Source organism: Haemaphysalis longicornis, unplaced genomic scaffold (assembly GCF_048455015.1).
Source record: "Haemaphysalis longicornis isolate Haplotype H1 unplaced genomic scaffold, Haemaphysalis longicornis Haplotype H1 scaffold_10, whole genome shotgun sequence".
NCBI classification, from domain to species: Eukaryota; Metazoa; Arthropoda; class Arachnida; order Ixodida; family Ixodidae; genus Haemaphysalis; species Haemaphysalis longicornis.
In genome coordinates, this window is record NW_027526204.1 from 134,173,187 (window position 1) to 134,749,902 (window position 576,716).

The 576,716-nt window shown below is 47.7% G+C and overlaps 7 protein-coding genes, 2 long non-coding RNA genes and 3 pseudogenes across 25 annotated transcripts in view; 7 read left to right on the plus strand and 5 right to left on the minus strand.

Moving 5' to 3' along the window:
• Positions 1-20,451: 20,451 nt before the first annotated feature.
• On the plus strand, positions 20,452-325,861 carry LOC144159368 (E3 ubiquitin-protein ligase PDZRN3-like). Of its 4 annotated transcripts, XM_077690800.1 has the most exons (11): positions 20,453-20,838; positions 74,759-74,824; positions 290,535-290,833; positions 294,241-294,325; positions 303,651-303,746; positions 305,672-305,734; positions 309,488-309,586; positions 309,888-309,953; positions 312,498-312,611; positions 315,635-316,012; positions 323,138-325,861. In XM_077690800.1, the coding sequence occupies exons 1-11, from the start codon at positions 20,728-20,730 to the stop codon at positions 323,858-323,860; spliced, it is 2,100 nt and encodes a 699-aa protein (XP_077546926.1). In that variant the 5' UTR covers positions 20,453-20,727; the 3' UTR covers positions 323,861-325,861. The 4 variants fall into 4 exon arrangements, with proteins under 4 accessions (XP_077546928.1, XP_077546926.1, XP_077546927.1 ...); XM_077690802.1 differs by lacking the exon at positions 309,888-309,953 and having other exon boundaries at positions 20,452-20,838; XM_077690801.1 differs by lacking the exon at positions 74,759-74,824.
• Positions 223,161-225,160, plus strand: LOC144158069 (transmembrane 9 superfamily member 2 pseudogene; annotated as a pseudogene).
• Positions 325,862-330,024: 4,163 nt separating the features above from the next.
• LOC144159372 (mutS protein homolog 4-like) lies at positions 330,025-428,444 on the plus strand. Of its 3 annotated transcripts, XM_077690810.1 has the most exons (10): positions 330,027-330,226; positions 332,191-332,247; positions 406,878-407,041; positions 411,634-411,782; positions 413,879-414,069; positions 417,040-417,161; positions 419,198-419,418; positions 421,207-421,401; positions 422,931-423,050; positions 427,169-428,444. In XM_077690810.1, the coding sequence occupies exons 4-10, from the start codon at positions 411,675-411,677 to the stop codon at positions 427,334-427,336; spliced, it is 1,125 nt and encodes a 374-aa protein (XP_077546936.1). In that variant the 5' UTR covers positions 330,027-330,226; positions 332,191-332,247; positions 406,878-407,041; positions 411,634-411,674; the 3' UTR covers positions 427,337-428,444. The 3 variants fall into 3 exon arrangements, with proteins under 3 accessions (XP_077546937.1, XP_077546936.1, XP_077546935.1); XM_077690809.1 differs by lacking the exon at positions 332,191-332,247; XM_077690811.1 differs by lacking the exons at positions 332,191-332,247; positions 406,878-407,041 and having other exon boundaries at positions 330,025-330,226.
• On the minus strand, positions 338,258-377,570 carry LOC144159369 (uncharacterized). The gene is made up of 4 exons (XM_077690805.1): positions 377,402-377,570; positions 346,387-346,616; positions 342,641-342,683; positions 338,258-341,286 (listed from the first exon to the last, which is right to left on the minus strand). Exons 1-4 carry the CDS (start codon positions 377,462-377,464, stop codon positions 339,613-339,615), a joined length of 2,010 nt encoding a protein of 669 aa, XP_077546931.1. The 5' UTR covers positions 377,465-377,570; the 3' UTR covers positions 338,258-339,612.
• Positions 389,014-390,132, minus strand: LOC144160116 (speckle-type POZ protein pseudogene; annotated as a pseudogene).
• On the minus strand, positions 394,667-395,779 carry LOC144160117 (speckle-type POZ protein B pseudogene; annotated as a pseudogene).
• A 131-nt stretch (positions 428,445-428,575) lies between the features above and the next one.
• On the plus strand, positions 428,576-480,201 carry LOC144159371 (mutS protein homolog 4-like). Of its 2 annotated transcripts, none has more exons than XM_077690808.1 (12): positions 428,576-430,104; positions 433,591-433,636; positions 436,940-437,064; positions 437,424-437,518; positions 438,420-438,467; positions 444,747-444,914; positions 445,443-445,515; positions 446,554-446,618; positions 448,477-448,547; positions 452,934-453,037; positions 454,825-454,925; positions 479,911-480,201. In XM_077690808.1, the coding sequence occupies exons 2-12, from the start codon at positions 433,608-433,610 to the stop codon at positions 480,100-480,102; spliced, it is 1,071 nt and encodes a 356-aa protein (XP_077546934.1). In that variant the 5' UTR covers positions 428,576-430,104; positions 433,591-433,607; the 3' UTR covers positions 480,103-480,201. The 2 variants fall into 2 exon arrangements, with proteins under 2 accessions (XP_077546934.1, XP_077546933.1); XM_077690807.1 differs by lacking the exon at positions 428,576-430,104 and adding an exon at positions 433,452-433,488.
• Positions 480,202-480,624: 423 nt separating this feature from the next.
• Positions 480,625-528,016, plus strand: LOC144159370 (helicase ARIP4). The gene is made up of 18 exons (XM_077690806.1): positions 480,625-481,025; positions 481,892-481,998; positions 485,982-487,437; positions 490,581-490,813; positions 492,522-492,778; positions 493,297-493,494; positions 497,821-497,971; positions 500,139-500,300; positions 504,705-504,819; positions 511,034-511,261; positions 512,656-512,821; positions 513,068-513,239; positions 513,331-514,265; positions 517,325-517,482; positions 518,196-518,380; positions 521,924-522,106; positions 525,319-525,377; positions 526,713-528,016. Exons 2-18 carry the CDS (start codon positions 481,917-481,919, stop codon positions 526,965-526,967), a joined length of 4,995 nt encoding a protein of 1,664 aa, XP_077546932.1. The 5' UTR covers positions 480,625-481,025; positions 481,892-481,916; the 3' UTR covers positions 526,968-528,016.
• Positions 528,017-530,260: 2,244 nt separating this feature from the next.
• Positions 530,261-532,056, minus strand: Cypl (peptidyl-prolyl cis-trans isomerase-like 1 Cypl). Its single transcript, XM_077690812.1, has 4 exons — positions 531,897-532,056; positions 531,582-531,736; positions 531,332-531,400; positions 530,261-530,597 (listed from the first exon to the last, which is right to left on the minus strand). The coding sequence occupies exons 1-4, from the start codon at positions 531,950-531,952 to the stop codon at positions 530,374-530,376; spliced, it is 504 nt and encodes a 167-aa protein (XP_077546938.1). The 5' UTR covers positions 531,953-532,056; the 3' UTR covers positions 530,261-530,373.
• A 6,483-nt stretch (positions 532,057-538,539) lies between these two features.
• On the plus strand, positions 538,540-550,007 carry LOC144159375 (uncharacterized). Its single transcript, XR_013320284.1, has 3 exons — positions 538,540-538,728; positions 539,132-539,274; positions 547,354-550,007. It is a non-coding gene; the product is annotated as an uncharacterized LOC144159375 (long non-coding RNA).
• Positions 550,008-554,998: 4,991 nt separating this feature from the next.
• LOC144159376 (uncharacterized) lies at positions 554,999-564,996 on the plus strand. Of its 3 annotated transcripts, XR_013320287.1 has the most exons (5): positions 554,999-555,370; positions 557,016-557,083; positions 557,686-558,180; positions 560,706-560,999; positions 564,791-564,996. It is a non-coding gene; the product is annotated as an uncharacterized LOC144159376 (long non-coding RNA). The 3 variants fall into 3 exon arrangements; XR_013320286.1 differs by lacking the exon at positions 554,999-555,370 and having other exon boundaries at positions 556,863-557,083; positions 557,667-558,180; XR_013320285.1 differs by lacking the exon at positions 554,999-555,370 and having other exon boundaries at positions 556,863-557,083.
• Positions 564,997-567,618: 2,622 nt separating this feature from the next.
• The window catches only part of LOC144159377 (transmembrane protein 115), a 19,390-nt gene continuing 10,292 nt past the window's right edge, over positions 567,619-576,716 (minus strand). The window contains exons 4-9 of one of the 9 annotated variants that reach the window (XM_077690821.1): positions 569,036-575,251; positions 568,796-568,937; positions 568,173-568,275; positions 568,008-568,053; positions 567,811-567,947; positions 567,619-567,750 (exon numbers count right to left, since the gene is read on the minus strand). The gene's annotated coding sequence lies outside the window, so the exon portion shown is untranslated. Of the gene's footprint in view, positions 567,751-567,810; positions 568,276-568,795; positions 568,938-569,035; positions 575,252-576,716 lie in introns of all 9 variants that reach the window. The other 8 variants (XM_077690818.1, XM_077690817.1, XM_077690814.1 and 5 more) reach the window with 8 other exon arrangements.

A 576,716-nucleotide genomic window follows, 5' to 3' on the forward strand; every position in this document is an offset into this window, starting at 1 on the left:
TACGGCACTCACGAGGCGCTCTTTGCTTGGGCGCGCTGCGCTTTTGCCGCCCCTGGCTCCGTCTCGCGAGACAACCCGGAGGAGATAGCACCTCTTGGACGACGGCACTCGGCGTGATGAAAGCGGCACCCTTTCGAGTCTGTTTGCAGGAAGGAAGAAGGAGCGTCTGCCGTTGGTTTTTGCTTCGTGCAGCCGTATAGTTAGAGCCGTGCACTTACCGCCTTGTTCACTGCGTTCGTTATGTTAAGTGTACTCGAAGACGAATGTGTTTCGACGGAAGAGGCAAGCTACTCTCGATGTGTTCCCGTAAACAGCAGCGAACGATTGGCGAGAGTTGATGCGTGATGCACAAAAAAATCAACAATGAAGCTTCTCACAACGGGGTTGGTTACCGGCCGTTGGCGTGGTGGAGGTCCGGACGGTTACGCGTAGGGTTCCGAGTATTAAATTAAAATCTTTAATAAAGAATCAACGTCCGCCAATCGAATTCTACAAGGGTGTTCTGCAGAAGAGCAGAACGTTGTGTGTTGCTTTTTTAAAGCTGATTTTAACTCGTGGGGAGTACAAAGTTTCAGCAAAAAAAAGCACCGTAGTAACAATGCCTATGAACAATTGTATATAGACATGCAGATTGTGCTGCTAATAGAATTGATTAAAACGTTCTTCTTGTCGGAACATTGTAACGCTCGAGAGGAGATGAAGAATAAACATTTTTATTCCGAGCTTATTGTTGCGCTATGGACATTACGCACATTTGAGGCAACACATAAGTTTCGAGAAGAGCCTAGCCTAAAAAATAAAGCGATTTATTGCCGGCGTATCTGCTTCCTTCGCGCAAAATAGACGTAGAAAGACAATAGATTTTCAGCCCCTCTGTCACGTAACGCTTTCTCCCGTTTAAGTCTACCCCTCACACTCTTCCCTACATGGTCCTTTATCCCATCCCCCTCCTCTCTTACTCCCCTCTATATTCTCCTCTCTGAACCTCTATCCTTGTGACCTAACTACATCCGACTGAATCCCGACGCTCCCGTTCTCCTCTCCTGCGTCCTACACTCACCATCCTCTTCTAATTCACTACCCATCTCACCGAACTCTACTCCTCTTTCTTCTCTCTCCTCGCATTACACTCCTCTCTGGCGTTCCCCCTTCCTCTACCCTCTCCAACCTTAATCCTTCCTCTCCCTACCTATTCTCTCTCCATTGCTGTTCCTTTTCCTAATGCCTTTCTCCTCCAGTTTTCCTACCCCCTCAGGCTCCGCCCCTCTTCCCAACCGGCACCCATTCCACTTTCTCCCTTCTGTTCTTATTCTCCTTCATTTTCGCAGCCTCCGCTCCCTCCGTTCTATCCTCTTCCTGTACCGCCCCAATCCCTGTCCGCTCCTTTTCCAAATTCCCTTCACCGCCGCCCATTGTCCTCCCTCTCCCACCTTCTTCCTCTCTCTCTCCACTGCCTTCATGTTTTCCACTTGCCCATTCCCAGCGTCCAGTTAGCTATTCATTCCCCACCCTCCTCTACCCGACCCCGCATCCATCCGCCATCCCTTTTTTTCAGCCTTCTCTCCCCAATGTTATTTCTATTCTGTCTGTATTCCAGCATCATTCTTGTTATTCCGCCTCCCGCTACATTCCTCTTCCCCTCTCCCTGCTCTAATCCTACCACCCTCCACAATTGCCCTTCCCCCTCTCCGATCTCATTCCTCCTCCCCTACTTCCGAATCGTCTCCTCCCCGCATCCTCCCGCTATGCACATTATCGCATCCCTTTCTTCCGCTTCTATTCTTCTCACTCTCTATATCCCAATTTCTCTCCTCCTATTTTCTCTCCTCCACTTTCCCCTTCACTCTTCTATTCACCAATTATTCACACTGAACTAACTGAACTAACTGAACGGAACTAACTGCCGGCAAGAGAGAAACATAGCAGAAAGCAGACTCACCAGCAACCTTTCTGGCTTATTCGAGTGACAGACAGACAGACAGACAGACAGACAGACAGACAGACAGACAGACAGACAGACAGACAGACAGACAGACAGACAGACCGACCGACCGACCGACCGACCGACCGACCGACCGAGAAAAACTAAAGGCCGTATGCGAAATGTGCTGCCCTGTCGTGGCGGCCGCGCAACATGGCATGATCGAACTGCAAAGAATGTTGGGCGATCTGTCGTGTGCTGTTGATCCAGGATGCCCACATACTGTTGTGTCCCACGCTGCACTCAAAGTGTGAACAACGGTGCTCAATGGAGAAAGGAGAGAACTTTATAAGTAAAAGTATTATATTTATTGTTTCAGCGCTGATACCGCAGCGACCGTAGAAGTTGCTCATTTCTGTCGTATGCGTGTCGCGTGCCCTACGAATCGTATCTGTTTTACCTTCGTTCATGTACCAATGACAAGAATAAATTATATCCGTTTGACACGAAATGTTTTGCCAAAGAACTGTCTGCTTGCCTCAAATATGCCAGTTACTTTGCGCTAACGCAGCGGCGATTGCAGGCTACTAGTGCGGTGATCGGCGCGAACGCGGTTTATTTAAAGGAAGCACTAAATGTAACGACTACATATATGTGTCTAATGCTAATAGGTTAGCGTTCGTTCTAGCTCATTCCGTGTTTGAAATTATTTCATCCTTTGCAAGGCTAAAATGTAAACTGACGTTTAATCGGAGAGGCTGCGACTTATGTGTTGACATACAAGCCTTGTGAGCTCAAGGCAAACTTAGCTGCTACAATTCGTGGCAGGGTGTTCTTTAAGTACTTTTTGCAAGAGTCTGTTTCCTAACGTGTCCGCGACGAAGATAATTCCTCGCAGTAGGTTTTGCACGCGATGTAAGCACTCTGTGTTTGCACCAAATGGCATCCGTAATGAGCTCGAGGGGTCCCGTGAATGAACTTTGCGCTGAACCCCAACCATTGCTTCATCTGTGATTGTTCTTGCCATGAATGACGATTATGTCGCCGGCGCAATTAAACAAGAGCGCAAAAAACGCGCCGAGCGCGAAAAAAAAAAAAAAAAACGCCCCTCGAAGGTGTCCTACACCGAAAATGAGGAAATGAAAGAAGGCAAAGTTTGGCTACCTTGGATGATTTATTTCGCGATTAACGAAATAAATTATTTTTGGACAACGTTTTCAGTGCGGGGTTGAGAAGGTAGCGCAAAAGGGGGAGGTGAGGAAGGGGGGCGGGGGGGGGGGGGAGGTGGAGGGAAGGCTGTTTCTTTGACCGTGTTGTTCTGTGTGGCGACCACGGTCATACTTCGCTTTATTGTACAAGAAATTACTCTTCACAAGGGCAGCACTTTTGCATAAAACCTTATGTCTCTAGACTAGCCCTTGCATCCAGAGATTACGTTTTCGAGAAAGCCACTGCAGCGCCGAGCTCTGAAGCACGGCAGATAAATCTTCGATTAATGCAACGCGTTAGGCTTTCAAGCTTCCACGAAGCAGTTTGCCCTCAGGTCCAGTTCCTCCCCGTGCAATAGAAGCCCAGTCACTGGTATTAACCGAAAAAGTAAGGCAGTAACAAAAAAAAAGGTCGCAATCAGCGCTAGAAGCCCTTCTCTGGAGGAAGACAAATGATGCGTGAGCAAGCTGGGCTTAAGACATTTCCCGTCCCCCTTACTCAAGGGGCCGCTCACCATGGGTCGGTCGGTGTCTAGAATAACCTGCTCCTGCGACTCACCTGATCACATTCCTACAGAACTTACGAATTTATGACGCACTTGCTTAAAAAGCATCGTGTACCGATGCATAAAACTTTACAGATACAAAAAGAAACGTTTCTAACGGCCTAGTTTGCTTCGTTTAGAAATATATAATTTCTTTACTGAAATAAAAAATAAACAACAAATGCGTTTTAGTTTTAGTTCATTTAGTTTTAACTAGATGGCGCGAGGTGTCTAGCAAGCGATAGTTTTATTTCTTTATTTCAGTACAGAAGTGACATATTTCCGAAATAAGTAAACTAGGGCCGTTTCGAGCATCGTCAAGGATCGGCAAAACTTTTCGTATAGGTGCACGATGGCTTTTAAGCCCGTGGGTCATGAAGTAGCAAGTTCAATAGGAATATTAACAGGTGAGTCTCCCTTAAAGGAGCCATGAAGAGAAAACACAAGTTTGGTTCATTCAAAAGATTGCCTTGTTAGAATCATACTGACACCACTTTTAACGTAAACTTCGCTCAAGTAAGCTGCATAATTAGGAAAAAAGGGAATGGCCGTGCGACCCACTAGCTCATTTCCCGCAACAAAACCTATGATGTCATACCAGACAGCTCTGCGATTGGCGGAGGACGGCAAAAGCAAAAGCAAATTAGGCAGAGCTTATAAGCTTTTCCGAACGAGCTATTTGCGCTTAAATTTAGGGCACATTCTTTTTAAAGCAATTAGAATGGTGGGACAAACAGTGGAAGTTACGAAAGCACACGTAAACATAGAAGTACCGATGCGTATGCTGCTATTGGCACTGCGCGCACTATGCTTGGTTTAGCTGCACAGCACTGCGGGGCTTTGAGGTTGTTTCAGACGACACTGGCCGATTGACGCAAGCGACGATGTCTCACGTGACCGTATTTGTCGGGCGAGCACCATGTTTCACGAAACAATTGTCTCCATGAACAAAACAAGTCAGGTACAAATACGCTCACAAACAAACCAAAGGCAGAAAACGGCTTGCCGCGGTGTGGTGGCGCCATCTAGGTTCACTAACGGTAAACAAGGCCCCGTGATGTCATTGCAGACTACGAAAACGCACGATTTAGTGGAAAAATCAAAATTGTAATTTAAATAATTAATTTCTCAGTAAATAAAGCATTTTTTGCATTCGGACAAGCGCTGGGGGCACTATAAAACACGAGATCTTTCAAATAATACAAACTTGTGTTTTGTCTTCATGGCTCCTTTAGGAAACGCCAGAAGCAGTAGTATAGTGGCTGGGGTCAACTTTATGGCCATCGGGCACGAGGTCATTGGTTCGATTCCCATGAATCCGACGCTTCTGGCAGCTAAGTGAACCGTCCTGATGCACACTCATGCGCAACTGAAAATGTGAGCATGAAAATAGGAACCAAAACACAAAAATAGCCGATTTCTTTCCAGGCAGTTCAAAATGGCGCGTGGCTTAGTTGCAGTAACAAAGTTTGGAAATGTGGTTCTCTATACCAATACCGCGCCATTATTCGTCCTCCACGAACAGACTTTTTTTTTCAATTTTGCGTGTTCTGGTTCATATTTTTCTGTTCGCGTTTCATTTGTTTGCGACTGTACATAAGCCCGGAACTGTCTACTATGTTACAATGTGAAGAAGTACTCTCGGCTGGTTTAGCGAGCACCGTTGGTGAGTTCAGTGTTCTGTGGCGCTACTTTAAAAACCGCCGTCAGAGAGGAGTGAGGTTTTCGGTAGCCGCAGATTAATAAAGAATGGTGCTGCGATTGCCGAGTGAGTGCTGCGGATCTGTACTCTTGTTTGGCAGGCTAACGCAGGCTAGCTGTCTTTGAAACCATTTAAACGACCGGTCTTTCATGGCGGCAACTGTTACCGTGGTTTTAAGCGAATACGACACGATTCGCATTAATTGAAGAACACTTGCGGTGAATGTAGTCGGATTTTTCTTACTTTTTTCTAAGTAGAATTTGATTTTTTCTGGCCAGTCGTTGTTCTCTTTACAAACTCACCGAAAGTCTTAAAATAAGCCCACGAGTACGGAGGAAATTAAACCTATAGAGTAAAGGTACATTGTGTATAGAACTATCTGAAGTTTTTGTAAACAAAATTAGGCTGGGTGTTTCAGATAAGTGTCTGTATCAATGTTTACCGGGGAACACCGTGTAACATGTTACCTCTGTTAGGCACTGCTCGCGTTTCTACTGCACTTATAGCTCGCACATTGGCATGTGTACGTTGTATGAGCAACGTATTTTAAAGGGGCCATAAAGACAACACACAAGTTGGTTTTATGCGAAAGATTTCGTGTTCTATAGTGCCTCCGGCGCTTGTTTGGAAGCAAACGATGATTTATTCACGGCGAAATTAATCAACTTAAGCTAAAATTTGGATTCTCACGCCAAAACGTGTGTTTGAGCGACGTTTGCAACGGCATCATAAAAACAGGTCTTTCAGCTAAATTTAGGGTGTAGCGGAGACTTGCTTACTGTTAGTCAACCTAGATGGCGCCACCACACCACGGCAAGCCGTTTTCTGCCTTTGTTTTGTTTCTGACTGTATTTAAATCTGGCTTGTTTTTGTTCATGGAGAAAATAATCATTTCGTGAAACATGGTGCTCGCTCGACAAATATGTTCACGTAGGACACCGTCGCTGGCGTCAATCGGCCAGTGTCATCTGAGGCAACTCCAAAGCCCCACAATGCTGTGAATTCAAACGAAGCATAGTGAACGCAGTACCAACAGCAGTACGCTTTGTGTTTACGCTCTATGTTTACGTGTGCTTTCGTACCTTCCACTGTTTGTCCCACCATTCTTACTGCTATGAAAAGAATGTGCCCTAAATTTAAGCGCAAATAGTTCGTTCAGTAAGCTTATAAGCTCTGCCTAGTTTGCGTTTGCTTTTGCCGCCCTCCGCCAATCGCGGAGCTGGCTAGTATGACATCACGGGTTCTGTTGCGGAAAATTAGCTAGTGGGTCGCATGGCCATTTCCTTTTTTCCTAATTGTACTGCTTATTTGAGGAAAGTTTATGTTGAAAGTGGTGTAAGCATGATTTTAACGAGGCAATTTTTTGAATGAACCAAACTTGCATTTTATATTCATGGTCCCTTTAAGCTTCAGCTCGTCTTTCCATCTAAACAAATTTTACTTCCAACCGATCCTTTTCATATCAGCCTTTCTTTCATCTGTCTTGAGCGCTTGCCTCTCGCACCCGCATAGAGTCCCAAGTGGAAGCGTGAAGTCTGAGTAACTGACTCGCTGCACCTAACAGCATAGGCTACTTACGGCATATTTTCAAGCTTCAACTCAAGGCTCTTTTCTTGTTTTTCTCTCCCTCGTTTATTTATTTCTCAGGGGACCGCAGTCCGATCCCTCTTCGTCTCGCCAACAACAGCGCGCGCAACCCGTTGGCCCGGACTCTTACGTCCACCTTCAAGCCCGGCCGCGTCTGTCCCGCTCCCTGATGGATGCGCTTGCCGACTGTTGCTCCGTGAGCCGTGCCGACGTCGTCTAAGCCCCCCTCTTCGCCGCGCGGTGTCTCCCGTACTCGCGCCGGAGCGCCCCGAAATCTTTCTTTACCTCGGGATATCGCTACGCGGGAGAGATCTCCGCCGTAGTCAGGCCCCCGAACTTGGCACCCCTTCCTGGCGCGCTAAGCCTATAGGAAAAAGGGGTCTTCTCGCCGCGCGCAGCTCTCGGAAGATAGTCCCGACATTAGGCCTAGCGCTAAGCCTACCTCTAGACCTCGGGCCTCTGACTAAGCCTGGAGGCTCGCACGCCCGGACCGTTAGGCCTCGTTAGGCAGCCCCGCGTGCCGCCCTCTCTTTCGGTCTAGCGGTCCTCAAGCGAGAAGCCGTCGTCTGCGACTGATGGCACCCGGAGAACGGGAAGAGCCGTAGTGGCGTCTCCGTTCCACGCCTGGGACACTATGCCTGCTTCCATTTAGCCTCCATTTAGAGAGTGTAGCCGGGCGGAATCGCCTGATTCGAAATTACGGGAAGAGTTGCCCGAGGGAAGCTCGACACGATAAAAAAAAACGGCACGTCACTGGCGGCCTGTGGTGGTTTAAAGATAGTCTTGTTTCTAGGCAACTGCTTTATTGCAGAGTACTTTGCATAGTAAGCAGATAGAACCTGTGCTACAGCGAAAACTATTCAAGAAAATTATTACGAGAACTCGTTCTTCCGTGCTGAACACTTTCTATACTCCGGCTATATATGTGTATCTACCGCAAGAGATGACCCGTCAACATAAACATTGTTGTTTTGATATCTAATGGACCTTTTTTTTTCTGTACCGGTCCTCCTAGCGGCCGCCACGGCGAACTAAGCAGTCAGGGCAGGAAAGATCACGCTGTCAAAAAACTTGTGCATGAAATATCCTCGTCGCCCCATTCCCTCCCAGCCCCGTCCCTGCTTCCTTTCGCAAGAAAGCCACGGTAGCAGTGCACATTACCAAGACTAACCTGTAGTGGGCGAAGAGCCATTTTTTTCACCTTTTTGGTCCTGCATATATGTGCCGTTTCAAGAACTTCGGGCAGCACAAGGAAAGTTGGAGCGCGCATGCGCCTACCAAGAACACGGACTCAGTGGCAGTAGCCGGCGTGGTCAGCAGATGCAACGACAACAATGTTGCAAACAATCAGCAAAAGGTTTACCCTCACAATGACAGGGTTTTAGAAAGAAAGAGGCATTATTTATTTTTTGTTTTTGTTTTTTAGTTGTTTTTTCAGGGCGACTGACTGGACATGGCTTTATCCTGAGTAGATGGACTTTTCTTGCTTTAAGCAACGATAAAAGTAACAGTTATCAGGCTACTTACGTTTTCTGGTAAGCTAAACTATTAGGACGGACATTGCACTTTTTTGTTTGTTTTTTACTGTTTCCGCTAAGCCGTACAAGACATAGTTGCACATGACTTACGGTGTTCTCAAAAATTAAAGGACACCTATATGTAATCGTCATGATGCAGTGACTTCGAAAGCATTAGTGCTTGATCGTGTAACGGTTATCCGCGGTTTGTGCCGCCACGTTTCACAGTTGCTGTGGAGGCCGGTTCAGAGTCCATCGCGGAATACATCGCACCGATGAAATTTGTGGAACGGGTGTCGCGTGGAAAGAAGCGCGTTCATTCTATGCACGGTAATGGCGAGGTACTTAGAGTGGCACACTGATCCAGTGGTGCGCATGTGCCCTGACATTATCATCTTTGCCTCTTTCTCTTTGCGTCGTTTCCTCCCTGAAACCCACCATTCCAATACCTCTGAGAAGTTAGTGGAGCAGCAGACCAACTCCGAGCCTCCAGTCAATGACGGCTGGTGGAGCGGGTCCGGACTGCCAGCCGCACCAAGGCATCTTGGACTACGGATGCCTATGGTATGCAGTCCATGGCAATACCCCCTTACTCACAGTAGTAGTTGTAGTTGGAGGGAAACGAAAATGAAAGGGAGTGCACTGAGGATATTATTGAGTTCGGCAGGGAGCTCACCTGCATACAACCCAGTACGGGGGACAGGGAATAAATGGAGAATAAAAGAACAGAGGGAAGTGCTATAGAGATATACCGAGAAAGTGAGAAGACAGAATAAATAAAAGTTAGGGCTAAGTCACTCAAGCAAATCAATCCTGCTCACAGGTCAATAAAATGTTTGTCTCTCTCTTCCTCTTTCGAGTAATATGACTCAGGGGATTGACCAATCGCCCGTCCTTGCCCTAAATATATTCTATTAGCGGGCACGCACGCTGTTCTAATACATGCTGAAGTTTGCCCTTTGACCCGCCGTGGTGGCTCAGTGGCTAAGGCGTTGCGCTGCTGAGCACAAGGTCGCGGGTTCGATTCCCGGCCGCGGCGGCCGCTTTTCTGATGGAGGCAAAAAGCAAAAACGCCCGTGTGTACGAGATTTCGGCGCACGATAAAGATCCCCAGGTGGTCAAAATTAATCCGGAGCCCTCCACTACGGCGCGCCTCATCGCCTGCGTTGCGTCGGCGCGTTAAACCCCACAATCAATCAAGTTTGCCCTTTGGTTTATGAGTGCATGTATCTAAACCACGTGTTTAAGTCTGCTGGTCTAAGTTTGCTGGCTCACCTTTGGTCATCTAGAATCAGCGAGCTTTGGTGGTCCAAGGGTTCCGTAGGTGCTTGTCTGCCGATACGCAGGCTCCAGATTAATTCGTATCCGACTCAACGCGAACTGTTCCAGTTTTATTTTCAGCTCAGTTAGGTAATTTACACACAGACGCTTCACTTATAAATGAGGCGTCGTTTGAAACAATCGGTGGTCGTATGTCTTTATCATTTGAGCAGTCGGTCATTTTCTGTGCCTTCTATCGGCCATTTTGTGAGCCATACACGTCGGGTTTTCGACCAATATATGCAACTGATTCTTTGGCATTAAAATAATACGCAAGTTATTAGGTCTAGCTTCCTAGAAAACTCTGTATGTAGATGAAAACCTCTACCTGTAATGACTGGGTGCAGGGTAAACTGTTTGGAGCCACGGAATATATTTCAGATATATCGGCTGCCCTGTGCGCCACATCAATGCAGCCGCAAGAACAACCCGATCTTTTCCCCTAAATCATCTGGAAGGTTACAGTATCTTTCCCAGCAGAGGACATTAGGCCCACACAGCTTCAGGTAATTCATACACTTAGAAAGAGCGTATACAACGGAGCGTGGTGATCACAAATAGAAACGAAATGATTATCCGCAGCCTTCTTCCGCAATCACGTCGCCTGCAGTGCGGCAAGACCCCCAACTCCCACATCCATTCATCATATCGTGGTCCATTCATTCACGCTCTCTCCCTGCGGACACAAACACCGGGCGAGCTCACACAGCCAGTCAATGAAGCAATGGCAGCCCCGATATCGTTCTCATTCCCGGAGCTAACCCTAACCCAACTTTACCCGCCATGCATCACGGCCCGTTCATCGCGCGCCTTTTTTTCTCGGCCGGACGAGCCTGGCGTGGGCGTGAGTCCACTGGCGGCCGCCGGGCTCGTTATGGGAGATTGATGAATGTCCGCGCTTATGGGACGAAGCGAGCCGATAGCAGACTGAAACCGAGCTTACTTTCTTCCCCGCTCCCCTTATTTATACGATTGCCCTTCTCTCTTACCTTCCCTTTTATATACGTCAGCGTTTTTTGGCTACGCCCATTTCTTCGTCGTCTGTTCACTTCTGTCGCCCGTGACACCATTTTTCGTCTGCCCGCATCCACGGTCTGCTAAGCCTAGTTTGGGCTTGGCAAAGCCTTTTCCTTTGTTTTGTTTCGTTCCGCCTCACTGCAGACAGTCTGCTAGTCAGTTGTGAGAATTCTTTCGCGTGTTTCCACTTCTTTCTAACGCAGCGTTGGATTCTGCTTTCCCTTGGCTTCTCTGCATATCAGCTGCCGTCCGTTCCTGGCCATTTTTGTTTATTTTTCTGTCGTCTGCTAGCTTCACTCCTCTCTTTCATTCATCTCCGTACTTCCCTCGGCAATATCCCTTCGCATTTCTTTCCTCCGCGCCGCCGCAGTTGAGATTCTGCCGGGCTGCTTTGGCTCCACTTAGTTTTGTCTTTCGCTTGGTCTTCTTCTTTGGCTTCGGCTCTGGCTTTGGACGTGAGCCCTGCGGGCGGGCTCCGCCACGCCTCGGCGAAGAGAGGCCCGGGGGTCGGACAACAATGGCGCAGACGCTGCCATGATGCGATGTGTACAAAGGTGCTGGAGGCGAAGGAAGATGGATTCTCTCGGTCGGCGGTGCGTTTATCGCCGACGGCTTAGGAGAGAAAATGCCGCCCGGGACGCTATCACGGCCCAGGAACAAGCTGCGCCGCATTAGACGCTATTCAGGCGGGCGGGATATCTGCGTCAGCGCCTTCTTTTGTTTTTTCGCTTCACCGCATTATCCTCCTGGCGGTTTTCTCTTGCGGTAGAAGTTCCCGCTTAGTTTGGGACAGGCTAGGAGGTAAGCTTCCTAAGGCTGCTTTCTCGAAGAATAAGACGAATACTTCCCGAAAATAAAAGGGCCGAAAACGGTACGTGTGGTGGAGCTCGGTGTCATTATGCGATAGGAAACCATCGTTATTCTTAACGCCATTTATTTCATGAGTCTGCATTGTAACTCGCCGTTCAATGGCGTTTAGGTTATCCGCTAAAAACGTTGGGACTTTTTCCACTTTTGCGGAACAAATACTGAATTTGAAAACACTGCCTGTATCCTTTCTCTCGAGGAATTCACTTTTGGATTACGAGGGGTACGAGGCGAGCTTCAGTGATTACTTGAACACTTTCAGCCCTGTTTTTTTTTTCTTTCCGGCAAAAAAATTTATTCCATGTGTTTTCTTTAACATTTGCACCGTCTAAGCTTAAAAACAAAAAAAAAACAGCTTGTGGTGCAAGTAAGTAGCGATTTACAAGCATTTCATTAGGTTATCAGGCAATTGAAATGTAAAATTACAGAAAAAATTTGTTTTTTCCCTGTTTTCTAAAATTTCAGAAAGCATTGAGTACACATACAAAGAATGCGGCTGGTAGTGCAAGTATTTTTAAACTTAAACCAATTTCATCAAACTAGGGCTTCGGTCCTTCAGGTCACCCTGACGTCACTTTGGCCTTCCCTGCAGTGCTTTCCTCTTTCTAGCGTTCACCTTTAGCAGAAAACAGACAATGGTGATACCTGTCGAAACAGGCATCCTTGAAGAACTACTTCTTAGAAAACTAGCTGTTTTTGTTTTGTTCTGAAATTGCTAAGAGTATTTCGGTTCATGTCTTAATATAGGACGCGAGGTTCGAAATTGTTAAACCATTTTTGGGGGTTATTTAAAGGGCCAGGAAGACAAAATGGAAGTTTGGTTCATTGGAAAGACTGTTTTTTCCCGATAACAATTATACCATTTTTTTTTTTTTTGCAAATTTCTGACATACAATTCAGATATTAAGGAAGACAAATTAAGCAGTGGCTACTCTCTAGCCACTTTCCGGCAGCTTTTCTACGATGTCACAGAATCTTCTTTGTGCTAACGGGCAGTTAACACACCGAGCGAAGTAACCGAAAATTATGCTTTTATGACTGGCCCATATGACATCACTCAAGTCCGTAACATGCCACAGTAGCGGGAAATTTGAAAATTTTTCAATATTTTTGGAGTAGTTTTGATTAAAAATGGCTTTTGTGGCCGGAATGGAGCTTAGTGAAGTACTGGAGCATAGTTCTTAGAGTGAAACAAAATTGTATTGTAGTTTCATGACCCCTTTAAAGTGGCGTTGCGAGCACGCGGGCATTTTAATGTCACAGCGTTAAGAGCTTGTGTCGTTGAAAAGCCGGCATCGGCGGTGATGTGATGCAAAATTCTGATTCGTCGATAGGGCCATGACGAATACCTGACGAGAACAGGTTCTGTGAACGCCACAGGGGGTGTCTACTCGAAGGAGAGACCACTTTTGTCGGGCAGGGAGGCAGGGGAGTATGAACAAATGAATATGAGTGGAGAGACTTATAAATATGAGTTCGGAATGAGGACGAGTTGCCGGATGAGCGCCTACGAATGCCGCAGTAGCTCAATACCCATGTTGAAAAACTTCCTCTGGGCAATTAAATCTCCTTAAGCGCTTTGTAGGCAAAAGCCTGGAGTCACTTCGACTTCTTTACTTGTACACCGGATTGGCGCCTCTTTCTTCGATTCCGTTTATTCGTCTCACGGCGCGAATTACGTCAGCAGGCAGACTGGCACACGCTACGGCTTCACTAGACTCAAGAATCTACGCGGCTGGTGGGCACCTGCTCCGCTGACGTGCCACCGGGTTCATGTGTCACGTGGCGCACCCTATTCTAAAACTTTTGTGTTTGCAACTCACAGTGCTGTGAATTCTATGAAGCGGGCGCGTTATCCCCTCAATGTTCCCGATTCCTGGGCGATCCCCTCAGTGCGTATGTCCCACTGAGAAAGCAACAATAACGACGACAACAACTTTTGTTCTACCGCATGCAACGTGTGACAGATTGCCGCCTCTATTCACGACCAGAGACAATTGATCAATCTTTTTTAGATTGAGGGATGCTGTCTTTTTCTGGGACATTTTGCAGCGGACGCTCTGAAAAGATAGGGATATCACGCCTTTCTCAGTCCCATTTTTCCATTCGGTATCCTGGTGGGGTGTTTTCAAACGCTTCGCCGCACAGAGCACCCACATGACATGTGTGATGTCACTGCGCGCGCTATTCTTTTGAACGCCTGCTAAAGCGAGCCCACTGTTCGGGCTCTGTGGCGTCTATGTAGAGTACTGAGTACTGTTGCTGAAAGCATGGGTTGTAGCCCCAGAAGGTCTATCTAAACAGAAATCTACGTGTTTTTTTTTTCGTTAATAATAGTTCTTTGGTATTCTTTAGATCACTTTGTGTTTGGGGAGCAGCAAATGACAGCATTTAACTACCGTTCTGAATCGCGCGAATGGACATGTCCCGTGGGTGCTCTGTGCAGCGAAGCGTGTGGAAATCAAGGAGGTTAAAAAAAATTGCTGGAGTGGAAGGGGCGCCCGTAAAGTGAAGCCGCCGCGACGCCATATTGCTAGGGGAGAAGACGCGTAGTTGTTGCAGCGCGCGTTCCTTGCGTGCACGACAAAGTGTTGTTGATTCGTGTGCGCGCCATGTAACGAGATCAAAACAAGTGTGGTTGGTTCGTGTGCGGCTTACGGTTGTACAGTGTGAACCCGGCCCCGGGAGTCGCATTGCGCACGTAACTTGCACGCGTGCAAGTCGATTCCAAACTGCGGTCATGCTCGTGTCATTGCGTCGCGTAGTATGCGCCTTCAATGTATAATTTCTTTGCTGTTAGGCTTCCGAAAGATGTTGAGTCACTGTCCTTTGTCAGTGTCTTTTTTTGCCATTTGATAGTATGTTTTAGCAGTTTAATTGGCGTCTGGTATCGTAAGTCTGTTTTCTTTACAAAAATAAAAACTTGGTTTCCAAAAATACAAATTGGTTCATCTTTTGTCGGTAGTTCATGTCACTGGCAATGTAACCTTATGGTGTGATTTACCACAAAGATTGTTGATTCTTTTTTGCAGTTTATTTGTGTGTTAGGTGGGGCAGCAATGCAATGAACGTAATAGCATTGGTTGCTATCATACACTCATGAAAGTTTTCTGTATCGGTTTTTTGTCACTCCATTATGTCTATTATCAGAATAATTCTAGGTGTTTCCTGTTGTTTTTCGGAAAATGCTGCATTTTCTGGTCATGACTGCTGTTTTCACATTACAGTTGTAACTTTATTGCTTTTTGTTTTCTTTGTTCTTAGAACTTTCACGATCAATTTCTGCATTTGAACAGTTTAGAATAAAGAAGATAAACGAGTTCTTATGTATTTTTTACTTTGTGGCAGCTGCATATCCGAGCCATAAGGTGAAAAAAACAATGTCCCTGTACTCGGAGATCTGACTTTTAAAGAAATTTCTGTCGTAGAAATCAATACGGAGACGTCGGACATGGCTCGCAGTGTTGAATTAGAGCATGAGAATCCGTTACGTAATTCAAAACCGCTGGGAAAGTCGGCAAATACTGCTGCAAAGCAATCGGCATCTGGTTTCTTTCCCCGAGCAAGATGGCCGCCGGCGGCTTCAGCCGAGCTCATTGGTTGGTATAGGTGACTTCCACTCCAGCAATTTTTTTTTAACCTCCTTGGTGGAAATACGCGCCCTAGGGGGTGAGCCACCCTACGACATATTTGCTTTAATTGGTCTTTACAGTTTGTGGCGGTGTCGCGTATGTGATAGACATGCCAAGCCACCATATAGATTCCGAGAAACTGTGGCGTTTATACATATTGAGTATAATTATTTCGACCAACCACATGACTGGTTCCCTCATTTGAACACTTGTATGTGTTTACGTGAATTCTAATGTATCCATGCTTGTCCTAACTTTAGTGTATTCTCTTTTTTTTTTACTATGTAATGCCTTCGAGCTGTCGTTATGTTTGAGCTTATCTTACACACAATGTAGGAATCATTAAACTAATTAAACTAATTAAAGTGTTGTGATAGCACAGTTGGTAGAGCACTGGGCTGCCACAGTACAGACCCGGCTTCGAATCACATCGGATCAGACATGTGTTTTTACTTACTCTGTACAGCTGCGACAACGGACAACATCTACGGCGATGAAAACTGTTTTCTTTTTATTTATTTATTTATTTATTTATTTATTTATTTATTTATTTATTTATTTATTTATTTATTTATTTATTTTGCAGAATGGAGTACTTAAGGCGTTCGTCTCAAAACGAAACGACGAGCCGGTGGTTTTTTTCTGAGCCATAGGTGCGGCTACGCAGTCAAACCCTCTATGGGGGCTTTGCTGAGGAAGGAATGAAGGAACTAAGGACTAGAATGCGGCTCGTAAACCTTGTTTTACTACTCCTTGCATAAGGGAATAATTATTGGTTTGCCTCGCTGCCTTTTGTTCCTCTTTATTAAAACTCAATCGAGCTTACGAAAGCGCTGTTGAGGGTGGGAAAGGACTCGCGCAGCGACATTCGTTCCCAACGAGTCAGCTCATTGAAATAAATGCGCTCATGCCGTATTCATAAACCGGATACGGAAACAGGAAAAGGACTTCGGTGTCGCGAGCTGTTCGCGAACGCGCGAAAAGCCCGTAGGGAGAGAGATCCAGAGCTGCTTGTCATTTTTCATACCTCGCTTCACTTCCAGCGCGGTGCATTGTTTTTGCTTCCGCCATTTCTCAACGCGTAATGCGTCCTGTAATTCCTTTCCGTGTGTGCAAACGAATCTACCCCCCTCTCTTCTCGTTCAGTTTCTTTCAGTAAGGACATTTATTTTTACATATACGGTCCCCACGCGGCGTCGTTGTTGTCTCGAGTCGTACAGCCGCACTCCCTACACCGCAGCAAAGCCTGTTCTTAGCGCTAATGCATCTACGCTGTTGTTTGTAACGGAAATGCTCATGAAAAAGTGCCGCATAGCCGTTCATGTATTTTGCGCCATTGTCGTCCCTCCGTGCATTCAATCTTGGTGCCGCAGATGCAAACACGCCGGGACTTCTCGCGAAAGTTTGTTCTTTTCGTTTGGCACATGAGCTACGACACCATGGGGACTTGCTGATCCAACTCGCCAGGCGGCGTTTTTTTTTTTTTTTTTTTTTTGTAGTGTGTGTGGGTCTGAGAACGAGGGTAGATATGAAGAAAGAAGAGCTCTGAATAGAGGAGGGCGCAGTGGGGGAAAGTTGCGAGCGAGGCAGAAAGCGACAGGAAGAATGATTTGGGTTGTTAATCATGAAACGACAAATGACTTGTCTGCACCTCTATCACCCGCCAGAAGCGCATGCCAACGCGGCTATACTTCATTTTTAAGCTGTCTCCGGCTATGCTTTCACGCGTCACACTGTTGTGTAGTTCGGCAAGGAGTGGCCGACGAATAATTTATCGTTCGAGGCAAGCCCGTTCGAAACTCCCGTGCCTCTTTTTTTCTGTTTTTTTTTTTTGCAAGCTTAGTTTGTCTTCCATTTCAGATTTGTTTTTCTTGTGTTCTTCTATCGAGATCTAAGTTGTACTGCTGGTGCAAGTGCTTCGCCTTTCGCCTTGCTGTGGAGCATAATGTTTTTTTTTTTAATTAGAACAGCGCTTGCATTAAAGGGAAAGTGTTACATTTACACCACATTTATGGGGTGTTCGTACTCTTGTACGTGGTAGCATACCGGACATCGGCTCTCCGTCAGCCTGCCCCCTCCTGTACTTCCTCCGTCGGGAGTTATTAGATGCGAACGCATCTCATTCACTCGCCTTGTCCCTACATCCATCCGGCGTTGTCGGCGTCCACCCCTCCCCCATTCTCCTCGCCGCGCCAGCTGCGCTCTCCGCCGCTCACCCCCTCTCCTCTCTGATAGCGAACACTCTCTCGCGAGGGGCATTGGCTTGGCTTGGCTTGGCTTGGCTTGGCTTGGCTTGGCTTGGCTTGGCTTGGTTGGATTGGATTGAATTGGCTTGGCTTGGTTTGGATTAAAGTGGATTGTGTTGGATTGTGTTGCGTCATAGCCGCGGAAGACGCACTGGCGCCGGCGCGTCCCCTCACCGTTATGCGCGCTATAATACGCGGTGCATGCGCCGCTCCGCTCCATCGTTCCAGCGTCGTTCCTCCGCTGTCCAACGCTGCAACGTCAACCCCCTATGCGTCGCATCTACACAGGGGTTCCCGCGAGGGGAGGTGGGAGTTTTTTTCTGTAGCTTAGGAGAGTAAATGGTAAGATTAATGCATTTTCGCCATGTTTGAGCCATTTATCCGGCCTCAGGTCGAATATTCCTCTCACATTCCTCCTCATCCAAATCCAATGTGTAATGGAACCCTCGAACTTTCTTCCCTTCCCAGCCCAGCCTTCAGCTGATGGCTCTTAATAACCGCGTAACTTCGAAATTTTGGTCCTTAAAGTATGTTTTCTCTCCCTCCTTAAGCTCCCCTACATTCACAGTTCCTCTTTCTAGATCCCTGTTCCTACGACTGTTAATGTACTTCAATTTCTCTCTCTCTCTCTCTCTCTCTCTCTCTCTCTCTCTCTCTCTCTCTCTCTCTCTCTCTCCATCTCTCTCCATCTCTATTTTTGCCTATATCTTCCTCTACCTGTATCAACGTATCTTTCTCTGTGTGCGTTTGTCCGTATATATGTCTCGTTGTTACCGCCCATTCTCCTTATCTGCCCATTTTCCCACTACGTTTCTATCTCGCTCTATCTGTTCTCCCCATCTAGTTCTGTCGCTATCTGCCTGTGTCGTACTCCTCCGTAATATTTTCGGGTGCTTTGCCACTCAAATGGATGCTATTTCTATGAGCAGTATTACCTTCGTCGTTACCGCACGAGAAGCTTTACTAGGGACATTCGGAACTCTAGCCATGCTCGCTTGCTCCCTGGCTTGCTTATTATTTATTTATTTATTTATTTATTTATTTATTTATTTATTTATTTATTTATTTATTTATTTATTTATTTATTTATTTGAACTGCAAGTGTACGGGCGGTCAAATCAGGAGAAGTATATCAATACATCAAAGAGGTGAACCCGTTGTAAACAAGAAAGAACAAAAGAATGAAAAAAATGAAAGCAAAAATAATTAAGCAACGTACAATCTAAGGAAGCAAAAGAGAAATATAAACAAGCATGCAGGTCCATATTTTAAATATAATGCTAATACGGTAGGAAGCAGGGAAGCACAATAGCGACTCAATGAAGCACATACCCTAACACGAGAACGGAAATTTACACAATAACAGAGCAACTGGCTCTAGAGAGGCCCTGCACCGAATGTTGGAAGCATTACATTTTAACCGAAAGCTGAATAATCAACTGAGGAACGTTATTTGTTAAGAAGATTTCGGTCGGCAAGGCATTCCAATCGCTTATTATACAGGGGAAGAAAGAATAATTAAAGTTGTTCTGGAGCGCCAAAATCGGAGCCAAGTTAAGGTGGTGATAGTTACTGGTAGGTCTGCGGGGCAAAAGTTGCAGATAAGGTGCAGGGTCAAGTGCACGTTTACGGTCCGAACGTTGGTAAAGAAATTTTTGTGTTGTTATTTTTGTTGTCGATCATTTGTCTTGTTATCCTTGTTATTTGTTATCTTTCTTGTTACTTTACCCGCACAATGGCAATGGTCACGTCCATCCAACCGTCCGTCCGTCCGTCCGTCCGTCTGTCTGTCTGTCCGTCCGTCTGTCTGTCTGTCTGTCTGTCTGTCTGTCTGTCTGTCTGTCTGTCTGTCTGTCTGTCTGTCTGTCTGTCTGTCTGTCTGTCTGTCTGTCTGTCCAATAACTTTTTTCAGGAAGCCCACGAAGTACAACCAACACGATATGATAGGCATCAAATAAAATCGGCTGCGCTTAACATTTCTCCAAGATCTCCAGGCGTTTTCTGCTAGGAAAGGACATAATCATTAAACTATATAAACCATTAAATAACACTTACAGCCGCCAAGACGCTCTCGATGCGCCTTCGGTTTCAGTTTTACTTTGCAATGAAGATACACGGTGAGATACGTAGGAGGTCTGGCCTTTCAACTGCGACTCCAATTTGCTTATTTTTACTCCGAAGAGAATTGGGCTCCGGAAATAAAAGCATCAAAGAGCTTGACAAAGTTTCCAAAACCTACAGGCTGGGGCAGCATGCATCTACGACGCTGCTATCAGAAAATTGCCTCTACGAAAAACTCTGAATAGTCATCAAATATTAGAGCAAGGCAATGGAAAACAACACCAGGTGAATTAACGAGCTTTCTTCCCCTAACGGGGAGAAAGCTTAGCTTAGCAGTGCCCCTAAAGTAAATAGTACAATTAAAGCTCTTTAATACGAACTCGGTTAATTCGAATTTGCAGTTAATACGAACTCCCGCCCTGGTCCCGGCACAGCCCTGTATATTTCAATGGGGCTAAACTCCCGATAATTTGAACGCGTCGGTATCCACAACGGTTAATTCGAACTGGGATCCCCTGATTTTCCATCGCTCCTCACAAAAGAAGTCGGTCCAGAGAAATTACAATGTGTTGCAAATCCAAACCAAACCAAATTTGCTAGAGATGCAAAACAACGAAACAGAAAAAAAAAAATAACAACGTTGCGCGCGCGCTGCGCTGCTGCGGCAGCTTCTTTCGCCTCCGTACGCCGTGCCGCCTGCGACAGCGCGACAGTGCTACGGCGAATGCCGTTGCAGGTTTTCTTTGCGCCGCCGTCGGTGGTCCGGGCCTTTTATCACGTGGCGTGCGCAACAAACGTGTAGTAGCGCCTAATTCGCGATAACGAGTCCTGAGGTGGCTTCTTTGTGTTCTACCTGCGTAGTGTATCGCGGTGTCCAATTATTCTATCGCCCGCCCTCTAATTCGAACTGCGCTTAATTCGAACAGTTTTATGTTTCCCTTCGAGTTCGCATAAACGGGTTTTTACAAGCTTACACCCGAGGCTTCGTGGCGAAGTTGCTCTTCGAAAAGCCGGTGCGTGCATCACTTTCCATCGTCGGCGTCCAGCGGCTGCTATCCTGGAGGGGCGAGCCAGGCGTCAGCCGACTTTGATCGATCATGACAGATGAGTGGGGCGACACTTAGGACTCGCTCGCCGGCCCCAGCTTTCGCCTCGGCCTTTCTTGCAAGAAAGGGCACGATCCCGTCGCTTCGGAAGGAAGAGCACGGAACCAAGGTGAGGTGTTGGGTCAGTAATGCGACCCTAGAATTTTCTTATGATGATTTCAAAGAGGACCCCTAATGGGGAGGAAGAAAAAACATGCTGGAAGCTCACACTAACGCGTAAGACTTGAAGGTAGCGAAGCTGTACGCAACCGTCACGAACATCAAGAAGGTTTAAGTCCACAATTGCAGCCGATCTGCTTCGTCTACGCAGCCGCAACTACCTTTACTCCATGATTGTTGCTGTAAGTGTGAGCTTCTTTCTTTTCTTAGTGTGTGAGCTTCTTTCTTTTCTTTTTTTTTTGAAGTGATAATTATTGGGCATCACCTTGGAGGGGCGTACGCTATGGCGTGTCTTTCTCCTTCTGAGCTAGTGTTGTCACGATTACGGTGAACGCTTTTTTTTTTTTTTTTTTTGCCGATATTGGCCTGTCTTCCTAAGCTTGGGTTGACAAATGTGCGCCGGCGGCGCGGTCGCCACGAGGCACTCACACACGATGGCTGGGAATTTTCTTGGTTTTGTTAACTTCCGGGCGGTCGCCGCGAAGCTCGGGCTCTGCGGACAGGAAGAGAGAGAGAGAGAGAGAGAGAGAGAGAGAATATATATTTTTATTTATCGAGCAGGGGCTGATGTGTAGGCCTCGCCCCATGGAGGGCATCCCTAGTCCAGGATGCCTTTGATCTCGGCTGGCCGTCCGTGCTCGGGTCCCCAGTTTGAGCTGGATATCCGGGTCTGGACTAGCCAGGGCAGCCCTCCACTGCTCGAAGGTGGGGTTGGGAAGTAGGGGAAAGTCTGGAGTACGTTGGTACTCCCATATTATGTGGTAGAGGGTTCCAGGCTGGGGACAGTAATCGCAGAGGGAAGGTTGTTGGGTGGGGAAGATAAGGTGAAGGCGGTAAGGAATGTGGGTGTGTATTCGTCTAAATTACGATTTGCTAAACAGCTTCGTTGTTGAAATAATGTCCGCATTTGTCAGACGATATCCGTACTTGGCCCGAAAGATAATACCCCATCTTGGAGAAATCCACACTGGCTGTGTTGCGTAAATGGGCAGTTAGATCAGTATATGAAATAATGCTTTGACCAGTGAGCAACTTAAAACCTTCACTGGGGAATGGCTGCACCTCGGCGAGAGAGAGAGTGAGAGTGAGAGTGAGAGTGAGAGAGAGAGAGAGAGAGAGAGAGAGAGAGAGAGAGAGAGAGAGAGAGAGAGAGAGAGAGTGAGTGAGTGAGTGAGTGAAAAGTATATTTGAGCAGAAAAAATAAATGATAAAGTTTTGTGCCCTTTTCTTAGTCCTGAAAGTCGCGGGCTGTAGCTGCTGCTGGGGCACATGATCACAATTACAATATAAAAGTCTCTAGTTGCAATTTGGACGCTTCACCAGTGCTGGATTAAGGGGGGGGCTAAGGAGGCTGCAGCCCAGGGCCTCGTCTCCAAGGGCAGGGGAAGGGGGCCACATTAACTGGCCTAATGTACGGAACCTCAGATAATGAAACTTCGAGCGACACGCGTGACAGGGAGAAAAGCAGAACGAGGAAAGGGAGCCCCACTTCGCTCGGCCAACCCCAAGAAAGCAGCGGGGGGTCACGGCGGCTTGTCCGCCGAAGTTTCGACGCGGCCCCTTGTTTCCGAGCGAGGGGGTTCAGGTTGCCAAAAGCGCCACGTGTCTCGTGTTGTTAGTTTGTTTCGAACCCTGCGGGGATCGTTCGGTCTCGGGGCGTCCGCTATTAAAAAAGAAAAAAAAACATGATGTAGCCGCTGCGCGCGGGCTTGGGTCTCCCGTTTCGTGTGTCTCTTCTCCGTAGACGGCGGAAGGGAACGGCTCAGCCTCCCAGGAAGTGGAGTCCGAACTCGCAGCCAGCCGAGTTGACAATTCAATGGGCCGAACTAAGCAAGCAAGATTTGCAGCGGTGTTCGGCTGCTGCTTCTCAGTGTTCGCAGAATTCAGCTTCTGCGTGTCTTTCGTCAGTTGTCATCACGCCGTGCGAGAGTCGGAGCATAGGAGGCACACACGTTCCTGTTGTAGCTTCCAATTACGCAGCGCTCCTCTGAAGGGATGGGCCCTAACACTGCCAAAGCAGCGAGCTGGGTCGGCCCACCCTGTGTACATCGTTCCAGGGGATGCTTGCTTTCTCGGCGTCTGTTTTCTGTTTCACCGCCAGCTGCAATGCGTTGAGCTGCCATCGGCAAGCCGCATTCGTCTTGACTTGAAACGTCCGTCGTTGGGAAGGAACACCGTTCACCAGGCTGGACAAACCTAGGCGCGCTGAAGATAACGCGGCGCCGCGAAGCCGTTAAAGTCGCAGCGGGTGGCCGACCAGCGTTACCGAATCCATCGGACGGCCAGCCACTGTGAGTGGTACGCTTCCGATGCGTTGACTGTGTAAATCTGACGGTTGTTTGCGCCGGCTGCGCCGCTGCTCGAAATTCGAGAAGCCCAGAGTCGAGGCGGCGCGTCAGTTGTGCCCGAAATCCCGAAAAAGGCGGCCTGCAAGAGGAACAAAGCAGGAACGATACGTACGATAGACATCGCCAGTGGACTGCCCGATCCCCGGCTCTGGGGCACCAGTAACATGGCATGAATAGACACCCTGCTCATACCGAGAAACAATTTAAAGGCAGCGACGGCTGCGTTATTTATTGGCAAGCCATTCGTTTCAAGGCCGGATCGCTTTGACGGCGCGAGCTTAGACCCTGCGTCGCATTCCCCTGACAGGTTGGCGCCAGGCATCGCGAACCCTGGGACTTACGTGAGAGAATTGGCACGTAGTGAAAGGCGTGGTTAAAGCAGACCAACGGACACTATGGGAGAGACGGGTGCGCAGAAGGTGAATGGTGCATTTGAACCGGGGCTGGACATCTTGAAATCAACCAATCGGACTTTAGGGAAGAGGGAAAACCTCGCATTACGATTGTACAGGACAGTATTGTTTTTTTATGTTGCAAAGTGTTTGTAACGTCATGTACATAGTATGTAAAGTCAGTGGAAATAGCGTTACTTCTGGTGTAACATAAATGACTTCGCCGCTGTCGTCTCGTTAAGATGCCAACAGATAGAAGCAACGAGTTTTCCTTGGCCTAGCGTTGGCGCACGATCCAAGTCTCATTTCACCAGCTTGGTGAACGAAAGGAAATAGCTAAAAGAGAAGATGTCCACTCGAAAGCATCAAAGTGGTGCGTCAAAACGAAAGGCAAAGTTGGAAAGAGAAGAGCGTGAAAAGAAGCTGCCAAAGATGACGAAATATCTGTTGAGTGCAGCTTCCGTGAAGTCGTGTCATTGCTCCAGTACGAGTTCGTTTCAAAATCTTGAGTGTGCCGGGAGTGCTTCTGTGGAGGACTTATCGACTCCATCACAACGATTCCCCGGTGAGCAGCAAGAGTTCACTCCCCTTGGTTGACCGGGTTCTGCGCAAAGGACGGCAACCTCCTCCGTTTCTACCTGTGAGCAACCGACGTCAAGCAAGCCCTGTCCTGTCCCTACGCAAGCAACATCCATGCCACTCGGTGCAACCCCTGCCATGGAGTTCCACGTGTGCGTTCTGCCCCACCCGATTTCTACTGCTTCTGATCAACTGGCGCCACACCTCTCCAATCAGCCCGCTGATGACGAGCTCCAGCAAACGACGCTCAAAGACCCCGCTGACTTTTTTCACGGTAGCTCGACTGCGGATCATCTTCCCGCGTGCCTCGACAGGACGGATCAGCTGGCGTCTTGTGGCGACAAACTACAGGACCCACAGCAGCAAGAGGTAGGCCCCGAGATTCTGCAAAGTGACCCAGCTAAGTGGCCGGACATTGTTACTGATAATTTTCGGGGCGAATGCATTGAGAAGGGGCTGTTGTATTTTCAAAATCGGGCAGAAAGTTTTCCGTCTTCCGAAAGACAATACAAAACTCAGAAACGCTATATGTCACCTCATCTTTTCGCGAGAAAGGCTGTCAATGGGGAGGCATACGAGCGACATTGGTTAATTTATTCGAAGTCCAAAGGCTGTGCTTACTGTTTCATGTGTAAACTCTTGTCGAGCAACCCGAGTTCTTTCACCACGCACGGATTTTCTGATTGGAAAAGAGGAGAAGAAAAGGTTTCCGCGCATGAAAACAGTGTCGAACACCGGAACTGCGTGGCAGCATGGCTAACCCGCTCTAACTCCAGCAGCACAATTGATAAGGAGCTGGTTAAACACCTGGTCACTCAGACCGCTTACTGGACAGAGGTGATGAAGCGCGTAGTCGTAGTGATCAAGCTTCTAGCTGAGCGTGGCCTGGCGTTTAGGGGCAGCGAGGAGGTTTTTGGCTCCCCGAGAAATGGCAATTATATGGGAGTACTTGAAGCCATTGCCCAGTTTGATCCCTTCCTAGAGGAGCACATCAAACGCTATGGGAACAAGGGGAAAGGCCACCCGTCTTACTTGTCAAAAACAATTTGCGACGAATTCGTCGAGCTCATGGCCAAGGCTGTCAAGGACAGGCTCACTGACGAAGTAAAAAGGGCAAAGTACTTCTCTCTAATTGTTGATTCGACTCCAGACCTTACTCACGTTGATCAGCTGTCAGTCGTTTTACGGTACTGTTTAAATGCGAAAGTGCACGAACGCTTTCTGGGGTTTGTTCCCATTGAATCCCACACTGGCTTGTACCTTTTTGATACCATGATGTCCCTACTGCCAACCAACGGCATCTCAATTGGCAACTGTAGGGGGCAAGCGTATGACAACGCGAGTAACATGTCAGGCAAATACAAAGGACTGCAAGCACAAATCAAACAGCTCAACAATTTGGCAGTATACGTCCCGTGCGCTGGTCACTCACTGAACTTAGTTGGCGCATGTAGCGTTGACAGTTGCCTTGAGGCCGTCAAATTCTTCAGTGTCACTCAAAGACTGTACGTGTTCTTTGCTGCCTCCCCCAAGCGGTGGAAATGTCTTCTGGACAGCATGGATTCCACTGGGGAACACCTCGTACTAAAAAGCCTTTCTCAGACCAGGTGGTCAAGACATGCTGAATCATGCAAGGCTATTATGAAAAATTTCAGTGCAAGTTTGCGTTGCCTTGAACACATCGCGAAGAACGAGGAAGAAAACGGTGACACTAGGAGTGAAGCGTGCTCGCTCCTTAAGAAAATGGCAAAACTGGAGACGGCATTCATGGCGATTTTCTGGTGTGAAATCTTGGAGCGTTTTGACAAGACGAGCGTAGCACTTCAGAAACCAGGCTTAGACATTTCAACCGCTGTAGACCTTCTGAGCTCCCTGGAAGGCTTTGTTGATTCGTTGCGACCTCTTTTTGATACCTTCGAGGCGAGAGCACGCAAGCTGAGTTCTAGTCAGTGCTATCAGGATGAAAGCAAACGCATCGCTTTGAGTAAGTACCCGGACGGGAAAAGCGATAGTACGCTGCGTGGTAGAAAAAAGTTTCTTGTAGAGACCTATAATGTAGTACTTGACTGTCTAGGCTCTGCTCTGCGAGTGCGAAAGGCTGCCTACGCTGATCTTTGCGAGAAGTTCGGATTCTTAAAATTGCTGACGGAAAATGGAAACATGATCTCTCTTGCACAGCAAGCGGAGAGATTGGTGGAGACCTACCCAAACGATTTGGAGCCAGTATTTCCGGCTGAAATCGTTCAGTTTGCGAACTTTCTGCAAAGCTCTGTGTGCCAAGACACGAGTGCCCTGGGTATAATAAAGTTGCTACACGAAAGACAACTTATTAACGTGTTCCCGAACCTTTCCATTGCATTAAGAATGTATCTAAGCATACCCGTGGCGAACTGTGAGAGCGAGCGATCGTTTTCCAAGTTGTCACTGATAAAAAATCGCCTTCGTTCAAACCTTCTGGCCGACAAGTTGAACTCGTTTGCTATCATGTCCATTGAACGTGACCTTGTAAGAGACCTATCTTTCGAACAAACTATATCGGATTTTGCAAAGGCAAAGGCCCGAAAGATGCCGTTTTAAAAGAGCACTGTTAGCGCTATACATAAGTGCCCGTGAGATTTTTTCTTGTGTCTTCTCCCAACCTGCATGAGTAAACGTTGAACCGTTGCGTTGAACTGTAACCCAAAAAAGGGTACGTCTTCTTGTTCATCTTTGTTTGTTGTTCTTGCAATGTAACTCCCGCTTTTAATCATCCATAGTAGTCTGTTTTCTTCTCTCGAATCATTACAAATGGCGTTCGTTCGCACCACGTGTATTTGGTGTCCTCTTTTCTTCGTTTTTTAACTGAGCCATTATCAAAGAAATGCTCTATAATTAAAGTTTGTCATTTAATCTGAAGTATATTGTCCATTTTCTTGTGCTTGCAAGCTCTTAAAATGAATATATACCGAATCTACTATGTACTTATTGCATAACATGAATAACAATTTCCGCACTGTGATGCTTCCGTTGAATTCCAATAAACACTGTTCTTGATACAACGGCATGTCTCCTCACGAGATTATAGATTTAGGGGCCCACATAAAACCAAACGCTTAAGAAAACATATCTAGACAAATCGAATTCACATAGTAAACATAGCTGTTGGTGTTTTCACTGGGTGTTTTTCTTTTTTTCTTGAGCTGGACCAAACTGTACCAATGGCCGCTCTGTGGTTTACGGCCACGGAACGGACACGTATGGCGAGTTCCGACGGTCGTGTTAGTGACTGCGTTTGTGTTGTGTGTTGCAAAAACAGATCTGATGCATCACTATCGCATGAATCCCATTAATCGTACTTTGTTCTTTTGTAATTGGAATACCTTTTTTAAAATAAAAAACTGCTTTTAGCTAAAATAAAACAAAATGGTACATTTTAGTAGTGGAGCGGGGGGAGGGTGGGGACGGAGGCTTTAAGAGAGAGAGAGAGAGAGAAAGAGAGATATTTTTATTTCGGGTAAAAAAAGGCGTAGGGGATGCAGGGGGGGGAGTCGAGGGCCGACACTAGCGCAGTAGCCCAGGGCCCCCATTTTGCTTAATCCGGCCCTGCGCTTCACATGCAGGCATTTCGTGGTGTTGATATCTCGTCGCCGGACTAGGCTACAGCTTCTATTGGAATTGACGGCAACCTTTTTTCATTGATGTATTAGTTGCTAAACTCGGGTATAGGCTTGTATGTCGGGACGAGAACGACGCTAAAAACATTTCTTTGCCCAGATTACTTGGAAAATAGATCACTTTTATGCAGTCACCAATTCCAGAATAATTATTTTTTGTATGAAATGAGTACTGACCTCCGAAGGTCCACTAGGATTGTTTGCGGGCCCATCGTTAAAAACCCGTATACGTGCATGCAGGTGGGTCTAACTCTCTCCTCTGGAATGGACATGTGTTCAGATAACTAACTTCGGTACACATAAAGGCGCTGATAATTCTGGGCTTCTGAAAAGTCTCAGTACTGCTATCACTTTCCCTAGCCTCTACGAAATATGTGTAAACGTTTGTATCTCGCTGGCATATCTGCTTGGTTTTAAAGCGACCCACGCTGGGACCACGGGGCGCGGAAAACTGCAGCACGACAAACAAGTGCCTTATCACCAGTGGCTTACTGTTCACTCCACGTTATCCCGAAACCAGATAAACGTCGACATGGTTTTGTTGACTGAATGCCTTGCGTTGTTTATTCTCGCAACAGGACTCCACTAGCGAGCTTCCTCGCCATTATTGGGTCGCAGTAGCCGCAGTCCTGGTGGCATTCATAATGTCGGAAGAGGAGGTCAGAGTCTATTCGTTTCACGATCGCACCCTTGTTAGCGGAACTTCGATTTGTTTAGGATCGTCATTAACCACTGCTCTTGCAACTAGCTTTGCCCTACTACCGAGAGAACACGATCATAAGAAGCGTTTCATTCACGTTATGAATAAGAAACGACAGCTTCGTCACTCAAAAAAACTCTGGCCTACGGATTACTCGAAGCGTTGTGTACGCTGTTATGAGATGAACTTTGCTGCGTTAACTCCTCTGTGGGCCTGTTAATGAGGATGCGCCCAGCTCCTTTTCCACGTGATCCGCATCATTTAACCTGCAGAGGATGAGGAGCAGCAAATGGAGATGAGTTTCAGCAGAGCAGGAAGATGCGATGAAGATAAACACATGCGACGATCCATGGAAGCTGGCGGATAAATTCTATGTGAAACAGGATGAAATGATGATGCCAGGGTAGACGCCATACGAACGCGAATGAAAGTGAACAATCCTACAGAACCGTTTGAATACGAGACAGTTTTAACACCCGAAACGGCTGCTTATGTACGGCGCCCTGTAGTACGCTAGCGCGGCGGTTCGCACGAGGCTGAGTGCGCTAGTGCGCATGCGCAGTTTCTCCCACCGCCCCCATGTGCCGTACACCGGGACCGGTTTTGAGGCCTGCTAAATTTCTCCAATGCTGTCAGCAACGGACGGCAAGAGGCACCTCAGTTTCGACGGTGAGATTCCTCGAGGTGATAATCGCTGGCGCGGAAAGAATCGCCGAAGGGAAGTAGGTGGAAGTATTTCATTTCGGCATTCGACCGTGACCACCCGCAAAGGGACGAAAATGAATTGCCGATTTTGTTTGTTCGCGCCTCAACGATCTCTGCCGCGTCTTCCCGATGGAAAAGAAGTCATGTGCGTCCGGCGAACAGCAGCCGAAATCGCTGGAGCGTAACAGCAAATCGTCCTGTACTTTTCTTTGTATCCCAGCCTCGCGCAAGCGTGAAATGTACGGCCTGGTGCAGCGGGCGAACACTTTTAAATAAGAGGCGTTACTGATCCTTTTGTCTCCAGGCGTTCCAATCACACCATTTTAGACTTTGTATTTCAGACGAAAGACAAAGCTTTTGTTATAACTCCACCATGCGCGCACATGTCCACGCACACCTACGCACACGTGTCAATATCTACGAAACGCTCAAAGAGCTTGAAATAACAATTTATTATCGAATAAACAACAAATTAACTAATAAACGATTAATATTGTAGTTTTGAACAAGTTCATAAATTATACCAGAGAAAAAACTTGGGTAGAAAATACTCTAATTCCCCTACGTCTCTAGGCAGGAGAAGGCTACGAGTGTGAACAATTTGTGCTCATAGACAATCCCGATGGCTACTGTGCAGGTATTCTAAACCAATGTATAAAGATCTTGTTATCCATTGAATTTATTTTCAACATTCCACTGAAAGGATTTCAGATTTTGTGTTACTTACCATAGACTAAATTTGTCGCACAGTAGAAAAGTGAAGGCCACTTGGATCTGGGGCAAGCAATGACCCCACCAAAACGTTCTTACATACATATCTGCTTAAAGTGGATGATCCACACGGTGCGAGCAAAAACCGGGCTCCTCCACCAGATACTGCTCAGCAAGTGCAAACTCTTTGCCTCTGTGTACAAGGCCATCGCTCCGTCTTCTAGTTCGGCGTACTTTATCTTAGGAAAACGCTAGTGCCAGACTTCAAAGCTCAATGAATGAACGGTCGAACCTGCGCATGCAATAGGAATTACGGCGTCTAAAAAATGCTGATGCACCTATGATGCAACGGCAGCAGAAGATCGTATCTAAGCAAGCCTTGTGGAATAACAAATTTTCGTCTGCTAAGTGCCACCAGCGTCGTCTGCTCCCGCAGACGATCGCAGACGATTTTCCTTTGACAGCTCCGCCATTATGCCTGCGGCCCACACACGCTTGCTTCGCGAACAGACGCGCGCTCGCATCTTCATTTACCCGCCAAGCCAGGTCACGACTGCTCATATTTTACCCGAGCAAGGTCTTACGAGACAGCGCAGGTTCTCGCTGACCACTAAGCCTAAACAAACAACAAAAAAAGCAACCGCCTGCTTACTTATTGACAAACGGTTCCCAATCATTCTTGTTTTGTTGTCCATTTTAAGTTGCTGCTTTCCCTCCGAGCACCTCACCCTGTTTTCACCCTTGATTTAGAGACAAAAAAAAAAAAACACTCAAGATAAAAAATTGGCAGAGCGGTGTTGAGTGGTCACCGAGAACTGCACTCTCGCGAACGCAGCGACCTCTCAGTACAGCCTCGTCGTTTCTCGCCCGCGCCAACAAGACCGGGCCGAGCGAACCGACCGGACCACCCAAGGTCTGGTTCTCAAGCCTTCGCCGCCGGTTCTCCGCCTTGTCCAAACAGTTACGCGTCGAGTACCGCCCTACCAGGCGGTGTGTGTATTTAGACACGTCTCCCTTCCTCTTCGCCGCCTAGCCAGAGGCGTTTGAGCGCGAAGAACCAACACGCGACGCGCAGTGATCGGGCACCGACCACCGCCGCCTTCTAAAAACGAAGAAAAATGAAGCTAATAGCCGGATATATTCCAAGCAAGGGCGCACACAAAACGGCGGCGCCTAAGGGGATAATGGGAGGCCACTATAGCAACAGGGGCGATGAGAACAAAACAAAAATGTGCCGCGGTTGGAAGGAAATAACGAATAAACGGTCAGGACAAGCCGAGGAAAGACGTGGAAGTAAATGCGAGCGGTGGAAAACCAAAATAAATAATGCGTACTCTTCGCGGACTAGGATGCGACGATGCGAGGGCAAAAGCAAAAAAAGACATAAACGGGGACGTAAGTTCGCGCGAAAATTTTCACGGCCGCGCGGCGGTACATAACACGGTGCGGTATCTTCCAAAGGAGGACCGCTCGAAGAGAGCTTGTGTAAGCAAGGACCCCGAAACTCAAGTGCCGTAACCGTAACTGCGAAGGAGAGCGCGTAAAAGGCTGAGGTCGACCGTCCGGTTCTCTCTGCCGTCCCCGGCTCTCCTTCCAAGTTGTCCCACCTCTGGCAGTATAACATTTAGTTTTTATACTTTGCTTGGAACGTCGATTGAGAGCGCGCTGGAGAAATAAAGGAAAGGAGGAGAGTTGAAAAAAAAAAAAAAGACTTTGTTCCTATTTTGGGAAGGTCGCTTGAAGAGTGACGGCCGCATGCCCTCGTTGTCAATCAGCCGATGGCGGTGCGTCCGTGGATGTGTGCGTGCCCTGGTTCCGAAATCCCGGCCGGCGCCCCTTGCATCGCATACGGGGCAAAGCGCGGTGCGAGAACTGGTAAACGATGTTTCTTTTTCTCTTTTTTTTGTCTGGGTAAAAGACAGACGTGAAGCAGTATAAATTTGTATTTTTGTGAGCGACCATACTCAAATTTCGTTCCGTTAGCGGCTTCCTCACTTCTCTATCGATTTGAAATCGATTGCACGTCCAAATGCTGGTTCTTTCAAATGAAACTAAGTTGTATTGTGTCTCAAGGTGCACACCGAAAGCGTCCTGAACTCAGCCACGGTCATTCCTTGGCTCCTCTGAGTCTTCCTCCACCTGCCTGTCTATTCAAGGAGCGCAAGCGCGGGCACGGCGTAACGAGGGGGAGATTCTCCGACAGGGCCGAACCCGTCTCGCACGGGCCGGGCCGTTTAATTAATTCGGCCGGCCCGAGGAAGACGCAATGAGGCGCTCAGGCGAAACCCTCCCGCTGCCGGCTGCTGACACCTCCTCATACTGGAACTCGGGAGCGCCCGTTTGCGCGTGACTGAGCGTGGCCCCCGACACCTCGAACCTTCAGCAGCGCTGCACGCCACCGGTTATCGCGTCTGATCCGTCCGGCATCTCATTCCGTTCCACGTAGCGCGCATCGGCTGCCCCCCCCCCCTTCCCCGGCGCTCCTTGGCGCCGGCGTCGTCGTCTTCCGCGCGGCTTATGGGAAGCGGTAGAAGTGCGTGTCGATGTCGCCCGAAGGCCAAGCGTCTGTGCTAGTTTGCGAGCGAGTTTCTCGTCTGCAGTCCTGCCTCCAATTCGAACCTCTCTCTCTCTTTTAATTCCAGGCGAGCCGCCGCTTACAGGTCTTTGGAAAAAAGGGATGTCTAGATTCTTTCGTCGTGTCAATTGCGCATGTCACCGTTAAATTCGTCTAGCGATGATGATGAAACAATTTATTGAATTAGGGGAGGCATTAAGGCAAGGGTTGCTTTGCTAGAGAACTAGCTATACCTCACTCTTTTTGTTGCAACCACTACCAGTTCTCTCGCAAAAAAAAAAAAAAACCGGCATCAGAAAACTGAGCAGTGGAGGGAATAGTAAATAAAAACTACGCGTTTATCTACGACTCTTCTCCGGCAGCACTCTAACGCAATATCCGTGTCGCCTTGTCTCCCACTACGCAAACTCTAAGCTCTAGTACGGAGCGAAGACTTGCAAAAGGAGAAAGAAACATATCTTACTACCACTCCGAACCCGTTGCGTCCTTGTTACGACCGTGGAGTCATTTGCAGCTATATCGGAGGGATGGGCGTTAGGAGGAAGCCGATTGGATGTGTAGCGAAGCGCGACGCGACAGCGAGAGAAAGGGAAAATATTACCGGTATGGCGACGGGGTGGGTAACATGGAAGTGTCAGCATTTATGGCCCCTGTAATTTTTCGTAAGGACTGCTCCCTGTTTCCACTACTGGCGCCGAGAGTAGGCTTCTCCGCACAGCTTCCACGTGCTTAGGGAAAGACAAGCAGCGTGTAAAAGATGGGATTGATGTCGAAGATGCTGTGACCTGCGCTGTGTCTAGCTGCATTGTAGGTGTTAGTTCCCTGATTGCTCCTGGCCGGCGGAAGAAAGCAATCACGTTGGCTTCTGGTAAGCGTGAAGACAGAAGCGGTAAAAGCAAGAAGAAAAGGTGAAGCGGGGCCTGTCTTTTGCGACAAAAAAAAGTTTGGAAGGTTGTCACAAAAGGTTTACGACTCTCGTTGTAAGAAACCAGAGTCCTGTTTAACTCTTACATGGTGTTTATAATATTAAGCGGTATTTACCTAATTTGCACGTCACGAAGTGAAAGTAATAGGCGATTCGAATTGGGCAGTATTTACTAACAATGGTTTCCGGATAAATAATCTGGATCAGGCGCCATCTCCCCGAACAACCGTTCGAAAAGAGAAGTAGTTTCGAGATGCGGTAGCATGGCACTTTTTTACATCACGAACGCGGCCTTTTGAAATTAACAGAAACAGCATAAATACACTCTAATGAAGAAACACAGTTCTATAGTATTGCAACGACGAAAGCTGTCCAATAAATGCTGATCGGTCGTGAAGTAGTCGAGACGTCGAAAAAGTTGTTAAGGTAAACAGTTTTAAGTTACTGACAACTTTGGGGACATTTAGTACATACGAACTTGAAACAATACACTTATTACATGAAATGGGAAAATAGTACGAGAGCAAGGGTACTTAGCGGAACATAGCTGACTGGAATTCGGTCTCCCCTCGTAAGGGCCCGACGACGAGTGGCAGCGTTTCTTGAGTGAGTCCCTGGTGCAGGCCACGCTGAAACCCAAGCCAGCCGCCATGCGCAAGCTCGGCCGCTGGTCCAAGTAACAGCCGCGTCTTCCGGTCGGTCGGCGCTCAAAGACACACGCCGCGTGCGTTCCTTAGAAAAACTGGGCTTTGGCGGCTAAAGAAGTTGTCTACAACAGGGAACAACAAGCCGAACGGGAGATTCGCGGCAGTATAAGGACGTAACTACTCAAAACGTTACTTGCCGAAAATGTGCGGCAAACACGTGTTTTACTTTATTTCTTTCAGCTCAACCTTCCTTCGCTTCATAAGGTTTATTTAAACATCAGTCACACTCGAAGGCAGCGCTAGCTAGATTCGCACTTGCCTCCACCATTTTTCATTTGACGTGGCATCGATGAAAATGAACTCTTCGTAATTTTCAGGCATCGTTTTATCCAGTCTCCTCTTGTCCGTGAGCCTCGGAAGATGGTAAACGATAATTGCTTCCACTTGTGTTTTACCTCACCGCCTTTCTTGCATTTCGCTTTCTATTTCTCCGAACCAATGGCAGGGCTTTCGTTGGCGGCCGGGCATGTCCCTGTCTCCGCACCGAGAAACCTCAGTAACGAGACGAGCGTAAAAACGTGCGAGGTACATGCCTCTCCTCTCCATCTTCTATTTCGGTGTCCTCCGATGCGTCCCTCCTTTTCCCTTCTCCATGCCGCTGCCGAGAAGTGCCGCGTGTCCTAAATGCGGCCTCGCACCACGGGCGCTCTCCTCTGGTTCCCGAAATCGTTCTTTTCACGCCACTTCGCGGCACGTTCTCGGCGCGTTCTCGGCGCGCGCGCGCGAGCCTGTCGCATGCCGGCTGTTCGGCGCGCCGGTGGGACTCCGCCGGGGATCACGCCTGTCACGGCGTCTTCGAGATGCCTTCTAACAGCGCCGGGCATATCCCCCGGTCCTCCTTTCTACTTCTATTTTCACCAGTCGCTTCTTCGTCTTCTTCTTCTCTCCCTCTCTCTCTGTCTTCATCCTCCCCCATCTCTATCTATCTATCTATCTATCTATCTATCTATCTATCTATCTATCTATCTATCTATCTATCTATCTATCTATCTATCTATCTATCTATCTATCTATCTATCTATCTATCTATCTATCTATCTATCCGTCCGTCCGTCCGTCCGTCCGTCCGTCTGTCTGTCTGTCTGTCTGTCTGTCTGTCTGTCTGTCTGTCTGTCTGTTTGTCTGTCTGTCTAGCTTAACTGGCCCTCTCTTTCCATTATTATCCTATTTCTGACGGCCATCGCATCAAGCCGAATACGGGCGTGAAAAAGCAAAGCATATAATTCGTCGCATACAAAACAAATATTTTGACATTTGTTAGCGTTATCGTGATCCTGGTTATTTTCTTCCCGCATCCTGACGCTATTGAGGTTGCTCATCCCTTGGTTACTGATAAGGCAGTCACAATGATGACTTTGACGATGCGTCCGCAACACGGTGTAATAGTTCTTTCACCGTTGTCTGGAAGTACGTCAGTACGCAGAGTTCTTTCGTTGGACACATGTGCAAGCATCTTCAGAAATAAAGCCATCCTCAACAGGAACGCAACAGCAGCAACGTAGTAGAGATTCGAAAAAAAAAAAAGAGCCTGAATGTCCAGTTGAACGCCCCAAACGCCTTGCTTCCGCCTCGCATCGTCGAAGGTCTTTGTAATCTCGTAGCTTGAGACGCTTTATTGTGCCATCCCCTTAGCGCTTTCGAATGGCTTCGATCTGTCTCCTACACATTGTGCCACTGCTCGTTCCAGCCACCGTGTGATAAGTAAGTTAACGACGATGGTGAATTTCCCTTCATCTCCACTCCCTTAATCTGCGGCATCCGTGCGTGGACGTTCACCTCTCGATGCTGCCGAGTTTAGGCTTGTGCAGTAGAACGCGTCGTGATATGGAATTCTTTCCAAGGAACGCCGTATCTGTTACGCTCGCCGAACGCCGCCTTCCTTGCTCAACGTGCAGTTTAAGGCCTTCACCGCAAACGAACTGGTGTAGCAGATTGCGTAACTCCTTAACCGTCTTCAGCGCGTTAGGCATGCATCCTATTCTGTGATCAACCGCTTCCGTCTCGAAGCCGAGACCAACGAGACATGGTGTATAGCGAACCCAGCCAGGGGAGAACAGTTGGGGCGAACTTATCTAGACCAGTGTTGTTTCCGAGGTTTCAATCTTAGACGCGTTCTTTACATCGACTTCTGTCTTTCCTCGACTTCGCCGCGTCTTTTCTCGGTTTCCCGCCGTTTTTTCGCCCCTCCGGAAATTCCCGTTCCGCGCATTCCGTTCGCGCACGGAGCAGCGGCTCGCGAATCCCGGTCGCACGCGCGCACCGTTCGTTTGCCAGGGCGTAGTCGCGTTCCGTTCGTGCTAGCTCGTTTTCATTCACCACCACCAACGAATCAGAAGGCCGCGCAATCACACGCCCAATTCGACATCAAATTTGGCGGGAGTTGCGGTTTGGCGCGCTTTTTAAACAGGCCAGGCCGGGAAAAACAAACATTTCATTGTCTTGAAAGTATTTTATTTCCGAGTGAAGGAAATACAAAGCGGTGTTAAAGAGGCAATCCTCCCGCAGTTTGAGGTTGAGGGTGACGCTGCTATAGCTCAGGAACGCGTGAAGGAAATGAAGACGCTGTTCTTTGGGGGAAGACAGAGGGTGCGAAAAGAAACGGGAGGAGGGGGGGGGAGGGGGAGGGATGCGCGTTCTATTCTGCGCATTGCAAAGCAACCATAACGGGGAGGGCTGGCGAGATGTTGTAAATAAAGTTTCATCCCTTCCGTGCGGCAAGCGCGCCGGAGTCCAAGCGCGTCGTATAAATTTTCCAGTCGCATTCCTCCCGCACCGTTGACGTCTGCTATGCCGAGGCAGTTGAGGGAGAACGAAGCAGGAAAATGAAAGAAGAGGGGGGCGGGTTGTAAAAGAGGATTGCTCTGTGAAGGAACACCATCTTGTAATTCACAGATCCCTGAGTGATGTATGACGACTTAATTTTCACGACTCCGAATGAGTCTGTTGTGTCTGGTTACTTTCAGCGCATGCAAAACGGTCAACGGCTCAAAGAATGGAAAACGGGCAATTAGGTTTAAAGGAAAAGGCAGCTAAATTATGGTCTAGGCGGGATTCAAACTAGGAAACTCTGGAACGTGCGACTGGCACGAACACCTAAGATCCCAAGAGCATTTTTTTTATTGTTGCCTTGCAGAACGTGAAACAACACAAGGACACAGTCGTTCACAGTCTTAGCTGGGGCAATGCTTTACACACTTATAGTCTCCTCTGCCTTGTGAGGTAATTTAGTCACAACTGCTGCATTTTTTTTTTCAACTTTAAGGGGGCACTTAAGTCCTTCAAATTCGTTTCAACAGTTTTTCGCAGAAATTCTTGATATATTTCAGGCTAACGTCAAGTATGATGTTCCAGCTATGCCTGTGGACGACTATACGAGGACATTACATGGTCAAGCAGACAAAAGAATACATTTCAGTGCAGACGTTCAATGAACTCTTGCACACAATCCTCCTAAATGCGCTCTTGAATGAGGTGACGAGTGGATGACACATATTGTTCCCTTTGAGAAAGGTGACCACTATATTTCGCCACTCCGTTCATTTTTAAACGAGCAAAGTCAGCCTGAAAAAAAATACGCCACCCAAATCGGGGAATTTCTCATCTTCTACGTTGCCTTCTTAGCTCAAACCTTATCGGTTGTATAAACCATTATTCTACTCCGCATTCTTTTGGGTGACACATGGCGTCAATCCTGACGTCGCAGTGGTCAATGGACGGTCATTCTACCTCTTCCCGCTCTACAACAAGCGGCACCACGATACCACATATCTTCTTGCGGTTGTGATGTTGTGATGTGCGCCTCAAGGTGACGGCGATTGCTGTAGTGCTGCTGCGACACGTGTGTACGCCGAACGTACGGGCGGACAATTGCCTTGTCAGGATTCAGACATATACTTTGTATTCTACGGTGATACGAAGAAAGAGAGAGCCGATTTGCAATCGCGGGAAGACCTCAGAATAATCTTCGGTAAAACACACAAAATGAGTCACTGCCTATCCCGCCATCCCTATTTACATCTCCAATAAACGTACATATGCCTAACAGCAATGTATTCCCGCACAAACGCTTGCGAATTTCAAAAGGTAATGCAGCTTAGAGAGATGTAATTAGGTTTCTAGATGACGCCTATGTAATGACGCCTAAACCTAGGTGGCAAAACGTGACAAAATGCATTGCCTATCATTTGTTGCATTGAGATCTCCAGTCTCAAGTCGATTCATCGCGTGCCAGAACACACTTTACACCTATTGTGCATTCTATATTTTCTGCTTAGTCTTTTTTCTTAGAGAGAAGTGAAGTACACTGCACGAGCGCTACACACAACACAGAAGTACACAGCATAGCGCTTTGTGTCATGTACTTCTATCTCATCCCGTTTAATTCTATCTCGTCCCGTTTAGTTTGCGCTATTCAACCATAATGAATGTATACCAACTAGCCCAGTTTTCGACCTTGTAACGCTTGTGTTGTGTTTCTTTTTGTCTGGTCTATTTGTGCGCTGTGTTATTTCTTATATGTTATTCTTATTCTTTATTTTGACGTCATTGATGCCAGTAATGATAACGGCTCCAAGAGACCAACATTCCCCCACTCCATCTCGCCTGCTTCCTGTAAACGCCGGCCTCCCATATTTCCGGGGAAACGGAACAAGGAATTTGCTGATAGGACAATCCGATAAAGGCCCCTCTATCATGAGTTATTTTTGTTTTTGAGTGATTGGGTGGGTGGGGAGAAGTTTCTTTTTATGCATGTATGTATGTATGTATGTATGTATGTATGTATGTATGTATGCGTGTATGCATTCTGTATGCATGTATGTATGTAAGTGTGCATGCATGTATGTATGGATGTATGTATGCATGTATGTATGTATGTATGTATGTATGTATGTATGCGTGTATGCATTCTGTATGCATGTATGTATGTAAGTGTGCATGCATGTATGTATGGATGTATGTATGCATGTATGTATGTATGTATGTATGTATGTATGTATGTATGTATGCATGTATGCATGCATGTATGCATGTATGCATGTATGCATGTATGTATGTATGCATGTATGTATGTATGTATGTATGTATGTATGTATGTATGTATGTATGTATGTATGTATGTATGTATGTATGTATCTATGTATGATTCACTGATTACCTGTTGCACACCCCAGCCTAACGTCTAGCTTTGAACTCTAACATACTTATAGTCGATTAGCAACCTCAACTCGTCGTTCACTCGTTTATCGAAGCATTTTGAACATTTTTATAAGTTCCCCTATTTCAGCGCTATATTTGGTGCTCGGGTCGATCTTCGGTGCTTTCACCATCGTCGCACGGGCGTTTTTATAAGTTCCCCTATTTCCGCGCTATATTTGGTGCTCGGGTCGATCTTCGGTGCTTTCAGCATCGTCGCACGGGCGTTTTTATAAGTTCCCCTATTTCCGCGCTATAATATGGTGCTCGGGTCGATCTTTGGTGCTTTCACCATCGTCGCACGGGTGTAAAATTTTTAGGCCCAGTCAACGAAATACGAAGCTCGTCCTCTGTGTGGCCCCTTATAGCAATATGACGTGCTTCTACGGCGCCCTAGACACGGAGGGGATCCATTTTCGCTGCTAATGCTGTCAGTTCACAGGCGTTCCCGAAACAGTGCTGCACGAAGCAGAAGTTAAGCGTTACGTCAAAACCCTGGCGCCGCATTGAAACATGATGTCGTCCAGAGCCCAGTGTTAAACCTCGCTTAGTGAAGCCGCTGGTCGCGAGGCTTTGAACGATTTCCGAGGGCGTTCACTCCCGAACTGGGAAGCCGGCAGGGCTCGGTGAGCGAGATAAGAGACGCGCGGGCTCGGCGCGGACAAGCGGGCCGTTTCGGTAGAGCGCGTTTAAATAGAATGCTTAAATGCGGGGGACGAACGCCACGTCGCCGGCGACGGCCAGCCAGAGTTGGAAGTTGAGGAAGCTCCGCGCGAACGGTGAGAGGTTCAAGGAGGGGAAGGGGAACGCGAAAGAACCATTATGCGCTTAAATTGAGAACGAGCCGCCGAAAGGCCGGGGCCCGGGCCCCGTGCGGAAGCCTGACTCTGTCTGTATACACACCGCCGGGATATTTTGGTCGGGGTTTTAAAGCGGGTTGGAGAGAGACAAAGGCGTTGACAATGATGACGAGTGAAATAGAAGCCCCGGAGGAGAATGCGCGCGTGTGCAGAATCCGTGTCGCTGCTCGAAAAAGAACACCTCGTCGATGGAAGTTCCCTATCTGCCCTCGTTCACAATGGCGCGTGTTCGCACCAGCACAAAGGGAATCTTCCCGACATGCACCCGGTGTTGGGTACGAATCGATGATGGGAGCCATTGTTTAGAGCTGCTTGGTTAGGGTACGCCGTTCCTGCAATACCAATCTTGCATTGCACTTAAAGGAAACATGGAAGCGTGGGACACTCGCTACTATCTAAGCTGCGCTGCGGCGTGGGGAAAACCACCGCGCATGCGTACTACACGCGTTTACACGGTCATATTCAAGGTCCTAAGACAGCCGCACAGATAAGCTCAGGATATTCTGAGCTGCGAGATATACACATGCGCCTTTGAGGGACTTGCTCTAAGGCACGGAGCTCAAAGGTGATAACGATGACTCCACGAATGCAGCTTGTTGCCCCAGCAATGAAAAACTGAGGATTGGACACTGTGAGTGCCCGGAAGAGGAACTCAAAAATGTCAACAAAGGACCCAGCGGTTAGCAGACGGGAAAAAAAAAAATCAAAGCCCCTTTCTTAAGGGAAGGATAGTTAAAACGCGAAGCTTTCCTTCGTGCAACCTGAGTCGAAGTTAAAGTCCAAAATTCAAACTGCCTCGACCGTGTCGGGATGGCGCACTCGAATAGACGTCGGCTTTATAACTCCAGGGGCCTAGGTTTGATTCTGACCATGGGAAACGTTTTTTTTTTTTTATCCTTGGGGTGCTTGATATGGCTTTTCTTTTTGAGGCTAGAGTAGGTTGCTTGCGAATTAAGAGCTTTGTGGGGAAGTATTCTCAAAATGACAGGGTATGCTCGGCCTGCGGATAAGAAACAAAAACTACGCGGCACATAGTGTTAGAATGCAAGGGTATTTATCCAAACCTACATGGTGGAAATATTCGGCTTCCAGAAGCCCTAGGATTTAAGGGTAGCACAGAGGGAGTTCACTTCAAGACTGTCGAGACGACGAAAAGAAGATTAGAATTCTGGTGAACGAAAAGCAGAGAGGGGAATGTTGCCTAGGGCAGCTACCACCTGTAACAGAAAAAATAATTATTTTGTGCGTAATAAGTTGTTTTGTGCCTGTCCTAAGAGCAGCGCTAGTATTCAACGAAGAGTGTAAAAAATAGGTATATTTGCTTTTTTTTTTTCTGGTAAGATGACACGTCATCATCCCCCGCTACAAAGTGGATACCAATAGCAATCATCATCAGTATCATCTTATCATCATCGTTATGTGAAACCCATTGTGTAAAGTTGGCTTTCCCACAGTGTGTTTTACATTAACGGACGAGGCCATCAGTGTGGCACACAAAGCTTCGTCTTAATATTTTGTCAACGGGGAAAGCCCTTCGCTCATGACAGCTGTAGATAAGGTAGGGTTGATCGACGCGAGGTCGAAAAATTCTAATTATAGTCATGGGAGCGAACAAAGCTTGTTCGAGTTCTTCGACAACACCTGTAAATGGCTAGAAGAAACGGTTTCTGTTCGTGAAGGTAGAAGAAGATTAGCCGCGCCACGCAGCATCCTCGCGAGCTCGCGCCATCTAGCGTTGCGAACCACAGCGTTGCGAACAAGGCTGCTCAACGAGCAGCGCGAAATCGAGGCTGCACCAGAACGTCCAGTTCATCAAAACAATTGGTCTCTCCGTCGCCGTTCTTTCGCCATGCAGCCCGCTAGAGGCAGCGCCTCCAAGGCTGCCGGAACACCTTCCCCTGCAGCCCAGCGAAGAGTCTCCCACGCGACAGTCGTCAAGACATCTCGTCTGACGCAGCGCGAACCTTCCAGCTATGTCCGCTCGCAGCCCGCCGCTCATCGTCTGGCCCAGAAAAGGGCTTCCAATGAACCATTCGCACAAGCCAACGTGAGTCGCCCGACCTCGAAGAAGGCTTCCTCCTTCATGGTCATCACAGGCCCGTGCGGCCGTCTGTCAGGACGTCAGCCTTCCCGTGAGGTCTTCGTGACCGCTGCCAACAACACAACAGCAGTTCTTCAGAAGACGCCGCCTCCAACTGGGCGTCAGGACCAAGGTCAGGACAGGGTTATCCCTAAGCTTCCACCCGTAATGAGCGTGCACACATTTGCGGAAGAGCCGGTGGACGGGTCCGTCTGGTGGGCCCTATGCATCTTTTTGTACCTAATGTCCGCCATCCTTGCCCTAGGACTTGCCCTGACCTTTATATACATCACCCTGGATACGAAGCCAACGGCCGAAATTGACCACGACACTAGAGTGACAATCAGCTCGTCCCATCGTTTGCCTATTGCCCTGTCTGTTTCTGGAGAGGATGGCCCGACCGAGAAGGACACCACTATAGTTGACTCGGAAACTTCGAGCCCACAAATCGAAGACAACTCGATTACCAGGAGGTGAGACCTGCTCGGTTTGCTTACGAACTCTTGCGTTTCCCCGGGCGATACGTCGGTGAAACAGCGTTGTTCAAGTTTGACGATGACGAGTTATAATTACGGTGAATTCAAGAGCAAGACAAGTTTGTTGCGTTGCCGACAATAAATGGTTCCTGGTGAAACACGTTACTCCGCAAAGTGACAATGCGAGGAAAGTGCAGGCAACCTTCACGGATCGAATGGCGGCACTAATTTGTTATTGTAGATAGGAGTGACCATTCTTTGTGTAAGCAAAGGGTACGTCTTCCCTTTATAGGGCAGATTCGTGGGTCCATAGATGCAGCTTCGTGGTGTCCATCAATATTTTAAACGTCTTGGTGCACTAACAGGGCGGTCTACGGGCGTAATGAAGGGCCATAGCAAGGAATAGTTTTATAGAAAACGAGCCTGCCTTAGAGAATATATTTAGGCGAGGGGTATACGTTTATCTCTGCCACATTGCAACACTAACTGACGGTATCAGATAAGGAACACCGCACGGAGTGCCATGGTGTCCCTTATCTGTTTCTCTTTTGTGTTGAGCTCTCGCAAAAATAGGCTATTTGATTCCACGGAAGTTTCATTGAATGATTGTCGTGGTGTTTCCCGATCTGTTGCTTGGGCCATCTTGAGGGCTAGTGGTGCTCTTGATGTCTATGCCATTGCCGCCAGAACTCCGACTGGTCTACGTATGGATAGGGCACACTACTGTTGTGATTTTCGCTCAAATTTATCCTCACTGTTTCCTGCTGGGCATACATAGCCCCCAGGCAGTGGCGGTCCCAAGGGGGGGTCGAAGGGGGCGGTCGCCCCCCCCCCCCCCCAAAGAAGTCCTCAGTTTCTTATTTTTAGTTTTTTTAAGCATTCCACTTGCGCGAAGTTAAATCCCAGTGCGTTGCACCGCATACGCGTACACACGCCTCCATGGTTATCACCACCTCCACAGAATTGGCGCAAGGAGGGGAGCGATTCTTTATTCGCCTCGCCCCCCCCCCCAAAAAAAAAAATCGCCCCCCCAAAACCCATCTCTGGGACCGCTACTGCCCCCAGGAGCCAATGGGCACATAGTTTTACGCTTTTGACGCTTTCTTACAACTTTTAATTGATTGATTGATTGATCGATCTATTGATTGATTGATTGATTGATTGATTGATTGATTGATTGATTGATTGATTGATTGATTGATTGATTGATTGATTGATTGATTGATTGATTGATTGGGAACTTTAACGCGCGGACGCTACACAGGTGATGAGGCGCGCCGTAGCGGAGGGCTCCGCATTAGTCCTGACCACAACTTTAACGTGCGTTGAAATCTCGAACACACGGGCGTTTTCGCTTTTCTCCTCTATCAGAAAAGCGACCGCCGCGGCCGGGAATCGAAACTTCGTCCTTGGGTTTAACAGCACAACGCCCTAGCCATTCAGCCACCGCGGCGGGTGTCTGGCAACTTTGCTTGCTTAATGTCGCAACTGGGGAGTCTAGCTGCCAATTTCTTTTTTTAATCGTGAAAAATGGTGCTTAGTGGAGCTAATTGAATAAACGGGTAACATATAGGGTTGGAGTGCTGCCTGGTATTGTAGAAAATGACATTGAAAACGACATTGAAAATTACATTGAAAATGACATAGAAAATGGATATCATACCTGAAAAGCCAAGTCGTAGTGTTAAATGTATGTATTGTAAACAAGCGTACAAAAAACCCCACTCTGCGTTCGTAATGAAACACTGCAAAAGGTGAGTTATTGCAACTCTTTTGGACAACTTGCGAGCACCGTTCAAACTAGGAGAAAGGAATCAGGTGCAAGCCCTTTAAAGTAATAAGCAGTAGGTCGCCTCTGCCGCTAAAAACAACAAAAAAGAGTATAAAACCTAGTCATGCTTCCGGTAATGCATAATGGAGCAGCAACTTAGGGACTTACTAAGCACCTTCAAAGAGTAATTAGGTCGGCTTGGCGAGTCATGAAAAAGAGGGACGATACGAGTAACACTGGGGAATAGGAAACGGGAGCGACGTGGATTAGGGAACAGTCGAGTGGAAGACGTCCTTGCTCAAATTAAGAAACGGGAGGGGAGTTGGGCTCTGCGCTTAGTATGCAGGGATCACAACACTGGGCAATCCGAGAGACTTAATGGCTACCGATGGATGGGAGTAGAGGCAAAGGAAGACAGACAACCCGATGCACGGGCAAGATCAATAAATTTGGGGCAAGTGCAACTTAAGGTACACCTTAAAACGACAACGGAAGTCGCCCCAGCGCCTCCTCACAGCACAGGCTGTTCCGCCACGCGGCGCAAGGAGTGCAAGTATTTTTACTCGCAAGGAGTGCGCAAGGAGTACGAGTAATGCAAGGAGTGCGCGAGTAATGCGAGTATGTGAGTCATGCGATTGTTTTTACTCGCAAGAAGTGCGAATAATGCAAGGAGTGCGAAAATAATAAAGTATTCAAGTAATGCGATTGTTTTTACTCGCAACAAGTGCGAGTATTTTTACTCGCAAGGAGTCGAGTAATGCAAGGAGAGCGAAAGTAATGCGAGTATGCGAGTAATGCGACTGTTTTTACTCGCAAGGAGTTCGCAAGGAGTGCGAGTAATGCAAGGAGTGCTCGAGTAATGCGAATATTCAAATAATGCGATTGTTTTTACTCGCAAGGAGAGCGCAAGGAGTGCGAGTATTTTTACTCGCAAGGAGTGCGAGTAATGCAAGGAGTGCGCGAGTAATGTGATTAAGGCGAGTATGCGAGTAATGCGAGTATTTTTACTCTCACGGTAAGCGCAATGAGTGCGAGTGATGCGAGTATTTTTGACGCGATACAAGTCCTTTCCTTGATTTTTCGGGCGTAACCTCGTTATGAATTACTACAGCGACAAAAAAGAAACTATGCGAGAAAAGGTGGACAATGCCACGCATTGACCGCAATCTCCTTTAAAAACTCCCGCGCACGTTGACGTCCGGGTCCGTCTCTTTTGTTGAGCGATACACCACATGAGCTATTGCAGTCTTTAACTTGTACCCGAGCTTAGTAAATTCAGCACTTACAGTGCTGAATTTACTATACTCATTACTGCCCTATACTAATTACCGATGGTCATTAAGGGTAACGGAGTGGATCCCCAGAGAAGGCAAGCGTGGCAGAGGGCGGCAGATACATGGGCAAATGAGATTAAGAAGTTTGCGGGGATAAATTCGTCACAGTTAGCACAGGACCGGGATAATTGGAGATCTATGGGAAAGGCCGGCCTTCGCCCTGCAGTGGGCGTAGACAGGCTGACGATGACGATGATGATGATAGTGAATTCGTATAGTGCAAGATAGACGCAGTGTGGAGTTTACAGGAGCAGGAGAGGAACTTTGTCTTCACTGGGCAGGCTGATGACGATGTCGTTATAATAACGCGTGATAATGATGGTGGTGGCAACACTGGTGGTATCCGGAAAAAGGAGGCATAGAATGGTATACCAAAATATAAAGAATAATCGGGTGACCCGGTCAAGCAGCCATTGCAGAAACGTTAGGAAGTGTTAAAGTATTTCTTGGCTTGGACTGCAGTTTGGCTTTTTGTGGCTCGTGTTTTTTTTTTTTTTTTTTTTTTCAGTGGTCAACTAATGTCTCTCATTGCCGATGTTTCACGTGTGTGAACTCGCTGCTTTAGACGCTCAAGGATAAGTCACCCGCGACGAAACACGCTGCTGTTCCGGGGATCGTAAATGATATCACAAAACAAGTGCATACATGCAATGGCAGTGCCACGTGACTGACTCTACCATCCCCATGCAAACTAAACCAGCGCTATGACAACGCAATAATATCAGTACTTAAAGGAGCCATGAACACAATACAAGTTGGGCTAATTAGAAAGACTGCTTAGTCTCGATAACAATGATACCAATATCATCGCAATTTCCGAACAAATAACGGAGATGTGAAGGAAAGTTTGACATCCACCTAAATGCAGCCATACGGCTACAAAGGAAAGCTATACAGCTTTCTGAGAAACTTCGCAGTTGAAGAAAAATTCGTCCTGGTCCAGGATTCGAACCCGGGACCACTGCTTAACCGGAGCAGTCGCTCTACCAACTGAGCTAACCAGGAGGTTAGTCGTTAGTTAAGCTAGTCCGGTTAAGCAGTGGTCCCGGGTTCGAATCCTAAACCAGGACGAATTTTTCAACTGCGAAGTTTCTCAGAAAGCTGTATAGCTTTCCTTTGTGGCCGTATGGCTGCATTTAGGTGGATGTCAAACTTTCCTTCACAGAAACTTACTCCACCTTGGGTATTTCCCCTAAATCTGGTCGATTAAATAACGGAGATATTAAAGAAAACGTGTGAAGCAGTCACGACCCCTAGCCAATTTCCCGCAACTTTTCGATGACGTCACGGAACCTTGTTTGTGCGATTGGCGGCCGCCTAACTGACCTGTCACGATGACACATGACTGGACGTCTGTAATAGGGCGTCTAGTTCCATTTGACCGCATCACTTGAATGCTAACGTGCAGTTAACGCATTAAAATTATATTTTATTGTTGGCCCGTATGACGTCATTCTTGCTCATAACACGTTACTGTTGCGCAAAATTTGAAAGTTTTGAAATACTTCTTGCTTTTTTTTCGTTAAAAAAACATCGTTTGTGGCTGTAATGGAGCTGAGTGAGATACTGAATCTTAGTTCTTTCAAATTACACGAAGTTGTATTTTCTCTTCATGCCTCCTTTAAATGCGTCAAAATACAAGAACGAAATGTGGTTCCTCTTTGATGAACGGCCGGCTGGTTGCAGAGTAACGTGTGTATTTTTAAAGGGAAAGCTTTCTAAGTGTGACCGATGGCGTTCTGTCAAAACACTGATGCATTACCCCATAGACCGGTTGGTCGACCGGAACGCTCTGTTAATTAAGATCTCTGGACGCACTGCGCGTGCGCGAAACCGGGCTTCCATTGTGTCAGAACTGTCACTTGAAAATCGCGAAAATGGAACTCTTCTAGATAAGATAATACACGCATCGATCATGAAGAGGGAGTACATAGTATACCTCTATATTATAAACCACCTAACGGTATACATTTAGGTCGTTCGTAGATGCGTTTACTTAGTGCGCGAAAAGGCATCGCGCGGGTTCATTTTTCGTTTGCGATTTGGAGCTGTGAATGTTTGACGATCAATTGGACGCATTTTCAGCGAAGGTTGGACGCACATTTAATTAGCTTTCGCGCTTCTCTCAACTTTCGTTAGCAAAAGATGGTAAATCATTTTCTTCCTTTTTTTTTTCGTCTCTCCACTGTGGAGAAGGAGAGGGAGGGACAGAGTGCACAAAAAGGTACGTTGAGAGGAGAGGTCTTAGGGAAGGTATTGCGCCACGATTCCCTCAACCTAGGCGAGCGTTTTCATACTGGAGGTGGAAAATTAAAACGCCCCCGAGTTCGGGATTTCGCGCATGATAACGGTCCCTACGATGTCCACATTAACACTCAACTTTCCACTACGGCGCCCTTCACGTAACAGGTGCAATAGCCCCGGCAACTGAGGAACCGCTTTTGATTAGAATGGCATGCTCCACTGCTTGTGTATCATTGCGTTGGTTATTATAAGCGATAATCGCAACCCTTTCACCCTTTGTTTTACCGACCATCCCATTTTATCCGCCGTTCTCTTTTTAATATTTATTAGGTTGCCTTATTTACGACCTCTCTTTTCGCCAACGTCGCTACAATCACGCCTCCCGCTGCCCCCTTCGCTTCCGAGGAGGCGAGGACGTTATCAAGTACACCGCATCTCGAAAGCCTCAGTGCTCCCCCCCCCCCCCCCCCCTTTTTCCGTATCTCTCCCCGGAATCGCCATCGCCGCGCAACCCCTCACCTCCATCACAACACACTGCTTGAAAGACGTGCAGATGTAACACCTACAAGATAAGGATGCGTTGTCGTTGAGTGATCGTAATACACTCGACGAGTGGGATCCTTGTCTGCCTACTGGACGAGATTACATAAATACTTTTCTTCCGATGACGTCACAGAGATAGAAATATCGGCGGAACATCTAATAAGATTACGAAATACACTGCGGCGCATTGTGTTCAGGCTTTCTCCCGCATCTTGGAGGGGTTGCAACACGACTGCCTGTGGTGGTGATTGTGACGAGCCCCCGATCAGCTTCCGCGATAATGCGGGCCGAAGAGAAAGAAAGGGGGGATGGGCGTGAGATTCCCGAGACTGGCTATCGGCTTTCGGTAACGAGAACGTATTAGTATAGCGTCTGCGTCCTAGCTTGCTGGAACGCGTCCGAGCTCTAAAACAGGAAATTCGCGCGGCCTGGGCTCCGGCGCCTTCGGCGGAGATATTCCTAGAGATACAGGCGGGCTCTTCTTTTTCGGGAAGCTCTCTCTCTCTCTCTCTCGCTCTCTCTGGGCCTGTCAGCCCCGGCTACGCCTCGCGGGGTTCGGCCTGTGTGCGCGCAACGGGATGAAGTCGTCGGGGTCTTCGTCGACGCAATTTGGCGTGAACTCAGCCGGGACGATGCTTATCTCGAAGCGGAGGTTACGCTCCGTTGCTGGCTCCTAAACAAAGGGGGAGGTAAGATTCATCAGCTATGAAAAGTAAAACAATAAACACTGATTAACGTTTAAGAGAAAGAAAAACTGAAATGTGTACGTTTATTTATATATTTATTATCAGCTCGGATTGATTTACTACTTGATTGTTGCAGCGGAGTAATTGAACGAAGCCGATCCGCGGAGAAGGTGTTGTTTTCTTTGCATTTGACGCAGGTAACCTATTCTGCAAGACTGGATTCGTTCCTAGGCTTGAATTGTTGAAAAGATGGGAAGTTGCACATGACTATTCCCTTCAACAGCAACAGTATAGTGTCCGTGATGGCCAAACTTAAATTTAAACTTGCCTACAATATTTTTTTTATTTGGTGTTTACAGGTCGTCTAATTCTAGAGCGACTTATTTAGTGGTTTTTTTTTCCGCTCCTTTCTTCCACGGGGTTCGGGGAGGGGGGAGGAGAGATCTTAAAAGAGTATTTGTCTAGTACATTTTTGGCTTGCTTGCTGCTGTGCCATCCGTTGGCGACTGCTACCCCTGTCATCTGCGGCTGACAAATTCCTCCACGCAACAATTACAACAGACGACTAAAAAAAGCTGCAAATCTGTAAGGAGTGGCAAGTACCCGGAGTCCAGCGACAAAAACTCGTACAATATTCGTTCTTAACATGGCACCTCATAGACACGCGTACAATGAGATAGAAATCCTCAGTACAATTCAAATTTGTGTCTTTCGCGGGTACTGTAGGGAGGGGTAGAAAGGGGGGGGGGCGGGTAATGGAAGCGTGAACCTTATGACAGCATATTGTCGCGAAGCCCCCTTCCTCTTTGTTTTTTCTATTTTGTAGCGTTCCTCTTCGGTCGCCTAGCCCCGTTTTTAGATGCGACGCTGAGAGCATCTCTTGTCAGCGGCCCTGTCCTTTATGCGTGTGTCCATTGTTGTCCGCGTGCGTCCGTCGTTGTTGTCCGCAGCCACTCTCCCCCTCTCCTCTCCGATAGCGAACACTCTCTCGCGAGGGGCATTAGATTGGATTCGATTGGATTGGCTTGGCTTGGCTTGACTTGACTTGACTTGACTTGACTTGGATTGGATTTGGATTGGATTGGATTAAAGTGGATTGTGTTAGACAGTGTTGCGTCATAGCCGCGGCACTCTCTCTCTCCGCGGTCTCCTCTCCTTCGGGCGCGCTGCGCATATAACCGGTGTGCCGCTCTCCGGCGGCCTTTCGGTCGACGGTTGCTCTCCGCTTGCGCTTGAACCCCCCCCCTCAGCGTCGCATCGCACCAGGGTTCCCGCGAGGGGAGGTGGGCGTAATTTTTTTCTAAGAAACGCATGCGGAGTGTGTCCTTGCGCTCTGACCGACCGGAGGACGCGGCTGTTGAGGGGAGCGAGCCATCGGCCCGGATTGGGTTTCAGCGCGGCCGCGGCGTTCCACACCCCCCGTTGCGTCTGCGCATGCCGCTCTGTGCTCCGAACCCTCGGTCTAGTTCAAACGACGGCCTGTCTTTTTCCCTTTCGAGTTTGTATACACTACTTTCTTCTCAACAGTAATTCTTTTGCCGGAAACGGGCGCCTCCGAGTTTGAACTTTGTGTCTTCCGTGAGTGGTTCATTTTTCCTTTCGAAAATGTAGCTGATTGGAGCAAAGAAGCGTCTCGCGGATTGGCTGCTGGTGTGCCTTGTTCCCCGCGGTCCGCGTTCTCCAGAAAAAACTTTTTCCCCCAATACGTCCCCCACCGGACCGCTTGACGCAGGTATAACGCGGCTCCGCCGGCTATTGAGGGCAGCTGCACCAGGGGAGCCACCACTTGCTGCCGGTCGTCGGGGCCAGACGCCGGGAGCCCTTCGCCCGCCAACTATGTTTCGTTAACTACTCTTGATTGCCTGTTTTCTCCTATTTTCATATAACAGTTGTAACGTTTTGTCTCTATGTTTTGAATCGAAGTGTCAATAATTAAACCAGTTAACCTTTGAACCTCAGAAACCTTCGAGGGCTTCATCGCCGGAGTCATCGCGCTACCGTAGCGGCAGATACTAAACCAAATTACGCTGTTACAATATAAATCCAATCAATGGGCATGTATACGCGTGCACCCGACCCATTTCTCAGAATAGCTTCCCCCTCCTCGGATATCTCGAGACAAACCAAACTAGGATAATAGAGCAGCAATACGAAGGCCACGGCATGGGGGGGCAGCTGATTCGATGAGCGATGATGACAAGATCTGTCGCCACTGTCGGTTCGACTCGGCTTGGCTTGCAAAGGAGAATGGCGGGTGGTTTCCGGGGAGCCCATTATTTTGTTTGGCAAGATAAGTTATTGCCATCATTGTCTTTTTTTCTCCGAATACGTGTTCCACAGAATGAGTACATATTTTTGTGAGCGAGTGTCCATTTCCTACTTTTATTTCTAAACGAGTTAACGCGCAGCGTCTGGGGTACAAAGCGCACGGAATTGGCTTTAAAGGAGCTTCGCGCATCTACTGGCATAACGTTTGAAAGACGCCGAAACGCCCCGTGTTTTTCCGTATTAAATGTTCATAAAAACTGCCACTGCTGGCGAGATATCCGTCTTGACTAGTCCTAAAACAGCGTAAAGACGAGGATAACAAAAATGACAAACAAGGGTCCTACGTCAAGCTTTAGTAGAGATATCCGTGGTCCAAGGGAAGGGATCAGGAAACAAAAATACAAAAAAAAATAAACAAGCAGTAAACGATGCCTACAACTTTAAAATGCGACATTCTTTAAGGAGGTCTGTTCCGCTCCCCCCTATAGTTATATCTGTTATGCATTCCAGGCAGTGGAGGTATAAACGTTTTCTTTCGATTTATTAAAACAAACGATCTGTTCCGGAAGGTTCTCTGTTTGCAAATGAGTGCGAAAACCAAAACGAAAGGCTCGGCGCAACTTCTTTTTCAACACGAAACTTAATGAAGACTTATGACGGGGATTTAACATGACCCGAAAAAGAATTTCAAGAGGAAGTCACTGCGATTGGTCCCCTACAAGACTAGAAGCATGCACGAATTCCTTCCATTGGTCTGGATTCTGATCAAAACGATATATCTCCTGCAGCAGACCCATGTGTGACGTGCTGAAAAAAAGGTGCGGCTGGTGAAGATGTAAAATGTGTCGTGTTGCAGAAATAATATTAAAGTAAGACAGAGAAGCATTGCGCTTAAAAAATAAAGGTATACAATAATAAAAGTTCCAGCCGAAGCGAAAGAAGACGCCTAAGACAGTTCCACAAAACTATAGCAAAGGAGAAGCGTGCTGCGAGGACAAAAAGACTGCCGACGAGCTGAAACGAGCTGTAGGTAACTTCCAATGAAGGCGGGGTAAGTATATCGTCAAACTTTGCAAAGTTGGTAAGGGGGGGGGGGGGGGGGGGGGGGGGGCACTTCCTGGCACTTGTTCTGTTAATCGGCAAAAAAAAATTGTAGCAACAAAAAACAATCTGAACCGTTATTGTGTGGAGTCATATCTGTCATTTCAGCTGTCCAGCTCCGGTCTCGATTCCCAGCTTAGGCTGGTGGAAAGGGCCGTAGCGGCAGGGGTCTCCAATGGAGTCCTGGAATGAGGGCCCCACACCACATTACGATGCTCCCAATAAAGTTTATCCTCCTCCTCCTTCTCCGCTTAGCTCAGGTTTTTCTTTTTCTCGTTGTCATCGTCGTCAGCATCATCACCCTCCTCCTCGCACTGCGCCTTCTCCACTTTCATGCAACCTTCGATTTACAGTCCTGCCTCAGCCCCTACTCATCGCAAGGCGTTGGCTGAAGAAGCCCGGGCCATTTGTTCTAACGAGAAACCAGGGGAGGGGCGAAGCATGCAGGGTATAAGTGTATTCCTGGCGCCTTGGCATTGTTTGCCAACGGAGATGAAACCGTTGGGGTGTACAGGTATACAGCTTTGCGGTAAAAGTCTCTTGTCTTTGAAGCACGAAGCTCTCTAGCGCGGGGCGTAAACGAGTGTGCCGGTGTTCTTTTAGTACGCGTTACGAAGCGCTCCAGCGCGAGGCGTAAGCAACTGTCCGGGTGTTTCTGTTAGTACGCGTTACGTTGTAGCGCTAGGCGTAAACGAGTTGCTCGGTGTTTAGTACCGCGACTACATGAGACGACGATTACGACGACGACGACGATAGGAGACGCCAACAGCCCCAGCCCCTAAGGGGCTTCGCCCCTAAAACTTTCCATCCCTTCCTAAAGAAAGTTGAAGGAAGCGCGAAAGCTTTCAGACATCAGAACTGCTTCAAAAGTGCCTCAACACCGTGAATAAATGTGCGTAGAACCTTCTCTAAAAGTGCGTGAACTCGATCCGCAAACCTTCAAAGACCCGAATCCCAAGCGAAGAACGAACCCATGCGACGAATTTGCGCGCACTAATTAAACGCATCTAAAAAGGATCTAAATGTATACCGATACGCGGTTTACGAGATGAAGGCATACCATTGGGCCCCTTCTTCACGATCGATTCCTGCACAGTCTTATCTAGAACCGTTCCTTTTGCACGATTTTCAAGTAACTGTTTTGACACAATGAAAGTCCGGTTTCACGCACGCGCCGTGTGTCCGGAGATCTTATCATATCTTTTCGGTCGGCCATGAGAGGACGCCATGGGTCCCACTTAGCAGCAAGCTTTCGCTTTAAAAATGAAATGAACGTCCACAAGCACGCAAGCGTTCTACGATGACAAACAACCAAATTTCACAATTTTCGTTATTCTTTGGTCTCGAAAGACCCGTTAATTCCCAACTGATAATGCTTAATGCTTTAGGAGACAATAAAATTTTCGCGCCTGCTTAGTAGTACGACGAAGGGAGCTACCTGGTTGCATGTAATTTTAAATGCGCTGCGCCTGATGAAACAAATTACACACTGACACGGGAATTATCGCTTGGTACTATAGCGTCGGCTTCTGATGTGTTCTCGTCGTGCACTGTGCATCCAAGAGGACAAAACAAGCTTCGCTTTTCGTCTAAGTCTGGGATGATAAAACTGATAGAGGTCATGACCCTCGTTATAACGCATACACAGCAAAATCTCGTCATCACGAAGTACTCGGGACAAAGAACAGCTTCATTATAAGCGATAATTTGTTATAAGCGGAAATTTGCTCTAAATTCACAACACTGAGGCCACTGAAACTGTTCGTACAAAGCGAATTTTCCAATAAATTGATTTCGTTCCAACGCGGGTTTACTGTATACGCATGTATACGTATACGGAACGGAACGAAAACCGGAAACCGAAAAACCAAGGAAACGATGTTTTTCCCGAACGAAAAAGTAACCGCAATGTTATTTATTTTGTTCAGGAGCTAAGCAGAAAAAAAAATTACCTTTCCGTTTTCGGCTCGAATGGAAAGTTCAGGTATTTCAGCACTACGCCGCGATGTAGAAGATTGCCGCCGGTTCGCTTTTCATCGCCTTGGGACCGCTCCCAGTGTCCCGAGCACCTGCAGCACTTGCCATACCAGGGCAGACCTACCACATCTAGTGTGGGACGGCCCCCGCTACAGTATTGTGCGAATTGGACCGCGGCCCACGTCTCTCCAGACCTGGTCCTGTAAGCCGCCTAAAGCTCCTGCTGGGTACGCTGCTAGCTTGTGGCGCGCTCTGCTTCTTTTCCTCTTAGACCCCGCAGCACCAGTCGTTGGTGACCGGCTTTGCGGCGACGCGCAGGACACTACGACGGCTACGACTCCAGGCGACCACAGTGTTGCGTCCAGGCCGCTGACGCAGTAAATGGCGGCATTATTGTCCTTTCCCACTTTCCCCTTCCCTACCAATCCCCTACCGAGCCATATATCCATAGCAACGCCCAAGCGCAAGAAAATGGAATAAACGTGTCTTCAATCAATCAATCTTTCCTTCGGCAGGCTTGCTGCCTACTTCCCTACGCCCTCCGTCAGTTAGCGTGTTCTAGAACTCTCTAGAACAGAGGAAATCGCGAGACGTCTGGCTCGATTTATTTATTTATTTATTTATTTATTTATTTATTTATTTATTTATTTATTTACGCACCTGCATTCTCCGAAGTCCTCAAAGCCAACAAAAATAGAAAGCACGTCATAATAAAAAAAGGAAAAAAATGTAATATTTGGTGGACCTTCCTCTCTTCCTAATTATCAATAAATACATGCATACATGAGAACAACAGCACAGACAGATTGCTACGAAAATAGCAGATTACAGCGCTATATACACTGAAAGCAGCTACAAAGCATGCTGCGCTTGTACACAAGTGCAACCAGAGCGTTATGTACCGTTACGAAGTATTTATTGTTCGTTCCGGAGTTGAACCGGAACGGAACTTTTTATGGAAGGAAACATAAATCTAAAAAAAAATACATTTTGTTCTGACACCCTGATAGGAACTATGCGCCAATCTATCTCATGGGGACCTTTATCCCATTCGTATCCTCCTCACTATACCGTGAAGAGCTATGTGTGAATTGTAAGAGGTCGGTTGAAACGATGGTGCCTCCAACACCAAAGCTGGTCATTCGTTCGAAACACCACGCAATCATTCCGTTACTTAGTGGATGTATGGCTCAGAGGTATGGTCTTTACTGCCAGTTTCAAAGAAAATCTGCTAATCTCGTCGAGTGGTTTCGCCGTCGCTGTAAAAGTGACCTTCATTTGACTGCTGCTGCGCCGTACCCTCGGCAACGCATCACGTGACAGCCTAGGCCGCCCTGCGCCGACGGCCGCGTTTGCTAAAGCACCTCCATTCCGGCCACTGCTGCCGGGGCACATGAGTGGTATGAAGGGTTTTGGCGTTCGCCACGTTCGCCGCTGTTGCCACCGCTGCCGGCTTGGCGCATGCGCTCTCCGCAGCTGGTACTCGCCTGACCACGTGACTTGCCGCTATCATGCGAGCTTGGCCGTGAGTGAGGTGGGGCCGCCTTCTCTGAGCGTGGCGCGGGAGCTGGAGGCTTTTCGCCGTCGTCCGCAAGCGGCGTCTGCCCACCACGCGGATATCGCTCGGCGAGCTATTCGGCTTGGACAACGCCGGAAGCGGGACTACTACTGCCGACAAAGGCAAGCTTTGGAAGAATAGTATTAGAAATAACAGCTAAAGTAAAGGTTAACCAAGTGGAACCAAGATTTAACCAGGCTAAGTCGAGCTTTCGCTGTGCATATCTAGGGTTAGCTGAACAAAGCCGCAACCATTTTTTATCCTCCGTGTCTTCTTGCTCTGTGTTACGTAAACTTCGCTGTAAATATGGGATGAGGAGAGGCGCTATTGCGAAGTCGTCTGGTCCCGCCGTCGTTCCTTGCTTCACTTTTCTTAGAATCGAATACTGCGGCCAGGCGCTCGACGAAGGAAATATGTACGAGGAAACAAGAAAAAGGCGCCCAGAACGATGATGAATGTGGGAAGAGGAGGGAAGTCCGCAGGTAGATACAGCGAGAGAGAGAGAGACAAACATTTATTTTAGTAATGAGCAGGAGGATGTTCTTTGGGCCTCCACCCAGTGAGAGGCATCCTTATTCCAAGATGCCTTGGAGCTGGGTGGCCGTCCGGGCCCGTTCCACCAGTCGTCGCTGGTCCGAGAGCTCGGAGCTGGTCAGCTGCTCCACCCACTGCTCATAGGTAGGGTTGGGATTTGGGGTTAGAGTGGGGGTCCGTTGGCACTCCCATACCACGTGGTATAGGGTGCCAGCAACAGGGCAAAAGTTACAGGTGGCAGGGTATTGGGTGGGGTACATAGCGTTCAGTAGGGTGTTATGGGGATACGAATTGGTTTGGAGGCGCCGGAAAGTGGTTTCCTCGTCGCGTGTTAGTTGTGCATCAGGTGGCGGGAAGCGACGGCGGTCGTTTTTGTAGTGGGATAAGATTTCGGTGTATGTATGGATTGGTGCTGGCTTTGAGGCGCTTCGGTCGTTGTTTTCTCCCTCTGCGGTAACGGCCCGGTGTGTATGAGCACGTGCAGCGCCGTGTGCCGCTTCGTTCCCTTCGAGGGACTGGTGGCCGGGTGACCAGAGGATGTTAATTTCTGGTAGTCTTTTTAGTTGGCGTAGAATGTGCAGTGCTGGTTGAGAGATGCGGCCAATGAGAAAGTTTCTGCAGGCGGTCTGTGAATCGGTTATAACTGTAAGAAATTCCTCGCCTGTTGTAGCGGCAAGGGCGATGGCACACTCCTCAGCAGTCTCGATGGAAGTGGTGAAAACGGTCGCTGCTGCCAGTTCTGCGCCTTGCGTGCTAACGACACAGGCTGCATGTGCTTTCTGATGAGGGTACGGCGATGCATCTGTCTGTGTACCGAGTGCATGGTAAATGGTGATTGTTCTTATGAATCAGGCGAGCTCGTGCAGTGCGCCGCTGTTTGTTGAAAACCGGGTGCATATTGCGGGGTATGGGGGCTACGCGGATGTGTTGCCGAATGTCTGCTGGAATTCGAATTTTCTCATCTTCTCGTGGTGGGACGTTGTAGTGTAGACGGAGAAGTGTTGCTCTTCCCGTGGGCGTTATCTCTAGTCGGCGTATCTGAGATGCGTGGTGGGCTTCTTGTATTTCCTGCCAGGTGTTGTGGACCCCTAGCTGCAAAAGTTTTTTGGTTGCCGTGCTGATTGGGAGCCCAATAGCGGTCTTGTAGGCCTGGCGTATGGTGGCGTCGAGTTTCCGTATTTCTTGTGGTCTCAGGGCCAGGCGTGCCATACGCTATCCTGCTGATGAGAATGGCTTGGACCATGCGTAGGGTGTCGTGTTCACGAAGTCCGAAGCGACGATTGGAGACGCGGCGGATGATGTGCATGAGCTGGTTGAGTGTACGCTGTAATGGTGGTAGGGCTTGTAAGCCAGATCCATCTCTAGGTATAATGAGGCCCAATATCCGAAGGTAAGGGACATTAGGGACAGGGTGATTATTTATGTATAATTCTGGTTCTGGTATATTGTGTGCGGTCTTGCGGGTAGATCTCTTGCTGAGCGTTAGTAACCCAGACTTTTCGGGGGCGCACTCCAGTCCTCTGGATTGGAGATATCGTTGGGCGGTGTCAATTGCCATTTGAAGTGCCTCTTCCTGATCTCCGATTGATCCAGTGGGTGTCCATAGCGTGAGGTCGTCCGCATAGCAAGCGTGTCGGAGATGCGGAATATCTTGGAGCAGGGGTGGGAGGTCCTTCATGGCAAGGTTAAAGAGTAGGGGTGAAATAACCAAGCCTTGAGGTGTTCCTCGGGGAATTTCTGAAAAAGTGTCGGATCGCAGATGACCGATGCGTACAGTGGCGGTTCGGTTGCTAAGAAATGCCGCGACGTAGTTGTAAAGTCTGGGCCCGCAGTTGGTAGTAGCTAGCCCTTGTAGGATGGCTTGGTGCGTGACATTGTCGAATGCCCCTTTTATATCAAGTGCGACAATAGAATATTTGTGATTGTTTGAGAGTTTCAATAGTATGTCTTCTTTAAGCTGCAGCAGGATGTCTTGGGTAGAGAGATGGGGCCGAAATCCATACATGGTGGTCGGGAAGTAGTTATTGTCCTTTATGTAATGGGCGAGACGATTGTGAACCATATGCTTAAGGAGTTTGCCCACGCACGATGTGAGAGAAATGGGACGGAGGTTTTTGAGTGTGAGGGGTTTTCCGGGCTTGGGAATTAGCGTGATATCAGCATGTTTCCACTGCGGTGGGAGAGTTCCTTTCATCCAGGGTTCATTCATATATGCTAGCAGATTTTCAAGGGCGATGATATAAGATCATCCATATCGTGGAAAGTGCGGCATCTTATTGCACAATTGGTGCAGAGACAATTGCATCCGCTAAATTCAGCTCCTTCCTAGCGTAAATTCATTGTCTATAACCTAAGGTGCTATATACCCGTGTATACAGCACCTTGGTTTTCGGTTTCTCTCTCTTTATCACAGTCAATCAGTCATTTAATACATCCATCCATCCGTCCGTCCGTCCGTCCGTCCGTCCATCCATCCATCCATCCATCCATCCATCCATCCATCCATCCATCCATCCATCCATCCATCCATCCATACGTCCGTCCGTCCGTCCGTCCGTCCGTCGCGACAAATCAATAAATAAACCGTTCCCTCAATCTCCCCCCTCTCTCCTTCTTTCCGTGTTTCCCTCGCTCTCGCTCCATTTCAAAGCATCGCAACTTGCAACATTGCTTATACGGCATTTTCCTTTTTTCCGGTCGCATATCGTTCAAGCTTCAAAAACGTCTACGTTTTTTGTTTCTTCCTTTTCTGTCAGCGTCTCTGCTGCTACTGTATGATTGTTGATGTCGAGTGGATGCTCTTACTGTCGGCCAGTGTCGGGTGCAGACGCCGGAGCGAAGATCAACACCCCAAGATTCTTTCTTTACCGCCTTTGTTTGCACATTGACACTTTATATCTATTCGTATCGCCCTTCTCGTTTCTGCTCCCGCCTTCTTTTGTCGCTACAAAGCGCTGGATTCTTCGCGGCATCCATTTCCGCGTTCCGACAACAACCCCTTCCTTCTTTCTTTCTAGGGCTCGACTTATTGATGGCCCGAAACGACGCTTGCTCGAGTTCAACGACACGATTGAAAGACACAGTCGTCTTCCGGCATCTACATGCGCAAAGGCGTTGGGAGAACCGAGACGGTGCGCCGGGGGCTTCTGTGACTGTCGCGCGGCTTTTCTGGAACGATTTCAGCTATCTATCCGACGAATGCAGTGTATTCATCGAAAGGACTCGGGAAGTCGAAACACAAATTTCGACTTGGTTCTATTTTGGTATAGTGCAAACATGCTATACACGCACAAACAAAAACGAAGCCTTTATTCGAAGTGACAGGGGCACAGTCGGCCCGAATCACTTCATCCATATTTAATTTCTATTTCTGCACGTTCGTCGTTTTCGTGATCTGAGAATTTTGCATCGAATCCGCCGAACATGGTGTTTCTTCATCATAACCAGTACTCCCAGTTTCAGCTTTCCCGTTGATCCAAGTCCCTTCAGCAGTGGTTGTTCTGAAGATTTTTTAAAGCGAAAGCTTTCTTTGTGGGGCTGATGGCGTCGTCCTGTCAAAAAAACTAATGCATTTCCCCATAGGCCGGTTGGTCGACCGAGAATCTCTGATCAAATCTCTGGACACACGGCGCGTGCGTGAAACCGGCCTTCCATTGTGTCAAACGGATACTTGAGAGGAAGAGGAGGAGGAGGAGGAGCAAACTTTATTTAGGCGTTCTTTATGTGCTGATGTCTGAGCACCCGCCTGGTGGAGGGTTTCCTCTAGTCCGGGATACCCTGGCCTGCGCTGGCCACCTGGGCCCTCTCCACCAGGCTACGCTGGGAGGAGGCGTCGGAGCTGGTCAGCCGTGCCACCCACTGCCCGCATGTATGTTTTGGATTAGGAGTAAGGGACGGGGTTTGTTAACACCCACATACCAGGGGGGGGGTGCAGGGGGGGGGGGTAGTATTTGCAAGGTGCGGAGTAGAGGGTGAGGTACATTGCATGGAGTAGGATATTTTGGGGGTAAGAGTTTGTAGCCGTGCGATGATTGTAGCTTCGGTTCTGGATAGGTGTGGGTGGGGTGCTGGGTATTGTTGGCGCCCGCACTGGTAGTGGGCGAGTATGTCAGCGTATTTTACCAAGGGCGTAGGCTTGATGATATCGTCATCTTGTAGGTTATCACCGTCTTGGGAATCGGCCCGGTGTGTATTGGCGCAGCGGCGTGTTCCGACTCATTTACTTTGAGATATTCGTGGCCAGGCGACCAGACAATCTGTAGTTCTGGAAGTCGTTTAATTTGTCTTAGTATAGCCAATGCTGGTAGGGATATTCGTCCGGTTAGGAAATCGCGGCATGCAGCTTGGGAGTCTGTCAGTATAACTGTGTAGTCTTCGCAAGGGGGGGCGGCTAGTGTTATAGCAACTTCTTCAGCTCTTTCTTTAGATTTTGTGATAATCGTGACTGCATTTAATTATTTTCTGTTGGCGGCGGTCACAGTGGCAGCGTGGGCAGATTTGTGGTGGTATGGAGAGGCATAGCGAGTGGAGGGGAGGTGATCATACCACACATGGATTGCTCGTTCCCTTGCTGCTCATCGTGCCTTGTTACAGGTCAGGTACATGTTATGTGGGATGGAAGCCACTCTGATGTGTTGTCGAATGGACCCGGGAATGCGTGTCTTCTCGTCTTGCTGTTGTGAAGTCGAGTGCGCTAGCCGGCGGAGGGTCGCTCATCCCGTGGTGACGAGTTGGAGGCGTGTGAATTGAGAAATTCGATGCGCTTCTTGGATTTATTATCACGTATTGTGGACGCCCAGCTGTAGTAACTTTTTGTTGCCGCTTTTGGGGGGGGGGGGGTACGGGTGGGGGGGGGGGGGGGCATTTTAGTGCGGTTTTGTAGGCTTGCCGTATCGCGGTGTTCAGTTTGTTTTGTTCGGAGGTTTTTAGGGTTAGGTACGGAGCACTGTATGCAATACGGCTGATAAGGATGGCTTGGATAATGGGCAAAGTTTCTGATTTTTGGATGCCGAATCTTCGGTGAAAAACTCGACGGATAAGGTGCATTACTTGTAAGAGAGTACGTTGGAGAGGTGCGATTGTTTGGGCACCCGACCCGTCTTTCGAGAAAATAACTTCAGATATGTTTTCCCCTTTGCACAAAGAGCTATACGAAACATTTTCGTCAAAATTAAAGATGTCTACCGGACACGCCTGTACCATCTTTCGTGAAAACACCGTGGTCAGAATTTTAGCGAACATTGTACACACTTTTAGAGAAGGTTTTGTCGTACTTTTAAACCAGTTTGGATGTCAGAATTCTTTCACGCTTCTCTCAACTTCCTTTAGAAAAGGATGGTAAAGTTTGTTGTAGTGTTTATATCCAAATGTACTCGTTGCACGCTGCAACACATCACTTTCCTGCTATTGTTTTGATAGGTTCCTGAGCGGTCGGGTTTTTGAGCGGGAAAGCTGGAAATGCAGGATAAACAGTCGAGCTTCCCAAACACGACGCCTATAATTGAACTGCAAATAAATCAGAACATATTTTTTCTTCACTGTAGGGATAGGAAACGTATCGATTTTGTCAAGGATTGCGGCACCATTTCGTGCGTGTGCAAGCCTCTTTTTACTTTGATTACAATACGCTAGCTGGCTGCAGCCGCTTCAAAACAACAAGGAGGGATTTCGAGCGACGACGAGACAAAAGTGGCTGCAAAATATAGAGCGAGCTCGAAACAAATCGCGTCGATTTCGGATCCGAAGTACAACCGCGCGACCCCGAATTTCCCTCCGATTCATGACATTGCGAACTGCTTGTAATTAGGGAAGGAATCGTAAAGCGCGCGCCGCACATTTCGCATACGGCGTCCTTTCTCAGTCGCGCGTGTCCCGATCGGCAATTTTCTCGCGCCGATGAGCCAAAGAGTCTCCCCCTCAACCTTCTCCTCCTTCGTAAACGCGCAGTCGCGATTATACGATTCGCAGCCGAAAGACAGCGGTACGCGAGCTGATTGCTGTACACGAACACGCCGTCGTGCCTTATCCCCTTCCTCGCTTCCGCCATCTGTTTCCTCGGAAAAAGGAGGAAACGCCCTGGAAGGAATCGCCGCCACCCGCACCCCAGGACTGAGCGCTTTTTAACGAGATGGCTCCATGCACGACCGGCTACTACCGTCACCGCTCACCCCGAGAAAGGCCTCCGAGGGAAACCGCCACCTTCCTTCGTCGTAACTTCTGTCTCTAGCTCCATAAGTTACGACGTTCTTGCTCTTGACCACCCGAACAGACGACCCTGTAGCCTTAATCCCATTCCACTCAGACTCTCACGATGCTCTAAGCCCAAAGCTTTCGGCATTGTCATCTCGTCGGCGGCCCGATAATACGCAGCCAGGCGGCGTGTACGTCTTCTCTCGCTTTCACCAGCGCGACCACGACTCGGCGACTTCGGTATCCTTGAAAACAAAGCGTATATATATAGGAAGCATCGGGTGAGGCAACAGGGGCGTAAAGGCGTGTAGGGAACGGGCAATAAGTGACCACGCTCCAGTGGGCCTGCGTTCCGGCGTGCGTGTAGCACGTGCGCGGATACATTTCTGGAGCAGATGTTGCGTGTCTCACGGCGGGGACGCGACGAGGGAAACTGCGTGTAGCTGATTTAACGGAACTGATAGTGCTCTTATTTCCGAAACGCGTTTCGGAGGAACAACGGCCGGATGCCAGCCGGGGTTGGGAGGTCTCTGCTCATTTTGACTCCGTTCATGCGGTGACTCTGGGGTGGAGTGAGCGTATTTTGTGTGCGCGTTTGGGTGTATGTTTTTCTGCCTTTCCAGGGTGAGGGTGTTGTCCTTGGGTCATTGAGGAAACTTTTATAGGGGGCGTTGTCTAAACGTGGTTCTACGTCGCAATGACATTGACGACATGAGACCTGTCTTTTATGTCAATCTGCTCATCCTCCATTTCTCTCAAGAAAGAGACAGAACAAACTTTATTGTCCAAGAGATCTCAAGAATTCTTGAGGTCCCTTGGACAATGAATTGTTTGTTCTCGGTCTCCGTCCGGAACGCCGAAGTAAAGTTATCTTTTTATTGTGCCTCTTTTTATCAATGTGTATATACCGTGTTTTTGCGCTTCGAGGTACCCTCCGCTACTTTCGGGGAAAAAAATTGGCAAAAACGTTTCATGCGAATCTAAGCCCCCCCCCCCCCTCCCCCCCCATTTCCTTTTCCAATTAACCACCGCGAGGTAGATTTCGGACGCCTGGCAGCGGTCCCGAATTGACATTGTGGCCAAGTAATTTATGGAGTTTTCAATTACAAATCACTCCCACGGGACAGATGACGACCTGCTGGGGGAGTTGATACCGGTGGTCCAAGTGGCCGAACGGACTCGAATGGTAGTGAGAGTGACTTAGTATCAAACGTAAGCCGTTGGTTCAGTGACAGCTATTTTTCTTTTAAATGTTTGCCAAATAAATTATTGTTCCCTGCGCCCGTCTCGTCGAGATACGGCCGCGAAAAGAAGTGGCGGTGGAAGCAGTAAATTGGGTTTTTAACACGAAAGTGTTTTATTCCGGGATTCACGAAGATTTCGCTTACGTCATATCCGTAACGGAAATGACGCCAGTACAGCGAAGCAAGCGGCCTGTAAAGGGTGCACCCCTGCATACAGGGTCTTCTTGCGGGGGAGCAGCCTTTAGTGCTAAAGAGCACGTTATACTTAGGGTTGTTCGTTTTCAGGTTTTATATTTTAACACGAAAGTGTAAAAATAAAAAAAAACCGGCAGGACATCGCTCGCGAAGCGAACCCACAAGACAGCTACCGACCCGCAAATCATGCTCAGCTGCAGGTTTCGCTGTACATTTCACTTTCGAGTTTTGCCGATTCCTATGACAGAGGCATAAACCAGTTTTTAAATCTAAGCACCCCTATCTCTTTGGACATCGCGATAGCGAAAAAAAGGGGGTGTTTATAATCATATAAGTACGGTATATAATCTTTTTTTTTCGGTCAGTGCTGCCGAGGGACCAACGGTAGCGCAAAACAAGAGATTGTTTGGTTACATATAAAACGGGGGGAGGGTTAATCAATGCCTCGTGCGCCTCTCTCCGACGTGTGATCTTTCGCATTGTGTGCACAATGCACCGTGCTTTGTGTTCCTCATGCACCCTATGATGTCTTGCCTGCGTTTTTAAATTCAGATCTGTTCGCATACAGGTCATTTAGAAGCTTACGCTTACCCTCGTTTGTTTCGCTGTATATACGGTTGGTTAACGGCTCGCTGACACGCTTCTTTCAGCCGCGCAGCTGCTTAGGGCGCAAAAACAGGGCTTTATAGAGAACCCATTCCTCGCTTTTTCTGGCGCCCTCTCCGTCTGACGCTCGCGCAGTAAACGCCCGTAGACGACAGCCGGCGGCGCGTCGCTCAAAGCGGTTCACCTTGCCAACGTAATGGCGCGTTACGCAAACGCTGTGGGCCAAACGACCCAGATATTCAATGTAGGTTATGCGCCCTCTCGGCACCTCGGCGCCCGGATACTTAATGCTGCGGAAGCGCTCCCCGACTGTGCGCGTACCGTGGTATATGCCCCGCCGCCGTACACTCGAACGACCGCTATAGGTCAATTTGCCGGCGCCTTCATTCATCGCAGTGGACCGGCCATCTAATCCGCTGCCGCCGCTCCTATATACACCTATGTGGTCCTCGAAGCTGTTGCGTGCAGCGAAGGTGGAGCTGGCCGGCATGAATACCAACTAGTTGGCGGTGAAATGTCTATCTTTCAAAAATAGATTTGATTCGTTTATGTGCGTGGATTCATAAATTATTACACCTTTAGGCTTTAAAAGTTATTCCCTCCCCGAGCTCTGGGTGAACCCGATGATCAGCGCTGATCTGGACGCCAAAGCAACTGCTGGTCTCCAGGGCAGAGATCGTCGAATCGTCACTTGGGATTCTGGACTCGGGAACTACACCCTCATCGGGAACTACACATCGTGCCCTATGTTCGAAACCTTGCTTCTGAAACAAAACTTATTAAAAACTGCTGTGGCACCTTGACCATTAATCAGTCAAAAAAACAGTAAAAGGGTCATGAAAGTTTTTTTTTTTTTAATTCAGTTTTTCTAACCAGGAATGGGTTGCCGTTGCAAGCGTTACAGGTCATGTTAAATCTGTATTTGCGTGTTCTACGCGCAAATTCTTCTTTGTGAGGGCAAATTTGAATAAATATTATGCTTTAAAAATCTGATGTAGTGTTTTTTTTTTTTTTTTTAAGTCGTGCAGGCTATTTCAGGATATTTCAGATATTGTGCAGGATATTTCAACGTGCTGTTTACAAGTTCGGGCCGCGGAAGGGGTCCCATTTCTAACATCACTCGTGCTAAAATAACACATAATTGCTAACCCAACTCGAGGTTCTTTAACCTTGAACACCTGAGATCTTCTCTGCTCATATAGAATTTTTTTCTACGCTCCTTATATCTTTAATTTTATTTCCCTCTTATTCATTCTTCCACCACACTTTCGCCCTTTCTTTTTGTCGCCTCACCATGTTCACCCCCATCTGAAATGGCAAGCACAGAATGTGGGGCTAAACTCTCTCTCTCTCTCTCTCTCTCTCTCTCTCTCTCTCTCTCTCTCTCTCTCTCTCTCTCTCTCTCTCTCTCTCTCTCTCTCTCTCTCTCTCTCTCTCTCTCTCTCTCTCTCTCTCTCTCTCTCTCTCTCTCTCTCTCTCTCTCTCTCTCTCTCTCTCGTACAAATCGGCAAAACGACAAGCAAAACGGCGTTCAGCTCGATTCAGGGGGCAGTGGTATTCAACATGATTACATCGCCCTGCAAGAATCACGTCTGAAATAAACCTGAGCTTAAACTCCTCGGTTCATTCGTCCTATGTGTCTCTCAGTTCTGCTGGTATGAACAACGACGTCCAGTGCATCCCTTTCAGAACATCAGTGCAGTGTGTGTAACGCCTACATTAGTAAACCCGTGTTCACTCGGAGTTCACTCGCCCGTGTAGTGCGCATGCGCGCCTCACTTCTCCTTCACTTCTTGTCGATCACACCAGCCGCGACTCCCGAATAACGAACGCAGCGTAACGTTGCCCCTTCTGCATTGAACTGCACAGCTATCAGGGAGGGCGCCCAATATACGGCATCAACGGGCGCTCCCAGCGAGTTCTCAAACCTCGTCGGCGGCGGGCTTTCATTGCCGGGCGGAGCTGCGCAGTCAGTGCGATAAGTAATTGCCTCGTTTGCCGTTTTGGCGCCGTAACCATTACTTGGTCGATGGGAAGGTCAGCGAGTTGCGTCGACGCATAGTCGCGTGGCGGTGCGTGTTTGAAGAGCGCGCCGTTAGGCAAATATTCGAAAAGCAATTACCACGCGGCGGCCGCTGGACTGGCGGCTCGCGCCGCTAGGCTCTCCAGCTGTGCCTAGTTCGCTTCACGACGCCCGTACCTACCCTCACACCCCCTCTTTCTTGTCGGTCGTGTCGCCAATTGGTTCGGAAACCGTAACTCATCGTATGAAAGAGCGCCGTAAAACTGCGAACGTGATGGTCGCTGTTTTGCATAAACTAAACAGGCTGGCAATACTGGATCAACGAGCGGTGTCCGTATTCCCTAAGCACCTCCGCTGTCACCCTTCTCTTCCTTTTTTTTTTTACGTTCGAAACTCGTGCAGTATTATTACGTATGTAGATATCCTTGTAAAGCCTACAAGCCTGCAAAGGTAGTTGTATTTTCTTGTGCTGTTAACGAAGGCTGTGGTTAGCGTTCTAACGGGTAAATGAGTTCGGCGCTTGCTTTACCAACTATGACGGTTGGTCCCAAGGAATTACGTCCAGGTACGGACCTACAGTTCTTCTTACACAATATTAAGACATTATGATGGAATATAGTAGTCGGGAAGACTTAGCTTGGGCCTAGAGATATTGTACATAGCAATTATTGTGTTTATCACTGGTCGTAGTAGTTATCGACCCTCCAAAAAGGTGTGTAGGTAGCTATCTTGGAGGAATGATTGCCTCCGCTAATCTGGGGCGTATTTTTGTAATTACTTATACCACCACGATATAAAGTTACCCAATGGAATGGCGTTGTGATTATGTTCCGCGAACACAATAGGTCCTCAGCAAGAATTGTAAAGCTGGCTTTTCTGTGAACCCTGCGCCCCACTTTAACACCGCTTTGTCAAGGGCGGACGAATAAAATTTGTGCATTCAAAACATATCAAAATCCCTTAAAGTGCATGCGTTCCAGGTGCAGAATCACTACTAGTGCGTGCTTTGCACGCAGTTTCGGCCCCAAGACTAGTTTCCCCTGCCGAAAAACGAGGCATGCCAACACGTTGACAGAAAAGCACTGCGGAGAAGCTAGCGTATTTTGCGAAGTAACCACACCGAGCAACGTGTCGGAGAGCATACGTGGCACAGCGCACGAGACCGGATGACTATCAACAAAGAAATTACTCAGGCCTATCGACTTGCCAGACGCAGGCTCCGGCCGCCCTGCAAAGGAATGAGCAGGGAGAAAGCGGCCATCTATAGGCAACTCCAAACTAAGACGGTCCCGAGCCTCTACCTTAAGCACAAGATGTACCCGTAGACATACCCTGATGCCACCTGTAGGGTGTGCCGCAAAGCCCCAGCAAGACTCGAGCACATCGTCTGGGATTGCCTCGCATAACCGGACGAATCAAACACGAGGTGGATGCCGCGTGCCTTCGAGGAGGCGGTGCGGACTGAAGATTAAAATCTTCAACTCCAGGCTTTCCAGCCAGTCATCGTGGCGCTGGCCAGGAAGGGGTACCCCGGCGACCCGGTGACGGAGAGCGGAAGGCCCCTATCCGGGTTGGCTACATCTGCGGTGACGACTCCGGCCAAGCCATGAAGACCTAGCAAAAAGACTTTATGCGCAGGCCCCAATGAAGTTTTCCGAATCCAATCAAATCGTGGTGCTCAAGTGTACATATGCACATTTGCTTTCGGCAAGCATAGTGGCTACAATAAAGCTTGGTGTTGGGCTAGTTGGTATCTAGACATAATGGAACAAATAGCGCTGAACTTAACACGACGACCACAGCATAGAAGGAAAAAAAGTACACACGAACGGAAGATGCGCATCTTCCGTTTCGTGTCCTTTTTTCCTTCTATGCTGTGGTCCTCGTGTTAAGTTCATCGCTATTTGTTCCATTATGTCAGAGTGGCTACTTGCATTGCTTCATCATCATCATCATCGTCGTCGTCGCCGTAATCATCATCTTTATCGTCTTCGTCGTCGTCATCGTCGTCGCCGCCGTCAGCCTGGTTGTGTACACTGCAAGACGAAGGCCTTTCCCAAAAATTTCCAGCGATGTCTATCGAGTGCTAGCTGAGCCCACCTTTTCCCCTATATGTTCCCAGTTCATCCATCCCTCCATCGAGTCCTTAAGCGACCCGTATTGCGTTTACCATCCATTGGCAGCCACTCCGTTAAACGGATGATCCACCTGTTGTCCCTCATGGGCATGCATGACGTGGCCCGCCCATGCCTATTTTCTTCACTTAATTTGACCTGAAATGTCCTCCACATGGGTGTATTCCGTAACCCACGCAGCTGTTTTGTTATCCCTTAGCATGACCCTCAGCATTCTTCTTTCTATAGCATGTTGAGCTACGTTTCTTTGCAAGTCGTTGAGTGGGACCCCAAGTTTCTGCCCCGTACGTTATTACTGGAAGAACGCATTGATTATTGATGGAGGGTCCCCCAGCTGCGGCGCGATGTTCAGAAAGCGGAGCGACACGTCTTGGTGGTATGAGGCTTTCAATGGAATCTGCTAAAAAGAGGGCGGCAGCTGTTGTTGTTGTTGTTGTTCCTGGTGACTTGGCACATACCCACGGGGGGGATTGGCCAGGAATCGGGTGTGAGAAGGGCTATTGCGCCCACTTAAATCACCGGAAAGTTATAAACCTAGCTATTTATACGCAGAAAGAGAAAATAGAATTGGTTGAAAGTTGTAACTAGAGTTTGGGATAGAACAACTGAGCTTTTTGGACTGGAAAAAGTACATGCTAGTATCGGTGCAGCCACGAGAGCATGCGACAGCTCGTGAGGAGCATAATGACAATGATGATGACAGCGTCGTCTGCTACAATGGTGATGAAGAGGAAGTCACAGCAATTATGTACCAGCTTTTTGAGTGACAGTGGAAGTTTGCTATTCAGGATATCGGAATTCCTACCAAAAGCAGCCCACCCCCATGCTCATTCTGTGAGTAATTTCTTTTGCACGATTTGGATCAGCACTTATGACTTGCCCAATAAAGATAGACGTAATCGCTTACTGTGTAGATGCGATGCGCATTGCTTAATACTAACATAATGAATACACTGTTCGAAGAAACAAATCAGGACTATGTTGCGACCTTTCCCGTGAGAAGAGGCCTAAAATTATGTCTGGATTAGGAAGAAAGTGCTGAAATATCATGGACGTCTAGGAACGAACGTCTACGCCGTTCCTTGTCACTGGGCCGCCGAGCCACTCATGTCGCCTTCGTTCGACAATTAGGTTTAGGGGGCGGCAAACACAGGAATCAATGTGAAAGGAAACTTGAACATGAAAACTGCTCAACAAGGAAAGTCGCACTGGCTTAAGTGACTCAGGCTTAGTCTTTGAACTAACGAAAACTCTTTCGAGTAAACGATGCATTTCAACTAATGGAACTGCGCAGACGTCGTTCTAGACTCAGCGCTAAAGTAGCGGCGCTGCATTTTTATAAGGACCTGAGTACACAGAACAACTGCTATCGGGCACTTCGCAAATCGTGTGAGGTTTCGAAGAAACGAGCGTTGCAGTTTCCCGAAAACCTCACACCAGAGTTTTGCATCATTAACAGTAATCATCATCATCATCATGGTGGTAATCAACAAAACGAGAGGCGGCATCGGTGGGTGACAATCGTCAACGGCAGCAATGGGGCTTTCTTAGGGATACGAAACAGAAAGACGCCCACCGTGTAACTCATGCTAGTCGGCTACGTTTATATATAGGTGCTAAGTTAAATAAATCAATGTATGCTTCAATATGTACATACTTTTGGGGTTCTGGGCGTGAACGTATAACAAACCGCGTACTAGAAAAAGCGTGTAACGCCTTTATCTTTATAGATACAAGTCGTTCGACAATCGAACCCGCACAGTGTCCACGGCGATGCAAACTACACCCAGATACGCATGCCCGTTCGGAAACGCCTCCAATTCCCCCGTGATTTACGGCGTGGCATGCCGGAAGACCGTTTCCGCTGGCCGCGCCTTTACATATTCTATTTGCGCAGCCGAAACCCGGAAAAAACATTCGCTACCGACCGCCGCACTGCTATTCGCTATGCAAGCGAGCCCTACTCACAAAAGGCTCCCTGGGAGAGAGAGAAAAAAAAATAGTGGGGGTCGCACGAGGGCGCCTCGGTGAGCTGCACCGACACCGCTCCGGGCGAAGACAGGCGATTAATGACTGATATGCGCAGAAAGGCAATAAGCACACGCTGTACGCGGAAGACCTTGGGTGCCGCATTGGCGCCGATCGAGCGAGGAAGGCTTCTCCGTACACGCCCGCCGTCTCCGTACGAGCCTCTTGTTTTTTCTCACGCTTGCGTCGTGTAGTCGACGAAGGGAGCGAGGTGTTGCTGTGCGGGCCGTCTCGGCGCGTTATGCATAACGTTTGCGGCTAGCGGCGCGCTGACCGTCAAGGACAGTGAGAGAACGTCGTCAGCGCGCCCGGCGCCGGTTACGGATGCGTTCGAACCGCGTATCGTGGCAACCGTGAGAGACGATGTTAGCTGTAGCGATTCGCCGCGGCGTTGAAGGAGGATTGGGGCCTTGATCAGTAGTAGAGTTGTCGACGACGCCTTCTTCTTCTGTTCATGCATTCCTTGAGTGCGCAGGCGTTAGGTGGGTCAACCACTTGAAATTTTCGTAAAAATATCTTTACGTACCAATTTCCTTCGTGGAGCAACCACAAGAAACAGCAATTTAAAGAAACATTCAGTCTGGTCGCAGAGAACCTATTAGAGAGTGCGATTGGCAGAAAAATAGCGCTTTAATAATCCCACGAGGAGACGGAACAGCGCGAACGAAACAGGACCGAGGAATAGAAACACGTAGAAAAACGGGCGCTGTCAATCAACTGTTTATTTTTCGAGCGATATGAAATGTCTTTGTGTTCTACGTGTTTCTATTCCTGGGTCCTGTTCCATTCGCGCTGTTCCGTCTCTTCATGAACACGAACCAACTAACTGGCACCAGGGTCCTGCTAATAATCCCAATCGGTACTATTGAGTAGAGGCTTTTAGCTTCTGTAGTTTATCTATGCTTAAAAGGACATGACAGTTCTTCGACCACTATCTGGCAGTCGGTTTGGTTCTCAGTATAACTGATCTTCTTAATAAAACCAGCCTTAATTCTCTGAAAAACGAAATCGCTGCGATAACAACACATTGGAATGCCCCGACCCCCACTTAGAGATGTCGTTGGTGACGTTCAGCTGTAGTACCTTGAAAACACGCAGAGAGACTTGATTGCACGTGCGGCCACCGAATTGCTTGCAGAGAAACACACACACACACACACACACACACACACACACACACACACACACACACACACACACACACACACACACACACACACGCACACGCACACGCACACGCACACGCACACGCACACGCACACGCACACACACACACACACACACACACACACACACACACACACACACACAACCAGAATGGCTTGCTCTTGGCTGCGCGCGAGATAAAGAGAACATGACTTGAGAAGCTGATATCTATGCCACCTCAAGTTGTCCTTCATCACCATGACAACACCATCTACCCACAAAAAACTTTGAAAGTTCTTGGCCTTCACATGCAATCTGATGGAGGAGGAGGTTTGGCTGTGCAGCACATTCTCCGTCAGGCCGAACCCATTCTTAACATGATGCGCCGTGTCACTACACGCTCCAGGGGACTCAAAGAACAGGACCTTCTTCAACTCCGTGATGCTCTTATCCTCTCCCGAATTCGCTATCAAGCTCCGTACGTCGTCCTAACGCGCACCTTGGAAGGGAAGCTTGACGCTCTAATCCGCAAAGCGACAAAAATTTTTCTGGGTCTTCCTATTACCACTAGCACCACCCGACTTGCGCAACTTGGTGTTCTCCCGATGGTTACTGACATAATTGACATCCACCGCAGCCACCAACGTCAACACCTCTCCGAAACTGCAACAGGCCTTCATATCTTACGCACATTAGGATACCCGTCCCGTCCTCCTCGACCTCAAACAACTCCTCTAGACAGCAAAATACTCCAACATATTACCGTAGCACCTATTCCCCGCCACATGGACAAGGAACGCAATCCCAAACGCCGTCTTATTCGTGCCGCATACTACGCCAAGAAAGTAAACCGTGATACCGACAGCCGCCACGTATTCACAGATGCGGCATTTGAAGATAACCTCGGTGCGGTCGCCTTCATCACTTCAGAGGGTACTCACTACTCCATCACTCGACGCTGCACCTCCCCAGAAGAAGCCGAACTTCTCGCTATCGCTTTTGCCGCTGCTGACAACACATCCCCCGTCCGCACGACCAACATCTACACGGATTCGAAGTCAGCATGCTACCACCTGGCTCAAGGTCTTGCGTTCCCCTCCTCACCGTCCCTCTTCAACAACGTTAAAGGGTCTTTTCACGTGCACTGGATCCCTGGTCACGCAGGCGTCGCAGGGAACGAACGCGCTCATCAGCTTGCCCGCGAAGCTCTCCTCCGGGCCCCTGTCGACGCTCGCGACACAAATCCTTGTCCTCCCCCTCCGCTCCCCACCTTAGCAGACATTCTAAGCATACGCCGCACGTTCCCTCTTCTCCATTCCGGGCTTACCCGTCGCGAGCAAGTAGTCTTTCGGCAGGCGCAAACATATACACTGCACACACCCACTCGTCTCCATCTGTTCCAACGCACGCCAGACACCCCTGTCCCACTCTGTCCCCACTGCCTTATTCCCCCTACCCAGGACCACATTCTGTGGGAGTGCCCCTACAACCCTACCCAACCATACAATTACACCGGAGAGTGGCTGGCTGTTGCGGCGAGTCTCCAACAGCAACGGGAACTGGCGGCCCACATCATCAGGGCCCTCAGCGGCTGCCTGGACCGAGGCGGCTGATTCGCCCCACCATCCCATGAACAATAAAGTTTCTATCTATCTATCTATCTATGCGAGCTTCGTTACATTATCGCCGCCCCCCCCTCTCCTCATCTCTCTCTCGCCCAGAAAGGGACTAAAGTGTGTGCGCGGCCCCGCTCCTATCCCCTCTTTTTCGCCTGCCCTCTTATTACGGAAGAACGAGAGAAGCGAGACCTGGACCATGGCTGCCCTTAGCGGGCACGATAACTTCACTAACAGGGGAAATCCACATGATGATGCTGATGACTGCGCATAGCCAGCGGGAGATTTAACACCTCTCTTTCGTCCCCTGAACACCCCTTCCCCAGTGTCGAGCAGCAATCCGGGCTCTAAGCCTGAGTCCTCTCGGCCTCTCCGTTCGTTTTCCTCCTCCTCCTCCTCCTCCTCCTCCTCCTCCTCCTCCTCCTCCTCCTCCTCCTCCTCCTCCTCATCATCATCATCATCATCATCATCGTCATCATAATCATAATAATCATCATCACCATCATAATCATCATAATCATCATCATCTTCTCCTCCTCCTCCTCTCTCTCTCTCTCTCTCTCTCTCTCTCTCTCTCTCTCTCTCTCTCTCTCTCTCTCTTCTCTCTGACTACTCCAAATGCCATCTTAGCGTGAGTAGCTTTGCTTTTCCTATTCTCGGGAGGTTCGTTAAACTTCCCGAACTTTCTAGCAAAGCCTTGCGTGAACTCCGGCAGTCATGTGTTTACGAGAGTAAAGACACTGGCGTGTTTGACTCATTACTATGCAGAGCCTGCTCGATCTCCTGAAGCAACCAGCGGAAAGACGGACCAAGTGCAAGGCAGGGAACAAAAAGGTAACGGTAACAATAACATGCAATTTTAACTTCCTCTCAGAACTTTGATAAAACTTGGCCCCGGCAGTTTGAACGTGCGCTGTGCAAAGCCGGAAGCTTTCAAAGTAAAACAAGCGTCTCATTACGTATTCAGGAGGCCCGGAACCATGGAGCTTCCGTGAGGTGACCACGACGACCCGTCGCGTATTTTATCAAGAAGAGAAATTAAACAAATGAAGTTGTATTAGAAAGAAGACTAGCCTGCTTGCTGACGAAAGGATCTGGAGAGCCGTGGTGCAGCAAACGAGCGTAATATTTAAAGCAGGTGCAGGCATAGGTGGAGGCGGAAAGCTTAGAACAAATCGTACGTTTGTGGCAACAAATATGTCAGCTGCGCATACAACGTCTTGAATAGCAAACAAATGTATTGTGTGGGTCTGTATAATATTTTATTATATAATTTAATTATTACCTTGCGTTATGTTACTGTTATAGTCCCGCACAGTATACGGTAATGCACTCTTCTATGCTGACTACACTTTACTATAATGTACTATTACTATACTACGCTATCAGTCCGTTATCATTCTGGGTTACTTGCTGTGTATTTTTTTTTGTCGATAATCGCCCTGTTATTAATTGAAGTTTGTGCCCCCTTACTCAATGCTCTGTTTGAGCCTGAAGGGTATAATGAATAAATAAATATACTATACTATACTATGCTATACTATACTATACTATACTATACTATACTATACTATACTATACTATACTATACTATACTATATTGTATTGTTCGTGCGCATCTAAACAATGAAGTGTTTAGATGCACAGGAAAGAAAAGCGTGTATCTCTCTTCATTTACATGTCTTTCTAGTATGTATTATTTCTGTTTATTACGCTAAAAGTGTGTACGCATATTTGTATTTATTTAGGCCCGTATAGCTGCTTCTGTTACTGTCGCTTGATCCGTCAGGTGCTAGAGGCCTAGTCGGGCAACGATTACAGTGGCCTTTTGCCTCAGTACCTTCGCAACTTCTGATTGTGTAAAGTTCAATAAACAACCACAACAACGCTCAGCCACACATAATTGTGCGGAAGTGTCTATATTTTCTTATAAAAATAATGCAGCAAACACTTCTCACTCCCCTCGCTTCTTACCATGAAAAACAGCGATCTTCACACAATTTAGCTTGCTACTGCCGGTTAATTCTTCCTAAAAAAATCGCGACTTTTTCGTTATGCTGTTTCAGTTCAGCGGAGGAAGTTAAAGGTTGGGAGCCGTAGCAGGCAGCACGTGCAGACAGAAATACATTTACAGACAGTGCCACAACCTTCCAGAATACATTCACTTCTCTGCGCGGACCTGCCCGCGCGAATGCAAAGCCGTGTTACGAAGCCCTACAATGGATTGGTTTCCTACGAGTACAAACTCCAATTTTGCTGCTGAAGAAAACCGTTCCCCCTTTGTCAGCGATCATCGGGAATCGGGATTAATGGTCCTGGTTCCTGATTACTCGTACCAAGTGCCGGAAGCAACTTAACTCTAGCCCCCCCGGTGACTATGGTCTTGAGCAATAAACCGTCGATAGAATGAAAACGAAAACGAAACACGTTTTCTTTTTTTTTTTTAAGGAAGGAAGAAGAAAAAACGAAAACAAATCACACGGTCGGAAGTAACTGAAGTTGAACAAGTCGCAAGATAGGACCTGCGTTCACCCCTGACCGTTGCTAGCCTGCATAGATAAGCTTTCATTACGAGGGCATGTGACATCGTCCTGAATTGGGGAAACTGACGTGCTACCCCGTCCTATCAAATTAAAACACATTTTCGTATTTTAGTTATTTATTTTCGTCATTAGCTCCGTAAATGTGTAAAAAAACGTAAGCGAACTGTGAGCTAGCTATTCATGGTTCCAGCTTTAGTTAAAATAATTCAGTTTCAGTAACAATGTCAAGGTCTTAAGTGTCTAATAAAGATCTTGAAAAAATGTTCAACTTTTCTGTCACAATGAAAACTAGAAAAGCAAGAGCAGGGCAGGTGGCTTAAATCGTATAGAACTAGCTAGGTTCTACGGCCGTATTCTTTCTGTTTCAGAACAAAATAATAAATCTGAACAACCGTTACGTTAGTTCACACTACGTGCAAGGAACTAATCCGGTCTCCGACGACAATAAAAAAAAGTCTATTACTACGTCGGACCTGAGGAGCAAAAAACTCAAGGACATTCCAATGAGTTAGCAACGTCCGTATATATTCACAAAAAATGAGGAAGAGGGAGGCGGGGGGGCTTCTTCTTAACCGCATTCCGACATAAAGGCGCAAATAGTTCCTCAAGAAAGATCAAGTTTTGTCGTATACTCGCCTTTTTCAGCCTCTCTTATAAGCGACGATCTTAATAACCGGCGAACATCGCTAATCTACAGACAAGACAAGCGTTAGGGGGTACATTTCTCCCGAGTCTCTGGAACGCCTAATCAAATTAATATCGGTCGAAGAACGCCGCAAGACAAAACGAACTAACCAAAAAAGGGAGAAACGAAGATGTGGGGAAAACAGACACGTCTGCGATGGCCCTTTCAGCTATTAACTAATTGCCTGCAGTACCTCCTTTTCCCCTCCAAACTGGCCGTTTTCCGTCGCCGACAATGCACGTCCCTCGCTAAGCCATAACATTATAAAACAGGCCGCATTCGGAATGCCGCCTCGGGGGCCTCCGGCAGCAGCGGCAGCTTTATGAAAGGGCCGCGCTGCGCTGCTGGTTAGGTCTGCGAACCAGCCCTACTTAGAAGGAATAGCGACGGCGGACAGAGCGGTGTTTATGCTCCTAATTAAAATTTACGAACCGTCTCTCTCTCACTCTCTTTCTCTCTCTCTGCTCCCTGGTGTCCTAGCGCTGAGCGAACGCTAGGCGGGGCATTCCCCAGGGTTTATACGATGAGAAGCCCCTCTTCTCGTAGTCACTGCTCTATCCCGCTCTCCCCCTCGCGCTCTGTCTTCTCTCTCTCTCCGTCCGCTTGACTCTATGAGGATGGATGAGAGAGCTGTCGGTTGCTTGAACGTGGGGTCTGAAGCAGAGGATCGCCTGGAAGAGTTCAATGATGCCGCGGCGGCGACGTATTTCTTTAACGGTGCTGCCACTGTATCGGCTTTTGTAAGTGCAGAGCACTTTAAGCGCTCGCCTTGTCGTCGTAGCTTGCTCGCTGGACGCAAGTAGAGCCACACGGCATTCCGACGTAGTGGTTGTCGTCGCTGCGTAACCCAGAGGTTTCGAAAGCGAAGCGGTTTATGTAGTCACAAGCGTTTGAAACTCTTGAACCGCTGGCTCTTGTCATACAGCTCCCCGTTGTTTAGTTTAAATAAAGAATGGCTCAAAAGAGTTTGCTCAAAAGAATTTAAATTTACCGCGTTCCACTGCTCCAGACCGGGTACCTCGATGCCAGCGCTGCCAGGCGGAGACGCGCGTGAATCGAGGCGCCCTACTTCAACGTTTATAGAACCGCGTTTCCCTATAGTCCATGTACGTTCAAAACAGAACGTGGAACCTATCTAGTGGAACCTTTCGTAACTGTTGCCGATTGAATTCTTAAAATGCCGCCAGAAGCTATGGTGGCGCGGGCGACAGCAGGCGACAGTGCGATTTTTTTTTGCTGTAGATGTAGCATTTCATTTCGCTAAAATCAAGCATCTATGAATTTTTTCATAAAGGCACATTGTAAATATCCCTTGTGTATTAATTTTCTGTATTATATTTGGGTAATGTCTTGTTCTTGTTCAACAATGTTGGCAAGTATTAACATATAAACCGTACCTAGACGGTTACATTTCGCTGTGAGTATATACTACTAGTATAGCGCAGACTTCGTTTATTTTCGCTAGGTGTATGAATCGAGTCACAGACAGACAGACAGACATACAGACAGACCGAAATGTCTGGTTTTAAGTAGCCCAAGAAAGACTATCGTCTAAAAAAACTGCAGGTACATTTGAGGCCAAATATACGTAATTACCCCCAGCACCCACGTTCATTTAGTTAGGAACGCTGGTTGGGTTTGTTTTTGCAATAGTAAACGAGAAAAAAAGTGGCAGTACGTAGACGCCGCTGATTACATTGCTCACGACGTCATGGCCCTCGCAGTGGTCAATTTCCGTGGGGATTCAATTGCCTCATGCTCGGTCCGCACGACGGACACAGAGGTGGGTGAAGAGGTGGCCATCGCCCTGGCGATGACAGCTTCTCCAAAAATTAAATTCATTGTTAGTGACTCTAAGTCGACTATTTTAAATTATTCGAGAGGGCGAATTTCACCCGAGGCGTCCCAAATCCTAAAATCTCGATCCCATGACGAGCGGAACGGGAAGATATACTTGATATGGGCACCGGCCCACTCGGGCCTGGCCGGAAACGAGTGTGCGCACGATGCGGCTCGAGGCTTTACCGACCGAGCTGGCGCCGACACTTCTGACCCAGACGCTCACTCGCTCCGCTGGACGGGCAGATACAGGCTTGTGTCTTACAGGGAGCTGACTACTCATTACCGGCTTGAACGAGCCCGCTACCCCCCCGCTCATCCATCCCTCAGTAAAAGGCAATCTGTGGTTTGGCGGCTTCTTCAGACGAACTCGTACCCGAACCCCGTCGCGTATAGTCATTGTTATCCTGGACAGTTTTCAGATAAATGTCGGAGATGCAAGGAACGGGCCGATCTTGCACATATATTATGGGCATGTCCTCAGGCGACTCCTCAGAGCCGCCAAATTAGCAGTAATGAGCAGTGGGAGACCGTACTGCTCAGCTCAGACCCGACGAATCAAGTCTGGGCCGTCCAGTTAGCCGAAGACGCTGCTAGGACCCAAGGGCTCCTGGCCGACGCCTAGGGTGGAGGTCTAGCTCTCCTCCACAAACTGGACAAATAAAAGTTATTTCTCTCTCTCTCTGCAATGCCGGCACGTGCGGGGGGAAAAGCAAGCACAAAAAGAACAGAACTCCGGTTGGCGCAGTTTCAGGCAGCGGCGCGCGAACACTGCGAAGGCGGGAAATTTGAATTGCAATGGGTGGTAGCAGTGAACGGACAACGGCGCTACAGCCGATTAGGGCGATTCACTGCTCTGCACTTCCGACAGCTTTCACGTTGAGCGCAACGGATTTATTTTTTCGTATCGGCTGTAACTACACTTGTTGTGCTATTTGCCGATCTCTATTGTTCTGCTCTGCTCGCTTGTTTATTGAGATAATTATGTTGCCAGAAATCGCTTGCGGGGGTAGCGGGGATAATTACCGTACGCCTAGTATGTTTGGTTTAACAGTTGTAGGGAGGGGAAGGCAGGTTCTCGTTTTCCCCCTCTTTTGTTTGTTTAAGTTTAAAAGCGTGAATGCACGGAAAACTCGGAAAAATGGATCTATCGAGTTACGCCCGCAAGAGGGGTTGCGAATCTTCGTTGGAGGTGCAGTCTACGGCGTTCCGTGATAACGCGTGAACGATGGACGACATCGATTCTTCTTCCTTACGCCTTCCCAGGAGACGGGTGAGAGCGGACACTTAGAAGACCTTTTAGAACATCAACTTCGCTTAAATAAAGTAACAAATTGGTGAAGCAACAAGAAAATATGAGTCCTGGACTTGCTTACGACAAAGTTACGGTGGGAAATTTCGCTTATGTATAAACTTGGTTCGGCTTGGCACGGTAGCTTATGTCTTCATATTCGTTTCGGCGGTGGCTCCACAGACATTCCTGCGCAATGGCTGCCCGAAGGGTGTTCGCGTAGAAATTCCATAACGGTTGAGGATATCCACTTTGTCGAAGTGGGAGATACGATAAATACGGCAAACCTGAAAAACTTCCAACCCACCGCGTCAGTGTATCTTTCGCCGCCAGATACCCTGACGTTCCCTTTCCCTTTATGGTTTGGCGTTCTTCGCTCTCGATTTCTTTCACGCATGCGCACTCCATGCTTCGAAGGGTTTTCTGCTCGCTGATGCGCAGAAAACCCTTAAAAATAAATATGAATAAATCTAAAGTAGTGAGGAATAAGCTTGTCAAAAGCGTCCTCTTCAGCTTAGGAAACGAAACGCTAGAAGAAGTAGCAGAATATAATTACCTTAGACAGGTGGTTAACGTTGAAACCAACGACGAGACAGATATCCGGAGTAGAATGGGTAAGGGTTAAGAAGCACTCAGCAAGTACTTCCGAATAATGAAAAGTAAGCTACTTCTGTCACTAAAAAGAAAAATCTGCAACCAGTGCATGCTGCCGGCTATGACGTACGGTGCTGAAACTTGGCGCGTTTCTAAACAACTAGAAAGAAAACTCAGGTGGGCTCAGCTGGGATGGAACGAATAATTTAAGGTGCAACACTCAGGGACAAGAAACGTGCTACCTGGACGAGGGAACAAACTAGAGTAGATGATATCATAGTTCAAATAAAGAAAAAGAAATGGCCGGCCATGCAGTGAGACGAACCGACAACCGGTGGACAATTAGGGTAATAGAGTGGATACCAAGAGATGGGCCTGGATGAAGATGAAGGCGATGGAGAAATGAAATACGTAACTTCTGGGGTAAACTGTGAACTTGAGCAGAGCAGGACAGGAGGGGTTGGAGGTCAGTGGGAGAGGTCTTCATCCTGCAGTGTACGATGTACGTGATGATGATGATGATTATGATGATGATGATGATGATGATGATGATACGCAGACGGTTTACCCTAACCCTAGAGTGCTTCGCTGTAAAATCGCTGAGTTTTATTATTAAAAAAACGACCAGGCGAACTTGTTATCCCGGGGAACCAGGATTCAAAAACTAGGTACTCGACGCCGATATATGACGGGGAAAGGCTGAAAGTGTATTGGTTCAGAATACAACCCCTTAAGTGGGCTGGGAGCTTTACTAACAAGAAGAGAAATTATACGTTGAGGCAATCGCTCTGTGCGCACAATAGAACACCTGTATTTGCAGAGATTACACATTGAACTATCGCGATGGCCGCTAACAGTTTTCGTCGCCGTCATGGACTCTATTGCTCCTACATGCAGTAACTTTACCATTGACAGTATGTAATCTCGGCGATGACGGCTCGTGCGGAGATTTCTGTGCAGGCCGTTGATGTTAATGTCTTCTCATTTTTTTAAGCGTATCGTCTGCTCGGTTCCACAGCAAGGTCATAGCGAGAGGCAGCAATTGGGCTAATAACCTGGAGCCATCTTCAAACATCCTGTTTAGAAAGCCACTAATTAAGTCACGCTTGAATCGATAGAAAGGCCCAAAAACATGGAAGTATAGCTTTGTTAGCTTGATAAGTGATGCCTTATTAAATAACAAATCCCTGTTCAGCAGCTCGTATTTATTTTTCAAAAAAGTTATGTACAAATAGCTGTCTGTGCCATGTATACGTGCGAGATTAAAAATCCGTTGTGCAGTCATTATTAGCGGATCAAAAAATAATTAATTCCGATGCTGTCCCTTACCTTCCCCCCGAAAATTTGCAACAGGATTATGTTAGTAGCTTGGGTTTCCCGCGCGGCCACTTAATTATTGAAGTAGGTATCCGTGTCCTTTTTCGCTTCGTATGTCGGCGAACTCATTATTCGAACAACCTAACATCATTGTTCAAAACTCATTTTAAACATCGCGGGCAACATAGTTTTAATAAGCTGTATGTGTTATCCCTGCACTCGGTTTCCTTCCGCTTTCTCTCCAGTCCCTTTCGCGTTCGCAGTCCGGGCAGCTTACCGTTATTAATTTCCTGTCATCGGCAGGCTATGTCTTCTCGCTTCAACTCAGCTTCGTCCAGAACCACGGTGTCCGTGCGTTTGCATGCATGAAACCGCGTGGTAGTCGTCCCAGACAAAACAAAAAGGGAAATCTAATCCTTTCTTTCTGCCGACAGCATTCAACAGACTGTTAAGGATGCTTTCAAATGGTGCATGTTCAGCTTGTTACAAGTTTGTAACGCGAGAACGGTGTTTGTATTTTTCTGAGATTTTTACGGCGCTCGTCGAAGCCGCGAGCGCTTCCGGCTTGCAAGCATTCATAATAAGCGGAAATTGATTTCCTGCCTTACTATTTCCTGTGCGTGTTTTGTGTCACGAGCAGGTACCCGCGAGAGAGAAGATAAAAATCTCTTTCGAGTCGCAGTTTTATAAATGCGAGCATTAAGAAAATGTTGAAGTACTTCGTCTTACTTCTAATTACGTGTCCGTACCCCTGCGGGGTACCTCAAGGCATGCCGCTGTTCCCGTTTCTATTCATTTTTTTTTTTTCGCGCATGGCAGGATATCGCGTACCAAACAAGGGGAGGGCGCGCATCGTTATCCTACTGCAATGCTAATGAGCTTTCAACTTTTTCGTCAATAACTGCAGGGTGCACGCTAGTAGTGATTTTGCATGGCTCATTGTTAAATGTACCGAGGGTCGAAAAATCCCGCTTTTTTGGGCGAGCAAAGTTTCACAAGGGACTTATAATGAGCCCGCAGCCGTTTATGTATCACATATTAGTGTTGCTTGGTAACTTCGTTCAGTTTTTGCTGACAGTTCTGCAAAAGTTCCTATCGTCCCGCTCATTTTTAATAAGAAATGTGCAGTGACCTACCTTCTGCATCATTATTTGCGATTTATGATTTGACGAAGCTCATTTATCCTAGGGAATGATGGATGTACGATGCGCCCAACACAATCATAAAACCTCGCAGCTCGTCCTGTTGTTTACCTTCTGGCTTACCTAGGAATCTAATTCATCGTCTGGAAGTATACTCAATACTTCCTTTATTACAGGTCCGTTATTTTGATGAAAATAAAGTAGCGAAATAAAAGTACTGAGACAACGGTCACGCATGTTAAGGGCTATTTCTTTTAAAACTCTCAAAATGCGAGTAAATTGCTCATCGATTGCTTGATGCCAGAGCGTACACCAAAGATCATTGTATATATTGCGATTCTCACTAATGACGCTGCGGGTTGATGGGAATCGCATGATGTGTTTTCTTTCGGGCAACCAGGGCGTGTATACACGGTGAAGGCAAGGCAGGCCCCCCAGTCACTGGGGGTCGGATGCGGGGTAATTAGGCTAATGACGGGGGCAACATGTGGCGGTATAAAATGGGGGGTAGGTGGCTAGCGTGCCCCGGCGCGTGCCTTTGCCCTCGCGTTCGCTCAGGCATCTCCACTAAGACCTGCACGGTCATCAAGGAACGTCGTTGGCCGGGCGCGGTCGCTGTAATCAGCCGCTTTCTTTTTCCAACAGTACGAAATGTGGACGGGCGGAAGTTGCTGGCGCGAGGCTTAGGTTTAAGGAGGCTTAAACGGTATGCTGCGTCGAATCACAGGAGAAAATTTTTCATTGCTGTGGTAAACACAGTCTGCATTCCACCGCCGTTTCAAGATGTGCTGAGAGAAACTGATTACATCGACTACAAGTGACGACGTTATAGTCGAGTGGGGTCTCAGACCAGTTTTAAATGTTTTTTTTTTTTTTAACATAACCCTCGGGAATGTAGGTGAGCATCTCTTGGAGCCCGCTTCCATCAGCATTGAGAACGGCGGCTTGGGGAACTCCTAACGGTCCGTATATAAAACGGTTACCTTGTTTCCTATCCGAGATGACAAAATTACTTCTAAAAAGTGATTAAATTACATTACTCATTACTTTCCTAGAATTCTCTAAAATGTAATTAAATTACATTAGAAATTACAGGTGGCCGAAAGTAATGACATTATTACTATTACTTTTCAAAGGTAATGAAATTACTTTGAAATTAGTTTAGTAAAAATTCATCACTCATACACTACCAACTTATATACACTTTATTTTCACTCATATACTTATACACTGCAATCTCAAAAATGTTTGTTTATACACCAACTTATGTACAGTTTATTTACTGCGCTATACATCTTAGATATCTTTATTACATCTCACAAGGAGCTGCTATTCAAATTAGGCATCTCAAAAGTGTCCCCACTTGTACGACATAATGTTTTTTTGCCATGCTAAAACGCGCCTTCCCAGCAGCGGGCTTACACCAGTGACCAGTGTAAAAGGCTTGAACACAATCTGCACGTTTTTGTTTAGCCGAATTGATTGTCGCCATGGCACTGCCGGAAACCCCGGAACGCATGAAAAGGGAACGAAGAGGCACGAGAAACCAGGCGGAGCTCTCATCGAAGCGCTGTTACCTTCACGTTCGAGGAGTCCCCATGCCCAGAGACTTTCTGGGCATTGTAACTCTGTTTGGTCAGCTTTTCTTGATGAACCTTTTATTCCGTAAGAGAAGTGGACAGGCGATATTGTAGTCAAAAGTAATTTGCAAAGTAACGAATAATTTTGATGAAGTTACTGGCCCGAAGTAATTTATTACATTACTTAATTGCCAACCGTCAAAAGCAATTCATTACATTACTCATTACAGCAAAAGTAATTTAATTAATGCCAACTCTGTTTCTCAGCGTTGCGAGGAGGAGAAAATAAGCGAACGGAAAGGCTCGGAGGTTCATTAGTGTACAGCCCTGATCGGCTACCCTGTTCCGGAGGAGTGGGGTTCATGGGCTAAAAAGTGGAGGCGAAAAGAAGACGATATGAGTGTAAACGCGCGTTCACGTAAATGCTTTAATCGGGCACTGACGTCCTTTATGTAACCGTCTATCGTTACAGGGGGAATCATCTGATCACATTCCCACGAGTCTTACTAATCCATGACCCTCGGGATTAAAAAGAAAGCATCGTGTACCAATACGAATAGGTTTACAGAACCACAGAACTGTCCCTCCTGGCCTATTTTGCTTCTTTTAAAAATATATCACTTTTTAATCAAATCAAAAATAAACAAGAAACACACTTTGATTTCTCAAGTTTTCTCTAGATGGCGCTAGCAGTCTCCCAAGTGAGAGTTTTTGTGCATATGTTTCAGTACACAAGTCATACATTTCAAAAATCAGCAAACCAGGCCGCTGTGAACATTTGTATGTATTTGTAAAACGTTTCGTATTGGTGCACGTTGGTTTTTAAAAGCCCGTGGGTCGTGAAGTCCCGTAGAAATGTTAACAGGTGAGTCCCCCTTAATAAGGGAACGATGAACAGCTTTTTACACACGATGGATTGTAGAGTGCATTTTCCACCTCGATTAGCTGTACCTGTATATTTAAAGACGGTACCTTTTCCGGAACCACCTGAACGCAAAACATTTCTGTCTGTGTCTGTCTGTCTGTCCGTCCGTCCGTCCGTCCGTCCATCGAGTCAGGGCCTTGAGAGCAGATAACACAATCATCGGCGGCGTCGTTTTTCCCGCCGGTTTGTCACCGTTGCTGCCGGGCTTCGCGTCCAGAGTAAATGCGGAACAGTGCAGCTTAGTCACGTACCAGTTTCCATGGTTATCCTTCCTTTCTCCTGTTCTTGCATGTACACCAGTTACAAGAGTCATACGATGAACATGGCATGCCACTGCACTCGTCAACACTTTCCCGTGGTTTGATAGTCAGCCCGGGTGCTTTCAAAGCACTCCAATGAGTGAGCTATAGTTAACACGTAGGGGGAGATGACTGCGCATAAGGGCAATGAAAACAAAGAAAAAAAAGTTTGGCTTGACTGCTCCTAATGTGGGTTTTTTGAGGTGAAAGGGTAGACGTAAATAAAAACTGTGGCGAAAAAGAGTATTGCACCAGAGAGATGATGGCTACGAAGAGGATAAGCGCGGAAGGGAGTTCATTTCAAGCCGAGCTGTTTAACAATGCTGCCAAAGGAACATTTATTTATGTGATTGATTGATTGATTGATTGATTGATTGATTGATTGATTGATTGATTGATTGATTGATTGATTGATTGATTGATTGATTGATTGATTGATTGATTGATTGTAGCGTTTAACGTGCCGACGCAACCCAGGCGATGAGGCGCGCCGTAGTGCAGGGCTACGGATTAATTTTGACCACTTGGGGATCTTTACCGTGCGCCGAAATCTCGAACACACGGGCGTTTTTGCTTTTCGCCTCCATCAGAAAAGCGGCCACCGCGGCCGGGTGCCAGAGGAACACCGAATGCAAAGAATATGAATGAATGAATGAGTGAATGAATGAATGAATGAATGAATGAATGAATGAATGAATGAATGAATGAATGAATGAATGAATGAATGAATGAATGGATGAATAAGTTATAAACCGTATTTATTTCCCTGCACATGGTGCAGTTCTCTTTGAATCATTGTCGTATTAACCCGACTTAGACTTACTTGCTATACACCATAATAAATAAACGTGATCCCAAGCTTCTGCTAGATATACTCTCCTTCGCTGCCTGTTTCCAGAACCAAAAACCGCTTTGCGGCGTACATGTTTGCTTTCCAACCTTAACGCTTCTATCCAGAGCTCAGCGTGACATCTCGAAAGACCTCGAACCCGGCTCACATGCACACGCCCTCCGGTTTCGGTCTACGGTCTAGGAGACTACATCCGGGTTTGTAGCCCGGCCCAGCGGTTCAGAAACGAAGCAGCGATTCAGCAGCGGACGGTGCTTTAAGGTGTATCGCGGGGCGTGTGGGCGACCGGCTATATCGAGAAGGGCCCAGCTGCACGCTGAATTGGCTCCGTCCGCCGGGGTCAGTGTGCGGCTATACGTCAACGTCGCTCGGGGAAATCCTTCAGAGCGGGCAAACAACACCCCCACATAAGGAAGCCTAAGTTCACTCGCAATCAACATGTGTATACCACTTTCCTTCTATGGTAGACTGTGTCTGATGGCATCTAAGGTGTGGTATAACAAAGTGTGTCTCCAGCGAAATGCCTTACGTGTATTATTAAGTGGCGCGGGTCAGTCACAAGACCTTTTGATCAGGTTGGTGACAGAGGAAGCCGGATTGGCGCAAAAGAAGCAGAAGATTCCTGTCGCTCGCCCACAGAAAAAAGTTTTGTGGAGAATATCGCACTCTGGCTGTGTTTCGTGTATGGAAAGCCTAAAAAGGGCGAGGCTTGTGAGAGCCGGGCGCTCATTGAAAGAGCGAAGAGATAAAAGAAAAGACAGCGGAAAAGCGTTAGAGGAGGGATGATAAGACTGAGCAACGGAAAGTTGTTCCCGCTTTCAATAGATAAGGCGGGGAGAAAATTTGAAGAATCTCGAATTTGTGCCGCGCCGGTGGCTGCTCTTTACGGGGGTCTAAACCCGCTTGGGCTGCTTTGTGTTGGCTCTCTCTTTTCGACCATAGCAGTTGCAGTTTAGACGCTTATTTTTTTTTAATGCTTGGGGCGTTGGGGACAACGCCCTTAAGCACGCGGTCGTGTTTTTTTTTTTTTTTTTTTGTCTCTAATCCACTGCTCGGTTTCTCTCCTTTTCTTTTATTGTCTTCCAAACTTTTCGCACATTTCGAGCACACTGCTCTTTATCTTTGACGCCTCCCTGCCGCTTTTCTGGTGGAAGCTTTAGAGGAATTTCACGCTTTGTTCATCCCAGTTTTCTATTTTCGCGAGCGTTTCTCTCGAATTCGGGAAATTACCGCTCAGCGATTCCTTTTATTAATTTTTTGCCTGGCTGCCCCCTGTCGTGGCCGTCAGGAGTTTGGTGGCGTTTCGTAGGGCTTTATTGATTTTATTTTCGCTGGCTGTACCATCCTGATCGTGATTTTTCCTGTACTGGCGGCGCGGAATTTGATCTTCCACGGGTTAGGTTCCCTGACCCCTTTTCGTTCAAATTGATTGCTCCGGAACCGATGCTCTCGAGTTCTTGCTATTTCATTTTCATTGTTTTTAACACTTTGGCTTGACACAAACGGCTGAGTTTTTCCATTCTAGATGTTTGAGACAAAAATGTACGCTGTTCCTTCCTGTTTTTTTTTTTTTTTTCATCTTTGAACATCCCTGTTTAATTGTCTATAAGTCGGTTTGTTAGCCGACGGACAGTGCAGTAAGAAAACAGTGTCATTGGAATTTGTTGTGTTGAAATTTTAACTGATCGATTTATGAGCACCAGCACAGCATTCTACGGACTTTCACCTTTCCGTAACCATTTTGCTTGGAAGACAGCGAACTTTCACTCCTTTCAATAAATTCATTTGAGCGAAAACTCCCCACGGACCTGTCTTGTCGTACCAACAATGCTTATAGGTGGTTTACAGCGTGACGTCATTCGGCGTGGCTGGCCTTTTAGAACGCGTTTCTCGCCGTGACCTTATTGATTGATTGTAGGGTTTAACGCGTCGACGCAACGCAGGCGATGAGGCGCACCGTAGGGGAGAGCTCCGGATTAATTTTGACCACCTGGGGATGTTTAACGTGCGCAGAAATCTTGTACACACGGGCGTTTTTGATTTTCGCCTCCATCATAGCCGTCCCCGCCATGGCGGCTCAGGGGCTAAGGAGTTGCGCTGCTGAGCACGAGGTCGCGGGTTAGATTCCCAGCCGCGGCGGCCGCTTTTCTGATGAAGGCGAAAAGCAAAAACGCCCGTGTGCACAAGATTTCGGCGCACGTCAAAGATCACCAGGAGGTCAAAATTAATCCGGAGCTCTCCACTACAGCGTGCCTCATCGCCTCCGCTGCGTCGGCGCGTTAAACCCTACAATCAATCAAATCAATCCATCCTAGCCGTGGCCTTATAGCTGGTGCCCTTGCGCTTCGGCGAGCATTGGCGCGGCTTGATGGGCGAATTTCACAATTCATTTGGAATGTTGCTATGAATGGGTTGTTGTTGTTGAACCCGTTTATTTCACATTTTGATGCCAATCTAAGGCTGCTGCGAAAAAAAAGGTAAACGTTTTGTCGTTTTATCACTGGCATCGGCCGTGACGGGCTGTAGTTCTGGCAGTGTGTCCGAGCCGGGAACTGGTGGCAGGAGCTGCTGCGTCATCGATAAACTGGTTCAGCAACCGCTAAAGTTCGTTGGCGACCGCTGCAGTTGTACACGGGGGTGGTGCAGCCCAGTTCTGAAAGGAGTTCGGCCTTATCTCACTCGGGAGTGAGGCCAGGGCCCGAGCTCTGGGAGCCGAGTACAGCGCGCAGAACCACAGGAGGTGTTCCAGGTCAGCCCGGGTTCCACATGGGCTGCACATTCCAGTGTTGGGTTTGTCGAGGGAACGGCTTCTTTCCTTGCTTCGGAAGCGCTGAGAAAGGTAGGGGGTAAGGAGGGTGCCAGTCTGTACCGGAGCTTGTTTGTTGTCCAACGAGGTAGGGTGCGCCAACGTTGAAAGATTACTCATTCACGAAAAAACCCACATAAAGGTTGTTCGAGCGCTGTTTTGATTGGCGTTCGTTGCCTAGTTTTCTATTCACTCGTTTCCTCCAAACAAGGCTGTCCGATGGTTTGTTTTTTTTTTTTCTATTTTTATGTGCTTCCTTAGAGAAACAAAATAAAAGCTTAAGGACTGTAACATCATGTGGTAAAAAAATTATTCTGCATGTACTAATAACGTTCCAAAGCTTGTTTTGAAAGCTTTCATTTCCTACCTACGCTAAAATGGTTGTCTGTGGACGCAGTAAATTATGAATATGAGGGGCTGTAAAACAAGATAACCCTGCATGGGTGTGGAAGTTGCATATTACTCCTCTGCCGCTTCTTATCGCTTTTATCCGTGCCTAACCCATTTTGCTTATACGACGCACTTCGAGCGGGCAATGGGAGTCTACGGCGAAATTGAAACTGGCAAAGGCCAGTAGTGGCGACTGCGGCGCTAGCCCATCTGGCTAAGACGGGCTAACTGCTCCCTGTAAACGGTCTATATAAAATAGTGCCCGGCTTACCGACCGACCGACCGACCGATGGATGCGCTGAGTTACTGATTTACTGACTGACTGACTGACTGACTGGCTGACTGACTGACTGACTCTGACTGACTGACTGACTTACTGACTCATTGACTCTCCGAATGACTGACTCATTGACTCTCCGAATGACTGACTAGTAACCGACTAATTGATTGATTGATTGATTGATTGATTGATTGATTGATTGATTGATTGATTGATTGATTGATTGATTGATTGATTGATTGATTGATCGATCGATCAACGCCCAGCCCAAACAGCAGGAGCTAGACTCCTGAAATTTCGGGAGTGCATTTCTATCGTGGCGGAGGGGGTTACTTTTTTTTGTATTTCCGACCTAATGGAGGAGCAGGAGGAATAAAAGTTTAATGGAGCAGTCAATGTTGTTTGGTTAACCGCCAGGTGGGGGACCTCCATAGTCCAGGAAGCCCTAGGCCTTGGCAGCCTGTCTCGCCCGGTCCACCAGATGTTGTTGGTGATCCGGGTTGGAGCTGGTCAACCGACCCTCCCACTGCTCAAATGAGGGATCTGGATTCGGGGCATGGGATGGTGTGTGGTGGCACTCCCATACCATGTGGAAAATAAGAAAATCGTGTCTTTTTTCTCGAAATCTCTATTGTCTCGCTAGCCGGTTGATATTCTGAAGTGAGTTTTGCTGATTTATGTAGACCATGAAAATCTCTAAAAAGTAGTTCCAGGGTTCCACCTTGCGAATCTTAATTTTGGAATAAATGGCGTGTTTTCAAACACTCCCCAATGTACTGACTGATATATTCACCCTTTTTGCTGATAAACTTTACTCATACAACACTCAAAAACAATTTTAAGGATTTCGCACTAATACGTCGCTTAAGTGGCGAGAATGACTCTGGACCTTACACCCCTAACAGACTGAAAAGTCCTAACAGGTTGTACCAACACCCAGCCAAACTGTTGGTTCTAGAGGCTTGATATTTGAAAAATACATTCCTATTATGCTGTAGATACTCAGCATGGTGCGCAGAGGTCTCATATCGTGCCAATACTGAATGCTATAGTTCAAATTTGAACTAGTTCACTCACTAACTTACCCAACATCACTCACTCACTCACTCACTCACTTCATAACCGGTCGTAAGGTCACGTCTGAAGCTCAAGAGCAGTACCAAACAGGGCACCGCGCGCATAAAAATATCCCCATCACTTACGGTAAACTTTAGTTACAACAAAATACTCAGAACATAGAAAGGCATTTGTTATAAGCGATACTTCGTTAAGAATGGGTATAATTTACTCTGCATGCACTGCTGTGGGAACTGCGAAGCACTTTGAATAAAGCGACATTTCAAATAAAGTGACTTCCTTATAACGATTGTTTGCTGTATTTCTCTTTCGCCGCTCCCTTACTCGCTCCGATAAAGCAACCACAAAATCGAACCATCCACCGGGACTATAAGGAGCAAGTAAACAAGAGCCCCGTGCGCCCCTTTAAAAAGCTTCACTCATGCGCTACGCGTCCACCCCCGACGTTTCTTTCGACGAGATTTCTATTCCATCACCGTTTCGATGGCTTCTCTCCTGGGCTCCGCGACGCGCTTATCGCCCTTCCCGATTCATGTCCACGCCTGTGTGAAAAACAGCCGCGCGCGTTTTCACAGCGACCGGCGGAGGAGACGATGGGCCGAACAAAAGACGCGGGAACCCAGAAACGAATGGAATTGAATTCGGAGATGAGTATATGTATCTTGGCGCCGTTCGTGTATGCGGAGGGCGCGCTGGCCGGAGGCAGAAATAGAAACTCATTACCCTTGTTCAATTTGTATTCACTCGCAGACCGGGGCGCGGCTAGCAAAACTTATCTCGACTCTGACGTTCGGGCGCAGTTGAACCTCTCGTTGCAAATGGACTCGTTATGCCATTTATTCCCCGTCTTGAAAATTTCGGTAACAATGGGCATCACTGTAGCCTCACGGCAATGATTTAGGCAGAGCTTCTTCGATGGCTGCTTAGTAACAGAGCTGCGCTTTTCTCTCTCTCTCTCTCTCTCTCTCTCTCTCTCTCTCTCTCTCTCTCTCTCTCTCTCTCTCTCTCTCTCTCTCTCTCTCTCTCTCTCTCTCTCTCTCTCTCTCTCTCTGTCTGTCTGTCTGTCTCTCTCTCTCTCTCTCTCTCTCTCTCTCTCTCTCTCTCTCTCTCTCTCTATCTCTCTCTATCTCTCTCTATCTCTCTCTCTCTCTCTCTCTCTCTCTCTCTCTCTCTCTCTCTCTCTCTCTCTCTCTCTCTCTCTCTCTCTCTCTGTTTCAGTTTCTTTTCCTTAGATGAATAGTCGAATCTGCGTCGTGTTTGTTGTTTAGAAAAGCCCCCCAAATATTCTTCGAGTGCCGCAAATCACGCAGCTTTGAAAAAGAAACATGTCAATGTTAGTGCCCGCTTTCCATTCGTTCTGTAGCATTTTTTTTATCAATGCCGCTAATTTATTCTTTGCTACTGCCTTTGTCTATCTTTACCCATCATCGAATAGAAAATAGGTGTGACGGAAAATGTTTGTTCTAGAACAATCTCTACGTAGTGGCCCATTTTCTTTCGAGGTCCGAGTGAAGAGCAACAGAAGGCATGTTTTTTTTTTTTTAAACTTCACTTCCATTGAGTCAAATACATTTCGGCAATTCAGAATCCAGTTTTCAATGGAGATGGCTACATTTTCAAACTCCGCGTGATATCCCCAACTGGCAGAATGAACTATGGCCGCGATACCACGTTGGAAAAGAGCGGTAGTTGTTTAACCATCCCACAATGCATCATCCACCAATATGAGGCAGACTCCCACAAGAGTTGATGCGTTTCATGCGCATGCGCGGGAGAGAGCGATAGGAGGGAGGATAACAGCGGAGGCCTGTATATGTTCTGAGTCAATCACTTTCCTGTCTTGCCCTGTCAATCACTAACTAGGCTTGGTGGACGACAGCCAAACTCTTCCCTATTTCGAAACCCCTACTTTTTTGCCATTTGCGCCGAACTTCGTCCAGCCGGTTTATTTTCCTCTGACTTCTATTTCGTCTTCGTCAGTGAAATCCGTCAATTTGTCGGCCGACGTCTTACCGAAAACTTTTCCCGATCGTCCGTCACTGCATTTCTCATCGTCACGCTGACACTCGCTGAACTTCGCATTACGCTTTGGTTTTGTTTCCGGTTCGCGCTTCGCTTCGGGCGGGCGCAATTTCGGGTTTCTCTTTGCGTGTCCTACGGTCTAGTTCAAAAACGCTTAGCGCTAGCACCCAGGATTGAGGTCTTGCAGGAGTACGAAAAAAGAAAAGAAGGCAGCTGCGACGGTTCGGACGGAGCGAATGAAATCGTACTCGACAAAGGCGGCGAAAATAAAGCAAGAGAGAAAGAAGGGTGACAGCTATACGCCGTGGCCGCCTTCGAAACTAATGTTCGCGAACGAAGCGCTCCAATTTTGCCGGGCACTAGACAGCATAGGGCCAGCAGAAGCAGCAACACAATGCTTAGCTGCGATGGAGGCGTTTAGATCTCAGGAACAATCAGTGGCTGGAAAAAAAATGTAAGAGAGGGCGAAAGGAGGGGAAAAAAGATTGGCAGAACGCAACACTTAGCTAATAAGCAAAGGGAACTTTAGTGGGAACGTTGAAAGACAAGAAGAGATTCGGGAGAGAGGGAATAGGGAAGAAGGGGAAGGCGGGGGCAGTTGGGTTCTTTGTGTTTTAAACGAGGGGAAAAAAAGCGCTAAAGCGCGTTTGTTTTGTTCTGACGCGAATCGTAGGGAGGCCAGAGTAGGCCACAGCACCGGACGTAAAGACAAAGAAGACGGAAAGAAGCGACTGAGAATTAGAAGAAGAGGCTAAGGAAGAGCTAAGATGCGTGAGAGGAAGGTTGAACTGAGAACAGAAAGGCGTGGGCGGAAACGAACGACAAAGAAAGGAAAATCCGAAATTCAATTTTCGGGCCGGGCAAGACGTTGGTCGCCCGGAGGTTGGGGCGAATCCATTTACCCACTTTCTTTCTGTTTCCATCGTCTAGTTTTTATTCCATCCGATCGGCCGTCCATTACTTTGAACTCCTTTGAGGGAATTCAAGCTCTGTGTTCGCGCAGTATTTCTAAACGGGCCGATTCAGTAGCTGTGTGTACTGTTTTTTTAATGCGGCCGGTTTTGGAGATGTCAACTTGCGTCATGCTCTACGCGAGTTTAGTGCGTCAGGGGACCGTCCCAGTCATGGCTTTGCCGCCCAAGGAAAGGCGAGGTCCGAGAGTTTTAAGCGGATCTCGGTCGTCTCGCGAAACGCGCTGTTTCGAGAGTGTATATCTTGTTGTGCGCCAGAATAATGGACTAACGTGAAACGAAAGGCTGAAAATAGGCTTTTGTTGGACGGTGCTAGGGAAGTTCTGCGTGGCGTAAGATTGGGTTTTGTTTGTCAGCCAAGAATGTTGGGGAAAGGTTTGCGGCAATTTAAGTGTATTCGAGGCCCCAATTTAAGCGTCGCAGTGATCTAAATAGCTCAATGCAAGGATCGGCACCTAACTGAAGTACAAGCTGACATTCTTGTTTTTTTACCGCACTGTTTTGCTGTGTAAAAAATTACAAAGTATTGGCCTCGAGGACATATCGGGGCGCCACCTACGCGTGATGTCACTTATAGGACGCCGAGTTATGTATTCTGCTGGCTAGAACACATTTCCTGTGCTCATACGGCCGCGTGTTTTAGGGGCGAAGCTCCTTAAGGCGTGGGCCTGTCCATCCTCGACGTATGTATGTAGCCACCTCTAGTTTAGTTCTTGGATTGTTTACTAGATGGCGTGGCTACCTCTAGTTTAGTTCTTGGATTGTTTACTAGATGGCGGTACTTGTATATGATGAAAAGATGCGCTTGGATTGTTTACTAGATGGCGTGGCTACCTCTAGTTTAGTTCTTGGATTGTTTACTAGATGGCGGGGAGCGTTGTAATAAAATCCGTTCGCTGTTGGCGCGCGCTCGGAGTCGCCCGATCTCGCCATTTTTGGTTCGCAGCATTGTCGAGTTTCTGAAATTGGGGTTGAGTCCATTTGAACACCGCAAAAATAGGCGCAGCCCATTGTCATGCGAAATTGGCAATAATTTCTCGCAGGCACGGGGGTAGTATGGCAACCTTGTTCCTCCTATATGTCAAAACGTTTTAATCGCTGGCGCTATAGGCTCGCTTTTCTTACAGTACATATTATTGGTGGAAAGGCGGAATTGTCGCCGATGTGGTTCAACTTTACTTGACTGTGGTATACGTATTTTCATGCATTTAGGTTCAACCATGCGGGAGTGGAGCATATCAATACTGCGGAACATCGTAGTGTCAACACATTTTGCGAATCTCTCACGACACCTACTTTTCACCTTTTTTGAGGTAACTTCGAAGTGTAGAGGTGTAGAAAGAGAGGGAACAAGGGAAAGAGATAATCCCTTTAATTGTCGTTATAAACGGCACAGGGTGCCCAGGGGAAGGGAAAACCTGTTAAAGGGTCGCCCAAATAGAGTCGTTTAGAATAGCATACCAAAACATATAACAAAAGTTTGCACACAAAATTAATCGTTCCTGAATCTCAATCGCTGACCCTTTATGATATCAACCAGGTAAATTCTCTAAAGAAGCAATCGGCACTGCAGCAGCGTGCGTTAATTACTTAATGTGATACCATTCATAGCACCTGACAACGGCGGCCTCTAATATGCGCAGGGTTCTTCACTGCCATGCGGTCACCAGTATAAGCCAAAGTTTACTGCTATACGTATACAGCGTGCGCTGAAGCGCGGGAATTTCGAATGGCATTTCGCTTATGCGTTCTTTTTTTTTTTTTTTTAATATTAGTCCACCTCGCGAGGGGATAGCGTTTTCTGTCGCTAAAGCTCCCTGGGAAGTTGCTCCGAATCAGCGCCGGAGATGTGGTAAGCCAAACCAGCTTTTTTTTGTGGTCGATGTCTTAGAAAGACGAGCGCCAAATACAAATTCCAGAAGGCCCATAGCACACACATTATGAGGAATCTAATGATCCTTGTCACGTGCAGGTTGTATTTCTACAGCCTAACGTTTGTGGCTTGAGTGCGATCTCTTAAGAACCTCAGGGAACGCGACCACGATGGAATTGCCCCGCTATCTGCTCTGACGCGTGGAATACACCGGATTTGGACTTCTATCCAAGTCCATTTCTTATTCGATCCCCTTCTTAGATCCCTCCTTCGCTCCTACCCTAAGCACGGGTCTTCAGACTCGCTCCTTCTACATTCACTCTCAAGAAATGTGTCTTGCCTTGCTGGGAAGTCTAGAATTCGGTTTGCCAGGCACACTAGTGAAAAAAGTCACAAATACGAGAAGTCGAAGGGATAAGCTTCGCACGAACCGCCGCGTTCAACTCGGCAGAAAAGCGGCTTTGCGGCTTAGGCCAAAGAACAGAGCCTTCATTTATACGAAGCTTGTGCGGTGCACTTCCTCTTTAAGTCAGTCCCGGCGTGGCGCTTTGCAGTGGTTTTCAATATTTTAGTTTGTAGGTGTTTGTGATCAAGGAAATCGCGTGTCGCTGCTCCACAGACACCGACAGCGCCGCATGCGGGCTACCCGACCTTTCCGGCAAAGTAAACGCTTCGAGCAATCTTGTATTCTGATATGGAAGAAGAAACAAAAAAAAGAGACACAGAGATTTTTTTTTTTTTCAGTGGGGATTTTTCTATAAACAACCGTACAGTGTCTCAGGTTCTACATTTTAAGTTTGCTGCGGGTTCTAAGCAGATTACGAAAGCATCCAAGTGGGGAGAGAGAGAGAGAGAAATGAACGTCTGGCGATCACGCACCATTATTTAAGGGGGAAAAAGAAAAGCGAGAGATGGATATATCGATCAAGAAGAAGCATATAGAAGGTAAGAGCAATCTAAATAAGACATAGGGTAGAATGGTACATAAAAAAAAAAACCAGATAATATATGTTATATTCCGTTACTGTCTCCAATGAATCGGTCATATCATAACAATGCGATGAAATTGTGGTGTCTGCTTTTCTAACGAACACACGCGCATACACACCCACAAACACGCCAGTACGCTTCTTCAGAATTCCCCAACATGATGAGCAGTTTACTCGCGTTTTTTTGTGATCAAGATAGTGATTCTGCGCCGGTTTCCACTAGAAGGAATATCACTGTATAACTCTCATCGGGTTATCATAATGGCATTCGTGAGAAGAGGCTATTCCATGTCATTACTTATTCATCCCTGCGCCGCCTGTGGACGCCCCTTACCTTCCCCCATGTGGATGACGGCGACGATGGGAATTCCTTGATTGATAAACACACACCTTTTTTCGAGCCTTTTCGTAAGTTTGCTACGTCACGACTCATGCAGGTATAGGAGCGGGTTCCCCGACTTGCCGGCGGCTTCGCAGAAACTGGTTCCCAAACCCACCAAAAGAGGGCGCAGTAGTCTCGTGGGGGAAGGTTCCGCTCCTTCCCGCTAGTACAGTTCCGCCGTTTCAGCGGATTTTACATTGGGTAAAACTGCTTTTTCTCCCTAAAGCTAGCAATACATTTTTTTTTTCTTTTGGAAATGACCGTTCATTTTTCCCCGTTAATGTCGTCGGGCACATTGGAGGCCAATACGGCCCATAATAGGAAAGCTAGCAACCAAGCAACTGAGCTAGCATGCAAACGAGCCGTGAAGTAGGAGTTTTAGCTTCGTCCACACCACTCTAGGGCACGCGCCACACTCACCGCCATCCGTGTGATTGCTCCCTTAGAAATACATAGAAGGTGACGCAAACCCCTGACTCCCGCGGAGTACCCGACTGAGCGCATTCCCGACTCACCAGTACCCCATTTTCGGCAGCACGGACGATTGCGGACATGGGCCGCTTCGAATAAAGTTGTACAGTCTAGTCCACTTCTAACAATATCCAAGTGCCAAGGAAATCCCATCGTTATAACCGATAATTATTATAAGCGGGTTGCGAAATAAAAAGACGGAACACAGCTCAAAACATCTTATTCGCATGCCAGCAAGGTCGTACTACTACTAATTTGCGGAAAAGAAGCCACAGTCGGTCACCTTTGTTTGCAGCGTCTAACGCTATCGCAAATCTTTTCCAAGAGCATCTGCAGGTGCTTCACCTAGCTGAGGTAAATGTACTTGGCAGAAACAAAGTCGCCGAGGGACTGTGTCTTGCATTAGGCCGCCTACGAAGGCACTACCTGAGTAGGCTGCGCAACCGCGTCATTAGAGTCGTCACTGGTGTACTTTTGGTGCACAATATAAGCGGATTCAATCGTTATAAGTGTACACGACCGTGTGTGTGTATGTATATATATATATATATATATATATATATTGAGGGAGACGTCAAGGACAGCCGTCACACAGAAGGGATGTCGCAGAGGACAGCGCGTTTGTTCCGAGGCAACCCAGAACTCTAGCCCGAGCAGTGATGATGTGGATGGGTATGAGAATCAGATCAGGTACGATATGGTGATGATAATGGACGTGAGAAGCAGACTAAGTGCAAGGTGGATTGGACACGCAAAGTAACACGCACCTTTCGTGTGTCCTCGGAGCGAGCACTAACTCAGCGCCCTCATTAATGCTCACAATATATCCAGTCAATTTTTCGTTAATCTCCGTGCGTGGTATGCACGCCGTCTGAAGGCCAAAAAGATTACTACTCAATTTCTTCCCGCAGCGTCTAGAAAACTGCCGCAAACTGCGCGTCGGCAGCCTGAAACGACGTTTCATTTTATGACAGTCTACGTGGTATACAGTGCAAACAGAAACGGGGAGTCCAGTTTGAAACCCGATGAAGCAAATAGTGGAAGCAGATACAAGTGAGTCAGCCACAGAAACCCATCACAACGTTCTGTTCCCCTCGTGCAGACCCGGGGTATTTCATCAGCGCGCGTACGAAATCTAATTACCCGTGTTTATAGTTCCTCAATACAGTCCCCACCACGGTAAAAAAGGCACGCCTGATTTGTTCCACTTGTTGTCTTTTGTTTTACCTAATCAGCGGCTGCCCCACGTTTTAATCGGTGTCGTGTTTCGACGTGGGTCAATTAGACCTGTTTTAGCCGTCACAACTTTCGTATTAGCGCAGCGCTTACGCCTCGCAGTCTATGGCTTGTTGCTGAGGCCCCCTCCGGCAACAAGCGCTAATCCCGGCGAAATAATAAAACGATCCGGCTCCCGCCTTTCATCTTACCGGCCGTTCTCATTTCTCCTCTTCGCTTCTTGGAGGGCCAGTTTTCTTCTTTCTTTTTGTTATTTCCTGTGGGGCTTCGATTCGCGCAGCCGCTTATGCCATGTTTCCCTGCCTTTATTGCCCCCTTTGGCGCTCTATTAATCCTTTATTTTGACGTTCGTTTATCGTCGTTTTGCACAGTGAAGGCCAGTATTAGCCTTCTTTCATTGCCGAATTCATTGTTCAATCGTCAGTACTATTTTGTTCCTACCGGGTCAGGTGAACAGAATGAGAGCTTAGGGGCCACGTACTGGGCCGAAGTTCGAATAAGTGTCAGCGGACAAGATAAAGGATTGAGTGGGGCTAGATTGCTGTGTGTCGTGACACAGACCTGAGATCCATAATAATAGCATGTGCGGTTGTGCGAATTCGCGAGTAGAATAGTTCGCGCTCCGAAATAGTTGCTGACGGAAGTTTCAGCGCTGAATGGCCAAGCGTTTATTAATTTGTTCGCGCTGGCTTGCTCTCACTTGATTCTTTCTGTAGGAGGTGGGATGATTAAGGTATTGTCATTTTGTTCTCATCTCATTTGGTACATCACGCCACCACCCTTCAAAACCCCGATTCCTATAATGATGAGTGTTGAGAGCCTATGCAGTGGACTTCTGTACCAATCCCCGAGTGATGACTTCAACGACGACGACTACCGTGATGGTGATGGGGATTTTGAAAAAGAAGATTGTTTCGTCGTCGCTATAATGATCCCTAACCAGACGCTCGAACTTTTTCGGTCGACTGATGATGTTTATGATGATGATGATAGACGACGACGAAGAATATGATGATGATGATGGCAGTGATGAGTATTGGCGCCCCTTTCAATCGGGGTGACGGCATGTGCCACCTCGCCCATGGTAGTCATTTACCAATTGCAGCTGGTTTCTCCAATTAACCTTCGGCTCGTATTTCTTCTCAGTTTTGCCCTTGCGGTATCTCTGGCTGTGATGACCGTTGATCGACTTCTTCCGTGCTTTTTTTTTTCACCACTACCCTAATCGCTTTTTAGTAACATTTCCTGCTGACCAGTTAATGCTTCCATAAACAGTGAAACCCAGTGCCTCAGGACGGGAAGCTTTCCTCGCACTTTTAGCTGACTGGATCTTTTGGCATTCCAATACTCTGTGGTACATTATTCCTTTATCTTTGCCATAGCCTACACGTGCCTCCTCCTGGGGCGAATATTTGCTCATATAGGTTCTCGTTCTCAAGCCGCCAGCCCGAGCTCCACAGAGCAACGCACTGCCTTTAGTGTTGTGGAACGTTTGCTTTCCTGATTCTTTGTTTGCTTGCTTTATAAAATCCAAATGATTCTTTATTTTTCATCCTTTCCGTCCACATAAGAGTCTCTGTTTCCTTCACTTTCTTTTTAGCTGCCCCGAATTAGTCTCTTGCTCCGGTAATGTTGAATTTAATCGTTAGATTTCCCGCGCTCTTCCGTCATTGGGCGCCCACAATTTTAAGGTGCGGGTACCTCTGCGCTCTGGCTGGCCACTTCTTCTTATCTAAATTTATAGGCCTCTCCTCAAAACGTATATTCCTTTGCGCACCCTTGGCTTCAATAGAAGCCTACCTTATATCGCACTGTACCGCCTCATTTGTTGTCTTACTGTGAGCTCCAGTGCTAATCGGCTGACTTCCCCCTGGTTAACTTCCAGACCCGACAGGATATCTGACTTCAAGGACAGTACGGCATTCAAAAACGTTAGCGCTGGCGTCATTAGTACTTTTCAAATGTCTCCTGCTACCTCGTTATGCACCTTATACACTTAAAGAGACACTGAAGTGATTTGCAAACATTGCGGGATTACTAGCGCAAATTGTAGTCCGGAGTCCATAGGCCATGTTTCGACCACTCTGAGTGCGCTTACGCCAATTTATTTAGTAGAAAAATCAATTCGTAAAGGCCGTCCCCCTCTCTGCATCCTCGCCCATTTTCGTGGCGTTTTCGTGTGACGTCAGGAGGAAATGACTTGGCTTGACTGCGCTACTGCACGGCTCGCCAACCTTCCGACAGAGTCAGTCGGCCCAGCGTTTAGTCCGAAGGTCAGTGGCTAAGGCGTTGCGCGGCTGAGCACGAGGTCGCGGGTTCGACTCCCGGCCGCGGCGGCCGATTTTCTGATGGAGGGGAAAAGCAAAAACGCCCGTGTGTACGAGATTTGGGCGCACGTTAAAGATCCCCAGGCGGTGAAAACTAAACCGGAGCCCTCCACTACGGCGCGCCTCATCGCCTGCGGTGCGTCGGCGCGTTAAATCGTATACAATCAATCAATCAATCAATCAATCAATCAATCAATCAATCAATCAATCAATCAATCAATCAATCAATCAGTCGGTCGGTCGGTCGGTCGGTCCGCCGGCCGCCGGCCGCCGACGTGTCGTCGCAGTTGTTCGCGCAGTTGAAACTGAGCCACGGCACGTTTGTGAATGGAAGAATGTGTTTTTCTTTACTTTGTTAGTTTGTACACTGCATCAAGCTCCTAGTCCAGGTCGCTCCACACAAGCGCACATGCGAAGCTTCACTGACTGGTACGCTAGTAGGAAAATCTAAGGCCACTTGAAGGCGGTAGAAGAGTCAGCGAAGTAACTAAGGAAATAAAATCAATTGAAACGTTTACCGTACAGCGTAAAACTGGGGAGCAGGAAGCACTTTTTGCGCTGCGTGAACAAGCACAGCGGTCAGCAGCACGACCACACATCTCCGAACGCTTTTCTGTCTAAGAAATTCAATTGCTAAACGTGAGGTAATGTGGAAATTTGGGGGACGCTTACTGCCCGAGCGCTATACAACAAATAGTCACCTAAACTGCTTAAAATGATAGAACTAAATAAAAGCGTAAACGGGTATACATTATATACCTTATGTTTCCAACTCCGGCAACGCTGGTAGTCTGGAGCGCTAGATATGTTATTTCATAAGTCGCAAGTTCGAATCTCTGAGGGTACATTGTTGCCTTTTTTTTGTAAGTTGATTTTTTTTGCCGATGTTTTCTATACTGAGTTCACCATTTTTGGGCCGTAACGTTCACTGCTCCACGAGCGAGTTCGCAGAACGCGCGCAGACTGACACTGACGCGCTAGCGAGTTCTCGTTGGCGTGCTGTTGCCATAAGCACCGACTGCTTGTGGGCAGTGGTCACAGGCCAGAATCAGCCAGAATCAGCCTGGTGCGAACACGCTTTTTACGATACAGGCATGAGTGAGGCAAGCTCCAAATATGGGGAAAAAGCGCGTGGCATTTGAGCGTCTGCGGTGAAGCGGAGGGCGTTCATCCACTGCGTAGACCTCGGCCAGTGATTGCTACGAATCCAAGCCGTCTTGGGAGGCTTATCTTAGGCATTTTACAGCCGACAACATGGCAGAAGCGCAGTATGGCGATTATTGAGATATTGAAAATGCCCATCCAACGATAATGTCGTATGTCAAGCATGTTGTTTTACAGAACCGAAACCGACACTTGTTTGAATGCTAATCTTGGACATCGTCCAATCACGGTGCCCCTCCTCCCGACTTCACAGCCTTTAGTTGGTGCGGCCGCCGCAGACCGCGCATGGTAGTTTTTCTTCTTTCGGGCTTTATAAAATAATTACCCACTTATCAACCGTACAAACGATGCAAAGTGTTTTAATTTGAGCCCGTCTACGCAGTGCAAGCAAAAACGGGAGCTTGACAAATTCACTTCAGTGTCCCTTTAAACACCTTGTACACTTGTACACTTGTACACCTTGTACACCTTGTACACCTTGTACACCTTGTACACTTAGCGCCATCCACTGAACACCACAACACTGTATATGTCATTCGTGTCTGCCTTCGTCTTCGTCTTTTTAGCGCCCTATATTTTAAGTGCAGAAATGAACCAACTAGCTCCGTAAGTTCTGCTAATACGGACTCGCCGTTTGACCCCAATGGCGTGGTGGTACTGTCTCCGATCCAACTCTAACGGTGTGGGTGTGATTCCGACATAACTCAGAACATTTTGTCTGTGGTAAGCTAAATATTCATGTAAATACGTTTTCCTGTAATTATTGTAGCATTTTTTCATGATTAAGAATGCTATGGCGTCTTTAACGTGGCTTTACGCGGAAGATGTAGCCAGCCACACGGTTTTATTCACGCTCTGCCGCAGGTATATGAAATAGCTTTGTGGATGGTCCATTTGACTGCCAAATTGTTCTCCCCAGCTCATGACAGCGATGATCCACCGTGTCCGTGCGTACGTGCGCCACACAGTTAGTCTCGGCATCGCACCTGATTACACGCCCTTGCTCCTCATAAGGAGATGGATCGCGAACCGTTTCCTTTTACGAAGAATGCTACAGTAGGACGGAAATTTGAGCTAGTTGGATCGGATTCATATTTAAAGCGCAGACAGACGACACACAAGAAGACAGCACGAGCGCTTACGAGGACAATACTAACTTTGTCAGACCCAGGAAAGTGATATTGAAAAGGAGGGGAGATAACACCAAGCCTTGAGGTGCACCGCGGCTGCCAAAATAGATCGGGACGGATCTTATGTCACCCACATTGAGTGCAGCCTGGCGGTCTTTGAGCAAATCCGAAATATGGGAACAAATTCGGTTTACAACAGCGAGTCTGATTAGCATTTAACACAAAAACCAGACGGTGTACCGTCTTTGGTTTTTGTGCTAAACATATTTAAGAATCAGGAACCAACTAGCCCCCCAACAAGTTTTGCTAAATTATGAGTCTGATTACGTTGGGTGGTAATCGCTGCGTGTGTTACATTATCGTAAGCCCCTTTTAGGTCGAGGGGAGTGGCGAGTCCGAACATCCTACTGGGTGCCGGTTTAGTGTACTATATGTAGAAAGCGTTCAAGTAGCGTTTCTACACATAATGTGAGAAAATAGGGCAGAGATTGTCTGTGGAGGAGGAGGGGTGGGGGGGCGTGCGTTTTTAGTGGACTTCGGCTGTTTTATATTCTGTGGGCACACAACACCGCAATCATTGAGGTGCACCTGTGTAGCGGTGTCATTGTCCGGAGAGTGATTGTACGCTGTTCGTTCGCAGCAGCTGCAGACTACAAATGTTTTTGGCAGCGGTTCCAGGCCTGATAAGGTGTCGGCACCCTTCGCCAGACAGTTTCGGGCCTTTTCCTCCTACCTCCCCCCCCCCCCCCCCCCCCCGCCCCTCAAAGCCTCATCGCATCGCATCGCAGCGGTTCCCGTTAATTTCACCGGGCTAGAAAGCACGTACTTGTAGTATTTCTGGAGAGCACAGCCGACTCTCGTTCCTTCAATATCGCCGGATTCGGGCCCGTGGAAGCAGCGCCGGATAAAAGAACGCCCTCCCCCGGTGAAGCTTATAAACTCGCAAATTACGTTTGCGTGCCCTCTCGTACAAAGCCACGCGCGCGTGCGCCTCCAATAATAACCGCCGTTTTCGAAGCGCACGCTTAGTCGCGAAGCCAATATCTCATTCATCTTGATTGGCTTTTTCGTAAGTGACGGGCGGCCCGGAAGCGCCCGCGGAAGGCTTCCGTTATAAGCGTACGGCGGAGCGGCGAGCGGGAGAACCGGGCTAACTCAAATAAGAGCCTCGCCGGCGGCCTCGACTTGAGCACTTCTTTGTACGGCTTCGCTTCCTTGCGTCCCGTTTTTTTCTCGCAGCCGGTCCTTTCGTTACGAGATTTGCACGGAAGCCCGCTAACGAAGGCGCCTCCGCTCCCGCGACGGGAAGACACGGAGTTTTGGGAAGACCACAGGAAGAGAAACAAATAACGGAGGGAAAGTGGGAGAGGGGGAAATGAGGGAGAGAGGCACGTAGACGAAGGTTTATCCGGGGGGAAATACGCTGGCGGGGGCCAGAGGCGAGGCCCCCGGCACAACCATCGGAAATCAATTTTGGGCGCCAATAATGTATACGCGTATGAAAGGGCTCCCGGGTTGGGAGCCGCGGACGCTGAGGAAGTACCGCGCCTTACGCCACATAAGGGTCACGTCGGCGGTTCTGTAAGCCCGGAGACGCGTATCGTGAATAAAGCTACGGGAATGCTGAAGTTCAACAAACACAGCGAAATTGGAACATTTCAATTTCGCATTTGTGACTGTCTTGCGGAAACAACTTGTGTGGGCGCCTTTGCAGTGTTTTGTTAGACTGAGCCTTATATAGTTGCCAATCGGGTGGCTGTTGATTGTTCGTCGGGAAGCTGCAGGCAAAATTAAGCACGCGAGCGGGAACCAAATGCCTCCCTTGCTTTCTGTCTGTCGGTGTTACTTGATCGCTCTTGACGGTGAACACGGGATTAGGTGTGCGTGTTCTTGCCCTTTTAACAAAAACCGGTTGTATCATCGCTCGCAACGCAGCTTTAGGCTACCTCGTATGACGTCACCGCGGTTTTTACGAAAACATGCAACGAGTAGGGACGATTCGCCTTTACTAACGTTGTAGACAACGTGGTTTTATCGTTATTCTCTCTAATAGGATAATGCTTACAGCACTGTATTTAGTGCTGTTGCATTACGTGCGCGTCGTCTCTGCAGCCTGTTATCTTCTGTCATCTGTACAGCCCACGAAACTTGCCAGAATGCTCGCAGTGTGTGACTAGACAGGAGTGGAAGAGGCGGGGAGGCGGAAGAGGAGGCTGGAGGTACACTCGTATATTCCCTTTATCTTCCCCTGACGCGATATCTGTTTCTCACCCTCAGGGTTGCTTGCTTCCACAACAGCTGGTGATGCGGTAAGAGGATGGGTCTAGGGAAGGCCGCAGGGCAAGAAGAGGCGGTTACCATGGCAACATCACTAGATATAAATGTGCGGGACATGTGCCCACATTGCGTGTACTTGTACCTTATTTTACAAGGTGGTGCTCCTGTGGCAGATGTTGGCAGCATCACGAAACAATCTACCTTTTCTTTGCCTTCTCCGAGCTCTACACACTGGAGAAAGAAATAGGAAAGTAGGAAGAGCGAAAACGGTTAGTGTTCACAGCTCCGGTGGTTAATCTGATTGTTTAATCTTAATTCATATGGTTAGTCTGACAATAGTTTAGTAGTTGTTTGTACATTTTCTTGTTTCTGTGACGGGTCGAAAAAGAAGGGCTGAAATTTTCGAAGTGGTGTGTGTTTCGTAAGTGCTGGAAATGTATTCCACGGCCATTTAACAAGGGCACTGCGGTTGTCGATTTAAACTTATTCCGTCACAGTATTGTCTGTTTTGTCGCTGAGAAACTTGCGGAGTATCTTACAACAAGAAATTTGAACTTGTTAGATAAAAACACGACCAAGTCAAGTCGGACCGTTAGTTTTGGTAGAGAGACCGCAATAGAGCGAGAGAACAGGTGGGGCAGATATTGCAGCCTCTTCATGGTGTTGACCCGAGCAAATTTTATGGAAGAGTGTGTGTCATTATACTCAGCGGAGAAGACAGAACAAAGTGAACAATAATGCGTAATGCAAATGTCACCAATTTTTTCGATTGATTGATTGATTGATTGATTGATTGATTGATTGATTGATTGATTGATTGATTGATTGATTGATTGATTGATTGATTGATTGATTGATTGATTGATTGATTGATTTTAGTTAAACGTTTATATTCACGACATCCACTTTTCAATGAGGAAGGATCAAATCATAAGGTGAAAGGATTTTAATCAGAACCACGCACAGGCCCATGGTGATCGGGATATACGCGTATAGTTGACGTACACTCAGTCGCGTCATCTCAGAGGTCACGCAGCCTTCCACGACTCCTCTCTCCGTAACGACCTTTAGCAGTATAGTATACTTCTTCACTGAGCGATGGATAATACTGATGAAAGGAAGGGATGGCACGAAGGGAGGGGGAAACGTTGCAGACGGTTAAATTGGTGACCCTGTCCGTCTTTGTCGTGCACACGACTTGGCAAGCTATTCAATCTCCTCTGGCATTTCTGAAGGTTGATAACTTTATATTACGAAAGAAGAAATACGAAGTTTATTTATAGAACAATAAGGAATCATTAGAGAAGGATGAAAGGAAGGACGAAATGAAGGTCTCCCCTGTTTCGCGTCCTATGTGTTAGAGTTACACTCAACGAACACGGAGAGTTTGCGATTTAAAGCTTGACGTAGTCTTAAACATGGCACCTATTCCTGCAGTTGGCTATGGGGACTAAATTCTAAACAGCTCTTCATACTGACAGAAAGCAGGAATACCTTCATCTCACAAGTTGGCACTGCACAGAACTGATGAAGGGAGTTTACCTAGTGTACGACTGTACTTTTATAGCGCACCGCAGAAGTGAGTTTCGTGCCGTTGGGAGCGTGTATAAACAAATAGAGAAAAAAACTTTACGATCCCTTCCTAAAGAAAGTTGAAAGAAGCGCGAAAGCTTTCCCACATAAAAACTGCGTAAGGGGCGCGTCAGAACCTTCGATAAAAGTGCGTCTGAAAGTGTGCCCAATCAATAGTCAAACCTCCAAAGGCCCAAATCGCGAAGGCGAGTTTTCGGCGAATTTTCGGCGACTTTTTGGCGATTTTCGAGATTTTTTGGTGATTTTTTCGCACCCGTGCGGCGATTTTTCGCGCAATAAGTAGGCCCATCCACGAACGATCTAAATCTACGACCGACATGCGGTTTATGAGATGAAGGTATTCTATTGTACTGCTTCTTCCCCATCGATGCGTGTATTGTCTTATCTAGAACCGTTCCTTTTTCGCTATTTTCAAGCAACTTTTTCGACACTATGGAAGCCCACTTTCATGCACGTGCCGTGTGCGCAGACATGTATTATCATAGGATTTCGGTCGAGGAACCGGTCTAAGGGGAAATGCACTAGTTATTTAACAGGACTCCATCGGTCCAACTAATAAAGCTTTCGCTTTAATGCAGCTTAACCTGACTTAATCGCAGCACTGGTTAACTCCGAGATGCCTCGACGCCTTTCAGTCAAACAACAAGGCACAAACCAAAGGGCGGAGGAGACGGGAGACATATTGCTTCTCCTCCATCATTCTTTTTTTTTTTTTTGGGGGGGGGGGGGGGGGGGGCGCTGCCGCAGATATAAGTTTCACGTTCGCAGCCGCCTTTCCCTTGTCTTTTCCCGCCTTCAATTTATCCGCATATTCCCGGGAGCCGTCACTCTGGCGGGGTTGGGGCCGGTGAGAAACGTACATCCATACGGGGAGCGTACACATTGTGCTCCGAGATAGGATACTTTTGTGTACATAGTTTATTTGTACTGAGACTTGGTTTTCTCTTTTGGTATTTGTTCCGATTAAGCTTATCACTTTCTTCCCGCTCCACCTCCCGAGATGTCTTTCGGCTATTTTAGGTGTGAAAATTTGCTCTAAAGATAAAAAAAAAAAAACCTGGCAAAGAGAGCGCCGCAGATATGAAAATGTTTCTTTTGTTTTCTTCTGATATTTCGCTGCCCGCGCCTTCCACTTCGCCCGCACTTTGGGTTAAGGCTGCCCCGGGAGGTCTTCCACTTCTCCCAACTTTGGCCGGGACGGCGCCAATATTGACACGTTGAATGCATATATGCCGCACCCGTAGCCAGTGCGAAACAGTGCTATAGAAACAGCGATATTTCTGAAAAGAGCGAAAAAAGTTCTCGTCGCGCTTTTCCCCCTGAATGGCGTTCATATACACTTCTTTGTGTAGTTTTTGTTTTTGTTCACGATTAAAGACACTTTTGTCCCTTTGGGGCGAGTTAGATCCAGCGGGTCATCTGGATTAGATTTGGACAGCTTGTGAGACTGTTGTAGGAGAAAAAAACTATACAAAACTATAAAAAGAAATATCGTCGAGTGTTCTTTCTGAGGTACGAAGAGGTTTCATTTGCGTCGAAAATTGGCAAGTTGGCATTCCTGATATAACCCCCCGTCTATTCCAGGGAATGTGCTTCGGGTAATAGATAAATAAATAAAATATTGACCGACAATTATGGGCCAGAATGTGATGTCACAGCCCTACTGTGCTGATAATTTGGCGATGACGTGACAAAGGATACGGTTGCTAAGCCGTATTTCTTAGTCGACCCACAACACTAAGTGAACCACAACAAGGCTCACCCGGCGTCCCTTTTACAGCCGATGTGCAGCCGCTGCGGGAGCGAGCGCTCAGGGTTCATGGTTACGAATGCGCAAAAACAAACAAACACCGGAGAGAAAACCCCCGGAAGAGCGAACTGTAGCAACTGATCTTATTGCTTCAAAGAAATACCTAAATCATCCACAGAACTGCGCAACATAATAAAAAAAAACTTTACAGCGCACACAGCAAACACGTGAGGTACTCCGGGCACTAGAGACAAGATGACAGCAGCGACATCTCTTTATCCAACAAAGCCACGGATGCGTGACTGACACACTTGTCGTTGTGCCGGGATATATCAAATGCTCGCGCTATCTCCCTCGAAGCCTGATTATGATGCGCAAACAAAACTGTGTTTCCAAAGAGAGGTCGGTGCGCACCCATACTTTTTACAATGCGCAGCTAAGTCAGCTAATTCATAGCTAAATAGTAACTAATTGCTTACCAAAGTGATCCTTCGAGGGAGGTTGTACTGAGTGGAGAGAGTATTGATATGACATCTCCCGGCACGGAGAAAAGTGCGTTAGCCACCCATCCGTGGCTTTGTTGCATAAAGAAATGTCGCTGCTGTCATCTTGTCCCTAGTGTCTGGAGTACTTCGCGTGTTGGCTGTGTGCGCTGTAAAGGGTTTTTGTGATGATGTTGCGCAGTTCTGTGGGTTATGTACGTCTTCTTTCGAAACAATAAAATCGGTGGCTAGAGTGCGCTCGACCAGGTGTTTTCTTCCTGGTCTTGTTTTTGCGCAATCGTAACCTTGAATCGTAACCAGGAGGTCTGGCTTGCGGTTTCTAACCTTGGGACCTATATACTTACACTCTGCAACCCATAACATTGTAGTTCCGAAATAATCTTCGAACTTTGAACTTTGAATCGTTTCCAACTAGGCCGGCTCGCTGTGTCGCTCAGGGCTGCGTGACGCCAGGGGTTCACGTGAACTTTCCTCCTCTCTCAGCCACTCTCGCATGGCTTTTCCACAGGCAAGAGGTAGGGGACATTACTGTATGTAATGTACACCTGTATGTGATGTAATGTACAGCTGCATCGGTGGACATTAAGTGGCTTGCTTATACAGTTGGCTCTGCCGCAAAGCCTTATTCCCCGGTACATCTTCGCGACTGAAAAGCCCGTAGTATCGTAGACTGTCATCCCAATGGTGTCATCGTTGCTAAAGGGCCGGCCGAACAACTGGTGGAGTATCGGGAGAGGGGGTAGGAGTGCGCGGGAAACACTGACCTTACCCTGCGGCGCACCAGTCACCAGCTATCTAGGGTGCACCGCCACACTAACTGCCGGCGCTGCGGTCGCTTCTGCTCCGTGGTGGCTCCCACAATATCGGCTTGTCTATTCGGCGCCGCTTCAGCCCCAGGCCGTTAAATTGTACATTCTTGCTTTGGCACACACATCTCCTGAGAAGTGCTTAGGTGTATTCGGATTGCTTTTCAACACTTCATATTAATCTGAGACCTTTCGAAAATTCGGCAACCTCCTCGTAACACCTCAATCCCCCTAATGCTTGCACCCGGCCCAACTTAATTTTCACCATCTCGCCTGGCAGTCTGGCACTTCCCCAATTTTTTTTTTCGATACTGAAGTTGCTTTCCGCCAAATAATCATCCCACCAATCTTATCAGGCCGTACTCGTATACAGTGACACACCCAACGTCACTGAATTCTCCATCCAAAGCTGCCTTCAGCGGGCAATGCAACTGTTTGTGGTGACGGGACTTTCCAGGCCATTTAAATATTAAGCAACAACGATTTCCACCTCTGAGGGGACCCTCTACCTCTATGATGGGAAAACGAGGGACTGGAAAAAACTGTGCCATCTGTCGTCGTTAAAATGAGCAAAAGTACTTGCCTGCCGCAAGGCACAATGGGTTAGCAAACTCGAAGGGGAAAAAAAAAAAAAAAAAAGACGACGACGAAGTTCATATCATTCGGTCTGTCTGAACTGGCGGTGTGGAATTTTTCGCAGTTTCTGGAAATTCAGAGCTAGATTCTGATTATTCTGATGCATTTAACACCAGAAAGTGCGAAGTGGTGGCTTTTGTCAATATTCAACTGCTCCTGAAAGACCGGCCGTCTTGAGCCTCGGTGGAAGCGAGCTCGTATCGTGCCAGTTCTGAAACCTGCGAAAGACCCCATGGATATTGATTCGTATTGGCCTATTGCGCTTCTAAGCTGCATTGAGAAGCTCATGGAGAAGATGGTACTGCTTCACCTAGACTGGGATCTGAATGGCAGAACCGTTTATCCGTCGCAGGTGTCGGGCTTCTGCAAGGGCCAGAGCAGAATTGACAACGTAATTGCCCTTGCAACACATGTGAAGAACGCAAAGATCGCACGGCAAATTACCATTGCAGTCTTCATCGACATTAAATCGGCATACGACTGTGTTCTCCATGAAGCTGTCCGGACAGCAATGAGGTCTGTAGGCATCGCGGAACGAATGTACGACTGGATGTCTGATTACCTCTCTGATAGGACCATCTACATGTCTGTAGCGGATGGTGAGACGCCCCTCCATAACGTGATCCGTGGTGTCCCTCAGGGTGGGGTATTGAGCCCGACTCTTTTTAATATTTCAATGATTGGCCTTGAGAGATGCCTGCCGAAATCGGTTGAAATCTCCATGTACGCTGATGATATCTGCATCTGGTGCTCGGGCCGCAACAGGCGTGTGCTCCAATCGAGACTTCAGCGTGCAGTAAGCTCGATTGAAAACTATCGCGATACGTGGCCTCGCGATATCACCGGCCAAGTGCGCTGCCATGGCCTTTACAAAGCGGGACGTCTCAAACTACCAGTTAACGGCCGCAGGCGTACCCATACCGTATGTCACCCATCACAGGTTTTTGGGTGTTACCTTCGACCGCCACCTGACATGAACTCCTCATATCCGAAGCCTAAGAGAGAAGGCAAAAAACAGCGCAAAAAAACGACACGTAAGACGAGAAAAAGACAAACACGGGCGCTGACTGACAACTGAATGAAGCCTGAATGAATGAATGACTGACTGAATGAATGAAGACAGCGCCCGTGTTTGTCTTTTTCTCGTCTTACGTGTTGTTTCTTTGCGCTGTTTTTTGCCTTCAGTATGAACCAACTAGCCCGTCTTCACACTTTAGCACTAAAAGAGAAGTTACCGTCATTCGCGCACATCTTCGGCATGCTTTCCAACAGCAATGATGGATGTAGCGTCAGCTCTCTTTTACGGCTATACGACGCCCTCTGCGAAGGCTTACTTCGCTGATAGCCTCCCAGCTCTGACTTCTCTTTCCAAAGAGAATTCTAAAATACTAGAGGGGTTGCAGGCCCGAATACTGAGGATATGTCTTCGTGTCCGGAAGACCACCTACACAATGGGAACCATGACAGAGAGCAGACGGCTTCCGCCCACTGCTTTGCAGGCAATAGAGCAACTTCGCACGCGCCTGCGCGTTGTGGCAAGGCAACATGGGCATCCTCTTGCTGCCGCCTGGGCCTCTGAAGTGGTAGTGGTGGTGGTGCCAAAAGGTATGGCTCATACCCACTCAGGGGGATTGGCCAGGAAAGGGGCGCTCACAGATAGAAATTACAAAGTAATTAAAGAAACGCATTTAAGGAATGAAATAAAATATTAGGAAAATATACACAGAAAATAAACTGCTCAAACATGAGACGTAGCATCAGGAAGTGTTGAAAACGACATAAAATAAAAATAAAAATACAAAGGAAAGAAAACATGAAAAGTGTGTAGAGAAATAAAACAAGAAGGGAAGTTGGTGAAGGAGAGGCAGTGGGCGGGAAGGCCCTGATAGCAGTGATCATACACGCTGGGATCGTTCTGAGGGAAGCCCGGCATGGCCTGGGGCTAGCACGGGGGACGGCCAGATTCCGAGATGAATAAGTGCACGGCGGAGCAAAGATCTGAAGTGCAGCACGCAATGCCCTCCCAGTGTCAGCCTTCAGCCTCTTCTCCTCGCCCTCCCTTGCTATTCCCTCCAATGAAAATTGTCACCACGGTACCTGGATTTAAGCGGAAGGCGGCTATTCCCAGCCCCGGCTCTAAAGATTATTCTTTGCCTTGGAGCATATTAACAACCAATACAAAGGCCCACTCATGTGTACAGTGATGGCTCAGTGACGGCTACATCGTCGGCGATAGGGATCTCGATTCCTTCGTCGCTCACTACCATCTGCGCCCTATTGAGCCACAAGTCCTCAACGACAGTTACTGAGCTGGCTGGGCTGCGCGGTGCTTTTAAATATATTCTAAAGCAGCCGGCCAATCAATGGGCTGTATTTACAGACTCCAGGTCAGCACTCGAGAGCTTGAAGTCGCTTCCAAAGGAACAGCTGGCTTGGGAAATCAATCTCTTGCACTTACAAGCCATACAAAGGGGACACAGCGTAGATCTGCAGTGGCTTCCTGCCCACTGCGGAGTTGCCGGCAACGACGCAGCTGACAAAGCCGCCTCATCTGCCAACAGTCTCTGCACTAAAGCTGTGCCGATCCCATTCACGAGAAAGGATGCGGCAATACTCGCCTCATCAACCGCATGGAATGCGCAGATGTCTATCTGGACCGATGCAAGACAGCAATACGCACCTCTTCATGCGATCGATCCCAACTGCACCTTCAGAATGCCACCTGGACTTAGCAAGCGCGAGGAAGCCATTCTGCATAGGCTGCGCTTGAATGTGGCCTACACGGGACATTTCCTGTACAAAATCCAGCAGGCATCTTCACCTCTTTGTTCCAGATGTGACTCACGAGGAGACATTCATCATGCTATATGCGTGTGTCCAAAGTACACCGTGCACAGACAGAAACTCATATTATCTTTGTGCAGGCAGCTTGGTGTGGGACTTGAGCTGAGGGCTGTTTTGGGTCCATGGTCGGGTCCCAGTCAGGCTGCACGTGCAATCAAAGCTCTTTTGGAGTTTCTTCGGAGCACAGAACTGGACAGAGTTTTGTGATTGAAAATTTCGGCGCATCAAATGACATATTTTCGTTTTTACATTTTTTGTTCACTTTTTTTTTCTTTCTCTTTTTGTTCTTCTCTCATCTAGCGTAGCAAGTAGCCCGACGGCTCGGCTAACATCACTGGTCTTCATTAAAGTTATTCTCTCTCTCTCTCTCTCTCTCTCTCTCTCTCTCTCTCTCTCTCTCTCTCTCTCTCTCCTCTCTCTCTCTCTCTCTCTCTCTCTCTCTCTCTCTCTCTCTCTCTCTCTCTCTCTCTCTCTCTCTCTCTCTCTCTCTCTCTCTCTCTCTCTCAGAAGGGCAAATGAAGCGGCTGCGGGTTTTCGTGAAGTCAGTAATGCACGGCAACCTCACCAGCATCGCTGTGCGGATGTACATTAAGGCCCTTGTAAAAAGCTTCGCGCAACGCACGCCGTGGATACTTAGCAAGTAAACCTATTTTAATGTTTTCGCAAAGCCCATGACTGGACAGAGTTTTGGGAAAAACACCATTCTGCATGTTACTTAGAATTCTGTATTTGTATTATTTTATATATATTTTTTATTATTGTATAATTATTTATAATTTTATTCTCTACTGTTGTTTTGTTCTCTCTTTTATTTATTTCCTATCACCCCACCCGAAGCTAACCAAAGAAGAAGCCACACAATTCCGGAGACTGCAGACAAATTCATTTCCGCACGCCACACAGCTGTCCAAAATACACCCCACGCTCTTCAGCTACGACTGCAACTTCTCTGGGACGCCCAACACCCTGTACCACATGGTGTGGGAGTGTTAAGGCGTCACCGAACTACCTGAAGTCATCGCACCGACACAGGAGCAGTGGGAGGTCCTGCTGAGTAGCGATGTCCTGGAAAACCAGCGTGGCCTGGTGACCAGGGCCATTCGAGCTGCAGCTGGCCATGGCATCCCGGACTAGGGACGCCACCCTCTATGGATGACCGACAACCATCCCGCGCTCCTTTCTTCCCGTTCAATGGGAGCAATAAACGTTTTTTCCTCCTCCTTCTCCTCCTCCTATCAACACAGCTCGGCTATCATCGCCTTTTCCTATAAACGCTCTATCTCTCTCTCTCTCTCTCTCTCTCTCTTCTAGACAAAGCCGGCGGCTCTCTCATTTCTGACGTCATCCTTGTCATACAAGGGCCCCCAGCTGTTCTGGGTTCATAAGATACTAATGTTCATTCCCTGTCTTTAGCATGAGTGCTCCGTGTGAGCTCACGGAGAGCGAAAGGGAAGGGGGGGAGAGGGAAATGCTTTTGTCCGTAGCTGCGAAACGCTTGCAAGAAAAACAGTCTGTAGCGAGACCAAGCATTGCATAGAGACTAGCATGTGCGATATGCGTTAGAACGGGCGGGAGAAGGGGAGGGGAGGGTTGCAGAAAAGAAAAAGAAGGAACGGCAAGACGCAGCAGAGAGAAGGAAAAGGCGGGAGCGAATAAAGCGGCCCTTAATACCGCAACCCCCCGCCGAGCACAATGCGGATGCTCACACAAGGCAGCAGGAGCGGCAGACCCGCTGGGAGAAAATTCCATGCGCGTGGAGGTGGGTGCTGGGATAACAGGATAAGGAAAGCTGCGGAGAGCGTGCTTCACTGCAACGTCACCACAGGAACGACGAAAAAAGTAGCTACAGAGAGGGAACGACCTCATAGTGTTCCAACGCGCTTTGTCGGCAGCTCTGGGCTTGCATTTAGCGGCTTCTCCCCGGAGATATTATCGCAAGAGAAAAACGAGTGGTTGCGCCAGTACGACGTGTTTCACAAGCCATTGTCACACGCTATGTATGCATTTATGCCACCGGTGGGGCTCGCGTATTAATACTACTGCTCAAGCCGGGGAACGCGCTTACGAGATCAATGCGGCTCTGAAATTCGAGAAGAATATTTAAATTGTAAACCGACGTGCGCAAAACACACCTGCTTCCGTCACGGATTCCGGAATCACATATGTTTCGCAGGGGCTTTGCCGGGCCCTGCTATGTGGTGGCCTTTCCTACAGTCTGATCGGAACAGCATGGTGTTAGTTTCACAGCTTACCCGCAGAGATGGTTCAGTTGTTTTAAGGCGTTCCGCTGCTGAGCCCAAGAACAGTGCGGGTTCGATACCGGACACGGTGGCCGCTTTTCAGATGGAGGCGAAAAGCGAAAACGCCCATGGGTCGATATTTCGGCGCACGTTAAAGATTCAAGAAATCCAAGAAAGTTTTTTTTTCAGTACCAAAAATACCCTGGGGTGGGCGCAGACAAACAGCCAATTCATTGGCATGACGAAGGTCTGCGCCCCCTTACAAGGCTAGCAGTAGGCAACTGATCGCGCGACACTGTGTTTACTACAAAGATCACTCGGATGAGAACGTAATAAACAAAAACGGGCAAGTTTCAAGCCGTTTCAGGCCCCAAGTTTCAGGCCCCAGGAGGTCAAAATTAATCCGGAGGACTTCACTACGGCACGCCTCATGGCCCATGAGTAGCTTCGGCGCGTTAAGACACGAAATGTGAAAATTAAAATTTGAGACCCTGACGGTGCTTGCAAATACTGTCGCAAACTGAGTGTACTGTTACGAAAAAAGAGATATTTTCACCCATGTTACTCGGTATCACACATAGAAACCCCCCTCAACGAAAAAAATAAGTTAAGAAAGTGTATTACGCATGGACACATTGCGAGCATGCACAACAAAGGCTCGATAGCATCAATCAAGAGAATTGCGATTCCCTTGCCCAGTGGAAAACCTCCGTTATTCAGGCGGCTATGCCTAGTGACATCTGTTCCTGGGACCAATCTTCTTTTACCACTCTGTGATTGCCCAGTGGATGGTAGACAACAAACTTATTTACGAGAAAGAGAGAGAGAGAGAGAGAGAGAGAGAGAGAGAGAGAGAGAGAGAGAGAGAGAGAGAGAGAGAGCGATCTTTAATGAAGTCTGGCGATGTTAGCTGGGCTAAAATGCCTAACTTGCTACGCCAGTTGATGACGTGATGAAGATGATAGCGATGATGTTCAAGAAGTTGATGCGTACATATACGGCGAGTTATTCACAGCGACTGGTCTAGACCTATGCGTTGCAGGTACTCTATCAGAGCTTTGGTAGCCCGTAAAGCACGTTTGGGACAAGCCCATGGTCCTAAAACGTCCTTTAGCTGCATGTCCGCGGAAAGCGGCAGTCCTAAAGCCACTGCGAGGGATACTCTTTGAGCTCCGAATCGAGCAAAACTTATTTACGATTGGTTTCATTCTATGCTCGGGATAAATAACAAAGGTATCTCAAGCCCAGTGTTGGAGCGTAACTTTCAGGGGCATACATGGTGCCATGGCAGAAATGCTCCACTCAACTCGCCATCTGTCGCTGTGAAAGTGGCCATATTGGGAAGCAGGTGGCCATAGGAGGGCTTTATCGCGCGGCCTCTCATACTGGCACTTCTCTGCCGGTATTGACGTTCGCAGGCCCGACAGGACCAAAGCCATTCTGTCACGGATGTGACCAAGGCAGAATTAAGAGTGTACGTATCTGCAGCGAAGAACGACCTTGGTGTTTACTCTGGCTAGTGCACAAGCAACTCATGAGGCGCTGCTATGGAGAATGGGCAACAATAATAACAATATGGGGACAATCGCTTGTAGTGTTATTATTTTAAGCATTACTGGAAGCCGTATCCGCCGTAGTTTTGTTACTTAGGGTAGACTGGCTACGTCTCTGGGAGCGGAAGCTACGGTATGCCTCTGCACATCCTCTTGCGAATGGTTGCGCCACCGATGTCGTACTGTTCCTGCTGCTGCGGCGTGGAGGCGATCGTAGCAAGCAGGATAAGATTTTGCTAGACCTTTAAAGGGACATACAACCGATTTTTCTCGAGTATATTTTCTTTGAGCCAAATGAAAGGGCTCACTTTAACCCGAAACGGTTTTTCCGATAGCGCCCTAGAACTCTTGAAATCGAAATTTTTAGATCTACCATCCATACGTGTCCGCGAGAGTGAGCCGTGCGGCAACGCACTTTTAACTGCACGTGAGATTAAAAGAGGTATTTAAAAACTTGTCCCCTGCTAAAACAACAATAATGTGCAACCTTTCCTATTCCTTCATGCGGCTTACGAATCACGCGTTGAAATCCACGGTGTTTGGACAAGCACGGCCGGGCTAGAGCGGCGGCGTGCGCGCGTTTCCGATCGTGGGACACGTAACGTAGTGTCACGTTTAGACACCATGTGTCGCCACCATTCAGACTTCAGAAATTTCAGTGCGAAGTTAAAATTATTTCCGCCTGTTTGTGTAGGAATTCCTTGCGATTACACCAGTATTTAAAACGCTGGCTTTCGTGTGAGCTAGACGGCATAGAGAGGAGGGGGGGGGGGGGGGGGGGGGTTGCGGACTGTCTCCGACGCCTGGCGCGCGTTCTTGCTTATTCCACTCCCTTCAACTGCATAAACATGGCGTTTTCAGCTCTTCTGGTCACGTGACATTATGATTTAGCTTTTTTGGTAAATCCCGCTTAAAAAATTTCGGGGATGACGGTTAGGATAAGGTAAACAAATTTTGGGTAACTGGAAGAACCGAAACATTGCTCCAACAGGTGCCACTGTGAAAGGCGCCCTTTGATTTTACTTTCAAGCGTTTCTGGGCTACTCGTAGAGCCCTACTTCGTGCCTAGGCTTCTTGGTCATTGTTCACAGGAATTGTATCTAGCTTTCAATTTCACATGCCATCTAGGACTCTAATGAACATGCCATTGTCAAACATTATTCAAGATGCAAGAAAAAACAGTCCATTACAAATGTTTTTTTTACGTTTATGTTAACGGTAATCCAATTGGTTGGTTTTCAAAATGCGGAAACATTAAAGTTCCCACTGAGGCAAAAAGTCGGCTTCGGCATCAGTGGCCGCTTTCCCGCGGCCGTGTTACTGCTTTTCGCCTGCTCTTTTCTGTCTGCAGCGTTCTTTCATTTGTTTTTGCAAGTGTATTTATTTTATTTTCGCTACTTTTCTTGTCACTCTATTGCTTCTTTTCTATAAGACGTTTAAAGTTCAGTTTGCGCGTTTCAGTGATTTAATACCACTATGGTTGAAACAAAACTTATACAATGCTCTAATATATTCTAAACTATGCTACGGGATTTTGGTGTGGGGGACCACAACTAAAACTAATTATAACAGGCTCATTGTATTGCAAAAAAGAATTTTGCGCATATATTTAGATTATCATGGCTGTTACGCAGATTTGAGGACAAGTCCTTTATTTACTGAATATTCAATGCTTCGAGCTGACCAAATCTATTACATGAAGGTTCTGCACACCATTTATAAGCAAAAGATCCACAATCAAGTTAACAATAAATCGTCTGGCTACCATCTCAGGCATACAATACGGCACACTCCAAAAGTAAGAACGAACTATGGTGAGCAATATTTCCAGTACCAGTCAACTGAAATATTAAATAAATTGGGAGAAAAATTAAACTTCGATGTCAGTGAACTTACGTTAAAAAAACAGATCAAAGAAGTGTTACTTAAGCAAAACGCTTGAAATACTGATATATAATTAAGAGTTTGAAGTATATGTCTACATGTCCCCTAAATGTAGAAATTAAAAACAATTACAAACAAAAAATACGCTAATACGTAATTGTGACATAGTAGTGTAACTGATGGAAGCTCATGCGTACGAATTTTGCGTTTATGTGCACACTGTAATCCTTCTGTGAATTTTAGACCTATGCTTTGTATAATACATAGGAAATGTAGTAATCACTTTGCTTTGTGCTATTTCTCTGTTACGATTGTGCTATTATGCTTAAATTTGTGAACAGACGTGTTTTATATTTACGCTGAAAATCGGGTGGCTGAGGTCTCTGTCAGGCCACGTTCGCCTTTAGTCTCAGCCTCCCCTTGGTTTTGCCAAGAAATAAAAATCAAATACTCAAATACTCAAATTTTTAATTTAATTTTTATTCAACGAAACCTGTGAAAGGATGATACATTATGTGCGTTAAATGCCCATTATTTACTCCCTAACATATGCTGACCTAATTCTTTGAGCTATAGGAAATATACCTTGCTCTTTCATTATATATTTTTTAAATGTGCATATGTGTGTTTATGCACGCATGGATGCGGATATGTGTATGTATGTGTGTTTGTATTGCATTGCCCATAGTTTTTCGAAAATCTGTTATTTATGGTTTGTTTCACTTCATGTTCACCAAAACTTCAACTTTCTGATTTTTTTTTCGTTGATTTCCCCAAGTTGGAAATACTTGTTTGTATGAAATTGTGTGTACTCGAGACGCTACGTGAAAACTATCGAATATTATAAAACCGAACCGGACAAAATAAAATTGGGGGTCTTGGCCTCAGGCAAGCTGCAAATTTGCAGCTTTTTCCCTTTTCCTCTCTCTCCCTCTATCAATCTTTTGAGAAAAAAAATATTTTTATTTGATTTGATTTGATTTGATTATGCGCGCGCGTACTCACCTCATAGTTAAAGTTTCTTTTTACCCTTAAACTTCGTCATTTTAGGGCTATGTTTTTCCCAATGCTGCAGCTGCTCAGCACTGCATATTAGTGCTTTGGGTACTGCGAAATGAATAAATAAATAAAATTATTAAAATAAAATGAAAGTACAATAAAAGTGTCAGAAGACGTTTTGCGGCTTGGTTTGCGCAGCCCCGAAAGGCATTAATTCAAGAGTGCACGTAACTGCCACACATTTAATTTGCATACAAATTATACCTACCGCTTTAATTACTGGCTCCAAGCATGTGCTTATACTGCCAGATTACAGGCGCAGGTAATAATTAAGAAAAGCCGAGTTTACAGAAATAATAAGCCAGGCTTCCGTTTTTGATATACGACGCCGTAATTTGTCTTTGATGTGTTTGCGTTATAATTGATATACATACGCACTACGTGATTTGTCTTTGATGTGTTTGCGTTATAATTGATATACATACGCATCTAGCAATGATAATCACCCTTTTGATTGATCGTATGAGCTAGCTTTACCTGTTACTTAAGTTCAATTTCGCGATGTAGTTTGTGGTACACAGCCCGTAATAAAAAAGCGATCGTAAAATTGTTGTAATAGTTATGCATTACTTGCGTGCTTCCTTTCATACGATGAGGTCCTATAGTACTGTAGTCCACATGTTAAAACAGCTCTAATGTCTCTCTTGAAGTTCGTGAAAAATAATTTAAAACAATATTTCGATAAGGCTTCAAATCCGTGGTACTGTCATGTAGCCCTCCTATATTTAAGTTTTATTAATTACCTACGCTTACAAATAATGAGCGGGAATTCGCGCATGCGGACGTTGAATCCCTGTGAGATAACCCGGAAATAAAAACGTCTGTGCGTAATCATTCCCGCTGTGGAAACAGATTTGCATGTCAGGAATTTGCGTTGGGATCTGTGTAGTTGAAAATGTTAGTTCAGAGCAGATTGCGGGGTCAGGGAAGACTGTCTTTCGGATTTAAAATTCTTTTGCAATCGGAAAAATCCTATCGACGTTTCACGAATGTCCGTGTAGAGAATGCTACCATCTATCTTCAGAGCATACGAGTACAACTGCATGTCGGTGAAAAGCACAGGAGGAGGAGGGGGAATAAATGTTTATCCCACGAGCGCTGGTGCTGCTGTTAGGGCACCCGTCCGGTAGGGGACGTCTCTAGTCCGGGATGCCCTGGCCTAATTACAAAAAAAAAAAAAAAAAAAGCAGCGGACCTAAGACGAAGCCTTGCGGTACTCCTGATGCCTGATTACTTACACTAAATTTTGATGGCAGTGAGAAACTTCAGGCAGTCCGGACACCCAATATTTTTCTCATCTTTAGCCCTTCCCTACGGTGAGCCTACCTACCCAGCTCAGACGCGCTATATCACAAATTTAAACTCATTTTATCTCAGAAATATCGAAATGAGTATCGACTGCAAGCGAACGTCAAAGGCATTCGTAACTTCAAAAAAAAGATGGATTTACGTTGAGCTGTTTTGCCCGGACGCCCACACGATACCCGTGCCTGAAAAGGCCGGACTCCGCTAAAGCTGCTCCTTCTCCCATCTGTCTTACCACGCAAGTTCAAGAGCGCCACACGGCCGCACACACGCGCACAACGCCACCGTTGCTCAGAACGAGGAGGAGGGGAGGGGATGCCAACGATAACAGAAGTTGGAAGAAAGGGCGCCCGCGAGGAGGTGCGGCGAAGGGTTGGTCACGTGGTTCTGTTTCCCGTTGCACGAGCCGCGCTCTCATCCCTGGCTTCCTAGCGAGGGAGAGCGTTCGTAAAAGGGGGAGGAGAAACTCTATTGCGGTACAAGGGTGGAGAGGAGGAAGATCTCCGGAGGGGAAAGAGAGAAACGAAGGCGGGCGGCGGAAGAGAGTCATCGTTCGTAGACCCGTCAGAGACGCGAAAGCAGCGGTTGCGGCGGGCGCGTGTGTTGTGTGTGCGGGGCGCGCGCGGGCCATACACGAGTTTCGTTCGCAAACTTTTTTGGGTGCGTGCCGGGACCAGAAAAGGGCGGACGATAAAAAAAGGCCAAACTCGGCGGCTGCATTCGCTTCAATTCGGATTTTTCGATCGGTTCTCCGCAGCGTTTGTTGCCGAAGTATTTTCTGTCTTGGATTTGCCTCCCCTCCCCCATCATGTGTTTGTTGTGCGACAATGTCACGTGAAGTGCCGTGGGTGTTTCGCTTCTGCGCGTGGTGGCCTCGGCGCACCGGCCGGTCTTGGCGACGGTAGCAGACGACAGCGAAAAACTATCGTCTGCGTTGCAGTCTCGTCGAAATACCCGACTTCTGCGGAACGCTGGACGTGCTACGGAGGATTTCTGGCGCAAGAGTGTTCTTTACTTTTTTTTTAACTGACCCCACTCATTCGCCTAGCGAAAAAGTTGGTCATTGTGTTGAGAATACGCGGGAACTTTAAACCGCATAACGTCTCGGCAAGAAGCTACTTTTGTCAGCTCGGCTGGAGTGAACTGGTAGGATTTGGGCTCCACGGTAACTTGTTCTGCATCGCCGAAGAGATTTTCGACAACTTGGATTTGGATCGAGACCCTTTCTCATCAGGTCCAGCAAGCATTCGTCTTTGTGGAGCAGACTGAGTCGGCCACTCTTGACAGCATGGATTTTGTGGTGCTTCGGGTGAGTTCTCTACCAGTCATATTTTCTTCCTTCTTTTTTCATTGTTGCTGTTTAATATTTAGTGAGTTAAATATTAAACATAGCTCGGTGTTCAAAGCCGTTGCTTGAATACCATGAAGCCTGCTGTAATTTTTGTCGTTTGCACACAATTTCCTCGAATTTGTGCGCCGATTTGTCCTCGCTAACCCCAGCTTTTCTTTAGTTTAAGGCGCCCACGCACCTATTTGTATTGCAAGGAAACACTTTTCTCCTGCATCACTCCGGGAAAATTACATTTTTCGCCGCGACTCGTTATGCTCTTTTCACGTTTAAAAGGCTTCCGCTGAGCGCCTCGCGTCATATAAACGTTGTTTTAATGATCTGTTTTAATTTAAACCGCCCGACCCTTATCTTCCGCGCTCTTTTATTGTAAAGGGACAAAATATTGTCTAGCTTAAAGGCAAAATCATTTGAAATAAGCGTATATCACACAGAGGGGGACATTTCATTTGCAAAAGGTCTAACAAAAAAAAAAAGAAAAGAAAACAAGGGAGCTCAACGGTTGGAACAGCCAACGGCCGACTGCAGGTTCCGTTACCGGTGATAAGCTAACCACCGGAGGACGTTTTTTTTTTTTTTTTTGTTTCTCCCATTGTTGTGTCAGACAGCCGTGATATATGTTGACGCCAGATGGTGGTAATTTTGCGCAAGTGTCACGCAAACACCGCATGGGAATATTTTGGCGAGGGAAGTAGAGGAAACCGTCCAACTGGCGCGCGGTGCAGGTAACGCTTATCGCTCGACCCCCCCCCCCCCCCCCCCTAATAAGGCTTTTTTTTAGCCAGTTTGTTTATTTCTCGCTTGCCGGGGACATTCAAAGGACTGACAGCTGTGTAGATCCGCATTGCGTCAACTGCTATCGCGGAGTCACGGTACAAGGTACGGCCCATCTAATTAAACTGGGAGGACGAACTCAAAGCGAGATTGCTATTATTATACAGAAGAACCTCCTTATAGCGCAGTAGTATCAGCACAGTAATTTAGCCCGTTATATCCGATATTCGTTGTAACCGTAATGCTAAAAATTTGTTCAAACCAACCCGTAATCTGGCTCCCTCAAAAATCCTCGTTACAAAAACGCATTATTTTGATCTTCGAACCTACTATAATTAAGGTAACCATTACCTTTCTTCTTGTTGCATTTACAGCTTAATGGACCAGAACATGAAACGGCAAATTACAACAGAACAAAGTTCATTTGACAAAACAGGCCCGCGTTCCTATTTTTTTTTTTTTTTTGAGTAATGATGTGATCTTTGTCTGGTGGCTATTCACAGCACTGAGCAGGATGAAATTTTCCAGTGTCCACGAACAAAGGGGCCTTTTCTAATTCCGCAGTTTCGGACGCCGGGAGTTTTTCCAAGTAGCTTCTCAGCCTACTGGTCAAATATTTCTTCGTTATCTCCGATAGTGCGCGCGACTCTCACAGTTTCACTTTCGTTATAAAAGAATAAGTGTCATTGAAACGAATCGGGACCAACCGAAGTTTGTAATTAGTTCGTTATTGCCGATAATACGCTATATCAGTGTTCGTTATGACGAGGTTCAAGTGCAGTAATATTATTATTATCATTTCCCACGCACAAATGGCTCATGTTTACGGAAGGGAAATGAAGGTATGCACGCACATCGCTTCCCCACTCCTATATCTTTCTTCTTTACTGTGTTGTAATGACATCAACGGCCACCCTCTATCATCTCTATCTCCCTCATTCACAGAATCGGGAGAGTAAAATGATTACCTTCTGGACATTAACAGTTACCGGCTGCAATGAAGTCGGGCATTTCACGCCAACCGCGCCGTTCTGAATTGGCCGTTAAAATCGCCCCGCTTCCGCTCTGCAGTGAAGCCCAACTGGAAGGAGCCGTCTATTTCCCCGTTATCTCCGGGATTAAAACGTTTGCGGGCCTATCTGAACCGACCGAACTACGTATTGTCCAGCAAAGCGTTACAAACCGGATATAGGGCTATTTTGAGGCCTCGGATGGAATACGACGTTTGTGTACGTCCTCCAGTTTCCGGAACCCGGTGGCTCAGCCGGCCTAGGGGTGAACGAGCCGTTTCTGATGTACTTTGTATAGCTAAAGAGGCCTCGTCATTGCTTTTTAAATACCCATATTGACACCGGGACTGCGGGTATTCTGATTGGTCGCTATAAACACACGTCACTACACCACGGCCGGCGTAGCCAATCAGATGCGTCCAAAATACAGGCGAGGAGACAAATCTTAAGGCATTTTTCTAAACCTAGAGGGTGTTTTCTTGGCTTGGACGCCGCGTTCTGCAAGCGACACGCGTATGGCTTCTTTATGTATACGGCCCAGGCATTCCGTACTGATTTCCGCTACGCGTGCAGTTAGTTTCCGTTTCATTTCCTCTTGGGCTTCGTCGCGCGCTTCGGAGCCCGTCTCCCCTTTTTATTCGGGGCTTTAATTTTATCGTGTTTCTTTGCGGTGCCCTTCCTCGTACCGGTACGCAAAGTGCTCGCGATTACATCTTCCCCTGAGCGAGCGGCGACGTATATGCGCCTCCAATTCAATTCGCCCCGCTTTTTTTTACGACCTCCCTTTATATAAACGCACCGGCCTTCACCCAATCGCAACTCGTAAATATCACCGTCGGTCGCTACACTGAGTACGCTATTCTATATTGCAACGATGGGAGAGAGGGCGACTTCTATGGCTCCGATACCCCCACTCCCCCCCCCCCCCTTTTTTTTTGTTTAGTTGCTTACCTTGACATTTATCGCCATTTTGTACGCTCGGTTGATGTGTTCTCATTAGATAGCTAGATTAAACTGTCCGTCTCTTGTAGAGCACGGGGGTTCCGGGTCAGACTTCATTTTAGTCGAGGAAAGAAGCGCGTTGATACCAGGGCGGGTTCGTAGTTGCCATTTAAATCATTTGCTTGCTATTCAGAGGATGTGTTTGCGTTTTTCTTCCCCTGTCCAGTCTTACGCGCTGTTTTTTTTTTCTTCTCATTACTACGGTTAGGTTTGTTGTCAACATTGCCGAGTCCTTGCGCTGTCTAGATCGCCCATCGTACCCATCATACGGCTAACGAAAATCGTTTACCTTTTTATTTTTGTCTTGCTATTGCTGGTAAGAGAGAGAGAGAGAGCGATCTTTAATGAAGTCTGGCGATGTTAGCTGGGCTAAAATGCCCAACTTGCTACGCCAGTTGATGACGTGATGAAGATGATGGCGATGATGTTCAAGAAGTTGATGCGTACATACACGGCGAGTTATTCACAGCGACTGGTCTAGACCTGTGTGTTGCAGGTACTCTATCAGAGCTTTGGTAGCCCGTAAAGCACGTTTGGGACAAGCCCATGGTCCTAAAATGTCCTTTAGCTGCATGTCCACGGAAAGCGGCGGTCCCAAAGTCACTGCGAGGGATACTCTTTGAGCACTGAATCGAGCACATTCACAGAGCAGGTGCTGCAGGGTTTCTCGCACATCACAGTGTGGGCAGAGTGGCGACGTAGCCTGTTTTATCTTGAAGAGGAAGTTGCGCGTGTATGCGACATTCAACCGCATACGTCGTGCAGTGAAGATATGAAAAGGGGAGAAGGGGCATGATGACAAGCGCAAAAGTAATCGAGGACAAAAACAGCATGAGGGCAACACGCGAAAACCTGAGAAGCCGGTGACTGTCTCACTTCGTTGTGTTTTCCTTGCGCCTTTTTTATCAAATTGATGAGAAAACTAAACGCCTATTTGTCGTTTTCTAACGGCTGTTTCAACGAATTGAACGGTTGATTGAGCTGAAGTGTGTTTATTTATTGTTTTTTCTTTGCCCCTATTTGTCGTTTCCTGCCCCGATCTACGAAGCTGCGTGTACACCGGGCGGAAACCGCGCGATGACCAACTTTGTAGAGACTATTGTACGTTTAGCGTATAAGTATTCGGTTTTAAACTCGTATTGTGTGCACGCTACGTCGATTATTCTCTAAGCGTTAATGTTATGAGTGAGTTAAACACTTTATAAAAACTAGTGGCTATAGGGAGGCCTTGGGCGAAATAAGGATGAGAGAATAGAGGGAAGGGGAGGTTGCAGTTAGCACAGCCCCAGTCCGGGTATCCTATGTACAAAATGCACACAGTTCAGCCAGCCAGTGTCACTAAAACTGAACCGTTGACACTGTATGAATTCTGTTATGATATCGCTTGAAGTGTCACGTACTTATATTTGGAGAGAATGATTGTATCGTTATACAGCGGGGGTCCTTTTTTGTGCTAAAATAAGAAAATTTGGCTGGAGGCGCGACTTTCTTGCGGAAAACATCTTTCGTCCAGTGGTGTCATAAGTTTCCAAGGACGACGATTAAATGACCACACCATGGCGGCTACGTATTGTAATTTTCTTAGTGCGAGATTCCATGGTTTCTACCTTGTAATAAACGTAGAGCTTGAATTTCACTACTTGCTATAGAGTTATATTTCGGAAGGGGGGGAGGGGGGCTAGAATACCGGGGCTAAACTTTTCGAAACCGAATTGAAGCACACTTTGATCATTCCTAGGTACATTTTGTGAGCACTAGCGTTATATATACCGATTGCGAAACGAAAGCTCAATGCTTTTTCTCCCATCTCTCCCATCTTAAATTGAGAGCTTAATTTCGCTCGTGGGAAAAAAACTCTATAGAAGGAGACTTCCTTAGAAGGATACCTTGATTACGTTTTTCGTCGTCTCATGACTTCCTGGCCTCGAACGACCAATTTAAAACTTCAGTCAACGATTTTTACCTTTCGAACAGCGAACCCTTCGTTTGAAGCCTACGCTCCACGTTTTTTTTTTTTTTTTTTCTCCCAGCTTTCGTTCGTGCAACGATAAAATGTGAAAGAAGAATAAATAGAAGGGCGGGAGGCCGAAGTAACGAAGCCAGGGAAGTGTAATCAGCCCCATGGAGGCGAATCCCCTTCCTTCGTTTCACCCAGGGGCCGTTTTCGCGTGCGCCGAGATACAGGCACTCAGAAGACATGGGAGGGACCCGCCCCTGCAGTTCTCCTGCGGCGTCGCGAGGTCGCTGGCGCAGGGGGATGAGTTCTGTGGAGCGGAGTCGAATCACTCTCTCAGTTGGATACACTTTCCGTCAGCGTTGAGGAGTGCCGGCTGGTGGTGGTGACCGACTTTCGAGGCAGCCGCGGCGGGGTTCAAATCGTCCCCTTCGCGGAGCTCGGAAAGCAGTAATGAACAAGGAGATGGCGGGGGAGTGTCTTCGTGGTCCTCCGCGTCGTTACGTGAAATTGAGCATTTGGGGGGTTCTTCGTGTGCGTTCTTCCTCTGCAGATGAGTGAATTGTGCGAACTTTCGTTTTTTTTTTTTGTGGTTGTTGTTTCGCACTCTGAATATATTTTTTTTTTTTTCTGTATAGTGTTAGCGAGAATCTTACATGCCTCTTCATAATGAGAACGCTCAGAATTGTGACTGGTAAATATCGTCTTCATGTTTCGTCTTCATTACTACGCTGTGCGCGGCCATCATCATCCCATCATTCTTCCTCTTTCCTTACGCGCCATCATCATCATCGTGATTGGTTCTCTCCTGGCTAGGGTGCCCTCTCGACGAATAAACATCGCCAGCCAACCATCCTTGCATTGCCTATCAGTATGTATATTGGAGACACTAACTTTTATTCATCATCATCATCGTCGCGGTCGTCGTCAGCCTATCTACGCCAACTGCAAGGAAAAGGCCTCCACCATGGATCTCCAATTATCCCGGTCTTGTGCTAACTGCGACCAATTTATACCCGCAAACTTCTTGATCTCATCGGCCCATCTACCTTTCGGCTCCCCTGCCACGCTTGCCTTCTCTAGAGATCCACTCTGTTACCCTTAATAAGCTATATCAGAGTTGTTCAATGCTAAGCATTACTGAACTCTGGTTATATTTAGGATTACGAGCCGGTGAAACAGCATATCTAAAAAAACGGCCGTTGTAGAAATTTCGAACAACTTAGAACAACCGGAATGATTTTGGGGGAACCGAAACCGCATGTTCGTAGACATTTTTTTTTTTCTTTCCAATAAAACTAGAAATGTCAACTGGTGTCCGAGTAACAGCACGAATATGCCTCAGATGACAGCGTGCAAGTAAAGATCAGCCCGCGGAACTGCGATTTTCAGCCATTTTTTTTTTCTTCTGGAACTGTCTCCCCTGGCGTCAAATTCTTCCTGAACCGACCTTTCCTGTACCCCTGCGTAATCCCTGCGCAATATTTAACCGCCTCTCCTGTTCAGTCGGCACGCTAAGCACTTCGCGAGCATCAGCTGTTTCTCTTTACTCGAAAATGAGATCCAAACAAAATGAAATACAAACTAACCGTACGTACCCCCTCCCCTTCGAAGTAAAAAGTAAAGAAAAAGTAAAACCCGAGTAGGGAGGGAAATCCCCGTTTGTGCCTTCCACTTCTTGTTTGCTCCATTCGAAGGCTCGGGTGTGAACTTTCACTTTCGCGAAGCCGTTGAATAATCCGTCAAAAGGAACACGAAGCTCAGCGCCACATGCGGCCGAGAGTTGCCCCCCGCGGTGCGGGCAGGGCGCCCTCAGCAGCGCAATTTTTCACCTTATTACACACCCGCACTCTCACCCCCTCGGCCTCCTTTGTTTATCCCCCAGCGCGTTATGTCATCGTCCGGCTCCTCGTTTGGGGCGCTGGATTGCCTCGACCGTGGCAAACGCAGCCGACTGGCGCTGAAGAAATGTCCGAGAGAGGAGGTTGTTACTAATGTTGTAGCGAAAGAGTATCCCAAGGAGGGCAGGGGGGCTAAGGGGGGCGTGAGACCTTCGGAAACTATGTTGCGCCGCCTTCGGTAGGTTACCCCCCTATGCGTGCGTGGAGGAAGCCATTTTGGCTCCGCTAACGAGCTGCAAGGACCGAACGTGTCGTCGTCGGCTCTGTCGTCTCGTCGCTGCCTCCTCCCCGGTCACGCTCTTTTTGCCAAGCGACGCCGACCCCCCACGTGGTCACCAGGCGAACAGCGGCGGAATCTCAACCGGCGCGCATTACACGGCGCGCGAGACACGGCCGCTCATCGGGCGACCGTACCCGGAAAGCCATTGCGTGGCGGTCATTAACGTTCGGGTAAGGGGTGCGCGGAACTGAGCGTAATTGAACTCGGCGGGTAAGCTTCGGATTAATGTCTGGGAGAGAGACGGGAATAGGAAGAAGACAGGGCGCGATTTTCCTTGGTGAGGCAGCGGTGACACGCCCCGTACAGTATTGCGCGATGTAACGGTCTGTGTGCTATGCTGTGTGGTCATGTGTTCCTACTTTGCGCCGCTGCCTCGCTGGGCTTGGAATGATGGCTCATTATGATACCGGTTCCGCACGTTCCAGCCTTAATCGAACAATGCGTCTGAGAGCAGTCAATCGTGCACGGCTGCCTTTACGCCGTGTAAACTCGCGCTCTTGATTGATTGATTGATTGATTGATTGATTGATTGATTGATTGATTGATTGATTGATTGATTGATTGATTGATTGATTGATTGATTGATTGATTGATTGATTGATTGATTGATTGATTGATTGATTGATTGATTGATTGATTGTAGGGTTTAACGGGCCGACGCAGCGCAGGCGATGAGGCGCGCCGTAGTGGAGAGCTCCGGATTAATTTCGACCACCCGGGGATCTTTAACGTGCGCCAAAATCTCGAACACACGGGTGTTTTTACTTCTCGCCTCCATCAGAAAAGCGGCTGCCGCGTTCCGGGAATCGAACCCGCGTCCTCGTGCTCAGCAGCACAACGCCTTGAGCCACCATGGCGGGCATTCAGGCAAGAAATCAGAAATACGCCTGCGTATGAAGAAAAGAGATATAGCGCGATTTTTTTTTTTCATACAAGTCAAAATGACACGTGGCGTAATTATAACAACAAAGTTGGGAAATGTGGCTTCCCAAACATACCAATCAGCGCGCCGTTTTTCGACATCCACGAACAGAATATTTGAACTTTGCGTAGTTTGGTTCATATTTTTGTGTTCTCATTTCATTTGTCCATGGCTGTACATTGGCAAACTTTATCGCGACCTTTCTGCATTGCTTTTCATCGCCTAAACCCGCGATATAACGCGGTTTTTGCACGGCACTGTGTAAAGTAGCGTGTAAAAGAAACATTCTGCTACATCCACCCTGCTTTTAATTAATACGTAAGCTTCTAGGTGGCGTTCAAAGCTTTGTTCCCTCTGTTTCCTCTGCTTAACTTGCCAGTTTACCAGCGATTTGGGTGAATTTATTGCAAACACCGACGACTGAGTGGATGTCTGTTTTACGGCATTTGCTTCCTGAATTATAAGAGTGGTCGTATACCGTGTACCATATAAATGTGCCGATAAAGTAAGAGGAGCGACAGTCAGCGTCTGCTCGTGCGGCTGCTGCCACTAACTGGAAAATGGAATCTGCGGGGAACAGACTTCATTCTTGGCCGTAAAAGAACGACAGACGTCTTAAGATGTCATTTGTTTCGTCAGTGTTGCCACCGGAACATCAACACCATGTGCGACATCTCTGCGACATTTTCAGTGATATATCTGGTAAAACCGATCTCGTTTAATGGTGGCTGTGCTTATCACACCACGAGCACAAACTACCTGAAAACCATTTGCCCTCGTAACTGAATCATATCATCCCACCCGGATGCCATTCGTATTAGAGCCCTTGTCTTCAAGTTGGAGATTGTAAACTTCCGTGAGTCGAGTTGCGACCGGCTGGACCTGTCGGCTCCGCCTCAGCGTTCTCAAAACGTATTACTCTTCTCCGTATTAAGAGATAACGGAGCTCTAATCCGGCCAGCCCGAGGCTTGCCGCCGTGTCCGCCGGGGGGAGGTCACGGTCGCTACCGCAAGCCGGAAGCACTTTATTACGTGCCCCCAGTGTAACGCTTCGGCTGTCCTTTTTTTTTTTTCTTCTTGCCTCCTAGTTTAGATTCCGGCTCCCTCCTTAAAGCCAGACGCCTGGGTGCACATGGCCTGAAGGGGGACCCTGTGTTTCTAGGAATGACGTCGCTTCCATTTCCGGTTTCTCGGTCGCCGTCCGTGCCTTACGCTTCCTCCCTTCCATTCTTGGCGTTTTATTTTCGTGGCTCCTGTTTTTTTTTTTCTTTTCTATTCGGATCGTCTCATTCCACTGCGGTAGCGAATCGGATCTTCCTCGCCCCGCTTCTTTCTTACCGACTTGTGCGCTCGTTCTGGGTGAACCAGTTTAATTCGTGATTTTTATCACCGATGTTGCAATTTGCTCCGGAATCAGATAAAAAAAAGCCACTAGGCCTACCTAGGACAAGCACGACGGACATGTGGCGTCCATCGGAACGGTGTCTTCTTTTTTATATATGTAAAGAAAGAACTCCCGTAATGTTAGGGAATCTCTAACCCGGAAAACAGTATCATCTTTCGTGTGAACATATTGTAGACTTCAGATGATGGCAAAGCAGCATTCCGGCGCGAGGCCTGTGTTTACGATTCGTACTTGAAAGGTCTGAACTGTGCAAAAGGTGGAGGACGCGAAACGAGTTGTTCGCTCAAGTTCACGCGTGCGCTTCTGACCCCCACCAAACAGCTGACAAGGTGTGCGACGCTCAGCGCGAGAACTGGCAACCGTAGGGAGTATGGAACAAAGATACATCGAACCGTATTGCGACCATTTATTCAACAACGACCAGTTGACTACGTATACCCTGAGGTTCCAGAAATACTTTTCTCCGGTCCAAAGCCAAAGACTTCGGCTTTGGACCGGAGAAAGATTCCCGTTTCAACCATCTTCCACCCACGATCACCATCATCGTCAGAGAAAGTTCGCTTTCCTGCAGTGCGTTTTGAGGGGACGTCGCTGTCAGTGAGGCATAGAAGGCTTTGCCTTAAAAGGCAATGGAGCCCAAATATGTTCATACACGACCACCTATATTGGCCCTGAAGATGGCTTTGCAGCAACGCACTTGTGTATAGTAGTGAAGCCGATTTCAAAGCGATCTGTGCATATCGTTTTATCAGAATACATGGGATCACATAATGGTATTTAATAAACCCTAGGGCCTTCATTCCTTGATATCGGATTGCTTATACTTCGCGTTGAAAAAGTATTTTCAGCAATGTATTTGCGTATAGTAGTGAAGTCAACTTTAAAAACACGATTTATAGCGTTCTATAGGAATACATGAACTCCTATGGAGGGATTTTATAAAAGGATCTAGTGCCTTCATACTTTGATATCAGACCACTTATATTGCTTCTAGCAAAATCCCTTTTCAGGAACGCATATCTGTGTAGTAATGAAGCCGATCGTAAAAGGTCGCGGTGTATAGCAGAACTCCTTACGCATTTATGCGACAATACGCACTTGGGACTTTATATATATTGTTTTCTCGTGCAATGCAGCACGGGGTGTAATGTGCACGTATTTATAATAATTTAGTACTTAACCAGCAGCGCGCAAGCACTCTGCAGTTTCTTTGCTGTAATGGTGAAGAGGGATTCCGCGAATGTGGCATTCTCGTGGTCTAATACCTTTCATTTATGATCGCACCTAATTTCGAATTCGTACTGGCAGTTGGGATTTCATAGAGCCGCGCAGTTGCACCAGTTGTTGGCGATACTACCAAGCACCGCAAGATAAGGTGCTTCGGTCAATCGTTTAGTTCCGAACGCAACCTTCGGTTTCTATCTGCTAGGCTCCGGGCACCCTCTACCATATCTTGTGTGGCCATGATCATGATTCCACCTACCTCCCCTGCCCTTCCCCTCGGCCCTGACGACCAGCTTTGGCTGCTGCAGAGAGCTTAAGAAGCCGGACGGACTCAAAAGGTCCTGGAATGAGGACTCTTTCTAAAGTCTGACTGCTCTAGAGAGACGTTTATTCCTCCTCCTTCGGTTCAACTTTGTTTCCGCTTGTTACCATCCCCTCTCTGCGGAGGAGATGTTCAGTTAAATTTTTGTTATTAAATTGTCTTTTCTTTATTTGCTTGTCTGTCTTGTTTGTCTTGGCTTGTCTTGTCTTTTTTATTTGCTGGTGTGACTGTGTACCAATCTGTTGTCGCTCTTGCCGTGGTCGTCTGCTCTTAGCCCGTTCGGTGCTAGGCAAGGGATCGTAAAAAGAGCTGCATTCTGACAAGAACGAGATGCATTAAAAATCCAGGAGGTCTGGAGAGCGTCTAAAATTTCACGCGTACTCGCAGGCGACTTGGGACCCACGCAGAGGCGGTGCCACAATACCGTTGTACACGTGCAAAGCTCGGGCACGCTGTTTTGCTTACAAATTATGATGTCTAAGTGTCTTGTTTTCTTTAAAACCTTCCGGGATATCGTTGTTCGTCCTCTGGGCCCGAGACTGGGTGTCCGTTATTTTCGTAAAACGGCGACCACGTATCTCCGATGCAGACGAAAGGAAGTAACTCACCTGTTTACTTCGCTTGTCATAAAACAAACCCACCCTAAACTAATTCGGGGCTATCTATTGTGGTTTGCCTCACAACCTTGTTTTTTTTTTTTTTTTCGAAACGTCGTTGCGTCTGAACGGCAATTCTCGGAATCATAACGTCTCTGTTACGACACACTGCCTGAGCGGCGACACAGATTGTTACAAAACGAACCACCAAAACGATTGCCAAGCCCAGGCGGACCGCGTACACTGTTCTCCAAAAGCTATATATCCCGGATCTCCCCCCTTCCCCCCCCTCTCTTCCTCTCAATGTGGCGCATCACGAAGATTGCCAGATGGGATGTGTAAGCGGCTCGTGCTCTGCCCAACACCTCTTAGATAGGAAGGAAGCCCGCTTCTAAGCTTGTCATTTTAAAGCCTCACTGCAGCGCTGAGGCAGAAGTCGTCACCATGTGGGCGGCCCAAATAGGTCGTGTTTAACCAATCACACGACGGAAATTACATCAGCTGATGCGAGGCTTGCGGCGTTTTTACGGCCTTTCTCATCGAGGTGCTGTTTCATCGCTTCTTCGGCGCGTGCCAGGGCGGGAAAGTGAACCGCGAGGCGCTCTTCCGCATGCCGTGCCCATCCGTGGACCTTCTGCCTCCGGGCGCAGGGTACGGACCTTCCCCCCTCCGCGGCGCGCATCCGGCGGCCCGGATTCCGAGCACGTATTCCGCGGGGTGGAAGAAAAGGTCCTCTGCCGAATTATCTCCTCTTCAGCGAACTCGTCACTGCGTATCCTTCGCTTCTGCGTCTTCGCGTTCGATTGCCAGCCTCTTCTCCCGCCGTACGCGTGGGAGTGCGAGAGTGCGTGTACATCTGCGGACGCTGGCCGCTCCTAATAGTTCGCAGCAGTTGTGTTCGTTGTTGGTTGGCGTCGTACACTCTAAAAAGTCGCCGCATGTGGACTTATCCACAACTCTACAGAACGAACAATACGCGTGACCAGATGTGCGAATTTGACAAACAAAGAGTCCAGCGTGCGATTAGAATACAAAAATAGAACATTCGCAGTGACAATTGCGCAGGGAGTGCATGTGCGGTGTTGTGCCTGCACAGGTTATTTTTTTAGTCTATCGGGGCTGTTGTCCCCGCGAATATTCGATTTTTTTTACTCTAATCGCATGCTAGAACTCTTTATTCGTGAAAGTCGCAGATCTGATCACGCGTATTGGTCGTACATCAGCGTTGTGGTGAAGTCCACCTGCGGCTATTTTTTAGAGCGGACGTCCTAGTGACGTCACATCTGAGAGAAGCCAGTATAGGAAATGTAGAGGGTATTCAACAACATTGAACAGGAGAAGGCCGGGATGCGAGTGAATGGTGAATATTTGAACCACTTCTCAGAAGTCGTTATCTTCTTCGAAGAATTAGGAGAAATGCTTGATGATCTGACAGTACGCAGATTGCTCCTTGATAAGATTAACGATGAATTTGAAGATATAGAAAGAAATGTTAGAGACACAGAGAAAGCGCCACATTTAGTATAGTTGATGAAATTGTTGAGAAAATGGTTGAATATAAATATATCTTGGGCAAGCTACCCGCCGCGACGGCTCAGAGGCTGCTGAGCTCAAGGAAGCGGGTTCGATTCCCGGCCGTGGTGGACGGTTTACGGGTCGAAGTGAAAAAAAAAAAGCGCCGTGTGTCGACATTTCAGTCCACGTTAACGATCCCCAAGTGGTCGAAATTCATCCGTAGCCCTCCACTATGGCGCGGCCACGTGTATACATGGCACGCTGAACCCCTTACATTTGAATTTGAATCTTGAACAGGTTTTCAATGCTGATTCCAACAGCGTTAAAGAAACAAGTTTTAGTGTGGTAGATATTCGTACGTCGTAATTATAGCCCACCACTAAAGCTCCGCTATGGCTTGCAGCACTGAGCCCCGACGATCAAGTTGCTCTCTTGACAGTACTGTCTTGATGCTCGCATTACGATAAGAGTGATATGATTTCGCAATCCCCGGAAAGAAGACGTCTCTTCTTTCCTGACGAGCGTATACACGAGGAAAAGTGGCGTCCAGTGCCGGCATACATCCCGCCTGGAACGATTTATGCGCCTACCATCTCTTCTTTTCCTAATCTTATCGGATCGCCGCATCCGCTGCATATGTAGCCGCGTGACGTCGGCCCGCGTATATACGAATGTCCCGGCTCAGTAAACCGGACAGCTTCACAAATCCGGGAGAATCTAGCCGGCGCATAGTACATCAACGGCCAAGCCTCACCCGACGCTGCATATATATGTACGCGCGCCCGGGTCCACCATGAATCAGGCTACCCCCCCTCCATCGTTCTCCTCTGCTTCCTTTCATCCAGCATCCTCCTCATCCTCATCCTTTCCGAGTCCGTTCTCTCTCACGAGCTTTCAGCGCAATTCCTTTTGCATCCGAACACGTTCTTCGTGTGCGATGTGAAGGTCCGCATGCGTGGAGTCCGTTTGGTGGGTCCGCAACGGAGGTGCTCTCTCTCGCTCTCGCCAAAGAGGTCCCCGGCGAGGCCAGAGGAAAAAAGGAGGGGGGGGGGGGGGGGGCGAATCAAGGGATGCGTGATGTATGATCCCACGGACGCGCGCATTTATCATTCTCACCCCTCTCTCTCCCCCCCACAAATCCTTCCTCGTCTGCACAACCATGTCCCCCTCTCACCCTCTCTGTCTCACTGTTTCGCTGTCTGGGCGTGCGCGTGCCGTAACCAGACGGACTGCCTTTCATTTAGGTTTCCCCCTATTTCGTGGATGCGTCTTTTTGTGTACACCGGACGTTGCTCGCGTCTTGAACGACCCGCCCCTGCTCGTGTATGTAAGAGCTACGGACCCAGCACGGCGTTATTTCTTCGTGCTTCCAGTGCGTTCTGGCATCGCTCCAACCTGTGGTATTTCGATGCCTTTATTTCTTCTGGTGCAGCGTGGCACTGTGAGGGAGTTTTGATGTCCGGAACGATCCCTCACTCTCGCGTACTCATCGGACGCTATAGAAACGACGTCTCTATGCGAGGTCACGGAATTCGTTGCTCTTATTTGGGGTCGGGATGCAAAGTGGAGGGCGACTTTTGAAATTTCGGATCCGTTTGGCGAAAGGAGAGACGTTTCGAAACACATTGACGTAACGGGAATGGTTGTGGCTGTCGGATGCCCATAACAGGGAAAGGGCAAGGTAGGAAGAAAGAGTGCACGAACATGAGTGAGTGAGTGAGCGATGGAGTGAGTGAGTGAGCGAGTGAGTTAGTGACTGAGTAGTGAGTGAAAAGGAGTGAGCGAGTGAACGTGAGTGAGTGAGTGAGTGAGTGGGTGGCGGAGTGAGTGAGTGAGTCAGTGAGCGAGCGAGTGAGTGAGCGAGTGAAAGTGACTGAGTGGCTGAGTGAGTGAGTGAAGTAAGTGAGCGGGTGAGTTAGTGAGTGGCTGAGTGAGTCAGTGAGCGAGCGAATGAGTGAGTGAGTGAGTGAGTGAGTGAGTGAGTGAGTGAGTGAGTGAGTGAGTGAGTGAGTGAGTGAGTGAGTAGTGAGTGAAAGTGAGTGAGCGAGTGAGTTAATGAGTGGGTGGCGGAGTGAGTGAGTGAGCGAGCGAGCGAGTGAGCGGGTGGCTGAGTGAGTGAGTGAGTGAGTGAGCGAGTGAAAGTGAGCGAGTGACTGAGTGAGTGAGTGAGCGAGTGAAAGTAAGTGAGCGGGTGAGTTAGTAAGTGAGTGGCTGAGTGAGTCAGTCAGCGAGCGAATGAGTGAGTGAGTGAGTGAGTGAGTGAGTGAGTGAGTGAGTGAGTGAGTGAGTGAGTGAGTGAGTGAGTGAGTGAGTGAAGGGCAGAATCATACTATAAATCTTACCTTTTCCTCCGGAATCATGCATGGTGTCGCCATATGAGGTTTCGTGCAAGGGGCATGCACCACAAAATAAAGAAATAGTTGTTTCTAAAAGCCGGCGTTCCTTATTTCTCACCCTCCACCACTCCACGAGCAACTGTAAATACTTTCAGCAGGGTGGCTTTCTTCATACATGCGGGTGAGATAAAGACCGAATTCAGTGGTGTTCCGACCAATGCATTTTCTTTTACTTTTGTCCTGCTGCTACCTCAGAGTATTTCAGAATTCGCTGTAGCCTTTTGACTGTGCTGCAAGAGCTGTTAGGTTTCCTTTCCAAGGAACCCTTTCCGAGGTTATGAGGCCATGTTTAGCACAAATAAATAGTTGGAGTTGGCAGCTGAAGTGTCGAGTGATGAGATCTATACGGGCCCGGACGTAGAGTTACGACTTCTTTCGCCGTGATACAAAAGATTCCTCGCCTACGAGAACGGATAGAGCAGCTGGTCTGGAGACACACCGCAGGAATCGTTTCCCCCGGCGTCATTTCTCAACCCTCCCCCTATGTCCTTTTCCTCTCTCAAGGCTGAGCGACCGGCTTCACCCGAGCGGCAGTGGCCAGTAATTGCGGGGATCCGACTCTGTAATCAAGGCTGACTGGGTGCCTCTGCGAACGCCGGCCAGATGGATGTGCGGGCATGTGACGTGGTCTTTCCAGGACGGCTTTCCTTAGCCGCGCTGACCTTCCGCCTTGAAGGCTACTCTCCTTCGCTTAAAGTCATCATAGGCACACAAATGAGTTATACGTCGAAATATCTCCGCATTGCCTATAGCCAGCGCGCAGAGCATTACTGTGAAACGTGTGCATTGGCAGTATTCCAAGGGGGATAGGAGAGAGGGATACCTTTAATGATGGAGACACGGAGACAGAAACAAATAAATGCAGAAAAAAATGAGAAATCCAAAACGTCGTCAGAGATGTACAGGGCTGAGAAATTGGACGAAAGAAAGAAAGATTTCTACGATAATTCCCAGGGCAGTGTTGTGATTTTTGAGGCAAGAGCGGGTTGCTTGAGAACTAAGAGCTTTGTGGGGAAGTATGCACGAAATGATGGGGTATGCGTGGTCTGCGGACAAGAAACGGAAACTATGCGGCACACAGTGTTGGAATGTGAGTGTATCCATCCAAATCTACATGGGGGAAATACTCGGATTCCAGAAGCACTAGAATTTAAGGGTAGCACAGAGGAAGTTAACTTCGATGCTGTCGAGGCGACGAAAAGAGGATTAGAACGCTGGTGGACGAAAAGCAGAGAGGGGAATATTGCCTAGGACAGCTACCACCTGTAACGGGCAAAATAAATTTTGAGCCTGCCCAAAGACTAGCGCTAGAATTAAACCAGTAGTTCAACATAGATATATTAGATTCATTGGAGGGATGACACATCATCACCCCATTGAAAAGAGGATATCGTTAACAATAAATCAATCACACAATCAATAAAAAAGAAGTCAGCCTAGCAGCGAGCTTGGCTTGCTACTCTACATGGACATGAGAGGAGCGAAAGAAGCGAAATCAAAAAGGCACACAAACACTAACAAATGCACATAAGCACGCGAAAATTTACAGACACAGGAACACATATACAAAAGCAGGATGGTTTATTATAGGGGTATTTTTAGGGAGTTGCGTGCGTGCAATCGCCTGGACTGCACACCCTCCTTCCTTAAAGCGGGCCCCTTGGTAATATGTTTATTTTTTTGCTTCCGTTTTTTGAGCAAACTTGGATGAGGCTGAGCTAAAACGAAGGATCTACGTTAGCGAAAAGAAACGGAAGTTTAAAACCGGAAGTGCCTTTCGTGATACGAAGACTTATTCCGTGTTCATCTCCTGCATGTCACAGAGAATTCTGCGCTCAGGGATATTTTATTCATGTACAGTAAACTCCCGTCACAGCGAAATCTCTTTATCCGAAATTTCGTATTATTCGAAGTGTTTCATGTTCCCACACTGCAGTGAATTACGAGAACATCGCTTCTGCTTTTAACGAAGTGTCGCTTACAACTAACCCAGTTTTCCGTCAACCGGACTTTCTACGAGTACATTACACGGTCTGAGCGGAAGTTTTTATGCAAGCTGCCTGTGCGTAGTAAAAGGCATATTCTAGATTATAATAGCGTTGGGAATCGTTCCATTCAACCAAAAGGTCCCGGTGCGAGCTGAACCTTTTATTAAGCGAGGGATCGATAGCCGACGAGCTCCGTATAGGAATTCCTCGGCGGCCCACGGGAGCGGGGTGTGTCGTCGGTGCCAGGAATCTGCCTGTTGCCAGAGGCTTCGTTGATATCGGAGACCTTTAATTACGTCCTCGACGTCTGAGCGCGATGCTGCGAAGATTGGCAGGAGGGGGAGGTTTTAAAGGGAAGGGCAACGGAGTCGGTGCTTAGGTACATACGAGCATCAGCGCAGCGTTCGACCGATTCGAGCCGCTTCGGCCAGTCATTCGAGCGCGCACACGGTCGTGCTCTGGAGGAAGGTGCTGCCCGCCTCAAATCCCTCCCGATGTGTTTTTCTTTGCTTTGCTTTCGCTGCGTATTCAAGACATTCAGTTGAAGGCGCGATAATACGGTGTGCCGTATTTGTAAATACTGCGCGAACCTTATGTGAAACCGCAATGTTTAACTTTTATATCGCTGTGATAATTTGTTTTTGTCCTGTGAGAACTCGAACCTGTCGATGTTCGTAATCGCACGAAGGCCGCGATGACAGGAGATTCTAGTTCTGAGGAAAACCTAGTAGAGTGAACTCCCACTCCGAAATAAATTTAAACAGTAAACAGTTAAACAGTAAGCATGGGCAGAGCTTCCCTTGCACGATATGCGCGTGATTTGCTCCACGTAAAGCAGTTTCATCGAGTATAATTTTCGTTTCTGCGGTTCGCATAGCTGAGGTGGGATTTAGCTGAAATGAAGTTGAATGCAGAAACTCGCCATCGGTTTGGCGATTACAAATAGAAAAGCCTAAACTATTTCGTCCAAGTTATATTTGCTGCATTATTGTATAGTTCTGGAGGATCTATGATCCGCGATACAGCGCACTCTTCCAATCTAAAACGCCTTAAGCAGGAGCGAAGTGTATTTCGGAAAACTTCTCAGGTAAGAAAAGAAACGAAAGAAAAAAAGGCCAGGGATGGAATTTAGGGAATGTAACCGCACGGCAGCACTAAAAGAAACGAAGAACCAAAAGCACGCGAGCTCTAAAAGAGGCCAGAAAAGCCGCTAGCCGCTGTCAGATTCCACCGAGGCGGCGCTGAAGAAAAGTGTAGCGTCGGAGGAAGAAAGGAAATGGATGAAGAGGCAAATAGACAGCGCGTATAAGTGGTCGAGACGAAGGCGGCGTGGCGGTTGTGACGCGGGGTGATTGATGCCTCGGAGCACTACGGCAGTACGCTCGCGCCCTCTATGAGACTATTATGCCGCCGCACACAAAGAGTCGCTGAGGGAGAGGGTGTGGGCGGTAGAAGAGCACAGAGTTGGGCACCAACTTGCGGTGCATTCTCGTCGCCACACTCTCTTAATTTCCTGCCGGGGTGCTTCATCACTTCATGTGAAGGCCCGCGTATTTTGGTGTGGTGTGTTGGCGTTCGTTGTTTTGAAGCGTTTGGGAACCCTGTGGCACGGAGGGGTGGTTTTCATTCAGCATTGACCGCTATATTAGTTTGGAATTAAGCCGCACGATGACTGAGTGCGAACACGATTATTTTCGCATGTTAATGCCTTTGCAGTTGCACAAATTCCGCAATCCAGAACCATTTCGCGCTAGGACTGGCGTAACTCATTCGATGCCTATCCTGAAGTCATTCAAATTTATTCACGGTTATTTGAAACTGTTACAGATAACGTGTTCGCATATAAGCATTATGATGGCACTGCCAATTGTTTTGTGCTAGGGGATGAAAAGAAAACTCGTTTTAATGCGTTGGCATATTATGCTGCCTCTCCCCGACGACTGACCGTCCGTCCCTCCGTAACACGTATACACGTGTTACGTGTAATGGCCGTTGTACACGTCCAACACCACCGCAGCCGGCCAAGTCACGTGACGGCGAAGATCACTCAGTTTGTAGGAGGGTGTGGCGCTGTGCGGGCGTTTGTTAAGTTGTGTCCAGCTAGGATTGTCCAGCTAGGATGCAGCTATTCACGGATGGGGAGCTGTGCCGTTGGGATACGCGTCACTCTTGGTGGAGAGTATGTACAGAAATGAGCCCCTGGAAAGGAATACTTACGCACTTATGACAATTCAGGCTAGGAATGTTCTACGTCATATCTTCTCCCAGTTATACTTGAACAGTTAAAAAATGAAGAAACGCCGGCCTTAAAAATAAAGTAGTAGTAATTTAAATTAGCGGAAAAAACGTGGTGTTGTTGAACATGGGTTAGAATAAAATTCCAAGGCGCCGTTATGGGTGGCTCCAGGGCCGTTTATTTATCAGTATTTGGTTTAATGTCACGCGTAAACGCATAAAGGTTAGGTAGTACTGTAAAGTTTCTGACTGTTATCCCGGTAGTATACGCAGAAGCAATCAGGACTAAAATCGCAAAACTGTTTCGCAAAACTGTTTCGAAAAGCATCCTTTAAATTACCGCCTTTGGACGCGCTGACCGTTTCAAGCCCTCGTCGCGAACCCCTCCTGGGTGAACTGCTTGTGTTAAACAATTCATCGCTTAAAGTACTTGTCCGGCGGAAATTCAGCGGCCGCGCAGCTAATGAAATGCCCATCTTATACACTGTGGCCCTGGTGGCCCTATCTTAATTGAGAGCACGACGATCCAATGTCGAGCGAGGGAGATACGGAGCGCCGATAGCAACTAATGAGAGTCGGTGAACTTAACGAAAATGCAGTTTGGTCGGCGGTCCTGCTCCGAGGCGAGGGAACGAAAACGATAAGAGCTAAGAACAACAAAAACGGCGCGCATTCAAGCACGCGTGAAAGTGCACCGAGTCACAGTCGACTGCTCAGTCCGGTTAGGTAGACGGTAGGCCTAATGGAGAATCGCTTTCGCCGCAGCCTTGCGCGAATAGATTGCAAATGCATGGGGGTCCTCGGTGTTCTTTCTTTCGGCCGACGGGTGATTGCACAACAGGACGGTTGATTGCGCATGCCCTATACAAACAAACACGGGAAGCGTTAACGTACAGTAGCGCGACAATGTCCCGAACCTTTTTCTTGGCGGTCGTTTTTCGCGCCAGTCCTGTGGTCGCCGCTTGCGCCACACTGCGGCCAACTACGCAAAGAGCTTGTCGGCGCTGCGGCGACTGCCGCACATCGCACGCTTTGCTGACTCCGCGCGCGCGCGCCCAGAAAGCGATAAGATAAGGACCGGTTCGCTCGGCCGACTACCGTCGCCGCAGTATGTGCGCGCTTTTTGCGGCCTCAGGTTGCGCAAGAATCCGTTAGGTGGCGCCTGGGAAGTTGCGTGGCTGAGAAGGGGGAGATGGTTTTTCAGAGAGGTAGCTACTGCAATGAAAAAAAGCGCTTCGGAAGTCCTGCTACGTTTGCAGGGCTGTGCAGTTTCGGACAGGAAAGAGTCGCATGGCATTCGTCTTGTTGCGGCAGCGCAGCGCAGCCTCGCTTCGGACAGTTATGGAGGGGGTGATAAAGTCGAGATAAGCATGTGACGAAATCTACTCCGAGCTTGGCTCTTTTTCCGTGGCTTCCGAGGGCTGACGCAAAGTTCGAGCACTGAGTTGAAATAGTGTAGCGGTGACAGGGATTGCTACAGAGTCGTACTGCCTGGAACATTAATCTAATGGAGGCCCGAAACTATTATTTAGCGCTTGTGTTCGTGTATGTGTGTGACGGCAAATGGGAGGGGAGATTTCTGCGGCGAAAACATTGCTGTCTTCCTCTAACACGGTGCACTGGAGCAAAATATTTCAACCAAAAACTACTCTGGTTAGGACCTCACCTCTGCCATTGTGATTACTGGCGCGGTTCGCGTCACAGCGCCTCGATCTTTGTACGAAATATGAAAATGTATTTACAAAAAAAAATTCTCCCCTCCGCGTCACGTCAATGCTACCGCGTAGTTAACAACACTTACAACTATGTTTTTAGTCTTCTCTCTATTGCGCCGTGTTGACGCAATGTAGCTCGAAATTTGAACATGTTTCAACACTTCGTATGCTTTTTTTTTATTGGTGATGGTAAAACCAACGTCTTTCAAGCCACAATAGCGTTGAGTGAGTAACCAAAGGCTAGTTTGTTCAAATTAAATAAGGTTGTGTTGTCTACAAGGTTGTCTACATGACCCCTTTGAAGAAGAGAGCCGGGCAGTGCGTCATTTCTAAGCCTATACATAAGCAGCCCTGCAAGCCCGAGTTACCCTTCAAGCACCCAGACTAAGCTCTTTCTCTTTTATTTTTCTGACCCTAAAAAATAAAAGGTGGTGTGGTTGGGAGGTTTAGAAAGGTGGCCGCGTGCGTGGTCGAAGATCAGCTGCCGAGCGAACCAAAAACGGCGTGTGGTGCACGTCGAAGGAAAAATATTTGCCGTGCTCCCAGCCCGCGGTGTATACGTGGTGAGGCCGCCAGATTTATAGACAAGTGTCCAACATCTCTCATCGCGGCTTCGCTTCCCTCCGACCCTCCCCGCTCAAGCCTGCTTCCCCTCTGAACGTGGCTGCGTGAGCGTAGCGGAGCGTTCGATGTTGCTATACTGGGTTCTTCCAAGCTCTGCAGCGGGTCTGTCTGTATGCAGTTGCAACAAGAAAATAAGAATGTAATTGGAGCAAATTTGTGTTCTGGGCGCATGCCGCACAACCGTGTTTATTATTGTTGTTGTTTTTCTTGAGTGCATGAATCAGGATGAGGAATCCAGGGGGCACAGCGACAGATACGTATTCCTTGACTTGAAAGCGCTAGGGTTAACGACCTAAATATTCTAAAAATAAAGCGAAGCTATATTTGGCTACACAGCCGCTGATCCCGATTGGGGAGGGTCATTAGAATGAGCCTCCCACCCAAGTAGCGTGGATTCCTAGCCAGTGTCGTCCATCACAGAACCCCACTCTGGAATACAGAACTTGAACTATTCTTTAAAATTTAGGCTGCCTCTATAGTGCGTGAAAACTCGAAGCTTATATATATATATATATATATATATATATATATATATATATATATATATATATATATATATATACTTTTTTGACGAACTATAATTCTTGCCCTGTTTTATGCAGGCACCGCTATGTATGAGTCAATGTCAAGTTCAGGAAACACGTCATCTTATCGCACAAAATTTTAGCCTGATACGTTGAGACGTCACTTATCAACACCCTTCGACCCTCCTGAATGTCATACCTGAACTTGCATACCCCCTTCTACCATCTATCTATCTATCTATCTATCTATCTATCTATCTATCTATCTATCTATCTATCTATCTATCTATCTATCTATCTATCTATCTATCTATCTATCTATCTATCTATCTAACTTAACTTAACTTAACTTAACTTAACTTAACTTAAAGCAACACTGACACGAAAATTTTATGTTACACTTTTATTGCTTTTATCGATGCTTAATGGTCTGGCGAACCTGAAACAGCACTTTAAATACTTCAGCGCGCGATAGTTAATTACATTGAACGGCCTGAAAATCGTTTGTTTCAAATTCCCGCGCTTTCATCCCGAACGGCGCATATGACAGACTCCCGGCCTGACCTCACCGCTTTGTGCGGACGTCACCGGCGCCAGCTTTAGAGGGTGTTGCGGCCGCTCGCCGCTCGTGGGGCCGCGCGCGTGAAGTGACGTCACGAGTTTTTGACGAGCGCTGTCGCTTCACTTCTTTTCCCTCTCATGGAGTGATGTCACGCTGATGTCCATTTGCTGAGTGCCGCTCCGCGCGCTACTCCGTCGGCGTGATAAATGAGATCTAATTTAACTATGTTCTTCGCGTCGCAGGCTGCTCATATTTCAGTCAGGGTATTCTGTTGGGTGAAGGAAGCGAACTGTGCAATAATATTAACGCCGAAAATTGGTGTCAGTGCTCCTTTAACCTAACTTAACTTTTCTTTTATTATGTTATCTTATCTATTCCAGCTCACGAGTTCAGCATCCCTGCAGCAAAAATTGAAACATGTTTTTTTTTGCGTATTTTCCCACGGGCTGCCTGGTATATACGCTTCACGGGACACATGTCGTTAAGCTGCTATCTGCTACATAGCAGCACGCTGCCTTTAGCGGGCGTTTTCCTTGCTCTTGTCGCTGCCGTATCGTTGCCGCGTCGTCGTGCGGCGTAAACGAGTTATGGCAGGCGACACGTCCACTTATTCCCCCGCGTGGAAGCCGCTTTGGTGACCGGAGGCGCGAGCCAGGGCTCAGTCCTTGTCGCCTGTGTCGGACCGACCGGAGACTGCTGTTCCCCGAGGGACAAGTGTGCTTATACGGCACTGAGCCGACCAGCTCTGCTGCCGGGCCGCTTAACGGCCGGGAATTATTATCGGTCGCGACATCGGGCCCTAAAGATGGTCGAGGAAGAAAAAAACCGGGAGGAGCGGAGGCTGTTGGAAGTTTGGAAGCAAATGATATATGGGTGATGGTGGCGGGAAATTTGATTGCTCGGAAGGAAAACAGAAACAAGTAGTACGAACGCGATAGCCATCAAACACGTTTTCGAAGTACAGAATAGGCACGCTGTGAAAGGTTTTGAGAGGTTACGAAAGGGATCGGTTATATAGGCATGAGATTAAAGTCCACAGGTCATTCTATCATGGAAAATATTACTACGTATAAAATCCATAAAGGAATCTTGTGTACGACTGGCGATGCATGAAAAATTGGAGAATATCTTGACTTTACTGCTCACCTGTCAGTTGCGTAGTTTCATTATGTATTTTAACGCCCACGAAACTCACTCCCTCACTCTCTCCCTCACTTTCACTCACTCTAATTCACTCACTCACTCACTCACTCACCCGATCAATCAATCAATCAATCAATCAATCAATCAATCAATCAATCAATCAATCAATCAATCAATCAACATGCGTTGTCACAGTTGTGTTTGTGCACTCCATGTAGCGCAACAGCCGTAAAAGCGCACCGACATAGCCCTAACATCTACTTTAATGATAGCACTTGGAGCGAAGCCCACTTTCAAAATGCGTTTTAAACACAACTAATAGGTGTTCTTATACACCCACTTGTGACCCTATCTAAAGACCGGTACTATGCGTTTCGTGATCTTACACTTTTATTTGGGCCTCTACAATGAAACCTAGCATCATGTGAAATCAGCCTTGTTTTGCCGTACGTTTCAAATCTTGTTGACCTTAAATAAGAACTGGCATATAATCTCAACAGATTACTTTATCGTACGCCCCTTTCTTGTACACTTTTAATGAAATCAAGCCCACTAATGTTGCTTACTAAAGGACGAGGTAGAAGGACGCGTTAAGGGAAATATGCATTCCTGCGATCTCCCCGCTCCCCTCCCCACACACGTCAAGACTCGAACGACGTCTATTACGGCTGCTATTTCGGAGACGGCTTTTCCGAGAACGTCTACAGGATAAGTGAACGCTCGAAGCATGTCGAGGTACGAAACGCACTGCCCGCTCATCCGAAACATTAGCTCCGACGGGGCCATTAAACAATTACCAGAAACACTCTCCGGACGCCTTCCCAATGACTCTCGTTGGTCGAGTACCCGTGTAGCAATTTCCAACGAGGCGCTGTTAGCGCAGGAGCCGTGCGAACCTGCCCTCAAGTCGGCGTATTGAATTCCGAGAACGCTCTTCGCTTGGCGGCTTCCAAATAGCAAATCATTTTTGTTTCTTTTTACCCTTGCAGCGGACACAAGTGCTACATTCACTCGCAATGCTTCACTCCCTACTAGAAGGGGAGCAAAGTCGGATAAAAGACAACAAAAACAAATTACGGCGATGCTTCACTCTCTGCTAGACGAGGGATAAATTACCCAAAAATTAAAACAAATCACGCTCGTAAATACGACCTGATGTCGCGAGGAGGGGCGCTTCTTCGCTGACCGTTCGCACCCACGTTCAAATTAAGTGCGTACAGGTCGGAGGTTGGGGCCAGTGAAATCCGAAGCACGTGCTTACGTGGGAAGGAAACTTAAACGACCGACAGACTCGCCGTCCGTAATCTTCGCGCCTAGAGCAGCGTTCGGGTGCCGCCGGTAACGTCCTCATTCTGGGGGCCGGTCGGATAAAACATGGGCCCCCGCACCCAGGTGACTTCAGAGGTCGCCCCTGTCCCTATACGTGGGTGGACGGGTCGGCGTCGGCGTTCGGTGCTGCGTTGCACGTAGGGTGAGGGCCCCCCCGAACCTTTGAACTGGCTGGCTAAATCAAGAAGGCGCTCCCAACCGCGGCTACGCAGCATCCCTTCGAGTCACTTGTGCAATTTACTGCCTGTTAAGCCATCCTTTATTCTGTTCCAGACGCCACCGAACTATATCCTCTACATCTTCGCCGTCTGGAAAATATACTCCCCGTAATGCTGCCGAAGAACGCTTATAGTTTTTTTTTTTTTTTTCTTCTCTCTCTAAAGTCTGGCAACTCAATCGTGAGCGGACTGCTATGGAAGCGCGCGCCGCTCATGTTTCCGTGAGTGCCTCTCCAGTTATATTTTGTCTTGTGCAGAACTTTACTTATTGTTTACACCCCAGAACGTTCCGAAGCAAATTCAGCAGAAGCTGACTAATTCGCAACTCATAGGCGACTGCTGAAAATGTCCGAATGAACCAACTTTCGAATTGTCGAAGGGGCAATGGAAATGACAGGAAAGTGTTCTTCGCGCGACCATGCCGTTACATGGTGAAGAAATGCGTGATGTTTGTTGGTGATTATCTGCGCGGAAGCTTATTCACGATCATCATCGTGATATACAGCCCGAAGCCTGCTTAGTGGACGCGGGTTGCGGCCAGCGCCGGTTACAGAGTGCAGAATGCTGTGGCTTAGGAGCAGAAAATTAGAATAAGTCGCTTCTGTGCTCGTCCGAATTCTCGGGTGCCCTGCCCAACGCATGCGAACTAACTAACATACTGGCGCCGTTCGAAAACACGCACGTTCGCTCAACCGCCAGAGCGGATCATTTAAAATTGCGATTTGTCGACGGTCGAATTAATGAGCGTTTACGATATTTACAAGTCTACAAGTTGTTGGAAACTCAACAACGCCCCCACCCCCCCTCTCCCTCCCGAAAGTTTGAGCGACAAACTGGAAGGAGTCAATGTTGAAAAGTAAAGGCCCACTTGCGCGGCTTGACAAAACGCTGGTAATAAGCCTAAATAAGGCGACACGTGCCACCGATGTATAGTGTATATCTTAGCATTGTGGTGTTGTTATCGCTTCTACTATCTGCTATTATGATTTTATGCCATGTTCGAAGCCCATTTAAGGCATCTTCTTTTACTGCAAATAAATATTTGTGAGTTGCGCATTGTTTGTCTTCCTTTCTCTGTATGTCCAGTGAGCGCAAATTTCGTAATTCACCGATGGCTGTGAATGGCGCTGTAATCACACCAAATAAGGGAACACAGGCATGCCTTCGAAACGTATTAAAATGCTAACAGGTGTGCTCTTAGCCTAGAAACAAGCTTCACGCTCACTTTAGGTACACAGAAGACAGTTTGTGCACTTGGTGCAAAATACTTTGTAAGACAGCGTGTTTACCAGGTATTCAGCCTCACGTTGGGCACCATGTCGATACCGGATAGCATGCTATATGGAAAAGTAATACGTCTATGACCATCGTACTGCCTCACGGCTTTCCAGGAAAACTGCGGCAGGTTTAGCCCCTAGACTATAGCTCGACGGAAATAAAAGGAACACATGTCGTTAGGTCTGTTCTGCTATATACGACTATGGCTCCTGAGATGATAGTTCACGCGCGTGCTGCATGCCTGCTCGTCTATAAAACCGTGCGGGCCCACGACCAAACCCCATTATCGCTATTTCACCAAATCTTACCGCTGGAACACGGCATCATATACAATCGCACCTCCGGCAGGCCACACGGACACCGACGTTAGGCGTTATAATTTTTGATTAACCATTCAGTCTTAATGCACGGTATTGATCGTGGAGGAGGATTGGCCCCCTACAGAAGTTCGAGGGGGTATTAGCCCCGACCATCCTCTAGGGGCTTATGACCAGAGTAGGAATGCACTGTGCCCTAAGTGGTGTTCAAAAGACTTACGCGGCCTCCAAAAAAAGACCATTTAGTACAAATGGAGCTCATAGCATTCCCCAAGGAAAGTGCACAACCAACTTTCACTTTATTTTGACATTTCAAGGGTGGATATGTGTTCAGCGACAGAACGTCGACAATCAACGTGTTAAGAAAAGGCGTATTGCTGCCAAGGGAAGCGAGTGAACAGTGGCTGCATACCAAAAAGAGTCTAGCCTTCAGCAGCAACGACATAGCAAAGGCCATGTCAACCCCTTCGGCACAACGCGTGTCAGTCTGCAGGCGAAGCGCAAGTACGCAAATTTAAGGTTACTTGTTCCGAAGTGCAGCCGTTTCTAAACCGACTCCGCGTATATGTCTTGTTCGCCGTACGACTACACAGAATGTGACGGCGGCGGTGATTTTATGCGTACCACTTTTTGAACGTTTCTTACGCTAAAACGTTGCTACGCTAGTTGGTTGTCTATAAGTCGACGTTTTTCTTTAAGTCTTCTTTTTTTTTTTTGCGTTTCGACGTAGCTACCGGATTCGTTTATCTGCACAGCGACGTGATTTCGCGCTCCGTGGGCCCGGAGAACGCGAATTCAATGCCATCGAACCTTGCGCCTTGCTGGCGAGATATCATGTGGCTTCTCGCTATCCAACGGGACTAAGGTGAAAGCTTTTCCGAAACTCGCGAAAGTGGTAGTCGAAAAAGCACAGTACCACACGGGGCTTCCTAAATTCGCTTCGTCGCCAAAGGCGACGAGGGGCTCCGACTTCGAAAGAAGTACGGAACGGGCGCAGCATCCTTGAAACATCCTCCTCCTTTTCTCTTTCTTTCGTCTTCTCCTTCCTTCTACTTCTTCGTGCTATTCCGTCCGCATCCGTTTTCTGGAATGCAGCAGACACGAGTGCTTTCTCTACTTCGCTTGCGCTTTTCGCTCCTGCCTTGCAAGAACACCCTTTTTCGCAAACCTCGAAGGCCAGCTCGCAGCGGAGGCGAATGCGTTTGGTGGGACCCTTCGCGAGCGCCTTCAATTTGCATACGCACCGTTAGGCCGGGAGACTGAATAGAGAATTTTATTCGAAACAAACAAAGGAAAGACACACAAAAAGAATCTGCGCTCCAGGGCGACCGTTTCCATTTCCTTCTCTCTCTCTCACCCCGAAGAAGGAATACGGACCGACAAGCGGAGGAGGAGGAGGAGGGAGGGAGGGACGACTTTGATGAACGAGGCGTGCATCTGACGAACCGTTCCATCCGAAACCTCCCGCGGCGGCTGTGTGCCGCAATGTGCGAGGCAGCCGAACTCGTCCCGCATAGTAGCGCGCAGGACGCGTGTGCTTCGGCCCCGAGAGTTCCGTGCACTGGCGTCGAGGCTACGATGCACCGTCCAATGGGAGATGGAGCGAGGTGCAAAGGAACGGTCTTGTCTTTTCGACCACTGCGGCAGCTGGGGCTTTTGGTTTCGACCTGTGCCTGTGTACAAGGGCTGGCGTAACGGACACGGGTTGCCTATCAGGTCATAATTAAAGTTGCGCAAGTATTGAGATATAAAAGGAGAACAGGGACGTGCAAGATTGCATTGGGAGGTGTACATCAATCAATTCGTTGAACGTCGTTCCCAAGAGAAGCGAAGGGCGTGGGAGGAAGCCGAGCGAACAGGGTTGTACTGTTACACGAGCGAGTGCGTTTGATTGTTGCTATTTATGCTTGCGAGCTCCGAACCGTGACCCTGTGGTTAAATCTATTTTTAGCTGGAGTTGGTGGACGGGTGAGTTTGACTAGCTCGTAAACGGACCAGAAATAACGAGAAGGGTTCGGTAGCTTCGTGCTATCCCTCGAAGAGTGCAGTGGTTTGTTTACGTAAATAAGTGTTGCAATTAGCAGTGCACGGGTCAGTCAACCTGCAAGAAGCTTGAAGTTCCAGTTGTCCAGCGCAGAAGTTTCAGTGTAGTGGCTCCACTTGATTTTACAACAGCTCTAAATACAATCTGGTCTTCGCGTTTCGTTTGTTCAATTTATGCGACTATTACGATGGCTAGTATACTCGAACAGCAGAACCATTCCATCTACTACAAGAACAGCCAATGCAACTATATAACTCACACAAACCTTTCCCCACTCTGGTAACTTCTAATACCTAGACTAATTACACTAGTGCTACTACTGTTGCTAGTGTTGCTGCAACTGCCCATCATGATAGCGTATAAGGAGTTCTGCTAAGCGCGTAGTCGCTGAGTCTAAATCGGGTCGCAGCTCCCAAAGTATAACAAGGGCGCTTTAACATGCCACCATTTAGTTTGTTACCATTCCTCGAATAATTATTGCATAACTGTTTCCTGCACTAATACTAGTTTTGCATTCTACTCTTACTAGTTTGTCGAGCACTGACACCCACCAGGTGGTACAATTGCAGATATTACTGGTGCCGCTGCTCACACAGAAAGTGGAAGGCGGATACATAGTATTCGAGGGGGATCGAAAATTAGTTCGATAACGTTAATATCCGACATAGAACAATGTACTTTGTATATAGACAATTTTCAAGAAAATGTTCTCATCGTTCGAGATAAATAATATCTCGAACAGTAGAATATCGAAGTAAAAAGAAAATGCAAAAACGGAAAAAAGAAATAATCGCTAAAAACGGTAAAATATCAAAGTAAATATATCGGCTCCACATTTCTTAGCGAGGCGCCGTTGCTAGCAAAAACAAGAACAGTGCGTTGAGTCTGAACTCCATTTGGTCGTCCTTGGGCAAAGAAAGCGCCGGCCTCACGACGAAACGGAGCTTTCGACGCAGACGGTGCACGGAATCACCGAAGGAGCGCTTTGCCGAGCCCGTCTCGTTGAAGAAAAGGGGGGCCAGGCTGGCGTCGTCCTCCGAAGAGGGAGTGGTGGCCCTGCCCGGTCAGTCAGTCATGTCTAAACAGATGCAGCAGCGCCGAGACAAATCTCCCAGCGATGCCGGTCACGAACCGTTCGACCGGAAGCGCCCCCGCGCACACCCGCCTTGCCCTGGTGCAGGGGTGCTCGCCGAATGCTGCTCTAGACCTACCGATTTGGGCACCCGAAAGGTGAACGCTCACTACTGTGTGCTTTGCTGCACGCTGGGTGAATTCCTCGTGGTTTAGTTAGGCTTAGGCTTCGGTCTGCCTCGCGGACAGAGTGCTGGAGAACTTACGACGTGGCGTAAATAGACGCTTAAAGCAACAAGAACTGGAACGACACAGCGGCCGCCACAGTGAAAGAAAATCTCATAGCACACTTGCTACAAACGCAAAACAAAGGTTTATAAAAATGATATTATTATAGGCATCACGTGATCTAAAAGGTAAACAAGAGCATCTTCACAGCTAGTAAGTTACACTAAATGTCTAAATTGAAGAACAAGTTAGTTTACCACAGCATTGATCAACAAAAAGATGGTGCTGGCGTCGTCTTATAGTTTAGACAGGAAGGTAGCCTCCATCGTTGCTGACTTCGGTGGTGTTTCCGCAAAGCAGTCTTCGTTGCCGGCTTCGTTCGAATTAAAACGGGGCTTATGGCGGGCGGTCCGCGAGGACGGCGACGAAGCCGTTGAAATGGGAAATTTGAACGCGCCCTTAGCAGAGTATGGCTTTGGGCTGTAGTTGGTGTCGGCGAACCATATCCTCGTTCAGCGCAAAATAAAAGCAGCCAACCGCCGAAAGACATAACGGGAACGGAGACGTAGCGTGCGTAAGCGTTTGTGTCCGTTGTCCGTTAAGCCGCTCGGTGGTTGCGATTTAAACTGAAATGATTTCGTTTGTCCGCATACAACACTCATAGCAGAATGGACTTGACTTCCTCAACGATCCGTTTATGCCTCGCAACGCCGGCCAGCGCAACGCTGTTCTAAAGAAGAAAAGGACGTCGGAGCAGCAAGTTGGTTTTCCCACACAACACGGCAGCATTCTCATAAGGCTTTTCTTCGCAAGGTTGCAATCTGCGCATTAATTCATTCTCGGACAGCCGTTTGTTTCCGAAAGGTCATTTCTCAAAGGGGCGATCGACCAACCTGCTCAGTATTAATTTGTAATCAAGGGAAGTTTGCGTATACGCATGTTGTAGAATATTAAGCAGTGTGGGAAAAGCCAACCTTTGGGTTACGTTCGTTTGCTTCGCATAGTGGTCCATGTATTGACTTGCGGTGTTCGAGAAGGGAGACGAACCTTTTTAATGCGCGAACAATGGATGGGGCACGTCGGCAGAAAATTTCGCCGTCGATCCGTCAACAGCGAGCGACAAAAGGGAAAGCCCGCTTACGGTTGATAACAATGCACACAAGCTTGTTCCGCCGCATGGTAGATTACAATAAAGGTTTATACGTTGGGAACTTACAAAGACACCACGGTATAGTTTGGTCCAAGGAGTCAAAACCTCCCGAAGCTTTGGCGTTGATGACACAAAAGCCGCTCCGACCTGGGCACAATCCCGCGCCTTCATCTGGTAGGCGTATGGTTTAATGATTGCAGGGTTTAACGCGCCGACGCTACACTGTCAATGAGGCGCGCCGTAGTGGAGGGCTCCGGATTAATTTTGACCACATGGGAATCTTTAAAATGCGCCGAAATCTAGAACACACGAGCGTGTTTTTTTTTTTTTTTTGCTTTTCGCCTCCATCAGAAAAGAGGCCACCGAGGCCGGGAGCCGAACTCGCGTCCTTGTCACTGAGCCACTTTAGCCACTGAGCCAAGGCTCCCGCCAGGCAATGATGGAGCCAAATTTAGTATTCGGTCAGTGATGACGTAGGCTCAACATGTACGACCGCGTTCACGACCGCGTACCTCTAGGCCGCCACGTATTGTGGGTGCACAGCCGCGGCTTAGCGGTATCGACATCATCCACTGCACGCAACTGCGGAACTACCAAGATGCCGATGGCGTAGACGAGTCCGCTAGAAATGTGTATGCAGAAGCGGCCCATGTCCGCCGAGTTGCTGTTTATTCCGCTCTCTTCGGTTTTCGGAGCGCGCGCTGTGGACTCACTGAATGAGGCGGCTTTTGGAGGCTTGTGTAAACACGGGAGGAGCTCCGCAGCGTACCGCGCTTTTTTTCTTCTCCGTTCGTTTACAGTTCCGGCGTGCATTGTTTGTGTCTTTTTCGCGCCTGCGCGGTGCTATTTCCTTGCGGCCTTTGTTTTTTCTTTGTCATTTCCCCTCTTTTTTTGACATTCAATGCCAGCGCCCCCTCCCTTTTCACTCTAGGGACCTCAAGAGGTATGGTTACCGTGTCCTAACCGGTTCAACTATAAAAACAGCTGAAACGTTCGCGAGAACAGAGAAATAAATAAATGTATAGCCATAAGGGGCTTATCGCGCACCCTTGAGCCAAAGGATAAGCTTGTTTACCAGCCAGCTTAAGGTCGCCCTCTCTCCCTCCTCATGGTTTCTGGTCAGGCTTGCGGAGACGACAGACACAAACCGTAAAACCATTAGGGACTTATTTTATTTCGCCTTGCCGCATTGAGCAACCGCGTCCTTTGCAGTGGTGTACTTTGCCTGGGGTTTCGTTGCTCATGCGCCATTTAACACGCATGCGCAAAAGAATAGGATTTTTGAGGCGAAAGCGTCATGTGACCCATGAGGCGAAAAACCCAGTGTTTTCAGCAGCACATAGACACAGACTTTCACGGCCTTACACTAAAGAAAAGAAGAAACCATTGCAGGAAGGGAGATGGAAAAAAAAAAAAACTCCTTTTTTGAGGACACATTGGAGTCAGGAATCGGGCACTTGACACGCGGTGAGTGACATGTTTCTTAACAACTACTCCACACCTACGCACCTAGGTGACGAGCGGTAAGAAGCCACTATAGGTTTTCCCGTAGATCATGCTGATGTGCTCCAATCTAGCAGTGTAGCCTAAAGACGGAGACATATTTGCGCCAAGTCCATTCTCTCTTTCTATCTCCTTCTTCTGCTGGTGCTGCTGCTGCTGGTCCTCCTCCTCTTCCTCATCCTCCGCCTCTTATTCTCTTCTCGCTTTTCAATCATCGTCGTCGTTGTTGTCGTCATAAAAAACAACAAAAACAACTACCAGAGCAACCTGTTTGTGTCCACTGCAAAACGGAGGCCTTTCTTGATTTCAGATTTCCAGCCACTTCGGACTGCGTGTCTTCTATTCGGGGTGGTTGCACTCAACAGAAGAGAACTCGCGCACTCAACCGAAGCCACCGCCACCAACAACTTCCGAGGTTCCCTTACCGTCTCCGAAAACCCGCGCCAGCGCTTTTCTGGGTACTCCGATTTCAGGCCAGCGCGGTCATGACCTTCGCCGTTTTTGACGAGACAAAGAGCCTTCCTCATTCGTTTTCTTTCCCGAGGAGGCCATTAAACTGCTTTCGCTTTCTGCGCCCGCCCATTCCTATCTTGCGTCATCTACTTCCTTTTTTTTTCTTCCCCTCCCTTCTTTTCCGCCGTCAGCCGAAGCCCATTAGTAGACATCAACCGTGCCGTGTATGCGCCGGAGAGAGGGCATAATAAACATCTTCGCCCCGAAAGAGGACGGCCGGGGTCCCCGTTTTTTCCAGAACAATATGCCTGTCTGCCCCTGACACATACAAGCCAACTGTCTTCGTCTACTCCTCCTCTAGATTCCTTTCTCTTTCTTGCTCGGTGGGACCCGCCGGATAGCCGTTCCGGTTCATTTGTCCATTATCGGCGCGTTTGTTATTCGCATTATGAATCGCTTCCGCGTTTTCTTTCTGCCTCGGTGGCGGCGGCCCGCCGTGTTCGTCTGCTACTGAGAGAGCAGGATCGTCTGCTACGGAGAGAACAGGATCGTCGGCTTCGTACAGGGAGCAGACGGCCTCGCCACGCGAGCACAAGGCCGCCGAACGTGGCTACACGCCTGTCGTCTGTCAGTTCGTCTTCTTCCCTAGCTCGTACAGCTACGCGTTTTCTCATTTTCTCTTTCCCTCCTTCAGTATCTCTCTTTCTCTTTCTCCTCTTCCAGCTGCTACTTCTACTGCGGACCACTTCTCACTCCAGCGCTCAAACCCTCCACCGCCTGCCTTCCCCGACGTTTCGTTTTCGGTATGCTCCAGGGGTTCACTCCCGTTGTACCTGTTTCCTTCGTTCGCCTTGACGCGGACTCCCCTCCTACGCCGTCTCAAATTTGTGTTTTCATTTTGATAAAGAGGCGCTCTTTCTCCCCCTGTTATTACTTTGTTTTGTTCCCATTTTTTAACGTTGTGTTTGGAGAAAGCGGCGAACAACTAAGCGAGGCGAGCCCCAATAGAAGGGAACGTAGAGAGAGAGAGAGAGGGGGGAGTAGGCAGTGTGGACGGGGGCGTTGAGTTTCAGCGCCCTCTGTCGGCATCTCTCTGAAGAACAGGGTCGTCGGGAGGGGTGGCGTGCTATTCATCATGTCTTCCACCCTGTCTGTAGCGCAGCCCCCGCACCGACCGCAGTTGGAATTCAGCAAAACCCCTCGTCTCTCGTCCTTAGGCTCACGCCCACTTTTTTTTTTCTTCCCTCTCGCAGCATATGGTTGTATTCTTTTCTTTACTCGCGCGCTGGCGTCTGTATTCTCTCGTTGTTTGTACGTTACACGGTCCCGCTTCGCCCATGCGTCACATGCCTGTCCAGAGAACGCGCATGATGGCGCGCTCAGTTGGCATCTTATTTGTTGCGTGTGCCAGTGCGTGTTTTTCGTCTTGCCTTTTCATTTCACTCTTCGTGGCTCCTAATCATCGGAAGGGAACGCCCCCGCTGAGCGAAGCGCGCTGAATTACTGCGGTTGCTTGCGTCACGGAAGTGCACCTTGCCCGCGCCGTGTTTGACGGGGCCGGAACTCGTGTAACAAAATGCCCCTGCCAGCGCCTTGCATCGTTATCGGGTGGTTGCCGGGCGGGTACTCCGAGCAGAGTAGGGTGAATACGAAAGAGGGCGACAGAGGAGGCGTGGACTACTTTGTTATCGTTCCCCGTGAGTGGCGAATAAATACGTGGATTTGTTAACCCTAAAATGTTTGTTCTGGACCCAAATGTCTGCAGATTAACGTTGTAGGCTTTTGAGATAGCAGCAAGCGTTGGGGGGCAGTGTGCGAAGGCACGGATTCGTTTAAGTTCATGTCTGTTTTTTTAAGTGGTTAGAGTTGACGGCCGGCAGGTGTAACGGTTTCGAAATCACTAAAACCGAAACGCAGTGGCCTGAATTAAGGCTCGGCGCATTCCACATGCCCGCCTCACAACTTGCCATTCGTGCGCAATATTACACAAGGAGTTAGAACTTTATTATGGGAGTTGCCTTAGTTTTTCTTTCGGCATAAATATGATGATAACGATGATGTGTTCTTTAACGTCGACTATACGTAACGCGATCTGACGATTTCCCCCGCTTTAACAAACCAAGTCCAGTTCCCCCGCTGTTGACCATAGGCTTGGTTAATGCTTTTATCGCTAAATGCGGGCTCAGCTCTTTTTCGAACTTGCGTCTTTAAATATCCATGCGTCTGCGACGAAGACCTCAAGGTGAAAGTTTGAGAAACTACACATCTGCACAACATATTTTCCCCCGCGCCCACATTTGTCGTGGGTCTCGCGACGTTACCCGCCTTCTTGGGAAATCGTTCTGTAGCCCCTTCGTTGCCAAATTGAAATTGTGCCACAGCATGAGCGTGATGAAAGCTCTTGAAGAGTTCTTTTTTTTTTCTTCGATTTTTCTTTTCACCCCGTAATGTAAGGCGCACTCAAAAATAACAGTATTCACAGACGCAGCGGACTGCGCACGTGCAAATACCAAAATAGCGGTTGTCGCCACCCCCACTGGTCTTGTTATTAGTATCACCCTTCGCCAGGCTACCATCCTCGAAACGGAAGAAGCGGCGCTCGCATTAGCCATAGCGCAGACCCAAGCCAACATCATTATCACAGACTCGCAAGTGTCGTGTCGAAAGTACATAGCCGGAAGGATTTCCACGAGAGCCCTACGCATCCTAACCCAAACCCCTTCTGAAAGAACGATCAAAATCATTTGGACGCCTGCCCACTCATCCCTTCGCGGCGATTCAGCGGCTCACACTCACGGCCGAGATCTTGCTCACCGGGCACCGCAAGAGGACGATGAGAGGACCAGACACTCACTTATTACATACAACGACATCACCCAACACTACATGCTCACACGACGCACTTTCCCGCCACCGGCAGAAAAATTAACAAACGAACAACTCACCCTCCGACAATTTCAAACACATTTCCACATCCCACACGGCTACACGCCATTCACCCCACATTATACTATACGGAGTCCTGAACTGAGGACCCCGACCACTTACCAACTCGATCTAACTTTTAAATTATCCTCCTCATCCTCTTGGGACGTCTTTTTATTAAAATTGATTATCATCACGAAATGAGAACAACCTCACAACTGTACTGCTGTGATGTGCCCGAGTTGCGCTGCGACCATCACGAAAAACGAGAGAGGGAGAGAAAGAATTCCTCAAGAATGTCGCGCTTCCTGTCAGCGGCAGGACGAGCCGCGGAAAGAAATCGTCCCTCGGCGCACGCGTCGTGTCTTTAGGGGCGTTTTCTAAGGGACATCATTAGTCTCTTTCGCGGAGACAGCTGCCTCGCGCGGCTTCCTGTGCCGCGAGAAGTGAAACTATTTCGATACGCTGAGCGCACGCGGTCTCGTTTGTTCCGCTGCACGAGTTGGAAGTTTAATGCGAGCACCCGTATGCGGGGATTTTCAATGCCTTGTATGGGCGGGCACGTACCCGTGTACCAGTTAGTGTCTCCACCATGTTCGCGCTTTCGTTGCCGCGCATTTTGTTGGAATTCTGTAGGAGCGGCCTTCGGGACAAATACTTTGTTGTTGATGGTGATGATGATGATGATTACAATGACAATGTTAATAGTTAGGTATATCATTGGGATGAGGATGCGGAGGAGCAATGGGGAGGAGGAAGAAGATGTGCGCCCGTGAGTGAAGCCTTTAACGCGGGAGTTTCAAGGACGAAAACTGGTTTCAAAACCAAAAATTTCGATTGGATAACTTTGTAATGTCTTTTTCGTACAAGGACATGATTTGTGAGGGGGCAAATGTGGTCGTCGGGTAGATGTCTTCGCCTTCTGTCATCTGCGTTTAAACCCGCTGCGGTGGCTCAGTAGCTAAGGTGTTGCGCTGCTGAGCACGATGTTGCAGGTTCGATTCCCGGCCGCGGCGGCCGCTTTTCTGCTGGAGGCGAAAAGCCAAAACGGCCGTGCGTACGAGATTTCGGTGCGCGTTAAAGGTGGTCAAAATTAATCCGGAGCTCTCCACTACGGCGCGCCTCATCGCCTGCGTTGGGTCGGCGCGTTAAACCCTACAATCAATCAATCAATCAATCAATCAATCAATCAATCAATCAATCAATCAATCAATCAATCAATCATCTGTATTTAAAGTATCTGCGTTGGAGAAACTCCAAAATAACAGGCCTTTTATGAGACGTAAGAGGTTTTTTTTTTTTTTTTTCATTTTTTCATCGGTAAATATCGTATTGCCCTTATTGTAGCCTATTTCGACCCCCAGTTTTTATGATTATTAGCCTGAAACAGATCAACGGGGGGGGGGGGGGAGGGAAGGGGGGGGGGGGTAGGCACCGTGTTACGACACCAGCTCTACAGTGCTCCATGCATTAGCAGTCCTTTAAGTCAACAAAGCTATGTACGAGTGGACTTCACGTCAATATACCGATATCTGTTTGGTGCGGCAGTAGCGGGAAAATGCAAATGTTGGATAATGTTAGATGCTCAGCACAGTCACCGCAATAGATTCATTACGAGCAAACGAAGTCTCCGTAAGTCGGCTTCGCCAAAACGCCCGGAACGACCAACCAATGCGACCAAGTATGCGAATTCGACGAATGACAAGGCCTGGCGTGCAATTTCACTATAAAATGGCATCCAAGCAGACAAAATGCATCATCATCATCATCATAAGCCTGTTTGTGTCCACTAAAGGATGAAGGTCACTTCCATGTTCATCCAATGTTGCAGTCTTGAAATGCCCTATCCCATTCTTTACTTCCGAGTTATGTAATTTCATCGTGTAATTGTACATTGTATATGAATAATAAAGTTTATTATTATTATTATTATTATTATTATCGGTCTGGTGCAGGAAAAACTGCCTAATTTTAAACCCCACTAAAACAAAGATTGTCACCTACAGCCGGAAAACCCACCGTCTGCTGTTTTCCTACATTATTGAGGGAGCTCCTCTGCAAAGGGTTGAGGAGATTAGGGACCTAGGGGTGCTTTTCGACAGTACCCTCTCTTTTTCTCCTCATATTAGGTTCATCACCCGGCGAGCACTCCGAAGCCTTGGAAATGTGTGTCGGATTACAAAGGAATTCTCTTCTCCAGATCCATTTCTAAAGCTATACAATGCAATATGTATACCACAGTTAGAATATGCTTCTGTTGCCTGGAACGGCATCTCCAAATCTAGTAGTGAATTAATAGAACGTGTGCAGAAGAAGTTTTTATCCATATTTAAGCACCGTCATCACAATCACAGTATTCATCCTGATTCTGACTTATCCATAGTCCCTTCCATCCCTTCCTTGAACTGCAGACGTATGCGTGCAGACCTTACATTTCTTCACAAAATTGTTAATGGTGACCTTTCTTGCGCAGACCTGCTTAACTGTTTAGAGTTTAGTGTACCACAAAGGCCCACCAGGTCGCATCGCCCGTTCTTGACCGCTGCGCGCAACTCCAATCATTCTCCTGTGCGCAGAATACAGAATTGTTACAACCGCTTCTTTGAACGCCTTGACATCTTTCAGAAATCCTTTACAGTTTACCGTACAACGCTGTTGAATACAGTATGTTAAACACCTATGATATGTCTGTCGTTCTTTTTTTTTCTGGAATTTGATTTCTCTGCGGTTGTGTCTATCCAAGTGATAGTTGCCAATTTTTGAAACTGTTTACTGTCATTTGTTCGTTTTTTCATTTGTCTCTACACTCTTGCCGTTGTTTTTGTTGTATTACTGTCAAACTTTGTTGCTCTGCCTGTCGTGTGGCCTTTACGACGGGCAGAGCAACATAGGCATCTTCTTTTTTTATTTTTTACCTGTACCCAGGCTCCGCCTGTGCTTTATTTCTGTCATTTTCACTACTTCACTTTGTGTGTGTCTTCTCGCTTGTTTGTTTCTTGCTATATGTTTCTTGTATTTTGTTTTCATGTAACTACCCGTGCGCCAGCACTCATGCCTCTGGCTGTTCCTGGGCACGTAAATAAACATGATTAATTGATTGATTGATTGATTATTATTATTATTATTATTATTATTATTATTATTATTATTATTATTATTATTATTATTATTATTATTATTATTATTATTATTATTATTATTATTATTATTATTATTATTATTATTATTATCCCTCCATCGAATCAGTAACCGGTGTTCCTATACTCGGGAATAATTTAAGAACGGCAATAGCTTATGTATGGTATCACTCCGCCTATATAAGCGACGGACCCAGATGTCAACAGGCACGCGCGTTTTGAAAGGAGACCGCTATTAATGCGTGGTATCGTCTGCCTTTCCTCACGTAGTTTGTTTGTCGTCACTGCAGTAGTTCATAAGCATATTGAGTCCAAAAAAATCACGGAAACGGCTCGTGCCATGTTCAAAATATTCCCCATACCGCCCTACTTGCGCCGCGCGGATTAACATCCGGCTGCGGTGATGAGGCACAGCGACAACTTCCGGTGCCGTCTTAAGCTGTACCCGAGTATAGACGCTCTACTCTGTTACCCTGGTGGTTCATAGGTTGTGAATACTCCACAGGAACATAGCGCACGTGCAAAACGCCACGAAATCATCGCGTATTGTTCCCTGCTGGGATCCCATTTTTAGTCTAATCTTTTGCTGGATTCGTCTTTCGGCGACTCTGCACACTTAGTTTCGATTATTGATCATTCTGAAGCGTTGCGGTAAAGGCGCCCTTTATACAAAGCATCATCGAGTGGTACAGCGAACTCGCCTCGGTTATAGCGTAAAACACTGGATACATGACACTTCAGTCAAGCGTGAAACACCTGACATGGGCTGCGGAATGTCCCGTTAAGGATACGTTCCCTTTTTAAAGAAATAAGCACTCGTTCTTGGTATCGTTATTTATACGACATGCCACCAGACAAGGGCAACGTAAGGCGTCAATTTGAGGACGCGAAAAACCATGGCCCTAGTATCAGTCACACAGGTGGACAACCTATGCGGCATGCGGTGACCGTAAGCTTCCCAAAATTTATATGGGAGTTTAACGCTTCGAAACTTCACCTGGTCTATGAAGCGCACCGTAATAGCGGGCTCGGGATTAATTACGACCAGCTGGATGCCCAGGTGGTCCTTCAATGTGCACCGAAATCTTGACACACTGGCGTTTTCCCTTTTCGCCTCCATCTCGAAAGCAACCACCGCGGCCGACGTAAGCTTCCCGAGAGGAGAAATTACGGCAAACAGGCCGGAGGCCCAAGAATAGAATGGCTCGGGAATATACAGTCAAATCCCGATCTAACGAAACCCGATCTTACGAATTTCCCGATCTAACGAACAAATTCGGATTCCCCGCCCGAAGGTGGCTATACGGCTCAATGTTTTTATGAACTACAACTAACGAAATAGATTCAGCGCCATTTCCGATTCAGCGAAGTATGTCGAGAAACAGACACATTTAAAAAAGGAACGATTGCGAATCTGTTTGCAGAGAGCGCCCCGAATATTACTGCGCCGAAAAAAAACGGGGCATCTAGTTTCATTTTATCGGAGCTCTACGAGAACAACTCAGCAGTCCTGTGGGCGCAGACAACGGCTGCATCCTGGCCAACACGTTTCCCGCAGTCTTGAAGAAAAAGGGCACCATCATCCATGCCACTGCGTCTGGAATTGCGTCGAAGAAAGAGAACCTCAAGACCACCCCGCACGAGAAGTTGGAGGAAGCCCTGTCTATGTGGTTCAAGGATTGTACGAGAGCCAAGAACGTTCCGCTAAGCGGGGAAGGGGTACAACAATGAGCAATGACTTCACGGCAAACCCCTGATGACTTATTTTCACGGCGGACTATTAGCGCATTGCTAAACTATCGGCAGGGCAGCGCCGCGGCCGCCGCAATCACCATGTCATGTTAGCTGCCGTGATGACCCCCTCCCTTTAGACATCGAATTTATGTAGTCAACTGTTTGTAAAAGGACAATACCAGTTTTACGAAGTTATCGATTTAACGAAATAATTCACCGTTTCCGGTGGCCTCGTTAGAACGGGTTTCAACTGTAGTGGCAAAAATGGGAACATTGGCACTGAAAAACCATGAGGCTGTAGGAATATGGCGCGATATGTTATGCCCAAAACCACGACGTGCCTAAGGACCGGCGCTGTAGCTTCAAACCCCGCATCAGCGCCGACCTGGATTGGAACGTGACACCTCCTGCGTATACGCAACTTTAATTCTAATCCTGCATGAGCAGCCAGAGAAGAAGGCTAAAGGCAGGAGATTGACGACAATTTTTTGCGAGCCGGCTCCCAGGGCCGTCCCCTCTTACTGTCTTTGACCAAGGCTTTCGTGTTGTCGCCGTAACGTGTCGCTGTTGCTCAAGAGGCGTTGATCAAAGCGCATTGTTGGGTTCAACGTTGCTCATGACGCATTGTTTCGGTTGAAGCCGTCTGCAGATGTTTACTTCAATATTTTTTTACACCTTTATATTTCAATGGGCTATCTCTAGATACTTGCATGCGTTCACCACAAACAACCGTTTCATTTATGCGTTTTTTTTCCTCGGTCACCTGACCTTCTCAACCTCCATGGTTTGCTCTGATCATTACCTGGTCGGTCACGGTGGTAGGTGCGGATTTATGTATCGTAAACAACAAAGTAGAACCGGTGCTAACAGGCCAAACTGTGCGCTGTTGGCGTCGTCACTGCGCACGCGTGCAACCAGTTCCACACATTCTGCGCACGCGCAGTGCTGTTGGTGGGATGAGAAACGGTGAATCGCTGCACTCTTGGAGGCAAGAGCACCGAGCATTCTGTCAACATCCGCGTCGTACTCGCTCCACCTCGCGTGAACTAGGCGTTGTAACAAAGTGGCACACGTGGCAGCGAACTAGAAAGTAAATATAAGAAAGCAAGCACAGGGAGACCGAAAATCAGATCAAAGAGAAAAGGAACAAAAAGATGCGGAAGAGGACGGCGTCGCGTGCGCTCCTGTGCTTCGCACGCGACACTGCTTTCACGCATCCAGATGCACAGAGAGTGAGCGCATCAGCCCTCTCGCGGGATGCGGAGAGGACGGAGACAACGTCGTATCTCTTCCATACCTGCCCGCGCATGCGTTTCGGGCCAGCTTCACCTTCCCCAGCTCTCAAACCTTTTCAGGGCGCACCATCCGGACAGACTCCGAGAGAGGCGACACAGTTGAGCTCGCCTCCCATCTTCTTCTGCCTGCCTCTATCATCCAAACTCGCCTCGCTCTCTCGAGATTCCCCCAAACGCAAAGCTAGCTCCCACGGGACGGGGGACGACATACTTTCTCTTTGTTCTTGCTCCTCCTTTTTCTCATCCCCCTCGCTCATACACCTCACTGATCCCCGCGCCTTTTCATTGCTCGAATCTTGTCTTTTTTTCCTTACTTGCCTTGTACTCGCAATCCTGTTGCCGTCCTTTACTCCACCGCAGAGAGAGAAGAGAGCTCCCCTGCCGCGCGCTTCTTCTTGGGTGTCCAGGCGTGTACGCGTTCGGAGGGTTCGGAGAAAGAGGGCGCTAGGGACGGGAGGGTGTTATGTCATTGTCTTATGATTACTTCCGTGCTGGGTTTGTTTCATTTTGAGCTGCGAGTCGCCCACCTTACTCTACCTTTTCCTTCGTTTAGTTTTTTTTTTTTTTCTTCCTTTTCCAGTCTGCGCGCCCGGGTGGTGGCCAGGAGTCTTAACGAGTCCTGAGTAGTAGGAGACGTAATAAATGGCCCCCTTCCTTCCGCTAATGTCCTTTCTTTTTTCTTCACTGCCGCCAAACGCAGGGAGCCTTCCACATCCAACTATACCCGGCTCCGTGGGGTGCACTGCGCGCGTTGAGACCGAGCTATATTGAAAGCGGGAAGAATAAAAGCGCGAAGGTACCAACGGTGGAGAAGAAGCGTGGAAATTCTCCTAAGTGAGCCCGAAACCGAAGCCTTGCGCGGTGTGTATACGGCGATGGGGGGGAAAGTGGCAATTTTTTTGACGGTCTCATCGAAGCAGAAAGCGAGCGAAGTATCTATCTTCTCAGGGACGAGGAGAGAAGATGGGTTGAAAGGAGGAGGAAGAGGCTGAGTAGGAGAAGTAACTGGAAACGACAAAACTCACGCGGGTCCCTCGAAATTCGACTCGCACGGGGCGCCTGCTTCCCTACTGCGCGTGGTGAGCCAGCCAGTAGCGTTTGCAGGTTTTGGTTGTTTTGAAAAGCTGCTGTGTGCTTCTGGTAGTTTCTGGTGCGGCTGCTGGACGCATGTAGAGGGGCACTCCGAAAGCAGCGCCCGCTTATTTTACAGCCGGAAGAGGCACTTTGTTAGTTTAGTTCGGGTAGACTAGACGTCAGCAAAATGAGGAACCGGAGTGGTTGGTGTCGATGCGTTACGGAGAAAGAAGTAGCCGAGGAAATGGAATTCCGGGACGGCATAAGGGTACGGATGGTCCTTACCGGTAATACTCCGAAATGTTTGCTTTTTGTGAGATTTAATTAAGTGCGCACTGACAAAGTGGCCCGTTATCAATGCGATGTTGGCGTAAGCGCTCAGAGAATATGGGCGTGCAAAGTAAAAAAACCATCCACTCTAATCGAAGTTTGCTACGTAGTTTCGGACACCTAAGAGTATATCGCCACAATAGGGCCTCGGGCGGAAATGCTTCCAGAACGGCGACAGACACGAAAAAGAAACATATTGGACATATTTCATAGGGGTATTACTATAAAGCAATATTTACATGATGTCATGGCGATTCATACGTCGTGAGGGACCGCAGTTGGGTCAAATTAATTCAGAATCAAGAGTTCTTGTTAGGTGTTGGCTGCCGGCTCTCTCACGGGGTGTTCGAGTGACCTTGAAAGCAAGCATTTTTTACCTTGATAGCCTATAGAGCGCGACAAAACGGGAAAAAATGTTTGTTTTTATAGCGGCAGCTATTTTTAGAGCGGCAGCTATTTCGCACCGTCCGCCGTGCGACAGAAATACCTGCGTGAATGCCTGTCAGGGTGCTTCACTGCAAACGTATACGTGATGAGAAAAAGCCAACTTTACGAAGCAGGAGGGGAATGATGGAGCTGTGTGCGAAAGTAAGGGAAACATCTCGAAAATAATTCTACCCCACAAATTTGTCAGTCATCTCTTCAACACAATATCAAATCTCGGCGTCAAATAACCGACTTCGAGAAGTTATAGCGGTTGAGTGCCCCACGATACTTGAATTGAATTGAAGTTTTATTCTAATGGAACTTCGAATGGAACTCAAGATTTGAATTCACAACTACTCGGGAACTCGGGAACTACTTCCGAGTTCCCTAAGGACAGCGTTAGAGCAGGAGGAAAAGGATTTTCGAACTGCTTCAACTGATGTCGCGGTACAGACAATCCGCTGCCCGTTAAGCAGCACTATTGCTCGCCGTACTTCACACAAATAGTTCCACTTGCGCAACGGCCCTCTTGTGAGCCGAACTAAAAAAAGTTGCGACGTTTTTTCGGTGCTCTGGTACACGGTGGTCGTCTACATGATACCTGGAATGGGAACTGAAGTTCTGACTTCAAATCCTACTTGCAGGGTAAGTACACGGGGGACAGTGTAAAAGGAGGAAGGAGGCGACCTTCAAATGACGACGACTCATGTGACAGTGCGCGGTGTGTTAAGGAAAATTATTAACGGCCAAGCTGTTTAGCAAATCGTTATTTTTCGTGTCCGCAGTTAAAAATACCAAGAAATTGCCGAGGGCGCGCACGTGAGCGTGGGTCTCGCGGCGACCGCCCGACAGCAAAAAAAAACTAAGAAACCGCCTATCGCTCGTGTGTGCGCGCCTCGCGACAACCGCCCAGCGTCCCCTGTGCACGTTTGTCAAGCCAAGCATACCAACTTTGGGAGATTGGCCAAGATTGAAAAAAAAAAAAAAAAACTCCAGTGCTCGTCGTAATCGTGGCAACACTAGCTCGGAACGAGAAAGACACATCATAGCGTACGCCCCTCCAAGGTGATGTCCAATGATTACCGCTTACAAAAAAATGCAGGAACCTCTCACTTATTGCAACACTGATGGAGTATAGGTCGTTGCGGCAGCGAAGAAGCAAATCGGCTGCAATCGTGGACGTAAACCGTCGTGATGGTCGTGATGGTTGCGTACAGCATCGCTACCTTCAAGTCTTACGCGTTAGTGTGAGCTTACTCAATTTTATTCTTTGTACGTCACGAAAACTTCCTCCACACGCACAACCTTCCTCTATAGAGAGCCGCTTAAAAGGAGTTACTGTACTTTTCCGGTGCTCGTGTACGCAGGGGTTGTGTACATACGCTAAACACGCCGAAAATAGCCATCCGGCCGGCCGCACCGAGAGTCCTGTTACCAGTCCGTAAAAAAGCTGCTTCGGCAGTGCTGCGGCGAACGCGGCGAGAGTGAATGCAAACACTGCTTCATTTATTTTTCCGCCGCTCTCCCCTTTTTATGCTCTTTCCTCCGCAGCTTCTCTGTCGCTTCCGAGGCCGGCGCCGTCGGATTCCGTCCCCTTTTTTTCATATCTTGCTGCGTCGAACCAACACGCATTGCCCCCTCTGTGACTCCCCTCGCCTCTCCTTTATATATCTCTACGCTATCCCACCTCTGTTTTGTATATAAAGGAATCCGGTCGTCGGCGCCCTTGTTCATTTAGAAAGGGTGAACCAGTACGGTGCTATGCGGCCTAGTGGAGGGGACACCGTGCTGGTGTCACATTTTGCACCTAGCCAGTTCTACGTACAGCGAAGGCTCTTTGTAACGAAATCGCTTTATGCGAATTGTTCCGTGGCCCCCATTGCAGTGCACGTAGAGCGAAAAATCCCTGTTTTTAACGAAGTATCGCTTACAACAAACTTTGTTTTACCCCCCGATGACTTTATTATTTTTTATTTATTTATTTACAGGATACTGCAGGCATGAAGCCCAAGCAGGAGTGGTACAGGCAATAAACAGGAAAAAAAAGAGTATGAAAAGGCATCAAGCCTAACATCACATACATACAACAACCAATTAAGCGGGATTACATGACTTACATTTTGCAAAAAATAACGCAATTTACTGTCTATTGTCGTAGAAATAAAAATTACCTTAACCTGCCGCTGTGGCTCAGCGGCTAAGGCGTTGCGCTGCTGAGCACGAGGACGCGCGTTCGATTCCCGTCTGCGGCGGCCGCTTTTGTGATAGAGGCGAAAAGCAAAAACCCTTGTGTGTATGAGATTTAGGCACACGTTAAAGATCCCCACGGGGTCAAAATTAATCCGGAGCCCTCCACTACGGCGTGCCTCATCGCCTGCGTTGCGTCTGCGCATTAAACCCTACAATCAATCAAACAACCAAAAATTACCTTACCATAAATACTCGAGAATCTGGAGGGGAGCACAGCCTCCCCGGTAGCATTGTTGGTATCGCACAAGACGCACCAGACCGGGACATGTTTTTCTGCACTTTCTATCTTTCCAAAATATCAAAATCTATACCTGTTTCAAGAAGAATAAATGACGAACCACCTTTTCCCCTTTGCCTTCCTTGGCGTTCTTGACTGCTGGCTTATATTTCGGTGTTCATTCAACGAGCCACTCATTTTCCGTTCCACTTATCCGTGTCATATAGTTTTTAATCTTATGTCAGTCCTTCCTTGTCAACTCTTTTTACACTGCTTTGTTGTCTGCGAGTGGTCTGCTTACGTTTTTCGTGTTCTTCGCAAGGCTGTTTCCACACATCCCGGGAAAGCTTCGAACCCTGTACCGTTGTCCGCGCCTTCACTTTTCTCAGCCTCCCCCCGCCCTTTCTTTTTTGCCGCAAAACTTGAGCGAACGAAGATAGTGACATTATTACAATACAAAGTAACATGACGAGGTTTGTGCCTGCTTAAGGAAAACAGAGTAAACAACAGGACAAAAATCACAAGCACAACATTCTGGCGCTAATTTCGAAATAAAATTTATTTGAAGGAATAAAGATTTTTGTACGTGAAGGAGCTATTGCACCACAGCGAAGTCTTGGCGATTTCTATCGCATCAAAAAAATTTATGTTTTCCAGTGAAGCCCACCGCTACCTCGACTGGGAGGCCCCTCATTGGGCGGGCTTGCCAACATCAGCCCTCAATTTCTTGAAATAAAAGATAATACTTTGTTTTTGTTGAAAGTTAACGACCGTCCATTGTGGTTGTGTTGTTTTGTCCTGTTTTTCGCGCTGTTTTTGTTAAAGAATGGTACACCGACTCGCCCACAGTTTTGTGCCCGAGACCTGGTATTTTGCTGCCAATTTTAATTGTGCTTTGTATGTCCGTGACAGGTAGAAAGCCTGTTTGTCTGTGCACCGTGATGAAAGGGGTGGAGGAACCCAGAGAAGGTTACGTTGAGCCCTCTCTACTAAACTTCCGACTCAAGTGCTCGTCGCAGCAGCTTCGTCCCCTCCGTGCGAACGTCGAGCGGCTCCGTCGAATAGCCATCGCGGCTCCTCCCTCCTTTGGTTCCGGGCTTTCCATTCTCTCCTTTTTAGTCGGCCCGCTCCCAGCAGCCGCGTCTGGCCGTAGTTGAAGACCCGGCGGGGTCGCTTCTACTCTTCAGCCTAATTGGAAAGATGGCGGCCTCCCGTCCCTCCCCCCATCGGAAGGCGCGTGCCAACACCTCCGAGGGAAGACAGGGTCCGCTTATTACCGCCCCCCATCCTCCACCTTTTCCCTTATTTCTGTCGTCGGTGAATCGGGTAGTACCTTCATACCTCAGTGGCGGTTATCGCGAGACGAGACGAAAGCAGTGGAATGAAGATTTGTAAAAGTGCGAGGCCTTGTTGTATACAAGTGTAGTAGCACGTGTACGCCCTGTGGTTGTGGGGGGACAGCACGCGAGGCTAAGTATAGCGCCTCCCGGGGCCCTAAATGGACAATAAATGCAGCCCCCTCCTCAGCGGCCCCTAGCCCTACCCTCCCCTACCTCTGCCCAGGTTCCGCCGCCCCAACATTTGCTCTTTCACCTTAGCGCGTTTTGATGGGATGCGCGTTTTCGAGGGCATTGTAGTTGCGCGGGCTGTTTACAACGTACCGTGAAACTACTCAGAAGTTTCGTTATATCGAAATCACTTTATATAAATTCTTGCTTTCACCACCACCACCACCATCATTATCATCATCATCATAAACAACAACAACAGCCTAAATCGAAGTTTTTCTCGTTCCCAACTGCTGCGCATAAAAATGAAATAATTCCGTTTTTAACGAAGTACCCCTTAAAACTAAGTCAGTCGCTCATCCCGAGGAATCCTTCATGACAAGGGTTTACTGCATAACGTCATGTGTGTTGCAGCCATACGTGCTTTTTAAACGGTCTTTATTAAGCCTTCAAACCTAAACGAATCCTTCGATACTGTTTGCACGTGTTCCAACCTTGAGGTGCGCTGTTGTAGAGTCGGGGCCTGGCGGTGTGCTCTTTCATGCTTTTTGTGGTCACTATAACAGGGCCCAACCGGTGACGCTAGTGTTATCTAGTATCGCTTCCGGAAGAAACATGCTCGCATGTACACGGGCACAGCTTCTTAGCCTGCAAAAGACAGACAAACCCCAGCAGCGCATTCGCTTCCGTGCAGACACGACTGGCTAATAGCTTTCCCCGTTATCTGTCGCAACCTCTCCTATCTCTTTATCATCTCTCCGCCTCTTTATCTCCATTATTAAACTTCCGCTCGGGCCTTTTGAAAACACTAAGCCGCAGCTTCCATTCAACTCTGCTCTTTTATTTCCGTTTTTCTTTTTCCAAGGATCTTTTCCCACGAGCCCGTGTGTGTGTTTTATGAAGAAGCACCCGCAGCGACGTGCGGGAGCGCGCCGGGAGACGTCGTTAGGGCACTCACGTCCTCTGAATGGCGGCGCAGCGCGGAGAAACCATCTATTTCGCGACGGAGGACGGATATCTGCCGGCGACGTGCGGCGACGCCGCCGCAGCAGTCGACGGCCCCGAGAAACTGTCGGGCGCACGGCGAATATGAGGAGAAAGACGACGGCGAAGACGCTCTCAAGAGGAGAAATAACTCTTTTCAGCGCCCTCCCGCAGTGCGGACCGCACAACCTCGACCACCGCGCAGTCAGCGGACGTAATCATCCTCGTGGGTGTCGTCGCTGTAAAGCAGGCACTGCGCTGATGTTTGCCTCGCGAGCAGCAGCGTCGGTTGTTGTAGGAAAGATGTCACGCATATCACGGGCTCGGTTCGTAGCATTCATATACTACGTAAGTGTCGGCGCGCTATCCTAGACAGCAACAGACTGTAATATCACGAGTCACGCACGGGCGCCCACACAAAGAAGGCATCCAAGCTAACGTCATGATAACAAGGCAGAGAAGAACGAACAGTTTCAAGTCGCGCAAACGAAAATACGTTAGCTGTTGATATTAGGGAGTTTTAGCTGACTGTTTTCGACGGTCTGCTCCGGTGCCGGCGGCCCGCTCAGCGCAACCGGAGCCAATGCCGCGCGCGGCCAAGCGCGCCACGCATACGCAATCGCGCTCCCGCTTGCTATCGGAGCGTAGCGGACCGTGAAAAATGGTCAGCTAAAAATCGCTATTGTAGCCGACCAGTCAGATTGCAGATAATAAAAATGGCAAGGAGGAACCGATGCTTTCATCGCGGCCGTCTTTCTTTACAGTCTCGGTGTCGACCCCATAGATTGTTGGCACAGCATGCTGCAGGCAGTGGGTAATAACGGGTCGAAAAATCGCCACTTCTGTAGCCTGTGAAGCGTCGGCACGTTAAACCACACAATCAATCAAACCAATCAACGAGTTGTGTTCTGATGGTTTCGGATACTTGCGTTCGGATTTGTTTGGTCCGATTTGACTGTGTTTGGAATTGAATTGAATTGAATTGAATTGTTTATTTCAACGACGCAAGAGATCGCCTTGGGACTGTGGCAGAAGGCGACATTTGAATTCGCCTGGCTAGGCCCCTAGCCCCAGGCAGCACAAACACACAAACAGCAGTTTGCTACCAGAAACAAAATTGGCGTACAAGCTGTAATTAAACCTTATACACTTCTATAGACACAGCGGTAGAAAAACATCAGACTAACTATACATGCTTTATATCTGTATCTGAAGTCTGCACAGTATTTCCAATACAATTGTGTAAGTACGCTCTGTTTGGCTCTGTTTTGCTGAGTACTCTTGAGAAAGTTAGGCGGGGAAACGCCTACCGCAGTGTCACTACAGTGACGCGCCGGGTGGTATAAGAGGGCTAAATCAGTTTCAGATTTCGAAACGTTGCTTTCAGTTATTTTTTTTTTTGCGTTAACTTGATTCTAGCAATTCTGCCTTTCTTTTTTCCCGAATGACATTCGTGCTAAAGGCACGCATATTTAGAAATAATAATAAGAATACAACTAACTTCCTTGACGTACGCGCGGTTGTACGCAGAACAAAAGCCGCGCTTAACAGGGACAAGTGTGGGCGTATTTAATTTAGGCTATGGTATAACACAAATATTGTGCTAGCCGAAGACGGTTTCAACCCCGCAGTGCTGTTTCATATTCTGGTGGCGTTGCTTGTTTCCTCAGCGATAACAATATTTGGCCATAAAAATCAGACATTTCATTTCATTTATTTGTTCCTTAAGGGACCGAAGGCATTACATACATTACATACATTACATACATTACATACATTACATACATTACATACATTACATTCCACATGTTTCAGCCCCTACCGTTGCTACGTCCTACAACATCACTGGCCGTGTTTACATGGCTGCAACAGAAGTAGCGCGAACCCAGTTTCCTTCGCGGCGACGACGCAGCGCACAGAAGTCGCAGCGAAGTTATAGCGTCAGCAGGCTGTGCTAGCTCGCTGCGACGCGCTTCTGTCGCAGTCATGTAAACATGGCCACTTCCAGGCGTCGGGCTCGTTTCTGAAAGCCTCGTATGCTACCGTGATGATGGAAAAGAAAGCTACCCTGACCCAGATTCCGAAAAGAGGTCGCCTCATTCATCGCTAGCCATTTCTGTGGTCATCTGCGGCAATTTAGGTGACACCTAAGAAGAGAAATGAAATGATTGGATGACTTTGCGCCGCTGCACTCTAATACGGTGGAGTGTATACTGAAACTTTGATTCAAGAACACGTAGAGATCAGCGAATTAGTATGGAGACAAGTGGTGCCAGACAGTTTCACAGTAGTTTGAGAAAACAGATTTACCGAGATGATGGTGTGTTCTCTGGCTACAGATTAAGTCCCTGTCACACCACGTATTCGGCCCATTTTCTTATTGTTGGTATTTGGGATTCTTCCATTTAAAAGAGCTGTTACTGGGCGACGTTTCTAGTTGATTCATTTGATGATTCCCTAGTGGGCTGCGTCAGTAAGTCGGGTGGCTAATTTCTGGCTGCTGTGAAGTGGCACTTAAAGATTCGGGTCACTAAGGAGCGGTACACAAGCCGGGAAGGGAGGTATGTCGAACCTAAAAGGTGTTTGCATTTACAGCGAAGTTGATAATGGCAAACTTCCCCACTTGACATTCTTCTTGTCCGTGTAGCTTAACACCGAAGCACGCCTTTCGGCGTTGTCAAGTTTAGAACGGTAGCGAAATAGAACAACTTGGAAGCAAAACAAATAATACGCACTAATGCAAAGAATGCAAAGAATGCAGCGAGTAGTTTGAAGTAGACGAGATATCGAAGGGTAACAGGTCTGGTATTTGTGAAACGAATAGTATGTGCGCGATTCCCCATTTATGCAGATTAGCGGGTCACCTCCAGGTCACCAGGTCAGCCCAAGGACATTGCAAAGTCATGCGACGTCATGGGTTAAAGTGACATCATCGGCGGCGTCATGACCGGTATCGATTTCCCTTGCACTGTCGGGGACTTCACCCGTGGCGCTGTCGCACTGCGGTGAAGCAGCCCTGAAAAGCGAGCAGATACATTAGCCTATTTGGTGGAATTCGACACGTCATCGCAACAGTACAACGCGGATGCCATTATATATATCATTCAATCAATCAATCGCGTTTGCAGCAAGAAAAGACTAGAATGGCCACGCGGAACAGTTACATCACACAAAACAGAGGCGAGGTAGCCGCCCCTGTCGGCCCCTATTAGCTAATGATGCTGCCGGACACTAACCGGGTCATCGAGGCCCCTACGCTGGTCTTTCAATAAAGCAGCAAATCGATAACATATCGCCATCTCAGTGACCACTCACCGTAATCATGACATGACCTGCAGTTTCGCCGGTAAATCGTCTGATACTTACGCTTTGTGTCGTCGTATTCTTCGTTTTTATCTTGCCCTAAACGCCTAAGCACGCTTTTTTTTTTCTCTACGTGATATTAAACTTCCAGTTTGGTTTATATAGGTTTCACAAATATTGTAGCACCATGCACAAGTGGCCAGGGCCTCAAAACGGGAGCATTCAATTTTCGCAATGCCAATTGTTGGTCTTTAAGACGACAGCCTACTAACCTGCCGAAGCCTCATTCTGAGCACGGAAGGCACGTCTGCAGAACCCGCGTTTGCGTGGGGACCTCGAGAGGATGGTTCTAGTATTGTTCTAATACAGGACTGTATCTCTTCTTTCTGTTCACATCCGACATTACTTTTCAACCACAAAACTTGAGAGAACGCGGTCGCTCTATCTTAACATACAGAATATTTCGAAGCTCACAGTTCCAGTTTTCTTTCTTTTTTTTTTTCTTTTCTGACGTCCGGAAACGGTGGTGTTCCGCCACTTCATCGGCTTCCCGTTCACTCTCCCACTATTTACCGCCGGTAAACACGCTTCCTGAACAAAGTTCATTCGCTCCTCCCGAGCTCGTCGAAATGAACGCGCTGCCACCGCTGGACGGCCCGAGGGCAGGCCAACGTTGGGAGACCGTTCTCGCTGCCTGTCCAAATCGGAGAGTAGCCAAGGGCGTACAGCTCAATCGAAGCCGGCCGAAGGACCGGGGCGTCGATTGAGCACGTCCGCAGACGAGTGGGTCGGCCGAATGTAGAGGAGGATTGGGAGAGGGGTGGGGGGGTGACCTCCTATAACGTCCCAGTCTGAGTGAGCGTGGCCGTAGCATGCGTGACACCTCAGCGATGTCCGCTCCAGAACAGAGCTTCCACCCCTCCTCATCCTCCCCGCATCTGATCCCCGAGCTCTGCGGCTATGCGACGCGGTGCCGTGTCCGGCTCCCGGCGGTGTTTCCCTGGCGTCACCATCCATCAGGACCTAATTACACCACCGGCCGCTGCGTGCGGTGTGGCACCGGGATACCGGCGCGCATGCGCCGTTGGCCGGACGGCACAATCTCGCACGTCCAAGACTGTTTCCCCGCCTATGGCAGGCAGCGGCTAAAGAGTGTTTACTTTTGCAGCAGGGGTGTGCTGTTTGTACGCGTGGGGCCAGGCCTCACTGTGACCGGAAGGACAGCGAATAATATTTTTCTGTCACTTCTTATCTGAGCGTTGGATAATAGCATTTCCGAGGCTATTGTAGTTCCTGCCAACGTAAGACGGTAGTGTTGATCTTATCTACATCCACACCGGTTATATTGAGCTCCATACCCTTGTTTCTTTCTGCATATACCTAGATCTAGCGCAGAATATTCCCTGCCGTAATTTGTTTTGTATGGATACCTTCGATGTTTCTTATGGTCCTTATTCAACTTTCCGTGAAGTTTTGCCTTAATTGGCTACTTGAAGCTCGCACTAGGGCTTATTTCGCGATTCACTCCAGAAAAAAACAGATAGATAGATAGATAGATAGAGAGAGAGAGAGAGAGAGAGAGAGAGAGAGAGAGAGAGAGAGAGAGAGAGAGAGAGAGAGAGAGAGAGAGAGAGAGAGAGAGAGAGACGGGCGCGATGCTTCCTTGACGCAATGATTTTTGTTTGAAGCTTTAAGAGCCACACCAGGGAAAGCAGTTAAAACAAAAGCTCGTACGACGTGACAACTAGCTGAATTTGACCGATATATGGAACCGTTCGCACCCGTAAGAATAACAACCGACTGCTTCCGTTCCGTGGGCGCCCAAATTTTATTACCTCACAATAGTGAGAGACAGACGCCGCGGGTTTGGGCTCAACACAATGAAGGAAATACGAGCGCCGACGCTCTACGAAGGGTGCGGCCATTTCGGTCAAGCTGGCTTTTTTGCCATTACTGTTATTACCGACGGCGGGGATCTGCTTTCAGGTCGCCGCGCGGCCGACACACGAAACGTATTTGGCGGAGAACGCGAAAGTCGTTTGGCAACGCGGGGTCCTCCGCCGCCGCGTCGTCTGCGAGCGTAGCAGACGACACGTAGCAGACGACGGGCGTGCGTCGCCTCGCCAGATGGCTTCTTCGTCTGCTAAATAGCGTCCCTTTGAACTGTGCCGCCGTCCGCCGCACAGGTTTCGCGCACCTCTGGTAGGGTACGGAGAACCGAAACGGCCTCCTCGTCCGCCGTTATGGATTTGTGGCTCCCCCCTCTCCCGCCTTCGTCCGCAGTTTTGGAGTCTGGGCGACTCCCCATGTCTCCCCTCCTTGGAATGGTCTCTAGGCCGGGCGAGCGCACGTAATGCACTTTCCATCTAGTATTTTTCTTTCTATATTCTTTTTTCTCCTCTAGGGAGCAAGGGGGGAACGCTATGATGAACGATAAGATGGAACGGTGTCAATAAATTGCACTTGCTGGACGTGAGACCGTTACAGATGCTGTCCGAGAAGCGGAAGATAGGCCTAACGTACAATGTTACGATACTTCTGGCGATCGTTGGGAAATCTTTATTCGTTTCCTTATCTCTCTCTCTCCGGATTTGGTTCGGTTCTACTGCCTTAGCCGGCGTCTCTAAGCGCTGTAAAGGCGCCTATGTTCATGGCCAGGTCGCTGTAGGGGACGCGCACGCAAAAAGAAAAAAAGAACCACATATCTCTGGTCGGCCCCTTGAATGGCCCTTTGTCTGCTTCCGCTGGAATTTCATGTGCACCAGCAATATCTTGTCTTTCTTTTCCCCAAAAGCGCCGCGGCGTCTGCTATTCGAAGCGACGAGCGAATCAAACGATGAGGGGGGAATCAAGTGCGGTGCGCATGCTCGGTGTAATCCTAACGGTCGCGCGAACTCGAACGCCCAGGATTCCGGCGCACGCCATATCGAGCGACGGCCGGTCCAAGGCCCTTCAAGTGCGCTTCCTGTAAGCCCAAGAGCTCGTTGGTGTTCCGCTCTCCCCAAAGGCTCGTACCTTCTGATCGTTGCTTGAAAGATCGCTTGCAGTGAAGCCAGGCCCATACCATTCGCGGATGGGGGAATCCGATCTAGGGAAAAAGAGCTTTCGCCGCGCGCGATCTTCCCCCGTTTTTTTTTTTTTTTTTTTTTTTTATCGAAGACGCCCGCAGTTACGACTCCAAACTCTAATGACCCCAGGGTTTCCCTTTCTTTCTGGCGCACTCGAGACGTGGTTCCCCGTCGTGAGAGAAAAAGTGCTCCGAGTTTCAATGGCAGCGGGGCGAAGGGGAAGCCTTGGGGTTTCACTCTGTTTACGCTGCCCTCGGCACGAACGGCATCTTCTGCTTTTCCTGCATTAGAGTTGTTTCTCCACTGCGTGCTCCTTCACACAAACTTCGTTTTGATAGGCCTCTGAGGAATAAGCACCCTTGCGCACTCTTTTTTTTTTTTTTTTTCCGGTGCTGTGTAGGGGTTGCCAACGCTTTTTCTTTCACGCTGAATGCCTTTGAGGGAGGCTGGAGAAGCCCTGTCTGTTTTACGCCCGGAATTTTCAAAGAACGTGCGTCCTTTCGCGCCAATTGCGTTGCTTGTCTCGCAACATGTCGAGCCGTGTGTGCCGCTCACGGAGGGTTACGTGCCTCTTACATTTATACGGCCTTAGCATCGTCGTAAAAAAACTTCCGTAGGCCTCCGAGGCGACAAGAGGTATAGGCCTAATCGACTTTCTTTCGAGCGTGTTTCCGCCGCACGAGTTTGTTGCTGCGGCGCGTAGTAAATCTTGGGCAAAGGAAACTTCCGAGACACAAACTGGGAGGGGTAGGGGGGGTGGGGGGCTTGTGAATGTGGAGGGCTTGTAAATGCGGATTTTTTGAAAGATGAAAATACAGGGTAGTGTTTTAACAGCCTTGAAGCGGGTTACAGGTATAAGGAAGGTGTTTGATGCTTTGGTCCCTTTAAACGTTTTATGTTTTATGCCAGCAGCAGAATCGCTGCCGTAAAATATTCACAAAGTCCAGCTTTTTTTTTTACATCTATGAGATTCACTTACAAAAAGTTTGTTGGTGCCGTCTTAAATTCTCCCCCTCCTTTCCACATGCCGAACATAAAAAAGCGCCGCTGACTTTCATACGACGCGCACCGTTAGCAAACTTTTCTGAGGATATTCGGGAAAAACATTGCTGAATCATCTCCTAGCAAAAGAAAAAAAAATCCCGGGCCATCTCCACTAACGTTAAACCTGGGGAGGGGCGAAGCACGCAGCGCATAAGTGTATACTTGGCGCCTTGGCGTTTTTGCCAACGGAGATGAAACCGTTGGGGGATAGAGGTATACAGCTTTGCTGTAAAATTCTCTTGACTTTGAAGCACGAAGCTCTCTAGCGCGAGGCTCTCTAGCCCGGTGCTTTTTTAGTACGCGTTACGAACCGCACCAGCGCGAGGCGGAAACGATTGTCCCGGTGTTTTCTTAGTACGCGTTACGTTCTAGCGCGAGGCGTAAACGAGTTTCCCCGGTGTTTTAGTACCGTGACCACATGAGACGACGCTTACGACGACGACAGGAGACGCCAACGGCTCCAGCTCCTCAGGGGCTGCGCCCCTAAAAGAAACTCAACTACTTAGTTTTGTATATATATCTATAACCTACCCGCATTCTAAAATTCCTTTATTATTTTTGTTCCACACGCTCTCAAACTGTCGACAAACGAACATAATACATTAGACTTAAAAAGCACCGCCCCGGACTACGCTGCCCCGTTTGCATCCTAACAGAAGTTGACGTTTCTCAGGGGATTTCTCCGTCCTTTCGTCGGCATCGCGAGCATTGTTGTTTTCGCGTTTGTTTACGCTTCCACCCCCACCCTCCACCCCTCGTAAAAAAGTTCCAGAGAGTCGGCTTTTAACGCGGCACCGCTTCCCTTTGAGGGCTACGCCCGCCTGCACGACTTCGAGGGCTGCTCCAAGAACGTGAAGGGACGACGGCTTCACCTTTCATGCGGGAACAAGGGGACAAGCTTTTTCGCTCCCGCCTGCCTGAGACGACCTCTCGCGCATGCAGCGCCGCGCTTCCTTGCCTGAGCTTCTTGGCAGACAAAATGTGCTCGAGTTTGTTTGCGTTCGCGTGCAATTGTAGTGCCGAGTGTCTGTGCCCTCCGCCGCCCCAAGGCGATGTTCGAGTGCTCTCTAAACGTGCGAAAAAGATAAATAAAAGTTGAGGTGTTTCGTTGTCGTCGTCAGTTGTTGTCGCCAGGTCGGGTTGCCGAGCCGCTCGCGTCACCTTCGCGTTTGTTTTTCGTGCCTCGCTCCCGTTAGCGAGTCGCGATAAAGTGAAGGGAACGTTTTCTAAATCTTACTGTTAAAGATGGTAAACCTGGTTAGTTGATGGAAGACCCGACAACATTTGGATTAGCTCAATTTGTTGATATCTCGCCAGAAGGCCATAATTGTTCTGTGTTTTCTTTTCAGTGCAGAGCACTTTGGGGGCTCGCTTTGTCGTCGTAGCTCGCTCGCTGCACCAAAGTAGAACCGCACGGCGTTCCGTCGTCGAGGCGTAACCCAGAGGCTTTGAAAGCCAAGCGGTTTATATAGTCATAAGCGTTCGAAACTTGTGAACCGCTGGCGCTTGTCATACATCTTCGCGTTGTTTAGCGCAGAGAAAACTGCAGGCATATTGGAGGAAAAATCTGCGTATATAATCGGTAGCCTCGCGTTCATTTAGTTAGGGACGCTCGCAGGGTTGGTTTTTACGATATTAAGCGACAAGAAGTGGCAGTGGAGCGCCGGCACGTGCGGGAGGAAAAGCGAGCACAAAGAGTAACAGAACTCCCGCTGGCGCAGTTTCAGGCAGGGGGCGCGCGAGCACTGCGAAGGCGGGAAATTTGAAATGCGTTAAGTGGTAGCAGTGAGCGGATAACGGCGCTACAGCCCATTATGGCGAATCACTGCTCTGCACTTCCGACAGCTTTCACATTGAGTGGAACGGCTTTAGTTTTTTTTTTTTTTTTGTTTGCGCAACTGTTCTTGATTTGAAACTATCCCGAAACAAAACTTACAAAAATTTGCCGCTAAGGGGACTCTATCATTACGTAGAGTTATGTCTATTATTCACTATTACGTTGTTGGCAGCGAAATTGATAATATTGTGGAGTTCCCTTCTGCTGTCAAGGCATGGGCATCCACGGGAGGAAAACGAACAACTTCATGTTTGTCCGCAAGAGCAAAGCTCTAATCCTTCCACGTTTCATTCGGCTACAGCCACTGCAATCTAAAATCGAACCCGTGACCTCGTACTCAATAGCGGAACGCTTTATACAGCGAGCAACCGCAGCGGGCTTTCATTTTCTTGAGCACGTTTTAAAATTTCCCGCGTGCTTAGACTCGGCAATCGGTATAGCTTCTCATGCGTATCGAACGCTCACTTCCAGGCACAATCGAATTAATCTCAAGGTTCCTCTTTTTTTTTTTTCAACACAAGAAGTTTTCGTCGTTGTTCCTTATAGCACGGTACAAAACAAGGCCCCCGCCCTGCAGCGTCCAGAAAATATCCTTATCCGCATCACCGTTTCCGCTCCGTTGCTAGAGCTCCACACCGCTCGCTTTCTCCGCTTCAGTCGGTCGTTTTCACAAACAACGAAACATTTTTCGTTATCTCTCTCTTTAGTTTCTATATTTTCCTCCTCCCCTGGCTGGAGATACCCTGTCCGACATTGTACGAACGCCGCGACGTTGAAAGCGGCTTCGCTTTGCTTCAGATTTCTATCTCTCCTCCTCTGCGAAGCAGGTCGCCATGTGATTTGTTCAAGACCGTGCAGCGTTCGTCTTTTTCTTGAATCCCGGGTCTTCTTTTCATCTTGTCTTGTGATTTCTATCTCCCCGTCTCCTCTTTCGTGCGCTGCCTATACCGCTTTCTACTTTGTCTGTACTTGGAGTTACAAAGAAAAAGGAGCCAAAACTCTGGACTATGCCGGAGCTGTGAATGTAGATACGTAAAAACCAAATAACTGCTCCACTCTGGAGGTATATGCGCTGCGATGTATATGCCTATGCGTAAGGGCTTAAGCTCGTCGGGCGTTGTTTACTTCAAGTATTGCTTTGTCGTGCACGCGCGGTTGTTTTGTTTTTGGATTTTGTAATGCTTACTTTCTGCTCTTTTTGAAGATGGCGGTCATCACCGTGCCTTGTCTGGCCATTCTTTGCATCCCAGCCATTCTTCCCAGTCTCCTTTGAATTCTCTAGTTTCCCTCTCTCCCCAAAACCTTCTCTCTCTCTCTTCTTTTTTGAAGCAGGCTATAACAATGCGAGGAGAAATAGCTTTTCAGCGAGCAAGGGCCGCCCTGAGCTCAGATTTCGGCTTACTTATTTTCTCGCGCCTTCAACTCTTTCTCTTTTCGTTTCCTTTCATCTTGATAAAAGAAAATGCTTTCGCGATACTGTCCTTTTTACTTTTTTTTCGCCTTCGCTCGTATTCGTTTCGGCTGAGAAGTGCCCTGCGGTTCCTTTCAAGTTTCAAGTGTCCCTATTCCCCCCTCGCGGCGTCCCCACACATTTTAAAATTTGCCGCGCGTTTGCTTCTGTTTGGGGAGGGGAAAAAAAAAACTTCGTTATAAAGCCCTTGGCGTCGCAGTATTATATAGCGAAGAGTCTAGCGACGTGGAACGACTTGAAGACCTTTTGTGAGCGTCGAACCCCTTTCTCCTTGCGACGTTCTTCCGCCTTTATCGCGCACCAATCTTTTCATTCACGATGCTTATCGGCGGATTTTATACGGACCCGAATATTAAGCTGCATTCACTATCAGTTTATCTATCAATTTCTTTCGAACACTTGCTACTTAAGTAGGCCGCGCTCCGTCAGTACTTTCTTCGTCGAAGGAACATATTTCGGGACGTCAATGTTCCATTTTATTTCTTTCTTTCTTTCTCGCTGCTACTTGCATTGCAGCGGCGATCCCTGTATTTTTTCTTCGCAGTTAATTAAAGTGAACTGACCGAGACGACGCAGTGGGTTACTGTAAAGGCGGAATTTTGGATTTTGAATCAATATTTTTTAGAGTCGCGGTTTCAATACATTCGTAACCGCAGCGGATGCTTTGCTGTTCAAGACGACATGTACCACTGCCCACAGTGTTGAGATTTCGGCAGTGCTTAAAACCAATTTTTAACGCCTAACTTTGTCGGGTGCCCAAAGGCGCGAAAAAACCCAAATTTTAAATTAGCTGAAACTATTGGAAGTGAGCGGTTTTGAAAGCGAGAAAATTTCCTGTTTTGAACGGTAAACTGAGCTGATTCGGCGGGAAAAATAGAGTTAAACCGGGATATAACTAAGTTGACAAAAAGTTGCACTTTTTTTTTTGTCACATCCAAGTTTTCGTTACTTGCAGGTTTAGAGTTAAAGCTCGCGTGAATGATGCAGAAACGAAACCAAAATGCTGGACATCAGTTATGCTGAGCTCTGGCTCTTGTTCAAGGATATATTTCACACTAAAAAAAACTGCATGATTAGCGCCTGCTGCTAACGTTACACGGCCCCCGTGTCCGCAAACGTAACTTAACTATCACTTTTGCTTTTTGATAGTTTTCAGTGCCTTAACGCGTTTTAAGAACCAAAATTATGCAGAAAGGGTGGCGCCTTTCTCGAAGTTGATGCTCTCTTCCGCAAAATTGCTGAGGCATTTAGAATATCGAGCTTGTCTTGAAGAGACAAAACTCATCATCATCACCATCATATTTTATTTCCTCAAAGACCCCACAAGGGGGTGTTACATAAGGAGTGGATATACTACAGGGTATCAAAAACATTTGCCACATAAGGGGTTGGTATACAGGATATTAAAAAAACTTTTGCTACATAAGGGGCGTATACAAGGTATAAAACATTGCTACATAGGGGTGGATATATACATTGCCATAAGTGGGTGTCACTGACAGAAATGAGTCGTTACATTTTTCGTGAAAGTTGATGGGCGGGTGATTGTGGCGACGTGGCTTGGGAGGTCGTTCCAGTCCTTCACAGCACGAGGAGAGAAGGACTTTTCCTTTTCTGGCTGCAGAACTCATCACCGACGAACCGACGTCACAGATGTTTGTGGAAACGACACGCCGACAGGCAGTTCAAGCGCCTAATCGACACCGCACTCCCACAGGGAAACACGCGGGAGATTGGCGGGTACGCGCGAAATTCGCTTGGTGCATTTCGCCAGCCGATTTTTCAGAAAAAGGTTAAAAAACATTGACTCACCAGTGTAGCGAATTCGTTGCATCAAGGTTAACAGGCAACTCCTTCGTTACATAGAGGTCTCAAACACGTGGGCTTCAATGGAGGTGTAAGTGGGGAAATGGAAAACTTCGTTGAATCCAGGAATCCGTTGCATAGATGTTCGTTGTAACGAATTCCTGGATTCAACAAAGTTTTCCATTTCCCCACTTCCACCTCCATTGAAGCCCATGTGTTTGGGACCTCTGTGTAACGAAGGAGTTGCTTGCTAACCTTGATGTAACACTGGTGCCAAGAGCTGCCTATACGATACCGGCAGCGGGGAGGTTCAGTATTATCTCTCCCAGTGTGCGCGTTCCAGTTTATACATACAGTAAACCTCGCTATAAACAAGTCCTCAGAACAAATAACTTGCTTCGCTATAAGCGACTCTCCGTTAAAAGCGGAAGGATTTGCTCTGGATGTAAAGCAGTGGGAACCATGAGACACTATAGTGCGGTTTGGAACAAATCAGTGCCGTTATAATGAGGGTTTGCTGAACTTTTTTTGCTTCGTCCCAGCTATACCGTGCAGCCACAGCGCCTTCTCTGAAGACCTGTCAGTATCAGACTCCCGTCGTATAAAGACAAGCCTAACGAGCCGTCAGCCGTCAAAGAGGGCCTGGCGGTCCTCCATGGAGTTTACTCGGGACCCGCTCCTAAAGCGGCTGACTGCACACAAAGAAGAAATGGGCCATAGGGACCAAGAGAGAGAGAGAGAGAGAGAGAGAGAGAGATAGGGAGAGAGAGTAGTACAGGAAGGGAGGAGGAAAGGAAATAAAATGATAACAAGGACGTGTTTGACTTTTTCTCGTTCTTGCGCGACTTGTCTCGGTGTCCTTTCGTTAAGCGAGCAACTTCTCCTGCACCTAAGGTCTCCGCGTCTTCTTATCTTGACGTCCCGTCCGGGCAACGTCGGACGACGATGTATGCTGCAACGAACAAAAGGCGGTAGAGAGAGAGAGAGAGAGAGAAAACATGCCCCGCTATCCGAACGCTAACAAGAAGGGAAAAAAGCAAAGATAAGCACACTCCTGCGCTGCCGCCACGATATGTGCCCAGAACCAGACATGCTTGACAGCACAAAAGTTGAGGACAGAAAAAGGAGAATAAGACGAAAGTCGGCGTATACAGGACCGGCCCAGAAGTGGGCCGCACACAGCATACGGGCAGGTTGGACGTGTACGCGTGGGCGTGTGTGCTCGTGTCCCTTTTGTTGACGTGCCCGAAGCCGTCGGCGGCTCCGCTTTTGACGTCTGCTTGTGTGTATAACCGCGAAACGGCGGCGGATCTGCGACAGAAGTTCCAGCCCTGTCTGCGAATGCCGCCGCGGCTGCCGACGACTCTGACTCTCCGCGTTGTTCTTTTTTTTTTTTTTTTTTCTTGGTCGCGCGTGCCTCAGTTTTGGCACCCACATGAGGAAAGGCGGAAGGGAAAGAACGCGCTGGGACGAAGCGAAGGCAATGAGACGCACGCTTGATGCGAGTAAAGGGACCGTTACTTTTAAGGTGAAATAAGAAATGGCCTATTGATCGATAAAGCCGCTTGCGGCCTTTCCTGTACGCGAGATTCCCCGGATTCACCTAACGGCGATTTTTATTCCTCCTGTAAAGGGTACTTCACTGCTAGCAGAGTAGTAGTGAACAAAAGCCGACTTTGTGAAAGTCAACACGACTGGACAGAATCCAAAACAAAGCTTTACAAGAAATTTGATATAAAAAAAAGCTTTTCGGTGTTGTGACTTGTAAGTAATATTAAAAAATACGGCGGAGCACCCCCCCCCCCCCCCCCCCCCGTATATTGGACGAGAAGCTGATTGACCTTCTCTGGAAAAAAAAAAAAACAGCCCGAATATCGGGTACAGTCGTGAACAAATGAAACGTGATCACGAAAATATGAACGAGAGCACACAAACTGTGCAATTTATTTCCATTCAAGTTAGATTGACGGTTGGCTTAGTTACAGTAACAAAGCTTTGAGATCTGGCTTTACAAATACACCAATACAGCGCCATTAATGCCCCTCCAGGAACAGTATTTTTCAATTTTGAGTGTTCTGGCTCGTATTTTTGTGTTCGCATTTAATTTGTCCATAACTGTTAAAGTGAAAGAAACACACAACCCGATCGCCGTTGTGCGTGAAAGAAGCCCGTTGCCACTATTTCCCCAGTTTTTCTTTTTTCTTTTCAGTCAAGTCAAGAACAAAGCAGCCCAAAATTGTACCCTGCTGACTGTAAAGCAATGGCCAGTTTTACGAGAGCATCTCAGCCCAAAAGCACGCCTCGGTGTAAACAAAACAAAAATGCTCCGAAACGTGATGGTCTATGACTATGTGCGACAGGATGACTTGGGTGTCAACTCCAGTGACAGCTCGAGTTCACATCGGACATTCGTAGTAACTGGTTAGAATTCATTTTCTTCCTTTTTTTTTTTTTGTGAAAAACAGCCCAATTCTATGCGATGTGCTGCCGAGTATAGACAGGCGTAGACGCTCTGGCGACGCCGTCACCAGCAAATCCGGAGCGTCAAGGCGTTCCGAAGAAGCAACGGCGATCTGGCGAGAAGGCTCAGAAAAGAAGAGCAGACAGCCCGGCGCGCGCCCGTGCACACTTCCCATCCGATCCGAAAGCGGGTGGAGGCCATCGTGATCGATTAGCGTCGCCGAGACGCTATGTGCGCCCGTCGACCCCCACAGGTTCGACGCCTCGCCGCCGACGCTGCAGCCGTCTGGTCTCTGCTTCCAGATATGGAAGCTGCCAGCCTCTCGGCCTGTCGATACTGCGCGGCTTGGATGTGACAGGACCGGCGATTTCACCTCCTGCACTCCGCCTTCACCGGCGCAAAGAAAACAGAAGTGCAGCAGAGTTAACGCCTCCTACCGACGAAAGCCTTAAGGCTTAGTATCGTTCACCGTCATCGTCTTTAGGACGTTTACGACGAGCTTCCGCTAGAAACAGGCCGCGATTCATCTTGCCAGCTTAACTTGGGTGGTGACGGAGTTTCACGCTAATGATGCTGGCGGACTGAGCAGGCATTTTCGTAAGGGGGATGTTTGACTCAGACTGGCTGACGGGCGCGGTAAAAGAAAGCAACGGCGACGAGTTAACGTGTTCGTATAAAGAGGAAGACGAAGGGGCTTTCTGCCTGTCCGTTTCCAATCACGGCGATGAGTGGGACGGCACAACAGCGCAACGGTCAGCAGCTTTCGCTCGTATAGCACGAGAATACGGGCGAGAGGACATTCGCTGCTGACGCAGGTGCTCCTGGAAAACCCCCTTCCATTCTCTCTCTCTCACGGATGACTTCAACGCTCATGAGTCATCCGTGAGATAGTGCCATAACAGTTCGCCTACCGTTTTTATTAGATGCGGAGCATCTCATGCTCGGAGCTGTGTCCCTCCCTCCCTTGTCCGCACTATACTGCGCATGCGCGTCTCTTCAGCCTCGTCAGCGTTTGGGCTGACGTCAGCGCAGTCCACTATAAAAAGAAATAGTTAGGTGGCGCCCGGTTTCGATCCCACGACTCTCTGGCCGCAACGGGAGGTACGTGGCGCTCTTCCCACTGCGCTACAAACCGAGACGGGAGCATGTGCTACGAACGCGCCTTATGTCCTTCACTCATTCAAACTACGTCAAGAAGCTGCTGATACAACGAAGGCACGTGAAGCTGAACGTCAACGGAAACGACGAACTGAAAACTAATGGGAACTTCAGTCGACCCCATGGCTGCTTCGCATACTACTCAGTGTTCCCCTACGGGAAGATGCTGCTTCGCATACTACTCAGGGTTCCCCTACGAGGAGATGGTGTAATTTTTTTTTAGCGCCACTTTTTACTTATACTGATATCGTAGTACAGTCTGTTGCTCTTGTATGTTCTCTCTGAACTCCGTCACTGAGATTTTAAAGCGAAGCTGTCTTGGTCTCACTGATGGTGGTGTCGTAACCAATGCGCACTGCAGGAAAGCCAACTTTACGGAATGGGGGCACATGACGACGACGACGATGATGATGATGAAACAAGAAACAAAACACTTCCCGTGATCGGAATCAAATCTGCGCCCCCCCTCGTTATGAATCCTACGTCTATCCGATTGCGCCATCATTGCGTTCGGGTCGCACGGCATTTTCATTGGGTTCCTTGCGCGGGCACCGGCTTTGAACTTAGCTGAGTTGAGGTAGACTTTGGCTTTGAACTTTGGCAGTTTAGATTTTGACTTTGATTTGACTCAGTTTGCACGGAGAAAGCTTCGCGTTTTAACCATGTTTCTTCTAAGAAAGGGGCTTTACTTTCTTATTCTGAGTCTCAGTCTTGGTGGACTCTCGAAGTAGCTGTTTGGCTTGCAGAAATTGCGAAGTTGTCACTGGAACCTAGTGAAGGTCTTCCTTTTTTTATAGGTCAAGTATAAACATACGCCACGTAGACGAACACCACGCATTTACCGCGTGATAAGTAGCAACGCACTTCCTTGACGACCCTAGTATGTTGAAAGACGTATTCCATCGTGCCCATTTTCCCCCGTTTCGCACCCACCGCATTTTCGATCTGTAATGTTTCTTGCGTTAGGAATCCGTTTTGCCCACAAAGTTACAAATGCCCCTCCCCACTACTCCCAACTTTTCCAGCTCCAGTAGGCTTAGAGCACAACATGCATTTCAAGTAGAAGCCCACTCAGTCCTTCGGTACTGTGCTCTTACTTGAGGCCGACCTGTCTATTTTCCCTTAAATAACTTCTTTTCTTCCTCCCTACTTCGTTGCGCGGCACCTGGAGTGTTATCAACGAGTTCGCGGTATTTCTTCTCACTGAAATGATTGATGGAGCTTCCAAGCGAGCTGGCAGCCGAACAACACAGCCTTCTTACAACCATCGACCCTCAGAGCTGCAGACACGATCTCATTCAATGGAACTATAAACACACTGGACAGTTGCCCAGAGTCTGAAAGGAAGATCCCAGCACACTAGCCTCACCAATCGCAGGTGCACAAAGCGGCGTCGATGCTTTTCCGGCACATTACATCCCGCTCACGGAGACCGACTCGAGCGGTGAGTCAGCGCAACCCAAGTGGTAACAGGCCTCGTGGACGCCATTCATGCTCTCACACTCTCATTTCCTGGCCTTTTCCCCGCTGAGACAAGATTTGTCACTCTATTAGAAGGAAGATAGATGAATTCAGGTCTTTCTTTTGACATCTCACTCACTCACTCACTCCGCTCGAAACCAACTTAACGTCAAATCCAAATGGATGAAATATCCAATAAACTTACACCAAACTTTAATACGAACGGCATGGTCAGTTAAGCTGGCAAGCAAATACCTTTGACGGCCACCATTACTGCTCGGCATTATTGTCCAGCTAGTTTTTTATAGACATCCCGACGCTGCCTGGCTCCGGTGGTGGTCGAAAATGTATTTCGATATCACTAAGCTTTAGTACGTTAAATTGAGGCGGCCGATTTATTGCGCTTTAAGATCCTTAAGGGGCTCGTTGAAGTATTTTTCATACAATTCTCTTGGGGCTTGACGTCACCAAATAGGGTCGCAAACGTGCGACATGTAGGAACCGTCCGACGCGCTGTCTACTGATTGCCAGGAATCCTCGATGGTTTAACACCGTCCCTGTTAACCGCGAAAAGAAGACGCAGCTCCTACGCGTCGAGATTCCGATCTGAGAACAGCGTTCGAGCAGAACCTCGCCCAGGCGCCGCTACAGACCTCGCCTCCCAAGATCCGCGAATACCGCACGTTCCCAAGCTCGCGCTCTAGCTCGAGGAGTATCAAGATAGCGCGGAGCACGGGCCGTCGGTCACGCAAACAGATAGCGGAGGGGGCGAAACTTCCGCGAATGCGTGATGTCACAATACCGCGCTCCCTTGTGTTTCGCTTTTCTTTCTTCTATCTACGGCCTAGAGCACGAGAGAGGGGGCGCCGAAAGTGCGTGCGAAGCGGAAAGATCTTGCGCCGGTTCATCGCGGTGATTTCGGGGTTCATTGGAGCAGCCAGTGGCGGCGTACGAAGGCGGGGATGGATGTATATATATAGCATTCTCCTTCCAGCGTAGTAAGCCTCTCTAGGAAGCGACTGGACGAACAGCGGAAAGGGAGGGGGGAGGGGGAGTCGACTGCACGAACGCAGGAGTGAGTTATCGCCGACAGCGGGTCGGGACCCGGAGGAAAGGGAGCTACTACAACCCCCGCTCCATCCACGAGAGAATTATATAGGAGGCGTACGCTCGGACCCGGGCCTCGCAGCACGCTCACGCACATCTACAGCCCGTCAGTGCCCTGTCCCCAAATGCACGACTTTCGGCGGCTCGAAGTTAGTGCCTGTAGCACGCACGAAGTGTATACATCTACGCGCATTCAGCGGTGTGCTAGAGTACAGACACACCGATGCGGTTCTCTCCGCCCTCTTCGTCTTTGTCAGCGTTGTACTACACTTCCGGGGCTTGCGGGGCGAAGGAGGCGTATATCTCAGTCTGGCAGGTTCGTGCGCGGTGGCGCTGCGTCGTAGCGAAAGGGGTTGCTGCTGACGCGAATCAAATGGACAGGCGTGGGTCGCGTGGGCCTCATCGGTCGTGCCTCTAAGCCGTGCGGACAGCGAAGTTTTGATGGAAGAGGCGCGGGTGAAACGCGGGACTCGGGCGGGAAGCTCGCCAGGCGGTGTTGTTGTAGCCGTCGCTCCGTCCCGTCTGTTTTGTGTCTAACGCGTGCTATAGAGCATGGAGTTCCAAATCTGTCGCCGAAATGGCGTGCCGTCATGGGTGCCGCCATTGTAGATAGCAACGTTATTCTCCTACTTGGCTTGACTAGCTACATGGCTTCTTTTCGCTCTTGAATCCAAAACCAACAAAAAAAGATTTTTTTTTGTTCTTTTCGTCTTGTATTAAACTCTTCAGTATTTTCTGAGAAGTAAATATCTCAGAGCTCCGCTATTGTATTGGTAAAAAAAACTTTAACTAACTTTTATAGTATCATTGTTGCCCCCCCCCCCTTTTTTTTTTTTTTGCAGCCACAGGCAACTTTTGAGCTTGTTGCCAAGCCATGCCAAGGGCAACTGGAACGTTCCTACCCGGTACATGACGGCACGCTCGCTGAAGTGCGGATCGCCTAGAAATTGGCGCCAGATATCTCCGCAGTATATATTAATATTAAATTTTAACGCTATAGGACCCAATAGAGATGGGAAAACTTTCACAGAACATGCTGTGTGTACATTTGCTCGTGCGCTTCGTTTGCATAGCCACGTGGTTAGAAACATTGTTGCCGTTGTATCGGTATTTGTTTGAAGAAGAATTCCTCTGAACACGCCTCGGTGGGCGCGAGCGGGTGAAGCGCCTTCGCCATCTAATCGATGCGCATGTAGCGGGCTCATTCCCTGAATCACACAGGGCGACGTCTTCATTGAAACGTCTGGGCGATTTTAACAGGGACATGTGACTAGATTGAAGGAAATCTAGCTGATTGTTTCCTACGACATGTGCTTTGGACGTTTGCCCAGTTTGCGTGGTATATTTTACAGTTCTGTGGAAATCCTTTCAACGCTGTGCCAGGGGATACGCAAGAAGTAGCGAGCAGAAAACAACTCAGTCGGATCTTTTGTAACAAACAATGCCCTATGACTGAAATAAACTCTAAATAGTGGGATCATACAAATGCGAAATCATACACGGTGAAATACCTTAAAAAACGATGAATGCTTATCCCATGATTACTGTCCGTACTTAGTTCAAAACGTTTGGGACGCACTTACGCTCCTTACGGTATACATACGCGACTATAATGCGCTAAACAAGTTACGTATAGCCTATTTACTGCGTCTACGCACAGAAACCCAAAATATAGTCACAACGAAGGCGTATTGAAATGCCACATCCCAACAAAATACGCGCGAAACTTTCTCTTCGCTCTTTTTCTTCTCAGCACTTGAAATTACGTGCCCCACTTAGCTATTTACGTATTCCGCTCGTCGAACTCCGGGGCGAATGAAACCACCGAAAGTCTCCGAGGAGTTGTTTCCACAGCGACGCGTATCATTTGCTTCTGTCTCCCACGCGATCTCAACTCGCTACTCACTCTCGCTTCCTAGCCAGAGTGGTGTTTTGGTAGCAAACGCTCGCTTCGTTAAAAACATAATCGATTGCTTCCGGTGATAAATGAGCCCGGCCGTCGGGCACGCCGCTCGAACCAGCTCGAACTCTCGCGAGACTTGGATGTCGTCGTCCCAGTCGAGGCAGCGAGCCAAGAGCCGCCACAAGCCAAGCCAAGCCAAGCCAAGAGCCGTGTGCTCGCGGCGGGGCGTAAACTCGGAAGCCCGTGTCACGAGAGACTCGGACTATTTGTGTGTGTGTGCGTTTTCTCGGCTGCCTGAGCTTGATCAAACGAGAGCAGGGAGGTTTGCCTTTGAGAATCCGTCGGTATAAATGATTCTGAAGCGATCGTCTGTCACGAAGAAGGTCGCGAGGGGGGACTGTGGAGTGTGTGACCGTTTTGCGCGCGTGCGTGCGTGGCGTCCCGTAGGTTTAGTGTTCGGGTTGGGTTTCGGGGCGGTTTTATACGAGCGCGTCAACTTTCTGAGTCCTCGTTTCCGAAAGCGGAACAAAACATACAGGAGAAAACGGACGCGCCAAAACGAAGACAGTGCGGTGACGAGTCTTCAGCCATGTGGGTTTCTCGCGAGGTCTTACTGCCGGCGCTCGGCAGAGGAGCCGAGCTGCGCACGTTTTTAAACCGACTCCCCAGTTCCGAGTGCGTGGGGCGGAGCGGAGTGAAAGCCCAAGAAGAACTCCCGAAAAGATACAAATGCGTGTGTGTGTGGGCGATCGTTTTCTTAAGGCGCTGACAGCTCTTCAAGAGGACGCGGTTTTGATGGCCCTACATGTGGGTGATATATCTTTCGAGTAGCTCTCTAAAGCTGTGAAAACGGGTAGTTTTAGAGCCGAAGGGAGACCCCTGTTCGATTAAATATACAAATGTTGCAGTTTCCGTACGGCAGAGAGTTTTGGGTTTCGGCAGGCATGGAAACCCGTTTTATTTTTGGCTGTGCTTAGAGTGCCGTCCGACGTTACTCTGAGCACTCAACTAAAGCAACGTCCATCGGCTTTTCAATGAAAAAATCCCGCGTCCAGAACTACTTCGCCCTCCATAAACGCAAGGCAACGTAACGTAAGCTAACCTGACATAACCTAACGAAAAGAAAAAAAAATTAAAAACCCGGAAATCTATCGTAAGGCATGAAAATTGTAGTTAAAACTAAAGACGTAAAAAAGATACAGGAGGCAAGAGCCGGACTCGAACCACCGCCGTTAGAAACATAAAGCTAAGACGAAAAAAAAAAAAGAAAACTCTACACCACATGCAGTCATTCGGGCCTGTGTCAGTTCAGTCTTTTAATTAAAAATTCGAATGCCATCGGGCGGCACTTCAGACACTGCGTTTATTTTTTTACTCGCTCTTTAGAGCGTCCAAGGCCACAAGATGAAGATGCTATTTACTACAGCCACGCGTGCTGCTGAGCGGCGTTCGTCAGGCAAACCTTTCAGTAATCTAAAATAGTTCATTGATTGATCGTAGGGTTTAACGCACCGACGCAACGGAGGCGATGAGGCGCGTCGTAGTGGAGGGCTCCGGATTAACTTTGACCATCCGGGGATCTTTAACGTGCGTCCTAATCTCGTACACATGGGCGTTTTTGCGTTTCGCCTCCATCAGAAAAGCGGCCGCCACGGCCGGGAATCGAGCCCGTGTCCTCGTGCTCAGCAGCACAAGGCCTTAGCCACTGAGCCACCGCGGCGCGTCATATCTAAAATGGAATTAATTCAGTTTCGCTGCTCACAGCCCGAATTGCCTCCATCTCGCGTGGAGTCGCATAGTTTCGGATTCGAAGTGAACCGAGGGCAAGGCGTTTAAATCTGTTTCCGCTGTGACTTGGGTTGGACCTTCGTTCGGTCTCAAGCCTTCGTGCGTTCAAATTTAGCACTTGGCGCGTTTCGCAGTCGGCGCGAACACATTCAAAGACCCGAATGTTCATGCCATTCCTGCAGCAAATTCTCCGTCTCGCCTGATCACCTTTTGGTGTGGCTTTACAAAAGTGGTTCCATTTAAACATCGTCGCTGTCCTCTGCTGATAGATGTCCATTAAAGGGTGACGGCCTCTACTAAGGTTTGCCAACGCTTCTGACGTACGTGCATTCCCTACCCCATCCTTTAAGTCAGCGTTGGCAAGTTTCTCGGCTACCTCTCGCGTCCTCGGCTAGTTTCGCGTCCTCCTCTAATGCCCGAAAGCCCATTCACTTCTATATCGCCCGATGCGAATATCCTGAGACTATCGCGGCGTCAACAGGAGACAGCGGAAAAGTCTCGTTTGTGCTGCTTCACTGTTAGCTCTTTCTTTCCCAGGCTCTCAAGCTCTCCAGGAAAAACCTACTAGCAGTTGCGGCCGCTGACCCGTCATAGACCATCTCTGACCCATGGTTGAAGGCTGCCGCCGCACGTGCGGTCCGCTAACCAAGTTGACTGCTTCCGGGCGTATCCGCTCTGAAGACGGCCCGCTTTCACCGTTAGCCGTTACACCCTTTTCGCACGAGCCTGCGTTCCTCGTCAAGTCTTCGTCGCTTCGCTTGCGTGCGTCCACAAGGCCGTTCCGTGCTGCGAACCAACGGACCAGCATGGTTATTCACCCTGCGCCACATGACCTACCACTTTCCACAACTCTCTTCCCCCCGAGCGAGCGAGCTGCTACCACGCCTGAAAGCGGCACAGCCCATCGTCGGCGCTCCTTCGCAGGACATACGCCGCCTTTTCTGCCACCCGCCCCTTTTTCCAACGTGTACGCTTCGCGCGGCGATCTATTTACGGCATTGTGTTGACGTGGGCGGTCACGTGTCTCGCACGTGCGCAACCAGATGGCGCGTGCCGCGCGCGCTTTCGGTGAAGATGAAAGCGACGCGGCGGGCAGGCCTTGGAACAGCGCAGCCGCGAAACGGTCCCCGCGTTATCTCCTCGCGCGTAACGCCCCGAAGAGCGGTCAGTTCGCGACCTTTCGCGCCCGGGGATGAAATGAGGCGAAGCTTAGCGGCGGACGCCAACTCACGTTCTCTTGGACCGTGGGGACACCGAAATTCCCAACCAATCCGGAGCAATCGCCCACGCCTCCAACTCCTCCACTATTGTATACTTTCAAAATGCAGCCGGCCGGCCTTCGCTGCTGGAAAAACGATTGAATGGACGTTGCAACGTCGATCGCCGCTGGACACCGATTGAGGCCACAAAGGAGCCCGGGATCAAATATTTCCCCATACCTTTATTCGCTAAGCACTGGCCCATTTCGCGCCGTCCCGCGTTTACTTTATGCCTACGCTGCCCTTTCAGAAGGAGAGGGTACGGTGTGAATGAGCTCATTGTCGCAGCGCGGGGTCGCTCGACGACAGCGGTCGAAGTGACCCCACGGCCAGGCAACGTCCTGCGCTGTCGCGGGCACCTATCGGTCTGCCAGGTCTTTTTTTCTTCGTATTGATATTCTCCGTTGCATCTGCAGAGCGTGCGGAGCGTGCGCTACGCCCGTGACCGTGAGCCCGGCAGTCGCTGTTCGCAGCTGCTTGTAGCAGCTGCTCTTTCCTCATCTGGCTGTTGACATTGAACGGAGATAAAGAAGCAATGCGTGTCCGACTGTGCAGCCGTGACGCGACGATGAAAGTAAAATCGGTTCGAAGAGGCTACGGACAAGAAGGTGGTACCTTCGTTATAACGAAACCTTTTAGGGGCGAAGCACCTTACGGCCGAGGCTTGTCCGGCGTCCGGCGTCCGTGCTCACGGCACAGCACCGTGCAAATCCAAACATATGTGAACAAAAGGTTCGCAAGAACAAAATAAAATGTTCAAAAAAGGTTTGAGAGAGAGAGAGAGAGAGAGAGAGAGAGAGAGAGAGAGAGAGAGAGAGAGAGAGAGAGAGAGAGAGAGAGAGAGAGAGTGTCCTGGAGAGAGCCGTGCTGCGCATGCGCGAGAATTGGATTGGATTGAATTGAAGGCAAGAGTGCACTCACTACATATAATTCCCCAAAAAAGGGTTGCCGCTCTCCCTCCCTCCCTCCCTCCCTTTCTCTCTCTCTCTCTCTCTCTCTCTCTCTCTCTCTCTCTCTCTCTCTCTCTCTCTCTCTCTCTCTCTCTCTTTTGTCGTGCTACGCAAAGCTCGAACTAGTGAACTTTGTTTTTCTGCAGAGCAGGGCCGTCATTACGACGGATAATCCTACTAAAGGCGATTACATTTATTAAATATTTCAAAAATCTATATCACGCTGGGCGAGGCGACGCGTGGACTGGACACGTCGTTTTTCCGTTTGCATTGATCCAATTTCACCCGGCCTGGTCCGCTGAATACGCGATTCACTCGGGGAACAGGATTACGACTCTCCGGTCTCGTTTCTCTCCTTTTTTTTCTGCCGTCCTAAATCTGCAGAGGATTGCGCGAAGTCTTGCGTAGGGCTCAACGTTAATTCCTGCCACGGTTCAGTAAAAATTAATCAACTTTTGGGCTGAAAAGCTTACGGGACGAAGAAGACCAAGATAAAGAAAAATAGTTGGACGTTCAATGTAGCGCTACATGTGGAGTAGAGCAATTTAGATGTACAAACGGAAGTATTTTGGATTTTAATTTTATTCTTAGTATCTGCGCCAACGCGATGGGTTACCCTTTGTAGGCCTATTTTTTTGTTTGTAGGTTTCTGCAGTGCCTATCTCATGCGGCTCAACCCTGAACATCAACTTTAGCTTAAGACCGAAAAAATGCAACTTTGAGCTAAATCCGTTAACCGGGGTATGGTTCACGATTACAATAGGGATTCACATATTTAAAAGAGACAAGACTAGACATACTCTGTTCAGGCCTGCGCTTAGAAAGTTTATACCCTTTCCACTGATGATTCAGCTGCGGAAAGCCCTGTAACTTTTTAAAGGAGAAAGATAATCAGTAATCACCTTTACTGGACGAAAAAGGGGCAAGTAGTGAATTGTGTCAGTTCAGGAAGATTTTAAAGTATTCTGCCTGTTTAATAAACACGAACCTTTTTTGCCACAGTGTTTTACGTCGTCCTTCGTTTGTAGAGAATATGATGAAGCACTTTGAACTCAACTAGCATTTGTGATAAAGAAACACAGAAACCAGCGGATTGAATTGTACGTTGGCCCGCTGCCAGCCATTCGCACATCCTTATATAAAGTTCTAACTAAATAATTTATTATTTACTAAGAAGTAAATCAGGTCGCTGAAAAGAAGAAGACGGCATTGCTAACGAGAATAGCCCAACATACCGGTAGAGAGAGAACCGGCAGAGATACCTCTCCTTTTTTGTCCAGGCGCTCATTGAAAGATTACATCATAGCATACGCAGCACTACAACGTGTTCCATCGAATGCTGGCTACCTAAGGAAAGATAGCGTCTTCTGTTAGCCGTTTCTCTGTGTCCTCCTTTTGCTTTTACCGCAACAGAAAAGAAGCTCCGGGTTTCTCTTCTGGGCCTTCGGTGGCGCTCCTTCGACGCAACACTCCGTTCCCAGCAGCTATACAGCGATGCGTTCTCACGCCGAGAGGGCTCCATTCAGCCGCAAAGGAACAATGCTTGCGCTCTTCCGGTAGCCACTCTTTGGAGCCAGAAGCGACGATACGATGAGCCGAGCGCGCCGCGACGATGGCTCGTCCCTTTCTTCGTCGCCGTCTCTTTGTTTCTAAGCCGTCCTCCGAATGTCTTCTTCACCATCGTGCCTTAGAGACGAGTGTCAATAAAAGGGGTGGGTGCGGACGCTATAGTAGCGGGACGGGAAGAGAGAGGGGGGAGCCGGAGGTGCTTGTCGTGAAGGGGGCATCAAATCTGCGGCGATCACATCGAAGGAAAAAAAGGAGGTGTATGTTAGTTCTCCGCGACCGCCGCTTTCTCACGCGTTTTCAGCTCTGGAATATAAAACCTCTACGTACAGCGGAAACTTGACCCCACCACGCGAAACGAGCGCACGTTTTGGCGTTTTGTAAAACGCAAGCATTTTTCCAATTAGGATTTTACAACACAGAAGCTGTTAATGCTCCGTTACCCGGATTGTGGTGGTTGCTGGGTGGAGGGGGGGGGGGGGGGGGCGGGGGTGTTTCTTGTCGAATATTAACACCTACCAAATAAAGAAATAGACAAAGCATCATTGATTGATTGATTGATTGATTGATTGATTGATTGATTGATTGATTGATTGATTGATTGATTGATTGATTGATTGATTGATTGATTGATTGATTGATTTAAAAAGCATCAAGACAAAACCCGTCTCGAAATTAGGGGCTCTGATACACGTCCGAAATATACCGGAAAAAAAATAATACTTCGCCATCTTGTTCAATCAATCGCAGAAACAAACTATTCCAGTCCGAATTCTCACGTCATCTGCGATTTGGGCGTTATCAGTTGTACAATAGTAGCTGTGATTAAAAATCTCGAGCGATGTGTAAAGACTCCGGTTTCTTTTCTTTTTTGCAGCAGAGCTGCCTATGGCTAGGATCCGGCGGATCGTGTCCTGCAACAGAGCAGTGTAGACGAGAATTGATTTGATGAGTGATAATGAGGTTTAACGCGCCGACGCTACACGGTCGATGAGCAGCGCCGTAATGGAAGGCTCCGGATTAATTTCGACCCCCTGGGGATCTTTAACGGGCCCCGAAATCTCGAACACACGGGCGTTCTCGCTTTTCCCCCGCACCAGAAAGTCGGCCGCCGCGGCCGGGAATCTAACCCACGTCCTTGGGCTCAGCAGCACAATGTAGACAAGAAGCACACACGAGCGTAGCGCCACGTTTCGGTGCCAACTCAAATCCCCAAGACCGTAAAACTGCGCGCCCTACCTTGAGCGTAAGAAAAAAAATGATGAAAAAGTTATGCACCTCTCCGTCTAACGACCGATGGTTGAACGCGAAGCTGTCTCGTGACGGATTCTTTGGTTGTCGTCTGAGTTTTCCAAACCGCTTCGACCGCGTCAAAATGGAGCAATCGGATGCTTTTGAAGGTAAGGTGCGCTCGTTATGCTCACAGGGACGGACACAGGGAAAAAAACGTACACTTTCATGAGAAGAACGACGTCTTCGGATGGCTTAAACGCCGGCTTCATAACGCGAGGGACCCAGGTTCGATTCCTGCCACTGGAAGCATTTTTTTTTTCTTTCACTTCACCCACGATCATCATCATCACAGAAAGTTGGCTTTCCTGCCGTTCGTTTTCGCGTTACACACGCATCAGTGCGAACTCTAAAGCATCGCTTTAAAAGGGTCCCGGAGCTTTCATATTTTAATGTAACACGGCTTATATTTACAACAGAAATGTCTTTTCAGCAATGCATTTGTGATCGCAGGCGAAGCCGACTTTAAAAAAAACGGTAGAAGCTTGGTTTTTGTAAGGTGGCTTTTCCACATCGAGTGTTGCCCAGTGAAGCACGCCCATTATGGGAGGGAGTATCATTACCGAAAGTGGCTGTAGCTCTTGTTTTATCGAAACTATCCCGAAACAAATTATATGACAATTAGCCGCTAAGACTACTACACCGAGCTCTATTTAATTTTCAAAATTACATTGTTCACGCTGACGTTGTAAATACTGTGGAATTCTCGTCTTCTTCCAATACATGAGCTTCTACAGAAATGTACAGGTGCCGTTAGAAGTAATTTGAGCACGGGAGCTGTGGCCGAACCGCATAGGAGCGCCGTGTAGCTGCACCGGCGGTAAACTAAACGAGCAGAAAACGCATGCGTGCCGGCCGACGTTGATAGCCCCTCTTTACTTCTCAACCTAATTCTTTTAACGCGGCTTCGAGCGTTGTTCCAGCATGCTAATCTAGGCGATGGCGCTGATAGCAGACTCAACTATAAATATTAGAAAAGAAAAATTGTCACCTCGTATCCCTGCGATTGCGACGCTTCTCCAGCAGCTCCCGTGCGCTGAAAATGTGTGAGCGACGCTTTCGAATACCGCCTCTACTATCAGCGCCATCGCTGAGACCAGCATTCTGCGAATAATTTGCTCGAAGCCGCGTTAAAAGACGTGGCTCGAGAAGTATCGATGGGCTATCACCGTCGGCAGGTGCGCATGCGTGTTCTGCTCCTTTCGTTTACCGCCGGTGAGCTACACGGCGCTCCTATAGTGCGGTTCGGCCACAGCTGCCGTGCTCCAATTACTTCTGACGGCACCGCCCACTGGAATCAAACTTTAGTTCTTCAAAGTTTCACTCAGGTGACTAACTAGGAAGTATGCACAATCGCAAATTACAAACATGTTTTGCTTCGTGCACCCCTTGGACTCCGCCCCGGTCAAAGCAATCGTCTCTCACGTTGAGGCTTTGCACCACAGCTTTACTGGTCATCCTTCTTCACAGAGTGGAAGGGAACTGTATTCTTTTTTAATCTGTAAATCGCGACGTGAGAGATGAAGTTCGGAAAGGACGGACGGATTATACTCGAAGACGAAATGAACGAGACGAGCAACACCACACGCTCATCCGTTGCGCCACGTCGTGTACGTCCGTACACACTCACTCGGCGGGAACATCGCGCGTGTCTCTCGTCTAAGCTTCGACGCCGGGCCCGGCGCACGAGTCGCGTACGTGACTTGTTCCTCCGTTCCGTGCACCGCCTGGGCGGCTCCTCATCGGAGTCGTGCCTCCTCCTTCCCGTCCTGAGAGAGTTAGGCCTTCTCTTTCGGCGTGTATAAATACGCGGAGTTAGTTGCGCTACCTTCCCAGAACGACGACGTAGCGCTACACCCGGAACGTGCCGGCGACGTCGGAACGAACAAGCGCCCGACGCAACGCGCGCCTTTGGGGTGCTTATGGAGTCATTGCGGAGTACCCTCTCCAGCTTCCTTCCATCTGCGGGCAGAGCGGAGATCGATCGCGCTTGGAGGCCGATTGCGGGAGCGCGTGACTTCGAATCCTTGCTCCGAGGAGCGTGTGTTTGCGCAAAGTGTATCAGTCGGATGTACGCGGCGATGAACCTCGGTGAGTCGCTCGGATGGGACTTTGAAACTGTATCCGGTTTTTCGGGGAGAGGAAAGGATCCCCCCCTCCATCTGACAACGGCAAGGGTTGAATGACGAACACAATATTCGAAAGCACGACCGCGCGTGCGCTGTTTCTACCACTTGTGACGAATCCAGATGGAACGCTTATACGAGCAACTTGATCGCCGCCTAAATTCGCGTCTAGGACTTTGTGCTTCGATCGGATAGCACAAATACTGGAGAAGTAACGCGGAATAACGGTACGTGCCTAAGTGCGACCGTATGCGTATATTACATGCTTCGTCCTTGTATTTCTATGACGCCAACCCTAAACTTTAGCGCTATATTGCCTGCTGTAACGATAACATATGCGGGGCGACGTCGCCTTGATCTCGGTCTGAGACTCAACAAACAGGCTGTGGAGACACTTGAAACGCGTGACCCTGTGGTTCGTCGGCATGCAACAACGCGCGTGTGTTTATTCCAAGCGCGGCGCCTGGGTTGCTTTCGCGCGGAGGGCTCAAACACATCCGGCGTTTCCACGAAACACTTTGTTCGAAGTGACGCCTCGGGTTCTATCGAGTCCTCGCTTGAAAGTTCTTTCGTTGTTGTCGAAGTTGTGTGTAGTTGTAGGCTGTATGTAGTTCTCGATGGAGTGTATAAGTCTTAGTTCAGAGCTGCTGATAAGTGCATACTTCCATAATGTGCTTTACTGAGCATATGGATTCGTAATATTCGTAATCCTCTGCTGAAATTTTGTCATTGATGGCAAGTAGTTGGGAATGTTGGGAAGCGAAGCAGTCGACTGATACAAAACGAGCTGTGCACAGGTCATTGAGAGAGGTCCGTCAAAATTTCACTGCAGCTAAAATGAAACGTATGAGGGGTATCAATGTTCTATCAACTAGTATTTCTTATGCTTCTATTTTATTTTCGTCTTAGACTAGGAATAAAGGCTGCGCGAACAACTATTTTTAGCAATGCTCCATTTTTCTTTCAGTAAAGGAGAGTCCTCGGAGGAGTAAGCTTTATTTTCTTGCATTTATCTGGTGCCAGTTTAATTTCTGTTTGGGTGTCAGGATACAAACTGAAGGCAACCAACATGGCATGAGCTGATGAAAAAGTATCCATACGCGCTCTACTCTCTATGAAGAGTGTGCTTGTTAGAGGATACCTATATGGGAGGGAGGAGCATCGTTCGGGTCCCCACAAAGTCCACGCACAGTGAGAACGAAACTTGCACGTAGTTTGCCTCAATCAGGCTCAATAACACGAGAGGTTCAAGAGAGAGCAAACAATTATGAGTCATTGAGAACATAAAACTATTTTAGGCCCCACAAAAGGCGCATCTTTAGCCAACACCTTTGAGAATAGAAGGAAGACTGCTTGCACAGTCTCCACTCTCTGGCCACCCTGTTCATGACCATGGCTAAGTTAAAACACCAAGAGGACACCTAAAACCATGAGAAGGCGTTTTAAGCCAGTGGCATGACGGGAAGGAGGCAGTGGGCGTAAGGTACTAGGGCTTTTTAGATCGAAGGCGTTGCGTCGGTCAGTGACGTCAACAGGTATACAACTTTCCCACTCTTCCTGCTTTCGGTGTGGAAAGGCGCGGGGCGATACAACTTCCAAATGGACTTCGCTGTCTTCACTGGCATAGAAAACAGAACAATGGCGCAACTACCCTTCCGCTGTCCAGAACTTCCCGGTCAAATAGCAGATGGAGGTTGGGTGTTGCCTACGTCGGCAGTGACGGCATAAAGTAGAACGTCCATACTCTTCCTGCTTTCGCTGTGGGACGCCGCGGAGCGATACGACTTCCGAGTGGACCTGCTGTCTTCACGGGTATACAGAACAATGCTGCAACTATCACTGCGCTGTACGGAACTCCTCGGTCGAACAGTTGATGGAGCATAAAGAGGAGGAGGTGGGTTGGGTGTCTCGATACTCTCTTTCGGCGGGGGCCGCTTCATTACAGGCCATCTCAGTGGCAGCGGGCACCCGAGGGTCCGGTTGCGTGGAGTGGCCGCTGGCGACTCGCAGACAGACACAGCCCGCCGACGAACGACCATTCTCTGGCGCCGCCGCCGCAGCAGTAGTCCCCACTCGACGGCCGACTCTGCGCGCCTGTTCGAGAGCTCTTCCAGCTGAGGCCTGTGATTTAGCACTCGAGGGCAGAGAGCGGCTGCTGCTCAAAGGGATCGGGCGTGGCGAACTCGATCTGGGTGGAACTGAGCTTGTCGGAACCCGTGCGGGTTCGTGGGCGACAAAACACCGGTTATCAAAACAACAACAAGCGGACGTCAACTACGTATATCTCAGAAGAAAAAAAAATCACCTGTGCAGTAATTTTGAGTCCCGAACTCGACTTCTGCAAGAGCCGCGTAATTTCAGGTATTATTATCTTCTACTGTTCGGCAGAACTCTAGTAAGCTTAGATTTCCCAGATGAGTTGTTTAATTTGTGGTTATCGCATGGTGACGAAGTTTCGCACGCTGTCACTGTTATATTTCTCTCTTCTTCTTTCCTTTGACGCCCTTAACGTAACAGTTACTAAGATAATTTCCCCGCGCCATTGCATATGCGTCTGTAGCAACGTACTTGAGCAGCCCTCCAATGTTTTCAAACTCCGTGCACCGACAACGACCAGCATTTCTGTATCCTAACACCCGAAGGCTGACTAAAACACTCCTCCACTATGCCGGGCACAGCGTACGTACGTCATTCGGGTCAGCTCCCATTTCTGAGTCATACAGATGCAACGCGTAACTAAATCCAACGAGTCAGTACATCCATTCATGAATGCACTGACAGTGACTGACTCGTTGGATCTAGTGGCGCGTTGGATCAAATTACTCAGGTGGATGTACTGACCCTTTGGATGTATTGACGCGTTGGATCTAATGACTCGTATGGATGTACTGACTCCTTGGATGTATTGACTCGTTGGATGTTCTGATTTGGGCATCACGTGACCTAGTGGATGTTCTGACTCGTTGGATCTAATGACTCGTTGCATGTAATGACCATAAGCGCCAGAAACATGGATGCGCGAGTAGAGAACGTGAGATGAGGGGAAGGATGCTGCGACGGCCCCTGAGACGCCACCGAGACAACCAAGCATGCCTGTTCGGAGACAACTCGCTTCTGCGCGACCTTCCATTTTATTTTTCTTACAGTTTGCAGCTGTTGTTGGTTGACGGGTCGATCGGCGCATGCGTTTTTTTGTTGTTGTTTCCGGTTTATCTTGTGAAACGTAGCCAAGGTCCATATCATCTTGTGTTAACTCGGCAAACTGGCGATGCCAGTGGCTGCAATTCTTTGGGGGACACCTTTGTTCCGCAATGAACACAAACACGACGATGACGACGATGATGATGATGATAACGACGACGACGACGAAGAAGAAGAACACGAGTACGGATTCCTGGGCAAGTTGGGGTTGCATTGCAGAAAAATTCACAGCGCATACAGACGATGATAAGTTGAAAGTAGCGCTCCGTGGTGTCTCTCTTTTCTTTTCTTGTCGTCGTCCACATGCGCTATTAATTTTTCCGCGAAGAAGAAGAAGAAGAAGAAGAAGAAGAAGAAGAAGAAGACGAGGAAAAAGATGATGAAGAAGAAAATGACGACGACGATTATGATGATGATTAACTAAGATCCGCCCGCGTAGTCGTGCTTTGCGGCCCGTGTATAATACACCTGACGCTCAAGCCGCAGATGCACCGGTCAGTCCTTGCTTCCGACGGGGGTTCGGTTCCAGGTCCTTTCCTCTCCTCCCCTCTCCTACTCCCGCGACGCACTTCACCGTCTCCTCCGCGCAGTCTGCCGCCCGCCGCCCCTCCTCCTGGCCGAACATCTGCCGCAGATGGATTCTAATAGCGGCCGGAGGCCGGCGCTAATGCTTCCTTCCGTTCGTCAGCCTCGCGGCCGCCTCAGACCCCGCTGCTGCCTTCCGTTTACAACACGAACTGGCCGAGCGAGAACGAGGAGGGAGAAGAGGGCGCCTGCGACTGACGCTGTCTGTTGCGGTTGTTGCCGGCCGCGCCGCCGGCTCCTTTCTTTTCGCCGACTCGCACTCCGAGCTTCCTTTGCGGGCCATACTGCACCCACACACAAAGAAAGAGCGTGTAGACTTCGTTGTCTCTACCTCTACGAGGCCCTTATCCAGCTCGCACTGTCTTTAATGGAGTCTTCAGCGTTTCTTTATTGATGGGCCTGCGAGGAGTAAGAGATTTCACTTATGCATGCATTTTAACCGCAGTTCGACGAACGCCAGATAGAGAGCGGTATGGAAAGCTAACGGTAACAGAAGCAAAATACGCAAGCAACAGCTTATCAACAGCAGCAAATTTGTTATCGTGTCACAGCTGGACACTTACTTATCCGGTTAAAATAATTTAAAAAGAGATGAAGACCTGCTGTGTGCTTCGTTGTTAGAAAGAGTAAGGTGGAGGTATCTTTTAACACCTGTCGTAGAAGCACTGTGCCTCTCCTCCCATTGTCGCAATGTCGAGGTTGTAGTTAAGGAACGCTGTGTCATATACGAATTGCCGCACAGCCAGGTGTCCTGCTGCTCAGAATGGAGACCTGGTGGGGAAGAAATACTTCCGCGTAAACCTTGATGGCCTTCAGCACTTTTTTTTACTTATTTTATTTATTTGTACATACTTCAGGCCCTAACCGGACCCTTGCAGGAGTAGATACATAGGCAACATGAAACACAATAACACAATAACACAATAACTTTGTGGAGGTTCTAACCCCCTTCCCCTCGTCGCCTACCCAGTTTTGGCCTCGCCTCTTGCTCTTCTTTTAAATGCGAATGCATTTATTAGCCGGGGGTTGTCTTGCTCCGTTGGCCGGCGTGCGCCTGCATTCCTCCAGCGCGAGCGCACGTGCGCTCGCGCCTCGTAGTTCTGCCTTCGTCGTCGTCGTCGTTGTAAATGCGAATGCATTTCTGGACGCGGCTATGGAAAGTGTGCGCGTGCGCTCCAAACCCTCTGACCCCATAGTCTTGGTTGGCGACTTCAACGTTGACATGCGCAAGAAGAGTGGCGAGCGGCTGGTCGAGTACATGCAGACCATGCACTCTATGCATTGTCTCTCTGCCGGCTTGGACACGTGCCCCACTACCATTCACGGGAGTTGCATTGATCTGGTCTTTACGCGAAACTGTGACGCGCGTATGCTTCTCAAAGACCCTTTGGCCGTGCACTTTAGCGATCACAAGGCAGTGATTGTGGCCGTCAGGTACAACGATAACACAAACAGGTGCTGATGAATAAATGATTACGTTCACACTCTCGTCATTAATTACGCCATTACTCGCAACACACTCATCGGTGCACCCAATGCATTCGCATTTCTGCACGATTCCCTTCGGGGAGGTGCGGGGGAATTTTTTTTGTCTCGCAGGCCGCAGCATCTTCCATAATAACCCTCACTTCTTTTTCATGCCTCATCCTCCTGTAGATACTTTAGCCGGTGGCGTGCGCTTCTTCAATTATGGCACCCCACACAAAAAGCCTCAAAAACTCGCTAACGATGCCCTAGATCAGAACAATGCACTAGCTGTGTTGATTCCTCTCTCTTTCATCTGTGGTTGCGCGGAAAAAAAAAGTTTCGGGGCAGACGTTCGTAGTCAGTGATATTTGTAGACAGGTATTTGCAGGAAACTGGTGTCTCCTTTGACGATGCTGAGGTCGATATCATCGTCGGCGTCACTCACAATATCTCTCATCTACAGCTATGCTGACAAAATTTTAGGGGAAAAAAAGGCGCTGTTTGGTAGTGATAGTAGTGAGATATATGCGTTTTTTGAAGATACCAAGGTCGTTATCATCTTTAGCATCACAATCACGCACGGAAGTTTCAAAGACCGATGGCAGCATCACTCTGTGATGGCTCGCTCCACACTCGCAAAATTGCGTACACTGTTCCCACTTGCCGGGATACGCGCAGTACTACTCACACCGCGCTGCACATAACTTCAGCATTAGCGTTGCAGGACGTTTAGGTCTATTTGTTCTTCTTCATTGTTCCTTCGGTCGGCTGTGGCAGGGGATGGGGTGTGACGAACCGAGCACGCTACGGTCGCCCACTGCTCTTTCCAGCGCCCTGTGCGCTACTGTCTCCACCCGGCGGCGCCGTGTCGTGAGTCGTGACTGGCCAGGCCCCGGCGATGTTTCTTCTCCCATGGTCTCTGCTTCCCCCGGCGCACCCAGAAGCAACGAGCACATGGCCGTTTTGTGCCTTCGCCGCCTGGCCTGTCTTTCCTCGCTCTCATTTTTTGTCCCCGTCGGGGTCTTTCTCTCAAAGGCACTTGCGCTCTTTCTCCTGGCGCATTCGGTTATCTTCGTGCTCTTTTGTCTCGCTCTTGTGGCTCGGACACTCCCTCGCAGAGGATTGTTGGTATCCGTGCGCAGTTGCGGTTGAGCTTAGGCTCGCACAGAATCGCTTTGTGCACTTGCAGTTTCGGTTTCGCTCGCACAGTTATCGCTTCGAAGTTTTGAAGGCTGCTAACGGTGGCTTGTTGCAGTCATCGTTTTTTCGCTTGTGGTATGCTTCCTCTTCCGAGCTTTGACCTCAGTCCGTGACTGAGTTCATAAACATTTTATCGCGCGTCGTCCGCAGCAGTTTCTCAGTTTATCATCGGTTCAAATGCAAAAGACAGTTTTCTGCGTTGCCTGTTTCGCTTTGGAGGCCTTCGCAAATCCGGCAACTCCGACCAACGGGCACACAAGGTCAATACAGCTCTTCAAAGACACAGTTGTACGTTTCCTGTATATAATTCCAAACCGCAGGGGGCGGTACACAGCGTCTGTGAAGTCATAATAGCGTCCTTGACTTACCCACGAGTCCTGCTGCCTCCAACAATTTCCGGCGCAGCGGATGTGGATAGAAGCCGATCATTTTTTTCGACCTTGTAATGCATGCATAGGCAAACGAAAACCGATCGAGGGCATGGTTAAACAATAACCGTCATTATCGAAGCGGTATATCATATTCCTATACAAAAAGAAAAGTAATGACTGTTATTGCTGTGGGTCAAAGCTGTCGGCCAAATCAGAGCCTTGTAACGGTGTATTGCGCCGGTTGAAGCTGCATATTCGCTCCGTCGTTTTAAACTGTCCCAACGTGTGTATTTAACATCAGTTTGGTTTCTTGAACGAGATAGGATAATGAGATAATTTAAGGAAATTTAAAGTTATGTGGCATTATAATTAAATATTTCAGGTCTACGAACTTGAGGCGTTTCTAAGTTTTATTGCGTTGTCGACGGCGACATAGGAAGCAAATCAGCGCGAGCTTATTTTTGAAAACACTTTTAGGTGTGGTTATGTCCTCGCTAGGGCGCCTATAATTTGTATAACTATAACGAGTTATATTGTATCTGGGTTTTCTCAATGTCGTGTGATTAAATAATTTCCTCACTCGTCTGTTTAAAATAAAAAAAAAAATGTGTGAACGGCCATGTTGTCAACTTATAGGGGTCGGGGCCCTTGTCAAGCCGTTTTCACAGCTTCTTGTTCCGCCTCCTCCTTCTAAGGAACTGAATATGATGAAGAAATAAAGGACTAGGAACGGATAACAGTGCGAAGTCTCAGACGTGCGCCAACACTCAAGGGCAAAACGCCAGAACGTACACACCTCTTCGCCCTATCGTCCGACGCCAGCTGGCCGTCAAACTTGTTTCAGCATCGGTACAGCCCGAATAAATTCAGTCAACGAAGTCGACGTTTAGTGGAGGCCCAGAACGCCAGGTGCGTGTACGGGCCCCTTAAAACGCGTCCCCACTTTCGAAGGCGATCAGTCACACGCTTCCGTGTTACCACCAGCAGCGCTACGGCGGCGCCCTTGCCTTGTGTGACGTCACCGCGGCGAGGCTAGACGTAAGCCACGCGGCGGCGGCATCCTTTGATCTTTCCGCAGCACCTCCTTCGCCGCATGGCGCGGCGGGTGCGCGGAGGAGCCCTTACCATGGGGTGCAGCGTACTGGTCGGGGTTCTCATTGTCATTTGTGCGTTGAGCGCGGTGCGCACCGGCTTGGCGGCATTATTTCCCCCCTCTTTTTGCCGAGGAGATCGTGGTATTCCTCAGGGGGCGTCCTTTGTCTTCTTCTATCTAGTTCGCGCGGCGTATTAGGCCTGCGTCTCGGTGCAGTTCGCACGCCGTGATCGCGAGTGTTTTTTTCTCGGCGAGCACGCTATACTTAGGAACAGAAGGCGTTCGGCCAGGTGCACCGAGGTTCATCACAGCGCGCGCTGATGCGTGGTGCCTGTCTGAAGAGTTTGGATTTTTTTTTTTTTTTTGCTGGAGGCATTGTCGGAGCCCACAGTTCTACGCTAGTTCTGTGTCTCACTCTGTATAGAACGTCTGCATAGACTTCAATTGATGTTGCAGCTCATTTATTTAATTTCTTTTGTTGACACAGTTGTCTTTAGAAACAGAGAGACAGAGAGAGGAAAGAGGGGGGGGGAGAGAGGAAAGAGGGGGAGAGAGCCCGAGAAAGAGAGAGAACAGGACAGAGAGAAAGAGAAAAATGAAATTCGGGTCTACGGAATCCCCAGGCACAAAGCGTGCTTACATTCTTAAGGAACATTCCCGCAGCGTGCCCATTATCTCCTCCAAGAAATTTATCCCTACTACGGTGCCCAAGTTGGGAGGAAGGCGCGACTTAAAGCTTCGGACCCCGAAGTCTCCCCGCACGCGAAATTCCCCAGGTTAATCGGGTCGCTGAGCTTTTGTCCAATCATCCATTAACGCGCCGTGCCGCCGCTTGCGCCTCGGGGCAAAGCACCGCGCGGAACTACACTATATACCCGGCGCGGTTTCCCGCCCAGCTTGCGAGCTCTCCGGGGTTTATCGAAACAATCTGAACTCGCTGGCGCGAGCCCCGCTGGTGGTGGCGAGGGGATACAAACCCGCCCAACTTTCCTCCGCCTCCTTCCCCAACGACATGGTCGCACTCCGACTTCAGCACATAGCCCAGGGTAGAGACGTACACTGGTTGCGGCGGGCACCATTCCAGCGTTTCCCCTGTTTGTTCTCTTGTTCTTCTTCCTCGAATCCGTGCTCAGGTGAGCGTAAACATGTTCTGTTTCCGCCGAACACGATTCGAGAGCTCCCCGCTGATGGCGCCTAATTATTTAGAACTCCGCCGACCTACGCGAAGGAGGCTGGGGGCGTGGTGAATCGGTGCGTCTCCTCGCAAGCCCCCGACTTGCAACGAGCCAACTTCCAACTACACAGTCCACTTCGCTTTTTGTGTCTATGCGCGGAAGCTTGGGAAGAGCCGCAAACTCGGGGACAACTTTGCGTGCGGTAGTTGCGTCCTCTCGTGGGAAGGGCGAGCTTGTAACGTTGTAATCGTCGGTCGTTTAGCCCGCGGGCGACAGACCGCAAAACGCGTGCCGCGTTCGGAGTTGCCGTACGTCTCTGCTCGGCGTGCGTGTATGTGAACGTTTCCCACTCTCTTCCTTACTTCGGGGATACAATAGAGGGCATGGGAGCGAACCCGCACGCTGCTGAACATTCTCATGCTTTCGTGGGTATTTAGTAAACCACTGGAAGTCTTTCCTGCTCCTGGAATGTTCGCAATAACTTGAACGCGTCGCCACTCCGTGGTCGCCGGGATTTTGTACGAGCACGTGAATAGTTGTCCGACCTCTCTTCTTTCTTTCGGGTTAATCGTGGCTCCGACGAACTATGCACTGAGCCGTGGGTCTTGACGTAGGTATTCTGTAGGCTCGATCTGAAGTTGCGATCCGGCAGCGGAGTGACCCTAAATGCTGCCAGGTGCGTTGTGTTGACTTCCCCTTCAGCAAAACGCATCGTATGATAAATAAAAAAAAAAAAACACTCTGAGGACACTTACAGAGTTCTTGTGAGTAGGGAAGGCGCAACCTTCGAAAGGGATATGCGGGTATTGTGGGAGCCACCCAGCGACACGCAGAGAGCTTTCACTCTCTGGCAACTGCTGAGCCTGTGGGTGAAGCAGCGAATTTAGGGCCATTCGGGGCTGCATGTGCTGATGATCGTAATCATTATGATGATGGTGTGCCTTGGGGAATGGCGCATGCCCAATCAGGGGATCGGCCATATGTATCGGCCCAGGGGTATCATTTGTGAGAAAAATAAAGATTTTATTTAACTACAGGGCCCTGTATAAATGAAATCATGTGTATTCTTTTTCTTCTTCTTCTTCTTCTAATAATAATAATAATAATAATAATAATAATAATAATAATAATAATAATAATAATAATAATAATAATAATAATAATAATAATAATAATAATTTTTCCTTGGGTCTTTTCCTTCGATCCGTTGCCATAACTAAGCCTTGGCCAATCGCTCTTGTTTGGTAGCTGTCAAGGTTTGTAGCTGTTACGTTAAGCCTAACTACGTGCGAAGCAACGTAAACTGATTGCACGCGATGCTCAAGGTACCAGTTGAACATTCGGCTCTTAAATTTTACTATACAAACCGTGAAGCGTTCTCCCTTGCTAGTTTGTTACTTCTGCCATTTTAAAGCTCTCTACAAGATGGCGATCATTTCAAATTCCTCTGAAAATTAACCCTCTTTACCTCCCATGATCAGCAGCTTGCGGGGGTCTCCTTTGTTTAACGTTCAGCGGCTTTTCACGGGGAGCGCTCGAAAGATGCTAATCAGCGATCGAGAGCCGCCAGGCATCAGCAAACGAAAGGACGAATTAACGACCCGAATTATGCAGCCATCCGGCCGCTGGCGTGGGCTGCCGTCATTTGGCTCACTCAGAGCCACGCAGCTGCGTTATTTCTGCTAAGCCTCCTCGGCGAATTCAATTAGCAAACGCCCGCGCGCTTTCTTTGTTTAATTACTCACTCAGATTCGAAGCCTGCTCCCCCTTTTATTCCCACTCATTGTTGATCCTTTGTTCTTTTTTATAATCATTAGTTTGGCTTGCAGAAGGAAAAAAAAAACGGTTCCCGGTATCGTCTGCCCGGCCTCTGCGGAAAAACATTGAATCGCACTCAAATTAGCATATATTAAGCGTGGTGGCATCACGACCTCCGGGCAGGATCAGAAGGGCATCTTTGTTTCTTAATTCCTGTCTTCTTCATTCTTTTCTCACACTGACTCTTTTTTTTTTCTTTTTTTTTTTTTACGGTGGATTGCGCGGACGGCAGTAGACGACGTGAATTTCAGAAAGGATGGAGGGATAAAGCGAGTTCGTATAAAACAAAGGCTGCCGCCGCTGCCGGCGGACGCGTCGTCTGCAACGACGGCGACGTAATTTGCATTCTATTCGGTGCATTTGCATATTGGCTAAGTCGTCCTCCACGGCTGGAACCCGCGAGAGGGTGGAGGAGGAAAACAAAGCTATACAAATCCAGAAAACGCGCGAAACGAGGAACGTAAAAGTTAACGAACAAGGCTTAGAACAGACGAAGAGAGGGGTCGGTATACACTGCGCGTACTGCGCACGGCGAAAGTTGAGGCTGGAATAAATCTTGCAGCGCCTATTCGTTCTTTTGTGCCCACTTCGTTGTTCCTGTCACGGTACGCGCATAGAAATGGATTAAGGTTTCCCTTTTGCCGGTCGTCTGTCAATTTCGTTTCGCACGTTCTTTGCTTTTCAGTATTTCTCTGTCGCGCTTGTTCCAGTCCTGAGATGACGGATGAAATTTCGTTGTTTTTTCAAGAGGTTCTCTGTATTGTCATGAAAAAGATGTGACTCGCAGATGATATTAAAAAAATCGATTCTCTCGGTTAACTCCAACTCGTAGTATTGTCGGTGTAACTTTGTAAGTTTTCACTATAGCAGTCGGGTTCAAATTTAACCGAGTTAAATCCGAAAACAGCTGCTGTTAGCAGTGTTGTAAATAGGTTACAACTGCTATATTTGCAGTGTTTTTGTGTAACTTGTAGATGATATTGAAAAATTGATTCTCTCGGTTATCTCCAACTCGTAGTATTGTTGGGGTAAATATGAATTTGCGCTGAAAAAAGACTAGATAGCGTCGGGTTCGGATTTAAGCGAGTTCAATCCAAAAACAGCTCCTGTGAGCAACCTGGTAAATAGGTTGCAATTCCTACGTCTGCAATGTTTGCATTCTTGTCGCGCTAACCTTTCCCCTTCCGTCGTTTTTCTTAGCTCCGGTAAGTCAACGGTTAGCTCCGGTAAGTCAATAGACCACGGAAATAAAGTGCAGGCCTTCTTAAAAAGTACGCCAGCTTTCGATTGTTTCACAAGAGAGCTAGATGGAATTCCGACTCAGCAGGCGGCTACGAACTTCTTATCGACTGTAATGCCGTGGCTGTTCTTGGCTTCGGAATCTGCAGCGGACGGAATGAGGAAACGAGGAGGAGGAGGAGGATAAACTTTATTAAGGGCATCGTAATGTGGTGTGGAGCCCTCAGTCCAGGTCTCCATTGGAAGACCCCTGCCGCCACGGCCCTTTCCACCAGCCTAAGCTGGCAATCGAAACCGGAGCTGGACAGTTCCTTCCTGCACTGGTCAGGGGAAGGGTGCGCGATTCTTTGAATTTTGGGGTTAGCCGAACACTCCCATACCATGTGGTGCAGGGTGCCCGGGACAGCGCAAAATTTGCGCAGCGGGAAGTACTGCTTTGTTTGAAGCAAGGGGAGTTTGCTCGGATGAGGAAAGTTATATTTGTTTGGAGGAGCCGGATGCAGTGCTGCTGCCCTTTGGTTAGAGATTCATGAGCGGGAGGGTAGATCATTCTTTGGCCCTTATAGTACTCTGTTATCTCTTGATATGTAACCAAAGGACACGCAGTCTCTAACCAGCACCCCCGTGTCGTCTGGTGGGATAGATCTCGGGCGATGTCGTGGGCGGTCGTGTTGCCCTGGAGGATGGAGTGGCCTGGTGTCCAAACAATCTTCACTTTTCTTTCGGGTCGCTTTTGCAGTGGGATGTCCAGAGCCGTCTTGGAAATTCTACCACGAAGGAATTTTCGGCAAGCCGGCTGCGAGTCCGTAATAACGGTATCCGCATTTGTCTGGGAGATGGCCAGAGCAACGACCGCTTCCTCCGCCTGCGTAGTGGTTGTGAAGGGCAAGGTGATGCTAGTGAGGTGTTTGAGGATCTCAACCGGTGTTCGGAAGCCCTACATACACAGGTCCCTTCATTATAACAGAGTCCTTGAAGGACCATAATTACAACTTTCGGGGGGCTTCAGTCCACGAAGGAGCAGGGCCCATAGGAAGCCTGAGTAATGGAGAAAGTACTGCTTCAAGCAGCTTCGCAAAGGAAGCTGGTGGCGCTAAGCTGCTCATCCTAATGATTTGACGTTACAAGTATGAAATCTAACCTCCTCCTCTGCATCGTCGCTAGGAGACGGGCGCGGAGAGACGGTAATTTATGGCCCCGTCGGTAATAATCTATAACCGCTTAGCTAGCGCATGTTAGTTCGGTTCAGGACTAGACAGCTGTCTCGTACACTACGCAGCCTCAAAACATGCCTCAAAACCAAATTAATGCTACATAAATGGATAATTATACGTTGCTTTGTCACAATTGATCTTGGGGAACCAAGTTCGGTATGAGCTAACAACATGCAGTTGGTTCTACTTATGTATCGTCTATAAATAGATAATTAGATGTTGTTCTATCGGGAAAGCTTTTAAGAGACCAATTTCGGCTTAAGTTCTGGACATGCGCCTGGTTTTGCTCATGTTTAGGTTCAAAGCTGGGCCTGGAGCTAGACTAATGACTGCGAACTTCCATGCTGCACCAGACGGACCACTTTTTTGAGGTTCCATCGCTGCCCCAAATTACCTGACTTTCTTCAAAGAAAAAAAAGATTGAAAGAAATTCCGCGCTTAAGTGGTTTCGGAGCCTCCAAAGCACGAGCAAACGGAATTGAAAATCCGGAAACAAACTTGCGTTTGCTTTTCTTTGCAGGGAAAAACCAAAATCGAACGTTTCTGCACGGCCCATTCACCGACCGAACGTTGTTTCGGGACGTGGAATAAAACAACAGCTTCCGCCAAGACGAATGCGTTTAGTCCGTCGCCGCCACGCACGGGTTACTCCACGGCACGAAGAGGCGGACAAAACCACCAACAACAAAAAGACAAGAACAGACAAAACCATAGCAGACGAAAATTAAACCGACGCAGACGATTCGAGCGCCGCCGCCACCGCCGCCCGCTCGGCCATTTGCACTAGGCACGCGCACGCGCAAATCGATTCCCGACGGCGCTCGACTGCCTCCGGGTCGTGCAGAACGAGAAAGTGCGAGGCGCAATCGAAGCGTAACGAGAGGAAACTTTTAACGACTCCCGCTTGAGGTGAGTAAGCAAAGCAGAAAGACGAACGGCTTCGCGTTGCGGTAAACAATGACGCGCGCGTGCGCCAACGAATACGAAACTACGCCGACACGTGCTCCCCGCACGCACCTCGCGGCCAGGAAGTGTTCTCGACGCGGAAAATTCGAAACGAAAAGCGGTTTGTGAAAATGAAAATACTAATAAGAAAACAGGCCACGCAGGCCTACGCGGGAACGCTCTCGTTCACTTAGTCTTAAACACGATTCACTGCCGCCGAGAGACCGCGTGTGTGCAAGTTTCGGGAGAGCGGTTTGAGACGGCGCCTCTCAGTGAGGTGCGCGGGTCGGGTTGGAGCGGAGTGTGTGGCGAGCGCCGTTCACGTGCCGCGCCGGAGATGGATGGATGCGATTTGGAGAAGGGGCGAGCTGCTCGGAACTGCTCGGGGGGGAATCGATTCGAGTGAAACAAACGGGGTGCGCGTGACTGGGTGTTCCAATCGCTCCGTGTCGGGGGCGCGTCTGACGATGTATGCGCTTAGTTTTACAGGGACCCGAGATTTCTCTTTACTTTTCAGCAGACACGCGTTCGCTTTCTCAATCTGTTTCTCTGTCCGTGCGTGCGTGCGTGCGTACGTGAACGTGCAGGCGTACGTTTCTCGGGACAGTTTTACCTGGGTGTGTTGCACTAACATTCCTCACAGTATTCGCGCGCAAGAAATCGGGACAACCCCAAGGGGAAAGAATTCTCTCGCTGCGCGTGTTAAAAGGGGTTAAAAAAAATGAAGTTAACAGGACTCTGCACCGTACCTAACGGCAAGGCTGCTTAATCTCCCAGAAGCAGATCGATTGCACGGACATGAGGGGCGCGAAATTTGTCGTTTGGCTGTGTTTCGTATTGCCACTAACTGTGATCTGTTTTGAATTTGGCGCCAGCGTGCTGGAGCCACCACGTGAAACAATAGCGGGAACCTCGGCGCGACGGCACGCGGAGGTGACAAAGAAGAGAAAGAAGAAAGAAGGAAGGCTCTCGGTCGCCGTGTTAAACGAATTTCAAGCGCAAAAAAAGCAGACAGGGGACGAATGGGGACGACTATTCGAGCAGCTGTTCGATCAGGAAGAAGGCATCACTTCTACCGACGGAACAGTCAAGATTCTTGGCATTGTATGGAAGCCGCGAAAAGACACCGTGACAATAGCTACAAAGTCTGTACTTCGTCTTTTAGACAAAGGTAGGAACTTCAAGAAATCCGTGCTCCATACAGTGGCAAGAATTTTCCTTCCTCTCGGAATGATCGCACCATTCATAGTTCAAGCCAAGATATTATTCCGACAGCTATGGAAACGGGATGTCTCTTGGGATGAGGATCTTCCATTTGACATCGGAGTGCAATGGCGACGTTGGCGCTCGGACCTCCAAGAGCTTGGCAGCGTTAAAATACCTCGCTGGGTATACATTTATCCTCGGACACTACGGTAGCTCAACTGCACATATTTTGTGACGCGAGCCCAAAGGCATACGGAGCATGCGCCTATTTAAGGCTTCAAGACAACGGCAATTGCGTCAAAACAGAACTGGTGATGCCAAGTCAAGGGTCGCTCATATATGAAGACGTTGACATTGCCGCGACTCGAGCTCCTCGGCGCCGTCCTCGGGGCCCGGATGTCAAACTTCTTGGAAGCATCTCTTGCCAAAATACGGTGCAGCGTCGAAACTGTATTTTAGACAGACTCCCGCATCACTCTGCATTGGATTACGGGTAATCCATCATAATGGAAAGAATTTGTCAAAAATCGAGTCACTGAAATTCAGACTCACAGCTAGGGCACAGTGGCTGTATTGTCCCGGAAATTGCAATCCTTCCGATCATCTCACTCGCGGCGTCTCATTGCACATTCTGAAAACCGATGAACTATGGTGGCATTAAACCAGGGGGTTACTGCAAGAGCCTACTGACTGGCTTGCGGAAGACTCAGAAATTGGGTTGAAAAACGTCGAAAAAGTGCTCACACACGAGCTTAAAATTTGAGATTTGCACGAAGAAAAAGCTCCTCGACAGATGTGGAAAACTGGTCGAGTTATAGAAGTTATCATGGGACGCGACCACAACGTCCGATCCTGCATTGTGAGGTTTCCTTGCGGCGCTACCCTGCGACGACCGAGTTACAGTACCCAATAGAGCTTACAGCGTAGACCAAGATTACAACCCTCAGTGCTGGGGCCGGGAGGTCGTTACTTATTGCCATGAAATGTGTCTGTTCGCCCGCGTGTGGGAGCCAGCGCGTGAAAAAAAAAAATGGCCGCTTATCAGCTCCTTTCGTTGCAAATGTCGGCGCAAGACGATAGTTGACTGGCGCCTCTGGCAAGTAAATACATCCCTTCTCTTTCCCGCTTACCTCTCATGCTGTTCCTCTCCAGTCTTGTTCCTTTAAGATAACACGCTACAGATTTACTCAAGTCAATTTAAATTTACCGCGTTCCACTGCTCCAAGTCGGGTGCCTCGATGCCAGCGCTGCCGTACGGCGGAGACGCGCGTGAATCGAGGCACCCGACTACAACGTTTATAGAACTACGTTGCCCCACTTCACGAGCGTTCCAAGCGAAACGCGAAACTTATCTACTGGAACTTATCGTTGCTGTTGCCGTTTGATTTTTGTAAATTCCGCCAGGTAACGCGGGCAACAGCAGGCGAGGGTTTTCTGCAGTTGGGGCCCTATTCTCGACTGCACAAATTGCCGGCATTTCGCCCATGTTTTTTTGCGTAAGCACGACGTAAGCAATCAGTGACGTGCTGCACCTATAGCTATGACGACATGCAGTGTAATTTGACGAGTCACTCATAACGATCGCTACCAAGGTATCAGATATTGTGCAAGAAAGATATAAAAACACTTGGCATGTACTATAAAAATTAAGACGGTAGCTGAGGCTGACAAGAAAAACACATTTCTGGAGGTCAGACTTGGCGCCAACACCACAAGGCGATCGAGTAACGTTGATCCAAAAGCGAGCGAAAGGGGGATGTCGAGCTAAAGAACATCACACAATTTTTTTACCGTATCTATTTATTTCTTTCAATCGCTTTTATTAACATAGCTGGGCTCTCTGCTTCAATGCAAGCTTTGTTGCGTTATCACCTTCCCTGCCGCCACCGCCGCCACGCCATCGTCTGCTGCTATGTTACAAGTTTATGGCGTGATCACAGAAAAAGACGGCCGCGACTATCGCTTCTATGACACATAAGAGCAGCGAAGCGTATACGCCTGATAACCGCGGAGCACACCGATGTCACCGATTCACTCATTCGTCAAGCTCGACTGCAATCAGCGCTGTAATGAACTAAATAGTCACTTTTCATTGTTATTTTTCTCTTGAGTTCGATCATGTGACCCAACAGCTTACTAGGAGAAGTATGGACAAATGCCATGCATTGGGTTCTCTTTGTCATGGAGAGGCTTGTACTGCCCTCTTATGTTGCGGTTACGCCAAACAAATATTTTTTATTTCATTGCCAAACATAAAAGCAAAATACTGCATGTTATTTGTATGTCGCATGATCGCTGACTTGGAAGCAGTTTAAACTATAATTTGTTTCGGTAGGAAACATGCTTTAAACAGCGCGCATGCGAAACTGCGCCTGCTGCAAATTGCCGCACATTTCGCGGCGCCGTAAGCCGGGGCAATATTGTGCCCTATTTTGCTTGTATTTTGCGACAAAAACAACCGCCATTTTCATGCTGTTACGTAGCATTACGTCACTTTTACGCAGGCTGAAGTTGCCAATGCATGACGTAATCGTTCCCGCCAACTGTTTAAATTACGTCACGCCTTCTCAGCCAATCACAGAGGGGGTGTGTATTACAAGCAGTATTGTTGTTGAATAGCAAAGACAGGCTTACGTTGTCATGTCCGCCGCATTTTGTCTGGTTTTTCATTGCCGGCCAAGAATTATGCGCCTTTAGTAACGAGAAATAAGGCAAACTTTAGAACTGGTGTCCGTTGACGACATGAAACGTCAAAATGACGACACCACACACAACCGCTTTGTCAGCCGGAAGCACGTGACCAAAATTGAAAGCCAATCAGAAAAGACTTCCGGAAAATTGCCTAAATTGCCGGCAATTTGTGCAGTCGAGAATAGGGCCCTTGATGTAGTATTTTATTGGCCGTGTCTAGAGTGCCGTCCGACGGTTTTATAAGCACTCCACTATATCGACGTCCACCGGCGTTTTATGACAACATTGCCTCGTCTGGCAGTACATCGCTGTAGATAACGTAAAGCTCGGAAACCTTACCTAAACATAACATAAGCTAACCTAAGGCACACAAAGAAATAATTTAAACCACCAAAACTAACCTAAGACACAAAAATTACACTTCAATAAATAATGAAAAAAAAAAAAACACCGAGGCGAGAGCTGGTTTCGAACCACTGGCTCTGGGATCAATAAGCTAAGACGGATCCTCTACACTACAACGACAGACCGCTTAGGTGGTGCTAGCCTATACTCGGTTACAACTCAAGAACGGCACCACATCATGTAGTGTATCACTCCGCCAAAGCGCTGGACCCGTGACGTCAGTGCTCGCGCGTTTTGAAGGGGGTTTGCTATGAATGCGTGAGATCGTCTGCCTTGTCTCACGCAGTTTGTTTGTCGTCACTGGAGTCTTTTATAAGCATATTAAGTCCGAAAAATCACGGGAACGGCTCACGCCATGTTCAAAGTATTCCACTACGCCCTACTTGCGCCGCGCGGAGAAACATCCGGCTACGGTGATAAGGCACAGCGGCAACTTCCGGTGCCGTTCTTAAGTTGTCACCGAGTTAATGTTAAATATTCGAATGTCGTCGGACGGCACTCTAGCTATGCCTGCAACGATCAGCTAGAGTGCCGTCGGACGGCACTCTAGACACTGCGTATTTTATTTGCTATCGCAAAAAGCCGGCATCCGTGAATTTTTTCATAACGGAACACTGTAAATATCACTCATGTATTTATTTTCTGCCTTATATTTGCGCAATGTCTTGTTCTTGTTTGTCCTGTTGACCCAAGATGCCCCTGATCACGGTATGCACACGTCTCCTGAGCTTGAAGTCCTCATGTTTCGCCGGAAAAGAAGTATCTGCCGAAACTCATTTGTGTGGAAGGTTTTTAGAGCTCTTTTTCGCTGTCACCTCTTTTAATATCTACATCGGGCAGATTGTACGACCTCTCATTTGTGCCACTTCGTCCAAGAAAATTAAATCCCTTGGCCATTTATTTCTTTTCTGCTGCCGGGTCTTTAATCCACGACGAAGAGAAGACTGCTGGCGGCTTCTCTGCGATGCCTATAACTGTCATTGACTTTTTTCTGCGGTTTTGTCTTTGTGGGGAAGAGAGCTGGTCCACTTCCGTGGGGTTATTTGCCACGCCGTTCACTTATTCTAAAGCTATAGAGCTAATGCGGTCGGGTTGATCGCATTCTTGTGTTCCCCTCCTCTCTTTTTTTCTTTTTCTTCCTCATTTAGGCTAAATTCTTCTTTCTGCTCTCCTGTTTTCGTCTTGTCTAACTGGATTAGCGTACTAAACCAAATTCTTCTCGGCCAATCCCTTTGAGTGGGTAGGCTAAATTTTTCTGTGAGCCATCATAATCATCATAGCGTCTCTTAGGCCGCCCAATAAACGTTCGCCGCATCTAATGAGGGTGCCATAATGATGTACCATGAGCAAAGAGCAGACGAAGAAGAAGAAGAGGCCTGCCAAGCTAGAGGAAGCCACCGCCGTGTTCCCCGAGACCCATGGGCCTGTGGCGAGCTTTCGGACAGTCCTGGGGCGTGCTACTGCTGCTGCTTCAAGCGACATGGTGGCCGTGCCGCGACGCCTTTTACCTTCCAGGTCTGGCGCCGGTCAATTACTGCAGGGAGAACGCCACCACGCCGCAGTGCCAGTCCAACGTGGCCCTGTACGTGAACCGGCTGACCTCGGACAAGTCGGTGATTCCGTACGAGTACGAGCACTTCGACTTCTGCAGGACACGCGAGACTGTGTCGCCCAGCGAGAACTTGGGACAAGTCGTCTTCGGGGAGCGGATCCGGCTGTCGCCTTACAAGATTAGCTTCTTGAAAGACGTCCACTGCCGGGTGCTGTGCAACAAGACGTACAGCGTCAAAGACTTGGGAAGCATCAGGAGACTGGACAATCTGAAGGCGGGCATGAAGTATCAGTACAAGCACCACTGGATCGTGGACAACATGCCGGTCACGTGGTGCTACTACCACCCCGACACGTATGTGCACACGTGCGCCATGGGCTTCCCCATGGGCTGCTACTCATCCCGCACCAGCCGCCCGAAGGGCGTCTGCCGCGCCTACTCGGCCTTCTCCACACCGGATACCTTCTACCTGTTCAACCACGTGCACCTGACCATCTTTTACCACAAGAGCGACAATTCGTGGGGAAGTTCCTTCATCGAGGAGGGCGGCCGCATCATTTCGGTCAAGGTGCAGCCGCGCAGCATCCAGCATGACCCCGACTCGCCGAACTGCGTCTCGCCCGATCCCATGACGTTCAGCAAGGCCGACCCTAACCAAACCACGGTGTACTACACGTACAGCGTCACGTTCCAGAGGAACGACCACGTGCGGTGGTCGTCGCGCTGGGACTACATTCTAGAGTCGATGCCCGAGTCCAAAATTCAGTGGTTCAGCATCGTGAACAGCGTGGTGGTCGTGCTCTTCCTCTCGGGCATGGTCGGCATTGTCCTTTTACGAACGCTGCACAGGGACATCGCGCGCTACAACAACCCCAAAGATGACGAAGAGGCCAGGGAGGAGTTTGGCTGGAAGCTTGTGCACGGCGACGTGTTCCGAGCGCCGCCCAACAGCATGCTGTTGTCTGTGTTCCTGGGCAGCGGCACGCAGATCTTCTTCATGAGCTTCATCACGCTGCTGTTCGCCTGTTTCGGTTTCCTGTCGCCGGCCAACCGGGGAGGACTCATGACCTGCGCCATGGTGCTATTCGTGTGCCTGGGGACCCCCGCGGGATTTATGTCGGCGGTAGTGTACAAGGCGTGTGGTGGGGGCAAGTGGAAGTTGAACGTGATCCTGACGTCGCTGGTCTGTCCGGGGGCAGTGTTCTTCATCTTCTTCGTGCTCAACCTGCTGCTGTGGGCGAACGAAAGCTCGGCTGCCGTACCCTTCACCACTCTGATCGTCCTGCTGGTCCTCTGGTTCGGCGTCTCGCTCCCGCTCACTTTCGTGGGGGCGTACTTTGGATTCAAGCGGCCGGCGATCGCGTATCCCGTGCGGACCAACCAGATTCCCCGCCAGATTCCCCCGCGCACGTGCTACATGCAGCCTCTGCCGCTCATCTTGGGCGGAGGACTGCTTCCTTTCGCCTGCATGTTCATCCAGCTCTTCTTCATCCTCAACTCTATCTGGTCGAGCCAGACCTACTGCATGTTCGGCCTGCTTTTCCTGGTCTTCCTGATCCTCATGGTCACCTGTTCCGAGACCAGCATCCTGCTCTGCTACTTCCAGCTCTGCGTTGAGGACCATCGCTGGTGGTGGCGGTCGTTCCTGACGAGCGGCAGCTCCGCGCTGTACCTGTTCTTCTACTGCGTCCGCTACTTCTACCAGCTCAGCCTCACGGGCGCGGCCTCGACCGTGCTCTACTTCGGCTACTCGGCCATCATCGTCATCCTAGTCTTCCTGCTCACCGGCACGGCCGGATTCCTCTCCTGCTTCTGGTTCGTGCGCGTTATTTACGGCGTCGTCAAGGTCGACTAAGGTCAAGGTCGACACTGCAGGGCAGGGGGATCAATGGCTATGCTGTGAGCAGAGCTCCGTCGGTGACCTGTGTTTTTTGTGCGAAAAACCTTTTTTGTGTTTTTTTAACAAAGGCCTTGTCGTGTTGTTTCAATAAAGGTTTGTGCACCCTCTTTTTTCGTAAATTGGCCCATCGTCGTCGTCATCAACAGCCTATTTGGATCCACTGAAGTAAAAAGGCCTCTCCCATCGACCTCCACAAGCAACTGCCTCGCGCTGTCCAAGCCCATCCTTTCTATCCGAATTTCCTCGGCCCATGGAGGTATTTATTAAAAAAAGTTCACGCATCTCCACGAAGTGAATTATGACAAGCTGGCGAAGCATTGGGGATCGTTCTTACCGTAAATCACCCGTGAGAGTGCTTACTGCTGCTAAAACAATTTCCAATCAAATACAATACAATTCAATTTAATCCAATAAATACAATCCATTTCAATCCAATCCCATTCAATCCAATCCAATGCTCCTCGCGCATGCGCAGCAAGTGTCTCTCTCTCTCTCTCTCTCTCTCTCTCTCTCTCTCTCTCTCTCTCTCTCTCTCTCTCTCTCTCTCTCAGCTTTTGTGAACCTTTTATTTTGTTCTTGTTAACCTTCTGTGAAACTTTTGTTCACAGATGTTTCGATTTACACGGTGCTGTGGCGTGAGCACGGACGCCGGACGCCGGCCAAGCCTCGGCCTTAAGGTGCTTCGCCCCTTAAAGCCCTTCGGGCATATATTTATCGGGCTCCTTATATTGCTCTTGAAGAAATGTCTCCGCAGCAATGCATTCGTGCGCAGCCGTGAAGCCGACTTTAGATAGATGTACAATTCCTACTCGGGGGCCTCTGCACTTTTTTTTTTTTTTTTTGCTTGTCTTTCGCACACCCATTCTGACGATATCCCATTTGCTTTTAGATCGGCAGAAAATTGGGCGGCGATCTTCAGAGATTCTTCTCATACGGCGACTGGCGCCCCGTGGGCCTGCTGTCATCTTGAAGGCGTGACGAGCGGGCTCGCTATGCAAGCCGAGAGCAGTCGCCGAGAGGAAGAGAGCTCGCACATCGGGTTCCGCGTCTGCCGCCTCCGCCGCCGCCTGATGCTTTCGGCGAGGACCTTGTTTGTCCTATCGACCGGCGGCTCGAACAGCGTGTTTATTGTTCTTCGAACCGGACTCGCTCCGCTTTCTCGGCCCGCTCGTCGTCTTAGGCCGCTTCCTTCGCGTCAACTCTCGCTGTCTCGCCTTTCCCTTCTTTCTCGCCCGCTCGTTCGCTCGCTTGTTTGATTTCTTTTTTTTTTCTCCGTACGTCGTCTCAGTGCTCTGCTATGCATCGCTGCGAATGTGACCTTCTAAATTCATTCTTTTTTTATTTTCGCGTGGAACGCTATCTGCGCCCCGGGTCTACGTTGAAATTTGTGCATATATGCACACAATGCGTCGACATCGTCATCAGCAGCCCGAGGAGTAGGATGCCGCTATTTGCGATATTAAGGTGAAAGACAACGCCAGATGAGTAGATAGAGGAAAGGGAAAAGGCATTTTGATGTGACCATCACTGTAACCATCTGCAGCACTGATTGGCGCATCACGGGGGTGTTGGGCTGCTGTTGGCTTCGTCGAGGCCAAATCTACTCGAAGAAAGCGCGGGCCGTGGCGGCCACTTTTCTGGTGGAGGCGAAAAGCAAAAACGCCCGCGTGCACGAGATTTCGGCGTACGGTAAAGATCCCCAGGTGTTCAAAATTAGTCCAGAGCCCTCCACTACGGCGCGCCTCATCGCCTGCGTTGCGTCGGCGCGTTAAACCTCGCAACCAATCAATCATCATCATCAGCAGCAGCAACAGCATCGCCATCTTCATATTCTCCTTCCTATTTTTCCTCTTCTTTTCCTTCCTCTTCATCTTCGTCCTTATCATCAACGTCATTCCCGTTAGTCCATTTTTTTTACCACGGCAAAGGGAAATAGTTTCTCCTCATAAACTGATCACGAGAGGTTTCGGCCGAATAACCACCAAAATGGCAAGGTCCTTTTCTGTGTTTAAAATATAAACGCGGTAAAGCCAGCTCGCTAGCGCACTTCGCTTGAGCCGGTTATTATGGAATATGGCGTATTTACGTACCGCTTCGAAGCAGAATTTTCAATCGCACCCGTTCTAGCATTTGCACCTGTTCTACTCACGCGCCGTCACGCTCGCCTGTCATGCGGCCCGCACCAGGTTACGCCTTGTTCCCTCTCCAGCGCAATGTTGACGCAGCTTGGCCCCTTCTCTGGAGACCCGGGTTCACATCTTACAGGAACCCAAATGTGTTCTTGTTTATTTGTTTTCCCGTTAAAGCCAACAAACCGCTTTTCTGTAACGAGCGTCAGACGGCGGTTTCTCTTTTCGCTCGACGGGCCATTGAACGTGTTGCTGCTTCTCGACAGCCTAATCTGAGTCAAGCGTGCGGTATTAGGCCTACTCGAAGCCACGCAATACAATACAATACAGTACAATACGATACAATACAACACACTACAACACTATACAATACAATACTGTCACGTGACAACGCAGAGATAAGATGTAAGATGGTATATTTACAAAGGTGCCGCTGTCAGCGGCACAATGGCAGATTGATGGCGCACAGCCTGTACAGTCGAAGCTCGGACTTGGTCTCTCGTTTCTTCGTTTAATCGGTAATCCCTCAGCATCTTTTAACGGCATAACATAACCAGAGAGGGGAAATTGGAAGTAGCTGGATATCAGACTTTGCTTAGCGTCATAATCATTTCTAGCGAAGCTGCCAAAGGTCTGTGACAAACAATACAATACAATACAATACAATACAATACAATACAATACAATACAATACGGGGCAGTGTAATACAATACAATGTAATGCAATACAGCACAACACAATATAACACAGTGCAGTACAATTCAATACAGTAGAATGAAATACAATACAAAACAATGCAATACTATACAATATAGTGCAGTACAATACAATGTAATACAATACAGTCCAACACAATACAATAAGTAAAAATGCAGGGCAATACGGTTCAATACAGCGCAGTACAACACTATACAATGCAACACAACACAGTATAACACAGTGCAGTACAATACAATACAGTAAAATGGAATACAATACAATACAGGGCAGTACAAAACAATACAATGCAATACAATACAGGGCAGTACAATACAATAAATAGCAATACAATACAATACTCTTTATTTCCATCCACACTGACGAAGTGGAGGGGGCTGCAGGTGAGCTGCTCTGGTCAGAAGGGCAGCCACGGTCCAGCGAGCTAGCCTGGCGCGTTCATTAGCGCTCCCCCGAGAAGAATTAGCGCGGGAGGATTCAGGGCTTCCTGATCGCCAGACCGGTTCGCGGCAGCCTGTACTTCCTCGAGCCTGAAGAATGGTTGGATTGCTCTGTTGTCAGCGCGGGAGCCCTTCTTTTATTTCGCGCTTGATGTTTTATGTGGACCATTGTGTCGAGTAATGAAAGCATCCGGTACATTTATTGTGATACCGCTTGTTTACTGCATTTCGAGATAGACCTACTATTGCGGATCTAGTATAATACATCTTCGCCGGCGACAAATTTTGCCTCGGCATGAGATGACACGTTATTGCACCGTTTTACAGCATGTTCGTGTAGCATGCGCTTCAACGGATTGAAATGGAGGGGCGAACTAAAAAAAAAAGAGAAGAAACGTGGGTTATTGTGTGCGATTATGGCTTGCTTCATTGGCAGGTGTCCGTAGCATAGCGCTGACTTACAAATTCGCTAGTTCTACCTTCCCCTCGTTCCCATAAAACTCCCAAGAATCGTGGTACGGCAGTAGCGAACAAAGCCTGAGTAGCTTAGATTTTTTAAACGCCCTATCCGACATCATGAGAGGGCGATTTCTCGCCCCTCGGGCTTCCGTTAGAACTGCTTGTGTTCGCGATTTTGTTTGATTGATTGATTGTAGGGTTTAACGCGCCGACGCAACGCAGGCGATGGGCGCGCGCGTAGTGGAGGGCTCCGGATTAATTTTGACCACCTGGGGATCTTTAACGCGGCGCCGAAATCTCGTACACACGGGCGCGTTTGCTTTTCGCTTCCACCAGAAAAGTGGCCGCCGCGGCCGGGAATCGAACCCGCGACCTCGTGCTGAGCAGCGCAACGCCTTAGCCACTGAGCCACCACGGCGGGTGCGATTTCTTTTGCGATGTCTTTTGATGCCATAGGTATTAATGTGTTAAGACGTATGAAAGCGATGTGCGGAGAAAACAAACGCTACCACATGGAGTTTAAATCTGGAGTGTTTACCGTTATCTCACCTAGTAGTGATCCACAGCAAGGAGCTTAGAAATTTAGTAAAGCTTGATGTCGGGCCAGTTGTCGGGCTTGATGTCGGGCGCCGACTTCTCGTGAAAGTCTACGTTTTTTTGCAGTGCAAGTCTCTGCGTTCACAACAAGCGCAACGTACCTTCAAAACCAAAGCTTAGAAATGCTTGCGAGTAGGGCCAACGCCATTCTGTTTCTTTAAAGGCACAGTCAACCGATTTTTGTGGAGTGCCTGTCCTCTATAGCGCATATGGTCGGGTGCGGGCTAAGATTTCCAAATAAACAGGTGGGAATCATTTTAATTTGGCACCACATTTTCTGACGTCTTTAAGGTGGCGTCACCTGGTGTTGAAACGAGACACTACCGTACGTGTCCGGACAACTCCGTCGCTTTCAATGCGTGATTCAAAGACCTAAAAGGAATAGCAAAGACTGCACATTATTGTTGTTTTAGCCGAGAATAAGCTTTTAACACATGTTTTCATGCCACGTACAGTTAAAAGTATGCTGCCGCACGGCTCATTGCCACGGTGGCCAGCATTCCTTTCGGTAGGACACGTACGTCTGGTAGACCTAAAAATTCCGATATCGAAGGTTCCAGGGTGCGATCAGCAAAACTGTTTCGGTTTAAAGTGTTTCAAGCGATGCCGTTGTATTTGCGATAGAGAAAATATACTAGGCGAAAATCGGTTGTCTGTCCCAAATGTTCGTCTACTGTTTCCACTTTAAGTGCCCATATCCCCGCCATTTCACCTCCAACCCATCTTCCCGCTCTACCGGAAGCCGTCTTCCTCCGTGTATACTGTCCCAGCAGTCGGGCTCCACCCTGCTTCCATCCACTAATCGCGTATATACGTGCAGACTTCGATCCGGTCTCCTGCTCTCCGAGCTCCCTTCCTCGGCCCAACCACGCACCGACCCCGTCCGTCGTCAACGGTCTCAATGTCGGCGGAGAAGGAGGGGATGACGGGAAGGGAGGGAACGGAAGGGCGAGTGGACGGCGTTAGGCCTACAGCCTGGCTTCAGTGACTGTCCTCCCGGAAGCATTGTCGCGGAAGGGGTTGAAGGGAGCTCCGGGCTAATGACTCCCCGGTCGCTCCCGGTACACGTTCGTTCGGCACTCCGTGCTCTCGCTGCCTCTTCCACCCTTCCTGCTCTTCCCTCATCACCAGAGCCTTCCTGGGTTGGAGAAGAAGCCACCCAAAGGGGTTTTTAGAGTATGCCCCGGTAGGTAAGTCGCGACGACGTCTGCGTCGGATGTGCTGCCGTGTGTTCGAATAGGGTTGTAAGAGGGAGGGACATGATGTCAGTGGGGGAGGAGGAAAACACTGACCCAGCCTGGCCGCTAACAATGGAGAAGCGAGACTTCTCGTTCAGCCAAGCGGGGCAGAACGGCCAACTCGCAGTGCTAAGTGCACGTCCGTGGTTTTCCCTCGGTGGAGGAGGTATGGAAAATATCTCTCCCGGGACATTCTAATTAACGTTCGAGGTGCGCTGTACTTCTTTGTTGGGTACCTTTGACAAAACCGGGGAACGGCTGGAATTTCAGTCGTGCAGCTCGTTAAGAAACGCTTGTCGTTGATGGCGCTGATTTTCAGAGAAAAGTGCTCAGCGACGTGCCTCGACACCGCGACCAAAACTGAATGCGAAAAAAGAAAAAAATGGCGGGAGTATTTGCGATTTCAAAACTGATGGTATTTGATTTGAAAAAAAAAATGTCAATTTGATCATATTTTTCAAGACACATCAGGTCGCCGTCTCGTTGGAGTTGCGCTAGGTCTTGAGAGACTTCTCACGCGAGTTGAAGTTGGCCTTGAGGGAAATATCCATTGCAAGGCACACAAGAAGTGTCTAAAAATTTTGACACTATTATGTTTCCGTTAACAGGAATTTAGTTACGGCTTGTTACCATGGTGGCGGAGGTTTAGATTCGTATCCTCAGAGACAGAACGGTTGAGGGGTGTAATGTTAATGATAACTGAGAAAAAAATACCTTGATTAAATAAATGGAGGGTAGATTGCCATAATGAGAATGAATGCCATAAATGTAAGCATTTCAACGGTATTGAAATCTGCAACCTTTCGTATAGCTTTTCACGGTTGAACAAGATCTATTTCTATTCCTTCTTGTTTTTCTTCTGTTCGTCCATTTATGCGTGAGTTCTCACTTTAATGGAGCGCTATTTTTACAGCGTACACTACGGTATATTTTATATTTTTCTAACCATGGTTACGAAAAAAAAATTAGCGCTGCCCACAAGCGGTCATTACACTGTTTCACTATAATGTCCCACTTATAAAGGCAGTTTATTTATTTTAAACTGCCCTGCACCCCCTTTCACGAGCTAGCGCAGCCTTGTTAAAACTGCCGAACGTCCAAACACGTTTTGAGTGCTTAGAAGAAAGAAATCCCGAACTTCACCACCTGCCTCCCTGATTACGGTAGCAGATAGAGCGGATATATGCACGGCAACTGACCTACCCGGTCTCCTGATTGGCTAAGGCCAGCCGCGGCAATTTCAAACGCTGCGTGGAGTTGGCAAACCAAGTTATAGAACACAACGAATTTTGCTGTTTCCTACTGGTTTACTTAGATGAACGGTACAAACTCGAGTACTAGAGGCATGTCCATTTTGCATCCACTTAAAGATCTCCAAACTATCTGCGTAATTTAACGAGCCAACATCATTTACATTTGTTGCTTTCTACTAACAATGGAGGCAAAAAAAAAACCTTACACGTGTCTCCCACGTAACCGAACCTTTGTTGAATTCATGTTCTTGCATTTTTAAAGCGAAGCTTTCAATGCCTAACTGATGGCGTCCAGTGCACGGCAAAATGCGCTACAGGAAAGCCAACTTTGTACACGCACCACAAGAAAAAAAAAAATGCTTCAAGCGGTCGGAATCAAACCCAGGTCCCTTGCGTTATGAAGCCGACATGTCCACCCGACTTCGCCATTCTCACACCGTCGATACAGTATGAATTTTAGACTTCGACTTTCACTCTGGTTGCATGCAAGCAAGCTTCGCGTTTTAACCATCTTTCTGCAAAGAAGAGGGCCTAGATTTTTTTTTTATTAGGGGCGAAGCACCTTAGGACCTCGCTTTGTCCGGGGCTTGGCGTCCGTGTACACAGTGCTGCGCATGCGCGAGGAGCATTGGATTGGATTGGATTAGATTGGATTAAACTTGATTTGGTTTGGATTGGACTGGAGTGGATTGGATTGAAATGAATTGGATTGAACTGCATTGGATTGGATTAAATTGAATTGTATCGGATTGGATTGGATTGGAATTGTATATACTGTACACAAGCGTTGTCACTCATATACATGCGCGGGTGGACAATGCCACGGGTGATTTACGGTGAGAACGAACCCCAATGCTTCGCCCACTCGTCATGGTTCACTTCCTGGAGATGCGTGATTTTTTTTCTTTAAACATCTCATCGCGGTTTTCTTAAGCCAAGAGCGAGCGTTTGGCTCGGCTGCTTCAGTGAAACAAACATTTTATCGACTAGACCAAACTCTCGAGAGTTTCTCGACTAAAACGAAAAAGAAACATAAATACGGGAGGCGGAAATCCCTCGCCGCTTGTCCCCGCACGCGAGCGTGCGCTTTGCGACTTAGTCCAGTTTACGTCTTCACGCTGTGTGCAGGCTTTTCCTGCTCCCGCTTTTCGGCTCACTCCGAATCGAGCACGCGTACCCGGCGGCGCGAGAATGGGAATGCAATATGCAGAAGTAGTAGAGCTGCACGATGTTTTCTGTCCTAGCGCCTTCCTTTCCCACCCCCCTCTTCTTTTTTTCCTTTTCAGGCGCACGCAATCCGCATGGCTTAGCACCAGCGTTGCAAGATTTCTCAAAACGATCCCTCACGTTCAGCCGTTTTCTCCCCCGGGACGTTTCTTTAGGGAAAGAAAAATGCGTTTTTCCGTCTCTACGTTCCCTTCTGATTTATTTCTTCCGTATTATTCGTGTTATGCATCTTCCAACGTTCGCCCAGTTTGCTCCCTACACCTCTCTTTTTTATTTTTATTTTCTTTCGCCTTCGGGTGCTTCCAACGCCGCGTGGTTGCGCGTTTAACTTCGTACGTCGGTAAATTGGATTATGAAAAAAAGGAATTTGCAAACGGGTAACCGTTTTGTGTAGGTTTTCCGATGCCCGAACGTGCTTCGGGGGGGAAAAAAAGCTTTTAAAAATCTCCCGGTTGAAATGCAGGGAAAAGGAGGCGAACGAGAAGGGGTTCTGGAGCAGGATGGTTGGCTTCTCTGTATGGCCCACGTGCTATGTGGGGGAAAACGCAGCCTGGTTGGGGTTTCCCTGTCGGGCTGATTTGATTATGCGCGCGACGCCTCTTAACGTGTGAGTCTCGTGTTGTTGCACTTTCGGGAGTTACAAGTTGTATCTCTACTGAATGGATTTGGGGCAAAGTTGCGAGTTGAAAGTTTTTGCTGGAAACGGCGCCACCCCTGTGTTCATTTACCACGTTTGCTTTAATTTTGACAATTCTTGGGATTTTTTTTTCGCTCCTCTAAGCGTCTTAATGAAGTTATAGTTTAATGTGTACCTTTTTGTGAGCCTTTCAGCGCATTCCGGAGCAGCCATTGACTGGTGTAAGAAGTTTGCAAAATTTACTGATAGGGAACGGTTGCACCTGCTTCCAAAATTATTTAAAAACACGACAAGCAAACGAAAAGCTCTCTGGCTGGTTGATCAGGTGTTTCCATCGAATGATATAACAGTATAAGAATATTATAACGGTAACGAAGGTTATGACGACTACAATGATGGTTCGGTAATAATGAAAAGCGACCCGCCGCGGTGGATCAGTGGCTAAGGCGTTGCGCTGCTGAGCACGAGGTCGCGGGTTCGATTCCCGGCCGCGGCGGCCGCTTTTCTGATGGAGGCGAAAAGCGAGAACGCCCGTGTGTACGAGATTTCGGTGCACGAGATATCCAGGTGGTCAAAATTAATCCGGCGCCCTCCACTACGGCGCGCCTCATCGCCTGCGTTGCGCCTGTTCATTAAAACCTCACAATCAATCAATCAAAACGACAACTAGGGCGATCTTGCGCGTTCTGCAATCCATTTTGCGTGTACTTTATATCATGCCCATTTCCATAATAGTGTTCCTTTTCCGTCGTACTTTAGGATGCATTCCCAGCCGCAAGCAGTATTTGTGTGTGTGTGTGTGTGTGTGTGTGTGCGTGTGCGTGTGCGTGTGTGCGTGTGCGTGTGCGTGTGCGTGTGCGTGCGTGCGTGCGTGCGGAAGGATGCATCGTCTTCAGAGTCACAATCCATTCTCCACTGTAAGAGAGGAGCGGGATGATGGATGCAATCACGCTCCCGCGCTTCCAACGAGAGGCCGCCGCGGATCATCTCGCTCGTCATGCTAATGAAGTAATCTGTCATACGGCGGAACGGGCGGCGGAAATCGTGATTCTACTCTTCATCATGAGCTACGATGGCGGGTCGTCCTCTCCTCACGCTATCAAAAGCGGACTGAGAAGCATTCTTCATGCGTTTGCGAACCTACGGATTCACCAACCATCTGCCGTCATCACTCGACGATCTTACAAATTTTCTCGAAACAGTCAGTAGCATTGAATTCATGTGACCCATTAGTAGTTTTCAGACGGCGTTGTAAGGAAATAAGTTGTGTGAGTTGGAACGGCTTCAAGCTTTCGTGGTGGAGTGGCGTTTTTTCGTATGCCTCGTGAACGAAAATATACGGTCATTTTTGGGGGGGGATATATTATCACTGAGAGTGTCATTTCTTGGGAAATGACACTAACCGTAAATCTGTTTTCCTTATTAAACAATTAAAAATCCACCAAAATAGAGATGATTACGCATATCCTCGGAACGATAAAATTGTCAAATACATGAGTGATGATCGGCTCCCATTTTTGACGTTTATTAACTGAAGAGGATGTGAATGACAACATTTAGTCCAGTGCAAGCATTGTATTTTAGCTGAATCAGCTGAAAATGTTGTGACAGAAGCATACTTTTTGCATCCTCTTCGAATCTCTGCTGCTCGCGGTACCGCTGTCTTAAACGCGTATACGCGCTCGCTTGAATAACAATTCCGGCAAGACCTCGCGTCTCCGAGCCCGAGAGGCGGAACAATGAAAAGGTGCGCAGACTATACGGCGCACCTGCTCCTCGGGCACGCTTTCCGCGCGACCCATCCGGTAAACACTCTCCATCACGAGGCAGGTTTCGGGGCGCGCGCGGCTCCAATTAAGGCAGCAGAGGCGGCACAGCGCCTCGAGTAAACGCCGGTAAACGAAGGAGCCCCGGGTTCGCTTTACCTTGAGTGCTCGTCGCTCCGAGGAACCCCGGAGACAAACGAGAGAGCGAGTCCCTGGCGGCGGAGAAAAATGCGCTGCTCCGCGCACCACGACGAGGAAGACCGACGTTAACTAAGACTTACGGTCGGCCCCGCTTTGAAAAAAAAAAAAAAAAAAAAGGACGCGGGGGATGGGAAGCGCTCCGCAATTTTCCCGACTACGTTGAAGTTGATTATGCGCGCTGTCTCGTCCGTGAGATATGGCTGGTGAGGCCATTTTGTTGCCACGCCCACGTGGACGGATGAATGGACGTCGACTCCCGTGGCCTGTAAAAGCTCTAGCGGCTTTCTCAAGCGGCTGAAGGAAGGAACGGTTCGTTGCCAAACGGAGCCAAAAGCTTCGGCGAGGACTTGCCTCACTTTCGCGTGCTGACTGTGCACTATAACAGCGCTGTGGTGGCTCTCTAAAGGGGTCACCGAATAAACTTTACTAGGGGTTAACGGAGCCCGAGCGAAAACGCTCATGCGGGAAAGCCGAAGAACGAAAAGTGGAAGAAAATTCTCGTGCGAGAAAGCGCCGGAGCGTTGTATCTCAATTGGAGTATGATATTGCGGAATGTCCCAGACTGGTGTCGCGGCCATCTCCGCTGATTCAGTTTGCGGTTGCAAAGCGAGACGCATTTGCGTCCGAGTTTGGGTTGGCGGGTGAGGAAACGGTTTCGCTTGGCAGACGCGGTCGTTTGCATCCTGGCGGCTTCGTTTCGATTACCCAATCTTGGAAACAAGTTTATTCTCCAGATTTTGCAACCTAGGGGACGCTGCGCTGGGGAAGCGGGGGCTTCGAGGATAACGAGAAGTGTTCTCGAAAAGCATTGCGAAAACCCTTTGCGTCGCACTGGTGAATCTCACGCTGGTGTTGCCACAACTCTGAAAACAGTGTTGCAACATTAACGTGGTTGACTTATCTGTGCTGTCAGTTTCGAGCGGACGCTGTCTCCCTCCCCTTCCTCACTAACCCTTCCCTCCCCTTACCCCTCTAGTTCATTGGGTTAGACGCAAAATGCCGGTTCCATATCTTGAATGGCCACGTGGGCAATTTGCATGTACACTCTGTTCTGAAAGAACTAATTTTGGGTGTACTTATTCCTAAGTTTTATGTTATCGTAGAGTGGGTGGTGGGCATTGAAATCTCCGGTGATGATCCAAGGGCCGGGTGCTGTTCTGAAGACATACTTCAATCTCTGGACGTCAATATTAGCTGATGGAGAAATGTACGCACCGAGAAGGGTGAAGGAGAGCTTGTGATTCTTTACAGTGAGGCACACATATTGGTTGGTGTCATGCGGCCGTAATGAATGCACTGTATAGATGAGTTCTCGGCGGATGAATACCACTACTTTGCTGCGGTTCCCACAGGTTGAAGATTCGATGCTTTGATAGCCGGATAGTCTAATGGGAGTGGGTAGGTTTGGTTCACATATCACAATGATCGGGAAAAGATTCGTACGCACAAATTGGCGAAAATCAGAGAGTCGAGGTTTTAAGCTTCTGGCATTCCACTGCAAAATGGAAGCTCCACGTATTTCCTGACGTACTGATGAAGACACCTTGGCCATGTTTTCACTCGAGGCTAGCAAGTAGTGGATCCAGGGCGTCCAGGACTTCCATAGCGCACGAGGCGGTTGGCGTCTTTAGAGTATAAAGAAGCTTCCTCCTCCTCCTCCTATCATGTACAAACGGGTGCGTGGCAAAACTTATAAGTGTATTCATCTACGCAGGAACGGTGCATCGACGCCATTTGTTAAGCTGTTTCTGGTTAACGAAGTATTTTTGATTGGAAACAAAGAGCTGATCATTAAGAGCTTCAGTTTAAGCAGTTCGATCAATGTTGAAAGCCCGCGAGACAACTAACTGGGGCCGCCTCCACCGCTTCTCGCGGCGTCTCGTGGTCCCTGAGGGCGCTTGTTCATCGGGGGAATCTGTTCCTCTGCATTTATCCAAATTTAAAGTTTGCGGTATTCAAGGTATGATCTCACGACTTCATCTCTGCATTCACGGCTAAACATATGGTACAGAAATAATTCGAGGTAGTGTGTGTGTGCGTGGGAGGGGGGGGGGGTAATTAGACGTGGTTCTAGCCGCGGGTATGGCTGGCTATTTCTACATAATGCGCCACTTTGCATATGTCGCAATGCCTGTATCAGCAGCTTAGCTTTAAGGACAACTTTCCAAAAAGGACAAAGAACAAATTAGTATCAGAAGCAGCAACTCTCACTTTGCCACGTTTATGTCCCTTGTGACGAAGAAAAAGCGCTTGATGAGGGCCTCTCATGCAAACCACTGTTAATCTGGTTTATCGCCCTACATTGAACTATACAACAAAGAAAAAAACTGGTTGATTCCTCTGTCATAGTAATCGGTGAAACGCGAAAGTGAAATGTACAGCGAAATCTGCAGCTGAGCATGATATGAGGGTCGGCGGCTGTCTTCTGGGTGTGCTTGGCGAGCGACGTCCTGCTGGCGAGTCGCTTCGGCAAAGGTGTACCGACGTCATTTCTGTGACGGATATTACGTCAGCGAAATCTTGGTATATACCGGAATGCAACACTTTCGTCTTAAATTATAAAACCCGAAGACGAACCCTAATTAGCACTAAAGGTTGCTTCCCCGCAAGAAGAACCTGGGTGCAGGGGTGCACCCTTTAGAGACATCTTGCTCCGTTGTACCGGCGTCATTTCCGTGACGGATATGACGTAAGTGAAATCTTTCTGAATCCCGTAATAAAACATTTTTGTGTTCAAAAGGTAAAGGAATTAAATTCAGAACACTGAGCGTTGCAAGAAGCTCAGTTGCCCGTCAAAACTGCACTATAGCGTCTTGTGTGACGAGACTTGATTCAATGCTAAGTGCGTCCGCACGCAGTATAGCTAAAGAGAAGGTCGGAACGCTTCAGCCGAGTCACGCTTAAAAAATGCTCGCGTTTCTAATTAAACGTCATTTCAGCCTCTCACTTCTGCGGTGCCTAAGCCCACGCCCTTTCCCCCAGGGGGACCTGAAAGCAGTTCCTTCATCTTGTTATTTCAAACGCACGTCGTCACTGCACCTTTCAAAACTTTTAAACTCAATCGACGCCCCCTCCCATCCGCTCCCACGCGGACAAGTTTCCCCCGGCTCCCTCGAAAGCCGCCGGTGCTTCACCGCGTAGCGCGGTGACAGGACGGGAAAGCAGCAAAAAGGAGAGCTCATTTACGCTCCGACGGTTCCTAATTTAATCCGGCAGTTTAGCCCGAGCGCGCCCCGAGCACGGAACCTCGCTTACTACACACTACATTCGTTTGAACTTAAAGCGCTCGCGATAAAAAAGATAAAGAGGCAGCGGACGTTTTAAAAAGCGCGCCACGACTGCCGCTGAACGGCAGAATTGAACGACCCAGTGCTAGGGGAAACAGCTGTCCCTGTTGTCGCACTTTCTGTCAACGACCAAGAAAATGGCACGTTTCTGTCTTCCTAACTAGGCTCTAATTTTCCGGAAGTGGCACTCGACGTTATTTTACCGACCGAGTTGGGCACGTTTTGAGGAAACACTTTTATTTCGCTTCCGTCGGGCCTCGCGGAAAACGTTTCTAGCGCTGCTATCGGTCGATGTTGAACTCGCGAGTTTCACTCTGAGGACGTGCTTGAATTAGCATACCGAGACGGGGAAGGAGCAATATTTCTCAAGGCAGAGAAGGAACAAAAGGACAAAATGCTGCCGAATTACTTTCTGCAGCGAGTCATTTCTAAGAAACCGGTGTGCCTAGGTTAATTTGTAATGCATTGTTACCTCCGTGGCCCTGAAAAACGACGTACATTTTCTAAGCGCGAAGATGGCCCTGTATTCAAACCCCCATTTCGTCTTCATGTCCCTCATGTGCACTTTCGTGAGTGAAAAGGAGCATAAGAGGAAGTGGGCAATTAACTGTTTTAAAGGCAAAAAAAAAGTTTTGTTGATTCCTCTGTCATAGGAATCGGTAAAACAAGAAAGTGAAATGTGCCGCGAAATCTGCAGCTGAGCTAGATTTGTGGGTCGGCGGCGGTCTTGTGGGTGCGCTTGGCGAGCGACATCCTGCTGGCAGGTCGCTTCGGCAACTCTGTACCGCGTCATTTCCGTGACGGATATGACGTCAGTGAAATCTCGGTGTATCCCGGCATAAAACACTTTCGTGTTAAAATATAACACCCGAAAGTAACAGCCCAAAGTATAACGTACTCTTTAATACTAAAGGTTGCTTCCCCGCAAGAAGACCTTGTGTGCAGGGGTGCACCCTTTACAGGCCGCTTGCTTCGTTGTACTGGCGTCATTTCTGTGACGGATATGACGTCAGTGAAATCTGTGTATCCCAGAATAAAACACTTCCGTGTTCAAAAATTTCAGAAGAAAATGGAGGAAACTTCTGCGCTTTGTAAATACCGACCCCGTTTTTGTACGATAGGGAGGGGGTGTATAGGGTAGCTGTCTTGTACATGATCGCAGGAGGCACTCGTGCATACACACGCACGCACGTATACGCGCGTGCTCGCACGTGCACGTGCACACCCACACACAGAGAGAATACGTGTGCAGGAATATACGTTTCTACGCATATAAGTTTCTACGAACATACGTATTATAAACACACGTATAATACGCATGTGTATCGTATGCGTACACCTGTGATTTATGCCAACTCTACTTAAAACCAAACCACGTCTTCCGGGACTATGTTTCAGTAAAAGGCCTCGCTACCGTTTTACCCTTTGTAGCGCATTTTCGCGAAGTAACACCAGGGGACTTTCTTCTTCAGCGTCCGGATTCTTAAAAAAAAAAAGGCTCCCAGCTGCGTTTGCAGTTCTTGCCAACAACGTAAGCGCGGCATCCCTCGCAGTCCTGGGACGAGCTTCAGATTCACGCGAGGAGCCGCATCAGCATTTCGCAACCCCGGTTTTGCAATCATTCTTTCAGCACCGAACAACTGCAAAAAATTAAAAGAAAAACAGAAACGACAGCAAATAAGAAGCAGTAGCAACTGCCAAAATGGGACAATTCCTCTAGACTAACTGAGTCTTACCTTTTCAACTCTCTCTCTCAAAAAAGCACAGACATGGTTCTCGAGCTTTCGCGTATTTCTGCACCCCACCCCCCTCTTTACGGTCGGGATGATGACTGCAGCAAAAATCAAGGCGCGTCGCACGCAGACGCTACGGCAGGTGCTTTCACAAGTTCAGCCAGCGTGAAATCTTGATGAAGGCTCTCCTGCGTCTGGCTCACTCCCTAAGCCTAACCTCTATGCAGAAACGAACGCGAAGGTGAAAGAGGAAGGCGTGCGAACTTGACTTTTTTCTCTCTCTCTTTCTTTGCACGTAGAAACGCTCGGTTTCGCCTCTTGATTCGTGAGCCTATTGTTTTTGCTGCGCTTTACTCCCCCATACCTGGCTTGCTTAGAGATCGCTTTTTTTATATATATACGAAGCGTCTCACGGTGAACCCCCGGCAGGTTTTTTCGGCACCCCTCTTTTTTGGGGGCTGATTTTTTTTCTCTCTCGTTTTAAACCCCTTCTTTTTTCTCCCGCGGTTGCTTGACTCATCAGGGCGCAGGTGATGCTCTTTTGAGCGGAACCCCTGCCTCAACCCGGTAATTTGTTCTTCCTGTCCTCGTCTTCTGAACCCTTTTTTTTTTTGTCATTTAATCTCGTCATTTCCCGCCCTGCCGCTAGTTTCGTTTGATTTCAGGTAGACTCACACGACGTGAGCACTTCGTGTTCTTCGCGAAACGAAAACCTTGTGTACTGAATGTTAACGGCTTAGTCTTAGTTCAGGTTTATGTGCAGAGTTTTCGCAGGGCAAGAATCGGCTTGCTTTTCTAACATTGTGGTAAATCTAGTGCGAAAAAACTGTTAGCCATCTTCTTCCGGTTATGTGCAAACTTTGTGATGCCTGTTTTGCGAAGCCGGATTTTGGAAATATCATTCCTGAAACGTCATTCATGAAGCCTTATGCGCTAAACCTCACTCATAAAGCCTCATTTTTGGAGATTCACTCGTACAACATCATTTGGGAAGCCTCATTCAGGAGACCTCATTCGTGAAGCCTCATTCATGAAGCCTCACTCGGGAAGCCTCTGGTATTCCCGTGTTTTACAATTAAAAACTTGCAACCCAAAGGCTAATGCGCAAAAGTCCAAATTCAGAAACTGTTTTTTCTGCCCACTTGCACTGCACAAATTCGTAATTATTGGAGGATTACTGTCTTGTCTGTTTCTCACAAAGAGACATAACGGAGCGGCAGCTGTGAGGTCCGATACTGCCACTTTCACAAATCACAGCGCTCGCATACTTCAAGCTGATGCATGACCTACTTAGGTATGTCTTATGGTACATAAATATACACCTAAAATGGGGAGTACAACATAAGATACTGCCCATATTTTTCGTAGCGGCGTTAGTGATCAACGCCGCGATGGTTAAAAAATGCGGTAAAACAATGCATATGCGGGCAGTGGTTACGGCGTCCCCTCTTACTGCCTTACTATATTAGCGCGCAGCGTTTTGGTGCCCGGTGCAGGGGTTTCGCGGCGGCGGTAGTGTCCGCGTAACCAAACGAGCGAACAAGGCACCAGAGGCGGAAAGAAAACGGAGGAACAGCGTCTGGTCAGGGTGAGGGCGCCACGCGCTGCTAAGGCGTCATCTCCCATCGCGTCGCCACGGCTCAGTATGTCTCACTGCCTCCCCCTCACACTTTCGCCATGCGTCGCCGCCCCCTCCGTTTGTGGCCCATCCGAACTACGCGACATTTGCGCGGGAGGTTCAAACACAATTTGCAACAACATGCTCCGCGGCGGCGACGCGCTGCGAAATAACGGCAGAGTACCGCGCGCCGCCATGCGTTCGCTGATCACGCGATCACTCCCTGAGTCGCAGCAGACATGCGCCGTGACCGAAAATACTGCAGTTTACGCTGCGCAAAAATTTTGCATTAGGGAGTATAGTAATCGTCGTGTGGTTTTCTTCTCACTTACCCAAGCCCCCTCCTTTCGTGCTTGCGCGAAGGCTGGTATTATTCTTACGGCGTTTCGGTGCACGAGTTCCATCTCCCAACAGACGGAAACAGGTGCGTCTCACCGAAACGGTCGAAAATGAAGAAAACGCCCTCGCCGGGCTCCTCTGCGAAAATCTGCTGCGTCACTAAAAGCCAGTGAACAGTTTCCGGTGGTGAAAGAAAAACACGACGCCGCGTTGCGTTAGCAAACCACCTGCGGTACTCTCTCACTAACGTCTGGGTAGGCCGCCACAATCACGCTATCGTTCGACCTTGCCTCTTTTGTTTTGACGTCATGTCTCTGCTTTTGTGCGGAGACTATTCGTTCGTGGCTTCACGTCTGTTTTTTTTTTTTTTTTTTTGTCCTTCGCCGCTTTACACTCTGGCGCGTTTTTAAGGAGCGCGGTTGGTGACACGAGTGACCTCGCTCGTCACACGTGAAGAGGGCCGCGTGGACGGACAAATTAATTGGCCCCGTCACGCGACGAGAGAGGAAAGCACTGGAAGAATGATGGCATATATATAGTAACGACAGAAGCACGTCGGACGCAGAATAAAAAAAAAGTACGCAGTTTAACGCACCAAGACGGCACCTGCGCCTGTTTTTTGAAAACACCCGCCGCGGTGGTTCAGTGGCTAAGGCGTTGTGCTGCTGAGCACGACGACGCGGGTTCGATTCCCGGCCGCGGTGGCCGCTTTTCTGATGGAGGCGAGAAGCAAAAACGCCCGTGTGTACGAGATTTTGGCGCATGTTGAAGTTCCTCAGGTCAGAATTAATCCGGAGCCCTCCACTAAAGCGCGCCTCATCGCCTGCGTTGCGTCGGCACGTTAGACCGTACAATCAATCAGTCTTATGAAAACAATTTTCCTAAAAAAGATGATAAACGATGTTGTGACGATGGTACGCTGTTCCAACGAATTCGCCTCATAATAAGCTAGCGTTATTAGTTTTATTGCCCCCTTTTCTTTTGGACAGGTACAGCCTTTTTTTTTTTTTTTTTTGTTACATGGATTTCCCTTCGAGTTGCTGCGTGAAACAAAGACCTAGTGAAGCTTGCTGCAATCTTGAAAACCTCGGACTCGACATGTTCAATTCTGTAAGGTGAACGAAAGCTGGCGAATGTGTGTGTGGGGAACCTTGCAAGATCGGTGAGTTAACTGATACACTGACAAGCTTTGGTGGCTCAGCGGCCAGGGCGTTGGGCTACTGCTGTCGAGATGACGGGTTCGACTCACAGCACCGCTGATTTGCTGATGGAGGTTAATATTGCCAACACATATGCGTCAAGATTTCCGCTTATGTTAAACAGCTCTGAGTGCCATGCCTAGTTTTGTTGCAGAAACCACGTCTTGTATTTTGCACTCGTACACCCGTAAACCATCGATGTAGAGGACGCGTTCTTGCACGTCGTCTTTTGTGAAATGGTACTCGCCAACTTGGGGATCAAGCCCGGAATGTTGCATTGCAAAAAAAAAAAAAAAAAAGAAGAAGAAAAAGCGCCACTGACATACGTTGGTCAGAGGGAACTGGTCACACAGAACACGCACTGACGCTCTTCAACATGAACTAGGTTTCTCACCTTGCCTCGTTTACAACTGTTCTGTTTGAGTGAGAGGCCAGACCCCAACTTCTGCCCACCTTCGTCTCCACCTGTACTCTACGTAACTGTATTTAGCAGGCAGAAGAGGCATCTGTTGATAGCAGTCATCCAAATGAAAATCAGTACAGCAGAAGCCCTGCCTTTTACTCTGAGTTTATTTGCTGCGTTTCTCATCATGGCCGCTCATCGTAAACTAACGCAACCGAAAGTTGTACTCGTTAGAAAACCTGTGCTGACGATGCCCCCTGAGAGAGCCACACCAGGAGAACTGTTTGGCAAACAGCGTCGCTATAATTACGTGTCTGTTCTAAGAAAGTTGCACATATAAGCGGCTGATATCTAAACCAGAATTGGGTGAGATTTGATGGCTCAGGCTCAAGACTGAGGATGACCAATTTCCAAGAGTTCTAGTCGCAGTCTATTACAATCCCAATCTCGGCACACTGGCCTGCCTCGAAACCAATTCAAACTGAAGCTTCACGCGCAGAAGCTACATTTCACCAGGATGTAGTGGAGGGCTGCAAAATAATTTTGGGCCCCTGATGCTCTGAGCGCATCTCGCCGAACATGGGCGAAACCGGTGTCGTCCTACTGCGAAGCCGATTGGAGGGATTCATCGTCACGCGGCTCCACCGTCACGAAAATGGAAAGTGAGCTTTTTAGGGGCGAAGCCCCTTAGGGGCTGAGGCTGTTGGCGTCTCCTGTCATCGTCGTCGTCGTCGTAATCGTCGTTTCATGTAGTCACTGTTCTAAAACACCGGGAAACTAACTCGTTTACGCCTAGCAGTAGAACGTAACGAGTAACAACACCCGGACACTCGTTTACGCCTCGCACTAGAACGTAATGGGTACTAAGACAACACCGGGACACTTGTTTACGCCACGCGCTGGAAAGCTTCGTGCTTTAAAGACAAGAGACTTCTACAGCAAAGCTGTATACCTCTACCCCCCAACGGTTTCATCTCCCTTGGCAAAAACACCAAGGCGCCAAGAATACACTAATACACTGCATGCTTCGCTCCTCCCCAAGTTTCACGTTAGTGGGAATGGCCCAGGATTTTTCAATACATAAGACAGGTCGCGCAAAGCCGGTCGCTCAGCCGGGAAGCGAGACAAGAATAACGAAAAGTTTTCCTGCGAAACCAAAGCAGAGCAGCGCCGACTCGTTCAAGAAGCGAAACAACGAAAACAAAATCCTGTATGAAAATAAAATATAGTGACCCGTCGTTACAACGAAGTCGTCATGGCAGGAAAGTGGCTGCGCTATAAACAATACTTCGTTAAATGCGAATACAGTTTACTCTCAACGCACCGCAATGAGGACTAGTCAATACTTCAAATAAAGCGATTTCATTATAACCAGGATTCACAGTACGCGCTTTAATATAGAGTCCCACACCCAGTTGCAACCTGATGGAGGCGAAAAGCAAAAACGCCCGTATGTTCGAGATTTCGGCGCACGTTAAAGATCCCCAGGTGGTCAAAATTAATCCGGAGCCCTCCACTACGGCGCGCATCATCGCCTGTGTTGCGCCGGTGCGTTAAACCCTACAATCAATCAACCAATCAATACAGTTGAAACCTCTTAAATAATGAAGCATTGCGTGCTTTTATCCTCCTTCTGAACCGAGAAAGGGCTGTCAATTTGCTTTTCTCACTCCTGCATTGAGAAAAACAGCCTCGAGGCACGGAATCGAACCCACCAACTCGCGCTGCACAGCCAAACACGTTAACCACTGAGCCACCGCAGCCGCCGCCGCCTTAAAACCATAACCGCGAACCCTTAATCAAGGGCCACTTCAGCACCTGTTTCCTCTCCATCTTCCAATAGAACAACCGTGACGGTGCGCGCCTGACGTGAACGAGGGCGTTGGCGTGGAGGTGCGGAGAGCGACGGCAGCGCCAAAAACACGCAACGTTTCAAATCTAATGGCTTCGTCTTCACGTCATAACCGCAACGCACCTGCCCCGCTCCCGCGCACCGTATACCTTTCTGGCGAACTCGTGACCCACCAACGCATTTACCATTTCCCTCCGAGCTTTCGGGGCTCGAGATTTTTTGTCTGTACTTCCACGACGGACGCGCACGTGTGGGCGCGGCTGTCGTGTAGCCGAGCGTGTTAAAACAGACGCCCCTGTGTCATAGCTAAAGAAGAGCAGGTCGAGGTAGCATCACCTCGTAGAAGACAAGGTCTCCTGATTTGCGTCTAACCGTTGGTAGTTGCCGTTTGGGCGTTGACTGCGTGTTACACCACGCAACAGTCGTGTAGTTTTTGTTTACACTCTAGTGTAATTAGCGTCCTGTATTCGCTCGACCACGCCTCTGGCCTAGACCCAACGCGTAGGACTTCTCACCTACGCGGTGTCTGACGAGGAGGCACGCTCTACGGGAAAAGTGGCTCATTTATTTTAAGTGGAACCCACCGCGTGGTGGCAATCGCCGCCATCAGTTTCGCCGGAGTGGAGCGTTGAAGCAGGTGACCGGGAATTGTGCTTCTGCCGTTGAATGAGTCGTCACGCCGCTCGCGCAAGTTGTCACGTTACCTGCGGCGCAGACTGAACGAGTCGAGCTGGTTAAGTGGGCGATATCTTTCCTGCACTCCCTTTACAGCGACGCTTTCGACGGCTAGGATACGGAATGGACCTTTTTTCCATTAGCTCTCTGCGCATGCGCTACTCTCGCTCCCAGTGACCGATCCGCCATTATTAGGGGGGGGGGGGGTGCAAATTGTAAACTAAACAAAACGACGCCATATTGCATTAGCGAACGCCGAGCCAGCTAAGTGCTGCTCCGTTTTCCGAGTCCTGAAAACATCAGACCAGTAGGCGTTACGGCTGCCATCGAAAAATTTCTCAGGCACCAAAACCATGCGTTGCGCCTGAGACGGCTTCCTGAACTGCGCAGGGCAGGCGAAAAAAAGGGGGTCGTGTTCTTCTATAATCCCCCAAGTGTGGTTCTGGCGGTCGCCGCAAGAGGGCTACGCTCTTGGAAAAAGGTTCATTGTATAGCGTCAGCGAGGAAAAACTCTCCCTTCAAAAGTGAAAGCGAAAGAGCGAAGTGAAAGGGAAAGAGCTGTCAGCAAAAGCAAACGCATATTGCCGCTCGCGTCGGAGCTGATGTGTCTTTGCGAATGTATACGCAGTGGGTGACGTAGTGTGCGCCTGATAGAGACTAACCACCGTAGTTCATGAGCTATTGGCGGGGTATCGATAGCGACACTTAAGGTCATCATCGCTTGCCTGACAAAACGATAGAGGCGAAAAGAGAAAATTTCAAATACAGAGCAAAAGCGGACGATACACAAGGGAATCGCGTAGTTACATAAGATGAGTGCAATTACATATCGCGTAGCTGCTAAATAGGGAGTGTAGGCTCTTCCAGTCACCATAGCAGCTTCACTGCTGAACCACTTTCCCAGAGTGTAATAGCCGGAGATTTTGAGGGGCGAAGCACCTTCGGGGCTCGGGATGTCGGCGCCTCCTGTCGTCTCATGTAGTCACGCTACTATAACACCGGGACACTCGTTTTCCAACTCCTCGCGCTAGAACGTAACGCGTACTAAAAGAACACACTGGTACATTCGTTCTCCAACGCCTCGCGTTACTTCTTAGCGTAATCCCTAGCATGCTGCAGCGAATGACACGAAGACAACTTGCGGCCAGTATGTCTCTCATTTAATTGCTTAAATCCGGTTCAACGCAAGAGACAGCGCCACCGCCTCAGCAAGCGCGCGATTTCTCCTCTCTTCGGCGCCCAATCAGCGTGCGCCGCGTGGTAAAAGAGAGACAATCTTTCAGTACACTTAAACACTGCATGCTTCGCAACTCCCCAGGTTTCACGTTAGCGGAGATGGCCCGGGATTTCTTTTATTCATGATATAAGCTTTCTCGGCAGGTAAGCCGAGTTCTGCGGTTGTGATCACTGTTCGTTCGTATTGACAACCTCCCAGCCATCCGCCAGCTGCGTCCGTATCTTAAACCCCCTATAGTTACAATACACAGGGTTGACGTTGCCCCAATCCAAGACAGGTTCGGTGGTGCTCGAGCTGTAGTTTGCTTCACTGATTCTGTGCAGCGCTGTCGAAGCCGGGAAGTGTGAAGAGGCGATGGAACAATTCACGGAACAAAGTAGTTCGGTGGAACGTCTCATCCTTCCTCCACATGGGAGCAGACGATGAGAGGCTCCAATGCCGCGGAGGAACATGGAGCCTCGGTGCGTCCGCTCGTCGTATTGGTTGATGCAGATACGTGGGCGTTCCCCATAGGCTAATGCCAGCCGTACGTTAGCTACTGCTGTTCGGAGTTCGAGCAGCGGGCTACGCTTGCCCACAGCTGCCCCTGTCACCGTGACATTTCCTCGAAAATGACGGGGCGTACCCGTTACACCACCGATCAAACGCACTAATGGTAAACCTACCCTTGATAGCTTTTCTCGCTATTCCTGCTCACTTTCTCTGTCCAAAAGCTTAAATTTACCGACAACCTGAAGATTGGGAAGGGATCTTTTATATACTAAAGAGCTGAATATCTTTGCTCGGCTCACTACTGTTTTTAAGTAACCTGCTTTGTAGCAGACACAGTATGCATATCTACCTCATTTTGCCTCACGCACGAAGTCAATGTTTTGAACCGAAAGCGTGGAGAGGCTGTTTTGCCGAAGGAGACGAAGAACGTGAAAACGAAGTCCATCGGTACAACATCTGAGCTCAAGCCAAAGAGCCTCAGGGGGCCCAAACTAAACGGGCAACACGTAGGTAATTTCCTATGGGAAAATAACGTTTACTTTCTCTCCTCCTCTTCAAAATCGTGCTTCAAAAACCATGTGCAGTCTTCGGCATGACAAAGACTACAACTGAGTGACTGATTGTCTTTTTGAGGAGGGCAGCTGTCTACCGTTTACTCTCAATTAACATCAAACTCGGCTTTATTCTTTTCGTTCTGGGGAGCCCGGGTGGTTATTAAAGAATAGAAGCAGTAGGAGGAAAAGAAAAGAGCATGGGCACCTGCGTTCCCACGCTGACATGTAATCATCCTTCCTTCAAGACGACGTGCGCCTCCCCTTACAAACTCTCCCCCGTTTTTACCTCCTCCTCCCCAACCCGCTTCCTTCAAATACACTGTCTCTGTCATGGCACCCTTGACACTACCCTAAGGTCCAGACCTAATTTTTCAGAAGGGCAACACGCGATGTTCTGACCCAAATACGTCCCACCGCTGTCATCTCCAGCGTACGAAACAAAGCGAGCGCTGGTGCTTCTCTCTATTTCAAAGTTTTATCAGGCAGTTTTTTCCCGTCACATAAAATCTACCTATTTATTTTTGCAGGCATTCCGTAGAGCGTATTGGGTTGCTGCCCCAGTTGTTCCGGGCGCAAATTTTGGCGAGGTAGAAGGTGGTGGGGATGGGGACTTATTAAGAAAGCAGGGAAGAGAAAAGAACGGGGGATATTGTTGAACTCAAGGGGGAGTTCACCCTCATACAACCCAGTCCAGGGAAGGAAAGGGCAACACTCAAAAAAGGGCAGTTTTCTCAGAATAGCGTGCAGTAAGTAAAACAGCGAGTGGCCGAGACGGATCCTGAATCCCCGCAATAGGCGTTTGAACAACGCGCTGGCTTTTTGGGGGCCAGTTAACGCACTAAAAGTTTTATTTCTTTCACGTGAAAAGGCATTGGACGGGACGGCTTGTTGAGTTCCGCAAGTTGAGATCGGTATTTTACGGGCCCAGGCTTCACCTTGTGTATGTGTGCGCGGTATAGTGGAGTGTAACGGGCTAATTTAGAGCCACCTGGAATATCGTTAACATGAGGCGAAATGTCATGAACGCGGGAGTTTTAATGCGAAAGCCATCAGTGGTTCGTAAAGCAAAAAAGCCCGCGTCGGCGTCAGAAGCCGTGAAATGGCGCCCTGCTTACGTTTTTAGGAAGCGTTCCATAGTGCAAGGCGTTCCAAGGCGCGAGCGTAGACTCAGCAGTAGTGAAAGGGGGCCGGCTTGTTTAGTACACCGTAGATGAGGAGAGCGGAAGGAGCACAGCAAAACCAGTGAACAGAGAGGCAGCTTAATCCACCATCCCATGGCGGGAGGAACGAGCAGCAGCGCAACTTGCAGGAGGCAGATCGAAGCCATTCGAAAGCGTTAAGGCAGAAGCAGATTGCGAAGCAGGGCGTCTCAAGCGGCAAGAGGACGGAGCCGTTCGACAACACGAGGTGGAAGCAAGGGCGTATTTACCGTATTTTCGCGATTCGGAACGCGACCCCGACTGTAACGCGCTGGTAGGTTTATGTAGGCAAATTCGAAAAAATAATTCGATGCCGCTTCTACTGCGCAGATCTAAAAGACTAGACACCACGTACCTGGCTAGAGACATATTATTTAATGCACACAGCTGTAGGAGCGAAAGCTTTGTGCTTCATAAACTTGCCTATCCAGCTTTTGCTGGCATTACAACATGGGCGAGCAACATTGTTTCCAAGTTTAAAGGCCTTTGCCTTCATAATTTTAAACATGACGGGCGGTCGGTTACTCGCGTGTTGTTGGCGGATTGCTTTGCATGGGGAGGAGTTAGATTTTGGGTGGAGTTCGAGTCTTTAGCAATACTGCTTGCCGCTTTGAAGCCGATTACGGGTTTGAGCCCCATTGTAACGCGCACGCAAATTTGAAGGCTACTTTTATAAAAAAAAAAAGGTGCGAGCTAGAATTGTGCAAGTACGGTACAACCTATGGGGAGTGCTTAGGTGTCTCGCAGTTTTTGTTCTTAGCTTCCACCAGGAATGCATACGCTGTGGGCGGGGCTCACCAACGGAACCCCTTGACCAATAATTTACCATGACGGTGTAAATAGCTCGTATTGTCTAAATGTCTCCAGTGTCCAGATCACAAAGTTTGCTCACCGAGCCACGCACTTATTCCCACGCCGGAGAGAAAAATTGAGGGGGGGGGGGGAAGAAGCACGAGTCAAAACAAGGAATAAATTCACGTTTAGCAGGGACACTTGAAGACAGCGAATGTATTCTTAGTGATATCCAAGTTTCACGCAACTTCCCATAAGTAAAGTTACTTCAGGTTTTGTTCCAAGTGCAGACTCTTACAAGAGATGTTTACATTAGGAAACATTCGCCGAGACACACGTCCTGTCGCTTGCGTAAGCTTTACAAGTACACGCCGAGTTCCATTAGTGTACGTTTTTTACGAGCAGAGGACAATGCTTGAATACACGAGGAGTGGTGGAAACCGCCGTAATGGAGTGTAGACGAATGCGTATAATTTTTTCTTATCTTCCTCCCGTGAGGATTTGTATAATGCCGCTTGGAGAGTAGAATTTTCCCTCGCTCAGTAAATTACAGCGTATGTCCTTTTTTACGAATGTTTTGTTTCTTTTTTTACTATGTTCAGCTCTTAATCTCCCCCCCCCCCCTTTCTCGTTTGTATGAGGAATGACGAGAATCCACGAGGGAACAATGGTGTCGTTTTTATTCTTTTGCAATTTTCTGCAGCTGAAAAAACGATCTCTATATTTTTTACACTTAGAGAAGCCCGGCTGGAAGCAGCGCTATGGACATTCTTCGAAGCCCTCTGTCCCCCTCTCAATTTTTTTCGCTATGCGCGAGAAATATGCCTCGAAATAATCTACCCGGGACAGCTTTCGGCTAACAAAACTTCGCTCTTATTGTAAAACCTAAAACCAAAAATAAAAGAAAAAAAGTATGAATGCAATGATATATCGGCGCTTCTTTCGAGAAGCAAGAAAAAGAGAAAACAAGCGTAGATACGTGCAGATTAGCGGAGAAGAAAGGGGTCCATTTTGTTATTTATTACGGAAGCTTGACATTTCTCCGCGAACTTTCCTGCCTCCGCATTCATTGTGACTGGTATGAAGGCTAAAGACCGGTTCTAAATTACGTCTTCTCATTTTTAAGTTTACTTGAATGTGTCACGGCCCTCAACTATGATTCAAGACTCGAGTGAAAAAGGAACTGGCACGAGCGCTTCCGGAGGGGAGAATAAAAGGAGGTGTCCGCAATTTGTCTTCCATACCCGCATTCCTTATGACTGGTAAGGTAGCTTCTCCAAATGCAAAAAAAAAAAAGGCTTTGTTCTACATTTAACTGACATGGAACATCTCGAAATGGCACTTCAAATCCATTTTTTAAGCTAGAGCAGGTTGCTTGCGAACGAAGAGCTTTGTGGGGAAGTACGCACAAAATGATGACGTATGCGTTGTTTGCGGAAAGGAAACGGAAACGATTCAACACATTGCGCTGGAATGGGATTGTGTACCCCTCCCAATCTACACGCAGGAAATATTCGCCTTCCCGAAGACCTGGCGCTTAAAAGTAGCACAGAGACAGTGAACTTCAAGGCTGTAGAGGTGACTAAAAAAAGATTAGAATGCTGGTTTAGTGCAGGAAGAGCAGAGAGAATATAGCCTAGGATAGCTGCCCATGCAAGGGGCAAAATTTAATTTAGGCATGTCGTTAACAGGAGAGCTAGAATTAAACTAGGTAGATTGCTTGGTGAGATGACACACGTTATCGCCCCGCTCAATCAATCAATCAATCAATCAATAGAAAAATAACACCTAAATTCTGGGATGAATCTAGCACTATCCAACAGAATGTTTAGAAAATTCAGGATAAATAATTTCAAGCAGCGTCAAATTAATTGTACATCAAGCTACCGGTGCCCGCTAACAGCGCTTGACCACAGGGCGTAACATCGCTCTTAACACGCTTCCAACAAAACACACACAACACTACATCGACGAGCTTCCAGGCACACCAAAATGCTCACAAAATGCCAATACCCCAACAATGAGCCACCCTCTGCACATGCCTGAACATTGGCCGCGAGGCCCACCACTGGAGAGGCCGGCGCTACGATCGTTTTGACGTCACTTGTAGGATCACCGTTCCTATCTTGCTGCGTAGTTGGCTTGCAGCGCGTGACACTTCGCCACTTCGCTTAGGAAGCGCGTTCAAAAAGTATTTTCGTGTTAATTTCCTTCGTTTGAAGTTAATTCTCAGTGCGTCAAGCGCAGTTCGACCTCATGGGGACTTTATAACCGTATCAACTGTGGTAGATTATCCGCAACCACCATGAGCGTGGTGGTGTACTACGTATGCGACCGAAGCGTAAGCAGCGGCTTGTTTCCCCGATCAACAATGTGAACTACGGCCATCGCCGAGTGAAGTTTCTAGATTTCTATTGTTTGCAAGAAATGTATAAAGCAGGAAATCGTGAAGCGTTAACTGCTCGCAGAAGCACACGCTCCCGCCGTGCCTGCCCGCACGGCCGACGGTGCGGCTCGAACCGACGCAGCTCGCGGCAGCAACAGCAACGAAGAAGTTACAGATTGGTGAAAGTGGATGTTAGTGTGATGAAAAATTCTGATAGGTAGTGTCATCAGCTGTGGTTTTCAAAGCGATGCTCAAATATCTGCCGCGATTTACGCCGACCGGCCGCGGAGGTCGGTCCCGGCAGCGCCGGCCCGTTCACGCCGGTGAGGCGAGCGGCCGAAGGATGGCTATGCTTGCGCGCAAGAATCGGCCGAGGCCGTGCAGGTATCTTGATCGTCGATCGCTTCAACGGAAATCACCGCGCTTACAGAGTTTCCAGCGCGGTGAAACGTTTTGTTAGGGACTGTCACTCGCAACTCTAACGGCGATGAAATATATTATGCGACGCCAAGCCTAAATTTCTCAACATCCGATTACGTGCATCCGAAGCCGGCTGTGAGCTGTTGGAGAAGGCCCTCCCGTCGCGCACGCGCGTGTTGCGTTTGGGTTCCTCTAACTTCTTGGGGGCCCCCAACGCTCGTTTCTCCATTTTAAATCTCCCCAATTACCCGAAATCATTAACGACGTGTTTCGCCTCGTACGCAGGCTCGCCTTCTGTGAGCAGTCGTGAGTTTCGAAATTTATGCTTGAGAAAGGCCGGCTCACTTTAAACATACAAAACACGCTGCAATTATAAATTACCACGCCGAACACCTAACGAAAACTAAATATAGCCTTGTTCGGACCCGCGCGAAGGCGTTAAAAACTCGAGTTCATACCGTTCATACATTGCGGACAAGTCGCGAAAGTAAACATCAGCCGTGCAGAGTACACGCTACGGCAGTAATCGTTAATCATATCCGGGCATGACTATAAAAACATCGTAGGGGAAATAGGCACTGATTAAGCCAAACTACAGACCATAACAATACTTTTAAGCATGTGCGGCGAAGCAATCCGATCACCGTTCTCGCGTAGTCATTCATTTACCAGGCAATACGAGAAGTTCGCGTGGCGAGATCATAATTGAGCGACGCGTTTCCGTCACTGTTACAAGGTGTTTCCTTGCACACACATGTACCGACACAAGTGTTTCATAATGAATTTACAGCGTACTTTTCTCGGCATCAGTTGCATCGTCCTTGGCGTTAGCTGGCTGCGTGGCTGTGGGTCGCGATGGTACCTAAACGCGGCGGTGTCGCCGGGAACAAGCGAGTTGCTGATTGCTTGCTCGAATTATTTGGTTTACAGACAACTTTTTTGGTAATTTGCATCAAATCCACAAGGAGGGGGCGAGACGGTGGCCACAACAAAAAAACACGCTTCCGCATACGCACGGGAAATGTGTTGTAGCAGACGACAACACGATTCGGCGTCCTACAAGTGACGTCACTCATAGGTGGCGCCACGGTATGTCCTCGAGGCCAATACAAACCACTCTGAGATCTTCCCTGCAACCAATTCCTGCCACAAAGCGCCCTCCTTGCTGGTAGGCATGGATCACACACACTAAGGAGCTTGAAGAGCTCTATTGGACCACGCTTGTGAACCACATTAAAAACACGCCAGGGCTATAGACGAGTCCCTGTAACCCGACCAAGAAGCCGAGTAGTCCTTTGGACACAGGTTTCAAAATAAAGTCTCTCTCTCTCTCTCTCTCTCTCTCTCTCTCTCTCTCTCTCTCTCTCTCTCTCTCTCTCTCTCTCTCTCTAAAGGAAGCGAAGCGTTGGCCTGTACACCCTTGATGGTATGTGCTGCAGAACGCTTGTATCAGTGTGTGAGTTTTCGCTCACACACGGACTCCGAGGGGAAAACCCGACCATATACAGGCTAACAGCTTCGCCGTAAAAAAAATAAATGCACTGTTTTCCATCTCAAACAACGTCGGCACGTAAAAAGGAAAACCACGGGTTAATTAACCGGGATCATCTTGGGTCATTTGAGGTGCATCAATATTCCCCGTACACTGACACTCATTTTTTTTTCAACCTTTTACTGCGTTCGCCCATCTCCCGAGACACGACGGCCTGCAACCGGAAATCAAAACCGACAACCTCGGGCATTGCAACAACATACGCGGAAGTTTTTTACCCGTAGGCACCACATTCCAGCTTGCGTAGATTGCCGCGTCCCTCGATTTCCTTGTTTCGAAGTGCCTCTGTGCGCGCCGCGCTCAATCAATCGCACATTCTGGAAGCTCGTAATCGCATCTTGAGGTTAGCCAAGTGGCCTCGGAGGCGATAACGCATCTTTTTTCCTGTAGCCCCCTCTAGAAGCGCCGTTCCGCCTCGAAGAAGACTCGCCAGATTCGGCTGCTTCTCGGGTGGTCCTCTGAATGTTGGCGGGAAGCGCTGCGACCTCATCTCACTAATGGTCGGCGAATTACTCCGACCGTACGATTCCCAGCACTCGTGCCCCCTCCCCTCATTACACCCTTTATTTTTTTGTTTGTTATTTGATATTATTGTTGCTTTTATCTGTGCCAATGAGTCTGCTTTGCATATGCTTTTCCGTAGTGCGGTTGCAGACATTCGCGAATCCTTGTGGGGCCGAAAAATTACTTGCCAGAATAAGTGAAATTTCAGGTGCATACGCACACACTGTCGCAGTAGCACTGCTTTGGATACTGTTACGTTGAATCTCAATCCCGAACATTTCAATTCATGCTGTGCCTTTTCTCCGCGCGAACTTGTTATTTTCCAGCCATAAACGCTGTAAGGAGGTTGAAATTTGCTATAAGCAGACGATCGAATCCCGCCAGGAGCACATGTTTTCCATCATTTTTCTGGCTTTATTACCGTGTAGAAATTACTTCTTTCACGCAAGAAGGAGGCGAACTACTTCCCCTATGCCTTCCTTAGAGTTCTTGGCTGTTATAATTCTTTTTTTTTTATCTCCCTTTTTCTCCACCTTTCTCTTTGGATATGCGTACACGTACTTATGCAGCTGAAGAAACTAATAATAAAGTTCCTTTTTAAGTCAGGACCGTCGGAATTCGTCAATTATTCAAAGTGTATAGCTACCCTTCGTATTTCCGTTCAGTACACCTGTTCGTTCAGAGGCACATTGCAATCATTAGAGAGTTCTAGCTGACCGTTTTCGACGGTGCGCTCCGGTACCGGCGGTCGCTCGCCGCAAAGCGAGCCACGCATGCGCAATGGCGCTCCCGCTCGCTACCGGAGCGGAACGGACCGTCAAAAACGGTCAGCTAGAACTCTCTATTGCTGCATCAAGCGCTGCAAGGAAAGAAGCATTTATCAAGGGGGGATATACCCCGAGGAGGGCGGTGCAGGAAGAAAGTTGTGGTACCAATAAGAATAAGGGAAGGAGAAATACGAGACGCGTTCGTTAACGCTCGGCGCTGGCATGGGCCCCTCGCGTGACCGGAGCCCATTGATCGCAGGCAGCGATATCCTGCCTCGCGTCGTGGGCGATTTCTCGTTATCATGTTGCTGCGAAGATCCGCCCAACTGTTCTCGGGAGGGGTAGTTATGCGCTCTTGGTCCTCGGCGAGACACACACGCCACTATCCGCACTTTCAAGTTTCCGCTCGGGGAATTAAAAAAAAAAATGTGGCCGGAAAATCAGAACGCCCGTCCAGCAAAATAGCGTAGTTTCTGGACAGACTCTTATTAGCAAGTATAAGACGCAACCACTCGCGAGCTTCCCAATTACAGTAATGCGGCACGTACATACCACCCGGAAACCAGCATTTAAGAAAAAAGCAATAACGCACGGGCTGTTTAATAACAGTAATTTCGTGGATTCCGCCCTAAAATCTGTATTTAGGGAATAACTATGGAGTGCCTGCTCTTTTACGTCCGCGATACAGAACACGAGTTAGAGCAAGAGTTATTATGAGGCTCTTAGGGATAACTTGAGTTATCTGGAATTCACTTTCTTTACATAGCTTAAATCAAAAATTGGAATTTAAACTAATGGCGCTGAAGTGCACTGAATCGTATCTAAAACGTTCTTAGTAATGCCAGAGTAGTTTTTTGTTTTGTTAAAAAACAATTGCCTGAAGTTAAAAAAAATTGTGATGTTCTGAGAGTTTGTTTCGTAGCCTGGGATCGCGTGAACTCGGCATCAATCGCGCTAGTCTAAATTTACTCAGCTGAACTACTTCAGGCAGGTTACTGCTGGTTCAATTTTATCCACCGCGTTAAGGCCAGCTTCTCGCTGTAATGTGGACGTTGATGTTGCACTACAAAGACATGTAAGTGTCCCGGTCTCGGTTGGAATGTACATCCGTCTGCAACCTTTCCACGCGCTATAATTCACAGGAAGTAAATTGCGCTGGCATTTACGTGTAACTTTGCGTCATCGAGAAACCTAAACAAAATGATTAAGCTACGCACTCACGCTTCCTGGTGTAACCATCGGTCGATGCATGTTCTTGGACGTTTTCGAAGCTATAACTGTACGAATCCCACAATTTCGAAGGTAAGTTGTAATTGCACTGCCACTCGTACAACCCCTGCCTTCGTAAGCGACTGAATTACCCCACCGCGTTTCACAAACCGGAGCTTTCAAAAGCAAATCAGCGCCGTCCAAATTGTTCTATGTAATCGGCTAATTATTCTTCGCTTAGCCGAGAAAGCAATCAAATACGCGTAAACTTTTTTCTTCTATCATTTCCAAATACATTTTTTTTAGCCTGCTGCGTACGTGAACAAAAGAACAAAGTAGAACTGATAAATTCGTCTTAAGCTTCCGTTCCGCGTTCACATATTCAGCCCTTCATTAACTACGCTGTTCTCATTAAGTTCCCGTTGGAGGGCGCTGTCTGTCTTGTTCACCGTGACGGGGACAACTTCCTGGCCTCCGTTATCTCAAAGCATACACACGCTACAGAAAGCAGAGTTCTTCCTCGGTTCCTATTTCCGGTACGGTTTTCCTTTGTTCGTCCTTCCCTCATTTTCCTTTTTTGTATTTCGCGCGCTCGCCGGAACCTATCGAGCCTCTCGCCGAGGCAGAAGCCTGTCTAGTGGGGTCGCCGTCGCTGGTTCCTTTCCGCCGCCAGACAAATGCGCTTAATTTGAGATGGGGCCTACCGGACATCGGGTCCTGTGGGCGGCTGACGGCTCCAAGATTAGGGTATTCGTTTCCCGCAATTTCCTCTCTCTCTTCCTCCCCCTCTCTCTTTCTCTATAATCCTCTCTCCGTCCAAATTCCGCCCTTAATTTCCCGATTGAACCGAGAGGCAGAAAAGTCCAGAGCGCGAACTATGTTAGCTTGAAGCTTTGCCTGTGAGCTTGGGAGCTATCGTTCGTTTTCTAATCTGAGCGGGTCGACAGTAAGCTGATTTTACTTTTTTTTTTTTTGACAGTAGAATAAGTTTCAAGTACGTCAGTTCGGGGACGCGAAGATTAACAAAGCGATCGACAAATGTCGATATCTCCTGCAACGGCCCGGCAGCTAAGGCATACACGTATACGCAAGCAGTTTCCGCTTCTGTGCACGGCCATGTCGGCTTTTAAAAGACGGCTTAGTGCGCAGCGTTCTGTTGTCTGAGTAAATCCCCAAAAGGCATCACTTAATCCGTACGCCTGCATCAAGGCGCACGGAGTGCCCTGAAAATGCGACAGCTTAGGCCGGGTTCAGACTGTTCTCGCAACTGTCGTAATAATTTTAAAGAATGGCGTCATTTTACGTCTCAGCCAAACTAACTTCGTAACGCGCCATTTTTTTACGTCAATAGATCACGATATGGCTTTTGCGTCGGTAGCCTGAACATAGCCTTACTTTGTGTTACTTTTGCAATCTGCGTGAAACAAACTCCCCCCGCTATTCCAGAAATTTATTCACGATAGTTGTCACTCCGTGTCCAGAAAGTTCGAAACGAACGGCATGATTGCGCTGATATTTGGTGCATACAAATCGCGATTCTCAACCTAAGGCCACGCCAGCCGACCACATTTTTCTTGCGGGTGGTATTGGGTTGGACGTTAGGAATAAAAAAGGAAACTCAAAATCATGTAACTGCACTCTGATGAAGGCAAGTCCCGTTGCCGCTACGTAAGTAAACATTGTTTGTTATTGTTCTTGCTGTGTATTTTACTCTTTATATATATATATATATATATATATATATATATATATATATATATATATATATATATATATATATATATATATATAGGGAGGGAGAGAGAGTGAGGGAGGGAGGGTGAGAGGGAGAGAGATAGAGCTACTGAGAGATGGGACTAGAAGCATGAAGAGACCGGTAATTCGATGTAGAGACGAGATGAGGAAATTCGGAGGCAAACAATGAATTTAGAGAGCGCAGGATAGTAACATGTTGGTAACTTTATGGAAAAAGCCCTTATGCCCGCCGTGGATGCTCAGTGGCTAAGGCGCTGCGCTGCTGAGCACGAGGACGCGGGCTCGATTCCCGGCCGCGGCGGCCACTTTTCTGATGAAGTCTAAAAGCAAAAAAAAAAAAAAAAAAAAAAAAAACGACCGTGTGCACGAGATTTCGGCGCACGTTAAAGATCCGCAGGATGGTCAAAATTAATCCGGAGCCCTCTACTACGGTGCGCCTCATCGCCTGCGTTGCGTCGGCGCGTTAAACCCTACACTCAATCAATCAATCAATCAATCAATCAATCAATCAATCAATCAATCAATCAATCAATCAATCAATCAATCAATCAAAAAAGCCCTTATCCTGCAGTCGACCTGTTGTTGTGGATGACGATGATTATGATTATGATTATGATGATTATGATGATATACTAAGCCCAAGCGGCCCGGCGAGGCTGAACCTGCTGATACTGTCATCTTCAGGACGTTTTTCGCTCAGCAAGTTCAAACCGCTCCTTCAGTTGCCGCCGCATACGACTGCTGTCAAGCGCATACGCTTCTGGGAGGGTGGGAATGAATCGCCTGCTCGACGAGCCGATATTTTTATCTCCTTACTTCATGCGCCTGTGAAAGCAATCCCCGCGGCTGCCACGCCATCAAACGACGCAAGGAACCGCTGTTCCGGACGAAAAAAAAAAACGAAAAGAGGAAAGAACACGAAAAAATGAGGTCGTCCCAGCACGGAGCCGACGCAATGGGAGCGGCGTCCTTTGATCTAATAGGGGGGCGGCGGCACACAACGACAAGTTGGCCCAACAGAGATCAACTGTAAGTCGTGCGCGATGCTTTGCACCCTGCGTATTCGAGCCAACAAGACGGAGACACGCTCGCGGGGACGCGATTGCATCTCGCCGAAAGTCAAAGCGCGCGCATTGCCAGATCGCGGTGCCGAAAGAAACAGTGTGGACCTGGAAGAAAGATCACGCCGAAAGTACGGCAACTAGAGATACGAAGACGAGAATAAAAAGTCGGGGGGGAAAAAAACAGAAAGAAAAAAACTGCGCGTTCATGGTGTATTCTCCCGCGGCGGCGATCAGACGATCAAAAGTTGCGTGGTGGCGTGGTGGTCCGTGGAAAAGGAAAAAAAAAGAGAAGGCGTTCAAAAGGGGGGCTGTTTGTAGTGCCGCTGTGTGTTCGTTTTCACTAATGAGCGGTGACGCGACTTCTTCTCTTTTTCGGGGTCATCCAAGGTCACTGGGCTTTCGGACCAAAACTTCCCAGAAACCGGAGGAGACGGAGGATATTCGAGAGGCCTCACATGAAGATTTCTCCGTCTTTTTGAGCCGAGCCGCCGGCTGCCTTCTTCATTGTTTTTTGTTTTTCTCAGCACCAGGAGTAGTTTATCCTGACGAGTCTTTCGGAGTTGAGGCAGCTTAAGTTGCCCTTGATTTTTTTTTTTTTATATGAAGGGAGCCCTTGCCGCCAGTAATGCGGTTTTTGATGCCTTCGGTAACCGCTAGGAAATTATAGTATAGTGTAGTGTAGTCTAGTCTAGTCTAGTGTAGTGTAGTGTAGTGTAGAGTGGCCTTGCTATAATACAGTTAAACCTGGATATAACGAACTTGACGAAAATTCGCAATTTTTCATTACATGCAGGTTTTCGTTACATTCGGGTTTCGAGGTAAAGCTGGCATCAATGAAGACGAAACGAAACTAAAATGCTAGACATCAGTGATGGTGAACTCACCGCTCAAGGATTTATTTCACAATGAAAAACTGCGTAATTTGCGCCAGTTGATTTTCCCACTAGCTTAGGGACAACGCGGAACTTCAAAGAAGCAAGGTAACTTCCACCCGTATTCACAAACGTAACTTAAGTACCACTTTCGACGCTCTTCGGTGCGTCAGCTCGTATCAAGTATGGTGCTAAAAGAACGCCTTTTCGCGAACTTGCTTTTCCGCACTCACAATTGTTGCGAGGGTGCAAACTGGGATACTGCGCTGGGAAGGCGACGTTATTTTTTCTCGCCGGGTGAGACGGCATTGTGTCGAAAATGTTTCGATTGACGACAGACCACGGGTGGGTGACACGTCAAGACTGTTGTTTATTGGTGCGTGCTCCTTTTTATACCGACCGGTCTGGCCAGAGTTGCCAGACCACATAACGATACATCATCCATCCTTAGGGTAAACGGCTGTAGTAAACAAGGCAGAAATTGCAACAAGAAATGCGAACAACAACAACAAAAAAAGGAATCTACACAATTTGTTTAAAGTCCGTTGTGTATGAAAGCTTCGTTGGCTGGCGTTTGATGCGAGTAGATTTCCGAATCCGCTGTCCCGTGTCATTGCTCGTCCCAGATGCTCCGTCGTTTGTCTGGTCTGCATCTTGCTCGGGTGTTTGGGTTTGCCTCACTCTCGGCCGCTGAACAGTAGTTGCTGTCGGAGCATTGTCGCCAGGTGGTTCCGGCTCTGGATGGTCGGCCCCGCTTGCTGTGGCTGAGTCTGGCTGGTGGACGGTGCTTGGCGGAGGACACTCTTGCGCTGACTGCGGATGCCCTGCCGGAGCAACCTCCCGCGCATTGGCTTCATACTCCTCGTCCATGTCTTGCAGCCTGAAGGTTTCCTTTGTTTTGAGGATGTGTTGCCTGTTTCTTCTTAGGCTGCGTCCCTCTTCAGTCTTGAGTAAGTAAGAACGCGGTTCGAGTTGGTCCTGAATGGTGGCTTTGGTCGTCCACCCGAAGTCATCTCGAATGCGCACGGTGTCTCCCTTGGCCAAGACTGGAAGGAAGGTGTAGTCCTTGGGCTTCTGTACATGCTTCTTTACTTGTGCCGAAGGTTGAACAGCAAAGTCCGGTAGGCGTCCTCGTAGCCGCCTCCCCATTAGCAGTTCAGCCGGGCTTTGGCCGCCCTCCAGAGGAGACAGACGATAATTCAGGAGAGCCACCCAGAACGGCTCCCTGGCGTACTTAGTTTTCTTCAGGAGACGTTTGACGACCTGTACTCCTTTTTCTGCCAGACCATTCGCTCTTGGGAACCTGGGACTGGAAATCACATGTGAGAAGTCGCATAGCCGCGTAAAGTTCCGAAACGCACTGGAGGTGAACTGCGGACCCCCATCAGTGTGTACCTCCAGCGGAATGCCATGCCTTGCAAACATCATTTCAAGTTTTTTTATGACGCTTTCACTCGACGTCTGTGATAGGAGCTCCACTTCTGGATAGTTTGAATATGCATCGTACGCTACCAGAAACGAGACCCCCGAGTATTCACAGAGATCTATTCCAACTCTTTCCCAAGGAAAGTCTGGAGGAGGGCTGGTGATGACAGGCTCAGCAGGTTGACGATAAGCAAACTGGCAACACGTGCTGCACTTCCCACTTAACTCTTCAATCTCTTTCTGCATGCCTGGCCAGTACATTAGCACCCGTGCTCTCGCTTTCGCTTTGTTGAGCCCGAGATGTCCCTCATGCAAGCGTTGCAACATTTCCTTGCGAAGTTGCCTTGGAACAACCACTTTGCACCCCTTCATTAGTATTCCATCAACACATGACAACTCTGATTTCACTGCGGCGAGTGGACCCGTTATTTCGCCCTGTTCAAGGTTTGTTATGGCTTTCCATAGCTCTTCGTCTTGTTGCGTCGCTGTCTGCAGCTTTCGTTTCATTTTTTCACTTACGAGGCTTGCCAGGACTTGAGCAGCATGCACGCTAACGTCCTCATCCTCGTTTGGCCGAGTATTGTCTTGAGATGGAATTCGGGATAGCGCATCGGCTAGTAGTAGTTGCTTTCCAGGAACGAACTGCAAAGTAATTTCAAAACGCATCAGACGTAAGTAAAAAAAATCGCTGCAGCCGAGGAGGCATTTCACCGAGTTCTTTTTTTGCTATCGCCAACAGAGGCTGATGATCAGTTTCTACTGCAGTCTTGGTACCAATAATGAATTCGCCGAACTTTTCGCACCCGAACGTGATTCCAAGCGCTTCCTTTTCTATCTGCGCGTATCGGCTTTCGGTTTCCGTAAGCGCACGCGACGCATAGGCTACTGGCCGCCAGCCGTTATCATGGAACTGCAGCAGCGCGGCTCCTAGCGCATTCCTCGAAGCATCAGTGCTAATCTTGATTTGCTTTTGTGGGTCAAAGACTGCCAAGAGGGGTGCTGACGTTAGCCAAGTGCGAATACCTTCCCATTCTTTCTCGTGAATGTTGCTCCACTCAAAACACGCACTTTCCCGCATTAAACTGCGCAGTGCCGCAGTTTTTTCAGACAAGCAAGGAATGTACTTTCCGAAATAATTTACTGCTCCTAGCGTTCTCTTTACTTCCTGCTTTGACGTTGGGGTTGGCATGTTAGCGATACACTGCACGAGTTGTTCGTCCGGCTTGATTCCTTCACTTGAGATTACGTCTCCAAGAAATTTGATTTCTTGCGAGCCAAATATACACTTTTCTGCGTTAAGCGTGAAACCAGCTCTACGTATCGCTGTCAGTGCTGCCTTTAAGCGCTCGTCATGCTCTGTTTTCGTCCTCCCCCACACCAGCACATCGTCTATGTATACTCGCACGCCAGGGGTCCTGTCCAATGCTTCACTTATTTCTCTCTGAAATATTTCGGAGGCAGAACTCAGGCCAAATGGTAGTCTCAGAAATCTATAACGTCCGTACGGGGTGCTGAACGTACAAATTCTTGATGATGCGTCGTCCAACGGTATTTGATAGAACCCCCGATTTGAGTCAAGCTTGCTGAACCACCTGGCCCCAGCTAGCTCTGCCTCGATGTCTTCCCTTCTTGGAAGCTCGTATCGTTCCCGTTTGATGTTTTCGTTTATGTGCCGCGGATCCATGCAAATTCTTATTCCTCCTCCCTTCTTTTCAACAATGACCAGTGGACTCACCCACTCTGCTGGTTCCTCCATCTTCACGATGATTCCCTCAGACTCCATACGCTCCAGTTCCTCGCGCAAAGGGGCCTGTCTCGCGTGTGGCACACGTCGTGCTGGCACTGCTACCGGCTTGGCTCCGTCCTTCATGGTGATCCTGTAAGGACGCTTCACGCAGCCGAGCCCTTTGAACAACTCCGGAAATTCTGCCGTCACCTGTTCTCTCAGACTTGACTGCCTTGAAATGGCGTGGGCGCGTCTGACCAGGCCAAAACACTCGCAGGTTGAAAGTCCCAATAACGCTTGCTTGCCTTTCTTGACAATAAAGAAGGTGACCTGCTGCTCCTTGTTACCCAGACGTAGTGGCAATGAGGCCGTGCCGCAATGCTCAATGACGTTTCCTTCGTAGCTTGTGAGCGTTGTCTTGCTTGGACAAACTTTCGCAGCTACTTTGAGCTTTGCGAAAAGAGACCGGGGCAGCAGGTTCGCTTGCGCACCCGTGTCGACCTTGAATGCCACGACTTCTGTGCCCACTGCTGCATTAATTGTCCAGTCACGACCCGCCGTGCTGGCCACCCCACTGATTTGCACAGCCAGGACTTGGAAGTCATGCGCGGAGCCTTCGCATTCTTCGCTTGCTTCAATGTCTACTTCATTCACCTTTTTCGCTCTGCAGCAAACGGCAAAATGGTTCTGCTTACCGCAGCTTGTGCACGCCTTTTTCCATGCAGGGCACTTCCTGGGCTGGTGGAACCTGTTGCAATAGCTGCATCGTTGGGGGGACGTTTTCCGAGCTTCGTCTCGAGCGCGTTTCTCTACGACGCAGGCCTTCGCTGTTTGTTCGTTGTCCCAAACTTGGTTTTGATTGGCTGCAAGCTCAGCTGCTTTGCAAAAGTCGACGGCTTTGGAGAGGCTCAAATCTTTTTCCCTTAGGAGGCGGGATCTGAGCTTCTTATCTTTCGTCCCACAAACGAGTTGGTCACGCACCATTGAATCTCTCAGGTCTCCAAAGTTGCACGTCTGCGCCGCTATCTGCACGTCCCTCAGGAATTGTTCAAATGTTTCATCTTGCTGCTGCAGGCGGGAGCGGAACACATACCTTTCGTAAGTTTCATTACGCTGAGGCGTGCAGTACTCTTCGAATTTTCCAACGATGACGTCGTAGTCCTCTTGTTCCGCTGGGGCGAGCTGGAATGTGTTGTACACGTCAATGGCCTCCTGGCCCGCGACGTGCAGGAATACAGCAGCTTTTTCCGCACTCGTCTTGCTGTCCTTGCCCGTCGCCTTGAAGTAGAGTTGCATGCGCTGCTTGAACTTCTTCCAATTTTCGGCTGCGTAATCTGAGAGGACGAGTCGGTCGGGGGGCGGAAGCGTTTCCATCTTGTCTTTGCCCTCGCGAAACTGGACGACGAGCACACTGCGCACGCGCCGCTTATCTGCGGCGAGCCACTTCTGACACCATGTTTCGATTGACGACAGACCACGGGTGGGTGACACGTCAAGACTGTTGTTTATTGGTGCGTGCTCCTTTTTATACCGACCGGTCTGGCCAGAGTTGCCAGACCACATAACGATACAGAAAAGACAGAACTTTTTGTTTTGTGGCAGCAGAACTCATCACCCATCACGCGACCACACGCCGACAAGCAGGCTTCTAACCGACACCGCACTCACACTGTAAACGCATGGTAGTTTGCGGTGCGGACAAAGTTCCCTAAGTTAGTACATTTCTCCAGCCAATGTTTAAGAAAAAGTGCGAAAAACAATGGCTCATCAACGCAGAAAATTCGTTACATCAAGGCTAACCGTCGCGACGCCTTCGTTACATTGAGGTAGCGAACACATGGGTTTCAATGGGGTTGGCAATGGGAAATTGAAAAACTTCGTTTAATCCAAGAACATAGAGGTTCGTTACATCCAGGTTTACGTGTAGTGTAGCCTGGGGATGACTACCCATCCCGAGAAGAGCCTTAACATCACGGACACAAAATGACTGCTTTAAGAGACATTCAGTTGTTTGACGAACACCTTTTCTACTTCAATTCCCACTTCACTTCACTTACCATTCCCCATGCACCGGACCTCCCATTTCCTCCAATAAAGGTTTGAATAAATGAATCAACTGGTAACCTGGTGGAGCCATCTTTAGGCGACGTCGCGAATCACAGTCCGGTCATTCCGTAGTGTTCCGTTCCTGTGCGGCGACAATTTTTTACATCCTCTAGCTATCCTGAACCGATATCGTTTCGTAACGTGTGTAAACGATATCCTCGGGTAACTTTAACGTTGGAGGTGTACCGTCAGGTGCGTACAATATCTGCTGTGCCCAGCATCCATAAAGTGCTCCTTATTTTCCTGCTTTGTACTTCGTTGTTTTTTGTTTCCGAGTTTAAAATGACCCACTGTCTCGGACTGCTACGGCCGCTTCTTTTTGTAATCCACGATTTATTATCCTTGCGTCATTTTTTGTTTGTTTGTTTTGTTCGCCTTCGAGTTGGTTTACTGGCAGCGATCTGGTTTTGTGCGGATCACGACGCCATAAATTTATTCACTGTACAAGCCAAACACTTGATTCCGCGGACGCATGTGTCGACGTCGTGTCATTCCCATGAATGTGTAAACGTTAATCTTTTTTTTTTTTTTTTTTTCAATGTAAGCTTAGCGATATACGAGAAGCTGACGCCCAGCAGCGGCGCCGGACTGCGGGGAAATTCACGCTGGGGCTGGGTCTGGGGATTTTTTAAAGCAAATTAGAGTGCTTACTACTTGTACCTAAAGGCTTCAACTATTAGCCTTGAATATCACACGCTACCGCCTGTGTAACAGCCGAATACACGACCTTTTCAACTATAAATGCTTTTTCTTTCTTCAATTCTTTCTTCCTTTCCTCTTTCAGTCATTCGTTCTCTTTCTTTCTTTCTCTCTTTCTTTATTTCTTTCTTTCTTTCACCCACCCATTCATTCATATTTATTCATTTCGTTCCTTCGTTCCTTCGTTCCTTCATTCCTATCTGTTCTTTTTGCTTGCTTGCTTCCTTTCTTTCTTAACTTTTTACTTTCATTTCTTTCCAACTTTTTGCATTTCCCACCATTGTTTCTGTCCTTTCCTTCCTTCATTCCTTCCTTCCTTTCTCCGTTCGTTTTTTGCCTCTTTATTTTTCAAATTCATCTTCTCCGTCCTTCTTAGTTCTTGTTTTTCCCTTTCCCTTCTCCTCTAGTCTGTCATTTTTTGTTGTCCTATTCTTTCGTTTCTCACCCTCCCACCAATCCTGCTTTCTCATCTTCCACTTTTTATCCCTTCCTCCCCATCTTCCCGCAACAGTCTTCTCAAAGGAGAAACGAGAGGAGGCGGCGTATGATCGCCGTTGTATCCGGCGTCGTCGCTCGCTTGCAGCGAGGCATTTTTGACATGCAAATGAGCCCCTAATTGAGTCCGTACGCTCGTCCGCGCCACACTAACTGCACACGTGCACTCTCAAACAAGACGACGGCTCGTCCTTGGTCCCGAAATGTTCTTCCAGCGCGCATCAACGCCCTCACTGCAATGCAAAGTACGGGTCGATGGACCTTGGCAGTCCTCCAGCCCTGCGTCGTAACCGGCGATTACGCCCAGTGGTGCGTACAGAACTACACGACGTAAAGCTTTATTGCAGAGAAATTTGACTGTGATGAACTTGTGGGCTTCTGGTCCAACTATTGACGTGCTGTGTTACGGTGAGAGCGGTAAATACGTGGAGTTATCTTTTTCATGAGCTTACCCACCGTGAACATCACGTGGCTATAAAGGGCGGCTTATAGACATATACGGGAGGAAGTATTGATTGATTGATTGATTGATTGATTGATTGATTGATTGATTGATTGATTGATTGATTGATTGATTGATTGATTGATTGATTGATTGATTGATTGGCCACATAAACCTACCTCCTGAACGTTTTATATATTCACGCTATAGAATTCATTATGGAGGCCATCTGATTTCGTTTTAGTTGCTTTGAGGAGCATATATAATACCGTCGTAGACTGAACGATTACTTAATTCAGCCTCCCCCCACAGCGCCCAGCTCTCACATCCTGCACCAATGAGCTTGCAATTAAAGATGTTTATTCTCTCTATCTTTTTCAGTCATTTATTTACCGCAAACGCGTACCTATTGAATGTTTTACATCTGCGCGTTCTAATACGTTGCGGAGCCCTCATCTGATTTTCTGTTTGTTGCTTCGAGAAGCGCGGTTCGAAAGCAGAGTCAAGGACAGGTTCCAGGAATTCAGAGATGTTGTGTAGCGAATTAAAAGGAAAAAAAACAGGCATATTTAAAAGGTGGGGGTCGTGTATCGTCATCCTACATTCTTTTAACACTCTTCGAGAATCCCACGGAAAGGGTTAAGTGCGCTTCATTGAATTTTTGTCCACGTGTTCAGACTGTTACCCGGTTCCTCGGTGAGAGTTGGGTGTTAAAAGACCGGGCCCGGTCAAAACGTTATCTTCAGAGGCCTTCGGAAACAAGTGGGCAATGCAATTAAATACCGTACTTGGTCTTGGTGTGTGTGTGAAGTGTGTATATATATATATATATATATATATATATATATATATATATATATATATATATATATATATATATATATATATATATATATATATATATATATATATATATATATATATATATATATATATATATATATATATATATATGAATATGAATATGAACACCCAAAGGAAGCGATTTCGTGATAACGAAGATTTGGCATACTTCACAAAGTTATACATCGCACCCTCTCTGTTCATAACTTCACAGACATATATATAGAGGGCGTGATACACAACTTTCCTCCGCAAAATGCGCGCTCGCTTTCAAAAGTTTCGAAGCCTCCTCATCCACTTACGAGGTGCCCTAACGAGATCTCGCTTCCCGAAGCCGCCGCTGCCGCCGGACGCGCAATACGGTCTGCATGTTCTCTCGGCCAGTATGGGCCGTTCATTCTCCTCGGCGCAGCCGGGCGCACGGCGAGTAGACGTCCCAGGCGATGCAAACTGACGATGCCGCCCTTAATGGGTACATCGCGCGTGCGCGCCGACCAGGTAAATCGATTTCACGGCCTGCGGTTTTGCCGGAAGCGCTTTAAGCACTAACGCTAACTCCGCCGGGCACGTTGGAAGTAATTACGGGAACTCGCCATATGCGAACGCTGGCCTGCCATCGATTCAGCCTTTTCCCGCTTATTTTACGACGTTTTTTTTTCTTTTAAATCAGTTGGGTAGGCGTTAAGTGCCACTGTTAATGAAGCTTGATTGGTGGGGCAGAAACAGTTTTGAGGAGGCGTGATAAGGGCGCCAGAAGTGAAGACTATTAAGAACTGAACCTGGAGTGGCGTTACTTTTCTTTGTGCGTCGCTGTTGGGAACCGTTTTATCAATGAAGAACCAACAGGGTGTGAGATAAATTAAACGCTCCCGGACTTTTCCCTCCTGCTTTTTCTATCATGTGATGTATTCGTGCGCCTTATCGCATCTTCTGAACAGGAAGAATGTGATCCCCCTCCCGTGCCACTTCTCCGATTGCTTAATTCGCAACCCTGTCGGGTCACAAACACCGGACAATCAGATGCTGTGAAGCCGGGGAAAGCCCTGCTTATCAATTCTGTCGCATATAAACGACAATTTTGTTTTCTGCGACAACGCCTGTACGATTCTGATCATAATTAACATAGTTCCGCAATGTTCATTAAAATATTTTTGATATGGTACAAGTTTATTAAGAATGCGTGTCGTATCTGAGGATGATCTGTTAGTAATGTATGAACCATGGTTAACATTTTGACACCGCGCCTCACGCCAGTTTTATCAATCAATCAATCAATCAATCAATCAATCAATCAATCAATCAATCAATCAATCAATCAATCAATCAATCAATCAATCAATCAATCAATCAATCAATCAATCAATCAATCAATCAATCAATCAATCAATCAATCAATCAATCAATCAATCAATCAATCAATCAATCAATCAATCGCCTTATTCAATAAAACGTAAAATGAGTACATCGGAAACAATACATGCCTTAAGTCTGGGCAGTGTGAAGCAAGCTAAAGTAAGCATGAATTAATTAATTAATTAATTAATTAATTAATTAATTAATTACAACGCTTCACACATCGTATGAGTTGTAGACATCCTGCACCAAATCTTTCAATCTGTATTTTTTCTCTTTGCGTGTCAGCACTCAGTACGCATCCTCGATCAAGACTAACCAATTAGTAGCGTCACTTCCAGTCTTCACTGACGTCATCAGAGTGCCCTCCCTCTGAACCAAACCGTGCGGCAGCGGTGTCTTAACTCGTTTACAAAAACCGGTAACAAGAGCGCGAAAATTTCAACTAACGCCAGGCAGTGCGGGCAGTGGTCGATAACTATAGCCTCTTTCACAACCCTTTCAGCTTCTTAACTAAGGCGGATGTGATAAGACGCTACAAGGCGTTAAAGGAGGCTATTCAGAAACCTGTGTCCTATTTCTGGCTATGGTTGCACCGATAAAACGTTTTCTTTCCACTTACAGAATATTTGCTGGTTGCTCTTCATCGCTCGAAACACACGTCAAGGACGCTTTTCATTAGAGGCACTCATTGACGCGAACGCCTCGTCGGGTCTTCGCGGGAGTTAAAATTTTTGCGACACAACGTCAGCCGCGCGAAGGGTAATCAAGCGCGCAAGACTATCCCGTCTGAATGAAGCTTTAATGACGTATTGCGTCCTCCTTTGTTGAGTTCCCCTATCTGGAAGTTGAGCGCAACGCACCGTTACTGCGAGATAATAGGGAGATACGAAAGAAACGACAACATGTTCCGGGCTAGAAAATGGTGAAGAAAAAAAAAAAAAAGAACCCCATGTTCGATTTTCAACACCGAGGACATTGTTAAGAGGTATGCAGCGTCACCCAATACAGGACCAGAGAAGGGACGGACGTCTTATGGCGCTCGGTAAGAATCGAGCGATGGGACATGAAGGACGACTTAACATGAACAAAATAAAGCAAAAAAACAAGTAAACCTCAGCGTATAGCCCTTTATTATGCTATCGCCTCGCTCATATGGTTTTTAACTCTGTTACCTTCTTTGTGGCCCTCCAACAAGCAAAGGTCGACACATCGATAATTCAGAGTAATAGTCAAGTCTGGTAATGCAATCTCTAACTTGTGCTTGTTTTGTACGCGAGATGTTGTTGTAAGCATCGGATAAAAATGAAAGGGTCGAATAAGTATTAACTACTATGAGTGCTTTTTTTGTAAGTATTTAGTTGACCCTTAGAGTACACTTCTATTCTTAGCTTAATACATATATGTATTAAGTCAGTTAGCACAGGACCGGGATAATTGGAGATCTTTTGGAGAGGCCTTTCCTAGCAGTGGGCGTTGATAGGATTAATGTTATTATTATGACATATATGTATACATATATTATGTATGCATTGCCTCGCACTACGCTAATTGCGATAACCTAGGGGTTATATTAGCTATGAAACCAATAAAAACAAAACTTGGGAAGACTGCTTGCTTCCAGCTGTTAGGCATGAATCCTATGGGTACGAATTGCGGATACTGGGAGCCTGAACGAGAGACGCAGAGCCTGAATGGTACAATAGGATCTTGATGTTAATAAAAACGAGATAGTACACTACACATAGAGAACAAGAAAACATATAAACAAACAAGCCATGCATCGAACAATCATAAAAGTGCAACAGTGTCGAACAACTTGCTTGCACGTAGTACTACGGCAGTCATTTCACCGCAGCGTATAGGCTACATGCATCAGTACGGCTCTCATCTTTTGTGTGGAGCACTGGGAGGCGGCGTTAGGCAGCTCGGATCCGCGGGTCCAGCAAGGACTCGCTCAACGAGCAGCCCAGGTCGCCGGCGCCCTCCAAGCGCTGGTCACCACTCGTCGTTGACCCAACGGTGCCAGAATAAACTTCTCTCTCTCTCTCTCTCTCTCTCTCTCTCTCTCTCTCTCTCTCTCTCTCTCTCTCTCTCTCTCTCTCTCTCTCTCTCTCTCTCTCTCTCTCTCTCTCTCTCTCTCTCTCTCTCTCTCTCTCTCTCTCTCTCTCTCTCTCTCTCTCTCAGTTCGGCTCACCCAAAATGTGGAATGGCAAAGAGTTCCATCAACGCCATTCTACACATCTTTCGAGAAAGCGGGACTAGGGAATAAACTTCAAAGAAATACACTAGGGAAAAAAATTACCATCCCTTCCTAAAAGTTGAGAAAAGCGCGAAATCCAAAAGTGCGTCCAACTTTCGCTGAAAGTGCGTCCAATCGATCGTCAAACCTCCAAAGGCCCAAATCGCAAGCGAAGAACGAACCCATGCGGCGATATTTCGCGCACCAAGTAAACGCATCTACGAACGATTTAAATGTCTACCGATACGTGGTTTATGAGATAAAGGTAGACTATACTGGGGCGGTATTCTCGTAACTGTTCCTTTTGAAAACGTCCCTTTTGCGTCCTTTTCATCGTGACGTACTTCCGGTTAAGCAGTGGGCTTTTGATTCAGATACAACGGTTCTTGCAAACGCATTTTGAAGAACTGAAACCGTATCAGAGTATCTTTTATGTGTTTATTGTTCCGCGAGTGAACCAACAATAAGGCAATGAAAAATCGTCTGCTCCAAATCGTCTGCTCCGAGTAGCCACGGCTCATAGCTCCGCCGCGCTTGTGTTACGTCACATCCGGTTGTTTGCTTTTAGCCATGGAATCAGGGCTCGCTCAAAAGAGACACTTTTGATAGGGACACAACAGGGACAAAACACGGGAATACCGCCCCTGTAGTCCTTCTTCATGATCGAAGCGTGAATCGTCTCATCTAGAACCGTTCCTTTTTCGCGATTTTCAAGAAACCGTTTTGACACAATGGAAGCCAGTTTTCGCGCATGCGCGGTGTGCCCAGAGATGTTATCAAAGCTTATTGGTCGACCGATCGGTCCAGTTTTTTTTTGCAAACGCCATCGGTCCCACAAAGAAAGCCTTCGCTTTAAAAAGAATAAGACCCGGGTCGTCTTTCTCGCAAAGCCAACGTCATCATGGGTGCTACGCAACGGCTCGCGAATATCCCGAGTGCATTCTCGTCATAGTGCCGTCCAATGAACCGCGTCCTCCGCCATAAGGTGTCGCTGCCAGGCGACCGACGCCACACGCGGGGCTATACGAACTGCGATAAATGTGCGGTCATCACCGAGACCATTGCGAAGCAGAGGCCACTTCTATTAAAGCACCCGAACTCAACACTAAGAGTCAGGTGTCGGGTTGGGGAAAAAAAAAAAAAAAAGAAGGCAATCGAGGCTTCAAAGGAGGAGAACCAAAGCCAAAATAGGGCGGCGTTGAAAGCGGAAAGATAAAGGGAACGGGACGAAGCAAACGTCAGACGAAACCGGGCGAATGAGGTAAAGGGAGGTCACGCTCGTACAGCCGTCGTAAACGGCTCTGTGTGGCCCGGGGTTAGAGACGGGATTTCGTCTCCTTTGCAGCCACTATCGCGCGTCGCTTGCCGCGCCTCCAGAGCTCTTCGACCCAGACCTAGACTTCTTTTTCTCTCGTCCTGACGGCGACCCTGTCTCTTGATTTATCTTTTACCGCTATTGTCTCCCACCCCCTCTCTTACCCTCCCCAACGCTGCATTTTTCGCTGCGTTTTTCCCCTTTACGATCTTTGACGGTGGGGGAGACGATAGCGGCGCATCATCGCATCACTTGTACAGCCCTGCGGGCCCTTTGCGTCAAACGGCCTCTTCTGAACCTCGGCTTTGTTTGTTGCTTGGCTTGGCACAATGCGAGTAGCGAGCTTGATTTGAGCGCTTCACGCCGTCTATTTCTCTCAGTTTTCATTTATCTGCATGTGCGTGTGTGTGTGTGTTTGTTTGAGTGCGTTTGTAGGGTGGCGCTTCGCGGCAACTTTCTCCGTAATGGCCACGGAGCTCTCCAGTGATTTTGGCGAGCAAGATGAGAGATACGACGTCGATACCCTTGGGCGGATTGCGCGCGCTGTAGAACACGATACTCGAGATGGGGTATTTTTTCGTTGGGTGCTTATATTTACTTTTTATTTCTAGTTCGAGCTTTCATTTTGCCTTCCTTTCGTTGTTGCTTCGTTATTTCAATGCGTGTGATGTAGAAGTGTTCGATGCTGTAGAATAGAATATTGAATCTGGTTTTCGCGGTGTATCAAGGACGCTCGATCTCCAAGTCGATATCTCAACAGAGTTAATCTTTTGCTGTAACAGTATCGTATCGATTAAAGCATTCGCTTCAGTGGAAGCAGAACAAATGACGCTTTTAGGCACACCTTGCTATAGCAGTACTGTGGGTGGAGCCCTCAAACAAGAACTAAATGAATATGGCAACATGTTGAAGGCTGACTGGGTGTCTGTTTGTTGTGTTACGCGCTGGATATTTGTGGCTGCAAGGAAAGAAAGTGACCGTTTAATTCTGCTAACGTCCATGAGAATGTATAGTCCGCTAGAAAAAAAAAGGAAAGATAAACAAATGATGGTTATTCGGCTTCTTTTTAAACTATGACGAGCACAGCGTTGCAGATTAACATAGCTCCGAAATGCGGCATTCGGAATATGATACTATAAGTTGAATGCAGTGAAATAACTGCTGGCACGCAACCTCATGCCGCGTCGTCTCGACAGAGTTTGGACTCTATCAATCACTGTTATGTTCTTTTACCGACGGAGTAAAAGTATATAATTTTGAATTCTCCATTGTTTAAGAAGCTATACAAGACCGGATTGCCAAAATACTCGCCGACCATTTAAAGTGCAAAATCGTTTCGTCAGAAAGTTGGAGATTTTTTTTTGTTTTGTTTTTTGTGATGCACCCGACGTGCTCGCACTTAATTACATACGCGTTTCTTTTTCTACCTTGAAACAGACCGAAAGTGCCATTTCAAAATAAATGACAGACATTCAGTGGTGTTCTTCAAATAAAACTATAATGGCCCTTTGTTGTAGTTGTCCTCTTGCTTAACAATTCCCGATAACATTTGTGGAGCCGGTTCGAAGCCCTGCAGTACTTTTTTTTAACACTTCTTTATATCCGAAGTGCTTTCAGAACCGAGACAACAAACACGCCCAGTACTTAGAAAAAAGAGTACAGCGGCTTTTTTTCCCGCCTCCGCAGCCATTGTACTTGACTGGAATAAAAAACTTCAACATCAACTTCAACTTCAAAGTACCTTTGCCAAAAAGTACTCCTGCATGCCCATCAGATAACTTAGAGACTTGCCCAGAAGATGTTTCTCTCTTTTCCGTTCTGGGCCCTCGAGCCCTCGAATGACGTCATCAGAGCGAGGTAGCGGCTATTGGCCGGCTTTCTTTCAGTTGCAGAAATAAACGCAATACATAGCCTCTTTTTAAAAAAATGCCACAAAAGCAAAGCAGAAACAGAAGGCGCATCTCCTGCGACGAGCACATCAGGCAGTGCTGCTCCGTGCTGTGGATAACTATAGCTCTTGCAGTGCTTCCAGAGGCAAAGGAAAGAGTGAAAGTGATGCAGAATCCCTTTAAACCAGGTTTTCTCACTTTCCACCCCGTCGTTTTCATAGCCGACCAGGCGGAAAAGTAAACACCGCCCTTTCTATGTATCTATCTCGCCCTGTACACCGCATAAGTTTGACTACAGTTACAGCATTACACCGCACTGACACGGAAGTTTGCATAGCCGAAAAGCTCAATGTTTTCTTGCTTGATTTACAGCGCGCAAATGCTTACTTTCTATAGCTGCCTTACTTACCTGCTGGGTCACGAGGTTAATTTTCGCGTGCATTTCATGCACCTGGAAACTTTCTCGGGGAAAGGTGAATGCATGCGTTAAGTTTTGTTTATTATTTTGCTTGGAAATCAGCTTTTAACTGCGCGGCACTAATGCACATTTAAAAGAACGAAGAGTGTAATGTGTGCGCATTTTCTGTGTCAATGATGCGTTATTTCAATTTATTTGCTAAAAAAATTCACTTTTTCTAGCCGCACTGACCTAGCGAAATTTTCGAGTCGATAAAATGGTTGCTCACATAGGACCCTGCTACAGATAACTGCCGTGAAAAACAGATCCTTGGACGGTTGCGCCGCATCGCGTTTTCTTTCTAGCGCTGTACCACTTCAAATAGTGCAAACACTGAAGGGCCGTTTATAAGCGGCCTACGAACGACCGAGAATCAAAACGAAGTGACGCCATAAAAGCGCTGAAAACATAAAAAAAAATTCGCGAAAATAATTCGCGAGGCGGATGAAGCTTCGAGCAACAAGACGAAGAGAAAGAAAATGGAGCCGAAGACGGGCGAAGTAGTTCCGTGTCGTGGCCGGAAAAAGGCGGAGGGTGAACTGTTGCAACGGTAAGTGCGGTGAGGATTAATTTTTAAGAGCGAATGCTCTTTATAAGCGACCCCAAACCATCCACCGCCGGCGGCGGCGGCGGCGTCGGCGTCGGCGGCGTTGGCGTCCGCAGTGCTGTTTAAAGAAAAAACAGCATCCGGCGCCAGGTTTCGATCCGAGGACTTTGCGGGCCGCAGCGCGACGCGCTACCGACCAAGCCACAGACGCGACGGTGATATCAGTGTTAGACGCGCCTTATATCTTTAACGCATTCAAACTACGTCGTCAGCGGCGTGCGTTGGCGACTCAGCGGCGTTATAGCGGCTTGATAACTGCGTGGTGTACACGTGATACTACAAACCCGATGGAAGAGATGGAAGAGAAGGCGGCGAGGGGGTGGGCTGCGGGGGCCGAGCGCAAGCGCCGCAAGCGGGCCGACAACCGTGCATTCGCACTTTCACATTCTCCCCCTCGGGGAAATGCGGGGGAATTTTTTATGGGACCATTTCCTCCGAAGCGTGGCAGTGTCGTGAGTAGTTCTTAGGTCTCTCTTTACGGCCTGCCTAGATGGCGCTCTGAGCACCTGTTGCTCTGCCCCGGAATTGCCCACGGCTGCCGCGTTCCCTCTCTACTTCCCCCTTTTTTTTCCCCAGGAGGCCGTTCGAAGCCCCCTCGATGAGGTTCTTAGAACAGGGCTTAACTGGGGCAGGGTAGGTTTCTCAAGACGCAAGCGAAGGAAGCGACAAACTGAAATGACCATTCCTTAAAGGAGACGTCTTCCGACCATGACGCAATGTAACTGTGATGTTGGTGTACCTTATATACATAGTTTGTGTGGCTTGAATATCCTTCCTGCCGTTATGGTGCTCGAATATCATACCGCGGTGCTGCAAAGCCTTTTTTCTCCTAGGTATAACTTCTCGAAATGAGGTTCTTCGTCAGCATTTCAGGGAGCACAGCCCGTATTTTTTTTTTAAGGTGAAAGCCTTTTATGACTCATCAGATGCGAAAATTGGCCTTTGTCGTTGTCGGCGTCAACACTGATTGCGCCAAAAGTCACGTGACATCAGCGGCGGGAACTGCGCAGTGTAGGATCGCGGTGGTGTTTCGGCGCCATTTGTAGGATTTCGCGTTCAATTTATTAAAATGTGCCTTGCGGGGCAAACTATCAACAGATAGTGAGAAAACAAGGTAAATATTTTGTTCATAAATGGCGCTCGTTATACTAACTTGGCGCTAATTTCAGGCCTTGAAGTTAATAACCTTCTCGTTGCCAGGAACTTGTCTATAACAAACGCGTGTTTTTATCGAAGTTCTCGGACGAAAACATTCCTTCTTGAACAATGAACAGTGAACTTTATTCCTTCTTCATGAAGTTTGTGAAGGAATGAACTTCATTCCTTCTTGCATCCAACAACCCGACAAAATTCTAACACTTTGTAAAGAAGGGCCCTCATGATGCAACGTCAAGAAAAATGCCTCAGAGGCCCAGCGTGTGCGCATGTGGGATCGATAAGTGCCTCCCTCTGGCGACGCTACTCACGCCGCCTCTTCAGGCCAGCTTTCGCGCAGCCGTCTGCATCTGGCGTTGTCTGCTAGAGCTGTCGTCTGCACGCCCGACCGCAGGAGTACGCCGCGGCATGCGACAAACTGTCTCCCCCGCCCCTGTTCCCGGGGCAATTTTTCGTCCGCTTCCTTTTTTCTTTCTCCCTTTGGTATATCTATGCTACGGCTTGGACACAGATTGATTCCAGTTGACTTGTTTCATTTATTCTCCCTTGCTACGTCGCTCATAGCGCGTTTCTTCTGCCAACCCGCTGCGCCTCGGCGATGTTCCCTAACGGGCGAACGGATTCCGTGCTTGGATACTGGGCCCTATTTCTTTCGCGGGCTTTGTTCGCGCCAAGGTCGGTCACGACTAAAGGAACAAGAGATGATTCTGTTCTCGCGGTTTCCCTTTCGATGTGATTGCCGCGATCCTCTTATAAGGCGACGTCTGCGCTGTGTCGACCGGCGTCATGGAGGCGCGCTTTATCAGATTCGCAAATGCGGCTCGCCGGGCTTCCACTCACGCTGTTGCTGCTGCCGCCGCCGCGAGGCGTCCCTGGCTTCTGTCTCGGCGATGGAAGCCTGTGCTTGACGTTGGGGATATGTTTGCACGTAGCTTCGTTTCGTACGCACCATGTACGATCGGTTGCAGCCGGCTGTTCTCGCAGGTGCTGGCGTAATCGCTTTAACGCTCAAGCGATGAGAGAAGGAGATAGATACGACATCCGACGAGATCCTCACTGTGTACCCACCTCGTTACTCGTGCGAGCAAAATGAACCTGTCGCTGGTTTGATTGATAGTGCTCTCAGTGAGGGGAAAGAGCAAACACAGGCCAGAGACGGTATTTGTAATTCGATTTCGAGGCTTCAGTTAGCCGCGTGGTGTTGGCGATGCAACAAAGTGAATAAGTTAGCCTTCTGAGCCCAGTGAAATGAAACTGCAGGGGTCAGAAAAAAAAGTTATGTGCTCACTGTATAACGATGCCATCTTATTGTACTACTCGCAGTTAGAAAAAAATACAGGACGATCCGACGCAGGTGTTCTAGGTGCGCATGCGTCTCCTTTGGTTCATTTACGTCAGATCTTACTTCTCCGTAGCGTACGTGTATCAGGCTGAGCATAAATTACTGTTTATTTAGCATTGTTCAATACACCTCTCCTAATATGTGCTCCTCTTTTTGGGGTATATGACACTGTGCCGAACTTTAATGCGTGCACGGACTTAATTACAAGCATAGTTTTCCCGTGGTCAACCTTCATAGTGCTTACGCACTGTTTGATTGAACTTTTTGACTGACTGAAATGGTCTAGGTTTTGAGCGATTTCAAATTTCCCGCCCAAGCTCCAGCGTGCACCGTAGGCGGCACCGTCGGTAGCATCTTTCCTCCGTGGTCTGTAGTGTGATTTCTACAGATATTCGCCTAAAAAAGAGAGCAATACTTTCCAAGTTATATGACTGTAAGCACAGCTTCCTAACACCTTAGGAAACAGCGCGAAAAACTTGGACAGAGAGAGGGCGAACAGACACGAGCAATCTTGTCTGTTTGCCCTCTCTCTGTCCAAGTTTTTCGCGCTGTTTCCTAAGGTGTCATGTGTACCCAACTAGTTTAAAGTCAAGCTTTAGTACAGCTTCCTTATATTGCGACTGCTTCTCTGCAATACTTGTATGTCGTGCGTGATGCATTCCTAAATTCAGGACGTTGAATCCTCGCGTTTGCAAATAACGAGATTAGTCCTTGTTGAATGTTTTCATCATTAGCTGTGAAATGATTACGCGACACCCCAAGAACAGCTGTCCCGGCAAAACCGGAATAATTTAGAGAGAAAGGAAGTAAGAAAAAGAAACGGGCGAAGCTCCCTTCCACAGTCATGCTAATTCCTTTCATACCCGGCTGTTCAGACCCTGCATTAAGGCGTCATTTCTTCCGCTTCGCGCATACGGCAAGTAGGGGACGATAAATTGTCTCCCATTAGTGTAGCGCGCGCGTCGCAGCACTGTTTCTTGCGTCCGCATCCCTCCTCAACCTCGGCGCGTCTTTGATCCCCGCTGTTGCCGCTGCCTCTGCGACATCTGGCGGCCGCCTCCGCAACAACTGGCGCGACGCGCGCTGCGGCTTTAATTGTCATAGAGGCCCCGGAGCCACTTTTAATCTCGCTTATTCGGCGCAGTGTCGGAGATTCTGTCGCGAGGCTGATGGCAGCGCTCTTGAGTTCCAGCGACATCGAAGTTCGCGCTGTTGTTGCTTTGAAGATGCAGCTAGCATAAATCAGTGCATGAAAGAGGTATCGAACATAGTATGGCACAAAGGACGTGGAGCCCGCAGTTCCGCCTTGTTTAACGCTCTGGTTACTGGGTCTGTCATGTAGACTGTCTTTTTTGTTGTTGGGCGGCAATTTGAACAAACTATATTATCTTAATGGCAGATAATTATAATCACGTGGAATGCTTAATGAGGCCAAGAAGGAAAAATACAAGTTTGTTTCATTTGAATGGCAAGTTTGTCCTACGAACAATGACGCCGCTTTTATCGCAGACTTCGAACAAATAATTCAGATATCAAGGAAACAGATGAAGCAGTGGCGACTGAACAGCGACTTTCTGGTCGGGTCTTTTTGACGTCACTTAATCTTCGTGCGATTACGGCGACCAAAGCCACCGACAAAAAACAGGGCTGTGTGATATTAGTGATGCCTCGACGAGTTTAGTTTAATCGTATCACTTGAATTCTAACGTACAGTTGACGTACTGACGACGTTTCTAGTGTTCCGCTTTTGCGTCACAGCTGACGTCGTGTAGCGCGAAATTTGAAAGTTTTTCGACATTTCTTTAGTTTCTTTTTAATAAACAATACACCTTGCAGCCGTAATAGAGTTTGTTCCTTAAAATTAATGATTGTATTTTGGCTTTATGGACCATTTAAGCAATGGCTAATTCGGCGCAAAATTTAGGCTTGTTCGAACATAGTTTCGTTTTCATACCGGCGGATCTACGCAGCGTTTAGAAAGCCAGCTCTTTGCTGATAGGCTTAGCAGCAGCGTACAAACACGTCACGCTTTACTGCACACAACTTCTCCGACGGAGCAAACAACCGCGTTGTTAGAGGGTGCGTTGCAGCGACTTCGCGCGCGTTAGCGTTTTGATCCTCGCCTCTTCCGTATCACCAACGGCACAACCTCGTTTTCTTCTTCGTGCGCCGCGTCTTATGCCTGGAACTTTCGGCGAACGCGCTTCGCCGCCTTACAGCGGCGGCGTTCTGTCGCTTTCTTTCCGCGGCCACGCCGGATGCCGCAAGGCTCGACACCTGACGCCGCGCTTTTTCAAACGAGGTAGGCGTGGTGCGGCCCCAATCTCCGCCCGCGCTCGTTGCGGTCGCTGCAGCCGCAGTTTTTGAGCCTCTGTTGTGGACGTACAACGCTAACGCCGTGGTGCTGCACGCGCAAGTTTTCCGAGTTTTCCCGCGCTATCTGTATCCGCTTCCGCCAGGCATTTTGTCGACTGCACACGTTTAATCTCCGTTGTGGTTTTACGGCGGCGAATGAGCGTGACTTGCTTCTTTTGTGCAACTGTGATGTTGCTGGAAAGTTCGAGGGTTGCCTGACCTGTTAGGAGGTTTCTCTGCTCCGGAACAGGAACCGCGGGTATTTGATAACCGTTTTTTTTTTTTAACCGCGTCGGCCGGTAACCTCGCTGTGAAAGAAGCGCATCGCAGCCAGCTAACGCAGCAGCAAGAGAGCGCGTCCAAGCGTGTTCGTGCAGTGACTTTGCCGCGCCTTTGGAAAAATCTTGTCGTTTTCACGACGTTAATGCGGTAGACACTGGATTCACTGCACATGCGCGCGTGCGTGTGTGTGTCACAGTGTGTATGTGTGTGTGTGTGAGGGGGGGGGGGGGTGCGTAGTTGGCTGGCTGGCGGCTGGAGGGGTACAAGAATGGAGCTACAGAACTCCGCACAGGGATCAGTCATAACTAAAAATTCGTTAGATGATGGTGCTGTTGTATATGATGGTACCGTTGAAGTTATAACACTTCGAAACAACTTTTTCGGGATTTAACGACTTGAACTGCGTCACAATGAAGAAAGCTTCGGATTTCATCGTACAGATATTTATTCTAGTACCCACCTCGCTTCGTTACATACGAGTCGTTGTTTTTTGCCTTCAACTGAACAACGGGCGATGCGACATTGTTTCCATCTAGTGATGCCATAGATATACAGTTGAGCTTCGATTTTGCGAAACCCGGTGTTAACGAACTTATCGAATTAACAAACAAATCCCAATGCCCCCCAGTTTCTCATAGGCTTAGTGCTTTCTCGTTTCTTGCGACGAATGTTCGCGCACTAAGTAAATGCATCCACGAACCATCTAAATGTATACCTATACGTGGTTTATGAGATAACGGTATATTATTGTACTCCATCTTCGTGATTGATGTGTGTAGTTTCTTATCCAGACCGTTACTTTTTCGCGAATTTCAAGCACCCGTTTTGACACAATGGAAGCCTGATTTCACGCACGCGCCGTGCGTCCAGAGACCAAATCAGAGCATTTCGGTCGACCAATCGGTCTATGGGGAAATGCGTTAATTTTTTGGGTTCTTCTACTCGGCTACTCTTCCCTGCCTCTTTCCCCCCTTCCCGTATTTTGGTCGCATGACCTTACCTTTAGATAAAGGCTTACAACAACAACAACAACAACAACAACAACAACAACAACAACAACAACAACGACAACGACAACGACAACGACAACGACAACGACAACGACAACGACAACAACGACAACGACGACGACGACGACGACGCCATTGGTCCCACTAAGAAAGCTCCCGCGTTAAAAAGACGCCCGTGTTTTGATGTTCAGACCCAGAACACCACCCATTCCTTTTTTCCTGCAATTCTTTTTCCCTTGCAACCGCTCATAACAGCATTTATAGGAATAGCGATATAAGTCTGTAAGGAGAAAATTTTATGAAAATTGATAAATATACCTGCCCTGTTTTGGCAGCCGAAGTAAGCATTCAGGCCATGAAAGACAACCTGGCTGAGGATTGTATTATCTCACTCACGACGTATAAATGCGGGAAACAAAACGTTGTCGTTTCACATGCACTGTATTGCGCACATCCAACAAAGCGTACACCGCTTACGTGCTTAATCCTCGTGTAATCATTCTCGTCTGGCGCCGTATTGGTTCGTTTATATCCTAGCCTAAAATCACAGCAGGAATACCGCAAAAACCTAACGAGAATTCCTTTCGTGCGACAAAAAGCTTTGTTGTGACAACAGAAGTCCTGTTGTTACGACAAAGCCGTCTGTTGTTACGACACACATTTCTGTCGTAACGACAAAGTCAATTTTCTCAACGACAAACATTCCTGTAGTCACAACAGAACTGCCATTTACGCTACCCTTCACAATGGGCAATAACATTCCAAACATGTGACACTACAGATGGAACATCAGGATCCCGAAAAGACGGGAATTCGGCACGACGGAACATCAAAATCACTACAGGAATACGACACACGACAGAACATCAAAATCACCCCATACCACAACACCTAGCACACTTTCTATCAGACGAAGCAATTGTCAAGCTAAAAAAATGTATTAGCTTACCTTGCGAATGTTGATTTTTTAAAGGAAATCTCATACTGTGTGTAACCGCAGCCTGCCCTCAATGAGGAGAACAGTGCTGAAGGCTTCTGATGCGATGCCCAGGGGCCTCGCCTTTTTTTGCCTCGGCAAAACTATCTCCCCGAGGCACCCTATTTTTGAGGGCCTCACCTACTCGTGCTTCCTGAACTGTTTTATACCCACTTTTCATCACTAACCGTTGGCCCTATACACCAATTTTTAGACGAGAACCTCTAACTGAAACACCAGCACTCCTCTTGGCGCTCTTTGGCCTAGTAGCCCTTGCGCCATTAAACCACACCATCATCATCCGAAAAGACAGGAATTCAGCGCGACGGAACATCAAAATCAGGACAGGAATACGACACACGACAGAACATCAGAACCACCACACGACAAGAACACGACAAGAATTCGACAAGACGACAGTAAGACACGCGAAGATACGACAAACTACAGAAATTTTTCTTGTTGTCTTTTTCGACTGGGAAGGAATTTTAAGCATTGCAGCACTAGTGTACGTACAGTTCAGAGCGACTACAAACGTACACACACTTTTTGTCTTTAAATGATGAGAGAGCTAGAACATTTGACCTAAATTTTGGTATATTCTCTTTCGCCGCGGCTCCCTCCTGCTTTTCCAGACACAGGATCTCGTCGCAATTAGTCCGAAATGCGGCACTCATTCCAGCGCAAACTTGCTTGCCCGTATGGGAGTTTTGGGCTCGGAAGTCAGAAGTCATTACCTACTTACCGAGGACACACGCTATTCGATATCCCGGTTCCGTCATAAATCTGCGTCTTCCCCCAGGTGGCTTCTGCTTAACGTCATTAGTCAACGCGCTTCGCGACTGCGAATTACGCGTGGCACCCAAATCCACCGGGCCCCCGAAGTTTAAAGGAAACGAGATCAGAGCAAAGAGCCAGCCCACGTTAGGTGCGTTACCAGATAGGCGAAGTGGAGGAAGAGAGAACGGGGATAACGATTGAGTATGGAGCACCCGAAACCTTTCCACTGCGAGGACCATCATTCTGGATGCGCGTTGGCCTTAGCTTGAGAGCTAGACTTCCCCCCTGCCTTTTCCTTCTTTCAAATTTCCCGCCAAACACCGCATCGCAGTGGCCCTTAAGCACTCGGCACACCATAACTTACGCCCGAGAAGGGAAGTAAAAACGGAGGAGGAAGGAGCCCCTCGGGGAATCCATTAAAGCGCGCGGCACGCTCTAATTAGGCCTTTGGCGATCGTCATCTTTTCCCGGGCCGACCTAACCCTTAATGGACGTCCCTGACATTCTTTACCATCTCCTGCTTTTCTTCTTTGTTGATGGGTAAAGAAAAAAAGAGGTGCGAGTACGTAATGAAATGACGGAAATGAGCAAAGGAAGGCAATAAATTTATAGTAATGGCTGCGTCCGAGCACTTTGCGAAGAAGGCAGGCTATTTTTTTTTTCTGAACGTGGATAGATAAAGCGTTCACGGTGCACGGTGTCTGTTGATCAGGCTGTCACAGCTCTTCTGAGAGGAACATCACGAGGACGTCGTCTTTCACCTTCGGTGTGTAACCTTAGCTGTAGCGGTGTGTTCGGGTGAGGGTTGATCGGAGGGGATGTCTCAAAGTTATTAATACTTGCTTATTGGTTTTTGCTTAGATGGGGTCCCTTCTGAAGGATCTGGTCGGTAACACCTCAACGGCGTTCACTGCGCTCCCGTTCTGGTCAGGGATATGTAGTCAATTTGTGAGAGAATTTTCAGGCATGCGTCGAATACTGCGCTGAAAGGCATGAGATTTTACTTTTTTAAAAACTGGTTTAAATAAAACAAGCTTGCACAGGAAGTGCACAAATAATCAATGCTTTAACGCTAATTTATTTTATATTCTGCCGGCAACTTTGTGGCAGCCGCATGTGTGCATTACCAGAATACTAATCGAAAGCAGCGTGACAACAACAACAACAACAACAACAACCTCAGTAAAGCGCTCTCTGGGCAAGTTCAATTCAATTCAATCAATGTTTAGAGTAAAAAACCAACTAGCCCCATTTCAAGCTCTGGTTAAGTTTGTACATGTCGAACTTGGGTTAGAATACTAGTGCTGCTAGGGACGTACAAAACACGGACGGAGAGGAGAAAAAAACACGAACGGGAAGGCGCAACCTTCATGCTGCGCCATCCCGTTCGTGTTGCATTTTTGTCATCTCCATCCGTGTTTGGTACAGCCTTAGCAGCGCTAGCATTCTAGCCTAAGCTCGACGACGACGACAACAACTACAACAACAAACACAACAAAATAAGAAGCACGTGAGTATCAATAAATGTAAGAAAACTCGATAAGCGTTCTTTAAAGGATATGAACCGCATAAATAACATTTTAAATATATATTGAAACTAAATTTAATAACTTCCCGCTGCGCGAAGTCACGTGTGGTTTTGTTGGCAACAGCAGAAACCTTTGGAAAGATAACGGTGTAAACAGCTTCAAATGAAGTAAACACATTTTCACCCTTTTCGCCTTTTAATCGCATAAAACGAAAAATGGGAGAGGAAGGCGTGAAGCAGAACAACGTATTTTGTTTTTCTGCTTTCTTTTTGTAAAGCGTGCTCCACCTTTAAGAGGGTGTTACTGTGGCAAAGCCTAACTTCCTGCAGGGAGCATTTTTAGATCACCTCGCTGTATCGTTCTCCCCCCTCTTCACGTTTTTTTTTCTTTGCCATTTTTTATTTGTGCCGCAATTTTGCATTTGTCTAAGCTTTCCGTATTTCTTTTTTTTTTTAGTGCAGATGTCACGCTTATAGAACACGGTTAAAAAAACTGTAGAAAAGTCGAGCCTTCATACCGTAACAAAAAGTTGCTTGTGCCCAAAGGCGTTTTCTTTCTCCGTACCAAGCCTCACTCTAAAGTGTTCTTTGTAATATCCTAAAAAATTGAGAAAACTTGGATGCTCTAAAGACGATCAAAGTGGCCAGAAAGTAGAAAACAGTAGGAATCCGGCGCTCGTCACGCGAGACCAACTTTCGCACGCGATAAAAAAAAAAGTTTTTGAACCAGCGCATTGTTTACCTTCCCGGTCGGCATGTTTGTGTTTCGCTGGCGGATGTTGCAGTGCATTACTCTACTTCTTCGGTTCGTCGCGTTCGACCGGTTACTCCACCTTTACGCGAATTTCCTCTAACACCTCGAGGCGAACATACTACATCTATGCGCATTCGTGTTCGGAAAAGAAGCTTTCCGCCGAAGCCCCACTGAGCACACTTTCGTTGCTTCTTGTCAACGACGCTCAGTCTTCCATCACTTTTTCTGGTTATCTATATTTGACAGCGCTTTGTAAAGTTTTCATTTCCCTCTTTCAATTTTTATTATTTTTGCTATTTCAAGGCTCTTATGGCTTTTTGAAAGTCTTCCGAAGCTTTCGCTTCAGAAACGTCCTTTCCCGTGCCCGACCTCTCTTGTTTTTTTGCTCACACTTTAACTCCGCTTTCCGAAAGATGGCGCTTGCGAACGATTTGCTGACAGCACCAATTGTCTCTCCCCTCTTTCCTTCTCCTTCTCTTTCCCCCTTCTCAGCTCACCACTCCCCAGACGACAAGACCTTCGGGCAGGTTCAACGTCAGAGGTGTTTTCATTCAATCAGACCCTCTGATTTGGCACAAATCTGTTTATGAAAGTTACCAACAGAAGTTCAACCTTCCCAAAATCACCCCCGAGAAAAGCAGAAGCAAAGAAAGCCTTCGCATCGCATGTGACTTCAGTGTCGTTGAATCAGCTCCCTAAAGGACGAAGAACCCTTCGTTTTCAAGTTTCATGGCACGGTTTTGCGAATGTTTCGCTGCGTGCTGTTTGGTCCCGTTGCTTTTTGTTGTCGTTGTTCCTTCGAAAGCGCTCGAACCACGCTCACTGAGTCCGCACTCTCAATCCTTGCGTGAGCGTTTGCGCCGGTGCCTGAAAAGAACTACGTCTTCCGAGAGAAGGCTGCGGCAAGGCCAGGTCCCGGAAAACGAATTTGGAAGCCGTCCAACTACCCTTTCTATTCCCGTTTCACCTTCTTTTCTTTTCTCTGGTCCTCTCCGCGGTTATTTTCCGCGTTTGCTTGTTTGTCCGCGTGCTCTAGCCTTATTCATTTCAGGTGTGGCCCCCCATCTTTTGTTCTCCCTCAAGACCCAGGGCTCTGATTGCCTTCTTTGTCACTGTTGTGTTCCTCTCTCGCCTTAATGCGTCTTTGTTTGCCCGGTTGTATCGCTACTTTGTCTTTCAATCCATTTGTCTTTAATCCCACCGCTCTCTTTATTCTCCGGTCACGTTCGTGGCACTCTCTGTAGTTTACTCTCTATTTGTCACTGCGGTCTGCGCGAAAGGGAACGTTGCGACAGGAAAATGCGTATCCGAGATCCTCCGTTACGTGGGTGCACGTTCCGTTCAGGCTAAAGGCGTGAACTAGGTCGGAAGCGGACATCCCCTGTTTCTCCCGACTTTGCTTATTCTTGTTTTTTTCCCTTTGTTGGAAGCGACTAGGCATAACGAAATGGTTCTCCCTTTCTCCTAACAAACACTTCTGGTGCTCAGTGCTTTCGTTAAAGGGGCCCTGAACCTGAAGATAAAACACAAGATTGGTACACTAGAAGGGCTGCTTTGTCCCGGTACCAATGATACCAATTTTATCGCAAACTGCGAACAAATACCGATGGCTTTGAAGAAAACAGACGAAGCACGGGCGAACCCTTAGCCAATCTCCGGCAACTTTTTGTGACGTCACAGAATGTTGCTTGTGCGATTGGCGGCCGCCTAACTAACCCATCGCTGAGGCACAGGAGTGGACGATTGTAGTTGGGCCTCTAGTTCCGTTTGATCGCATCATTTTAATGCTAGCGTGGAGTGAACGTACTAAAAATTGTTTTTTTTTGTATGTGCTAGCCCATATGGCGTCACTGCTTCCAATAAAATGTCACCGAAGCGCGAAGTTTGAAAGTTTTTCAATACATCTTGCGTTTGTATTTTTTTTTCGGTTGAAAAACGTCGTTCGTGGCTGGAATGTGGCTAAGTGAGGTACTGAAGCATAATTCTTTCAAATTAAATGAAGTTGTATTTTGTCTTCATGGCCCCTTTAAATGTCTCTAGCGCAAAAAAAAAAAAAACAAAAAAAAAAAGAAAAATAGTGGTAGCTGGAACGATTAGCAGTACAGCATATCTTTAAGTCCAGCGGCTTCAGTTTGGTCGTATTGTGCACACGTGCTTTTGTTTGTGCGTGTATTGTTGTTGTAGACACCTTGAAGAGCAACAAAGCCTATTAACTTTCCAGTGACGAACAGGGACATTGCGAATAGCAGGATACCAAGGAGAAAATACTGTATTCTCCCTCATCAGCATAGAAGGCGACATAAGCATAGAAGGCGACATCAGCATAGAAGACGCGTGGTTGTTGCTATGGCGACCACGTCCGGAAACCGCAGAGCTGCCGCCAATACCTCCGCGCTCATGCTGCATTTCGCAACCCTGCCGCACGCTCTCCGAACGCCCACAACGCTAAGAATCAGCCATAAAAGGAGCAAACTGACTTCGTTATAAGCGATACTTTGTTAAAAGCTACGAAGGAAAGTTTGACATACACCTCAATGCAGCCGTACGGCTACAAAGGAAAGGTGTACAGCTTTCTGAGAAACTTACCAGTTGAAGAAAAATTCGTCCTAGTCTGAGAAAGCTGTACAGCTTTCCTTTGTAGCCGTACGGCTGCATTGAGGTGGATGTCGAACTTTCCTTCGCAGAAACTTACTCCGCCTTGTGGATTTCCCCTAAATCTGGCCGATTTGTTAGAAGCTTCAGCTCGCTACTGTAAAGGACACTTCTTCTGCATATAACCCTTGTTGTGGGGAAGCCGACCCTATACGTGCTGGGAAGGAACTGTGGGAACAGCGAAACGCTTCGAATGAAGTGATATTTCGAATAAAGTGATTTCGTTATAACGAAAGTATTCATTACGAAGGCCTTATTAATCTTGAAATCATCGTGAAATGTCTAGATACCAGTTCGTTATTTAATTCGCTTGTTCGCTTTTTTCTCCCGCAGGTGAACGGCCGCGACGTGTCCAACGCGTCCCACGAGGAGGCCGTGGCCGCGTTCCGCGCCGCGTCCGAGCCCATCGTGGTCGAGGTGCTGCGCAGGGAGCGACGGAACGGAACCGGAAGCTCGTCGGACTTCGGAAGCGGAAGCAGCTGCGCAGGCGGCGGCGGCCGCGCCAAGCAGGGCGGCCCCCCACTCCCGCCGCCTCCGCCTTCGCTCGCCCAGGGCTACAACGACGCCTCGGCGCAGACCGACATCGCCTGGTGGGCCCCACCCCCTTGGGAAGGCTCCTTCCTCGCCAACGGGTGCGCGTTTGTTGGTTTTCTAATGCGAAGCGTTATTGTCCTCACTAATGCCGTAGTACGCCAATACGCCTTGCCGGAAAGCCAACTTCCTCTGACGATGATGATGAACGATAGTGGCTGAAGTTTAAGAAAAAAAAAAAAACGCTTCCCCCGTGGCCGGAACCAAACCTCGGTCCCATGCATTACGAAGTCGGCGTCTATACGATTTCTCTATTTCGACATGGTCGAAGCGAACGCCAAGCACCAGCAGGTACCGATTCGCGCCGTCCACCCCAAACTCAAACGTTAGGCCTACGGAATGCACACCCGAGAGTTGGTGTGCGTATTCTAGAAAAGTGGTGCGTACTTCCAGAGTGGTGCATACTCGCAGTGTGGGATTGGCCAACCAAGGAATCCATCACGGGAAAGCTTTGCGTTCAACCATCGTCGTCGTTAGACGGAGGGGGTGCATGCTTTTTGTTTGTTTCTTTGTTCGGCGACATGGGGTGTAAACTAGCGAAACAGACGAATTTACAGAAATGACTAATTAAAGGGGCCAATTGCGCTTGCGTTTGACAGTTTCAGCCAATCGCACAGTTGCCCATAACACGTCGTAGGTTCTAGTGCGGAAAATGAGCTAGTGGGCCGCATTCCACTTTTTCCTAATTATTGAGCTTATTTGAGCGAAATATGCGTTAAAAGTGGTGTTAGTGGTATTATAAAGAGGAAATTTTTCGAATGAACCAAAATTGCATTTGTTTTCTTCATAGCCCCTTCAAAGAGATAGTGAATGCTCGGTAATCAGACAAAAACCGCGATTATTGCGTTATTTTCTAACGACCGCTCAGACATGTAATCACGGTGAAAAGGCAACTTTATTTTTTGTTTTTAAATTCTGACTGGAGAAAAGGAAACAGTCTCCTAATGGTGCAATTAAGAGTTTTAGGCTGCACGGCAGACATGCGAAATCTCTGCAGGAAAGTGAAATAAGGCTGTCGCATTCCACAAAGGTAAATGTGGAATGGGTACGTAGCCAGTAACAGAACGAGATGAAACTGGAAGCAAAAAAAATGCCGGGCCATCTCGCACTAACGTGAAACCTGGGGAGGGGCGAAGCATGCAGTGTATAAGTATGTTCTTGGCGAATTAGCGTTTGTGTAGCCACGGACGTGTAGCCGTTTGGTGGTAGAGGCATACAGCTTTGCTTGAAGCACGAAGCGTTCTTGCGCGAGGCGTCGGGAAACGAGTGTCCCGGTGTGTTCTTTTGGGACGCGTTACGTTCTAGCGCGAGGCGTTAGAAAACGAGTGTCCTGGCGTTTTAGTACCGTGACTACATGAAACGATGAACGACGACGACGACAGGAGATGCCAACAGCCCGAGCCCCTAAGGGGCTTCACTCTAACAAGCGGCGGAGAAGACGGATCGGTCGTATTAGTGGGTATATTGTGCTGGCGCTGTTTAAATAATTGTGTGTCCGGTGCTATTGCTCGCCGAAACACGCATGTTAACTAGACACTTTCATCATAATCGACACATACCAGCTGTGCCCGGCGGTAGCACGTAAGTCACTTGCAAGGCATCAGTAGTATATGCTGCTGACTGCTAGCGTAGACAGCAGAGGTAAACGAAAGGCACGTGGGCTAAGACAGCGGAACTTGCTAAGTGCAGGCATGGCGTCACAAGCGGAAGTTTTCAATTGGCAACCTTTGCGTAAAGTAACCTTGCGTCCGCCTGCTCGTTTCGCTCCTGTAAAAGACACTTCTCCTGAAAACGATGCGTGCTGCGGGAAAGCCAAACTTCAAAGCAATAGCAAAGCGAAATTTTGATTTGCCCAACTAGAGGCGATAAATTGACTTTCGTCTGTTCTAAACGCCTGACTACCAAATAAAACGCATGGAGTAGAACCGAGAATACGAGTAAAACAAATTTGAGAGGTTGAACGAGGCGTTGAAGAAACCATGTGTACACTGAATACATGAAATTCAGCTTACCTCTTTACTCAATCGCTTATTCTAGCGTATATTTTAGTTTCAAGTCAGTTGCACAGTTTAAGTAACTAGAGAACAATCTTTTGCATCTTTTAGCGGCCCTTTATAAAGGGACCATGAAGGCAAAATACAAGCTTGGTTCATTCAAAAGACTGCCATGTCCCAATAACAATCATGTAAATTCTAACATAAACTTCAAGCAGGTAGAATATACAACAATAAAATTATGTGAAAAAATGACGATTCGCAAGTCACTTCATGGCGCTCTTCGTGTGACGTCAGACTCACTAGTTTGTGTAATTGGCGGCTGCTGACAAGAGCGACCGCCAAGAAACATGACCCCTCAATTGTAGTGGTGCCTGTGCAGATATCTTTGGTTTTGGTATTTGCCCTATTTTGTCACCACTAACGTTGTGTGGCGCTAAATTTGAAACTTGTAATATTTTTATCGCTCTTAAGAGAGATTGTTGTTTTCACAACAGAGAGACATTGTTTTCACAACAAATTCGTTGTGAAAACAATGTCCTTCGGGGCTAGAATAAATTGAGCGAACTACCAAAGGCGAGCTCTCTTATTTAGGAATTTTTTTATTTTGTTTTTATGATCTCTTTAAGAGCCAACCTTTGGTCCTAGTAAATATTTGCACTAATGTTAGTGCCTTAAAATTCTACAAAATAAGAAATAAAAAACACAGAGTCAAGTCACTATTGATCATATAACATTTTTAGTGATGCATGTTAAGTAGCTGCCCTATTCATAGAATTCCTACCTTTACTGTTGTCAAGTACTTTTCATTTAATACAGAGGTGGTCATATATGTAACCTTTTGCATCTCAAACTGCTTTATTTCCCTCTGGCTTTATGATAACGTCAGCCAGTGTCCTGTATCAGCCGACTATCCCACTTTAATCACAGCAAGGGCATCGTGAGTTCCTGTTGTGAGGTGCGCAATTCTGTTCAGTGCCACCAAAGCATCATTTATTACAATTAGAATCAATTTATTACAATTTATTATTTATTACAATCAATTTAATATTCCAGTGTCCTGTATCAGCCGACTATCCCACTTTAATCACAGCAAGGGCATCGTGAGTTCCTGTTGTGAGGTGCGCAATTCTGTTCAGTGCCACCAAAGCATCATTTATTACAATTAGAATCAATTTATTACAATTTATTATTTATTACAATCAATTTAATATTCCAATCAAATCAACAATAACCTAAACTCAGGCTGAAATGCATGGCACCAATGATTTTCCATCCCTCAGTTTTATTACCTCTAATTAAATTTCGGTACGAGATGCCATGATAATAAATCCTCTCCAAGTGTAAGTGGAGAACAAACCGGTTACTTGCGCCCCGTTTCTTGTAGAGTGACAATACAGAACAGAAGAGCAAGCCAGCTGATGATGATAATTGATAACCCTCTCTGCCCTCAGGTTAAGCATACCACCACCTCCCCTGAGCCCACCCAGCAGGAACGAGGACCAGGACGATGATGATGGCTACGACATTGAGTACGAGGTGGGGGATGATGGTTTACTACACCTTTAGTTGTCTATATATGCATAAGTGCACATGGGTGTTGGCCACAACAAAAATCAGTGCTAAAGCTTGACTTTGGGCTAGTTGGGTACACGTGGCACCTTAGAAAACAGCGCAAATTTTTGGACAGAGAGAGGGCAAACAGACACGAGCGCTGTTTGCCCTCTCTGTTTGCCCACTCTCTTTCCAAGTTTTCCGCGCTGTTTCCTAAGGGAAAAAAACAGTACACTGGGGGCAAAACTTCCCGAAGCAAGGCAAGGTAAGGCCAGGTGTAGCCTCGGGTGGCTCAAGTATTCAAGTGCTCGCGGCAACTAAGAATGTGATGTGCATTTGATATTTTAATTGCTACAATATGCCTGAGGAGAAGTGCCATGCTTTAGCACTTCTCTTTGATTTGGTTTCTCTTCGCCAGAAACTGAGGTGCCACTCGCAGGCTTCGAGCTGCAAGAAAAATGGCACCTTGTTTACTTTTTCTTTTTTTCGAATTTTATTGAACAGTTTTTCAACCAGTGATATCAAAGTTGTAGTATTTATATTGTGAAAAAATTGATTGTCACTGCTCTGCAACTGTCATGCTCCTGGTCTGTGGCTTTAATTTGAAAGAAGCACAAAATTGCCAAACTTCAAATCACCTTAACTGGTTTACTAGTGGCTATATTCTTCACGGCTGCTGCTTAGCTAAAGAACTAAAAAGAAAACAGTTTTTTTTACATGTGATTAGTGCTTACAGAAAAAACCTGATGCCGAATTCAAAAATTCACATCAACAACGAGCCTTACCTTGATTGTTATTTCAGCACTAATCTCAGCAACTGTGGTATACGCCTCGAGCGCGGCCTGTAGGGGCGCCACTGAAATCCCCCTAGCGGCCCGTTTCGAAAGCAGGCGCGGGAGTCCCCGGCCCGCTCCCCCCTGTCGCCGTTGCTTTTGGGACTCGTTCAAGACAGCGATTTACCGTTTGTTCGCGTTCGAAATACCGAATAACGGTGAGCAGGCACTCTGTTTGCAAGAGTGGTGTGTTCACGAGAGTATAAAAGTTTATGACGCGATCTTAGTGAGATCTATGAGCGCCGGGCGTGTGTCACAGGCCGGCGTCCCGAAGCCAGCATTTGCATGCAGCTGATTGCAATTCCGCTGCCCTTAAATTTAGTGCCAGCGTCTCCGTAAGCAGTGTTTCCTCCGATGGTCATATTGCGGCCATACACACTATGATGTAAATCGACTTTGTGCACTTACAAAATCCAGCGGAGCACTCATACCTGACAGCACGCAAGTTACGCCTGCCAATATCACATATCAGATATTGATCAGTACCATGAACAAGCCAATGCGGCATAAATTTCCCAAACATTGTACCAAAGAAGTGCGATGGATAATGCAAAATTACACTCCGGAGTCAGCACACGACGAGAAATTTAATGCTGGGTCGTCTTGTCCCGAGGTGAGCGCTCGCAAAGATTCATCTGTTACATTTATCCTCCACGAGAAGCGCGAAGATGGGCTTATAGAGTAATCCGCGTACGTGACCAAACTCTTCTTCGAAACATCGCCATATGACACAGGGAGACTGCAGAATCTAGCATAAACCGAAATCAGAGACCCTTATCAGATACTCTTCCAACGAGCCCGTCTGTACGAGATGTCGGCGCACGTTAAGGATCTCCAGGTGGTCAAAATTAATCCGGAGCCCTGCACTACGGCGTGCCTCATCGTCTCCGTTGCGTCGGCGCGTCGAACCCTGCAATCAATCAATCGACACTTCCAACGACACCTCGTATCGCTTGTGAACTGCATACCCTGTATTCTTCAAATAATGCGTCCGCCAAGTGATCAGCCGTTCGTTGAAGGCGAAAAACAAACGAAAAGTGAACACGCACCTTGTGTGTGTGATTGCTAAAACGTTGATTCGTTGATTTCGCTCCGCATTTGTAAACGATAGCTGAGCGTCCTCCTCCCCCCCCCCCCCCCTCCCATGTTTAGCGAAATATCAGTGCATTTCGCATCTAGTTGGTCTGGTGAATACTACCTTGCTCGAACAAACGTCTTTAGCATTTCAGAAGCTGCATTTGGTTTTTTTTTTTCATTCCCGTACGACTATTCTATTTATTCCTGACTTGCAGACCATTCATTTTCCCGTGGTTTTATTAACATATACCTTGGTTCTTACTATAAGGCATGAGTGGGCACATATCTGACAATGCCCAGCCTTTGAGTGTACTTAACATTTTCGCGTAGCTTATATTCCCATAAAAGGCACAAGTTTTTGTCAGCTATTGGGTTATCACATCCCCTAAACATATTTTTCTACGACGTACATATTCGGAGCAAAGCCGCATTTGTTGTCTGCGCTGCAAAACGAACCAACCTCTTACAGTGCCAATATAAGGTCTAAACGAGGCGACAATAAATAGAATTCACTTGTGCTGACGTGTTCGAAGGTGACAGCGGTGATATGCTGCTGCCGTCGCCGACGCCCGCAAGAGCGCCCAAGAAGCGCGCAGAACCGCCTCCCCGGGTAGCTCTTGTTGCCGTTAGAGCGCTCTACCAAGACGCAGCTGTTTTTTTTAAGTGCCCTAAACGTGCAGTTCGCTTACAGACGTCGCCATAACAAGTCTTTTAGTGCGCGGAAAGGCAAAGAGAAGCGAAAGAGAACCAAAACACTGCATGACCACCTATCAGCCACGCAGCGTTAATCCCGCAAACGCCGCGGAGAAGTGGCGGCAGGCGGCGCAGCGATCGCGAATCTCGAGGCGTATTCGCCCCGAGCGCGAACAGAGTCGGCCCCTGGCGGCGGCGGGACGAACCGCTCCTAGTGTGGATGGCGCTCTCGCGTCGTCTGCTTTTTCACGTAGCGTGCGGCGCAAGACGCGTGCTGCACACGACAAAACAACCAATATGTGTGCTCGTTTGGCAGTAAGCAATGACATAGTAACCTCTGCTTGCGCATTTCCTCTAGAAACGCAATAGTCAGCGGCCGTTGAGGGTTAATGCGCTGGTTTAATTCCACGAAACATCTTCGCCGTGGTCATCTTCGCTTGAGTGTGAACATTGCTTCCACACATTGCACTTTTCCGATTGTTGAGTGCAGTCGTCTGCCGTTTCGGGAATGTCCAAGGGTGCTTTTTGAAGGTGGCGTAGTGATTATTTAAAGGATAAAAGTTTAGTACGCGAAACGGGTAAGAAGCAACAAGACCTGTGCATACGCGTGCAAATTCCACACCCTTGTAAAACTGCCCTGTGTCCTTATAGAAAGAAGAAACAAACAAAAACATTTACACTGCACACGACCCGTGCGCTATCGCCCATACATTACTGGACACGTATTTTACACCAGCAAGCGCCTGTGTGACGTGTCCTTCCCGTATATTTCTAAAATAAATACCATTTTTGGACAGTCGTTGTTTACACTGAGGAGGAGGAATAAACATTCATTCAACTGCATCGAGTTGGTAATTTTACGTATTATTTAAAATATGTTTCTATGGATGCGCAAGAGTATTTAGGGGGGATTTTTCGGTAAAAGTAAGCAGTTGTGAGTTTGCGTCTGTCATGTGGCATTTCGTGTACGTGTCATTTTCATATATATCATTTTCAAATCCGGCATGAATCACGTTGTCCAGAAACGTCTCACTCAGCATAACCAAATGCTTATATGGTCACGTCTTAACCTCTTAAGGTGGACCTAATTTTAAAGAAAGAGGAGAAAACGCGTAATATAATGCACGTTGTTGCCCACATGTGTGAGGGGTGTGTGCCATGACTCGCTGTTTTTTTTTTTAATTTTTTCCCGCAATGCTTGCTTTCAATACATTTTTGAAAAAGGCGAGCCGCAATTCCTGGACAATCTCGGACCAAAGGGGGGTTAATTAATTTTGAAAATACGTGTTAAAGTGCTGCTTTTTCACCGCTACAGAACACAACGCCTAGTGTAGTTTCGATTGTAAGTAATACTGATAACCATAGTTTGGCTTTTCGCGTTACATGCGTTCTCTTCTCTCTGCTCTTGCAACGTTGGCAGGAATCCCCCTCTTCTCTTCCCGAAAAAAAAAAGAAACGCACAGAATTTCATTTTTTAACCAATCCTCAAGAATTAAATACCAAGACAAAGGCAATATTCAGTTTACAAAAGAAAGTAGTTACCGGGAATTCGTTGTGCTGATTCGCAACGAGAAATAAAAAGGAAATGTTTTACTACATCTGCAACAGCGCAACTTCATTTATTGCCATCTTTAGGGTTCGTAAGCGACCTTATACGCAAGAATGCAAACACATCTCGCTGTTGCAGGCACCTGTTAGATTTCAAAAGGAACGCAAATGGTCAGCACAGCAGCCGTAACAGAAAATTTGTGCTCACTGTGAGGTCCCAGAAGCTTAATTGGTTTGCACACTGTAAACCTGCTTGTCACTTTGCGAAAACCTAGCTAAACATGAGATGTTGACTGTACTGCGTGCGTTGATAATTCAATTCGCAAGTTCACTTGCGACGAAAGCCGTAAATAAGTGATCTGAAACCGTTATTCATCAAACCTTCCCTCAGAGTCGCTAAAATTTCATTTAAAAGACCCGTTAGAGCGGTTACATTTATATCTCTGCGCTGATCGAAATTCAGTAATTTTATGTTGCCCTTTGAACACACAAAAATATCGTAAGCTCTTAGAAAGAATTTCGGGGCAGTTAAGTAGTGTTACCATTTCAGGGCATCCCACAAATGCAAGAATGCGTCATGCTACCAGTGAAAGCGATTGAGATTGCCGTTGTAAACTGACTTTCAGAGATCGAGGCTTCCTGATTTGTTTCTATTTATGCTTTTATTGAAGGCTCAAAGCCATAGTCTGGAAAGATCGAGCTTGCTACGAGCCACAGCGTACAAGTTCATTGTCACAATTACGGCCATTCTGAGATTCCCGATGAGCCGTCGCTTTTTTTGGCGTAGTAATGAAAACTGACTGCCGCTATACATTGAACGTTGAGGAACCGAACTACAGCATACCACTCTTGTTTGCACCTTTCGTACGCACATACGGCGAGAAAAAAGCACGAAGCGCGCCCACAGTGTGCATTCTTACGGGCCGCTCAGCGGAGCATCCACACTAGCAGCGCGACGCTGTCGCCACCTACATGTCGAGCTCGCGGCGAATAGCCATAGGTGACCGGTAAAAAGCGCAAAGGCTCATGGGTACATTGTCTGCTCCCGCAGAGCACTGCCACTTCCGGTTCGAGAGCTCTCCTGGCCTCCTGTAGGCTGGCGGCTTTCACACGTGTGCACGTTGTTTATCTGTTTCCACCTAAAAAATAAACGCTCATGCGTCGCACATTCAATTAAGGGGGGACGTGGCTTTCAAAATCAACTTTTTTATTTCTTTGTGGATTTTGATGAAAATTGGCACAGCAACTGGAAATGCTTCTGTGATAACACCATAAAAATTTGAAGTTAATATTTTGATAACTTTTTTATGTATGAAATTTTCTTTCTGTTCCGCTTGTACCGAGCTTGAGCGGCTTATAAAACACGATAGAAAACTTGTTCGAAGTGCTTTGCATTCTCAAATGAATGGACGAGGTCGTGACAGTTTTAGAATTTTTTTTTACAACACAATGTTTTTTAGTTTTCATTTTTTTAGAGGTTAATGTGCAACAGGCATGTCAACTGTGAACGATTATTTGAATAAAAAAATCACGAAAAACAAATCTGGAAAACTAAAAGTGTCACGACCTGAACAGTTCATCAAGGAATGTAATGCAAGAAACGGAATCAAAATAGACCCAGCGGTCACGAAGAAATCCCTGGGACAAGCGACACAGGTGGCAAAAAAAACTGTTTTGAGAAAACGGCTTCCGAAGTTGCAACATAGGTTTCACATATCAAAAGTCGTCACGGTTGTAGCCTTTCATGTCCTTTTGAACATGGGGCTTCTGGAAGGCCTTGCCTTGAAATTGGAGTGCCTTTTCAGCCTTTCTCTTTCCAGAAAACATCATTTTCAGCTCCTCCGTGAACAGTACATACCCCCCTTTGCAAACCAAACGGAGGGGAGATGGGTTTCAATGGGCTTTCAATGCAAAGTAGGTTAGTTGGTTGGCTGTATCGCACTGGACAACCTCCTTTTGCAGTGTTGTCACCATGGCAACAAGTTAAGCATTTTTTTAACTTAAATTTGAACATTTTTGGCTTTTTTTTTCATGCTTTATCTTGCCTGGCACAGCAACTTAGTACTCATAGTGCAGGTGTTCATTGCCAAAAGTTTGCATACCACAAGGTTGAAAATGAGCTACTTTGAAGCTTGGTAGAGTATTCTGCATAACTCCCAACTTCAATGCAAGAGCATATTTTTTTTTACTACTTTTGACAATCAAGGCATCCAATATTTCTCGCAGCACAGCCAGTATGCCCTGAGCAATGGTATCAATAATTTCCCTTAAAAAATCACTGTTAAATGCTGCCACAGTAACGTACATTTTTAACGCAGAGAGCATATTGTATTCCTATATTACTAACTCAAACCTGTTTGCATGAAAATTACAAGTGCACGGGAAACATTGCGCAAGAAAGGCGATATGGCTCGCGCGCATCGCAGCGCACGCTTACCGCGACATATCGAGCTTTGATTATACCTGATATGGCTGGTCAGGTCGCTTTTAAGATTAAAACTAACGTCGCAGGCATTAATTACAACTACTGGCGTTCAATCGTAACCGGTTGCCCAGTCATGTGATGCTCCAATGCGCGTCGGCTATGCCGTGCGCGCCGCAGCGTTTGACGCGTCGACCGTTTCTTTCTCAAGGCTAGCGAGCCCACAGTCAAAACACAGCACTAACTAAGCGTGTAAACATCGCAAATCCGACTAAAAGTTCACTTCACGAACCGCTATCGCAAGCGCGCACACCGCGTCACCCTCCGGGGTCTGGCGACGGTAGAGTCACGCGCACCACGAAGCGTTCGATGACCTCCGCCTTTCGAGCCACACAACTTCCCGTAATCTGGCTCGTTATCTCTGGCATTCCCATCGCGATAACGTCCGTGTTGAATACCACAGATTGAACAGAAACTCGGCCGAGCGAAGCGGCGAAAATGAACTCAATCCGCTCGCTACGCAGCTCAGGCAGCCGCCATCTTGCGTTGCGCCAGCGACATCCAATCAGGAGGGTCGTCGGACCGGAGGACCAATAGCGCTTCAGCATTTATTTCTAGCTTCGTTTGTGCGTCGTTTCTTTTCTGCCGTTTGTGCGTTTGTGAATGAACGAAGATAAAAGAGACGAGCGGAACCGGAAAAACGATCGCTCGGCCGATCTAACCATATCAAAATGGCCGCGCCCGGTGGCACCGTTGCGGAGATAGAGCGCTCCGAAAATTGCCGTTTTTTCGCCCTTTTGCGCTGATAGTTTGTCACCGCGCCTGACAAAAGTATTTTTTTATGCCACTTTGCGACGCTTTTCAGCGTAAAAACTTTGCAGACGCACAGAATAGGAAACATAGAAGCCGAATATGCGGGTTTCAAAAAAACGATGTTTTGGTCATTTTTCCGAAGTTGAAAGCCGCGTCCCCCCTTAATAACAATGATGAATCCTACTAGGGACTCCTCTGAAAGGTAATCACTCTGTGACACATAAACAACCCGCAAACGCACGCGTGAAAGCCACCGGCGTACGGGAGGCCAGGCGAGATCTCGAACCGGAAGTTGCGGGAGCAGACGCCGTACCCATGGGCCTTTGCGCTTTTTACCGGTTGCCCCCTGTATTTTTACAATGCCAAACGTAACATTCCCGGACCGGCCAACAAACTTTTCTTTCCTCCATGCGGCCAACGTACCAAGCCCTCTCCATCTACTTCGGCCACTCTCCCCCAATCGGTAGCCTTCCCAGCGCTTTAGTCAAGTGACTGGTTCATCTTGGGGCGACGCGTGGGGGAAAGCGGCAACGTTGCCAAAACGTGCTCCGCCGCGGCTCTGACTTTTCTAACGCTGGCGTAAGCGCCATTACTTTGCCAATCTTAAACATCGGTTGCCTTGGCAACCAAGCACAAGCCGCTCTCGAGTTCAGTTACGGTTGGGTGATTCCGGTTCAGCTCGAGGCCCCACCTTGCGAAATGTGGGCGCTGCGAGCGTACCACTCACTTCCATTATGAAGCGCGCGATTTCATTTCATACCTCTTAATTAAAGAGGATGTTTTTGAAGCACGACCATTTTTATAAGGCTTTGATACAGCTTTGTGACTATGTCAAACAACTGCGGGAACACGGTGAAAAATTAACAGTAATGTACCAAGTCGAGCAGCACGAAAAGTAAGTTCGTAGGATAAGCAGTGAAATTTCAAGCATTGCATCTTTTTGTTCAAAGTGTACTTGTGCGGCCAATGAATGTGAAAGTGCTCACGCAAGTCTTGAGCAGCTGGATCAGCCACCTCATTTATGAAAGCAGAAAGAAAAATTGGACCCTCACCAAAGGGAAGTTTGAAATGCGTCTTACCTTGTACACTACATCCCCTTCGATACGTAGCTTATATTTAGTGCTTTGTAACATGCCTCAAGTTGATCACGTTTTTTGTTCCACGCTCTCTGCTGTGCCAAAAGGAAATAGCATTTCAGTTGCCCCCTTAACTATGGCAACCTGATTTTTCAAAAAAAAAAAAAAAGATGCCAGACTTTTTTTGCTTGTTTGAAACATTTCTTTCCAGAAAATTGTAGCCAACTTTTAATATCTTACGGTAAAACAGCACACAAACGGACGGGACAAAAGAAAGGAAGGTGCACAACACAAGCGCTGACTCTCAACTGAAGGTTTATTAGAAAGACGAAAGAATTATACTCGAAATGTGCACACGCGTATGCACACTGACAGTCAAGGATGGAACATAACGAAAGAACTGTGCGAAAAAACACACAAAAAAGCACATGTGTGCATACAGGCTGGCAAATCACTGAAACATGGAGCTGTGCACAGTTTTTTTCGTAAGACATATTTTACCAACTACAGTAAAACCTCGTTGCAAGAGACACTAAAGGGACCCGGGAAGCATGTCTCTCGTAACCAAGGTCTTGTTGCTCACATAGCAGACATAGGAAAACCAACCAAACTGTTCTCATTCAAGTGTCTCTTATAACCAAGTGTCTCTTGTAACAGAGTCTCTTGTAACGAGGTTTTATTGTAGCCCATTTTTCAATTTTGCAACTTTCGATATCTGCATAGATAAAAATACAATAAAAAAAAGCACATTTCGACAGGGCACGCAGTACCTTTTTTTGTGGATTAGGGCTCAACCATGCTGCTGTGTTTTTTCTCTGAGATTTTTATCTATTTCTTTATTTTTTCAGGAAGTGACGCTAATCAGGAGCGGAACTGACAAGCTTGGGCTAACCCTGTGCTACGGTGACCCCGACGAACAGGAGACTGAAATATATGTGGGGGAGGTAAGTACTGAGGGTCAAAGGTCAAGGGCGTTCAGTGGTGCAGGGTGTCTGAATTAAGTCAACAGATCCAAAAAGGCGACAGATCCGAGTACTCAAGAGATTCAATGTTGGATCTCTCAAAATGATGGATACTTTTACTCGTTGGATATCTTAACTCATTGTTAACAGATTTAATTTCGGGTCTTACACATCAGACCTTGTGACACGTTAATCTCTCAACTCTGAAACGATTGGTTCTGAACCCGACCCCTGCCCTACACCCCCACCCTGCCCTTTAATAGCAGACAACAAATTAAATTCTTACAGAGCTTGGTATGATTCCAGGATACTTCCTTTTTTTTTAAATTAGATTTGCAACCCGACTCCAATGGCTGAGATAATATATGATCAATAGTTTTAAAGCACTGAGTCTGGGTTCCCAAAGCAGTGCCCAGAAAGCCGGTAGTGTCCTGCAGGAAGTATATTTGAAAAGAGGTATTCAAAATGTGGTTAATGCCACATGAACTACAGCAAAAACTGCAGTCACTAACCAAGTCAAACAAAATTAGGGCATTTTGAGAATGAGAATTAGCACGTGAAACATTGCGGTACTGCTTTATTTTACCAGTAACCACTTTTTCACTGACTACACCATTAGACCTGATAATGTAATCCAGAACTCTTGCCTACACACATTGTACTAATTTAATTCTATATATATACCGTACTTCTGTTTCCTTTTAAAGTTTAAGGTCGGTTCATGTTTTTTTAATAAATTAGGGCATAAAGTATATAATAACAACAACATCACTGAAAAAAACAAAAGCTCTGAATTGCAGTATGCTTGAATCTGCGTTACTAGCTTGCTTGATTTAGAAATCTGGGGCCTGTTTGTTGTCCAAATGGGTACAGAGTGCCAGCTTAAGTTTGCAGTAACTGTTTTTACAAAAGCAAAAAGAAGAAAAAAGAGACTCCTAGCTAAGTTTGAGATATAGCAGCACGCATGTGAAAGCGAGGAATAGGTGATATTTTTTCCTTCCCCGATATTGAAGGATGCCTAATTTGTTAGCAACCTGTCATCCGATATTAGAAACATAATTTTTCAAAATCATATTTAAAGGAAACATGAACACAACATATAACTGTATTATTCAAAATATTGAGCAGTGCATAACTAAGTACTGGAATAACAGATTCCTGCAGCAAAAATAATTTTTAATTTACATTTAAATGGACATACTTTATGCTACCTTAGACCTTATAATGTATTCGACGAAGCAGACAAAAAACAAGCATTCAATAGGCTGCCTACATGCGAATGAATGCACACCAGAACTGTTTAACCTAAATTTATCAATGCATGAAATTAACTTTAAATAAGCCAACTCGGACAGGCTTGTTGGTAATGTCACCCGCTGATGCCAATCAGCAAATACAAAAATGCCTCGAGAGGCTGTTACCCTATCTTTGACTTTCCTACTTATTTAGCTTGAATAAGTGCAGTTTGCATTAACCTCGCCGTATTTGTTATTCCACATAGCCATCTATTGACCGAGGTAAGGTTGTATGTTGCCTTTGTGATGCCTTTAAGCAGTCGCCCACACAACAAGCACTAGCTGAAAGGGCAAGATTAGCGCAATAGCTGGTCACATGTTCTTCTTGTTTGCGAAAGCACACAGCCTGTGGAGTGTTTTGTTTTCTTCAAATTTACTTGCATCATAAGTATATCTATGTCACCCATCAGTGTCTGTTCCAAGTAAAGTTACTGGAAGAGATTGTGTGTGTGTGCCCATGTGCAACTGGACGACAAGACAGAGAACATATACACTAATGAACCGATTAAAGCTTGCCCACTAAGTGGACCAGTAAATGAAATGAAATAAGAGAAAGAAAGGAACTTATTTTCCATAGCCTTGTTTAATTGAAACGTATTTCGTCCTCTTCAGATTGACCCAAGAAGTGTTGCTGCAAAAGACGGACGACTACAGGAAGGCGATCAGATTCTGCAGGTGAGTAAGACACCACTGAGAGCGATTCATTCCTAAACAAACATGTCCAAACAGAAAAAGAAAAGTTGCTTTAGAAACTACTCAAGAAGAAAACATTGTGCAAAAAGCTTACGAAAACTGTGTTTTTTTTTTCTGCTCCCCACCTGTCATCGATACCCAAGACCTCGAACATTTTAAATTCTTCTCCTGCTTACTGACTTGCGAGCTCAATCGCTTTGCAATGGCCTCTGGTATGAATGTTAACGAACTCACGAAAACTTGAGAATGAAGTCTGACACCTTATTCTCTAATTTGGGGTGCACCTTGCAATGATTTCTTGAAATCATATCTTTCGAGAGTGGCACAACATACCAAAATGGTACTGGGGTGCTATATATTTCCCGCAGCTTTGGCGAATCTCTAATCCCTCTACCTTGAATTCCACTGAGTACCAGCTCTCACACTAAAGCATTGATACAGTACGAATCACAAATGAAGAATTACATGTGCAAACAAGAATTAAGAATTAATGAAAAGAAACAAGGGAAATATATGCTGTGCTGAAGAAAGCTCTGTCAGGCAGATCCGGGCCATGGCAATGGTGACAGCAGGGCACTTGCTATGTTGGGGTTGCCGGACCAAGATTTAAGTTTTGCCAATCTATATGAAACGATTGAGGGGCAACTTTTGTACATACTTTTGGAAGAAAAAGGTCTACCTGTAATCATCAGCAGCAGCAGCCGACTTAGGTCCACTGCAGGACGAAGGCCTGTCCTATTGGCCTGCAACTGCTCCAGTCCTGCGCTGCTCAAGTCCATTCATTCTTTGTCTCCGATGTTTATTCTCTCTCTCTCTCTCTCTCTCTCTCTCTCTCTGTCTCTCTCTCTCTCTCTCTCTCTCTCTCTCTCTCTCTCTCTCTCTCTCTCTCTCTCTCTCTCTCTCTCTCTCTCTCTCTCTCTCTCTCTCTCTCTCTCTCTCTCTCTCTCTCTCTCTCTCTCTCTCTCTCTCTCATCGAGTTACTGGCCGTCCCCTTCTTCTAGACCCATTTATTGGTATCCACTCTGTTAGCCTAATTGTCCACCGGTTGTCGGATCGTCTCACTACATGACCAGCCCAAGTCCATTTCTTTTTCTTTGTTTGAACTGTGACATCTTCTTCTCTATAGTTTGTTCTCCGATTTAAGAAGCTCGTTTTCTATCTCTTAATGTTACTCCTACCATTCTCCACTCCGTGGCCTGCTGAGCCGACCTAAGTTTGCTTTCAAGTTGCTTAGTAAGGCGCCAAATTTTCGCTCCATATATGTCATCACTGTCAGGGCGCATTGTTTGTATATTCTTCTCCAGTTTATAAGAGCATAAAGAATTGTTTCTTCGCTAGAAGCTGCGAGTACCAAGCGCCTGCTGCTACCACTTGCCTTCATGTTGAAGGCCCAGTATATGAACCCTCATCACCTTCGCATTTGCCGATGGACTCCTACTTTCACAGACCTGCCACGCTATGTAAGAAGCAGAATAATGATTTTTCATACAGAAACATCTGTCAGACATCCAGAGTAGGAAAGACCATGGCATCTGTGGGCATAAACTATGCATGAAGTGCTTTGATGCACAAGAATCATCCACGGCACAGAAAGAGTCATGAATCAGTGACGATATTAAAATGAGTGGTAATATACCCCTTTGAAATATGCATAAAAATTTTTGACACTGTTAAAATGCCCACCAGGACACTGATAACTCCGGGAGAACAATGTCTTCGAACTTGTACCATCTGTGTAGTTATTTTTGGTACCTTTGGGGTTATACGACTGAAAGCGTGCTTTGGTTCGTAATTAGGAACCACGTCAAAGGGGCATGTCTATGCTCTCAACAACGCAGAGAACAATGTTGAATAAAATACTATTTGATTTGATTCAATTTGGTAACCTACAAATTAATGTGCCTATAAAAATTTGCTTGAAAGACTGTGATCACATTTTGGGTGCTTTTTACTATAATACACAGGGAATGCCAGTTTTCATAAGGTATCGATGATACAAAACTATGCTTAAAATTGTCCACTGATTCTGACATACCCTTTTTGTTTTGTATTTATGAACAGCTTATTTCCACTCCTTGTCAGGTCAGTTGCATTCCAGACTACAGCCCCATTTTGTGACTGTAAATATATCTGTGTTGATGGCAAATGCTTCGGGGGAAATTGTGTTTCAAGGCAAACGTGTGAAGAATGTCACTGTGTGAAAAACTGGCATTGCTGCTCTAGTTCAATGCAAAAAAAAAAGGGCCGCCAGTGTAAAGATTAAAGAGCACAATTGAGTCTTTTCGGGAAATGAACCCAGGTATTCAGAGTAGGAACTCAGTGCGCTACCTCCGTATTACGTCAACTTGTCATTAGTGGCAGAGCAAGAGTTAGCCGTGTGTGTGTGGCACTGATGTCATATTGCCGCAAACCCTGGCTTGCATTTTGTTTACTTGTGCATTTTGTTGGCACCGTCTGGCCATGCCTGACTGTCCTATCTATGTTGGAAGTGAAGCGCGTATTTCTCTCTTTCTCTTTTGTACGCCGCACAAGCTGTCTTGTTCGATAGGAGAGTGTTGCACCCTGTCGTCACTTGACTGGAAGGCTTTCCTTTGTTTTCAATGTAATTCGACTGTTCCAGAAACTGGAGTGTTCAAAAAGATGAGTGCTCGGAGGGTAAATGCCATGGCATTCAATTCACCGACACTCGCCTGTGAACGTCCCTCATTGACTGCTCCTTCACCACTTGTGTATTCTTTTAAGTTCTTGGGGGAGCACAAGTTCGCTGCAATAAACCTGTTAGCGCAGAGCACTTCAGGGGCTCGCCTTGTCGTCGTAGCTCGCTCGCTGGACCCAAGTAGAGCCACACGGCGTACTGTCGTAGCGGCGTTCCACAGAGGCTTTGAAAGCCAAGCGGTTTATATAGTCATAAGCGTTCGAAACTCATGAACTGCTGGCGCTTGTCATACATGTCCCCATTGTTAAGCACAAAGAAAACTGCAGGTACTTGTGAGGCAAAATATATGTAATTAACCGGCAGCGCCCGCATTCATTTAGTTAGGAATGCTCGTTGGGTCAGTTTTTCCGATAGTAAGAGAGAAAAAGGGGCAGTGCCATGCCGGTACATGCGGGAGGAAAAGCAAGCACGAAAAGAACAGAACTCCCGCTGACACAGTTTCAGGCAGGGGGTGCACGAGCACTGCGAAGGCGGGAAATTTGAAATGCGTTGGACAAAGCTCCATTGAATTCATCAGGAGAGCAATGAGACAGGGCGGCGAAAAGGGTGATGGGTGGTAAGAGTGAGCGGATAACGGCGCCACAGCTCATTGTGGCGAATCACTGCTCTGCACTTCCGACAGCTTTCACATTGAGTGGAATGGCTTTAATTTTTGTTCTTTGATGAAACCTGTATTGTTCTTGATTGTGGGACAATATCTTAAGACTGTTTAATGTGACAGCACATGTGTAGAACAAGTGTTGCCATTCTGCCTGTCAAAATAACTGGCCCCTAAAGATGAAGGAACAAAACCAAAGAGAGAGATCTAAACACAATGTAGCGGTAAAGGAGTATTTGATAAGTGTTGAAAGGCTTTCATCTTCAAAGTACACAGGCAGACTTAAGTGCCCTGAGGAATTTTTTAACCCCAATTTGTGTGAGCATCACTTTTGGGGCAAACATCGAGATGAAGAACCATGTTATATGAACTACTATTGTTGACTCTTCTCGTATTTTTATTTTTTAAACTTTTCATGCAGGTTAATGGAACGGACGTGCTGGGCCGGGACCAAGCCATCGCTTTGTTTTCAGAACAGAGGTCTGACTTCACCCTGCTTGTGGCAAGGACACACGTCTCGGTGAGACCCTAAGACCAGTGTGATATTGTCGCTGTCACCACAGCGTTTATGCTCACTTATGTACTCCCCAGGAGTAAGCCATGCGTTTTTTTATATAAACAATATTGTTTTGTCCATTGTTGCTTTTTTTTAATTTCTTCAATTTTAGTTTTTGGTTGATTTTTTTTTATTTTGTTGTGGCTTTCTGTTCATTTATTCGGTTTTATGTTTTTTGCTTTATTTTTTCATTTTGTCGTGGCTTTCTTTTCATTTCTTCAGTTTTATGTTCTTGGTTGATTTTTATTCCCTCCCCTTCTTGCAGGAAGAATCATGTAGTGAGGACCAGTCAAACTTTTCCCTCTCTCGCTGCCGTTACAGTTCTGTTCTGGTTTGTAAACTATTTCCACTTATTTTTTGTAGCATTGCTTTTGTAAAACATTGTTAATTTTTCTTTTTTGCTTTTTATGTTTTTGTTTAGCTGTTCGCACACATTTTCTAGAGTGCAAATAACGAATTTGGGACTGCGAATCAAATACAAAAAGTAAAAACTGGGTGCTAATCGATTCGAATATTTCAGGTATGAATATCTTTGCTTTAGTGTGTACAGAGCTTCTGAAACATAGCTGCCAAAAAAAAGAAAATTTAGGCAGTCAGGATTTTTAGCACATCTGAGTGTTTATTCCCATCCGGTAAGAAAAATGGTTGCCATCCCACGCTGCGGAAGGGGATGTCCAGCGAAGCTGTTGCAAACAACTACAAATGCTAATGGGGGAGCGTATGAAATGTTTTCTCGTTGTCTCTGTGGGCTTGCTGCTTGAGCTCGGCTTTTCTGGCGGCAAATGCTGGGTCCTGCCTAGCCTGACCTAGCATGCGCTCGGCGTCTAGGGCAAGAACTGCTCTATTTGGTGGCACTAGTCCTTCCTAGCCTTTAAACATAATCTGTAAGCATAATCTTCATGAGGAACACATGGTGGGGGGTTCCCATTGTTCACAGGTGCCTTATCATCCATAATGCGGTTTAGATGCTTGTTTTGTGGTTTTTTTAAACGCATACTGAGCTCTACGCTCAGTACGCTCTATGCCTGATTAGGCTGACACATGCGCTCGGCATCTTAGGCAAGAACTGCTGGGTCCTGCTCGAGTTTTTTTTTTGTGACACGAAAATCTCTGACCATCTAGAGGCTAACAACTTCGCTGTAAAATGGCATAAACAATTTCCAGTAAAAAATTAAGGCAAGATGAAAAATCAGTGAAACAAAGATTTGGCATACTGACTGCCATGAAGAAATGTAGGTTCTTCAACATGCTGTGAATACAGAAGCAACGTTTCATGCTGCAGCCCCTCCAGTCATTGAAAAGAGGCTAAGAGTTAACTGCGAGCTGGGATGATGGGGACAGCTCAAAACAAAACTTGGACAAGAGAGAACACGGGACGAAGTGCTAATAGCAACTGAAACGTCTAATTGTAAAAACACATACGTATATACACGCACAATAAAAGCCACCGTCATCACAACTTGTACATTACAATACACCAGCTTGCACAATCGCGGGGAACAACAACCAAAGCACTGCATACAGTCAGACCGCACGTGTACAAGCCCAGAAAAATGTCAGGCACACTTTATCGGCCTTTTTCCAAAAAAGCAAATTGATGACAACCACAGCCACGAGAGGTGCGCGTGCCGTCCGGAGCTGCCACACACTATCGTTCTTGACAAACACAGAATGCGGGCCACTAGTGAGATAATGGAAGCCTTTTGCATAAAAAAAAAGGAAACGCCTGTGTGATCCAACCGTTCGTCATGTTATCAGGCGCTGAGTTTGCTTTTTGGAAAAGGCTGATGGAGTGTGCAGCGTCGTTTTTCTGGGCTTGTACACGTGCGGTCTGATAGTATGCAGTGCTCTGGTTGTTGATCCCCGCAATTGTGCAAGCTGGTGTATTGTAATATACAAGTTGTGATGACAATGGCTTTTATTGTATGTGTATATACGTATGTGTTTTTACAATTAGATGTTTCAGTTGCTATTAGCGCTTCGTCCCGTGTTCTTTCTTGTCCAAGTTTTGTTCTGCGCTATCCCCATCAGGAATGCTAGTGTTGGTAAGACCGTACTGCTAGCATTGCCAACAAGTAATAATTATTGACTCCTCACTCAGGCCACTATATTGAGAGGAAGTTAACTTCTTTTTGGTGGATGCATTTTTTTACACATGTATTCTTCTACTTCAGCTTACATACCCCAAAGGCAGCATACAGTTTTATCACACAAGGCTTACACATGTCAAGCTTTTTTGCACAGCTTCAGTGTCATGCAAAAAAGCACACCCAAGAAAAAAAAGGTGCTTGCGTTGTACGATGAAGCGTTTTAAGTTTTCATGTCATTCAACAGAAGCAACTTTAATTGCTCTATTATTTGAAAGCTGTGATTGTTCGAAAACTTTAATTACTTGAAAACTTGGAATACTTCGAACGGTTAAAATTTGCTGCAAATCAAATAGAATAGTGAACAATATTTGCAAAGTAATCGAAACCTCGTGTACTTTCCTTTTCGTTTGCTGACATGCTCTTCTTGTAGGGAAAGGTTACCGAACCACTTCTTAATTGTGGGAATACCATTAAGGTAGGTCCAACATAAGTCAGCATCATTTAATTTCTTTCAACATCGTAGTAAAGTCCTTAACTCAAGAATTCACGTAATTTTTTGGAGTGACAGCCAAGCAGAACTACGTTTAACTTGCCTTAATAAGTATGTATCCGTCCAAGTCATCAGTGACATTGTAATACCTTTTTTTTGTTATGTTTACTTTGGCAACAATGAGTAAAAGGACATGCCCTGTCCTAAGCTGTACTATTGGGACAAGTATTCTCTGCACAGCTGCTGTTTAAATGCAATTTTGCTTCATCGTTCTAAATTAATCCTGGATCTTTAGGAAGAAGATGAAGAGGAAGATGGGAATGAAAAGGATGACCCAACCACGCCAGCCAGGACAGGCACGCTTCAACAAGGATCTTTTCCAGAAGAGCTGTCTGAAACAGAGACCCAGGTAATTGGTTCTTAAAATGATAACGGCGGGTGCCAGGTTTGAAAAGCCACAAACAAGAACAAGGGTGCACAAGGTTATGAGCACAATAGTTTGAAACTGACCTCCTTGCACTCTACCCAGCTTATCTCTTCTTCCTTTGTCGTCCTTGCTTTAGTATAGCCTTTTCAAGCTTTATCTCTGGAGCAAACCCGCATTTGTAGTATGCTTCAGTTAGTTTGATTCTAGCAGGGACCCCAAGAAAGTGGACCTATCAGTAGTTTATAAAGTAAGAAGGGTGGGAAGAATCTACTGCCAGAAATCGTCTACCATGCCCGGTACGTATAGCTGTTCTCAAACAAACCAAACCAACAATATACAGTAAACTCTCGTTAACATGAAATTTCATATCTCGAAATATTGGTTAGGTCGAAAATTTCCTTTTGCTGTGCATTTACCTCCCATAGGCGCTATGTATTTGCCACCCCCTTTATCTCGATGCATTTTTTAGGGAGACCACGGATATCTCAAAATGTGGAGAGAGGGCGCAAGGCAGAATCTGCTACAGGCAGCTGATAAGATCTCGATCTGTGCGAATGGTTAGCTCCACTATGTGCCAAACGTGGTCGCAAACTGCAAATTTAAAATTCCTGCCAATGCGGCAGTTTCCTATCCAGCGCGTCAAATAACTGTGGGAGTGACAACGTATGTGTCACCATAGTGCCGATGGATGGCACCATTTGTGCATGGGTGATCACGGGTTTTTTTCGGTAAATCGGACCGCGGCCAGACCCAGTCTTTGAAATTCAAGTGCACGAAGAAGGTTGTTCGGACTGTTCTTCCTACAGTGTAGCTTTCATTACCAGCACTAGCTCTTATTTCAGTGACCTGGCCACAAATTTTTTGCTTGCACTGAAACTCCACTTATCTCAGAATTTTTAGCGGATTTTACGACTTCGAGTTAATCCGGTATTGCTGTACTGCAGCTGAATTTTTAATTTGATGCCATTAGGAAACGGTGTTGAATCAACTTTGCAGGTACTTAACGGAGTACTGACACAAAATTTTTGTGATAGGTTTTTTTCGTGGCTATAGGCGCCTACGAACCCATAAATCATGGAATGGCATATTATATTGTTGAAGGCAGCATAAATAATTACCTACAGCTCCGTTTATTCGTGTCAGTTTCAGTCTCAGTGAAGCGAACAGTGAGGTAGCTGCCATGACAGGAAGGTGCATTTGACGTCGCTGTTCTCGTCGCACCACACCCAGTGCCGGTCTGGGCGCGCGTGCGCGCGCCAGACCAGCTCGATTGGTTGTAGTCGCACGTGATGTCAGTCCCAAACATAGTGACGTGATGCACAAGGCAAAAAAGCGCGTGCCAACAGCACCGCGTCCGCCTCGATATGTCATGGGAGCCCTGACGTCGGCCGTTTGGGTTGAAGCGCAGAGGACGTCACGAGCTCACTCGATGGCGCGGATGAGCTTTCTCGTGCGTGCAAGGATTAAGATTGATTTCAAATATGTCCTACTGAACAGTTATGGTTTAAACTTTTGAGGAGCTATATCACTATATAAAGAAAGCTTTTTACATAGTTATCTGAGCTTTGAAATTTCGTGTCAGTACTCGTTTAAAAAAGTTTGTTTCAAGGGACACTCAGTAAACATGCTTGAATCAATTTTATAATTCTAAAGTCAAGAGACGCTAAGGGGAGTTGTCAATGTGCAAGGTAATGCTTCAGGTTGAGGGCAGTGGAAGCTAAGCAGAACAGGGCAGACATTTTCACTCAACACTCGCCTCGCAGATAATGCGAGTGAGCATGTGTTTGAGTAGTGTGTGTAGGTGGGGTTTTGATGGGTGAGTGTGAGGGGTGGATGCGAGAGGTGAGAGTGAGTGGGAGTGATGAGTTCTAGTAATAAGTCACAGGGCAAATAAATCAGTGTTACTGGTGAATGCGAGTTGTAAGTGGGAGTGATGGATGAACGTTGTGAATGCAATTTGCATATGTGAGGGGCGGACAAAAGTCCAAGTGAGTGTAAGTGAGTGTGAGTGGGATTGCCCAAGCGAGTGGTGGGTGGTAGGGCGTGAGACGGGCAAATGCGAGTCGAACTAGGTAAGGTGCGAATGAGTGTGAGGGCTGAATGCAAGTGGCAAGCTGAAAATGCAAGGGCTAACTTCTTTAAAGGAGTACTGACACAAAAGTTTCATTTTTCTTTTTTTTTTTACTGCTTTTATCGAAGCTTAACTGGCAGGCGAACCCAAAATAGCACTTTAACTGCTTGAGCGCGCGATAATTAATCCCATTGAATGACCTGAAAATCGTCCATTTCAGTTTTCTGTGCTTAGGTACAGCCCGGACGGTGCGTTCGATAGAACCACAGTATGACCACACAATTTTGTGCATTCGTCAAAACACTACAAGGGCTGGTGGAGGCATTTATTCTACAACCCTGTCGCCAAAGCTGAGCAACTGAGCTGCCTGAAGGCGTTTAGGCCTACCATTGCAGTAAAGTCAGGCGCGTGCTTGTGGAAGTACGCCCCGCAACACTTTTAACATGTGAAATTTAAGTTTTGGATAGAGTGCCTTTCTGGGCAGTGGTTATACCTGTAGCTCTGGCTATGCGCCACATCAGTGCGTGAACGTGCCAGCACCCAGTCACCACTCCCGGGTGGGTTTGCGTGCGAAGTGACGACACGAGTTTCTGACGAGCGTTGGATGTCACATGGCTACGTCACTTTATTTCCCTACCACGGAGTGATGTCTAGACAATGCTTATTTGCTGCACACCACTCCACGTGCTCTTCCATCTGTGCGATAAATGAGATCAAATTGAAGTATGTTCCACGCATTGCAGGCTGCTCATATTTCAGCCAGGGTACTCTGTTGAGTAAAGGAAGCAAACTATGTAATAATATTAACACCGAAAATTTTTTTCAGTACCCCTCTAAGCTCATTCAAACTTAGTCTGGTTTGTGTAAAAAACCAGTGTAGTTTGTTGAAGGAAGGCACTGCCGCAGAATTAATCCTCCTACGTTCCTCGCCCAGGTGGGGACCCCGCTTCCGGACAACGATATCGAGATGAGCGTGCTCGCCAATGAGTTCCAGAGGGTGATACTGGACAAGAAGGCGGTCTCGGTCGAGCAATGGCTGCACCAGGGGTCCACGGGGCTGCCCGCATCACCTCAGAAGTGGGACGCTGGCGACAGCGGGTCGAGTGCCTACCACACGGGCGGCTCGTCGTCTGCTTCGCCACCGACGCTCGAGCTTGGTGGCCGGTCGGGCTCACTGCTCTCGCTGACCGGTGCACCGGCGACGACGTCAACACCCATGCTCCCATTCCTACAACCTGCGGCGAGAGGTGGCGCCACCACCGCTGCGTCAACGCTGCACGGATCAGCACCCACGGAGGACAAGTCAACACAGGTACTTTGAAAGGGGACGGCTGGTTGTACTGTGGCAGATAATGTACAGATAATGTATGGTGTAGAGATAAATCACCATAGTCATCGCCATGGGTGGTTGGATGTAGCACAAAGGCCTTTCTCAGTGATATCCTGCATCAGACCATTCTTTGCACACAGTTTTTCTTTGCACAAGGATTTCCCTAGTACAGCACTCCCAGTGACCCTATACCCCTGCTTCTCTTTCAATTATTTGGTAGCCTCATTCAGCTATCCACCTGTTGTCGAATGGGAGGCTTAGTGCAAAGACGATGAGGACGGTGGCAGACAAGACAGGCACAACTAACAACTGAGTTTATTTCAAAAAGGACAACCACATACACTACAGGCATACACTGAAGAAAAAAGAAACAAAGGAATAAGATATACCACAGGCATCTGGCAGAGTGCAAACATCAGAAAAAAGTTTTTTGAAATGCATTTTTCTTATCATAGATAGAAAGCAATGGCACACTCACACACATGGGCCCCTTTATTTTTATACAAAACGCCTAGGCAACATCATGTGCAGTCACATCTCTGCTTCTTTCGATTATTTTTGTGTTGTCCAAGTCGGGTTTACAATCCGTTGTCCGTTCTTCGCACCACATGCCCTGCTCAACTTAACGCCTTTTAAAACAAAAGCTTTGATAGTGGGACCAATGGCGTCCAGTCAGAAAACTAAGGCATTCCCCCAAAGACCCTCTGGCCAGCCGAAAAGCTCTGATAAGACCTCTGGACGCACGGCGCGTGCGTGAAACTGGGCTTCCATTGCGTCAAAATGGTTACTTGAAAGTCACGAAAAATGAATGGTCTTAGACAAGACAATGCACGCATTGATCATGAAGAAAGAGTGTATACCTTTATCTCATGAACCACTTATCGGTGTACATTTAGATCATTCATAGATGCATTTACTTAGTGCACGAAAATCGCCCTGTGGGTTCATTCTTAATTTGCGCTTTGGGTCTTTGAAGGTTTGGCGATCAATTAGACGTACTTTCAGCAAACGTTGGATGCAAAAAAGTTCTGACGCACTTTTGACCCAGTTTTGATGCGAGCAAGCTCTCGCACTTCCTTCAACTTTCTTTAAAAAGGGGTGGTAAAGTTTTTTCTTGATTCAACCCGAGTGCCGTGCAGCCTACTCGGCTTTTTGACAAAGGTGTGCTTATCTCAAACAAGCAACGACCTTTTCTTCCAATGGGTGATCTGATGTTTGTGATCACCCAAACTCGCGATATGACCTCGAGGGATCACGGGCGGGATTTTGATGCTGCCCTCTGCTTCGTACTACTAAGTGGTGCCACCACGAAAACCTGGCTAATACATTCAAAACTAGAACCACAGTGCAAAGGAAATGTGGAAAACATTACCCGAAGCGATTTTTGTCTCACACCAAAAAACATTCTAAAATCTCCTAGAATAAAGCTTTTTTTTTTTTTTACACCAAGGGCAGGAAAAGCTGTATGAGCTGGATTCCGTGCTACACTATGAGTGAGCTGCATGCGCCGTATATATTTTTCAGTGGCAACATGTAATGGCAGCACGAAAAGAAATACTCTCAGAATGGAAGACTAACAATTGAAAGTGGTTTATCTGCTTGCACAAACCTGTAAAGCAATTCCACCAAAAGGGTACAAAATTTTGGAATCTTGTCATTTCAGGTTATTCACTTGATCAGGTCCCTCTTCAAGAGCTCTTGTAACCATTCTGAAAGGGTGTTCTTATAGCCATTTAGCAGGAACAGTCACTGATCGAGTACAGTGTCCAATATGTACACATGTTGTAGGCAGTGGAGAGTTTCCTAAGAGAACGTCAATGTTTTGTGCCATTTGCTGAATGTGCTATTACTCTAACAGCATTTTTAAAAAAACCCGTTCTGGTCTTTAGGATGGTTGTCACTAAGAAGTACGTTTTATGGTCAAACGTTTCGCAGTGTTTGGTAATGGCATTGCACTTTCACGCTTCACTTCACTTTCGTGCACACTTCTACAGTGAGAGCTCTTTGCGGGCCCGGACTTGGCCGTGAAAATGAGATTCGCGAGATCAGTCGCGCACAACCAAGATAGGACACTTATCTTATTATGATAAGAAGAAAGAAAACATGAAGGACACAAAGACAAGAGTGGCCAACATTGAACCAGAGGCCTATAGATTAGGAGACATTTCATGGTTTGAACAGTTCGAGCAAAGGGGTTAAGCACACACATGTAGTTGGCCACTGGCCTATCAACCTTTTCTTTGAAGGCTGCATTCTGTTAACAGCTCCTTGCAATGTGTGAGATGAAGCTCTTCCCATATCTGTTCTTTCGAAATTTGATGAAGTGCGCGCTTCTCTATCATCATGCATCTTGTGAGCCTGTTGGGCCAACATTCTTTGCACTTGACAGAATTAAATTAATCGGGACAAAAGAAAAAGGAATCCTTAATTAAGGTTTCTTGAATGTGCAGAACCAAAGTGAATGTGCGTCAATTTCTTGCAACCAAGACCTTCAAGCTGTTCTTTTACAGTGATAGCAGGACCGGTGACGTTTTGTGTCATCAGCGATGGTAGTGACACACCCCACTTATGGGAAGAATTTGCCGATCCTTGAACTCGTTCGTTCTAGGAAAGCACGGTGATCCTTTCGTCACGTGCTACTGGCAAGCTTCTTGTGATCTTGGGTGGCATAGTTGCCCGGATTACACATGGAGGCAGCAAGAAATGTTCATGCAGCTTTGTTCACTCTCATGACGCAGCCACTACTGCAGCCTATGAATCGCCTATGTGAAGGCTGTGAACTATGCGCAGTGGAAACGAAGGGACAACATGATGCTGGGTTCCACTGGCACGGGAACTACTTAACCGAGAACTTAGCGTCTGCGTTGCAGCCGCAAATGTGAACTTCTACAAATTCATTCCCCATAGGGCTTCGCACCCGCGTTAAAATTCACCATCAGAAAAGACAATGTGCGAGTACAGCGCCAAATGGTGTACCTTGATTCTGTGAGCGAGGGCACTTTACATCGATGTTCAGCATTGGAAAGAATTTGGGATGAAGGGAATAAAAAAAAAAGTGGTTCATAATTAATTCCGCTTTCAGCAAAATTGGCAAGAACACTCAGTATAATGACAAGGGTACTCATGCATGCAATCACCTATACACACTCCTTCTCAAAGTATGCGGGGACAGTCGCTCTCCCCATTGGGGAACAGTGATTTATCAGCGAGTGGAATGGCATGTCTCTCACAAGAAACAGTACCGCGCCTCTAGTGAGAGATAATGGCAGATGAGTAGACAGCAACGGGCTGGCCATCGTGGTCCTCCCTAACTTGAAAAGCAGGGTGTAACACCACCGTCTCTTATACATGAGCAGTAGAGTTATAATCCCACTCGTCAATCCTTCAGAAGAGCAGGTTGTTTCCCAGTTATTGAGGATCCACTCATGATGATAGTGATGCATAGGGTCATCATCCGTGTGCCTGCAGTTTCCAAAAAATTTATAGCATCATGATACAGTGTATACAACCGACACTGTTACAACCGACACTGTTACAAGAGACACTTGGTTATAAGAGACATTTAAATTAAAGCGCTTTGGTTGGTTCTCCAATGTTCGCTATGTTAGCAACATTGCATACAAGAGACCTTGGATACAAGAGACACATTTTCCAGGTCCCTTCAGTGTCTCTTGTAAAGAGGTTTTACTGTAGCATCGACTGGTTGGCATGCCGGCGCCCCATCAGGGTGTTAAGTGGCAAAATAGATGAGTACAAGCACACACAAAAAGCCTTCGTCTCAGTCCAGCTGTCATCTGTTATGCTGTTCTCTGTAAGTGGCACAGTTTCTGCCAAAGTATTCCAAAGGTTCCTTTACACCGGTGAGTACCACAAAAAACACCATCGATGCACGTTACGTTTTGTTTTTAGATGCGGAGCATCTTATAGTCTGGGCATGTCCCGCGTCGGCGTCCGCACTCACACTGCGCATGCACAACTCTGCTCCTTCTCCCTCTCTTCCACAGCTGCGCGATACTCCCGCCACTTCTTCTGTCAAACCAGCTGCGTGCACTTCGCTTTCGCTTCTCCCGCGTTCTCGCTTCTGCTTTCACGGCGCATGCTTGGCGCTTGCGCATCTCTCCTCCTCTCGTCTCGTCTCCTTCAACCTTGAATGTAAATTGGGTAACGCGCGCGTTCAGTTCAGCGCTTGCTGCGGTTGACTCCACTTCACTCCGTTCTTCCAATGAAGTGTGATGAAAGCAACAGTCCCGTCAGTTAGTGGGTTGGCGCAAGCAAGCGTCAGCACCACCCCACAAACTAACAGCAACGCTACATCCCCTGAAGACAAAGCTGCGCAGCGAAGGGCACGCGACGCTGAGCGCAAACGCTTGAAGCGAGCGGCGGACCCTGAGCTTCGTCAGCGCGAATGCTCGGCGCTTGCGCATCTCTCCTCCTCTCGTCTCTTCTCCTTCAACCTTGAATGTAAATCGGGTAGTGTGCTGCGCGCGTTCAGTTCAGCGCTTGCTGCGGTTGACTCCACTTCACTCTGTTCGTCCGATGAAGTTCTACGAACACAACGGAAACACAATGGAACCCCGAGATGCTTCGCATCTACTCAGCGTTCCCTTCGGGAAGATGGGGCTAATTTTTTTTGTATCGCTTGAGCATGCTTGTGTGGCTCAACGTAAAAAGCAGACAAAGCGAAGCCAACAGGACCTGCTAAGTGATGCAAAGAGTGTGATTGCTGTACCTCATTGTGCATTAGGAGTACACTCAATCACGAAAGAGTGAACCAAAAAAGTAAATTTATGTCGTTGTAGTGAACAGAGTAGCTGAAGATACTGGCAGAGGAGAAATTTTTTTTGCGAGCAGGCTGTCGGCAGTTGCACCATTTGACATTTTGATAAGGTACAAATGTACCGACAAATCGATGCTATTGTGATATTGAATTCTTGGGAGGCTGTGGTACGTGTGTACCAATCAATTTTTTTTCTTGGTGGTGGGAGCCCGCGATATTGTATGTTGAAAACTTCCAACAGATTCTTATCCTGCCTGAACACTGTTTTCCGTATTTCCCGAAAAAAGACACCAAGACAAAAGAGAGACTTTATCTGGGTGCCATACAGCACTCGAATGCACCGGAAGTAGAAAGCAACATACTGCACACTTCAATCCCACAGCTTGATACGGAGTATTATCCTTGCTTACGGCATGCTCACTAAAGTGCTACTATAAACCAAGTCTAATCGAAACCAGGCCATGGTGGTGTACAGTGACAGGCAGCAGTTTAGTCTATAAAGAACATCACCACGGACGCTGAGGAAGTGTTTTTAACCCTTTGCCTACCGTAGACCAGCTGAGCTCGTCCTCACGGATTGTACCAGTCCATGCTAAAACAAGCGCTTGCGCACTACCGCAGTCACGCTACCCTGAAATATGTTAGTTTATTTATCATGTTAGTCATGTTTAGCATGTAAGTGTAGTCGTCACCGGTCATTTTGGAGCCCTGACGGCGCTTTCTTGCAAGACACAACGGTCATGCGGTGAAGCCATCTTCAAGCACTCTCTTTTACACAATAAAGAAATAAAGCAACGTTACTTCAACGAAATAATGGTGCCATGTGAAGCCATCTTAGATCAATGTTTTTTACACAGTTTGAGAAATAAAAGGACGTTATTTCATTGAAATAATGGTGCCGTTTTATTCCGGAAAAAGCTGTACAAATTGAGCGGGAAACCTTTTTCGGTAAATTTGGTACATTTTTTTTTTTCATGGTAGGGAAAGGGTTAAAGGAGATGAACATGATTCCGCAACAGTTGCTGAAATTGGACCCCCCAGCTACACACACACACACAATACAACAGGCCTAAAACTGTGAAGAACAAGTGACAGTGCTAAGTGTGAGTCCTAATAGTGCGGCAAATACATGCACAGCTTATTTTAAGAAATTAGCGGCATCAGTCCCAGTGTTACAATATGGTCATGGCTGTGGTCTTGGGGCTGCTGGGTGAGCTCAAGATGCTGTGACGAGTATTTGAGTCAGCCCATGAATTAGCTGGCTCCCCTGTGCTGCTGGGGAATGGAAGTACAGTCGACTCTCGATAATTCGAAGTCGCTCAATTGGATTTTTTGGTTAACTAGCAATGATGACACTGCTGGTCCCGGCAATGTTTCATGCAATCGAATGGAAGAAACTGCTTGATAATTCACAGCTAAAACCAATGGTATCGGTTAACTGGAAGTTATTCCGTATAAAAAGCATCAAGGTGACCGTCACTTCTCCACAAAAATTAAAAATTTCAAATGCAAAAACATGCGTCGTGTTCTGCACTGATGTTGGCGCCATCTCAACTGAGGCAGCGCACAGTTGATAAAGCAGCAATCCACTTGAGACTCAGATCAACGTACGCATCCCTCACTTTTTGAGTTACTCTACCTTTTTTGTTGCGCACAGGGCTGTGCAAACAGTTTGTGCGGTGGACTCTTCAGGCTTTGATTTCAATGATAAGTCTCAACTATCATGGCAATCCGTGTTGTACGCTCAACATGGCAATGAAAGTTGAGATTTTGAACAAAATCAACGAGGTAGACGTGTTGCGGACTAATAACGATGGTGCTCCTGTGCTTGTTGCTTACTTCGTAGTTCGGTTAATTCGAAGTGTTTTATGGTCCCCATGGGCTTCGTAATAATGGGAGTCGACTGTATACGGTTGTGGCACTAATGCACTTTAACTTACCCATGCTTCGAGACTTCCAAAGTCTTTCGTTGTTGAGCACTGTCATCTATGTCGATAATGATCCTTAGTGTATGGTCCCTTAGAGTGACTAGCTAGAGTGTGTTCCAGGCAATCCCACTCGCTAACTCCCTCCTCGACTTCACCTGGATAGTTACAAGCCACTGTAACTCCTCCTTTTGCCTGCATCACTTGCGTAACAAATTGATAAGCCTTAGTCATTACTTGAACATTTTTCTGATGAAAGTGAAAGCTGCGAATACCATAACAAACCACAATGTCCCGCCTTATTGCTTGGGTGTAAGTAACACCAATTCCCATGCTCTCTGACCAAATGGTTTGCCTGAGAATGCTTGTCAGTAACTTCTTCTACATTTCCCCTTATCGTTCCAGATGCGAGACTCGGACATGCACAGCATGACCGGCTGCGAGTCCTGTCGCTGCCACCTGGACTTCGCCACTTCGCCCCGACGACTGCCCAAGACGGTCAGCGAACCGGCGTGCGTGCGGCGTGGCTCCTCAGTCCCGGACTATGCCTCCCTCTACCCCACCATGTACACCAACCCCCAGAACCTCCAGCACACCATGTGGCTACAACAGAACCTTTTCCGCGAGGCTCTGGCTCGACGGAGCAGCCGGTCTCAAGCAAAGTCATCAACTTCCTCCTCCAAGAAAGACCTGGCCGCAGAGCCCAGCGAAGATGCGGAGCTCAAGTCGCAGTGGAAGGTGAAGCGGAGAGCCGATGGGACGCGCTACATCACACGCCGCCCCGCGAGAACCAAGCTCTTGAAAGAACGGGAGCAGAAGATCCTGGAAGAGCGCAGCGGACTGACGACGGACGACGACAACCACTCGGAGCTGAAGACGGGCAAGTACTGGACCAAGGAGGAGCGGAAGAGGCACCTGGAGAAAGCCCGCGACAGGAAGAAGAAAGAGATGATGCTCAAGCTCAAGATGGCGATCCTCAAGGAAGCGCACGAGGGGTCGGGCACCAAGAAGTCGTCGTCTGCCGCCACGGGCGGATCTCGAAAAAAGCGTGAAGTGTCTCCCTCTCCTGAAGGCCTGCTCAGTGCCGGGGACAAAACTTTCGGCCTTCTAGCAGTCACGACAGTGTAGAGGCGGCTCTTGCGACTTATTAACGATGCCCCGAGTGGGGCTGGACACCTGTTCTAATCCTAGAACTCTTATTCGTGCACGTAGAATGCTTTGAGCTGCTTCCGAACGTTAATGTATAAATCTAAATGCGAACGAGGCTCTGCCTACAGCAATTAATAGATGTGTGCAAAGCAGAGGTGACGAATCGGGAGTTCAGCACTTTCTGCATGGAGGACTTGTTGTGCATAGCTGGTCGCCAGCACATAGGACTGCTGTATGCAGAGGCAGAGCCTCGGATTCCACCATATTTCACTTTATGCTCCCAAGAGCTGCTTCGCCAATCATGTAGATTTTGATAGAGCTTTTGGCTTTGCCAACACATTTCACGGACACAATAGCTTGCAGGCCTTGCTGGACAAGTCTGGGCAGTGTGGACGCACTACTTTGAAATGTGTTAAGACTGCACTCTAGTGCACGAAACATGACGAGGCGTGCGCAGCACAACGAAATGAGAGGCTATATGCCACTGCTTATAGTGCTTCCACTGACTGTTCCAACAGGGAGCTGATGAAGTGGATTTGGTGTATTTGACAGCTCGTTGACTTTGGCTGACACTTCTTTCCGTATGAAGTTTCATGTATGTAAGAAACAGGAATGATGCGATGAGGATATGTGTAAATTGCTGGCTTGCTTCTAACATAGACCCTAGCTCATATGTGTTCCTGAGGAGAGCTTGTAGATGCTCTGCTCGGAGTGGTAGCAACAACGAATGCTACCGAAATCCACACTCTTCCCTTTTGTGAAAGAATGGCGTGTGCGCCGCAAAGCGTATAGGCCCGGTTAACCGTTATATGCTCCCTGCATGCCCCCCTAGTCTCTCATTTCCGGCTATGTTGCCACGTACAGTATTTATGAGGATGAAATGTTCTTACACTGTATATTTTTAGTTCGCTTTCAAAGGAGGACCTCCTGTGTTTATATCTGTACAGTGTGCATCAAAGAATGGTGCCTCTGTAGAAGAATGTATACGCTGCTCTGTTTCTGTACAAGACAGTCTCAGGAACTAAAAAAAAAATGCATTTACTAATTACAGTAGCCGAACGATTTTTCGGACCTGGAGGGGGGCAAAAAATGTAGTCCGAAAAAAAGAGCAGTACGAAAAATCCGTGAGCCATTACTCCTATGGTTCCTCGCGGTTCCTCGAGAAAATCCGGAATATCCAGCTAGTCCGAATTTTGGAGTCCGAAAAAACGGTCGGCTACTGTACATTCAGTCTTGAAGCCAAGAAACGCGGTTCAGAGACTAATATTTTACTGCTTGTCATTAAAATGTGATGTTTACCAGACTAAAATGTGGGCTGAGCAATCAGGTAGAATTTATTAAAAGTATTTGCTACATTTTGTTGGTACGTTGAGTGTGTGGAGGAATTGAATTACACACCCATTCCTCCCCCATATGTCTTTTGAACCAGCACCTATAACACCTAAAGTGTGCGATATCAGCCCTCTCAGTCATGCATTATACAATTCTGCTCCCAAAAAAGCAATGTGAGTTCACAAAACGGAAATTTCGAAGTTATAATTGTGGAAACTGAATTTTTGTAGCACCACATCAAAGAGCATCAAAAATTTCGTTCAAGTTCAACATCGCTTTGCTTTGTTTGTTTGTTTACACAGTGAGCGTCATATCAAAGCAATCTGTACTACACTATGGCTGCTTATATGACAAGCACTCGAGAATTGAATATGAGGAGTGGGGAGCGAACTGCCCAGATTTTATTAGTCACAGATAAAGAGGTATATTTCGAGAGCCCCACCACTGCTTTGAAACAAACTGTTTGTGCAGGAGCCTTTCCTTTTTCTCGTTACCTCCCACCACCACATTCTGCTGTAGTTATGACCATGGTGTAGTGTTGTCGTGTACAGATGCAATGTAAATACGAGCACTCTATGTTGACATGTTTGGTGAAATGTATTTATCAATTTTCAAGAAGATTTGTACAAATATATGTCTTGAGATGGGCATGCTGCGTCTTGTGGTCTTTCAACCAGCACTTTAAATGGTAGCAATGACAAAGCAAGAAAAAAAATCATGATTCATTCCATACTTTGAAGGCTGATGACCGGCAAGGCCCGACATGGAAGTGAAACAGAGTTTAGGTTAATGGTATGAGCAAATTTTATTTCCTTTGAGAGTTGATGGCAGTCGTCCCTAAGAAAGAAACATACATACATGCAAACACCTTTATTTTGACTCCCCTGATCGTGAAGATGGTGCCTATATTGTTAATCTACTCAAGATGCGTATCTAAGTGATGAGATGTATAAGCTTGAGGTCCAAGTAATGTTTTAATCTTGAAAATGGGGCCTGTTGTTAACAACCTTGAGGTCCAAATCGTGTTTTGAACGGCAAGCGACTTTGGTGCCGACCGCTAGCACAAGTAAGCACAAATATACTGAAACGTTTGTTTTCCAACACTTCATGCTATAGAATGTCTCGTACGCTTGAAAGACACGGGTAGCCCTGGGAGTTTTTTGTTCTCTGACATAAAATATACATAAAACAAGCATTACAAGCATTGTTAAAAAAGAAGAACCCAAAAAAACGATAAATGTTCGACAAAGTAAAACAAATCGACAGGATTTTGCGTTCTTGATATACATAGTACTATAGAGCCATACAGCGCTAATATCATAACGCAGGATCTCGGTGGAGAGGAAACGAACAGGTCTTTTGGTGTACTGGTGCAGACTGTGAGTACTGGCTTAGGCATGCAAGGCTATACACATTTTCGGTATGCCAAAGGCCCAAAGAACCTTTCACCTTACGGTAACATGCTTTGAACCTCATGTGCAGTCTTTTTAGCAGTTGCTAAAACAAGCCCGTCTAATGGCTCCTGGACATGGAGCTACAAGACTTGCTAGTGACCACAAGGTTTGGATCATGGCAATAGTAGTTTTTCTTTTTCTGTTCTTTGCACTTGGAAAAGATTTTCTGCAATCACGAATTTACATAATGTACGACACATTTGTGCCTCATTTTCGAATGGGTGCAGTAAGTCGCCACATTTGTTTGTACCGAGCAAGTCCAGTAGTCAGTGCCTCTGATGAAACAGAAATATGTGTGGGTGCGATTTTGCACACACTTATCTGCGATTGAGCGTGCCCTAGGCCTTGCCTCGGGAAATGACGTCCAAAGTACCGGAAATTTACGCAAGATTCTCGGAACATGTGCACCACAACTGTGTGTGCTGCCTCATTGCCCGCAATACCCAGGCGACCTGGAATTGACGTTAGGCTGCTTCGAGGCTTCTTGATGCCACTAGACAAGCACACTTGTGTAATGCAGGGCTTGATGAGGGTCAGTTGACAGCTACTAGTGTACACATAAAGGTAGTTGGAACAAGAGATCACCAGGTTGTGGAAGGCAGGCATGAATGACTGTAATCGTGCCTTGCACAGGAACTAGTACCGTAAAGTTCTGAGAGAACGCCCTCCCCCGAAACATCGCCCACTCCCCTTTAGGGGTGAAACATCTAATTTACTTAAAAACCCCAAAGATTGCCCACCCCCTAAAACCGATGGCTATAGTGCCGATGAGTGAACAACATAAATGCGAATCCTCTATTCATGTGTTGATCCAGTCGCTTATTTGTCCCTTCCGCACATGACCCGAAAATTCACCCATCTCGTATTTTTTTTTCTTGATATCTCCGCAGTTTTGGTTGGTGGTGCGGCCCCTTTTTTGTAGTTTTTGGCACCTGACCCGAAAGTTCGCCCGTCTCGTATTTTTCATTTGATATATCTCTGTACTTTGGGTGGCCGTTCTTTTGGAACTTAACGGTAGTGTCTTACATGTGCTGCTAATGAAACATAGACACTGCATAGTAGACGAGTTAGTGTAGACATGGAGTGTCAGCTTGTTGCTGGGGCTGAATAATGTGGCGTGGTTCTTGAAATACTGAGCCACTTTTTGTTCGTGGCATCAGGATCCCATGTTTCGAGGAACTGGTGCACACTTCAACAGCTGCTGCATATTCTCAAGGTGGAACTGTAGTGGGAAACAGTGACGAGTAAGACGCGTCCGTTCTCAGACAAATTAGGAGACTTCAGCCCAGCAAGACGCATCCAAGTCGTAATCGTGCATTCCATTTTCAGTAGAGTCCACTGCAGCTGGACGGGTGGAGAGAAGCCCCAACCAATTAAAATGGAGGTGAAAACATGAGTGAGCATGTGTGTCATTTTCTGCCTTTTCTTTTTTGTGCTTAACCATGCGTGTTGCTAAGTTTCGGATCCCCTCTGATACAATGAATGAATGACCATAGGATTGATACCAAGAAAAAGTACTAGTAGTGTACTTCCACTTTTAGAGATAAGGAAGGCCAAAGGCCAGTTTGGGGAACGATAGCAAGGGCAGTGAATGCAGCATCTTTCAAAAGGATGGGGCAGGTTCGCAGAGACAAAAGTAATTATAACACTTGTAATGGTGTCATGAGAAGAACATGAAATTAAAAATTAGCAGGTACTTGAACATTACAAAATGGCTACAACCGTAAGACATATTCATGTTTATTTGCTGCTTTAACGCCTCGTTTTCTCGCCATTGCTATGTTCACGGTAGCTGCTGACTACACCACTTGCCAAATGCATGCGTTTTTACAACCCCCGTTACGAATGCAATTGCTACCTACGTCAACATTGCCACAGCTCTGATATGCGCTGCGAAAAATGGTGCAGATGGCGTTTTAGAAGCACTGCGACTTTAGGCCCTCTTTCAAAGAAGATGCTTAGGACATATGGCACATTAACCCACAGGATGGTTGTACACATGAACCTCGAAAAACCTACCTCGCACTTTTAGTGATGAGCAAGTCTTTCAGTCCCATGTCCCACAACATTATTTATTATAATAGACATTCGTAAACTCTTACTCCTTAACATTTATCACACACTGCACCTCAATTCCTCTCGTACTCTTAAATAGACAGTTTCATATGGCTGCGATTTGAGCTAACCGAGATCAAATGACTCAGTGGGTCAAATTGTCACTGCACGAATTTGCTTTGATGACATTATTTCCTTCTTATTTTAGAGGTAATTCTCTCCAGATTGCACAACTTCCTGCTTGCAGCATCTGGCAAAAGCTTCCAAGACATCAGCAGCACAAGCATGAAGTTGCTCCAGTGGAAAAGACTTAGATGCGACTGCTAACAAAATCGTTGTCTGCGCTTAACATTCACCCTACATTGGTTCAACCAACCCATCGCTGAATCCGAAGCTGTCTATAGCTAAGATGCAGAAGTTTATAATCTCCGCGCAGAAAAATACGATATTGGAAAGCCAGCTTCCAAAGACCGAGCTTACACCAATAATTAAGGTCACAGGGTCCTATTATTAATTAATATGACGGCTTATATTGCCCCTGGAAAATTTTCTTCCAAGCAATGCACTTATGTTTGGAAGTGAAGCCGACTTTAAAGGGACCAGTGTAAGCTTGGTTTTGTAAGATGGCTTTTCCACATTGTGTGTCCCGTTTACTCAGAGAAAAATACGACGCGAACAAGGCCCGATAACAGCGACGCGAGTGTGATCGTCGACGGCGTGCCGATACTAATGCGACGTCCGACGAGCGTGCCGCGAGACGGCAAGCACCGAGCGAAAACCGATGATGCATATCGTACGTGAGTGTAGACGCCACCCTGGAAGAGTTCAGGGGTGTGTGCGCCAGGGACTTGCTTTCTCGATCGTCATTTCCGCTCGAGCTGCCACTTGTGCGACAGAATGTGGTTCGATAAATACCTGACTGCCGACACAAAAGTCCGACAGCCACTCGGCAGAGAAGCTTCACGTTAACGCCCTTCGAACGCACGCGGCTTTGCTGGATAGCCACCTTCACAGAGTAGAATGGCCGGTGAATTTTCGTAACTCGCATGGCTAGGCTGTTACATGTGCTCTTGATCACCGGGACCAAAAAAAAAAAAAACCCGAGGTTCTACGTGTACTCGCCGTGTGTGCTCATAGTTTTCATCCAAATTGTTGTACCACCTCGTTGTCGTGAGCCAGAACGTTTCACTGGTCATCCACCTTCACAGAGGCACAATGATTTCTTTCAACCTTCCCGCCGCAACTTGCATGCCTGCAAGTGGCTATTGTTGGCTTCTCTAGCGCTCAACCGGCAAGCCGGCTGCTTCGGCGGCTTTTTATGCCTTGCGGTGATGATAATCAAGTTTATGGCGTGCTCTTTGGTTGCGTGTGTTGGACAGTTGTTAGCCGATTTACCCGAACACGAATGAACTGCATACCGCTGAAGCAGCCTATGGTATCACCGTCGCATCGCAATCCCGCCCCACGGTTTCGCCCCCTGACGTTCAACTTCCCAGTAAAAGAAGTGAGACCGCATGTGTTTCGTTCGTACTGTGTGCACGGTATCATTTTTCGTGCGTTTTCTCAGAGTAGTTGTATGTTGTCTCTCATTTTATGAGAGTGTGAAGGGGTCAGTGCTGCGTTGTTGTCGTTCACGAGTTTCCCGGTACCTGTGTCCACAAGTGCAACAGGTCCTTTGTTCTGTCCGCTAAGCGAAGTCTCGCAAATCGCAATGTTTGGGGAGTGAGCACTGTCGAAGCTACAGCGCTGGGTGAGAAGGCGGAACTGAGCATTGCTACGCCCGTATCAGCCGTGCTGACTGCGTGCTACGACGGTTCTTATGTCGCGCCAACGCGGGTTCCCTGCACACCAGGACCAGAGCTTTTCAAGTACAAGGAGAAAAAAAAAAAAAAAAAGACATGGTTTGGCTGCGTCAACCACGAAATATCAGGTCTCTTCTATTTGTAAATTTTGAATGCCTTGAGTAGTAGTAGAAGCAATTTTTCTTGAAACCGGGGAAATACTGGTCCCGATGGGGAAAGAGGGATGGAAGCGGAGGGAAAAATAATAAGGAATTTCGTCTCAGTTCATTGACTACACAGCAGCTCTGTGTTTTTAGTTTTATTTCTTTGCCGTAAAGTTTCTACTGCGAGGGTATTCTGGGCTCCCGTTCCAAACTGCTTCGAACTGTTTTGGACGGGCAAATAAACGAGACCAATCGTAAAACGCAGTATAAACTTAGCTTGTATTATGTAAAGTCGAGTCTCGTTATAACAAGGTGGGGTCAGAGCAAAACATTAGTTTGTTGTATCCGGTATTCATTGCAACAGTAGAGGTAAAAATTGGCTCTGACAAAAGGGCAGTCCGGCTTGCACAAAACTCTTATATGCAGATATATACAAAATACTCGTTATTCTAAGCTTTGAGCCCACTATAAATGGGGTAATCCTCACCTGTCTCCTTGTCGCATTTCTAGACCAGAACATGAGAATGTGAAATTACAACAGACCAAAGTTCACTTGACAAAACAGGCCTGCGCTCTTATTTATTTGAAAAAGGATGTGATATTCGTCTGGTGGCTTTTCACGGCACTGAGCAGGTGAAGTTTTCCACAGCGTTCATGCACGAAGGCGCTTTTTCTGCTTGTGCAGTTTTGGACGTCTGGGGTTTTTCCGCAACTTTTTCAAACGATTAAAAAAGATGGTTGTGTTATTTTTCAATTTTTGAGTTTGCTTTTTTTATGCTAACTTTCAAGTTTAAAAGCCTCGCGCGGACCAAATATTTCTTCGTTACGGCCGGTATCGCGTGCAGCTCTCATGGTTTCAATTTTCTCATAAAAAGAATAAGTGTCAGGGAATGGAGCTTGTCCAACTCAAGTTCATATGTAGTTCATACCCAGTAATTTGCTGTATCAGTGTTCGTTATTACAAAGTTCACAAGTACAACACACCTTTCCGGGTATGTGGTAGCCTGGAGTTATGCGACACTTCCAGGTTCAGGACACACACAGGTTCAGAACACGCACGCATATTTCCTGTGTGCTGCCGAGGCCAAGGACGCTGGTTCGATTCTCGACTGAGGCGGCCACTTTTCTGATGGAGGCAAAAAGCGAAAAAGCCTCTGTGTTCGAGATTGCTGCGCACGTTAAAGATCACCAGGTGGTCAAAATTAATCCGGGGCCTTCCACTACGGCGCACCTCATCGCCTGTATAGTGTCGGTGCGTTAAACCTCACGATCAATCATATTTCCTGTGGTCAACACTCCTGTTGCTTGTGCCCTACCTAATTGATGGATTGATTTAATTTCCTGACTGACAGACATGGTTGAGTTGATTAGCCGTTTTTATAAAGCATTGCCCAACACACCTCTGCAACATATGTGCTTTCTTTGGTGAGCTTGTTGTTTGCAGCACTTGGAACAACAAATCTCTTCTTTTGCGAGGCTGTCCCCATTCACTTCCTGCATTAATTTATCACATATTCGTGCAGGTTTTGTTGCACACAAGCCAAGGAAGCAGTGTTTGAAGCTCTGCATGCTGCACTCAGGTCAGTGTGGTATAAATAGTAAGGCGTTGACTTGGCAGTTGAGAGGACCAACTTTTGGCACTTTCCCTGCAGGCATTTTTTTAATTTTCACTAGCTGCAGAAAGGCATCATACAAAGGTGAAATTCAGGTTAACAGCCTGGTAGTGCTGTCACTGATAATTGTGTGCCCTTTGAAGTGTATTTCGTGGTGATTGTGTTATGGCAAAGCTTTTTGTCTCTCTCTCTTTTTTTTTTTTAATTCAGCTCCTATTTATCTCACTTCCCGAACTGATTGGTCGCCAAAGGAATGCAGATTGTTGGAATTGGTTGTCAAGTGCTGTAGCTTTGACTGCGCTGCACAAAAATCGAGATGCGGAGCATATGTCCAGCAATCCGCAATCAAAAATGCATCAAGTTCACAAATGTTGTAGAGCATGCCCATGTCAAGAGAGAATAGACCAGGTCATGAAGCTTTTTTAGATGTAGTAGTAATGTTCATGAGGGGATATTAAGTGCTGCTGGTAACACCAGTCTGGCAGCATCTGTTGTTCGTAATCAGTGAGCCATCGACCGCCTCCATTGAGAGAATGAGGAAGCAATGATAGTTTGTGGAATTTTAATTTAGGCGTGGCACTGAGGGTTAGAAATATACTCTTTTATTGTTACATTTGTCGTTTGTCGTTGGCTGTACAGTGCAGACCACTCTTGCTGAGCAGTGATGTGCAGCTTTAATAGAGCCCGGAAGTTTTATGCTCTGCATCATGAAGCAGCAGGCATTGAATGCATAAAACATCTGGTACTGTTATGCAAAGCCATGCCTTTTGAGGCGAAAGCCTCAAAATGGCCGATTGAGGTCAATTGAGTAAAACAAATGACGTTCGGCATCTTTATTAGAGAGAGAGAGAGAGAGAATAAACATCTTTAATTTCGAGATCAGTGGTGCAGGATGGTGAGAGCACCGACCCAGTGGGGGGCGTCTGCTATTCTGGGATGCCCTGGTCTTTGCTGGCTGCTCATTCCCTCTTTATCAGCATGCACCGGGTCGAGATGTACTAGCTGGACAGCCGGTCCACCCACTGCTTATATGTGGCACGGGGATCGGGTGTGAGGGATGGGGATTGTTGGCATTCCCAGACCAGATTGGACAGGGCGCCTGGCTGGGGCAAAAGTTGCAGGTGCTGGAATATTGGGTGGGGTAGAAACGGTGGGGAAGGGTAGAGGGCAGGTAGGAGTTGGTCTGTAGCCGGCGGAGTGCAGTCGCTTCGGCTCGGGAAAGGTGGGAGTGGGGTAGAGGGAGTCATTGACGCTCGTGTCTGAAGTGAGAGGATGCCTGCGAAGCCGCTGAGTATGCGGAGGGTCTTCTCCTACTCTTGGCTCTCTTCGGAAATGGCCCAAAGGGTGTGCACTTGGGCAGCGGCATGTGCTACCTCATTTTCGTTGAGAGGCTCGTGTCCAGGGATCCGAACGATATAGATGCCAGGAAGCTGCGGGATGGTCTTACGGGTTTTGAGGGCGGAGGGTGACATGCGGCCGAGCTGGTAGTTGCAGCATGCTACTTGCGAGTCCGTGATGACTGTGATATGTATTCGCTGTTTGTTGCGGCTGCTAGGGCCGTGGTGATTTTCTCAGCGGCATTTGTAGAAATGGTGCATATCATGGCGGCTGGGAGTTCGGTTCCCTAGTGGTCCATCATCGTTGGTGTGTGGGCGGGTTTGCAGGTGTAGCGTGCGGTGTCCATGTAGTTTCCTGCATGCTGCTCAGTAACCGCATCGACCTATGTATTGCGGTGTGCTTTGTTGTAAATGGCTCCTTCGGAGGCATTTCATTGCCTAAGGCATTCTATATCCCAGGGCAATTCATGGCGTGAGCTTGAGGAGAAAAGCTGGCGCCCGGCACCGGCTTTCCTAATAAAAAAAATGGCTCCTTCAGAACGCGTTCTCATAGCATGAGCCTTAACTCACCAGTAGCGAGAGGTGGTCATCCCCCACCAGTTTATTGCAGACGAAGGGGTGGGAAAAACAAGCAGCGAAATTCATCATTATCAACTGTCCCTCTACACGGTTGGATGGACAAGCTGCGTCAGAACACATTCGGACCTATTTCAATGCAAAGCGTTTCCAGCTCAAGATGGCAAAACCCTTCAACAATCCGAGGTGAAATGAGGCATCTCGGGCACTCAGCTTGACGTTCACGCTTCTGCATTTGCAACCTGTATGTAGTGCTTAGCTGTCCTCAGATGTTTTTCCCTTCAAGTTGCGGAGAACACAATCTCAAACCCAGCAGTGTTCGCACAAGCATATACCTCTGTGAGCCACAGTTTACGTGCCGATTGTATAAATGCTTAGGGACAAGCAGCTGCAGAATAATGCACAATAACAACACAATAGCTTGTGAGGTAGAGGGACTCAGTACAAGTGAGATTGCGAAGCAAGATTATGTGCTGTTGTTTAACTGCCAAAAGCACTCATTTCGTTCAGTTAGAGACACTTTTCTTCTTTCTGTCATCACCTAAATTCTCATTGCCTGAATTCCCTGCATTTCTGAGTGTTTGGTGACGTATATGTCAATACGCTGGCTTGAGTAAAGCTTTAAAAATTTCAAGTTCTTTTTGCGAGAATGGTTGTTAGAGCTACACGTGTGAGGGGAAAATGGAAACAGAATTATGCGTACCTATTTTTCCTCCATGATGAAGCAATAATGTGAAAAGTCATCTCATGTTTACTGCCACAACATGTTGCTTTGTGTCGACGTCAGCAATCAAAGGCCACACAAGGTTATAAAATGGAAACGTCAAAATGCTTTGTTTTTATTACTTTGCGTTGATACAGGTTCACTCAGGCCGGCTTTTCCACACAAGCTTCGCCTCTTGTCAGTCATCAGTCCACGCTTACTGAACTGCTCGGAAGCAGTGGGAAGCTTCAGAACACTCTTATTTGGCTTTCTTTGATTACACTCAACACTCCGTGCTCGCATATGCAATCACAAGGTGGTCCGTCGGGAAGGAGTAACGAATTTGGATCAGTTAAAAAAGCTAACTCATCAAATGTGCCAACTAACATTGCAGCGTCAGCGTGTTGCATTTGTTTAAGCTTGCATTGACACTCCAAGACAAAGCGGCTTGTTTGCATTTACTAAGCTGCTTTGATGTGCATTAGAAGCGCAGAACGGCGAGTACTATTTGGCGATCGTTTCGTAAATGCGGTGTAGTTGTTTACACCTGTTGTTTACATCTTGCAGCTCAGTCTGTTTGTTTGATTAGTTTGTCAAAACATTTGTCCCAGCAGACTTGCTTCGAACACAGATGCAACAAGGTAGATGTTTATCGTGCTTCTAACTTCTTCTGTTTGCCAGTTTCGAGAATTTCACTTACTCGCGTAAAAAATACTTACCCGGAAAAAAAATATACATGCAACAACAATGTGTGTTTCGGTTCAGTTAAAAAGTTCACACGCAAAAAAAAATGTTGACATGAAATGTGAAATTCGTCAGCTTTCCCCGAAACTCCGCAGTTTGAGTTCACCTATCTGTGCTAGTAGCAAAGGCCAACTGCTCGGTTTCAACCCTGCAGTAATGGATGCCAAATGAATGGTGTCCTTATTGCTAAGTGTCAGTGACAGATGAGCATTTTTTTTAAATGAAGCGAAGCCATTCTTCAGCAATATGGTGGAAAATATTTCAAATTATAACATCCGTGGCCTGAGTCTGCTTTGTGTGTATTAGAAAAAATTGGGCGCACATTTTAGGCTCAGATGATTCGTATTTATACAGTCCAAAGAAGGCAACAAAGTTATTGTTGTTAGTGAGGGCAGTGCAGTCTTTCTGGGGTATAAAATCACATTGTAGGAGTTCTAAGTACTAGTTCACTGCTCACTCTAGTTGTAGCCAAGCCATTCGTGGAAGGTGTGTGCATATAGTACGAAAACAAAGTGAAAACTTGCACCAGGTTAATTAATCATTCCAAGCCACTACTTTCTGCACCAGCACCCTTGCTGTTTGGTAAAGTTCGCGGAAGCAATCGCGCTTTCTTTTTCTTTTAAGGCCTGGATCTTGACACCTTGTTGTTGTAGTCTGATAATTGTAAGACATGCAGTTATTGGCTGGCTTTCCGGGCACATGAAATCACAACGTTCTGTAGCGTAAAAAATGTTGACAGGCATTGCAACGTAGCATCATTAGTAACTCCTGCTTGCAAGCTTAGACGTCTCTTTCCTCAGTTTACGAAAAATGTCTACTGAATTGTGGCATCATGCAGCGTTCCGTTCTTAATGCTGTACTGTGTTAAAATTGGATGGGTGGACATCCAGTACAGTGACGAAAAGAATGGAAGGCCGACATAGTGGTTTTTGAACTAATGTATATCTCTTGGTATTTGTATGCAATTTTTTGCAGCTATAAGCTGTCTTTAAACATACCGGCTGTTAGCGAAATAAAATCGGTGAAAGTTTCCACTTTATCAGTTTTCTTCCATTTCTGCCAATGTGTTGTCCTTCCATCCAAGTTTAGGGCAGTTTCACATCGAGTCAGAAGTACCAACTGCCCCATTCCGATCATTGTTGCAGGTTTTCTTAATATGACTAACACAGTAACAGTTTCAGGCTTCGAAGAACTGATATATGTGCCGAGAAGGCTTGCGGTGACTTCCATTTTCCATGCCTGGCATTCTCTTTGCACACAAATATCTGTCTTGGTCTTGGCGATTCGCATGGTTTTCCTAGACCAAGGAGTCATTCCAAACTTGCCACACATACATGGCTTCTTGGCCTGCTGTCACTTCACAAACCAAAGGCAAGACCGATTTCAGTGATATCAGAGGAACCTCATCAACGGGCAGATAGCACAAAAGCAGAACACCCCTTAGCACCCGATTGTTCGAAGCAGTAAAACTTGGACACACTAACAGCTACAGTCCAACTTGACCTAGTATAAGCACTAGACACGGTGTAGTACCATGCATCGTCTTTCTGAACTTCTCCCTAAGACAACATGCTTGTGGATTCCCCCCCCCTTTTTTTTTTCACACGGCAGCTAAACGTGCTATGGGCAAGCACCTATCTGCACCCGCTCTTCTTATTTCCAAACTGCTGGCTGATTATTCGCTCAACAATGCAGTGTCTAGCCCCACAAGCGATGTCACTGGGCGTGCCACCAGTAAGGCACGGAACGCTTGACGCTACAGGCGCGACTCTGAAACTGATAAAAACTCGACTCGTACCGTTCGCAACACCCGACCTGTGTACACAACAATGAAAGAAATGTGTGTGAGCTAGCAGAACTGGACAAACTGCCTGCAGTGGGCTCAAACAGCGAAGCAGCAGCTGAGAGAAGTGAGTCGTTATAGGCAGCAGCGTGATTGTAAAAAAAATGAAAGGCGAAAAGCACACCGCAAACACTCGACAAAGCGTACTTCAACACGCAAAGTTTTTCTCATGCAACAAACGTTTCCGGCTTGTTGTCGGGGCATTTATTGTACTATGAAGGGAACGCTATATAGAGAGAAACAGGCATGTAGCTTACATGAGGGTAGATGATCGGATGCACTGGCTTTGTCTATTACAACCACTGTGGCTATGCCATCGTGTGTGGCTTTTGCCAGTGCCCAGTATCGCGCGGCGTGGTTATTCATCCAGTGTTCGTCACAATTTCAGTGAGAGCGGACACTGGGTATACGTGCCAGTCTCTCCCAAAGACAAGCATATATGTTCGCAGAACTGTGGCCTGGCCTTGCACGCAAAGCATTTGTATGTGGGTCAGTTATTGTAAAAGTTTGCTGCAACATCGTTCCATGTAGCGGTTTGATGGTTTTGCCTTGTCGTCGTTGATTGTTTGACAATCTGTCGATTTGATTGACAGATTGTGTTTGTCTATCAAATGTGAGTTCATTTGTGCCTGAGACTTATCGGAGAGAATTGTTTTCACTCGTCGTGAGTTCTTTTTGTTCAGTAATCACCAAGAGAAGATTGGCTTAGGCAGTTAGTTTTGTACTGTGCAAGCGATGCAAATACATTTGTCTCCACTGCCTCCGCGATCCTTGTATGACGGTATTTTTCTCCACAACTCTGCTTCCATAGCAATTCATCAAAAAACTTTCGGAGCTGAGGTAACAGCGGTAATGGTTTGTAACATGTCATCAACCTGGAAGAAGCCTATCAGCTTTAAGGCCTCTGGAATTTTCCTGTAGATACAATGGGAGACCAAACCAAGAGGTAACAGGTTAATTCAAGCATACCTATTTGGTGCCAGCTTCCTAACTTGAGAATTGAACTCCGCATGGTATCCCCCACTCACACTGTCATACCTGAAGTTCTCGTGGTATTAAGAGTCGCGACTTGTAATTTTATTGTAATTTTTCTTGACCTTGAGGATTACTGTTAACCTTATGATATCCAGCTGTTAAGCTCTTAGTGCACTAACAACGTAGTATAGACCCTAGTTAGACATACATGCATGTAACGACCGCCGTCCCTAAAAGACGTTTGGTGGTCGTCGTGTCAGGACATGGGAGAATTCTTCTTTGGAGCACGCGATCCTCGATGGTGGGCGTTTATGCTGACTGGGAAGAATTGTGCTTGTATGGACATTTCTTTGTGGTTGAATCTGAACTGAGAGGTCGAGTAAATGCACCTAGGTGGCCATATCGTTCAGCCTGTGGCCTCTGCAGTTCCCTCGAGATCTATCAAAGCATAGGGCATAGGACCAATTAGCGCCAATGAGACTACAAGGTCTGTTGGATTTCTTCTTGTCAATGTGTTGGTCATCTGGCTATTGCGTACCTAAAGTCAAGGTATGGGCGTTATATTGGCCAATCAGAAAGTAGTATCTTGGTGTGCGAGTTTCGTATGTTTACGTGGTCTTGTGAACAAAGTAATGCTGGTCATGCATGTGCCATCTTCAAGTAGCCTTCCCATTCTTGGTCAGGCAACCTATTTCACTCATCGCAAACGTTATAAAAGAGCCTTGATAAATGCTCTTATGCCATCGCCTGTACACCCATGTGCACTCATACCTATGGGAGGCCCCTGCATCTTCAGTGTTCCTTAGGCATACCTGACACGCAAGTCTGGTGTTCTCGCAACAAGCACAACTAAGCCTACACTCAGATCTTCCTACCCTTTGCCTAATACGTAACTTCAACAGTTAAGTGCGAGTGTTGCTTGGATAGGTCGCCGCGTCAGGGCAGGATGCTGCCTGCACCGTAGATGTCGAGATTTTAGCGCTTGGTTGCATGACTCGCAGCAGTGGAAAGAATTACGAGCCTTCCAATGCCACGAGCAGGGAGCCGCTTTTGATTAATGGTCAACAGTGCGACAGGGTCGCGGAGAGGATATTTCGTTAGACAGTGGTCCCTATAAAGACTAGCGGCGGCTAGTATAAGCACCGGAACGTGTTCTAAAGCATGTAGTCGGCAGCGCCGGCAGTGGCACCACCACCGCAGCGGTGGGTTGACTCGCGACCGTGCACACTCGCGGCGGGATCGTGCTTGGACGGCGACCTGTGGGCCTGCGGCACAGCCGTCTTCTTGCGGCTGCGGGCACAAGCGTGGCAGCTGCTGTGATGGTGCTTGAGCGTGGCGTCCGAATCTGTCGACGTGGTGGTGTCCGCCCTTGTGCGTGCGATCTGCTGAGCACGTTCTTTCCTCATCTGGCGTCGCGTCCTCCGCAGCCTCTGCCCGGGGGTGTTCCCATCGTCCTTGCACCCGTCGTCCGGCGGAAGGATTTCATACTCCTTCGTGACGAACTCCAGGTCGAGATCTAGTATGCCGCCCCTGCCCCCGTAGCATTCAGCCTCGAAGACCGGCTGAAGCCTTCCGGACTTTGGGTTCTGTCTCTGCGGGCTGTAGAAGGAGCAGAGCGGCGTCGGGTCGTGCTGGTAGCCGCTGGACGAGTCTTGAAGTATGCCGTCGAACCACCTTCTCGGCTTGTCTTCGTGGGAAGCTCTGGACCGGGCGGACCCGCACGGCGAAGCGGGGGACGCATCATGGAGCCTAACGGGAGACGCCGGCGAGCGGTCGTAGACGCCGGGGATGGGACTGGAGCTGCTGCTGTGCAACGGTAGCGGACTCTCCGGAATGCTCTGGGTTGGGAAGCACGAGGTGATGTGGTCCTGGCGTCTGTACAGGTCGCTAATCTGGCCCGCCGTCCGTGACGTGGCCAGGGGCACGGCGGCTGGGGTCACGTTGTATGGCACCGGGTTCGAGCTGCACCGAGGTCGGAACGACGCCTTGCTGCCGTGTCTCACCGGGGAGCAGAGGGGTGAGCGCGTGCCCCTAGCTGCCGGCGGCGGCTCGTTGATGGTGCACGAGAACCGGTACGTCCGCACCGGACTGAGCACGGCCGGAATCGCGGATGGCTGCAGTTTCCGGCGCACGGGGCTTGCTGATGAACAGCGCTTGTGTTCCGGCGAAAGGACCCGACACGAGGGCGGGCCCGGAGGGTTGTTGTTGTTGAGGGTCATGCTCCGAGAGCGCACGTGAGGCGACGACGTGAGCACCGTGAGCGGCGACGGGCTTCTCGGCACCGACTCGTAGATGTGCTGCGCGGCGGTGGTGGAGGACGAGTCGGACGCGCCGAAGCACGACGGCGGCGGGGTTCGGCTGCAGAGAGCTTCGACGGACGAGGTCGGGCTGGGGCTGGCCTCGCGGCGGTCCTCCGAGTTGGAGGAGAGGGTGGAGGGGTCGTACGAGGTGTCGCTGCTGTCGTGCCGCTGCATCCAGTCGAGCACTCGGCGACGTCTCGACCACGAGCCGAGCAGGTCCTGGTCGCGGCGTCTCTTCTGGCGGATGATGCTTTCGCACTCCCAGCGCACGATCTCGAGCTCAACGCGTAGCAGCGCCATTTCGTGGGCCAGGCCGTCGTCAAGCGCTGGGTCGGGGCCCAGGCCGGCCGCATCGGGCGCGTTTACGGCAGTGGCGCCGGTGTTGCGGTAGAGGCCGTTGCAGACGGAGCCTCCGCAGAGGCGGGGTGGGGGCGGGGGCGGTGGTTGCGGGCCCACGGCCCCGGCGAAGCTCTCCTCGCTCGTTTCGGCTGTGATGGTGCGGCCCAGGCCGGAGTCCGTGTCCGACACCTGCGGCGACAAGGCGACACGTCTGTAAGCAGTCGAGTAGTTTGTCGGCGTGCGAGCCATTAGGATTGGAATCTTTGCAACGTCGACAGAAGTTAGCCCTTTGGGCCATGTCAGTTTCTTCCTTCTGGGAGTGGCCAACTGTAAATGGCGCATTCGGCGGGCTGGTCTAATTGTGTGTGCGCAATACGAAACCAAAGTTGCATGCTAGAATGTTGTGAAGATGTAAAGTGTGAACTAGAAGTTCTAGTCTACTCTAGTTGATAGGATATATGGGCTGTGTTTTGTAAACCATTCTTTTTTTCACGTTACATTTGACACCTTGCTCCGATATCAACTCTTAGACAAATTCGTACATTTACCGTACGACACATCTTTAAAGCCTCTTCGCGTGGCCGGCGGGAACTGAAGAAAATAAGCAGACACCCACCGTTGTCATGCAGCAGTGGAGGCATGTGTTAGTCTTAAACTTTTGAATTCTACTTTTTTTTTGCTTTTCTTTTGCCAGAAACATATTGCTAGGCAGACATTTTGTACATAACGCCATGGCATGCTGAAGAGCAGCCGCAAAAAGAAAAAAAAGAAACGTCGGTTAGAAAATTGCGTAAATACTCGCTTATAAAACCAGTTAGGAATGCGCTCACAGTTTCAATCGATGGTTACATTTAAAGTGGGCAACGTTTCGAAATGTTCCTGAAACGTGCGCACGATTCGGATGGCATTTCGCGCTGAAACTGACGTCAAATAAATCAACATTCCAGCTCATCTTTCACCTGTTGCGCCAGGTAAGGGATGCCAACTGGAACGCGAGTGTATATTGAAGACCATCTTAGGCGACACGCCTGTAAAACCAACAGTCGAAATAACGCGGGCCGATTTCGAACAATGGTCATTTATTTTGGATAACAAGCGGCTGCCTGAGTGTTCATGCTATTCATGCGACAGCCGTGTAGTCTTGTACAAAATGTTCGCCTGGTTGCAAAGCCAGCGAGTGTCCGCCGGGCCTTTTATAAAGAAGTTTGTGGAAATAGTACGAAAACCGTTCGTGCTGCCGACTTTACAGTCAGACACAGAATCTTGGAAATCGACAACGGAATTGTCTCAGCAATAATGAACAACGAATGCTGCCGCCAGCAGTTTCACTTCGGATTGCCGAATGCCGCAGTTAGTGCCTCGAGAATTAAGTCTCTCTCTCTCTCTCTCTCTCTCTCTCTCTCTCTCTCTCTCTCTCTCTCTCTCTCTCTCTCTCTCTCTCTCTCTCTCTCTCTCTGCGTCTGCATGCTTTTCGCACGCGTTGTCCTGTCACACGCGACAACGTTTCTGTGCGGATTAATCGGGCTTGCTGCCTTGCACGTACCTGGCATGGCGGAAATGACTTCCTGTTGTCTGTACTGGTAGTGCTGCAAAGAAAGAAACGAACAAGCGATACATTTCTAAAAAAAAACAATATTCCCTCATCATGAAGGGCCCGCGCCAACTATCCTCAGGCACAACAAAAACATCAAAAGGATGCACTATACACAGATGCCTCTCCCTACGTAACCAAAAAAATTCACAGCATATCCACGGGGTGAATGATGATGAGTGGGCGAAGCTCTTGAGGGGAAATCATCGGTAAAACCGTGACTCTTCAGTGAAAGTTCGCCCACTACATCTGTGTCCGAACGTAACGTCTAGAAAGTCTCGCTTAAATCGCGCGTCGGCACCTTGGGGCTGAGCTCGCCTGATGCGTTTTGCAGACGCCTCACGAGCTCTCACTGCATCGGGGTCTGCCTGCCGATACGCGCGCTTTCTCGCCGCTTCCCGTTCTCTGACGTTTTGGAGATCCTCTTCGCGCCGCAGCCGTGCCGCTTCGCGTACGGCAGGGTCCTCGCGCCGTTGCCGTGACGCTTGGGCCTCTCGTTCTCGAACGCTGGGATCTTGGCGTCGTCGTCGCGCAGCCAGACGACACGCTTCGGCCTCCCGCTCTCGTACGGCAGGATCTTGGCGGCGGCGTCGCGCAGCTTCACGGAGCGCTTCTGCCTCGCGGGCTCGCACATCTGCAGCCTTATCCATCGGGCGACTCCGAGCGCACGCCAACAGCGAACGGATTTTATTACAACGCTCCCCGCCATCTAGTAAACAATCCAAGAACTAAACTAGAGGTAGCCACGCCATCTAGTAAACAATCCAAGTGCATCTTTTCATCATATACAAGTACCGCCATCTAGTAAACAATCCAAGAACTAAACTAGAGGTGGCTACATACATACGTCGAGGATGGACAGACCCACGCCCTAAGGAGCTTCGCCCCCAAAACGCCTATGAGATATCAGTGGTGAATAATAAACTTCAGACCGCAGCCACAGCCACTGTCCTCACCAGTAATAGCCGTGGCAGCCTTTAGAGCAACTACCTGTCCATACTGACGGATTCACAAGAAGCTTGTCGCAACTCCCTGCGATGTACTCTGTCTCCAGCAGCCCTCCACATTCGCAAAAATAAGACTCACCTACTTGACCCCCGCTGCATTATCTGGGCACCAAGTCATTCAGGCATATTCGGCAATGAAGCCGCACATACCGCGGCTCGAGAATAGTACACCGGGCCGTTGCGGACAGCCATAACCTTATGCCAAACACCCCCACCCATTACACGCCCCGACACCTACTAAGATACAACGACGTACTCTCCTCCCCCACCTAAGCAACTCACCAAAGAAAGGAGTCCTACTTTGCCAGCTCCAAACTAACACCTTCACCCCAACATAAAATACTGCCCACCCAACACTCCCCTCATTGAATCTTCTGCCCCACATCAGGAACACTATACCACATAGTGTGGGCATGCCCGAACACCCCATATCTCCCTCCCAATCCCAACCCTACCCCTCACAGTGGGCGTCGACGCTGACCAGCTCCGACCCCTGCTCCCAGCTTCGGCTGGTGGCTAGGGCAAGGAAGGCAATTTATCCTTTCACAACGGATGGGATAAATAAAGATTTTTTTTCCTCCTCCTCATAACGTTCGAGATCCTACTTGTATTCCGCCTACCGTACTTACCCGATTCTAACGCGCACCCGATTTTCCTGGATAAAAAACCGAAAAAACTGCACCTTCGTTTGTAACGCGCACGGAACTTAGTGACCCAGACAAACGAATGCGAGAGAAACGGGCGATTTATTTCCCAAAGTAATCTCGCTCCTCGTCGCTCTCCGCTGACCACAACATCTCGTCCTCGGTGCCTTCAAGCGCATTCGCGATGCCACACTTCTGAAAGAATGTTCAACCATGGTCGATGGGATCGTGGCCCACGCCTCGCACGCCCATCCCACGAGCTTCTCCAGAGGCGCACGCTTCAGTCGACCGCTCGTTTTGAACACGTGAGAGCCGCTGCTGCCATTGCTATTATCAAGCGCGCAAGTGGAACGATTTGACGATTTGTGTGAACTCCGATAGAAAAGCCTAAGCGCCTATGCTTCCTGCGTACGAAAAAGTGTTGCTATAGGCTTTGGCGCCATCTTGAGATGGCGATGGTGATGGGTGGGATGAAATTTCTGCTGTTTCGGCAGTTTCGGTTTCGTATCCGATTCTAACGCGCATGCGATTTTTCGGGCTATTTTTCCGGAAAAAAAGTGCGTGTTAGAATCGGGTAAATACGGTATTCCATTTTGCTTTTGCGTGGTCGGGATGGTAACGTTGGGGATGTCGCTCGTACAGACACATTTTTGCTTGCAGGCAGGTGTGCATTATATTCTAGGATAAAAAAAAAATGTTCCGGGCTCCTCATGTTGCCACCTGAGAGATAAAAAGAAATAAAGAACAGATACGTAAACAACGTTCCATTTCCGTAATAAGGTCGCCAGCCGTATGTGGCAAGCTATACCACGGTTTTGTGCCGTCCGTCCGTGAATTTTCTGTAACAGCTGCGTCACTGCAAGAACGCGCGAAGTGAGGGAAAGACAACCCTAAGAGGAGGGCATGGCGAGGTTCAACTTAAACCGGAGTTGTTCAACCTTGTTTTAAAGGGGCCATTCAGACAAAATAAAAGTGTGTTTTATCCGGATGATTCAGCGCTTGTTTTTACAGCCCTAGCGCTTGTTTGGTGCTTTATATTGCCCACGCGGCAAACCATGCTGTATTCACTAAGAAAATAATTTAAGTTGAAATTTTGATTCTCCCGCCAAATAGTGTGTCAGACCTTCTATGTGGCGCCACCATACTGTGCAGGCCCGCTGTCCGCACTCGCTTTATTTCTGACCGTATTTGCACCGGACTTGTTTTTGTTGCGCACAACACTGCCAATGTTTGTTTCTCCAGGGGGTGGCTTCACCGGTGGTGGCAAAATTTCATATAATGACCTCTCAAGCGCCATGGCATCAAAGCCGCGCTGGGCGGAGTCGGCTAAGAATGCATAATTTCAGTAGCTGAGACGGTGGTTCGCACACTTTTGTCTCCGACCGTACTTTGAGTTCGTCACAGAGTAGTTCCAATCAAGCTACCTCCTCCAAAACGTGACCCCACATTGGGCGATGGCAAAACTCCAGTGACGATGCACCGTTCAAGCGCCGTGGCATCCGAAGCTGCACCGCTGGAGGAGACTGCGCACGTTCTGACCCCCACCCTACATTCTTCGCAATGCCGCTTCTGCGAGGCTCCGGGTACCCTCCATCCACAATAGAGAGTTTTAGCGTTCCTTGTGTTCCGTACGTTGTGTATGTGCCGTCAGCACCGGGACCTGACTGCGCCTGCGCGCGCTGGCACGGCGAGGAGGGCCGCACACCACCGAAACGAATGTGCACGATGCGGTGTCTACCCGCCAGCAGAACTAACCCACCCTACCGGAACGAGTGCGCATTGCTCAGTCGGGTTCCCGTCAACACGGTACGAACGGATTAGACGGAACATACAGAATGCTAATACCAGAGTCCTTCAATGCTAAAAGCATTGAAGGACTCTGCTAATACTCTCTAATATCATGCGGGGATGTGATAAGAACCCCTTGCCCTTTCCCTCTCCTGAGCACTGGGAGAGAGAGAGCGCTGGCATCTAGCCCTGGCTGGTGACGAGAGCCCAAGAAGCCGGACAATCTCAAGGGGGGTTAGCTGCTACGTTTGTGCACTACCTGTGCAGCCTGGCCAGGTGCCTCTCGATGCCGCTGGGCGGGAAGGAGAGCCTGTGCACCGATCCCGGCTGGCTGCTGGGCCCCGGGGGCGCCGCCTGGCTCGTGGGCTGCTCCAGCTGCGGGCGCTCCTGCCCCGGGGGAAACTGGTGCAGCACCGGGTGGCTGTACTGCAGGCCGCCCCGGTGGCTGCTGGGCCGGAAGCTTAGGGTCGACTCCCGAGAGCTCCGCTCCTGCGGACGGCGAGGAGGGGACAGGCGGGTTAGGGACGCGCGTACCGTCTACCACCACCACCATCATCATCATTATCAACAAGTTGGCATAGGTGACCTAGGAGGGCACATGGGTCGACGAGGAGTGACGTTCTCGAGCTCAAAACGCACTGGCTGGGTTACTGTGCAGCACTTAAGCGCCCGCTCCTGTAGTTTCACGGCGCCGTCGTCCCTCGTTGCAGCCGAACGAACGAAGCGGACACCGAAGACAAATGTTATAGAGCGATCAGGAGAGAGGGGGAAGGTAGTATGGCGAAAGTATGAAGGGGAGGGCGGTATGCAGGGTATTCTTTCTGGCGGCGATGCGCTACGAGATAACCGAGAGAACGAAGAGGCCGCCGAAGGTAGATCGAGCAGGGAAGCGGGCAATTAAAGTGTGGCGAACGGCGACGCGCTACGAGACAACGCCTTCGTGCGTTCGCCAATGCGGCGATCAGTTCGCATTTACGCAAGCAAAAAGTCAGAGTCAACGGTTACTCGTATGCCGCGCACGGCCGCGCTGAGGCGGCGCTCCTGCGCAGATTTCCGGCTGCGTTGCAGTGTATGAGATTCCTGCGCGGCGAAACATGCAATAAATTTTTTTTTTTTTGCTTTGTGCGGGATTTGCCTCAAAACACCGAGCATCCGCGGGAGAGCTCGCCGCTGAGAGTTTCTTTACACGCTGGTGAGCTATATTGACGGCGCGTCAGCGTGACACCCCACACCCTATTCGTGACGCAGGACAAAGACCTGTTGCGTGTTTGTAGTAACGCGTCACCCAGAAGACTGCAGGTCTCCCTGCGCACAAATTTTGCATTAGGGAGTATCGTAATAGTCAACCAATTGTTTATACCATTTCACTCTAACAGTCAAGCACGCCTTGACATACAGTTTTCAAAGCAGATTCGCGCATTTACGCAAGCAAAAAGTCAGGGTCAACGGTTACTCGTAGGCCGCGAACGGCCGCGCTGAGGCGGCGCTCCTGCGCAGATTTCCGGCTGCGTTGCAGTGTATAAGATTCCTGCGCGGCGAAACATGCAATAACAGTTTTTTTTTTTTCTCTGTGCGGGCTTCGCCTCAAAACACCGAGCATCCGCGGGAGAGCTCGCCGCTAAGAGTTGCTTTACACGCTGGTGAGCTATGTTGACGGCGCGTCAGCGAGACACACCACACCCTATTCGTGACGCAGGACAAAGACCTGTTGCGTGTTTGTAGACAAAATGGGGATGCTAGGCAATCGCTTCCAAGATGCGTGACATCGTAATTTTCCTTCACTTCTGTCCCTTCGTTCCTTCACAGGGTCGGTTGCCCAATTCCTCTCACAGTGACCGTGCTGCCCAACTGCACTCCCCGCGCCCCCTCTCAATCAAAACGTCTTTACATGTTGTATCCCTTCTATACCACATCTAGAGGACGTCTTAACACTTAACTAAGACTTGAGGATACCCTGCCACACCTTTTTGAACTTTTTCGAAATCTTGAAGGCTTGAATCTTCGTTGAACGTAGTCAGCAAACACAACCAGTATACTTATACTAGGGGGTCGTAAAGTACCTCAGCCTTATATTACTGCTTTATCTCCATTAGATAACTTAGAGACTTGCTTAAAATATTTTTATCTCTTTGCCGGTCCTGGCGTTGTCCGACCGCTGGAATGGCGTCATTACAGCGGTGTAGCGGCTATTGGCCGGCTTCCCTTCAGTTGCAGCAGTAAAATGAACCACGAAGAGAAAACACAAGTTTGGTTCATTCAAAAGATTGCCTCGTTAGAACCATACTGACACCACTTTTAAGGTAAACATCGCTCAAATAAGCTACATAATTAGGAAAAAAAGGGAATGGTCATGCGACCCACTAGCTCGTTTCCCGCAACAGAACCTATGATGTCATTTGAGCCAGCGCTGCGATTGACGGAGGGCGGCGAAAGCAAACGCAAATTAGGCAGAGCTTATAAGCTTGCCGAACGAGCTATTTGCGCCTAAATTTAGGGCACATTCTTCTTAAAGCAGTAAGAATCGTGGGGCAAACCGTGGAATTTTCGAAATCGCACGTAAACATAGAAGTACCGATGCGTACTGCGGTTGGTACTGCGCGCACTATGCTTGGTTTAGCTGCACGGGACTGCGAGTCTTTCGGTTTGTCTCAGGCTACACTTCCCGATTGAGGCAAGCAAGGGTGTCTTACGTGACCTAATATGTCGAGGGAGCGCAGTGTTTCACGAAGCGAGTATTTTCTACCTGCACAAAAACGAATAGTATTAATTCTACGAAACAAACCAAAGGCGGAAAACGGCTTGCCACAGTATGGTGGCGCCGTCTAGGTTGCCTAACGGTAAACGAGGTTTTGTGCGGGAGGAGGAGAGTCGCGTCCGGCCGTGCCGCAATCGGCTGCATAGCGGTCGGTTCCTGTGATGTCATTGCAGAACACGAAAACGCACGATTTAGCGGGAAAATCAAAATTTTAACTTAAATTGAATTATTTATCAGTGAATAAAGCATCGTTTGCATGCGGGCAAGCGCTGGGGGCACTATAAAACACAAAATCTTTCGAATAAAATGAACTTGTATTTTGTCTGCATGGCTCCTTTAACGCGTTCAGTGGTCGCTTTATTTTTTAAGAAAGCCACAAAAGCGAAGCGGAAGGCGCATCTGCCGCGACGAGCAAATCACGCAGTGCCGGTCCCGGCTGGCGATAACGTTACCTTTCGTAGTGCTTCCATAAGCGAAGGAAAGAGTGAAAGCATTTATCAGAAGTGTTGCAGGGCCCTTTTAACTGGTAACGTTCATCCAGAGCACCACCGGCAGCTGCCTCGACGGAGGCGGCTGTCAGATGCCAGGCTTTAACACCGTGATCATAGAAAAAAAAGTCTATCTCTCTCTACATGTTGTCAATGGCCATAGTTAATAGTGAACTATATACAGTCGAACACGGATATATCGAACTCCAAGGGGGTCGCGAAATAGTTCGATATATAAAAAATTCGATATAAAAAATATGGGCTCTGAGACCTCATTTGTGGCGGACGACCACTAACCGATCTGCGCATTCAAGAATGACAACTAAGTCCGCACTAACGACGCAACAGGATGCTTTACTTGCGTGAAAAGAAATCGCTCATCTTGGCCTGCTTCTTCGTCCTGTATATGGAATTAAAGACGGTGGTCTCGATCTGCTCAAGGATATCCAGGTGCGACAGCCCAGTTCCTCCATGTCGCCGCAACTACGTCGAATGAAGCTGAACGCAGCCGCCAGTTCACCGGTGGAGTACGATCGTGTATCCGCATCCTCGTCCGGACGATCTTCGCCACTCGAGCTATCAGCCTGGGTTCCTGCAACCGCAGCCATGATATCCTCGTCACCGGCGCTCGGAAGAGCCTAAACATTCCTGTCAGCGTTCACGAAGTTGCCGGCAGACACTCCGGCTAGAACAGCAGCTGGGAAAAGGGATCACAGCTCGCGAAACGTGTCGTCCATGCCCTCTTCGTCGTCGTCGCCGTCTTCGCAAGCTTCCGAAAATTCAGACGTCGCGAAGCCTGCCTTCAGGAAGCAGTTGGCCACGCTCTGCTTTACGCTGTTCCAGGCACCAGTCATCATGTGTTTGGCCCCCAGCTGGTGAACTTTAAGCTCGGTGCCCATGCGGAGGTTCATCAAAAGCCTATCGAGGAGTCGCCTCCTGTACCCAACCTTGAACGACTTTGTCGAGTGGTCGAGTGGCTGCAGCCTGGCTGTTGTGTTCGGAGGCAGAAACATGAGCTCGATGTTGTCGAGCCCGCAGGTGGTTTGGTTGGCCGAGCAGTTATCCATGAGGAAGCAAGCTTGACGCTCCGAGGCCCCGGCTTCTGTCCCTGTCGGGTTTTGGCGAAGGCACTAAGCGACCGCGGAAATGGGGGTGCAGCGACCGCCGACGAGCACCTTCCAGCTCTGGCGGCGTTCGATATACCCAATGTCGGACAAAATACCGTTCGATATAAACGTACGAATTCCTATACTTTTACACAGAATTTTCAAGGGGATAATTCATGAGTTCGATATAGACAATAATTCGATATACCCGTGTTCGATATATCCGTGTTCGACTGTATAGCGGAAGCATACTTTGCAGGAATAGAGGAACTAAAAGGAAGTAACTGGGCGCGGGTCTCTAGGAAGTACTTTGGAGGCGCCTGAAGTTCGAGGCACCGGAAAATGTGCGCAGTCGTCGCTAATTATACCGTATAGAATTCGTGCCACCGCGACAAGTACGGACCCGCTTTACCCAGCGCGCTAATGCGTTTTGAGGAATACTCTAATGCGCTCCCGGTTTCTGCATAACGAATGTAAGGAGGCGCGCGCCTGTCGCTCCTAATTATGTTCCCTTAACGGTGCGAGCTTGGCCGGTAAGCGCTGCGAAGCTGGAACTCAATTTATGGCGCGAAATTTGATTGTCGCGTAAATTTGATAAGCCAGCGAGATGCTGCAGTCGCGGCTCATAATGTGCAAGGACTGCGATGAATTTCCGCCTGATTATTTTGTTTTAAGGCGGACGCCTTATAAGTCTCGTTACAATAAAAGGCGTCGGCGTAGTTGGCCTCCCTTTTAAAGCGAAGCTTTTTACCTCTACCCCCAAGGATTCAGTCGCGGCCGTTGGTGTCAACAGAAAACTCCCGCGAACAAGTAAAAGAAGCTACTGGCACCGCCAGGAATCGAACTTGGAACGAATACAGAAACGGAACGAGAGCCCGTTATTTTAACGATTAAGCTACGGGTCCACGCGGAAACAGGAAAGACAGACGGTGCACTCACCGAGCACATCTGCGGGTTTACTCCCTGCGTTTTCGCTGAATGCCACGTGATAGCGTCACGCAACCTCTCGCGCCGCTGTGCGCTCCGCCCACGGCAGATGTAGTGGCCGTGCGCGCGCCTTGCGCATGCGCTTGGAGTTATAAAAATTAAAGGATGCTCACACCAACGCATGGCATCTCACTTCTTCTCCGTCTCTGCCGGGCAGAGACGGAGGAGAAGGGAGATTGCCTAACATCGGGTTTGAGTTTCCTTTGATTTTAAAAAAAAGGACTTTCCACTCATTTGCTTCACCAATACAGCTCAACCAACCGCCGTTCATTAATCATGCATTGATTTAGCCTTAGCAAAGAGTATCTCTGAAGTCATAAATGCTGTGCACGTTAAGTGCATTTCCTTTGTCTCTGGTTTCACTCTTTGTAGAGCCACGTGTGTGAATTCGAGTGGCGTCGCATGGGTAAGCGTTGTGGGTGTCGTTTACATCTTCTCTCTCCAACCACCTTCACAGGGTGGATTGGCGCGCATTTTTTTTTTAAACTGTTATAGTGTTAGCCTCCCGGTCAAGCCAGTAACCGGAAGGAGACCATAATACGTCATAAAACACCCGCCGCGCGCGCTTCACGCTTTTATGCAATGCAGACTTTGAGCTCAGCTGTTGATAGTTTTTATTGCGATGACATTGTTTTGCGTTGGATGATACACGGCTTCAAATCAACCCAGAACTAAATGAAGTCGCATCGAAAGTCAGAGCGGTTTGTCGAGCAACCGCTTTGCTTCCTGCACCCGAAGCAAGTTCAACGGAGTGCTCGCGCTATCATACCATTACCGCTTCCTTCGCGGCGCGACAATAAAGTTTTAGCATCAGAGCTGTTCAAACTTTCCCCTATCCGTGCGGATCGTTACCAGGAAATTCCGCTCGGCGAAGTGGAGAGGGGAAAAATGTAGGCCAAGAAGTGTGAGGGGAAGTGGCGAGGAGGCAAGGAGCCCACGGGCAGGTTCTGGGTGTGCGCGCCCCAAGAAAACAAAAAAAAAACCGCTTAGGAATCGAAAATGGGTCCCTAGTGATATAAAACTAGCGTCTATCCGATTGCGCTATCATCGCCTTCGGGGCGCCCGCATTTCCTTTGGGTTCGTAGCGCGGCCGTTGGCTTTGGACTTTGGCTGAGTTGAAGTGGACTTTGGCTTCGGACTTTGGCAGTTTGGAATTTGGACTTTAGGAGGGCGGATTGTCGACTTTGATTTAAACTCAGTTTGCACGGAGAGAGCTTCGATTTTTAACCATCTCTCTCTTAAAGGAGCCATGAAGAAAAAATACAACTACGTTTAATTTGAAAGAACTAGGATTCAGTATCTCACTCAGCTCCATTAGAGCCACAAAATATGTTTTTTAACGAAAAAAGCAAGAAGTGTTTAAAAACTTTCAAATTTTGCGCCACAGTGACGTGTTATGAGCAAGAATGACGTCATACGGGCCAACAATAAAACATAATTTTCAGTGCGTTAACTGCACGTTAGCATTCAAGTGATGCGGTCAAATGGAACTAGAGGCCCCATTACAGACGTCCAGTCAAGTGTCGTCGCGACAGGTGAGTTAGGCGGCCGCCAATCGCACAAACAAGGTTCCGTGACGTCATAGAAAAGTTGCGGGAAATTGGCGAAGGGGTCGCGACTGCTTCGCACGTTTTCTTTAATATCTCCGTTATTTGTTCGAAGATTGCGATGATATTGGTATCCTTGTTATCGGGACTAAGCAGTCTTTCTAATAAACCCAGCCAAGTTAAAGCTTGCGAAGATCACCAGCTCCGTCTACTGTTTCCTCAGTCTTGGCATCCGAATTGCGTAGGGGCCCGAATTTTTTTATCATCATCCTTCGCGGCGCTGGGTCGCGTTCACACTCCGCGCTACCATAACGACGAAACCCTCCCAGCTTCCCTCTGCAGCGTGCGCTCTACTCGTAACCATAGTTACGGCCTTGGTCAGGCGGTCGGCTCCGGAACAGCACGAGCATGACGGAATGTACGAACTGTACGCTCCTCTTCCGCTTTTACCCTCGCTCTCTCTTCGCTATCCCCGTCATTCATTCGCCGCTGCGCTCTCCGTTCCCTCTCTTCCATCCTTCGCTGTGGTGACGCCGGCCCAAGCTGCGTTCTGAACAGAATGGATGTCACAGCCGTAAATTACTAAAACAAGAGTAGCCCGGTAAAAAAACACAACAAAGATTTGTGTTCTAAACAGGAATATCTGTCCTAGAACCAGGATGGTATGCAGGACCGCAGACACTACAGAATGGCCTGTGGTGTGACAGGACCTATACAGTAGAACTACAGGTTGTCTGTCGCACGACAGATATTTTTGTTGTACAAATGACAGAATGTCACATTGCCTTACAGCATAAACCTGTCGTATTTTCGGTTGTATTTTTAGACTGGAAGGAGTTAGCACTGCGTCTAGGGCAGGAGCTTGTAACGATGGGAGCCGCCATCCACTGACCCGTTATAGGGGGGGAGCAATTGATAATCTTCTTTCTGTTATCATATCCACCATTGCGTGGGGAAAAAGGTCAAAGCCTAGGAAAGTTGTGGGTTTTATAAAACCTTGCGTGCTGTGTCAACGTCGTTGCGCGACTCAAAACGCGTAACTGTGGCGTGATTAACAAATGAAAAATCATTTTCTAAGCTTCGTGTACAGCATTTCCGATTATTCGTCAAAATTTCCGGCTGCGGCACTCTGAGCGGCTACTTATTGACGCCCATGTCGAAGTCATCGTTGTCAAAGTCTGAAGCCCGTTGTCTTCTTTCTCGACCAGCGGGTGCGGGCTCGAACGGACGGGCTTCCTCCGTTCTCCCAAATACCAGCTCTACGAAATAGAGGCCTAATTCGGTCGAGAAGCGACTTTTACAGAACCCCTCCCCTTGTGTCTGTGCCCGTAGCAATGAGAGAGAAAAAACTGGCCTTTAAGGGGCCCTGCAACTTTTTTCTCAACTTTTCTCTAAATCTTAAATGCTATCACACTGCCGTCAACAAACACATTCAGTACTTATAATAGTGTTTCACGAAGTGCCTTAGCCAAAAATTACTGATCTCTGCCCCTCAATGACTTAGAAACTCGTTCAAAAGATTTTTCTCTCCTTCACGGTATTGACGTTCTTCGAGCGCTTGAATTATGTCATTGGAGCGATGCAGCGGCTATTAGCCGACTTCATTTCAGCTCGAGCAATAAGCGCATTCTGTAACCACTTTAAAGCATGATTGTCACAAAAGCGACGTAGAAACGGAAGGCGTATCTGCTGCGACGTGCAAATAGCGCAACTCCGCTTTGTGAAGATTTCACAGAGCTTCCAGACCTGAAGGAATTAGTGAAAGCGTTTATCGTAAATGTCGCAAAGTCCCCTTGAGCGGCAGACACATGTGCCTCAGAAAAAAGTAGTTTCTGACTCGGCGCGGCAAAAAAAATGGCAGCATCTCCACTCCGTGGATGATGGCGAGGGTGCGGAGTACGGGGACTCGAAATGACATACAAGTTGCGCTCCGAGTGACATCCGATTTGTGCCCCGACCGTCATTCGATTTGAGCGTTAAGTTGCACCTTGATTATTCCCTAAATCGCTTGATGGTGGTGTGCGCACGGATGGATGCGGACGGACATTGGGAGGTCCTAAGGTACTCCGCAGCTGTTACAGGGGGAGGTTCCCGTTTGAACCCATTCCCATTTCACCCTTCCCGCTTGTTCCGTCCCGTTTCAACCCGGCGCAAAACGACCTTCCCGTTTCGCCCTTTCCCACTTGGCCCGTTCCCGTTTGAACCCGTTCCCATTTCAACCTTCCCGTTTGTTCCTTCCCATTTCAACCCGGGGTGAAAGAACCTTCCCGTTTCGTATTTTCCTATTTACCCAGTTCCCGGAATGACGTACCCAGTTTATGAAACGTTATAAAAAAAACATTCTCAGGTTGTTTTTCACTTATTTCCGTTTATTCACAGCCGCTGCGATAGCATGCTCAGTACATCCAGAGTCCTTGACTGCTTTTCAAACCTGGGCTTCACTTTTTGAAGCTATAGAGACGACGGCATTTGGGTTGCAATTCGTCATACCAATTAACAAATCTTTTAAATTAACAAATCCTAACAAACAAATTACCAATTAACAAATTAATAAACTAATATTTTAAATTAACAAACAAATCTTTTAAATTGACAAACCAAAAAATTATAAAATCATAAAGCCCAGAAAAGCGCCGCGGAAGCACAAATAAAAAATCGCAAAAACACCCTCACTTTGAAAGAAATCGTATTTGGTGGACTAACACATTTAATCGTTATAATAGCGCAATTGTACATCAATGTCGAAAAGGAACAGATGAAAACTATAAAAGATAAAAAGATGTATAAAAATAAAGTAACCCTATGTATCTGGATACATATGCCACATCTGGCTATAAAAAATCCCAGTCATGAGAAGCGGCGAAAATTATAAACTTAGCTTTGCGTTTTATTGATTCTGTTTATTCCCGCGACTCTAGCGTACTCAATTTGAAAAATAGGGCAAACCTTCAGAAACTTAAGCAGCGCAGGGTCGTATCTAGCCTAAATTGTCTTTACTACAGAAACTTAAAATTGTCGAGGGAATACTACCTCCAAGGGCCTTTCAGACATTCAGCGAGAAGACATCATAGTAAGACTATTAGGCAGCCAATCAGCTGAATTACTATTCGAAAGTTCTCTTTGTTTCCTCGTGCAATTTCTTACTGGAATAAGTTAACTGAACGGACAGTGAACTCGGTGTCGTTAGAAAAATTTTCCCCACGTATTGTAAATATGTGTTCTGGTTGAATCGTGGTATTTTCAAATTGGAAGACATTACGAATGCATATCCTTGTTCGGACCCATTTGCGTCTATTACATATTTATGCCTTTTACTTATATGTGTGGGGCGTTTTTAAACTACGCCAACCAATACTGATGTGTTTTTATGTTCACTCCTGCATGAGCCCGACCAGGCCGTAAAGTATCGGTAAATAAATAAAAATATATGCCCATGTAGGAGAGGCATTAGTAGGAGAGCATCACGTAGGAGAGGCATTAGTAGCCAATTCTCAGATTTCTGCAGATGTTTTGCCTTTTTTAAAGTCTCTCTTACGGACATCTTTCATCTATAGATCTCTCGAACCCGAAGACAAAGCTACGCTCCAAACAATGAGCATAACAGCGGCTGATAAATAAATTTCAGCCGCACGTACGAACACCAACTGCAGAAAAATCCAATGCGTGCATTACTCAAGATATTGGGTATCTTTATAGTACACTTTCGCCGCTACAAATTTTGTGTCAAGAGGGCAGTATCGGCCTAAGGCATTCGGAAACTTTTATCGGCCGGAAATATCAGTCGATTCCGGAAAATTTGGTGCATACAAGTTTTTTAGTGCATGACGCTTTGCTTGTAAGAACATTTTGTGGAACAGTTTCGAAGCCGGTAACGCATTTTTTTCAGAAATTCAAATGGGTTGCAACGATGCGGCTTCAAACGAGAAGGGCGCTTTGGGAGCGGGTTGTAACGGGAAGTGCGTTTTGGGAACGGGATAAAACAGGAACCGCCCAAACGGGAAGGTCGTTTCGGGAGCGGGCGCACACGGGACGGGTCAAGCGGGAAGGGCGTTTCGGGAATGGGTTCAAACGGGAAGGGGTCAAACGGGAGAGGGTTCTTTCGGGCTACACCCGTTACAGGCGAGGGAGTAAGCCGTTTGACTCTCGGGTGCTAACTCACGGTCGTAGCCCAATCGGTAAGACGACTGACACTATGTCCGTTCTACCAGACACAGGCTCGAATCTTGTCGGTGCCTGTGTGATTTTTTGGGATTGTAAATGCTATGCGCATGGACGCGGACGGACATTGTGCGGTCCTATGAGGTGCTTCGCACCTAATACCTGGTTTGACGCACGCTAAAGCGGCCGATCCGGGGGTCTTCCGGCAGCCAAAATTCTTGCAGAGGGAGGCGCTTGCGCAGACGCGTCCTTTTCCGCTTATGCGTTTCGCCCTATAGTTCCGGGTTATGCGCTCTGGTTCGAGTACAACACATCCGATAAACGCTGTCATTTTTCCCTTCGCGTCTGGAAGCACTGCGAAAGCTATAGGGATCGCCAGCCCAAAGCGGCACTGTGTGATTCGTCGCAGCAAAACTATGTGCCTTCCGTTTCTGCTTTGCTTTTGTTTCTTTTTTTTTAAGTGGCTATCGAATGTGTTTATTGCTGCAACTAAAAGGAAGCCGTCCAATAGCCGCTACACCGCTGTAATGAAGAACGCCAGGACCGGGAAAGAGAGACAATATTTTTGAGCAAGTTTCTAAGTTAGCTGATGGGCACATAGCAGTAATTTTTGGCTGATGTACTTTGTGAACTTCTTTTCTAAGTACTGGATGTGTTTGTTGAATACGTTTTGAAAACATCTAGCCTTTAGGAAAAAAAAGGTAAGAAAAGTGTTGCAGGGCCCTTTAAAGCCCCCGTCAATGCCGTGCAGTAGCCTCTTAATGCGGAACTTCTTTTACGTAGTTTGGTCCTTACCAGTTTGCTAAACAACGAGTTGGCCCATCCGTAACCGCGTGTTACGAATCGAAGTCTTCGCGGCCATTTTGATGCCTCACAGTGCGCATTGAACAAGCAAAGGGCGGCGGTTCTCTGCGAAGAAATGCGCAAGGCGTGATCGGAAAACGGTCTCGCGCGGCTCTCTCGAGTACGGTCACCATTTCTCTTCTTTGGCGACCGAAGAACTCGCTCGGAAAGAGCACGTCCCGTCGTCTCGCCGATAGGTTATACGACCAAGCGTGTCATCCTCTTCACTAGGCGCCGTTTGTATGCACCGCGACTGGCGACAAAGTGCAGCCGAATTCTCTCGCCGAGAGGTGGACCCGCAGTGCGAGCCCCGGGCGCGCACTGGTGCAGTCCTTTCGAAAGCGAACGAGGGGAAGGTATCTATAAACGGAAACGTGACCAGAAGCGTAATGTCCCATTGGCGTGCTCGTGGCAGCGGGGCTCGGCGATAGCGGCTTCATTTATCATGCTCTCTTTTTTTTCCGCGCCTTTTTCTTGGGACAGAAGTTCGCGTTCGTTTATACGTCGGGGGCGTCGATCGAATGGGCAGTTCGGGTGCGCAGGTTACTTCACTTCAAAAGACAACAGTAGAGACAGACGTGAAGTGTTTCGAGGGGCCTTCTATCATTCCGGGCAAGCAATTCGTATGTACTGTGTGCGCGTATGTGTGCATATGTATGCATGTATGTATGTACGTACGTACGTACGTACGTATGTATAATGTATGTATGCAAACAGAAAGGAAGGCCAGCAGTCAAGAACGCCAGGGCAAAGGGGAAGCGAGCCGTTATTTATTCTTTTTGAACCAGATCTATTTTTTTAATATTTGAAAGAGTAAGAATGTGAAGAAATACTGGTTCCTCGTGTTGGGAACGAGCCCACGGCCTTCGCCGTACCGGTGCGATGCCATACTAACTAGATTACCGGGGAGGCTGTCGGCCACTTTCTTGGGTATTTATGTAAATGTAATTTTTTTTTTCCTGTGCTTGAGGCTGGTTGCCAGCGCCGCTGGCTATAACCCCCCCCCCCCCTTCCCTTATGCATAAATACATAATTGTCACTGCATGTATAATTGTCGACGCCAGAGCAACCGTAACACCAGGCCTTTAATCTCCTGCTCTGTTAAATAGAATAGTATACCTTGCAGCGAGTCAACGGGCTGCGCGCCGCTTTTAAGTGAACATTATAGAGCGTTGTGTTGCGGGTATGTAAGAAGCCTACTTTCAGTGTGTAACTAAACCGCACAGAGCAAGAGTCTGGAGGGTATTGGTTAATGTGCAGATTCCAAAATCGAGGCTGAGCGAGCGAATGCTATCGGATGCGAAAAAACCTCCGCATCACGTTAAAAAGAAAGAAAAGAAAGTCGGGCCATTCGAAATCCCAATGTGCACACCAGTGGCTCAAGCCAACACCTTTCAAAGTTAACTTCTGGACTCTTTTTCCCGACCTCATATTTCCGCCGGCGTTCTTGGTGGTATACTTTGATTGGGCTTTTTTTCATCTTCTTTCTTTCTTTCTTTCTTCCTTTTTTCTTCCTTTTTTTCTTTCTGTTTTTCTTTTGTTCGTTCTTTCCTTTCCTTTTTTCGCTCGTTCTTCTTTCCTCGCTTCCTTCTTAATTTTCGAAGTTTCTTTTTCTCTTGAACTCTCTTAGGCTTCTTTTCTTTTTTTTCGTTCCTTCTTTGTTTCCTTGTTTAGCTCGTTCTTTCTTCCTTTGTTCTTTCTCTTTTGTCTCTTTCCTTTCTTCCTTCCTGTCTTTCTTTCTTTTCTCTTTCTTTCCTTCTTCCACCATTTCTTCATTTCTTTCTTTCCTTTTTTTCTTTTTATTTCTTTCTCTTGCTTCGGACAGAGCATCAGCGGTCGTGGTTTGATGACACCACGCAGAAGCTTCGTTGCGTAGGAGGTGTTGCATCAGCGCACTGTCCGCCGAAGCCGATGCTGAAGCAAACAGGAGTCAAGGATAAAACGGTGGGCGTGGCGTGGGGAAAAGGGATCGCCAGAAATAAACTCACTGTCTCGCTCACGAGAGAAGAAAATAAAGAAGGTGCGCAAGGAAGGGGTGCTTTTCAGTGTATCGATCTTACCGTGGCTCGCTGGAGTCTCTTTGTTTGCGTTGGCCGCGTTCGCAACTCTTTCTCCGTCGGCGACAAGACCAGAGCCACCGTGGAAGGGCTCGTCGCCCACGTTGTAGGAGCAGGCCTTAAGGCTTGTTTCTTTCCCTCTCCCTCTTCCCTTCTTCCCCGGGGTTTAATTGGCTCCCTCAGCCTTCATGTCCTAGCGTTCTCCTGTATCGCCCAATCGGGAGGCCGCGTTCGCGGCGTACATGTCCTCCACTGACGCCACCACGAGGCTTGTTTGTAATCTCGGAAGTGACGCGGGTGGTCGCTTGTCCAAAAAGCGGGATTCTTCCTTTTTTTCCCCATCGTCTTCCGTTCCTTCCCATCCTTCGTGTCTCCCGCGCTTTTTCCTTCCTTTCCTCCCCGTTTCCCGCGCTTTTTCCCCCCATCTCGACGCCTTCGCCGGCAGCGTTAAGGGAGCGCGCGTGTGCAATTGCGGCGTGTCTTCCCCCCCGATATTAATCACCGTCGCAAACCGTTTCCCAGCACCGCACCACGGTACGGCCCTTTGAGCGATGACCGTGCCGCGTCGTCATTCGGGAAGAAGCGCCACTTTCTTGCGCGCGCCACTTCTGATGGCCTTCTGAGACGGCGTGCTCCGGGCCCGTTCAGCTCTCCTTTTGTCTTATACTTTCGTCGTCTTCATCACCCGACCCTCTCCGCCTTTTCTTTGCCTCGAGTCTTCGTTCCCCGACGTCCTCGCTTCCGATTCGTCCATCGTTTTCCCGTCTACAAAGTATACGTCTCGCCGTCTCTTTAGTGTTGCTGCCGCTTTAAGGGTTGTGAGCGGCTCTGTTCCGCAGTGGTTGAGAGGATGCCGTGTTTTTCCGATTGTAAGCACTGTTGCTGCTTTTGAAATGGAAGGGGGGCCTACATTCGCAGTGCGGTAACGTTCGATCGCGAGATTTTTTTCAATGCCCTATTTCTGTAAAGCAAGCCAAGTTGTAGAGGAGAAGAGAATAAATTCGAAGAAAAAACGCCATTCGGTAAAACACCACCCGAAATGTCCATATGAAGGAACGCCTAGCGTTGTCTTCGTTTACGAATTTTTCACCGGTGGAGAGGGCTAAGCTTATCACATTAACGCTATTCCATGACGCCCACCTTTGTTCTAACTTATACTATAAAGCTACGTTATCAGCTGTGAGCGTTTACAGTCAAGATATCTGCCCTTCTCCCTACCTCATATGCTACAAAGGTGGAGAAAAAAAAAAGGGGATAGGGGATTACAATGGGGAGATGGTTAAGTTCGTGTAAATACGATACACTGCTTGCGAATGAATGTCCCGAGCATACCTTGAAACAAAACAAGTATGAAAAAGCAACCAAAAATCCCGGGCCATCTCCACCAACGTGAAACCTGGGGAGGGGCGAAGCATGCAGTGTGTAAGTGTATTCAAAGATTTAAGTCTCTCTCTTGCCACAGGGCGCGCCCTGATCGGGCGCCGGAGCGCCGGTGGGAGCAGGAATCGCGCGCTTGCTGAGGCGGTGGCGCCCTCTCTCGCGTTGAACCGGGTTTAAGCAATTAAATGAGAGACAGACTAGCCGCGAGTTGTCTTTGGGTCACACGCCACAGCATGCTAAAAAGTATCCTTTCCAGGAGGAAGCCTTGTTTTGAAACCAATTTCGAGACGGAGGGTATGAAATGTTTCTCGTCGTCTAGGCGGGCTTGTCGCTTGCGCTCGCCTAGTGTCACTAGATCCTGCGTATCATTCAAAGATAATAGGCAAACAATCTTTATCTGGAACACATGGGGGGGGGGGGGGGTCCCATTGTTCGCAGGTGCCTTATCACTTATAATCAATGCGGTTTCGATGCTGAGCGTTCGGCGTCTTAGAACTTGGCGCCTTGGCGTTTTTGCCCACGGAGATGAAACCGCTGGAAGCTAGAGGTATACAGCTTTGCTGTAAAAGTCTCGTGTCTTTTAAGCACGAAGCGTTTTAGCGCAAGGCGTTGGAAAGCGAGTGTCCCGGTGTGTTATTTTAGTACGCGTTTTTGCCCACGGAGATGAAACGTTGTAACGCCAGGTGTTGGAAAACGAGTGCCCCGGTGTTTTAGTACCGTGACTATAGGAGACGACGACAGGAGACGCCGACAGCCTGAGCCCCTTTTATAAGGGGCTTCGCGTATAAAAGTGCCTCCCCTCTTCACGCCCTCCCCGCCCCTCCCCCCCTTATTTTGTTCTGTGTTCATGACGCGCTGCTGTGGTCACCTTCTACCAAGCACCAACGAGCAAGTAGTAAGCACAGATTGCTTTCTCATCACTTTTACGAATCCTTATCGCCTACCACAATGGTGTGATGGACAGTAGTGCGATGGAAAGATGGTGTGGTGTGCCTTGGTGTCATTGAAAGCTGTTTTCGATGTGGAGGACTTGAGTGGTGTCAATGACCGTTAGAAGAGCACACAAATATGGCAAGGTGCAGCCAAAAAGCTGTAGCTAAGGCACATCAGTAAGCAAGCTACTGCAACTAAATCAGAGTAATTGCTGTTGAACCGCACTGTTGGACCGCACCGTAAGAAGCCCAGAAGATGGACATTCTCAGTGTAAGAAAATACTGAAGTTATATACTGAACAAAATACTGAAAATACTGAAGCGTACGCACGGGAATTCAATGCATTTGACATCGTTCGTGAACAAATTCAGGACTTCAGAGTGTAGTCCGGCATTGAGGAAAGTTTCTGAAATAGCATCCTTCGATTTTCCTTTTCTTGAGGCCGGTAAATAATCCTGAGGCGGGTTTTTACGCAGGTTAGGCGAGTTACATTCCCCGAAAACGCGATTTCGCTGTCATGGTAGACCACAATTGGCGACTAAATTAAAAGTCTGTCATAGTGATCATTATGGTAGAACAGTAAGTTTTTCTCCGCACAAGTGTTGATCGGTGACGTACTAACCACACTCCCGCAGAAAAGGTGAAGGTGCAGGGCACTATAACGGTGAATCTAGCGAGGTGAAAAACGTGTAAATGAATGTGCTCGATAGTTTTGACGCGACTTGACTAAATGCATTTGACTTGGCTACATGATTACGACGTAGCTACGGGATGCACGTACATAACTTCGAGGCCGCAACTGTAGAGTTGCCGCACAATTCCCCGGATTTCTCGAGTAAAGGATGGTTTCTGCGGCTGCTGGTTACGCTGTTTGCCGTCTCAATTTCCGTATGGCGAAATTTCCTCAAAAACGAAGTTTTTCGCTTCTCCGGGGGGATTTCGTTGTGGGCTTCGACCGATCGGATTACTTCCTTTCCGTGAAAATATTACTAGTGTCATCAGACGATAACCAAATAATGCCAGTGAATTGCTTGCTTTATTCACTAGTGCAGTAAGGGTAAATGTACTCATTCGTTTGTGATTACGTTTCAAAGAAACGAAGTTTTCGATCAGTATTGCTGCGTTGAGTTACACAGCAGCGCTACAAAAGCGCCTAACGGCCTAGCAACTATAGCCAAACCCCGTAAGAACATTCCTTAGCGTGTTTTGCCTTGGAACATCAAATATTTGATACACCAAATGCAGTCACATGTTCAACGAATTTTATTCAGTAACCTTTTTTTAGGCCCGTACAAAATTGACAACACCGTCAACGCTCGCGAAATGAAACCGCAGAACGAGCTATTTCGCCACAAGGCTATTCAATGTCGGATACGCATGCTTTTTTAACAATAACAAAAAAAAGGCTGTCCCGCATTGTCGAAAGAGCGCTTTTTTTTTTCTTCCCCGTGGGAAAGCTTTCCTGCAAAGCTTTCCTGCAAAGAGGGAAAGCTTCGCTTGAACTTCGCAATTCCGCACGCATGCCGTTGCGACAGTGGCTGGTTTGGGCTCGTCGGCGATCGTGACTGTAAAGAAAACAGACCGACCCGGGGCACGCGTTACGCAACGAAATGCGCGCTCACGGCACTGTTGCGATCGGTTGCGCCACGATCGCTTGCACCATGAAACGTCGACGAGTGGCGCGTATTTTAAATTCTTATCCCCCCCCCCCCCTCCGTCTCTGTTACGCTCTCTTGTTCGGCATTCTCTAAACAGCCTTTTCTGAAACGAATGAGGCAAACGAAGCCGATCGAATTAGGTTCACTGCGCTCGACGGTCGAAGAGCGAACGTGCCCTCGGGAGCTCGTCGCTGAATGGAGCGGGACGATAGGAACGCGCTTAGGGGAGCGTGTATACTTTGCGCAGCACTGCACGTAATTAGTAGGTTCGCGTGGCCAGATGCGCTCATTCAGGGCGGTGGCTTACGGCAGGACGAGAGCGCAAACGTAGGCTCCGCTGAATTATGGGAGGAGCGCAATTTTCATGACTTTAAAGAACAAAAAACAATGTTCTAGTAATTTACTTAAGTCGCCGAAAACTTGACGCGCGGTTGAGTCGGGCGCTCAATCGAATTAACGGAATCGAATTAAAGGGTATCGCTCCTGTTGATTTGAATCTGATCCGCACTGTGAAAGACTCGATCCCTACGTTTTAGGGGGACTTCTGTCCTTGCGTAAGGACATTAAGGACATTTGAGCTTAGAAGGTTTGGTAGATGATTAGAACAGAATTCGTAAGATGGTGATGTGGACATGCGATCAATAAAAATGTCAGGAGTATGCGCTACTGTCTTTGCGAATGCAACTCTAGTAGTGCAGGAAAGCCGCCGCCCGTAGCGTCGATTGCGAGAGTTTTTCAAATTGTTGAACTCGACTTAAAATTTCCTTCGCAAACACCGTGGATTCAGTGCAGGCGAAGTCGAGTGGATCCCGACGTAATGACTCGGCGAAAAGTTTCGTTAACAGCGCCGTATTTATTGTGTTCCGGATTTCTATGAGAAGTTGTTCAGTGGTGAAAGACCGCGCAGAAAGAAATCGATTTGATGCAACCGTATACAACTCGAAAGTAGGAATCCCGCACCACATGAATTGTTTGTTGACTATGAAGTTTGAAGAAAGCTGTGATATTGTTTTTTTTTATCTTCTATCTATACTTACAATGAACCATCTAAAAATTTGTTGACATACGTACCACAAAGAAATAGGAAGGTTATTTCCTGTCAAAAGTAAAAAAGAATACAACCGTGAGAAAAAGTGCGTGTGAAAGCATACATATGTCGCGTAAAAACACACAAATATCGCTGTGTTTCTTTGGAGAGGGTTACCTAGTCTTGCGTTAATAAAGTCAATAAACGTTTTGACTGAAGTTGCGCTGTAAATAGAAACAGTGATACCAAGAAACTAGTTCGTCTGGATTGAAGTTCGCAGAACTCGAAGGGTAATGGGGTGGAGGGGGGGGGGGGTGATTAATGGCGGTGCTAAGAAGAGGCAGACAAAATTGTCCCCGTGCAAACTCCGTTTGCCTTTGTGCGATTTCAAAATCCTTTGGTCATAGCTCTGAGCAGCTGGGAAGAGCACTGGGAAGTGGAACACTTTTTCTTTTTTAATTATGGTAAGCATAGTTTGCTGCTGACCATATCTTTCCTAAAAAAAGTCTTTTCGAGCAACAAAAACAAAATAACGGAGAAATTTATATCAGTCAAGTGGTCTTGAACTTCAGTTTAGTAATAAACGTATTTCGGTAGCACATCCTTGTTTTTTTTTTTTTTAATCCTTCCTTTTTTTTTTGTTGAAGCTCGGTCACTAGAGTTTAACCTCACTTCGGATTTGTGACCAGCTATTGAAGGCAATTGCGAAACGAGAAACGGCGATCCCATTGCGAACCATTATACGCTTGACTGAAATCGAGGGGGGCGGGGTGTATACCCTCTGAACCAGAGAGCGTCTGCTGCTTTCGAACCTGGTGAGAAAAAAAAAAGGGGGGGGGGGGGGGGTACAGAAATATAAAAAAGGAGAAAGAAAAAAACACCAATCTTATTTCACTTTGCGAGGGCAGCGCGCAGTTGTAAAATCTCGGAGAAAAATTAAACGACGAAGTTTCCTTCGTGCGCGCAGTATAACGCAGCTGGCCGCGACGGCGTTTGGTGCAGGTCAAAAACCGAAATATTGACAGCACGACACGCAGGCTACTGAAGCGTGCAGGAGCTGGAAATGGCCGGACGGCGCTGTGGGTGACACAACTTCAAAAAAAAAAAAAAAAAAAAGAAAAGAAAAAAAAACCCAGCGCGATTTGAAAAGGGCGACAAACAAAGCCAACAATTGTTTGCGTCTTTGCGACAGGGGTTTCTGGGTCAATAGACCTCCCCCCTCCCTCCCCCTGCCGACTTGCGACGTGGTGGTAGCCGTTTCTTTGTAAAGGGGGCCCGTGAATGTGTGCGCACCGGACTGCTAACTAGTCGCGTTAAAAGGAAGACTTCGTTCTGGGTGAAAGACCTCACTGCGAGGGCTACGTTTATTAGAAATTGAACCCCCTCCTCCTCTCTTGGTTCATCCTTCTTCTTACGTCTAACTCTGTGAAACAGTTCCCACTTCTTCTATTTTTACTGCCTTTCTTTCTCTGCCTTGTCGGTTCCCCTCTCGCGCTGTGCTATCTATCTATCGTCAAATCGTCTCTTTTCCAGCTGTCTATTTCCGTTAGCATTTGAAGTCATCTTTTTAGATTATTTTCTCACTGTCATTTCTTTCGTCCATTTCCTATTCTCTCTCTCTCTCTCTCTCTCTCTCTCTCTCTCTCTCTCTCTCTCTCTCTCTCTCTCTCTCTCTCTCTCTCTCTCTCTCTCTCTCTCTCTCTCTCTCTCTCTCTCTCTCTCTCTCTCTCTCTCTCGCTCTCTCTCGCTCTCTCTCTCGCTCTCTCTATCTCTCTCTCTCTCTCTCTCTTGGATGGCTCTCTCACCGCCTATCCTTTCATCATCATCATCCCAATCAATCAATCAATCAATCATGTTTATTTACGTGCCCAGCAACAGCCAGAGGCCTGAGTGCTGGCGCACGGGTAGTTACATGAAAACAAAATACAAGAAACATATAGCAAGAAACAAACAAGCGACAAGACACACAAATTGAAGTAGTGAAAATGACAAATACAGCACAGGCGGAGCCTGGGTACAGGTAAAAAATAAAAAAAGAAGATGCCTATGTTGCTCTGCCTGTCGTAAAGGCCACACGACAGGCAGAGCAACAAAGTTTGACAGTAATACAACAAAAACAACGGAGTGTAGAGACAAATGATAATACGAACAAATGACAGTAAACAGTTTCAAAAATAGGCAACTATCAGTTGGATAGACACAACCGCAGAGAAACCAAATTCCAGAAAAAAAGAGCGACAGACATATCATAGGTGTTTAACATACTGTATTCAACAGCGCTGTACGGTAAATTGTAAAGGATTTCTGAAAGATGTCAAGGCGTTCAAAGAAGCGGTTGTAACAATTCTGTATTCTGCGCACAGGAGAATGATTGGAGTTGCGCGCAGCGGTCAAGAACGGGCGATGCGACCTGGTGGGCTTTTGTGGTACACTAAACTCTAAACAGTTAAGCAGGTCTCCGCAAGAAAGGTCGCCATGAACAATTTTGTGAAGAAATGTAAGGTCTGCACGCATACGTCTGCAGTTCAAGGAAGGGATGGAAGGGACTATGGGTAAGTCAGAATCAGGATGAAAACTGTGATTGTGATGACGGTGCTTACATATGGATAAAACTTTTTCTGCACACGTTCTATTAATTCACTACTAGATTTGGAGATGCCGTTCCAGGCAACAGAAGCATATTCTAACTGTGGTATACATATAATAATAATAATAATAATAATAATAATAATAATAATAATAATAATAATAATAATAATAATAATAATAATAATAATAATAATAATAATAATAATGTTGCCTCCGCCATAGGCTAACAACCGCTCCTGTGTTGCGTCCCGTTGTATGTGAGGTTTTACGGCTTGTACATAGTTCATTTGTCGATTTCATTGTAATTTCCCATACCTTACATATTCATTCCTTTCTCCTTTTATCCGTATACCCTCCCCTCAGTGCGAAGTAGCAGGCCCAAGATCACTTTCTCAGGCCGACCTCTTCTCCTTTTCAATAAATATTTACTCTCACTCTCTCTCTCTGTGTCTTGCGTCAACCGGATCCATTTTTGCCTCCCGAATTTTTCAGTTATCTTTTCATCTCAATTTCGGTCTTGCCCTACTTGCAGCTCTGTACCTCGGTCGCCGTCATGTTACTCGACCGGTTGGCTCTTCGTCCGCACTCTGTATCACATCGATGAAAAATCCACGCTTATTTCCCTAAATTATTCCGAGGTTGGATGTGTCGTCTTCACGAGTTTGTTCCTCCTACTATATGAAGCTCGTTCCCTTTCCCTAACCATCGCAGCTATCTTCCATCATGTAAATGAATCCTTGTTTATCTAAACTGCCCAACATCCCAACGTCGTCGAATGCCTCAACCCCACTACTACGCTTCGTGCGTGTTATTTCGGGGTAATTTGTGATCGACCCGACTTTTTTACGTATACGGCGTGTGTCGATCGCCTAAATGGTTCCTACGAAATGCCAACCGCGCGATGCCACGGCGGTTGATTGGAGAATGGCCGTAGAGAGCAGGGTTGAGCGCAGGCCAACCCTGCGCTGATCATCGATCCGGCTGCTTTTTACGGCTCAATAGCAAAGAAAGCGTGCGTCGCGCTCGAGAGAAATGCCTCGAAGGGCATTTACTATGTAGCAGGGGACTAATGAACTGAAGCCGCCGAGACGTATAGTACGCCGTCGCGTGTCGTTATGTGAGCATGCTGACGTGAACTGACTTACAAGTAGCCGAAGTGCAATGGTAACAAGGACGCAAAGACGGCATCTTTATATATATATATATATATATATATATATTCATACATACATACATACATGCATACATACATACATACATCCATACGTACTCTGGAAAGAAAAAAATCACAAAGAGCGCGAGAAAATAAGGTAAGTAAAGGCCATGAAACCGACTGTATATTACTGGACTTTCAAAAAGCATTCGATAAGGTTTCTCATGCACTTCTTATGCACAAACTCTCTTTTTTGGGATTACCCGAAAATATTCTTCAATGGCTCCGGTGCTACCTCAATGGGCGCTACCAAAAAAGTTGTCAGTGGAACCGACTTGACCATAAAGTCTGTGTCTTCTGGTGTTCCTCAGGGGTCAGGGCAGGGGCCATTGCTATTTCTGATGTTTATTAATGATATAGAGGAGGGCATTCAGTCGAAAATCAGGCTTTATGCAGATGGCGGTGTTTTATACAGAGAGATTAATGACCATTCCGTTAAAATAGCACTACCATCAGAGCTTGACAAAATTTATTCTTGGTGCTGCACACGGTATATGCCCTTGACATCAGTAAATGCCAACAAATTCGATTTTCTAGGAAACGCGTGCCTCTCCCAGCAGAATACAGTTTGAATAATGTGCTCATTCCGCAAAAAAAAAAAAAAAAAAAAAAACTAGGTTAAGTGTTTAGGAGTAATCTTTTCAGCTTAACCTAGAATCGTCCCACTGAAGCAGTGTCTTTCAAAGCATCACCCACTCTGAACTTTATTCGTAGAAATTTTAGACACGCACCTCAGGAAGTAAAGAAACGGCCATACTTGTCAAACACTCGGCCCATCCTCGAGTACGCATGCGTTGTGTGGGATCCCCACACTCAAAATCTTATCGACCGCCTAGAATCCGTTAAGAACCGTGCTGCTCGGTTTGTAGCTCATAATTACTAGTTTCCTACTAGCATTACTCAAATAAAGAACTCGATTGGCTGGTTTAACCTTTCTTTGCGACGGACACGTTATCGCATTTGTTTCCTTCGTGATTTATACCTTCAACGCACTGCCGTTACCAGGGATCTATATTGACAACCACCAACCTGCGTATCTACTCGGCGAGACCACCAATTTAAGATAAGAAAGATAAGAGAAATACCTGCGTGTACCTCAATTTTTTTAATTCTTTCTTTCCCCGTTCCATCAAGCATTGGAATCACCTCCCGCAACACGTTATGGGAATGAGAAGCGACGATCGATTTTTTGAATTATTAACCCATCATTTACTCAATGAGCGGTACTGCGTTTGTGTCTTTTCCCTTCTTGCAATATTTTAAGATTTGTCTTGTATATACCCTGATTGAAGCCCTGTTTTGGGACTTATTTTATGTCATGTTTCATGCCTTTCAAGCAGTCCTTACCACATATCGCGCAATTGTTAACTGCGGTGCTTATGCTTATTTGTTTTCATATTGTTGTTTTCTTGTATATTGTAATTCTTTCTTTGTAAACATTTTTCTCTTACTGCAGCATTTGGAGCTGATACGCGCAGTTCTTTATGCCTTGTAATAATCGCCCCCTACTGCAATGCCCTCGGACGAACTTAGGTGCGGAAATAAATAAAAATAAAAATAAATAAACAGACACACGACAGAAAAAGATTAAAAATGAAATTTACGAACGGTTCAGGAAAAGACATTCCTATATATAAATATATATATATATATATATATATATATATATATATATATATATATATATATATATATGTATAGCGAATCATAAATGGGAAATGAGACAGGAAATGAGAAATGGCAATTAAGACAGAATAAGGGTGGGCAGTCAAGAAAACCTCGGAAAGCAAAGGGGGGAATGCGGTAGGTCATAGAAACAGATGAATTTTTTTAGTCAGATAGAAAGAGGTGAAAAAATACCCGCCGGGTGTGATCCGAACCCACGACCTCCAGAATACCGGGCTGGTGCGATGACCACCACGCTACCGGCGGGGCTGTTTCCCCCACCACTTTCTTGGGTATTTATGTCAAGGTATTTTTTGTTTCCTGCACTTGGGGTGGTAGCCAACGCCACTCGGACTACTCGGGGTGAAGAGGACCTTCTTTTTAAACCCGGGCCGTGACTCGAGTGTCTACGACACGTCGAGAGTGGTCGACCAGCGTTGAACCCTCTTAAGCTACCTTTGGCACCAAGACTGCCAGAACAGAGGCCCTCGCTCTGCATGTAGCGAATCAGAAATGGGAAATGTGGGGCTCGGTGAATTAAGACAGAACAAGGGTGGGCAGTCCAGAAAACCTCGGAAAGCAAAGGGGGGGAATACGGTAGGTCATAACAACAGATGAAGAATTTTTTGAGTCGGAAAGAAAGTGGTGAAAAGAAATATATATGCAGGACAAAACGGTAGTCCTGAATCTGGTCTGATCCGTAGTACAGGTTTTTCTAAAGCTCTTCCGTTGCCCGGTGGCGCATCTCTCTAATTTAATTCACTCCCCGCAGCGTCCGGAATCCCGGTCAGCCCTCCTGTTACAGACGTGCAAAGGCACTCGGGAAGTGCTTTTCGCGACCCGCCAATAAAACGACGCACGCAAAAAGAACCGCGCATCGCCTGCTGCAGAAAGCACTTCGCAACAGACGGCCGGCAATGACGTGCGCGCAAACACAAATACTCACTTCGTCCCCGGAAAAACCTAATATCAAGGCTGGACCCCCTCCTCGCGCGTAAAATTCTGTAATGCGAGCCCATCAAAACAAACGGCTCTCGATTCGCTGAGCTGTGTGCTCGCCGCGTGTACATGCAACACGCTTAGTGGAGAGAGACGCTACGGGCATTTCCAAATGGACGGTCATTTATATACTTCCCGACTGAGTCCCCTCTTCCCCATTCTCCTTCCCTTGCCGTCATTTGGCCGGCAAATTCGCTTCTATGCCGAGATGTGATCGAGGCCAGGAGTTCACGTTTTCCTTTATTCCGTTGCTTTGTGTAAGCAGTCGCGTCATCACGGAGTGCTTTGTCTTAGAAGGGTCTGCAAAGGAGGCTGATGGAATTATGGGAATCTTAGCCAGGGGATTTTGGGGAGCGTGTATAGGAAGAAGGGGCAGCCGCTGGAAACGGTTAACGCTGGTATTCACCTAGCTGCGTTCTTGTAAGGGTGAAAACTTACTACGTTCTGATACAGGTACGTTGTGGTAGCCGTTTAACTTTCGAGGTCATTGAACTTTTCTCTGTGTCTCCTCTCTTTCTCGCTCACTTCTCGGAAACGGCGGGCACCGTTCCCGTGAGGAGTAACTGAAAGTACATGGTGAACCTTGGAATTTGTAGGAGGTTGCCTTACGCAGGCTAACAAGGCTGGCTGGGGCGAGAGTAATTTTGTAGCGTGAGCTACACTGGCCGAGGTTGAGCAGTTCCGCGTGGCTCCTGGAGAGCCGTGCTGCGCATGCGCGAGGAGCAGTGACGCCTCACGTCGCACAGCTGGCGCGCCGGAGCCGCCGCCGCCGCGACTAGATTGGATTGGAAATCGTTTTAGCAGCAGTAAGCATGATAATCAGTTAATCCTAGACAACCAGGAAACCTAAGAATAACCAGCTGTACCTTAGCTCGCGCTACGTATATCCTGGCATAGCCGAGCTAAGCCACTGCTAATTTTTTCGTTAAATTGAGAACTTCGCTAGCTCGGAAAGCAAGAAAGCGTACGGGATTATCGTTGAATAGTAGAAATTTATTCGTTAAACCGGAAAGCTCGTGAACCCGGGTTTTCGTGAGAGTTCATTCGTGCCGCGCTCGATGTCGCCGAAGTAGCTTTTACTTGGTTCCTAGTAGAGGAAACTAGATAGCGACATTCTGATGATTGCTTGGGTTTAGGCGAGCTGGTTCATATCCACTGTAAATTTCAGCTTAAACGTAAATAATGAAGAGAAAAGGTAGGGAATAAAGCACGGACACATCATTCTGTGCGTGTTCTTTTTTTTTTTTTACCCTTCTCCGTTTTTTACGTTTGAGATGAAATTTCCAGTGAACCTTATTAGTACTCGAGCCACGGCGTCCCGTCTACAACGTATGAAGACAAGATTTATGTCTCCCTCCATTCTGTACTTGTCTCAAACTTCCGGATTGCAGCACCACCCCTTATTTCCTGCTTTCTTTTATCCATCTCGTGGACGCTCACGTTAAAAGACAGCATCGCAGAGGCGAGACAATGCAAGTGAACAAAGCGCGTTCCGTTTGTTTTCTCTCCGCTTGTCTCGTCCTAGCGCTATCTTAATGCTTTAAAATCGCGTACCAACGGATTCGTTTCCGCACTGCACTACGTTGATCATATTTCGTCGCGGTACACAAATGCGTCGGGACAGTCGGGCGCACTCTCTCTCCACGCCCTATTGATCCCTACCATTTCAGGCGCCCTGTCGTTCGTTTTGCTTTCCTTTCCGGGTAGCGTCTCCCGTTCCCCCTTTCTGGGCCCGTGCTCAGGCCGTCAACGGGGCGCCTGCGAAGCGTGCTCCACCGCTGAACGGGGAGGTGCACGGCAAAGCCGCCCTCGCGGAGACCGTGTGGCGGGGTTGTTGAGTTGTACGAGGGGTTTGACGAAGTGACCGCGACACGCCTTTCGTGGGGACCTGGGCAACGCTTTGATAGGAGTGATTTGGCACGGTTTCTGGAAAGGGAGCTGCAAGGGGGAAAGGCGTCCGACAAAGTACATTTGGTTCTTATTTTGGGTTTCAGTTTTTGGCGGACACAATCGGTTGACCAATGATTTCGATCAAAAGTTGGTTCGGGGGACGCTGAAATTCCGCCGGAGCTCAGTCGCAATGAAAGATAGGAAAAAAAAAGGGTGGAGCACGATGAACTAAAAGCGGCTGTGAAAGAGGTAAAAATAAAATAAAGAAGGAAGCTACGGAAACCGGTCTATCCTTTATGATGGAATCGTTTGCAGACTAATAAAATACGCCAGTGTGCCACTGAAAGAGAAGACGTTCGTTTGATGACAGCCGTCACAAACATTCGTACAATAACGCGTGCTTCCGCGGCCCTAGAGCCACACTGTTTACAGCAGGAAAATACCGCCATTTTTTCTTACAGTGAAAATCCGTGGTGAGGGGCAGCTTGCAGACCGGTTAATGTGCATTCAGTCTTGTGCGTATAATTTTGTTGTTCGCAGTTTTTCAGTAATTATAACAGAACTAACGCAACATTCGCGTGCCGGTGAGGTGGTGCCTTAGTGGAGAAGGCCGGTATAACTTGAAGATATCCCGCAATGACACGGAACACTAGCGTAGTAAGCTTTCTTGGTTATAAGACTTTAAAACCTCCCATAATAACACGGAACGCTAGTGTTATAATCTTTCTTTTTTATTATTATGTAGTGAGCCTACATTATAAGTGTCGCTAGAAATAGAAATATCGAAATCGCTCTATGGGAGCATGGATGCCATCTTAATATGATGGCGTAGCATAAATGCTGAGCCATTACGGTGAGCATGCCGTATAATTGGTGTCGGAAAACCATCGTCTAAGGTATTCCTAGACAAAACTCAAAAACATTGCGGTCCAGAAATCTCTACTTTCTTCAGCCAATGTTTTTGAATCCAGCAAACGGTCACGGCGCTAGAAATTTGCCCTAAAAAAGAAAAGAAAAGGAAGAAGAAGGAAGAATTCAACACTCGGTACATTTAGAGGGACGATGAAGACAAAATACAAGTTGATGCATGTTGAACCACAGCGCAAACGACGAGACAAAGGACGATAGCAAGAGGACACACGAAGCGCTGGTGTGTCCTCTTGCTATCGCCCTTTGTCTCGTCGTTTGCGCTGTGGTTCAACATGAATCACCAACTCGCCCAAGTTTGCACGTTGACAAAATACGTTTCGTTCATTAGAAAGACCGCCTCGTTCCGATAACAATTACACCGATTTTGTCGCCAACTTCGAACAAATGACTGAGATATTAAAGAAAACAGATAAAGCAGTGGCGAATTCGCAGCCACTTTCCGGCGATTTCTCCGTGGCCTCACATATTTTTGTTTGTGCGACTGGCGGCCACCGACCAAAAGCCACCGTCAAGGAACATTACTGGGCGATTGTAGTGGCGCCTTCAGTTCCGTTTGGTCGCGTCACCTGACTGCTAACAGGAAGTTTACGCATTGGCCGTTTTCGATTTACCAGAGTCGGATAGTCCACGGGCAGTTCTAGGACTGCCCTCGGACTGGAGCCCCGTAGGTATGCATGAGAAAATCGTGCACCGGATCGCTCCCCGTGAAGTCCGCGGACTTGCTGGGACTGGTTAATCGGAGACGGCCAGTGTGTTATCCGTGTTCTAAAGCGAAGCTTCAGTGTTCTTACTGATAGCGTCTGTAACGCGAAAACGGCGAAATGAAAGAAAAAAATCCCGGGCCATCTCCACAAACGGGAAACCTGGGGAGGGGCGAAGCATGCAGTGTATAAGTGAATTCTTGGAACCTTGGCGTTTTTGCCAACGGAGATGAAACCGTTGGGGGGTAGAGGTATACAGCTTTGCTGTAATTACGTCTCGTGGCTTTGAAGCACGAAGCTCTCCAGCGCGAGGCGTAAACGAGTTTTTCGGTGTTTTAGTACAGTGACTACATGAGACGACGATTACGACGGCGACAGGAGACGCCAGCAGCACCAGCCTTTAAGGGTCCTTCGCCACTAAAAAAACGCTTCTCGTGGTGGGAATCGAACCTGCGTTCCTTGCGTTAAGAAGCCGGCATCTATCGATTGCCCCGTTTGGACATTGTCGATGCAGTTTGAATTTGAAGAGGGCCGCAATGGACGGGCAAAAATCCTGCACCCCGCCGTGTAATCACTGCGATGATCCGTCACGAGAAATCTTCGCGTTCAACCAACGTCCTCGTTAGACGGAGCGGTGACTGTTTTTTTTTTTTTTTTTTTGCTGATCCATATTACGTCACTCCTACACATATTCCGTCACTGTAGCGCGAAATATGGACGCTTTTGAATATTTATTGCGTTTTTTTTGTTAACGTCCTTCGTGGCTGTAATGAAGCTGAATGATTTACCAAAGGCCAGTTATTTCAAATTAACCAGTTTCATTCTGTCTTCACGGCTCCTTTAACGTGTGTATGAATAATTAATTACCGCTGCCGTATCACATATTTAATGACCGTCGCGATAGCCCTTTAACAAGGTTGCTGAATAAAACAAAGCCTCCTAGACCGCGGTCTTGCGCGTGTCCAAAGGTCACGGCGTGGCACTCCTGACATTTGTGATCAATCGTTTATGCCGTGCGCGCACTCGGGTTACCCACAGCTACGCGGAGGGAATTTTTGACGTGGCGTTAGCTCAAAGGACAGCGTAGTTGGTCCGCTGGGACAACTCGCGCGCCAAGGTTTGTATCGTTACACCGAGAAACACGGCATCGTGAGTGGACCGGCACAACTTAATCCGAGCTGATTGATATGAGTGACTAGCCGTGGATGGTTAGGGTTGGTTAGGTTATGCACGTACGGTTTTAGAGCACCGCTGCGACGCCATAGTTAGCCAATTTCCCCTACCACACGTTCTATCGTAACACTGGTTGCGGAATATCGGTAATTTATTCTTTGTAGAGCGCTCAATCATGAACGCGTTTTAAAGACACCACTGAGGCTCATTTTACAAATAAGTTTGTGTGCAGAACTAACTTTTTTAGCCGTAGTTTTTTAAGCAACTAATTTTTGAAGCGTGCCCAGAATACGCGCTGAAGTTAGACTCAAAAAAAAAAAAATCTGAACGTTGAGAGTGCATTCCGGTTATACATCGGCCCGCTTTGAGGCATCGGTAAGATGTAAAGGGAGAACATTCCGCCTTTCTTTTTTGCTTAATTTAGCCTGCCCGGCTGCTTAATTTTTGTAAGCAAGGTAATCAACAGTTTATCCATGTTCAGGCTCTCAGGACGTCCTTAATTCCAGCCCACTGACAAAAATATATGTACCGTGCCACCGGAATTTCTGACAGAAATCAGACGCAATCGCCCGTTTTGTCGTCCCCCGTCGACATTTGCTGGCCCACACAACTGACCGATGCAGAGTTTGAGGCGTCGAACTAGGCCACTCAGTGTGGCAGCAAAAAAAGACCCAGTTGTAGCCCGGGCTTCACTAGTATTAAATAGCGATCTTCAGGATCGTTGTCCAACTATGAATGCGTTGTATTCTTCGCCGACCGAAACTCGTGCGTAATGCTTACTCCGCGGTATTCGCTGAAATCGACGTTTCTGGCTCACAGTTCGAGTCGTTGAACTGGGCCATTTAGTGCGTCCGCAAAATAGTACCCAGTTGGCCGGGCATGAGGGTATTAGAGAGCTATCCTAACCCGACCCGTTCACCGACTGTGAATGCGTTATATTCGCAAAATAGGGCGCAGAGCCCGCGGCTTGACTAGTATTAAAGGACGGTGCTCAAGTTCGTTGACCGACTCTGAATGCATCGAATTCTCCGCCGACAGAAACTCGTGCGCAATGCTTACACTGCGGAATTCGACTCTCGAGCGGAAATCGGTTCGGTTCCTCCGGTGGGACGAACGGGTGATGCAGTCCCGTTCGCGGAGAAGGGGGTCAGCAGCAGAGGCTGTAGCGCGCTCACCTGCTGCAGCTGTCGCCATCTGAAGCACCCCCAACAGCTGGTGGTGGTCGGCGTGGCCGCCATGGCCTCGCCGCGGGTGGTTCCGTGACCGGAGGGGCCCCCGGCGCGGTTTACCTGCGCGCCGTTGCCCGCCGGCGATCTACGCGACGGGGCCTAGACGTCGCCATTCTGGCTGGCGCCTGCCCCCGCGCCGATCGATTGCGGACGTCGCAGACGACGCGCCGGTGCGCGCCGCCGCCGCACAGCGGCGCCGCTTACCGCCCCGCGCCGGTTAGCTCCTGAGTCCATGGATTCGATTACCGCGCACTACCTGGGATGATAGTATCTCGCGCTACTGCGATCCACAGTTGGATGCGTGAGCGCCGCTCGTCATTTGATGCAAAGCGCTAGGATTTTTAGGGGCGAAGCACCTTAAGGCCGAGGCTTGTCCGGGGTCCGTGCTCACGGCACAGCACCGCGTAAATTGAAACATCTGTGAACAAAAGGTTCACAAAAGGTTAACAAGAACAAAATAAAAGGTTCACAAACGGTTAGAGAGCGAGAGAGACGCACAGCACCGTGTAAATCGAAACATCTGTGAACAAAAGGCAAAAGGTTTACAGAAGGTTAACAAGAACAAAATAAAAAAGGTTCTCAAAAGGTGTGTGTGTGTGTGTGTGTGTGTGTGTGTGAGAGAGAGAGAGAGAGAGAGAGAGAGAGAGAGAGAGAGAGAGAGAGAGAGAGAGAGAGAGAGAGAGAGAGAGAGAGTGCTCCTGGAGAGCCGTGCTGCGCATGCGCGAGGAGCATTGGATTGGATTGGATTAAATTGAATTGGGTTGGATTGGATTGGAAATCGTTTTAGCAGCAGTAAGCACTCTCACGGGTGATTTACGGTAAGAATGAGCCCCAGTGCTTCGCCCACTCGTCATGATTCACTTCGTGGAGATGCTCGATTTTTTTTGCGCAGAAATATTAAACGGGTAGAAGAAAAAAAATTACTGAAGATTTATTTATAAATTTTAGAAAATGCGTGAGTATTTAGTCTCTTTCCTTCGTGAACTTGAAGCCAGCCAATGCGCACGCCTTGTTCTGGCGTCAGAAGTCCGCAACCCGGTGCTTCTCGCACGCCCCTCGTACGCTGTGCCAACCGTGATTAGCGCGCTAATTGTTCCAGTGGTCGCGTTTACTTGCTTTAGCAGCGGCATTTATTGTTCTCTAGTATCGGCATTTCGTCGCCGTCTTTCCCACTCCTTCCTTTTGTGCCACTTGCACTGGCTGCAGACTCGATTCTACAACGCACACATCTGCAGAGGTCGGCGGACTCACTCATGAGTCCACTCACTCAGACTCATTTGGACTCAAACTCACGCGCGAGTTTGAGTTTGAGTGAGCGCGAGGCTAGTGCGGCATGGTGAGTTGAGCTTGAGTGAGTTTGAGCCCGGCTGAGTTTGAGTACGCCTGAGACCGAGTGAGTTCTGAGTCTATTTTGAGTTAGAGTACATTTTGAGTTCTGAGTACATTTAAAGTTTTGAGTCCATTTTGAGTTTGAGCCCATAATGAGTTCTGAGTACATTTGGAGTTTTGAGTCCATTTTGAGTTTGAGCCCATTTTGAGTTCTGAGTACATTTTGAGTTTGAGTACATTTTGAGTTCTGTGTCCATTTTAAATTCTGGGTACATTTTGAGTTCTGAGTCCATTTTGAATTTGAGTGCATTTTAAGTTCCCAGTAAATTTTGAGTTTTGAGTTCATTTTGAGTTCTGAATACATTTTGAGTTTGAGTCCATTTTGAGTTTGAGTACATTTTGAGTTCTGAGTACATTTTGAGTTTTGAGTCCGAGTGAGTTCTGAGTTTTGCACTCACTGTGAGTTAGAGTTTGAGTGAGCACAGATGTGCTGCTCAGCAATGAGTGTGAGTTTGAGTGAGCCGCGCCAACTTTGCCGAGGTATGCACACATCTATGATCTCTGCACGATCTGTGCTTCACGCTCGCTGCGCAGACGCTCTGCTGCGACAAAGATGAACCGAGCCACACTCTATGACTGTGCCTCCAACTCGTCTGCAACCTCGTTTTTTCCCGCATGCTTATCGAGTTGCGTCGCAGGAGTTTTCTGCGTACACAGGACCACTATATTTTTCTTTCGCCTACCCTTATAAAGCTTCGCTATAACGCCAAAACATATCTCTAAAGGCGTTGACACCGACATAATTCTTCAGCGGAACCCGAACGCGCCGGTAGAGCGGTCGCGAAAGCTTCCGACGGCTTCCCGAATATATATGTTTCCTTGAAGTACCTGTTTCTTCGGCCACGTACTCAGACGCTGTCGACTCTGCTCAATTCAACGTAAGGTGGTTGCGCACGCTCGCCAAGCTTTTTGCAGGAACACTGGAGCACCGGTTGCTCGTCCCATTCCCGTTTTTGCGGCTGCGTGAGCCCAGCGCGTTTCCGTGGTGTTGGCTTTCTCCGACACTTTCCCTTAGTGATGACAAATTTTGCTTCTCCGCATCATTTATCATATTCAGGTAAAGCACGCTTTACAGGCAGAGGCCCCCCCATCTGTGTGTGTTATTGCCTGCAGAAGTTGCTTCTCCGCAGTAAGAGTCGTGTGGAGGCAAAGCACGCTCTACAGGCGATGGTCCTATCGATAGGGTTTTTGCTCTCTCGGGGGCGAATTTTAATTGAATCATGAGCAATATGTATTAACAGAAGCTGTTTAGCAAATCGTAATTTTTTGTGTACGCAGTTAAAAATACTGAGAAATTGCCGAGCGCATGCACGTGTGCGCGGGTCTCGCGACGACCGCCCGGCAGTTAACAAAACCAAGATAATGCCGAGCGTCTGTGTGTGCGGGCCTCGCGCCCACCGCTCATCTTCCCCGGCGCACGTCTGTCAAGCCAAGCATACCCACTTGGGGAGATGACCAAGACTGGCAAAAAAAGCTCCAGCGTTCGCCGTAATCGTGGGAGCACTTGCTCGGAACGAGAAAGACACGTCCTAGCGTACGCCCCTCCACGGTGATGTCTAATGATGATCACTTTCAAAAAAAAAAAAAAATGAACGAAGCTCGCACTTATAGCAACAATAATGGAGTTAAGGTCGTTGTGGCAGCGAAGAAGAAGCAAATCGGCTGCAATCGTGGACTTAAAATTCGTGATGGTCGTGAAGGTTGCGTACAGCTTCGCTGCCTTCAAGTTTTACGCGTTAGTGTGAGCACCCTTCATTTCTGTTACTGCGGACAAATTTTTAGTGAAGCTGTGTATAGCTTCCCTCTGGCGGCGGTCGATGTTCGTCCGTCGACTCTACGCGCCGACACGAAAGAATTGTTGCCACTTTTTTATCGCCAATTTTCCCCAGCTCTCAATCTTGTCTAGTTATCGTGGGGAAACATCGTACTGAAATTGACCATCAAGGTGACTCCGTCAATACGCGAGTTTCATTTACATGTCATAAATAGTTCGCGTTGAAGTTGTAAACGTTACCGAATTCCCTTCTGCCGCCAATACGTGGCCGTTTACGGACGGAGTATGGTTACAGAAAGTGGCTGTGACTCTCTTTTATCGAAACTGCTTCGAAACAGATTATATGACTGTTAGCCCGTGTGGCGGTCCAACATTACGCCGAGTTTCATCCACTTTTTCGAAATTAGTTATGTCACGTTTTGTGGCACGTCTCGACCGGCTCAGAGAGATGGACAACGGAGAATCGTTGGCACGTTTACCACAGCACACATTTATTATGCACAACTACAACCCCTAAGCAAAATAAACAACAAAGCAAACAAAAAACTCAACCAAAGCAATTCCTAAATACTAATCGGTAACAAAAACCCAGAAAAGCCAGCAAACCAAACCAATAGTCGCTACAATGAAGTCCCTAATAAATCAACCCGTCCTAGTTCCACTCTATACAACGTCCATGTTAAAAATCCTAACAATGGTCATATAATACCAAGTCCCTAGCGGACGGGCCTACCGCTGTCTCCGGCGCTGACGTGTCGTACCCGTAGCGTGGCCGTGACAGGCTGGTAGTCGTAGTTGTCCGCTGCCGCGGTGCCGGTGGTGGTGGTACCGACGTAGTTGTGCGTGGTAGTCACACGGTGGACCGCTTTTCAGCTACCCCTCGTAGTAGCCCTCATAGCAGGAAGCAACCCCTGGCCTCGGGGCCGTCGCCGTGGTAGCCGGTAGCATCGGGAAGCTCCGGGAACGTCGCCGCGTGGGGACCGCCAAGGCGTTCGTTGACGGTGCGTGCTCGCTGTACGCAGGCGTCCGACCGTCGCCGCTGGGGCCACAAAAGCACACACAGGTTGGTGGTACGACGCGGAAGTGGGCGCCGATGCCACGTCGGTCCACTCCGGCCCAGGCTGACGTGGCTCTGGTCGATGGCGTGGCCTCGTACCCCTGGCTTGTTCCTCGGACTCGTGCCACCTGACCTTCCTGCTGTGGCCTTCTTCTGATCTCCCCCTCTCCCGGCCTGTGCCCCGGGATTAAATAGCCTTTGCCCGGCCGTCGCGGCACTCTTGTATTCGCTGTGCCCGTGTCCGCCGCACGGGTCACCACCACATTGGTTATTTCTCCACGTGCCTCCATCGCGTCACCTCGTCATTCGTCCGCCCTCTTCGCGGGAAATTTGCATTCTCTTTCTTCGTTTTTATCTTCGTCGGCCTCTGGCTCCGCTATGACACGTCATCTTTATTCCCAAGGGGGGATTGCCCCCTTGATCATGACAACTTAGTTCACTGCGAAGTTGTAAATGCTGTGGAATTCTCGTCTGCTATCAATACTAGGGCTTCTACGAGAGGGGTGCGGACAGCCCCCAATTTGTCGGGTAGAATAAAACTCTAGTCCTTCCATGTTAACTTCGGCAAGATAACTAGGAATTATAATCAATCGCAAATTACAAACGTGTTTTTTGGTGCATAGATTGGTGGATTGATGTAAAACACTCCACAGCTCCGCTGTTCATCCTTCTTCACAAAGTCAAAGGGCTGATGAATGTATGCTTCTCCGCATCACTTATTTGTGTAGGTAAAGCATGCTTTACAGGCATTGATCCCCGTTTTGTAGTGCTGGTTAGTGCCTGTTAGTGCCCGCGGACGTTGCTTCTCCGCAGTATTTGTCATGTTGAGGCGGAGCACGCCATACAGGTAGTAACCCTCTCGATTGTATGGTGGTGGTGGTGATGATGATGTTTATTAACGGCCGGACTCGGCCTTGTGCGGTGTGCCTTTTTACCGTTACTCGCGAGAAATCACCAGGAGTCACTGAGGCTTGTGTCCCTAAAAAAGCGCAGGATCAGGCGCAAAATGTCTCCTTATGATCCAGTGGCCTTTAGGGGAAATGACATCGTCCAAAGAGGCATCCGGAGCGGCCCTCCTTCGAAGTTCTGTAAAAAAAGCTGAACGCTCTGTCGCATGCTATCGGCAGTTCATAAGAAAATGTCCGACGTCACCTGTTACACAACACGTTGGGCACAGAGGTGAGGAGGAGGTAAGGGTCAGCTTATGAAGCCACGCCGGTGTCCGCGCAGAGTGGGTCGGGATGCGAAATGGTTTGTGTCTCGATCGATAACTGTAACTGAGGAGCTAAATAACGCATAAACCAAATCAATGATTTGATTACAATTAGTTAACGAATAACAACAATTGGTGGTAATTTTACGGGATGCTTCAGTTTGGCGCAGCGGTGCGGCTATTGGTGGGAAAACGAGGAAGGCCACTATGCTTTGTTGCGTGCTAGATTCAGTTTCCTTAACCAATAATTTTTAGTCGGTATGCGCCATTTTCTCTGGATTACATCACAATCTTTTCTTCTCCAATCAGTGGCGGTCCAACAATGTCTCCAGGTCTGCTCATCCTTTCTGCACCTGAGGATACCTTTCCCCAACCGGCGTTTAGACCTCTACTTCCGCAGCATCGAAGTTAAGTGTACCTCGTATAGGTGATTCGCCATCAGGGGTCGTCTCTCGTAACGAATCTGCCGACCCACTAGAGCTTTAAAACGAAAGCTTTTAAAAAGCGCTGTCAGATATTGTATGATGCCACTCTGTTAAGGTCAGCAACATCCGTGTTTTTATTGCCTTTGTGGGATTTCTGTAAGCTTTCCCCGACGTGACCATGTTTTAACGGTGACACGTGTAACATGCCACGCTTGCAGGTATTCACAATCATTCATACCTCGCACAATTGTTGATTGGAATGCCCTACCATCTCACATTTCAACTGTAACCGATCCGACCTAATTCCAAGAACATTTAAGCACTTACATTGTATGTTAACTTCACTAAAAATTCTTTCGTAGGTTTTTATGAGTACTTTCCTGTTTTTTTTTTTCTCTGTACGTTTTCTTTTTTTGCCTTGCACCCACTTGTATTTGCTTCTTTTGCCTAACATGCTGTTAGCCTTGATGGCATTGTTCATTTTCAATGTACACCAGCCCCTATGTAATACCCTCCTAGTGAGGGCCTTTAGGAGTATTTTTGAATAAATAAATAAATGAATAAATAAATAAATAAATAAATAAATAAATAAATAAATAAATAAATAAATAAATAAATAAATAAATAAATAAATAAATAAATAAATAATATTATGTCTTGGATTTATGGCTGGTGCCGTTCACATCACATTGAGGTGATCTCCATTTGGGCATGTACAGGTTCGCGCTGAAGTAAACGGACCACGGGAGCGATGGCGGAGTTGCATCGCTGCGCCGCGTAGGAGCGCCGTCGGGAACCAAGGAGCGGCGTTCTGTTTGCGTGTTCGCACTAACCCCGCTCCCCGTTCTGGTATGCCTTATCTTCTGATATGCCTTCTGATGTCCGACTTGGCGTAACAGTTTTCAAATGGCAGCGCTAGGCTATAGAGGGTCGTCGGTGGCATTACCTCTCGCAGCCATCAGCGGCGACCGCATCCGTCGCTGTTGAGGTGCAAGCAGCTGCGCGCGCACCAACTCGTTCCTTGTTGCGCGCTATAAAGTGCAACATTGTCGAGAGAGAGAGAGAATCACTTTATTGAGCGTTCTGTTTGGTCTAAGGGTCTGTAGTGGCCCCCAGCTCGAGCCGAGTGGTGACTACGGTAGCTCTGTTGACCACAGCGGTTTGCACCTCTTGGTCTGAGCTCCCCAGCACCTTCTCCCACTGCTCTTCACAAGTAATTGAAGGAAACGGGTCTTTAGGACATCCCCACAGCATGTGAGGAAGGGTGGCGAGGGCACTGCATGCAGGGCATTCTCGAAGTCCTGTGCACGGGCGGCATAGTTTTGCCTGACAATATGTTTTATTAACGGCGCGTGCCGAAGCATTAGCAAGGCAATAGTTTCCCTGCCTTACCATCGATCATAACTGCGACAGAGGTGTGCGTTGAAAGCTGTAACTTTTTATTACATAATATGAGGTGCTTGTTAGTAATAATAAAATTGTTTTAATTTAACAATAAAACATGCAGCCTATGAGGCCCGGTATAATACAGAACTAAGAGTCTATGTATCCCACAACGCCTTCTTTAACATGGAGTAAATTTGATCGCCGAAGGCCTTTTGTATTCTTTTTGTCGCCCGAACGGACCTGAACTGAGTAAAAGCAAACACATGGGACTGAACCCCAAACAAAAACAATGTTAGAAACGGGATTGTTTTTCGGGATAACAAAAATGTTCATAGTGATTCATCCTCTGAATTCGCCTTCTATATAGCCCGGGGAAATTTTTTGTCCCCTTAACATGTATTATATCGCAAAGGCATGCAGGGGAAACCGGACTGTCAGCCAATATATACTATGCCACTCGTGCACAGAACTTCAGTGTTACACTTCATAGCGCGCAACAATTAAGGAACGCTTTCGTGCGCGAGCAGCTACTTGCAGCCCAACGGTGACGGATTCAGTCGCCGCTGCTGACTGCGAGCGGCAATGCAACCAACGCCCGTCTATGAACCTTTTCGTCCGTTAATCTTTAATGAGATCAGACTATGTTCTGGGCTGTGTTGCGCATGCGCAGTTACATCTTCCTGTCGAGTGTTCCAATTGTAGAGCCGCTAACGCAGCCCACTGATAAAATGGAAGCTGCCAGGACGAAGAAAATAAATGGTCTATAGCCTAGCGCTGCCCTTGAAAACTGTTACGCCCAGTCGGACACGCCCGCAGAGCAACGAAAAATTATATCTGATAGGGTAGTGGGAGCAGTGCGAACGCACCGACAGAACGCCGATCCTTAATTCCCGACGGCACTCCTACGCGGCGCAGGGATGCAAGTCGGCCACCGCTCCCGCACAGACCTGTAGCTTTACAGGTCTCGCTTCGCCCAATGCGGCACGTGTGGTTACTGCAGTAAGAACGAGTGCGTCGGTAATTTCTTATGATCATGTCGAAAATTTTGATGCCTCAGATTTCGGCATTTAGACTGGTCACATCAGGCACTGAAAATTTCCGTTTCAGTGCCGGCTATTCTTTCATTTGGGGCCTCAGAGACGGCGTTCTACCGGAAGGAGGTATGCTCTTACCTACCGAACTTCATTGAAACTTCTAATCATTTTCTTCTATAATTGTTTCCTGTTATTCGTGCTAATTTAATTTCTTTTGATTAACTATACTCTACTCAATTTTTATATTTTTTTCCCTTCGCTCTCGTTTCTAAATTTATTCTATGAGGACTTCAACATTAAGCTGTACTTGCAGCCAGCTCATAATTTCTGCCTTACCTTGGCGGTTGGCTGATTTCCTGGTTGGACATGTGCCGTTTCCTAAGGAATATCAGCAGCAGCATCGTCACCAGCTTGGGTAATCAGCCGTCGTATCCTCTCTTTTTTCAGCTTCAGTATTATTCTGCAATGTGGTTTCGCTGTGGACTTATCGATAAATGTGCCTGTTCTCTTGTCTCCTCTAAAGAAAGCATGTCACTTCAGCCTAGTTTTTGTTTGCCAGCTTCATGTCCATTATCTCGCACAAGTCGTCGGATCAATTCGTAGCCTTTCACGCCTGGTGCACCTAGCACCCCACGTATAGCTTCAGTGCAAAGAAATACCATTCGAACTTCACTTATGAACAAAAATCTTTCCATATCACTTACACACCATACACTCATGAAACATTTCACAAGTGGTTCTAACCTCATTGATTGATTGATTGATTGATTGATTGATTGATTGATTGATTGATTGATTGATTGATTGTGGGGTTCAACGCGCCGACGCAACGCAGGCGATGAGGCGCGCCGTAGTGGAGGGCTCCGGATTAATTTTGACCACCTGGGGATCTTTATCGTGCGCCGAAATCTCGTACACACGGGTGTTTTTGCTTTTCGCCTCCATCAGAAAAGCGGCCGCCGCGGCCGGGAATCGAACCCGCGACCTCGTGCTCAGCAGCGCAACGCCTTAGCCACTGAGCCACCGCGGCGGGTATTGCGTATAAAATGAAACTACGGCTTATGCGGGTATGGTTTAACGACATTCTACCGTATATTGTAACGTAGCTATAGACACACATTGTTGAAATTATTTGCGTACCGTCTTGAAATTATTGTCCCCGTTTCGTCATTTTTTAACAGCCGAGCTGTTTAGCAAATCGATATTTTTCGTGTCCGAAGTTAAACATGTCAAGAAAATGCCGAGCGCGCGCACGTGAGCGCGGGCCTCGCGACGAGCGCCCGGCAATTAACAAAACCAAGAAAATGACCAGCGCTCGTGTGCGCTTGCCTCGGGACGACCGCCTATAGCGTCTCGGCGCACGTTCTTCAAGCCAAACATGTCCACTTAGGAAGATTGACCAAGAGTGCGGCGACCGCCCGGCAGTTTAAAAAATCCCGGGCCATTTCCACTAGCGTGAAATTTGGGTAGGGGCGAAGCATGAAATGTATAAGTGTATTCTTGGCGCATTGGCGTTTTTGCCAACAGAGATAAAACCGTTGGAGGTAGAGGTATACAGCTTTGCTGTAAAAGTCTCTGGTCTTTAAAGCACGAAGTGCTCCAGCGAGAGGCGTAAGCGAGTGTCCCGGTGTTTTTTTTTTTTTTTTCAGTACGCGTTACGTTCTAGCGCGACGCGTAAACGAGTTTCCCGGTGTTTTAGTATCGTGACTAAATGAGACGAACGACGATTACGACAATGACGACGACAGGAGACGCCGGACAGCCCCAGCCCCTAAGGGACTTCGCCCCTAAAAAACCAAGAAAATGCCGAGCGCTCATGTGCGCGCGCCTCGCGGTGACCACCTAGTGTCCCCGGCGCACGTTTGTCAAGCCAAGCATACCCACTTATGAATATTGGCCAAGATTGGCCAAACCCGCCGCGGTGGCTCAGTGGCTAAGGCGTTGCGCTGCTGAGCCCGAGGTCGCGGGTTCGATTCCCGGCTGCGGCGGTCGCTTTTCTGATGGAGGCGAAAAGCAAAAACGCCCGTGTGTACGAGATTTCGGCGCACGTTAAAGATGCCCAGGTGGTCAAAATTAATCCGGAGCCCTCCATTACGACGCGCCTCATCGCCTGCGTTGCGTCGACCCGTTAAACCCTACAATCAATCAATCAATCAATCAAGATTGGCCAAAAGGTCTAGCGTTCGCCGTAATCGTGGCAACACTTGCACGGAACGAGAAAGATACGTCATAGCTTACTTCCCTCCAAGGTGATGTCCAATGATTATGACTTCCAAAAAATGAAGCTCACACTTACAGCAACAGTGATGGAATAAATGTCGTTGTAGCAGCGTAGAAGAAGTAAATCGGCTGCAATCGAGGGCTTAACCCTTCGGGATGGTCGTGAAGGATGCGAACAGCTTCGCTACCTTCAAGTCCCACGCGTTAGTGTAAGCTTCCTTCGTTTTGTTAAATTCAAAGCTCTGTTTCGCTTTCCCGGCCACCCGCAAAAACTGGACATCGGAGGAATACTTCCTTGTCGCCTGATATCGGTTGTGGCACTCAGCTTTGCTTCCAGAAAAAAAAAAAATATTTCGCCACACCCGGGCACTCCCAACCGCAAGGACCGACACCGCCGAGCGCCTCATCTCTGACCATCAAATCCTAACTCCGCTGGACTCTACCTACAGCACACACACCAGAAGAACATACCCTCCTCCACACCAGCCTCTCCAACCACCAAGCTCACATATATCGGCGTCTACAAACAGAAACCTTCTACAACCACACTATCCTCTCCCACATATCTCCGTCCATTTTTCCGCACAACTGCCCACAATGTGACACCCCTCTCACAACCTACCACCTTGTGTATTCATGTCCCCACCGCCCCCACCCCCACCCCATTCACTCCCCCTCCCTTGAGCAGTGGGAGTTTGCGCTGACCAGCTCGGCGCCGGAGCATCAAATCGCCCTGGTGCAACGAGCCCTGGATTCGGCTCAGGCTCGCGGCCTCCTGGACGTAGGAGGCTGACCACGTCCCTTTCCAGCTCCCTTGGCTGCTCAATAAAAAATGTTTTTTACCACCACACTGCTGATAAATATTCAAGTTCAATTTTTCTTCACAAAAAAAAAATGGCAAGAACACACTACTACAGTGCAGTGATCGCGTCCCCCCCCCCCCCCCCCCGCTTTAAATGTGAGAGGTGAGACGATCACCTCAGCAGGAAAGCTTAGGTGATGCCCTTAGAGTAATTTAAGCAAGAGACCGGGTGTCCTGTATTCGCTCCCAGAGCATGTGCTAAAACTTCCTCATTCGTTTTTGCGGTGGCCCCTCGGGCACCACGGGCTCGAGCAGCTGCGCCCGGAAGATCTCGACGACGAGGTGCGGTTGCTGGCGAGCCATCGTCTTCCAACCGGAAGTGTTCATCACTTCCGTCGAATTGGCGACAATGAACTCGATGACGTGGTTCTTCAAGTCTTGTGCACCGTGCGTGTCGGCAAAGACCAGAAGCTCGGCGGCTGTGCTCACCGACAGATGCGAGAGCAGCGACATTTCGCACATGGACTTCAAGTGTCCGAGGGAGAACCTGTCGGCGGCTACGAGGAGGTCCGCGGCCATTGCGTCGATGTTGACCACCCGGCCCGTGTATATGAACAGGAGTACTTGGCGGAAAACCGCGTGGTCGGTGTCCGTGACGTCCACGCGAGTCGAACCGTTCGTCGCCGAATCGTGCTGGAACACGGTAGCGAACACTGGGGAGGCGGCTGCAAGAACCGCCTTGTGGGCGTGGAACTGCTGCCCGTCCACAACTATGACGACGTCCCTGAACTTCTGGTTCTCGACTGAATGGCCGAGCCCGTCGAGCAAGGGATGTCCGCGACCCATCAACGGCATGGCGGGGTTCTGCTCGGAGACGTCCAACGATCTCGAGCCCGTGAAGACAACGCCTTCGCAGAAGAGCACGAGGTTGCCTTCGATCAGCAGGCGGCTGGCCTCGGCGAGCAAACATTCTCTGCGGATGAACTTGTCGCAGCCATGATAACCGCCTCGGAGAAAGCGCTTCGGGCCTTCGCTGGTCCAGAGGTTCGTCTCCTCCATTGTGGAATCGATGATGGACAGCTTGAACTCGGCGTGGACTTCACCTTCTTCGGAAGACAGGAGGAGCAGGAAGGCTGAGACGTGCCCCTTGCTGTCCTCGCTGATGCCGTTCGGGTTCACGACGATACACCACGTGACGTTGCCGTCACCAACAGGTGAGAAAGCCGGGCTCCTGATTTCTTGGCCCAACTCAGCTCCCCAAAGGCTGAAGGTGTCGATCGTCCAGGTGTAGCAAAGCCGAGCAATCTCCTGTGGGGATCCGCCGGCACCTCTAGCCTCGTTCGGGGAGGCTGCCGTGGGTGTAGTGGACTGCGACATGGCGTTTCAGGCGAGTTCGGCGGGGCCGCTGGCGTGGTGGCTTGTTGAATGGATCCTGTGCCGCTGGCGTTGGCGGTCTATAAAACTGAGACGGCAACGTGGCGGTGGCAGTTGCGTGGTTGAAACCTGGAGGAGGTTTTCATAAGCGCGAGGTGTTCTAAACTGCCTGTGGCTGATACGTCACGCACGACGACGACGGCGGGAGATGTGGGTTGCGGGGTCTCTCCTCAGATCGCGACGCAGCGTCGCATGCTATGTTCCAGGAGCTGCGACCCGCCGAGAAGAGCATGTGAGCGGTCAGATGTCTGAAGTCAAGCGCTGGCGATAAATTTTTACACGTACTGCTTACCCATCGTCACGATGATGATGACGGCCCACAGCCCCACAGCTCGAGCATGAGACTTTCTTCGTCTTCCTCCCTGCCTAGTAATGTTTGGATACGAAAAGCCAAAGACACAAATATCACCCTGAGACGGTGATAGTGCGTGCCTGTTCTTGTCAAGGATGATTTCATGGGGGATCGAGCTTAGCTTTGGCACTGATCAATGGGTGGGGAGTTTAAAAACTGCAAAGAGCAATCACCTCGTATCTACGTGCACCAATTCGCCTCCTTATACTGTAAAAGCTGCTTCTCAGGCCACGGTAACCATGGCCTGAGTGGCCACGGTATACAAGTGTCCTGTTAAGGCTGAAGGTTCGCCTTCCAGTCGAAAGGCGGCCTACGTAGCCTTTCGACTAGCCAATTTCTTTTGCGCTTGGGCGAGAGAGATATATATAAAAACTTTTATTGACACCACTGGCCTAAGGGGTCGCCATGACGGCCCCAAAGGCCGCCACCGCGGCTTGTGCTCGGGTGACCAGTGGGCGCTGGGAGTCTTCGTCCGAGCGGCCCAGGGCCTCCGTCCAGTGGTCAGGGGAAGTTATGGTGGGGTGCGAAGGTGATAATTGTAGAGGTGGTCATCATACTCGTGCGCGAAGATTGGCCGCGGCACGCTAGATATCACCAGTTGACATTTGACGGCCGACGTTCAGTCGATATCAGTGTGGGAAAAGTGATTTGACAGGTGACACTGCTGTGGCGGTAGGTGATATGTGGAGAGTGGCGATCACAGTGAAGCTATTAAATCGCGCAACAATGGAAACCCTGTCAAAGCTCAGATTGATGAAACAAGGCGCTCATTGCACAATTTTCCATTGATGCTGGTTTTCATGGGCAGCCTAGAGATGCGTGTCTGCTCTTCACACGCAACCCATCTCACCCATTGCGCCCATGCTCTGTAACGGGACACCTCCAGTTGACCAGCTTCGACTGAGGCTGAACTAGGCAAGAAAATGGCTGCGTGAACGCGAACACAAAGTCATTTTTTTCTACTTCTATAGCCAGCGCAATTCCCACTCCCACCTCTCTATCCAAAAAGGCTTGGAACATTTCCTTCTAGCGAAAATTGTTCCTTCATCTCCTCTTCCTCTTCCTCCTCCTTTTTCAACATCAGTTATTCTTTCACTCAGCCCTTCTGCAATGCCATTTTGCCTCGGGCGTGCGACCGCTCGACATTATTTCTTTGCGGCAATATTTTGGCTTTTCTGCTGGCCTGGACCAGCAACGACTGGTGGACAGGGCCCGCCGGGCAGCCAAGGACCAAGGCTTCCTGAACCAAGGAGGCCTCCTGCAAGGGAACCCATACAGTTGAATACATGTTTATTCCTCCTCCTCTGCTGGCCTGCAGCTAGATGTTTCCATCAGATTTTTTTATATACGTATATCGTTCCATTTCTTTATATATTTTTCGTCTCTTTTGTGAAAGGGATGTCACTCGCGATATTCCAATCTGCCCTGGATATGTACAACCGAGTCACTTACTGAATAACCTTGCGCCACGTACTGGTTCGCTTTGAACGCCCCCTCTCTTCTCTTGCGGAACTGGTAACCTCAGCACTGGCCCAGGAAATGGTAAAGCATCACCCGCAGGATAACAACACCACATCTTCGCGCTACCAGATGCTTAAAGGAGCCATGAAGACAAAATACAAGTTGGGTTTTTTAGAAAGACTGCTTCGTCCCGATAACAATGATACCAATATCATCGCAATCTTCGAACAAATAGCGGAGATATTAAAGAAAACGTGTGAAGCAGTCGCGACCCCCTTGGCAATTTCCCGCAACTTTTCTATGACGTCACGGAATAAGGCCTCTAGTTCCGTTTGACCGCATCACTTGAATGCTAACGTGCAGTTAACGCACTGAAAATTGTGTTTTATTGTTGGCCCGTATGACGTCATTCTTGCTCATAACACGTCACTGTGGCGCAAAATTTGAAAGTTTTAAATACTTCTTGCTTTTTTTTTCGTTAAAAAAACATCTTTTGTGGCTCTAATGGAGCTGAGTGAGATACTGAATCCTCGTTCTTTCAAATTAGAGAAGTTGTATTTTCTCTTCATGGCTCCTGTGATCCCCAGTGTTCATGTTGCTCAGCCAATGATGGCACTTCACACATTCTGTGGGACTTCCCTCGCTTTGCCGACTGTCGACAACAAGCCTTATAAAAATTTTGCTGACGATTGCGATACTCCGTAATGCGAAATTTGTCCGCAGGGTGAACTGCAGTTTTCTGGGGTACGTCGCATACCTGCTGTGTCTCGCGAAGAGATCCCCGCATCAGCGAACGCACCAAGTAGCGCGTCGCCGCGGGGTACCATGTATGTCTGGCGCATTTCGCCATAGTTTCATCCTCCGCTGTCCTGTTGTTGTTGTTGTTGTTGCGCCTTTAGGTATGGCACATACCAAATCAGGGGATCGGCCAATCAACAGAGGATGGTTAAAATGAATGGAATTCTTATCTAATCACGAGACGTTTAGGAAAGATAATTTAGACCGGTTGGAAAAATGTTTGAGAAAAAAAAGGAAAAAAAAATGCTGAAAAATCAAAGCGAGGGTGACCAATCGTAATCATAAAGAGAATCGTTTTGAATTTTCAATGCAGCGCAGGAGGGCAGAGCATACATCCCGGCGGCAGAACCCCGTTTCGGATGCCCCGAACGATAGTATAGCCGGCACTGTTAGGGATATGCCCAAACTGTAAAGCGGCACCTCCAGGGACTGACGTCTCAGTCGGGAAAGAAAAACGTCGGCATGTCAAAAGGTAGTGTTCGACAGACTCGTCTTCGTTGCAATAGCTGCACAGAGCTGTTGGCGCCAGACGAGACCTGTGCAAATACCTATTTAACATGGGTACTCGACTGCTCGCCCTATCTTCGGCTTCTTCGTTCACACAATTATCACGTAGCGCGTCGCCGCCGGAGGGAATGTTTCGCGCCATCTCTGCATACCGCCCTCCTCCTCACACTTTCGCCATACTTTCTTCCGCCGCTTTCCTCCCCGTTCTATCGAGCATGTATTCGGTGTCCCCTTCGTTCTGTAGGTCACAACAAGGGACGATGCGCCGAGAAACAACAGGAGCGGGCGCTTAAATGCTGTGCACCTAAAAGTAGGATTGGCAAGCCCACCTAGTCTTAATGATTGCCAAGTCTTTTTATTCCAAGCAAAGAACAGCGCCTGCTCACTGCTTTGCAGAACTTCCTCGAGACATCTGGCCTCCACCACTTCTTTTAGCTTACTACCCCGTTGGATCTTTTCCACTTCTACCCCAATTCCCATAACCTACCCCCTTTCCCCTAGACACCAAAATTCGCCAACGTGTAACATGGCGTCCTTGTAATGTTTGTAAATAAAAAAAAATATGCGTGTTACGAGCACCTCCTGGTAAAAGAAACCAGCCGTTTGGCCTCTGTCGCCTCAAAGTTTTGAGTTCTGGCGCTGACGTCCTGGTTTTGAGACCCAGCTGTTCTAATAATTCTGTGCATTTTTCGTATTCTGAAATCGTTTTCTGGACACAATTCTACACGCTGTTCTATTAATAAGGGTGATGTATTTTTTTATGCCGGTCGGTCGGTACAAAGCGCAGCTGATGACCACCTTTAATTAGCTTTCTGCATCGCGCCCGATGTGCTTGCCAACTTCGTGGCCAATCATTCAAGGCAGACGTACAATTCATGGCCTTCCACAGGCGCTGCGACTAGTAGCCAAAGTGTATCAGAGAAAAGAAATACTTATAGAACTTTCCTTCCATTTCGTTTGTGCTACATATTTTGTAACATAGACATCTGTGGTTTAACTTGTTCTGTATTGAAATTTGTGTTTTCGTCTCATTTTCCATTTTCATCTGCCTAGTTCAGAAGTATGTCTTATAAGAAGTCTGTCTTATTTTCACCGCCGCCCGCAAAAGCTGAACATCATACACTCCTTGCTGCTTGTAACCGATTGTGACAATCAGCATTGCTTCCAGCACAGGAATAAATGTTTCGCCTTGGCAACAACGCACTAGTTACGCGCCAAGCTTCCATTCCGTCCCTTTCAAAAGTCAAGAGCGGTGCTACGTCATCACGAGCGGTAATCCTGTCAGTGGCCAACTTGTATAAAGCTCTTAGTCATTTAAGCAAGAGACCGGGTGTCTTGTATTCTCTCCCAGAGCATGTCCTAAAACTTCCTCATTCGTTTTTGCGGTGGCCCCTCGGGCACCACGGGCTCGAGCAGCTGCGCCCGGAAGATCTCGACGACGAGGTGCGGTTGCTGGCGAGCCATCGTCTTCCAACCGGAAGTGTTCATCACTTCCGTCGAATTGGCGACAATGAACTCGATGACGTGGTTCTTCAAGTCTTGTGCACCGTGCGTGTCGGCAAAGACCAGAAGCTCGGCGGATGTGCTCACCGACAGATGCGAGAGCAGCGACGTTTCGCACATGGACTTTAGGTGTCCGAGGGAGAACCTGTCGGCGGCTACGAGGAGGTCCGCGGCCATTGCGTCGATGTTGACCACCCGGCCCGTGTATATGAACAGGAGCACCTGGCGGAAAACCGCGTGGTCGGTGTCCGTGACGTCCAGGCGAGTCGAACCGTTCGTCGCCGAATCGTGCTCGAACACGGTAGCGAACACTGGGGAGGCGGCTGCAAGAACCGCCTTGTGGGCGTGGAACTGCTGCCCGTCCACAACTATGACGACGTCCCTGAACTTCTGGTTCTCGACTGAATGACCGAGTCCGTCGTGCAAGGGATGTCCGGGACCCATCAACGGCATGGCGGGGTTCTGCGCGGAGACGTCCAACGAGCCCGTGAAGACAACGCCTTCGCAGAAGACCACGAGGTTGCCTTCGATCAGCAGGCGGCTGGCGTCGGCGAGCAAACATTCTCTACGTATGAACTTGTCGCAGCCATGATAACCGCCTCGGAGAAAGCGCTTCGGGCCTTCGCTGGTCCAGAGGTTGGTCTCCTCCATTGTGGCATCGATGATGGACAGCTTGAACTCGGCGTGGACTTCGCTTTCTTCGGAAGACAGGAGGAGCAGGAAGACTGAGACGTGTCCCTTGCTGTCCTCGCTGATGCCGTTCGGGTTCACGACGATACACCACGTGACGTTGCCGTCACCAACAGGTGAGAATGCCGGGCTCCTGATTTCTTGGCCCAACTCAGCTCCCCAAAGGCTGAAGTTGTCGATCGTCCAGGTGTAGCAAAGCCGATTAATCTGCCGAGTGGATCCACCAGCAAATCTAGTGTCGTTCTGGGAGGCCGGTGTGAGTCCGTGGGACTGAGACATGGCGTTGCAAGCTAGTACCACAGGGCCGCTTACGAGCTGGTTTGTTGACCGCTTACAAGCGCTTTAGCCACTGACCTTGGGGAACTATAAAGATGAGGTATCAATGCGCTAGTGTCAGTTGCACGGTTGAGAAGGTCTTCATGAGCGCAGTGTTCCACATCGCCCGTCGCTGACACGTCATGCACCCTGACCACTGCGAGGGGTGTTGGATCTCCTTAGATCGGGACTCAGCGACGCATGCAGTGTTCCAGACGCTACGACCTGCCGAGAAGAGCGTGTAGGTGTCAGATGCCCGAAGTCCACCGTTGGGGAAAAATTTTACGTGTACCGCTTGTCCATCGCTACGCTGACGTTAATGATGATGGCAGAGCAGGGGCGTGAGGCTTTCTTTATCTTCATCCCAGCCTACAAACGTTTGGATTGGAGGAGAGAGAGAGAAGGTTCTTAGAGTAAAAGCCGAGGTGTTTGCCGGAATGTCGACACCGACTAGCTACTCGACGAGGGAAGGGGGAAAGGGGGAAGGAAAATTCCCGATAGATTACAGGGCAGAAGAAAGAGGAAGAAAGAGACGAAATAAAAGAAGATAGAAAAATAACGAAAATGACGTTCTGTTTGTGTCACTGGTGTGATTAAAAAGCCTGTTTTTAAAACTCTAAATCAGTGCAATGACGCCAATCCTGTCCAGAGAGACAGTCGTGGCTTTTCTTGTCAGTGATGCTTCCAGCTGTGATCGAGCTTTGCTCTGGCACGGCGCAATGGGAAGAAGGGTTCAACAGCCGCCGGGAGCAATCGCCGCGCAGCTAGCCTACGCCCCTGCGAGTCCTGATACTGGAGCAGCTAGTCTAAGGCAAGCATTATGCGGATCCACATTGGTACCCTGTTAGAGTTGAAGATGCCGTTAGCCTGTACTGCCTTTTATGCGTTATGCTTTCGTGAACGAGATGATCGTACGGGTGACGATTTTACCCTTTGTGGAGGATGGCCTGTGTGCTCTCATAATTGTCATCAGCCTTGTTGCGTCGACGAAGGCTTCTACCACGTTCCTCCTGCAGTTCCTCTCTCGCCATGCTTTGACTCCGCAGATTTTGGTTTCATCTTTCCATCGAGTTACTGGCCTTCCCTTTCTTCCAGTCCCGTCTGTCGCTAGCCACTCTGTTGCCTTGATAGTCATCGTGTTGCCAGTTCTTCGCGTTAAGCGCTAACCACATGGAGCGATTTTTGCGAAGGAAGGAAGGAAGAAAGACTTTGTTGAATGCCTGCAACAGACACAGTGTGTGCACTGCGAGTGACGCGAAGAGCTATCGCTCAACCCAATCGCCCGTTGTTGTTGTTGTTGTTCCTGGTGACTTGGCACATACCCACGTGGGGGATTGACCAGGAATCGGGCGTGAGAAGGGCTAATGCGCCCGCTTAAAACATCGGAAAACTATAAACCTAGCGATTTATACGCAGAAAGAGAGAAAATAGAATTGGTGGTAAGTTGCAAGTAGAGTTTGCACCAGGAAAAAAATTCACCCGCATTTCCCCGAAGGGGAGCATGGGGAAGTGCGAATGCACGTGTGATGCTATGAGGGGGAGTTATGTTGAACTGTGTTCGCATTCGCCCGTTAGTTGCATTTAACACCCCCGCGTGATCAAGTGGGGATTCACACACCCCGTTAGTCGTTTTCTGGAAATCTTGGTGAATTAAAGTGTATGTTCGAGGAGATCACACACACACGCAAGTAAAGTGAAACGACAGTATTCTTTATTCAGCACTTGTTGGTGTTGTCGTTGTAGTTGACGGTCATTATGACCGCCTTGTGGTCACTGAAATGTACGGTCAAGAGTTGTTGCAAGACCGCGCGTATCAGACAGTTCCTCGCAAAGGCCAGGTCGATGTAGCTGTCGTTGATGGTGGTGGAAGCCTCTAGCGGTAGGCACGTCATGGAGTGGTTGGCGAGCATGTATTCCATCAACCACTCGCCGCCCTTTCGCACGTCCACGTTAAAGTCCCCAACAACCACGACCGGGTCCGAGGGCTTTACGCGCCTGGCCACACTCTCCATCGCCGCGTCCACGTATTCGACGACGTCGTCGCGCGAGATGTTTGGCGCGAGGTAGAGGGTGACGACCACGATTCCGTCGCCCGAGTACGCGTCGGTGTAGACGGCACTGTACGGCGACTCGTCCCTGACCGGCGAGGTGGACACGGCGTGCGACACGAGGTTCGCGTAGACGTGACCGACGAGGTAGACGCCGCAGTACTCGCCCCGACTTCCGCTCCTGGCGAAGCAGCAGTCGTCGATGGGGAAGTGGGAATGCACGGGTGATGCGAAAGAATTCTTCTTGGCCAATCGCCCTAAGTAGGTATGTGCTAAAGAAATTAGGAACTCTTCTTGGCCAATCGCCCTAAGTGGGTATGTGGTGCGGATGGACGGACGGCGGTGGACGCGTGATTCAGGGTCGCTTAAGATATGCATTCGCACTTAAAAGTGCATGCCAGAATCAAAGCTAACAGGGCAGACTGGTCTCGGAAACGTATGCATGAATGGCTGCAGCCATAGAGTTTCTCACTATATGGCTGCAGCCACCCCTCGGTGACAATATCCCAGTGATGTGGCAGCCACGTGCGAACGATGGCGCGAGCGACGGCTAAACGTGATCCCAGTCATAGAGATAATATCCCAGTATTGCCGCAGAGCGCCCAATCAGATTATCGAATTACACACGCGGCCGCATGATTTTTATATGCGTGAATTTGTCACATAAATGGAAAATAAACGTATAGGGTCGTACTTTTCTGGATGCACTGTGCCGCCGCTCGTTCTCTCCGTAAGCCGGAAGTTGCGCCCCTTACGGCTTATTGACTAGTCGTTGAGTTCACTTCCTGGCGATGAGTGATGTTTTTTGGCCATTTTTTGGCGAGCCAGGAACGAGCGAAGCGATGAGCGATTTCCTCCGTGGCGTAAAGTAGTTCGTCGCTCGTCGCGTCGCTTCCCGTTTCCCTTGCAAAATCTATCCATGTGGTTAGCGCTTTACGTGCCCAACCAATCTAGTCCGTATTGGCCCAAGCGAAGGCGGTTAGTTGCTCTGGTTGTCCCCAGCCGACGTTTCGCGACAATGAATGACTTTCGTGTGACACTTTGGTACGTGTGGTGGTGAGTGATATGTAGACAGTGGTGACCGCAGTGATGTGATTTGTTTCACCAAAATGCAAATCCTGCGACGTCGTGCTACACTTTAAGTGACGCCGGGTCATGCAGCGCCGTTTGGCGATATTACGAACACTCCACTAACGTGATATCCGGCTGCGTTTTCATACGGAACGCCGTGTGTAGCGCTACTTGGCTCTCTCTTTGTCAATAGAACCATTTTCTGAAAAGAACGCTAACATAAGGCACAAAAATAATCTTCAAAACAAGAGAAACTAGGATGAAGAAGAATAAGAAAGACCTTACCCCTTCGTCAAATATTTTCCTTTTGTGCATGAGAGATTAAGGCAAGCTTACATACGACGATTACACAACGATTAACAATGACAAAGAACAGCTGACGTCCAACAAGAAGCAGGTCATTAGGACTGATTATCGGTGCTTTCTTAACTGGGGCAAGCTGACGCGTGCACGTGTCCAGAAGATGTTAGCCTTTCCGGTGGATCGCTTAAATTTGCGCAGCATAAACGTCCCGCACCAAAGCAGAGAGAGAGGTTATCTTAGCAACACAAGTCCGCGCGCGGGCCGCGACTACAAATGGCCTCCTCCCTAACAATGAATTTGGTTAGCCGTAGTGGTTACGCGTGCTGGTCAGGCAAGCGCCAAGGCAGTTCCGTAACTTCCGTAGGCTGTACAATCGCAGTAGAATGAAGAATATCGTATGGCACCCGATGAACATCTCGAAAAGGCAAGAAGCGGATTGGGGACGGAGTTACGACCTTCTTCTGAATAAATAATCCATTCAAGCGTCCCCAACACAGCATCACTGCAGTGCCCAAAACAGTGATCAACAGTAGCTTGATGGCATCAGTAGTTGTAATTCCAAGGAGCTGACATCCTTTTTCCGTAAAGCGGCGTTTTATTAGGAAAATATGTGTATAATCACGGCCATGAAAAATAAACGAAAAACGAAATTGACATGGCGTATAACGTTTTAGCTATTCTGAAAACACGTCTAGTGCGGAAAAAAAGACGAGAAGAGGTGTTTGTTTATATCGTTAAATAGCGCTTGAAACACGACGAAAGAATAGAAGACACAGGATGGCGCTAACTCGCAACTGTTTTTATTACGCAAAAACACAAATATATACTCAGAATGAACACGTGCCTAAGTCAAACCCTCGATAGTGTGGTTTGGTAAACACAAGATTACAGTGGTTGCAGGGTTCGATAAACACAAGATTACAAAGTTCACATACAACAAACAACGCACAAAACACCTAAGTTAAGGAACTCGATAAGAAGAGGAATTATTTTTCATGTAATGCCACCGACGCGTGGCTGACACACTTTTCATGTTTCTGTCTTATATAGAAAGCTTCAATTATCTCTCGTGTAAATTGGTGAGTTTTACGTATGTAAAAAGAAGAACAGGCCGAGCATCGAAAATTTAAAATAAGATGCATATTTTTTTGTTCTTTTATAAATCGCGAAGTCTACGGGAACATTATCGTCGGGGATTTGTACGGGCCAAACCAACCATTGCAAATAATAATAATAATAATAATAATAATCAATCAATCAATCAATCAATCAATCAATCAATCATGTTTATTTACGTGCCCAGGAACAGCCAGAGGCCTGAGTGCTGGCGCACGGATAGTTACATGAAAACAAAATACAAGAAACATATTGGAAGAAACAAACAAGCGACAAGAAACACAAACTGAAGTAGCGAAAATTACAGAAATAAAGTACAGGCAGAGCCTGGGTACAGGTAAAAAAGAAAAAGAAGATGCCTTTGTGGCTCAGCTTATTGTAATGAATACACAACAAGCAGAGAACAAAGTTTAACAGTAAGACGACAAAAACAATGACAAGAGTATAGAGACAAATGATAAGACAAGCATGATAAGTAAACAGTTTCAAAAACAGGCAACTATATTGGTTAAACAAAACCACAGAGAAACCAAATTTCAGCAATAATAAAAAGAAAAACGAACGACAGAGATATCATAGATGTTTAACATACTGTGTTCAAAAGCGCACTACGGTAAATCGTAAAGGAGCTTTGAAAGATGTCAAGGCGTTCAGAGAAGCGGTTGTAGCAATTCTGTATTCTGCGCACTGGAGAATGATTGGAGTTGCGCGCAGCGGTCAAGAAAGGGCGATGCGACCTGGTGGGCCTCTGTGGAACACTAAACTCTAAACAGTTAAGCAGGTCTGCGCAAGAAAAGTCACCATGAACAATTTTGTGAAGAAATGTAAGGTCTGCACGCATACGTCTGCAGGTCAACGAAGGGATGGAAGTAACTATGGGTAAGTCAGAATCAGGATGAAAACTGTGATTGTGATGACGGTGCTTAAATATGGATAAAAACTTCTTCTGCACACGTTCTATTAATTCACTACTAGATTTGGAGATGCCGTTCCAGGCAACAGAAGCATATTCTAACTGGGGGATACATATTGCATTGTATAGCATTAGAAATGCATCTGGAGAAGAGAATTCCTTTGTAATCCGACACACATTTCCAAGACTTCGGAGCGCTCGCCGGGTGATGAGCCTAATATGAGAAGAAAAAGAGAGGGTACTGTCGAAAAGAACCCCGAGGTCCCTAATCTCCTCAACCCTTTGCAAAGGAGCTCCCCCTATACTGTAGGAAAACAGTAGACGATGGGTTTTCCGGCTGTACGTGACAACCTTTGTTTTAGCTGGATTTAAAATTAGACAGTTCTTGCTGCACCAGACCGATAATTCCGACACATCCCTCTGCAAGGCACAGCAGTCCTGAAAACTGCTAATGTGCCTAAATAGCTTGACATCATCAGCATAGAGAAGAAATGAAGATTTTGTTAACACTGTTGACACATCATTGATAAAGATAGAAAACAATAGTGGACCCAGCACAGAACCCTGAGGTACACCACTCGTTGCAGTGTAAACACTAGACCTTTTGAAGTTTACATCTACGTAAAAGGACCGGTCAAGGAGATAGTTGGACAACAAGGCAACAAGACTTGCATCAACACCGGACATAGTAAGCTTGTTAATTAATAATTTATGGTTCACTACATCAAACGCCTTACTGAGGTCAAAATAAATAACATCCAACTGGCCGTTTTCACAAACTGCAGCCGAAGCCTGAGTCATGAAGCTTGCAAGATTTGTAACCGTCGATCGACCCGAGAAAAAGCCGTGCTGATTTGGTATCACAACGTTCTTGACGCAGGCAGCAAGAACGTTGTGCAGAGCTGACTCAAAGAGTTTTGAGGCGACACAAAGGAGTGAGATTGGGCGATAGTTGGTAACGGCTGACTTATCACCAGACTTAAATATTGGAAAAATTCGAGCAATCTTCCATGCACGAGGAAATTTGCCGAAAAGTAAACAGTTATTATAAATGGAAGTTAAGACAGGCACAAAAATGTTGCCGTAAACCTTCATGAGGGCTGCTGGAATTCCGTCTGCACCACAGGAAAATGACGGTTTCATCCGTTTAAGGCTATCATTGACAAGTTTTTCATCGAACATAAGTGTACTAAAATTAGACATATTATTAAACGACAGGCGTTCGTCGTGACCATCTGGCAATTGAAAGACAGAATGAAAGTACTGAGCAAAGCTAGTGGCGACATCCTCAACCTGTTCCCCATCGGAATTAAGCAGGCTAATGTGTTCTTTAGACTCCTTAGAACGGCCGCGTACATACCTCCAGAAGTCAGCCGGTTTCTGAGACGCAGAAGCCTCTAACGACTCTATAATAATAATAATAATAATAATAATAATAATAATAATAATAATAATAATAATAATAATAATAATAATAATAATAATAATAATAATAATAATAATAATAAACCTTCAACTTTTGGGACAACCTAAAAAAAGCACATTGGAATCGTTTTGATGTTATTTCGAAAAGATACATTACGAAAGCAGTCCGCAAAGGTTGTCCGCACGCGAAAACATCTGTACAGCGGTGAACCTTGCAGACGAACTGCTTCCGTTTTTGACCGCGTGCGAATGGTTTGTCGTATGTACACAGCCTTTACGGACTGTTCTCATAATCTATACTCTCTTAGACAGTGATGGAACCATTAAAACGTGTTTTCATGAGTTATTGCAAAACGTATTTTTTTCATAACGGCTGGTCTGGCCCGTCAGAATTGCAGACGACCTGCAGGCGGTAAATGTCCCCGTGAACCTCCTGCTATGCATAAAGATGACTTGTAAGAAAACGCGCTTTATGTCAATTTCGCGTATTCCTACAGCGTGTTTTATATCCTACCCGTGCACGCAAACGAACACCTTTGTTTGATCATTTTTCTCTTTCTATGGTTATACAACTGTCGAGTTATCGAGTGACAGGTCCGTGACGTCACATCCACAGCCGAGCAGACGACCGCCGAGCAGATCGACCGTCATCACAGGCGCTTGAGTATTCATATTTGAGGCCGCCAGTTCGGTTTAGGCGATTTGATTTAGCACTTCATTTAAGCATTTACGCTGTTGAGAAAAAAAAAGCGCTGCATGGCTGTCTTGCCCGCCGGCATACCATTTCGTTGCACAAACGTTAAACTTCTCACGGGGTGTACGTCTGTGATTATAACGCGTAATTAATTATAGCAGGGCAACACTAATTTTTCTCTGTTCTTGTCTGCATTTACATAATTTTCACCATTCGTCTGGTAAAAATAAAGTTCGACTTTGTGGACTTCCAATCGGGCCCGCTGCACCGCAGACGATACATCGCGGCTGTTGCGGACGGACCACTGATCTCCACCAGTGGGACGGACGTATCACTGGTACCGGGCGCATTTAACAGCTGTGTGTAATTCCTGTTCACTCCAAGCATGAATGCACGTGCCCCCTCGGCTTCCCTTAGTCATCCGACTACCGGCACATCGAATGCCACTACATCTTCGTCGTCTTTGAACTTCAACGCGCTATTTCATCCCAGCACAAGCGGGTGAGAATTTGGCAACCTGACAGCCTCAGTAGTAGTACATAAATAACGACTCGCTTAGCGTTTCAGACCGTTTAAGGTTTTTTCGCCCCTTCTTTCTTGTGGCAGTCACTGATTAATACACGAATAGGCAACATTTCTGCATTCAAAAACACCGTGCTTTTACTCAACGTGATTTAGCAACTTCATGTTTGCTGGAGTTAGGCCTAGCTGTATTCTCAGTCGTGAGCAACCACGACGATGCCTGTGAAGCAGACGATAATTTCCGCCAGGATTCTGCGCGTGAAATCGGGCAGCTTTGCATTAGCCGGTTTCAGTAAACAAAGGAACAATAGTCATCTGGGTGCACATATTTATTTCATACCCCTTTCTGCTTCCTCCGAAACGTAAGAACGGAGTGGCATGCTGGAAAGCCTTCTTACAGGATAGCTCTAATCGCTGTGCAGGGACCTACTGCTGTTAGCTTATTTTAAGCGAAAGTCTGCAGGCCTAATATGACGAAGAATTAACGCGGTTAACAGTTTTTATTCACTTAAGAACACGATTATTTTACCTATACTGTTTAATTATATTTTAATTGAGTAATTTTTGTATTATACGTCTCTCTTTTCACACGGCGCGCGCTAATTGTGCGCCAGAGAAGCGCCGGTGGGAGGAGCAATCGCGCGCTTACTGAGGCGGTGGCGCCCTCACTTGCCTTGAGCCGGATTTAAGCAATTAAATTTGAGACAGACTGGCCATAAGTTGTCTCGTGTCACATGCCGCAGCTTGCTAAGAAGTATGCTTTACAGAAGAGAACATGGCGTTTCAAATTTATTTCGAGACGGAATTTAACAAGTTTCTGTTATTAATGCAATTAAATCCTGATTGTTCCTGTATTTTAAATTAGCTTAAAACATGTTAGTTTATCCCGAACTGGTTTTATCCACTATACACTCCTTTTTTGACCACCGTTTAACAGCTTGACTTACTGTGACGACTTGAGACGATGACAGGAAAAACCGATAGCACGTGCCCCAAAGATGCTTTGCCCCTAAAATGCACTACTTCCTACATTTCAGGAAGTGCTATGGGGCCACTTTGTGAAGATTTTGATGCCTTCAAAATCGCGATCATAATCTTCAGCATCGTGAGAAGAAGAATGAAATCAGAAATCAGGACCCGACGATTTACTGCTCATCTTAGCAAGGATCAGTATAAAACGCCATTGTCTATCACACCAAGAGATGCTATTTGTTCATTACTAAACCACGAGTCAATTTAACTTTGCCCATCTGTCTTTAAAGTATGTCAAAGAAAATTTTCTATATCAGTCTACATAAGTGCCGGTGGATGGTTCACAAAACGTTTAGTTATCATGAAGACATCTGCTGACGCAGTGCGCTGCTTCGTTATGAGACAAGGCTGTACTTAAAAGGACCGTGAAGACAAGATATGTTTAGTTCATTCAAAAGACTGAAATTAACCAAACAACAATGATGGAACTTTTAATGCAAACTTCCAATGACTATGCTAGAAAGTAAGGAAAATAGATGGAGCTGTGGCGACTCACCTGCAAGTCTCTCCTTAGGTGCTTGACCTTACAGCGACTTGCTTCTTTGTGTGACTGGTTGGCACCGGCCTTAGACACTCCCAAGGTACATGAGTGGGAGATTGTAGTGGGCCTCTAGTTTCGTTTGACGATATTCATCATCATCAGCCTATCTGCACCCGCTGCAGGGCAAAGGCCTCTCCCATAGATCTCCAATTATCCTGGTCCTGTGCTAACCGCGACCAATTTATACCCGCAAACTTCTTGATCTCATCTGCCCATCTAACTTTCTACCGCCCCCTGCCACGCTTGCCTTCTCTAGCTATCCACTCTGTTACCCTTAATGACCAGCGGTTATCTTGCCTTCGCATTACATGACCTGCCCACGTCCATTTCTTCTTCTTAATTTGTACTAATATGTCCTTAACATGCATTTGTTCCCTGACCCACTCCGCTCTCTTCTTGTCCCTTAAAATGTTACACCTATCATCTTCCGTTCCATTGCTCGCTGAGTCGTCCTCAATTTAAGTTGAACCCTTTTAGTGAGCCTCAAAGTTAGCACTCAGCATGAGTTTATTTTTAACATACACATGCATAACCATCTGTCGATGCTAAAAAACAAACGAAAAAGCAACAGTTGCCTCAACCTCTTTACTGTGCAAAGAAATTGCATTTCTTCATGAGAAATGATGGGTTGGAGGCAGCTTGCATGCTACAGCGAATGTGTCTTTTTTTTCTGTTTGTTTCTACGCATCAACTGGTAGCTATTTATATGTGTGTAGAAAACAAACTAATTTTGTTTATCTACACCAGTATTCTCGAAGGGGGGGTCCGCAAGGGCATTTCAGGGGTCTGCGAAACCCAGCCTGACACTTTTTACCCCCCCCCCCCCTTCCCCCCGGTTCCGTTTTTCCTTTTTGCTAAAGTTTGCGGAAACACAAAAAGGTGGCTTCGTTACATGATGATTAATTTTTAGTGTACCCAGTGCACCCATGGTTTAACATTAGCTTTTTACACGACACGCCAGCTCTGACGAAAAGCCAGACACGCAAATGGCAGCTTGTATGTGTTTGGGTGACTATTAGCTGCAAGAGCAAATTGTTTGACAGAATGACAGGTGTCAACATAAAAGTCACACAAAAGGCGGACATTGATAAGTATGTTGGAGACTTTATTTGCAAGTGCAGATTCTTGGAAATTATGAGAATGATCAACGTAGTTCATCATGGGGTCCCCCATCACTTCTACAAGCCTTGGAGGGGTCCCCAACACACTCGTTGTGAACCACTGGTCTACACCATGTGGGGTCCGTCTTGTGTTTGTCTCGTCTTTTTTGCACATTTTACTCTATCATGTCAGTCCCAAAACCCCAAACCAACCCCTCCCCCCCCCCCCACCCCGAATTGCTTTGAAGCACCTTCAAGCCCAAGCCTTTCTTTTACGGTGCGTTTTCTGTTTTTCAGAGGCTCCAGAGCTGCAGCAGCAGCAGCAGTAGCACAGGTGACGCCGGCGCCGTCAAAACACTTTCTGCGCAATGCGGGGGCCACAAACTCCTCCTCGGGGGCGAGACACCGACCGACTCCGGGCACCGGAAGCACGGACCCGCTTTCAAAGTCCTGCATCGTTGGTACGGCTCTTGGGTCCTGGGCTCCCGTGGACCGGCTCTCTTTCTCAATGACTGTTTGGGTTGCACTGTTTTCGTATGGCCATGCCTGCGGTCACATAGACTCTTGCAGTTGAACCCTGTTATAACGAACAGTGATAAAGCAAATTACTGGCTATAGCGAACTAAATATGGACTTTAGTTGGTTACACTTCATTTCGATGAGACCTATTCTTCCATAACGAAACTGAAACCATGAGAGCCACACGCAGTATCAGATGTAACGAAGAAATATTGGCCAGTAGGCCGAGAAACTACTTGGAAAAACTTCCAGCGTCTGAAACGGCAGAAGTAGAATGAGCCCTTTTGTTCGTGGAGTCTGTGAAAAATTTCATCCTGCTCAGTGCTGTGAATAGCCAGATAGATCACATCCTTTCTAAAAAAAAAAAAACGCACACAACATAAGCCTGTTTTGTCGAATGAACTTTGTTCTGTTGTAATTTCCTGTACAAGTTCATTGAGTTTGAAATCAAAGTTATTTTGTTTATAGTGGCTTCGGAGTTTAAAATGTTTTGTGTTTGTATCAATGATTTTTGTGGGAGCCAGATTGCCAATTTGTTTAAGCCTATTTTTAACTCGACTCTTGCAACGAATATTGGATATAATGAACTAAATTAGTGTTGTGATACTATTTCATTAAAACGAGGTTCAACTGTACGTGTAAATGGACGTAAGTTTAACACAAGGCATCCCAGGCAAACTGAGTTGCTGTTTCATCACGAAAACTAGACCAATTGTGTTCTTTAAGAGTCTGGGGATAAAAGGTGCTTTCTGCGCTTGGAGATTAGGCAGCAAAAAAAAAAAAAAAAAAACACGCCTTTTTTATTTACTTTCCTACCCCTTTATATTTCTGTTTTCATTGGGCAAGACATCACTATTTGCCGAAAAGACAGCAGGGCATTCTGATTGTAGCTGTAAAGACTACCTGCCAGGGGCACCAGGTCTTCGTTTGCGTGTTTGCAAGCATGCATATTAGTGCTTTCTATCACAGTATTGGTAAGAAGCTCCGGCCTTCGGCTTTTGCCATTTGAGCTACAACGGTGCGAGGGATGATCCAAAGTAGTGCTGCCGAACCTCCTCTTTTTCTTTTTTGTCATTTTGTGGTTTATCAGCGTTGCTTCTTCCTTTTGGGGTATGTTCATAAACTAGGAACGTTGCTCTATCAGTACAGTTAGCTCTTTTTTTTCTTCTTAGTGTCTGTCTGAAATGAGTGGAGACTTAGCTCCTTTATTTTTATTTAAGGGGGGGTACAGTGCTTTAAAACCGCACCTTTTAATTTTTAAGTAAACTCTGTGAAGTTTTTTGAGTCAGTGAATTAGTTACCAAGATAATTATAGAAATTACCAAGATAACAATAGAAAAAACAGTGTTAGTCATAAAAACTGGAAACTTTACATTTCTCAGTACTATGAACCCTAGTGAATGCAATAATAGCATCGGTTTATTGATGCATCGCTTGGAACTAATTTTACAGCTCATTAAACCTTGGTCTTTGAAATTGGCACTCAAAATGGTTCCTTGTCACTGGTGGCACCAAAGCTTAATGCGCTGTAAAATTAGTTCCAAGTGATGCATCAATAAACCGATTCTCTTATTGCATTCACCAGGGTAGTATTGAAAAATGCAAAGATTCCAGTTTTACAGCTAACACTGTCTTATCTATAGTTCCTCCAAAAATGGCTAATTATTTCTAATTATCTTGGGAACTAATTGACTCACTAAAAAAATAATGGCACATTTCAAATAAGTGAAGAAAAAAGCAGCAAGACTGGCAAGTTTCAGAGAGTTTACGTGAAAATTAAAAGGAGCGGTTTTAAGAGCAGTGTCCCCCCTTAACCAGATTATTACTGAGCACTAAAACATACTTAATAGAAATAAATTTTGAATCAGCATGTATGGAATAGTGGTACGGCTTCATTAAATGGCATCACCATAGTTGAATTGTGAGCACTCAGTAATCTTTGGGTTTTAAACCTTGTCATACGAGAAATGCATACGGGTAATATTAGCTGCACCATTCATTCATTCATTCATTCATTCATTCATTCATTCATTCATTCATTCATTCATTCATTCATCACTCAATCAATCAATCAATCAACCAGTCAATCAGTCAGTTAGTCAGTCCATCTGTTCATCCGTCCGTCTGTGCGTCCATCCGTCTGTCTGTCCAGAAAGAAGGCTTGAAACCCAAGGCAGGTGGGGCACAAAGAAATACAATGTTCACCACAATTGTAAACATTTTTTAATCACAAGAAAAAAGTTAGAAAATGCAGTGAGCAGAACAAATTTTTAAGCCATAAGGAAATCAGCACACTGCCAAAAAAAAAGCTCAATCCACTGAAAATTTTATGTGAAGCACAGGAAAGGATGCATCTCACCAAAAAAAACACGAAGATAAAAAGAGCTTTGTAGACCAATGAAGAAAGTAAAACTTGATAACTTTTCCAATCAGGCTACAAAGAGTCAACGACTTGTGGCTTCTTCTAATTTTTCTCCGTTATACGGGAATTCATTCAACTGAAAGAACCTGTTACAAAGGCAGGGAGATAATCCTCTCCCCAAATATTATGGAAGCTTAAGAGCAAAAGAGTTTTGCTGCTCCTAGGGACCAGTGGGAAAGCTAATTGCATGCTGTCTTCATTCGTACAAATATCAAAATGTGCACCGGTTCTTGTATTCTTTATCAATTCACTGCGATTCTCTGATGCGAGCTGTCTTTACCGTAAAATTCCGAGCAAGCGCCCCCACCCGTGCAAGCGCCCCCCCTCCACTTCAGGGCTAATTTCAAATTTCCGCGCCGTTCCGGGAAAGCGCCCCCCCCCCCCCCCCCCCCCCCCCTCCGCGCAGTTATCACGAACCGCGTGCAGGCAACACTGGCTTGCCGGAGCCAGTCTAAGAATCCAATCCAAAACAATCCTGCTTCAACCGAACGCTACGCGCCATTTGTTACTTTGTTTTGGCGGTGGTAGGTCATGCATTCCTACACAGTTGCAAAGAAAATCGAGGTGATCCGATGGCACCGAGAGCACGGGAAAAACGTGCACCAGACCTCTCGACAGTTCGAGCTCGACCGAAAGCGCATACGGAAATGGGTGAAGAATTTCGACAATCTCCTTCAGCAAAACTTCGACGGAAGCTAAGCAACGGCGTCCCAGTGTTCAGCGAGTACGTGGACAATGCGCTGTTCGAGTTCTGAGAGGGCGAAAGAAGCGCGGGACGCGCCGTTAGCAACCGGCTGCTGTCTGAAGAGGCTGTGAAAATAGCAAGCAGCATGCAGTTGAGTAACTTTGTAGCTTCCAGCCACTACATAAGCAGGTGGAAGCAGCGGTTTGGCGTTGCAGTGCGCCGCGCCATGAACGAGGGCCAGAGGACGCCCGAGGAATCTGCGGAAGCAGTAAGCGCCTTCCGGACTGCCGCGACTCCCTGCGATGGCGAAACGACGCCAAAAGGCAACTTTAAGAAGCCGTCGTGGCAGCAGGTCCTTGATTTTGTTGCCGAGGCGTGGGCTGCTGTACCGGAGGAAACAGTGGCGCGCTGCTTCAAGGGGAAACGCACTCGAGCTCCGAGGACGGCGACCTGCACGCCGGGCTGGCAGATGTCGGAGCCGTGGTGCCAGAAGACTGGGGCGGACTGGAAGACGAGTGCGCTGAACTTTTTTTTTTGCTACAGACTCTGAGGAGTCTTTCGATGGTTTCGAAAGTGACGAACAGCAGTAAGATCAAGCCGTGGCACCCGAAGACTGGGGCAGCAGAGTGCTGCGAACAATTTTTCTTTTTTTTGCTGCTAAGTTTTGCAATGGTTTCCAAAGTAACTAACAGTAACATCTTTTGCGTAATAAAGTTCATCTTCCTAATGAAAGTTTAAAACCACGCGCACTGCGTTTTTTTTTTTTCGTAAAAGAATTGTCGCCGCCATCTTGAATTTCCGTGCCGTTCCGGGATAGCGCCCCCCCTCCACTTTGCCGGTAATGGACCTTTTTCCAGTACCGGTCCCTCTAGCGGCCGCCACGGCGAACTAAAAATGGCAGTAAGGCACACCCCCAAGAAAGTTTGGCTTTCGGAGAACTCGTGCACAAAATATCCTGGTCTTGCTGCCCCTCCCGCACTGACCCGTCACTCGCACCTTTCACATGAATGTCGCGGTAGCAGGCGAACGTTCTCGTGACTAATCTGCCGTGTTCGAAGCCTCCCCCCCCCCCCCCCCCACTTTCTTTTTCATTTTCGTAACCCCCTCACTGGTAGCCATGTGCTGGCAGCGTGGTCAGTCTCAAGCGTCTTCGCCCCTTTTCTTAGAAAGCCATAAAGCCATTATTGTATGCACGTACGAACCCACCTCGAGGAGTCCAAAGAGAAAAAAAAGAAAACGTGCAGATTATAGCCGCTCCCTAAGCAGAAAACTGAGGGGCGCGCTTTTGTTTATTTTGCCCGAGGTGCCTGCCAAGAATGGCGGACCGGCAGCCCGCGCATGCGCAGATCGCTACTGGAAAAAGGCCCATTCCGACTTGCTGAGGGGGGGGCGCTTGCTCGGAATTTTACGGTACTTTACGAACACAGCTCTCGTCGAAGGACGAGGCCTTGCCAGGGGAGAGGTCGGCATGGCGTCCTTTGACATCAGAAACCCCGAGCTGGTGTTGGCCCAGTTCCCTGACAACCGCATGTACACCAACACCATCATGAAGCTGCAAGTGCTGGACCCGTATGAGGTGGGCTATGCCACTAGACTTTTTTGAAGGGACATGGAGACAAAATGCCAATTCGGCTCGTTAGAAAGACTGCTTTGTCCTGATAACAATGGTGGCTATTTTAAAGCCATTTCAAAGCCAGTTCAAACAAGTACCGTATTTACTCGATTCTAAGCCCCCTCCCCTACTTTGGGGGGACAATTTGGAAGTTTGCACGCAAATTTGAAGGGGCCGTGCAAGAAAATACAAGTTTGTTTTATTCGAAAGATTTCGTGCTTTATAGTGCCCCCAGAGCTTGTCCGGCAGAAAGCTATGCGATTTCGTGCTGCAGTAACCTAATATGGGCAAGAGTGACCTGTTATAGGCCAGCACAAAAACACACTTATCAGTATTCAAGTGATATGATTGAGTGGAACTAGCGACCCCACTACAATTGCCCAGTCATGTTTCTTGGCGGCTGCTTAGGGCAGCGGCCACGAATCACACAAACAAGATTCTGGGACGTCACAGAGAAATAACCGGAAAGTGGATGGGGAGTCGTCGTTGCTTCATCTGTTTTCTTAATATCTTTATTATTTGTTTGAAGTTTGCGTTAAAGTGGTGCCATTGTTATTGGGGCAACACAGCCTTTTTTAAGGGGGGACATATGTCCTTAAAACAACTTTTAATTTTAAATTAATTAAGGGACAGTGGGAATCTCGTTAATCCATTCATGCGCGTCACTAATTAGATGACGAGGCATTTGGCTCTTTTTCTTCCCCCCCCCCCCCCCTCCCCCACCCTCCATCCACGGAGAGGGAGATTCCCACTTTGCTTTAGAGCGGGAAAAGTGGTTCCCAGGTTACACAGGCAGCAGCCGGGGCAACTTGCCCCTCAGCCACCAAAGGTGGTCGTCATACGTTGGTGGGCACAGAAGCCATGATAGCCTCCTTGAAGGCATCGGATTGTTAGTAACTTGAAGTCCCTGCGTCCGAGGCCCAGGTCGCGTAACGTCTTGACGCTTTCAGAAGCCCAAACACCTCGGTAGTTCATAGTGATTGTTGACACTAAAGGTCGTTCATTTCCTAGTTGGTTCAGTCTTTGTTGCATGGAGATGGGTCAGGGGGTGCAGAGTGGACACTACTTGTGTGTCTAGTACGACGGTCTGGCTGCCTCTTGTGGCCACCAGGTCGGGCACTAGTGCACCTCCAGGCACTCGGTAGTGCGGCTCTTCGAGCAGCGTAAAGTCCTTCTCCCTTAGTCTTTTCGCCACGTAGGCTGCAATCATATTATGATGAGTGATTCGGGTATGATGGGTCCGTGGGCATTTTTGCAGTATGTGTCCTAAATTTTCTGGAGAGGAACAACCGGCTCTGCAGTAAGTAATTGACTCACTCACAAAATAATGGCATATTTGAAATTATTAGGGGAGAAGCAGCAAGACTGACAAGTTTCACAGAGTTTACTTTAAAATTAAAAGAAGTTGTTTTAAGAGCAGTGTCTCCCCTTAATTACCCAAACTTGTATTTGTCTTCATGGCTTCTTTAAGTGATTAATTAGGGCATACCATATTTTCCCATGTATAACCCACACTGCATATAATCCGCACCCCCACTTTCAGCCCACCGGAAAAGAAAAAAAAGTCCTTGCGTATTGCCCGCACATTTGATACAGGAAAGGCTGCACCAAAGCTACTGCTCAAGCATCACGTACTATGTAGACAGAAGAAGCGTATATATAGCAAGAAGTATACACTGATTGCAAGTTGAAAGTCACTATTCCCTAATAAAATTCGGTTGTTAGAGTGCGCTCGTCCTTGTTTTTTCTTCCTTGTCCTTGTATGTTTTGCGCAATCGCTGCCCTGGAAGGCTTAGTCAGTATTACTGCATAGGAGCTTCACCGCAATGTGCGTTGTGCCGTGAAGCTGCACTAAAGGAAAAATCCCGCGTATTCCCCGCACCCCTACTTTGCCACTGAAATTTTCGCATTTTTGGTGCGGGTTATACACGCGAAAATACGGCATGTCTGCTTCATTAACCTTTCATACACACGCTTTATGCCTTCCCACCATCTGCAGTTTAGCGAGACGCTACTGTCTTTAGTCTTGAACGAGGCTTTACCTTCTTCCTTCTGTCCAGCTCATCCTGCCCAAGACAGTGCTCGAGGGCAGCTCCATGCCTCAGCTCTATCACCAGCTGAGGCAGGAGATACCGTTAACCGAAGTGGTCAGCCTGCCCCGCAAGCTTTTCAGCGAGAACGCCGGCATCCAGTGCATCAGGAATCTATGTGTTCCAGAGTACAGCTCAGTCGAGACCGAGGTCGTTAACAAGTGAGTGGGGGGGGGGAAGTGGCACTTTCTTCATGCATAGCTATAGCCTCTTTCTCTCTGTAAGCGAAAGCCTCAGGAGCCTCTTTGTGTGAGAAATTGTCATCGTTGTAGTTGTCCAATGAAGAAAGTGACTGCCACTGTAAAGGGCAAAAAAAATTTTAAAGGTGTTCCACTCAACGTGAAAGCTGTCGGAAGTGCAGAGCAGTGATTTGCCATAATATGCTGTAGCGCCGTTACCTCCTCACTGCTACCACCCAACGCAATTCAAATTTCCCGCCTTCGCAGTGCTCACGCGCCCCCCCTGCCTGAAACTGCGCCAGTGAGAGTTCTGTTCTTTTTGGGCTTGCTTTTCCTCCCGCACGTGCCGGCATTGCTATCGTAAAAACCAACCCCACGAATGTTCCTAACTAAATGAACGCGGGCGCTGCCTGTTAATTATGTATATTCTGGCTCAAATGTACCTTCAGTTTTCTTTGCACTAAACCACGGGGAAATGTATGGCAAGCGCCAGCGGTACACGAGTTTTGAACGCTTGTGACTGTATAAACCGCTTGCCTTTCAAAGCCTCTGGGTTACGCCGCGACGACGGAACGCCGTGTGGCTCTACTTTGGCTCAGCGAGCGGGCCCCTAAAGTGCTCTGCACTTAAAACCACGTTTCAGTTTGCACTGTAGTTAAACCTGAGTCCCCAGAGTAAGATCCAGATGCGTCAGCACCGGTCTGCATCAGCTTATTGCTAATGGCATAACAAGAGGTGGCCCATTAATTGTGCAAGCCGCGTGACAGGCGAAGAATGTGAATGGCACGTAATCTAGAACAGGTGCCCACCAGTCAAGGAGGACTCTGAATCTGGGTGAGCTGTAATGTGAAGTGGCGCCTGTCTGCCTGTCAAAGTAATTTGCACCAAAAGACGAAGTGACGAAAGTAAAGAAAGAGGTACAAACACAGTGGGGCAGGAAGGAAGTATTAGATCGGGGGAAACCATAATGCTAACACCTTCGATGCATGTACTAAGTGCGACGAATGTTTTTCTCTTCCCCTCGGTGGAAAATAGTAGACAGATGTGCGTTTGGTTGGTGAAAGTAAGTTAATGCCTTGTTGCTTATGTTTAGAATTCTTGGGTGGATGCACAATATTTGCTGGACTATTTTTTATCCCGTGCCTGTCGACAGCTCCAGAAGAAGGAATGTGGGGGTGTAATTTTTTGGGGCGGAAGCCCCTCAGGGACTTGGGCTGTTGCGTCTCCTGTCGTCATCGTAACCGTCGTCTCATGTAGTCACGGGACAGTTGTTAACGCCTTGAGCTAGAATGCAACGTCTACAAAAAACAACAACAAAAAAAAAACACTGGGACACTTGTTTACGCCTCGCGCTAAAACGCTTCGTAACGCATACTAAAAAAACACCGGGACACTCATTTACGCCTTGTGCTAGAACGCTTCATGCTTCAAAGACAAAAGACAAGAGACTTTTACAGCAAAGCATTATACCTCTACCCCCAACGGTTTCGTCTCTGTTGGCAAAAACACCAAGGTGCCTAGAATACACTTATAGGTACACTGCATGTTTCGCCCCTTCCCAGGTTTCACATTAGTGGGGATGGCGCGGGATTTTTTTAATGGGCCTACTTATACGCGGTTTGTGTTCTTAGGTTTCTTACCAATAGTATTTTGTTTGAGCAGTTCTTTTGGCTTTCTGCTGCAATTCACTTTGAACTATTTTTTTGTCTGTACAATTTAATACTGAATATTTTCTTTGCAGCTTGATAGTAAAAGAAACTTGTGATTCTGTGTTTACCGGGAAGTGTTGCAGACTCAAAGTTCTGGGGCAGACCAGTGCAATTGTTTGTATGAGATGTACATGAAATTGTAAAAAAGGAAAGGAAGCAACCCTCGCTAATTTTTTTTCTTTGGGGTGCTGTGACTGTAATCCTTTTTATTTAACCTGTATTTGAAGCTTAACCGTGGCAACAAATAAATAATATGTAGCATGCGTTACAAATTCAGTGTTTCATGCTTGGGGAAACCTTGGATGCATAGGAAGCATTCGAACTTAAAGTATAAATTACCTGTTCGACCCATACGGGTACGATAAAAAAAAGGCAATCAGGCTAACAGCAACTAAAAAATAATCAACAAATCCTTTTAATCAATGGCCCCCTTAAAGGAGTACTGACACGAAATTTTCGCGTTATGTTTTTTTTGCTCCTATGGGTACCTATTAGCCCACTAATCACAGAATGGCACGTTAGACGGTTTATCGCAGCGTACACTATCAGTTACGGCGTTGTTTATTCGTGTCAGTTTCGGTTTCGACAAAAAGAACGCCGAGATGCCGCCATGACAGGAGGTGGCACCTGATGTCACCATTATTGGCGCACCACTGCCGGTCTGGACACGCGAGTGAGCGAGTGCATGCGCTCGCCCAGATTGGCAGAGGTCTTCACCATCCCCATGCACCTGGGCAGCATGACATCAGTCACAAAGCCATGATGTGATACACACGGCGTAGCAGTGCGCGCCAACTGCAGTGAGCACATCAGCTATGTTACAGTAGCCCCTACGTCGGCAGTTTAGGGCAAGTAGCAGATGCTGGCCCGATCTGGGCTTTCTCGTGCAGGCAGACATTAAAGTGAATTTAAAATCTGTTATACCGAATGGCTACTGTTGAAACTTGCTGGGAGATATTTCGTCATAAAAAGGAAGCATTTTACATAGCTATCTCAGCTTTGAAATTTCGTGTCACTGGTCCTTTAATCGCACCTTTTTTAACACAAAAGCATCATTGGAAGGATCAAACTGAAGCAGTGCTTTCTTCAGCATGGTCTTCTTACCAACAAAGGATTGTCAATGCTGTCTCAATATCCACTCTCTTGCGTTACGACTGTTTCTTACCTCTTTTTAGAAGCGTTCACGTTACTGAATCTGTGTTGCTGCCCATCTAATATGATCCTTTCATGTGCTTCCCGGCAGGTTCTACGCCCTCTCTGCTGTCGCTGCCCTGATCCACTACGTGGAAGTGATGCAGAACATCGCCTGCACGGCCCATTCCGTCAAAGTGACCTTCAGCACGGGGGACGGCGTCGCCAGGATTGGTAGGGGTCACTGCTTCATGAGTAGCCACCGTTCACTTCACTGATATTGTACTAAGACCACAGCAAACAGGCGTGGCTGCTCGAGGAAAACTTGCACCAACGGTGTCGTAAACGGGCACTCAAGACCAAATTGGACCCTCTGTTAGCTTTTCGGAATTTGTTTGCCGATTCTGTTTGATGGGCTAGATGAATTCATATCCGTATCATCATCTCTTATGTTATATCCCACAGCAAAGCCTAGATTTGAATTTTTCTCCGTTGTACGTCAAAGAGTGAACATATTTTCTAAAATGTTGTCGCAGAGACTCTATGCATGTGAGCCCATAACCCTGGCACTAGACAGCTACAGAGGGATGGGAGCGCAAAGAAAAGACACGAAAGACAGGATGGGCACCTTTTCTTCGTGCTCATGTTCTTTTAAGCTGGCTCAAAGGTCACTTATAATGCCAACTAGCCGGAATGTCTGCCAGAAACGAACCCCAAAACCTCTCTTCAGTGTGGGCTAGCTTGTTTATCGCAGCTCTCATAAAATGGTGCTACTGAGAACACACAATATGGAAACCAAGAGGGCAGCCAGAAAGTGTTTGTGGCTTCTCAATGTCCCTCCTTCATACTTCAGGTAGGCAAAATTCTTTTCCCTACTAAGTGCGAGGCAGGCACTTCCAGGCACCCAGCACCATCTACATGTAGGTTTGCTTCGAATGCTCCTTCTATTCTTTTGAAGCACTGTTAAAACAACTCTGGTGTTTGGCCTCAGTAGGATAGGGGTAGGGTTGTGGGCTTTCGTGCAAGCAGCGTGGATTCAAGGCCCAGTGATAGTTAATTTTTTTCGAGATCCGTAACATTTTTAACGCAAAAGTTCTCGTAGCTCAGTTCTTCACATTCTTTTCATGATTAAGGATGGTTTGTTATCTTCTAAGTCTGTTTAGGGGTGAAGTGCAGCATATCAAAGCGTTTAATTAATGCTCTGCATCGCTCTGGAAGTGTTCGGGTTGTACTTACCTGGGAACGGAGTGTACTCTGCAACACATCCGATAAACACTTTCACTTTTTCTGTCGCGTCTGGAGGCACTGTGAAAGCTATAGTCAGAGTCCTAATGCCTTTCTGGTCATGAAACTTCGCCATCACGCTATGGGAGAGCTTCGTACGCTGCCGTGCCGCGGCGGTGGTGTTGATCGGAGGGCAGCCGGGGGCGTAGTCAGAGCGCGTATGGCAAGGAACGGACCACGGAGTAAGATAAAACAGACGCGCGCCGCCTTATCAGCAGTGCACTGTCGCTTCAAGTGTCGTGGGCCGCTCAAAGGGACTTATCATTTTGTGAGTGGCGAAAAAATTTGGTGCGAACGGGCATGCTGCTACTGCATTCCTTCCTGCCGGTCTGGCTACAGAGCAGCGGTGGCCGCTCAATGCCCTCCGATCTGCGGTGGAGCCACTCGCGGTAGCCTTTGTATCCGTACGAAACTTGGCCGGGAGTTTCATGACCAGAGAAGCATTGAAGGACTCTGCTATAGGTATCGCCAGCACGGAGTGGCGTTGTTTGATTTGCTCGTCACATCAGATCCACCTTACGTTTCTGCTTTGCTTTTGTGGCTTCCTTTTTAAGTGGCTATCAAATGCGGTCATTGCTGCAACAGAAGGAAAGCTGGCCAGTAGCTGCTGCACCGCTGTAATGACGTAATTCAAGTGGTTGAAGAACGCCAATACCGACGAAGAGAGGAAAATGTTTTGAGCAAGTTTCTAAATTATCTGATGGGCATAGAGCAGCATTTTTTGGCTGCAGTACTTTGTGACCCCCTTATCTAAGTACCGGATGTGTTGGTTGACTACGTTCTGCAAGCATTTAGAATATAAAAAAAAGTCGAAAAAAGTTTTGCAGGGCCCCTTTAAGTGGTACCATGCTAAGAAAGAACTGTGGGACAGTTGCCCAGAAATGCCTTCAGGAGTTGTTCCATGACGGTCTCAACACAGAAACTCTTTCCATGTGTCCGTTTGGTGCCCGTCTTTAAGCGTCGCCATTCCGCACCAAAACTGGCAGACTCTCGCACCATGCGTGACCTGGAGCTTCTGACGAACACCCTGGTGCCCCGGAGCCCCGTGACGCTGTTTGGCATCCTGAACCACACCAAGACCCCGGGTGGGTCGAGGCTTCTGCGGGTCAACATGCTGCAGCCTCCTCGGGACCTGGCCACCATTGTGCAGCGGCAGAAGGCGGTTCAGCAGCTCCTAGACAGCGAAGAGCTCTTCTACAACTTCCAGGTGTGCAACATTAAAGGGGCCGTGCAGACCAAACACAAGCTTAGTTAATTCGATAGATTGCCTCGTTAGAATCATTTGACACCACTTTTAGTGCACACTTCGCTCAAATAGGCTACATAATTAGGAAAAAAGAAAATGGCCATGTGACCCACTAGCTCATTTTCCGCAACAGAACCTATAATGTCATAAGCCCTGCTGTGCAATTGGCTGGGGCCAGCAAAAGCAAACGCAAATTAGGCAGGGCTTATAAGCTTGCCCAGTGATCTCCCTACACCCCCCCTAGGGGGTGTGTTGACCTCCCCTAGTTTTTCTGGACACCCCCCCTTCCCTTGAATCCCCAAATTTCACTCTTGTCAGTCCTTGTATGGACCTTTTTCAGTATCGATCTGCGCAAGCGCGGGCTGCCCGTCTGCTATTCATGGCAGTAGCCTGAGAAATGGCCTGATAAATGGCGAGAAATTAAAAAAAAACTGAATACGGACCTTTCATGGTAAAAAATGAATTTCTCTAAATTTGTTTTTTTCTTAGATTGAATAGAAAGCACCGCCTATCAAGTGTATATATATATATAAAGAAAATGAAAAACGTACATCACGGGGATGAGCGTTTGGTTAACAGACGTCTATTATTTAACTAGTTGGATAAAAAAACAGCTTTTCTAGTTTATTAACCCCCCCCCCCCCCCCCCCCCCCTGAGCCATTGAGGCACCCCCCCTTGATTCGATGCCTGGGGAAACCCCTGAGCTTGCCAAATGAGCTGTTTGCGCTAAAGCACTAAATCTTTTGAATAAAACAAACTTCTATTTCGCCTGCATGGCCCCTTTGAGGCATTGCGCTGCAGGACATACAGTACCCAGCTACGACATTCAAACGTGCGCAGGACTACCTGTCATCCCCTGCACATAAAATATGACCTGTGCGTGGCCCGTCCATTCTCTGCAGCAACTCCATTTCATTTCAAGTTTGAGATAGATTGCTGTGCCTTCAGACCTTGTTCCCCTAACAACTCATGCTTCCTACCACTTGCTTGTACACATCGCTCCAGTGGGATGTGTACGAACTGCAGCACGCACACCTCCCCGCTGAACACGTCCAACAGTGTGCTGCCGCCACCAACTTTGTTTCAAGTGGCTGACATGACTGCCCTTCTTCCATCTTCACTTAAAAATTGCTACCCTCCTTTCATGTTTGTTCTCTAACAAAATCGTCATAACATCATGATCTATGTTAAAGGCAACACCTGTACAAATTTGTGTATTGCTTTTGTATAAATTTTCATACTGCCATATGTTTGTTATTTCAGTGTTCGTTCACATTTTTCGTTAGTGGTGGGGAGAGGGGGGGGGGGGGGGGGCGGTTGCGGGAGAGGAAAAGGAAAGGAAATGCACTGGGGATATTTTGAGCTCTGCAGGGAGCTCACCTGCATACAACCCAGTGCAGGGAAAGAAAAGTAGAGGGGGAGCGAAAGAATAAGATAGAGGCAGAGAAAGCTATAAAGAGGGAATAAAGAATAAGAGATAGGGCTGTCAGTCCGGGCATATCAGTCAGTCACTTCAGTACTGCCGCTGCGTGAGGCCGACCGTCTCCAGGTAATGGAGCAGATGGGCTGAGACTTCCCGTTGGGTTGTTTCATAAGCTTCATCCGCTGCTTGTAACTGATGAATCTTCCTGACGTAGCACGCGCCCTAATACTGCGCTCCGGGTTAAGAAGGTACACGAAAAAAAAAAAAAATCTTCCCACTTCTCGTATGGGCCAGGTCGTGCATGTACCATCGTTCCTCTCCCCAGTTCCTGCTGGCCAAGTTCTCAGACATGGAGTCCCTGCTGGCATCCCTGGTGCAAGTACCCCGGGTGGAGACGTTGCGCTCCATGGAGGCGGCCGTGCACAACTGCGTCTGCCTCAAGCACATCCTCGAGCATGTCGAGCCGTTCCGCGTGGTGCTCAGCAAGTGCGAGAACACACTGCTGGGCACCTACGCCGAGGTCGGTGGGCTCCCCTCCTCCCCTTGCTCTTCATCATCGTCTTTTTCTCCCTCCTTCTCATCTTCCTCATTCTCATCCTTCTCCCCTGATCATCAGCATCCTCCTCCTCTTAATCTTCCTCCTCCCCCTGATTTATTTCCTCATCATCCTTTTCCGTGATCGTCTTCCTGTTCATATATTTCCTCTACCGCCTCATCATCATGTTCTTCCTCTTCCTAATCTTCCTTCTCCTCTGCATTACCATCGTTCCCTCCTCTTAAGCTTTCTCCTTCCTCTCATCCTCCTCTTCATCGTCAGTTTTCTTCCTTCCCTCCATCATCCTCGTCATCATCGTCCCTCTCTGCGACAAGCGACTTAAATGCACTTCACCTCGGAGATGTGTGTGCTGTGGCGCAGTAGAAAAGTTGGCAAGCGGCCCTCGATTGGTGCCGACTTTAAAAGCCTGTTTTGTGCAATTTAGATCCCGAACAAGTTATGGGGACCAAAAATTATCCTAAAAAATACCGGATGCATTGAATGAGCACTCCATGGTATTAGAAACATTAATTTCTGAAACAACGCTGTCAAAGTTCAAGAAATCTCTTAGAAATCTCTTAGAAATCTATTTTCGATCGACTTGATGTAAACCTTTTCTTGAACTTGCACTCACAAATTTGTTATTTTGTTGTATGATAGAACGTACTGCTGAAATGTGTGTATTTGAATTTTTCTGTTCGTCCTCAGTTATTGTTTCCATTTTGTCTCGAGATTGTAAACAGCTTTGTAAAAAAACTGTAATCATGACCTGTTGCATGAGCGTGTACCAATGCGCATGCTTTTTACCCCTTGTACTTTCATTGTACTTTTTTCCCTTATATGCTGCTAAGGGTGGCATTGCCTTCGTCGGGCGACGGGTTTGCCTTGAGCTGTGCCCCTCAAGACAGTATTTGTTACGTTGTCTTGAATAAAACTTGAAGAAGATACTTACACAGCAGAAACAGTGTAGCTAGAGGGGTGTGAATGCTCAGAATTTTGAGTTGTTTCGGGAATGGCGTCTGCTGGTTGGTTAGATTCACTGGCTGCTTTTACCATTCGAACTATTCACTCTTTTTTGATCATTTAAAAATTACCAGTAATAGGGGAATAATAATTGGCTTTGCCTAAAGACGTGAGTGTTTGTAAACTTCACAGCATGGTGCGCATTCTGTTTTGTTTTGAAATGATAAACTGAAACGTTATCTTTTTTTTTTTGCCGTACTATATAAATGTATATATTCAAAAATTGTGGATGTTACTAAACTTTACTTTCCGGCAATGTCTAAATGTTTTTATTTCTGTGTTTTGTACTGTTGAGTGACATCTGTTCTGTTCAATGATTCTACTTTGCTTAGTGATGTTTTATCTTTTATTTCAATTATTTTTCTACATGTTGTAATTGTCTTAAACTACCAGGTGTGAAGTAGCATTTTCTTGCCTGTCCATTGTGGCAGAGTTAGCACAGCAACAAAATGTACCTTCAAACTTGTGTGCTTGTGTTATTTTATACGCAGTACATCAGCGATAGCCGGTACGGCCTAATGTACGAATTCGTATGCACGGTAGTACGGGACGACGTGGTTTATCAGAAGGGGACCTGGAACAGAGTTCTGCAGCTTTGCTTCAGCATAAAGGTCAGTTCAGCACGCACTGTTATTACGTCTTTCTTTTCTTTTTTCTTTTTTTTTTGGGGGGGGGGGGGGGGGGGGGTTGATGTATTATTTCTCGATATTGTTTTCGTCTTTTCAGTAAAAAGATCCGACCAACATATAGTATCTGTCTAATGATATCTTCATCATCTTAAAATACCAGAACAGTAATGAAGCGCTACATGCCATCTTTACAGACATACGCGAAACCTTGCAAACTCCTAGTACATATAGGAGAACAAAATGTTGCTAACTGAGTGTCTTAAACTTTTACGAATGCAATAAATGAAACTAAATGGAAGCACCTGAATGCAGATTACAGGTCAAAGTGCTACACCAAAAGCTGGTTAATTCGAACTCGAAGGGGATCATAAGATTGTTCTTTAAGCGGAGTTCGAATTAGCGGGCGGGCGCTAGAATGGATGGAAATCGCACCACACTGCTGGGGCAGAACACAACGAAGCCACCTCTGGACTCATCATCGCCAATTAGGCGCTACTACACATTTGTGGCAGGTGATTTCATAAATAATGCATCCTAAATTATAATGGCATACGCTGGAGCATGGGCGCCGGTGGCGCGGCGCCCTCTGTAGACGTGAAATAAGTTGTTGCAGGAGCGTAGCGCGCGCGCCGCGCTGTCATTTTTTTTGTTTCGCTGTTTTGCATCTCCAGTAAATTTGGTTTGGTCTGCATTTGCAACGCATTGTAGTCACTCTGGGCCGACTTTTTCTGCCAGGAGAGATGGAAACGAGGGGATCGTAATTCGAATTAACCGTTCTAGATGCCGACGCGTTCGAATTATCGGGAGTTCGGATTTACCGAAAGTTCGGATTAACCGAGTTCGAAATAACGAGCTTTTACTGTAGCATTCATTCATTCATAAACAAACAAACCACGGCCTATCAGTACAAAAGCCGAAAGAGGTGCAGGAGGTTAAAAGAGAAGGTGTATGGCCACCAGAGCCCCTTCGATTGCTGCAAACAAGAAAACCTACTAAGTAACCTTACATGAGTGGCGGTACTAGACAGCAATCTTTTTTTAGATGCTCCAATGTAGTCCGTGAAATGTTACATAGTTAGTGCTTGATATTTTCAAGAAAACAGTTTTTCATATTATTGTGTGGTTATGTTAACCCCCAACCCCCTACCAGTCATGGGCACATTACCAAAAAAAAGTAACAGTGTTACAGTTACAGTTACCTAACCCAAAAAAGTAACTCTGTTACAGTTACAGTTACGAATTTTCCAAAATTAACTAGTTACATTTACAGTTACTGCAAACAAGTAACGTCGTTACTTTTCCGTTACTGTATAAAACTAAGTAATAGCTAAAAAAATTTGGCTTATTTAATAGAAACGTACGAAGGCGTGCAGGTAGCATAAGTTATACGTCGTAAAGCCTACACCAGGGGAACCTAAAATGATGCACACTCATGCCCAAACCAACAATCGTTATGTGCGCCTCATTTTTTTTTTATTACGGAAGTTTTCTATCCATCATAAGGAACTTTATTTTTCTGTTGCTGCACTCTCGCTGTAAGAAATTTATTTGCAAACATCATTGTAGCATAGAATTCGTTGTTTTAAAGGTTGGAATCAGAGAGGCCGAACTTTTACTATACAGATCTGGATGACAACACAGCCGAAACAATCTTTCAATGTCAACTTAATTTATTTTCGCCTACAATGCCGTTGCTTGACCGCCCCGCGTAGTGAGAGAGAATAGGAAAAAGGGGCGGTGGTTGCGGATTGACGGAAGGCCCTTGGAGGAAAGGTGAAACGGACGTGGGAGTACATCGGTTGTCGAGGTGTTTTTGAAAGATACTAAAAAAAAGCACTTCGTTAACTTTTTATTTCGTAATTTTGGTCGGAGACAGGGACCAATTTGAGCCATTGCCGAAGCGACGTTTGTCCGTGGGCCCTCGGAGTCATTCTCCCACCCTAACCCCCAGCCACCCCCATCCCCAGAATGAGATAAGATATTTCTAAAGAGAATAGAAACTGAAATAAACGCTTTACTGTTTACCCCCTCCGCCTCCTCCCGCCTGTCCTCACAAAGGCGGATTTTGCCGTCTCAACCGGAAAACGCTGCTCTCACAATCCCAGCCTTCCACAGCAATCACGTCGCCGATCCCAGAACCCCTCCCTTCGTTTGCTTTGAGGTGTAGGCCGAACGAAGCTCACCCAAGTATTCCTTGCACCCAACATTCAGAAGCAGATGTAGCTACTGTTTTCGTTTCGGCCACAGCCCTCGAAACAAAGTCGCGAGGCTTTCCAAGAACATTTCTTCGTGCAGTGGCAGTGTGGTCAGACGTCTGCCGGCCAAGATGCTGGCTGGTGTGAGGGCACTGGGGGGCCACAATTGTTGGGGTCGTCGTATGTGTGGAGGGGCATGAAATTTATTACTTCCTCGACCTCGTTCGAGCACTTGGTACAGTTCGATGAAGCCTCTAGACCAGGGGTCCCAAACGCGTGGTCCCAAATACGGCCAGGGGTCTCTAAAGCGCACAATAGTTGCAAGCAACTGCGACTTGTGAATCGAACACTCTACAGTGCGCTTAGGGCTGGACCAGCGTGAGGCCGCCGAGAGACTCCCCGCGGCGTTTTATAACCCTGCAAACAGGGCTGCACGTCGCTAATGAGAAAGAGACGCCCTGACCGGAGTTTTCCAGGCTTCCGCGAAAGTGCAAAGTTTTTCAGTGCGTTGCGCGGCATTTGTGGGTGTTTGCTTTCCTGTTCGCCTTTGTTTGTTTTCCTGTTCACTGCACTCCAGATGTGGCGAAAATGGTGCAGCCGCGCATCAGACTATAGGTTCTGGTGCGTCAACATGCATCTACGTACGCTTAGGCGCGTGTCGCAGCGTATGGATGAGAGCCATGTCGCGCTGCTGAGGAAAATACTGCAGCTTAGACTTAGAAATTTCGAGCCCTTAGGGGACCGCGTGGGACACCACGCACACATGCATGCCTAAACATTTCTAGTCTAGATGTTTTTCACCCATGCAAAGGGAGTGAGCTGGCATAGATGAAGTAGACGAAGGTTCTGCGGAAGAGAGGCCGAAAAAGTGAAACGCGCAAACTATACTTCGGTCGTTAATGAGTGTTGCGTTTCGATATTTTTTTATAGCAATAAGTTACTGTAACGATATTTATCGTTACAGTTACTCCACAAAAAAGTAACAGTGTTACAGTTACAAGTTCCTCTAACTTAAAAGTAACTAGTTACAGTTACAAGTTACTGAAAAAAGTAACTAGTTACCAGTAACGCGTTACTAGTAACTAGTTACTGCCCAAGACTGCCCCCTACCCCTCCCTAAAATTTATGTGTATATATTATGTTGAGCATGCAATGTGAACAGTTTTTTATTCATTGATTTATTCATTAATTCATGAATTTCTAACAGAAAAAGTGTAATGTAGCGGTTCAGGGCAAGCACACTGTTTACTTTCTTCTTGCTTGTCTCTTGTGCTGTGTACTACTCACTGTTATGAACAGAAGGAGAGTGTGTTCATGCTGTTCAGAACAATAAACTGTCCTCACTATTAAGTGCAGAGCACTTTAGGGCCGCGCCTTGTCATCGTAGCTCGCTCGCTGGACCCAAGTAGAGCTACGTGCATGGCGTTCTGTCGTAGCCGCTGCCGTCGCGGCGTAACTGAGAGGCTTCGAAAGCCATGCGGTTTACATAGTCGTAAGCGCTCGAAACTCGTGAACCACTGGTGCTTGTCATACATCTCCCCGTTGTTTTGCGCAGAGAAAACTGTAGGTACATTTGAGGCAAAATATACGTAATTAACCGGGAGTGCCCACGTTCATTTATTTAGGAACGCTCGTTGGGTTGGTTTTTACGTTAGTAAGCGAAAAAAAGTGGCAGTGCAACACCGGCACGTGCGGGAGGAAAAGCAAGCACAAAAAGAGCAGAGCTCCCGCTGGCGCAGTTTCAGGCGGGTAGCGCGCGAGCACTGCGAAGGCGGGGAATTTGAATTGCATTGGGTGGTAGCAGTGAGCACGGATAACGGCGCTACAGCTCATTGTGGCGAATCACTGCTCTGCGCTTCTGACAGCTTTCACATTGAGTGGAACGGCTTTAATCTTTTTGTTGCAGCCTGAAGTCAATGGTCTGCTTGACATTGCCCGAAGGACCTACTCGGAGGTGCATGAAGATATGCAAGGGAAGATTGTGTTCAGTTTGCATTCAATATGTGGCATGTCTGTGCTGAATGTGCTGCTTCAGAACATGGCTCTTAAAACAACTTCCTTTATTTTTAAGTAAACTCTGTGAAACTTTTCTGTGAAAAAGTAAAGTCTTCTTAGTCTTGCTTCTTTTTCTCCCCGTATTTCAAATATGCCATTTTTTTTTTAGTTGGTCAATTGGTTCCCTAGATAATTCACGATAATTGGCCATCTTTGGAGGAACAATAGACAAAACAGTTTTAGTCGTAAAACTGTAAACATTTGGATTTTCCAACAGTGGCAATTTTCCAACCATTTCGAATGCCGATTCCAGACACCACAGTTTAATGAGCTGTAAAATTTGTTCCGAGTGAAGCGTCAAAAGACCGCTTGCCTTATTGCATTCACCAGGGTTCATAATATTGGAAAATATAAAAATAATAGTCTTATGACTAACACTGTTTTGTCTATTGTTTTTCAAAAAATGGCTCATTATTTCTAATTATCTTGGGAACTAATTGACCAACTCAAAAAATAATGGCATATTTGAAATAAGGGGGGGGGGAAAGCAGCAAGACTGATAAGTTTCACAGATTTTACTCAAAAATTAAAGGACGTTGTTTTAAGGGCAGTGTCCCCTTAAGTACCAACTATTTTGCGGCCTGATGGGGTAACTATATATATGCACTTGTTTGTAGCAAAGTTTTCACAATACCCACATGTATAAACTTCATTAACCTGCACATATGTGCTATGGTTGAAACATTTCTTTACGGCTAGCCTACTTTATGACATAAAAATTTGCTATGTAGGATTTAGGTGGTCATCTTGTTCACTTCAATAATTTGTTTTACATTCTAAATGCATTTGTTTTGGTGTTAGATCAAGCCACTTACACTAGCTACTTTAGTGCTTTTCAGTTCGTGGGAAAGATGCAGTAAATAGTGAATACTACTCGGTACGAAAAATAAGCTTTCATTTGAAATTTCAGAAGAAGCTAATGTACCTATTTCAGTGCATTACTGCAAGCACTGTAGTATAGTATACTCCTATACATTCAGTACATCACAATGAAATACAATATACAATGCAAAATACGCGCAATACAGCACAAAAAAAGCTTTCCTTGAAATTTCTTGTTCACTCCAGAATCTCATGTCAAAAGCTGAACTACCCGCTTCGTGTTCTCGAGTGTTAAAGGTGTTTTTTACGCAGGTGGTATTTGGGAGGGTGAGGAAAAAGAGGACGTTTATGCAGCTCTGGCAAAAGTGAGCGATTGCAAGAACGTCAAGTTCCGAAGCGGTTGAATGAATTTCCCAAAGCACATTGATGTTTGCTGGCTAGCACTTGCACGTGTACAGTGTAGACCGTTTTGAATGTAACCGCTTATAGTGCGGGACTGGGTATTACGTGGGTTTCCCTGTCCACCAGTAGGCCTCCCATAGAAGTCAATGCATAAGTGTACCACTTTTAATGCGGTTTCCCCAACCACAATAACGTTTATAGTGCAGTTTTTCAGCTTGTCCGCTGATCAGCCGGTGCAGCTGGGGCATCGTTTTAAAGTCGCAGAAAAAAACAAAACAAAAAGCGATAGATTCAGTCATTCTTCGCAGCCCGCATTCCCTTCTGTCCTCTTAGACGCAGAAAATAAAAACTAGGCACCCTTTAGTTCGCATGTTTTGTTTGCACTCACGTAATCACCACAACGGCCCTTGCCCATGGCACAGCTCTGAAGATAGCGAGCGGCCCCTCTCCTCCTCGTTAGGGTGCGGTAAGTTGTTGCAGTTTGAAACTTGTGCAGATAAGCAACCACCCGGTTCCTTTTCGAACATTTGGAGGTAGCGAGCCCAGCCAGGACGCCGTAAATTTCCACTGTATGTTTTGTTGGTAAGCAGCCGCCTTCGACATCACGAACGCAAGGCACAGGTGAAAAAAATGCCGTCTCTCGTGTTCTTATTACGTTGCCTCCTGGGCATAAACCAGGCTGCTTCTGTCTCTGCAGTATTCATTCTTCTGCACACTAAGGAACGCAGATCCTCAAAACATAAAGCCGCGCTCGCTGTTTGTAAGACCATGCATCAGTGTGTGATGCGGAAAAAAACAAAAACAAAATAAAGACTGTGCCTCTGTTTTTAAATTCGTTTGAGTGATGATGAACAAAGGAATGATTAGAAGGTAACTTGCGATATGGTTGGGTTCGCACATGTTTTGTTAATTGTGTGGTACCGCTTATAGTGCGGATTTTCGCAGCTCCCACGACATACGTTATAAGCAGTCTACACTGTAGTACTGAAGTGCAGTACCAGTGGTCTTAAGGGTAGCACTGGCAGGCACATTTGTAACTGGCGCTTTAACAACCCATTGTCCTATTCTCGTCTCCCGCTTCTTCACTTTGCCACCATCTGATCGATGAGGAGGCGGAACTCTCTGTTAAATGAAAACAATGAAAACGGTACTAAAAACACGACAGAAAAGGAAGAAAGGGCCAAAACACGGATCTGACCAGCAACTGAAGATTTACGACGGCTGAAGTCGGTCAGTACTGCGTTTGTGCCACATCACCTTTTTGTGTCGCATTTATAGCGCTGTTATTAGGTGCAATGTACCAACTTTCCCAATAGTCCGCTCTGCCCTCTACCATATCTTGCCTCGGATAAAAGGAAAACGTTGCCCTGGTGTCGCTCTTGTGCAGGCCTAGTGGAGAAAGAGATGACCCTGGAATATGCACTGCCTCTGCGGCTGTCCTACTCCCAGCTTCGGGGCTTCTTTGCACAAATGAACTACACCGGAGCCGTACCAGAACTGCCCGACACGTTCATCAAGGTGACGGTCACTAAGACGACCATCTCCTTCACCACCGACACACTGGTAGGTGGCCCAACATTGGCTTGATGGTGGGTCTGGTTTGCTTTGCCCTGAAACTTATGCCATCCACACCTTCACTTTGAATAAGACGCATCATTTCGGTCGGTTTTAATGAATCAGGGCTGGCTCCGGTTATGCCTGCTCCGTGTTATAATGTATGGTGGGGCTTTTGGTTGACTGAAAGCAAGATTTACACTGTGTTGGTAATAAATGCTTCTGCTTTGCAAAGGCTAGCTGTAATATGTCCTTAAGGGGTTATGAAGACAAAGTACAAGTTTGATTCATTAGAAAGACTGCTTTGTCTTGATAACGATGATACCAGTATAATTGCAAACTTCGAACAAAAATGGAGATAGAGAAAGTGTGAAGCAGTGGGACTCCTTGGCCAGGTTCTGGCAACTTTTCGCTGACGTCACGTAATTTTGTTTGCGTGATTGGCGTCCGTTTACCTGAATTGTCGCTCAGACTTATGAGTGGACGATTGTAGGGGAGCCTCTAGTTCCATTTGATGCATCACTTGAATGCTAACATGCAGTTCACACATTGAAAACATGTTTTTAGTGCTGGCGGATATGACATCTCTCCCGCCCATAACACGTCACTGTAGTGTGAAATTTGAAAGATTTTAAGCGCAGAGCACTTTAGTGGCTTGCCTTGTCGTCATAGCTCGCTTGCTGTACCTAAGTAGAGCCCCACGGCGTTCCATCGTAGCGGCTGTCCTCGTGGCGTCCCACAGAGGCTTTGAAAGACGAGCGGTTTGTATGGTCATAAGCGTTCGAAACCCGTGAACTCCTGCCGCTTGTCATACATCTCCCCGTTGTATAGCGCAACCAAAACTGCAGGTACATTTGGGGCAAAATCTGCATATATAACTGGCAGCCCCCATGTTTATTTAGTTCGGAACGCTCGTTGGGTTGGTTTTTACGATAGTAAGCGAAAAAAAGTGGCAGTGCAAGAAAAAAATGGCGCGTTCCAAACTGGGTAGTAAGGAAACGGTAGTGCCAGCACTTGCGGGAGGAAAAGCAAGCACGAAAAGAACAGAGCTCCCACTGGCGCAGTTTCATGCGGGGGGCGCGTGAGCACTGCGAAGGCGGGAAATTTGAATTGCATCGGACAAGCCTCCGTTCAATTCATCAAGAGGGAAGTGAGACAGGGCAGCGAAGAGCATGGTGGGTAGTAGCAGTGAGTGGATAACGGTGCTACAGCCATTGTGGCAAATCACTGCACTGCATTTCTGACAGCTTTCACGTTGAGTGGAACGGCTTTAATTTGTAATACGTCTTGTGTTTTCTTTTTCTCTTTTTCTTTTTTTTTTTCTTTTCCTTTTTTTTTTTCCCCTGGTTAAAAAATATGTTTCGTGTCTGGAATGTAGGTGAGTGAGGTTCTGAGGCCTATGTAGTTCTTTCGAAGTAATCTAACTTGTATTTTGTCTTCATGGTCCCTTTAAGTACCAGCAGTGCTTAACTGTGTAATCATTAATTATGACGTACAGTAATCCCTCGTTATAACGAAATAGCTTTACTCGAAATATTGCTTTATTCGAAATTTCTTCTGGTCCCAACCCAAATACATGCATTTTAGGCCGCATTACTCGAAGCGCACGAAGAGCTGGACCCACTTAGAGCGAAGTGGCGAGCAGAGGCGTCGCCGATCTGCGGCGACTCAGCGGCGAGCCAGGCTGTAAAATGGCGGGTCAACGCAAGCTGGTCTTTTTCCGGCGATTGTCTTCAGCTGGTCATGCTCGATTCGCCCCATCCGACTTTAGACAAACGGTCCAAATGCATAGTAGGGTCATTGAATTTTGTTCCTAGATGCTGGTCAATGGAGTGGATGCGACGGTGCGCCAACGCCGACACTCGTTCCATAGAATCAGCAGTGTCGTTGGCAACAGCCCGCCAAAAAAACTCTTGTGTCGCTAACTTAACGACTGCGCAGCTCGGGAAAAAATAGCCCGGTGATAATGCAAAGCCCCTAGTGCTACACCCGCCGGTTTTCATGATTGCGCTGAGTACCCACAATGAGCGGTTAACCGGTTTTTTAGCTCAACAAACACAACAACCTCACACTCGAGCCACTGTGTTTGCGGCGCTTTCCAGCGCGAAACTCTCGTGGCGTTTTGTGAAGCCCACACGCCCTCTGTAAAAGTGGGCACTGCCACTTTTATGTGCGGCCACCGCAGCCTCGTGCAATGCTTGGCCAAATTGGAGCAGGCCTAGGGCGTTGCTCGTGTCCAGCAGGAACTTGAAACAGCCAAGGATCACTGTCTTTCTTGCACCTGAATAAAGTTTTGGTTCACTGAATACATTGTGCTTTGATTCTGCACAGCTGTGGCGCAATTAAAACTCAAATGCTTCAGCTTTTCTTGAGCTGTTGCTTATATCGAAACACTGCTTATAATGAAATTTTTGGCCGTCCCGCTGGCTTCGTTTTAATGAGGGATTACTGTATATAGTGCAGTCCAAGCATTCGAAGGTCCCGCATGCTGAGGTAATCAGTGTGCGATGTTTGCGCTTATCTTCAATGACAGGCCTACGAAGCACCAGGAAGATGTGCGGCCGCATCCTTGCCAAGTTGTGTCAGACAGTGGTGTGATGAAATAATTAGGATTAGATAAGGACAGTAACGATGTTCACACACACATGTAACGAAATGTTTCATTTAGGCAACTGTCTCCCAGTTTCAGTCAATGTAAAAGCCACAAAGACTGATGGGCATGTGGAGCCAAATTATCCTTTATAGGAGCGGCCTGTCTGTATTTGAGATGGGCTTCATTCTCTTCATTTAAACTAGGGGCTCAAAGTGATTACTTAAAAAAGTTTGTTAGTTTACTGAGCCATTAGATTATTACCGTGTCTGTCCATTTATCATGGTGGTTGCTGTTTTTTCTGATAGTATCTGGATGTTTTACGTTTCTTACATTGGGCAAACATGGTAAACATGCAGTGACTGCAGCCACCTTTCCTTAAGGCCACATAAAAGAAGGTATGAGGCGTTGATAGAAGGAGAGTTTGAGGGCCATATCTGTGAAAATTTTCTCAAATAATTCCAAGCAGAATTATTCTGAAAAATTCTTAACATGTACCTTTTCGTTTGACTCAGAAGCCGACCTAACATAACCTAGCCTTGCCTAACGTAAACTAAACTAAGCTAAACTACACTGAATAAACTCATTTAAACTTAACTTAAAGCTTAACTTAAAAGAACAAACTCCTTTTTTTCTGAGGTCTTTGGTAGGCATGCTGTGTGTACAGTTATTGCGTGTTTTGCTGTTACATGTTTTTTCTACTGTGCTTTGCCAAGCCTTTCATCTCTCGCCACAAGTCAAGTTCTTGATTGTCTGTTTTTATGTCCACCCTTGTTTCCCCATGGTCAAGATCAAGATGAACGGTAAGCGCTCCTCAACACGCCCTGCTGCAAAGTTAGTGCAAGGCTCTTTATTCTCTGGAAGACTTCCTGAGTTGTATTATTCTTGATCTCATTTTGCTGCAGATCGAGCCAGAGAAGTGATGCACGAAATTGCCCGGCTGTGCTCAGGGTAAGCGACTTCTACTTGCTGAAATGAAGTAGTCTCACGAGTCGCGCGGCAATTCCTACTCCTAATGTTTACACATCTGTCTCCCTTGAAAGGATCACAAATTTTTTTCAAAGAGGTATCAAAGTATACAGCTCCACAACAGAGACAGCTCCACGCATTAAAGGAGCCATGAAGAGAAAATGCAAGTTGGTTTTATTCGAAAGATTTCGTGTTTTATAGTGCCCCCAGCGCTTGTCCGGATACAAACGGTGCTTTATTCACTGAGAAATTAAACAATTTAGGTTAAAATTTTGATTTTCCCGCTCAATCGTGCGTTTTCGCGGTCCCAAGTGACATCACGGGAACCGACCGCTCTGCAGCCTAGAGTGCCTTCATTCACGCATCCGCCGTACAGGGTAGAGACACGTAACGCTGGCGCCGTCATGTTCGGTTGCTCGCTCGCCGCCGAAGCAAGTCATTGTGTCAAAACCGCGCTAAAATTATCGCCGCAACGCGGTTTACTGAAGAAGTTTGAATCATATTGTCTGTTTCGCGTTGCTAGGTCTCATGGGAAACGAAAAGAATAACGCGTTGAGCCCGTTGGCCCAATTGCGGCGGCACGGGACCGTTCAAAGGTTGTCTCCACCCTGTAGCGGTGTTGGTTTGTTCCCGCGTTTCTTTACGTTCCGTAACCTAGATGGCGCCACCATACCGTGGCAAGCGTTTGGTTTGTTTTTGCCCGCATTTAAACCTGGCTTGTTTTTGTTCTGGGAGAAAATATTCGTTCCCTGAAACAGTGCTCGCTCGACAAATGGGGTCACGTAAGACACCGTTGCTTGCGTCAATCGGCCAGTGTCGTCTGAGACAACCCCAAGCCCCATAGTGCTGTGCAGCTAAACCAAAGCATGCTGTGCGCAGTACGAACAGCAGAACGCATCAGTACTTCTATGTTTACATGTGCTTTCGTAACTTTCACTGTTTGTCCCATCATTCCTATTGCTTTGTAAAGAATGTGCCCTAAATTTAAGCGCAAATCGCTCGTTCGTCTAGTTTGTAAGCTCTACCTAATTTGCGTCTGCTTCTGCCAGCCTCCGCCAATCGCAGAGCTTAGCCCATGTGACATCACAGGTTCTGTTGCGGGAAATGAGCTGGTGGGTCGCATAACCATTCCCGTTTTTCCTAATTATGTAGCTTATTTGAGCGAAGTTTACGTTAAAGGCCAACTGCACTCAAAATTTCGACTTCTTGAAAACCCTATTTCCGTATAGTCTGCTTAAAAAGAAAGCAACATGCAAAATACAACAGCTGAAATACGCACGTGGACGCCGCAAGCGGCCAGCAAAAATCGGCGATTTTGAAACCGAAACCGAGGAGAGCGCGGCCATTGCAGTGACGTTGCAGCCGTCCAGCGAGCGGCCGGACGGTCACCAGTTCGGGAGAATGTCTGCGCGCAAGCTCTACGCGCGCACGGGGCAGCAGAGCTCGACCGGTTCTCCCGCTGCGTGGCTGGCCAGAGGAAAAAGCCACCGTAAGCTGGAACGTCGCAGGCGCGTCATGGCTGTTTACGCGATCCGCCGGCAGGTGCAGAGTGGTCTGCGGCGGAGCCTTTTTAAACGCTTCTGACTGATTAACGAGGCGTTTCACGGGGCTACCACTTGTGTCTCAGCTTATTTGGGGGTACTTACTACGCATTAAAAACAAATTTGACCGAGGTGAAATTTGAGTGCAGTTGGCCTTTAAAAGTGGTGTCAGTATGATTCTAACGAGACAATCTTTTGAATGAACCAAACTTGTGTTTTCTCTTCATGGCTCCTTTAAGGGGGCACACTGGTCTTTTGAAACTTTTTTTTTTGCTTTCCAACCAATTTTAATGAAACTTCAGGGGCTTGTTCAGTTTTTTGTTAGCTGATTTCAAGTATACAGTTAGTTTTGACGCGAGGTAATTATATTCCGAGTTAATTAGAAATCTCGCTAGATTGTTTTTGAGAACAATAGGGGAAAATCTATGCAACAAAAAATTACCACAAAGGCATAAATAGATGCGAGAGGTTGGGAAGAATGAAATATGGGAAGCAGTTTTTTTTGTTTGTTTGTTTCGCAATCGCATACAAGTTTTCATCGATTCTAACTTCTAGTAGGTTTGAAGTGCTCCTGCTAACCAATTAAAAATGACACTAATTAAACAACTACTGAAACACAAAATGCAAAATCTACTTCCCTGATTGCATGGTTTAAACATTCAAATTCACAGTGAAAAAAAAATGACCTTCCTAGCTTCACTACATGCTGGGATGTACCTCTCAAGAATTTCCTATCACGCCAATACGACTCGTGGCAAAAAAGTGGGGAATTATGACTTTTTTTTTTTTTTTTTTTTTGCTGTTGTTGAAGTAAGGCCTGGCTTTTATAAGTACCTGGTACTGTTCCAAGTACGAAATTTTTAGAGAAAAAACTGTGCAAATCAAGAGAAAAGTGATACTACCTAATATAATGCTGTTTTGGGCAATTTCTCAGTCTGAAAGACCCATGGGCCTGTTAAGTAAGTTCTTCATGCTTTTTTCTATGTGAACCCAATGACACATGCCAAATGTTCACACATATAGCAAGCTGGTGTGCTGTTCAGCTTGTACGTAACCTTCGATTTAAAAAAAAGAAAAATCATTGTGTGTTGCACAGGTAAGAAGAGCAAAGCAGTATGTTCAAACAAGCATCTCTGTTCACGCTCAGTGCAAAAGCTAGAGTGCTTGGTTGCCATTGGATGGATGAAAATGTGATTGGTTGTTTCTAAAGAAAAAGGTTGAAAAGTAGGAAATGGGGTAATTTAGTTTTAATTGTTGCCAGTCTACTGTGCATCAGTTTGCCCAGAAAGTCGTTAGTAGCATGCTCACCAGGAAAACTAGTTCAGCACTGTAGCAGAATTTTTTTTTTTTTTCAGAAAGAGAGGTTTTGTGAAAACAAATCAAGCACATGTAGTTGGCTGTCATTGATCGACCATCATTTGCCATTTCTTCGTAGCTTGTTTCACCGCAAAAGTTGGCCTTAAGAAATTTAGTTTAGTTTGGAACATCGCATCATCAACATTGCTGGGACTTCAGGCATTAACTCACAGATACGTACACACGTCTTAGGCCAAAACATACTAAGTTGGAGGGAGCAAAAATGCTCACTCCTTTTCTGTGTGTGTGGGTGTAGTGTGTGGGTGCAGGGGTCATAGCTTCTTTGACATTTTGCCAAGGATACCTTCAGCTCTTCAAGTGCACAAAACATCTTTGCATGTTTTTATACAACTTCCGACCACATTGTTTGATTCCCCACGGCCCACAGTGTCCTGGCTTCTGTGCTGAAAGATGTGGTGGCCAACATTGGGTGCCTCTACAAGCTCGCCGAAGTGGTCTCAAACGTTGACTTCTTGCTCTCCCTGGCCGAAGCCTGCACTTTGTCTGAATATGGTGAGCGCCAGCTGCGACATCTAGGGCTATCAGTCGATCAGTTGATCAATCAATCACTCAATCAATCAACCGACCAACCAATTAATCAATCGATTGACCGACCAAACGACCGATCAATCGATCGATCAATCACTCAATCAATCAACCGACCGACCAATCGACTAATCTATCAATCGATTGACCGACCAAACGATCAATCGATCAATCAATCAATCAATCAATCAAATTACTTAATGATTCCTCAATTAATTGCTTTTATGATGAATCAATCTTTTGGCTTCACGGCAGCATGGTGCTTGAGTAAATGTTCTGGAGTAAATTGCGCTCCAGTGAGTTGGTTTATTTTCCCACAAACACAGTGCGGCCGGAGTTCACTGACACCCTGTGCATCATGGAAGGCCAGCATCCCGTCCTGGAAAAGGCCGGCATGCGCACGTATGTCCCGAATGACACGGTAAGGGTGCTCTTGCTTTAAAGTCGCCGCCTTCTAAGCATGCCTAAGCTTACTGTTTCTTTTCATTTTCTTTGCACAGGCTTCATAGAAATGTTTGACAGTCTGCTTTTAGGGATGTTTAAAGCCAGTACGTGTAGCTTCCCTTTGCTCTTGATGGCCACGTGGGAATTAGCTGCTGTGCTAAGCCGTATGAAGAATCGGCAAGGGTGCCCAAATTAGGCATCATTTGTTAGTGTTGCTGTGCTTTGCTTGTGCCATGCTGGCTTAGGTGTAGTGTTGCCAGTAAACCTGTTGCAGCCATCACTGCCACCGCATATAGACAGATTTGTAAGGAAATTGACGAGGCTCTCTTAGAGAATTTCCTCGCTGTGGGCATCTTTCTGCAGCACTAGTTACTGGCGAATCTTGAAGTGACCTCAACCATCGTGACTTTTCTAAAAGCTAGCCAGATGTTACTTTATCATGAGTAGCAAGCAAGTTTGAACAAGAAAACTGCGGAGATGGCTTGGGGGTGTTGCATTTTTAGGCATGGAATGTTGACTGTACAAACAACTGTGTCAACATAGTTCTTCTAATGAGCTAAATTAAACTAAGGTCTATCATCCCTACATTACCAATGGGTAAACCTGTTTCGGAGATTTTTTTTTTTTTTCAATTTGCAAACAAATCCATGAACTTGTAAAGCTCGTGTTAGGGCTGTGGTTAGTTGGGCGTCTTTGGTTAGCTCGCACTACTCTAGCTTGGTTGGCCAGAGCACAGTAGCTCAGTGGCTGGTAATATTTTAGTGCTTACGTAATGCCACGTAAACTGCACAAGCTGGTGATTATGTTCACTGTCAGAGTTGAATGCACAGTTAAAGTGTCGCTCTTGAAACTGTCCTGCACAAATTGTTCCCTTCTAGTACGCAAGTCCGCACCACAACTGCAACGTCATCACTGGCCCAAACATGGTGAGTTTCAAAAGCGTCGGCGGAAGCTTGAAAAATTGGTTGGTGTCATCACGTTGGTGAAATACGAGCGAGGCTAATGAAACTCTTGCCACTTAATTTACCCATGAGGCCGTATAAAGGAAACATGAAGACAAAGTGTAAATTAAAGGGGTGGGTTAAAGTTTAATTATTAAATTATACTCCTTAAACTTCAATCCCTTTAAAATTTAAACTTTTAATTAGAGGATTAAAGTATAAATCAAAGTTTCTCGGCAGTGGGCTCAGTTGGCAGCCACCAATTGCACAAACACGCTTCTGTGACATCGTGAGGACCTAGCGAAAACGTGGCTAGTGAGTTGCCGTTACTTCATCTTTTTTCCCTATTAAAGGGGCCATGCAGACAAAACACAAGTTTGGTTCATTCAAAAGATTGCCTCGTTAGAATCGTACTGACACCATTCCTAATGTAAACTTCACTCAAATAACCTATACCATGGTTTCTCAAACTGGGTTCCGCGGAACCTAGAGGTTCCGCAGGCCCCTCCTCAGGGTTCCGCGAGCCCCTGATAAAGTTTCCGTGGTTCCGCAGTCGCAAAGTCTTACAGTCGAACACGGATATATCGAACTCCAAGGGGGTCGCGAATTAGTTCGATATATGAAAAATTCGATATAAAAAATATGGGCTCTGAGACCTCACCTATGGCGAACGATCACTTACCGATCGTTGCATTCAAGAATGACAACTAATTCCGCACTCACGACGCAACAGGACGCTTTATTCGGTGAAAAAAAAAATCGCTGATCTTGGCCTGCTTCTTCGTCCTCGAAATGAAATTAAAGACGCTGGTCTCGATCTTCTCGAGGATCCACAACTAGAAAATTCCAGCAGTACGCTGCGCCTTCGCACACCATGCACAACACGCACGCAAAAGAAGAACAGCGCGCACGTACCACAAGAACTTTGAAGGTAACAATTCCAAGGCTCTCTGAACGGACTCCAACAAAGCGCTCGCGATGGTCATCTCCGAGAGAAACAGTGATCTCCGAAAGGTGCGGAACAACTCGCCCAACAGCAGCAACAGCAGCAAAATGCAAAAGAAGAAGGAGGCCGCCAGCGCCTTCGTTCCCTCTTCCCTTTCCGGAGACGACATCGGGGGAAGACAGATCCAGAGAGAGAGAGAAAAAAAAAACTTTTTCGGCAAGCCGTGGAACGTACGCAGCCGAAAAAAAGAAAAGAAAAAGGACGTGCGCAGTCGGGGCATCCCTACCTCGCACTGTCACATTTTCCGAGCGTTCGGGCTTGTGTGCCTAGAGAGATTTAGCATACCGGGCTCCGTCCGCTAACGCTACGGCGGCCGGTAGCGGGGCCCGACTGGGCAAGCGCAAATTCGTTCCGGTAGGGGGGATTAGTTTCGCGAGCCAGTCTTCGCCATGCCCGCGCATTCCTCTACATCCTCCTCAACCTCAATCGGGGGTGCAGCGACCGCCGAAGAGCACCTTCCAGCTCGCGCGGCGTTCGATATACGCAATGTCGGGAAAAATACGGTTCGATATAAACGTATGAATTCCTATACATTTACACAGAATTTTCAAGGGGATAATTTATGAGTTCGATATAGACAATAATTCGATATACCCGTGTTCGATATATCCGTGTTCGACTGTATATGGTGAACTTGAAACGCGCGAGCTGTGCAATAAATCTCGCCAGCAGCTTGTAGTCAGCCAGACTCCGAAAACGGGCCACGTGGTTAAACTATTGCACTTGAATCTCGGCCTTACATTACCCCCATGCGCATTTCTCTTGTTTGGAGATAGGTGCCGCTACTGTACACATCCGCATAAAGTGACGAAAAAAAAACGATACCCTTGCTTGCTTTTGAATTTATTGCGCGTTAATGTAGCATGAACGGAATGAAGAATGGCGGGGGCGGGGTTCCTTGGCACTTGACGGAACTTAGCAGGGTTCCCTGGGACCAAGATGCTTGAGAACCCCTGACCTATACAATTAGAAAAAAAGGGAACGGCCATGCGACCCACTAGCTCATTTCCTGTAGCAGTACCTATGATGTCATACGCACCAGCTCTGCGATTGGCTGAGGCCAGCAAAAGCAAACGCAAATTAGGCAGGCATAAGCTTGCCGAACAAACTTTTAGCGCCTAAATTTAGGACACATTCTTTTTGTAGCAGCAAGAATGGTGGGATGAACAGTGGAAGTTACGAAAGCACAAGGGAACATTGAAGTACCGATGCGTACTGCGGTTGGCACTGGGCGCACTATGCTTGTTTTAGCTGCACAGCACTGAGGTGCTTTGGAGCTGTCTTACACCACACTGGCCGATTGGCGTAAGTGGGGCCATATTTGTCGAGCGAGCATTATGTTTCACGAAACGACAATTTTCTCCCTGAGCAAAAGCAAGCCGGGTACAGATATGGCCAAAAACAAAGCAAAGGCAGAAAACGGCTCGCTGCACTATGGTGGCGTCATCTAGATTGACCAAAGGTAAACAAGTCTCCACTTCACTCCAAGCTAGCCTGAAGCATAGTTTCTCTCTAGCTCCAGTTCTTTTTGATCACAGCGCTTGAATGCTAACGTCGAGATAACACACTGATAACTCGGTCTTCAGTATTTCCCCTGTTATGTCGGTGCTAAAATTGTGCAGCACAAAATTTGACCATTTTTCAACACCTGTTAATCTTTTTCAATGAAATGGTCTTTTTTTGCTAAAGGTGGTGTTGATTGTGTTACCAAAGGCAGGTTTTTCTCTAATAAAACGAGGAATATCTTGTCATATGATTTCTTTAGGGGCAACTTACCTGCTAACATTCCTGTAAGGTTTATACTGCTTCATGATCAATGGACCTAAAAACCATCGTGCACCCATACGAAAAGCTTTGCAAATTCATATCAATGTTCACAACAGCCTAGTTTGCTTATTTTAGAGATATAACACTTCTGTACCGAAATAAAAAAATACAACTCTTGCTTGCTGAACACCTAGTGCCATCTACAGAAAACTGTATGGACCAAAATGTGTTTCTTGTTTATTTTTTATCGGAATAAAAAAGTTATTATTTCTAAAATAACCAAACTATGCCTCTGGGAACATATCTATGAATTCGTAAAACATTCCGTATCAGTACACGATGCTTTTTAAAGGAGCCATGAAGAGAAAACAAAAGTTTGTTTTATTCGAAAGATTAGGTGTTTCATAGTACCCCAAGCGCTTTCCCGGAAGCAAATGATGCTTTATTCACTGAGAAATAAGGCAATTTAAGCCAAAATTTTAAATCTCCCGCTAAAATTGAACATTCCGTGACGTGTACAATGGTGTCACACGGGCCGGTCCATGAAACAGATACTTAGTATGTCGACTCCATATAGCACCCACACGCGGGAGTCGACCGAGACGGCGGCCATTTTAAAAATGCTAGTAAAACCTAGTGCACCCGCAGCCCTAGTCATGGAATCGCCTGATCCGGAGAACAAAACTCTCGCCGAGGAGCTCGGGCTTGCATTTAACAACCTCACACCACTTGAACGCTCAACGCTTCTAAGTGCACGAGCGGCAAGAGTTGTGGGATACGCGGTGGACGGGAAAGCGACCATTCCGCGATAGCCACAACAGACGAACGCCCTGCCGTCGGCACCGCTGCCTCGTCAGCGCCGTCGCCACGGACGAATACAGACTGGTACGTATGTGCCGTATTTTTATTACGGTTAATAATAGTTCAACTTCAGTAGCAGTATCGCTTATGCCAGTTGGCCGGTGTCGTGTATGGAAAGCCGTTCGCGCGAGCTCTCTGCTTCGACCAGAAAGATACGAGCGTCAATGCGCGGTGTTTACGGCATTTTTCCTCCAAGGTCAGAGCGCCTCGAACCCGAAAATTCGTCTGCGCGACGGCGAGATGTCGAGCTCGGCCAGGCGGTTGTTTCGTACGCATTGGCGCACACGCTTGCGTGTTCGTTCGGAACTTCAACCGTTTACTCCACCGTTCTTTGTCATAAAAAGAATGTGCAGTATGTTTCACGGGCATTTAGCTCGCTATGCGAACTGTAAGCCCTGCCTAACATGCGTTTGATTTTGCCGGCCTCCGCCAATCGCAGAGCTTAGCCCATGTGACGGCATAGGTTCTGTTGCGGGAAATGAGCTGGTGGGTCGCATGACCATTTCCTTTTTTCCTAATTATGCAGCTTATTTGAGCGAAGTTTGCGTTATAAGTGGTGTCGTTATGGTTCTAACGAGGCAATCTTTCGAATGAACCAAACTTGCGTTTTCTCTTCATGGCTCCTTTAAGCCCTAGGGTCATGAATGAGTAAGTCCCAAAGGGATGCGATCAGGTGAGTCCCCTTAAATTACATAGTTTATCCACATGTCTAAGCTTGTACTGGTCACACCTGCAAAGTTCTTTTTTATTTTTTTAGGTTTAGTGGCACACAGTGAGGGCAGGGCAGCCCTCCTAGATAATGTCGAAAGGAGGCCCTCATAAAATAAGAAACAGGTGCCCTATAGGAGCAAACCATTACAGCAATCTAGAAGACATGTAAGCAGTGTGGGAGGAGCAATTGGGTTGCGGGTTATGAGCAAACGAGCAAGTCAGGTAGATAGAAACGGGCACTTGTAATTTTAGGTGAAGAAAAAGTCTGGAAAGGGCCAGAGCTGCCTTTAGATTGTTGTAGGCTGTCTCTCTAAGCATGGTTTGCAAAGGGGTTTAATAGCATTCATACCTTGCGCGCATCAATTCAGATCCTGGGGTTGTGACCTGCGTAACTCATGGGGCAGAAAGTTGCGGCTCTAAATGAGCTTAAAGAACAGAAAAAAGTAAAGGTGATGGGTTTAAAACCTAGAGGTAGAAAGTGAGCGTCGTGGATTAGGGACATACTTGTGTAAGGCTCAGATTCAACAGAAAAGAATGAAGCTAGGCTGGTTGCATGATGCAGCGTTGCAACATCTAACAGGTAGCACACCCAAGTAACCGTGTGGCTACGAAGAGGATGGGGCGAGAAGTAGGAGGAGACAGAACTCGTTGGAGGGATGAAGTTTGAAAACCCAGGTGCGCAGAAAACGAGTACGGGTAACACCGTAAAGCGCAACTGCAAGTCTATGGTAGTGAGGCCTTTGCTCTGCAGTGGACACAAGCAAGTTGGTGATGTTGATGAACTTGTTGCCGCTCTTATTTTAAATGGGCAATGACGACAAAATATATTTTTGTTCAGTTTGAAAGTAAACTCACTTGGAAACTCACTCAGTTTCATTCCAGCCTCTAAAGATGTTTTTTAAGCTAAAAAGCACAAGAAATAGTATTTAGGAATATGTTAAATTTCGTGTTATCGCGACACAATACAGTAAAAGCTCGTTATTTCGAACTCGAAGGGGACCATAAAATTGTTCGAATCAAATTAAGCGAAGCTCAAACTAGCAGGTGGGCACTATAATGAATGGACATCGCGCCACACTGCACGGGCAGCACATAAAGAGGCCACCTCTGGACTCGTTATCGCCAATTAGGCGCTACTACACATTTGTGGCAGGTGACTTGGTAAATAGTGTTTCGTAAATATTAATGGCATGCGCCGGAGCACTGGCGCGGTGCCCTCTGTAGAAGTGAGATAAGCCGTTGCAGGAGCGTAGCGCACGTCACGTAGTTTTTCTGTTTCGTTGTTTTGCATCTCTAGTAAATTTGGTTTGGTTTGGATTTGCAACACATTGTAATCAGTATGGGCCGACTACGAGGAGCGGTGAAAACCAGGGGATCCTAGTTCGAATTAACTGTTTTGGGTACCGACGCGTTCGAATTATCGGGAGTTTTCCCCCCGTCGAAACATGCAGGGCTGTGCTGCCCGGACCTGGGCGTGAGTTCAAATTAACCGGAAGTTCGAATTAACGAGCTTTTACTGTATAAATAGGGGTGATGTATTAGGGCCAGCACTAATCAGCCCTAATCAGTGGGTCAACTACGTGCTAGCACTCAAGTGATATGACCACGTAGAACTAGAGGCCCCTACTGTCACTCATGCAGTCAGCTTCTTAGTGGGGGCTCAGGTTGGCGGCTGCGAATCGCACAAACAAGATTCTGGGATGTCATAGAAAAAATCGCCGGAAAGTGACTGGGAGGACCACACTGCTATGTACGTTTTCTTCAATATCTCAATGATTTGCTCGAATTTTACAGAAATTTGCATCATCATTATCAAGGCAAAGCAGTCATTTTTAATAAAACAAAGTTATCCGCACGGCCCCTTTGGGAGAGTGTGTCATGTTCTTCGTCCCCTCTGCTCTTCTTTCTTTTGATCGCAGAGCGGCAAGTCGACGTACCTGAAGCAGGTTGCAGCCCTGCAGGTGATGGCTCAGCTGGGTTCCTTTGTGCCGGCCAAGCATGCGTCCTTCCGCATTGCCGACCAGATCTTTGCGCGCACCGGCCACGGGGACGACATCGAGACCAACTGCTCCACCTTCCTCATGGAGGTCTCTCCCTCTTGTCTCCTCCTCTTGTAGTATCCTCATAGTTGAAAATGTAATGCGTGTACCCACAAAGCCTGCTGTCAGCCATGCATTAGGAATGGCATTCCTAAGGATCGAAGCATTCCGTTTCAAAGTCAGTGCAGGGCAGGCACTTCCTGTTACACCTAGCGCCGTCCAGTAGTTAGCTTTGAACTCTGCCGCAATATTCTTGATCGACCACTAAAACGAGCTGGCTGTTTGGCCTCTGTGGCCTAGCACGTTGTATTACGCTTACTTCCTGGGTTTGGTCCCCAATAATTCTGCCTTTCTTATTTCCTAGGTTATTTTTATTGGAAAAATGCTCCCTTAGATAGGTTCTACACATTCGTTACTTAATAAGGGTCGTTTAATGCCTTTAGGAGGTCAGTTTAGTGCTATACCCTGCAAAAAGAACTAACCCTGAAATCAACTTTTGGTGCTGCTGTGTGGTACGAGAGGTAGCGCTATATGAGGAAACGTGTGCAGCATTTTCCACCTGTGCCTTTTCTTCAGATGCGAGAAATCAACTACGTCCTGCAGAACTTCACTGACACGTCGCTGATCATCATCGACGAGCTCGGCAGAGGTTGGTACTTGTGCTCAGCTGTGAAAGATTTAGTTTTTTATGGTGGTTGCACATCATAGTGGACAGATGCGCAAAACCAAACCACGCACAATGGGAAATACAGCTAGGCATTCATCAATGTTTCTGTATTTTATTTGTTGTCAGTTTTTGTTCTCTAGCTAAGCATACAGTCATGTGTCGAGATTGGTGGCGTTCTGTAATGTTGTTGAGTATGGAGAGAAAAAGTTTGGCAGCCCTGGATTGTGTTGAACAACACATGTGAACGCATTTGCTTTGTCTGCTTTATCTATGAGTGACTAGCGCTGGTGTGTTCACCATTTAATGGCATTCCCAGCCATCTGTTTCCTTTCGAAAGCATGCTAGCATGCAGAAATGGCATCTCTGAAATTGCAACTCTGCTTAGTCCTGCTTCAGTAGTCACCGAAAAGAATGAAGTGCATAGTACATCAATTGGCACGCGCCTGAGTGTGCATTTGAATTTCCCGCCAAATCGCTGCACCAATAATCCAGAATTACTTGTGATAATGCTGTCGCATAACACATTTGTGAACACACCTTTGAAAAGATGCTTTTGGCTCTTAGCTTGATGTAAAAGTTTCGTACTAACAGAAAAAAAAAAAAGAAGAAACACGGTTTTCTGGGTTTGAAAGAATGCAGCCTACAATGGACTTCATCAGGCGTCATCTTTGGGCCACTAGGCCTCAAAGTTTAACCGGTCCAAATGACAGGATTGGTCGAAGCATTTACTCGACGGCACCGGATTTGAACAATGCGTGCCTGTGTCTGACAGCAGCTACCTGTAGCTTTTCGAAACAAACTTGCTGGAAAGCAGAAAACATGCTAAATTGCCAAAGCAGTCAGCTCTGTTCTTTATTTCTGCAAAGCAGCCAGCTGCGAACAGCCAGCTGCGAACAGCCAGCTGCGAACAGCCAGCTGCGAAACCTGCATTTATTGTGGCTTAATTATTCTTCGCAAGTGTGCGTGGAATGACGTAAACATCAAGTTTCGTTGCGTGTTTTTTTTTTTTTTTTTTTATAGGTACCAGCGAAGAGGAAGGTTCAGCCATGTGCATCGCAATCACTGAGAAGTTCATCGACTCTGATGTAAGTAAACAAATCTGGCACTTGGAAAAAAAAAAAAAACCTAGTGGTTCTTGCGTGTTACAGTCCGTATGCGAACATACGGGAAAAAGGCAATAGCATTTCTTGGGGGTCTTTAAAATGCCTGGATCCAGTTGTCGCCTAACTTGCTTGCCAACGAGGCTTACAGCGAATCTGTCTTGTGCTAGTTTCTGCCAAAATTGCATGTGTCTGCTGGGTCGCATCAACAAGGAATTGCACGCACTCGCTCCAAGGCTAGCGTAAAATGCTCTCCAGCTATCAATCTAATGCAGCTATCTTGGAGAAAGTTATGCTGACATTGGCCGCTAAGATGACCCTATCACGCTGAGTTTCACTTACTCGTCTCAATTAGTTAGCTCGCAGTGAAGTTGTAAACGTTACTAAATTCTTGTCTGATGTCAATAAGTCTTCGCCATCTACGGAGCGGAGAGAGTATGGTTACGAAAAACGACTGTAACTCTCATTTCCCTGAGACTATCCTGAAACAGATTATATGTGAACTAATTTCAGATTAGTTGTGAGGAAGTTATATGCATGTGTTTCTGTTTGATAATTACGGTAATTCACCATATATATCTCAAAGTAATTATCCACCAATGCAGCTTTGCTGGTGTTCCATCTTCAGAGTAGCGGGAAGGCTCTAAATTTTTTTCATCCTTTTTGTACCTCAGTTAGGGAGCGCCTTGTAGCTTCCTCACTAGGTAGCGATTCCATTCTTCATTTTTGTTGCGTCTACGGCACGCAACAGGCCACACAACAATGCTCCAGAGTGGGAATACAGGTTTCACAATTTCCGAGCTCATCCCTTTATTTACGCAGCTTGGTGAAAACCACCAAATCAATCTCAATAAGAGCAATGTTTTTTTCAGCTCTCCCGACCATGTCTGAAGAATCCCGCAGTGGGATAGAGCTACAGGGGAAGAGCCAGAAATAACTCTCTCCTGAGCAGTGTTTGTAAGCTTTCTGCGTGACGTTACTCCACAGCAGTGAAGCATTTCTAATGTATTTTCACGGGGCATGAGTGTTTTGCAAGTTCACACCGACCTGCTGTCCTGTTCCTGTTTGTGCTGGACTGCTCAGAAATTATTCTCAAGCCATAAAAGTACCCTCCTGCGGTGCTCAAAAATTGTTATGGCGCCTATGCCTTTGTCCCAAGTCATGCCTTTGCCAATCCATTTCTCGTGCTGCATTGAGGAAGGAGTCAGATTAGACAGCGCTGTTCCAACGTGAAAAATGTAGGATGATATGACACTGGTTCCCATGCAAAACAGCACTGTTACTTACAGAATGTGTAACCACATTCAAATGTACGTTAAGGCCTGACTTTTCTAGCTTTTTGTAGCGGGACCGATGGCGCCCTGTCAAAAAACTAATGCACTTCCCCATAGACCGGTTGGCCGACCGAAAAGCTCTGATAAGATCTCTGGACGCACGGTACGTGCGTGAAACTGGGCCTCCATTGTGTCAAAACGGTTACTTGGAAATCGCGAAAAGGAGTGCGGTTGTAGATGAGACAATGCATGCATCGAGCATGGAGAAGGAGCGCAATGGTGTACCTTTATCACACAAACCACGTATCGGTGTACGTTTAAGCTGTTCGTGGGTGCGGTTAATTAGTGCGTGAGAAATGGTCACATGGGTTCGTTCTTCGTTGGTAATTTGGGTCTTTGAGGGTTTGATGATTGATTGGACACACTTACAGCAAAAGTTGAATGCACTTTTAGTGAATGTTTTCATTCACTTTTGATGCAGTTTTGATTTGAGACAGTAGCTTTCACACTGCACTCAACTTTCTTTAGGAAGAAACGGTGAAGTTTTTTCCTTCTTTCTCCTCTTGCAGGCGTTTGTGATCATTGCCACGCACTTCGACTTGATGGCTCAGCTGGAGTCCATGTATCCGAATGTTGTGAAGCAAGTATTCCGATTACTCTTTTGTCTCTGTCACAGCAATGGAAGTGTTTGGGCCTGTTGGTTCATACTTCACACAAAAAACAGCGCTCAAGACAGGACAGAAGGAAGGAGGCTACACACACAGCGCTGACTACCAACAAAGTGTTTATTTGCCGCTCAGCAATATAAACGAAAAGGTTACAGCAAGATAAGTGCGGAAAGAATCCAGAAACAAGAAAGAATACATAAAACTTTAAAAGTATAGACAAGTAAGAGCATCTTTGCGCAGTCATATCACCAGTTCGATCATTTCGCTTCGTCTTCAATAAACGCTATCTCCTTTGCAGACAAAGCAACAGAAGGGGTGCTTACGCAATCATCGCCTCCCTTATAAATCGTGTATGCTTCCAGCAGCTCACGCGTGCGCTGATTTGTGTAGTGCTTCATCACTTTACACTGATCAAATTTTGGAGTGCACTTGCAGGACGACACGTGCGATTGGAGCCAACCACCGGATTTGGCTTTGACATTGCACGCGTGCTCCATCAGCCATACGTTCAGGCACCGCCCAGTTTGGCCTACATACTGGCGGTCACAGTCCAGAGGAAAGGAGTAAACCACGCCGGCCCTGCACTTGGTGAAGGGTCGCACGTGATTTATGTCACAATCTCTACGGGAGGGCGAACCATCATTAACTCGCGCACACATCTTGCTGAGTTTGTTGGGGGCCGAGAAAACCAGGCGCACACCTGCTCTTCCCACAACCTTCTTCAGCCTGTGGCTAACACCATGAATGTAAGGCATCACAGCAGTCTTGTCACTGTCCCTTGCAAGTTCCTGTACACACGAAGGAGTGCGCAGTTCCCGCCAAATCTTGTTGCCCACGCTCTTAAAGACGGAATCAGGGAACCCAGCTGAGTGCAACCGGTTTACCTGCGCCTGAAAGCTGTCACTAATGTGATGGTGGCACGACCGCTGCAAGGCATTTTTCAAAGCTGCCGTGGCGACTTTGAGTGAGCAGACGTGAAAGGCAGCAATGCCTTCTTTGATCTTGGTGCGTAGCTCCAGCATAAGTGTGCTTCCTCTATATGCAGCCTCATGTCCAGGAATTGGAGCTCCTGATTCTTTGGCGTTTCATTCGTCAGCTCAAACCCTATCAAATGGGTAGAGAAGGTTCCCAGCACATCATGTACAAGTTTGCAAGTGTCATCACCTGCAGCTTTGAAGACAACCAAGAAATCATCTACAAAGCGAAACACTTTTACGACCGGCGACCCCTGTAAAGCGGCTTGTAAAAGCCTATCACAGCGGGCGAGAACAAGGTCGCTGAGGATGGGCGCTAAGCACGAGCCAATGCACACACCTTTTTGCTGTACATATAGGCTGCCTTCATATTCCACGAATGTAGACTGCAAATAGTAGGACATCAGCTCAAGGAACCTGCCCACACTAATGCCGCATGCATTCTGGAACCGAACAGTTCCTGCAGTTTCAATTGCCTCCTCAACAGCCTCACAAATAGATGCATGTGGCAACGAGTAGTACATGTCCTTCAGGTCAATCGAAAACACACTCACCCCCGGAGGACAGTCGCTCATAAGGAAGTCAGATACGTCTTGTGGCCTTCTTACTTGATACGGGTCGTCCACTGACAACAAGGAAAGACACTGCTGCAAGAACAGGCCTACTCGGTGTTGCCAGGAGCCCTTCTCAGACACGATCACTCTGAAAGGGCAACCGTCTTTGTGTGTCTTTGCATTGAAAAACACCTCCAAACAGAGCGCGGTACTTTTCTTCACCGAGGCAGCCAACTTCGATAAGCTCAGCTCTTCACACATTTTCGCTGCTTGCTTCCTCACTCTCTCCGGCTTGACATCTTGCAGCAGGCGAAAGTTCTTCAAAATTGCCTCCTTTGCCTTCTCTTCATACGTTGCCTTAGGCATAACAGCGAAGCCCCCTTCCTTGTCAGAAAGCAACAGACGAAGGCCAGCTTCCCGCAGAAGTGCAACAGTTTTTCTTGGAGAAACCGACGGCTTCTTCCTTGGGGCAGTCTTCAAAATGTCAACACCTTCACTGATACAACGATCAACCTCCTCTGTCCTTGCTCTAGAAACACTGTTTCTGACGCAGGAAAGCAGCTCAAACTTGTCGAGAACTGGCGGAACACAAAACTTTGGCCCGAGACGTAGTGTACTCAATGCTTGGGCAGGGACAGTTGGTGCTCCTACAAGGTGGACTTCCTGTTCAGGGGGGCAACGTTTAGGTCTCTGTCGGATAGAGGTCAAGGTGCTTTGCCACAAGAAGTCGGCAGTTTGCGTAACAACTCGTAGAGCTTGCTGAAAACGCTTCACACCTCCTCCAGGGGCTGCTTCTCTGAAGCAGGAGAGCTGTAGGCAGTCTCTGAAGTAGTCCACCTGGTGCCATGCTTCCAATCGAAGAATGCGACACAAACGGGCCCCGTGTCCTTGGGATGGAGCGAGTGGTCCCACGATCCAGTGAACGTCTTGTGGGATGAAGCCCCGCTTGACTGCGTATCCGTAGAGGCGGGCACGGCAAGTAGCAAGAACGAGCATACTAGTACACAACGAAGAGTTCTGAAGAAACCAAGGAAAAGAGACGCCCGATGTAGAAGAAATTAACTTAAGCAATGGAAGTGTTTGGGCCTGTTGGTTCATACTTCACACAAAAAACAGCGCTCAAGACAGGACAGAAGGAAGGAGGCTACACACACAGCGCTGACTACCAACAAAGTGTTTATTTGCCGCTCAGCAATATAAACGAAAAGGTTACAGCAAGATAAGTGCGGAAAGAATCCAGAAACAAGAAAGAATACATAAAACTTTCCACAAAATGTCTTTTGACGTGGCAAAAGGGGTTTAGTTTAAAGGAGATCTAGCGTTGCCGTGTGTCGCAGGTATGAGAGCCATAAGGAAACTTAATGTAATGGAAGTGTAGTTCAAACTTCCACCGCAGTGGTTACATGTGAACTCATTTGTTTGCAGTGCCCATTATAGCGGGTTGTGAATATACAATGTTAAATTTAATAAAACTGGGCTCATACATGTACTTATCATCACCTAAGGGTTCATAGGTAGCAACATCTCATCGGCTTTCAAAATTTTGTTGCAGGTCACGGATCCAAATCTCTTCTTGCGTTCTCCGAAAAAAAAAAAAAAAGTGTTTGTCAGCGTACACTTTCGAGTACACTTGCCAGCGTTTGTTTACAAAAAAGTGACGAAGTCACGCTCCGAACAAAGAAGCCATCCCAACTTCTTAGCATGTCTTCTCGGTTTCAAAATCGACCCAATGCTGTTACCACCGAGGACATGACGTTGGCAAGCAAAACAATATCTTATTTTTTAAAGACGATAGTCTTTCTTGGGCTACTTAAACCCAGAAATTTTGGTCTGTCTGTATGTCTGTCTGTCCGTCTGTCTGTCTGTGACTCGATTCAGCCACCCGGCCAAAGCAAAACAATGCCTGCGGAATAGTCTTATATAGTCAGAGCTAAAAATACCCGTCTATGTCCGGTGTAATGTTCATACTTGTCAACATTGTTAAAGAAGAACAAGACATTACGCAAATATGAGACAACAAATCAACACAGAAGTGATATTTGCAGTGTTCCTTTATAAAAAATCAAACATGCTTGACTTTTGCGAAATTAAATACTTCATCAACTGCAGAAAAAGAATTCACTCCGCCGTCGCCTGCTGTCGCCCGCGCCACTACAGCTTCTGGCGCCATTTTAAGAAATCAACCGGCAACAGTTACGCAAGGTTCCACTAGATAGGTTTCACGTTCTGCTTGCAACGCACGTGGAGTAGGGAAACGCGGTTCTGTAAACGTTGAAGTATGGCGCCTCGATGAACGCTCGTCTTCACCGTACGGCAGCGTTCGCATCGAGACACCCGGTTTGGAGCAATGGAACGCGGGAAATTTAAAATGATTTAAGGAAACATTTGGCGTATTTACCTTGGGAGGAGCGCAACGCAAGAGGAACAACATGAGAGGTGAGCGGGAAAGCGAAGGGAGGCATTTACTTCGCAAAAGCCAATAAAGACTATCGTCTTTTGATGGCATTTGCAACGAAAGGAGCAGATACGCGGCCAATTTTTGTTTTTTAATAGCGATGCTAAGAATACTTTAGCATATGTGAAATAAACCAAATATATTTTGGTTAAGTTTGCCTTTTTCTATTTTCCTTTTCATTAACAATCAACGTTAACCAAATGCCAATTGACGTCAGAAACTACTGAGCGCAGAGACAACCGTGCTCCATTTTTTTTTTTCCATTTGTCGTCATAACCTGCTGCCCTTCTTTGACGGGGAGGAAACTCCCTGGTGCAACCTCTTGATGTAACCTGGTGGTTAAACACGAGTTCCTCGTTTCTTGTGTCCATGCAGCTACCACATGGAGGTTGAGACAGACAGCGAGGGTTCTGCGGGAGCTTCCCGACTCCGCTACACGCACAAGCTCGCTAGGGGAACCTGCACCGAACGCAACTACGGTTGGTCTCGTCCCCTTAATGGGGTTTGTGTGTGCACCAGTTAGAACCAGTTAAAAGGGGGGGGCCGCAAAGAAAAAAAAATACCAGTTTGGTTGATTAGAAAGACTGCTTTGTCTGGATAGCAACGATACTTATTTTATCGCAAGCTTTGAACAAATAATGGAGGTAGTATTAAAGAAAACGTGTGAAAACTTTTGAAGCAAACACGTGAAAAGAAAACTTTTTTATGATGTCGCAGAACCTTGTTTGTGTGATTGACGGCTGCCGAACTAACTCATCTAAGACATATGAACGGGCAATTGTAGTGGGGCCTCTAGTTCCGTTTGCTTAACCCGCCTGTTCGTAATAAAGTTCTCTCTCTCTCTCTCTTTCTCTCCATTTCTTCATATCACTTAAATGCTAGCATTCAGTTAACACTGTGATAAAAATGTTTTTAGTGCTCGCCTATATGACGTCACTCCAGCCCATCACATGTCACTGTAGTGAATAATTTGAAAGTTTTTCAATACTTGTTGCATTTTTTTCGGTTAGAAACATCTTCTTCCGTGGCTGAAATGGGGCTGAGTGAGGTGCTGAAGTCTGTTTCTTTGAAATTTAACGAGGTTACATTTTGTCTTTATGGGCCCTTTAAAACCAATGAAGTAAGTTGTAAAGGTTGTCTAATAATGGAGTGTAGGATGCGTATGCCACGTTGCCATTTGTCCGGCCAATTTGCTTTCATTTTTTCGTCAAGAAAAGTGTGTTTGAAAGGGCCTTTTTCAAGTGTACCACCATGTACCTACCCTGTCTGTCAACTTGGTGACGTTTGCTGCGACAGTTCACTTTTAGGTCCGTGGGGCTAAATTCACCTGATTGCTGGCATATTTAAACTGTACAACTAACATGTGAACAAACAAACAAAAAGGGTAACATGAGCCACTGAATGTTTGAAAATCAAAATTATAAGTAGTGTGAAAAAAGACTGCAAGTTAGCATAGCGCCATTAAGTTTGTGCGCGTGAGTGGAATGTGGTGTTTTGTCTTTGGCTGCCCATTCAAGATAAACCAAGCTCTCAGCTGTAGAAAAATAGTTAAATAATACATTAAATGGGTTAAACCACTTCATGCAACCACAGAAAGGCTTCAATGAATTCCCTTCAATGTCCCTGTCAACATGCAGATTTGGTGCTTTTTTGGACCTGCAGATTTTATTGTATCGTTATATAAGCAAACACGAGGGGGGGGGGGTTTAAAATAATGCACTTTAATGTCAAAGGCATTGCTTAGTCAAATGAAACCTGTTTCAGGTCCTGTTCAAGGACTTAAATAGCAACCAATGCTAGACTGTGATATTGGAAGGTTACATGCGGTAGTGCACACAAAAGATTCTCAAACGTGGCGTATTCATAATCCTACCAGCTTTAAATGTCGCCTGTCTGGTTCATGCTTTTGGAAGAATTGCTCTGATGGTACGTTTTTTACTATTAGTGTTTTGTTTATTTGTTAGTGTTTGTGTGTGCAATTCTACACAAATGCTTCAATAGTAATGTACTATCACCTTGACCGAATAAGCACACAATGATGCTTATGTTCCTCCCCACACTTTTTGCTAGTGACCTCGTGAAACTTCATCCTTTCTTTAAGCTAATACCAGTTTCAATAGCAAGTGAGGCGGTTGTACAGCGATTGATTGTTAAATTGGGCAATTCCAGTCATTGTAAAGGGTTGTACTATCCGCCAAGAAGTTAAGTGTGATGTTGGTCAGTCTGAGGATTATGGTGCATTTTCAATGGTGCACGGCTTTCGCAGGCTTGAAGCTGGCCGAGATATCACAGGTGCCCAAAGACGTCATGGCAAGGGCCTACGAAGTCTCCAACCAGATCGAGGCCAGCCTTACTGAAGAAGAAAACGTAACTTTTTTGACTCTTCTCCTCAGCTCTTTTCGAAATAGGGTTTTTTACGCATTGTGCACTTCACTGGAAGGCCCCTGTTCAATTCAGACTATCTCGGGATTTTTAAAGGGACACTAAAATGCCGAAACAAGTTGGATTGTACCGTAAATTAAAGTGCCACGAATTCAACTACTGTACTCGTTACATAATAAAGCTGTCACAATTAGACGGCGAGGGGTAGTTTGAGGACCCAAGAAAATGAAAAAGTTTGCACACTAATATAAGGCGACAGTACCAACCAGAAAATTTATTTACATTCCCACCTTCGAAGAAGCACGAAAGGCAGCTACGTAAGCAGAAAGCAGATATTGATACCCGCAACAATCTAACGATCCCTGGCTGTCATCTTGTGGTGCATCACTGCTTTCCTTGCTGCTGTCCACGTTCGTTGTCCTCGATGCCGCTTAATGAGTGTAAAATGCAGAATTTCTTAAACAAAGCTGCCACCACCATGTCCTTGAGGAGCTTGCAAGTCTGCAGTCTGAGGGGGAAGCTGGAGGAACTCTTTATCAACCTCTGTGTACAGCCTTGGCTGGCCTTGAATTGTGTTCCAAAGATGCCGCTATTGGCTGCGAACTCTCGTGCCTTCATCGGCAGCACATCCATTGTCACAGTTTAACAATGTCTTCTGGTTTCTAAGAGAAATTCACTCGGGTGTGCCTAAACTTCGAGAAATGTACTTTTCCGGGCTCCTTGAAATGTTTCTTTTTTTTGTCGCATAGCTTTCAAAGAGGGCCCTTATCGAGGAAAAAATTGCACTCCTCTCCGTCTGACTCACAGCGAGAATGACAGCGGTTTTGTACACCACGAGCTGGAGCTTTGCTTGTTTGCTTTTTTTTTTTTTGTCATTTCAATAACAGTGCGCATTGTTTTCGGGGACGCCGTATTTCTGGCTTGCTCCAATATTCTTGTGCATTGCTTAGTGGCAGCGTCTTACCATGGTGACTTGCCAGCATGCAAAAGTCCTCGTAGGCAGTTCAGTTGGGTCAAATGCCATACAAAACAAACGACCCGCAAAGCCTGCACGCACGTCGGCAGATAAACACTAATTGCAAGTGTGTCATGACATGGCAGCTGCGTTAAAATACAGTCGAATCCCGCTACAACGAAATTGACGGGACGTGCGAAAAATTTCGTTGAAGCGAAAATTCGTTGAGGCGAAATCTGCCCCAACACACCACGGAAAGGCCAGAAAAATGGCCCCGTGCGTTTCCGCAACATTGGCAGCATAATAGAATGTTTAGAAAAAGGAGTGACGCGCAATAACTCATGTTTATTCGGATAACAAACATACCAATGGTTATCTGTTTTTTCACCACCCAAAGAACGCGTTACGGAGGGGGGTGAAGATATGCAGGCGCAAAACGTATCGCCGTACAACAAGGCGTGTCCACCGAGCTGATTACTTGCAGATAGCTGCTAGGCCGTGGGAAGCCCCCCTCTCGCTTGTGGCAGGAGCAGTGCCGTTATCTTATCCTCTGACAGGGCACGGCAGCTACTGACCTTGGCAGGCAAGACGCACGCGCTTGCATTTAACAGGACCGCGCGCTCGCGACTAAGATAGGATGACTAGGCTTCAAGACCAAACGCGCAAACATGATTTTCGCTCTTGGCTATGAAGAATGGTAGAAGGAAAACGGCAAGGACAGCTGCTCACAACGCATACATGACGGCACCGCGCCAGCAGCGGAGCACATTCATGCAATTTCAACTGGATACGGATGGGCTGTAGCTCTGGGGCTCCGCCTTGGCGAAGCGGGCCTGCGCCTCGTGTAAAGACGGCCAGCCACATCGTTATCACCATCAAGCAATGGCGTGCGCCTATGAGTTATTTTTTGTTTTGTTTTGGGTGGCGGTGTGGTCGCAACGCGCATTTTCGGTGAAACTAAGCGTCCTGAATGTATAAAAAGTTACAGATAGCTGGCGCTATGCTTATTTTATTGTAAAATAATTGTTCAAACCCAGCCCAAATCATCGAAAATTTCGTTGAAGCGAAAGCAAGCCTGACAAATGGTTCGTTGTGGCGAGGACTTTGTTGCATTGACTTCTATGGCTAGCTGACGGGGAATTGGAAATATTTCGTTGAAGCGGAAATTTCGTTGAAGCGGCGTTCGTTGTAGCGGGGTTCGACTGTAGTCCGACTTTCAACTTTGCTTGTCGATTGGAATGTGCTAGATTGTCGGTGCTTCTGGCCGTATTTTTTTAAACCTCGGGAGATGTGCTGGGGCCCGTTGGTCACCTCGCATCCTGCAACGGCTGTTTTGCAATTAAAACTGCTCTCTCTCTCTCTCTCTCTCTCTCTCTCTCTCTCTCTCTCTCTCTCTCTCTCTCTCTCTCTCTCTCTCTCTCTCTCTCTCTCTCTCTCTCTCTCTCTCTCTTTTGCTGACAGTGGGTTGATTAGTTCCCAGGAAAACATTTCAATGTATTACAAAGTTAAATATTTGAAAATAATTACATTTTCATGATAAACGTTTGCGTGCGTTTCCCCACACCAGAGTAAGCATCAAAGCTGTTTGCCTCGAAAATAAGGCGGGGAAGGGGGGGGGGGGGGTAGACCTTGAGGTTACCATTTAAAAAAAAAAAAAAAAAAAACACCTTCTGTCTGAATAAACACGGTATACCACTCACAGCGGTTGCTTGTTAACGCAGGAAATGCAAACAGCATCAAAGCAGATGTCGCCCCTGAAACACTTTCCCGTCCTTAAATTTGTGATGTCACAATATGCAAATTGCGAAACAGAATTTGTGAAGCTTGTCTAAGTGTTTTTATGAAACAAACACTGAGGCAGGAACATATAAATTCAAAATATTTAATTTCCACTGAGCTCTTTTTTTATGGAAGGCACAAATTTCTGCCTTTTTAACAAACAGGTTTTTTCACTACAACTGGTTGGAGGATTTTTTCCAACTGTCAATTCTGGTCAGACGTTGTATTGTAGGAACATCTACTGTCACATTGTTTATTTGCCCCGAGTCTAACACAGTTGGCTCCTGCTAGTGGAGGGACGAACTGCACCCAGTTTGGATGCTGCTTTTGCGTCCACGTTGCACACGACACAAGATTTGAATGTGAACATCTTCGACAGAACTCTGTCTGGTCGGGTTTAACTTGAGGGAGAGGCAAATACAGCAACCAAGGGTGTTTATTGAAAGCGGTCCCAACATTTCAGAGCCTACTTGGCTCCTTCATCAAGGGGGACTGTGTAAGACCAGAAGCATCAGTTATAGAAGGTGTCTTCTTTTTCTTTTTTCTTTTACTCGCATCTTGCCCTTGCGCGTCGAAGGCCATGAGCGTAGATGGCGGGAAGGGCTCCTAGGAGTCTGTTCCGGCCTCCCCGAGTCCCTTGTATGGGCCAAAACTAGAGGAGTATTCTTTGTGAAGAATTCGTTTTGGTGCCAGTCAACTGCATGCCTTCGAAGTCAATCCTGTGGTCAGCTTTTTCACGGTGTTTGGCCAATGCACTGTGCTGAATCTCAGACTTGCGAATGTCATTTTTGTGTTGTCGGAGGCTAAAGAAGGAGCCTAGCAAAATGGCGAAATAAGAGTGGAGATGCATGCACACTCATTGTCTTTTTGACAAACACTAAGAACATTCACGCAAACCCGAACCAGTAATGAATGTCTGGACGTTTGTGTGATTGGACATTAAAAAAAACCTGTTACATTCACTGCGTCGCTTCCGATACAATACTTTGTACATCTGTGGTTACTTTTAATGTGCATACTGTCAAAGTCGCGCCTAGCTCTTGTAGGAAGGAGAAGAAAATATCTACACACCACTGTCGAACCTAAAAAATAATTGGCTCATTCCACTTCGCCTGGTGTTTGATTATAGTGAAATCACGAGCATTTTATAAGCCTCCGCTTTTCAAATAGCAGCGTTTTTTGCCACAGTATCTTCTACTTGTGCTCTCACTGCTGTTTTATCAGCCGTGATAGTCCGTGACGGGTGTCATAAGTCAGCAGGAGTATGTGTGACATCGTTTAGTAACATCACTCTTGGCCACATCAGTTATTACGTCAATTTTGGTTTCGGCATCACCTCTGGCATTTACGTAATGTCAGCTGCACTTTAAAGGGACACTGAAGTGAATTTGTCAAGCTCTCGTTTTTGCTTGCACTGCGTAGACTGGCTCAAATTAGCACACTTTTCATCGTTTATCCGGTTGACAAATCGGTAATTATTTTACAAAGCGCGAAAGAAGAAAAACTACCATGTGCGGTTTGCGGCGGCCGCACCAACTAAGGCTGTGACGTTGAGAGGAGGGGCGCCGTGATTGGACGATGCCCAAGGTTAGCAATCACACAAGTTTCGGTTTCGGTTTCGGTTCTGTAAAACATAACCAATGGCTTTGTTGGATGGGCATTCTCAATATCTCAGTAATCATCGTACCGCGCTTCTGCCATGTTGTCGGCTGTAAAATGCACAAGATAAGCCTCCCAGGACGGCTTGTAGTCGTAGCATTCACTAGCCGAGACCTACGCAGTGCATGAACGCCCTCCGCGTACCCGCAGACGCCCAAATGTCATGCGCTTTTCCCCCATATTTGGAGCTTGCCTCCCTCATGCCTGTATCGTAAAAAGCGTGTTCGCACCAGGCCAAGGGTCTGTTCATTCTGGCCTGTGCCCACTGCCTGCAAGCAGTCGGTGCTTATGGCAACAGCACGCCAACGAGAACTCGCTAGCGCGCCAGTGCCAGCCTGCGCGCGTTTTGTGAACTAGTTCGTGTAGCCATGAACGTTGCGGCCCCAAAAAAGGTGAACTCAATATAGAAAACATCGGCGGAAAACAAAAAAGTTAACTTACAAAAAAAAAAAGCACGTACCCGCGGGGATTCGAACTCGTGACTCGCAAAACATTTACGGTGAATTCCTACCGCCCCAGACTGCTAGGCTACGGAGCAGGACGCGAAAGTCTTGCTAATATAGGGTATATATTGTACAACCGGTTTACACTTTTATTTAGTTTTGGCATTTCAAGCCGCTTAGGTGACTATTTGTTGTACTGCGATCGTGCAGTAAGCGTCTCCCGAGTTTCCACAGTAGCTCACGTCTAGCAATTGCATTTCGTAGACGGAAAAGCGTTCCCAGATGCGTAGTCGTGCTGCTGACCGCTGTGCTTGTTCGCCCAGCGTAAAAAAGTGCTTCCCGCACCCTAGTTTTACGCTGTACGGTAAAAATATCAGTTGATTTTATTTGCTTAGTACCTATATTGACTTCGCTGACTTTTCTCCCGCCTTCAAGAGGCCTTATATTTTCCTACTGGCGTACCAGTCAGCGAAGCGTCGCATGTGCAGCGCTTGTGTGAAGCGACCTTGACTTGGAGCTAGATACAGTGTACAAACAAACCAAGTAAAGAAAGGCACATTCTTCCATTCACAAACGTGTCCTGGCTTCGTTTCAACTAAGCGAACGAATTGCGACCAAGCAATTTTTTTTTAACCTCCTTGATTGCGACGACCCGCCGGCGGCCGGCGGACGAAACGCTGGGCCGACTGACTCTGTCGGCCGGGGAGCCGTGCAGTAGCGCAGCCGTGGCGCAGCCAATTGCCAGCTCATCCCCTCCTGACGTCACACGAAAACGCCACAGAAAATGGGCGAGCGTAAAGAGAGGAGGACAGCGTTTTCGAATTAGTTTTTCTACTAAATAAAATCGCGTAAACGCGCCTAGAGTGGCCGAAACATGGCCTGGGGACTCCGGACTACAATTTGCGCTAGTAATCCCGCAATGTTTACATATCACTTCAGTGTCCCTTTAAGATTTGCGCTCGCTGCCTCTCCCATAGTGGATATACTTTTCAAACAAGTAGCCTGGATGTGGCCTCTTTATCTGCCCAACCCTATTGGGAATCACAGGTTGTGTATAACGTTATTTTCATCAGCAGACATTGTTGGCGTTGTGTTTACTTTCACTGTAAAGGTGGCTTCTCCCCAAGGAATTTCGAAGCAAGCGTATTGTGCTTTCACACCAATGATTGCCACACACTGCTGCTTGCTGCCTCACATCAATTTAGCAAAAGTGACATTTATGAAGGGGTTTATAGTGGGCGTCTTACCCTGTCCCATGCATTGAAGACGATAATGGGAATATCATTTTTGTTACCTAATATCCTGTTTGGAATGAACGGCTATGCTTGTGTGTGAGAAAGCTGGTACTTCTGATTGGAACAGAAGCCGTCAGTGTGGTAAGCGTACCATGCCTTCAAGTGATAGCCCCAGACGGTAATTTATTTTGCAGGTTCATCGAGAACTTCAACTTCCCTCTAATGTAGCTGAGAATGGCCTACGTAGCCACATAAATGTTCACTGTTGTATCTGCAAGTAAATTAAGTGGCGTGTGGTAAAGCTTGGCTGGCGCGAGCTGGCGTGCTCTGCAAGCTGACCATATGAAATATTGTGAGGGAACAACGAAAATGCCGTCCAGCAGAAAGGGAAATTTTTATTTTTATACTTTTTCTTAATAACGCACAACCTTCAACCTTGCCCCAGGGCTGCTGCAGCTTTTCACGATTACAGGTGAGAGGTAGCTTATTAAGTTATACGCAGGAAAGTTAACTTCCGTCGCGGCATCCTTGGGGACAATGCCAACACTCGTGGACTTGGTCATTGTGGCTCATTTTGTCGTGCCCTTTTTGTGTACTCCGCGCAGCATTGTTATGCTAGACTGTGTCCAGGAGGTCGCCACAGCCTGTTTCGTTTGACCTAACCTGCACCAAGCATGTGCTAAACCTGCCTTTCTGATTTTTATAGCACAAAAAAAAGGGCAACTTAAAAAAATGGGTGCAAATATGTGCACTAATTTAAATACAGCAGAAATATTTTTTTGTAGACATCCCGAAACATTGCACTGTAAAGTCCCAAAACCTATTACACACTCTTTACAGTCCCCGAGCCACCACTAGCCACACACGTCCAGAGCTGCTTCATATTCACGAAACAAAATACGATTGACCCGGATGCAGTCCAAAAAAATTACACCATCTTCCCGAGGGGAACCCTGAGGTGATGCGAAGCATCGCAGAGTCCCAATCCAAGCCAAGCCAATCGAATCCAATCCAATGCCCTTCGCGAGAGAGTGTTCGCTATCGGAGAGGAGAGGGGGTGAGCGGCGGAGAGCGCAGCTGGCGCGGTGAGGAGAATGGGGGAGGGGTGGACGCCGACAACAACGCCGGATGGATGCAGGGACAAGGCGAGTGAATGAGATGCGTCGCATCTAAAAAGTACACGAAATGGCTGTATCCTGGTGGCCAGTGGTGATCACGAGATTGGCGGCGCCTGGCCTCCGCGATTTGCTGCCGGCGGCGCGCCGTTGCTCCGGCCGTCCCATTCGGCGCGGAAGCAAAGGGAGCGGTGTAATTTTGCTAACTCCGACACACGCCACGAGGCGGCGCCGTTAGTCTAAGGTTGAAGCGAGGCTCGTCTGGCCGACGCTGCCTGCGCCTTGAGTTGTAAATCAGCCTTCGTTGTCGCGTCTTCGGGATAGAAAACTCTCAATATGTGGTCTATGTATTTTGACTCGATCCTACAAGTACAAAGTTGCTTAAAGGCCAACTGCACTCAAAATTTCGACCTCTTAAAAACCCTATTTTCGTATAGTCTGCTTAAAAAGAAAGCAGCATGCAAAATACAACAGCTGAAATACGCGCGTGGACGCCGCAAGCGGTCTGCAAAAATCGGCGATTTTGAAACCGAAACCGAGGAGAACGCGGCCATTGCAGTGACGTTGCAGCCGTCCAGCGAGCGGCCGGACGGTCATGGAGGTTCCTCCATGCGGACGGTCACCAGCTCGGGGGAATGTCTGCGCGCAAGCTCAACGCGCGCGCGGGGGCGCACGGAGCAGCACATGGGTGAAGCGTGCGCAGCAGAGATCGACCGGTTCTCCAGCTGCGTGGCTGGCCAGAGGAAGAAGCTCCCGTCGACTGAAACGTCACAGGCGCGTCATGGCTGTTTTCGCGATCCGCCGGCAGGTGCAGCGTGGTCTGCGGCGGAGCTTTTTTAAACGCTTCTGACTGATTAACGAGGCGTTTCATGGGGTTACCACTTGGGTCCCAGCTGATTTTGGGGTACGTACTACGCACTGATCTCCACTTAGTTGCTGGATGGCGCTTCGCCGCTGTCGCGGCCGGGCGTGCGCACGGCCACCGGAAGTTCAACGGCTCGTCCCGGAAGTCAGGCGTCTGCTACGCTTCTCAACCGCTGATAAGCGTTCCCATTGCCGCATTTTGGCATTTTTTTCTCACTTTATTGCATTTTGGCTATACACATCGCGTTCAGATCGCAACTTATGGTATACCGAAATATGCGACGTTAATATGAAGCAGAATTTAATTGCAAAGGAGAACGAAAATGTCACTTCGTTCTTGGTTTGAGAGGAGACGACGCAGCTCTAACGGGATTTATGCTAGAAATTTATGCTAGGGATTTATGCTAGAAAGAAAACAACGTGGGCACGGCGTCAGGCAGTAGCCGAGTTCGTGCGCCCATTCTGTCAAAACAGTTGTCAGTAAAGTGGTCACTGCAGAGCCTGCTGCCTGGGGATGGAGAGCTAGTTACACGGGCAAACTGCGGGACAAAACCGCAGTTTGCTGCGTTACAGGACAGACGAAACTGCGGTTACGTCGCCAACCATGGTTAACGCAAACTGAGCTTGGCCACCTCAGTTCGGTCACGCTAACCGCAGTTTCCACAGCCGCAGTGGCCGCAGTGCTCAAAATCGCACAATTCAGTTCGGACGCAAGTGGCGGCGCATCAGCGGAGGCGAAAAAAAAGAAAAAATCACCTGGCGTTCGGAAGAGACGAAGGTTCTCAAATAGCGGGCGCCCCAAAGCTGTCCCCAAGACGCGCTTGCGTTCTTTGCATCGCTCTCGCAATCAGCGCGACTGCCCTTCAGCAGCGGCTCGTTTCCCGATCCGCCCGATCAACTACGACAAAAGCCGTGCTAATTTTGTAAATTCCGCGCGTCGTCCGCCAAAAATGGATATCTTGAAGCGTTTTCAGCACTCGGAAACAATCGGCGCGCGCGTCGGGCCGTGCCTGTGAACACGCCGGCGCGCCTGACCGCACGGCACTGCTTGCGGCCCGAACTGGCCCAGACCACGGCAGCAACAGCTTATCGCATCGCCACTCTTCGAAATCAATCTGATCGCGGAAAAGAACTTCCGCATGCGAGAAAATGAATGTTAGTGCGGTGAAAAATTGTGCAATGGACTGTAATTTGCAGTTGTAGAGATAGCGGTGGTCGAATATCTACCGCGATGCTAAGCTGAAAGTTCCCAACACCGAACAGACCTAAGCAAACCAGCCGGTTGCGAGTTGTTGGGGAAGCCCCTCTTCTCGCTGCGCACGAGTGCGTTGCGTTTGTGTCAGAAGCGAATGCTTTAACGATATTTCTTTTTGTCTACACTGCTTCTCTTTTGTTTTTTGTCGTGAAGTTAAAAGTGTGGTAATTTATTTTTTTTTTTTTGCGCTCATAATCAAGTGACTGCGGTCACCAAACTTGCAATTTCGCGTGTAACAACCAAAACCGCAGTTTGCGATAACTGCGGTTAAAGTTTAGAACCATGGTTAAACCTAACTGCGGTTACTTTCGCCGTGTAACTAGGGTATAAGTTTGGGTGGTTTGCCACCCAACGCCGGTATAAATCCAGCTTAGAGCGAGGGAATCTGCGTAACAAGAGCCGCAGCTTAAAAACGACACTGATTTGACATTTGCGTTTCGCTGCGTATCGCGCACGTCGTACAGAATATTGTAATACTTCCAAGTGGAACGTCTTCTCAGACGACTAATCAGGGGCGGTATTCCCGTGTTTTGTCCCTTTTGTGTCCCTTTCAAAAATGTCCCTTTTGAGCGAGCCCTGATTGGCTAAAAGCGAACACCCGGATTTGACGCCTTGCAAGCACGGCGGAGCTATGAGCCGGGGCTACTCGGAGCAGACGATTTGGAGCAGACGATTTTTCGTCGCCTTATTGTTGGTTCGCTCGCAGAACAATAAACACATAAAAGATACTCTGATACGGTTTGAGTTCTTTAAAATGCGTTTGCAAGAATAGTTACGGTATTTGAATCAAAGGCCTACTGCTTAACCGGAAGTACGTCACGATGAAAGGGACGCAAAAGGGACGTTTTCAAAAGGGACAGTTACGAGAATACCGCCCCTGTTCTGCTTGTGCAATTGATGGCGCAATAAGCAGGCATTTTTGGCGGAATGCGTGCGAAACCAGCCCATGCGTAGCATGCGCTATGCTGGAACGGCCCGACTTCCGGGACGAGCGCTCGAACTTCCGGCGGCCGTGCGCCGGAGAGCTCGAAGCGCCATCCAGCAACCCTAGTGGAGATCAGTGGTACTACGCATTAAAAATAAATATGGCCGAGGTGAAATTTGAGTGCAGTTGGCCTTTAAAGGAGTACTGACACGAAATTTCTCGCTTTCAGTTTTTATGCTGTAAAGAATACCTATTGGCCCAGTAATTACGAAAATCGAACCGAAAGCCGTCAACCGCCAACCAGAATTAATTATAGCAAGTTTATTGCAACCAGTTTCAAATTTGGTCGCCGCGCGGGAAAATGGCTGTTCGAAGGCCAGCTTGCAAGTGGGCCAGCCTTACGTCACGGTCTCACCCGTGACGTCAGGGACGTTCGCCGCAGCGTCTGCTAGGATTGCACATGGTCAGCACTTGACATGGTCAGCTCGCAGTCGACATGTCGTCTGAATCGTCAGACTCTGATGAGTCGCTGCCACCCGACAGACAGAACCACTTTATTTGGCCAGGCGATTAGGCCGGCGATGTCTTCGCCGTCGTCTGTTTTTTTAATATCACTGCGGCTCGAACCGGCGCAGACCGTGATAGCAACAGCTTGTCGCCACTCTTCTAATCAATCTGATCGCGCAAAAGAAGTTCCACATGCGAGAAAGTAGATGTTAGTGTGTTGAAAATTGTGCTAGGGGTTGTTATCAGCGCTGAATTTAAAAGTGGCGTTCAGATATTTGCCGCGATGGTAAGCCTACGCTGACCGGAAGCGGCGGGCGATTGGGACGGCCGGAGCAACGGCGCGCCGCCGGTAGCCGATCGCGGAGGCCACGGGCGGCGGGAGCGGCTGTGTCGCGTTTGTCGCTACACTCTCGGGCCCCCTCCCCCGCGTTTCCGCTGCTGCTGCGCCGCGCCCCTTCTGCTGTTACGATACGGGACCGAGCCAACCGAGCATCGACGCCGCACTCTCTCCACCCTTCTCCCCATGGAGGAAAGAAAAGTTTAGGAGGGAGCGTCACGTGACAATCGTGAAGCCTAGTCATAAAAAATAAAAAGGAAAGACTGATGGGAGGTGTTCTATTCACGTGACAGGCAAGCGGTAGTTCTTTGCGCCCATGGCCTCCATGTTTGCGCCTCATGTGGCCCTTCGCCGACGCTGCGTGCGTGCGCCTATCCGTTTGGTTGCCGGGACGTCCGCGTATTCGAGTTTCGGCGACGAGTCGTTGCGCGCAGCTCTGCCTGCAACCCGAAACGCGCAGCGGCCTGATCGTGCGGGCAAAGTGGTCGGACGGGAGAGGCAGAAAACATCTTTGTTTACTCGAGCTTTCGGACCCGTCGAAGTTCACGCCGCAGTCGGCAGTCGGAGAGTTGTGTGCCGCCGCCGCCGCGTGCACAAGTGGAGATTATCTTTTCAACTTTGCCGCTCAGGCAAAGTTGAAAAGATGAACTATTTCAACCCTTTCTTTAACCATTTATTACCAAGGCGCAGTCAGTCCAAAATTCAGCAAGGTCCCTTCCAGACGTAATTAGCATTCGTTTTTTTTTTTTTTCATATACGTATCGCACCGATCGAGCGGTCCTCAGCGGACAAACAGCCGGCGTACTGCTTGCGACGCGAGGTGGTCACACCCAACATAAGGGTTCTGAACCCTTTGTTTTATAGTGCACTGAAGTAGATAAAAACGCACCACCACGCCGGAGCACCGAAAAGGCGAACGTATGCAAAAGCGCGCGCGAGCGAAACCAAAGCTAATCTCACCACCTCCCCGCCGACACGACACTCGTTACGCGCGATAATTCAGCAGAATGCCAAACGCAAACGTCACAGCACACCTGGCAAACACCGCGCAGCTGTAGGCCGCTCCATGCTTGTGAATGTTTACGGCGGCGCGTTCGAGCGATCCAACGTCAGAAGAGAAATTCGGCTTGCAGCTCGTGTGGGGGCTTCTTAAGAATGCGATCGAAGTCTCGCCTTGCTTTGAACAGCGACAGCGGCAGTACTTCCACGATACGAAGCTTGGAGCGCAACGCTGGCGAACAATCTTGTACGGCGCCTTCGGCGACGGTATAGTGCCTGACGGCGCCCGCCTCCATCTCCACCGGCAGCCAGCCGGAGCCACTAAATGCTACCGCGGGCCTGAGCGTGGTGGATTTTCCATAATGCATTGCGCGGGAGGAGCCCGAGGAGAGGAGAAAGCGGCGTCAGAGGAGGTTGGCTTGCCGAAGCTGGGCCGCCTGACGTCATGCTCCCTCCTAACATTTTTCTTCCTCCATGCTTCTCCCGCACCCCGCTTAGCACCCCGGGTACTGCCGCGCCCTCTCTCCCTACTCGGATTTTTGTTCGCGGACATTTCCTAGCTCTAGTACTCCTCCGGGGAACGCATGGGAAGGGTGGGGGCGGATACCGAGGTTAGGCAAACAGTTTCGCTGTAAAAGCAATCAACAGTCGGCGGTGCAAGGGAGCGATTCCTGGTGTCCTAGCCACGGCGTGCACGCAGCACCGGTAAAAGACGTTCGTACGACCCTCTATTTACCCAGCAAGCTGCAATACTGTTCATGCCGTTCACCACAGCTGCAGCCTGCATGGGCGCTGCAGCATATGAAGCCGCTGCTCCTTTTTGTATTTGGCTGTGCCTTCTGTAGAAGAAAAAAAAAGCATCAACACGCGCGTTCGTAGGATCTAACCCCCCTTTTTGCATATGTCCCATATTTCTTGCTGTGATATGAAGTGCCATTCTGCCCAAGTTTGTATTCTTTTGTGCTGCTCTCCGCAGCTGTTTCCTGATGGGGTATAATCGCTTTGCCGCCGCTGCGCGCGAATGTACGTCATAGAAAACAAACGCGCCTACACGACCGGCATGATCCCGCATATGCCTACCCGACTTATATCCGAAATTCTCAGTTGTAGTTTTTTTTTTTTTTTTTTTGCGGATCATCGTCAGCCCACAGGACGAAAGCCTCTACCTCTCCTCTCTCGCGATTCCCGAATTCAAATTTGCTTGCGAACTCTCATATAAAAGGAAGTTTGCTGACTCACTGATGACGTCCGTGCGCACCACAAAACGCACTGCAGGAAAGCCAACTTTTTCTGCCGACGATGATGGTCGGGGGGGGGGGGGGGGGGTGAAAAAACGCTTCCCGTTCTCGGAATCGAACCTGGGTCCCTGGGTCCCTCGCGCTTTGAAGCCGACAACGTGGGGACCACGTAAGTCCCTATGCCTGCCGTGCGGTGCCGTCAGGGTTAACAGCCCGGCGCCGCGGACACGGGATGCCGGCTCGGTGGCAAAGCCGCGCGAGCGACTTCCCGTCGGCGATCACAGCGCACGGAGCGCCGACCCCCTTGCGGCCAGCTCCACGTCCGGCACCCTCCTCCCCCTCTGGAGAAGACCCTTCTCTCCCAACCGAGGTGACATAGGAACGCGAGTTGAGTTGCTTTCTGCGGTGGTCTGGAACCGCGCGGGTCAGGCAAGAGAATGGATGTTCCTCGACCCCGAGACGAGGCGAGTCGGCGGCCACACACGGCTTGTGCTCGTAAAGACTTCGGGTCCTTTCGATTCACCCTGCACATCTTGAACCAGTTCACAGCGGTGCAAAGCCGGTTCCGCCATCCTGCATAATCGGCCTAACCAGACCTGCACTTTTTTGTCTGCTTGTGCAGACTGCACCCCCTCGGCAGGGAGTACCGCCTGGTACCGCCATGGGTCACATAAACTGGCGATCCCCTGCCGCCACTTTTTTAGAGGGTAGGACATTCCTGATCTGGCAACCATGGTAGCTCCGCCGAAAAATGGCGGGAAAATTTGCGGGTACGCCAGCCGAAGTGCTACCCACCATTGAAACGAACGGCGAAGTGCTGCACCGCCTGATCTGGCTCACGTGGTGCAGGTGAAACGAACGGACCCTTCGTCTCCCACCCAAGGTCAGGACGGCCTGTCCTGTGCGTGTTCCATATTATGACCGATCAATAAAACGTGGTTTGTCGGCATCGCCTGCCTCCGAGCGCATCCTTGGTGAGTAACGATCCTCAGCGGTGCCCCGCGGTGGGGCTTTGGTTCTCGTGTTCTAGCTACGGTCCACTTGTAGCCGCGACCCCCACAACGGCTATCCAATTGCGCCATTCGGACACATTCCAAACAGTTTGGATTTGGAGAGGGGTGCGTGGACGTGCAAAATTGGAGAGAGAGAGAGATCCATTATTTCGGCAGGAAGACTGTAGGTCAAGTGGGAGTAGAAAGTAGGGTATTTGTGGCTTGTGACATTTTTGAGCGGGCAAATCGAACAGAAACAGGTGGGCTCCTTGAGAAGGCGGGAGAGGCCACGTGGCCGGGATGAGGAGAGCAGGATCACGGCTCTAAACTGATCGCTCTAGACCGCTTTCTAGAGAATAGTGTGCAATTAAAGTCAGCGTATGCACATGAGGGTCGATGTATAACGAGGGGGCATTTGGAGGAGGGTTGAAGGTTCTGTAACGCGTAAATTTCGGACACTGACAAATTAGGTGCTGGAGGTTGGCGGGTGTGGGGGAGGCGCAGAAGGGACATCGAGGTGGCAGGGATGGGGTGCACCATTTACAGAAGGTATCTGGGGTAAGGCTCGCATTGGCAAAATATTTGTGAACGAAAACTTAGGCTGATCTTGGGAGCGGGAAGAGCGGATCAATAGCCGGTTAGAGTGAGAGCCTTAAGGTTTTTTTTTTTTTTTTTTTTTTTTTTTTTTTTACCGTAAGAGCTGTATCGCTGGCGGTAGTGACTCAGAAGGTGGAGGAGCCAACTTGGGTAGCAGCGGAGGCTTAGAGGCTTGCGCTCCCGTGCAGCCGAGTGCACTGCCGGGTTCCCCGGTGATCATGCACTTCTCCGACGACGAAAACGGTTGAGTGCGAAGCTTGCTTCGTGCGAAATTAAGTGGCGAAAGGTCAAAGTCAAAACCGCTGTGATCAAAAGAGCAAACTGCGTGCGAGTCAAAGTCGAAGCTCATCGAGTCAGAGTCTAAACCGTCTGCGAGTCAAAGTCCAAACTCAGATGACAACTGAGGAATACCTTACGAGAGAGCTTCGCATTCAACCTTCGCCATCGTTGGACAGATAGAGTGCGGGATTTTTTTAGTGCCTCCATCCGGTCGCCTTTCTTTCCATACTTATTTTTAGATACTAAAGTCTCCTTCATTAGCTGGATAATCAGGTAATATTAAAGGAGTACTTAGACGAAATTTCAAAGCTAAGATAACTATGTAAAATTCTTCCTTTTTATCTGGAGATATCTCCGAGCACGTTTCAACAGTAACTATTCAGTATCACAGATTTTAAATCCATTGTAATCTTTGCCCGCACGAGAAAGCCCCGAGCGGGCCAGCATGACATCATCTGCTCCTTGCCCCAAACTGCCGACGTCGGGGCTCCCGTGACGTAGCCGACGCACTGGCTGAGGTTGGCGCGCGCTGCTACGCCGTGTGTACACGTCATGGTTTTGGGACTGACGTCATGCTGCGCGGTCGCGTGGGAATGGTGAAAACCTTGGCCAGTCTTGGCGCGCGCGCGCCCAGATCGGCAGCGTGGCCTGGCGCGGCGACAAGAATGGTGACGTCAGGGCCGCCCTCTTGTCATGGCGGCCGCTCGGCGTTCGCTTTGTCGAAACCGAAACTGACACGCATAAACGACGTCGTAAATGATTGTTTACGCTGCGATCGATCGTATAATGTGCTATTCTATGATAAGTGGGCTGGTAAGCACCCGTAGCAGCGAGAAAAAAACGTAACACGAAAATTTCGTGTCAGTACTCCTTAAACTCTCTGGGGTTTTTACAAACCAGAAAACAACAAAGATTAAATCAGTTCCGCTAAACGTGAAAGCTGTCATGTGCGGAGCAGTGACTCGCCAGAGGGGCTGCTGCGCCCTCTTTTGACTAGTTTCGGTATCAGGCTGGCGTCGATACCGAAAGTAGTCCAGAGAGGGCGCCGCAGCCCCCAAAGAGGCCTAGGAAAAGACATTGAATTGAGTTTTCGTTAATTTTGGTAATTAATGCGTCATTTCGTGATTTCTTTCCTTATTTCATGTTTTTGCGTACTTGTTTGCGGCCTAGCAGCGGCAGCCGCCGTGCCGACGGCGCAGCAAAAATCACCCACAAGTTCCAACACAAGAAACGCGTGCCTCTAGCGGAATGGGACTGACATCGGCTTCGTAACGCGAGGGACCGACGAGGGGAAGCGGTGATCTTATCGGAGAACCAGAACTGGCGGAGAAAATGCAAGGGATACATGCCCCGATTTAACCTTCGTAAAGGAGGAAGAAGACGTCGTGTGGACAAATTTAGGAGAAAATTTGGGCAGTGATCACTCGATAATTAGTATCTCAATCCGGACTGTCCAATTTCGGAGGCGTCTCGGGGCAGTTAGGATTACAGATTGGAAAAAGTTCAGGGAATACTTGAGTGGTGACAGCAATCCGGAGGAAGTAACTTCCATCAGGGAATGGTGTGCCAACGTGAAAGAAAAGTACAAACGTTCCACAGCATTTTTACAAACTTCAACGCAGACTCCAAATATCGACTCCCATCTGGCGCACCTATGGGAAGCAAGAAATAGCCTGACGAGAAGGTGGAAGAGGCAAAAGAGAAACCGAAAGCTAAAAAGAAGGATTGCAGAAATCACTAAGAAAGCGAGAGAATATGCCGATGTTTTAGCAAGACAAAATTAGAACCATTTTTGTGAATCACTGCAAGGAACGTTGAGCACCTCAAAAACATGGGCGATCCTTAGAAGCATGCTAGACCCCCTTGCAACAAGGATGGAAAGCAACCACATGCTCAAAAGGATAGCCCATACATTTGAAGGTAGCAACGAGGACCTCATTGAAGCCTTAAAGAAAAAACTCAAAGGCAAACAGGTCCCAGAGCCCTACAGTGAAGTGTACAGGGGAAAACCAAACCAACTTCTGGACCAAGACATCACCAAGGAGGAGGTTTACAGCGCCATTATGGCTGCCAAAAAGAACAGCGCCCCAGGATCCGATGGTATAACAAATGCGATGATCAGGAACCTCGGTGACAGACAAGTAGAAGAACTAACAGAATATATTAACAATAATCTGTGGATCAAGGGCGAAGTCCCTCCCGATTGGAAGCACTCAGATGTCATAACAATACCGAAACGAGGAAAAAAGCCAGGAATCGACGCACTGAGACCTATATCTTTGACATCATGTGTGGGAAAAATATTCGAAAGAGTCGTTATGAACAGACTGTCAAACTTCATCGAGGACAACAACCTTGTACCACACACCATGTTGGGCTTCAGAAAGGGCATCTCCACGCAGGATGCATTTCTAATCCTCAAAGAAGAAGTGCTACAGAACATCCCAAGAGGAGGCGAACACCTTATCTTGGCTTTAGATTTAAAGGGAGCCTTTGATCATGTGTCCCACAGGGCCATTCTACAAGCACTTAACGAATTACATTGCGGAGTGAGGACATACAACTACGTCAAAGCCTTCTTATCAGACCGCACAGCATCCATTGGGATTGGAGACGTTCGCTCCGACGCCTTCAAAATGCCAAACAAAGGAACACCACAAGGATCTATCATCTCCCCCTTGCTTTTTAATATTACAATGATTAACATAGCAAAGAAACTCCAAGACATCCCCGACATAGGTTCCATATTGTACGCCGACGACATAACCATCTGGGCCACTAAAGGCTCCCTGCAGCTCAAAAGGAACAGGCACTCCAAGAAGCCACGAACTGGGTGGAAAAGTTGGCAAGGGATAACGGCCTAGAGTGCGCACCAGAAAAATCCGAAGTTATCAGAGTCCACGACGCCAAATATAGGAGCCCAGGGGAGGTAAAAATCAAGGTTGGGGACCACGAAGTAGCAGAGACAGACAAATTAAGAATCCTTGGGATGATTGTTCAAAGCAATGGCAGAGCAAACTTTACAATTGCAAAAATTAAAAAATCAACGCTGCAAATTGCCAAGATAGTTAGGAGGATAACCAAAAAGAGAGCAGGGCTGAAAGAAGAAGAAACCTTGCGTATCATGCAGGCCTTAGTAGTAAGCAGGGTTGCTTACAGTCTGCCTTTTCACTCTCTAAACAGGCAGGAAAAGGAACAGGCCAACGTTATATTGCGTACTGCATACAAAGCGGCTCTCGGTCTTCCCAACTACACGGCAAATGAAAAACTCATGAATCTCGGCGTGTCTAACACTTTTGAAGAAATTTGTGAAGCTACCCTTGTTTCACAAAAGGAAAGGCTGCAAAAGACAAGAACTGGCAGGGCCATTCTGCAAAGAGTAGGCTCCAGGTTAGATGTACAATCAATTATCGACAAAGAAGACCTAAGCAACGCCGCCAGAGAGAAATTGAAAGCGCTCCCCATTCCAAGAAACATGGACCCCCACTTACATGAAGACAGAAGGAAAGCCAGGGTCAATTTCTTACGCAGAAAGTTGGAAAAAAACCCAAACGTTGTATATACAGACGCTGGCTTTTACGACAATATCAATGCTTCCCTAGTCATCGTCGACCAAGAAGGAGTAATCAGGGACTGTCTCACATTAACGAACACCAGCACAGAGGAGGCCGAAACTGGCGCCCTTCTATTGGCCGTAAGGTATGGAGAATGCCAAGGAAAAAGCCTCCAAATAATTACGGACTCTAAGAAAGCCGTACAAAACATTATAAATGGCCGAATCCACAAAAGGCTCACAAAAATTTTACCTGTAAATATCACAAAGTTCCAAAATATCATTTGGACACCGGGACATGAGGAGCTTGAGGGTAATGAGAGAGCAGACCAAGCTGCGCGAGAACTTACTAACCGCTCAGCCAGTAGTCTTAGCTTACTCACCCCTCTCCCAAATACCTTCGGTGAGCGACTCAACATTCAAAGAAAAGCCAGAGCTCTCTTTCCTCCACCAGATAAAAGCTTAACAGCTGCAGAGCATCAGTCTCTTAGACAAATACAGACGAACACCTATCCCAACATCCTCAGGCTATCGAAGATGTTCCCCGAGAAATTCACAAACGCATGTAATAAGTGCGGTGAAATATCCACCCTATTCCATGCATCCTGGGGTTGTCGTACTATATGGACCTCAGTAAACACCAACACCAAGTTATATGAGCTATGGGAGGCAGCTCTGGCCAGCTCTGACCCTGGGGTTCAGAAGTATCTGATCTTTAGGGCCAAGACTGGGGCAGAGGAAACAGGGGCCCTGGAAGGAGGGAACCTACCCTAGTTCAATCAAGACCTTTCAGTTCAAATAAACGTTTCATCTCTCTCTCTCTCTCTCTCTCTCTCTCTGTTTGGGAGCGTGACGCCGCGTGACTGCGGTGGCTAGATATCGTGACTCGATCCGGACGAGCTGCAACGACAAGCCGGCCTCCTAAAGTGCTCCGAACTTCAAAAACTTCACCATCCCTGCCTAAGGAAAGATGAGAGAAGCACAAAAGCTTTCTCACATCAAAACCTTCGCTAAAAGTTCTTCCAAACTTTTGCTGAAAGTGCGTCCAATCGGTCGTCAAACTTTTAAAGACCCAAACTTCTTTCTCCGTGCCCAAGCCGCAAACAAAAAACGAACCCGTGCGACGATTTTTCGCGCACTAATTAAACGCATCCACGAACGATCTAAATGTGTACCGATACGAGGTTTATGAGATAACAGTGTATTATTGTACTCCTTTCTCGTAATCGATGCGCGTATTGTCTTATATGGAACCGTTTCTTTTTCGAGATTTTCGAGAAACTGTTTTGACACAATGGAAACCCCGTTTCACGCACGCGCCGTGTGTCTAGAGGTCTATCACAGCTCTTCGGCAGACCGATCGGTCTATTGGAAGATTCACCAGTTTTTAGATGCGGAGCATCTTATAGTCTGGGCATGTCCCACTGCGCAAGCGCAACTCTCCTCCTTCCCTCTGTCCCACAGCTGCGCGATACTCCCGCCACTTCTTCTCTCGTACCAGCTGCGTGCACTTCGCTTTCGCTTCTCCCGCGTTCTCGCTTCTGCTTTCGCGGCGCATGCTCGGCGCTTTCGCATCTCTCCTCCTCTCGTCTCCTCTCCTTCAACCTTGAATGTAAATCGGGTAGCGCGCGTTCAGTTCAGCGCTTGCTGCGGTTCACTCCACTTCACTCCGTTCTTCCGATGAAGTTCTACGAAAACAACGGAAATACAACGGAACCAGGAGATGCTCCGTATCTACTCAGCGTTCCCTTCGGGAAGATGAGGCTAATTTTTTTTACAGGGCGCCATCAGTCCCACTAAAAAAAAAAAAAAGCTTTCGCTTTAATAACGGGAAAACATGCGCCCTACTTTTGACAGCAGAGCTGTTGAAGCTTTAAGTTCCCGCGTCGAGCGTTACCACAGCCCATCCCAGCGCACGTGAGCTTGCGCCTCGTGCGGAGCGCTCGGCGTCGGCCAGCTCGACCTTCGAGAACACTCTGCCAAGCGTTCGGGGTGTGATCTCTCGCGTGCTGTTGTCCTCGCCAGTTCAGCTGCGTCCGCGCCTGAAGTGGGGAGCACAGACGCCGAATTCGCGCTGGAGACGCGCTTCACTTTGGGAATGGTGTGAAAGCCTGCGGACAAAACGATCCGGGCCTGCCAGTCATGGAGAACTTTCGGCGGCAAGTTCGGAAATCCATGGGACGTGCAACAGCCAGGTCGCCGAGGGAGAAGGGCCATGCAGCTCTGCTGTTTCTCCAGCCTTGCACCACTAGTGCAAGCTGCGCCTTTTTTTTTTTTTTTTTTTTTTTGCATCAGGAAATTCTTGTTTTAGCATGCTAAAACAAGGATTTTGTGCTTTTCTTATTTTTCCCGCAGAAAAAAATAAGAATTATTGATCTCATAAGGAAAACAATAACCACTGTGTTATTAAGCCAGGACATGACGCCCCTATGCGCGTATCAAATTGCTTACTTTAAAAGCAGCACTTCCACATCAATTTAGCTGCGTCAAAAAGGCAACTATATCTTGCTACATTTTTTTTTTTTTTAGTAATCCGCACTGCACCTGCGCCGTGTTTCGTTTTTTGTGACCTGTAGAAACAAAGTCAACCATCGAACTCGTACACTAGTGCATTGCAATCGCGACCGAAATACTTCGTTACACGTGCCGTTCCAATTTCCATCTGTGCGTAAAGGAAACAAAACGTGTTCGAAAGCTGGCGCAACAATCGGGGGAAGCAGCAATAAAAGAGATGGATGACACGAGCGGTCGTGTCGTCTCGATCTTCTGTTGTTGCTGTCGGACAAAGGCAGCCAAATGTCGGTTGTTATGAAGACAGCTGCTACCTCCTAAGCACTCGTTTCATAGTACGTGACCGCGGAACGCCTGTTACCTGACCTGTTTGGGTGGCGCAGTGTTCGGCCTTTGAATTTTGATAACGCGCGCTTTGCCGGGGGGGGGGGAAGGTAGATAGCGATGATGATGATTAGTGGCTCTCCCTTTGAATCGGGACGTCGGTTTTCAGCAACCGGCTTGCCTGTTTTATTCCACTTACTTGCCCTACTCTTAGCTAACCTAATCTGCCTCCCCCAGCCCCCCCCCCCCCCCCCCCTTGTTTTAAACTCCCATCGCTCCGTACCCCCTGTTTTCCTACCTCCGCTGTTCTAAATTCTCATCCGTATGACTACTCCCCCTGCGTACCCATATCTTCCCTACTTTTTCTTCCACCACCCTTCCAGCCGCCTCTTCGCCACCTCTATGGCCATGAAGTTGAGGCACCCCCTCACCCCGAATTCCAAAGCCTCCGCCAACGTCGTTTCCCCATCACCCCGGGGCGGTCGTATCTCTGTACAGTCCCTGACAATGTGGTCTATGGTTTCCCGATCTCTGCCGCAGCATACACACGTTTCATCCTGCTGCCTGTAGATACCCGTGTTCCTACAACGCGTGCGTGTAGGCAACAACATATGGTGGTGTTGGTGTATGAAACCTGAGATTCATACAAAAACCTGATCTTTGATCTTGATTAGGCTCCGATGCGAAGCAGAACATACCCCTTTTAACAGCGGAGCTGTTTAAAACAAGCTTTGAGCTTGTCCCGGTGGCGTTAGCAAAAAAAAAGACAAAGAAAAAACTGCGCCGCCTGTAAATGGTGCACCACCACAGACAGGGTGTTATAGCAGTGAAGCTGGCTTTCGCGCCTGTTCGAGTGCGAGCGTAAAAGGCGTGTGAGTGGGCGCACCCCTTACTATACAATTTTAAAAGGTGATATTCTTTTTTGGACTACTAAAACGCAACAAAAATATGCGTAGCCTGCACTAGCGCAAGGCTAAGGAAACAGCGGAGCTTGGGGTCGACCTAGCTTCTTAACGGCCAATGTGGGGACCGACCGTAGTGGCCTTGCAAAATCCGGCTAAACTTGGCGTCACCCCTCCGCACTTAGTCTCGCCTAGCAAGAACATTGCAAAACCTAGAAAACTTGGCAAAACCGGAAGAAGATAGGTCGACGCCCACTCGCAGCTCCGTTGTTTCTCCAGCTTTGCACCAGTAGTGCAAATTATAGAATTTCGTACTGCAAAACTCTACGGTGCAAGCTGCGCCAATGTTTTTGTTTCTGGCATATTTGCTATGCGATAACACGCGTGTTCGCGGCATGCGTGCGAGGGTGGGTGAATTTCACATTCTGGAAAGAGAGAGTGAAAGGGGGGTGGGGTTATTAGAGCCAAGCTGATTGCTCTAGCTCCTGTGTGCATCTCCCGCGTGCGTTGCCAGCGGGCGGAGACGGGAAGAGGGCGAGGGGGTACGTCACTGAGTCGTGAAATGTCCGCAACAGCAATCAGGCAACCTTATTTTTCCTTTCGTGTCCCCTTGGACTTGATAAACATCGTTTTGTTCTGCCTTGAAAGGTCCAGGGGCGGTATTCTCGAGTTTTGTCCCTTTTGCGTCCCTTTCAAAAATGTCCCTTTTGGCGAGCCCTGATTGGCTAAAAGCAAACAACCGGAAGTGACGTAACGCAAGCGCGGCAAACCTACTCCCAAGTTCCAACCTTTCTCAATGCTGTCAACGTCCACTTCTTAACCGGAAGTACGTCACGATGAAATGGACGCAAAAGGGACGTTTTCAAAAGGGACAGTTACGAGAATACCGCGCCAGGGCGAAGTATACGAGCTGAAACTGACGCGTCTGCTCACGCGTCTTCAGCTCCGAAAAACCGGTTTGGCTGCCCGAAGACACCCGCATTATTGGCCGCTCGCGTGCCCATTTTGCCGCGCCGCGTGACAAACCGGATGTCTCGGGCGCACATGTGTCCACCGCGTTAGAGTGCATTGAGTCTGAACGTACAGTAATTAATTTGCAATATTTTTTTTCTATCCGGGATGGAAGACATGAAAAGCGAAAAAGAAAAATGAATTTAACCTTCTTTCCTCCATGAGTCGGAGGCGTGACGGAAGTTGGCGCGTACGCGCGCTCGCAGCAGATGTCCAGGTATCTTCAAATTCCGCTTGTCTTGGTTTTGTTGCAAACAACAAACGCGACTGTTCTGAGCACTTTTCATTCGTGCTAATGCGTGCCTGACGTGTCGGTTAATTATTAACTACTATGATTGCCGATTATCACACGTCAGTCTAGCAATTTGGCTGGCATGGACGAAACCTTAGCCCAAACAAGGAATAGTATTGATTTTACACCTGATTGAAGCGCGCCGTAATGGATGGATTGATTGATTGATTGATTGATTGATTGATTGATTGATTGATTGATTGATTGATTGATTGATCGACGCAACGCAGGCGATGAGGGGCGTCGTAATGGAGGGGTCCGGATTAATTTTGACCACCTGGGGATCTTTAACGTGCGCCGAAATCTCGGACACACGGGCGTTTTTGCTTTTCGCCTCCATCAGAAAAGCGGCCGCTGCGGTCGGGACTCGAACCCGCGTCCTCATGCTCAGCAGCACAACACCTTAGCACTGAGCCAGCGCGGCGGGTGCGCCGTAATAGAGGGCTCCAGATTAATTTTGACCACCTTTTAACGTGCGCCGAAAAGAAGGAATAAATCAATAATTAGCAATGGCCCTATCTAGTCGGTGAGCGGCAGCGGTTTGACCGGTTTCGTAAAAACAAATACAGAGTGCTCTCGCCGTGAGTTCGGCGTGACACCGGATTACCGTTGTATGGGGACATTTCTTCAGGGCTTCAGGGCCACTTAAACACACTTGAGAGCTTTGGAGTAGGGTCTGAAGCCTTATTTCATAATTAAGCGGCCGACTTGCGTGCATGTAGAGGCAACGACGCAAGGAGTGTGCGCACGGCGAAAAAAGCAAATGGCGTAACGTCATTCGACGTAATGCGCATTCAGCTGGCCGGTTGGGGACTCAAGGTATAAATCCCTCGAGAAAGTATCATCAAAGTCAGAACCAGGTCAGCAAATGAATTGAAGATTCATTGCTGGCGGGAGTCGCGGGACCCGTCGAGACAGCGTAGAGGCAAGTGGCGCGCCGCGCTTCGCCTTGCGCCACCCCGGCAACGTTGGTACCGTTGCGAAGGCCCTCTCTCTGTCCGCTGTGTCGTTCTGTGCTGTTCTATCGTGCTATCGCTCGCTCCGCTTACAGACCGACGCTGCTCTGCGGAGTAACGCGAAAATTTTGCCGACATGCCCCATCTATTTCTTACGCAATAATAAGAAACTATAGACTTCAAGCTCCGCAACGTTACTAAAAACAGTTAATTTACGATCCAACATGTGTTTACATTTTCAGAGGCCCCTCTACGAGGACGACGTGGTGAGGAAGCTTCGACGGGCAGAGATCGAGATCGCCGGCACACTGCAGGTCCTGGCGGTGCACTCGGAGATGGAAGGCGAAGAGCTCCGGGATCGTCTGCTCGAACAGCAGCAGAAAGCGCGGGAACTCTTCCAAGTCCGGAGGAACCTCGGCTTGGGCCCAGAATAGCGCCAAACTGATTTGTTTTCGTTTAGTGTTTTCAGTCCGCAATTAAAAAAAAAGTATTTATTAAAGTTCATTTTATTGTTCAATAAACGATGTTTGTACGCTGCCCGTGCGCTTCTTGGTTGCACGTCACGAAATCGTCTGCGCGCCTCAGCAGACGACGGTGAAATTAGTCACTCGCCTGCTTTTCGTTTTAACCGGAACGTGCAAGGCGCGCTTTGCATAAATCGATATCAGCCAGGCTCGGCAGCACCTCTCGCAAGCGCGACTCTCTACGGTCGCCGTGTCTGGCGGTGCCGACGCCGCGGCCGTCTTAATGAAGCGACGCACAGAAGACCAAGTACGAAGCGCGAAATGCGAAGTAGAAACCGTGGCCTATCCGCGGCGTTCGTACCCTCCGGAAGCCCCAAAAACAAATTACAGGCGCCCCGTTCGAGCCGACGGGCTTCTCCGGGCGGAAATCTGAAGGCATTGCGGTTAATTATTTTTGTGTTCTTCCCGCCGAAGCTGGCGCAAAAGTAAACATCTACAAACCGGCGCTGCTCCGTGTCTGTCCGATATTCGCTTGAATGCCTTCTCGGTTTGCAACTAGGGCAGCGTTAGCTTCTGGGGCCGTGCTCTCTCGCCGCGTCCGCTAATGGCTTGAAGGGCCGCGCAGGCCGAAAAAAAGCGTTTCCAGCGTCCAAGTCGGCGTCCAAGTGCACAGCGCAAGAAAGCGCCTCGGACCCGCATCCCCCACGGACTCCTCTTTCTCGGCTGCTCTGCCGTACTCCGGAACCGGAAACAGTGGGAACCCCTGTGTCGCCATTTCGTCCGTGCCCGTGTATGTTTTGTCAACAGTGTTGGAATCCCCAGCGTTTTTGCTGTCCCTTGGCTGGCCAAGGAGCGTCCAACTGCCTCGAGATGTCCGGCCGAGGCACAAGCGCGTAAGTAGCGGCCGCGTCCGCGGCCGCCCGGGATACGAGTACGGCGCCGGCCGTACCAATGAACACCCGTAGGGTTAGTTCGGTGTTGGGCCCCCCTTTCACAATGGGGCGCCGTGGCATCGATGATTGACGGTAGCCTTGTGTCTCGAGCTGGCGCCCAAAACGCTGACAGACTATGGCAGGTGCGAGGGAGCGAAAACCCCCGGCACGGCGGCCAGTCGGCCTGGGTGTGTAGTTTGGCGTCCGCCAAGCCCAGCCTCGGCCGCTGTCACCGAGACGTCGGGACAGCCTCGGCCAGATAATGGGCCGTTGGCCGCTTTTGGATTCGTCCTTTTAATTCCGCTTCGTGCAGAAATCGTCGCCGCATTGCGAGGTGTTAAGAGTTTTGGTGGCCCGATTGCGCTTCAAGGCCACCTTTTTAGGCTGGCGTGTTTCAACGTGCCGAGACGCACCACTACCATTTGTTTTCCTCATATCACGACTGCGCGAGGTGACGGGCAGCTGCCTTTTGCTTTTCTTGTTGTTGTATTTTTGTTTCTCTAAAAGAACAGCCAGGTTTTCTTCTTCTGCCTGCTCTTCTTTTTTTCACGTTTGTTCTTTTCTCGCGCGTTTCGCGGGGTCCGCTGTTCAGTTCGGAGAGCATCGGTCTCGTGCGGCCAAAACCCCGCGAACTTGTCAGCTCCAGCAACGGGGGTGGTGGGTGGGTGATGGGTGATGAGTCGCGTTTTAGGTACTGTGATAGTTTCACCGCCTTCGCGACACGACAGGAAGGGTTTCTTTCGGCTCTGGCGACACTTTAACTCGGCATTGCGTACAGACCGCGAGCGACGCTGGTTGACACGACTGATTACTCTCGTTTCCTGCAGGCTTCTAGGATGGCGTTAGGGACTAATGGACATCAAAGATCTGGTGCTGCCTGACCCCCGCTTGGACAGCATGAAGGCATGGACCGGGGGGTTAGGGCAGTTAGAAAGTGAGTACCGCAACCTACCCTTCGGGTAGATTTGTGTGCGTGATTTGCCGACGCTGCCTTAGCCACTCGTTATCACCGCGTTAATCGTTGTATTCGTTTTTTCTGCGTAATCAGTCAACCTGATGCTAGTTTGACGTTTTCCCAATGCGTTGAAACGATTTCTCGTCATTTCTGGGAATTCTTGTGGCATAGTTTTGTGTCAGCTTTCGAGTGTCATGTGCGTCTGTTGTGCCCAAAATTTGTCGTTTTAATCGCGGAACTTGAGTTTGCGATTGAAGTTTGAGAAGAGTAGTGGGTTTAGACTGCTAGTTTTGTGATTGATGAGTGCAAGCAACACTTCATCCAAAGAACGTGACGTGTGTACACCATTGTTATCGCAAATGTGCATGTCCTCCCACCCAGGCATTGTATAAATGCCTTGCCTAAGAACTTATCATTGGCAATATGTATTGTATATTGTGGACACGTATGCTTGGATTTGTTATTTGTGAAATCAAAGTCTTGCTCAAATCTTGTAAGCTATAACCAGGATCATTATTTTGCGGGTAGAACCTGATACAATTGAACCTCGTTTTAACGAAGTAGTATCGGGGCAGTAAATTAGTTCGTTATATCCGAAATTCATTGTAACAGTATGAATAAAGATCTGCTTCAACAAATGGTTAATCTGGCTGGCACAAAAATCTTAGATACAAAAACACTATATGCCAGGCTCTGAACCCATTATAAACAAGGTAATCTTTCACTGTCTCCTTGTGGCATTTCAAACTAAATAGGCCGGAACATGAGAAAGTGAAATTAGAACAGAACAGAGGGCTTTTGACAAAACAGGCCTGCGTCCTTATGTATTTGTAGTGGGATGTGATCTTCGTCTGGTGGCTTTTCACAGCACCGAGCAGTATGAAGTTTTCCACATTGACCATGCACGAAAGGGCCATTTCTGCTTCCACAGTTATGGACTTCGGGAGCTTTTCCAAGTAGCCTATCAGCCTTCTTCAAATATTTTTTCGTTGTAGCCAATTTCGGTTTCGTTATAAACAGAATAAGTGTCACTGAAATAAAGCGTGGCCAACCAAAGCTCGTATTTAGTTTGCTATAGCCGATAATTCCCCATATCAGTGTTCGTTACAACGAGCTTCAACTGTACTTCCAAAAACTTTCACCCCGAACATTTTGTACCAACTGGATTCAACGTAATCACTCTCTGAAAATATGCGATTATGTCTTGACAGGAAATGGGGGCTCCTGCCTGAAATGGAGAAAGTACATGAATGCTTGGTGGGGATCCGAAATCTAGCCTGTAAACTTAACTCAAAGAGTGCTCATAAATTGCAAAATGGACATTTCCCAGTATCAGTCTTCCTAGCGGCTGTCAAGGCAAGCTAAACAGTCAGGGCAGGAAAAACCTCATTTTCCAAAATCTTACAAGAAACATCTCAGTCACTCAATCCCTCCAGCAGCCACCCGTTACCCATTTCTTTCACACGAAATTCACGGAAGCAGGTGCACATTCCTGAGATTATTCTGCGATCCAAAGATTTGGATTTGTACCCACAGTATACCCACAGTACATACCCACAGTATATTGCTGATGACAGTGTTCCTTTTTTTTTTTTTTTTTTTTTTTGCACAGCATTTATACAATGCTTGGGTGGGAGATAGTGCACTGATGTGAGAAAATTGGTGTCACACTTGTCATGTTCTTGTGAATACTTGCTACTGCTTGCACGCATCGAAAAGCTATCATTCTAATCCCGCTACACTTAGTAAACTTCAATCGCAGCTTTTTTTTTTTTTTTTTTTTGTCACCTTGCCATGTATCTGCAGCAGGGGCAGTCTTCCTGTCCTTTGTGTTTTTTTGTTTCGTTTTGTTTTTTGTGTATGTGTGCGTGTGTGCAAACATGCATTCAAGCTCACCCCGAGCTGTTGAAAAAGCGAGGACAAAAACGTGCAGCACTGGAAAGTAATAGTGGCCCTCAGTGAAAGTGCTCCCGGTTGCTTACATTGCCTGGGGCGCCCTGACAGAATGGTGTATTGACAGCATACGAGTGTGCAGATCGCATTAGAAAGAGGTCCATTCCTTGTATTTTCATTGATGGCCTAACGAAACTTGATTGGAAATGAGTTTTGCCCGTGCATGCTTGCATGGAAGGCTAGAAATGCAAATATAGTCCTTGGAGCAAATTAGTGGGCATTTTCCCATTTTCCGTCGGGAAATGCCGCCCTCACAATGCTATTTTTAATTGAAAGTTGTACCAGCTGTCTGTCATAATAGTTGAAGGACCAACATGACCTGAGTTACCCGAAAATTGGTGCAAGTTCAAAAACTTTATTTTTGAGCTGCTACCAAATATTTCGTTGACGTTCCTCATTTGCGGCCCAGAAAGTATTGTCTCTGATAATTTCTTCTTTTTTTCTTGTCGATCAAAATGTGAGTACGGAATTTCTCAAAGACTGTAATAAGTACCCTGATGGTGCTTTCAAACTTGTGCCTAGGTTTGTTAACCCTCACCTCCTACACACACGCACACACATGTGTGGAGAGAGATAAAAAGAATTATACAAAATTATACAAACCAAAAATAAATAACCCTTTTGTGCCTTTTTATACCAGAGCAGGAAACACGTATTTTTGGCCACCGAGTAATCACTGATAGCATCTTTAACACAGCGTGTAATATGCTGGCTTGACTTTTATGCCTCTGCGGCCGCTGCACTGTACACAGCGCAAATAATGTCACGCATGAGCCGGTAGTGTTGCACTCATGCCTGTACACCTCTGTTAGTTTTAGAATATAATGATTATGTTGACCTGTGGACTGGTCGGCGCCTGGTAACAGTTCTTCCCTGTGCTTTTATCCTGGTAAATGCGTAAAAGTAAATTTGTGGCAGTAACAGCTATTGATATCCTTTGCGGCATTTCGAGTGGGGAATTTGTCATCTTTCTGGCTGTTTCTGTGTGGGTTAACATCCACCATGAAAGCGTTGGGCCATGCAGACGAGATACAAGTTTGTTTTATTCGAAAGATTTCGTGTTTTAGAGTGCCCGCAGCGCTTGTCCGGCAGTGAACGATGCTGGCAGTGAACGATGCTGTATTCACTGACAAATTAATCAATTTAGGTTAAAATTTCGATTCTCCCACCAAATCGTGTGTGTTTGTGACGTCTGCCCTGATGTCATGAGGGCAGGTATTCAAACGAACTTCCAGTGCGTCATTCGGCTCTGCAGTCTTGCTTACCGTCAGTCCTCCCTGATGGCGCTGCCATACTGAGTGGTGGACTGTTATCTGCCGTTGCTTTGTTTTGACCATATTTGCTCCTGGCTTGTTTTTGTTGCTGTAGAAAGTAATAGTTTCGTGAGACATGGCGTATGCCCGACAAACAGGTTCACATAAGACAACGTCGCTTACGCCAATGGGCCAGTGACGTGTAAGACAATACTAAAGCGGTGGCATGCTGTGCAGCTAAAAAAAGCATAGTGTGCCCGGTACCAATAGCAGTACGCGTCAGTACTTCTATGTTTACGTGTATTTTTGTAACTTCCATTGTTTACCCCACCATTCTTACTGCTGTAAAATGAATATGCATTACATTTAAGCACAAATAGCGTCTTTGGTAAGCCTATAAGCCCTGCCTAACTGGAATTTGATTTTTGCCGGCCTAAGCCAATCGAACAGCTGTGCATATTAAATCATAGGTTCTAGTGCAGGAAATGAGCGAGTAAGTCGCATGGCCGTTCCCTTTTTTCCTAATTTTATAGCTTATTTGAGCGAAGTTTACGTCAAAAGTGGTGTCAGTATGATTCTAACAAGGCAATCTTTTGAATGAACTCAACCTGTATTTTGTCTGCATGGCCCTTTTAAAAGAGTGAAACGTCTTGTAAGTGGCCAGTTTTGAGCTTTAATTGTTTGTGTACTGTATTGCCGCCATTTTTTCCACAAGACGGCGTTAACGAGTGGCATTTTGTCTGTGAAAACGCGCAGGATTCCTTGAGAACAGCTGTGGCAGGAGCACCGAACCGGCGCCTTCCGACATGTTCCCGGGTTTCCCGAGCTCCGGCTCATCCCAGGGCATGCCGGGTTCCGCCCCTTTGAACCCCGGCTCAGCGCCCAACCCCTGGTTCCACCAGTCCCCTTTCTCCATGGGCGCCGACATCCATTCTGGGGCCTCTGGCTCTGCCCCTACTTCGGTGGCCAGCTCTCCCTACTGGCTGCCGCACCACCAGTACACACCCGCCCCGACCGAATCCCACCAATCGCGCTACTCGACGGGCAACGACCTGTACTCCGCCTCCGCGGCGACAACCCCCTGGTGGTTTGGGCACGGCACAACGGCGGCGGCCGGGAGCGGGCTCCACTCGTCGCAGTATTTCCAACCGCACGTGCCGTCGCGCAACGACCACGTCCCGAACCCCTTCCACACCCCCGCGCCAGCTACGTCGAAGCCGGGCTACCTGCAGCACGGGCTAGCGACATCCCAGCAGCACCTCCAGCAGCAGTCCGCGCCCTCCCCCGCGTCCCAGCACCTTCACCAGTCATCGGCTCAACAGCAGCAGCAGCAGCAGCAAGCGTACCACTCACCGGCGACGTCGCAGCACGAAGCCCTGTCATCCCCCGCACCCATTCAGCCCATCCCATCGAGTCAGCACCAGTCCATCGGCATCTCCAGCCAGCAGCACCAGCGCTCGCTCATGTCGCCTTCATCCCAGCAGCTGTCGTCAGCGTCATCGTCCATGATGGGCCAGCTGGACGGAATGGGGGGCGGCCAGGCGAGCCGATCTCACCAGCCGTCTCAGCAGCAGCAGCAGCAGCAGCATCACCAAATCCAGAGGCCAATGGGGTCCAGGGCGCAGCAGCAGCAGCAGTCACAGCAACAACAGCAGCAGAGCCCCTACGGAAGCATGGGACAGCACGTGCCTGCATCCACGCAGCAGCGAATGAGCCAGCAGAGCGTGCTGCCGCCCATGTCGTCCAGTAGTTCCCAGATGATGCCGCCGCAGCAGCCGCACATGCACAACAGCATGGCGGCCACTGCCGGCCTCGTCGACACCAACATCCAGCCCATCTTCGAGCTGTACGGCCACGACCCGCTGGCCGCGGTGCCCAACTCCCAGCTCCACCACCAGCCGCAGTCGAGGTACGACATGACGTCCCTGGGCTCGATGAACCATGGCTTCGCGCAGCCACAGACGCCGGCGTGGATGCCTCAGGAGGTGGGCTCGGAGGCGCCTGTCAAGCAGCCAAAGCCGGAGACCGCCGGTGAGGCGGGAACTGAGAAGACTGCGAAGGAGGGTGCGGCTAATCCTGATGCCGCTAGCGGGAACGGTTCGCCGAGCAAAAAGACCAAAGGGAAGCGAAAGAAGGAGGAAGGGTCCAAGAAGAAACACAAGCAGGAGATCCTCGCCGATGCCAAGAAAGGACTTCAGAGAAAAAATATTCGGTAAGTCTGAAGGCGTATTTTTTTTTCCTCTTACAATAGCTTCCTTTTATTAATGTATGTGCCTGTGCATACGTGACCGGTCCTAACAACATACCTTAACATCCGCATACATAGCTTGCATATGCGGTCTCCCCAGCCCTTTCTGGAGTACTGCTCTCAGCTTTCTTAGCGCTGCTCAAAATAAGAGCAACAGATAAGTTTGCAGCCTTCCACCGTGCAACCAGTGCTCTAATATGGCAGCTACGGTGACGTCAGTGCAAGCTATGTATAGCGTTTCAGGCAGAAGGAAAAAGATGTTTGAAGAGTTCCTCACTATGGTCTGCTAAATAATACCAGCAAAATTTTATTGACAGCAGCATTTTAAGCCCTCTCTACATGCCTTGTGACAGCCCTTACTGTTTATCACTTGGTGCTCTCATCCGGTTGTTTTAGAACGGCTCAATGCTTCTGTGAACCTTTTATTGTACTCGTAACAACATAACCAAGCTTCCTTGGAGTCTTGGCAGCGAAATTCAGCCCAGAACTTTTACCCACTTTCCAGCCGTTCCGGTCCGCAAAAATTTTGGCAGTTTTTGGCGGGGCAAAGAAAAACACAAACTGAGCAAGAAAAACTCACCGGATATTTATTTTTTATTTTTCATTCTGCTTGCAACTCCTTCACTGTTATTTGAGCAGCGTGTGAAACTGCTCAAAGCATTCTCCTGGGTGCAGGCCAGGGTTGCTACTGCAGGATTTGCAGAAAAACGCAGTTTGTAACCTTCCTCCTCTTGTTTTTCTGTCGCTACAAACAGCACAGTCCTTGCTGCTTCGGCGTGGGAGCTTGTAGATAAGATTTCTCATCCCACGTAGCCTTTTCTCGCACTCCATACGTGCTGACGGGCCCCGCTTTTTTGGCTCAAGCCCTCAGGTGGCGGCGGTACTGCAGATTTCGCTGCTTTTTCTCGCAATGATTCTGCAGCTTTGTGCACCTGCAAATAAAACTATTGGCAGTGGAAACCTCTAGATGCCAGGAAAAAAAAAATTTTTGGCCACCTCTTCATTGTCTTTCAACAAAATGCGTAGTTCACAGAGTAATGATCCGCCCGGTGCTGTCTCCACCACTGACGTGGTCTTCGTGACTCACTTCTGTCGAACCACTGTCATCACTGCCTGATAGAGGCACGCAGTTCTCTTTCTCACTGAAGTCATCATCCCTTTCAATAAGTGCACCACCCGTGGAACGCCCGCGATGAAAAAGCGACCATGTTTCTCAGCAAACAGCGCAGACGTGAAAGTGCTCCGGAATCCAGAAGGCCCGTGCTGAACATTGTGCTGTACCCTAGTGCAAAGTGAAGAGAAATTCAATGAAGTTCACTTATCCCTCAAGAGATGGCGCATCATGTTCATGAAGAATGCGCGCACAGCGCAGTGAAAAAAAAAAATAACGCGACATTTAACCTTGAACACCCAGGCTGGGCATATCCCGACAATGGGCCACTACAGCCATTTTGCGTTTTTTGGTATGCCCCTACAACGGATGGCAAAGGTTTAAGGCTTTTATAAGCCATAAAACAGTGCTGCCCAGTGCTGGGGAAGGGTTTATAGGGAGGAAAAGAGCAGTGAAAACAGTGGAGGGAAAAATACCGTACACTTGTCTTTTTCGACCTGGTAGGCTATGAATGGTATCTATTAAATTTGGGGCCCATCACCGAGACCTCGGTTGTTCAGCATTCTTCGAGCTGAGCGGGGAATTTGTTCTCACCCAGTTTTGAGACATTTTTTATGTGGTGGTTGTAATTTATCATTTTTTCTCACATTTCATTTTTGTATAAATGGAATGCAGAGGTATTACTATATCTGCAGATGCTATCGCATGCTCCTTGGTATGCGCGCTGTGAAAATGTCGGGACCTGATTAAGCTATGCCGAAGTTTGAATATGTGCATTGATTGCCGTGGAGGCATAGAGAAATTTCTCCGATGATCATCTGTTTTCATTTTGGAGGACGAAAAGCACACTGAAAGGCGTTGTGCATCACTCCTTAAAAGGTGCTTGCAACGTATAATATATCCAAGCTTTTCATGTTAGGGTGGCCTATGGAACGTTGTTAGATGGACGTTCTCATGAACGTTTCCATTGATCCATCTCTTTCTCCAGCACCACTAGCATTGTTTCAGCACAACATTGTCGGTCATTGGCTGTTGAGGCACCGACACTAGTCATGCATTGCCTTCTGTCATCGCACAACAGACGGACAGCTATTCTGTTTGCAAACTCTGGCAAATTATGAGCTGTGGGCTGTTGTTTTTGTACGCACCATCTGTGTCTGTAGGAGCCCCAGCACAACCTTTAGTTTACCATTAAGAGTTTAATTTACTCAGTACTATTTAACGAAACCATTTACTTTGAGACTGTTCTGTGGGTGTAGCGGCTCTGAGCAGGCATTCTTTAATTTTACAAGACTTCGCTGCGCAGGTTTTTTAGTGTCATCTGCAGCACAACCACTTGTTGTCAACCTTTGCTGCCCTATTTGCTGCTTTTGAGCTTTAGTGCCCTTTTAGAAACGAAAAGACTAGCAACATGGATTTGGGTAAAAAAGCAAGTAGGAAACATCGCAGGGGATTGGGCAAGACATGGTGCAAACCATAAGTGGACTTCCAGGGAAGAGAGGATGTACCAAGTGGATAAAAAAGGGATGAAAAAGGCAGAAGTGCGAAACTAGACAGAGGCACAAGATGTGAACATAACATGAGGGGTGAATGAGGCTGACACATGTCATGAGCAGGATAGTGAAAAATGTTTGTCTTGCTGTGGGCAAGCAATAGGGACCGGGTGCCCGTTGTTGTGGGGCACCACTGTCGCTCCGACGAATAGCGCCACTTGTGGCAAAATGCTTGTCAGTGGAATGCAGGCCGGCGCGGTAAGTTATAAACAGAGGATGAGGCGAGGACAGGACAAGCGCTGTAGGACAGGGAGGCCTGGAGAGTGCTTGTCCTGTCCTCGCCTCGTCCTCTGTTTATTACTGTGCTTGTTTTCTGTGTGGCTGTGAACCAACACACCCAAACCTTTCTGGAGAAACCACTGTCTCAGTGTGGGACTGCTGTGAAGACGTGTCTGTCTGCAAGCTGTCTGTTGAGCTGGTTGTTTCTCGTCGTCGCTGTGCAGGGACATCAAGAACGAGACGGAGCTGGACGAGGTGACGCTGAATGCACAGAAGGAGGAGCAGGAGCGCATGAAGCGGCTGCAGGAGGCTCGGTTGCGCGCCCTCCAGAGCCAGGGCCTGACGATAGCCCCCGTGGGCCCCCCCATCGCCCTGGGCAGCAGCAGCAGCAGTAGCAGCAGCGAGGACGAGGACAGCGCGTCACAGTCGGAAGACGAGGCCCTGCCCAGGAGGCCTGGTTAGTCGCTTCTGTGGAGTCCCTTTTGTGCTTGCTGTATTCGTCATCCTGAGCACTGTTTAGGCAAGCTTAGTGTGAACGTGCCAAAAGGAGCGGTCAAACAACTATAGCAGTATGTATACGTAGTATATGCAGTCTTTGCGCATTACAGTGGACCCTCTTAACCCGGAAAAAAATGTCTGCTGTATCCAAAGTCTGCAGTATATAAAGAGAGAGGGGTGTGGAAGAGGGGGCGGCGCCTACATGAGCGTCAAGTGGGAACTGTGACCAGTATTGCATAGAAATGCTACAGATTATTTATTCCTTCTACGTGCTTGTAGTATCTAGGCACAGCATCCACACGGGGAAAAGAACTGCGCAACGCTGTTTTTGAAGCTTAGCACCGGCACTTGGAAAAAGTCTAGCACATGCGGTGAAGTATGTAGAGACGCACGCTAAGCTGAGCAAATAAAGCAAGAATGTCATTAGAAGCAATTACAGTATAGCTGACTTATAGCGAACCTGGTTTTAACGAAATTCCGGCTACACCGAACACACCTTTGTTTCGCATTGCCATTTGTATACATACATTTCATGTTCAGATGTAGTTAAAAATGGATATAGCGAAGTGATTTACGTTTACCGATGTGTTTGTTATAAGCGGGCTGGTCTGTAGAGACCAACCATAAAAATCATTTGTGGCCAGCAGAATTAACCGAGGTCCTTTCAAACACTCGTGCTGAGGCAGCTGACCCAAAACCTATTCGTCTAACAATTAGGATTGCTGCCTAATGTTCCCCAAGACTACTTGCACACTTTTGGAGCGATTGCATCCTGGTCAGTAACACAGTTGATGTGAAATAATCTGACGAAGTACGACTGCGAAACCGAAAGTTTTACCAGTTTGATGCCGCACTGCCATCGGCAGACTGGGACAGGAACCATCTTTCTGCTTGTGGCAGTTCTTACCTTTTTCACTGAACAAGAACAATATATTAGTGGGAATGATAAATGCTTAACTGCACTGAACCTTACCTCTTTATTACACAAAGTACACAGGTGATGAGGGCAGGCTGGGCCGGAAACCACATCGAAAGAGCAGACTCGATATCCGAGTGCGCCGCTTTGCGCATTTGAACGCATTTTTCTTGAATCTCACTGGAGTAATGTTTTTTGGCGGCATCCTTGTTTTTTACGGTCAAGTTGGTTGACTATCTGCTTAGGCATGCCCATTCTTCTGGCAATGTCAGCCTGTCTTTCTTGTTCGGTTTATCTGACAGTGAAATCTACTTCCCTGTCGCTAAGTGCACACACGCACGCACGTTCACACACACACACAGACAGGGGCCACTGGCGCTGCTTTGGAGACCCGTTCCACACCGACAATGTTGCAAGACATGGTTTCCGCACCAAATAAACAACAAAAAATAACATATAGTGTGTCGGCACCACGGAAGTCTGCTATGGAAGCTCAGTTGAAGTGAATTTCGCCCAAAATTTTGCCTGTTGTAGCAGATAGTCTGCATCAGCCGGGTCCATTATGAGCGGAGTGGATTCCACTGAAGATGCTTGGGGACTAAACAAACCAACAGCAATGGTCCGTTGTAAGCGTAAGCCTGTTGTCGCTGCATCCGCTGTAACGAGCGTAGACTGTATTAGCCAGCGTAGGGCCCTGTGCCACAGGAGAGAGGCGACAGGAGGGAAAACGGATTCTTCCCTCCTGGCACAGGAGACGTAATCGACATCTCATCCTCAGACGAAGCCAAGATCCCGGAGGAAGAGGATGACGACGTGGTCATGGTGGTAAGCGACGGAGACGACGCGGAAGACGAGAAGGGCGACGACCTCAACGATGGGGCACACATCAACGACGCGCTCAACCAGCCCGACTCCCTCGGCCGCGTGCTGGTCAATGTCGGCCACCCGCCCGAGGACACGGATGTCTTCTTGGCACCGCAGTTGGCACCCATAGTCAAGCCCCATCAGGTGTGTTCCTGTTCGTCTTTTTCTTCGTGTCATAGAGCGCGACATGTACGTGCATATGTCACAATGCGTAATCAGAATCGTCAGCTTCACGTAAAACCTTCTCAAGACATGCCTGGCAGGGAGGCAAGCGTGTTGCATTTGCATGCGAAGAGGTAATGGGGCGTAAGGGACACAGAAGAGACTATGCCAAACCGTTGTATCTGCATCGTATCCACAAGTTTGGCAGGATCAAGATTTTACGCAGCTATATTTTGCTGTTCGCGTTGGTTCCGTGTCATCTTGATTAGTGGGATAACAGTCCGTCAGTTTCTGGATTGAATTGAGGGCCACTGCTTTGTTTGCTTGTATTTTTTAATTCAAGAATTGAATCACCCTCGTTAATTCTGTTGCACACCTTTACGTGACGGGAAAAGCGGGCGTAGAACCTGAATTGTGGCAGCTGGAAAAAAGCGTGGCCTCATCTGGTTCACCTTCTAACGTCTTCACTCTGTATGGTGTGTGTGCCCACACCAATGCAGATTGGGGGCATCCGTTTCCTGTTTGACAACGTGGTGGAGAGCGTGGGGCGGTTCGACACGTCGAGCGGCTTTGGCTGCATCCTGGCGCACAGCATGGGCCTGGGCAAGACCATCCAGGTGGTCTCCTTCGTGGACATCCTGCTGCGACACACCACCGCCCGCAAGGTCCTCTGCATCACCCCCATCAACACCATACAGGTGGGTGCTGCTAGTATGGCGGGTTTTGGGGGCTGAGAAACCGGTCCTTAAGAGAGGATATTGCTCTTTTAATTTGCAAGTAAACTCTGTGAAACTTGTCAGTCTTGCGGCTTTTCCCCTCTGATTTCAAATGTGCCATTATTCTTGTATTCAATCAATTAGTTCCCAACATAATTAGAGATAGTTATATTTGGAGGAACATTAGACAAACCAGTGTTGGTCATAAAACGGTAATCTTAATATTTTTCAATACTATGAACTCTGGTGAGTGCAATAAGAGAAGTGGTTTTTGGATGCACCACTTGGAACTAATTTTACAGCTTATTAAACTTTGGTGGCACCAGTGGCAAGGAATCATTTTGAATGCCTGTTTCAAATTCCCACTGAATGCCCATTGCTTTGTTTCTGACCGTATTTGCACCTGGCTTGTATCGTTGTGGTTGGAAGTACAGTGTAGACCATTTATAACGTAACCGCTTATAGTGCGGGACCTGATATAACGCGGGTTTTCGCGACCACCAGTTTGCCTCCCATAGAATTCAATGCATAAGCATACCGCTTAAGATGCGGTTGGCCGAAGCACAATACCGTTTATAGTGCGGTTTTTCGGCGGGTCTGCTGATCGACCGGCGCAGCTGAGGCATCGTTTTAGGGTAGCAAAAGAAAAAAGAAAGGATGAAATCGGCCATCTGACGCAGCGTGCACCCCTTGCCCTCCTCTGACGTAGACACCCAAAGAAAAAAAAAATAGGCACCCTTTAGTTCGTGCGTATCTGATAACCACAACTGTACTTGCTTGATGCACCTCGGAAGATAGCCACAGACTCCCCATCCGCGCGCGGCAAGTTTATTTTATTAATCGTGAACCGCATGGCCCGTTTTCGCGCACGAATCGTGCACATCGGCGTTGCGCGTGAGTTTTTTTGTTTTTTTTCGGGCTCGTCTCGACGATTCCGCGCTCGCGGTGGCTTCTTCACGTGGTAGTGGGAGGAGCCTGACGACTTGCACCAATGGGGAGACGCGTACCTAATGGCGGGAGATTCGAAGCGCTCCGAGCCGGCTAGCCGCGCCAGAGATGTTTAGGCTTACCACCGCGGTATTTTTTGATGGGCGCTTTCACAAGCAGCGTGGATGGCAGTTTATATTCTACTTTTCGCCCACATTATTAGCTCTTTTCTTGCATGAGCATCTTCGCTTGCGCACCGTGCGGCATTTCAGCGAGCGGTTAGAAGCGGCCGCTGGAACTGCCTGCACCGCTTCACGGCCAGTGCCGACGCCATGTTGCCGACCCTTACCGCGCGTCCCACACCACGCCAGTTGTATCCGCGCTGGCGTGCACTGCACGTTTTCGCGATACCAAATCTATCACGCGGTTCACGCTTTAGAACGTTGTTGCAGATAAGCCACCGCTCTTTCCCGTTCCGAACATTCCAGCCGCGCAAAGCCGAAGATTTCCACCACCAGTACGTTGCGCTGATAAGCAGCCGCCTTCGTCATTGTGAACACAAGGTGGGGTAAAAAAAAAAAATCCCGCTGGCGTTCTTATCACGTCTTGCGGCATCTGTTCATAGACGCTAAAAACGCAGCCATGGTCTTTCAAAACACAAACACAACGGAAGTTAAAGCCGCGCTCGCCGTTTGTGAGACTGCGCCTTTGCCCTGCAGCAGCGGCTGATGTTAAAAATAATACGGAATATAGTCCGTGTCTTCGTTTTTAAGTGCTGTGCGTTTCAGTGATGATAAATATACGTTGACTTCAGAGCTAGGTGGCGATGTGGTTGAATTCGCGCGTGTTTTGTTTATAGTGCGGTACCGCTTATAGTGCGGATTTTTGCGGCTCCCGCGGCATACGTTATAAGCGGTCTACACTGTAATCGTTTCGTATGTGTATGCTCGAGAAACAGGGCCACGGAAGACAATGTTGCTTACGCCAATCAGCCAGTGTCGTGTGAGACAACCCCAAAGTGTCGCAGTGCTGTGCAGCTCAAACAAGCGTAGTGCGTGCAGTACCAACAGCATTACACACTGGTACTTCTACATTTACATGTACTTTCGTAATTTCCGCTGTTTACCCCACCATCCTTACTGCTATAAAATGAAAATGCACTACCCTTAAGCCAAACTAGCTCGTTCGGCAAGTTTATAAGCCCTGCCTAACGTGTGTTCACTTTTGCTGGCCTCAGCCAATCGCACATTACGTCGTAGGTTCTAGTGCAAGAAATGAGTTAGTGAGTCGCATGGCCATTCCCTTTTTTTCTAATGGTATAGCTTATTTGAGCGAAGTTCATGTTAAAAGTGGTGTCAGTGTGATTCTAACGAAGCAATCTTTCGAATTAACCAAACTTTTGTTTTGTCTGTATGGCCCGTAACTTGGCTAACTGGACTTGTAGCCTCTCTTTACCTATCGCTATAAGGGGGTAAACTGTATACCGTAACTAGATATGCATGTTTTCATGAAATTTTGAGGGGCGTGAGAAAAACACGTTCCTTATTTGTTTTTTTAGAAAAACATGAAAAATTGAAAAACGGCGATTCCGCACAGATATCTATACAAAACTCGACAAACCTTTTAAAGGAAAAAGCCTTAGATGTCTCATCAAACGCGAAAAGGGGCCATAGTTGCTGGCGACTCCATGAATTAAACCAAATTACGGCTGATGTAAAAAGAAAATAAGTAAATAAAACATACATAGAACCTTATTTGAGTTCAAGTGGGATTTGATTCCTGGTCGCCATAGCCGCAGCCAAGGGTAGTAACTACACCGCTATCTTGGTACCGTGGCATGATGGGACAAGAATTATGCGGATGCGAGCCACATGACAGGCAAACGTGATGGCAGTGCAAACACATAATCGCTGGCCTCCGCCTTGAACTCACTTATTAACAGACTTCAGTGTCTGATGAAATTTTCTGTTAACACTGAAAAGAATATAATTGTTACATGCTGGATCACAGAAGTCCCAGCAGAGCTTCCACTCTCGAAATCTGCGCAAAATTTCATGTCAAGGCAATGATTTCAGAAAGCGCTTCCCTCACTGCAGATTGGTCGCGTCACAACCCCGAAGAAGCTGTGTTTCCTTTTTTTTTTTTTTTTTTAAATGTTATTCTGGTTAAAAAAATAAACAAAAGAAAACCGTTCTTTTTTATTAAGAAGGTTTTAATGTTTTATTCAACCGCTCACATCCCTAACCCCAAAATCCTTCAAGTCGATGATGTCGATTTTTTTTTTTTTTTTTTTTTTTCCATTTTGCTTGACCTTTGGAGACGGCAACCTTTGGTGCATCGCCAAAAGCACACGGTCTCCAGCGTATTGAAACTATATTGTATGCTAGTAAAAAAAAAAATGAGAACACTGCATCTGCAATTGCCTAGTGTGCCCAGAACGAAACACTCTCATTTTGAAGCATTCATGCAAACTGTCAGAACCTTTGAAAGATTGATAATGCCGCATGTCATAGGATGTTATGCAGCAGCATGTTGCCGCAGGGATGAAGTCTTCTTGGTCTGCACATTACTCTCTCTCTGTTTTGTGACCATTAGGTTGTTCACAGGTGGGCTGTTTCTTCCTGGCTGTAATGTCCCTTTATAATTTCACTTGTGTTCCATCAACCTTTTTTGCTCAAATGGGCTTTTGTAGTAATTGCTTAGACAGGTGAAAAGTGATGCGTTTACCGGCTCGCAACGTGTCTCCGCTTGGGGCCAAGCTGGTCATGCTTAAAGATGGTTTATTTTGATTAGTGCCCCAAGTTCTTACTTTGAAGCTTCCCACACAAGTTATCTTTGCTGTGCTACACAGGGGTAGGAGAGTTGCACTAAACCAACTCTGCCACATGTTCAGCAAAGTTTCATCATTCGTGCCTCCTAGTTACATTACAAAGCAGCTTTGTGCTTTGGACTACGAGGGAGACTCCTCAAGTATCACTTCAGATTCCATCATACCTGTCAAGATTGCTTGTGTGCTACAGGGAGAAAGGTTGGGACATAAAATTTGTAATTTCTTTTTGGGTGAGCAATGAAAGGCCAAAAGCTTTGCAATGTTTCACGAATATGCTCGACTGTTGCAGTGTAATGCAGTGGTTAACCGTAGCTTATGGCTAAGATGACATGTCATCACCCCGCTTCAAAGGGGAAACCAATAGCAATCATCATCATCATCATCATCGGCTGCTAGTCATCAATTGGGAACTGTCCACCTATAAGCCCATTCCTGTCTCTGCATAAAGTTTGCTGCATTAGTGATTGTAGAAAGCTGCTGAACAACGTCACCCTTGACCTTGAACGACCCTGAACCTCTGACCTTGAACGATTATTGCACCTCGCCTGCAGAACTGGCTGGCGGAGTTCGACAAGTGGGTTCCGGCACCAGAGGCCGTTCCACAGAACCTCGTGGACTCGGGCCAAGTGCGGCCGCGCTCATACCACGTCTACCTCCTCAACGACATGTACCGGTCCACACCGGCCAGGGCCGAGTTGATCTGTGAGTACCGTGTTACCGCACCACCAAGTTACCGCACTACCAGTCGGGCTACTCTGTGTCGCTCTGTGTCGGGCTACTCTGTGTCGGGAAAAGAATATGCGTTATATTCGTGCAAATACAGTAATGCAAGCAGATGTGAAGTCTTGTTCACTTGCCGATATTATCGCAGTTCTTATGGTGTTTTACAGGCGCATTGAGTAAGCGGACTATTTTCTTTTGAATTTTGAATTTCTTCATTGAATTTTCATTTTAAATCTCATAGCACTCGGGAATAAAAGTCTTCCAATGCTTATTTTTGCGCAGTAAAGTTTGTGCTTGTATTGTACCGTCCTCCTTAATTCCTCAATTTTGAACACGCAATGCTGAACCAACCCAGTCGTGAAACAAAACTCCTGATGAACATAACTTATTATTCGGTCCCTTGAGGTTCCGTTTAATGAGAGTCGACTTTATTTTAAATTCCTGTATGCTGGGTGCAAGCACATCTTTTTTTTTTTTTCAATAAAAGGTAGAGTTGTCAGCATAGATCGTGTTTGCATTCTTACTGACCAGTGGTGCTTGTTTGCCTTGGTGCTCTTGCCCATACTAAAGCATAATGACTACGACAAGTTACCAAAGTGCTGGAAGAGAAGGACAGCGTAATTAAGCTGGACAAGTTGTCAAAGCTGACGCTAACCCCGAGGAAAGGCATGATTAGGATTCTATAACAAGGATATGATAACAATGGGAAGACGTGTGTGTTTTGCGAATGGACACTTGTGCTTTCACAATTATACGTCGTTCAGAGTACTTAGTTGTTCTCATAATATTTGTTTGGTGTTATTATGAATAACAGCCTACCATTGTCCCTGAAGAAGAAAGGGTATGGCAGCTACACGTTACCAGTACTCACCTATGGGGCGGAAACTTGGAGGCTCACTAAGAGGGTTCAACTTAAATTGAGGATGACTCGGCGAGCAATGCAGCGGAAGATGATAGGTGTAACGTTAAGGGACAAGAAGAGAGCGGAGTGGGTCAGGGAACAAAGGCGTGTTAAGAAGACATTAGTGGAAATTAAGAAGAAACAGGTTGTGAGCAGGATATGTAATGCGAAGGCAAGATAACTGTTGGTCATTAAGGCCAACAGAGTGGATCCTCTAAGAAGGCAAGCATGGCAGGGGGCAGATGAGATAAAGGATAAATTGGTCGCAGCTAGCACAGGACTGGGATAATTGGAGGCCTATGGAAGAGTCCTTCTCCCTGCAGTGGGCTTAGACAGGCCGGTGATGATTATGCACAAAGATCAGGGGGTAGCTTACCGACAAATTCAATTCAGTTTCAGAGGTCCAGAGGGAAGCTCTTTGAACTAAAAGCTAAGCTAAAGTCTTGCTTGTTTCAACTTGTTTTGTAAAAATGCCCAGTGGCCAATGTGAGCGCAGAACTGAGCACATAAATAGCAGAAATAATTTAAGCACTAGAGTATGGTGGGTTCTGTGCTTAAAGGTTCCACAATAGCAACGGCACATTTTGCAAAATTTTTCTTGTGGCCAACCTTTATCACATCGCTGCATTTCTCGCTTCGGCATTATTAGGCACTGTTATAAACACACTCAAATGTGTCACCATGTTCATTAAATTTGCGTCCTGAATAATGGGGCTTATGTGCGCATGTCGGCACGAACTGCAGGTGTCAATAATTTTCAGCCATTGCAATTTTTTTCCGCACTTTTCAGCGTTCTTCGCAAAGGAGTCAAATTACCATGTGAACCTCTAGGTCTCAAATTTCAACTAACCAACAGAATCTGAGCCAACAAAACTGGAGCAGAGCTGTGTCTTCTTGTTGTGCACTTTAATCTTGGAGTCTGGTTCCTCAGGCGAATACTAGAGTGTTGTTAAGATGGGTTACCAAGTATTTGGTACCCGTCCTGTGCCCTGTCGCAACCGTAAACAAAATTGGGTTGGCTCATTCAGCCACTCCTGGTTTAATGTGGCATTTTTGTAGCTTTGAGGCTTTTTTTTACTAGGTTAGAGGGGCGGTATCAACTGCTGCCACAAGTTCCCCCCTACAATTACATTGATGCACTGAGGCAGGCCTTGTTTTAAAGCCGACACATCGCGACAGTCACCATCTACAATTGCGATCACAACTCCCTGATTTCGGACTTCATTTGGCCCCCCACTTTTTCAGTGGACTGGCACAAGAAGGGCGGCGTCCTGCTGATGGGCTACGAGATGTACCGGATGCTTGCGCTCAAGAAGGTGGTGCGCCCCAACAAGCGCCGGAGAAGTCCCAAGAAAGAGGACCTCTCGGTGCCCGAGGACGAATCTCGAAACTCCCAGCTGTTGGAAGGTGAGCCCCCTGTGCTAGTTTTTTTTATCAACCTGTTGTTCGACATCGACAGGATCGGGGCATTATGGGTATTTCAGGTTGAGCTCCGAAGGAGGGGAGACATGAGTGAGGGAGACTTAAGGGGGGACGCGGCTTTCAACTTCGGAAAAATGACCAAAACATCGTTTTTTTGAAACCCACATATTCGGCTTCTATGTTTCCTATTCTGTGCGTCTGCAAAGTTTTTACGCTGAAAAGCGTCGCAAAGTGGCATAAAAAAATACTTTTGTCAGGCGCGGTGACAAACTATCAGCGCAAAAGGGCGAAAAAACGGCAATTTTCGGAGCGCTCTATCTCCGCAACGGTGCCACCGGGCGCGGCCATTTTGATATGGTTAGATCGGCCGAGCGATCGTCTTTCCCGTTCCGCTCATCTCTTTTATCTTCGTTCATTCACAAACGCACAAACGGCAGAAAAGAAACGACGCACAAACGAAGCTAGAAATAGATGCTGAAGCGCTATTGGTCCTCCGGTCGGGGCACAGAACAACGACCCTCCTGATTGGATGTCGCGGGCGCAACGCAAGATGGCGGCCGCCTGAGCTGCGTAGCGAGCGGATTGAGTTCATTTTCGCCGCTTCGCTCGGCCGAGTTTCTGTTCAATCTGTGGTATTCAACACGGACGTTATCGCGATGGGAATGCCAGAGATAACGAGCCAGATTACGGGAAGTTGTGTGGCTCGAAAGGCGGAGGTCATCGAACGTTTCGTGGTGCGCGTGACTCTACCGTCGCCAGACCCCGGAGGGTGACGCGGTGTGCGCGCTTGCGATAGCGGTTCGTGAAGTGAACTTTTAGTCGGGTTTGCGATGTTTACACGCTTAGTTATTGCTGTGTTTTGACTGTGGGCTCGCTAGCCTTGAGAAAGAAACGGTCGACGCGTCAAACGCTGCGGCGCGCACGGCATAGCCGACGCGCATTGGAGCATCACATGACTGGGCAACCGGTTACGATTGAACGCCAGTAGTTGTAATTAATGCCTGCGACGTTAGTTTTAATCTTAAAAGCGACCTGACCAGCCATATCAGGTATAATCAAAGCTCGATATGTCGCGGTAAGCGTGCGCTGCGATGCGCGCGAGCCATATCGCCTTTCTTGCGCAACGTTTCCCGTGCACTTGTAATTTTCATGCAAACAGGTTTTGAGTTAGTAATATAGGAATAAAAATATGCTCTCTGCGTTAAAAATGTACGTTACTGTGGCAGCATTTAACAGTGTTTTTTTTAGGGAAATTATTGATACCATTGCTCAGGGCATACTAGCTGTGCTGCGAGAAATATTGAATGCCTTGAATGTCAAAAGTAGTAAAAAAAATATGCTCTTGCATTGAAGTTGGGAGTTATGCAGAATACTCTACCAAGCTTCAAAGTAGCTCATTTTCAACCTTGTGGTATGCAAACTTTTGGCAATGAACACCTGCACTATGAGTACTAAGTTGCTGTGCCAGGCAAGATAAAACATGAAAAAAAAGCCAAAAATGTTCAAATTTAAGTTAAAAAAATGCTTAACTTGTTGCCATGGTGACAACACTGCAAAAGGAGGTTGTCCAGTGCGATACAGCCAACCAACTAACCTACTTTGCATTGAAAGCCCATTGAAACCCATCTCCCCTCCGTTTGGTTTGCAAAGGGGGGTATGTACTCTTCACGGAGGAGCTGAAAATGATGTTTTCTGGAAAGAGAAAGGCTGAAAAGGCACTCCAATTTCAAGGCAAGGCCTTCCAGAAGCCCCATGTTCAAAAAGACATGAAAGGCTACAACCGTGACGACTTTTGATATGTGAAACCTATGTTGCAACTTCGGAAGCCGTTTTCTCAAAACAGTTTTTTTTGCCACCTGTGTCGCTTGTCCCAGGGATTTCTTCGTGACCGCTGGGTCTATTTTGATTCCGTTTCTTGCATTACATTCCTTGATGAACTGTTCAGGTCGTGACACTTTTAGTTTTCCAGATTTGTTTTTTGTGATTTTTTTATTCAAATAATCGTTCACAGTTGACATGCCTGTTGCACATTAACCTCTAAAAAAATGAAAACTAAAAAACATTGTGTTGTAAAAAAAAAATTCTAAAACTGTCACGACCTCGTCCATTCATTTGGGAATGCAAAGCACTTCGAACAAGTTTTCTATCGTGTTTTATAAGCCGCTCAAGCTCGGTACAAGCGGAACAGAAAGAAAATTTCATACATAAAAAAGTTATCAAAATATTAACTTCAAATTTTTATGGTGTTATCACAGAAGCATTTCCAGTTGCTGTGCCAATTTTCATCAAAATCCACAAAGAAATAAAAAAGTTGATTTTGAAAGCCACGTCCCCCCTTAAAGGAGCCATGAAGAGAAAATACAACGTTTAATTTGAAAGAACTAGGATTCGGTATCTCACTCAGCTCCATTACAGCCACAAAAGATGTTTTTTTAACGAGAAAAAGCAAGAAGTATTTAAACACTTTCAAATTTTGCGCCACAGTGACGTGTTATGAGCAAGAATGACGTCATACGGGCCGACAATAAAACATACCGCAAAAACCCGCGTATAATACGGACCCGCGTATAATACGGACCCACGTATAATACAAGGTGTAATTCGGGGACATCAAAATCAGAAAAAAAAATTTCATCCTCATATAATGCGAGGTAATGAGTACAGAAAACATTTATTTGCACTGCAGTTACCGTTCAGTCATTGTCAGTTTTCGCTGGCACTGTCTCCCGACGTCCGTTAAGTCGTCAGGTTCGCTGCCACTGTATCCTGAAGTCGCCTTGTCGGAAATGTCTTCCCACAGAAAGTGGTCCTCAGTACCATCAAGGGCGTTCGAGGTGCCGCATTTCTTAAAAGAGCAACTGACGAGCTCCTCTGGGATGCTGGCCCACGCATCCGCAATCCAGCCACAAAGCATCGCTGGAGAAGTCCGCGTCTGGCATCTGGTAGCTGTCACTTACGGGTCTCCTGACCTCATCCACTCTTGGTAGCAGGACGTGATGCAGACTTTGAAAGGCTTGTTGATGCAAACGTGTAGCGGTTGCAGCTGGGATGTCATTCCTCCTGGAATGACAATGAGTTCGGTGCGGGGTTCGCGCAATAACTTTTCACGGAATCAGCCAGGTGGCAGCGAAAGGCGTCCAACACGAGCACTTACGAGAACCCCCAACAGTGCTCCAGGCCGCCGACACCACACAGATTTTATCCAGTCAAGCACCAGTTGCTTTCTCCACCCGCGAATGCTGCCTTCGGTGACGCCGAACTGCCGTCCTGCGCCGCAATTCCTGATAGTCTCGGCACATAAAATAACCTTTTTAATTGCAGCCGAATACTGCCTTCGTGCACCCGACAGCGTGATAGACTTGCGGTGAACGTGCCGATCCTTCGCGTGGTCAAAACAATCAAAATGGCGCCGGCTAGCAGCCAGCTAACACCACTGCAAGATGGCGCACCCGCCGCTGAAACCAAAACCGAAGTGCAAATTTTCGGCTGAAAACCTCGGGATCCACATATAATACGAGGCACAAATTTTACATAGTAAAATTTGGAAAAAAAACCTCGTATTATACGCGGGTTTTTACGGTAATTTTCAGTGCGTTAACTGCAGGTTAGCCTTCAAGTGATGCGGTCAAATGGAACTAGAGGCCCCATTACAGACGTCCAGTCATGTGTCGTCGCGACAGATCAGTTAGGTGGCGGCTGCCATCCGCGACGTCATAGAAAAGTTGCGAGAAATATGCTTGGGGGTCGCGACTGCTTCACACGTTTTCTTTAATATCTTCGTTATTTGTTCGAAGATTGCGATGATATTGGTATCATTGTTATCGGGACTAAGCTGTCTTTCTAATAAACCCAACTTGTATTTTGTCTTCATGGCTCCTTTAAGGGAAGGAGACCTAAGTGAGTGAGTCTGTAAGAATTAGAGATTCTAAACAGGGGTAATCTTAAGTAAACAAGGGTTGAAAGTAAGGGAGACCTGATTAAGGGTGACCTAAGTACACGAGATTATAAGAGAGGACTGGAGTAATTGAGACCTAAGTAAGGAGGATTATACAAATGAGGGAATTTAAAGTTGAGTAATAACTTGATTCCGCTCTTAAAAAACGAAATTTTGATGTGGGAGCTATTAGAGGCCCATTACGTGAGTGTTCTGCCTCGTTTACACATTGAATATGGTGGCACTACAACGGTGGAACAAGCGGCTCCTGCGATTCTTCCTCTAAGAAGCAAGCGACTACATACAGAGTATGTTGCTAGCAATTTCAGATGTAGGAGGAATTTAGAGCACCGTCTCTTGGTTGGCAAGCGCTCGTTGGCGTTGCAGAAAGTTAATGCAAGTTGCATGACGCAAAGGAGAGTGGGTGACAGAGACTTGTTTCGCCCTCTGTGCAGACGTGTACCAGGCCATAGTGAATCCGGGCCCTGACTTAGTCATCTGCGACGAGGGACACCGCATCAAGAACTGCAACGCCAGCACCTCTACCGCACTCAAGAGCATACGAACCAAGTAGGTCAACAGGCGACCGTGTACACGTTTCGATCGTTTCTGTTAGCGCTGTATAGATCAGTGTTAGTTGCATATGGTAAGCAGCTGAGCTATCCTCGGTATTCAATTGCATGGAATGCATGCAGTCAACCAAGTGTGCGCCGCCATATCTGTGGCCAAGTGTCTGTTGCTAGGCGACGTTGTGTGCACGGCCCGCAAATCAGGCACCCCCCTTTTCCTCCATGCAACCGTGTGAGTGCGCACGTGTTCTCCGCGATTTGCTGCCGGCGGCGCGCCGGCGCGCCGCTGGCAGCAAATCGCGGAGGCCACGGTGCGCCGTCACTCGTTACTTCGGGCTCCGCGGGATGGCGGCACTTGTCCAGCTAAGCACGACTGTGAAAAACATGACTGTGTTTCACGTTACGAACTCTTTGCCGAACACAAAGTATTGCGTCGAGTTCACTGTGAGTGCGATTAATAACATCTCTGTTGGCGCCACAGTTTAGAATTGGATTGGAACGGAGCAGATGATGCACGCCGGTGTCTTTTTTTTTTTTTTTTTTTTTTCCTTCTGCGTGCGGCCGCAGTGGCCCAGGCTGCGCCGTATCCGTGGCACATCGGCCATGTCTGTGGCCGTTTCCAGTGTTGCCAAGCGAAGAAATTGACCGCTAAACTTTTCAACGAATACCGTCTATATACAGGGCAGTCCACAAAGGGCTTATTTCTCTGTTTCTGGTCGCTCATCGATGAATAACTTTGTGGTGAGCTTGGTCCTACATGGCGGAGTATGCGTAATCTTCTCCAACAAGAATTCAAACTTCTTGCATGTCAAATGAGCTTTTCTTCTCCTCCACGTTGCTTGGAATGCTATGGAAGCTATGGCACGCATTGGCTGGGGAACAACACCTAGAGAAACGCAGCGCTGTATCTGTATTCTCTTCCCCATTATCCCCCCCCTCAGGGTGTCTACCAACCTGGAAAACAGGGAAAACCTGGAATTCTCAGGGATTTTGAATAGTCTGGAAAAGCTGAGGGAAAACTCATGGAATTTGTGCTTCTATCAGGGAAAATTAGCTGTACCTAATAAAGGAAGCAAAATTCACGGTAATTCTGGCTCAAGTAACAGCAGGTCAAAAGTGGACAGCCCTCCAGAGCCGTCGCTGATGGCGCCGTCTGAAGTCACTGGTTCCAGTGAGAACTAGCTTCATACAGCTTGCAAATCACCCCCCTCCCCCCCCCCCCACCCCCTGTACGCTGCTCCCCTTGTGTTCTATTTATTTACCGTATTTACTCGCATAATCCTCGCACTTTTTTTTTTTTTCGGAAAAGTCAATGCAAAGTTAGGGGTGCGAGAATTATGCGGGAAAAAAAAAAAAATCCGGTGCACAGTGTTGCCAATTTGCCTTATGCCAATCCCGCTAAATGTAGCGGTCGTTTTTTGTATAGGTAGGCTCAGTGTTACCAACAGCAGCTATTTCTTTTTATTTTATTATTTACAACGTAAACAGTCTCCCGTCGATCAGCGATCATGAAATTGCCGCCTTTGCTTTCTGGCGCGCGCCTTATCTCGTCGTCGTATGTGCGTGCCCTACTCCAGTAACGCACGTTGAAGTCGGTGATGCCGAAGCGCCTGCCTGCAGCACGGTTGCCGTGTTCGATCGCGTACTCTTTCGCTTTCAATTTGAAAGCGGCAGTGTAGCTGGCGTTCCTCCCCATGGCGAAGCTGCACCAAGCACAAAACAATTAGATCAAAAAGTTCTCAAAACGGCAGCGAGCTATCCACCACTGACGCGAGTGACTCACTGACTGCTGCCGCTCAACGGCGGGACCACGACGGCGACACGACGACACGACAGCGGGCTGCGCGAACACCGTCTAGTTGCGCGCACGCGAAACATGCGCGAAACCGGCTCAAGGACACGCCTGTTAGGGAGTAGCCATGCAGGTTGTTAGGGCGCCTGGATGGCCTTGGATACACAGCGCTCTCCGCCCAACGGAGAGGCGGCGGGGGAGGGCGCGCGTTGGAGAGCGCGTGCACCATGCGGGTTTCGCGAGCAGGCAACTTTCGCCGCTGCAAAGTGGGGGTGCGAGGATTATGTGAGGAACCAAAAAATTCAAGTTTTGGTGGCTCACATTAGGGGTGCGAGGATTACGCGAGTGCGAGGATTACGCGAGTAAATACGGTATTTATTTAGAAAATACTGCAGGCCAAGAATGGCCCAGGCAAGAGTGGGGGTGGTACAATACAAGAAAACATGACCAAAAAAGGAAACAATACAGAGGTGGCACGAACTAACAGGTAAATGTGGAACATTTTATGGTACATCTAAGTCACATTTCATAAGAACTTTCAATACATCGTAACACGTTTCCTGATTCAAAATTGTGATGTGGTAGTCCGTTCCATTCTGTTATTGTGCGAGGGAAGAAAGAGTATTTGAAATTTTTAGTTCGAGTTAGTTGGTGTGTTAATTGGTGTGTTTCCCGGACTCCTGAAAGGCGGAAGAAAACATTGCGCGCCGCGATAGCGTGTTGTGGCAGCGCAAAGGAGTCTATAGGGGCAGGGGCAGTAGTAGCTTTCAATGCTATGCTGGAACACCTGGCACCATCCACGGTTGTTTCTGGTTAGTTGACGCACGTTTCGAATCCTTGAGTTGTGAATCTGGTGTAATAATAACACATTTCTCCTAATTTCCAACTTTAAAATTTCGCAGCTGTGTTCAAAATACGTCAAGTATCAAATATAGACATTGCACCCCGTTTTAAGAGTTACTTTTAACTGTAAGCCTGCACTATATATTGCTGCGTAGGAAGACAGAGCATGTGTCGGCTCCGTAGCTTTCGCTGCGCACCAAAAGAACTTTACCTCGAGTCACCATAGCGAGGTATAGTTGAGGTGTTTCTGATTTCCTGTAGGAATACCAAATAAGCTCTTCCCACTGATCCTGTGCAGCGCTTTGATGCTAGAAGTATGGCAGTGTTTAAGGGCACCTAACATGACGGTGTTTAAGATGCAGGTGTCCCTCATCCAGACCAAAATAAACTCTTCCAGACCAAAATAAACTCTTTGAAGCAGTGAAATACAACACTGAGGCATTGAATGTATGGTTTTGCTTTTTTTTTTTTTTCGATATTTCCTTTACTGTGAATTTTACTACAGTGGAACCCCAATAATACGACTTTCAAGGGACCTCAAGAAAGCGTCGTACGATCGGGGTGTCGTATGACCGGGGTGCCGGTGAATCCCGGCCTAGTAGACGGTCTCACACGACAGCTGGGCCAAGAACTTATTTAAACTACTATATTTAGTGCGTTCTCGCATTATTTGCAAACTTCTGGCTGAAATCTCAAGTTTTAAAAAAGAGCAACGCCTCTTTTGTGCCCCCCTCCCTTTCATGGCGTTTAGCTCATCCAAAAGGCCCGCGCCTTGCGCGCGCAATAAGGCCGACGTGGTAGTGATTAAGGATATTAAGCGGAGAAAACGCGAGTGTGAAACTGCCAAGGCCATGCGAAACGAACGATAGTACAAGGCGGAGTTGAAAAAAAAAACAAAAAACGACATTCGTCGCTATTGGGTCAAAGTGCCCAATACATAACTTTTCTTTTCCCACAAGATCAACCAACGCGAAATAGAATACAGTGGAATCTCGGTCATACGAATCTCAAGGGGCGGCAAAAATATTCGTATCACCCGAAAATTCGTATCATCAGAAAACGAGAAAAAATGGAAATGTGCTGCGCATGCGACAGGCGGCGGCAATATGGCGTCGGCTCTTGCCGCGAAGAGGTACAGGTAGCTTCAGCAACCGCTTCTAACCTTTTGTTAAAACGGAGCTCAATGTGTAAATTAAATTGCTCATGCGGGAAAGGAGCTGACAGTATGGGAGAAGCACTATAAAATGTCATCTACGCCAAATATCCACCGCGGAGGTGGCCCAGCCAGCTGCTGCTAGCGCTCCGAAATTGCCGCAATCACAATGAGGCGCGCGTCTCCCTATTGGCGCAAGTCGTGAGGCTCCTCCCAATGCAGTTAGCGGTAACCGAGGCAGAGGCTGGCGCCTGGGTGCCGGGCTGAATCGTCAGCGCGGGCGTCAAAAGAACGCGCGCTCATCGCCGACGCGACGCGCGCACACGAACTCAAGCCTGAACCGCATGCCATTCGGGCGCGTCGGCGTTTGCGCGCGCGTTCTTTTGACGCCCGCGCTGACGATTTCGCCCCCATGTCAGATTTTACCTCGCTCGTAAAATGACGCGCGACGCGCGCGGCAGTGGGAGGAGCCTGCCGACTTGCGCCAACGGGGAGGCACGCTCTTCATGGCGGCAGTTTGAAAGCGCTCCGGACAGCCCGCTGGCTCCGCCGGAGATGTTTAGGCTTACCACGGTGGCGGATATTTGATAGGCGCTTTCCCTAGCCGCGCGGACGATGCTTTACAGTGTCGTTTTCGGACTCATCAGCTCCCTTACTTCGTAAGCAACTTCTTTTGTTCTTTAAAGAGCGGTCAGGAGCGGTCGGTCGAGCCACCCGCCCTACTTCGCGGCCGTTGACGCCGCCATGTTGCCGCGGTTTACCGCGCCGCGCGCCGCATGCTGGTGGTATTCGCGGTGGCGTCAGCGCGCCTGTGGCTTGCGCGGCGCGTTTTCGTGAGCAGAAAACGCTCCATGCAGTTCACGCTTAATGATTTTGTGCCTGCGTGCGACCAAGGCCACACGGCCGCACATACACTCCCGCCTCCCGTCCACGCCGCAGTCATCTGCTCGCGGCTCGCGTGTTCGTATCACCCGCACCGGGTGATAAATGCGAACGGATCATCCGAATTTTTTTACATTGCGTACAATGCATTTTGGCCGGGGAATTTTGAAAATTCGTATCACAACGAAATTCGTATCAACCGAATTCGTATCACCGAGATTCCACTGTAGATGATTTAAACTTAGCGAGTAAGTCGTGTTGCGCCGAAATTTATAGCGCGGTCTTACTACAGTTGTTACAGTTACTTGCTGTGGTGGCCAGCGAGTGACCCAAAATGGCGGTGCCAATTGGTACGTGTCTCCGCCCTTGCTGTGGAGGAGCGTGATTTGAGACAGAGAGCATTGGTAAAGGAAGAAACTTGGATTGAGCGGGCGGGGAAAGCGGCTGTTCGTTCATCGCCGTTGGGCTGCGTCGTATGTGTTTACGCGTTCGTCGGCAGCTCGACAGAAGCTTCAAATTCACGCTCCGCTTGCCACCTGAACTTTGACTTCTCGCGGTTGGCGCGTTGGCGTACGGCTGCCGTGTGGGGCCGTCTAACTCCTGCTCACGAGTACCCGCCTGCTTGCTTGTGTCTGTTCAGCAAGTGGTTTGATCCGCCTGCGGACCTTTGAACATCAAGCAGCGTCAAACGAGGGTTAAGAATAAAGGTCGGGGCGAGGCGGCGAAGCGGTGTGAAATAAGGGGAAAACGCCGGTTTATCCGCGCTAGGGTCCATCGTATGAAGCGGACCGCGTGCTCCCGAGCGTCACATCATCAGGGTTTTTAATGCAATGTTTCTATGGGGAGTTTGCTGGGACCGCGGTGATCCGTCGTAAGAAGCGGGTCGTCGTAAATCCAGGGGACGTATTATCGGGGTTTCACTATACCACTCTGTTCTGTTTTCTTTTTGAATTATATAAAAGCCACTGGTTAGCATTCAAACTTTATTGTCATATTTTATTTTATGAGGTGCTTTTTAGAGGGTGACAGCAACTGTTGAAGTGGTGTCAGCCCGTGTTGATGTAAAACAGAGTTCTATGTCACTCAGGGAATTTATCAAAGACTCAGGGAGAACCTGGAAAACTCAGCGAGTTTGAAAATGTCAACTTGTTAGACACCCTGCCCCCTTTTTATTTTCAACAAGTGGCCTGATTGTTGAGCTTCTGGTTGGCTTCGTCGTTTTGTAGACATTTGAGTGTGGATTCTCAGTGTGGTGCTGTGCTACCTCTGTGTGTGCAACGTAGTTCCGAAATATTTTAACGTGGTGGCAGGACGAATGAATGCGAAGCGACATATCGACATGATGTCGGCCATCGCAGCATCCAGCAACCCCGCCACGCACAACGCCCGCAGCTTCGTCGTCTTTGTCTTTCCTCCGTGACAATATCCGAGGCCGGCACTTCTCAAATTGTCGGCCACCAAAGTTTCATTCGGCCGAACACTGGACAGCAGCAATCTTTTCCGAACGTTCCTCGGTCATTTCCCTTCCCCCCTCCTTGCACGCAGGCGGCGCATCGTGCTGACGGGCTACCCGCTGCAGAACAACCTGCTCGAGTACTGGTGCATGGTGGACTTTGTGCGGCCCTCGTACCTGGGCACCCGCTCCGAGTTCTGCAACATGTTCGAGCGGCCCATCCAGAACGGACAGTGCCTCGACAGCACGCCCAAGGACCGGCAGCTCATGCGCTTCCGGGCACACGTCCTCCACAGCCTGCTCCAGGGGTTCGTCCAGAGGTAAAGATGGAACAGCTGCGGTCGCATTGTCCTTTGCTCGGCAGAGTTCGTTGCTGGTTCTTGCGGGGTTGAGTGGGAGTGTCAGTCTTCCGGGGGGCTGTGGTTTTTAGCTTGTGTAGAAGACAGGGGTATTGTGCGCAGTTGGTATCTAGCGCCTAAATGGGTTTTACTGGAATACAAGTCCGATCTCCTTACCTTGTAGCCAAAAAATGTAAAATTCGGCACACAACATCATTTTATTGAGGCATAACTTGTTTCATCTGAGATTACTTGTTAGGGTTGTCTCAAATGTTGTTGGACGGGTGCTTCTCGCTGGCTGTTGCCCACGCAGCAAGTCATCCTCAGTGCAGTCCAGGAAATTGCTTATGCAGCACTTTTCAAGACCACACTCACACTCACATTACCATGTCATCATGCAGGGAGCACAACCATAGCGAGGGCCAGCCTGTGGGGGCGGCCAGTAAGCATCTTCGGGTATCCACTTGTGGGGACGTCACACAACGCTTGCGGACAAAAGTCGCCACTTCGTATAGCAGCGCCCATGAAACGAGAGCGTTAAATATCGCCTTATAGTATTGAGTATTATTTTGTAGGTTCAGTCTAAACCGGTTGCCCCAGCGGGTGATGTCCCACCATGTCGCGACGATGATAAGCAGTATCAGCACAGAAATAAGTCGGTGTTTATAAGATCGCAATGAGTCTAAAAGGTCTTTTATGAGTGGGGATTACAGATGCATGCATTGCATGTTACACTCTTGGATGAACTATGGGGAAGTCGTGTGCAATTTTTGAAGCCGCGCAGTTTCGTGCAGTCTGGCACATGAGCTCAAGCATTCTCGCTGCGATAAAGTTAGTGTTGGGCACCATAGTAGTTAAAGTGAGTACGGGGAATTTGGCCAAACACAGTGTAAGCATGATCTACGGAGTAGCCACTATTATACCATGGCAATGATGCTTTCTTTCACTGCCACAGCAACACTCAATCAGGAAGGCTGTTTCAGCGCGTGCCATCTGAGAGCCAATCACATTGTAGAATCTTTCAGTTGCATCGTTTCACCGTCTTTCTTTTCTACCCTTCATGCATTTGTGAGCGAGCGATGATAAATGAGGTGACTGGAATATGGAAGGGAGACGACGGTTTGAAGGCATTTCATGACAGTTTTAGAATTTGAAAATAGTGGCACATTAAACTTGCAATGCAGAATTGTGACTTTTTAAAAAGGATCGTTCAGTTGTGTATCACAGTCTAGTCCCCGCGTTTCCCCCTAAATTCCAGAAAGGCTAGAATCATTGAGTGCTCTTTTTGAGCACCCTCAAAGACTTCTGGAAAAAGGCGGGGGTTCTGCCAATGTCCCTCGTGTCTGACACTACCTGTCTTCCACTTCTGCATTCAGGCGGGGCCATGCGGTTCTCCGTGATGCCCTGCCCAAGAAGGAAGAGCACGTGCTGCTCATCCGGATGACGCCCATTCAACGGACGCTGTACCGCGAGTTTGTCAAGGAGTTTCTCCACAACTACAGGGTCACCAACCCCCTCAAGTTTTTCGCCGTCTGCTGCAAGGTGGGGTTTTGTCACAGTTGCTGCTTGGGGCCTTATTATATGCCCCATTGTGCGAAAAACCAGTGATAGCGTTTTCAAGTACAAAAAGTGGCCACAGCTTAGTTTGGTCATAGCGTACTGACTGCTGTAGAATACCATTGCGCTTTCTCACTGAAGTTGCGTCAGTGCCATGCCTCACTAGTTTTCATTTTGACATCGGCCTTCTAAGAAAGTTGCAAATGTGTTGCTTTCCCCTCGCACTGGCAGGTGTGGAACCACCCGGACATCCTGTTCAACCTGGTCCAAGACAAGAAGAGTGAGGTGGGCCTGGACATCGACTTGGACATCGACCTGCTGGGGCCCAAGGAGACCACGTCGCACGCCAAGAAGCACAACGCACACCACCACCATCACCACCACCACCACACCAGCTCAGCAGGTGAGTGGGGAAAGAGCCACCCTGGTGGCAGCAGCTCTGCAAGTCCTACCGCACAGAGGGCACTGTATCTCATCTGAACCTCTGTTGGCAGGCCACCTGGACTCCGTAGTTGGGGAGAACAGTGGTCCGGACGGCCTCTGCCTGGACCCCCTGGGCCAGCCGCAGGACTCGCCGTACTCTGCCTACGGCGACTCTTCCGGGGTGGCCCTGGGCGGAGCCCTGCACGGCGGCAAGCCCAAGTACGTCCAGGAGCCGGGCCTGGCGCTGCCCTTCCGGGAGAAGTCCTCCGAGAACACCATCAGCTACGAGTGGGCCTACCCGCTGATGGAGCAGTACGTGCCGGACCAGCTGGAGAACAGCCACAAGTTCCTGGTGCTCATGACCATCGTGGAGCAGACGCTGGGCGTCGGCGACAAGCTGCTGGTGTTCAGCCAGTCCCTGTCCACCCTGGACCTGGTGGAGCGCTTCCTGACCCGCCGCGAGGTGCCCCTGCGCCCGGGGGGGCTGCTGCCGCAGGGGGAGAAGTGGGCGCGGGGCCGCAGCTACTTCCGGCTGGACGGCAGCACGTCGGCGCAGGAGCGCGAGAAGCTGATCAACGAGTACAACGCCAACCCCAGCGTGAGCCTGTTCCTGCTGTCGACGCGGGCGGGCTGCCTGGGCATCAACCTGACGGGCGCCAACCGCATCGTGGTGCTGGACGCCTCGTGGAACCCCTGCCACGACGCGCAGGCCGTGTGCCGCATCTACCGCTACGGCCAGGCCAAGCCGTGCCACATCTACCGGCTGGTGTGCGACAACTGCCTGGAGAAGCGCATCTACGACCGGCAGGTCAACAAGCAGGGCATGTCGGACCGCGTGGTGGACGAGATGAACCCGGAGGCCAACCTGACCTGGAAGGACGTCAGCACCCTGGTGCAGGACAACGAGGACGACCCTCCTGTGCAGGACCTCTCGGCCGTCGCCGGCGGGTTCTCCGACTCGGTGCTGCGCACGCTCACCATGGAGTACTCGCAGTGCCTCACCAAGGCAAGCACTTACTCTTCTTCCCCCTGAAGCTCACTTACCTCTGTCGTGCGGTGGAGGGGTTTTGAAGCAGGTGAAAAGCAAAAACGCCCGTGTGTGCGAGATTTCGGCGTGTATTAAAGGTCCCCAGGTGGTCAAAACTAATCCAGAGCCCTCCACTACGGCGTGCTTCGTGTTGCGTCGGCGCGTTAAACCTCACGATCAATCAATCCGGGGTTTTAAAGGGCCCTGCAGCACTTTTGGGGTAAAGTCTATTGTCCAATCTCCTCCCGCAAGAATTATGAAAATCCGTTCACTAACACCGGAACTACGCGCGATGAGAAATCTCGCATAATCGTTCCCTGTCAACTCGACCGCTGAAAATGAGACAAAAGCTGCGTGCTCTCTCCCGAAGAGGCAGGCGACTCGCAGTGTTCTCTTCCGCGGCCTTCGATATATCATAGGCTGGGAAGTTTGCTCCTTTTTGCCGCAACGTGGAGGGGTCTATTTCCGGTCTGGTGCCACAAAAAAGCAGGCACGGCTGCCTGCTCGCAAGCGCGTTCTCGGGCTGGCAGGGTGTCTTTGAAGCAATAAACGTTTGTTGTTGAGTTGTCTGGTTGAAAGGGAAGTATTGAGCTCATCACTCAAACTGCGCGGCACTCAAAACACAAAAGAAACGGCAAAACTGTGCATACAGGTTCAGGCATAGAAGAGGTTCGTACACAGCGCCGACGACGGCGGATCGTCACAGGAAATTGTTTAGGCCATGCCGGTACGTAATGCGGAAAACTGAAGAGAGCGCGGTTGGTTTTTCCGCGTCTTTCACAGTGATTTGCGCGCTCACCGCTTCACATGCACCTGTAATTTTTGGCTCAGGTATTCCTGGTAGTATAAGCTAAGTGTCACACAGGTTTACGTGCACTGCTCAAAGAGTGTTGCAGGGTTCCTTTAAAGCGAAGCTTTATTTGTTTTGCTGATGGTGTCCGTGTGCACCACAACACACTGCAGGAAAGCCAGCTTCCTCTGACGATGACGATGATCGTGGGTGAAGGGAAAGAAAACACGCTTCCTGTGCCCTGAATCGAACCTCGGTCTCGAGTTATGAAGCTGACGTCCATCCAGTTGCAATATTTTGACACGGTCGAAGCAATTTGGATTCGGAGAGGGGTGCATAGCCATGTAAAATTAGGCAGGAAAGCCAGGCACCTCCGTCTAACGACGACGATCGTGTAACACAAAGCTTATTCTGTGTGAAACCAAATTCCAAACGGTCAAAGTCAAAGCTCAGTGAGTCAGTAAGTCCAAACCACCTGCGAGTGAAAGTTCAAATTCGGACGACAACCAAGGAATCTCTCACTAGCAGGGTTCTCCTTATAGTGGGCGGCAGTGGAAATTCTACCCACTCCTCTGCTTCACTGCCAACTTTGGTAGGCCAGCCACCACTCCCACTGACCCACCCGTCTGATATGTGGGCGTGAGGATCTAGGAACGGCCACTGTGCGAAAGCAGCGCCAGTGGCAACGGGCCGCACCTCCCTCCACCTGGTTTCGTGAAAAGAAGTCTGAGCAAGTGGCTTTGAAGTCTCAGATTGCCAGCTGCATGCAAATCTTGAGTCGATATCACTGTCTTACTTTTTCACCGCACTGCTTCACCACAATATTTGATATTTGACCAGAGTTGTTCAATTTTTGTGATGGAAATTTAAAATTCTTAAATCCCCCCCCCCCCCCCCCCCTGCCCCACGTTCTCAATATGGCCACCTCTCGATACTGCTGGGGAGAGCCCTGCTCACTAGACAGCTTGAAGTTCAAGTATCGTCGTCATTAGAAGGAGGGGTGCATGATTTTTCATTTTCATCTTGGTCTGTCTGTTACGGTTGAGCAGATGTTCCAGCTAGAGCACTGCACGGGCCCGGGCCGCCCGAAGTCGATTTTTGGTGGGCCCGGGCCGGGCCCGGGCTCAATGCCGCGGGCCCGGGTCGGGCTCGGGCTCGACGCCGTGGGCCCGGGCCGGGCTCGGGCTCGACGCCGTGGGTCCGGGCCGGGCTCGGGCTCAACACCGTGGGGCCGGGCCAGGCTCGGGCTTGAATTCATAGGCACGGCCGTTAATAGGTCCGACGTGAAGTGTAGAAAAGAGCATCAAAATGAATATTCTTGGTTTATTTTTGCGCGATTCTTGCTGTTAGTTGTACGCATTGTTTTAAAAAACGTGTTTTGCTAGGTCTGATGGTCACTATACTGCAATTTAATTGACATTTCTTGTACTGCATCAAGATTTTATATTTTGGTGTATAACATACCAAAGATACGATTACAAGTAATGCTAAATAGGGGAAGGAATTAATTCAGATACCCCGGAGCTGTGCACCTATGTCTATGTATGTACACGTGTGTTTTAGATGTCGCACCAATCAAAATGCGGCTGCCATGGCCGGGAATCGAACACGCGTGCCAGAGAAACACCACCGCTTAACAACCACTGCAGGTGAAGTATTTCAACGCGCGTACATACTCGTTGATTCAAATGCGTATCAAAAAATTTCAGCAATACCAACTTGTGGCCGAGACAACCACGTGAAGTTTCCAAGAGTCTGGGAATCAAAGGTGATGGTGTCTCTCGTCTAAGAATACGAGCTATTATTATGCCGATGTGGCGTGAACTGCAGACGGTGAAATCTAAACTACGTGCACTTCTAAACCCTTATTTTTTGCATTCAGGTCATGACGTGCTTGTACAGACTAGATGCTCCGTCTGATCGCCCGGAATATAATAAATAAACTTTCTTCAGCGTCAAAGACCGGGCCTGGTCACACCCCGCGCAGGCCCTCCCTAGGCCAAAAAATAAATTACCGGGCCGGGCCGTCCTGGGCTTGAGATGGCGGGCCCGGGCCGGGCTCGGGCCAGACTCACTTATGAATGCTCGGGCCCGGACCGGGCTCGGGCTAGGTGTTACGGGCCCGGCTCGGGCTCGGGCTTCGCGAAGCGGGCTCGGGCTGGGCTCGGGCCTTAAAATCAGGCCCGTGCAGGGCTCTAGTTCCAGCGGTGTGGTCTCACCCAGTGCATTACGTCACCTCATGTTGCAGGAGCCGTTTGAGCACGAGTCCCTGCTGCTGGACCGCAAGGATTTGAAGCTGACCAAGTTTGAGAAGCGGCTGGCCAAGCAGAGCTACGAGCTGGAGAAGAGGGCCACCCTGCACGGCGGCCGCACCTACATGCACGCCAACACCACCTACACCAACGGGTGAGCCGCACCTGCACTTGCTCGCACCCTTGCCGCCACTATATCTCTCTGATGCCAGGGGTCTCTGCTGCTCTTTTGTTGTTTCGCACTAACGACCGCTTGGTTCTGAACGAACCTTTGTCGAGATTCTCATTGGTGGAACTATCCTTGTAGTGAAACGGGCTTTGCTGGGCATGATAATCGGGGAAAGAAGGGGCTGAAAAAGCTGTTTAATTAAGATTGAACTTGGTTCGTTGGTGTTAGCAAAAAAAAACTCACACACAAGAAAAACCAGCGCAAGGCGTCCGGCACTACCTTCGTGCAGTGGCTTTAGCAAAAGAATATTACGGGACTGTGCGCCTCGTGAGGAGCACCCGGCATCATCCAGGCTTGTGTGTGGGTTAGTGCCACGTGAGGAGCTCCCACTTTCGTCGTCATATTAGTCTTCGGTGCTGCGGACCTGTGGCAAGCCGGTTGCTACAGGGCTCTCCCCGTAGGGCCAGAGACCATTGTGTTGCCCACGTGACGTTTTTGGCGGTTGAGCTTGGGAATACCCGGGTGGTATCATTGAGACGGAGAAGCCCTGGGTAGGTTGGAGGGAGGCGGCGTAAGCACGCTTGTCTCGGTCTTGGTGGCTGATGTGATACTGTGGTGGCAAAGTGATACTCTGCCGATTCCCCATGCATTCCGGTGACCCTCAGCGTGCTGTTCTTGTACCGCGTGTGTGACCGCAGGTACCAGACGTGGCAGAACCGGCAGGGCACGGTGACCTTCCTGGGACCGAGCCCGACGCAGAGCACGCCCTCGCCCATGCAGCCGGGATCGCAGAACGGCGACATGCCCGTCTGGGGCACGCCCAACGTCATGCAGTCGCTCTTGCGGCAGGGCATGACTGTCCAGAGGATGCGCGTGCCAGCCAGTGAGTGTGGCGTGCTGCTGGAGATTCCTGTCTCACTATCATTGTGGGCGGGGTTGTCTAAAATGATGGCAGCCCCAAAGAACACACTAGAAGAAGAGTGGTTTGAGGCTGGACTGATGTGTCTTCCTCCTGCATTAGATGTAAGCTGGCTGACAATTATCATGATGATGGTTGATGTTGATTGTTTACAGCAAGGCTTTAGTGGTTGCAGACAGGATTTTATTTATCGCACTGTCTAGAGTGCTGCTAGAAGGTGCTCCAGCTTGGGGTACTAGAATTTTTAAGGCTAGGCTAGCCAATGTCAGAACGTCTGCCTTGGTTTTGTTGTGCAAAGGACCATGATTCCAGTCTCTCTCTGTTTTAGCTTCAGCCGTAATGTCTGTGGCTTAGGATAGTTTTCAGTGTTTATAGGAGTACTGACAAAATTTTCATGTTAGCTTTTTTTTTTTTTTTCTGTTATGCGTGCCTACCACCCTACTAATAATAGGATGGCACATTAGACATTCAATCGCGGCATAAATAATTATTTACAGTCTCGTTTATTTGTGTCAGTTTCGGTTTCCACTAAACAAACGCCATGCCAGCCAACGTGACAGGACGGTGCTTGTGATGTCACCATTCTTGTCGCGCTACTGCTGGTTTGGAGGCATGTGCACTTGAACCAGCCATGGTCTCCACGATCTCCACGCACCTGGGCAGCATGATGTCAGTTCCAATACAGGAACGTGATACACGAGGCGGCGGAGCAGCGCGCACCAATCGCAGCCAGCGCATTGGCCATGTCACGGGAGCCCTGACTTCGGCAGTTTGGGGCCAGGAGGGGCAGATGGCGTCATGGTGATGCCAATTGCGAAAGGGTACTTGTTCTGAGCTTCCTTGTGCGCGTGAAGATTAAAATGGATTTAAAATATGTTATGCCGGATGGTTACTGTTTAAACTTGCTGAAAGATATCTCCATATACAAAGGAAGTTTTTTTACATGGTTATCTCAGCTTTGAAATTTCATGTCAGTACTCCTTTAAGGGGGGACGCGGCTTTCAACTTCGGAAAAATGACCAAATCATCGTTTTTTTGAAACCCACATATTCGGCTTCTATGTTTCCTATTCTGTGCGCCTGCAAAGTTTTTACGCTGAAAAGCGTCGCAAAGTGGCATAAAAAAATACTTTTGTCAGGCGCGGTGACGAACTATCAGCGCAAAAGGGCGAAAAAACGGCAATTTTCGGAGCGCTCTATCTCCGCAACGGTGCCACCGGGCGCGGCCATTTTGATATGGTTAGATCGGCCGAGCAATCGTCTTTCCGGTTCCGCTCGTCTCTTGTATCTTCGTTCATTCACAAACGCACAAACGGCAGAAAAGAAACGACGCACAAACGAAACTAGAAATAGATGCTGAAGCGCTATTGGTCCTCCGGTCTCCTGATTGGATGTCGCGGGCGTCGCGGGCGCAACGCAAGATGGCGGCCGCCTGAGCTGCGTAGCGAGCGGATGGAGTTCATTTTCGCCGCTTCGCTCGGCCGAGTTTCTGTTCAATCTGTGGTATTCAACACGCACGTTATCGCGATGGGAATGCCAGAGATAACGAGCCAGATTACGGGAAGTTGTGTGGCTCGAAAGGCGGAGGTCATCGAACGCTTCGTGGTGCGCGTGACTCTACCGTCGCCAGACCTTGGAGGGTGACGCGGTGTGCGCGCTTGCGATAGCGGTTCGTGAAGTGAACTTTTAGTCGGATTTGCGATGTTTACACGCTTAGTTATTGCTGTGTTTTGACTGTAGGCTCGCTAGCCTTGAGAAAGAAACGGTCGACGCGTCAAACGCTGCGGCGCGCACGGCATAGCCGACGCGCATTGGAGCATCACATGACTGGGCAACCGGTTACGATTGAATGCCAGTAGTTGTAATTAATGCCTGCGACGTTAGATTTAATATTAAAAGTGACCTGACAAGCCATATCAGGGATAATCAAAGTACGATATGTCGCGGTAAGCGTGCGCTGCGATGCGCGCGAGTCATATCGCCTTTCTTGCGCTACGTTTTTTATTCCTGTGCACTTGTAATTTTCATGCAAACAGGTTTGAGTTAGTAATATAGGAATAAAAATATGCTCTCTGCGTTAAAAATGTACGTTACTGTGGCAGCATTTAACAATGATTTTTTTAGGGAAATTATTGATACCATTGCTTAGGGCATACTGGCTGTGCTGCGAGAAATATTGGATGCCTTGAATGTCAAAAGTAGTAAAAAAATATGCTCTTGCATTGAAGTTGGGAGTTATGCAGAATACTCTACCAAGCTTCAAAGTAGCTCATTTTCATCCTTGTGGTATGCAAACTTTTGGCAATGAACACCTGCTCGTATGAGTACTAAGTCGCTGTGCCAGGTAAGATAAAGCATAAAAAAAGCCAAAAATGTTCAAATTTAAGTAAAAAAAATGCTTAACTTGTTGCCATGGTGACAACACTGCAAAAGGAGGTTGTCCACTGCGATACAGCCAACCCGCTAACCTACTTTGCATTGAAAGCCCATTGAAACCCATCTTCCCCTCCGTTTGGTTTGCAAAGGGGGTATGTACTCTTCACGGAGGAGCTGAAAATGATGTTTCCTGGAAAGAGAAAGGCTGTAAAAGGCACTCCAATTTCAAGGCAAGGCCTTCCAGAAGCCCCATGTTCAAAAGGACATGAAAGGCTGCAACCGTGGCGACTTTTGATAAGTGAAACCTATGTTGCAACTTCGGAAGCCGTTTTCTCAAAACAGTTTTTTTTGCCACCTATGTCGCTTGTACCAGGGATTTCTTCGTGACCACTGGGTCTATTTTGATTCTGTTTCTTGCATTACATTCCTTGATGAACAGTTCAGGTCGTGACACTTTTGGTTTTCCAGATTTGTTTTTTGTGACTTTTTTATTCAAATAGTCGTTCACAGTCGACATGCCTGTTGCACATTAACCTCTAAAAAATGAAAACTAAAAAATATTGTTTTGTAAAAAAAAAATTCTAAAACTGTCACGACCTCGCCCATTCATTTGGGAATGCAAAGCACTTCGAACAAGTTTTCTATCGTGTTTTATAAGTCGCTCAAGCTCGGTACAAGCGGAACAGAAAGAAAATTTAATAAATAAAAAAGTTATCAAAATATTATCTTGAAATGTTTATGGTGTTATCACAGAAGCATTTCCAGTTGCTGTGCCAATTTTCATCAAAATCCACTCAGAAATAAAAAAGTTGATTTTGAAAGCCACGTCCCCCCTTAAAGGTTTGATTTATGTACGTTAGATTGGCTGAGGTTACGTCAGTGCCAGGTGTGGTATTTTGCGAAAAAAGGCCTGTGGACGTCACTTTAGTGAAGTGCTCATAGTGCTGTCGGATGGTACTCTAGCACAGCGTTTATTTCTCGGGCAAGCCAAGATTGGAATGATCAGTAGTGGCTCTTAGCAGTTCGTGCGCCATGCAGACTTGACACGTGCACTTGACCAATATGTGCGTTGTCAGCATTGGTCCGCAGTGTGGCAGTGCCTAATGTGCCTGCCGAAAACTGCTGCGTGCAGAAGTGACGATCCCGCTGAACAACTCATCGGATCCCCCTGTGGAGATTCCGCCGGGCACGGAGATCCTGGTGATGAAGACGCCCAAGGGGGTCTACCTCCGGATTCCGGACGGCCGCATCATCGCCGTGCGTCTACCGACAGGAGGGGAGATGACCACGGCCGGAGGAGTAGGACAATCCATGGGTCAGTCAGCACCCCCTGTTTTCCAAGAGCATCTTTTGTCTGTTTATGCAGTGCCCTAACCAAACTGATGGCCTGCCTCGGTTTGTTCCACTATCAGAATTGCTGCTTGTGCAGTATCCCACAGGGCATGCAACTTTCCCCTACGCTTTTTATTGATAGCTTTTTATCTCATCTTTACGAAAATTTGTCTACATCTGTACACATTGGGTGCAAACGAAGTATAGTTGAAGCTGGTGGAAAATTTGCTTTTTGTAAAAGCATAAAAACTTTTCTGTGTTTTTTATTATATTTTTAACAATAAGCAGTTGGTATTCTTTTTGTCTCGCCACAAAGTCCTCCCTCAGAACTCATAAGTTCATTTTTTTTTTTTTTTTTCCACATATCTAGTCAAGAAATATGTAGTTCATAGTGAACATAGCTGTGCAGGCACTACCATCGTGAGCTTCCTGCTCCCCTAGAAACTAATCTCAGGTGCTTACAAACTGTTTGTGTTCTGGTTCAAATGTGTACTGAGTGGCTCCTTATTTATTTGCACATTTGTCGCTCCATTTGTAGCAACTATATTGAGGGCTTGAACCCTGAACTTTATTTGAAGTGGCCCATGTGGGCCGGGAATGTGGTGAGATGGAACCTCTGCAGGAGTAAGGGCCCTGTATGTGGGCGATGTGCCGGGTGAGGCGAGGACAGAAGATCAAAGATTTGGTGGAGGAGCGGCCCAGCTTTCCCCATGAGTATGGAATGTGGGGTGGTGAAAGGTGTGGATGAAGAAAGTTGGGTGATCACCTGGTGCGAGGACAAATTCGGTAAGTATGTCTAACGTCAGGATAGGCACCACACACCTGGCAGTGGGGCGTGCCATCTCGGGTCATTATATAGTGAAGAATGAGGTCACAAGGAAGGGAGAGTCTGCACCTGGCAGATGTGAGTACCGTTGCGGCATGTAATATCAGAAGTGGGAGGAGGAAGGTTGCGGTGAGCAGTGCTCTTCTTTTGGGGCTGTAGTGCTGGAGCCAGGGTTGGGGGTCGTTCTGGTTCCAGTTTCCACATGTAAGGGTTTCGTTTCCTACAATTCCCTGGTGCCCGAGGGCCCATTCCAGAATGATGTGCAGGTGACTGCGGGCTGCCATGTAGCATGTCAGCTTGTGATAGCGAGCTTTTTGGACAGAGATCCCACCAGAGACGAGGGACACTGTCGTCTGCAGTGCAAATTACTAACACAAGGGCCGCAAGTTACCCTGTAGCTCGCCACAGGAAAACTACATGTGGCACTCACTTGCTCACCAAATGCCCGCAGTCAGACTCTAGTTATCATATTTTTGCGCGTATAACCCGCTCCAAAACTGCGAAAAATTTAGTGGCAAAGTCGCAGTGTGGATAATTTGCGGGATTTTTTCTTTAGTGCAGCTTCACGGCAATGCGTGTTGTACCGTGAAGCTCCTACGCAGCACCACTGACTAAGCCTTCCATGGCAGCGATTGCACAAAACATACGACAAGGAATACCTTGTGTACAACAGTGAGGACTACAAATAAGGTGATAGCTCTGGCGAGAGCAGTGACACTGAGTGAATTGTGACTTTTGCCTTGCAGTAAGTGTATTCTACTTCCTCAATTGCTTTTTCTGTTCATGCAGTACTGTATTTACTCGCGTAATGAACCCACTTTTTTCCCAGGAAATTCAGCATTAATTTGGGGGGAGGGTTCATTATGCGAAGTCGAAATTTCATACAATAAAGTTGCTTAGAGAAGTGCTGTCAGAGCCTTACCATTTTCGTAAAAAAACACATATGTAATTATTTAATTGAATTTATATTTTATTCGCAACTCGCCATCGTCTCATCCCCCTTCGCAATGGAGCTTCCATCCTCACTGAAGTCGCTTGCGGCCACACTTTGTTGTCAGCACCGTCTTCCGTGCTGTCAAGGCACTCCAAAATCTGTTTTCCGACACCGGCAAACTTCCCTTCTTTGGGCCCACGAAACACACGGCAACCCCTGTTCACCGCCTGAAAATTTCTCTTTTTCGCCCGTAGCCTACACGCACTCGGTCAGCACTGAAGTGCCACACAGCTGCGCCATTTCCATGTGCAACGCATGCTCCATCACCGTAGTTTAAAACGCGGCGCACCAGGAGCACAAAAAAAGGTTGGAACACAGCTGAATAAAACCACTGAGCATAATAGCAAAGTCGTGTAACGGCAAGAGAAGAGGAGTGCGGAGTACGTTTAGTGCTTTGTTCGCACGCCGCAACGTTTTTATGGCGCAAGGTTTGTTTTGCATTCGACAAGTGGTGCACCGCAAGCGCGCAATTTTTAAATTGTAAGCCACGGCATTCGCGCTCACATCTCCAGCTGCACTTGAGATTTCTTTTTCTCGGAATGCATTTGTAGCATTTCTGCACGTACTGGAGGGCGATATCAAGTTACTGCGATCGCCTACAGCATCAGCAACCATGCTGAAATAAAAACATATTTCTGCTGCATTTTTATTCAAAGTGACAAAAAAGTAAATTCTCAACGAGAAAAGTTGGGGGAGGGTTCATTACGCGAGTAAATACGGTATATGATGTGTTGCCTTGAGCAGTAGCCTTGGTGCAGCTTTTCCTGCATCAAATGTGCGTGCAATACCCGAAAAAAAAAAAAAATTTCTTTACCAGCTGGCTAAAAGTGGGGGTGCGGATTATACGCAGGGGCGGGTTATATGCGTGAAAATACGGTAGCTAACACCCCCTTGTTTGTCCGGGAGCTTCCTTATTTCCCTACTTACTCAACCTGAGTATTGTTGTTCCCATTGCAGGCTCTCAACGGCCTTTCAGGAACAGCTCCACCTCAATTTTCGGTGGTTTCGCAGCAACAAATTTGCATTTTTTTTTTTTTACTTGCAGCGGTCCTGAATGTTGCAGTTCATCATGTCGTTTCACAGCACTGACCTCAACACTCAGCATAGTGCCAAAAGTGGCCCAGCAACTAGTTGTCCTGGAAACTGTCAGTCCGGCCAGTCAGCTGCAGCAACTGGCAACAAGTGCCCCTCTATTCACACCGAGTTCGTTTGTTCCTGTCTGTGGTGTTCAAACAAACACGCTTTGCTTCACAAGAAGAAGCAGATTGTGCCATGTTTTTTTATTATTATTATTACTTTCTAACCGAGTGAAGATGACGTGCCGTTCCCAAGTTGTACAGTTTGAACGACATGAAAGTGCATTCTCTCGCTTCAGGTGAGTCTACAAGCAGCGGCGGTCTAGCATCCATTGCAGGGAGCAAGCAGTCATTCGGGGTAAGTGGAAAAATTCGGGCAGCACTTATCTAAGACTGTGCATATCTGTATTTCTGGCCGCACTCCAATTGCTCACATTTTTTTAAAGCAGCTCTTAGCATCTAGCCTTGGAATAGGTAATGTGCTGATGATAACTAACACGAGCACTATGACCAGTGGTGTTGCGAGCAAATGACGCGACTTCTGGCACTTTCATGCCTAGAAAAACTCATCCAAACAAGAAAAAACTCCCAAAACAACACTACAGTTTAAAACTGCCTCAATTGCGAATGTGTAGTGAGAAGGCGCTACAGTTGACTGGTGTGCCTGTTAGTTTGCCCCAATGGTTTTTATCCCGAGGTGGGTACATCTGAGGGTTTTGAATGGCAGGCCAGCCAAATTTTGAAGGACCATAACTGTAGCAATGCTAGCTGCACTAGCAATCACTTTGCCCTGCAAATGGAGGTGAAAAGCATGAGCACCGATTTGTCGAGAATTTGGTGCACGTTGCAAGGGCCATGAAGACAAAACGAAAGTTTGGTTAATTCGAAAGATTGCTGCATTGGAATAGCACTGACACCACTTTAAAGGCAAACTTCACTCGTATAAGCTGTATGGTTAGGAAGAAAAGGGAATGGCGAAGCGATGCGCTAGCTCATTTCCCGCACTAGAACCTGTGACATATTTATTATGGGCAGTTGTGCGATTGGCTGAGGCCGGCCAAATCCAACGCAAATTTAAACCGGAGTTATAGGCTTGCAGAACAAGCTGTTTGGGCCTAAATTTAATGCGTATTCTTTTTATAGAAGTAAAGATTGTGGGAAGGGACATTGCCTTACGTGGCCCTGTTGGTCGGCCATACCAAATGTTTCACGGTGCGATTACTATCAACCGTAACAAACATAAGGCAGGTGCAAATCTGGTCAAAAACGAAGTGAGGGCGGACAGTGGGCCCGAGCGGTATTGTAGCGCCATCTCGACAACATCAGATGGTAAACGAAGCAGTGAAAGCCATTTCGTTGTCCGCTGCAGCCCTAGTCAGGATACTTGACAATCGTTTCAAATATGTGCCCTGAATACGTCATCACCGACGTCACAAAACACACAATTTAGCGGGAGAATTGAAATTTAGGTTCGTGTAATTTCCCGGTGAATAGAGCATCGTTTGCTGGCAGCCAAGCGCTGGGGGCACTGTGAAACACCTAATCTTTCGAATAAAACAAACTTGTATTTTGTCTACATGGCCCCATTAAAGAGCACTCCACTGTGGCATAGCTCAGGCCCCAAATTTTGAAATTTGATTTGCTTTGCTGGTGGTTCTTTGAACAATAAAAGCCCCCTGTCTGCCCCTTTCAGATCATTCAGCCGTCGCTGCAGTGCGGAGGCAGAGTCCAACTGTCGGGTGCTGCCGGCCGCCAAGTCAGCAAGGGCCCGCCTGAGGTCATCAACCTCGACGACGACAGCGACCTCCCCGACGAGAGCAGTGACGACGACGACGGCCGCAAGAACGGCACCCTCGTCGGGGCGGCCGTCAAGAACACCTCGTCGTCGTCGCCCGTCAGCAAGCCCAAGGAAGGGACCGGCGGTGGCGAGCCGGTCGTCGCCGTGTGACGACGGCAGCACCTAACCATCGCACCAGCGTTCACCAGCATTGTGGATCTCTCAGTCTGCCAGTGTGTGTGTGTGTGTGTGTGTGTGCGCGTAAGCCCGAGCAAGTCAGCATCCTAGAGGGGCGTCGACAATATGTGCCGCGTGAAAACCCCCCCGCGAGAAACGACCGTGTTCCTCAGAGACGTTTTGTTGTTCCCCGAGACGACGGCGACAACTTGCCTTCTGCGGCGACGATTGCGGGGCGAAATAACGGGGAGTGGCACCACTAAGCGGACAGCAGTACGCATTCCAAAAAAAAAAGAGAAAAAAGAGCCATGCCACGCCTTCTCTAATAAGTGGGGTTTTCGGTTCTCCGAGCGGCCACTACGAAGTCTCTTCATTTGTTTCTCTGGTTTTTTTTTTTCATCCCTGTGTTCTTGTTTGTAACCGAGTATCTGGAGGAGCAGGAACTGGCAACATCCACGATATTGCGGGGTGTGCGTGTGTACTGCGCACTTAAGACAAACAAAAAAGGGGAATGATACTGAGTGTTAGAAATTTGAAAAGTTATTTATTTAATGAACTCTGGGAGCGGTAATGCGCAGAGCCGTCGCCGAGATATGCCCGGCCGCTGACTCCCTCTACGCCGCGAGGAGCCGGCGTTTTTTCAGGAAGCAAACGGGTGGGGGGCGCTCACCTCCCCCTCGGATACAGTATTTATGACTCGTTTATCCAGTCTGTAGAGGTTGCAAGGTGTGCGGATTCAACCTAGTGCAGTCTGTCCCCTCCCTCGGTCATTTGCGTCTACAGTTACGATTGTTTCTCTCTTCCGGTGGCGTCGCACTTTGTACAGAAGGAACTTTTTTTTTCGACGTCGACATTCCTGGCCTCCCGTTTGATGTGTGCAGCACATGATGGAATCGTTATTCATTGCAGCAGCAGCAGCAGCGCCCTATGCCCCCTCCCCCAAACAATTCCTTCACGTCATCGATTCCTGCAAGTGTGTGTGTTATGCCCTGTGACTTCAGCATTAAATTTTATCATTTCAATGCATCTAGCCAAGGGAAAAACGGTTCTGTTCTCTGCTTCCTTGCCGCTTCTGTTGGTGCCCAAGTGTCGAGACACCTTCAGAGTACTTATTCTTTGTTTACGCTGTGTGAAAGATGGGCTAAACGTAATTAACTTTTTTTACGTTGGAATTCTTCCTATCAAATCACAGTTTCACTTCTGTTGCTGTGTTAAATTAATAAATTTGTTACTACAGCCCTTATTTCGAGCTGTTCAGTAGTTTGCCTAGGTGGATAGCAGCTTTAGCTTTGCAGTTTTCCAAGTGCGAGGATTTTTTCCAGGAATGGCCTGCCATTTGCGAGACATCGACGGTTCTTCACGAATGTGTCCCTGTCCAAACATTCGCAGGAACACTCCAAGCGCTAGTTCAGACCAATGTGCCGTAAACACTGCATCTTTACATACATTCATGGCAGGTTTTGTAATGCTTTCCTCCCTTGTCTATGGATGATATTAGAACATTTGTTGCAGTGCACTTGAATTATTGGCGGTCGGTACATGTGTACTAGGTGCTGCAAAAATTGTTAAGAAGTGGGTTTTCTCTGGTCATTCAGAACCTATTGCCCTTCCAGAAACATTGAAAGTGCTGAAGCTTCAAAGGCTCCTAGTCTAAATGAGCAAATTGTTTAATTTAATTACTGACATCCAAAATTTCAGTACTCAATTTAAAAATTTGGTAGTGTTCAGTGTCTTTGAGCATTTGGTTGTAGTTGGAACATTCAGCTACACTTCAAATATTTAAGGCCTGTACCGACTGCCAAGACATGCTGTGGCGCCAAAACTTGTGGCTGAAAATGGATCGTGGTGGTGTCGCACATTCGGGTGTGGGAACACGCGCTTTGTTTTGCTCTTTCCCATTTGCATTTATGCGACACCCCAAAAGTACCTGCTCTTGTAAACAGCATTGTGTTTTCGGAGAATACGAAAATTCAAATCGATGTTCAAAGCTGATTTTTTTTTCTGCCTTCTGTTTAGTTGAACATTTGTCTTCAATTATAAAATCTTACTGAAAGCAGCAGAGGCCAAAATCAGCGTGGAGAAATAAGTTTTGGCTGCACAGCAGTGAAAAAGAGGGGATTTGGTGCAAGACAGCAGGTTTTGCAGTCCTTTTCGTCGGTGAAAGCAAAAGAAAATTGGTTTGACTGCAAAATAAGTGGCTTCCGTGTTACCTCTGGTCGCATCCACAAGTCATTGTAAAAACTCCATCAGCCCCCATTGCATAAATGAGTTTTTTTGCAGATGAACAAGTGGAAAATGAACAAGTATAGAAGACTGCGGCAAGGTATGGTTCTGTGGACACAGAGTTGATGAGGTTTTAAGTGCTTTTTCTTCGAGGTAGCTTTATCGAGTGTCAAGTCGGAACAGGAGGGTCGCTAAGTTGCTGAAGGTCACAAATGCTAGAATTAGGGTGAATTCTTGATGCCACCTAAAGCCCATTGTTGGGTGGTTATTTTGCTCAGTTATGGTTCAGTTTGCTGCAGCATGTGAAACTGCCCTGCCACGTTTTCTACGTTGCAAGTGTTCTAGACATTATGACTGGTGCTGGCCAATAAATTGCGTTATTTTCTGTTAATGTAATAATTTATATCAATATTTTTTAACACCCAGAGGAAAATGTAATACTTTCAGCCAATGAAAAAGATTGAAGGTCTTTCCAATCTTGAGGGCAATTCACTTCGCTGAACTTTACTTTTTTTTTTTTTAATCTATTTTAAATAAACCCTGGTTACATATAGACTAGATTATTCGAGCCAAGAAAAGGCCCCAAAATGCAGGGGTGGGAAGTTTGGTATATTCATATGTGATCTTTTAGTGGTTGATTCCTTTCACTGCCATTTCTTCAGCCGTTACAGTGATGTCAAATATGCCAAGCTGCAAGAACAGCGACTACAGTTATGTTTCCAGCTTTGGTGGGCAGAAAACTTATGTGCCAGTATCTTAAATCTGTGCCAGTATCTTAAGTATCTTAAATTTGAAAAATCAGCAAGTTGAGATCAATCCTCACATGAAGCTGTTTTTCATAACTGTGCAGGAAAAATGAAATGTCAGCAGGCAGGCAGGCCAATGTGTTGGGCAATTGAAGGTTATCTTGCAGGTTCAAGGTGGCATAGAAAAATCGAAATAAACGAATTTCTAATTATCAAAACATGCAGCAATAATATCTGGTCCGAACAGAGTATGACCCCCTGTACTGGGAGTCCAGTGTCGTCACACGAATTTTGACAGAAAAAAGTCTTGCAATGCAGTGCGAGAGTGAAACCTATTCGGTCATCTTTATTACAATGTTGCGGCTGTCATGAGAAAGGGAGGATGATGGAAACGTGAAGGTGGTCACTTGACACAGTCTCGCTAAGCCAAGTCACCTCGTCCGCACGTAGGCACGCACAATCTTCACGTCTTCGAGTGGCTGGTCATTGCTGTTTGTGGGGACCCGGCCCATACGGTGAACCACTGTCATGCCCGAATGAACGCGGCCGAAGATGGCGTGCTTCCCGTCCAACCACTGTGTGGGACTCAGAGTGATGAAGAACTGGCTGCCATTGGTGTCCGGACCGGAATTGGCCATTGACAGGACCCCCGCTCCTGTAGGGTTGGAACCAAAGCAAGGACTTTTCACAAATGCTTAAAAAATTTACCATCCCTCAAAGCGCCAAAGCTAAAAGTGCGTCCAATCGATCATCAAACCTTCAAAGACAAATCAGAAACTAAGAACGAACCCATGCGACAATTTTTTTGCTTTTGCGCACTGAGTGAACACATCTACGAATGATCTAAATGTCCACCAACACATGGTTTATGAGAGAGAAAGGTATGCCATCGTACCCCTTCAAGATCAATGTGGGTATTGTTTTATCTAGAACCATTCTTTTTTCACAATTTTTCAAGTGACCGTTTTGACGCGGTGAAAGCCCGGTTTCGTGCACGTCCTGTGTGTCCAGAAATCTTATCAGAGCTTTTCGGACGACCAACTGGTCTATGGGGAAATGCATTAGTTTTTTTTTTTTTTTTTTTCATTAGTTTTTTTTTTTAGTTTTTTAAGCAAAGAATAAATGCAAAAAATTCCTTTTAAATCTTTGTGAGACTTTTTTTTATATAAATTTGCATCAACATATTGTTCCGCACGCGCAATCGGGAACTAGCCTCATTTAGTTATTTGGCACGAAAATTTCAAACAACCCTCAGCCCCGATTTCTACTAGAATATCATGCCGCCGCCGCTGCTTAGCATTATTCGGGCTGTTGTAGAAGTGCCCTACAGCGGTATAGAACACAAAACGCTGCAAACGTGCAAGCATTGACCTCCGAGTGCATACATACCAGTATGCTTGAGCTCTGGGTGTATTTCGTCCTCGAACGTCTTGCCGTAGATTGATGCGCCACCCCTACCTGAACAAACACGGTAACAACAACAAAAACGTTTATTTTAAGGCCAAACCAGCCAAACGTTCGTGCTCGGCCCACTACACAATCCGAAAGTGGTAGCGCCACAATCGCAACGACATTCAAAAAGAGCGGTCACCCGTCGTCAACACATGCTCGATACATCAGTCCTGGATAATCGCCTCACCCGTGGCCGTGGGATCACCGCCTTGAATCATGAAGTCAGGTATGATCCTGTGGAACTTCGCGTTGTTGTAATATCCGCGCCGCGCCAACTCGGCAAAGTTGCGGCACGTGTTTGGGGCGTGCTTCCAGTAGAGCTCGACGTTTATGTCTCCCATGCTGAAACAGGAATGGCACCGGCGTGAGCGTTGTTCGCGGTTACTCGTGAAAGTGAGACGCAGCTCGGCCAGCAGTACAAACTGCAGGCGTGTCTCCGCCTTCGACAAGATCTTCGAACGTCCGAACTCAAGTAAGGGCGAAGTGAAAACCTTAAACTTACGTTGTTTCCAGCGTTACGTACGGAGGCTGCCATGATTTGTCTGGGATGCCCGTCATGTTTGAGCGGCAAGTAACAAGACGAGCCAAAAGCCGTCATCGAAGTAACACGTGTAGCCATAGAGTGAAAGCGGGCTTTTCGAAGGCAACATTCGGGAAAGTTCAGCGGGTTCATAACTGCGATGTAAAGGAAGCGTATATTCAATTTACGGACGTATTATTGCATTATTGCACACATTTTCTCTCTGTCTAAAATACTGTTGTAACATTTTCAAACCAATTACCATTATGTTTATTCTGTATAACGAGTAAACCGCTGAAACAGGAATTATGGGCTCTGTTTTCATACTGCCAGTCATGCATCATATAAATCTGAATGATTCGCAACAAATTATATATTTTAGTGCACCTTCCTTTCGGTTGAATCAACCCCATTCTATGAGCGAGAGGTGTCTTTTTAAAGAAGGGGGGGCCGTGCATGCAGTCAGCAGACCGCTGCGCCCGAAAGGAGTGAGAGAAAACTTCACTTAAAAAAAAAAATTAGTCCAACTTCACTGACCTAACGTCGCAAACGCTGATGTTAACGGCAAAGCTGCCTGGAATTTCCTGATCGCAGGGCTAAGCTTCATAGAACTCAAATACAGCAGATCGATTCCAGTTAATTTCGATTCGCAAATCAGCAGATCGATCATCGATTCCCCCTCCCTTTTCAAGTTCCTCTCTCTCTTTCTCTAGTCTGCAAGGCGGTCTTTGTCCACTTTGTTGCAGCCTGGCTGCCCTCTATGCCATTTCCAAATGCAATGTCACGCTGTTTCTCGGGGACACCCGAAACACACCTCGCCCTTCAAGACGCTTTGTGAAGCGAGATGCGTCGCGGTGGGTTTTGAGGTCTATCTGTCTTTACAGAGTATGGGTGGGATAATCAATTGTCCAACATGCAGCGCCCGCCTTCCACTGCAATTATGCGCACTGCCTAACAACGTTTCTGCAGTTTGTTGGAATAATATTGAGGGCAAATATACAACAATAATAATCTTTATTGTGCTGGAAACGAAGGAAAGTGGTGGATAAGTTCAGAGAAAGAGGGGCCGCCCTGGGTGGCGTGCTAGGCGTGGCTGATAGGCACAAAACTGCTAATTGGTAGTGTGACAAAACATGTTTTGCCAAGTTCAGGCAATCAATACTACAGCAACTACAGTGCGCTACATGGAAACTACATGAATTGATGGGCCGAAAGCAGCGACTGCTCTTGCCATAATTTTATATCAGAGTCAGCCCTTAGCATTAAAAAGTGCGTATGAAAGCTGTTTGAAATTAAGAACGCGATTAATTTTAACAGAGTTGAGAGGGAATACAAGAAAAGAGGCCCGGAGCCAATGTACAAGTTTTTCCAACTATTTATTGTCAAAAAAAAAAGAGTTCCCACCGGGAGACAGGAAGACTTCGCGGGTCTACTCTCCGCGCCTCCCCCTTCCCAGGACCGCCAGCCTTTTCGCCAAGACTTCTGGTTCGTCCACGAAGTCGCTCTCGGAATCGGGGCAGGGCAAAATATGCACCAATGGGATGAAGCGGATGGTCGTTTTCGGCTGCGGGTACTCTTTCAGCTCCACAGGGTGCGGTGGGTCTCCCAGCGCGGCAAGCTTATCAGCAGCGGCCTCCAGACATGGTATACGCCTCGAGCTTTGCGATCGCTGCGCCACCTGCCGCCGCTTCGCCGCGACGCTTACGGGATGTCCGCAGCGCAGCTGATAGCGGCTCATGCAGTGTTTTGGTTCTCTTTCGCTTCTTTTTGCCTTTCCACATAAACATCTTGTTGTTGTGATGTCTGTAAGCAAATAGTACGTTTAGGGCGGTTTAAAAAACAGCTGCGTCCTAATTAGAGTTGTTGAGTGCTCTAACGCCAACAAGAGCTAACCGGGGACGCGGTACTAAGCGCTTCTTCGCGTTGGCAACGGCAGCAGCATATCACCACTGTCACTTCCGAATATCTCAGGCGCAAGTGAATTTTACTGACGCCTCGTTTAGACCTGATATTGGCACAGCCCATGAAACACAAGTTGTCTTGAAGACGTCTTGAAACAGCCTGAAACAGCTACAATCGTCTACCTCTACGTGAAGACATCTTGCAAACGTTTACCGCTAGCAGTTTTGAGAAGTTTATTTGTAAACGTGTAAAAGATGTCTTGCTAAGAACAACACAAGCATATGCTACACCAAGAGATTTTAAAAACGTCGCTCAAGAGAGGTTTATCCGGAGACATGGTAAAGAAGTGTTACCCGAGCCTATTTGTTTTTTACACGTCTTGACACTTTGAAAACCACTCATGATAAATTTACTAGAAATGCTTTCCTTGACATTTGCGCTTAAATACATCTGAACACTCCCCATCTCAAAACAAATTTAAGCACACACATGCTCTACACTTTTATAGTAAAAAATCCAAACATCCAACTTTCACAAGAAAACACCAATATTTTCTATCTCTACTATGCTTTTTCAAAAACATCCAAGCCAGATTCTTTCTTTGTGATCCATTTTACCCGCCGTGGATCTTCAAATCTGCCGATTCAATGAAATCACTGCAGCTATTTTTCAGGTTAAGGCCTTGATTGTTGTAAATTGTGCTGCTAAAACCACATTACTCTTAATTTGCCCTATCTCTGGTCCTCTCCTCGCAATTCATGAATTGCACCGTATGCGGTACTGTGAGGGCTGGGCGTGGAGGCTGGGGCATTCACGTTGCATGGTGAGGCGAATGGGAGTTATTTAAAGGAAAGCGTTTATTTGAACATTATACAACACAATTGACCACACCAGAGGTGGGCACAAATGAAGCACAAACAAGCAAGCATGTCCCAGACCTCGCATGGGCCTGGAGCTGCGTGGTGCAATGGCACTGAAGGTGACGCTACTGATCACCCAATGACTACGGCACATGTGGCTGCTCGCACCCCGCCCCAGTTTGGTTGACCACGTCTCGTGGACAGTAATATCCGCACGTTGTCCACAACAGGCACAACACTGATACATGCGGGGGAAACACTGCTGCACGCTTCACTCGTGCACCAAGTCATCTAGGCGGCTAGACAGCCAATAAGCGCATTGTACCATTTAAGCTGTGGCTGCACTGACTGCAGAGGTGAGTCTACACTGTCCTGCTTCCTTGCACTGGCAGTTTCATGCACACTGAAGCATGTTAAGGGCCTTAGCCTTGGCTTCGAGGTTCGTGAAAGGCGTGCCAGTTGTCCTTGGACAGGAGGTTGCCGACACCCTCTCAAACAGTCTCATGGAGCTGCATGTGGCACACAGTATGCCACAATTGCTACGCAGGAAGTCCTTGCTCGTCTTGTAGCCAAATGCTGAATGGTCGGTGCTGCTGCAAAAACTTTCAGGCATGGGCTTTTGTCCAGCTGAAGTACATCGATGCCACTCACGAAGTGGTCAGCCAGGTGCGGCACAAGTTGTCCTTAATCTCTTATGGTACCACAGATGGCTCGAGTTGGGCGTTGGCTGCTGCACAGGTCGCGGCTGGTTGGCGCTGTTGACGGGCTTGGAACCTGTAGGTGGCTGGCTCACGAGCGTTTTTTACTTTTTCTGTCCATGGACAAAGTTTTGGGCATGCTGGGCTTGCTGTTGGCTGGGCTGAAAGTAGTTGGCAGGTGGTTCACCGACGGTATGAACTCTTTCTGGCTGTTGAAGGAATTCTGTATGTGCTTGACTTCCTTTGTGTAAACTGGCTTGCCAGAACTTGGTTTCGCCACACACCTGCATCAAGCGTACGGCATCCGGGAGGCTCAGAAAGAAGCGGAGGGGGGCACAGAAGCCGTACTATTTGAATGGAAGCTCCTGGCCTTTACTCGTTTTGAATTCGCACAAAAGCTGTAGAGTTAGCGGTTGCTTGGCTCCGATGAGCAAGGCACGGATGATGGCTTTGATTATGGCACATTACATTCCCCTTTGAAAGCCATGGTTCACTTGGGCCCCTGAGTTTTTAGGAACTGCTTGCCTTCTGCATCGTACCGGTATTAGCTCCGACTGTAGGGCAACGCGCTAGCAGGTAAACACGGAGCTTCATATCAGTGATATGGTCAAGATCATCGCTGTGGCAAGCAAAAACAGCTCTGTGTTCGGCCAATGTACTTTTTATAACTGCGTGCTGGCTGGGAGTGGGCTGGCTGCGAAGCGGGACGATGGAATATTGGGGTGATGGCGCGCGAACACCGCGTCGGATGCGACGGTGTCATGCGACAGGGGCACTTCTTGAGGGCAATGTTTGGGCTACTAACACTTGCTATGGCGGCTGCTCTGGCAAAGGCAACGGATCATGTTGCAGGCAGTCTTTGGCACTGTGTCTGGCAAGGCTAAGTACGGTGGCTGGGTCTAGCGTCAAAGGCGCCGCGGCGGACTAGGCAGAAGCCTTCGCTTCAACCGGGGGGCTAGCTTCATGCTGCTGCCGAATGTCGGCTTCCAGTCACCGAATGAGCTCTTCTTTGAAACCGGCAGTGTCCAGCTGTCGCCGTGCCAATTCTTTCCGTATGAGGTCGATGAATAGGCGCGACATTGTCACTGAGACGAGCCACTCCCACACAATTCCCGGCATGATATTCCGCCGAGCCGGATACACGCAGGCGGTCACACACAAAACACAATCTTGCTGAAGCCAGCAGCTGCCAGCAAGCAAGCGCAGACGTGCACAAGGAGGCGAGCGAGTGAACGGCGCTAAACGCTTGGGCGAGGAAGACAAAATGGCGCACTGGCTGTCGAACTGGTCCAACGTACGGCGAAAGCCGGCTTAGTTACCGCGTTGGCGTACTTGCGTGGTTGCACAGAGGCTCGGGCATCTACTGCGCAAGATGTGAGGGCTGGGCGTGAAGGCTGGAGCATTGAAGAGGCGTGGCGAGGCGAATCGGACTGCAATGTTTTGTTCGACTGTGCAACAGTGAACCACGGCGACCACGGCCTTTTCGGATCCCGCAGAACTATTCTAGTTCACTCTACGCAGAACGAGCGCACAGAACAGGGAACGAGCGCGTCCCAGACCTCGCTTGGGATGGAGCTGCGTTGGCGTAATGGCACTAAAGGTGGCGCAGTGATTAGCGAGTGATTATGGCATAGGCTGGAGTTCACAATGCACACATCAAGCAGCATCTTCCGGAGCTAGAAAAATGAACAGCTATGCACGCAACTGGGAACACTTGAGATAGCGAAAGTTATTTTCTACCAAAAAGGCTCGCTAACCTTCAGCGAAGCAGATCACCCCATGGAGGAAAAAAAAAGTTTTCTTTTTCTTCCTCCATGGATGACCCTATTCCACCTTTCTGGAAAATAACTCGTTGCTTCCTTGCTCCACACAGTGCCGAAGATAGGCAGGGTGCCCGATAACGCATGGGCAAAGTACCGAAGACTTAAAGAAGCATTGTTTACAGGCGCAAGTCCAATTAATCTAATCCAAAAATTGTAGAAGCGAACAACAGCTGATGATGATGATATTGCGGTTGTACCCTTTGCAGCGGGCGGGTGAGAGGTCTCGACCCTAACCAAAAAACAAACAAACAAAAAAATAAAAAATAACACTACGCACGCACTCTATATACAAGAGCTCAGGGCCCGTGAAGGCCCAGTGGCCGAAGAACCCGAACCCACCCTCCTAGTCCTACGCCACACTACGACCCATACTACTGTGCGCCAAGGGTCGCCCTCTTCCACTTTTCAAGGCGGCACTTTGTCCGCGCCACAGCGCGCATGTCCACTGAGCCACCCTCCTCAAACCCAAGAGCAACATGCAGAGGAGTGTTGCCATCGCTCCCCACGCCCTTGCGGTCTGGTCCAAGCTGATCACACTGGAGGACCACATGTTCCATCGTTTCCTCCTCATGCACACACGCACGACACAGGACATCCTCCACTGAATCGTCCAGCCTCTTCTGTCGAACTCGCGTACGAAGTGCCCCCGCTCGAGCCTCAAAAAGGAGCGTGCTGCCCAGGCTGTTGTCATACAGCCGGACCGAGCTGATCGCACGTTTGTGGGCTCTGTAGAGGGCCAAAGAAGATTTTTCGGAGCAGCTGCGGCGCCACGCATCCGACTAAAACCCGCCCGCGACCGCCGCCAAATCAGCCTAAACGCACCAAACTATGCTGGCAACGCTGTCGTTTTTGCCTCAAAACGTCTGGTGGCAGGAAGTGTGGCAGGGAGGGGGAAGTGAGGTGCTCGGCGTGCGGAGAGGAGGAGGAGTCTTTGGAACACGTCGTGCTAGAGTGTAAGGCGATCCAGCCCCACCAGCCTAGTGGAACTACACTAGAGCGGGCGCTGGGTTTTGGATTCAGCAAACCGCCAGGTGGCGGGCCGCAGGCCAGTGAGGCGAATGGTGGAGGAGACGATGCAGCGGTGGACATTGAGTCACAGGCAGAGACCACCGAGCGGACGAAGCGTCGTCTCGAAAACTGGTTTGCAGTAGGGAAAAAGAGGTGTGGCGTCGTAGGCTAGGACCCGTGCGGAACATTTTTCCGAACGTTGTGCTCCGCCCGTTTCAAAGGGAACAGCCATCAAGACATCATCATCATCATCATCAACGTCTCCAACTTTGGTCTGAAAAATCGAGGGCCTTTGGCCGTGCTGACAACATTGTTTTGCGCATTTCTCGTTTCGACTTAGCGGCCGGACGGCCTGTGCGCCTTCGTGGTTTGGAATCGCAGCTTTTACTCCAACTGAAGTTCCTAGGGTCCTACTGAGCCTCACGTCAGTCTGCGCCTCAGCTTCGAAGGCGCAAAGTCGGAGACTTCGCTAGCTCGGTTTCGTGGCCGTCAACGTCGGTGGTAGCAACAAGGTCGTGAGGAGGTAAGTGTTTAGACTTGTCACATCGCCCTTTTCATACGGAGAAGAAAACACACACGGTGATGTTGCCTTTAGTGTTCGTGGTAGAAGTGTAGGCTAATTTCAAAGGGGATAAGCTACGTGCCATTTCTTGCGAAAGCACACCCGAAACACACGCTAGTGTCGTAATGTTTTTCTTTTTTAACTTACAGGCTCATATGAGTAACTGTTAGCTAGAATCTTCTGTGGTGTCACTATGCTTACCACTAGTGACAGTTATTACATGGAGGCTTACTACGTTAACAGCCGTAGTAAGCAGAACATGGGTTTTATATTGCACGCACAAATGTAAAGCAAGCAATGTTTCGGAGATATTTATTTCGTATCATGTGTCATCGAGACGCCGCTCACTGCGCTTTCGTTACAGGGGCTGATAAATTTCCACCACAGTCCCAGCATGTGTACGAGTCGCTGATCGATGACCTGCTCCGTTTCTAAGAGCCAGACCTACCTCAAGAGACTGCTTGTCCAAGCCTTGGCATACAGGGTGCCACTGTTCTCATTTCGGATGTAAGTGTTTCGCCGAATCTGCGCTCCCGATCCTGTTTTTCGTAGACAGTGCAGTGCAAGTATATTTCTGTTGAGGAGCCACATATATTTGTGGCGCGCGTGCGTGTGTGTGTGTGTGTGTGTCGATACAATTTGCACATGTCCTCACAATTTCTGTTCTAATTAAAAAAAAAACAGAATGGAGAATTTTCAGCGTTTGTATGCAGGAGTTGGAAGATAGAATTTATTTCACGGAATGCATGTCATGACTTATTCTGTTGGAGAGAAAGCGCAATAGAGATACTTAATGCTTTCAATGAACAAATACTGTGTAGCATGTGGTGGGCCCACTTAACACACTCACGTTTGATTCCCGACAGTTGGTGTTGAGTGTACGTAATGCAGCTGCTTCTCTTTTTCAATTGCTATAATCGCACTACAAGGGTTGCTGAGCATGGTCGTTTTATAGGTTATTGAATTGCTAAAGATTGCAATTTACTAACGTAATTGCACTTCAGCAGAAATTTTCTCAAGCAATGCAAGTGTGGTTTCGAAATTCCAGGAGTCTCGTAGGTAATCAAAGAATAGGTAGCAATCGCTACTTTTCGCTAACACGGGGCACTTCTTGGCCGGTCCCACATCACTAGACGAGAATATTTCTCGCATTGCTCATGCTATAGTCATTGTCCTGAGCCTATTTGTGTACACTGTAGAACGAGAACTAAGGCCTGCCTGCTGCATTTGCGATTGCTGCTATCTTGCTTTGTCCATATCCATTTGTTGCCCCTGGGTTTTCTTCTCTCACACCCCTCCACTGAGTGGTGTCTTCTTCAGGCCTCTCGTTCCTTGGTGGCATTGTCATAGGTGTGAGCAAGCTTTCATGCGGCAAAAGGTGCTTTTGAACGAGTAGGTCATGCCAAATTCTTTGATGAAAAATTAATCCTGAAAGCAATGTTTGACTTCGATCTTTACGTACAGGTGCCGTCATAAGTGGAGCACGGGAGCTGCAGCCGAATTGTATCGGAGCGCCGTGTAGCTGCACCGGCGGTAAATGAAAGCACGAGAACACGCATGCACGCCTGCCGACGGCGATAGTCCATCTGTACTTCTCAAACCACTTTTTTTAACCTGGCTTCAAGCATTGTTCGCAGCATACTGGTTTCAGTGATGGTGCTGATAGCGTACACACGTAAAAATATTTGAACGAAAAACTCACTACAAATTCCCATGACAGCGCGCCGCTTCTCCGGCAGCTGGAAGTGCGCCAGAGACGCTGCCAGAATCATCTCTGCTATCAGCGCCGTCGCCGAGAGCGGCACTGTGCTGCGAGCAATGCTCGAAGCCAAATTTAAAAAGGTGTTTAAGAGGTATAGATGGGCCATCGCCGTCGGCAGGCGCGCATGCGTGTTTTCATCCTTTCATTTACCGCCGGTGCAGCTACACGGCGCTCCGATACAGTTCGGCCACAGCTCCTGTGCTCCAATTATTTATGACGGCACCTGTACACAGTCATAGACTAAATTTTTAGATTGTCCAATCATTCAGACACGTCAGTGGCGCTGTTGTCCACCCTATTGTGCCAGTCTATAACGACATCTGAAACTTAATATGCTGAAGCCATTCACCATCTGATTTTTCTGACTTTTTGTTTGCTGTGACGAGAGGTTAAAATGGCAATAACCGCAGGATCCCCATTGCTGTTCGCTTTATCCTACAGCTTTCAACTAGAATTTTCATGTACCACCCTCTGCTAACCTCTTTTTTTTTTTACTTCATATTTTGGCCATGCAGCATATGAAGAAAAGATAAGACGGTAGAAGAGAGAGAAGGGGTACAAAATTACAGGTAGTCAGGAAATTGATGCCCACAACGGAGAAACTTGTGATGCTTCCATGTGAAGGAGGAGAAAGAGCAGGCTCAGAAGAAGTTGTCCAGTGCCAACCTCCTCTGAGCCTGCTCTTTCTCTTCCTTCACATGGAAGCATCACAAGTTACTTCGTTGTGGGCATTTACTGTGCGTTAGATATCTGCTTTTGGCATTTCTTTTTTTGCTCCGACCCTGGTTTCTACGCACGATTATTACCAGTGAGATTTCGTTCTCCGTGTACATTAGTTTTTTCAACTGCTCTCACATTCCCTAGAAAGTTTGAACAATTGGTCAGCTTGTTCATTCATTTAATCTTGCATAACATATTAACTAGAGATGTGCAAACAGGAAATTTCGAACTGTGCATAAAATACAAATAGCAAAAACTGACTGGATTGAATGAATCAAATATATTCGAATACAGATATCTTTTTCATTGTTTATAGAGTTTTTAAAACAAAGTGACAAAAAAGATAACTTAGGCAGTTGTCAGGACCTGAGGCATTAGAATATTTATGTATCGATAGGAAAATGGTACAAAAAATGGCAAGTAAATGGCAACCACATGCAGCGACGGCAAAACGTAACTCAATGGGTACAGCAAACTGGTAGTGTGGATGACGGTGACAAGCGAAAATGTTTATAACCAGGTTGCTAAGGGATTCGACAGCAGAAGGCGACGGGCTGACGCCGCCGCTTGCTTTTTGCTGGACAGAAGCAGCCCACAAGTGAGCAGCAGCGACGAACGACGACGACGGAGGGCATTGGCGGCAGTTTGATCATTTCTTTCACTTGTTGCTGTCACTCGTGCTATCTGTTTGGTGTACCCATTGAGTTACAGTTTTCACGTCGCTTCTCGCTGTCACTGCGTGTGGTTGCCCCTTAAAAGATTAAGACAGTATGGCAAGGCAGCGGAATGAAATTTGGCACACCCTGCCGTGGAAAATGCGGTTTCCTCAACATGTTGTGACCAGAGAAATTATACAGTTGGCTACCATTAGTACAAAGTCCGCAACAAAAAAACAGAAGGCACAATAGCGTATTGCTATTGGTCCGCAACAATCTTCTCTTCTTGGTTTTGTTTTGTTGCCTATTCGAATGTGACACAGCTTGCCGTGATAGTTCAGACTTGTGGTGAAAATCGAAGCCTGAAGCTTTCACCATGCAAACTGTTGCTCGGAGCTGTGCGCAACAAAGAAGGTTGAGGGGTCGATTTCGGTTTCAAAATCGCCGGTTTTTGCTGACCGCTTGCGGCGTCCACACGCGTATTTCAGCCGTTGTATGTTGCATCTTGCTTTCTTTTTCAGCAGACTATACGGAAATGGTGTTTTCAAGAGGTCGAAATTTTGAATGCAGTTGGCTTTAAGTGCCCGCTTGACTCCTGTGGTTTCGTGTGGCCGTCGACTTTGTTGTAACCGAACGAAGAAGAGGGCACTGGAGATAAATGAGATAGAGCAAGCAGGAAGGCGGAGGAGGAAAGTAAAATGAAAGTGTGAAAGGGAGGGCAGTACACAGAGGCCACGCGAGACATGCTCAGTGGCACCGAGGCGCTGTGAGAAAACGCCAGAGTAGCGTCTGCGTCGTGTGTTCACTGATGACACGATCACTTCCTGAGACACAGCAGCTACAGCTGTCACCGTGAAGACTGCAGTTCGCACTGCGCTCCAATTTTGCATTAGGGAGTATCGTATTCTGGAGCCATCTTTTTTTTCTTTGATGATTATTCCTAGCACAGTGTTCAGAAAAGTTTGCAGTATCTTAGTTTTGTATCATGTTTACTTTTAGCGCACCCAATGCAGATATGCTGCTGCCAATAATCTCAGAATCACACACCGTAAACAGCTCACTGCAATTGAAGAACAAAACACACTTGGTCTGCCGACAGTATTCAGCACATTTATTTTGCATTCCGAGTTTTCGAATGATACTTCAGCTTTATGTGCACAGAGAGCAAAGGTATCATCAGGCTGGACTACAGTGTGCCAGTGTATTTTTCCAACAATGCTCCAACCATACACAAAAAATCGCTGTTTCTGAACCAAAAGAAAAAAAAAAGCTGTTCTTTGTTTGCCCGCCGCTTTTCTTGTTTTTTTTTTTTGTCAGATTCATAGCTTGTTCTATTTCACCCGTTTGGAGAATGCAAAAATTTGTGGATGCTTACCTCAGGTGTCACATACACCTGATGGAACATAGCTCGCACCACATGAAAAAGACAGTGAAAACGTGTCTGTTACCAATGGCTGGTCACACAAAAAGAAACATATAAATGCGGGGCTTTCTTGAAAGAAAACTAGCAGCAAGCCACACAGTCAGCAGCAGCGGCATGACGGAAAAAAGCGCGCTTACCCACCGAAAGACAGCGTACCTAAATAACAATATGTTGTCACCAATACTTAACAAGAGATTAGGTCGAACACTGTATACAAATCCGCTTGCATGCATTTAAAATTTGCCGCCAATCTACCATGCTGAAGCAACTGCTACAAGCACATTCATGCACCATGATTTGCTACAGCGGATTTCGTGTTTTTGTGGATTAATACCATGCTATTTTGGCTTTCTCTATTACCATTTCACATTTGCTTTCTTTTGAAGCTTAACAAGTACTCAGATCGCAATAATTGTAAGTGGCCGCTAAATTTATCGAAATGTCGATGCTGGTCTGGTAACATTGATGCAAACAAACATTCAAGATGGCGGCGCCCATGTATGCTTTCTGCAGTTGAGTTATCGAACCCAAATACCGCTTATTCATTAGTTACGGTCTATATTACGCTGTTTTTGAGCTTACGTGACGCACCCGAAGCCGGAAAAGCTTCGGAGCCTAGTGGTTCTGTACAGTTATCCTGTGTAAAGTACTAATATTAGCCAGTGGAAGAGGCCGAACTGCTTACCGGCGTTGTCGCACGTCCCGTGGCTGTAACTTGGTTGCTTCATTGGGGCTCTTCGATTTACAGTCTCGGACTCACCATGGGTGGTCCGCGGGTAGTCCGAGGATTCCCCGAAGTCATAGGGATACATTGGAAAATCGAATGGCGGACTGCTTCTCGGGGAGTCCGCGGTGAGTCCGAGACTGGAAATCAAAGAGCCCTACTGTTTGCGGTTGCGCCGTTGTTTTTATAATACTCCTTGGATGTTCAGGCATGATTTGCAGTAAGTGTAACTTGCCTTGTGGCATCGATTTCGTTAAAAACTACGTAGAATGACCGTTACGATGTGCCGATATTCGGATCAAGAACTTGCAGTGACGATGCGATGACGATTGGATGTCTTGCGAGTAACGATTGTTCGAATCAGTTAGTGAGCGACGATTATTCTCTAAACATTTAAATTTGATTAAATCTGATTTTTATGGCGTTAAAATTTACGAGTAAATTAGTGTTAACGTATGATCCTATTGGACCGCGGTAAGGCGAGGGCGACACTCGCAAAAATTGCTCACTGCATCGGTGGCGCAGCTGGCTGTGGTGCGGACGTTCAATGGGCATGTGTAGCGAAAATAAGAAGTTCAACACTGAAAGCGTGCGTAATAGCCGAACATAATAGACAGGACGAGATTGCAATAGACGTTTGCATGTTTTGGAACATGCAGTGAGCACCGTGCTTACACATTGGTTGACTTCCACGACCAAACGAATATGGTGCTTTTGGCTTAAGCTATCACGTATTACTTCACATGGAGTAACCTGGAATGCTATACTCATGCACTGCAGGGTTTCGTTACGTTCCAATGTCCATGCAATTAATCCAATACCAGCACCCCACTGTCGCTTAGCTGAATGCTGGGGAGTGCCACATTTTATCAGAAAATGTGATGTGTACCTGACTATATCAAAATTTTCCTGTATCCACAGTACAAACGTCAGGAGTTCCTCCACCACAATTTCATCTGGCTAGTCTTACCTTCGAGTGGTGTTGTAGTTGCCAAGGCCAAAATGCATTGGCTAGGAAGCTATACACAAGTTTATGTATCTTGCCTATGCCACTAGTGCATATGCATACAACATATGCTGGCACACATATATACATGCACCAGCATATATGCTTACAGAATGCAATGCATGCCGGATGAGAAAAATTTGTTTACCTAATGTGAATCGATGTGGTAGCGCTCGAACAGTCACTAAGCGCTGCTTAGGGCATGTGTAGCATGCTAAGCACTGTGTAGTGACTGTTACTTATCTTGTTTTGTGCAACTAGTTGAGCCACTATTCTGGGTTCAACACTTCATGATGACCTTGGCATTGTTTACTCTGCGAAGTTCTAAAAGCGTGATAATGAGCACTAATATCAGCTGAATTACATGGCTTCTCTCCGTGAAACTATTGGAAGGTGATAAAGGCGATACGCTGCCCTACCACCAGACGATAAGGCCATGTAAGCTGGATCCTGACTATATATACCCTAGCCTCCTCCTCTTACTGCCGTTTCTGTGCAGTTACTGCACTCTCCATTGCTTCTTGCAGCAACTGCTGGGCCTAGCATACCCGACGCCCCTGGGCATTGCCTACAAAAGCTCGTTTGCTCACTTAACATTCTTTCGCTCTAACTTTTGTTATGCCCTGGATGCGGTCTAACTGAAGGGAAAATGTTTGGGCGTGTTGGTTCATACTCTCACGAGAAACATAGCGCAGTAAAAACAGAATAAGTCGAGGACGGGACAAGTGCAAGGTTTCAACAAATGCTTTATTGCAGGGCCAGCACATATAAAGACATCTGGCTCGTAAGAAGAGAAAATAAAAAATAAATAAACAACAAAAGATGAGACGAAACCCGCCACACGCCGCCTACACCAGGAAATAAAGCTCTGGCTTCGATAAAGCCACAGACAGTCTACGGACACACTGATCACCAGAACATGCTATCTCACTTGCTTCCACAAGTTTCTCGTCAGCCCAGAGCAGTGATAATGCAAAACAATTGTCTGGTCGTACATGGGATAACAAAGGTTTCCCGATACACACAATTTACAATGGGCAACCAGGTGACTGTTAGTGGGATCAATGTCTTGTTCACAGCCCTGAACAGGCTTTTGGGCTTGTGCAGGTTAACCTGCCTAACGCGTGCGCAGAAACCGGTCTGCTGTAAGCTGGTACGCTCTGGGCATCGTGTTGTCTACAAAATTTCACTCTAATGTGGCAGCGACTATACTGGCCAAACAAGCAGATATTTGAATGTCCATTTAAGAGTACAATAATAAAGCAAGCAGCGTTGCCACTGACGGCCAGCGGGCTGCCCATTGTAAAAAGTGCGTATCGGGATACCCGTGTTATCCCCTGCACGACGAGATGATTGCTTTGCATTACCACCAGTCTGGACTGACGAAAGAACTTGTGGAAGCAGCTGAGATGGCATGTTCCGGTGATCAACGCATCAATAGACCATCTTATGGCTTTACGAAAGCTAGAGATTTATTTCTTGGCGTAGGCGGCGCGTGGTGGTTTTTGTCTCATCTTTCGTTGTTCGTTTCGATGTTTTCCTTTCTTTCTCTCCTATTATGAGCCAGATGTTTTTATAAGCGCAGGTCCTGCAATAAAGCATTTGTCGAAAGTTAGCTCTTGCCCCAGCCTCACCTTGTCCTTTGTTTCTACTGCACTGTGTTTTCTGTGTGGTCTAACATTGTTACTCTCTTTTTTTCTGTCTTGCACGTCACTTTTTTGTTCCATGCCCATTGACTCCACAGTTTGACAAAATAACAAATGCGATTCGATAAGGTAGGGCACCTACCAAGCTTGGGCTAAAATTTATCCGTACTACTTGCATCACTACACACCGTCAAAGCCGCCACTGGCTCGGGGGAGGAACCGCACCCCGCTAAGGAGAGGGTGGAGAACAATGGGCGGGATCACGACTGTGCTTACAAGAAGATGTGGACCTCACTAATGTAAGAAAGTCATGAAGTGGTGCAGCTTCTTATGTGCGACAGTTACGAATAAGTAGAATGCCGCTGTTTCTGTTCCACATCATCATTCCTTCCCTCGGTCTTGCCATCCTTGTCATGCTGGCCAGGCCATCCAGCAAGATGAAGAGAACACACCTCCCTTCCAAAGGGGCAATGTTATGTCACCCATGCCTCATTGACATGAAGCCTCCATTAAGGAGTGCATGTGTGTTTGCTAATGCATACGTGAAATCGCAGTGTGCCCTGCAATCCTTTAAAAGGAGAAATTGATTTTTTTCCACCTGCAATCCCTTGTCTAACTCTCACTGCACATTTTTTTTTTCTTTTGCCAGCAGGGAGCCACAAGCCAGGTAGCAACAAACTTGGTGCAGATTGGTACCACTGGTGTTGTGTCCCTGGAGCGAGCCAAGAACTTCTGTTCGTGGTCAGCGGGGTAGAGTGTCTCATCTGTTTGAGCAGTGGACTGGAGCCATGGCACTTGCAGAGCAACAAGAAGAAAGCGATTGTTGTGGAGCAGTTCAGTGACATTTTGTACTGATGCCCTGCCAAAGGGCACAAAGAAAAGTTTTACGAAGAGTTACTGACACTGCTAAACTTTTTTCTTTGCGTGTACATATGGCAGTACTTCGTGGTGCCTTGCATCATTCAGCACTGCATTTTATCATTTTAGCTCTGAAAGAATTTCTAGCTCTGTTATAAGGAATTTTAAGTTTACATTGCTGTCAGCACATATATTTAATGAAGCTTGCTTTCTTTTCCGTACAGCAGTTAAAATTTGTAGGTTAATGCACGGAAGCCATACTTGAGCTGTAATGCATACCATAGTTGCAGACTATCAGCTAATTAAACCAGTTGGTGCATTAATGTTGTCTAAGACTTTGCGCACGAAGGCAATTTTGTTTGCCTTCATAAGAAAAACGGCTGCTCTAGAAATGCACACCTCGTGCAACTGTTTTAATGGCAGCGGCGGAGTGAGGAATGAGTTTAAAAAAAATTGAGAGGGGGTTTATGAAAAACAGTTTTGCTCCGACCGACTTTATATACAGTGACCTCCCATGCTCGCCGATGCCAAATGTTTTTTTTCTCCTTGTTTGGCCTTTTTTTAGTTCTTTCCTATGCCAGTGCACCAGCTTGTGCTGCTTGTGATCCCATTGAAGCATTGTGAGCTATTTGTCCGGCCTGTTGTCAATGGTATTTCGCCTCCTCCTGAGTTTGTTGCACTTATTATAGGCTCATTGACACTGCACCAAGTACATCTGTGGGCTCGACAGTGCGCTTCAGTGAATCGCTTTCTAAATGCGAAAATATTACTTGGTATGTTGCGAAACGCTTGCACCCGGTCGGTGTCCACAGAATGCACATTCGGATATTGTCTGCAAAAAGCGTCCACAACAGCTGACAATTTCCTAATGCATTCCTAACATTCCACGTCACAGAATGGTGCGCACATCCATGGAATTCCATGGATGGTTGTTCCATGGCGTGGACCAGAAAGAAATAAACAAGAAGCACTTGGTGTGCACTGGTGCATATACTGCTGCAGAAAAAGAAACATTTGGCACTTGGTCAATTCCGATTTCCTTGCAACACGCTCCGTAAGACGTGCAACACAATAATAAATGTGCATTCAAATAAATTGCTCCCGCAGTCTTTGTTGGCCCTCTGCTTCAGTCGAGGCAGTGCCGCAGCAGCATGGATAGTGATTCTGTAATGAGTGGCTGCACCGAGTGCACTGTCAAGATTGTAGGCTATAGGCGGCATTGGCGGAATGCTCGACAACAAACCGAGCCATAAAAGACGCTGTCGCGCTCTCATCCTGTTAGAATATGATGAGATCCTGTGCAATTTTCTTGCGTTGCACTTTGAGTCAACCCGATGGTTTACTGTTGCATACAGCTGAGCAAGGCCAGCAGCGGCATGGCAAAAGCATTTTCTTTTTGTTTGGTTCTTATCGCTTTGGTGTACGGGCATGGCTCAAAAAGATATCATGAAGATAACTATGTGTACGGTTCTCATCGCCGGCCCTGACCAGGGCCAACTCTCGTATACCCAACTTTGCAATTTGTAGGGCTGGCGAGCCACCTTGAGGACTGTGCTACACGAGTGGCACAGTTTATGTGAAAGAGCCGCAGCCCCTGAAGAAGTTTGGATCAACTAGTGCTCCTGCAGCTGGAAAATTGCTATGCTCCCGCGCAAGAATGACGGCATTTCCCTGCTTTAAATGGCCAATTTGGAAATGGTTTGCACAAACTCAAGCGTTTCCTGTCAAATTTCACATGTGCGCAAATGACCGTCACGCCAAAAGAAAGCTTCTCCATGTAGAGCCAAGGTTAGTAAAGGTTATGAATGTTTGAATGAATGGGAATGCTCAAAAATTAATAATGGTAGTCGAGCCAGAAAGTCTGGTACCCGTGTGGTTTAGTTGTATACGTTGACTTTTCCATTGGTGAGAGTCAGGTCTGGACGAGCCATTGTATTCTAGGTGCTAACCGGTGATATACATACTAACTAGAACGGTCGGTTGTTATTGGTACAGGCACTGCATTTCGTGCCAAGTGGCACGAGCAAAGTGAAGCTGGTGAGGTTGGAGATTATTTAGCACCACCTGATGTAGTGCGCCGTCCCTACCCAGCAATTTTCAGCACGCTGGCCCTCATTGTCGCCGGCTGCCATGGGAAGGTCGCTATCTATGAAGCCAGCCTGGTTTTAGCCGCAGTGCAGTAAAAAAAAACAGCGCAGAAGGAAAGATCCTTTCATTCATCCTCTTCACCTGACCATACACATAATCCACATGGATTATATGTGTATTGTTGTTGAAGTGCAGTTGCAGCATGCCAGGATATAATTTTGAATGGGTACATGTTTACCTCTCATGGCCATTGCTATTCTTTCTGGTGCCTATAGTTTTGTTTTGTACACCTCATTGTAACCACACAAATGGCGTGTACAGTGCATTTGTGTAAATAAAATTTATTTACAAGTGCGATTCCTTTTCTTGTGTTGCACCTTTTCAATATAGTTTGTATCTACTTGTCCAAGTGTCAGTCCTACGAGTAACCTTCATCGCCAGGTCCTGCCTAACAGATTAAAATGAAAATATGGCAGCAAAGCAAGTCATCAAACCTACTTTATTTTTCACTAAGTGCATACAGAAAATTTTCACCGAAGAACTGTCTGTTGGTCTGTACACTAGCTGGCCGGAAAGGCCTCCATGGAAGTATTACAAATTGAAGGAGCTCCCATTCGTAACATGACTGGGACAACAACTCGACCGAAATGTTACAGAGGTGGCACAACTTTGCACTGCTACTGAGAGCCTTGCCTACCTGTCTGCTATTTTTGTCTGAAAAGGCAATATCTGGTGTACACCATGGTTTGCTCACTGTTGAAAACAATACCCCGAATTCTGAAAGGCTGCAATAAAATAACACTGGCCTTTCAAAGCAGCACTAAATTTTTGAGTCTTAATATTATAAAATCTGAAAGTAAAGGTCCTATATTGGTCTATGTAATTGAGCAACCCCGACAGCTGAAACTTAACCCTTTTTGTGTGTGTGGGAGGGGGGGGGGAGGCTTTGTTCAACTTGTGTGCCGAAGCTGCACATGCACCTTGAAGCACACCAAATTGGGGGCTATGGATCAATTTTGACTACTTGGGGACCTTGAAATGTGCAGCAAAATCTCTACACAACGGTTTTCTTTTTTGCCTCTACCAGAAAAATGGCTGCCATGGCTGGGATTGAACCCACATCTTCGATCATGGCAGTGAAACATCCTAGCCGCTGGGCCATTACAGTGGGTAGTACATAATGGTTTTAATTTAAACTGGATCTATTTCTTTTCAGCAGAAACGTAATTTAAAACAGAACAAAAAGTGCTTTTGGTAATTTTTGCTTGCATCAAAATACCTGCTAAGGTTCCCTACAGAACGCACAGCTCCTTAAGTTGTATCAAGTGATAGAACACATGGCAGATCCTGAAGACGTTTTTCAGAAGATCGCAAAATAGAGACCCACGATTAAGGCAAATGTGTTATCCAAACTTATATGGACCGAGCTTTCAAAATGTAAGTAGTGAGAAAATGCGATACCCTGGAACACATGAATGCAATAGCCTAGGAACTTCTAACAGCACCTCTAAAGTGAGTGACCTAGCGTAAATTATGCTGTGTTTTTCCTATTTTGATTATGCCTGAGGCAGGGCCACATTTAGTCAGGAAAGCCAGCTTGCAACTGTGACGTCCGGCTGGATATCACAGGTGCCACGCATGTATACCTCAGTTAACGCTATTTTGCTACTATAGAGAGAAAATGGCAGATTTATGCTGTACGCTTCTTCTATCCGAAGTGCAATTTTACCGTTCTAGGTATTCAAAATTTACGAACAGAGCTATAAAAGTTTGCTCTGCCATACAACATGCAATCCTTCAAGCTTCACCACAACGAACGCCTGTTCGTTGTGGTTTTGTGGCTTTTCTGCACGACAACTAAGCCTTGCAAGAAAGCCTAATGCAAGCAACACCTTGAGCAAAGCCAGAGTGGTACAGCAGTAACTGAAGTGGAATGTTACCTGTGCAAAGTTAATAAGCCGGAAAGAAGTGTCCGGCCAATTGGATGGCATGAACGAGAAATTGAGTTATTACTTGTTGGCTATGCCTCGGTAGCATACTGGTCCTAGTAGGCATGCATAGCAAGGGCCTTATTTCAATGACTGGAAGGGCTGCAGCCCGTCAAATATATTTCTATTCAGAGCATGTTGAAGAACCCACATGTCTCCAAGAAAATGTGTGCCAAACTTTTTTCACTGCTCCAGTCTCTTATTCACCTTTTTTTTTTTGAACCATTTCTAAATCAGTGCACAAACTCTACATGTCAGGTTGTGATTAACCGATTTATCTTTTCTCTCTCTTTGAGCTCTGCTTTCAAAGCTGTAATCACGCTAAATCAATGATATTCAGTCGAACATATTTTATTCCATCTGCAGTCACTTTTTGTATTCGTGTGTGATTTGTGGCACAAAATTTGATATTTGTACACCCCTGCAAAAAGGCGTATCGCAGGAGTAGTAAATCTAATTTCTTTGAAGGAAGTGGAAGTTTTTTTTTCCCCAATCTGAAGCAGCGCACACAGCATGCTTTTTCTGTAAATTGCATACCCTCCATTATAGAAAAAAAGAATTTGGCAGTCGTTTGACTTCAGTGTGTGAGTAGTAGCGCTTGAGCGGGGGAAGCACAGTTTGATTATCGTTCTGATTTTTTTTTTTGTTTTGTTCAGACTGACGAGTGTGACAGCATTGATATCAGTTGAAATACTTTGCCTGTCCACCCGTGAGACTATTTCGCTTGCAGAGCCAATGCACTGCACGAGTACGAGGCAATAAAGCCGCAAAGGCCGGAACCCGGATATATATATATTGTAAGAAAACTAAGCTTGAGCTCCCCGCTTCTCACAGTCGGTGGCTGTCCTCTTTGCTGTCTTAGTAAATTGACCACTGGTTGTGCTCAGCTCTCTTTTCCCAAACCTTCACGCCTCTACTCCAGTTAAGACGAACTCCATGAATAGGATGAACAACACTTTTGCTTGTTTGCAACATCCACAACGCAAAAACCTCAGCTTAAAACAAATTTCTGGTAATACATATTTTTACGGTTTCCTCGAGTTTGTCTTAACGAGCGTCTACTGTATATATGCTCTACCCTGCTCTCCTTACTGTCGTTCTCTGTGTATCCTGTGCAGCTACAGCCCTTACTAAGTGGGCCCAGATGGAACCCGCTTGTCTTTAGCGTGTGAATGAGACGCAGCATAAGTTGCTCTTCCTTTGGTTTTTTTTTTTTTCTTTAAATGGCCAATTTGGAAATGCTTTGCACAAACTCAAGCGTTTCCGTCGGAGGGGTTCGGCTTTTGAGGCACCAGACACGTGCATGAATATCTCGTGGTCAGCCTCCCTATTGCGTGTGCACTAATAATACCCTGCCCTTGCCAATCCTCGAGTGGGCACGTGCCATTCTTCAGCACACTTGCACACAGTTTGTCGTAAGAAGCATGCTAAGCTCCTTGTTAAGTGTGTGATGAGACACCCTTGACTTGACAAGTTTACATCAGCCAAATGACCTAAAGTATAAGGGACCATTTGAAAATGTGCACTTTTGGTAGAAAATTACCCAGGCTGTTTCATTGCAAAGGCTGTAATTGTGTACCCAAATTGATAAACAAAAATAGCGGAAGGAAGCTGTGGTGTAATGGTACATTAAGTTTGTATCAAATGAAGGAGAATAATATGTGAGACCCCTCTTTATCAATCTACTCTAAGGAATGTGCTTTCTTAGATAAGTTCTTTTTGTGTGTGCTTTGGTCGAATGCTTGTGGCCTTTTGTTATTGCTTCTCTCATACATGATGGACATACCCTAAATAAATCAGTTGCAAGTAGCGTACGTCCTGTTAGTTCAATCCTGGGTGATTTGGTATAAAACAGCGCCTCATCCTAACGCCAAATACAAGCATAAAACAGCGCAGCACTTTTCTGCTGTGTATGTCTTTGTACCTACCTTGCTTAAATTAATAAGCGATGCAGGCATCATAGTGGGTAGCACAAGCCACATGCAGTAACTAGAGCTTCTATGTACAGTTAAAATGCCTTGTCCGTTTCCTTGTTCACCCTTCGCACTAACTTAAGATTACATGCTTTTTTAGATTCTTCTAAACGGAACACAAATGCTGGCACACGTCAAATTATGCAACGACTAAAGATCCCACAGGCTAGAATACACTACAAATTCAAACAGACTTGACAAGCTGATACACTCCAAACATACCGAAGCGGAGCTTGGAGGCTCTATTAGAATGAGGTTATTCATAGAAGTCCTGAGTAATTAGTCACTAGGCATATATTCCATCATAACTACGAGATAAAAGTGACGGCCGGAAGCACGCCGGCTAATACACGAAGAAGCACAGGCACCAATGTCGAAAGCTTGCAGGGAGCGTAAAGCTCGCCTTCCACTCTCCGATTCCTTGGCACAAACGGGTGGCGGTGCTGCACCAAATGCACCAAGGTGAGCCAACTTCACACAAGGATCGCACGGAGAACACTCAGCAGCAGTTTGATGAAAGCAACCAGCAAGATGGGCACATTTCCGGCGCTGCACAGTGGAGATCGGCTTCTTCTGTAGATCGGCTGATGCGCGATACCCGCTTCTAGGTTCTGTAGTGCTGGGCCGTGCTGGGCAGCATCACAGCAGACCGCAGCGACTAAAACCCACGACCGGAGCCGGTCGTGCTAAAACCCGCCCGCAACACGGTCGTTGTTCCGGGCGTTCCGGGCGCGTTGCAAGTGTTGCCAGCATAGCCATGAGGGGCAGCGTCCAGCGTCGGTCGCGGTCGGAACAAATCAGTGTTGCCAGCACGCGTTTCTCGAGTATGCTGGCAACAACGTCCGGTCGGCGGGCGCATCCATGGGCGGGCGGGTTTTAAGGCCGACCTCCATGCAGCGAAGTTTCTCGGCGAACTTGGCGCGGCGGACGCCGTGGTTTGACGCGCCGCTCAGTTTTCGTCCACCCCAACCTCCATGCAACGTGACGCGGCGAACGCCGCCGATGGAAGACAGGACAGGAAGTGCAACGAAGTACGAGGCTGTGATTGGCTGCGGCCTCAAAATGCAGTTTGCCGCTTCCGGTCGCGTTTGCCGCCGCGCGTTCGACATCTAGCTCGCGTAGATCGCCGGCGAACAGCCGTATTTTCGACGCCGGCGGCGGAGCGGCCGCCGCCGGGCGACGTTCGCCGCCTTTTCGCCGACATTTCGCTGCATGGAGGTCGGCCTTTAGTCGCTTCGCGGCGCCACTCCTCCTCTTCTGCCGCACAAACTCGCAGCCGCACTTCTCGTGTCCACAAGGTTGCCGAGTTCGCCTCGACAGGCTTTCGGGAGAGTCTTCAAAAAGCGCGCGCTAAGCGGTCACTCAAAAAAAAAAGATATAAAGCCGTTAAAAATTGCAAGTAAAAGAGTAATTTATTGAATTTAACAAAAAGTTTTATTATAAAACGTTTTTTGCTTTTTATTATGCGAAAATATCTTACTTTTTAGTTTATGCGTTTGTGGTAGTAGTTTTCAGCACCACCAGGGGTTCCTCTGTCGCTTCAATTCAAAGTTCTAACAGAACAACCGTTGGTTGCGTTTGTCGTACCAATGAGTTCCTCTTGCGTTTGTGAGGTTGTTTGTGCAAAAAATGCTTTTGAGAGAGTAAATAGGTAAATGGTGTTTTAAATTCATCTCCAAAATACCTTGCTCAAGCCTTTGTATGCGTGAAAACTGCCACGGTTCCCCAAGCGTCCGGAAACGACTCGGCACGAACAAAGGTGAGTAGCTACTAGCGTGATTAGTAGTTTCTTGCGGTCGTCGTTAATGAGGTATCACTGCACAGTACCATAGTTTGGCGAATTCTGTGCGCAGCACTCGCCGGTGCCCAGCGCCACAATTTGTGAAGAAGTACACGCTTGGGCTTACTTTTGACATTACTTTTCTCGTTAAAGAAAACTGTTGAAACGGTACAAGCAGTACAACGAATGCACAGGCTATCAGCCGAGCTCGCGCTCAGCCTTTGTGGACTAGTGATGCACAAAACTTTGAGACATAAATTTCGGTGATGTCGCAGCACAACGATGGAGTGCAACGTAAATACGCTATTAGGGCAAAGGGGGGGGGGGGGGGGGGGGAGCAACTGTACTTTTTTTTTTTTTTTTTACAGTTGGCGCCTTTCTTGCTGTAACCCCGTTTTTCTTGTTTTTCGCTCACATTCTCAGATTATATATGACGCACTGACCGAGAAGAAATAATAGTAAAAGAAAGCGTCTGAGTCAGAACACGTTGACCAGACAGAGTAGTAGTGTCTTCCAGGCTGTTGCGCCTGCTACCAAGATGACACTAACAAAAAAAACCAAGAAGTTTGTAGTAAGTCCGCATGTACGCAATGTTTCTCCGGAAAATAGCCAGCAGATAACGCGTGTGACTACAGAGACTGAATCAGAAATCGTTTGTAAGGTCCCTTTGATATAATAAAATCCTACATAGGCCAATGCGTTTAAGAGCACAGTTTAGCATAAGGACATTACAAATACTAGACAGTTGTTGCGCATTGTGGTGTGTCCGCAAACTAAAACTCAACAAACAATAATCTTACTCACATTACTCCAAAGAAAAGAATAGAAATGATGGAGGAATTGTCGTTGTTCCGAACACAAATTGTTGGGGTTAATACACCATCTGTTTCCAAAAACCCATATGAAGTGCATGTCATGCGATTTTGTAATCTGGACCAAAAATAAAGCTGGAAAGGGGCCAATTTAAGACAATTTGCATTGCCACTGACCGTTACTATATCTCCATGCTGCATTTATTGTTGATGTGATCAGTTGTCTAGAGATATTCATGATGGGCATATGTAGTGAATTTCTGTCTGAGCTAAAAATGAAGCTAATAGAGTGCACATTTGTCTTACTGCTTGTACCATTTTAGTTGTCTCCTGTCACATAAAACAGTATTACAAAAGGATAATGGCATATTAGCTAGCTGCAAACGTATGTTTATGAAGAAAGTTTGGAATGGTATTGCTAATTTCTGACATACTGTAGTTTTCTTCTGCTAGCACACATTGAGCTATGAATAGTACCAGACCTTCCCAGAATATTGTGTGCATGTTCAAGGCACTGCCCTAGAGTTTTATTCATTCCAAGCCTTTCACTGTAGCAGGTTTGAGATTTTTGAATAAGATAAGCTCATTCACAGGCAAAGGCCGGTGAATGAACTTTTGGCTTTTTTTTTTTTTTTTTTAGCCCTTGTGCAGTAGATATTTTCATGTTAGAGTAGTAAAACCCCTCTGCATCCTTGTTTACCTCGAGATAAGTTTTGCTTACCTTAAGTTTCAAACTGCTTTAATTCTCAGTGCTTTAGTTGTGTACACTTTATTATCTCGCATTTTTGCCGGCATCTGGTCGGTGCGTTCAGGGCGCCTTTTCAAGCCCTGGATGTCAACAAAGCTGCCAAGGAGGTGTCGCTGATCAACCTGTCCATGTGTGAGTAGGCCAAGCCGCGCTTGCACAGGGTCAATTAGGACGTTTCTCATTTACAGAAGGTAACCACTTTTTGTGTATAGCTGATGTTGCAATTGGAATTTTCCTTGCAGACCCATGATGTGTTTACAGTGCAATTAACCGGTTATGCTGGGTGCATCAGGTTTTGGCAGGATGTGGTATGCAATTTGTGTGCACTAAATGAGAGAGAAGCTGTGCAATTTGTGCTCACTGCCCTTCATGTTACCGCTTTGCATAGAGCTGCCCTTGTGTCTAGTTTTCTTGTCTTCAGGTTTCACCTAGGAATATTTATAACTACGTTCATTGGGTTGTCCTAGGTTTAGTGGCTTAAAGTGGCGTCAAAATGATGTTAGGGCAGGAGATGACAAAGGCTTCAATTTCAGCGTCGTACCTGGGAGATCAAGTGGTTGCTGTTTAGCCAGCTGCAGGGAAATTCGACGGGCTTGCAAACCTCAGAGCTTTGTCACTTGTGGCTTAGCAATGTTTATCACACCGTTATATCCTATTTCCTAAGGTAAATGCGTGTTTTCCCCTTCCGAACTGCTATTTGCACCTATTGGTCCAGTAATCATAAAATGTCCCAGGTGGTGGCCTCTGGATGGGAGGGCCCTGGTTGGTCCCCTGCTCCGGTGGCCGAGGTGCAGCTGGAAATCCAGGGCAAGCGCAGCAAACAACGGATGCCCCACTGTGGGCAGCTCAGCTGGCCTGGGCCATCGTCTGAGATGACCTGAAGGGCCACACCCTGGCCTATTCGGGCGGCTCTGTGCGACAGCGACAGGGCTCGGCTTCAGCAGGCGCCGTGCTAGGGGAGGGCACCCGGCAAATGCTGCTGTAGTGTGCGGTGTCCTCAGCCACAGCCGAGGTGGTGGTAGTCAGCATGGGCCTGACCCCAGCACTGTGCCCTGCTATGCTACGCCCGGGTGGCCCTGCTGTGCACCCGGAGGGCGACTTGTGCTCACTCCTGGTGCGGGGAGTGCTATATCGGGGCGCCTGGCTGCGGCCGCAGTGGGAGCCCTCACACAGGGAGCTCAAGGGCAACGAACCAGTGATGTGATATCTGCGCCTAACCGTGCCGAAAGGTAAATCCTGCTACATCCTCCTTCATTTCAAGCAATCTGCGCTAATCTTGTGCCGAAGCTTCGTTTCGCCGGGCTTCTGCGATGTGTTGGCTCTGGTGGGAGGAGTCCTTTACGCCACGGGCGTTGAAGGCATATTTTACATAAAATGAAGTGGAAGGAAGTTTTTACATAAAAGGCGCTGAGTGCCTTCTGCACGACTGCCTTTCAACGACGTCATTTTGCAGAGCCTGCGCTTCTTAAGCCCACAGCTGAGGAAAGAAAAGTCCTCTAGAGCTCATTTTAGGGTGCTACAAGTGATCTAACCCTGCGATGAATTGACTTTGATGGATGAATACATGCTCGTCCAGCTTGAACATGTTGATCAGCAGGGTTCGCACAGACCCTTGAAATCCTTGAATATCCTTGAATTTGATAACATTAATTCAAGGGCCCTTGAAACTCCTTAAATATAAGTGAGCTCCTTGTAATCCTTGAAAATGTAGTGGACTTTGTTTTAATAAAGCAAATGAACGACGTATTTTTGTAAGTTGTACTGATTTCAAAAACGTGTTTACTGTGGAATGACCGCGAAAACAAGTAGTCTTGACAGAAGAGCAATAGCAACAAGTTTCGGTTTTGAAACCGGCAGCGCCTGCGTCATCTGGCAACAAATGCGAGCCAGAAATCCAATCCAATCCAGCGCAAGTTGTATCAACGGTCGGTCGGTATGTGTCTTCCAGACACCATACGGCATGGAGGAAAGCCATACGGTCGGTACTCGGTCAGACTTTACTTTGACAGGATGCCAGACGGAAAGTGCAAGTTTCAGTCCAAAAATAATACGGAGCACGGGAGTTACGAGAGTTATGGGCTGTGATGAAACTTCTCCTCCTGAGCCATGGGCAGGCCTCAGTGGAAAGAGGCTTCAGCATCAACAAGCAGGTTGCGGTCGAGAATTTGGCAGAGCTGTCGTATATTTCTCAACAAGTTATCTGAGAGGCTGTAAAAAACCATGGCGGCCTGCTGAATGTTCCAATTCCAAAAGAGTTGAAGGCGTCAGTGCGCCAAGCCCGGCATAGGTATGCTGCATACCTAGACAAACAAAAGAAACAAGCACTGTCACGGCAGGTAACTTCAAAGAGGAAAGAGCTCGAGCAAGAGCTCGATAAGATGCAAGGGAGGAAGTCAAAGCTTCGAAAAACTCTCAAGTGCCTGCTGGAATTCGCGGACCGTTTTTCGGAAGAAGCTGAAGTGAAAAACAACCTCACCTACTTAGTCAAGGCAAACAGCTTCTGTGGAAAAAGAAATCCATGCAAAAGCTGCACTGCTTTCATAAGTCTTGTAAGGAAATAAAATTTTGCTAACACTCCTTGAATTTTGCCCATTTTCATCCTTGAAATCCTTGAAAAGTCCTTGAATTTTCAGTCAAATATTCTGTACGAACCCTGGATCAGATCCGTCTACCCGAATTAACGAGTATTGGCAGCAGAGTTTTGAGCAGAAGGAGGCTAACAACAAAACCAAATTCCCTCTCTTGGCTTGCCTAGTGAAGGCATTGCTGTGCATTCCACATAGAAAAGCGTTTGGGGAAATGGGCTTCAATAAGAACTGCCGGCACCTTAATGAAAGGGCTCAGTGTGCGATACAAACTGTTAATGGCATCAGGCACATTGTTTCGTTCTTCAAGTGCTTTGACCTAGATGCAAGTCGCTTCAATGTGACACCAGAGGTTTTGAGAGCAGTACAAACATCGAGCAGACTGCCAAGAGCGCATTGCGGCTGAAAAGCTCAGGCAGCTAAACAGTGGTATCTTGACCCAGCCAAGGCTGGTCCTAGTCATGATGCCCGAGACAGGCTCCAGCAAGAAGTGGAGACCACAAAAATAACGTGGCGAATGCGGAGCATCTACTTAGCCTCGACATAAAGTCCAAGAGCTTCGGGTATGTCGAAAGTGGGCAGTCTCTTCTAGCTGAGGGTAAAGCTGGAATGGTGGCAGCACTGGACAAAATGGTACAAAAAACAACTTTGGTCCTATCACGATAGTTCTACTTTCATGCATATTTAACCAGAGAAATGTGGGTTTAGCACAAGTGTCTGTTTTGTTTCGTTACATTTTCTGATTACTTAATTAAACAAGTTCAAAGGTGTTTTCAGGGGATCTAGTCATATTGTGTTTTATTGCCATGTAGTCGTTTTAGCTTCAGGATGTTGTTTTCATGTTCATCAAACTGTCCACATTAAGTGACTGTGTTTCGTTCATTCTGGTTTTATGAAAAGTTCTGTAGCCTACCGAATTGAATGCTACCCTGATAGTCGTTTTTTAAATGAAAGTCAAGTTCCTTCATGATCTGTTGGCTCATGTGGTGTATGTACACATCGCATGAACTCTTTTAGTGCTGGTCCTGAGGCATTTCATAGTCACTGCTAAAAGACATCTGTGCGGCAGAAACTCGTCTGTACCGAAGGCATTTTACTTGTTTAAACATTTCTGTGTGCCCAGGATGCTGCTTTTAGGGCTCCTCTTAGTTGTTTTCCTCCCCTTCCAGCAGCTCTCGGCCGTCCTGTGCCCCATGTGGGTTCCCGAGCAGAGAAACACCACCTGGAGGTGACTGACAGCCCTGCCTGCTGGCCATGGAGAGTGGCCAGATTTAACAACAGGGAGGCGAGCTGCTGGCCACACGGCGGAATCTTCGGCTGCTGGACCAGCTGCTGTTGCTGCCGGGCTGTGCCAGGGAGCGGGACAGAGTCCACAAGGCCCTGGGCTCCTACCTGGATGCTTCGGGAGTCGTCCCCACGCTTCGCCTCCCAGCCCGGTGATTTGGAACATTGAGGAACTGAAGGTTTGTTTGTTTTTTTGTTTGTTTGTTATCTTCTCTTGTGCATGTGTGTGTGTGTGTGTTTTTAATACCCCTTTTTAAGGGACAGTAAAGTGATTTGTAAATATTGCAGGAATACTAGTGCAAATTGTAGTCTGGAGTCTCTAGGCCATATTTTCACCACTCGTGACATTTACGTGAATTTATTCGGTAGAAATAATCAATTCAAAAATGCTGCCTTCCTCCGCATCCTTCTTGCTGATTTCCTGACATTTTGTGTGACATCAAAACAAGATGGTTTGGCTGCACTACTGTGTGGCTCGCCGACCCTCCGACAGTCGGTGCAGCGTATAGTCTTCTGGCCGCCAGCGGGTCGTCTTAATTTGTTTGCTCAGTTGAAACTAAGCCATGACCCGTTTGTGCTTGGAAATATCTGCCTTTAGTTTGTTAGTTTGTAGACTGTATTCAGCTTTAACTCGCTCCACACATGCGACGCTCCGCTGACTGGTACGCTAGTAGAAAAAATCAAAGGCCAATTGAAGGTGGGAGAAGCTTTATCAAAGTTAATAAAGGTACAAAAAAGAAAACTGCGCATAAAACAAGGACACAAGAGAAGACAAATAGACACATAGGGTGCAGACTAGCAAGTGATTTTTTATTTTAGTAAAAACATAGCATGAAGGAAACTGCGATAACCTAGGGCACAGAACAAAGATGAACAACCAAAACCACAGCCAAAAGACTGAGCGCAACACGGGGGGCAAGGAACCCTACACTAGGCATGTGCAATCGCTTCGCACATAAACAAACAAGGCGAGGAGTCCTGTTATGATACGCGATCTCGGTGCTTAGTAGGGACACTGACTGTGAACTGACGCAGTCTTCGCCTTTATTTTCAGAATCGCGTATGCTTCAAAAATCTCCTTGGTGCACACACCCCTGTAACGCTTTGTCACTTCGCATGCTTTGAGGCGTGGCGCACAGCCTTTGCAGTCTTTACAGCTGGTGGCCAGGTTGCTGCCGGTAAAAGTGCGGAGGCTGTCGGCGTGTACCCTCAGTCAATCATTAATGGATCGGACCATTTGGCCAATGTACGATCACCCACAAGACAAGGGGATTTCGTAGACGACGCAGCTTGACAGTTAAAAAAGCAAGGCTAGAACGAGGGCTAGTTGTTTTCTTCTTGAACCGCGCTGTTCTAAAACTTAGACAAGGGAAGAGCACACAAGGACGGGACAAAGCGCGTGTCCCGTCCTTGTGTGCTCTTCCCTTGTCTAAGTTTTAAAACCGCGCAGTTCAAGAAGAGTTAACAAAGCGCTTCTCGTGTCTTTTCCGGCACCCCACATGTCTATTTTCTTCAGAGTTTACACGCTTACACAACTTTTTAGCTTGTTAGGTGCCGAAAAAACAACACGAACCCCCACCTTTTGCCTAGCTTTCTTGATCCTTTACCCAACATTGTGGACGTAAGGTAAAACGGCCATCTTGTCGCCCTTGCCCCGTTCGCACGTTGTCTTCTTGGTGCGTGACTCGACAAGAAGCTTCTTGCCAACTGCCAAGATAAGGTCGCAAGGAAACCCTGCTTCCTTCAGTCGCTCCACCTGTGAACAGAAACTCGCCTCAGCTTGGTGTGTGCACGAGCGCTGCAGTGCATTCCCGAGAGCTGACGTGAACTGAAACAGTCCTGTTTGGATCGAGGGGAATAGATCCAACACACATGGTCACGGTTCACCTTGGGCTCCATATCCAAAAACTGCATCAATCCCCCGACCGGTGCTTCTATTGTTTGCTGTCTTTGTTTACTTCTATTGTTTACTGTTTATTGTCTTGTGTAGATGTCTTTTAGATTTACAATAGCCCTTTTTGCGTTTCATGGGAGTGACAGCTAGGTTTCATTTTGCAGCGCGGACAACGAATTCGGCCTTGTTTTGAATGTATACATCGTCCAAAAATATAATTCGGGGAGGTGCTTTCCTAATATACCTGGCAATAACTGTACCTTTTATAGAAATAGAGGCCACGCGAACATGTTAAGTATATTCCAAGTCTATGGGTCGTTAAATATGCGGACCAAGGAAAGTTAATGAAACCACGGAAAAATAAATGGTCTGCCAAGTCCGGAAGCAATGTAATAGTTCATGTGAGAATGGCAAAAAAAACACTGCAGCTTCGCAAATCTAGAGACGTTCGTCTTTAAGCAAGATTGAACTCACTAGACCAACTAGATGCGAAATGCAGTGATGTTCTCCAAGGCAGGGAGGGGGAGAAGGGTGCGCTTAACTGTCGTTGTGTACAATTGTGGAGCGAAATCAAGGAAAGGCCGTTTTAGTAAATTACACACAAGCTGCGCGTTCACCTTTATTTTGTTTTTCTACTTTAACGAATGGGGGATCACTCGGCGGACACATTTTTTGGAGTACAGTAAGGAAGTTCACGAGCGATAAAAGGTGTCGTTGGATTGACTGTGGTATCTGATAAGGTCCCCTCATTTCACTTGTGCTAAATTCTGCAAGCTCCCTGTGTCATATGATGATGTTTCGAAAAAGCGTTTAGTCACGGCCGCGGATATAAGCGGAGGGTATATGTAACTGATGACTGTTTGGGGAAGCTCACCTCGCGACGAGACGACCCAGCCGTAAATTCTTTGTGCTGACTCCCGCGTGTAATTTTGCATTATCAATATTACTTATTGCGTAGAATGTCCGTGATATTTATGCCACATTGGCTTGTTCAGGGTAGGGATCAATATCTGAGATATGAAGCGTAACTGCCGAACTGTCAGGTATGAGTGCTCCGCTAGATTATGGAACCACACGAAACCGATTTACATCGCAGTGTATAGCCGTAGAATGAGCATTTGAACGAACGCTGCTTACGGAGTTACTGTTAGCAAATTTCAGGGCAGTGCATTTACAATCAGGTCCATGCATATATGCCGGTTTCGTGACGCCGGCTTGTGACACATACCTGGCGCTTATGCGGACCGAATGTACCACAGTAAGATCGCGTCAGAAGCATTTACGCTATCGTAAATGCACCACGTTTGTGAACAGAGTGACTGCTCCACATAAATATATATTTCCAACGCATACCAACGGAAAATATCAGTCGCGAACGTGCCTTAAAAGCAACGGCGACAGTGGTGAGCGGGCCGGCAACTCCTGCGACTGCTTTCGAAACGGGCCGCTAGGGGGATTTCAGTGGCGCCCCTACAGGCAGCGCTCGAGGCGTATACGCCTCCTGCGGGCTCTGGCTTGCTCCCGACGGCTGCAGCACCCGGACGGGCCCGGGGGGTCGCGGGGTGGTGTTGAGGGCGTTGTAGTAGGCGCAGCGGGCCGCAGGCCTCGCCCCAATCGGCACAGGCCGGAAGACGGGCTCCTTCGCGGGCGGGCGCCAGTTCTCCCAGTCCTCGGCGTCCTTGTCCCAGCACTCCTCCGGCTCGGGGAGGTTCCTCGACGGCCTGATGGGGTAGAGGGCGTCCGCCTCCGCTGCGTCCGCTGACTGATGCCATTTTTTTTAACGTGCGCCTAACGTGCGCCGAAATCTCGTACACACTGGTGTTTTTGCTTTTCGCCTCCATCAGAAAAGCGGCCGCCGCGGCCGGGAATCGAAGCCGCGACCTCGTAGAAGCATGACTGAAAGTCTATAAAACTAATTTCATGTAACCTGTGATGCCTAAGGATGCATATCAGCCTGCTCCCTTCCCTACTATGGAGCTGTAATAAACCGGGTCGTCAGCCCGCAGCTGCTTCCGTTCCTGACTGCTGCATACGTGTAACTTTGGCTTTTTCTTCTTGTTCTTCTTTGTTTTTCAGATGTTGCATTCACTTGGCTTCAGCGCACTGGCCTTGTTCGACAAGTCAGGACACCTCTTTGAAGCTCCAAAACCGAAGCGCGTCCAAGCCTGGCCGTGTTTGTACAAGCTTGCAATCCTTCACGCCGCCAAAACATGGCGTCGTAGCATCTCGCCATGTCGCTCATACTCCTTGCTTCAATTGCGAAAATAAAAGAGTTTTCTAAATATTTGCTGCCTCTATCAAGGCTCCTGAGCTCGCTGGCTACACCAGCTTGAGCACAGTGGCGTGCATGTACAGAATTGAAAAGAAAAAATTAAAAATATGAATATAAAAGGGAATTTGGATGGGAAACTACGTTCTAGAACAAACCCTCACTCACTAAGATCTCTGAATACGAATAAATAAGATCACATGAAAACTCGCGTCGAAGAGAAAACTTACACGTGATGTGAACGTTTCCCTCATAAGGTCTAACATTACGCTGCACGCAAGGGAGCAAATTCTGACTTTCCTAGGCCAACCTCTCCAATAAACATATTCCTCTCTCTCTTTCTCTCTCGGGTGCAAGGACTGACACCCATCTGCGGGGCATATACTTCCACAGTTCCAGTGAAAAGTTTAACTAAAGAACGCTTGAAAAGACCCCCTTTATCAGCAAAAGATTTGCCCGATAACATGAAAGTTTTCACCCTTCGAGCCGAAGTATTCTGCACTATGGTCAAAAACACGGCAAGTTTGCTGAAAAGTCCGCGGATCTCTAAATTACTGTCTCTGCTAATTAATTACGCGAAACTCGGTAATGTGTGACTAATTACAGCTTCGCAGGCTTGAGGATGTGAAGGGGCGTATATTTTGAGCGTCCCGAAAATCTTTGGCCGGAACGGGCGTTGTCTAACCATTCTGAAGGCACCAAAAGGCGCTAAGAGGCACGATTTGCGTCGCCGTTATCAAGAAAATCTTTTGCTGATAAGGGGGGTCTTTTCAGCGAAACTTTTTTCCCTCAAAGGGTGTAGGTAAACCCTGCAAAAGAGAGTCAGCACGTACACCCTCAAGGGAGTCAAAGTTTACACCTTTTCGCGCTGCCTAATGTTACTCCATGGTTACACCTTCGAGTGAAAAGTTTTGCTAAAGAATGCTTGAAAATACCCCCCTTATCAGCAAAAGATTTTCCTGATAACGGCGACGCAAATCGTGCCTCTTGGCGCCTTCCTTGCCCTTTTCGGCGCCGTCGGAATGGTTAGAAAGCGCCCGTTGAGGCAAACACTGCATGCGGGCTGAGTTGAGACGTACGTATTTCGTTCCCATTAGTACACCCGTGGCTAGTAGCGCTAGTTCTGAAGCTTTCAGCCTTAGCTTGACCAGGCAAATTACCCATGTGTTTAGTTCCACACGCATTAGGGAACATTATTAGAGCCATATAATGGCGGAGTCTGTTCTTGAGAGGGCGTTTCTCTGCGCCAATGACGTGTGGAGGTTAGATGGCGGCATACAGTGGCCGGCAGATTTCGTCGTCTTGTCAGAGATTGAGCCCCGCGCATAAGCCGTAAGCCTGATTCAGTACCTTTTCAGCAATTTTTTTTTTTCACTTTTGTTCCTTTCTCTTTCATTTCTTTTACTTGGTCTGTTATAGCATTACTGTTTCTTTACTTAATTCAGTACATGTATTTCTATTGTCGAATAGGACTCCTCTGGTTTGAAGCGAAAATATGGCCGTATGTAAACATTATTGGTTTGCCGCTGTGCTTTCGGTGCCTCTGATTAGTGCTGAACGCTTTGGTGAGTGGAGCAAGGGAGGACAACAATCGTGAATCATTGTATGCATTTTTATTGACCACGAAGGAAATATATTCTCTGCCAGGGCACACTTGCTTTCGAGATAAAAAAGCCCGCTGGCCAAGCGAGTAGGCGGGAGACATAACCAAACGTCTTTCGACTCTTGGCAGCGTCATTGACAGACACTGACGCCGCCATCACTACGAACACCGGAACGCGCGCACACTGTTTATTTCCGGTGACTTTGAAGCAAACGTCCCTCTGGGGGTGAAAACTCAGTCGGGGTTCTCCACAGGCTCACATCCTCCGCACAGGTAATGCGCCACTCTGGCAGGGCTGCTACGCTCCTCTGTGACGATCTGCTTGGGGCTTAGCGTCACTGAGGCGCTTTGCGACAGTTTTTCGCATTGCCACCATGCATAATCGAGCCCTTCACTGCACATTTACGTACAACACTTGTCGATACTGAATCGCTAATCTTTGAGCAGCTACATCTGATAACTCTGGAATGGCACGCCGTGGTTTATGTGGACACAAATTGGTGCAGTTAGAGCCACTGAGAAAACTAATCAGTACGCCGAGTATTACACTCAACTCTACGAGTGACGACAAGAACGGTCAGACTTCAGTACGCATGCTACTTTGCCGGCGGCTACGCCGAACTCCCCTGTACAAGTTACACACAACAGTCCGTTTACCTTTTTCGCCGTCCAGGGCCAAATCCTGGGAGGACACGTTGCCTAGAATGAACACTTTCACACCAGCCAGATCGATGACAAAGTACCCGAGTAAGAACTTCGCTTCATGAACGGTGTGACGTTCACACGGGGTCAATGGCTGTCCCTAACCGCACTCCTAGCGAATCATTTTTGGAATTATGCTCACTAGGAGCGCGAACTTGTTCGCTCTTTTTTTTTTTTTCTCCCAACTTTAATTAGCGCCATTATGACAACTAGGATTTGCTAAAATACTGTTCGAAACGAGGTACAAGAGACGGACACAGTACTTGATGTCACTCGAGCCGACAGAGCCAGCGAGCCGCATCGACTGTGTACAAACGACAAAGGCAGTACTCCGGTTTCGAACAGGGTTTAATTCCAAGACAGGCGCAGCGACGGACAGCTCGACTCGAACGGCATCCGTGAAGGCTCGATGACGGCACCGTCCTCAAAGGTGGTAACCAGGACGCATAGATAGGAGGCGGTCTGCACCAAGAGGCAAATCACGTTAAAAATGTTACGTTTAGGGAGATCACCATTCCTTACCGATTGCAAACAGGGTTTAATGATTTCAAGACAGGCGCAGCCATGTACAGCTCGACTCGAACGGCATTCTGGACGTCTCTCTCGATGACGGCCCCGTCCTGCTCGGCGGTGGCCGGTACGCATAGGCAGGAGGCGGTCTGGAACAAAAGGCAAAGCACGTTAGAAATGTTGTAATTTCGAAGGTAATCACGGCTTACCGAATGCGGGGACCATGATTACGCCTGGCAGGAACGGGAAGGGACGCTGAAAGGCAAAGTAACAGACGAACAGCGACAGAACCACTTTTATTACCAGAAAACACTTCTGTACAAAACACGCGTCGTCGAGCTCAGTAGATAGGACAGATGGAGACGTGTACCTGCCTAGCCAGAAGAGTAGTGCATGTTTGCGGGAAGGAGCAAGTGCAATAAGACACGACGCAAGGGTCAGGGAAAGGAGAGGGCGGAGGCGGTGCCGGACGCGAACCTGAAAAGGAACCAAGGACACCAATTTCATCACTCGCCTTTGCCACGACCCCAATTTGGTGCCGCGGACCGCAGAGCTGCGTTCCGTGCTTCAGTGGTGCTCGCTGAAGGTGGCGACTGTATTCCGAACGCCGCGCGAACCGAGGACGCGCGAGCGGAAGTCATGCCTCGGCTATCGCGGCGTTCGGAAAGGAAGACCGACTATCACCACAGCTTAACGGGGCCACCGAGCTAAAGACCGCCGCGTTTAGAGTCCCAGAATAGAGGCAGCGACGAAGGGCTTCCACCGCGCTTTCGCCGCTGTCCCGAAAGCTAGAGCCTAACGCGCACCGCAAAGCTTTGGTGACAGTCGGAGTCCCTGCATCGCGACAACCCATGAAACGTCCGGCTCCGAAGCGAATGTGCGCCCGGTTTGAAACTTAATCCAAATTTGCGAAGGTTTGCGTCGCGAGAGAACGAGACAAAAGCCGGTTTCGTGGGTACGCCGCATGTCGCCCCGGGCCTTCGGCCACGGAACTCACCACTTGGAAGAGTTGTCGGCGAAGCTGTCTACGCAGCTACGTCGGACGTGAGGGAAGTTCGCAATTGAAGGGCCCACCGGGATGCGCTTGTCCGAGCGAGCCGGTTGGGAGCGGTGTATGGCACAGACACAAAGAAAAACGACTGCAAAAAAAGAAAACGACAACAGTTCTAGAGTTGAAACAACTCTTAGCGCGAACCAAACTTCCCCAATATACAGTACCGCGCAGAAATAAACTCACCCATCCATCGACGCCAACAGCGCGCCGCGCGCGCCGCCAGCTACTCCGAGTCCGATACGCACTTAACAGGCGTGCAACATGGCGCTTCCCTTGTTCTAAAACGCGTTTATCCCGGCGTTACGGAGCGCTGATACTGGCCGGCTACCGCGCCTGCCCGCCCACTCTTTCACATCGCTATCGCATTCCAGAACATTCTGCCAGTTGAAAATCAAAACGACGAAAAAAGACAACTTCCGCTTGTAGTTATCGCATGAAGTCGCAGCCGAGCGGGCACCGGAGCGTGCATGACAAGGCATTTTATGCTGCGTCACGAAGCAAGAGAACCTTCTTGCTCGGTGGTTCTGCCTGCCTATCGCGCTGTCATTGCGTGTGTGCTAGAGGGCTTTGGCTGGCGCGATTGCATGGGCTCTCGATCATGCGGCCGCCGTAACCGACCGTCTTCCGCGGCTTTTGAAACCGAATAAAAAACGCCATGTTTCGAAGGAATACAGCCGGCGGCGCAGGAGCACAAATGCTACTGCGTACGAGTCGTGGCTGTGAAGAAGGACGTAATTTGAAGTGTTTGTTAGAGAGCTGCGGGTGATATATTGTTATATGTTATAAAAAATGATACGAAAGCCGGTTTCGTGGGCACGCCGCACGTCGCACCGGGCCTTCAGCCACGGAACTCACCACTTGGAAGAGTCGTCGGTGAAGACTGTGAAGCAGCATACCGTGAAGGAAGTCCGTGAGGCCCTCGCGGTTGGGAGCGGGGATGGCACAGGCACAACGAAAAACGACTAAAGGAAACGAAAACGACAACACTTATGGCATTAAAACATCTCTTAGCGCGAACCAAACTTCTCCAATAGACAGTATACCGCGTGGAAAAAAACTCACCTGTCCATCGCCGCCGTCACCGCGCCGCCGCTACACTGCTCCCGATGCGCAACAGGCAGGCAAGATGGCGTACCCCTTGTACTAAAATGCGCTTATCCTGGCATTACAGAGCGCTGCCGCCGGCTACCGCCTACCCTTCCACTCTTTCGCATCGATATCGTCTTCCAGAACATTCTGCCAGTTGTAAAACAAAACGAAAAAGTTATCGCATCAAGTCGCAGCCGCGCGGCCACCGGAGCATGCATGACAAGGCATTTTATGCTGCGTCACGGAGCAAGATAACCTTCTTGCTTGGTGGTTCTTCATGTCGGCTAGGGGCTTCGGCTGGCGCGATTGCACGGCGATCATGCGGCCGTTACCGTCCGTCTTCCGCAGCTTTTGAAACCGAATAATATACACGTCTTGAAGAAACAGTCGACTGCGCGGGAACACAAATGCTACTGCGTACGAGTCATTGATTGATTGATTGATTGATTGATTGATTGATTGATTGATTGTAAGGTTCAACGCGCCAACAAAATGAAGGCGATCTTTAACCACCTGGGGATCTTTAACATGCGCCGAAATCTCGTATATACACGGGCGGTTTGGCTCTTCGTATCCACTAGAAAAGCGGCCGCCGCGGCCGGGACTCGAACCCGCGTCCCCGTTCTCAGCAACACAACGCCTTAGCCACTGAGCCATCGCGGCGGGTGCGTACGAGTCGTGGCTGTAAGAAAATTAGTGCCCTTTCCACTCTGTGAAGAAAAATGACCTGCGAAGCTGGGCGCAGTCCACGGAGTGCATGAAAGGAAACACGTTTGTTCGTAAATAGCGATTGAGCATACTTCCTAGCCAATTAGCTGAATGAAACTTGGAAGGACCCAAGGTTCAGTCTCGCGGACCAGCTAGGAGCTGACTCCCGCTTCGTAGGCATCTCACTGTTCGTGTAACACACCAACCCAATCCGCTCGATCACTGAGAGGACACCGGACAAGTCGCATTGGGCCGTTTGACGTCCGCGTTTAAACAAAGGAGGTTAAAAAAATTCCTCCTTGGTTTAAACCTCCCGCCAGCACAACGGAGGCGCCATCAGTAAGGACCGCGTGCACGCACCCCTCCCCCCAAGCCGTGCACGCCGGCAACCGGTTATGTGCGCGGGCTTAGAAGTGAAAGAAACCTGAACAAGTAATACTGCCCCACGTCGACGTTTTAAGCGGGCAAGTTGCCCTTCATCCGGGAGGTATTCGCAGCTACTCGACGAGCTGGAACTAGACGGCGCAGTGCGGCGGTAGCGGCTTTCTATACATGGCGAAGTTGCGCAAAACAAACAAGGTCAAAGACGAAACGACAATAAAGTGCGTTTGTCCTTTCGTTTCTTATTTGCCCTCGTTTGTTTTTGCGCAACGTTGCCATCGATCGCCTCCAACATAGGCCGGCTCGCGGTATGGCTTCCTATTCACCTATTCGCGCTTCTGTTCGGCCGACGCCATTCCCACTCTTCCTCGAAGCGAACGAAATGCATCCATCCTATAGCGAGTTAAAGCTGGAAGGTCTCTAGCTTTATTCCAGCGGACAAACATGGAACCGTCGGTTTCCCGCCCCCGTCGTAGGCACCTTACTGTCTAATACACCAACCCAGACCCAAACCGATTACGAAAGACAACGGACAGGACGCATTGAGCCATGAAAATTGCACATCTAAATGTCGAACCAGCACAACGGGTATTATCGAAAAGGCATGAAGGCCAACTGTCCGTGCGCGCCCGGTGATCTGCGCATATGTATGCATGAAATGCACCGGCGAGAATGCCGTTCGGATAGCCTTTCCAGTTGAAGAATTATGGGCTCACGCCGCCGTCTCAACCGGGCACATACTCGGCGAGGTGGAATTTGAGGCGGCCACGGTGGCGGCGGCTTTCGGTCACTTTAACGCCCATTCACGCTTCTGTGTGTTCTCCGCAATCACCTGATAACGGTGCTACCGCCGTTGTCAGCCAATAGAGAGAGAAAGTGTTTATTAAAATGAAAATATTTACAAGGCGAAGATTCGCCTCTCGACAGAGGGCACAGGTCTCGCCGGGGAAAAAAAAGTGGTTTGAAAAAAAAAACAGCGAAAGGGCAATGAAGAATGAAATGTGATAACAGGCTATAAAAGGCTATGCACAGACTATATACATACACACTCATGTTACCTACAGACTATTTACATTCACACGCACATACACACCCACGCACACAAGAGAGTTAACAGCTGGTGGATAGCCGGTGGGGTCTGGCTTCTACAGTTCATGGGCGGGTGTTGAGGCCTGACTCTTCGAGGTACGAGAGGAGCAGCCTGAAGGCCTCTCGGTGCAGCATGAAGAGTCCCCGAGGACGCAGGATGTCCTCTGCAGTGCTTGACGGTAGCCCCAGCGGCCGGTACCCAGACACCAGTTTGTTCCGGGCACCAGCGTACGCACGGCAGGAGCAGAGGATGTGATCTAATGTCTCGGGGTCGGGGCAGTGGGCACAGGTGGGTGTGGACTTGCGACCCTGCCTGTGGAGGCGTGCTGCTGTGTTGTAGCAGCCGGTGCGGAGCCGGAGGAGGGACCGCTATTCGGGATATCCCTCTGGTGGGAAGGAGCCTCGGGGAGGAGGCGTTGCTCGGGGCCTCACCGGTGGCCACTCTTTTGCAAAGGCTCATGGGTGCATTGTTTTCTCCCGCGGAGAGCCGCCACTTCCGGTTCGGGAGCTCTCCTGGTCTCCCGTAGGCCGTCGGCTTTCACGCGCTTGTGTGCTTGTTGTTTATCTGTTTCCACTGGGGAAAAAAAAAACGCTCATGCATCGGGAATTCCATAAATAGCAACGATTGACCACACTAGGGGTTTATCTGACAGGTAAGCACCCTGTCACAAATAAACAACACGCACACACGCGCCTGACAGCCGCCGGCGCACGCAGGCGTACGGGAGGGCAGGAGAGATCTCGGACCAGAAGTGGCGGGACGTACCTAGAGTCCCTTCGATCAAGGGACTTTAGACGTACCCATGACCCTTTGCGCTTTTTCTGAAAGAGGCACCGGTGGTGGCGAGGGGAATAGCAGTTGTGATAGAGTGCAAGGTTGGCGGTGGCGAGGAGGAGCCCGGGAGCGGTGCGAGAGGCCTCACTGGTGTGGAAGCTGGGGGATGGCTGGGGGTGCTAGATGTATACTGTTGCTAAATGTGTCCAACGTTGGCCCACATTTGGCAACATTGTCACCACGTTGTGTAACGTTGCCTAACGTTACACAAGATTGACAACACGGCAGAAACGTTGCGGCAACAATTTGTGTTACTAGTGGAGATCAGTGGGGCGGTGGTGCCATCTCTCGGGGCCGCCGACGAACAGCGGAGCGCCGGACCGGTTTCAGCGCACAAGCACAAGTGTCTCTCCGGAAGCGCGCGCCGGCTCGGGATCGCGGGCCGTGGTTCTCCGCGATTCCCACAAGGGCGAAAGATTTATCCTGTGTATGTTTTCGTTCCGAGTGTTGAGAGAGAGGGCAAATTGTTCCTTCCCTCGGCGCTCTTTCAATGAAAAAGTTCCGCTAACGAATGCTTGAAACGACCCCCCTTTTGGCCGACAGAATTTCCTGAGCCGCATGTAGCGTATCTTCTGCATACGCTTTATTCCTTCTGAACGTTGGGAGAGGGGGCAAACTGCCTACCTCCCTCAGTCCTCTTTCAATGAAAAAGTTGCGCTGAGAAACGCTTGAAATGACCCCCCTTTTGGCCGAAAGATTTTCCTGATAAATGGCGCATCGAACGTATCCTCCGTATGTTTTCTTCGGAGAGTTGATGAGGCAGTTTCCCCCCCCTTTCTGTCAGGTTAGCTCGTGAGAGGGCTGACGCTAATGACTGGGCCAGTCTCCCAGCAGGCAAGCTTTTTTTTTCTTCTTTTAGGAAAGTGCTCCCAAACTTCACCCCTCACCCCAATCCCAACCGTAGGTCCCAGACGGCTACCGACGGTCTGGGTATTCCACCAAGAGGGTGGGTTGCTGTCCTTGATAAAGGGTGTTGGTCTCTCAGCTGTCTTTTCTCATTAACACACTGGCTTTTGTGAATAAACATTCAATATTTCGTGCTGGTACTTAAGGCATTTATACAGGTTGTGTCTATGGCTTTGACTGAACAGACCAGACTAACAGTTTTGTGCAGTTTTTATCAACCAAAAGGTGCAGTGCATGTCTGGCGAAATTATTGGTTGGCTTGCTTTCTAAAGCATAAAAATTAGAGGATGCCTGAAACAACCTAGCTGGGCCTCTGTTGACCTTTCTGCTAAACACAGCGCAGCGGCGGCCACCATCACCCTCCGTAGCTCGTTCCACTCACTTGCCATCGCCAGGAGCCACTAGTTCGGTCACCCTCCCCCACAGAGTCCTTTCAACTCACCTGAGCTCTGGAGACACACCCTGTCTACCCCGTGCCTGTCTGCCGAGCTTCAACTGGTCGAGCAAACTGTTGTGGCTGGCAGTTAAGGCATACATGGTCTTTTACTGAGGACTCCACTTTTTGAAGGCTTCATTCAAATTTCACTGACAACAAAGACGTGTATTCCTCTTCCTCATCGTTACCATCACCGCTCAAGCCGGCTCGCATTGCACGTGCGGCAGTGGCTTATACCCCATTGGCGCTGCTGTTTCTCCTTCTCGGCACATACTGCATTGCCCTCAGAAAGCTAAGTTGCATGCGATTTAAGTTTCCCAGGGAGTGTTCTGTTTTAATAGCAAGGCGTAGAGCATAAAAACAATCCTCACAACAGCGCAACCACTCAGCTCACGAATTTGATTTATTTGTAGTGATATTTATGTTCTTCGATGCTGCCACCAACAAAAGAGAAAATTTAATCCGCATTCATTAGGCCACAACTGCTACTGCACGCCCACCGTAAAGAACACGTAACATTACGAAACAAGAACTGTACATCACAGAGGCACACCACTGCTAAACAACACTTTTTTATTCCACTCAAACAGCCTCCCCACCCGCACTTTTCTTTTAAATACACATCTCTCTGTACATGAAGGGATTCAAAGCACCCGTGAAGGCAGTTTGTGCAGCATTACCACGCACACGTCTAAAAAGGAAAAGGATGAAAGCAAAAGTTCTTTATTTCACACACACACATTGCGCACACACCTAGGAAGTCTCCTTACTTACAGAGCATCCCCTGTACACTGCTCCCTCTCCCCCACATAAAGATCCGGGTACGGCAATGAGGTGCAACCCTTTCCTTATATATATATATATATACTTTTTTCTTTCAAATCACGAGTTTATGTACAGATGTGTGACTATGAAGTGTCCTCCCGGTCATCCGTGCCACCAGTCCTCAGATGAGCTGGAACAAAAGAAGGCACGAGACATTTTACACAGCTGCTCAGATGAACAATGCAAGAAACTACTCTGTTTGGGCACACGTTGGGCTATAAAATGTGCTAAAACGCGGCTTGGAAGAATTGTTCTTTCCAAGCACAACTGATGGTAGCTTGGGATCAGTCTACTAGGCAGAAACCCGCATCGTAAGATTGTGCCATTGTGTTAGCTTTTTTTTATGCAAATGTCTACTGCCACCTATTTATTAAATTAGACAAAGCCCCCGCTCCTTACTGCATCTTAAAGGAGCCATGAAGAGAAAATGCAAGTTGGTTTTATTCGAAAGATTTCGTGTTTTATAGTGCCCCCAGCGCTTGTCCGGATACAAACGGTGCTTTATTCACTGAGAAATTAAACAATTTAGGTTAAAATTTTGATTTTCCCGCTCAATCGTGTGTTTTCGTGGTCCCAAGTGACATCACTGGAACTGACCGCTCTGCAGCCTAGAGTACCTTCATTCACGCATCCGCCGTACAGGGTAGAGACACGTATACGCTGGCGCCGCCATTTTCGGTTGCTCGCTCGCCGCCGAAGCAAGTCATTGTGTCAAAACCGCGCTAAAATTATCGCCGCAACGCGGTTTACTGAAAAAGTTTGAATCATATTGTCTGTTTCGCGTTGCTAGGTCTCGTGGGAAACGAAAAGAATAACGCGTTGAGCCCGTTGGACCAATTGCGGCGGCACGGGACCGTTCAAAGGTTGTCTCCACCCTGTACAGCGGTGTTGGTTTGTTCCCGCGTTTCTTTACGTTCCGTAACCTAGATGGCGCCACCATACCGTGGCAAGCGTTTGGTTTGTTTTTGCCCGCATTTAAACCTGGCTTGTTTTTGTTCTGGGAGAAAATATTCGTTCCCTGAAACAGTGCTCGCTCGACAAATGGGGTCACGTAAGACACCGTTGCTTGCGTCAATCGGCCAGTGTCGTCTGAGACAACCCCAAGCCCCGTAGTGCTGTGCAGCTAAACCAAGCATGCTGTGCGCAGTACGAACAGCAGAACGCATCAGTACTTCTATGTTTACATGTGCTTTCGTAACTTCCACTGTTTGTCCCATCATTCTTATTGCTTTGTAAAGAATGTGCCCTAAATTTAAGCGCAAATCGCTCGTTCGTCTAGTTTGTAAGTTCTACCTAATTTGCGTCTGCTTCTGCCAGCCTCCGCCAATCGCAGAGCTTAGCTCATGTGACGACATAGGTTCTGTTGCGGGAAATGAGCTGTTGGGTCGCATGACCATTCCTGTTTTTCCTAATTATGTAGCTTATTTGAGCGAAGTTTACGTTAAAAGTGGTGTCAGTATGATTCTAACGAGACAATCTTTTGAATGAACCAAACTTGTGTTTTCTCTTCATGGCTCCTTTAACCTAGTAATACACTGGACTGTGCTGTTATGAAGCTTCCAGATTTTTCAACGCAGTTCTGCCCATCATTAATG

Coding starts and splice junctions, on each gene's coding strand:
- LOC144159368 (XM_077690800.1), top strand. CDS start 20,728: ATGAGTGGGGCGACACTTAGGACTCGCTCGCCGGCCCCAGCTTTCGCC. Junction 74,825..290,534: donor GCAAGGCAGGGAACAAAAAG/GTAACGGTAACA, acceptor TTTCTCCCGCAG/GTGAACGGCCGCGACGTGTC. Junction 312,612..315,634: donor TGTCTGAAACAGAGACCCAG/GTAATTGGTTCT, acceptor TTCCTCGCCCAG/GTGGGGACCCCGCTTCCGGA.
- LOC144159369 (XM_077690805.1), bottom strand. CDS start 377,464: ATGGCGGCCACGCCGACCACCACCAGCTGTTGGGGGTGCTTCAGATGG. Junction 346,617..377,401: donor GATGGCGACAGCTGCAGCAG/GTGAGCGCGCTA, acceptor CGCCGTCCGCAG/GAGCGGAGCTCTCGGGAGTC. Junction 341,287..342,640: donor AGTCATTTCCGCCATGCCAG/GTACGTGCAAGG, acceptor TTGTCGCCGCAG/GTGTCGGACACGGACTCCGG.
- LOC144159372 (XM_077690811.1), top strand. CDS start 411,675: ATGGCGTCCTTTGACATCAGAAACCCCGAGCTGGTGTTGGCCCAGTTC. Junction 421,402..422,930: donor TGCTGGGCACCTACGCCGAG/GTCGGTGGGCTC, acceptor TTTTATACGCAG/TACATCAGCGATAGCCGGTA. Junction 423,051..427,168: donor AGCTTTGCTTCAGCATAAAG/GTCAGTTCAGCA, acceptor TTTTTGTTGCAG/CCTGAAGTCAATGGTCTGCT.
- LOC144159371 (XM_077690807.1), top strand. CDS start 433,467: ATGGTCAAGATCAAGATGAACG. Junction 437,519..438,419: donor CGTATGTCCCGAATGACACG/GTAAGGGTGCTC, acceptor GTTCCCTTCTAG/TACGCAAGTCCGCACCACAA. Junction 454,926..479,910: donor GCCTTACTGAAGAAGAAAAC/GTAACTTTTTTG, acceptor TTACATTTTCAG/AGGCCCCTCTACGAGGACGA.
- LOC144159370 (XM_077690806.1), top strand. CDS start 481,917: ATGGACATCAAAGATCTGGTGCTGCCTGACCCCCGCTTGGACAGCATG. Junction 514,266..517,324: donor ACTCGCAGTGCCTCACCAAG/GCAAGCACTTAC, acceptor CTCATGTTGCAG/GAGCCGTTTGAGCACGAGTC. Junction 525,378..526,712: donor GGAGCAAGCAGTCATTCGGG/GTAAGTGGAAAA, acceptor TGCCCCTTTCAG/ATCATTCAGCCGTCGCTGCA.
- Cypl (XM_077690812.1), bottom strand. CDS start 531,952: ATGACGGGCATCCCAGACAAATCATGGCAGCCTCCGTACGTAACGCTG. Junction 531,737..531,896: donor TACGTAACGCTGGAAACAAC/GTAAGTTTAAGG, acceptor TTCCTGTTTCAG/CATGGGAGACATAAACGTCG. Junction 531,401..531,581: donor CGGTGATCCCACGGCCACGG/GTGAGGCGATTA, acceptor GTGTTTGTTCAG/GTAGGGGTGGCGCATCAATC.